Here is a 556878-nt window from a genome sequence, read left to right as displayed (position 1 = left end):
CTTTCTCAAAGGGAATGTATATGCTTAAAGGGAAATTATTAAGAAGTTTCAATTTCTCTCATCCCTTCCCCTATGCCAAAATGTTGGTCATTCATGATGACAGTTGATCTCTGTTGAACTGTATGCCATGTGCAACAATATTCCACAATATTCCATGAAGATGCCTGGGAGGGTTAATCACAAGGTCAAAAGCCTAGTGAAGTCAACTGAGAACAGGTCAAAGACCCCACAGGAGCCCCCAGACCAGCCCAGGAAGTCCACACCTAGATTTCTGAGAGCCTTATCTAATCACAATGTTAGCACAAGTTCATGGGCCTGATGCACAGTGAAGCTAGTAAACAATACAGAAATGTCAGAGTTTGGAGCAGAGAAAGGTTTATTGTAGGGCCATGCCAGGAGGCAAGGGACTTGTGCTCCCCCAAAAGCCCAAACACTCTGAACAAAATTGTAAAGCTTTTTTTTTTAGGGTGTCATCCACTGCATATGGAATTTCCCAGGCTAGGGGTCGAATCGTAGCTACAGCTAGTGACCTACACCACAGCCACAGCAATGCAGGATCCTGAGCCTCATCTACAATCTACACTACAACTCATGGCAATGCCCCATCCTTTACCCAATGAGTGAGGCCAGGGATTGAACGAGCAACCTCATGGTCTCATGGTTCCTAGTCGGATTGGTTTCCGCTGTGCCACAATGGGAACTCCGTAAAGCATTTCTAAAAGCCAGGTGAGGTGGGGAGGGGATTCATCTTGTGATTGAGTGATAGTGAGGTAACAGGGCAGGGTCAGAAGGGTTAATATTACCAATCTTTAGGCCCTAGGAGGAGGCTTGTGGGCTATGTGGTCATGTCATCAAGTAGTTAACATCTTCCATTTGGTGGGGGGATTTTCACATTTGTAAAACCACTCAGGAAATGTGCATCAGACACTGTTTTCTAGGTACTTCAGAGAGGAGCTAAAGCAGAGGATTTGGGTATAGGATCTGCCCCCTTTCCTAAGGCCCTACAGTGTCCTCCTGGGCTCAAAAGTCTTTCCTGTCTCCTGCTTCTTTTCTTTCTTTCTTCTTTCCCTCCCTTCCTTCCTCCTTTCTTCCTTTCTTTCTTTCTAATCTTGGAGAGGCAGCAGTGAGTACCTTGGAGTGAGATCTTAGTTTTCTTAATTTTCTGCTCAGGAATTGAACCTGGGCAGCCTGGTTGATAATTCTAGTGGAACCCTGGCCACTAAACTAACTAGAGGCTAGAAGCAGAATTGCCCTGATTCTTGCCCCCTCTTGAAATCGAGAATGTTTCAAGGCAGCACAAACTGTGAAAACAGGTATAAAGTTTATTGTTAGAGCCCCTGTACCATGTGTGGGAGAGCACACAGAGGAGTAGCTTATTTAAGTCAGAAGCAAAGAAGTAAGGCACACCCTAAAGAGGAGTGCAGGTGTGGGCATCCCCGAGTGAGGAGTGCACCAGAGAGGTGATATAAATTACTTATACAGCCTAGCTCTTCTGGGTCTTTGTTCACCTTTGGCCAATTATCTTTTTGTTTTATTTCTCACACCTGACTGGACACAGCACCCTCCCCGATATGCATGTGCATCTTTTGACAAAGATGGATTCCAGAGCAAAGGGTGCTTGGACAGTATCAGGACTTATTATGGCCCGGTCCCCACTCCCTTTTTGACCCTTGGGAGTCTTACTGCGCATGTGTGATTGGGGAGGTCTCCTTGACCCAGGGAGTGACTGAAGTGGTCATCTTCTCTTTCTCCTCCAGCAGAGCTCAGCTCCTGCCATTAACTTTTTCCTTGAAGTGTCAAAGAGAAACAGGGCCCAATTTACTCGGCTTAACAAGTCTCAGCTGTTCTCAGCCCAGGGGCCCCCCTCTATCTCCTACCTCATTTCTTTAGTTCTTTTCTTTCTTCCTTTCTATTTTCTTTCTTTCTTTGTCAAGCCCACAGCATGTGGAAGTTCCTGGGCCAGAGACAGAATCTAAGCCACAGCAGCGATCCTAGTCACTGCAGTGACAACACCAGATCCCTAACCCACTGTGCCAAAAGAGATCTCCTTGTTCCCTGTTTCTTAGTTTCAGGATAATGCCTTCAGTTTCTTAGGCTTCCCAGAGTTCCAAAGAGCAAATTCAAACAGTTGCTAATCAGGGAAGTAAGGGAAAGCAGAAACAAAGGAGGAACCATCTATAAATTATACTGCAGCAATTAAAGTAGGATCCTGGCTCCTCCTGAAGGAATATGCATAACAGTATCTCTGGGTTCTTCTGCAGAGCTAAGGTCCCCATTCACACAGAGGATGGTAACTTCAAGCTGAGTACAAGATTCCCAGAGCACGTCTCTGTTACCTCACCACCAACCGGTCAGAAGAAGTCACGAATCCTGAAGCCCTCAGCCCAAATTTTCCCTACTTTTCCCTGAAAACCATCAGAGAGTTCAGGCTGTGTGTGTGTGTGTGTGTGTGTGTGGAGGGGTGGGGGCGGGCAGGCACGAGCCACCCATCTCCTTGCACGTCTCCAAACTCTGACCTTTCAGTTTGTTGGCCTCACTGTACATCAGGGCATAAACTTGGACTAACAATTTTGGTTCAGTTACTCTAACAAATACAAAGTACTATCTGGGAAATCGCCTTTAAAATCCTTTAAAAATTCTAAAAGTCAGCAAAACAGGAAATGCTATGTTAAAAGATTCACAAAATATTAGTATAAACAGAAAAGTTATTCTGTGATCAAAAGCAAACATGTCTGACAGAGGTATCTAACATCCCTATTGAAGGCGATGGCTTGAGCCTGGACAGTGGCAGCATCCTCCTCCTTGCCCCAGGGCTGGCGGTGATCTGAGTGAGCAGCCATGGCCCCCATGAGACTGTTTGTGGGCTGGCTATGCCTGAGCTGGCATCTGTGTGGCTGGTGAAGAGGACGTGGATGCTGCAGAGCCCACTCACCTGCTCACCCTGAACATGATGAACGGCCTTGGCAGACCAGCGGTGGCCATGGGCAGCAGGAAGGACAACCACCAGTGCCTGTTTACATCTATAACATCTATCAGTAGGTTGCTATGTTTGTGTTTTCACCAGATTAGTTTCAGAGACTGATTAAAATTAATCCAGACTGGAAAACCCATAGAATTCTTGCTGGAGATGGCGAAATCACAAAAATCATGAGCTCTCATTTTGAAGAAATTTATGCCACCGAGCTGTTGGAAATGATGATATGGCAGCTTCAGAAGAAAAAGTACAGAGTGCTGGGTATAAATGAGTGGCAGAATACAGGGTTCCAGTATGATGTCATCAACTGCTCGAATTTGCTGGACCACTGTGATAGCCTCTGACTTTGCTAAAAGATATTAGAAGTGTCTTGGAGCCAAACAGAGACAGGGTCATCCCTGCTCTGGTGTTACCCTTTCATCTGTATGTGGAAAACATAGGTGGCCAGTGGAATAAACCCTCAGAAATTTTGGCACTCAAGGGACAGAATTGGGAAGAAAAGTGAATAGTCTGCCTGAAATTTTCAGAAAAGCTGGTTTGGTTATCAAAGCGCTCACTAGACTGCCATACCTGTGCAAAGGCAACATGTATAATGACTACTATGTTTTGGATGATACTGTCTTTGTTCTCAAACCAGTATAAATGTGTGGAGATTTAAGTCTTCAGAGTACACCCTATGAACATATGCTCCAGAAGAGGGTTTGCATTCTAAATTATGTGAAGGGACAACCTTTGGGGACTGCCATTCTGAATATCATGTAGGCATTTTAAAAGCCAAAATACTAATTATTTCTTTGTAGTGTGTGAAAGTAATGTTTTTTAAAAACAAAAACTCAACTCTTTGAGGATTTTTATCAACTCTTGACTCAGTAATGCAGGTCACTCTCCAATGATGGAAGATATTTTTTACACTTAATTGCATGAGGACTCATTTGCAGTCAAAGCAACAGTCAGGACTTCACATGGAATCAATAAATATATGGATAGTTTTTAATAAAATGAAGACTGGCAATAAAGCTGTCCATCCAATTGCAAGTATTGATTATGAGATATAGCCACTGATGCTCTCTCATATTTAGAACTTCTGTCATTATTCAAGAAAATGTTTTTAATCATGCTAATAAACTTTTTTGGAGATAAAAAAAAACAAAATAAAGATTTATTGAAGCACTAAAGCTACACTCCACACATTTGGTGAATGGCAAACTGAAGATTCAGCAAATTGGCTTTGAGCACTCTGAGTTTTGGTGAGATGGTTTTATGTAAATTGCCCATTGAATATATGTTATTTCCTCAAACTGAATTTTAACCATTTGCTTGCTTCTTCCTCTCATATCATAGCACTTGGTTCACTGAAGTGTAACAATAAAGAGTAGAACAGCTCCTGTTGTTGCTCAGTGGTTAATGAATCCAACTAGAAACTATGAGGTTGCAGGTTCGATCCCTGGCCTTGTTCAGTGGGTTAAGGATCTGGCATTGCCATGGGCTGTGGTGTAGTTTGCAGATGTAGCTCAGATACCATGTTGCTATGGCTCTGGCATAGGCCAGCGGCTATAGCTCTGATTAGACCTCTAGCCTGGGAACCTCCATATGCCACGGGTGTGGCCCTGGAAAAAAAAAAAAAAAGACAAAAAAAAAAGTAGAACGGCTAACATTTATTGAATTTTTACTTTAAATTAACCACCTCTAAATTAACCACATAAAAAAAAAATCAGGAGTTCCACTTGTGGCCCAGTGGTTAAAGAACCTGGTACAGTGTCTGTGAGAATGTGGATTGGATCCCTGGCCTAGGTCAGTGGGTTAAGGATCCAGTGATGTAACAAGCTGCAGTATAGGTCACAGATGCAGCTTGGATCTGATATTGCTTGACTGTGGTGTAGACTGGTAGCTGCAGCTGTGATTCAACCCCTAGCCTGAGAACTTTCATATGCCCCAAGTGCGGCCATAAAAGACCCCCCAGGCACACAGCCACCTCTAATCTCACCCAGAGACAAAGCAACATCAACCAGAGGGATAGGAATCAGGCCCACCTACCAGTGATCAGACACCAGTCCCTTCCATCAGGAAGCCTATAGCAAGCCCCTGTACCAACTTCAGCCCCAAGGGGGGCAGACACCAGAAGTAAGAGAGGCTACAACTCTGTTTCTGCAAAAAGGTCACCACACCAAAAACCTATAAAAATGAAAAGACAGAGAACTATAACTCAGACAAGGGAGAAAGAAAAAAAAAACAGAAAAACAGCTAAGTGATCAGGAGATTCTCAGCCTCCAGGAAAAAGACTTTAGACTGTTGATGCTGAAGAGGATGCAAGACATTGGAAAGAAACTGGAGGCAAAGACGGATAACTTACAGGAAACACTGACCAAAGAGATACAAGGTATAATACTTAAACAAGAAGAGATGCAAAATACAATAACTGAAATAAAAAATTCATTAGAAGCAGCTAACAGCAGAATACAGGAGAATAAATAAGCGAGGTGGAGGACAGATTAGTGGAAATTATGGAGGCGGAACAGAAAAGAGAAAAAAGATCGAAAACAAATGAAGAGAGTCTCAGAGAACTCTGGGACAACGTTAAATGCTCCAACATCCATATTATAGGGGTGCCAGAAGAAGAGAGAGAGAAGGAGACAGAAAAAATATTCCAAGAGATAATAGCCGAAAACTGCCCTAACACGGGAAAGGAATCACTCACTCAAATCCAGGAAGCACAACGAGTACCATATAAAGCAAACCCAAGGAGGAACACACTGAGACACATATTAATCAAACTGACCAAAATTAAAGACAAAGACAAAACCTTGAAAGCAGCTAGGGAAAAGAAACAAATAACATACACGGGAACCCCAATAAGGTTATCAGCAGATTTTTCAGCAGAAACTCTGCAGGCCAGAAGGGAGTGGCATGATATACTCAACGTGATGAAAGGAAAAAACCTCCAACCAAGATTCCTCTACTCAGCAAGGCTCTCATTCAGATTTGAAGGAGAAATCAAAACATTCACAGAGAAACAAAGCTGAGAGAATTCAGTAACACTAAAGAGCCTTACAACAAATACTAAAGGAACTTCTCTAGGCAGAAAAGAACAAGAGAAGAAGGAAAGAAAAAAGAGCAACAAAAACAAATCCAAAGCAATTAATAAAATGGCAATAAGAACATACATATCAATAATTACCTTAAATGTGAATGGAATAAGTGCCCTAACCAAAAGACATACACTGGCTGAATGGATACTAAAACAAGACCCATATATATGCTGTCTTCAAGAGACCCACTTCATTTCTAGGGACACATACAAATTAAAAGTGAGAGGATGGAAGAAAATATTCCATGCAAACGGGGATCAAAAGAAAGTTGGAGTAGCAATACCCATATCAGACAAAATAGACTTTAAAATGAGGAATATTTTAAGGGACAAAGAAGGACATTAAGTAATGATCAAAGGATCAATCCAAGAAGATATAATAATTTTAAATATTTACGCACCCAATATAGGTTCATCACAATATATAAGGCAACTGCTAACAACCTTAAAAGGAGAAATTGACAATAACAAAATCATAGTCGGGGACTTTAACACCCCACTTACAACAATAGACACATCATCCAGACAGAAAATCAATAAGGAAACACAGGCCCTGAATGACGCATTAGACCATTTGGACTTAACAGATATTTATAGGACATTCCATCCAGAAACAACAAAATACACATTCTTCTCAAGTGCACATGGAACATTCTCTAAGATCAATCACATTCTGGGCTACAAATTCAACCTTGGTAACTTTAAGAAAATTGAAATCATATCAAGCATCTTTTCCGACCACAACACTATACAACTGGAAATACAATAAGAAAAAAACTGCAAAAAACACAAACACATGGAGACTCAACAACATGCTACTAAACAACCAATGGATCACTGAAGAAATCAAAGAGGAAATTAAAAAATACCTAAAAGCAAATGACAACAAAGATACGACACTCCAAAACTTGTGGGATGCAGCAAAAGCCATTCTAAGAGGAAAGTTTATAGCAATACAAGTCCACCTCAGGAAACAAGAAAAAGCTTAAATAAACATGCTAACTTTACATCTAACGCAGCTCGAGAGAGAAGAACAGACAAGACCTAAAGTTAGTAGAAAGAAAGAAATCGTAAAGATCAGAGCAGAAATCAATGAAATAGAAATGAAGAAAACCATAGAAAAGATCAGTGAAACGAAAAGCTGGTTCTTTGAAAAGATCAACAAAATTGATAAACCCTTAGCCAGACTTATCAAGAAAAAAAGAGAGAAGACTCGAATCAATAAAATTAGAAATGAAAAAGGAGAAGTAACAACAGACATCACAGAAATACAAAGGCTCATAAGAGACTACTATATACAACTATATGCCAATAAAATGGAAAACCTAGAAGAAATGGACAAATTCTTAGAAAGGTACAATCTTCCACGACTAAACCAAGATGAAATAGAAAAGATGAAAGAACCAATCACAAGAACTGAAATTGAAACTATGATTAAAAAACTTCCAACAAACAAAAGTCCAGGACCAGCTGGCTTCACAGGCAAATTCTATCAAACATTTAGAGAAGAGCTAACACCTCTCCTTCTGAAACTATTCCAAAAAATTGCAGAGGAAGGGACACTCCCAAACTCATTCTATGAAGCCACCATCATCCTGATACCAAAACCAGACAAAAATACCACACAAAAAAAGAAAACTATAGGCCAATTTCACTGATGAACATCGATGCAGAAATCCTCAACAAAATACTAGCAATCCACATCCAACAATACATTAAAAGGATTGTACATCATGATCAAGTGGGATTTATCCCAGGGATGCAAGGGTTCTTCAATATCCGCAAATCCATCGGTGTGATACACCACATTAACAAACTGAAGAATAAAAACCATATGATCCTCTCAATAGTTGCAGAAAAAGCCTTTGACAAAATCCAACACCCAATTCTGATAAAAACCCTTCAGAAAGTGGGCATAACGGGAACCTACCTCAACATGATAAAGGCCATATATGACAGACCCACAGCTAACATCATTTTCAATGGTGAAAAGCTGAAAGAATTTCCACTAAGATCAGGAATAAAACAAGGATGTCCGCTCTCACCACTACTCTTCAACATAGTTTTGGAAGTCCTAGCCACAGCAATCAGAGAAGTAAAAGAGATAAAAGGACTCCAAATTGGAAAGGAAGAAGTAAAACTATTACTATTTCCATATGACATGATACTATACCTAGAGATCCTAAAAACTCTACCAGAAAACTGTTGGAGCTCATCTGTGAATTTGGCAAAGTTGCAGGATACAAAATTAACACACAGAAATCGACTGCATTTCTATATACTAATAATGAAAGATCAGGAAAAGAAGTTAGGGAAGAAATCCCGTTTACCATCGCATCCAAAAGAATAAAATACCTAGGAGTATTTTATTCTTACCTACCTAAGGAGACAAAAGACCTGTACTCTGAAAACTATAAGACCCTGATGAAAGAAATCAAAGATGACACAAATAGATGGAAAGATATACCATGCTCTTGGATTGGAAGAGTCAATACTATCAAAATGACTATACTACCTAAGGCAATCTACAGATTCAATGCAATCCCTATCAAAGTACCAAGGACATTTTTCACAGAACTCGAACGAAATATTTTAAAGTTTCTTTGGAAGCACAAAAGACCCAGAATAGCCAAAGACATCCTGAAAAAGAAAAATGGAACTGGAGGAATCAGGCTCCCGGACTTCAGACTATACTACAAAGCAACAGTCATCAAAACCATATGGTACTGGCACAAAGACAGAAATATAGATCAGTGGAACAGGATAGAGAGCCCAGAATTCAACCCACACACCTACAGTCAACTCATCCATGACAAAGGAGGCAAGGATATACAATGGAGAAAGGACAGCTTGTTCAATAAGTGGTGATGGGAAAACTGGACAGCCACATGGAAAAGAATGAAATTAGAACACTTCCTAACACCACACACAAAAATAAACTCAAAATGGATTAAATACCTAGATATAAGACCAGACACTATAAAACTCTTAGAGGAAAACATAGGCCAAACACTCTCTGACATAAACGACAGCAACATCTTCTCAGATCTACCTATTAGAGTATTGACAATAAAAAGAAAAATAAACAAATGGGACTTAATTAAACTTAAAAGTTTCTGCACAGCAAAGGAAACCCTAAACAACACAAAAAGACAACTCACAAAATGGGAGAAAATATTTGCAAATGAATCGACTGACAAGGGGTTAATCTCCAAAACTTATAAACACCTTTTGCAGCTCCATACCCAAAAAACAGACAACCCCATCAAAAAATGGACAGAAGATCTAAACAGACAGTTCTCCAAAGAAGACACACAGATGGCCGAGAAACACATGAAAAGATGTTCAACATCACTCATTATTAGAGAGATGCAAATCAAAACCTCTCTGAGGTACCACCTTACACCAGCCAGAATGTTCCATCATCCAAAAGTGTACAAACAATAAGTGCTGGAGAGGGCGTGGAGAAAAAGGAACCCTATGACACTGTTGGTGGGATTGTAAATTGGTGCAACCACTGTGGAAAGCAGTATGGAGATTCCTCAGAAAATTAAAAAGAGAACTACCATTTGATCCAGCAATCCCATTCCTGGGTATCTACCCAGAGAAAACCATGACTTGAAAAGACACATGTACTTCAATGTTCCTTGCAGCACTATTTTCACTAGCCAAGACATGGAAACAACCTAAATGTCCATCGACAGAGGAGTAGATCAAGAAGATGTGGTACATATGCACAATGGAACATTACTCAGCCATTAAAAAGAACAAAATACCAGCATTTTTTGCAACATGGATGAACCTAGAAACTATCATGCTAAGTGAAGTCAGCCATACAATGAGACACCAGTGAAATGCTTTCACTGACATGTGGAATCTGAAAAAAGGACAGACTGAATTTCTTTGCAGACCAGATGCTGACTCACAGACATTGAAAAATTTATGATCTCCGGAGGAGACAATTTGGGGGGTGGGGGGATGTGCTTGGGCTGTGGGATGAAAATCCTGTGAAATCAGATTATTATGATCATTATGCAACTACAGATGTGATAAATTCATTCGAGTAATAAAAAAATTAAAAAAAAAACTTAAACATAAAACAAGATACCATAAATCTCCTAGCAGAGAACAATGGCAAAAAATTCTCTGACATCAACCTTACAAACGTTTTCTTAGGTCAGTTTCCCAAGGTAACAAAAATAAAAACAAAAGTAAACTAATGGGACCTAATCAAACTTATAAGCTTTTGCACAAAAAAGGAAACCATAAAAAAAAAAAAAAAGATAACCTACAGAATGAGAGAAAATAGTTTCTTTTTTTTTTTTGGCTTTTGTCTTTTTAGGGCCACACCACAGTCTATGGAGGTTCCCAGGCTTGGGGTCCAATCGGAGCTCTAGCTGCCGGCCTATACCTCAGCCACATCAACACTGGATCTGAGCCACATCTGCGCCCTACACCACAGCTCAAAGCAACACTGGATCATTAACCCACTAAGCAAGGCCAGGGATCAACCTGCATCCTCATGGATACTAGTGGGCCCACTAGCCACTGAACCATCATCGGAACTCCAAGGGAGAAAATACTTTTAAATGATGCAACTGACAATGGCTTATTCGCTAAAATATACAAACAACTTATACAGCTCAACAGCAATAAACCCAACAAACCAACTGAAAAATGGGCAGAAGACCTGAATAGACATTTCTCTAAAGAAGATATATGGATGGCCAAAAGGCACATGAAAAAAATGCTCAACATTACTAATTATTAGAGAAATGCAAATCAAAACTACAATGAGGTACCACCAGTTAGAATGGCCATCATCAAAAAGTCTACAAACAATTAGTGCTGCAGAGGGTATGCAGAAAAAGGAACCCTATTACACTGTCAGTGGGAATGTAAATTGGTACAACCACTATGGAAAAGCAGTATGGAGATTCCTCAGAAAACTAAATATAGAGCTACCCATATGACCAAGGAATCCCACTCTTGGGCATATATCTGAACAAAACTTTCATTGAAAAAGATAATGCACCCTTATATTTATTGCAGCACTATTCACAATAGCCAAGACATGGAAACAACCTAAATGTCCATCAACAGATGAATGGATTAAGATGTGGTATATATAAACAATGGAATACTACTCAGCCATAAAGAAGAACAAAATAATGCTATGTGCAGCAACATGGTTGGAACTAGAGACTCTCATACTAAGTGAAGTAAGTCAGAAAGAGAAAGACAAATACCACATGATATCACTTATATCTGGAATCTAACATATGGCACAAATGAACATATCTACAGAAAAGAAACAAACTCATGGACTTGGAGAATAGACGTCGTTTCCAAGGGAGAGGAGGAGGGAGTGGGATGAACTGGGAGTTTGGGGTTAGTACATGCAAACTATTGCATTTGGAGTGGATAAGAAATGAGATCCTGCTGTACTGCACAGGGAACTATATCTAGTCACTTGTGATGGAGCATGATGGAGGATAATGTGAGGAAAAGAATGTGTATACATACATATGTATTATATATATGTATGACTGGGTCGCTTTGCTGTACAGCAGAAATTGGCACAACATTGTAAATCAACTATATTTTAATTTAAATTTTTTTCATTAAAAAAAAAATAGGAGTTCCCATCATGGGGCAGCGGAAACAAATCCGACTAGGAACCATGAGGTTGTGGGTTCAATCCCTGGCCTCACTCAGTGGGCTAAGGATCCGGTGTTGCCATGAGCTGTGGTGTAGGTCGGAGACGTGGCTTGGATCTGATGTTGTTGTGGCTGTGGTGTAGGCCAGCAGCTATAACTCCAATTCGACCCCTAGCCTGGGAACCTCCATATGCCTCGGGTGCGGCCCTAAAAATAAAAATCTTTTTAATAAAATTAAATAAGTAAAAAATAAAAATAAATAAATAAAAGAACCACACTGTGCCCAACCAGAAGCCTGGACTGCATTTTTCTTGTTCACAGGAATATCTCCAGGACATAGAAAATATTTATTTATTATTTGAATGAGTGATACAAACTTTTCTCCATTTCCTTTATACTACGTTTCATCTTCCTGCATCTTCTGCTTCAAATTTTACCTCCAATGTATACCAAAAATTTTTACCCCACTGATTTTACCTTGGCTAAGGGACCACCAAATCAGTACTCCTCAGTTTGACACTTAGTATCATTCATGATCAGACTCTTCCTGCCTTTCCAGCCTCACTCAATTTCACATTCCTTCTCGCAACAGCAGATTGCTCCTACTTCTCTGGACACAAAACGCTCTATTCATATTTCCCTAAATTCGTTTATATTGCTCTTCTTCAGCCCCGCCCCTGCCCCCCCACCCCCCGCAAGATCCTGGGAAGATGTGGGAGGTGGTTGTACCAGCACCAGCTCATCCTACCCTACAGCCATCTCATCAGAACTTGCCTAGGGGTACAATTATCTCTGTACGTCCTGATACTGCATTATTTGTGTATTTGTATTGGGGGTAGGGTACAGTTTAAAATATTTTTCCCAGGAGTTCCCATTGTGGCTCAGTGGTAATGAACTCGACCAGTATCCACGAGGACGAGGATTCAATCCGTGGCCTCGCTCAGTGGGTTAAAGATCCGGCTGTGCCATGAGCTGTGGTGTAGGTCGCAGATGTGGCTGGGATCTGACATTGCTGCGGCTCTGATTTGACCCCTAGCCTGGGAACCTCCATATGCCATAGGCATGGCCCTAAAAAAAAAAAAAAAAAAAAATTCCCAAACAGATAGCCAATCATCCTAAAATAATGTTACTGAAGGGGAGCAGAATATATCATTCCAAACTATGCTACTTTGGCATGAGGATTATTTTGTACTAAAGGCCATCAAAACTCAGAAGATTCAAGAAAAGCTCTTTTTTTCTCCCTCAACTGCTTAAATTTATTTTGTCAGGGGGACCAGTACCATGAAGAGAGCTATTACCAGAGATACTTTTTACCTAAGAAAGTTATTTGCATAACAGGGCAACCTGTTTTCCAAATATCTTCTCTGCCTTCCTGTGAATGGCCTTCCCCACCTTTGTATCCCCAACCTCCTGTCCCTTTCCTCAGCTCAAGTTACTACATAAGCTTCAATTATCTGCTGCCATTTGACTCTTCATATCTTTATAGGGCTTTACATAATTTTGTTTGCTTTTTTATCCTGTTAATCTTGTCACCAATCCCCAGCGGGTTGGTGAACCCTTGGTGTGTTTTCTTTACCCAAAGTCACAAATGCCAATCCAGTCAGGTTCAGTACAGCAAAACAAAAACTTTATTCATTGATCAAACCAGGAAGAGAGAACTCAGGCCCTAAATACATCTTCTCTCTTAAGGGGGGGCAGTAAGGACTGTAAGTACAAGGTAGGCATGTCATCAGGGCTCCACAAAAAGGGCAGAGATTTCCAGGGGCAGCTGAAGCATGCACAATCTTCCGTGCTTCTTTGCACCCCATACAAATTGTGCCTGGCAGAGTACAAATGCCCACTTGGGCAAAGATCTTAGCACGGTAACAAAGCAAAGGTAACTTTTCAGACACCTCCTGGTCTCACCTCACAGGCAGGTTCCTACAGCCAAGTCAGAGCTTGTTCAGGGCAGTTGACCTCGGCATATCTTTTATATACAGCACAGCTGCAAAACAATTCTATCAAATACCAGGTGATTTTGAAACAAACTCAGAGATAAATCAAGGCAAAGATCCTACAGCTCTCAGGGGCTGCTATGGGTGACACAATCCCTCCTCTGTCTACGTCCTGCTCTTAACTCTTGAGGGTTAGGGTTCGTGGGCGAAGATCTGTCTTCTGGAGCTACTTCCTGCTGAACGTGGGTGTCATCCAACAGAGAAGAACCTCTCCCTAGTTCTGATTATTGCCCAGTTTGACCCCTACCTTTCATATCCTTGGGTCAGCACCATTTGGAACTTAGTAGATTCAAAGCACCTACTGACAAATATGGTAACCAGGTTTAGTATGCAAAGGCTGAAAAGCAATAGCTCCCCTCCTGGATTTCCTGAGGATGCAGGTTTGATCCCTGGCCTTACACAGTGGGTTAAGGATCTGGTGTTGCCATGAGCTGCAGCATAGGTCACAGACGTGGCTGGGATCTGGCGTTGCTGTGGCTGTGGCATAGGCCAGCAATTACAGCTCTGATTGAACCCCTAGCCTGGGAGCTTCCATATGCCGGGGGTGAAGCCCTTAAAAAAAGAAAAAAAATAGTACCCCTCCTAACACTGCCACTGATATCAAGAGATTCAAAAAAGCACTGAGACAACTCAGCCAGTTACTTCAAAGTTCTTAAAGAATGTGGCTCCATGGCCATGCTTTTATCTTTTCTAGGATGACAATGTTTCTCTTTAGAACTTCAAGGCTCTGTTTTACTTTGTCTGATGTGTTTATACAGAAAGAGCATTCTTTCCCCAGCAAGGCACAGGTACCTCCAGCCTCGGCAGCTGACACATTTAGGGTTCTTCTATCTCGTGACACTACCTCCCTCAGCAAGGAGATCCTTGGCGGTGCCTCTAGGGCCGTGGCTCTTCAGGACTCTTGGATAAGGAGAGAAATATTTTTAATGGACCGTTCTAAGTCAGTTACACCAATGAACCAGAATAACCCCCTATATAGATCCTATCACAGATCTCAGGATTGCTTGTGCTCAAAATTCCAAATGTTAGATCTGAGCGGTATAGATAGAGCTAAGAGTCCTTTCCCTAGAGGTGTCTAAAAGGCAGTAATCGGGAAGGAGCCAAGGTTCAAAATTTTTCCCAAGGGCTCCCAGCCAGTCAGGTTATAGGCATCAGTACAGCCTGTACTACTGCACATGTCCCTTGTCATCTCCGGAGAAGGGTCACAAGGAGGCTGGTGCCACAGAACCTGAAGAACATGGTTCCTTTAAGTGAAACTGCATTAGTGTAACCCTGGGCCCAGGTATTAATGTGGTCGACAGTAATACCCGACTCTGAAGGAGATGATGAGGGGTCCTGGGGCCCCAAAGGTCATTCCCAGGGGGATGGGCTCCCTAGATGTAATCATCAATGCACACTGGATGGTAATAAGGGAAGGCCTGCGCTGTGTTGCAGGTGTAACTATACTGACATCTCAAGTTACAACAGCTTCAGTCACTGCCCTCAGATCCCACACCGTCATGTACTCTCCAGTTGGTTTTTAGACTGAGAGGATAAAGGTGTTACATGCTGGTCCACAGAGCCTGACAGAATTTGACTAGCTAGATCCTGTATAACAGAAACTAAGTCTTTTTTTTTTTTTTTTTTTTTTGGCCGCACCCATGGCATGCAAAAGTTTCCAGGCCAGGGATGGGAACTGAGCCACAGCAGTGACAACACCGAATCCTTAACTGTTAGGCCACCAGGGAACTCCAGGAACTATGTATTTTAAGGCTTCTTGTCTGAGGGGGTATTGTTTAAAATTTGGCTAACTGTGCCCAGGTTTTAACCTGATGATTATGGGGTTTGCTTGCTTGGTTTGCCCCATCTCTTTGTGGGCACAAACCTGAGGGCTTATTCCTGGTAATTCCACCAAGCCCTCTTTAAGATCCCTTGACTTAGTCTCTTCTGCTGAGGGCATAATTAGCCTATAACCCATAACCAGGGGAACATTCACCTCTAATTGGTCCTCTTTAAAGCAGATAGAAGAGTTCTCTTCTGGTGTAGCAGGTTAAGGATCTGGCATCGTTACTGCTGTGGCTTGGGGCGCTCCTGTGGCAAAGGTTCCACCTCTGGCCTAGGAACTTCCGTGTGCCTCAGGCATGGCCGGGGAGGGGCGGGGGAGAAAGCAAATAAAGACACTTTGTGCAGTAAATCCTTTCCTACTATAAACAGATGGGGCCCTCAGGGATTTGTAGAAAAGAATGAGTCAGGTGCTTTTCACTCAATCTGCAGCTTAAAGCTTCAATGAACTGCTTGTCTTCTGGGCTTCCTGATATCTTTACTATACTACATCTTGGTAGTGAGTTTGCCCCCTTTGGTGTTTAAAACTGATTATGTCATTCCTATCTCAAGCAAAAAGTCAGCTGATTTAGCTTCTGTGTCAAGTGTCAGCTAGGACTCTTTAGGAGCCAAGTGAAGAGCCTCATGGCCCTGTCCAATCCTCACCCATCTGGACCAGTTTCCTTAGGGTTGTGGCAAGAGGCTGTCAATTCCCTCCCTCTCTGGGAACAAAATGGGCATTCCCTTCAAGTGCCCCTCCTTTTTACAGATGGCACATTGGTTGGTCCCTAGTTTCCTGGGCCAGACAGTCCAAGGTCAGGGGCCAGGGTCACTCACTGGTATCATGACTATTCTTCCATCCTTACTCAGCACAGCCAGAAGGATAGCCTGTCTTTGCATTTGTGAACTTCTTTTTCTCATCTTCTACATCTTGGTTATTAAACACCATGAGGGCTACCTCAACCAGCTGGGATGGAGGGGTCTCAGAACTAATTTCTAGGTTTTATAATTTGCACCTGATGTCTGGGGCACTCTGAGAAATAAAAGAGGTGTCCAACACTGCTACGCCTCCTGCAGCATCTATGTCCAGGAGTTGGTATGTTGCTGGAGACTTTCCTTCTGTCTTTCTAGAAATCCCAAGGGATTTTCCTGGTGACCCTACTGCACATCCTTAACCTTTCCCTGGGTTAGAGTCATCTTACCAGTGAACTTTGGACTTTTAATATTACACTTCTATAATGTTTCAGCTGTTCTTTCCTGATAGCTGTCTTACGGTCCCAGTCGGGATTGATATCTGGGACAAGCTTCCTGGCCTCCTTTTTTTGTTGTTGTTTATATATTTACCTAGTAATTCATGTTGGGGAGGGGGGGAACTAATCAGAACAAGCTCAGAGGTAAGCCAGTGGGGAAGCATTTTACCAGCTATACTTTTGATCAATTAAAACTGTCACATAAACACTGTACACGAGCTTTAGGCAGTAGACTTAAAAGCAAGCAGTGATACATGCAATGAGTAGTTACATTCTGTAAAAACTTCACTGGAGAAATTTTCTTAGTGTTGTAAACACTGAGGGCAATAGTGTGGGTAACACAGTAAATTTTTTTTTTTTTTTTTTTGGTCTTTTTAGGGCTGTGCCCTCGGCATAGGGGAGTTCCCAGGCTAGGGGTTGAATTGGAGCTGTAGCCGCCAGCCTACACCACGGCCACAGCAATGCAGGATCTTTAACCCACTGAGCAAAGCCAAGGATCGAACCCACAACCTCATGGTTCCTAGTCAGGTTCGTTCCCACTGTGCCACGACAGGAACTCCAGTTACTTTTAATTTTGATGAGGCCTGGTTACATGGGCCCTGGTCATGGGGCATCTGACCTTTATCCAAAGACAGGTCATGTGATAAGCTTCAGAAGTGAACTTAGAGTGTCTTTTTAATAATTCAGTTAAACTGTACAATAACATAACATAACATGAGAAATAAGTATGAGGTAGTAAGTACAGACCTCAATGAACAAAACTACAATTTGATATCCATGGAAACATAACCTTTTTCTCTCTAAAATTACCCTCATTTTACAAAGTATAGCCAAAGTAAGACCACTTTGTTTGCGAAATACATCTGGTTGCAATAAACTTGGCCTGATTGTTTACATAGGTGTAATTGATCATATAGGCTTTATAAAATTGGCAGCCCTGGACCTTTTCATAAAGAGTCTCAGATTGAGTTTTTAAAAGGACTCTCAAGGCCAAGAACACTAGGCCAAGGGCTTGTCACTGATTTGCCTGGGACAGCTCTAATTTTGGGTGAATTCCTCTCTTCTTGAGATCCCCAAAACATTTTGAGACTCTTGTACCTGTCAGGAGGTGACCTTCCTTATCTACCTAGGAACCTAAGAGTTAATTTCTGGAGGGATCAGGAAGAGAGAAAAAGATGAATGTTTTAATTTTACTTATGTATGATTTTACCAAGTTACTATAAGTCATAATTAGCTTGAGGAGAAAGGTTTCTCTATCTGGAAAATACAGATTAAAAGCTAGTAATATTTCAGAAAAAGCCATAAAAATTGTAACAGTATTCACTAGTTCATTCAGTCTTATGTAAATAGTCCTTTCCTTTACCAGTTTTATTAAGTCATTGGGTTTTCCATTTGAATTCTTTAATTTCTTACCCAGTTCAGTGACATGATCTGAGAGTTATCAGAAACCTGTACTTCTCAAAATGTTTTTTCAATGAATCTTGAAGATGAAGCTTTTTTCCCTCCAAAGCATCAGAGTACAACAATAACTGTCTATAAATACAAAAGACGTCAAAAGTCATGATTAGGAGTTCCTGTCGTGGCTCAGCAGTTAATGAACCTGACTAGTATCCATTAGGACACAGGTTCAATCCCTGGCCTTGCTCAGTGGGTTAAGGATCCAGTGTTGCCATGAGCCGTGGTGTAAGTCACAGATGCAGCTCGGATCTGGTGTTGCTGGGGCTGTGGCATAGGTCGGCAGCTATAGCTCCGATTAGACCCCTAGCCTGTGAACCTCCATTTGCCATGGGAAGTGGCCCTAGTAAAAGGCAAAAAGACAAAAAAAAAAAAAAAAAAAGAACTGATTACAATACAATTGACGAAAAAACTCAGTTACTGCTGTAATATACAACACTTTAAGATAATAACTAGAATTATGACTGATAACATTATACCAGGACATAGCTGATTTTAGAAATTTCATATCCTCTCTAGAATACCTATACTAATGACATTTAGTGTAACCTAAGAAAGTTTATCTCCAATCACTTGACAATGCTTCGCAAGCAATATAATAACTATACTAAGCAGTCCTAGTTAGTTTAATGTCTCTCTCAGAAATGCTTCACAGGAGTTCCCATCGTGGTGCAGTGGTTAACGAATCCGACTAGGAACCATGAGGTTGCGGGTTTGATCCCTGGTCTCCTCGCTCAGTGGGTTAAGGTTCCGGTGTTGCCGTGAGCTGTGGTGTAGGTCGCAGACGCGGCTCAGATCCCACGTTGCTGTGGCTCTGGTGTAGGCCAGCGGCTACAGCTCCAATTAGACCCCTAGCCTGAGAACCTCCATATGCCATGGGAGCGGCCCTTGAAAAGGCAAAAAGACAAAAAAAAGAAAAAAAAGAAACGCTTCACAGGTCCTTTCGAAAACTCAAAGTTAGCTAGAGGTCAAGTGAAGTTTAATTAAAATTTGATTTGGGGGAAGATTGTCAAAAATATCAAAAAGTTTCAAACACTTGTTCAAATAGGATCATAGGTAACCATGAAACAATATTAACTTAACCAAAATGAAAAAAATTTCAAAGGCAAATACAGAACAGAGAACTTAAAAGACAAAGACATTTAAAATCTGTTATCAAAAACTGCTCAACATTCTGAGAAGACTTCATTTTCTTAACAGAGAAAACACCAAAATCCAGGGTTGGATTATAATCAGCTTACTTTTAATTCAGTTACTTAATTAAATTCAATCTAATCTTAGCCAATCTTGACCAGGTTTAAAACTCTTTTCTCAGAGTTCCTTTTCCACAACTTTCTGTATCCATATCAGTTTGTCCCTTATTTTCTTTCCTATCCAGAAACAACAGCTCTAAGACAAAATTACTTTCTTTTCCCTTAACAAAATGCATTTCCAGTCTTCGTACTTTTTTCTTTTTTTTCTTTTTACAGCCATACCCATGGCATATGGAAGTTCCCAGGGTAGGGGTTGAATTGGAGCTGCAGCTGCAGGCCTATACCACAGCCACAGCAACTCCAGATCCAAGCCTTGTCTTCAGCCTACACTACAGCTCACAGCAATGCCGGGTCTTTAACCCACTGAGCGGGGCCAGGGGATGAACCCGAGTGTTCATGGATACTAATCTCAGGTTCGTTACTCCTGAGCCACAAAGAAAACTCCCCTTCATACTTTCGGTTACTGAAACCATGCACCCTACTTTCCCTGCATGTTGAAATGTTTCCCTCATTATTTCTAATAGCTTTAATTACATTTTTAATTAGAATTCTCAACTCTTAAAAACCTTAATTTCTAATAAAAACTAAGAATTAAGCCATTATGAACTTTTTTACATTAGCAGTCAATAGATTGGCAAACTTATAAATACTATTTATGGTTTCTAAAAACATGCTTTTTTACAGAAAATGTATCAGTGTGACACCAAATGTATCAGTGTGACACTGTGACACCAGTGTGATAGAGAAAATGTATCAGTGTGACACCATTTAACAGAAAATGGCACAATGTGACTATTTATTAATAGTCCTAAAATTTTTATTTTCTCTGTAATGTTTAGTAATTAATATTTTAATGTCTTACTTATGTGAAAATGACCTAGATATTTAATAAACTTCCATCATTTAACTTGGTTTAGCAAAACTCTGAAGTTTCAGGTTACCACAAATCTGGAGAAATTAAACACAATTATTCTAAAGAATCTACCTAAAAGCTTTTACCTCATTTATCTCTATTTTATTAATTAGGACAATCGAAGTTTTTTTCTCTTGTTAACAACTTCTGAAACAAATGACATGACCTAGGGAGATAGTAAAAATTAAATTACAGTTTTTGGTGACCAGCAAGGGCTAGTGTGCCTGCAGCATAGAAAGCAGGCAGGTGATGTTTGCAGCAACCTCAAGATTTATCGCAGGGCCCCAAGCAAGGGAGTGGAAGACAATTCTCAGATCCACTCCAACTTGGTCTTTGAGCTGGGGGTTTGTTCTGTTTTGTTTTTTAAAGCAGAAGAACGAAGATTTTGGCTGGGATTAATAATCATCTTAAGATATTTCTGTGACATTTCTTAATCATAGTCAGGATGTCTCTGGCTTATGATTCTCAGGCCACAGGGTCCATGCCTCTGGAGTCTATTAGCTCATCCTATCCTGGAGAAACAGCCTGAGTTTGTACATTAATGATTTCTACAAGAGCAGTTTTAGCCATCTGATTCTGGTTGATTAGTGTTCAGTTAGCACAGGACTGAGGTCAGAAGGGACAAAGAAAAGAAAGTTTTGGATAGAGAGATTAATCAAAAATTCAGTTCAATATTTTGTAATAATCTATAATGGAAAAGAATCTTAAAAAGAGTATAAAAATACACATATATATGTATAGATACACACACACACGTATAACTGAATCACTTTGCTGTACACCTGAAACTAATACAACACTATAAATCAAGCACATTTCAATAAACATGTTAAAAATAAAATTAAAATAATCATAAACTTGGTAAGAAAATTTGGTTTGGAGTTCCCGTCGTGGTGCAGTGGTTAACGAATCTGACTTGGAACCATGAGGTTGCAGGTTCAATCCCTAGCCTTGCTCAGTGGGTTAAGGATCCGGCATTGCTGTGAGCTGTGGTATAGGTTGCAGACGCGGCTCTGATCTCACGTTGCTGTGGCTCTGGCATAAGCTGGCAACTACAGCTCCGATTGGACTGCTAGCCTGAGAACCTCCATATGCCGTGGGAGCAGCCCTAGAAAAGCCAAAAAGACCAAAAAAAAAAGAAAGAAAGAAAATTTGGTTTTAGGCAGACTCAGTTTCAGTTTAATCCAGAAGGATCAGATATCATGTTAATCAACAGAACTTTTGACAGATGACTCTTGACAGATATGAAGGCAGCCAAAAGGGAGGCTCTGGGTGCCTAGAAGAAGGAAGATGCTATTAACATAAATGGGGGAGGCTTGGCTCTGTGGATAATAGTGGGCTTTTTGGCTTTCAGGTATGGTGTCACATCTAGTAAAGGTGACCAGCAGGCAACTGGAGAGGGACTGAGACTGGAGAGATTTTTTTAGAATCTTCCAGATGGAGGTGAAAATTAAAGCTCAAAAGGACTGTAAACACAGAGAGAAGCTAACAGGAAACCCGAACTCGGTTTCTTTCCTAACTATGAGAAAGACACAAGAGTTCTGATATCTAGGGGACAAGAAGGAAAAGAAAAGCTGAGAAAACAGATGTTCAGAGAGGAAAACCAAGAGTAGTGCGATGAAGGAAGATGAGGATAAGAAAAGCTGTTTAGCACTGGTAACCCTGATACTGACAGGCACTGTGGTTTATCTGGGAAATGGATTGTGTCACATATTCTGGAAATCCATTCTTTAAAACATAACCAAATACATTCATGCAAAAATGAGGACAGAGAACCTTGCCTATTTCCATGTTGACTGATGAAGTTCTGAAAATATTCCACAACTTATTTATTTTTGTCTTTTTGTCTTTTCAGGGCCGTACCTGCAGCATATGGATGTTCCCAGGCTAGAGGTCTAATCCGAGCCTTTGCTGCCGGCCTACACCACAGCCACAGCAACATCAGATCCGAGCCACATCTGCGACCTACACCACAGCTCATGGCAATGCCGGATCCTTAACCCATTGAGTGAGGCCAGGGATCGAACCCGCAACCTCATGGTTCCTAGTTGGATTCGTTTCCACTGTGCCATGACGGGAACTCCCACAACTTATTTTTAGTATGGTCCTTAAGAGTGCTGGAACACTCAGCTACCACTTGACTCCCGGTATACCTACCCACTTAGATGACTTTGGGTACTTCTTGGTATTCAGTTTCCTATCTTTCAAATGAAGGACATTGGTCTATAGCATAGAGTTGTTTTGAGAATTAAACGAGCTAATCCTTCCAAATATAGTACTTAGAACAATGCCTTGAACATAGTAAGTGCACAGCGAGTATCAGCTATTGCTTCATCCATTTTTAAGGCCCAAGTGAAACCATCTTTTTCTGAAGTCTAATCAGAACACACTTTGGTCTGATATGCCTCCCACCTCACACTGATGATATAGCACTTAGCACAGGGGCCTGGCACAAATGTCAAAAGCTCAGTAATATTAGTTACATCCAATACTTGTAAAGCACTATGGTCCACACACTTTTGTGTGTGCTATTGACTGAAAGAAAAATGCACAGCTGTGAGCTGAGTTTATTCTATGATTTACTGAGGACTACAGCCCAAGAGACAGCCTCCCAGATAGCTCTGAACAGATAAGAGGAAAGGCCAGCATATATAATTTTGGCTAAGGAGTACGTGCAATCAAGCATTCATCTTGGTAGAAGGTTACTGCTAGTCACAAGGAAGAGATATCTCAGTAATGACTATAGTGCTTTTCTAACTATGAGAAAGACACAAGAGTTCGGGTTCATGAAATTTTTTCCTGAAATATATTTATCTAAGGGACTGTTTTTCCTGTTTTCCCAAAGCACAGAGGCCCTCACCATATACTTCATTCTGAATTCCTTTCAGCATGCACCATAGGACAACTGCAGTGGCTAATGACTTGAGCCTTGTACAACTGGATGGTGGTCAACATTCTTTGTTTTATAGTGCTTTTATTACAAGTGTAAACTCATTTAATCCACCCAAAAGCTCTGAGGTAGGAACCAGTATATCCCGACTTTACATAGAGAGAGATAAGGCACCGATGGCTTAGGCAACTATCTAAGCTTACAGAAAAAGTGGCAGAGCCAGGTCATCTATTCCATGGCCCCTGCTCATAATGGCTGTGCTATGTGGTTCTACACATCTTTTTTTTTTTTTTTTTTTTTTTGCCTTTTTTAGGGCCGCATGTGTGGCACTTGGGGTCCAATCAGAGCTACAGCTGCCAGCCTACCCCATAGCCACAGTAATGTGGGATCCAAGCAGCATCCGTGAACTACACCACAGCTCACTGCAATTCTGGATCCCCAACCCACTTGATCAAGGCCAGGGATCAAATCTGCATCCTTATGGCTACTAGCCGGATTCATTTCTGCTGCACCATAATGGGAACTCCAGTCAATACATCTTTACTGTGGAAGAGGAAGAATATTATCTCTGTTGATCTGAAACAAAGAGCCTACCAGATATTTCTCCAGAAAATATAGGCTTATTCTGGGATCTGCAAAGAATTGCAAGTCCACATCTGCAACCATGGTGAGCCCTGTGCAAGCTCCACACCCACCCACCCCCAACAAAGGGAAGGAGAACACTTTTAAGGAGAAGAAAAGGAAGTTGGGAGGGCTAGGGAAAATGAAGAGCCTGTGGGTTTTCTTCGGCTGTGTCCTTGCCAGGAAGGAAGAGGCACCTCCTACCAAATGGTCTCTGCTATCATCACAGGCTGTGAGAGTATCCCTTTCTCCCAAGTCTATTTAATTGGGGCTTCTATTAAATTTTTTATACTCCCCACAAAGCAAAGCAGAGGTTAAGTTCAAAAAAACAGATTCATAGTTATTAGAGGAATAAAGTACCAACTATCCTAACACCGTTATTTATATATTAGACTAGTTGGAAAGTGACACTCAAAGAGGGGTCTCCCCTGCAAGGTGATGACCAGTCCACCAGGCCAAAACCAGCGGAGACACAAGTTTTCTGAGTTTCAGACCTAGAGATTCTTCTCCCTCCGGGAAGGTAGATGAGAGAAGGGAGGAGCCTTTGCCGAGGCCCCACCTCCAGCCTTGCTTTCATCCAGCGCGCCCAGCGGAGGCCTGCCCGGCATTCCCTGGTATGAGCTGCAGCGATGGGGAAGGCAACTAGAGATCAGACTTACTTCCAGAGGAGCAGTCTGTTTTGGGTCACCATCATCACCGTCTCCTTTGGCTATTACACGGTAAGGGCAGCGGCCTCCAAGAAAGACCAAGCGAGGCAACAGAGCGCTCCCTTCAGCTGTGAAATCAACCCTACCTGCTAGGCGGGAGAGATCGCGCAGGCGCAATCGCACTCCCGCGGCGCTGTGAGCCCGAGGATTATACCCGGGAAGACAACGCAGGCGCGCTTGTCTGCCCACGCGTTTCGCAGTTTTGAGATCCTGAGAAACCAGTTATTCACGCTTTCCCTATATGAGGGCAGGAAAGGCTACCCACACCATGACTCAGTATCTAGATCTTTCAAGATGGTGGTGGCAAAGTCGGAGGCTGGCAGGGCTGCTACCTCATACTTCCGTACAGCCAACCCCTTGCCCTCGCTGATCACGATCCTGGGGCTGGGATATTTCGGAGTAAGTTATAGTGCGGGTTGGTGCATCTGTTTTGGCCCTCCAGGCTCCCGTAGAGCGAGGGACACTGGGGTGGGCGGGAAGTCTTGCGCTTGCGTACCAGGTGGTTGCCTAGGTTACTGGTGTAAATGGAAGTTCGGTGGGCTTGTAAGGAAGGTCTCTGCCTAGAAACTGTCTCTGTCTTTGCGTTTCCACAGTTAGGAATGACTTAGCTAGGTCTTAGTAGAGCTCCAGGAGAAGGAGGACAAGTTGGCAGACAGTGCTAGGCCTGCCAAGTCAAACTAGGGCTTCAGAAGCAGAATGTTTGAGGCAGTTGGATTTGCTTGGAAAATGGGGAAAAACCTAAAGAATGGGTAGGATTTAATTTGTAAAAAGGGATAGAGCGGATATACATGTTACCGCATAGATGTAGAATCAAGAAGACAGAAAATCTCTGCAAAGAGGAAGAATGACTTTTACTTAGTCAGAATTCATTTAAAGGATACAGGAAAGATACCCAGAAAAGTAGATTGGGGACTAAATTGTGATGTAAGAAGTTTTCACATATTGAGGTGTAAAATCATTCTGGCTAATACATGATTAAAAATTTCCTTTCGACTATAATAACTTGTTTTGTGGGCTATGAAATGTGGATTATATATCTGCTTTAACAAACAATGCATTTAAAAATCAAAATCAGGAGTTCCCGTCGTGGTGCAGTGGTTAACGAATCCAACTAGGAACCATGAGGTTTCGGGTTTGATCCCTGGCCTTGCTCAGTGGGTTGAGGATCCGGCGTTGCCGTGAGCTGTGGTGTAGGTTGCAGACGCGGCTCTGATCCCGCATTGCTGTGGCTCTGGCGTAGGCCTGCGTCTATAGCTCCGATTCGACCCCTGGCCTGGAAACCTCCATATGCTGTGGGAGCGGCTCAAGATAAGGCAGAAAAAAAAGACAAAAAAAAAAAAAAATCAAAATCAAAATCGGAGTTCCCGTTGTGGCTCAGCAGAAAAGAATCCCACTGGTATCCATGAGGATTCGGGTTCGATCCCTGGCCTCACTCAGTGGGTTGAGGATTCCGCATTGCCATGAGCTGTGGTGTAGGTCTCAGACACGGCTAGGATCTCACCTGACTGTGGCTTAGGCTGGTGGCTACAGCTCCGATTCCACCCCTAGCCTGGGAACCTCCATGTGCTGGGTATGGCCCTAAAAAGCAACAAAAAATAAAAATAAAAAAATAAAAATGGAGTAACTGTGATTCTGGCATTCAAAATGGACCCTTCCCACACACCTTCCTGCTACCGAGAACTTGAATTTTCTGAACTGTATCATACTCAAGGTAACCACCAGCTATTCTCAAAACAATATGTTAGCAGCTTCCAGTTGCAACCCTTATGGTTTCAAGGTTGTCCCTTGTTAACTATATAGCCATTTTGGACCCCAACCAATCCTGCTTAACAAGCACCCTTATTTCTTGATAGCTCCAATTATAATTCTTGACAAACAACTTATGTAGATTTCTATTTGTTTGTTTGTTTTAATAAGCTTCCCCTGTTTTGTAGTCCAGCAGGACACAACTCTTGAATCTCTGTCCCCTGGGTTAGAGTCCTTAGATTGGTTCAAATAAAACTCTCTTCCATTCCTGTTATAGATTGCTTATTATTTCTGTTGACAGTTGGTATAATTTTGAAGGAAAGTAAAGCTAGTTGGAGATTGCCCAGGAGAACCAGGAGACTGGGAATCAGACGTGTGTTTGTCATATTCACAGTGCTGTTGTTGCCAAATCTGACCACTTTTGTCCACATTTTCCTATATGCAAAACAGTGGTGTTGAACCAAAAAATTTTCAGTTACATTTCTGTTCTGTAATTCTAAGTAGTTAAGATGATAGATTGAGGGAAGCTTTGGGGGTTTCAGGTTAGAATACTGTGGACCTGGCAGATGCTGCCCCTTCCATTTCTTTCTGTTTTGGAAGATGCAGTGACATTTTATGCTTTAAATTTTAGGTGTATAACAACATAGTGGGAGGGGTTGTACTGCTCTTGGTTTAAACGTGAATGAGACAATAAATTTTAAACCTGTTGGCACTTAGTTATTCTCAGCAAAGCCTAAATTGGCAGAGGTTACAATACAAACTGAGGGAAAGTTGATAAGATTACAAAAAAACCTTATATAATTAAGTAATTACTACTGACACTTCACAAACCTGATTTCACTTATTTTCTAACTGCAGTGGATCATTCCCAGTTTTAGAGGTCAAAAAAGTGAAAAAAGAGAAAGATTCTAAATTAAACAGAGGTTTGGAGTTCCTGCTGTGGCGCAACTAGATCAGTGGTTTCTCAGGAGCACTGGGATGCAGTTCCATGCAGTGGGTTAAGGATATGGTGTTGCCATTGCTGCATCTGCAGCATAGGTTGCAACTGCAGCTTGGATCTGATTCCTGGCCCTGGAACACCAGATGCCTCAAGGCAGCCAAAAAGGAAAACAAAACAAAACAAATCAAATGGAGATTTGGCTCTAGCCATCGTTTCTGCAGTAAAGAAGCTAGCCAAGGCACATAAACCCTCAAAATGTGTTAACCTGTATAAAATAATATTTGGGGTGGAATTCATTAAGAACAGAAGTCGGCCTACCTGGGCACTAAGTCTGATAACCACAGAATTTCCTCGCCATACATCTCCCACTCGAATCGCTTTTAGAAATAGAAAACAGAATGGATGCCCAGATGACTTAGTTCAGAGTTTCTTTGGTCTGTTACTTGTTCTTGTAGAATCAGGATTATTTCATAGCATCTCTCAAAAATAGATATTCACCCATTTAAGTGACCTAATAGGCAGTCTCTGATTCTGGTTCTCTTTCAGTGGATGGTGTTCTGGCCTGAGAGTATTCCTTATCAGAGCCTAGGGCCCCTGGGCCCCTTCACGCGATACTTGCTGGACCATCACCACACCCTTCTTCACAATGGGTAAGGAGCGAGGCAGAAAGGGAATGTGGACCCTGAAGCTCCCGTCTCCCTCTAGCCTGGAAGGCCCTCAGTTGCCTTTAAGAGTGGTGCTTCTTCACATGAGAGCACTTTTCCCATGGAGGTTTCTATGTTCAGTTTCATCAGCAGATAACCATGACCTTAAACCAGGCTAACTTTTGTTTCAGGTATTGGCTTGCCTGGCTGATTCATGTGGTAGAGACTTTGTATGCCATGGTATTGTGCAAGTAAGTGTTTTTATTAATACACCTTTGTCACTTTTCTCTTGGTATTTAACATAAGTTGAGAGTAGCCATGTTTAAATAATTGACAGGCTTGTAGGCTGAGAATGCTTTCAGGCACTGTTGAATCCCTACACTTAATACTGAGCCTTGCCAGGAGGGAGTAACTCAGTAAATAGTTAATGAATGAATTCATTTCATTTGTATTTACTAGTTAATTATTTAGTCAATTTAGAAGATTTTTCTTCTTCTTTGGTTTTTTTTTTTTCCCAAAATTTTCTGTATGGTCCCAGAGAAGGATTAGCAGGCTGCCTTCCAGTTTGACTTAGCCCAATGATTCCCAATCCTAGTTTCAAAACTGAATCACTTAAGGAGGTTTCTCAAAATTTGCTTGTCTGGTTTACAGACCCAGAGAACCTAATCTTGTAGGTGTTGCTTTAAACATGGGAATACATTATTTTTTTCAAAATCTACAGATACTTCTAGGATGCAATGCAAGCTAAAAGCCCCTTGTATAGACCCTACTCAGCAGAAGCCAGTGTAGGATAATACAGTGTGAGAGGACTAAAAAAAAAAAAAAAAACTCTCTTTACATTTATACTTTATGTAAACATACACAGAAAGTGTGGTGTAATGAAAAGGATGGTTATAACAATGCTAGATTGCTTTGCAATTGATTTTTTTTTTCTGGCTAAGATTAATTGTCACCTTTGTTTTTATTGTATTACTTCTAAACATGGAAAATAAGGTACTTTATTATGTTTTAATAATGAAAGTAATTAATACTTATTGGGTACACACTATGCCAGACAACTGCTAACTGAGTTGAATAGACTGTTACTCTGTCTTCAGCTTCATTAAGCAAGCTAGACTTTCTAGGAGAGAAGCAGAAAGCAGCTTTACTTTTTTTGCCCCTCTGCAATGCCCCTTGGATTACTGCTTGCCCCACCCCCCACCCCCCGCCAGCCCTGGATGAAATCTGAAGTAGTGCCATAGATTTTCCAGTCACTGATATTGTCCAGTCTATTTGTGAAAAATGCTTGCAAACTTTTATGTAATTCAGAATGTCTATTTTCATCAACCGGGGCTCAGCAACCTGCTCTAGGGAAGGGAGCAAACAAAGTGGGTGTCTTCCTTCTCATTCCAACTTTGTTCCCTATTTACCAGGAGCAGCTGCCTATGGCCCCTCAGGGCCCTGGGAGTGGTTAAGGGAAGCGGGCACTATCTGCCTTGAGAGCAGGCAGTTGGCTGCTATGGACGTTTCATACCCAGGGTTGACTCTCTCCAAGGGGGTCCTAGTGTATTTTTGAGAAACCACCAATCACTAGGAATCACCCTCCCACAGTTCCCTTGATGTATCTATCCTTCAGACCCCATCAGTATGTCACCTGCAGTTTCCCTTTAGGATCTAGGATGGTGGTGGGGAGCACATTTTCCCTTTTGTTGAGATATCTTCTACCCTTCAGTACTGCCTCTGGGGTGGGGTCCCTTTTAAGTCCACCCATGCCAGCACCCTTCCACAAGGTCTGTAGGGCTGACAATAACAGCTTCCTTATCCTTCCAGTGGGCTAAATCTGCAAGTGCATGCACTTCCCATCAGGTAAGCTGTACCAGTCTTAAAACTTTTGAATCAGATACTCACCTTCTTCCCAATTACAGGGGACTCTGGTCAAGCTCACCAAGTGGTTCCCTTGATGCTGTTCTTTGGGCTTGACCTGAGATAGGAAGTGCCACAGCCCTAGTACCTCTTGGCCTTGTCAGCCTCTCAGAGTTTAGCTTAGAGTTCTGTAGTCCTGCCTTTCAACTTACAGTGTTGAGGTACTTGACACCTATTTTGTTATTGCCATTTGGAGCCTCTACTGAAAACGAAAAGATTCAAATTGAACATCCTGCTCTTCAGTTCTTTAAAGGGCAGAGGGAGAATGGGCAGAGAAGTTAGGTCACTATTATCATGTTCTTGAAGTCATTTCTTTATGGCCTAGCATTGCAATGTATCATTGGTCACTATAAATCAGAATGAATATTTCTTTTGACTTATGAATGAATAAATGCATTTAAGTGGATAAATCAATACATGAAGACATGTAGAACATTTGTGCCCCCCATCCCACTATCCAGCAATCAAAAGGAATTGATGAATTCCATTTAACCAGAGATAAAATTGGAGTATACGTTCAACTTAATAGCCTATATACACACACAGATATAAATTCTTGAATAACTTTTTTATATTGTCATATATGCCTATTTTCCCATGTTTATAAATTTACCTCATTCATTTTATTAGTACATAGTATTCTATTGTATGGATGTGCCAAAATGTATTTAACAATCCTTCTTCTGATTAATGTATTTAACATCCTCCTGCTGATGGACTTTTAAGTCTCTGGGGGGTTTTTGTTTTTGTTTTGCTGTTATAAGTAATACTGCATGAACGTGAATTTCTCATACATCCTGGCCCAACTTTAATATATATACATTTTTTTTAACTGTTTGGTGGTAGAATGTATGAATACAGCCAACTCTTATCTATTGACCTCACACTCAGTAACCTTAATAAATTCTTTTTTTTTTTTTTTTTTGGCTGCACCTACAGCATGCAGAAGTTCCAGTGCCAGGGATCAAACCCAGGCCAGAGCAGTGACCAGAGCCACAGCAGTGACAATGCCAGATCCTGAACCCCTTAACCCACTGAGCCACTGGGGAACTTTGATAAGTTTATTTTTTAGTTTTAATAGTTCATCTGTTCATCTAATAGTTCATCACTAATAATTACAAGGGTTCTTCTTCATTTTTTAGGTACGCAATTGTCTCTAGAAATAGAGACAGTTTTATTTCTTCCTTTCAATTCCATATACCTTTAATTTATGTTTTTCCCATGTTGCACTGGCTAGTACATCCAGTACAGTGTTGACCAGAAGTGGTAACAGTAGCCATCCTGGCCTTATTCCTGAACAAAGGGAAAGCCTTTCAAGGTTCTGCATCATGATTTTTCTAGAGTTGTATAGATCTCTATCAGAATAAGGAGATTCCCAAGGTTAAGCTAGCTGGTATTTGGCCAACCTAGGATTTACATCTAGTCTATCTTTAGAACACTTTCTTTGAGGCCATCCCAGTCTTTTTCAACTCTTATCTGCTCATCAAAATAACATGAGAGGGAGTTTTATGATATCATGGTAATACTGCCCCGGGAAGTAGTCAGACTGCTTTTCAGGGAAGAGTATACTCTCCTAAATGTACAAGAAAAATGAAAATAAATGAATTAACTATTCAAGTTAAGAAGCTGGAGGAAAGGATAAAATCAACCCAAGGAAAGTAGGTAGAAGGAATAAATTCTGTAAAAATTAGAAGACAGTAAGTCCTATAAAAACATAACATTATAAGTCTGGTAGCTAATTTTTTTTTCTTTTTCTTTTTTCCATTTTTTAGGTCTAAAGGCATCACAAATACTTCCACTCAACTACTCTGGTTCCTACAGACATTCCTCTTTGGGATGGCATCTCTCTATTACTTGATTACTTACAGACCAAGACGCCAAAAACAAACTTAAAGAAGATATCAAAAAAAAAATTGAATCACTGTTTTGTACACCTTAAACTAATATTATATTGTATTTCAACTGTACTTTCATTTAAAAGGAGAAAATATAGCATATAAAGTTCCTAAGGGAAGACAAGAAGATATTCCAAAAGCTTTCTCTACACTTTAACATTCAGCCTCACCTTTCTTTTTTTTTTTAAGGTCCACACTGTCAGCATATGGAAGTTCCCAGGTTAGGGGTTGAATCATATCTATAGCTGCTGGCCTGCACCACAGCAACAGCAATGCCAGATCTGAGCCCCATCTCACTTGTGACCTATACCACAGCTCACAGGCAACACTGGATCCTTAACCCACTGAGCAAGGCCTAGACCGAACCCACATCCTCACGGATACTAGTTGGGTTCATTACCACCGAGCCACAATGGGAACTCCCTTCCTCACCTTTTTTAAAGAGTACTGTATGTTTCCTTGATCTTTCTACTTTCTGGAAAGTTACAACCCTCTAGTTTATTCATTGAGTAGATAGCAGGAAAAGATCCTAGCTTTCCAATTCTGCAGACTAACCTATTTGGCAAGAGGGTTTCCAGGACCTCCTTTCGGTCCTTGGCTGGGTTGTTTCTCTCCCTGTCACCTGGTCTAAGCCATGTACTAAGTTTGCTTCTTGGGATACCTTTACTGCCACCTTCTGATTCAAACACCTGACCTTTACCACCACCATCTTAGCAGCCCTCCTTTCCCCCAATTTTTTTCTACCCACTGGATCAACATAGTGACGCTTCCACAACACATCAATTCCACCCACATTCATCAGACACCTGTGAGGCAGGATCCTCTCTCAGGCTTCCATTTTTCACACTACAGAGAAAGACAAGCAAGTGGCTGGAATGGGTGAGGCAGAGCAGTGACACAGGGGACATGCTGGGAACCAAGAGGAGAGGATTGGGGCATGCATAGTCTGCTTCTGCCAGCCAGAAGTGATGCTTCCCTCCACACACGCCCACTCCCCGACCCACTGCCACACACACACACTACTGTGTGGTTTGCAGGGTCTGATGATGTCCACCTTCAAGTGAGAACCACATCTTGAGCAGCTTCCCTTTTCCTCTACCACCTATCCCGTCACCTTGCACAACACAGATGTTCAATCAGTGTTTACTCAACAGAGGAGGGAAACTGACTCCACTTTGCACTTGGTTAGTATCATTCCAGTTTTTTATGTGGAAACAGTAGAACCCATTCAGTGTGCCCTTGTCTCAGAGAAAAGCACAGGACTGCCCTTGACTGACGCCACCACCTTTCTGTGGGTCCACTGGTGGGAAACCTGTATCTTTTTCACACTTTCCTATTCTTGGTCACTTTCTCCAGACTCGGTAGATGTCTTTCTCCAGCTCAGACTCCTGATCCACTCCTGTGCTAGGGGTTCTAGCCCATAACTTATTCAACTAGTTACTACTACTCTCACTCACCCAGTTATAACTCATTACTACTGACTGGTTGGGGCAGGAGGATCATTATAACCTCTAGGAACTCTTAGAGCTCCTTTCCTGGAGGACAACCTGCTTGTTCACTAATGATTAGACCTTATTTTCCTTCCATATACATTAGGTCATGTTATTTGTTTTAAGCAAACATTTATGAGAAACATCCCCTTCCGCCAAAAAAGAGGCCCCAAGTAAAAAAAAGTACAACCATGAAAGATAATGGACTATGAATTCGTTTTGGTGGAGATCAGCTTCTACAAATTAATTCCAGTCTTTCCCTCTGTTTCCTTTGTGATTAAGAAGCTACTAATGGTGCCAAGGATAACATGGCAGATTATAAAATGAAATGGATTAACTTGAATAAAATGCTGTGAATTGTGTCTCCAATCAAATGCTTTTTTTGTTGTTGTATGACATTTTTGATATGTTGTCACACATTTGATTCTACTCTTTCTCAAATATATTCTGTTATGGAATTATCAGGGATTTTTTTCACTGATAAAGAAATGCTGGTGTTTCCTGGTAGCACAGCAGGTTAAGGGTCCACTATTAGCTCCACTGTAGCCTGGGTTTGATCCCTTGCCCCAGACCTTCTGCATGGTGGGGGTGGAGCCAAAAAAAAAAAAAAAAAAAGAAAGAAATGCTAAATGCCCTGGTTATAGGACATATGCGCCTCCTTATATTTATAGAGCTACCCATAGTCTACCTAACTCCTCCACATACACAAAGTCCTGGGTGGACATAAGCCTTTCCTTTCATTGTAGGATTGAGGTTTTTTGGTTGTCTTTTTAGGGCCACACCCATGGCATATGGAGGTTCCCAGGCTAGGGGTCCAATCGGAGCTGTTGCTGCTGGCCTATGCCACAGCCACAGCCACGCCAGATCTGAGCCGCGTCTGCCACCTACACCACAGCTCACGGCAACGCCAGATCCTTATCCCATTGAATGAGGCCAGGGATCGAACTCATAAATTCATGGTTCCTGGTCGGATTTGTTTTCGTTGCACCACAGTGAGAACTCTGTAGGACTGACCTTTTGTTTCCACTACATTTCATTCAGTCTTTGATACAGTTTATGCAGCAAGGGAAATGAGTACTCTGACTTTTTTTAATGCCAAAAGTATCCTGTCATCTTGATTGGGATATTATATGGCTCGGCGCAAAAAGGGATATAGTGTGGGTCACCCATTTTATAGACCCCTAAACTGCATCCCTGGAGGTAATACACAGTGTCCAGACTAACGGGATCTCATGTTTCTCCCCTCCTCCACAGCCCAGGAGCTTAGAAGTAAGTCTGTGAAGCCAAAAATTAACAAAAAGAGAGACATCTTGGCCTTGTGTTGCAATCTTAGTGGTGATACAGGAGAAATATCTATGATGAGTTTGGATAAGAAAAGACCAGAGGCATCTTGTTGGAAGCAACCATGGAGGGTAAACAGACTAAAACCACAAAGAGATCGAGAGCAAGTATAGTTTGAAAGAATAAAAAAAGAAAGGACCAATAGGGCAAACAAAACAAAACTCATGATCTCACAACAGCCCAGATTTATAAACTAACACTATTTTCTACATTCAGCATATTTATGACTCCATGCAATCTGAGTCCATACACATTTTATAAACATGGTTTTAAAACAAATCTTGAGTTTAAGAGGTTATACTCCAGATGTGTAAAGAGGTTCTTTAGCAAAACAACTTGCCCTCTAGGAGCCTGTATGGACAAGGAGGGTCTAAAAATACAAAAGAAACATTGGAGAACCTGCCTTTGAGGTTAGAGCACAGAAGGCAACAAGAGTTACTGTGCCTGGGGCACTTCAGAACCTTGTTAATTAAAGGTCTTGTTTGAGCAAACTGGATATTATGTTCCTTCCCTTTTTTATCAGCACAGATTTTTAAAAAATCTAGGGCAGCAGAGTAATATTCAGTCTATGAGATTCTTCTCTCTGCAAGACTCCTTGTCCACATTAAATTGGAAACTATGATTCCTTTTTTGCCAAAGGTGGATAAAGAGTGTGTAATTATCATTTCACATTCCTCTTTGTGAAGATCTATAGTCTGATTCCATGGTGGACACTTGAAAATCCTATCCAGGAATTCCCATTGTGGCGTAGCAGAAACAAATCCAACTAATATCCATGAGGATGTGGGTTTGATCCCTGGCCTCATTCAGTGGGATAAGGATCCCGCATTGCCGTGAGCTGTGGTGTAGGTTGCAGATGTGCCTCAGATCTGGCATTGCCGTGGCTCTGGCGTAGGCCAGCAGCTACAGCTCCTATTAGACCCCTAGCCTGGGAACCTCCATACACTGTGGGTGTGGCCCTAAAAGGATGAAAAGACAGAAAAAAAAAAAGAGAGAGAGAGAGAAAATCCTATCCAAAATACTTCATTTGCAATTTCTATCAACAAACATTTTAAGATGGCTCTTAAGCTTTCTGAATAGGATTGAGTATACCAATCACCTTATTTCTGTTAGTAGTAAGGTATAAAGTTGGATTAGGAAAAATACTTTAGGCATACTGTTCAGGGAAATAATTCATGAAAGAATTTTACTTTTTCCTTATACCAATATATTACATTGGATATTTGTAGTAAATAAAAATTACTCAATACAATTTGTCACTAAAATTGAAATCTTGACATTGCTATAAATGAAAGGAAGGAATGACATCTGTAGTATAAAGTAAGGAAGGATTCCCTAACTCAGGAATGTGGGACCCACCCCCGCAACTTTAGTACAAAAAAACCTTCTTAAGCAAGAATATGAAATGCCAGGCCTGGTTGTTTTTTGCTTTTTTCATTTTAGGACCATACCTGAAGTATATAGAAGTTCCCAGGCTAGGGGCTGAAAATCCTGTATCTGGAACCAAGTAAACCCCACCTTCAGTCTCAGTGGCTAGTGGAATACTTTTTGATTATTAATACTGTGCTGAATGTATCACTAGTATGCTGCATACTACACCACAGCCACAGCAACGCCAGATCCGAGCCGCATCTGTGACCTATGCCACAGCTTGCGGCAGCGCTGGATCATTAACCAACTGAGTGAGGCCAGGGATTGAACACACATCCTCATGTATACTAGTCAGGTTCTTTTTTTTTTTTTTTTTTTTTGTCTTTTTGCTATTTCTTGGGCCGCTCCTGCGGCATATGGAGATTCCCAGGCTAGGGGTCTAATCGGAGCCGTAGCCACCAGCCTACACCAGAGCCACAGCAACGTGGGATCCGAGCCGCGTCTGCAACCTACACCACAGCTCACGGCAACGCTGGATTGTTAACCCACTGAGCAAGGGCAGGGACTGAACCTGCAACCTCATGGTTCCTAGTCGGATTCGTTAACCACTGCGCCACGATGGGAACTCCACTAGTCAGGTTCTTAACTCACTGAGCCACAATGGGAACTCTCTAGTTGATTTTTCATTATACTTTTCACTAATACATATGAAAATAAAACATACTTTTAAAAAAATTCAATGTGCTCAGCCCTGGCTCCTTCTTTTTATTTTTTGTCTTTTAGGGCCACATCTGAGGCATATGGACATTTCCAGGCTAGAGGTCGAACTGGAGCTGCAGCTGCCAGCCTACACCATAGCCACAGTAACACCAGATCCAAGCTGAGTCTATGACCTACAGCACAGCTCACAGTAATGCTGGATCCTTAACCTACTGAGCGAGGCCAGGGATCGAACCTGCATCCTCAAGGATACTAGTTGGGTTTGTTACCACTGAGCCATGACAGGAACTCCAATAAAGCATACTTTATACCTAAAATCACCATGCATACCAATGATACATTCAGCACGCTATTAATAATCAAAAAGTACTCCACTAGCCACTGAGACTGAAGGTGGGGTTTACCTGGCTCCAGATACAGGATTTTAAGCAAGCTCCTCACCTTCCTAGACTTCACTTTCATTGTTAAAAAGAATAAGAATAATTTTACATTGTGGCTGGGATGAAAATAAAATAGGAAATTTAAGTGAAACCATCTATGCAAAGCAACTTTGTAAGCTGTAACACACTAAAAAGGAGTACAGTTTTGAGACAGGCTGGGACCTGAGATCTGGGATACTTTGATGCTATACTTACACCGGGACAAATGTCTCCTCAAGCAGCAAAATATGGAGAAACTATGAGACTGAAAATAACTGCATGCATGTGCAGTTGGGGCAAATGGACAATAAGATACAAAAAGTTTTTTTGGGTTTGTTTTTGTTTTTGTTTTGCTTTTTAGGGTTGCACCCATGACATATGGAGGTTCCCAGGCTAGGGGTCTAATCGGAGCTACAGCTGCTGGCCTACACCACAGCCACAGCCAAGCAGAGTCCGAGCCACATCTGTGACCTACACCACAGCTCACAGCAATGCCTCCCTTAAACCCTGAGGGAGGCCAAGGATGGAACTCACAACCTCATCGTTCCTAGTCTGATTCGTTAACCACTGTGCCACGACAGAAACTCCTCAAAAAGATTTTTTTAAAAACCCCAACTGCCACTTTAGAAAAGCCTAGAAAACCTAGAATAAAAAGGGTGTCATGACCAAAAGCGGGGTACTATGCATACTCCCTGCACACAACACCACGAAAGGGGCGGGTAGACCACCTAAGCCACCCCTCTGGCCCAACATCGGGAACCATCCCTACCCTCACCCCATAAAAGGAACCAGCTCGCCCCACTCAGGGAGTGAGCAAGGGAAGCTGTTGCTTGTCTTCACTGCCCCCTGCTGTAGCAAGGGCCCCAGTAAAGCCTTGCCTGAATTTCTTGCCTGGCCTTTTATCAATTTCTATTGCTTAAGGAAGGCCAAGAATGCTGATCAGTAAGTTTTCATCCTGCCTTTCTCAAACCTGACCATGCAGATGGATCCTCTGAGATCTTATGAAAATGCAAGCTCTGGTTCAATGATTGTGGAGTGGGTCCTAGATTCCACATGTCTAGCAAGCTCCCTGGTGATCTGGAGACCACTTTGAGTAGTAAGATTTTTAGAGAAAATTTAGAACTAGAACCCAAACAATTTAGCCCTGATTTCTTGAGGTTTGGGATTGATTTATATTTGTGCCAACATGTTTGTGCCAATTAAAAAAAACATGGTTACTTCTGTCTAGAGTCTAATATACAGCACAAATGAACCTTTCCACAGAAAAGAAAATCATGGACAGACTTGTGGTTGCCAAGGGGGAAGAGGAGGGAGTGGGATAGACTGGGAATTTGGGGTTAGTAGATGCACACTATCGCCTTTGGAAAGGATAAGCAATGAGATCCTGCTCTATAGCACTGGGAACTCTACCTAGTTACTTATGATAGAGCGTGATAATGTGAGAAAAAAGAATGTATATATGTATGTGTGACTGGGTCACCTTACTATACAGTAGAAAATTGACAGCACTGTAAACCAGCTATAATGGAAAAAATAAAAATAATTAAAATAAAATAATAAACATTAAAAAATAAAAAATAATAAAAAATTTAAAACACGGTTAAACACCCTCACTGGGGGCTCAGCACTCAGTGTAAACAATACTTGGAGTTGTGACAAATGATGAAAAACACCGCTGTAGGGCTAAAGATGCTGATGAATAAAACAAAACTAAAACAGACCACAGATATAGAGAACAAGCTAGTGGTCACCAGTGGGGAGGGGAGAGGGGAGACGAGCAAGATGGGGTAGGGGATTAAAAGTACAAATTCTATGTATAAAATAGATGAGTACAATGATATATTGTACAGTATAGGGAATATAGAAAATATTTTATAATAATTTTCTTTTTAAAATCAAAGTTGATTTACAATGTTGTGCCAATTTATAATAACTTTAAATGGAGTACAATCTATAAAAACTTTGAATCATGCTATATACATTGTAATATGTTGTATACCTGAAACTAATATATGTTGCATACCAATTATATTTCAATATTTTTTAAAAATTTTTTTAAACTGATGAAATTAGCCCATTAGCATGTATGTATACTCCCCCCTTCTTGAGAATAAAAATTTGTGGAGGTCCCGTCGTGGCACAGTGGTTAACGGATCCGACTAGGAACCATGAGGTTGCGGGTTCTATCCCTGCCCTTGCTCAGTGGGTTGACGATCTGGCGTTGCTGTGAGCTGTGGTGTAGGTCGCAGACGCAGCTCAGATCCCGCGTTGCTGTGGCTCTGGCGTAAGCTGGTGGCTACAGCTGCAATTAGACCCCTAGCCTGGGAACCTCCATATGCCACGGTAGCTGCCCAGGAAATAGCAAAAAGACCAAAAAAAAAAAAAAATTGTGATTGAGGTCTTTTGAAAGTAAAATATTTTTCAAATATTTATTTTGTTCCAGATACTGATATGAAATATCCAAAATCTATAACTACTCTTTGAGGTAGCAATTATGCCCATTTTATAGTTGAAGGCATTGAGGGGACCCCTGCCCAGATGGCTGACTAGCTTGAGCCACTGACTCCCTTGCCCAAGAGCAACCCTGAAGAAACAATAAATACATGAGAAAAGCGTGGATTCCTAAAACCAAGGGAGAAAATTTAGGGGATGCCTGCCCCCTCAGACAGAATGGTATGGGATGGGGGTGGCTATAGCCTTGGGCAGCAGGTGGCACAAGGCTGGGGGAGAACTTTTAACCTTCTGTTCCTGTCTCTCCCTCAAATTCAACAGGCAGTTATAACCCTGACCCTCAGAACAGAAGGGGGCAATAACAGGGCCTATGGTAGCATCTGTAGATATGAGCAATACAAAAGCCCCACTGGGCAAAGGGGGAGCTCCAGAAAATAGGTGCAAGCTGACAGCCCTCAGGCACTCACTCCCCCTACTCCCAACCAAATCACCAGGGTTGTGGATTACATTGTTAGTTCTTCCTAAAGGTTTAAAAGTGAAAACCTCTGGCAAAAGAGTGACCAGTGGAACAGCATCAAACATGGATTTTTTTTTTTTTTTTTTGGCTGTGACTGCGGCATGTGGAAATTCCTGGGCCAGGGATCGAACCCATGCCACAACAGTGACCCCGGCTGCTGCAGGGACAACACAAGATCCTTAACCTGCTACAACACAAGAGAACTCCAAACAGGGATTTTTGTAAGGGTACTGTGGTTCCTGGATTCTCATCTTTAAATCAAGATTTCAGTGTGGACTAGAACCTGGCCTCAGCCCCTCCTCCAAGGCATTATCAGACCTGCTGGTTGATGCCCTAAGAGAAAACGAGCTCATAAGCCAAAGCACTGGACAGCTGAGGATGACAAGTATACACAGAACCACACTCACCTGAAACAGAAGTGCTGGAACAGAAGCACCCAGAATCTAAACGTGCTCCTTAAGTAGGAGAGGAGGAGTTAACAAGAGAAGATATTAGCAATATAATATAAGAACAAGAAATTATAAAATGAACTGAGTGAAATATTAGGCATGAAAAATAAAATAATTGAAATAGAGACTAATAAATAAAAGTAAAACTAGTGAAATAGAGTGGATGTAGTTGAAGAAGAATTTGTGTGGAGTTCCTGTCATGGCTCAGTGGTTAACGAATCCGACTAGAAACCATGAGGTTGCGGGTTCGATCCCTGGCCTTGCTCAGTGGGTTAGGATCCAGCGTTGCTGTGACCTTTGGTGTAGGTCGCAGACTCAGTTCGGATCCCGCGTTGCTGTGGCTCTGGCTTAGGCTGGCGGCTACAGCTCCGATTAGACCCCTAGCCTAGGAACCTCCATATGCCGCAGGAGTGGCCCTAGAAAAAGACAAAAAGACACACACACAAAACAAATTTTTGGACACAAGTTTGCGGATGTCTCACAGTAGGAAGATACAAAACATAACACACATACAAAAGCATGGAAATGTGGATGATAAACATAGAAACACCAACACCTGGGCGATAGTTCCAAATGGAGAGAAAAATTAAAATAGAGTGGAAGAAAATTCTGAAGATATATCGGAGAGAATTTTCCCCCAGTGACCTTAATTGAAAGGACTTATAAGGGGCCAAGCAAAAGGAGAAATCCATCTCTAGGGATAACAATAGAATTTGAGAATAACTAGGACAAAGAGAAAATTTCCAGAGAGAAAGAGAAGATCACTGCCAAAGGAATGACAATGAGGAGATACTGTTTTCAAAACAACTTCAAATTTAAATTGTATATATTCTAACACTATACACAAAATAAACTCAAAATGGATCAAGGACCTAAATGTAAGGCCGGATACTATAAAACTCCTAGAGGAAAACATAGGCAGAACACTCTTTGATATAAATTGCAGCGATATCTCTTTGACCCACCTCCTAGAATAATGAAAATAAAAACAAAAATAGTGAGTTCCTGTCGTGGCTCAGTGGTTAACGAATCTGACTAGGAACCATGGGGTTGCAGGTTTGATCCCTGGCCTTGCTCAGTGCATTAAGGATCCAGAGTTGCTGTGGCTGTGGTGTAGGCTGGCTGCTACAACTCTGATTTGACCCCTAGCCTGGGAACCTCCATGTGCCGCAAGTGCGGCCCTTAAAAAGAAAAAAAGAAAAAAAAAAAAAAAAGAGAGAGAGAGAGAGAAAATAAATAAGTGGAACCAAATTAAGTTCCTGTGCAGCAAAGGAAACCATAAACAAAATGAAAAGACAACACACAAAATAGGAGAAAATATTTGCAAACAACATGACCAACAAGGGATTCATCTCCAAAATATACAAACATATCATGCAGCTTTGTATCAAAAAACCAAACAGCGCAATTAAAAAATAGGCAGAGGATCTAAATAGATATTTCTCCAAAGAGAGATGGCCAAAAAGCACATGAAAAGATGCTCAACATCACTAATTATTAGAGAAATGGGAATCAAAGCTGCAATGAGATATCATCTCACACCAGTAAGAATGGCCATCATCAAAAAGTCTGCAAACAGGGAGTTCCTGTTGGGGTGACAAACTCCAGTAGTATCCATGAGGACTCGGGTTTGTTCCCTGGCCCCACTCAGTTGGTTAAGGATCTGGCGTTGCCGTGAGCTATGGTGGAGTTTGCAGATGCAGCTTGGATCTGGGGTTGCTGTTGCTGTGGCATAGGCCGGCAGCTGTGGCTCCAATTTGACCCCTCGCCTGGAAACTTCCATATGCCTTGGGTATAGCCCTAAAAAGATACACACACACACAAAAGTCTACAAATGATAAATACTGGAGAGAGTGTGGAGAAAAGGGAACCCTCCTACACTGTTGGTGGGAATGTAAATTGGTATAACCACCATGGAAAAAAGTATGGAGGTACCTTAGAAAACTAAATATAGAACTACCATATGACCCAGAAATCCCACTTCTGGGCATATATCTGAAGAAAAGCACAATTCAAAAAGATACATACACCCCAATGTTTGGTGCAGCGCTATTTACAATAGCCAAGACATGAAAACTACCCAAATGTCTATGGACAAAAGATTAGATGAATATGTGGTACATATATACATGGAATATTACTCAGCTATAAAAAATGAAATAATGCCATTTGCAGCAACATGGATCTAGAGATTATCATATTAAGTAAAGTAGGCCAGACAAAGACAAATATCATGATATCACTTACATGTGGAAGCTAATAAAAAATGATACAAAAGAACTTATTTATAAAACAAAAACTCAAAGATTTCAAAATTGAATTTAGGATTACCAAAGGGGAAACCGCGGTGGGGAGGAGAGAAAAATTGGAAGGATGGGATTAACAAACATACATTACTATATATAAAATAGATAACTAAAAAGGACCAACTGTATAGGGCAGGGAGGTCTACTTAAGGTTCTGTAATAACCTATGAGGAGCGGGAAAAGGATGTATGTATAACATCCATTTTTTTTTTTTTTTTTTGGCTTTTTGCTATTTCTTGGGCCGCTCTCACGGCATATGGAGGTTCCCAGGCTAGGGGTCGAATCGGAGCTGTAGCCACCGGCCTATACCACAGCCACAGCAATGCGGGATCCAAGTCGCATCTGCAACCTACACCACAGCTCATGTCAACGCCAGATCGTTAACCCACTGAGCAAGGGCAGGGACCGAACCCGCAAACTCATGGTTCCTAGTCGGATTCGTTAACCACTGCGCCACGACGGGAACGCCCCCATTTTGTTTTAAATATGACACTAATACAACACTGTAAGTCAACTATACCCCAATAAAATTTTTTAAAAATATGTGTTAGAAAAAAATAAACTGTCTGAGAAAATAGAACTTGCTCAAAAAAAATTTATATATATCCTAGCCAATGTCCATGATGGTTGGTGTGTATGGATGGGGGAATTTGGTTGTGGGAGAGTAACTTACCTGGGCATGATAGTAATTTAAATTATAACTCTTCCTCAGTTACATCCCAGTAAGCCCAATGTATATTGACTATATCATAAATCAAAAATTCATGTAATACACGTAATTTAACAAATATTCTAGCCTACCCTAAACATGCTCAGAACACTTACATTGAAATAGAGTTTTAACTAAAGAACAACCCCCCCTTGGCTAAGAAGGCAGTTGCAAGCCTTTCCAGCTATGCTCATCACTATACCACCCTTCTTGTAATAATGTAACAACTGTGTGCCCTATGTCCAAGCCAGCAGCCCTGCTAATCATGTACCCAGCATTGCTTATCAGTTCCGCTTCTGTAACCTTGCTCGCTCAGTTTCTTAGGGAGGAACACTGTCTGCTTAGGGATAGGGGGAGGTCCGGGATGCTTACATAGGAAAATCAAGACCTTGCAGTGTATAAAAGTTACTGAGAACAAAGACCTGGTGCTCAGACTCTGGGGGTGACTCCTCTGAGCCCACACTGGTGCTGAGTAAACCTTGCTTTTCCATATCTCCAGTGCTGTTTGTCTCCTTCCACTGCCTCGGTTTTTTGCGGTTGCCGCAACAACATTAGCCTAGTGTTGGGCAAAACCATCTGGCATGAAGCCTACTTTATACTCATGTGCTGAATATCTTATGTAATACATTTGTTGATGCTGTATTGAAAGGCAAACGGAATGGCTGTGTGGGTGCAGAACAGTTATAAGTATAGCAGTTGCTTACCCTCCTGACCCCAGGGCTGAGTGGGAGCTGCACTGCCCAGCATCACTAGCAAACTAGGGGTAACTAGAGAGAAGAGGGTTGGGGGTGGGGGAAAATGATGAAAAGGATTAAGAGGTACAAACTTCTAGGTATGAAATAAATGTTACAAGGATGTAACATACAGGTCAGGGAATAGAGTCAACATTTCATAACTTTGGAATACAGCTATACAAATATTGAGTGACTGTGTTGTATACCTTATATTTTTCCTTTTGTACATTAAAAAAAAAATCAAAGTGTAGTTGATTTACAATGTTGTGCCAATTTCTTCTGTACAGCAAAGTGACCCACTCATACATACATATCTTTGCAATGTGTTTGCTGTGCATGTTTTTGCAAAATGTACATTGTTGTTTTATGAGTAGGTACTTCTGATTTAAATGAATAGTACTGTGATATATATATATGACTATATATATACACTATAAATTATATAGTATTATATAGTATTGTGAGATATATATACATACACATGTACATACATGCACACACACTATATACATATAGTCCTAAAGCCCCAATCATGTTGCAATACATCAACCGCAGGACAGTAGGGTTTGGTAACTTAAACTGATTTTCATTTAATTCTTGACAATTTGCCAACAAGACGTGAATTGCCCACATTCCCTGTTGCTCCCTTGGAGGAGGAATAAAATCATCCCCAAGACAGTGTGAAAGCCAACTGGAAACAGCAAGGTTTGTGAACAAGAGTGGAAACAATTGAAAAAAGAAAGCCCAGGCTGGCCAACTAGTATAGCTCATCTTGGATGCCTCCAAAAAAGTGTCTTAAGTTTGCTCAACTTAGCCAGAATTGCATTTAGCTACACAGGATATGAGGTTAAATGATGTTTGTGATCCATTCATAATCAGAATGCTGGAAGGGAGCAGAAATCTTCAGATGGACGACCCCCCCGCCCCATTCCATTTTGCACTGGGACAAACTGTGTGTCTGCAAAGGAAGGTAACCACTAATGTCACACAGCCAATTTGGAGGCAAACCCAGGTCTCTGACTCCTTGATATTTCACCAAGCTGCCATCAGTAGTGCTGGATGAAGCATCTAAAGTGATGTTCTCAAAGGCATGCCTCACCTTCCAAATATTTTTCCAAATATTATTCAAGATGCATTAAGAGTGAGAATTTCCATGGTTGTTAGCAGCTCTAACCCCTACATCCTGTTCATGTTACTGGCGCCTGCCTTTGATACTGTATCCATAGCAATGTTACAAATATTGTAAACATTCTGCAGACGGAGGGATGTTTGTGTCATTGGTTAAAGGTGCAGCAATAATATGTTGCACATGTACGCAGAATGGAGGTATTTATAACATTTATGAGCTTTAATATCTGCACAGCTAAAGAATTTGCTGGGCTTATGTTATGGGTACTACAGAATATTTCCTAGGAAACTGAAAATAAATATACTATGAAATTTCAGTTTTCAATGTGTCACTAGTTTTGTCCTGGCATCCTGTCATGCCTGTTGCAAAACACACTATGGGCCAGAGACAGGAATGCCTTTGTATCCTTTGGATCTGCACAAATCCCACAGAATGGTTTCTATGTTAATAATAATAAGAGCAAACATTAATTGAACATTATGCTTAGAGACCTATTTGTAGTCTTTCATTTAATCCTCACTTTAACTCCTACGAGGTAAACCCTGCCCTCCCATTGCCCCTGTTAGAAAACTGAGGGTGGGAGTTCCCTGGCGGCCCAGCAGTTAAGGATTCAGCATTTGTTACTGCTGTGGGTTTGATCCCTGGCCTGAGAACTTCCACATGCTATATGTGTGGCCAAAAAAACAATGAATAAAATAATTTTTTAAAAGGAAGAAGACAAAAGAAAACTGAGGCCTAAATAGCTTAACAATCAGAGCTAGTAAGTGGTAGAACCAGAAATCAAAGCAAGTTTCCTGTGACTCTAAAACCTATGTTTTTAATGTGTCTGCAGCCCTATTGGTTGTAAATTATGAATGCAACCATAGTGTATAATCACTCTCTGGCATCTGTATGTTTGCAGTAAAATATATTGCTCTGTGAAATGTGTATTTAAAATGGACTTCACTGTCTAATTCTTTTTCTTTTTTGGCCTTTTTAGGGCTACACCTGCAGCATTATGGAGGTTCCCAGGCTAGGGGTGAACTGGAGTCATAGCTGCCAGCCTACACCAAAGCCATAGCAACTCAGGATTTGAGCAGCATCTGTGATCTACACCACAGCTCACAGCAATGCCAGATCCTTAACCCACTGAGCCAGGCCAGGGATTGAACCTGCGTCCTCATGGATATTAGATTCGTTTCCACTGAGCCATGATAGGAACTCCCACCATCTAATTCTTTATGTAGAAACTGTTTGACTTCTTTTTTTCCTCTTCTTTTTTGGCCACCCTGTGGCATATGGAGTTCCTGGGCCAGAGATCAGGTCCAAGCTGCAGGTGTGACCTACGCCACAGGTGTGGCAATGCCAGATCCTTTAATTCACTGTGTTGGGCTGGGGATCAAACCCACATCCTGGTGCTGCAGAGATGGTGCCAATTCTGTTGCACCACAGCCGGAACTCCGAAATTATTTGACATCTACTTCAAGAAAGAAATCCACTCAAAATGCCCCTTTGAAATGTTATCTAGGAGTTCCTGTCGTGGCTCAGTGGTGAACGAATCCGACTAGGAACCATGAGGTTGTGGGTTCGATCCCTGGCCTCGCTTAGTGGGTTAAGGATCCAGTGTTGCCATGAGCTGTGGTGTAGGTCACCAACACGGCTCGGATCCCGAGTTGCTGGGGCTGTGGTGTAGACCGGCAGCTACAGCTCTGATTAGACCCCTAGCCAGGAAACCTCCATATGCCACGGGTGCGGCCCTAGAAAAGACAAAAAGAAAAGGAAAAAAGAAATGGTATCTAGAAGGAAAACATGTTTCCATTTGAGCATGTATCTAAGTGGGGACTGGCTAGAGCAGCCTCCTCTGAAACCACTGGAGCTCTGGACTTGCGAAGGTCTAAATGATGCTTCTTGATTTCTCACCACAAGCAGTTAATCCCAGAGGAGGATGGGGAGCGGCCAGCTCAGGAGCACAGGGCCAGCAGCTGGGTGGGAGGGTTGATGTGGTTATGACACATCATCAAGGTCAAGTCAGTGAACTGAGGGCTTCGGGGTGGAAGTGGCCAGGCCCCTCTCCTGAGCAGATACACTAAGGAAAATGAACTTAGTAGATAAGATTGGAAGGCAAAAGAAGGTAGCAGCTGCCCCTGAACTAGCCATGCAGGCTTGAGCAAATATTACCTCCTGAACTTGCTTTTCCTCATGAGGCAGTTAAACTTGATGATTTATATAAAGTACTAGCATTATAAATTCCATAAAATTCAAGAAGCACTATCCACTAGTGAAACAATTTACTAGGATAAGTAATGACTTTCCTGTCATTGGAAGTAGTCAAGAAGAGTGAGAATAGCTACTTGTCTAGTATGCCATAGAAAGAATTCATGTATTAGGTAGGAAATTGAGATTTGATTTTGAATAATAGAAACTACAAAAAGCATAATAGTCAACACTGATTGAATATGCAGTATGTGCTCAGCACTGTCCAAGGCATTTACACATCTCATCTGATTCTCTCAAAAACTCCAAGAGAGCACAGGGGCTTTTGACGCCCCCACCGTTTTTCCTGCTCTATAGCACAGGGAACTATATCCAATCACTTGTGATGGAAGATCTTGAAGGATGGTGTGAGAAAAAGAATGTGCATATGTATGTATAACTGGGTCACTTTGTTTTACAGCAGAAATTGACAGAACATTGTAAATCAACTATATTAAAATTTTTTCTGAAAGAAGACAAAAAAGGGAGTTCCCCTTGTGGTTTAGTGGAAACAAATCTGACTAGCATCCATGAGGACACAGGTTCAATCCCTGGCCTTGCTCAGTGGGTTAAGGATCTGGTGTTGCCATGAGCTGTGGTGTAGGTAACAGACACGGCTCAGATCCTGCATTCCTGTGACTGTGGTGTAGGCCAGCGGCTACAGCTCTGATTTGACCCCAGCCTGGGAACCTCCATAGGCCATGGGTGTGGCCCTAAAAATAAAAGACAAAAAAATTAAATTAAATTAAATTAAATAAGTGTATCATCAAAGTTAATTAAAAAAAAAGAGGACAAAAGAATCCGCATTTTACAGAGCACACTCAGATCAGGGAGAGCAAGTTAAAGATCTCACATCTAGAAAGAGGCAGAGCTGGGACTGGAAACCATGTTCCTCAGATTCCCCAAAGGCTTAACTACCACCCAGTTCTGCCTTCAGCTTCTGAGGTAGCTGGGATAGGCAAGCCTTCCACTAGCCTGGGCTCTGAGCACAAAATAACATGACTACGTCCCAATTCATCTTTCTCCACGGTGGGCAACTGAGCATGGAATGCAGACAGCCAGCTTGCCAGCAAGGCTGCTTTCCTAAGGCTTATTACATAAGCAGGAAGGAACTGCCATTGCTGCTGAGAGCCTCCGCTGCTCTGGTTTCCTTTACTCACCACTTCATTTTGTAGAAGGGGTAACTGATGCCCAGAAAGGGTGAGCTAATGACCCAAGCTCACACAGCAGAGTGGGTTAAGGATCTCACAAGCTGCAGTGCAGGTGGAAGTTTTGACTTGGACCCTGTGTTGCTGTGGTGTAGGATGGCAGGCAGCTCCAACTCTTCCCCTAGCCTGGGAACCTCCATATGCCACACATTCGGCCTTAAAAAGCAAAAAAAATAAAAATAATAATAAGTAAAAATAATTAATTTTTTAAAAGGAAAGAAAGAAAACAAGGAAACAACTGGGTTAAAAACAAATATAAAACCCAAAATCAATCCATTCACGATAAAAACTCTTAGCAAAGTGGATATAGAGGGAACATACCTTAACATAATAGAAGACATGTGACAAATCCAAAGCAAATATAATACCCAATGTAGAAAAGCTGAAAGCCTTCCACTAAAATCTGGAACAAGACAAGGATGCCCACTCTCACCACTTTTATTCAACATAGTATTGGAAGTCCTAGCCACAGCAATCAGACAAACAAAAGAAATAAAAGTATCCAAATTGGAAGAGAAGAGGTAAAACTGTCACTGTATGCAGATGACATGTTACTATATGTAGATAACCCTAAGGACTCAACCCAAAAACTACTCAAAATGATCAAGGAATTCAGCAAAGTAGCAGGATATAAGATTAACATTCAGAAATCAGTCGCATTGCTGTATACCAGCAATGAAATATTAGAAAAGGAATACAAAAATACAATACCTTTTAAAATTGCACCCCAAAAATCAAATACCTGGGAGTAAACCTGACCAAGGAGATGAAAGACTTATATGCTGAGAACTATAAAACATAATCAAGGAAATTAAAGAGGATGCAAAGAAATGAAAGATATTCCATGCTCCTGGGTTGGAAAAATTAATATTGTAAAAATGGCCACACTACCCCCAAGCAATCTACAGATTCAATTCAACCCCTATCAAATTACCCATGACATTTTTCACAGAACTAGAACCTAACAATCCAAAAATCTATACGAAACCACAAAAGACCCAGAATTGCCAAAGCAATCCTGAGGAATAAAAACCAAGCAGGAGGCATAACTCTCCCAGATGTGAGACAATATTACAAAACCACAGTCATCAAGACAGTGTGGTACTGGTATCAAAACAACATAGAGACCAATGGAACAGATTAGAGAACCCAGAAATAAACCCAGACATCTACAGTCAATTAATCTTTGACAGAGGAGGCAAGAATATATAATGGGGAAAAGACAGTCTTTTCAGCAAGTGGTGCTGGGAAAACTGGACAGCCACGTGTAAATCAATGAAACTGGAACACACCCTCACACCATGCACAAAAGTAAACTCAAAATGGCTTAAAGACTTAAGCATAAGAGGAGTTCCCGTCGTGGCGCAGTGGTTAACGAATCCAACTAGGAACCATGAGGTTGCGGGTTCAGTCCCTGCCCTTGCTCAGTGGGTTAACGATCCGGCATTGCCATGAGCTGTGGTGTAGGTTGCAGACGCGGCTCGGATCCCGAGTTGCTGTGGCTCTGGCGTAGGCCGGTGGCTACAGCTCTGATTCGACCCCTAGCCTGGGAACCTCCATATGCCGCGGGAGCGGCCCAAAAAAATAGCAAAAAGACAAAAAAAAAAAAAAAAAAAAAGACTTAAGCATAAGATAAGACACCATCAAACTCCTAGAAGAGAACATAAGCAATACATTCTCTGACATCAACCTTACAAATGTTTTCTTAGGTCAGTCTCCCCAAGCAACAGAAATAAAAGCAAAAATAAACCAACGGGACCTAATCAAACAGACAAGCTTTTGCACAGCAAAAGAAACCATTTATAAAAAAAAAAGGCAACTTACAGAATGAGAGAAAATAGTCTCAAATGATGCAAATGACAAGGGCTTAGTATCTAAAATATACAAACAACTTATATAATTCAATAGCAAAAAAGCCAACACCCAATGGAAAAATGGGCAAAAGACCTGAATAGACCTTTCTCCAAAGAAGATGATACGGATGGCCAACAAGCACATGAAAAAATGCTCAACATCACTGATTATTAGAGAAATGCAAATCAAAACCACCGTGAAGTACCACCTCACACTAGTTGGAATGGCCATCATTAATAAGTCAACAAACAACAAATGCTAGAGATGGTGTGGAGAAAAGGGAACCCTCCTGCCCTGTTGGTGGGAATGTAAGCTGGTACAATCACTATGAAAAATAGTATGGAGGTACCTTAGAAAACTATACATAGAACTACCAATGACCCAGCAACCCCAGTCTTGGGCTGATATCCGAACGAAACTTTCCTTGAAAAAGAAACATGCACCTGCATGTTTACTGCAGCACTATTCACAATAGCCAAGACATGGAAACAACCTAAATGTCCACTGACAGATGAATGGATTAAAAAAATGTGGTACCTATACACAGTGGAATATTACTCAGCCATCAAAAAGAACAAAATCATGCCATTTGCAGCAACATGGATGGAACTAGAGACTCTCATACTGAGTGAAGTAAGTCAGAAGGAGAAAGACAAGTACCATATGATATCACTTATATCTGGAACATAATATGTGGCACACATGAAATTTTCCACAGAAAAGAAAATCATGGACTTGGAGAATAGACTTGTGGTTGCCAAGGGGGAGGGGGAGAGGTGGAATTGACTGGGAATTTGGGGTTAATAGATGCAGACTATTGCCTTTGGAATACATAAGCAATGAGATCCTGCTGTATAGCATTGGGAACTATATCTAGTCACTTATGATGGAACATGATAATGTGAGGAAAAGAATGTATATATGTATGTGTGACTGGGTCACCTTGCTGTACAGTAGAAAATTGACAGCACTGTAAACCAGCTATAATGTAAAACAAAAAAATCATTATTAAAAAAAAAAAAACAAAACCCTGAAATTGTAAAACCTCTAGAGGAAAAGACAGACAAGGAATTCCCATGTGGCTCAGTGGATTAAGGATTTGGTGTTGTCACTGCTGTGGAATGGGTTTGATCCCTGGCCCAGGAAATTCTGCATGCCATGGGTACAGTTCCCACCAAAAAAGAGAGAAAAAGAAAACATAGGCAATTCTTCATGCCATGGATACAGCCAAAAAAGAGAGAGAGAGAAAGAAGAAATAAGAAAACATAGGCAATTACTAATTGTACAATTAGTAATTGTATACTAATTACTATATAATTAGTAATATTGTTCTGGATATATTTCCTCAGGCAAGGGAAACAAAAACAAAAATAAACAAATGGGACTATATCAAACTAAAATGCTTTTGCACAGTGAAGGTAACTATCAACAAAATGAAAAGGCCTCCTACCAAATGGGAGAAAATATTTGCAAATGATATATCTGATAAGAGCTTAATATTCAAAATATATAAAAAAACACATATACAACTCAATAGCAAAAAAAAAAAATCTGATTTTAAAACTGGCAGATCTGGAAGATACACAGATGGCCAACAAGCACATAAAAAGATGCTCAACATCATTAATCATCAGAGAAATGCAAAAAATCATAATGCGATATCACCTCCTACCTGTCAGAACGGCTATTATCAAAAAGGCAACAAATAACAAATATCGGTGAGGATGTGGAAAAAAGAGACATTCATTCATTTCAGCACCTCCTTAGTTCACCATATGCCATCTTTGTACATTTGTTTCATCATCTAAGTGAAATTGTAAAGACAAAGGGTATACACATTAAAAACTATTGTAAATATTAGCCAATGGCCCTCAAAGGCTGTACAAGTTTACATTCCCAACAATAATCTATGAGGCTCATTTCCTGAAAAGATAGAGCCCTCAGAAGAACCCAATTTGAGGAGATAAGTTGGTAGTGCGCCCATCAGAGCTTGAAGAAAATGATCCTCAGCCCGGAGCATTGGGAAAAGGGCTACCTCCACCAGGCTGAGCATAACAGTGACTGCCTCATAAGATACTTATTAATTAATTAATACAAAAGGAAAAGCAGTAATTTTGCAACGGAGAAAACTGACAGATACCACCTTTACGTCATCTTTCAAAGTTAACATCACCATTAATGAGACAGAGGAATATCCTATGTGCCTTCTGATTCGATGCACTGGAAGGACACAGTGTCACTTTTATGAGAGTCTCACCCAAACTCTCTCGGAAAACACTCAAGTGGAGGGACATTCTACAAAATAACTGGCCGATATTCTTCAAAAGTGTCAAGGTTATGAAAGACAAAAAAAAATCACTCTTTAAAAACTGTTAAAGTTATGAGAGACCAAAAAAGACTGAGGAGTTGTTCTAGATTAAAAGAATTTAAAGGCACACTCTCATCCTAGACCAGAAAAAGAACAGTAGTGAGACAATTGGCAGCATGTGAATAAAGTCCATAGATTCTTTAATAGTACTGTATTCAGGTTAATTTCCTCACGTTGCTAATTCTACTGTAGCTTGTAAGATGTTAATATTTGGGAAAGCTGGTGAGGAAAATTCAATAACTTGTAACCAAGCAGGACCCTATGGGGCCTTCTGGGACACACCCCTCCCCCATATCCTCTACTATAGCTCCTCTCTGAAGTACCTAGATGGTAGTATCTCATGCATGTTTCTTGAGTTTTTCAAATGCTAAAACCTGCCACCAAATGGAAGAAAACTACTTGATGATCAAGAGTATGAAGGCTCCAGATTTTCTGGCGCCCAGGGATTGAAAATGTTAACTGCCTTGTTACCTCACCACCAACCAATCAGAGAATTGTGCACAAGGTGATCACTGACCCTGTGACCCCCCCTCCCTCACCTGACCTTTAAAAATGCCTTGCTGAAACCTTTCAGGTATTTGGATTTAGGGAGCATGAGCCACCCGTTCGCCTTGCATGGCTGTGCAGCAAACCTTTCTCTGCTCTAAATTCCGAAGTTTTGGCTTGTTTAGCCTCACTGGGCATCAGGCACAGAAATTTCTGTTCCGTAACAAACTCAATGTATATTTTTGTAAGTCTAAACTTATTTCAAAAGAAAAGGTTTTCAAAAAAAGAAGGGAGCTGGGTGTGACCAAGTCATCCCTCAGCCAAAAACCCTGTTAGCACCTCCGCCTACAGCATAAAGGTTGACTCTCCTTAGAGTGACATTCAAGGTCCTCAACAATCTGGCCAAACATCTCCCCAGATTCATGGCTCCCTATTCTCCTGTCACTTCACCAATCTCCATGGCACACAATACAAACTGCTTAAAACACTCTACTCGGGTTCAAAGGCCCCCTTCATGGGGCCTTAACTCTGCACCTACTACGGGAAGTGGAGTCAGCTGCCAACTCTTACCTGGTCAGCAGTTGATTTTCCTGACTCCATGCTTAATAAAGAAGAACAAATCTGACTCCATATTGGATCTGTTTCTTTTACTTTAACCTTTGTATTCTATTGCTTTTGCTACAAGTTAATCACTAAAGGGATGTTGCCTTGAAGGAGAGGTACTATCCTATCTCTGGGAACCCTGCCTCCCATTTGTTTAAGCTCACAGGAAACATTCTGACCAGGCCCACCCGTGAATGGCCACAGGAAGGAAGAAATTAATACTTTACCTCCTTGCTTCCTCCTGTGTTCCATAAAAGAGACTAGCATCCAAACCTAGGCAAGATCTTCTTCAGGACACTAATGCACCATCTGCTGGGTCGGCTGGTTTTCTGAATAAAGTAGCTATTCCTTGCCCCAAGGACTTATCTCTCAATTTATTGGCGGGTCCTGTGGTGAGCATTATGAGCTCAGGAACACCTGGAAGCCCTGAACTCCCTCTGAGGGCCTATGCAATCTGTTAGGCATTGCTCTCACCTTTTCTACCCTCAAGGAACTCCCAACCTCCAGATAAGTAAGGCAAGGGAACTACAGCAATCGGCTCAGGAAAGCCCCTCAGGAGCAGGCAAGGGAATTCACCTTTTCTGCTGTGAGGTAGGTATTACTATTATCCACTCTTTGCTGGTGAGAAAATTGAAGCTCAGAGAGGGGAGGTGACCTGCCTACAGCTGCACAGCCAGTAAGAGTGGAGTTGGGGTTTGAACTCTATTCCCTGCCTCCCCTACTGAGGGATCCTAACTGCTAAATGCTCTGAATAGTCAGCCAAGGAGTGTCCTTGGTTTACATTTTACCCCAACTCCAGTCTCAAGCAAAAGGAGATCATTTCCCTAGAACACACTGCGGACATGTTTCTCAAAGAGCTGGGGGAAATGCCAACTGCCTCCCTACCTCCCACAAGGATCCTGGATCCATAAGTTAACACATTCTCAGGAAACATCTATGGCTTTGACGATGAACTGAATTGATACTGAACAATGTGAATCTGTGCAAAAATATCTCAAAACTGAGTAGGACCTTGCTAGTTAGACCCCTTTAGGCTGATCTCCTCCACTTTTTTTTTTTTTTTTTTTTTTTGGTCTTTTTCTAGGGCCACACCCACGGCATATGGAGGTTCCCAGGCTAGAGATGCAATCGGAGCTACAGCTGCTGACCTACACCAGAGCCACGGCAACCCCAGATCTGAGCCGCCTCTGCGACCTACACCACAGCTCACGGCAATGCCGGATCCTTAACCCCCTGAGAGAGGCCAGGGATCGAACCTGAAACCTAATGGTTCCTAGTCGGATTTGTCTCTGCTGCGCCACTATGGGAACTTCATCCTCCACCTTTAAGTGTGGATTCATAACCTCAAAAAACACTGAGTTGGGGGAGGGGGTAGGAGTTCCCGTCATGGCTCAGTGAAAACTAATCTGACTGGTATCCATGAGGACAAAGGTTGGATCCCTGGCCTCACTCAGTGGGTTAAGGGTCCAGTGTTTCTGTGAGCTGTGGTGTAGGTTGCAGATGCAGCTCGGATCTGGTGTTGCTGTGGCTGTGGTTAGGCAGCGGCTACAGCTCCGATTTGACCCCTCGCCTGGGAACCTCCATATGTTGCGGATGCGGCCCTAAAAAGACAAAAAAGAAAAGAAAACACTGAGTGGGAAACTACTCTTGCCAAACTCTGCGATAACCACAGAACCCTGCTTTCACAGTTCCAGCCGAGATTAACAGAGAAACGAGCAGTGTTTGAACAGTGCCTGACACAAAGTTGGCATGAATAAATGTTGGCATTTAGGACCATAATTACTGATATTAAGCCTCTACCCTCCCCTGACACTTCACTTCTCCCAGCAAATTTCCCCATCTTCCTACATCTTTCGCTACCTGGGAAAATTTGGGAATACATGCCAGAAAGGGAGTAGATTTTTTAAGAAACAAAAAACTTCTTAAATCTCACCTTGTTAGGTCTCCTCGACCATCCATCCCCAATAAAGGCATCTATACTCACACTCCACTGGTTCACTTTCTCTGACTATAATTTGTGTTCCCCTTGGGCTAGCAGCCCACCTCCATCCATGCTAAGAGGAGGTGACCTGGATGAGCTGAGGGCTTCTGGGAACTGGTTTTGCTTCTGCCGAGACAAAAAGACAAGGAGGCTTTATGTGGCTCCCTCGCCCAGCCACCAAGGCCATTTTAGCTGGGCTGTCCCTCTCCCACACCTCCGCCCCCAGAGAGATGGTCAGCCCCTACTTCCTGTTTGCCTTGGTCCCTCGACTTTGGGTGTGAGCTAGAAGAACAACCCCTGCCAGGTCCCCCTGCCCTGTCTTGTGCCCTGAAGCATAGCCGAGCTGGGAGGCTTTGCACATCCTGCATCATGGCCTATGGAGATATGGGCAACCTAAGAGAAAATCCCAACATTTCTATATGAAATACTGTGTGACCATAAGCCATCCCCTAACTTCTCCCAGCCTCCCCTGTGTGTGTTCACTGCAAATCTTGGTGCTACCTGCCAAGGTGGCAGGAACATGCATATCACAGCACTTCATCTATGCATGTGGTTATGGGTTGTCTCCCCCTAACTGCTTAGGACTTGACGCTCTGAGCCCCCAAATACCTGATTTGCCCTCTTCCCCCTCTACCTCTCTCCAGATTTCCTCACTATCTAGTTACTCACCTGGGGCTTGAAAATCAAGAGGCCTGATAATGCTTAAAGAACATCCATTTTATTTAATTTTTCTGTCTTTTTGCCTTTTTCTAGGGCTGCACCCATGGCATATGGAGGTTCCCAGGCTAGGGGTCAAATCAGAGCTTTTTGATTTGAGCCTACAGCACAGCCACAGCAATGTGGGATCTGAGCCACGTCTGCAACCTACACCACAGCTCATAGCAACGCTGGATCCTTAACCCGCCGAGTGAGGCCAGGGATCGAACCTGCACCCTCGTGGTTCCTAGTCCCAAAAACATCCATTTTAGAATCAGATCTACCTGCCTTCCAACCTGGGATCTGCAACTCTCTGACCTACTCAAATAGATTATCTGAAAAGGGGATAAGGACACCTTACAGGTGTATTGGTGCAAGGATTAAATGAAATAACACATGGATGGCCTTAGCACAATACCAGTTTCAAAGAAGTTTAGCAAATATCGGAGTAATAAAAAATAATACTTATTGTCATCAGCCCCAGGTGGCCACTATCTTTCTTTGAGGCCTAGCATATAGTTGGCATATTTCTCTAGTTCCTGGTACTGATGACAGTTTCCACTACTTTTAATTTAATTGGTCATTTTAGAGAATGTTGGAAGGGGGACATTAGCAAACAGAGTCCTTATTATCATTCTGCCCAGAAGTTTCCCTTCATAAGTTTGGACTAGCTTCTGTTGGAATCAGGAAATAAATTTCCAAACTCATCTTAAATCCAGGCAATTTATGGAGTAATTCAAGCAGTTCTAGTTCTACAGGATTTTCTGAGAAAGTAATTGAATCTTGTACTAATAGCAATATTTTGTCTTTCCAATACCTCTTCATTAGTACTTCATTGCACTGATCAGATCATAGATAATTAATAGTGGTGACAGGTGTTGTCTTTACCTCATTTCTGGCTTCATAAAAGATGCTTCTTGGGAGTTAACGTTGTGGTGCAGTGGAAACGAACCCAACTAGTATCCATGAGTACACAGGTTTAATCCCTGGCCTTGCTCAGTGGCTTAAGGATCTGGCATGGCCTGAGCTGTAGTGTAGGCCGTAGGCTCAGCTCCAATCCTGCATTGCTGTGGCTGTGGCTTAGGCCTGGAAGCTCCAGCTCTGATTTCGACCCCTAGCCCAGGAACTTCCATATGCCCCAAGAGTGGCTTTTTTTTTTTTTTTTTTTTTTGCTTTGCTTTTTTTTAGGGCTGCTCCCATGGCATAGGAGGTTCCTAGGCTAAGGGTCTAATCAGAGCTACAGCTGCTGACCTACGCCAGAGCCACGGCAACCCCAGATCTGAGCCGCATCTGTGAGCTGCACCACAGTTTACGGCAACGGCGGGTCCTTAACCCACTGAGTGATGTCAGGGACTGAACCCTCAACGTCATGGTTCATAGTTGGATTTGTTTCTGCTGCACCACGACGGGAACTCCCAGAAGAGGCCTTTAAAAAAAAAAAAAAAAAAAAACCACCACCACCAAAAAAGCCTCTCTTTTCCTGTATGTATGTGTAAACTACTTGTGTAAGGTAAAAGGACTTATCTTGTTAAGGAAATATGTCCTTTTATTTTCTTTATTTCTATCTCTTAGAGTGTGTGTGTGGTTTTTTTTTTTTAGGTCTGAGATGGCTATTTAATTTCATTAAATAATACTTTCAGTATTTATTGAAATGACAAACTTATTTTACTTTTGTTTCTTTGACCTTATAATGGACATGATGGCCAGAGATTTTTCTAGGCCTCGACTTGGGAATAAATAGCTAACAATGTTTTCTGTTCAAATTAGTAGCTAAAGGGTGGACTATGTAATAGAGTGGGATGTTCAGCTATCCATGTAGGAAAATAATTTAAGCTTGAATTTGCCTGCAAACACATAAAAATTCTAGAAGTACTAGAGATTACATTTTTTAAAAATCTTTATTTGAAGAAAATATTGGAAAATATTTTTGTACTCCTGATGTGAGGGATCATAAGTAGTAAAACCTAGGAGCCATGAAAGAAAATACTGAGAGACTTAGTTACCTAAGTATTTAAAACTTCTTTATGACGAAAGACACCAAAAACAAAGTTAAAGACAGGGGAAAAATGGAAGAAAATATTGCCAACATATCAGGCATTGAATTAATAATCAGAATATGTAAAGAAACAAAAAATAGAAAAAAATATTTGAATAGGCAAATAAAAGCTGAACCTCACTCATAATAAATAGCATATAAATAAACACAATAAAGTTAACAGTTTTCATTATCAAACTGTCAAGAATTATTGAAGTTCCGTTGTGGTGCAGCAGAAATGAATCTAATATCCATGAGAACTTGGGTTTGATCCCTGGCCTAGTTCAGTGGGTCAGGATCTGGGGTTGCTGTGAGCTATGGTGTAGGTTGCAGATGCAGCTCAGATCTGGTGTTGCTGTGGCTGTAGCGTAAGCTAGAAGCCGTAGCTCTGACTAGACCCCTAGCCTGGGAACTTCCATATGCTGCAAATGCAGCCCTAAAAAGCAAAAAACAAAACAAACAAACAAAAAAAACCATTTAGGAGTTCCTACTGTGGCTCAGTGGGTTAAGAGCTTGACATAGTGTCCATGAGGAAGCAGGTTCAATCCCTGGTCTCGCTAAGTGGGTTAAGGATCTGGCATTGCCATAAGCTGTGGCTGCTTGGATGCTGCCCGGATCTTGTGTTGCTGTGGCGTGGGCTGGCACCTGCAGCTCAATCTGACCCCAAGCTGGGAAACTTCCATATGCAGCAGGTGTGGCCATAAAAAGAAAAAGAATTTTTAAAGATAAATACCCAGTATTGGAGAATGTACAGGGCTCCTAGATCTACAACTTCAGTTGGCTCCACACCAGAAGTATTTTATGTTAATGGAAACCCCTGCAGCAAAACTCCAACACAGACTACAGTGTAATTGGATGCACCTTTGAGTCCTGTGCTCTCAGGACCTGGCCCCTCCTTTGGGATTTTTAAGAGCCTTTGGGCATATCCAGCAAAATTAAAAGGCCCTCTGAATCAATGATTCCTCTTCCAGGAATCAAGACTTTCAGAAATACAGAGTTATGTAATACATAAAGATATGTACAAAAGGATGTTCACTTTAGTATGCTTTATATTAGAAAACAAAAAACAGGAAACAAACTCCATGTCCATCAATAGGAGCTTGTCGGGAGGAATAACAGTGCATCCATCATAAGACATTTTGCAACTCTTCAAAGGAATGAGATGGATTTGTCACTGACCTGGGTTCTTAGACTATTTAATCAATAGAAATTGCTAAGAGGCCAGAGGAGAAATTCAGGCAAGGCTTTGTTTGGACTCAGCTCCAGTGGGTAAAAACAAGTAACAGGTTCCCTTTCTGGCTCCCTGACAGATGGCAAGCTAGACCCTTAAGTGGGGTGAAGGTAGGAGCAGGTCAATGGGTCTGGCTGGAGGAGGGGTGGTTAGGTGGCCTGCCCACTCTGTTTGTGGTGCTGTGTGCAGAGGGCATGCATAGTATCCTGCTTTGGGTCCTGACACCCTGTTTGTGTCTTTGACACCTCAGAAGAGGCATTGGGTTTTTGGTCTTTTTGTATCTTATTGTTCATAATTTGCCCCAAGTGCACTTCATGCAGTTATTTTTAGTCCCTTAGAGTTTCTTTGTATTTTGTTGCTCAAGGAGATGTTTGGTTAGGTACAAGCACTGCAGCAAGGCCCCAGGTCCCAGCCTGTCTGAGATTTAAGTATTCTAACATAGAACCATCTTTAAGATTTGATATTATGACTGAGATGAATGTGAATGTAGAAGCAAATTCCAAATTATCTATTATTTAATCCCATGTATATACATTTGTGCCTGAATATCCATTAGATAGGTAGACTTCCTAGGGAGTCTACCTCCCTAGGAAGGTAGACTCTTCCAGCTGAAGGGACTAGGTTGGAAGCACCAGCTGAAGGGACTAGGTTGGAAGCACCGAGCACCAGGGGAGTTAGTGACTCAGAGGGGTGTCTTGTTTTACCCTGCATGTTTTAGTATTTTGTGCCTCTGCCACAAGAAAGTAATGTATGTGTGTTTTGGTAAATTCAAAGACTAGGCAGCCAATTCACTCTGAGCTGCCAGAATCCCTGTGGGTTTGACAGTTCTTTGACAACTTCCCACTACCAAGTGTGAGAAATTCTTGGCATTCCTGCGAAAAAAGCCTTCTTCTGAGTCAATTCATGTGGGCATCCTAATTCCCAAGAGAGATTTTTAAAAATTTAGATCCAAGTCTCTGTCCAAGATCTACGAACTCAGAACCTGGATTTCTGTTCCTGAGGCTGTTTTCTGGAGGAGGAAGTGAGAAGGAAGTATCAGCTTTATGAAAATACACAATGTTAGAGCTGTGAGTTAAGTTTCATTTGGGGCAAAATGAAGACTATAGCCTGGGAAGCAGCATTTGACATAGCTTTGCAAAACTGCTCCAGAGAGGTGGTGGGGAAATGTCAGGATATATGTGACTGGTGAAGGGGGGAAGTGCAGGCAATTAAGCATACATTTTGCAGAAGGTCACTGCTAGTCTTGTGAAGGTTACTGCTAGTCCCAAGGAGCAGAGGTCACCATGAGGGATTTTAGCGCTTTTCTGGATATAAGGAAATGCAAGCACTGGGCTAATAAAATCTTCTGAAAATATCTAACTATTCGAAGACCTGTTCTGCCAGTTTTCCCAGAGCACGGAGTGCCTCACTCCTCCTCCTTGAATTCTTGCAGGGGGTGTTGAGGGTCAGCAGCTGCAGTGGTTCATGATTCAATCCTTACAGAGGCAGATGACAAGTGCTAATCTGCAGGTCACAAAAGGATTACTTGGTTAGTGTGGTGATGGTACTGGACAATTGCACAGCCACAGTCAGGAACAGAGAAGGCAGAGGTAGCCCCTATCTGCAAGGGTTCTAGTTAACCTACGTCATGGACCCCTTGTTGAATAAAGATACTCCTCTGGGCTTGATGATGAAGCAGCTCCACTGGCAGCAAGGCGAGGCGAGGCACCCAAGGCTCTGTAATACAGATGTTAGGGCTGTGGATTTTGCTTTTTGTTTTCCAAAAAACTTAATTTTTTTTTTTTTTTTTTGCTCTTGTCATGTAGGAGTGTACTGTGGGTGAGGGTTGACTATTGTGTCCTAAACTAGAGGGAGGTAAGGATGATTTGAGGTTAACTGAGAACCCCATCCAGCTCTTACTCTGGGCTTGCTTAGAATGGAGAAAGATCCTGGCTTTTTGGGGATACGGTGTATATTATTATCTACTGGCTGGCCTGCAGAGGTGGGAGAACTGGATTCAAATCCTGACTCCACTGTGTGACTACTGGCAAGGCTCTTTAGCAACTCTGAGCCTCAAGTTTTTGATCTGCATAATGTACATACAGTGCAGCCCAGTGCAGTGAAGATTAGATGGTATATGTAGAATAAGTCAATCAAAACATAGCTATTGTTCATGAATATTACAGTGGTTATTAGACCATGAACTCAAGGGCCGGCATATGTGATCTTGAGAATTATTTCTTTTCCTTCCTTCTTCAGAGTTTACCTAACACTAGTACAGAGCTTAAGTGTGTGCTGAACACTCTGATTCTATTAGGGCTCTGGGCCTGTCACTGCTAAGCCATCTTAAAAGTTTGGAAAACAAATTATTGTCTATAGATTAATTCTCCTTCTCGAAAGTGTGGAATAAACCAGTTTTACTTCTATTTGCACATTCATGTTAATATTCCAAATCTTTGTTCTTTCATTTAATGAGTTAAATGAAAGCTGCAGCACATGCCCATTTTATATCTGGATGAAAGCCATGATTTTACCTTTCTTGGAAAAGCATCTTTTGACAATCCTGTTACTCTTTTAGACCAGTTTTACAGGAGGCAGACACCACTTCCGAGCCTCCCTTTCAGGGAGACACTGTCCATACGTAATGAGAGTTGATTACTTATTCCTGGGAGGCAGAGCAAAGCTTCCACACTCCGTGCAGTCAGGGATTCAGATCCTGTGCCACGGGTGTGGGTGGCACTTCTCTCGAAGCTTCAATCTGTGAAATGGGCTCGTAGCGAATCACTGTGGCTCTGGTTCCATCGCCCTCTCCGTGCGGGGCCTCGGGGAGGTGCAGGGCGCTCAGAGCACAGCCCCTTCGTGGGGAGGCGCCGAGGCTGGCATGTCAGGCCCCTCCGCCCGCGGGGTCTCCGAAGGGGGCGGGCTCGCTCGAGCCAGAAAGCCCGGAGCCGCCCAGGAATCTTGGCTGGGACTTGGAGCATTTCCTCCCGGGCGGGGAGGCCGGCCGCGGGCAGACGACTAGCTGAGCTCAACCGGCCTGCAGCATGCGGCCCCTGCTCTGCGCTCTGGCCGGGCTCGCCCTGCTCCGAGCTGCGGGCGCCTACGCCGCCGGTGAGTGAAGACCGACCTCGGACGGCGAGGAAGGAGCGGGAGGGAAGATGGAGCCAGAGGGAGAGAGAGCGATGGAGGAGGGAGATGCGGAGAGAGGAGAGGATGAGAGAGAGAGAGGGAGAGAGATAAAGGCAGAGGGGCAGAGAATTAGAAAGGAGAGGGAAGAATAGAGAAATAAAGGGAGAGGCTGGAACAGAGAGAGACTTTGGAGGTAACAGGTAAGAACTATGAATGAGGAAAGAGAAAGAGGAGGTCGCTGTTTCTAAAGAGAGGCAAACAGAAAGAGAAGCAAAGAAATAGAGGAACTAAACTGGCGAGAGAAAGGGGGTTGGTTGGGGAGAGAGAAATGGAGAGAAAGGTATTGAGGAAAAGAGAAAGATTTGAGAAAGACCAAAAGAAGAGAGAGTGTGGAGAAACTCAAAAGCCCCAGGTTGGGAGGAAAGAGGAAGAGACCAGCATCCCGCAGGGGCCCATCAGGTCTGTAGGGTGGGGCAGTCCTGCCAGAGGGCCTGCAGAGATGCCCAGGCCTGGTTTCCTGGGGAATTTCCTGGGAAGCTGAGCTCTAACAGGCAGATGACACAAGCCTGACCTCGCAGAGCCTGTCAGAAGCCAGGCAGGTGGCCCCTGGAGGCCACTGATTTACCTACCTATCAGGTGGCCTGAGGGGGTTCTGCAGTCTGGGTGAGGAGGCTGATCCCTCCCAGAGAGCTTCCCTGAGGATCCAAGCTGCCTTGGGTGGGTGCTGGGGAGGGGACTGCTGAGGGAGAGGCCCCCTGGGTGCTCTACTGACTGGGTTCCTTGCCTTGCCTGGCCCCTCTACCCTTCCCCTCACAGATGAGGCTCAGACAGTGTGGCTGCAGAGGTACTAATTGTACTCAAGGATGTTCCTTCTACTACCTTAAGACTCTGAAGGTCTTACAGCACTTCACAGTTTACAAGCCACGTTCCCATTTACCAAAGTTCTCATGCAGGCCTCAGCCAGAGGCAGCTGGTGCTCATCCCAGTCGCACAGGTGAGGGGAGGGCTCAGGTGTCTCCAAGCATCCAGGGCGCCTGCCCCCTCAGTCAGGCCCTTGCCCACATGCCAGGCTGTTCTCCCATCTCTCTGGGGTGGGTAGATGTGAGGCGCCCAGGTGAAGTGCCCTGTGTTAAGATGGAAGTGCCCCTTGCCCCACGCCCAGCCCCTTCAGGCCCAGGGAACTGTGGGGAAAGGTTTGAAGCCAGTGTTCATCCTTGGCAGCTCCTGGCTGCGTGACCTTGGGTGAGTTACTACACCTCTCTGAGGCTGTTTCCTTTTCTGTAAGTTGGGGAGAAGGGGACCTGCCCTGCAGTGCCGGATGAAATGGAAAGGCACAGCATGGAACACCTGTCAACATGCATTGGCTTCTTCCCTTGTCCTCTCAGCTCCACTGATTTCTCTGAGCCCCGGTTTCTCTACTGAGGTTGGCTAAGGAGGACCAACAGCTGCTTCCTCACAGGCTGTGTGAGGAGTGGCTGGGACCAGCCCAGCATGGAGCCCGCCTACATGCTGTCTTTTTTCTCTTCCTCCCCTGCCCCTTCTTCCCAAGTCCCCACCTCCAGGAGCCGAGAGGACAAAGCCCAGTCTGTGCTCCCCCAGAGGGAGGAGCTGGCCACTGCTCACAGTAGCTGACTTTTTGTGGCCCCTTTTGCTATGAATGGTATATGCGCTTTAATTTAAAGCCATCTTTAAATATGATTTTCTTTCTGATTATACACCCTCATTGCTACAGATTTTTAAAAAAGAGGAAAATATAAATGTGTTCATGGAATGTCACACTGAGTTCACACATTTTTGTGTATAATTTTTCAGACTTCAGACAATATACTATTGTGTTTCTTCACTTGATTATCAAATCTTTTGGATGTAAACACAGAATAGTATAATGAACCCCCATGCGCCCATCACTCTGCTTTAACAGGGATGGATTCTTAACCAGTCTTCATTCCTCTATCATCCCCACATTCTCTCCCCTTCCTCAGATTTTTTTAAAGGAAATTCCAGGCACTATATATTTTCATCTATAAATACTGCTTTAAGTAATTTTTAATAAACATAACTGCAATGCCATTATCATACCCTAAACATGGACAATAATTCCTTAATATCAAACATCTATTGTTCAACTATCCCTGGTCCTGTCCTGTTTTTACATTTGGTTTGTTGGATCCAAATTAAGATGCATACCTTACTTTTGGTTATCATGTCTGTTAAGTTCCTTTTGGTAAGTTTTAAGTTTCTTTAGTAAATAAATCCCCCCCCCTTTTTTCTTAAAATGTGTTGAAACTGGGTTGTTAGTTTTATAAAGTTTTTCTCATTTAGATTTTAGTTGATTACATCCCCTGGGTGTCATTTAAATATTCTTCTCTCCCCTTTATGGTCTATAAACTGGTAGTTAGAGCTAGAAGCATCATCTAATTCCAGTTAATTTTTTTTTTTTGCAAGAATACTTTGATGATATGTTGCTTTAATTTGCATTTGTTTGATTACTACCAGGGTTGGACTTTCTCTTCCAGTGCATTGTGGTCATTTCTACTAATTCTCATGAATTGTCTTAGACATTTCATTTGTGGCACTGGGATTTTTGTTTTGTTTTGGCCACACCTGCAGCATGTGAAATTTCTTGGACCAGGGATCAAACCTACACTACAGCAGTGACCCAAAAGCTGCTGCAGTGACAACATTGGATACTTAGCCCACTGTGTCACATTGGGATTTTTCGTAGTGATCTGAAAAGTTCTTTGTGTTGAGTGATGCACACCGTTTTGTGTTACTCGTAGAGAACTTTTTTAATGTTAAGGCTTCAGCTGCATTCCTTTCCTATTTTGCTATCAGAGGGATCTGAAGTCCTAGAGCCTAGTCCTAACCATTCTCACCCATGCCAGGGGGCCCACAGGGGAAGCTCTCACTGCCACTACTCCAAGTCCTCACGGACTTGGGTTTTCCATTGGGATTCTGCTTTTTTGCTTTGAGTGAAAGAGGAAGATGCTGAAGGATTATGGTGAGGATCACAGCATTTCTTCTTACAAAAATGGATGTTGTAGGGAGTGAACTGCTGCTCAAAGACAATTCAATCCAATGTACACAGTTGGGCTCTTGTGGGGCCTCAGGGCAGGTGCAAGTGCATTGGTACAAATCCCCTTAGCCTCATACCTGTCCAGCCCCACATTTTACAGAGAAGGCAGCTGAAACCCCAAAATAGGAGGCCCTTAACTCATTGCACAACTGCCATGACACAGAATATATAGTGTTAGGCAGATAGGATCCAAATCCTATTCCTGCCACCTACTAGCCTGTAGTCCTGGGCATGTTATCTTCAGTTTTCTAATCTATAAAAAAGTGAATGTAAGAGTACTGAGCTCACAGAGGAATTAAATGAGATAATGCTTGTAAGTACTCTACAAAAAGCCTGGGTCATAATAAGTGATCACAAATCAATAGTAGTTGCCAGTATAGAATGTGGTTGTACCCATTCTAGAGGTGAAGAACCAAGGATCCAGCAAGTAGGATTAGCTTGTAGCAGAGCCCAGAGAACCCGGTCAGCTCTGAGCCCTCTGTGTGCTTTTTGGAAGAGCCTCTCTCAAGCATCCCTTAGACCCCCACACAGGTTTAGTCCTAGAGTAGATGCCTCCCCATCTTGAAGAGACCCGATCAGAGTGATCTAGCAGAGACTACTGGCTCCACGCGGAGGGGCTTTCACTGACTTGCTCAGTCTCCAGCCCACCTGGTGAATGTCCTCCATGGCATTTGCACATCACTTAGCGGTTCCAAGGCAACTTTGAGTGTGGGATCCCCTTGGATCAACACAGCAGTCCTTCCAAGTAGCTAGAGCAGATCCCTTACAGACGAGGCTGAGTGAGAGGCAAAGAGCACAGTCAGTAAGCAGTGGAGGTGAGACTCTGCCTCTGACTCCCAACCTCATGTTCTGTTCACAGCACATGGAGAGAGGTTTATCCTGGATGGCTTCCTAGACCTCAGCATGGTGGAGGTTCGGGAATGTAATAGTACTTTATAACCCAGTGGATTATAAAATAACTGTATTCCAGAGTAGAAGGAATCTGGGTTCCTGTATGGCTTCAGGGACAGGAAGCCCCTGCCAGCCCTGACTGCCAGCCAGTCTATTCTGAACTGATGATATGGGAGGAAAAAAAAAAAGGCGTGTGTGACTGAGGGGGCTCTTTGTTACAGCAGCTTAGCCTATATTCTCACTTAACCAGATGCTGACTGTATTGGAATGAGATTGCTAAGCTCTCAGAGTTGATTGTCGAGGTTTGAATCCACATCTGGAAAATGACCAGCGTGCAAAGCAGGCAGAACATATCACTCCCCAAACAAAGCAAAACAACACAGAAATGTTCCTCAGTGTCTAAGCTCCCTCTTAGGGGCTAGAGGGCCCCTCTCCTGTTTTAGCCAGAGCAGGCCTACAGATTAGAGTTTGAAAATAGTGTTGTTCTGCTTAAAAAAGAAAAATCAAAAACCACTGTTGGTTTGGAAGGAACCACAAATTTTAATGTAAATATGTGGTCAAATTTATTATACTATTATATTGAATATGGTCAAATAGAATTAACCCCTAAGGGACAGGTGTGACTGGTCACAGCAGAGACTGTCTTTGTCATCCAGAAGCACAGCAGCACCTCTCAAGGTCAGAAGTCATTCGAGTTGTGTGCTTTCTTAGTGTTTGGGTCCCAGAGACAAAAGGTCTCCTATGCCTGTCAGTGGGAAGGGGCTGTACTTCCTGCCTTGGTGGGTGATGGCCAGTGGCCATGTCCCTTTAACTGGAAAGGCTAGCCTGGTGTCTCAGCTGGGCCTCTGGCCTCCACCAGCTGCCTGCTCTCACCATGTTCCACCCACTGTCCAAGGGCACAAATAGGCCCTGGGCTGGAGCCTGGCCAGGGAAAATAACTGGCATCCAAGAAGGTCTATTTCCCAACTGGCCAGGGCCGGGAGGGTGGGGCCAGAGGAAGAAAGGGAACACTGGGAACCACAGCCTTGGCTGCCTGTGGTAAGTCATGATCATTCTTCAGCCTCCCCTGCTCTTCCTCTGGTTTGAGCTTCCCCAAAGCCCTGTGAAACTGGTATTATCATGAGCCTCCTTCTGCGGGTGAGAAAGCACAAAGGAAAGGAAGTTCTTGCCCTGTTCTTGCCTCGTTGGAGCTTCTGGGCCAAGAAGCAATTTGTCCTTGACTCATGCCGGTTCTGTCGTTGTCACTAATTTTTGAGGCCTGAAAGACAGAGGCAATCATGGATGAGTTACATCTGGGAGGCAGTGCCTCCCCTCCTCCCACCTCGTGTTAACAGAGAAGACTCAGGGCAGGGGAAAGTTCCCATGGGCCCACACCAGTTTGTGGCTGAGAATGGGGGTCTCCAGTGTGTTTTCTGCTGTCATGTGTTACGGTCAGTGCTGTGAGGACCCCGTCAGGGAGGGAGCGGTGCCAGTGGTTGTACGGCCCCACCCTGGCTCTGCCCCAGCACTCTCAGCAGAGCTCCTCAGGGGGCCTGGATGAGCTCACAGACAGTTGTGTGGTGCAGCCCAGGGCGAGGTTGTGTCCAGATGTGACGGATTAGTGCCGTGTGATGTGGAGAGAGCCTCAGCCCAGCCTCTTCCCTGGAGGGGTTTGGGAGCCAAGTTAGGCCTCATCGCAGAGCACAGAGAACAGGATGTTCTAGGCTGAGGGAGGGGAGGCACGTGTTGTTCGTGACTTCGCGGCCTGGCAGAGCCCCGCTTGGCCGGCAGGGTCACGCTGCTTCCTCTTGGCTGAAGCTGGGAGGAGGGGAAGAGGACTTTAGGGCCTGGGAGGGGCAGGTGGGGCTCAGGGCAGGCGCTTGGCCAGAGGCCCCTGGGAGGAGCCTGCAGAGAATGTGTGAACTCAGACCCAAACCAGGACAGACCCCCTCTTCCCAGGCAGCCCTCTGCATGGGGAGAGCAGCTCTTCCTGCCCCTTAGTGCTTATCCAGCTGAAACAAACGAGTCAAAATCTGGACTCCCTTCACCAAGGCCCCCTCTGGACCTGCCTCTGCCTGTCAAAAGCCTTCTCATGATGCGTGGCCCAGAATGGAGCACAGCCCTCCAGACGGGCTTTCTCAGACCACCTCCCCATCCTAAATGTTTTATATCAATGCGTGAAGCCCACGATGGTTTCTGACCATATGTACACAAGTAGAATAGTGGAACAACCCCCCTCCCCGCCCCCCGCCCCAGTCACCCAGTTTCAACAGTGATCAATCTTGGCCAATCTTGTTTGCTCAGCTCTCCCGCCCATGCCTCCTCCCACTCCCAGGCCTGGATTATTTTGAAGTAAAGCCAAGATCTCATAGCATTCCCTCTATATTTCAGTTATGGAACTCTGAAAGACTTCTCTGAAAAAAAAATCCCCTGAGTGGAAGTGTTGGGATCCAGATAGACCAGGAAACATCAGGGCATGGAGATTCTGTAGAGCTCCAGAAGGTCATCTTGCTGAGGTGGGGCCAGGAGAAGGCCAGGGTGCCTGGAGTCCAGTCATTTGCTGACTGTGTGACCTTGGGCAAGTCAAGAGTTACACATTCATCACTAGCAAAATGGCTCCCCTCTCTGTCCTTACCTTAAGACCTGCCAATCTTCTGGGCAACTTTATATAAAGTCCCCTTGGGCCATCCCAGCCAATACTGAGCGTCTGAGAGTTATAAGAGTTCTGTGTCTACAAAGATCAAGTCTAATAACTCTTACCCCTACTCTGCTTCAGATGCCCACATTGCTCTCAGAAAATAAAGCATTTGTCAGTTTCCACAGTGGAAATACTCTCAGGGTGACTCCCACTTTGGTGGCTATATCTAACAATCCACTCAGAATTCCTGAACGTTTTACAAATAACTCTCCTCTTTCCTAATTCTATATGAATTTTCAACAGATGGTTCACCTCTTACTTTACCAAGTGAAGAGATCCCGTCAAATGGGACTCACTCAACTTCTTGGCCCTTTAGGCAGAACTTTTGTGCCCAGTTTTGCTGCATGTCCTCTCTCTTCCCTCCATGTGTTGCCCTGGGCCCCTACCACCATTTCTGGATTCCAGGCCTCACGTGTCTTCAGGAAATGCATTCTTTCTGTTCTCCTGTCTTCTGCCTGTCCTCGGACTATAAGCATGGTTTATTTTCTTCATCATTAAAAAACCTGGAAACAACCACAATGAACACTTCTCTAGACCTTGTGATCTGATCTCCCTTCCTTCACAGCCAAGCTTCATGGAAATATTTTTCAGGATCTAAGTTTCTCTTCTGATCTATCCTTCCCTTCTCATCCCACCAGGGTCTAGACTTTGCTCTGCTTCCATCTCTCTGCTGACAGTACTGGGGGTGCAATTCTGCATTAACTTTTCTGTTGCTCTGTTTTTCAATCTTTGTTGTGCTATACCTCCCTTCTGCTTTAGGCCGTACTAATGTTTCATCCTCTTTAAATCTCTTTGCTTCTTGTTTCTGGGCAGTATCCTCCTTCCTGAGTGTCCATGTGCTCCAAAGTTCCAGCCAACTCAGATGCCCCCAGAGCATCTAGGAGCCTCCAACACTGCAACCTGAGCTCAAAACTGGGGCTTTCAGGAGTTTCTGTCATGGCTCAGCAAAAACAAATCTGACTAGCTTCCATGAGGATGCAGGTTCGATCCCTGGCCTTGCTCAGTGGGTTAAGGATCTGGCGTTGCCATGAGCTGTGGTGTAGCTTTCAGATGAGGCTCTGATCTGGCATTGCTGTGGCGTAGGTCTAGGGGTCCAATTTGACCCTTAGCCTGGAAACTTCGACATGCCAGGGGTGTGGCCCTAAAAAGATGAAACAAGCAAAAACTGGGGCTCTCAGACTTCCGTGTGAGGGTTGGTGGTGCCAGAAATATCCAAGGAGGAACCATTGTTAAGTAAGAAAATGAGTCAGGAGTTGAACAGGGTGAACCTCAGATCTTCCGCTTACTAGCTGTGTGACACTGGACATGCATTTAATTCCTCTGTGCATCGATTTCCTTATGTGTAAATTGGGGATAATTGGTTGTTGTTTAGCACCTTGTGTGGTACATAGTGAGTACTGGTCAAATGTCAGATGTTACTAACTGTTCACCAGTGTCTGTGCTCTTAGTAAAGTATCTCCATGCATTTTCTTCCTATGGCTCCTGTCTCCTTTCATCACTTTTTACACTGATAACTGGTAACTTCCTGCCCTCAAAGACAAATCGCTCCAATCCATTCTCTGTATTTTTTAAAATTCATATATGACTATGTGATTCTTCTATTAAAATAAACCCCTAAACAAGCATCATGATTGGTTTATTAGGGCCCCTGGTAGATCCCTTCCTTACCTTACTTGTTCAGGCAGCACCTCCTTGAGGAAGCCCACTTGGGTCTGTAGATGACCACGGGTCTTAGAGACAAGGGAGTGATTGGGGCAGCCCCACACTTGTATGCTGACCCACCCTGTGCCTTCCTCTGCCTCTCCTTGGACAGTTTTCAGGAACCACCTCTCCTGAGCCCAGTACTTTGCAGGAGTCTCCAGTGTTACAGGGAAAGTGAGGGCCCCATAGTGACAAGACTTGTTTTCCCACAGCTGCTGAACCCTTCATCCCCTCTGGAGGAGACCCGTCTCGGAGCACAGCATGTGACAGATACATGGCTATCCACAGCCGATTGAACGTCATAGAGGAGGTAATGAGGGTGACCTGGGGGGACTTGCAGCTTCAGAACCACCTGCCAGGCTGGTGGCTTTGGAGGGCTCAGGCCAAACTTGCTTGGGAAGATTGAGGAAACCTAGGCCAATCCTGCTCCCTGGCCACCATATTAAACATCTCCCTGCTCTACCTGGGCTTTTAGGCTCACGGGCCCCCAACAAACTCTGCTTCCCTCCCGCCCCAGGCTTTACTTATCTCCAGCCAGAGATCTCTGCATAATCTGGACAAGAAGTTTGAAATTCAGTCACTGTTTTGTTATCCAGCCACAGTTTGTAACCTGGCGTCCATAACTACTGTGGGGAAAAAATTGCACTTTATTTTCAGAAAGCTTTCACTGAAATTTAGTATTCTCATTCATTATAAATGTAGACAACAAATCATAGTAATATTAACAGTACTATGACTTTGTCATCAGTAGAAATCAGCTAATTTAATCACATTATAGTCATTGTGTATATCTCAACATATCATTTATTCTAATTGGTATGTCAAAATTTCAGTAGTTGTTAGACTTGCTACTTAAATAAGTTGTTAAATAAATTTTATTTTTAATGCTTTAATAATATTTTAATTAAATTGATGTCCTTGGAAATCCTATGTTTTATTTTTTTGATGAAAGCGTTTTTCCAGTGGGAGGGTCTGTAGGTTTTACCAGACTGCTAATGGGGTTCATTCACAAGAAAAGAACCCCCATAAAGAAAATTTCGAAATCCCCAAACTGTCATTTGGCAGAATTGCCACGAGGGGGCAGGGCAACAAAAGGAACGTGAACTCACAGCAGTGAAGTCTTGAAAGAGAAAAAGGAATCCCAAAGTCCCCCCATGAAGAACCAGAGACTGAATGAAATCACTGTGTGCAGAGCCAGGAGTGGCCTTAGAGAGTGAGCCCCTAGGATTTTGTCATCTGGGAAACTGAGAGGCAGGCCAGGGCAGAGCCTGAATTAGGAGGACCCAGGTGCCTTGGCACCCAGTTCTCTCCCCACAGCACCCCCCAACTGGACTGCCAAGTGTTCCTTAGGATGTGGCTGATTAAGCAGGGCTTGGCACCACTCTTGTCTTCTGCTCCTCCCCACCCCTCTCCTTGCTCTAGACGGTGGAGAAGACGGTGGAGCATCTGGAGGCAGAAGTGAAAGGCCTGCTGGGTCAGCTGGAGGAGCTGGCTTGGAACCTGCCCCCAGGGCCCTTTAGCCCAATCCCCGACCTCCTTGGAGATGGAGACAGCAGCTAAGGTAGCAGAGATGACAGTACCTGGGGCTGAGCAAGTGGGATGGGGATGGCTGCTTCCCCACCCCCCCAAGTAGCCTGGACAAGCCAAGGAAGCTCTAGCTCCTCCTTGGGACAGAAGTGGGAGGCATCCCCCCGACTCACCCCAAGTGTTCTCTGCCCCCACCCCTGGGGCTGCTGCAGCCCAGCATCGGGTAAGGGCTCCTGGAAGAGCTCTACCCTCAGCACCAACCTCAGAGCAGCTGCCTCCTTCCCTGGCCACTTACTTGTCTCAGAGCTCCTTCCATCTCCCTTCCACTCCTCTCCTGCCACCAAACCCTCTCAGGGAAGCCTGGCCTCCCTCTGATGGGCAGTGGAGGGATTGACATCTTCTCCTTCCTTGAGCCCTGTGGTCCTGGTACAGGAGTCCCCAAGGGACTGGGAGGGGAGGGGAGAGCTTTCAGCACCCTGTTTGCTCACTCAGAGGCCGTCCCCCTTTCTTTCAGATTGCTTTTGAGCACCGGAGCCTGAGTTGCCTAGCAGCTGAGAACAGAGCCATGCATTTCTGGCCTGCCTTCCTCAGCTTTGTGCAAAAGGAAAGCTATTCCTTTGTCCCCTGTGTCTGCTGACAATGACCCTGCAGCCACAGCCCCTACTCCATCTGCTCCCATGCCCCAAGGCTCACACCCCATGCAGGCTCAGACCTGGGAGCCCCAGTTGGTCTGTGCTTCTGTCCTCCTTATTTATAGGGGTGGAGAGGTTGGGGTTGATTCATAAAAAAGAAGTTAGGCACCTGAGGCCTAGAAACACAGCTCTCAACACAGCAGAAGGGCCCTTTGAATAGCTCTGCTACTTAAAATGTGGCCATGGGTGAACCATGTGGTGTCACCTGGAGAGTTTTTATCAAAAATGCAGAATTTGGGACCCCACCCAGAACTCTTGAATCATAATCTACATTTTAATGAGAGCCCCAGGGGATCTGTGTGCACATTAAACTTTTAAAAAATATTTATATTGAGGTAAAATTCACATAACATAAAATTCAAAATTTTAACCATTTTGAGTGGTACGAATTCAGTGGCTGCACAATGTCATGCAGTTACCACCACTTTCTTTTTCTTTTTTTGGTCTTTTTAGGGCTATACCCATGGCATATGGAGTTTCCAAGGCTAGGGGTCGAATCAGAGCTGTAGCTGCCAGCCTATGCCACAGCTACAGTGATGCAGGATCTGAGCTGCATCTGTGACCTACATCACAGCTCAAGGCAATGCCAGATCCTCAACCCACTGAGCGGGGGCAGAGATTGAACCTGCATCCTCGTGGATGCTAGTCAGATTTGTTTCTGCTGAGCCACAACGGGAATTCCCATCACTACTTTCTAATTCCAGAAATTTTCATCACCCCATAAAGAAACCCTATACTAATAAGCAGTCACTTCCCCTTCCCCTTCCCATCCACCCTTGGCAACCACTACTGTTTCTCTTTCTGTGAACTTGCCTATGCTGGACATTTCATATAAATGGAATCATAAAATATATAGCCTTTTGTGTCAGACTTTTTTTCGCTTAGCATGTTTTCAAGATTCATCTGTGTTGTATGTAGCGTGTATCAGTCAGTGCTCCATTTACTTCGTTTCTGTTGATGGCTGAATAATCCATTGTATGGATGTACCATGTTTTATTCAATTATCAATGACATTTGCATTGTTTGTACTTTTTGGCTATTATGAATAATACTATGGACATTTGTGTATGAGTTTGTGTGGATATATATTTTCATTTCTCTTGGGTCTATAACTAAGGAAGGAATTGCTGAGTCAAATAGTTAACTCTGTGTTAAGTTTTTAAAGAACTACCAAGCTGTTTTTGTACAGTGGCTATACCAGTTTATATTCCTACTAGCAATGTATATGTAAGGTTTCCTTTTCTTTTTATGGCTGCACATGTAACATATGGAAGTTCCAAGGTAGGGGCCAAATTGGAGTTGCAGCTGCAGGCCTGCAGTACAGCCACAGCAACGCTGGATCCAAGCTGCATCTGCCACCTCTGCCATAGCTTGTGGCAATGGTGGATCCTCAACGCATTGAATGTGGCCAGGTATCAAACCTGCATCTTCACAGAAACAACACCAGGTCTTCAACCCCCTGAGCCACAGCAGAAGCTCCTCTATTGAAAACCTCTATAAGGTTTTCAATTATTCCTTATCCTCCCAAACACATTGATTATAGTTATGCTAGGTGTAAAATGGTATCTCATGGTTTTAAGTTGCATTTACTTAATGACTAGATGCGGCACATCTTTTCATGTATATGTCAACCACTTGTGTGTCTTTTTTGGAGAAAGTGTTCAAATCCTTTGTCCAATTTTAAAAATAGAGTGTCTTTTTGTTTTTGAGTTATAAGAATTCTTTATGTATTGTGGATACTAGGTTTTCATCAGAATTATGATTTGCAAATGTTTTCTCCTATTCTGTAGGTTGTATTTTTACTTTGCGTCCTTTGAAACACAGAAGTTTTAGTTTTGATGAAGTTCCAATTTAATTTTTTTGTTGTTGCTTATTCTTTTGGTGTCATATCTAAGAGTCTATTGTCATATTACTTCTGTCTTTTCCTCCAAAATTTTTATAGCTTTAGTTCTTTTTTGTTTTGTTTTGTTTTGCTTTTTAGGGCTGCACCCATGGCCTATGGAAGTTCCCAGGCTAGGGCTAGAATTGGAGCTGCAGCTGCCAGCCTATGCCACAGCTAGAGCAGCGTGGGATCTGAGCCACATCTGTGATCTGCACCACAGCTCATGGCCATGCCGGATCCTTAACACACTGAGCAGGGCCAGGGATCAAACCTGCATCCTCATAGATACTAGTTGGATCTGTTACTGATGAGCCACAATAGGAATGCCTATAGCTTTAGTTTTTAAGTTTAGTGGTTTTTTAAAATCTATTTTGAATTAATTTTTGTATGTGGTGTGAGGTGGGGATCCAACTTCATTACCTGGTTTGTAGATAGTTGCCCTTGTACTCGGTTGAAGAGATATTCTTTCCCCACTGAAATGTCCTGGCACCCTTGTCAAACATCAATTGAGAATGGCTCAGTGGTAACGAACTCGACTACTATCCATGAGTACACAGGTTTGATCCCCAGCTTCGCTCAGTGGGTTAAGGATCCAGTGTTGTTGTGAGCTGTGGTGTAGGCTGCAGACACAGCTTGGATCCTGCATTACTGTGGCTGTGGCGGTGGTGTAGGCTGGCAGCTGCAGCACCAATTTGACTCCTAGCCTGGGAACTTCCATATGCTGTAGGTGTGACCCTAAAAAGACCAAAAAAAAAAAAAAAAAGAAAAAAAAATCAATTGAGCATAGGTGTTTAGGTTTAGTTTTCAATTCTATCCCACAGTTCTATATCTTTTTTTTTTTTTTTTTTTTTTTTTTGGCTTATTAGGGTTGCTTCCACAGCATATGGAGACTCCCAGGCTAAGGGTCTAATCAGAGCTACAGCTGCCAGCCTACGCCACAGCCCCAGCAATGCCAGATCCGAGCAGCATCTGCGACCTATACTACAGCTCATGGCAATGCTGGATTCTTAACCCACTGAGCGAGGCCAGGGATCAAACCTGCAACTTCATGGTTCCTAGTTGGATTCGTTTCCACTGTGCCACGATGGGAATGCCTCTTTTTTTTTTTTTTTTCAAATGGCTGCACCTATAGCATATTAGAGGTTCCTGGGCCAGAGACTGAATCTGAGCCACAGCTGCAACCTACGCCACAGCTGCAACCTATGCTGCAGCTGCAGCAGTGCCAGATCTTTTCACGCAGTGCGCCAGGCCAGGGATCTAGGCCACACCTCCACAGTAACCCAAGCCACCGGTCAGATTCTAAACCCACTGTGCCACAGTGGCAACTCCTCTATATGTCTGTCTTTTTGTAAGTATCACATTGTTTGAATTACTGTAGGTTTGTAGTAAGTTTTGAAGTATGAGCTCTTGACTTTGTTTTTTCCAAAGATTGTTTTGGCTATTTGAGGACCAGTTCCTTGCAATTCCACATGAATTTTAGGGTTAGCCTGCCCACATCTGCAAAAGTTAGAATTTGATAGGGATTGGATTGAATCTATAGATCAATTTGTAGAGTATTGCCATCTCTACAATATTGTCCTCCAACTCATGAGTACAGGATGTTTTCTATTTTTTGTATTTACCAGTATATGTCTTAAACCACCTTGGTTAAATTTAGCCTTAAGTATTTTATTCCTTTTGAGATTATTATAAATGGAATTGTTTTAATTTTACTTTCAAATTGTTCATTGCTCATGTATAGAAATATAACTGACTTTTAGGTTGATCACATATCCTATCCTGCTACTTTGTGAATCTATTTATTAGCGCTAATGGGTTTTCTGTGGATATTTTAGGACTTTCTATATATAAGATTATGTCATTTGTGAATAGAGTTTTACTTCTTACTTTCCAATTTGGATGCCTTTTTTTTTTTTTTTTTTTTTTTTTAACCTAAAGCTCTGGCTAGAACTTTTTATTTTGGGGGGGCACACCCACAGAATATGGAAGTTCCCAGGCCAGGAGTTGAATCTGAGCTGTAGCTATGGCAACACTGGATCCTTAACACACTGTGCTGGGCCAGGGATCAAACCTGTATCTCCATAACCACCTGAGCTGTTGCAGTGGGACCCTTAACCTACTGCTCCACAGTGGGAACTCCCTAGAATTTTCAATACAATGTTGAAGAGTGGTGGTAACAAAAACATCTTTGTCTTGTTCCTGATCTTAGAGGAAAGCTTTTATTCTTTTTACTATTGGTGGGCATTTTTGTAGATGTCTTTTATTTTAGGTTGATAAATTTTCCTTCTGTTTTTAGTTCCATGGGTTTATTATTCTTATTCATGAAAAGATGTTGGGTTTTCTCAAATGCTTTTTCTGCATCAATTGAGATGACCATGTGGTTTTTTTAATCCCTCTTCATTCTATTAATAATACGTACTATATTGATTTATTTTTATATATTGAATGCTCCTTGTATTCCTTTGAAAAATCCTACTTGGTCATGATGTCTAATCCTTATAATTTACTGCTAGATTCAGTTTGATTGAGTTTCACTGAGAATTTTTTGCATTTTTCTTGCGATGTCTTGGCTTTGGTATCAGGATAACACTGGTCTCAGAGAATGAGTTAAGAAGTTTTCTCAACTCTATTTGGGGGGAAGAGTTTGAGAAGGATTGGTGTACTTTTTCTTTGAACATTTAATTGACAAGTGAACCCTCCTGACTCTAAATTTTTCCTTTGAGAGGTTTTTGACTATTATCTCTTTTTATAGGTCTATTTAGGCTTTGTATTTCTGAGTCAGATTCAAGACTTTGAATTTTTTCCCACTTCATCTAAGCTAATATGTTGGCATACAACTGTTAACAGTATTTTCATATTATCCTTTATTTCAATTCTATCAAGTTGTTAGTGATGTCTTCGTTTTGATTTGATTTTAGTAATTGAGTTACCTCTCTCCCTCTGTCAGTGTAAAAGTTTATTAATTTTGATTTTTTGAAGGTTTTTGTTTCATCGATTCTGTTTTTCTACTATTTTGTTTATCAGCACTCTAATCTTTATTATTTCCTTCCTTCTGGTTGCTTTCTTTTTTTTCTAATTCCTTAAAATGGGAGGTTAGGCTACTGATTTGAGATTTTTTTTTTTTTATGTAGGCATTTACAGCTATAAATTTCCCTCAGCACTGCTTTCACTGCATCCCCTAAGTTTTGGTATGTTGTGCTTTTTCATTAATCTTAATGTATTTAATTTTTCATTTCTTCTTTAACTCATTTTTTAAAAGTAAACTTAGTTTCTACACATTTGTAAATTTCCAGATGTCTTGCTGTGATTTTAAATTTCATTCCATTGTGGTCATAGAAGATACTGTGTGGTTTCAATCTTCTAAAATTTATTTAGATTATTTTATGGTCTATTTGGAAAATTTTTCATGTGCACTTAAGAATATGTATTCACTTCTTGTTGGGTAGACTGTTTTATATACGTCTTGAGGTCTAGTTGATATACAGTGCTGTTCAAGTTTTGTTGCCTTGTTTATCTCTTGTCTAGTTGTTCTATCCAATAGGGAAATTGAGGTTTTTCAAGTCTCCAACTATTATTGTTGAACTATTCTCCCCCTTCAATTGTCTGTTTGTTTCAAACTTTCTGGGGCTGTGTTGTTAGGTGCATAGATGTTTATAATTGTTTTAGCTTGATGGATTAACCATTTTATCAGGATATAATGTCCTTTGTCTGCCAATCTCTGCCTTTCAATTTATATTTACTCATTTATATTTAGTCCACTTACATTTAAAGTAATTTACTCCATTTAAAGTAACTACTACTAAGTACCATTTTGCTATTTCTTTTTTCTTTTTTGTCTTTTTAGGGCCACAGTCATGGCATATGGAGGTTCCCAGGCTAGGGGTCAAACTGGAGCTGTAGGTGCTAGCCTACACTAGAGCCACAGCAACTTGGGATCCGAGCCGTGTCTACAACCTACACTACACCACAGCTCCCGGCAACACCAGATCCATAACCCACTGAGCGGGGCCAGAGATCGAACCCGCATCCTTGTGGATACTAGGCAGGTTTGTTACCACTGAGCCGCATCAGGGACTCCTGCCACAGTTTATGTTAGATAGATGATTTCAAACGTACCATTTGATTCCTGCTACTTTCTTTTACTATTTATTAGTTGAGATATTACATAATATCTCAATAACAGTCCAGTTTGACTTAATACCAAGTTTCAATAATAGACAAAAACTTGCTCACCTGCCCTTAATGTGGTTATCGTCACAAATTACATCCTTATACATTTTGTGCCCATCAACATAGTGTTATAATCATTGTTTGGTGTAATTATCCTTTTTTTTTTTTTTAAAGGCTGCATCACAACATATGGAAAAGTTCCCAGGCTAGGGATTGAATCAGAGCTGTAGCTGCTGGCCTACACCCAGCCACAGCCACACCAGATCCAAGCCACATCTGCAACCTACACCTGCAGTGCCAGATCCTTAACCCACTGAGGCCAGGGATAGAACCTGCATCCTCATGGATCCTAGTCAGGTTCATTTCCACTGAGCCACAATGGGAACTCCAATTATCTTTTAATCATATAGGGAAAAAAAGGAGTGCTATAAACCAAAAACTATGTATTAATGCAGATATGTATATTTACCTGTTTCCCTTTACTAATGTTTTTTCATGTGGATTTGAATTGTTGTCCAGTATCCTTTTATTTTCAGCTTGAAGGTCTGTCTTTACCATTTCTTGTAGGGAAGGCCTACTAGCAATAATCTGTCTCAGTTTTTGCTCACCTAGGAATGTGTTAACTCCTCCACTTTTGAAGAAATATTTGCCAGATACAGGATTCTTGGTTGACACTTTCTTTCCAGGACACTGAATATGTCATCCCACTGCCTTCTGGCCTCACGGTTTATGACAAAAAAATCAGATGTTAATCTTATTGGTGATCCCTTTAATGTGAAGTCAGTTCTCTATTGCTGTTTTCAAGATTTCTTGTCTTTTGACAGTTTGGTTATAATGTGTCTCAAAATGAATCTTTTTAAAAATCCTACTTATGTTCCCTGAGCTTCTGGGATGTGTGGATTACTATCTTTCATCAAATTTGGTAAGTTTTCAGCCATTGTTTCTTCAAATATTTTTTTCTCTCTTCTGACTCCCAGTATGCATACATATGTTGGTATACTTGATGTCACAGAGGTGCAACTGTTAATTTTTCTATATATATATATATATATTTTTTGTCCTCCTTAGATTAGGAAATCTCAATTGACCTATCTTAAAGTTTGCCAGCTCGCTCTTCTGCCTTCTCAAATCTCCTCTCTTCCCCTCTAGCGATTTTTAAAAATTTTGTTATTATTCATTATACTGTAGAACTCCAGAATTTCTATTTGGTTCCTTTTTATAACTTCTCTTTATTGACATTATCTATTTGATGAGACATCACTTTTTTGGTTTCCTTTAGCTCTTGAAGCTTTTTAAAGATAGCTGACATAAAGTCTTTGCAGCCCTCAATTTCTCTTAACAGATTTCTTGTTTTCCCATGTATGGTTCATACTTTGTTTCTTTGCATGCCTCATAATTTTTGTTGAAAAGTGGGCATTTTGAACACTGTAATGTGAAGACTCAAAACCAGATTCTTCCCCTTCCCCAGAGTTTTTGGTTGCTGCTTATTGAACCTATTGCAGTTTGTTTAGTGACTTTCTGAACTAATTTTTTAAGTTTGTACTTCCCTGGTGTGGTCAATTGTCTCTGTTCAGTTAACTTAGTGGTCACTAAGTGATTCAACACTATCTCCTTAAAACTCCTGGAACAACAACCCCCCCCCCCCTCCCCAGTCTTTACCGTGTCTTGGAGCAGATCTTTTGACATTCAGCCAGGCAGTCTAAGCCTGCCTGAGCCTTCATTTCCTGCATGTGCAGAGCCTGAAAGCCAGAGGTAAGAGCTTAAGGCCCTCTTAAGTCTTTTCTAAACATGTGCCCATCTCTAGGCATGAATGTGGCTGTCTAGATTCTCAGGAATTTGTGGGAGCACTCCAAAACCATTATTCCCCAAAGTATCTCACCCCCAGCCTTTCCTCCCCAAACTTTTCTACTTGTCTCCTTTTTGCCCCAGCTGTTATCCCTTTTTCTAGACATCAACAGCTAATGTACTTTCAGATATCCTCCAGGGTTGCCACCTCTACTCTGGGAGAGTTCCAAATTAAGTAAAATAAAAGCAAGTTATTCGAGCCAGTCTTTCAGGGAACAACAAGATAGATCAAATAACCATAATTCTTGAGAACAAGGCCCATTCTGCTCCCTCTATTGCTAGGGACCTAATGGACTATGGAGATTGTTTTTGAAGCTGCTGCCAAGCTGAAATGAGGATAATAAGGCCAAGGTGAGTGAGATGCAACAAGATCCTCTTATCAAAACTCACCTTTTTTTTTCCTTTACACTTATGTTTTGGTTGCTGCAAACTTTCAGTTAGTTTTCAGAGTTCTGATAAAGTTGATTCTGACAGTCTTTTCCATCTTATTTGCTGCCTTTGTGGAGAAAGGATTTTTGGAGTGCCCTACACTACCATTTTTGCTGCCTACAAGGAAGTTTAAGAAGCTCTTATCTAGTCCACCCTTCATTTTACAAAGGAGAAACAGAGGCCCAAAGAAGGAAAGTGGCTTATCCAGGGTCATGCAGCAAATCAGTAGCTAAGCCAAGACCAGAATAGGGAAGCTCGACTCTTTCCGCTTCAGGGCTACATCTACTCTTACTGTTGGGAAGGAACCAGGTTAAGAGTGAACCTCAGTATTAGGCCAAAAGGAACTTTCCAAGGAGTCAGGGTTGGGGGTTAAAAGCCCCTCGTAGAGTTGGGGGCTTGAATGATTGAATCTTTTGCTGAGAGGAAACCCTGTATTGGGCCAGGTGGAGGACTAAGTAATGATGTCCTGAGGAACACAGACAGCTTTCAGGTTTGATGGGGTAAACATTTAAGCTGGTAACTACCTGCGGAAATGATTTAGCTTGACTTTTTTTCATTTCTGACTCCATTCCACATCAGCCTGAGTAGGAAGGAGCTGAGAGCAGAAATAAGGGGCCAAGTTCTAGGCTCAGACTGTAACTCCCTGCCAAAGCAAATGGATGAATATGGCATGACTATCCAGCTGTTGCTTTAACCATGGGCATGTGCAGATGTTAATCTTTCAGGTACCTCTTGCCAAAGCTAGGAGTGGACTAGTCTTATCTCCCACCACCTGACTGAATTCCAAATACCCTGCAGCCTTCTCTCTGTGTGTATATTTCTAGTCTCAGAAGTTCTGTCTCAGCACAGGAGTACTTAAAACAGCATCAGAAAACAAGACAAGCAGCAGAAAACTAGGTGAGCAGGTTATAGATGCAGCTTCCCAGCCCCCACACCTGTTTTAGACTCTGTGAGGGTGGGGCCCAGAGACTTGCATCTTTAATGAACTCCTCAGCTGATCCTAATGCACACTAGGGTTTGAGAACCACTACTTCAGGACCATTTCCCTATCCATCAAGTAAGCACCCCAAGGTTCCTTTCTCAAATTTTACATCTGAGGCAAGTGACTTATTGCCTTGCCCTAGTCTTGGCTTTGCCACTAACACATAATAGTCCTTGAGATGTCCCACAGCTGGTAAAAATGAGCTCAGGGCTGGATTCACCTGGTGACTCATCCTCCAGTTGTTCTGGAAGTGACATTAGATGTGCAGCATGGACTGGCTTTGACTATACCACCAGTAGACAGGAAAAAGACCCTGTGTAGTTCCCTCCCAGGAAGATGACCTATAAGCTCAATGAGCCTCTCATCCTTTTTTCATCCTGAGTATCACCATCGGTGTTAAGAACTTTCCACAGACGTCAGAAGGCAGGTGGTGCCTTTCTTGTCTCTAGAGAGATTTATGAAGCATTTACATAGTCCTCCAGCCCATCCTTGCTATGGGTTGGGTCTTGTAAGCATGATCAAGAGGGCAGCCAGAGGGACAGAAAGGTAGAGAATAAGGATCAAGATGAACATAGATGGAGTCTCAACCTGGAGTCTCAAACTCAGAAGCCCATAGAGCCAAATAGATAACTTGTACTTGGTATGAGACAATAGGGAGCAGTGGGGCCTGTAGCAAATGGATAGTACAGCCACAGGTTGGCTCCAACAGGAACTGCCGTGCAGGAATGCTCAACCAGTGATACTAGAATTTTTAGTTACACAAGACAAGCTATTATTCCAGATTTTTTAAAATAGGAAATCTCTCAATGCTTAAATGTTGGCAACAAATCCAAATATCTAAAAAGACTCTATGGGATTTCCCATCGTGGCTCAGTGGTAACAAACCCGACTAGCATCTGTGATGATGGAGGTTCGATCCCTGGCCTTGCTCAGTAGGTTGGGGATCTGGCATAGTTGTGAGCTGTGGTGTAGGTCACGGACATGGCTTGGATCTGGTGTTCCTGTGGCTGTGGTGTAGGCTGGCAGCTGTAGCTCTGATTCGACCCCCAGCCTGGGAACTTCCATATGCCCCAGGTGTGGCCCTAAAGAGGCAAAAAAAAAAAAGACTCTCTGGGAACAAAAGTAAATGCATGTATAGGTTACACACTGCCTGCTAGGTGAAACCACTGGTGCAAACAAAAGGACAAAGTAATGTCACAGAACATTTACCATCACATTACAGGAGATTGAATCTACGCCTTGGCAGAGCTCAGGAGGCCACTGAAGTCAGGCTGAGTTCACAGCAAGCTGTGCAATACCATGCAGCCCATCCTACCAGGCAGGTCCTACCTGGTACCCAGGGGCAAGGTGCCTGACCCAGATAGAGGAAAAATGCCTCAGCCAAGCATGCTGGGTCTTAGTCAAGAGGTTCCAGGCACAAGAACTGCAGCAGAGCTGAAGTGACAAGCAGGGTGTGCCACCTGCTCTGGGGCCCCCATCAGCCTTCTCTGGTTGGGCAAGGCAGGTCTAAGTAGACCAGGCTAGTTCTAGCTCATGGCTGCTCCGTGCCCCTTGGTCATCTCTCTTCTATGACCAGAAGGCAGTGAGGAGTCCCCAAGCAGATGTTTACTTTGTGGACAAGCCACTCCCTGGGGCCTCTGCTCAAGCTCAGCAGGCTTGAGGCTCCCACCCCAGTCTCTGGATTCTCTCCTTTCTAAACTTTCAACACAGGAGGTCAGATAAGGAACAGAGACACCTGACCAGAAGACAAGCTCTGGGCTTCTAGATGTGACATAACAATTTTTAAAAACTCTGTCCCTTCTGGACTTGCCTTCTCCTAACACCACCAACCAAAGGGGCAAAGGGCCCACCAGGGACCACAGCCAGGTGCTCCCTTTCAGACCAAAGGCTCCTACGGGGAGGTGCTGGTCTCATGAATAGGTCTCCCCAGGAGTCAGGCACAGCCCCTCCTGCCTGTGCCCCTCCTTCTAGGCCTGGGTGAAGGACCACATGCTTCCTACTTGCCCTCCATGGACTTTACTGCAGCCGCATCTGACCCAAATCCCTGCACCTTTTCAGCATCTTCACCCCAAGCGCAGACTTCAGGAACCTCCCTTTCTTTCTTACGTACCTACAATCCAACCCCTGTAAACTACTTATGCTCAAGCTTTCCTGAACACAAGTTTCTATTTAAAGTCATATAAATTTTCACTGGCTAATAAGCCTGGCACCCCTAAGCTATAGGGCAGAATCATGAAGCACAAGAAAGCAAGCTGACACCAGGTAAACACTTCCAAAACATTCCAGAACTGGCTGACTTTAATCTAGAAACAGCTTTTGAGCATCGACATTCACGTTTAAGGCACATTCTCAATTATAAGAAGCCCTGTCACTGACAGGGAGCTGGCTTTGTTCTTTTGGTTCAGCATGAAAGAAGGAACAGAGGACTGTCTGGTCTTTTTTTTTTTTTTTTTCTTCTAAAAAGGAGTGACTTTGGCAATAACAAAGCTCACGACACATTCGCACCAGACGCAAAGAGTACCCTTCAAGGTTTTCCCTTTTACTCCTCAGTGAAGATATGATGCCCCCAACCTCCACCTCTCTTACCTGAATTGCATCTATAGCAAATGTGTGTGTATCTGTCTGGCAATGACTATATATTTTTTAAAAATGCCTCCAAATAAACATACAAAAGTCCATGAATAAAATGAAGCCAAGCGTCTCAGCCACAGCAAAGGGGAATGATTGCATGAGTCAGGAAACAAAACAGCTACTTCAGCAGCAAGAGGCTATGAGGAGTGGAGGGGGGACATCCTAAGAGAGTTCAAGACCAGCCCAGGTCCTTCAGCACGAGCACAATACGTGGATCAGGAGGGCAGGTGGAGGACAGGGCCAGGGTTCTATGGATGGTCCACACTGGGACACCAGGGGGCTATTTTGTGGATTTGCTAGAAACAGATATTCTTTTGGCCTTTTCTTGGAAATGCTGTTGCCAGCAGGTGGACAGAAGTGACCCACCAGTCACCACTCAGTCGTTGCCACCACAGATCTTCAACAGAATCTTCCGGTAATCCCCTGAAGTGTCTCCCTGGTCACAGAAACAAGTAAGACATCAGTTAAGAGAGGCTCAGCCAATTTTGGCTTCCTGGCTCAATTTTCTCATGCCACGAGTGCCCTTACAGAGAGGGAACCCCATCCTAGGAAATTCCCCACCATGCTGCTGCCGCAGAGGGTGAGAGAGAGGCTCATGCACTTGGCCTCGAAGGTGGCAAGGACCTTGGACAACACCGTTCAGCCTTTCTAGCACCTCCCCACCCCCCGCCAAAAAAAAACAGAAAGCTGCTTTCATCACAATGATCAAACTCAATTTGAAAAATAAACACAAAACAGCCCTCGCTCTGAACTGCCTTCCCATGCTGCCTCCACCTAAAGCTAAGAAGTGGCTCATCAGGAAGCCAGAGCCTCGGGCCCTCAGGGGGTTCAAGATGTGATCTCCCATGGATGGGTCACAGAACCACAGGGTATCTGGGCGCCAAAGGCCAGGAACCAGGTTGGGGAGGTCTTTCATGTTCTCTGATGCCGATTTTAGACCCTCCTGCCCCAACCATTTACTGAGCAGCAGATATGCTGGATAGTGGGGTGACAGCAGGATCAAGAGCTGACGACCTACTGTACAACTAGACGAACAAATGAAAACTGGGGAGGGCAAGTTGGAGGACCACAGACAAGATGCCTATACATGGCAGAAGCTGAGCCCGAGGGACCTCTGAGGACAGAGAGTAATGGGGTCAGTGGGAGTGGCCAGCAAGGTCCACAGGCAAGCAGGACACCAGGAAGAAGCTCAGACAGCCCCCAGGGGCTCATACCGTGATGTCGTGGTACAGCGACTTGCCGTACAGCCGCTTATACTCTGCCCGGATGTCCAGGAGGTCGATCTCGCTGCGAGACACCATGATGCGGATCAGGGTCCGGTCCTTGGTTCCTGCTCCCTAAAGAGAGTCGCCCAAGGGTGTGAGCAACGGGCCTCCACACTGATCACTTCCCCACCTTCCCTGGGCCCTGGTCCCCTCCCTGCCCATGGGCCCTCTGTCCTCTTGGCTGAAAGGTGGCTCTCCTCCTGCATCCTTCCCTGAGCAAGGTCCCAGTCACAGGTGGCACCCAGATGCTGCACATGGGGGTTACCTACCCTCATGGCCTTGTTGAGCCTTTCAGCAAAGAAGGCTGGAGTATTCTTAAGACATTTCACTAGAAGAGAGAAACACAGTGTTACTCTATCTGCAGAAAATGGGGGGCGGGGGGGAGGGAGCACAGTCACAGAGCACAGAGCAATCTCCTGAGGAGGCCAGACATCAAACACAGCACTGCATCTATCTTTCTCCCTCTGTCCCCTCCACCCCCATCTCCCCCAAGCTCAGTTATCCCATGATCCTGGCTCTAGCTCTTTGGAATAGAAACATGCAGAGCTCTTGACACCAACCCAGCCCCGTTCCTGGTAGTCAATGTGATGAAAGGAACTATGTAGGGAAGGAACGGGGAGGGTGATGAGGAACCATGATGCTTCTCACGTGGGAGGGGGCAGACTGGAGATGGCGTGGTCCTTATGGAGAAGGATGGCCAAGTGGAATGAATGTCTCCCTGGGGCTCTCAGGCCTCCCAATGGGGATGCAAGAAAATCTGTGCTATCCAGAAAGCTCCAAGAAAAGCAAAGTGAAAGATGGGCCGTGATGTTACCAAGTGGGTCTAAAGAGGAGCCAACCTCATGGGTATGTGGGTGGGCCTGGAGCCCATCAGGCGCTGCCCTCCTCTAGAGGACATGACACAGTCCTGCACTGCAGGAAGCACACCAGCGTCTCAGGAGCTATGCCAGCTTTCCTTGGCAAGGGCCTATTTTGCTATCACAAGTAAAAAAAAAAAAAAAAACCTTCCACGTGTTTCCATCACAAACATCTGACAAGTGCCTGCAGGGATGTATTTTTAGAGGAAACTTGGCAGGATATGAGTCAGCTCCCTCTGGGAGCGCACTAGTGCCCACACTGCAGGTCCTCCCCCAGAGCCTCGCTTGACACATAAACAAGACACCTCCCTGGGACAGGGAGGCTGGGGCTACAACAAAGCATTGATCCAGGAAGCAGCCTGATTTCCTGTCACTTAGCTGGATTTAGCAATCCTGGATCCTTCCACTATCCTCTTCCTCAACCAGAGGGTGGGTGAGCACCCTGAAAACTTACAACACACGCCAGCCTCTTGCAGGCAGGCCAGAGACACCTACCCACGGCCAGCATGCCCTCCTCCAGGTCCCCAGACATCTCCCGGCAGATGCTCTTCTCAATGTCACGACCTGTCATTCTCTGATACTCGTTGAAAACTAGTGGAAAGACAGAGAGACATGTTATGGACTGAATTCTATTCTCCCCACCACAGATTCCTATGTTCAAGTCCTAATCCCGAGGACTTCAGAATCTAACTGTACTTGGAGATAAAGTCTTTAAAGAGGCCATAACATTAGAATGAGGCCCTTTGAGTGGGCCCAAATCCAATGTGAGTGGTTTCTTTATAACAAAAGGAGATTTGGGGAGTTCCCTGGTGGTCTAGTGATTAGGATTCACTGCTTTCACTGCCGTGGCCTGGGAACTGAGCCCTATGTCAAGCTGCTGCACATCACAGCCAAAAAAAGAAGTTCTCGTTGTAGCTCAGTGGAAACGGATCCAACTAGGAACCATGAGGTTGCAGGTTTGATCTCTGGCTTCGCTGGGTGGGTTAAGGATCCAGCGTTGCTGTGAGCTGTGGTAGGTCACAGACTCGGCTCAGATCTGGTGCTGCTGTGGCTGTGGCATAAGCCGGCAGCTGTAGCTCCAATTAGACCCCTAGCCTGGGAACCCCCATATGCCTCAGGTATGGCCCTCAAAAGACAAAAACAAACAAACAAACAAAAGAGTGAGAGAGAGATTTGGATACACAAGGAAACACCAAGGTTGCAAACACAAAAATGCTCATGTATAGACACAGCAAAGAGGGCGGCCTCAGGAGAAACCAACCCTACTGAAACCTTGATCTTGGACTTCTAGCCTTCGGAACTGTGAGAAGATAAGCTTTTGCTGTTTAAGCCCCTCAGCCTGTGATACTTTATTATGGCAGCTGACTTGTACGGGAGAGGCAGTGAGCAGGCCTCTGTCCCTTCTGGAACCACCTCTCCTACTCTGCTCCATGGCACCCTGGGTGGCCCTACTGACCACACCTGCCCAGCTCTCAGGTCTGCCGGTTCTTCATCCCAAGGTGAGTACACTCCCCCTGCCCCCCAGGCCTGCTCATGCAGTCCCCTGACTAGCCCTGCCCTCACCACTGCTCACCCACTGCACCGTTAGTAACCCCCTGTCCAGGAGCCCAACTCTGACACTCTCTGCCCAGATCCTAGGCACTTCCAGTCCCAGCCCTTCTCGGTCACTCTACATACCAGTCTTTCTCAATCTGACCGTGAGCTTGCGCTGGGATGGACCGAGCACCCTTGGGAAGTGGCTGTGGGTCCCAAGAGGCAGATGGCACCAAAGAGACAGATTCTAACTTGAGCTCTGTCCCTGGATATAAATCCCCTCTTCTTCTCCAGCCAGGGTCTCAGTTTCTATCCATGTTTTCCAAACTGTTGTCATTTGCATATCAGTATCCTGATTTCTGCTGTATCTGCATCCATCTTCATTACTTACCATTTTCTACAGATCAGCGCCTCTCTTCTAATAATGTTTGTGAAACCAAGGGTTTGATGTGCTATACATATATTCTATATTCATTACAATAAATAATGATTAAGATGAACATATGTTCACCCATGCTCCATTACAGTAAAGTGTAGAAGTTAAAAAGCGTGCTGTGGAGGCAGTCAGCCTGGGTTCAAAGCCCAGCTCCTGGCACGTTACCAGCTGGGTGGCTAAGCTGCCAACTGCCCTGTGGCTACTTCCTCATATGTAAATAGGAGAATAGCACCTACTTGCATGTATTAAAGGCTTAGCACAGGCACAGAGCAGCTGCTGGCGTTCTCACCACCCACGTTGCTAGGTGTGGTCACCATTCTCCATCCACACCTGCCCTCACATGTTCACTGCTGACACTGCCGGCCTCACCTTTGTCTGGGATGTCCCTTTGTCTCCTGCAACGGCCAGGACCCTGTCCTCAGACCATTGGTCTGCCTCCCAACTCCCTCCCAAGGGAACTTCTTGTGGCCCCAGCGCCTCAGACTCCATTGACCCACTCACAGCTCCCAAACTTCCATCTCTAGCCCAAACCTCTTCTGACCACTGGACTCATACACCCAGCTGCCTACCTGGTATCTCCAGCCCAAGGCTCCTAACTCTCCTTCCTCCTGAAGTCTGCTCCATCCAAGCATCCCAGTCTCAGTTGAGGGCCCCTCTCCTCTTCCACTGGCTCAGCCAGAACATATCCTGTGTCATCCTTGAAAACTTTCTTTCTCCCACTCTCCATGTCCATTAATCAGCAATGGGGCCAGAATCTGACCCCTTCCTCCTCACTACCTGCCCCTACCAGCTAATCCAGGCCACCATTTCTCCCTGGGATTTACTGCAGCAGCCTCCTCTCTGGTTTCTTCTCCACACAGTGGGCAGTACACTCGCAAAATCTAAGTCAGATCATGCCCTGCCTTCACACTGAGCCCTCCAATGGCTGTTTTACTCAGGATAAAACCATGCAATTATCAGCAGAGCTTCCTCCTGTCTCTAACCTCACCTCTTCCTCCTCCTCCTCTCACACACCCCATCTGCCCCACCTCACCAGCCCCCTTCACTATTTCCCGGTTGTGCTGAGGGCCTTATGCTCAGGGCCTCTGCATGTGCAACTCCTCCGAGTTCTTTTTTTTTTTTTTTTTTTTTTGCTATTTCTTTGGGCCACTTCCGGTGGCATATGGAGGTTCCCAGGTTAGGGGTCTAATCGGAGCTGTAGCCACCGGCAACACCACAGCCACAGCAACGCAGGATCCGAGCTGCGTCTGCTCAGGGCAACGCCGGATCCTTAACCCACTGAGCGAGGCCAGGGAGCAAACCCGCAACCTCATGGTTCCTAGTCGGATTCGTTAACCACTGAGCCACGATGGGAACTCCTCCTCCGAGTTCTTAACTCAAATGTCATTACCTCAGTGAGGACTGCCCCCAACATCCTCAGTCCCTTTATCACTTCCTATCCCAGTTTCTAACTTTATAATTCCTCTCTAAAGGAATCTGGTACAGATCGAATTTAGTTTTCGTTTATTGCCCATCTCCTGCAACAAGAAGATGAACTCCATGAGAACAGAGATTCTGCAGTGCCGTTCCCTACACCTGTTCCATGACCTGGCATGTGGCAGAAGCTCAGTTTATATTTGTTAAAAGAATGAGTAAAGAAGTGTTCCTTAGTATTATTAATTGTTCTATTCATTTACTTTTTTGGCTGCGCCTGCAGCATGTGAAAGTTCCCTGGCCAGGAACTGAACCCCACACCACAGCAGTGAACCCAGCCACCGCAGGGACAACACAAGATCCTTAACCTGCTGCATCACAAGAGAATTCCTGTTCTGTTTATTCTTTTTTGGGGGGAGTGGGGTCTTTTTGTCTTTTTAGGGCCACATCCGCCCATGGCACATGCAGTTTCCCAGCTAAAGGTCGAACTAGAGCTGTAACCACAGCCATCGCGACACAGGATCCAAGCCGAATCTGCAACAGCTCATGGCAATACCGGATCTTTAACCCACTGAGCAAGGCCAGGGATCGAACCTGTGTCCTCATGGATACTAGTTGGGTTCGCTAACTGCTAAGCCACAACGGGAACTCCCTGTTTATTCTTTATGCCACACTTTGGAAATCACTGGATGGGGTGCTCTTGAAGGCTCTCTCAACTCTAATATTTCATATGCCAGCAGATAACTATATCAGCCCACAGGAGGCTCCCATTTCCCACACCTCCTCCCTTGCTTCCTACGAGACCAGATGCTTACAGACTCAGGAAACCTGCTAATAATATCTTTTAAATCTCCACCAGGGGGCTCTTTCAAGAAAGTGAAGGGTCTATGCAGAGCGGAACTGCCAAGTGTCCTGCAAGCTCTTGCCTGCCACACCTGTCTGCCCTCATTACCTGGCTGCAGGAGCCAGGGACTGCCTTACCTGCCACCAGGTGGGCCCGGCTCCGGGAGCACAGAATTGCATTGAACTTGGACTCATCTGTTCCCAGGCGGTTCTCCCCAGCTGCATAGAGCTCCTGGACAGAGAGGCAGAAGGGCACGAAATGCAGCCTCACCCCAGAGGCACACCAGACCCAAGTCACCTAGGAGAGCTGGGCAGAGAGCTGGGGAAGGAGGCGGGATGGGTGCAGAGCTGAGCTTCACTCACTGTGCAGGACTAGACAGTATCCACGCATCCCCTCACTGAGCCAGAATAGCTGAGGCCAGCTGGACCCAGGACTGACAAGCAACAGCTTTCATCCAAGCAAGGGAGCAACAACATGGAGAAAAACTGGCTTGAGTCCTAGCTCTGCTACCCATTTGCCATGGGACTCGAGGCAGGCCACTGGCCCTCTCTGAGCCTTAGTTTCCTCACCTCTAAAATGTGAAGTTTGGCTTAGATTCAGGGTCACAAACCTGAAAGCCCAAAGGGGCCAGCTGGGTGACTTAAATGTGGGGATGAGGTCTGCTGTAAGGCCAGAGAGTGGTGGAGACCATGGGAACTAGGCAGAGGGGCAACTACTTCCCAGCTGAGTACTCTGACAGAGGAATAAGGCTCACAGATGCCAGATCCATTTCTCATGAGGAGCTAGAAATGCAGATTTCTATGTGAAATTTCTCAATCTTTAAAAGCAGTTCCCCTATCTATTAGAGGGAGCACTTGAAACAACAAATATAATAACTGATAGATCACAGTTACGGATGCAGGATTTTCTGTGATAGGTGCTTGTCCACTGTTTCATTGCATGCACTGTTGTGTATGCAAATGGGGAGATGCTATACTTTCCTTTTAAATATTTGAAGGTTTGAGACCAATATATTTGCTATTTGCAATTTCTGTGCCAGATGGCTCCAAAGTGCCTTCCAGGGGCTCAGAGATCCCATAGGTCAAGGTGAGACCAAGCAGGTCCAGGACTAAGAAAGCAGAGCAGTAGGCGCAAGGCCCTGCAACCAAGACAACTTTTGCCTCAGCTAGGAAATGGCCTGTGTAGGAAACAGAAACAGGAAAATCCCCACTGGGGCAAGAGCTAGAGCCTAGGGCTTTGGAGACATCCAGCCCTGAGTCCAGATATGGGAATGGGTGTCTCAAGCCAGGGAGATGTAACAGTGAGGCGGTCTGGGACCAGGGCAGAGTCAGGCGCTGTCTAGGCACAGAGAGTGAGCCTTCATCCAGGTTTCTCTGGAAACAATGCTCAACCTTTTTGAGCCTCAGTGTCCTTGTCTGGAAAGTAAATGGGCCAGACCAGAGGGTGGCTTTCTTCCAGCCCATATAGGAGAGCACTACAGAGGTCTCTTCAACCTGACACATGACAGACAAGGAGCCCTCTGGCAGTTCCTATGAATGCTTAGGCCCTGAGGGGCAGGAGCAATAAAGAGAGGAGAGAGGTTCAGCCAGCTCCATCCTATCAGGAAGCTAGCGCTTTCTCCAGGTTGAACGGCTATGGGCTGAATTCATTAGTGAGAAACCAAAACTCCTCTAGAGACACATTTGGACACCTGGACAAAGAGGAAAGGAACAGCAAGAGTCTGTTCCCTCTTTGGTCAGCAATTTACACCAGGCTGGGGACAAAGGCAGAATTCTAAGGCTGCACAATTAATGCGACAGGTAGTTTCTAGGCTCAAATCTTCAAATGCTTAATAGGCAAGTGTGATTCTGCCCCATTTGCAAACATAATGGTCTATGCAACCAAACACAGGGAAAGTACCAAGTCACACAAAATCCCACATCCTTAACTGATCTACCAACCACTGTAATATTTATCATCTCACATGTTCCCTCCTACAGGTGGAGGAAACGGAGCCTAGGGAAATGGGGTGACCGGCTCAAGGTCACGCAGTTGATAAGCAGCAGAGACACCTAGAAGTCACAGCATCTGGAATCCATTCCTTGTCTGTTGTTTTTTCTACCCCAAAACTCCTCCCTCGTGATGCAAGAAAGTGGAGACATCCCCCCCACTCCACCCCCCTGGCTCAGGAAGCCAGGTAAGCGGCATCACACTCACCTGCACGTCTCTCTGGACGAGTGCCATGTCCACATTTGTGCTTTCATCCCGGTTTCCCTGAAAGGAGGCAGGATGTGAGGTCAAGGCCACTCCCTGAAGTTGCACACCCTCCCTCCCCATTCCTCCTCCCTGTGGCTCAGTGATCCACCTCTCTCTGCTGTGGGTCCACTCTGCCCTGAGGAAGGTACCTGAGAGAGAGAGATGAGGAGCCGCTGGAAGTGCCCTGATGTGTCGCTCCGAATGGCGTCTTCCAGGGTCTTTTTGAATTCTGAAAGGGAGACGCAGGGAAGGGCCACACACTCAACAGTGGGCACTGGCATGAGAAAACAGGTGGACCACATGACCCCCCAGGGATTCGCAACCACTAGAGATGAGGAGGGACTGATGCCCTGGCTGACCTGGCCCCAACTACCCCCAGGAGGTTCTCCCCAGCCCTCCCTTACCTTGGTCACCCAATCCTGTATACAGAGCAGGCAGGGCTGGGTCTTGGAGGGAAGCCCATTGGGTTGGGGGTGGCAGGAGATAAGGGGATAAGGAAGCCAGGAAGGAAGAGAGGCCCTGGGAGAGGGTGCGGCCAAGTCCCTGAAAGCACAGGGATCAGCAAGGGGCAGAGGCCTGGGGCCAGCCTAACCTGTCTTGTAAGCTCTGCTCAATTCCCGGATGTGCTCGTTGCTGCGGGAGGCCAGGATCTCAATCAGGCAGGCTTCATCAGTGCCGGCTCCCTGCAGAGGCAGATTGCAACAAACCTCGAGCTTGTTACAACTCCTCACTGGCACCCAGGGAAGAGCAGGTGCCATGATCCCCAGGGCACAAACCCCAGGGGAAGAGGCCATGGACACAGGCCTGCCCATCATTCTGCTGCTGTCCAGGCCTGAGACAGCCAGGCTCCCCTCTGCAGTCCCAGGAAAACACCAGTAATGACAGCTATATGGTGACCAGCAGAGATCAGGTAAAGAATCATCCCTAGTCTATCCACCAGGACACTGAGAATCAGAGAGATGTAGTGACTTGTCCAAGGCTATAAATGGTGGGGTTGAGATGTGGACCTGGATCTGTTTCATTCTAAGTTCTGCCCATGAATGAGATAGAAACAACTGAGAAAATGAGTTTAAAGTGAGTATGGACATGTGAGAAAACTTGAGTCCTAGAGTGGACAGTGGAGCATCTGGAGACACCCAGGAAAAGACAGCAACATTAAGGACGAAAGAGATGACCACATCAGGGACAGTGAGGAGCAGGACGATGGGGTCAGCAGCCTGGCTTCCATGTCAGTTTGAATCCTGGCTCTACAGCTTACTAGTTGTGTGACCTTGGGGAAAGTTATTTGACCTCGCTGTGCCCCAGTCAGGTTCCCATGTTACTTCGCAACATGGGAGCGAAGTAAGCAGGTATGGTAGGGGGGTCCCTGGAGCAAGAGAACCAGGCATGACTTTCTTGACCTAAAAGAAGCCATTTTTGGTCTAAGCCATTTTGGAATCTAAGCCTGGCTGCAACACTTATCCTTGAACAAATCTCAGGAATTAATGACCTGAAGGGAACAAAAGATCAAGCTGTTATCAGGCAAGAAAAGTAACAACAGAAAAGGTAACAAATCAGATGTAAAGACTCCAGTTCTGTTTCAGTGGTGAAGATCAGCATAAAGCCCTTAACTGGAACCTAAGGGGTGATGTTGAGCTTTTCTGGCCCTTGAGACTTCAATCGGCTACAGCTTGGACTCTGTGAAGGCAGGTGCCCTTCATGTAAAACTTCCCCAATTTTGCTGTTCTGAGAGACACTGCTTTGGGAAAGATCCCCAGGGCTCTCCTTACTTGATGTTAAGTAATAAATCCTTCCTTTTCCAGCTTTTTGGCTTGGTCATGTCTTTTGACACTGACCAAAAGGTACACCTTAGTTTCTCATAATAACCTCTTAGGGTCAGGAAAAGTCACTGTGCCTGTCAGGCCTCTGAAGAATGGCAGATTCCTTCGGGGCACCTATTCAGTTCACAAGGACTCCCCCGTCTGTGGAAGCTGCCTCTCCCCATCCACAGGACGTCTGCTGTGGGTCTTGGGAGTCAAAGGACTGTAGGGAATGTGCAGGACCCTCCTCTTGGACATAACTAGACTAGGGAGATACTGAACCCAAATGAGGCCCTTCAAAACCAGCCCCCATTTGGAACTTGAACCGAGAGATAGTCAGTCTCTCCTGTGGCATCTGATAGGTACGTGGAGAGGGGTCAATAGGGATGCTGTGCCAAGGAAGGAGAGACACAGAAGCAGAAGGAAGAATGAAGTGGACACTCAAAAAGCAGCAGAGATGGAGTTCCCATCATGGTGCAGCAGAAACAAATCCGACTAGGAACCATGAGGTTGCAGGTTCGATCCCTGGCCTCACTCAGTGGGTTAAGGATCCAGCATTGCTATGAGCAGTGGTGTAGGTCGAAGACGCGGCTTGGATCCAGGGTTGTTGTGGCGTAGGCCAGCAGCTGTAGACCCCTAACCTGGGAACCTCCATATGATGAGGGTGCAGCCCTAAAAAAAAAAAAAAAAGAAGTGGCAGAGATGAGAAATCTTGCCTGGGTCTCATCCCTCTCCAAGCCAGCCTGCCTGTCTTTATCCTCATAACTGATTCTCCACATTTGTTCTGCTTAAGCTCCTCCAGACTCTTTCTATTATCTGCTAATTATAGAGTCCCAAAGAATGAGGATGATACCATCCACACCTCACACCCTCTTCTTACCAGTGCATCATTAGCTTCCTCTACAATCCCAGATGTCACAATGTTTTTAAGGTAGAGAGACTTAGATGCTCTCTGATGATGACTAAGGCCTTATTTGCTCTTGGAGAAACCACCACAAGTTCCCCTTTCTGCAGCACTTGGACTCCAACCTGGGAGGGTTCGGCAGCTGTGCTGACAACAGTAGCTGAAGAGCGGGTTAAGACACCCCACACAGTGCAGGCCTTGCCCCAGGCTATGTCCACAACATGCACACTCACACACACACACACACACAGCACGTACACACCTTGATGGCTTCCTTTATCTCATAAGCATCAAAGAGGATCGGTGTCTTCATCAGAGCCAAGATTGTCTTCTCAAAGTTTCCTGACAGTTCAGATTTCAGATCTTTGATCAAATCCTGAGTGGACATTCAAAGGAAAAAAAAAAACCTATTTTGAGAATCCATGGGAGGTGACTAACAGGGACATCCCAGATCCAAAGACCAGCAGCTTCGGCAGAAAAACCAACTCAGGCCCCAGTCAGACCTGCAGAATCAGAGCCTGCTTTCACACCAGATCCCCAGGGAACCCATGACGGCACATTAAAGTGGGAGATGCACTGGGCCAGAACACTAGCCTCATCAACGCGGACCAGGTGTTTACCTAAGATCCAAAAGGCCCCAAATCCAAAATGCGTCCCCCGAACACTTGTTCAGTACTTAAAGCCTTTTCTTTCAAAGCCCTTCTATCAGGTGATCATGAAAGAAGGCAGGGGTCAGCAGCCTGGTTCCCAGGAGGGGAAATAGGCCAGGTGGGAGTGGAAGGCAAATAACTCGGCCATGGAATTGGTGAGTCATGGCACAGCCAGGCTGCAACCCAGATCTCTGGGTGTCTCCCATCAAATGTAGTAGCCGGTGAACTGTGGGATTTCTCCCTCAGAGGGTGCTTCACCTCTAGGAGATGCCATCAGCTGAGAGTCAACAGGAAATGCCCTAATGTGCCTTACTGTCCATCCAGGAGATCAGACCCAAGGGAAAGCAGCAGAAGGGCTATGCCGGAGGATATGCCTTGATTCAGGAGGGACCCCCTACCCTGACACTCACCTTCCCATAAGCTGTCTTGAAGGACAGGAGGATCTGCTGCCGCTGCTTGTTGGAGCGACTCCCCAGGCAGTCAATGATGGCCTGCTCATCAGTCCCTGGAGGAAGGAGGGGTGGGAGTGGGCAGGGCTGGGGGTTGTGGGGATGCTCTGTGGCTGGAGACTTTCCTGGTCTGGGTCCTCTAAATCTCCCGGGCAGCTCAACTGCACTCCCATGTCCACCTTCTCTTCCTCCACCACTGAGGCCAGACTGCCTCCACCCAGTGACCCCAGCCTACAGAGCCAACGTGTAACTGCCTGGGCAGTCAGGGAGTGGTTAGGTTATGTGCCACCCGCGGTCTCTCACCAAAGCCCTTCATGGCCTTCCGCAGGACCTCGGCGTCTCGCAGGGGGTCAAAACCAGGGGCGTCTGCAATGGTGCCTCGGTTTCCAAACTGCTCAGACAGACAGACAGAAAGGTGCTATCTATATTCCTCCAGATGTGAGACTGTCCACCCCAGACTCTGCGAATGACCTATCTTCTAAAAGCTGGGGTACCTGAAGGAGCCTGCAACCAGTGGCACAGGGGACTCGATGCTGAGTTGGCCTAAGGTGACTGTTACCTGTCGTCATGTCCTGGCACTGATGCCTGGCTCCTGTGGCTAAGAGCCCACCTAGAGCTAAGTCCTGATGCTGAAAATCTCCCCTCACCTGGGTCCTGATTAAGAATGATCCTCGGGAATAGGGGACCACCAGAGACACATCAGGGCTCCCCTAAGGGGCCTGGCCAGTCCACCTTCAATGCACATTAGGAAAAGGTGTTCCCTCCAGGATGCAGGTGTCCAGCCTAGCACACGCAGCCTCCTGGACTAGCTCTGGTTTCCGGGCCCCATTTTCTGGATCCCGTGACCTGCTCGCCTGCAGGACTTCTTCCTGACACAACAGCTGCACTCCAAGCAAACATGACTTTTCCTACCTAAACTGTCTCCTGGTGGATTATCTAGTACAAACTGGTTCTAAGAGTTAAGGAGTTAAGCTGAAAACAAAGATAAGCGGGAAGGCAGAGAGGGAGTATGACAAGCAAGGCAGAGGTTGGGGCGGGGGATGTGTGGGTGTGGGAAAGGGAGGGGAATGGACCCTCTGACTAAAAATAGTCATCAACCACATACTGCTAGCCCTGTGCTTGGCTGGTTTGGCCATGTAACCATGACAATGAATTCTAGGCTCTGTAAACATGAACTGCTCTCCAAAATGAGCCAAGAGCAGCCCTGAAAGAACTGCCAACAATCTTCCCTGCTCAAAGGAGCTGGTTTTAAGAATCCTCTGATACCAGTCTGAGAGAGCACATCCAGGGGACAGAAGACTAACAGCCCCTGGGCATAGACCTTGAGACCAGTTCTTACAAAGCACAGACCCAAGGCAATAAAAAACACAAGAGGAATGAAGAGTACTGGGGGCATTCAAACCCAAAGCTCATGGGGCCCATTTAACCACTGGGAAAAACCAGGCAACTGTGCCTAGGGCCTCAGCAATAAAACCGGGGTACAGGGAGTCTGTGAGAAAGTGACACTGAAAACCAAAGGTTACAGCTGGAGGACTGGGCCCTCCCCCATCCCCGCAACCTCCCCAGTCTTGCTGGCAGAGGACACTAGGCCACGTGTCTTGAGCCTTTGGAGCTAGGCCTGGACAGAGAATAGCATAGGGCTGGCACTCACCTGGGCTGGCGGCACAGCAGGGGTGACGGTCCCGGACCCCGAGTATCCTGGGTAGCTTGGCATCGGCTGCTGCCCGGGAGGTGGCATTGGCGACTGCCCAGCATAGGGCATGGGGGGCTGTCCAGGGTAGGCTCCCGGGGGCTGCTGCCCGGGGGGTGGCATGGGCTGGCCTGGCACAGGGGCCCCTGGGTATGGCGGATATGTAGGCATCCCAGAGGGTGGGTTTCCTCCTGGGGGCGGGTACATTCCATATGGAGGAACAGGCTGCTGGGCAGAGGGGGGCTGCCCAAACCCCCCTGGGGGGACCGGAGGATAACCACCCCCAGGGGCCCCTGGGTACAAGTTTGGCACATTGGCTCCTCCGAACGTCCCGGACATGTTGGCTGCCTGAAAGTCCACAAAGCAGAGCCTTAGACTGACAGCCTCTGAGAAACAAGGCTGCCCTCCGTCCATCTGCCCTTCCCCGCCCTGAGGGAGCCAGCAGCAGGTACCCGGGGCTACACTCTGCTCAAGGTGAGTCTGAGCACCACCAGCTTCTCAGCAAGGCCCACCCTGACCGCACACCTTGTCCTACATGCCCTCCAACTGCATCGCTGACCCTTTTACCTGCCCTTGTGGCCAAAGTACTCAGACTTCCTCTAATACCACATGGTTCCCTTATGCCATGTGTCTCTTCCCAGTGGATGGTAAGCACTCCAGGGCTGGGATTTTTCTACCCCCAGTGCCCAGAATGGGCCTGGCACAGATGAGGCCAAGTATTGGTTGCGTTTACAGTGAGCATGCATTTGTTTTTGGATTATAAAATATACTACTTTACAAGCAAATCAACAAAAGTATTATGTTTGCTTGTGCAACCAGGCACCCGCTTCCAGGCCCACTCAGAACAGTTATCCTCACATAAACATATATAACATGCAGGTGCATGTGGCCACTTTTACAGGGCATGTGCATGCAAGAGGTGCATACCCTTACCCCGCTCGTCCCTATGCTGAGCTCATATGGTGCGTGATGTATGTGCCCTGAAGGCACACCCCTACCCAATCCCCTAGAGCCGAAAGGGTCCTGGGAGACGATGTGGTCCAAAGCATTTCCCTGCCCTTCATTTTACAGATGGGAAAATCAAGACACAGTGAGAGCCCTGATGAAAACCTTTATGTCCTTAGATATAGCTCAATACATACCCTTGGGGACCACAGGTAATCTCTCTCTCTCTCCCTCTCTCACACACACAAACCCTCTGACACCATGGGAGCCAGCTTCATCCTTCAGGCCATGCTAGTGCAGCCCCAGGGAAGCCCGGCGGGAAGGCTGGACTCACCATTCCTGAGAGATAGTCCTGGTTGAACTGCCCTGCGTAGTTGGCCACATTATCCAGCCCAATGGGGGGCATGCTGGGCGGCGGGTAGGCAGCGCCTCCCCAGGCACCACCTGAAAGCAACAGCAAGCCGGTTAGCCCCAGAACGGCCCTCCAACAGGGAAAGGCAGAGACATCAGCTCCCAGGCAGCTGGGAGGGAAGGCCAAGCAGAGCCTCGGACGGCCCTGTATACCACACAGAAAATACTCAGCAAGGAAGTCTAACCCAATCCCCCTGGCAGAGCAAGAGAAGAGGGAACCTTCCTTGCCTTCTAGGGAGGAAGGAGGGGTTCAGCAAACCCTCCCAAACCCTCTGTGAAATTATTAAGCAGGTAGAGGGGCCAAGGGCAGACCTGCCCCCCTGGGCTCACCCTCGTGGAGCACAAGTACAGACAGATCTCTCTCGGGGACACTGTGCTGAGCCCAGGACAGCGGTGAGCTCAGGGAGCACTGACAGACCAGAGCGGGTGAGGGTGGGGGTCCTGCCCAGCTGGCTGTTTGCTAACATCGCAAGTCTGGAAGAGGCAGGGAGAAGCAAGATGACAGGATGGAAGGAGACGGGGCTCAGTCAGGGAAAACACCCATCCTTGTTAAGGGGATAGCAGGGGAACAGCAGCAAAAAGCCACACCTCTGAAACCAGTGGCACCTGGGTATGTGCTCTGGGGCAAGGCACTCAACCATCCTGGCTGTTTCCTCAGGTGAAGTGGGGATAGTTAGCGTTTGTCTCAAACTGTGATGAGGATTAAGTGAGTTAATGCTGGGCAGGGCTTAGCTGGGGGCCTGGTGAGCATTCATATGTTACAGTTGTCACTGTGACAAGCACAACAGCCAGCATCACCCTTCAGGCTGCTGGCCTGTTAGATGCAGCCCCATCCATGGCAGTGGAAAGAACCTGAGGGCCTCAGGTTTGGCTTCAGCTCCAGGACATTCAAGACAGAACCTTCCCAGAATCACCTGTCAGCTCCCTCTCTTGCTGCTCAAGTGGTGACAGAGGTGGCAGTAGTAGGACAAAGATGGCTGACTGGCTAGTGCCACCTCCCTGCTACTGACGCACAGCAGCAGCTGCAGCAGTAACATCTGACTCTTAGTGACTCCCTCTACTTCCTCCCTCTGCAGGGGATCCTCTGCTGCTGGGAAACCAGGCACCTTGAGAACAGGGCAGGAAAGGTGACAAGGGGCAACTGTCACTGAGCAGTGCTGCAGAGGACACTGTGCCAGCAGTTTTACCTGGCTATCTCATTCTTATCTGGGCCAGCCCAGGGATGGAGACCCTTGAAGCCATTTGCAAAGGAGAAAACTGAGTCTCAAAACTTAAGGCATTTGCCTGCTGCTACCAGCTAATACAGCAAGAGAACAGGGCCTGGCCTGGTCCCAGCTTTCTAGAAGTGGCTTCGAACCCAGGTCCAAGCTGTTCTCCAGCCCTCCCCCATCTGGCTGCACTGAGGAGGGGACGATGGATTCAAGGAAATGACTGGAAAGCACTATTATTCCTCCCCCCTCCTCTTCCTCTCCCCCCACCTCCCCAACCCAGACCTCTTACCTGGTGCAGCTGGGGGGTAGCCGCCTGTGGGCGGTGGGTAGCCTGGGTAGCTCATGCTTAGATCTGAAAGGAAAGAGGAAAGTGCACTCAGGCTCTGCCAGGTGGCTCCCACCAGCTTTAGTGGAGAACGGCAACGCCCATAGGCTGGCCCCTGCAGGAGCTGCATCCAGACTGAAACTGGCAGGCCACCCAGCTCTCCCTCTACCTGCTGGGCCCCCGCCAGAAACAGCAATAGGATTCACCACTCACAAGTTGGTGGGTTTCCTTGAAAAGCCCTTTCACCCAAGCTCCACTCCCATCTCTGCTGACAAGGGATGCTGCGTGTTTGAGGCTGCTCTCCCACCTCACAGGCGAGACGGTGCACTGCCTCATCCTCAGGGGTACAGGTCTAGTTGCTTTTATCTTCTTTATCACCCCATCCAGCAAGAGGGGAAGCCAGAGCCCCGTCCCCAGCCTATAGAGCCCGAGCTATCCACGGTGGCCTCCAATCTGGCTCTGTACCAAGCTACTCTTATCACTTTCCAACCTCTGGTTCACTGGAGAAGGGAAACGGGTGTGGAATCATCATTCCCAGAAACAAGAAGAGACCTCATGGAGTTCCCGTGGTGGCTCAGCGGTTAACAAGCCTGACTAGGATCCATGAGGATGCGGCCTTGCTCAGTGGGTTAAGGATCCGGTGTTGCTGTGCGCTGTGTTGTAGGTCGAAGATACTGCTAGAATCTGGCATCACTGTGGCTGTGGTGAAGGCCGGCGGCTACAGCTGTGATTGGACCCCTAGCCTGGGAACTTCCATAAGCCACAGGTGTGGTCCTAAAAAAAAAAAAAAAAAAAAAAAAAAAGAGAGAGAGAGAGAGAGAGAATTCAAGAGGGCTCTCTTGATCTGGTAAAAGGAATTTGGGCAAATGAGGCAGCATATCCTGGGTCTATGGATGAGGCAGATGGAGCTCAAAAAGGGGAAGTGACTTATAGATCAGAAGAAAGGGGAGGAGAAAGGCTCAGAACCTAGGGCCCTTGCCTGTTGCTGCTGGTGGGCTATCTGTTTGCACCAAGTCCCTCTGTGTATAGATCCCTCTGCTGCGACTCATGCCAACTGAACTATTGCCCGGGAGGGACACAAATCTGCCGTGACACTGCACACTCAAGACTGTCATGCAACCTGCCTACTGTTGCTAATCAGTGGCTGCTGCAGTTTTGAGAAGCACAACTGGTGAGAGTGAGGAAACCTGAGGCCCCTTCAACAACCACAACTACTGATCCCAGGTGAGCTGCTCCTCTTTGCACGTGGGGCCCCAAGCTAGTTCTCAAGCTGCACAGTGCATCAGAGCCACCTGGAGGGCTTGTTAAACTCACGGCTGGGCTCCCCCACAGGGTTTGCGTCAGTAGAACCAGAATTTGCATTTCTAAATAGTTCCCAGATGACGCTACTGGTCCAGGGACCCTACTTTGAGAAACACTGCTCTAAATGCCATTAAGTAAGATTCTGGTTGCCTATGGCAGCTAAGTTGGCCAACTGGGCATGTTGTTTTCGAGGAAGCTGAAGGGCTTCCTTAAGGCACCATGAGACCCCATGGGGTGGGTCTGGTCCTCAGCTCTCTGGGCGTGGTAATTTGGGTCTGTGGGTCCAGAGGTGACTGCAGGCAAAGCAATGTGAGGCCAGGCAATGACCTTGTGACCTTGGAGAGAGCTAGAATTGGCTGTGTGTGGTGACTAAGGTCCCCAGTGGTGCTGCCCTTGGTCTGACCTGTCCAGCAGACCCTCGGACGTCACTGGTGAGATGTGCTAGGGATCTGAATGATGGATGGGCCAGGAACCTTCTCATGGAAGAAAGAAAACCTGCTCATCAGGAAAACAGGGGGAGCTGCAGTCACGTTCCTGACACTTCTCTCTGGAGACCAGTTTCCAAAGGAATGAGCCCAAAGGCCCCCACCAGTCAGATGGGAAAAATAAAACAAAAAAAGCTGGACAATACCCTGTTCCATACACCAAAATAAACTTCAGCCAGACAAGATTTAAACATAAGCCTGGAACCCCAAAGACATAAAATTAAACTTCTACATAAGAAACAAATGAGGAAAACAACAAAAAGACAAGAGAAATGGCAAATTTAGGAAAAAAGTTTTATGATAAGAAAAAGACCAACAACCACTGGAGAAACTCAAATGATAAAAACAATACAGAAAATGAACCATATATAATTCACCCTCACTAACAGGCTGAGAATTGCCAATTAAAAACACAGAGATGTTGAAATTAAAAATGACACTCTTTGGCGTTCCCAACCTGGAACGCCAGAAACAAATCTGACTAGCATCTATGAGGACGCATGTTTGATCCCTAGCCTCACTCAGTGGGTTAAGGATCTGGCATTGCTGTGAGCTGTGGTGTAGGTTGCAGATGTGGCTCAGATCCAGCATTGCTGTGGCTGTGGTATAGGCTGGCAGCTACAGCTCCAATTTGACCCCTAGCCTGGGAACCTCCATATGCCACAGGTGCGGCCCTGAGAAGACAATCTGACTCAGAAACTCTACCTCTGAAAATCTATTTCCCAGACTAACACACGTGTGAAATAACGCAGGGACGTGGATCTTCCTGGAGGTTTTGTTACAACAACAAGCGACCCCTAAATATCCACCTATAAGAGGCTGGTTAAATAAATCACAAATCATACAAGGGATACTCTATAACTATTTTAGAATTAGCCAGCTCTGTATGTGAGGATTTGAAATGATCACCATTATTAATCAAAGCGCAGTAGAGTGTGTATGCTAACTCCTTTTTTTAAAAAAGAAAAAGCACAAACTTAGTGCTGTGTACACACACACACACACACTCCATCCCTGGAATGATAAACAAGAAACTGGGAAACACTAGTTGTCTCTGGAGGGGAAAACTGGAATAGAAATGAAGTTCACTGTTTATATTTGCACTTCGTGCCACATGCATATATGCCTATTAAAAAAACAACTTTAAAAAAGGCCCAATTCAGATGGCAATTTCTGAGCTCACTTGAGGCCGTGGCTGTTCTTCCAAGATTCAAATAACTCACACAGGATCCATTCAGTGCAAGCAGCCCAGCTCTGAGCCTGGGGTTAGCATATTATATAAATATACCTAGAGGGGCTGCTAGGGTCCCTGCCCAGGGCCGGACCACAAGCCAGCCTCAGCTGGCTCACTGGGTGATGGGGCTCATTCCTGGGCTGGGCTGGGGGTGGGGACCTTTAACAGCATTCCCAGCCAGAGTCCACGTCTGTCTGTGGCGATGGGCTCTAGCCTGGAGTACCTCACAAGTCAGGTCTAATCCCACACCCAAGGAACATCCTTCCCCCCCCAGTCCTCCCCTCTCCCCTAGAGACCACCTCCAATCTTCCCAAAGAACAGTCTCATTTCCCCCCACCATTTCCTGGCTGAAACAGTTGAGTCTGTGACTCACCCCCTTGTCTTTCTCTGCGTTCTCTTTGGAACCACAGACCCCAGGTGTGGTGTGGAGAGCACAAGGGAGGAGCTCACTGCCCCCCCGCCCCCAACTGGTAACACCTGGAGGAAAGTGTTCTGGAAAAGAAGCCAGGATGCTGATCCCTATTAAATATCTCCCTTCCATTCTGCCTGTCGCCCCGGCCTACGAGATCTGCGACGCTGACCGACATCAAGCATCCTGGCACTCTCTCAGCTTGTTGTATACCCACAGATTTGGAAAGCATGGCAATTGTATTCTTCCAAGTGAGTTATACAAGAAAGGGCACTCCTGAACTGTCGCTGCTGACCACTCCCCAACCTGACATCAGCCCACCCAGGACCACCGCAGGTGCAGGTGCTCACCCAGCCACCCAACTCTACCACGGCCCGACACTCCTCTCCTCATCTTGCTCACAATAGCATAAGGAGGGCCTCCATCAAATGAGGACTCTAACAGCCCCTGTGCCTAGAGCCCTCCCACTTATCTAAAAATCCCCAGGAGAAAAGCAAAGGTGGCCAGAGAGCCAGGGGAGGCCTCTGGATGCCCTATCCTGCTCACAGTGCCCACCTCGCCCATCCCAAAGTCCACATGTCCTAGGAGGATGCAGGGATCAGCACGCAACTGACCCCCAACATCTACAGTCTTCCTCCCCTTTTTTTGAAAATTAAGAAATCTGCTCATGACCCAGTCTTCGGGTAACTCTGGCCTCTGCTTCTGCCACATCCCAGCTCAGAGGGGCACTTGGGTTGGTCTTCCAGGGTGAGGGGTCCTTACCTTCCCCTCCCAAAGCTGTTCAGCCCTTACTCTCCACAACAGAAGGGGACACAGTGAGTTACAATCCTGTAGATCTGCTTTCTCTTTGGCACCTATGAGTACCACAACTTCTGTGCTGAACAATGCCTTCCTCCTACCTCTGCCCTTTAACAAAACGGGTGCCTCGGTGGGGAACGCTTCAGTAGTGGACTCGATTCTGATAGGCAGGCCCAGCCCTGGCTCGGATCAGGGCGCTCTGTCTTGGGAACTCACTGGTCAGAGCCTCCGCACGCCACAGGCAGCTGGCCTCTTCAGGGACTGCTGCAGTTCCTGGAAACCAACCTCTGGGGAACTTCCAGCCTCTGGTCCTGTCTCACTGGGGGCACAATGGAGAGCAAATGCCACCCTTCCTTCCTCACTGGGACCATCTACTTGTGTGCCCGATTTCATCCAGCTGTGGCCCTCTCTGGCTGAACTGGTCCTTCTCAAACTTCAGTCTGCAAAACAATCACCTGCTGGGCTTGTTAAAACCCAGGTTGCTGGGTCCCACCCCTGTAGTCTCAAGGCTAGGTTTGGGACTGGCCCAGATATGCATTTCCAACATGATTCCAGGTGATGCTGATGCTGACTCTGGACCACACTTTCTGTGACACTGCTTCATCATGGGTGCAAATCACCTGAACAAGCCCACTAAAAATGCTGAGGTCTGGAGTTCCCTGGTGGCTCAGCGGGTTAAGGACTTGGCATTATTGCTGCTGTGGCAAAGGTTCAATCCCTGACCTAGAAACTTCCATATGCTACAGGTGCAGTCAAAATACAAACAAACAAAAAATGCTGAGGCCTTGGCCCCAATCTGGGCCCTTCAATCTGGGATTCGGCCTGGGAATCTGAAATATAAATAAGCACCCCATCCCCATCTCCAGCGATTTTTTTTTTTTTTGTCTTTTTTCTATTTCTTTGGGCCGCTCCCGTGGCATATGGAGGGTCCCAGGCTAGGGGTCTAATCGGAGCTGTAGCCACCAGCCTACGCCAGAGCCACAGCAACACGGGATCCGAGCTGCATCTGCAACCTACGCCACAGCTCACGGCTACGCCGGATCCTTAACCCACTGAGCAAGGGCAGGGACCAAACCCTCAACCTCATGGTTCCTAGTCGAATTCGTTAACCACTGAGCCACGACGGGAACTCCTTTCATAAATTCTTTTTTTTTTTTTTTGTTCCAGCGATTCTGACGTAACTGATTCTGTGCCCCACACTCTAGGAAACACTCTTTCCTTCAAGGTATTTGGACACTCTGAGCTTATTCTCTCTAGCCCTTCTGCCCTGAAACAAATTCTGAGAATGAACACCAAGACCTGGGCATCCCAGAATTCCATCAGACCAAGCCTCAGATGGCTAGGGAATGTTGAAAGCATACAGCAGATACATGGGGGCTTCTCAGGAACTATAAAATGGCCTGTTCCTTAAAAATGTACACATGTATACAAGTACGTGATTACATTTCAAGGGCTCCACAAGGGCCCTAGCCAGGGTCCCCAAACACAGGAACTGAGAAATGCTGTGTTGGGAGAAGGGGCACAATCACCCAGAACAAAAGGCACCTCACTCCCCAGACTCAGCCATCCCTCCACCAATGAAGAGACTTATTGCCTCCCCATCCCAACAATGGGGGATGGAGATACAGGCTGGGCTGGGCTATGCACTCTGCAGATCTTCTTGCATTCTGCCTGATTTCCAGGGACATGGAAGAAAAAGGGCGGTGGCAGGGCCATGCCAAGCACAAGGATACAGCAGTGTCCTTCCCAGAGAGCCACATGGAGACAGCTTGCAGCAGGCTAATACTGAGAGGAGGCAGAAGCCTAGAAGCACCTCCCTGGGCCAGAAATCACACAGCAATGACACCTCTCACTCCTCAATGCCCAGCAGCAAACCATGCAGGGCTGGACTAGAGTGCATGCTTTTGTGGGATTGATCTCAGGTGGCTGTAGGGTGAGAGTGCCGAATCCTAACCACCAGATCACAAGGGCCAGTAGGCTTGATGTAGGTCCCCACTCCATGTCTTGGAGAAAAATGTGACATGAGACCGAGTAGTGAGGCAAGTAAAGTGTTTACTAGGAGAGAAGATACATGCAGAGAAAGCATGGACGAGTTCAGAGACAGAGAGAGTGCCATGTGCTTTGGGGGTGGTTTAAATCACCTATATGGGGGCAATCCTTCTGGGTTTCCTCTGGCCAATCATCCTGTTTTGTCTGGCCTTGAGTCCATTTGGCCTGACTTAGGGCCGTCCCCTGTGTGCACACATGTTTCTAGTGCAAGGGTCTCTGGGAAGTTGACAGGACATGTTATAGTCTGGCACCCCCTCCCTTCTCTGACCCCTGAGGAACCTTTCTGTGCATGTGTCATTCAGGAGGTCTTTTGATCTCCAGAATGAGAAATATGCAGTCCCTTTATCTTTTATCCAAGCAGGACTCAGCTCCTCCTCGCTCCTGCCATCATCTTTATCTTGATGTATCTGTCCACAAGGGACAGATTCCACTTGCTTGGCCTGGGACCCATCTATCTCTTGCCTCAGGATAACCCCCTCCCACTTGCCTTCCCAGCCTGGGGTTGGAGTACTGGTTTTTAAATATTAAATCCTCAATCTGTTTTTATGCAAAAATTTAAATACAGCAGCTTAGATGATCTCTGATGATTAATTTTTAAAAATAAAAGGAAGAAGACAAGTGCCAGGAGAAAATGTTTACAAAAAACACATCTGGAGTTCCTGTCGTGGCGCAGTGGTTAATGAATCTGACTAGGAACCATGAGGTTGCAGGTTCGGTCCCTGGCCTTGCTCAGTGGGTTAACGATCCAGCGTTGCTGTGAGCTGTGGTGTAGGCTGCAGACGCGGCTCGGCTCGGATCCTGCGTTGCTGTGGCTCTGGCATAGGCCTGTGGCTACACCTCCGATTTGACCCCTAGCCTGGGAACGTCATATGCCGCGGGAGCAGCCCATGAAATAGCAAAAAGACAAAAAAACAAAAAAAAAAACAAAAACAAAACCAAAAAAACATCTGATAAAGGGTTGTTATCCAAAATAGAGAAAGAACTCTTAAAAAAAACTCAACAAAAAGAGAACAACTCAATTAAAGAATGGGAAAAAGCCCTGAACAGTTATCTCACCAAAGAAGATACACAGATGGCAAATACACTCAGCCTTACATCCTTGGGGAACTGCAAACTAACATAATTAAATTAAATATTACTACACACCTTCTAGAATGGCCAAAATCCAATACATGATATCAAATGCAGGTGAGGATGTGGAGCAACAGGAACTCTCATTCATTGCTGGGGGAAATGCAAAGAGGCACAGCACAGCCACTGTGGAAGACGGTTTGGCAGCTTCTTACAAACTAAACACACTTACTCTTAGCCTATGACCCAACAATAGTGCTTCTTGGTATTTACCCACAGGGGCTGAAAACATGTGCACACAAAAACCTGTACATGGATGTGTATAAAAGCTTTCTTCATAAATGCACAGACTTGGAAGCAATCAAGATGTCCTACAGTAGGTGAACAGATAAACAAACTCTGGTACCTCCAGACTATGGAATATAATTCAGCAGTTAAAGAAACAAGCTATAAAGTTATCAAAAGACATGGTGGAAACTTAAAGGCATATGATTACTGAAAGAAGCCAGTCTGAAAAGGCTATGCACTACATGATTCCAACTATACGACATTCTGGAAAAGGTAAAACTACGGAGAAGTTAAAAAAATCAGGAGTTCCCGTCGTGGCTCAGTGGTTAAGAATCCAACTAGGAACCATGAGGATGCAGATTCGATCCCTGGCCTTGCTCAGTGGGTTAAGGATCCAGCATTGCCGTGAGCTGTGGTGCAGGTTGCAGATGTGGCTCGGATCCCGAGTTGCTGTGGCTCTGGTGTAGGCTGGCGGCCACAGCTCCGATTTGACCCCTAGCCTGGGAACCTCCATATGCTGTGGGAGCGGCCCAAGAAATGGCAAAAAGGCAAAAAGGCAAAAAAAAAAAAAAAAAATCAGTGATTACCAGGAGCTGGGAAGAGGAAGGAATGAACAGTCAGAGCACAAAGAATTTTTATGGCAATGAAGCTATTCTTGTGTGACACTGAAGTGGTGGGGACATTGTTAAAACCCAGAGAATGTACAACACTAAGGGTAAACCCTAATGTAAACTGCGGACTTTGGGCAATAATGATGTGTCAACATAGGTCCATCAACTGTAATTCTGATGCAGAATATTGAGAGTAGAGAAGAGGGTGTACGTGAGGGGCTGGGGGGTAGGTGGGGGAATCTTCACTTTTCATTCAATTTTGCTATGAATTTAAAACTGCTCTAGAAAAGAAGTTACAATTAAAAAAAAAAAATAAGGGAGTTCCCGTCGTGGCTCAGTGGTTAACGAATCTGACTAGGAACCATGAGGATGTGACTTCGATCCCTGGCCTTGCTCAGTGGGTTAAGGATCCGGCGTTGCTGCGAGCTGTGGCGCAGGTTGCAGATGCAGCTCGGATCCTGCGTGACTGTGGCTCTGGCGTAGGCTGGTGGCTACAGCTCCGATTAGAACCTAGCCTGGGAACCTCCATATGCCGAGGGAGTGGCCCAAGCAATGACAAAAAGACCAAAAATAAAAATAAAAAACAAAAGGAACACAAGCACTTTGTAGGGAAATTCACATGGAACAGAAAGACACAAAGTGAAAAGTAAAATTCACTCTCCCCTCTAACCTTCTATCCAAAGGTCACCACTGGGCAGTTTCCAAAGTATAATTCAAGCCCAACACCCCACACACAATGTACATGCATATATGCGTGTATAAATATTTATGTATGTTCATATGTACAATTTTTACAAAACAAGAAAAATGTATTTGCTTATCTGCAAATTCTCCTTACTCTAGTCCAAAGCTAGGTTTGGGCAGACTCAGGCGTAATTGATCAACCACAACCCGGCCTGGCCTCCCTCCAGGACCTGGCTGTTGGGGAGATGAAGAGTTAGCCAGCCCTAAGCCGGTCTGAACAGCTCCTGACCTCTACACACTGCCCATTCCTCCCAGGTCACTGCTGGGAGGCCATGACCCTGAGCAGGGGAGGAATGGGGCCCCAAGCAAGCCAGAAACATCTATTTAAGGTAGTTGAGTTCCCAGAACCTCATATGGAGAAGGATCTCAACCATGACCTGGAGCCTGACTCTCACCTCCCCAGACTTCTGGTGGGACAGGGGCTTCACTTCTTGGGGCTCTTCCTTCCTGGATTTTAGGGCTCCTGAAAGGGACATATCTTTAGGTTTTCACCCCAATCCTAGGTTTACACACTCTCCAAATGTCTGCACTGCAAGGGAACCTGAAGATTATCTAGCTTTCACCCTCCTTGGTTTTGTAGCTAAAGTACCCCAGGGACAGAGTTTACTCAGGTCACAAACACATGGGGAGAGGGGCGATGGTAGACTTGGCTGCTGAGAGCAGGGTCAGCCTGCCTTCCCCTAACAGTGCCATGCTGCAAAACCTGTGATCTTGGCGGCATGGGCTGGCCTGGCTTGTCTGGCGGTCCCAGCTGGTGCTGCCACTGGTGATCTGCTTAAAGACCTCCTCCTCCAAGGGCAGAAGGAAGACAGTGCAGGAACTGCTTTGAACTGAGGCTAGCCAAGGCCATTCCTCATTCTGGGAGGTTCCAGAAACCCTCAGGTGCCTGGGTTCACACTTCCCTCTCCCCATACTCACAGGGAGGGGAGAAGGGAAGCCTGGAACTGCCCAAGCTTTGCCACAGACAGTTCTCCAAAATCTTGCTCAAGTCTAACCTGGACCCCCATCGCTAGCTCAGCCTTGCCAAGCAGAAAACAGACAGCATGATGCTCAGCTCAGTGCTTCCTGCGCTGTGTTCTCAGACACAACGTATATCTTAATGAGTTGAGAATTTACCAGGTACCTGGTTTAAGAAAGAGGGATTAGTTGTTAGAAAAGCACTTTGGAAAATGCTGCCTACTACAACCCCTTCCAGGAAAGTACCATGTCTTAATAGTGTAACAAAGGCTCTGAGAAGTCCTACAACAAAGGTCCTGCTTAACTTTATCCTTCAATTTCCCAAATTTACTAGACGATAATAATAATAATAAACATTTATCAAATACTTATTATGTACTAGGCACTGTATTAAGTACTGTACATGGAATTTAACTTTACAGCAACTCTACAAGACAAATACTATGATCCACATGTTAGAGATTATGATCTGCATATTAAAGATAAGGAAACAGGTATGGAGAGATTATACAGCTTGCCCAAGGTTACAGCTGGTAAATGACTGAACCAGGATGCAACCCAGGCAGTCAAGCTCCAAAGCTCAGGACTTTCACCTCTACACTGTACTTTTTCATAGAGCCCACCGGCCCCAGAAACTAGTATTTCAAAGACTGAAAATTGAAGCATTGGTTGATGGAATAGAATAAAGAAACAGGACACCAGGTTTCACCATGACCCCAGGTATTTCACTAAGGGCAGTCTAGAGTAGTGGGAAGAGCATGAACTCTAAGCTGGACAACCCAGGTTCAAATCCCAGTCCTATTCTCTACTAAGTGTGTGGTCTCAGGCAGGTTACTTAATGTTTCCGGGCCTTAGTTTTCCACATCAGATAGTAAAAGTATGTTCTCATTACATCATTTAACCTCTCACTGTATCAGTTTCCCTGAGTATAAAATGGCGAACAAGATTAGAGGGTGCCAAAGGACTCTGGGCCATTTGGTAACACTCAGGGTGAGCAATGTGGGGGCAAGGAGGGGAGGGGGTGGGGTGGGGAGTGGCAGAGGAACACGAGAGCTGGGAGTCAGGGCAGGGTGAAGGGCAGAAGACAGCAGGTTCCTTCTTCCACACCAAGCCCAGCCCATAGATGCCAGTCCTGGGAATGGCTGTGTTGGATTTTCCATTCTCCCCAAGGAGAAACCACCAACAGGAATTGGCGATGTTTTCTTTCCATCCCCTCTGCATGCCTAGGTGCCCAGAGGCCTGGTCCAAGCTCCAGGAAAGGGGGAGAAGGGCATGGGGGAGGGGGGAGAGACAACACCTTTGAAAAGGCCTTTGGAGAAGAAACCTGCCCAGGAGGAGGGACCAGAGGGAGCAGGGTCTCAGCCTGCACAAAGCCCCAGGCCTCCGGGGACCCAGGAGGCTGCTGTCAGTGTGTCCACTCTGGGCCTGGCCCTGAAGAAGACCCTTTTCTCTGCTCTCAGCTGCCTTTCCAGACCAGCTCCTGGGAACTGAGAAGGGGAGGAGGGAGCGAGGCAGGAGGGAGCACTGTCCCAGAAAGGTTTCAGCAAGCCGACTCCGAGATTCTCACAGGTCTACCAGCCCTGCATGGCACAGCCTGGCAAACGTGGGTCACTCCTGTTCGAGCGGAGTTTCCTGGGACACCTGCCCACGCCAAATGGGCTTCTGGAAGAGCCAACACTTAGTCAAATGCCAATCCCACCTCGGGATTTCTGAGAGGTGGGAAGCGGCCACAGAGGAAGCAGGAGAACCCAGATAGGGTGTCAAGAACCCAGATAGGGTGACAACCAGGCCCAACACTGAACAGGGGCTCAGGCCAAGGTCCCTGTAGTTGCCAAGGTTCTTGTGGCAGAAAAATCCCCCACCTATGTCCAAGGTGCAGCCAGGATCTAAGGAAGCACTCCCTCCCCCAAAAGGGAAACTGTGGTTTGTTTCTAAGTGCAGCTCAGGCTGGGGAGGCAGGCCTGTGTCTATCAGTTTCACCACTTCCGCATGGGGAAACTGCTTCCAATGACACCACCTGATCAGGAGGCACTTCTCAGGACAAGCAGATACTAATCAAGCACAAGTCCCAGAGAGTCAGAGGCCTCTGTGCTATCCCCACTTGGCTCTCAAGTCCCTCCATTTCCTGCAAAGTCCAACCCAAACACTGTTTCTCCAGGATCACGTGGGTGCACCTCACTCCAAGCACTGTGGCAGGTATTGTCTATTCAAAGACAGCAGCAGCTTAGCCGGACGGGAACTTGGGGAGCTCCTTCTCTGAACCCCTCCCTCATCTGGGTGAGAAGGGGAAGCTGGGCAGGTCACGCAGCCTGAGCATCACTGGGTCTCATAACATCTGATCTCAGGTTCTCTGCAGGTCCTTCTACCATCCACAATTACTCTCTCTCCCACACTCTAAACCAGTTCCCCCATCTCTGCACAACCCACACCCCTTCATCAAGAGCCACAAACATCACAGGACAGTCATAAGAGACTTCTCAGCTCTGTCGTATGAATTTTGCCCAGGGCCCACACGGCCCTGATAACATCTTCCAACACTGCTGCTGGGCAACCACGGCAATATACTGAAGTCCAATGACAATGATTCAGATTCTAGCTCCACCTCTTGCCGGCTGTATGACCTTGGGCATGTTGCTTGACCTCTCTGAGTTTTTCTCTTTACCCATAAAATTGGGGGAAATACATTCATCTTACTATGTGGCGGTGAGGGTCTGATGCACTGATACACACCTATAAAGCTCTCCACCATGCAGCCTGTTAGCATATAGTACATGCTCAGTTAATTTTAACTTGTTCCCTAAGAAGCATTAGCCTGGGATCTAGGGTCTGGGTCCTAACTCCGCCACTTATTATGTGACATTCACAGGACAACGTAACCTCTCTGAGCCTCCAAGCTGTCTGCAAAGACACGACTTTGGGAGTTATTGGGAGGACTGAATGAAGTAAGAACAGGGAAGACCTTTGTAAACTATGGACAGTTTTTTCCACTCTGTGACCAATTTAGCCAGTGCTATATTCTCCCAAGTGGCTAAAGAGGACAGACTGAGGTCTGGAGAGAGGAAAAAGGTCCATCGAAGATCCTGGACATACCCCCGAACTTGTTCAGTGTCTACCAGGGGTCCAGCCCCCACAGTCATTTTGGTCACAGGTGCTTCAGGACAATGTTGGGGAGGGGAAGGGAGAGAGGGGAAGTTTTTCAAAGCCCGAGATCAAGGGACTATCAGGTTCCTTGCTTAGATCTATCAAAAATATCCCCAATAGAGAGTCCACATCCTGATCCCCTAGAATCTGTGACTACGTTGCTCTACATGACAAAGGTGCTTTGCAGATGTGATCAAGGTTACCAAGCCTGAAAGGGAGGGAGTATATCCTAGACTATCCTGGTGAGGCCGAGTCCCTTCCTGGCTGTGTTAAAGATGGGGGAAAAAAATACAGAGAGATAAGGATGAAAAAGAAACATGAGAGGGATTCCAGCCGTGCAGGCTTGGAGCCAGGAGCCAAGGAATGCAGATGGCCTCTAGAAGCTGGAAAAGACAAGGAAACAGATTCTCCTCTAGAGTTTCCAGAAAAGATATAACCCTGCCAACAAACACCAGGAGACCTGTGAGAAAAAACTATACCACAGAAAGTCCTGTGCTAATGTGGCGCCACTGTGGTGGCAAGCAGTAGGGCAGTTCCTCAAGAAATTAAACACACGACTGAGTAATTTCATTTCTGCACATGTACCCAAAAGAACTGAAAGGACTCAAACTTATTTGTACAATAGCGGTCAGAGCAATTATTACTTCCAACAGCCAAAATGTAGAAACAACCCAAATGTCCATCATCAGATGAATGAATAAACAAAATGCAGTATATACATAACAAAATATGGTTCCCGTCATGGCTCAGCGGAAACCAATCTGACTAGCATCCATGAGGATGCAGGTTAGATTCCTGGCCTTGCTCAGTGGGTTAAGGATCTGACATTGTCCTGAGCCATAGTGTAGGTCACAGACGTGGCTCAGATCCCAAGTTGCTGAGGCCGGCAGCTATGGCGCCGATTCGACCCCTGGCCTGAGAATCTTCATATGCTGTGGGTGCGGCCCTAAGAAGACAAAAAAAAAAAAAAAAAGAAAAAGAAAGAGAGAGAATTTGCCCTCAAAAAGGAAGAGAATTCTTTTTTTTTGTCTTTTTTTTGTCTTTTTGCTATTTCTTGGGCCGCTCCCGCGGCATATGGAGGTTCCCAGGCTAGGGGTCCAATCGGAACTGCAGCCACCAGCCTACGCCAGAGCCACAGCAACGAGGGATCCGAGCCGCGTCTGCAACCTACACCACAGCTCACGGCAACGCCGGATCGTTAACCCACTGAGCAAGGGCAGGGACCGAACCCGCAACCTCATGGTTCCTAGTCGGATTCGTGAACCACTGCGCCACGACGGGAACTCCAGGAAGGGAATTCTGACATAGGCCACAACATTGATGAATCTTGAGGACACTATGCTGACTAAGCCAGTCACAAAAAGATAAATACTCTGATTCCACTTCTATGAGGCACCTAGAGTAGTCAGATTCAGAAACAAAGTAGAAGGGCAGTGGTTGTAGAGTGCAATGGGAGGTTCGTGTTTAATGGAGACAGCGTTTCAGTTTGGGAAGATGAATGAAAAGTTGTAGAGATGAATGGCGGTGGTGATTGCACAATAATGTTGAATGTACTTCATGCCAGTGAACTGCACCCCTAAGAATGACTAAAATGGTAAAGTTTAGGTTGTGTATATTTTACCACACAAAAAAGCTGTGCTGTTTGGTACCACTAGGTATGGATAATTTGGATACAGTCAGTGATCACTGCTTCTCTCCCTCCGTCCAGATCCTTATTCATAGTGTTCTCTTTGAAAAGCCCTCTGGGAGTTCCTGTCGTGGCACAGTGGAAACGAATCTGACTAGGAACCATGAGGTTTTGTGTTCGATCCCTGGCCTCGCTCAGTAGGTTAAGGATTCAGCGTTGCCATGAGCCGTGCTGTAGGTCGAAGACACGGCTTGGATCCTGCATTGCTGTGGCTGTAATGTAGGCCAGTAGCTGTAGCTCTGATTAGACCCCTAGCCTGGGAACCTCCATATGCCGTCGGTATGGCCCTAAAAAAGCAAATAAATAAATAAAATGTAAAGGGCTCTGCTCTCTTTGTATCTTTTGATCAGTGCACAAGTCTATCTCACTTAGCAAGGGAAGCAATAAACCCCCAAGACCATAGAAAAACCATTCCACCCAGAAAGGAGGGACTAGGTGCTCGTGTCTCCTACGTGTCTGAGAGTAAGAGCTCAACAAAACTTTGGTCACTTGTATTATCAGTCACCATGAGTCACCACGGTGAGATCTAGGGCTTGTGCGTGGGTTTTGTGTGGTCAGGCCATACACACCCAGCCAGCAATGCAAATGTTCCAGGGATGGAAAGGAAGGCAGTGTTAAGTGTGGGGAGGCGGGGCAATCATGCCCAGCCAGCAGGACCAAGCCACTGGGACACCAGAGGTCAGCCCAAGAGATGACTCAGTTCATTCCCACCCACCCCTCGGCTCCCATTTCATAAACGGAGAAACTGACATTCAGAAGAGGGGGAAGTGACAAGCCAAGGTGACAGAGCAAGATCCTTCCAGGGTTGGCTCAGGACCCCCACCACTTTCTGCCCCCAAGTGAAGAACCCACTCCCCAAAATGCAGGACCCTAACCAATCGCTGGCTTTTCACCAGCATCTCTAGGGGGAGGTCCAGGCTTTGTGGAGCCTTAAGCCTATGTAACCTTAGGGGCCCCCTTTAAGAAACCAAATACAGAAGACTTTTTTGCAAATTCTACAAAACTGTATGACTCCATGAATTCACTGCAAGGGCCCATCCCACAGCTTTAGAAGGGTCACATGCAAGTGATGGGGAGTAGGGCAGACTTGAACCTGAAGCTTAAGTTTTATTAGCTTCATTGTAATTTCACCTCAGGGCTCAGAGAAGCACCCAGGGCTGGGCGAGACTACCCTGGGCATGGGAGGAAAAAACAAAGTCCTGGCCTGCACCAGGCTTTCCCTCTAGCCTGGGAGATAAACACAGAAGAGCAGTCACAGGAAAATACCCACAATGTGTTTAAGAGCCACTCTCAGGCAGAATGGAGATTAAGGTTGAGAATTAGGAAAGGCTCTCCAAGGAGCAGAGAGGAGAGGGGCCAGGAAGCACATCTAGGAAACTGGCTTCTCTCTGATGGGCCTTGGAAAACCTAAGGCTGCCCCGGGCATCTTCTCCCTCACCTGTTAAATGAGTGAGCCTGGGAGGGACCCATGGTTGCTAACGTGTGCTGCCCAGCTCCCTGGAGGCTGTGGGGAGAGGAGAGGTAGGGTTGCAAGAGAGACTCTCTTAGTTTTTTCTTTTTTTTCTCTTTTTTTTCTTTTTAGGGCCACACCTGTGACATACGGAAGTTCCCAAGCTAGGGAATCGGAGCTACAGCTGCTGGCCTACACCATAGCCAGAGCAACTCGGGATCCAAGCCACATCTATGACCTACACTGCAGCTCATGTCAACGCTGGATCCTTGATCCACTGATGGAGGCCAAGGATCAGACCTGCAATCCTCATGGCTACTAGTTGGGTTCTTAACCTGCTGAGCCACAATGGGGCACTCCTCTCTGACTTAAATTTTGTTTGAAATGGAAAAACAGAACAAGCAGCAAGGGTCCCACACTCCCATGTGGGCACACAGCTGGGGCTGTAGCAGGCACCCCTTCATCGAGGCGTGCCTGCTTCGGCTGCCCGCTGTCCCAGAAGGTGCCTGTATTTGTAATGAAAGGAATAGGTATTCACCCAGGGCCCTGACAGGTTAGATGCAATGAGCCATCTCACCTTCATATGCAAGTCAGTCATGATTCTCTCTCAACAAACCAGGGAGAGGGGGGTGAAGGACAAGACTAAAGATCGAAGGGCAGCAGGGGGACCCAGAGCCTCTATCAGTGAGGCCCTGATACTTTCTCATTGCCGGGTCCTGGGGCCTGTTCAAATGCCTTTGGAAAGCGCAGGCTCTTCGAGCCCGGAAGACTGGAGAGGGTATCTACTCCAGTTCCAAATGCCTGAGCACCCCTGCCCTGCCTAGAAGCTCCAGGAAACTCTCCTTCAAACAGCACTTATTGACGGCTGCTCTTCTAATGGTGACAAAGTCCCCATACAGGCTTGTTCAACTGGAAGCTGAAAAGAAATCCCCACAAGAGCCTACAGAGCACATTGGAGAAGATGCTCTTTCAGATCTCAGGTGGGGCTGATCCCTGTGCAGGTGGAGGTGAAGGCCTGCCAACTGGTCCTGGGCTATGCAGTAGGAAGAAAACGAAGGTCCCTGGACATCTCCATGTGATGGAAAGAATGCAGGAAATGAATGCCTTTTTATTATTATTATTTTTGTCTGTCTTTTTAGGGCTGCACCTAGGGGTCGAATTGGAGCTGTAGCCACAGGCCTACCCCACAGACACAGCAACACAAGATCTGAGCCACATCTGTGATCTACACCATAGCTACAGCAATGCCAGATCCTTTAACCCACTGAGTGAGGCCAAGGATCAAACCTGCATCCTCATGAATACTAGTCAGGCTCATTACCGCTGAGCCACAACAGGAACTTCCAGGAAATGGATGTCTGAAGCCTAGCCAAGCCAATACCTAAGCACTTTCCATTTCCAGGACTTTTGCTCAGTCACTACCTGGTCTATTTTCCCGTCTCCTTTAGGTCTTCCTTAAGCCTAAAGCCTTAAGCCTGGCCCTCCCCCTTTAACCAGATGGAGCCCTGCTTCTTTCAGGAAGTCTACTCTGATCTCTCTACCCACAATGATGACTGCTCTTCTGGAACTTACTAGCACTTAGCTTAAAATGTTTCAATGTCCTCTAGTATTCTAATAATTGTGCCCCTTTTCTAGTACCTATGGTATAAATTACCTCATTATATATCATCTCATTAAGCTTTGCAATGATCCTGCAAGGTAGGTATTATCACCTCAAAGGAACTAAGCCTCAGATATGATTCTTGACAAGGAGCACACACCTGACTACTGCCAGGACCAGAATTGTTTTTTTCCAGTCCTCCTAGAGAGAGAGAACAGTGCCTGGGCTGTAGGATAGGCATTTCCTCTCCTCCGCTGGCCAATACGGGAAAGAGCACAGCAAGGTCCCTAACACAGACAGGACACTAGTGGACCCTGTTTTATCTCTTTCACACCCTGGTGGCACCTGTCCCCAACAGTCTCTTTGGTCACAGCTTCTGGTACTAAAGCTCCAGGAATTCCAAGGGCAGAGAGGACAGCTGAGACATTCCCCTAGCATGACAAGGCAGGACTCAAGCACTGTTCGAGGGCGCCTGAATATTCCTGACTGTGCTGGGGCACTGCCTCACCTCTGAGGTGTGGGTCACAGGTGCCATCAAGCCCCAGAAGCAAGCCGGGGAGCCTCAAAACAGCACTCCACCAATCCTGATCATATTTTCCCAGGCAGCGAACAAAAAGCCCACAGAAGGTGCTGTTAAACATTCAACTCCCCACCCACACCCATGAATTAGGAATAGCTAGGGCCCATGTCAATCATTAGCCAGGCAGTGCCTCAGACTCTGTTCCCCAAGGGCTGGCACCTGGGGCGGCTCCGCTTGGAGAAGCTCCAGGCAGAGGAGGCTGGGAGTGTAGCCATGCGCCAGTGTCCAGGTCTGGCCAAGGGGCTGAACTGAGCAAGCTCAGAAAGAACCTCTCAGAAATAAAGCCAATTCCCAGGGTGCTGGCATTTGGAGTACACAGTGCTCCTGCAACATTGAGCTAGAAGGGGACTTCAAGAGATCCTTTACTAAGGTGGGAGCCAAGGCCTAGAGAGCAAGGAATGCCTGGGATCTCAGGATCAGCTGGGGCAGAACAAAGGCTCGATCGTGTTTCTCAAGCTCCAGGCTGAAGCATCACGGACCAGCTGGCTCCCCTCCACTCACACTTCTGGGTGCCATTCTACCTTCCTAGGCTGGAGAATGGACTTGGAAATGTAAGGACTACCATGGAGAGACAGAATGAGAAACTGACTCTGCTGCCTCCCAATAAAGCCCCATATAATCAAGTCACAGAGAAAGTGTCATCTACACAGGGAAGCTTCTGTGACATTGCTTCTCCCCAGGTTCACCCCCTATGAGTTCACAACAGCAGAGAGCAGGGGTTGGCAGCCACTTGTCTTAATCTCTCCAGGGTATCAGGAGCTGTGATCAGCCTAACTCAGTTCAGGGTTTAAAGGGCCTCTGCCCCCAAGCTCTTGGAAACAGTCGCCTGTAACATCCAGAGATGAGGAAGGCAACAGTTAGGAGGAGGAGGAAGCACAGTAAGATACTCTCCATGCTGAAGCTGGTTTTGGAGGGACACCACCATCCCACACCCATCCCACTGAGCCTCTAAGATCGGGAGGTAGCTCCAAGTGGCAGAAGGCAGAGCTGTCAGACTTGACTATTAGGCACGGCTTAGAAGCAGTGAGGACCCTCAGACCATCAGCAAAGTAGGAGCAGCAACTTTCCTGTGTGGCCACCAGCCCACAGGAGGCTGCCATCTGCTGCACTGACTGCTGGCTTGCCACTGTCCTGAGATACCATTCCCACTTCCTAAGCCAAGCAAGGCTGGCTTAGCCAAAGCACAGTCATAGTTTCAGACTGAGGACAGCAGTGGGTGATGTTCCAGAAACTTCTGGTCATCCCCCCTCAACCATCTGCCCCCTCTCATTTCCATAACAGAACACTAACTGGAGCCTGGCACATGGCAGCCCCAAACATGGGCTAGGTTTCCGAGCCTCCCTGGCAACCAGGCAGGGCCCTGTCAGGAAGGCAGCTGTCCCTGGCCATACAGGTGAGGGAAGCACCTAGAGCAGCATTGCCCAAGCGTGGTCCCCAGACTGGCCACATCAGCACAACCTGGGCGCCTGTCAGAAATGAAATTTCTCAGGCCTCGCCACAGAATTCGTAAATTGGAACATTTAGGGGTGCGACCCAGGTCTGTGTTTTAACAAACTTTCCAGGTTATTCTTAAACATTGCTCAAGTTTGAAAACCAGAGCTCTGGAGAACGCCTGGAGCAACTTTATATACGGAGCCCGGTGCCTGGACAACCTCATGGAATAGACACTTATTAATCCTGGACTCCAATATTTAGAGAGACAGAGACAGACTTTCTGTCTCTGTCTCTGTCTCTGTCTGTCTGTCTCTTTCTGTCTCTGTCTCTGTGTGTGTGTGTCTGTCTCTCTGTCTGTCTGTCTGTCTCTGTCTCTGTCTGTCTCTCTCTCTCATTTGTTTGTTAGGGCCACACCCAAAGCATATGGAAATTCCCAGGCTAGGGGTTACATCGGAGCTGCCAGCCCACACCACAACCATAGCAACACAAGATCTGAGCAGGGTCTGTGACCTACACCACAGCTCACAGCAACTGGGGATCCTTAATCCACTGAGTGAGAGGCCAGGGGTCAAACCTGCACCCTCATGGATACTACTTGGATTCATTACTGCTGAGCCATGACGGGAACTCCGAGAAACTCTTAAATCACAACTCAATCTGAATTCTACTGCAGGTGAGTGGGGAAGAGGAATGATGAGACAATTAACCAAGAAACCAGAAATCAGGAAAGAAATAACATCAAAGTATAATAAATAATAAATAGAAAACAAGACACAAGGAATGAAACCAAGAATATCTGGTATGCAAATAGTCTGCATTCTCTACCAAATTCAGTCTGTTATTTTCATTGCCTTCTGCCATTTCCTCCCCATTACCAGTCATGGGCGGTTTCACTGCTTACGAGTGAAACTTTTTTAATTGAGAAAGAAAAGCGAAAAATCAAAGCAATGACACATTAGGTAAACACAAAGAAAAACTAGAAGTGGAAATATTAATATTAAAGCCACGTTGAGGACTTGCCAATAATCCTGACTCTGCAGGCTGAGGGGATTTTTCCAGCCATTTCTCAGCCATTTGCTCTCTCTGGAAACACAGGACTTGGAAAACAACTTACTAGGATTTCATGGTACAAAGCCTTGGCCATTTCAGTCTCTTGAAAGAGTTTACATAACTTAAAACGCAAGCACAGAAAAGAGTATAAGACTTGGGCCCCAAGTCTTTATATCGGACATTTGGCCCTAGGACATTTTTGTGTACTATTTTGTCATATCCTTTGGGCAACAGAGAAAGTCCATCTTGCTGCTGCAATTGAGGAAGGAAACATGTAATTGTGAGTCAGAACCATCCATCTCTTTGGACCTAAGGGATGGCACTGGGGGTGGGGGTGGATATGGCCTGCATATTTAGGCCACCCTGGTGCAAAATCCTGAATATATATAAGGTAGGACTATGATATTCCTCCCTGCCTTTTGAATACAAGGTGTGATTTTTAAAAAAAAAAAAAAAAAAAAAAAAGGCAGAAGAATGATATACCCAAACCCGTCCATGGGCTTTGCAGGCAGACAGATCTTCTTTTACCAATCCCTCCTAAAAGCCTAGTTATCATGGGGACCACTGGGACAGGCAAGGAAGGGGAGCTCACCAGAAGCAAGCGGGGGCAACCTGATTGCTACCACTCTGACCGAGTATAAGTGGAAACTCAAGGGTATGGCTTTCCCCTCCCTGACTGATGCCTGCCTCCAAATTTCTGAGCCTTTCACTTACTGTTCTATAAAATGTACTTAGTTATTAATTTTAGGACAGTTAAAGAAGAAGGGATTCTCCTGGATTCCTGGCAATATATACTGCTAAAACACAGGTAATACAGAATTTAAGGCCAAAAGCATTAAATAAGAGACAAATTACACAAGGTATAATCCATGAAGATAAGCCTGATAAACCTCTATAAACCAAACATGCATGCCAAATTCATAAATCCAGAACAAACATAAGTCGAGTCTGACTTAAAAAGATTATAATGAGAGTTTTGGATACAGCTCTCTGAATCTGACAGATGGTCAAGCTTAAGGATGTAGACAGCAACCTCAAGATCACAGATGTATGTGGAGTCCATGTCCCATAGGGAATACATGTCCCTGAAATCTTTCATATTGATTGTGTAACTGACCACATGATCCTAATACAGACCAATAAGAGATTTTGCAAATCACATTCACTAATCACAATCCAGTAAAACTAGCAGCCAAATGGAGTTCCCACTGTGGCTCAATGGATAAAGATCCGGCACTGTTTCTGTGGCAACTTGGGTTCAATCCCTGGCCCGGTGCAGTGGGTTAAGGATCCAGCATTGCCACAACTGTGGCATAGGTTGCAGCTGTGGCTCAGGTTTGATCCTTAGCATGAGAACTTCCATATCCTGTGGGTGCGGCCAAAACAAACAAAAAAAGAGCAGTCAACATTAAAATATGATCCTACCCCCTACAAAACTACTCAAATTCAAGGCACTGCCTTCTAAAAAATCCTTGGATCAAAACTGATCTACAGAGTAACTAGAAAGCAGTGGAAAGGTGAGCATTTCATACAAAGGCCCATTAGCTAAAGTTGTACTCAAAGGAAAAGATTGCACTTTATACACTTAAGTTTAAATGGAAGACTAAAAATAAATGAACCAATTTAGATGTTAAAAGTAGAGCAACAAAATAAGCCAAAAGTAAGAAGAAATGCATAATGATACAGGTTGAAATTAATAACCAAGAAACAGACAAAAAAAAAGGGGGGGGGGAAGGATACCAAAAAACCATTTAGGAATAATTTCCAAATTACATGACATATATACTTTATTATATATATCCAGAATATCCAGTTGGAGTCCTTTTCTCCACATCTAATAAAGACATTCTATATTACAAGGCCTTGTAATCTGCATGTCCCTGATGTGGAAAACTTCATATAATAAAACTGTCAACTTTTCCTTGTAAACAAATACGGTCGATGACATTCCAGTCAGGATTCTATAGGTTGTTAACTCCAACACTGTTTCAAATTATAAAAACAGCTGATAGTCTCCATGCCCATTAATAAGGGAAGGGTTCAATAAATTACTGTAAACCTGTCCTACAGAACAGCCAGGGGACCAACTAGGGTGGGTGGGGGTAGCCTCTGCTTTTATGCTCACAGCACAGACTTGGCAAACAGTGGGTACTTGCTAATGCTGGGTTCAATAGAAACATCCCTTGTCACTTGCTTCCTAAAATAGCCATGACCTTTTAGGTAGACACAGCAACTTCACATCTGCTAAGACCAGACTGCCCACATACACACCCTTTCCCCCCAGAGATGCCACTCCCCAGGCCTAACCTGCCATATGCTCCCTCCGCCTCCCTGTTACCAGCCTCTGAGTTTCTCCTTGTCCCTCACTCTCTGTCCTCCAAGCTAGCCTCTTCCTATACTATAGAAGTAAGAAGCTGGGGGCACCTGACTTTCCTCTCAGTTTCAGGAGCAATCCCCCCCCACCTTTTCTGTGAAAGCAGCAGGACTTCTAGGAACACTAGCCCCTGGAAAACTAGACACTAGGAGATCACAGAGCCAGGAGTCAGCCACCTGCACACTCCATCCCCAGCTTCAAGGTTCCCAGAAGGACACACCCAAGACATCAACATCGCCATTGTCACTCCTTAACTGATCTTAAATCCCCCTGCAAACAACTTCTCACCAGATTCTGTAAACAACCATCTGAGGTGGGCATTTGACCACCCAAAACACTGGGACTCTGTGGGCTATGTGGCTTGTCCCAGGGTACCCAGCATGGATGAGAGCACTGTCTCCCAACTCCTCAGCTGGCCTCACACATTACTTTCTCAGACCAGGAGCAAAGCAACTGTGGTTTGGGTCACTGCTCAGGCTGTACTGTCAGGATCCTCCCAAATACAAACCACCATGTGACATCAGACCTTTGCTTCATGGGGTACAGGGGTCAGGGTCAGCAGGTTTAATGTGGTATGGTTTCAGGGGTTATAAGCACCCCCAAATTTCACCTTCTTTTAAAAATGCAAATTTCCAGGAGTTCCCACTGTGGCTCAGCAGTAATGAATCCAACTGCTATCCATGAGGATGTGGGTTCAATCCTTGGCCCCGCTCAGTGCATTAAGGATCCAGCATTGCTGTGAGCTGTGGTGTAGGTCGAAGACATGGCTCGATCCCATGTTGCTGTAGCTGTGGTGTAGGCCGGCAGCTGGAGCTCCAATTTGACCCTTGGCCTGGGAACTGCCATGTGCCGTGGGTGTGGCCCTAAAAAGAAAAAAAAAAAAGCAAATTTCCAACAGGAAAACTTCATTTTCTTCATTTCCCCAAGAGCTTCACTATCTATATATCCCTCAAATTCCTGATGTTCTGCAGGCAATAGGTTCACAAGGTACTGTAGAGAAAAATCCAGAGAAACCTGAGTCTGTTTGCTTGGCTGTGACTGTGAAACACACCTAGGTATAGACTCCTCCCCCAGCGCCCTCCAGGGGACCAAGTGCCAGGGACTGCTTCAGGTTCAAGAGGGAAAAGATGCAGCTGAGAAGACAAAGGATGGAGGGGGAAGGAGAGGGTCCTCTGAACATCTAGTGCTCAGCACAGATTTTGTTTCTACATTCACCTCCTGCCCACACTGGCTTTTTTTTTTTTTTTCCCCCTCTATTCTGCAATGAATTCCCAAGAAAAACCCACACTCAATTCTCACTCCTGTCATTCCAAACCTCCCATCCTCCCCAAGTCACGCGGCCAAGGCATCAGTAATCGATCTTGGCCTTCTAGGTACAGCAATCCAGGATGAGCCCTATCTACCATCCTAGTCCTGACTACAGAAAGGAATCCAAGGGGACTCCTACTTGGTTGCTCAGCCAGTTCCTATGCTCACCTCTCAGTCTGAACTTGCTTGTATCTCACTCTCCCCACTTTTTTTTTTTTTTTTTTGGCTTATCCAATTTCAGCTTCCAAGGTATAATACTTTAACAACTCACTTCCCTGGCCTGCTTCTTTCACTTAACTAACATCCCCTAAGGACCTAAATTAGGCAAGGTCTCTCCTGGATGCTGTGAGACCAGAGACAAGAGGATGGGGTAGAGATAAAACTATACAATTACTACTGCAGGGTGAATATTGAGAAATAGGGCCAAAGGAGCAGAAGAGGAGAGCTGCGTGGGCTCACAGTGTGTTCTGCCCCTTCCTGCTAGGAGCAGGCACCTGGATGGTCCCTAGGAGGGTGGTGAATAATGGGCAGAAATGGGGGAAGGAGGGTAGAACAGCATGAGCTAAGACAAAAGAGGTCAGAAGGAGCAATTCAACTGTTAGACCTTCAGCTGCATAGAGCAAGTGGTAGCTATTATTACTATATTACTATTGTTGACTCTTACAGATGATTACTTATGTGCCAGGCTCCACTGCAAGCTTTATGTCTAATCTGGGTGACATCCACCTGGGACACACAGGTATGGTGCACCAGTCACCACCTGTTCAGATCAATGCCTGAGCTATATGGTTGTTAAAAATATTAAATCATTTTAATCCTCACAATGGCCTTGTAGGTAGGTATTATTACCCCCACTTTAAGGAAACCAAGGCACAGAGACTAACGAGAGGTGAGACTCAGGAGGGATGCAGGAGGTAGTAAGCACCCCACGCCAGGGCAACAAACTGCCCTGGCGCTTCACCTGGCCTGGCCTATCTTGTTAGGAACACCTTGTAGCATGGAGAGTGCCTTGAGGGAAGGGGCCCTGTTAATCCTACTGGAATCCCCAACAGCTGACTGAAACAAGGAAGGAACAAAGGAGCATAATGAGAGCCAGTTAGGAGTGAGCAAGATAATACAGCCCACCTGTCCAGCTCCTGGACTCAGCCTGGCACTGCCTGAAAGCTTTGTTCCTGCTGTGTGGGCAGGGCAGAGGCTCACCCCACCCAGCGCCACTCCATGCCCAGGTTAAAGCAGCAGAGAGCAAAGTGAAGAAGGCACGGAGGGTAGGCAGAGTGGCTGGCTACCACAGACACCCTGGGTCTGTCCTAAAACACCCAGCCTCTAAAGAAAGGTCACACTGACTAGAGGGGGCAGGGACAGAAATGTGCCAGGCAGACTGTTCTCAGCTTGGGCTCAAACTGGCTGACTTAGCTTCTCCTCTTCAAAGTCTCAAGCTGATGAATTTCATAACCCTCATTTATGCCAACAGACGCGTATTTACCTTTTTAAAACTTCAGGAGGCTGGGTTGAGCCCAAAGGGAGTTAAAGTCAAGAATCCCTCCCTGAAACTTCAGCTCAAGGTTGGAGATGGAGGAAAGACAGATAGAGAAGGTAAACACACAGGTCAGCAGAGCACCTGAGATGGATCCGGCGTTCTCTCAAAACGCCTTACAAATCAATTCCAACACTAGCAGCTCCCAGGTATTTCCGTCTTCCGGAGGAAAGGTGCTTAAGACAGCGTCCTCCACTAGCTCTCCTCAGGACAAGCCTTTCCCGGAAGGGTACACACACTCTAGAGAATTCAGCGGGGTCAGAGGGGCCATGGCCACCGTCCATGCCCACACCAGCCAGTCGCCTTCTTGTCACGGGTTCACCCGGTCCCAAGCCGGCCCAAATTCGGCTTGAACCCCTGACACCGGCACAGCAGCACAATCACGTGGCCCACCCACCCGACAAGGAAGGCAACCCCCCGCCCCCTCGCCGTCGACGCAGCCGGTCGGGACCAGCCCGACACCCGCCCCTTTCCCTCCCCCCCCCCCAAACGCTGTGCAACCAGGAAGCGACGGGGCCGCGATGGGAAGGGGCGCGGGACAGTTGGGGGCCTTCCGGTAGAGGCCGCAGCGCCTGGCCAACGCCCCGTCCCGTGCCCTCGGCAGTCAAAGAACCCTCACTCACCTGGCCACTGGCCACCGGGGTAGGGGAGGCCGCGACGGTCGAACAGGAACACGGGCAGCAGCGACTTTCTCCACGGGCGTCCCGGAGTAGCACCTCGGATTGGCCTCGAGTTCTGTCCCACTACCGCTCTTTGGGCTTTCGGGGTTCTCGGGGCTCTCGGGACCCGCGGGCTCCGCAGCCGTCAGGGCGGGGCGGGAGGAGGAGCCTGCGAGGCGGAAAACTCCTAGGGCTCGGGGTCCTAATCCGCCCGGGGCGGAGCCGCGTGCGCCAGGGGAGGGGCGGGAGGAGGCGGTGCCGAGGGGCGTGGTCTGCCCCCAGCTCCCGCCCCCAGGTGAGAAGACGTTCGGGGTCAGCTGGCTGTAAGCTGCCTCTGCGAGGAAGGAAGCTACAGGCCTTCCGCCGCTGCGGGAGGAGTACTCAGCGGTCGCCCAGAGGTCGACATGATGCTGTTTCTCTCCACGCCTCTTGAGGTCCGTCCTGCCCTGCGTCTCACTCTCGAGGAGCGGATTCCCCAAGCCCCCTCCAGCCCAGAGTACCTTCCTTAGTGACTCTTTTAAAGTAAAGAACACAACAGTATGGAAATTGGAGTGGGAGAGTAGCTTTGTAGAGGAGAAACCGCGACCAACTACTAAAGCCAGACAATCAAGGTCAGCATCAAGAATGATAAATCAATAGTGATGGTATGAACCTATCGTGGTCTTCCTGCCAAGAATACATAATCCCATGTTAATCATGAGAAAAACATGAGACAAATCCCAGTTCTGGGATACTTTACGAAATACTGGACCAGTACTACTTAAAATTGTCAAGGTCATCAAAACCAGGGAAAAGTCTGAGACACACATGGTCACAGGCAGGAGTAAGCCTGAGGAGATTATGAAAACTAAATGTAATATGGTATCCTGGATGGGATCCTGGAAAAAGGACATTAGATTTAAATACTAAGAAAATCTGAGTGAAGTTAATAATACTGCATCAGTATTGACTCGCTCATTGTAGCAAAACACCAAGCCAACAGAAAATGTTAATAGAAAAAAAAAGGTGTTTATGAGAACCTTCTATTTGAAATTTTTCTGTAGATTTAAAACAATTCTAAATTTATTTTTAAAAAGGGTCATGCACGCATGCGATTTGTGAATATTTTTATTTTTATTTAACAAATGTTTATAATATATATTACATAAACATTTAAATATTTTTAAAAACCTGAGATTCACTCTTCACTCCCCCAGCCCAACTTAGGCGTGCCTTTCCTATATCACATAGATATACTTTTTACAAAACGGTGTTGCTGTATTTTTCTGCGACGTGCTTTTTAACTCAATATCTTGGAGGTCCTTTTCATGGAAGCGCAGCTAGATCAACCTGGTTCTTATTTAATCAGTACACAACATGCGCGATCTCGCGTGTAGCCATTGTTTAATACTTAGCTCCTTAGGAAGGTAGTTGCTTTTGGGGGGCTGTTAAAAAAAAAAAAAAAAAAAAAAAAAAAAAAAAAAAAAAAAGAGCTGCTGGTCCGATTTACATTGTAATAGTGCTAGGAGTGGGGCTGGGCTGGGCGGGGCGGCAGGGTACCAGGCTGGGGGTGGGTGTTGGGCGCAAGGCGCGCACTCTTGCAGGATTCAATCAAGCCCTGCTACCCTGGGGATCCAGGCAACACCCCCACCTCCCCCAAGGCGTGGCCCTTTTTCGCGGCTGGACTGCATTTTTTGGAGATGATTGGTCGGATAAGGGTGAAATTCTGGCCAAAGGCTCGGAGGAAACAGAGTGGAGGGTCAGAGACACAAGGAGACTCTCCCCGGGTTATATTTCTGGTATGGGAGCCCGCAGCGGCGCAGGAGCGGTGACGACCCTTGCATCGGACCAGCGGCGTTCGGAGGGGGCTTCTGTTTCCCGGCACTTTCTCTGGGCTGGGGGCTTCGTTTGGAAAGGTCATCCGGCGTCCACCCAACGACACCCTCTGCCCGCGCCTCCTGTTCCTTGTTTCCTGGCGGCCGCACAGCCGCGCTTCTTTGAATGGCTCATTTTTCTCGTGGCCGAGCAAATGATTCTTTAAATACCACGTTAACAAATAATAAACAAATCCTTTAGGGTGGAATTACTTCTAAATGTAGCACAAACTTTTCCTGCTTCAGAACTGAACTCCTCCAGGCTAGAATGGTGAATAGCTACTACCACTGGGCTTTTATATGACTTGGTGAGAGCATCACGTGGGGGAAAACTCTAGATTTGGTGTTCAAACATCTGGGTTCTAGTACCCATTCTGACACTTGAAAGCGATGCATTTCTCAAGCCTTGGTTTTCTCGCCTGTAAAATTTTCAAAATGACCAGTAGAAATCTGTAAAGTAACCTCTTCATTGTTGCTCAGGGTCAGTGTAAACATCCTATAAAGGAAGGGAAAGTAAGCGCCTTGTAAAAAGGTCAGGTGCTGTAAAGCTCTGAGTAGTACATAATCTACTTAACAATCTTTCATAATTACTGATAATGTTTCTTACATTGCTTCATTCAACTGACAATGGTTGCATACAGTCAATGTAACCCAGCCAACCGGACTGGCCCTGTGCTAGGTGCCAAGAAAGAAAGTACAAGAGAATACCCCCTTGCTCTAAACACAGCTCTTCTCTAATGGAGAAAAAATTAATCATAAATACCCAACACAACAGAGACTTGCAAGAAGGATCCCCTAGCATAAATGAGAGGCAGGTGAGAGGCTGGGATCTAGAACATCTTCTTTTTTTCTTTCTTTCTTTTTTTTTTTTTTTTTTTTTTTTTGTCTTTTTGCTATTTCTTGGGCTGCTCCCTCGGCATATGGAGGTTCCCAGGCTAGGGGTTGAATCAGAGCTGTAGCTGCCGGCCTACGCCAGAGCCACAGCAACGCAGGATCCGAGCCGCGTCTGCAACCTACATCACAGCTCACGGCAACGCCGGATCGTTAACCCACTGAGCAAGCGCAGGGACCGAACCCGCAACCTCATGGTCCCTAGTCGGATTCGTGAACCACTGCGCCATGACGGGAACTCCAATTCTGGGCTTTCTATCCTGTTCCACTGGTCTATATTTCTGTCTTTGTGCCAGTACCATATGGTTTTGATAACTGTTGCTTTGTAGTATAGTCTGAGGTCAGGGAGCCTGATTCTTCCAGCTCCGTTTTTCTTTTTCAGGATGTCTTTGGCTGTTCTGGGTCTTTTGTGCTTCCAAACAAACTTTAAAATATTTTGTTCGAGTTCTGTGAAAATGAGTATCTGCTTTTAATTGGTGAGTTTAATCTGATAATGACTACAGATATTTTGAGACTTATTTCTGCCCTCCCCCCTTTTTTTCTTTTTATGGCCAGATCCATGGCGTGTGGAAGTTCCCAGGCTAGGGATCAAATTGGAGCTACGGCTGCAGGCCTATGCCACAGCCACAGCAACACTGGATCAGGATCCTTAACCCACTGAGCAAAGTCAGGGATCAAACCTGCATCCTCATAGACACTATGTTGGGTTTTCAACCTAGTGAGCTGCAATAGGAACTCCTCTGCCCCTTTTTTGTTCAGGACTGATACTCACCTAGAACCAGCTGAAATTCTTCCACCCGGTTTGGTAAATAGCTGTTACTTTGAGATCTTACAGTGCCCTACCTCTAACCTTCCCCTGATCTAGTAACAAAAGGGGCAATGCTTGTTACAGGGAAGCCCTCCAGGACCTTTTCCAGGTCTCTAAATGGCCAAAAAGCAGGCTATACAGATGGCTTAGTATTTTGAATGTCATGTGACATATGCTTTCTCTTTTTTTTCTTTTCCTACCTTCCTGTTTGAACTTTCTTTGTTTAAACAGGAGAATGATACTAGAATTACAAATGTATGACTAAATAACTGCTTACTGGATACCTTAACCAGAATATTCCTCAAAACACTCAAATTCGTAATGTCAAAAAATGAACTAACCATCTTACTCCCTCAACCAGCTTTTTCCTCTGGGTTCTGTATCTCCAGTGAGATATCAATTTCTGCAAGGCACCCAGGCTAGAGCTGGGGTAGCTGCTTGATTTTCCCTCCAGATTCACTTTCCATGTCCTGTAATTGGGAGGATTCACCATGAACCTGCAGGGCCTCTTGTTTCCATGGACCCCTCATGGGAGAGGCTTAGCAATGTTTTGTAGAATTTGTAAAAAGTAAGCTATTTTAAGTGCGAACAGTTAAGAAGGCAGGCTCTTTCTACTCTGATTTCTCCTCCATCTCAGTTTTGTCAAGCTTGTCATGTTGCAGTGCCCATGAGCATCTGGGGGTCTGGCTAGGGAAAGGCAAGCTGGGTTTAGTAGGACATGTATGTTGTTTGTGGTCATTTCATTGTTTTCTTTTTTTTGGCTGTGCTTATGGTGCATGGAAGTTCCTGGGCCAGGAATCGAACCCATGTCACAGCTGTGACCAGGGTCACTGCAGTGACGACACCAGATCCTTAACTCTCTTAGCCACATGGGAACTCCCTTCAGTCACTTCTATGTGTAGGTACATTGCTGCTAGTCTTCCCAGTGTAGAAATGGCTTTTAGGAACACCACTAAATTCAGCCATTAGAACTGAAATCAGTGTATTATTGATGGTATCTCAATAATAAACATGTCTTCTAGCATCTGTTCTTAGGAATATGCAGGTAGTAGAGGAAAAACAAGGTCTTACATTTACAGGCGTGCCCACTGTGGCTCAGCGGAAATGAACTCGAGTAGTATCCATGAGGATGTGGGTTTGATTCCTGGTCTCACTCAGTGGGTTAAGGATCCGGTGTTGCCAAGAGCTGTAGTATTGGTTGCAGACATGGCTCAGATCTGGCATTGCTGTGGCTGTGGCGTAGACCGTCAGTTGCCACTCTGATCTGACCTCTAACCTAGGAACTTGCATGTACTGCACTTGTGGCACTTAAAAAAAAAAAAAAGAAAGAAAAGAAAAGAAAGAAAGATTTTACATTTACAGAGCTAGAAATTAGTCTATGGAAAACACTTTCAACCAATGTAAGTATAAAGTTTTAAGCATGTAAGTCTATTCTCATCCATGCCTATTTAAAATGAAAGTTCTTGGGAGTTCCCTGGTGGCTCAGCAGGTTAAGGATTTGGTATTGTCACTGCTGTGACTCTGGTTACTGCTATGGTGTCAGTTCAATCCCTGGTTCAGGAACTTCCACATGCCATGGCTGTGGCCAAAAGAATTCTCTTCTCTCTCTTTCCCTTTTTTTTTTTTTTTTTTGGTCTTTTTAAGGCCGCACCCACAGCATATGGAGGTTCCTAGGCTAGGGTCAAATCGGAGCTGTAGCTGCTTGCCTACGCCACGGCCATAGCAATGCCAGATCCAAGCCATGTCTGCAATCTACACCACAGCTCACGGCAACACCAGATCTTTAACTCCACTGAGCAAGGCCAGGAATGAAACCTGCGTCCTCATGGATACTAGTCAGATTTGTTTCCTCTGAGCCATGACAGGAACTCCAAAAAATTTTTCTTCTATAGGAAATATACTTGAGAAGGTAACCTATACTATTAGAACATATATACACACATATATGAATATATCTCTATTGAACAATCAGGTAATATATTTTATTAGAACTGTTGTGAAATAAGGCACAAACTCTAAGAGTACTGCATGTGCCTATGTGTGAAATTAAATGTTTTGTTCTTCTCACTATATCAAATTGCATTCTAGCTTATCCGATATATCTCATCCTGATAAATTCTGTAAATTCCAGATGCATACACTAAGAAAATATTAAATTTTGTGATATCTTTATATGAAATACTTATATCCACAAGGGTAACACAAAGTTCAATTCACCACCACAATAATAACATCCTTGATAAACTGGGAAAGATTTGTATTGATTTAAGAAGTATTTAAGATTAGACACTGCACAAGAAAACTTAAAATGCCCTGAAATCTCATATCTCACACATGAAACTTGGTAGAAGCATCTCCAATTTTGACAATAGCTATTAAAATTTATATGCTAGTACTAGCAGTATTAACTGCGTGCAGCAAAAATAGCTTACTTTTGCAAATTTTATGAAAACAGATGACCATACTGGAAGAAGCCTGAAGTCTCTTTCTATTCTACCTAAAGAAAACTGATACTATTAGAAAATCCTTCCTCTCTGATGATTTTTCTTCCTAAATATTTCTTGCATCTAAATATAGAACTACCATATGACCCAGAAATCCCACTCTTGGGTATACATCCAGACGAACCTTTCCTTGAAAAAGACACATGCACCTGCATGTTCATTGCAGCACTATTCACAATAGCGAAGACATGAAAACAATCTAAATAGCCATTGACAGATGAATGGATTAAGAAGATATGGTATATATACACATTGGAGTACTACTCAGCCATAAAAAGAACAAAATAAGGCCATTTGCAGCAACATGGATGAAACTAGAGACTCTCATACTAAGCGAAGTAAGAAAGAGAAAGACAAATACCATATGATATCACTTATATCTGGAATTTAATATACGGCACAAATAAACCCTTCCACAGGAAAGAAACTCATGGACTTGGAGAACAGACTTGTGGTTGCCAAGGGGGATAGGGAGGGAGTAGAATGGATGGAGAATTTGGGGTTAATAGATGCAAACTATTGCCTTTGGAATGGATAAGCAATGAGATCCTGCTGTGTAGCACTGGGAATTATATCTAGTCACTTATGATGGAGGATAATGTGAGGAAAAGAATGTGTGACTGGGTCACTTTGCTGTACTGTAGAAAACTGACAGAACACTGTAAACCAACTGTAAAGGAAAAAAAAATCATTTAAAAAAATACTTATTGCATCTGGAGTTCCCGTCATGGCGCAGCGGAAATGAATCCGACTAGGAACCATGGGGTTGTGGGTTCGATCCTTGGCCTCACTCAGTGGGCTCAGGATCTGGCGTTGCCGTCACTGTGGTGTAGGTCGCAGATGCTGCTTGGATCTGGCATTGCTGTGGCTCTGGCTCAGGCCGAGAGCTATAGCTCAGATTCAACCTCTAGCTTGGGAACCTCCTTATGCCGTGGGTGTGGCCCTAAAAAGACAAAAGACAAAAAAAAAAAAAAAATTTCTTGCATCTGATCCCTATTCTCCATTCATTCTCCATCCCATAAGTACCACTGTCCTACTGCAAGAGCTTTCTAGCTGGTCTTTCTGGCTCCAGGCTCATTCCACTCAAGCCCACCTGCCAGCATGGTGCAAGATACACACGTGACATGCATTCCCCTGGAAGCACCAGGGGGGCTGTCCGGGACAAGGTTAAGCCTCTTGACCTGGTCCAGAAACCCATGCCTGCCTCTCCCTTTGCAGCTCATACAGCTCTTCTCTTTCTCAAAACATCAACTGCTTGTCATCCAACATCCACCATCCTCCCATGCTGTGTTCCCACACTTTGGCTCATGTGGTCTCCCCGCCTGCAGTGCCCTCCTCTGACTTTTCACTTTGTCTGCTCCTACTCATTCTACAAGATTCTGCTTAATTGCCATCTTTTCTGGAAACTCTGACTTCCTTTTTTGTAACAGTGGACTGAGCATGTGCCCCAAACTCCAGAAATGACTAGACAAGAAAAAATTAATGTCCTTAAAAAAGATAACGAATGAACAGAGAATCAGAAGTGCTGAGGAATTTCTAAGAAACTGAAAGCAGACTTAGTGAGGTTTAATATTTCAGCCCAGCTCATGAGCATACACTATATATATTCTTGAATGTAGACACTACAATACATGATACAAGAGTGGGAGCAGCAACAAGGGTACGACGGATGCCATGCCCAGAGGTAGGGGCATGGGAGAGTTTGACGAGCATCCCCATGGGATCAGTTAGACAAAGTGACTCCCGAATATCTCCCTAAATCACCCTCTTGCTCATAAGGTGGCCAAGACAGTAGGGTCTGTCTCCACGTGTGAGCTGTGTTAAGGGAGTGAGAGATAGCGCAGGTCCCAGGTGCCTGGCAAAGCCAGGAAGAAGGAGGTAGCAGCTATGCCCCTAAGACCAGCCACAAGAGCATCCAGTCCATTCTGCACTCTCCCTACAAGCAATGGGGAACACACGTTTGTGGAATGATTTTCACCCCACCTCAGAGTGAGTTATGCAAGCAGATGTCTTGTAAGAAGTCTCACGGGAAAATACAAGTTCATTGTCAAAAAAATATCATTGGAGAAGCACCACCACTATGAAAGGGAGACTTATAACTGAGGAAACATAATAATCATTGCTAATATTTACTGAGCATTTATGTGTCAGACACTATTCTTTTTAAAATTGTTATTAGAGTATAAAACTCTATTTTTTTTTCTTGGACACATTGCAGCATGTGGAAGTTCCCATTGAACCTGAGCCACAGCAGTGACAACACCAAATCTTTAACTGCTAGGCCATCAGGGAACCCCTGTCAGGCACTACTTTAAATGTACTGCATGCATTAAAAAAAAAAAAAAAAAATTAACCTTACTGCAATCTTTTAAGGTAGAGTAATTTTTCATCCTAATTTTACAAATGAGGAAACTAAGATACGTAATTAAGTAACTTCCTGCAAAGTCATGCAGCTTAGTGTTTGAAGCACAATTCTGTCCCCCCAGGCTGTCTGGGGGAGGACAAATAAAGACAAAACAGAACAAATAGGACAACCAGTACTGAGCTTTGAAGTAAGCATAATTAATATTTCAAGTAAGAGAAGATGAAAAGAGTCAATTAGAGATATTAGAAATAAAAGATATATTGTTTATAATTTAAGGGAAAATGCCAGAGTTCCCTTGTGGCACAGCTGGTTAAGAATGCAGCATTGCTGGGAGTTCCCACTGTGGCTCAGAGGAACTGAATCCAACTAGTATCCATGAGGATGCAGGTTTGATCCCTGGCCTCAATCAGTGGGTTAAAGGATCTGGCATTGCCATGAGCTGGGGTGTAGGTCGCAGACGTGGCTCAGATCTGGCATTACTGTGGCTGTGGTGAAGGTCGGCAGATGTAGTTCCTATTTAACTCCGAGCCTGGGACCATTCATACGGCACCAATGAGAGCCCTAAAAAGAAAAAAGAAAAAAAAAAAAAGGAAAAAGGGTGCAACATTGTCACTGCTGTGGCTTGGGTTCTATCCCTGTCCAGGGAACTTCCATACGCCATGGGCATGGCCAAAAAAAAAAAAAAAAAAAAATAGTGAAAAGACCACACAGTGGATGAGCTAAGCTAAGCAATAGAATATGCGCATCTGAAGAGCTCCTGAGCCAAGAGATTGGACCAATTTTCCCTGAAAACGACAGGAAGGGAAAAATAAATAGACACTATAAAAGATAACAGAAGTGGAAGACAGTTCCAGAAATGCCAACATCCATCTGTCACGTGTTACCAAAAGAGAGATTAGAGCAATGAGTGTCTAGTTAAATGTGGTTGATTGGCGACACAAGTGTATTTTCTCTTCCTCCCCAAATCCCAATAAAATGATGACAGCAGAAAAGAAAGGTGAAATCCGACAAGTGTGAGGGAGCGAGAGAGAAGAAAATAGCGGACAATAATTTTGAACACATTTTTAGACAATAGAAAACACGGTGAAGTAGTAGCCGACTTGGCAGAATAGAGGACGTTTTCATTTGGGTGCCCCCTATTTCTCCCCACCCATCCGGAGAACTTCATAAAGGCTTAGTTAGCCCTTAAAGATGTAAGGTGCGGGGCGAGGCTGCACCCAGGACAACAAGGCCACTGGTGGAAACCCTAGGTCACTTTTCCATCTCCTTCGGGGAGCTATGGGGGAAAGAAGATTGATTTTTACGTAAATTGAGCCCTGGGGACTGCAGGATGGTAGCTGTGAGGCAATGCATTTGGGAGGAGGAGGTAAGGTACTGGGCTAACCAAAGAAGCAAAAATCAGGAGTTCCCGTCGTGGTGCAGTGGTTAACGAATCTGACTAGGAACCATGAGGTTGTGAGTTCGGTCCCTGCCCTTGCTCAGGGGGTTAAGGATCCGGCATTGCCCTGAGCTGTGGTGTAGGTTGCAGACGCGGCTCGGATCCTGCGTTGCTGTGGCTGTGGCCTAGGCTGGCGGCTACAGCTCCGATTAGACCCCTAGCCTGGGAACCTCCATATGCTGCGGGAGTGGCCCAAGAAATAGCAAAAAAAAAAAAAAAAAAAAAAAAAGAAGCAAAAATCATATTATTTTATGCATATTAAATAACCAGCCCCCAGTCCCCAGGAACAGGCCACCTGATTTACCATCCACAAGCAGGGAACTGGAAGGTTCATCTTCAAAGAAAATGAACATCCCAGACAAAGGTCCTCCAATGACTGATGTTTGCTGGTCCCTCAATGCAAATGCTGATTGATGCGTAAGAGCCCTGCAGTCGCTCCATCAGTCAACAAGCCCCACTCCCAAGCACAGATTCCCGTCGGCTCTTTTGTGCCTCACCCCTGAATGCAGCTGTCCAGACCTGGATTGCCAGCTTGGAAGAAAGGCTCCATGTGGGGTGATCCACATCCTGGTTTGCTGGGAACTGAAGGGTTTCCCAGAACCCAGGATGTTCAGTACTGACTGGAGAAGTCTCCGGTGAACTAGGACTAGTTGGTCTCTCTACTCCACCAAGTATGAACAGGATCCATTGGCTTGGTTTTTGCTTAATAATTTGCAAGCCTGACCTTCTCCATGCACAGCTTGCTAGCTGCGAGGATAGTCATCTGCAATAATTTATAGGGTCTCAAGGCAAAGTCGGCCAAAAATTATATCATGGTTTGTGATGTTTGCTGATCCTTTCCCAGCCTTTGACACAATATGTAGGGAAAAATACAGTCTATACCTATTTGTAATTTCCAGTTGGGTAAAACACAGATGTGCCCTGAGTCCTTTTATTATTAACCTGATTTTTTAGGAGATGTAACTTGCTTTATACAACCATTATGAATCGAGCAGAAGGTCATTTTTAGCTTGATCTCTTCTGGATGGGCTTCAGGTTTGCTTCCTGCTGGGCTCAGTGCACCCTGTCAGCCAGGCTCAGTTCTGAAGGGTCAGTGTGTGTGCCAGGCAGCAGTTAAATGTGGTCTGTATGTGACACCCTGCCTTGCACTGGAGAACAGAAAGCCAAGCATTCTCTGGTATGAAAATGCCCTGATTTTCATGGCATGGACCAGGAATGTTCTTTTTTTTTTTTTTTTTTTTCGTCCTTTTGTCTTTTCTGGGGCCACACCCACAGCATATGGAGGTTCCCAGGCTATGGGTCGAATCAGAGCTGTAGCTACCAGCCTACGCCACAGCTACAGCATTGCCAGATCCGAACTGAGTCTGCGACCTATACCACAGCTCGCAGCAACGTCGGATCCTTAACCCACTGAGCAAGGCTAGGGATTGAACCCACAACCTCCTGGTTCCTAGTTGGATTCATTAACCACCGAGCCACAACGGGAACTCCCAGGAATGGGATCTGAAATAGTGATTGTAGCAGCTAACTCCAACTTTAGGAAGATTTATAGAAAATAATTATAAATGGTAAGGTAGGCTATTTGGTTACCTTGGGAATACATTTCACAGCCAGTTTAACTAGCAGGGCCTGTTACTTGAAATGAGATGGGCTGCAGACTTTTGCGCATGTGGCCAAGAAGAACAGACGGCAGGCAACCCGCTTTCCCATTTCTCCAGGCTAATTTTTACTGCTGTTGCACATTAGGATGTGGAACAGTGGGGCCTCAATTACGCATCCGTTGCAAGGTTAAAGAACGCTCAAACTTCCTCCCAAAGCAAATCTTGGCCCTACCGGCGAGGACTCCCTTGACGCACTTTGGCGGGGATGTGGGCTGGCCTTGCCTTTGGGAACATGTTCTTGCTGGCACTTGAGTTTTCATAAGAGGATTGAATCAAAGTCCCATTCCAGTGTATTATTAAGGCATGTGGCTCATTTCTTAATTGGCAACAGAACGTACCAACACTCCAAGTGGAATCTAAAACCCACAGCTACAGTGTCCTTTTCAAAAGCTTGGCTAAGAGAAATGCTGTTTGTGGACACGTGCCTATAAAGTATGAATTCTATCCAATCTCTAGACATGTAATATATTTTTTTCTTCCTTTTTTGGCTGCCCCATGGTATATGGAGTCCCCAGGCCAGGGATCAGATTTAACCCACAGTTGTCACCTATGCCGAAGCTGCGGTCATGCGGGATCCTTTAACCCACTGTGCCAGGCCGGGGGCTGAACCTGCATCCTGGCACTGATCCACTGATCCCATTGTACCCCAATGAGAACTCGTAGCCATGTATTCTTAACTACATCACCAAATTAGCTGGAGCAGCAGAGTTCTGTGCTTTGACTACCTCCCATGGCTTCTTGGAGAATTACGTTTCGTGCTTTCTGCTTTGGTTGGGGGCCTTCGACCTACACTGAGGGACATTATACAAAACACAGGTTTGAACACTGACCCCCTATCTGTCTTAGGGATGTTGTATTTGAGGGCATTGCTTACCACATTCACAGTGGCCTCTCCATGAGGACCTCTCATAGATGTGACTAAGCTCTTTGGTCTCACCATCTGGAATAGTTGCTTTTTCTTAGCAACCTGCCAATACTCTGGGTCTTCTCATGGGTCATATTTCCCTCTCCCCATCAGCTGGTAGAGTCTTAGAGCTAAAGTGGTGAACCACCATGAAATCATATAAAGGGGCTGAATTTCACAGGTTGACACCATGGATGAGTATGGAATCAGAGTATGGGGTGCTGGCAAGATGCTCTAGGGGTCATGCCTGCTGTGTTGAGTGTCAGGGCATCCCCTCCCTTGAGGAGGGTTGGAAATAAACATAGGTCCCTCCAAACAAGTCTATGGAGGTACAGGGGTACTCTAAAGAAGAGTACCCTCTTCCTTGGAGTGAGGGTTAGGCTCAGGTATAGTAGGGCAATGATTTGGGAAAACGGACACTTCGGGTATATTCCCTTCTTCCTCACTAGCTTTGTCTTGTAACACACATGACAGGACTGGGAACCAAAGGGCACTGAATGTGACATCAAGTGCCATGTCTTTCCGTTGTGTCACCCACCACGGTCTCCAGGTTAAGACACATTTCACACCAAAGTTCACTTCTAGTATGTGAGCTGGAAAATAGGACTGGGTAGACGCGAGAAGTGTGGGCTCTGAATTTCACACTGCACATTTTTTTCTTCTTTTTTTTTAGGGCTGCACCTGTGGCACATGGAAGTTCCCAGGCTAGGGGTCAAATCTGAGCTGCATTTGCCAGCCTATGCCATAGCTACGGCAATGCCAGATCTGAGCTGCATCTGCAACCTATGCCACAGCTTTTGGCAATGCCAGATCTTTAACCCACTGAGTGAGGCCAGGGGTTACTAGTTGGGTTCTTAACCCTCTGAGCCACTATGGGAACTCCCACATAGTTTAAAAATATTTTTTCCAAGCTGTTGTTGATTTTGAAATTTATTTTTGGTGTCCTTGTCACTAGAGGTTATTATTATATTAATTTGGAGGGATACGGTTTTCTGTGTACTCGTGTATGTGGGTATGTAATTCAGTCTATGTGTACGTAATCCAGTTTTTCAATGATTTCCTTTATGCTATTGTCTTGTTTTGTTTATAAGACATCCCTTTCTAATTCTGAAATTATGACAATAAATAAATAAAAGTGTGGGTCTGGAATCTGAGAGCCGATATCAAACCCTGCCTCCACGCTCACTAGCTGAGTGGCCTTTAGTAAGAAATTTAGTCTCTTCATCTGTAAAATGTAGAGAACTGCTTACCAAACACAGTTATAACAGGAGACACATTATATAACTACTGCGAATCATCTAGCACAGAGCTTGACACAGCAACAGATGTTTGCTATGAAGAAATACATCATGGTCTTTAAGAGTTTGGGCTTTGGAGTTCCCCTTGTGGCACAGCGGTAACAAATCCGACTAATATCCATGAGGACACAGGTTCGACCCCTGGTCCCGCTCAGTGGGTTAAAGGATCCAGTGTTGCTGTGGCTGTGGTGTAGGCCAGTAGCTGTAGCTCCAATTAGACCTCTAGCCTGGGAACTTTCATATGCCGTAGATACAGCCCTAAAAAAATAAAAAATAAAAAGGAGTTTGGGCTTTGGGTGGAATCTAAAATACTGATACATACGAATTTATTTACAAAATATAAACAGACTCACAGACTTCAAAAAAAACTTATGGTTGACAAAGGGGACAGGAGGCAGGGGGAGGGATGGACTCAGGGTTTGAGATCGGCATGTACACACAACTGTATATGGAGTGGATGGTCAATGCGGACCTGCTGTAGAGCACAGGGCACTCTACTCAGTATTCTGCAATAACCTCTAGGGAAAAGAATCTGAAAAAGAATGGATATGTATACATGTGTAATTGAATCACTATGTTGTAGAGCAGGAATTATCACAGCTTTGTAAATCAACTATACTTCGATAAAACTTGGGGGAAAAAAGAGTTTGGGCTTTGGAATCCACAATACTGAGGTTCAAATTCCAGCCCTTCCTGGCTCGGCTGTGAAACTGAGGGTAAGTTTCTAACTTCTTCAGTCCTTTGCTTTGTTTTTCGTCTTTTTTTTTTTTTTTTTTTTTTTTTTTAGGGCCGCATCCACGGCAAATGGAGGTTCCCAGGCTAGGGGTTGAACTGGAGCTATAATTGTCAGCCTGTGTCCTATGTCGAAGCCACAGCAATGCCAGATCCGAGCTACATTTGCAACCTACACCACAGATCATGGCAACGCCATATCCTTAACCCACTGAGCGAGGCCAGGGATTGAACCCACAACCTCATGGTTCCTAATCAGATTTGTTTTCACTGCACCACGACGGGAACTCCCCTGCTTTTTTTTTTTTTTTTTTCCATCTGCAAAATGGGGCTAATAATATGTATAAAATCTTTGGCACAGCATTTGAAGTATGTGCTCTGTAAATGACAGCTCTGATGGCTTATTATTTGACTGCAACACCAGGAGAGAATGCAGGTCAGGCTAAATAGGCAAGAGGAACTAAGAAAGGGAGATTGTCCAGAGTTGCCAACCCTTTTTGGTAACAGGGAAGCTGATCTCCATGGCCAAGATAACCGCGGTAACACAACAACTTAGACTGCCTACTCTCTGCATGCTAAGCAATGAGCTGAAAGTTTTATATTTTTGTCTTATCTGGAACTAGGTATGGTAGATCTTAATATTTGAGGGCTCACAAGTACCAGTTGGGGAAAAATTGGGAGGCAGAACCATACACAGGTTTAACAAATGTAAGTTTAGTTCTCTGATATAAAGTCGCACCGATGTTTTCTTAGGAGAGTCTCCCACGGCAATAGAAATAAAAACAGAAACCAACAAATGGGACCTAATCAAACTTACAAGCTTTTGTACAGCAAAGGAAACCATGAAATAAAAAGACAACCTATGGAATGAGAAAAAATATTTACAAGAATGTGGCAGATAAGGGCTTAAATTCCAAAATATCCAAAAAACACATAGAACTCAACAACAAAAACCAAACAACCCAAATAAAAAGTGAACAGAAGAACTAAAAAGGCATTTTTCCAAAGAAGATATACAGAAGCCAATAGGCACATGACAAGATGTTCAATAACACTAATTATAAGAGAAATGCAAATCAAAACTACAGTGGGAGACCAACTCATACTGGTCAAAATGAACCCCATTAAAAAGTCAATAACAAATAACATATGCTGGAAAGGGAGTGGAGAAAAGAGAATCCTCTTGCACTGTTGGTGGGAAATGTAAGTTGGCACAAGCACTATAGAAAACAGTATGGAAATTCTTCAGAAAACTAAAGACAGAATTACTATATGACCTAGCAATACCACTCCTGAACATTTATCAGACAAAACTATAATTTAAAAAGATACATGCACCCCTATTTTCATAGCACTGCTATTCATAACAGTCAAGATGTGGAAACAACTTAAAGGTCCGTTAATGAATGAATGGATAAAGAAGATGTGGCATGCATGTACATAGAAAAGCACACACACAGTGGAATACAATTCAGCCATGAAAAAGAAGAAATAATGCCATTGGCAGAAACAATGATAAACCTAAATATCATTATACAAAGTGATGCCAGAAAGAGAAAGGAAAACACAAAACAATATACTTCTATGTGGAATCTAAAATATGGCAAAAAAGAACCTATCTACAAAACAGAAATGACTCACAGATACATAAAACCGACTTGCAGTTGACAAGGAAGAGGGAGTGGGGAAGGGATGAACTATGAGTTGAAGGATAGTAGATGCAAACTGTTACACATAGGAGGGATAAAAAACAAACCCCTATGTATAGTAGAGAGAACTATATTCAATATCCTCTATAAATTATAATGGAAAAGAATATATAGAAGACTGCACACGTATGTATAACTTTATCACTTTGCTGTACAGCAGAAATTAACATATAGTTGTAATTCAAGTATACTTCAATTAAAAAAATAAGAAATGGAAGTACAATATAAAGAATATTATGCTCTGATAAAAGAATAAATAGAGGCTATAAACAGAACACTATAAGGCTACTCTCTCCCTTCAGCTGAGGACAAGGCCCCATGGAAGGAGAAACGTGGATGCCCCATGCCCCCTGCTCAGCATGGGGGTCAGACCTGGTTGGAAAAGGCGTCATGGCCACACCCTGGTGGAAGAGATATCAGCTGGTGCCTGGGCCAGAGCTGGTCTGCAGCTGCTGGACAGGCAGGAAGGGCACCCGGGAGCCACAGCCTGGTGGGTGGGGATGTGAGCCTGGAGACAGAGTCAGGTGGCATGTGGGCAGGGGACATGAACGCACAGTGTCTGTGTGGGGAAGGGCATGGGGACGTGATGGCCGGGCCACGCAGGTCTGTGGGGTCTCTGGCACGGGGCCAAGGCAGGGCACCCCAGGAGCCCCGACACCTGCCAAAACCAGCCCAAGAAGCCCCTTCCTCCTGCAGGGTTCTCCCAGCTCCCTCGACAGTTATAGCTCACGTTATGCTCACTGGCAGGGAGAGAGGCTCGGGACAAGTCTGCCCACCTTCACGGAGCAGTCATGCGGGGTGAGTGTGCAGCTAAGGAGGAAGAGTACATTCATCACCAGCACAGACAGCTTGGGGCGTGTGAGGAAGGCTGGGCACATATACGTGTGGATCCACACACGCGTGCGTGTGCTCATAGGTATGATAATCCCCCCACCCCACAATATACTATTTTGGATTACTTTCTATCTTTCAGATCTCCTGCCTGCATATACAGGTTGAAAATGCGAGCAGGGTAGGCCATGCCTTTGAGAGTTAATGTGGCAAAGCTAGCGTGGTGCCCTCACTCAGGATTCAGAGTCCAGACCTTGCTGTGTGTCCCCAGGCACATCAATTGCCTCTCTGAGCCTCCAAAAGGGTCCAAAAGGGAAAGCAGGAACCTAAGTCAGCTGCCTTCCGGGCCCCTGCACCGCAGGCCTGCCCTGGGAATCTGCGTGCCCGGCCTCCCTGGGGAGTAAACCTGTTCAGGCCTTGTGGTGAGTCCCTGAGCTCTCCTCCTGCTGCTGTGTCCCACTGCAGCTTCTACCAAGCTGGGTAGTTTTTCATCCAAGGCGTAGAAGGATAGGTGCTTCAAACAGGTGCAGTAGACATTCTGGAGAAAGAGACAGCAGAATTTGGGGAATGGAAAAGAAAAGTCACCTTCTCTCCCCTTACACACAGCACTGGCAAGTCGGGGGTCCAGAATGCTCAGTGCTTCCCTCTGCTGGTCATTTTCTGCACAGCCGCATCAAAAGGGAAAGTTTTGCAAGGCTCTTGCTTCAACTTACCTAAGGACCTGCAGGAAGGAAGTGACATTTGTTAAGCACATGCTGATGGTCTTCCAGGGTGGTATGAATGCAGACATGAATTATCCTTGGTTGCTGCCTATAAAGAAGGCGTGAATTCCAGAGAGCCTGGGGAGGGTCTCAATGGCTGCGTTCTTCAAGCACATCCTGCCTCTGCTCTGAACTTCGGTTCTTTCAGCAGGTGGATGCACAAAGAATTGTAGGGATGGCCTTAAAAGATGAAGAGACTTTTTTACAGGTGGCGCTGAGAAGGAGAAGAGGGTATATTAGGCAGCTTAGAATGCAAGGTTCAAAATACACCCCTGAAAAGCCTGCAATATGTCCCCTTGTCTGGTTCCCTTGTGTGTGCAGCTGAGACCTGGGCTCCAGATCTCTAAGTAGCTGTCCTCCTCTGACATCTGCTCAGGGCCGGGGACAGAGGGACTGGAAAGACTTATTGAAGGAAGAAGCAAACCAACACCTGCCTATGTAGTCTCCCCCAACTTTAAGAAAGAGGAACCCTAGGATTCCCATGGAAGTATTCCAGCAGCTGTGGCAGCTTCCGGGGCAGAAGACTACCTGAGGTGCTTCACATGGAGGCACTGAAAGCAGAGTTTGAAGAATGGAAAAGAAAACCTAACTTTTCTTCTCTTTACACATGCAATTGGAAGTTAGGAGCCGGGAAAGCTCAGTGCTGCCATCTCCTGGTCATTGTCTGTGTAGCAGCATCAGAAAACTGGCAGGGAAGCTAGGCAGCAGGTGAGGAAAACCAAAGAGGCTTTATGTGATGTGCTGTCTCTTATTGGTTGGCTCGGACTGCTTGGAGGGCAGTGCTGCAAAGGGCTCTGGCAGGCCCTGAGCTCCGTGGGAAAGCATCCCAGAGTTGCTTAGTGATGTCTGTCCTGGGCAGGGGTTGGGGGGTGGAAGGGTCGGAGGTCAAAGAAAGCAGCAAGCCCAGGCTACACATTTGCCCTCCGGACCTAGAATTTCCACCACTGCTCTTTGTCTTGTGTTCATCTCAACCGTTGTTGAGCGTGCGCTCTGCTCTGGCCAGGAAAGCTTCCCTGAGCTCTTGGTTCTTCCCTTTACGCACCCCCCCAAATGCTACCCTGTGTTCCTCTGAGGGCCAACACTCTTTCCTGTACTGTTGCTTTATTCACACTATAGTATTTTGGACTGCTTTTTACCTTTCATATATATATATATATACACACACACAGGCTGAAAATGCCTTCACGGGAGATTCTGCCTTTGAGAATTAATGTGGTCAAGCTAACATGATACACTGAATTAGGAGTCAGAAAACCTGCACTTGCTGTGTGTCCCAGAGCACATCATCTTACCTCGCTAAACCTCGGTTGCCACAAGTGAAAACAGGAACCAAAGAAAGCTGCCTTCGGGGCCCCTGCACCACAGGCCTGCCCTGGGAATCTGCATGTCAGGCCTTCCTAGAGAGTAAAGAGGTTCAGTCCTTGTGGGGAGTCCCTAGGCTCTCCACCTGCCACTCTGTCCCACTGCAGCTTCTGCAGATGCTCAGTACAGTTTTTCATCAGAGGAGTAGAAAGTTGAATGCTTCAAACTGGAGAGTGGGCATTCCGGAGGCAGGAACAGAAGAGTCTGGAGAAAGGAAAAGTCCCACTTTTGTCCCATTATACCTGAAATTGGCAGGTTAGGAGTCTGAAAAGCTCTGTGCTGCCATCTGCTGATCATTTTCCACACAGCAGCATGAAAAGAGAAATCATTTTACAAGGCTCTTGTTTCCACTTACTTAAGACTTGGAGGAAGGAAGTGCCATTCACTGAGCCCCTACTGTTTAGAAAGGAGAGTCTTCCAGGGTGGTATGACTGTGGACATGAATTATCCTTGGATGCTCCCTGTAAAGCATCCTTCTTTAAGGTATGGTTTGCAGAGAGCCAGGGTTGCATCTCAATGATTGTGTTCTTCAAGAACATGCTGCCGCTGCTGTGAACTTCAGTTTTTCTTGGCAGGTGGAACCACAAAGACTCATAGGGCAGGCCTGAAAAGATGAAGAGGTTTGTGACAGGTGGGTACTGAGAAGGAGAAGAGGGCATCCTAGGATGTCGGTTTCAAAAGACGTCCTTGGAAAGCCTGCCCTGTGTCTCCTTCTCTGGTCCTCTTGTGTGTGCAGATGAGACCTGGGCTCCAGACCTCTAAGTAGCTGTCCTCCTCTGACATCTGCTCAGGGGCGGTGACAAAGCAATTGGAAAGACTTCTTAAAGGAAGAAGGAAAGCAACACCTGAATAGTCAGTCCTTTTGGGGAGTCCCTGTTATCCTTCTGCCATTGTGTCCCAAACTGTAGCTTCTGGAGATGCTTGGTCATCAAAATAGAAGAAGTGTGGATGCTTCAAAGGGAGAAGTTAACAGTGGGCATCGGAGGCAAGGTCAGAAGAATTCAGAAAATGGAAAAGAAACCCCACTTTCCTTGCCTTATACCTCCAACTAGCAAGTTAGGAGTTGGAAAGGCTCCGTGCTGCCATCTGCTGGTCATTTCCTGCATTGCCGCATCAAAAAGAGAAACAGCTTTACAATGCTCTTGCTTACTTACCTAAGAGCCTCCAGGAAGAAAATGATACTTGCTGAGCACATGCTGTTGGAAAAGGACTGTCTTCCAGGGTGGTCTGAATGTGGACGTGAATTACCCTTGGATGCTCCCCATAAAGAAGGCACGGATTGCAGAGAGCCAGGGCTGCTTCTCAGTGTCTGCGTTCTTCAAGCACATCCTTCCGCTGCTCTGAACTTCAGTTTTCTCGAGCACGCGAATGAACAAAGACTTGTACGAAGGGCCTTCAGAGATGAAGCCGTTTGTATCAGGTGGGCACTGAGAAGAAGAGGGCTTCCTAGGATGACGGTTTCAAAAGACGCCCTAGAAAGCCTGCCCTATGTCTCCTTCTCTGGTCCCCTCGTGTGTGCAGATGAGAACTGGGCTCCAGATCCCTAAGTAGCTGTCCTCCTCTGACATCTGCTCAGGGCCGGGGACAGAGGAACTGGAGAGACCATTTAAAGAAAAATGAAACCAACACCTGCCTATGTAGTCTCCCCCAACTTTAAGAAAGAGGAAACCTGGGATTCCCATGGAAGTACTCTAGTAGACGTGGCAGCTCCTGCGGCAGAAGAGTACCTGCGGTGCTTCGCATGAAGGCACTGAAAGCAGAGTTTGGCGAATGGAAAAGAAAACCTAACTTTTCTCCCCTTTACACATGCAATTGGGATGTTAGCAGCCAGGAAACTTCAGTGCTGCCACCTCCTGGTCATGTTCTGTGTAGCAGCATCAAAATAGAAGGGGCACCGCGCACTAGTTTAAACTCACCTCAGGGCCTGGAAGAAGGGAAGGTCTGAAGGCAGACATGAGTGAGCCTGGGATGCCGCCTACAAAGAGGACACGGACTCCAGACAGCCAGGGGTGCTTCTCAACGTCTGTGTTCTCGAAGAACACGCGTTCTTCTCACTTGACACAGTGCCATGGAGGGCCAACTGGGTTGGAAAGAGTCCTTGTTCACATGGTCATTCAGGAACTCAGGTTTTTTCCAACCTGATGCTTTGTTCTCTCCTAGGACATGGTCCTCATCTGCAGGGTCCACCGAGGGCCAAAGGCACCTCTGTGTCCTGGTTCTGAACAGGATATACATCACGGCAGAGCAGACACCCAGTCTCTGTAGTTCCACACCCAGGGATGGCACACTTTATTGACCTCACACACACCTGGTCACTGGTCACTTAGTCACACAGCCATAACAAGAGGCAAGGGAACATGGAAGATGGCGAATCCAGCTGAGCCACCCTGTGCCCAAGTACAGGTGCAGCGCTCTGCTGTTCCACGAAGAGGCGTCTTTTCCTTGCCTGTTGGACAGGTTCCCATATATCCATTTCTTCCCCAGCTTCCAAACTCTTGTCTCCATGGCTGTCTCCTGCCCCAGGCTCTTGATCCTTGGGTCGCATAAGCTGTCTAAGCCTTTACTAGATCATTCCCAGCATCTTTAGGGACGGAGAGGCAAGAACCCATTGGTTCAAGCTGCCCCTCTGGTCTGCAAGCTTTCAGTTCTATCTGGAGGAGTTCCCTGGTGGCTCAGTGTGTTAAGGATGTTGTCACTCGGTGGTTCAGGTCGCTACTGTGGCACAGGGTTGATCCCCGGCCCAGGGACTTTTGCATGCCATGGGCGCAGCCCCACAATTAGGTCTTCAAATACTTCTTCAGGTTATTTCCATTCCTATTATATCTTGGGCATCGTTCCCCTCAACTTGTTGCTCTTCATTTCTCTTCCATAGCAATAACTTTCTCTCTCACCTCCTAAACTGTTTGTTCCTTCCTAAACAGTGCCATCTGCAGCAACATGGATGGACCCAGAGGTTCTCATACCAGGTCAAATACCATATGATATCACTTATTGGTGGAATCCTAGTATGACACAAGTGAAGTAATTTCCAACAACAAAAGAGGCTCAAGGCTCAGGGAAGAGACTTGTGGTTGCACAGGGGGAGGTAGGGATGGATTGGGAGTTTGGGATTAGCAGATGCAGACTCTTAAGATAGAGACTGGATAAGCAATAAGATTCTCCTACATGGCACAGGGAACTATATACAATATCTTGAGATAACCATAGTTCACAAAAATATAAAAAAGATTGCAATATACCTAAAACAGCATCGCTTTGCCGTATAGCAGAAATCATAGTTGTAATTCAAGTATACTTCAATAGTAATGAAAGAAACGGAAGTGTCCTATGAAGAATATTATGTTCTGCTAGCAGAGTAACTAGAGGGTATAAACAGCTGAGGACGAGGCCCCACGGAAGGAGAAACTTGGAAGGGGGCGCCCCTCCCCAGCCTGGGGTCAGATCTTGTTGCAAAAGGGGTCATGGCCACACCCTGGAGGAAGAGAAATCAGCTGGTGCCTGGGCCAGAGCTGGTCTGCAGCTGCTGGACAGGCAGGAAGGGCACCCGGGAGCCACAGCCTGGTGGGTGGGGATGTGAGCCTGGTGACAGAGTCAGGTGGCATGTGGGCAGGGGACATGAACGCACAGTGTCTGTGTGGGGAAGGGCATGGGGACGTGATGGCCGGGCCACGCAGGTCTGTGGGGTCTCTGGGGGGCCTGCTGGGCACGGGGCCAAGGCAGGGCACCCCAGGAGCCCCGACACCTGCCAAAACCAGCCCAAGAAGCCCCTTCCTCCTGCAGGGTTCTCCCAGCTCCCTCGACAGTTATAGCTCACATTATGCTCACTGGCAGGGAGAGGGGCTCGGGGCAAGTCTGCCCACCTTCACGGAGCAGGCATGCGGGGTGAGTGTGCAGCTAAGGAGGAAGAGTACATTCATCACCAGCACAGACAGCTTGGGGCGTGTGAGGAAGGCTGGGCACATATACGTGTGGATCCACACACGCGTGCGTGTGCTCATAGGTATGATAATCCCCCACCCCACAATATACTATTTTGGATTACTTTCTATCTTTCAGATCTCCTGCCTGCATATACAGGCTGAAAATGTTAGCAGGGTAGGCCCTGCCTTTGAGAAGTAACGTGGTGAAGCTAGCTTTAAGATTCAGAGCTCCGGACCATGCTGTGTGACTCCGAGCACATCTACTTCCCTCTCTGAGCCTCAGTTTCCACAAGTAAACACGTAACTACCTAAGTAAGATGTCTTCTGGCCCCCTGTTCCCCTGCCCTGGGAATCTGCATTCCAAGTCTCCCTAGGGAATTGTGCAGTCCTTGTGGTGTGTCCCTTCTCTTTCCTCCTGCCATTGTGTCCCACACTGCAGCTTCTACAGAGCTGGGTACATTTTTTCATCATGGAGTATGAATTTAGGTGCTTCAGATGGGAGCAGTGAACATTCCAGGGACACTGACAGCAGAATTTGGAGAATAGTAAACCAAAACCCACTCTTTCCCCCTTAAACCTGCAATTGGGGAGTTAGTTCCCGGGAAAGCTCAGTGCTGTTCTCTGCTGTTCATTTTCTTTGTAACAGCATTAAATTGGTAATAGTTTTAAATGCTCTTGTTTCAACTTACCTAATGAACTGGAGGAATGAGGTGACATTTGCCTGGCACCAACCGTTTCCAAAGGGCTGTCTTCCAGGGTGCTATAGATCAAAACTTGAATTATCCTTGGATGTTCCCTATAAAGAAGGCATGGACTGCAGAGAGCCATGGCAGCTTCTCTATGGCTGTATTCTTCAAACACATCCTCCGCTGCTCTGAACTTCAGTTTTCTCAGCAGGTGGATGCACAATGGATTTAGAAGGAGGGCCTTAAAAGATGAAAAGGGTTTTTTACAGGGGGGTCCTGAGAAGGACATGAGGGCATCCTAGGCAGACTAGGATGAGGGCTTCATGAGATACCTTTAAAAAGCCTCCCCTATGTCACCTTCTCTGGTCCCCTCGCGTGTGAAGTGAGAACTGGGCTCCAGATCTCTCAGTAGCTGTCTTCCTCGGACATCTGCTCAGGGGTGGGGACAGCAGAGTTGGAAAGACTTCTTGAAGGAAGAAGGAAACCAAAGCCTAGGTAGTCTCCACCAACTTTAAGAATCAGGAACCATAGGATTCCTGTGAAATTATTCCAGCAGCTGCTCCAGCACACCATCGTTGTCGCCGAGGCAGCTGCCCACCCAGAAGTACTGGAGCTGCTTCACAGGAAGGCACCGAGAGCAGAATTTGGAGGATGGGGGGAAAAAAAATCAACTTCTCTCCCCTTTACAGTTGGACAGTTAGGGGCCCAGAAAGCTCAGTGCTGCCACCTGCTGGTCATTTTCTGTGGCCCAGACTCAAAATACTAGTTTTGCAACACTCTTGTTTAAACTCACCTAAGGACTTGGAATAAGGCAGTGGTCTGAATGCAGACATGAGTTAGCTTTAGATGCTGCCTGTAAAGAGGGCACAGACCCCAGAGGAGAGCCACGGATGCTTCTCAATGGCTGCATTCTTCAAACACATCCTCTGCTGCTCTGAACTTCAGTTTTCTCAGCATGTGGATGGACAAATGATTGGGAGAGAGAGCCTTAAGAGATGAAGAGATTTGTTACAGGTGGGTACTGAAAAGGACATGAGGACATCCTAGGCAGACTAGGATGAGGGTTTCAAAAGACGCTCTTAGAAAGCCTGACATGTGTCTCCTTTTCTGGTCGCCTGGTTTGTGAAGCTGAGACCTGGGCTCCGGATCTCTAAGCAGCTGTTCTCCTCTGACATCTGCTCAGGGGCAGGGATCTAGGAATTGGAACAACTTCTGGAAGGGACAATGAAATCAACACCCAAGTAAGGAGTTCCCACTGTGGCTCAGCAGAAACGAATCCGACAAGTATCCATGAGGACACAGGTTTGATCCTTGGCCTCACTCAGAGGGTTAAGGGTCCAGTGTTGCCATGAGCTGTGGTGTTTGTCGCAGATGCGGCTTGGATCCCACGTTGCTGTGGCTGTGGGGTAGGCTGGCAGCTACAGCTCTGGTTTGACCCCTAGCCTGGGAACTTCCATATGCAGAAGGTGTGCCGCACCCCCCCCCCCAAAAAAAAGCCAAAAAAAAAACCCACAAAAAAACAAAACCAACCAAACAAAAAACCCCAAGTAGTTTCCACCAATTTTAAGAAAGAGGAACCCGTGGATTCCTGTGGAAGTATTCCAGTAGCCAATCCAGTATGCCACCATTGCCACTGTGGCAGCTGCTTGGTCAGGAAAGAACATGAGGTGCTTCACAAAGAGGTACTGAGAGCAGAGTTTGGAAAACGGAAAAGAAAAGCCAACTTTTCTCCCCTTTACACAAGCAGTTAGGAGCCAGGAAAGCTCAGTGCTGCCACCTGCTGGTCATTTTTTGTGTTGCAGCATCAAAATAATTAGTTTTACAATGCTCTTGTTTAAACTCACCTAAGGACCTAGAGGAAGGAAGCAGTCTGAATGCAGACATGAATTAGCCTTGGGTGTTGTCTACAAAGAGGGCATGGACTTCAGAGAGCCAGGGCTGCTTCTCAATGGCTGCGTTCTTCAAGTACATCCTTTTCACATGGGAAAGTGTCATCACTGCAGTCCAGGTTGGCTAGTCTTTATTCCACATGGTCACTCAGGAACCCAGGTTTCTTCCATCTTGTTGCCCTGCTATCTCCTAGTGTATGGTCCTCATATTCGAGGTCCAAGGGTCCAAAGCCACTTCTGTGTTCCAGTTCTGAAAATGATACAGACCATAACATAGAAGACACCCAGTGTGTTCAGGTCCAGACCCAGAAATAGCACCCATTACCTCACACACACTTGGTCAGTGGTCACTTAGTCACAGAGCCCCAGCAGAGGCAAAGGAGTATGGCAGATGTAGAGTCCAGCTGAGCACCATGTGCCCAACTATGGTTCCATGCTCTGAAGGAAGAGAACAGATTTCATGCCTCTGCCTCACCCTCCTTGGTACCTCCACAGCCTGCCTGGTGCTCTCCAGGATTCTGGCCCATGAATAGGGTTCTTTCTCCTGCTTATTGGATTAGTTACAATACATCACTTTCTGTCCCAACTTCCAAACTTTGTCCCTATCTCTGTCTCTCCCCCCGCCTCCATGCTCTTGTTCCTGTAGCTCTCTGGGCTTCTAGACCTTTACTAGTCCAATTCCTAGCATATTTAGGGAAGGAGTGAAAAGAATTCATAGGTTCAATCTGCCATGTTCCATAAGATTTCAATTATATCTTGAGGAGTTCCCTGGTAGCTCAGCTCGTGAAGGATCTGGTGTTGTCACTGCTGTTTCTCAGGTCGCTACTGTGACCCTGGTTCAATCCCTGGCCCAGGAAATTCTGCATGCAGTGGGTGCAGCAGAGGCACCTCTTGGCTGGGGCAGAGGCAAGGTTATCTCACTGTGCAGTACCAGAATGATAAGCTAGGAGAGTCAGGAACACTTCCTAAAGACCCCACATCACTAATATCTGAAAGATACTTCACAGCTATATAGTAGGATATTTTTATCCAGATGGCCAGAAACGGACGCAATCCTGAGAGAGAACAGCATGGGCAAAACCACATAGTCCAAGAAGTACAGTGGCTTGGGGTGGGAGCAAATCAAACCGAATAGGGAGCCCTCTGGTGGTGACTGTGAAAAGTGCAAGTCTCGAAAGCTAGGCTGTGGGCCTAAGGAGGGATTCTGAGTAATAGGGTGCCTGGACCATTCTGGAGGAGGGGGAGGGGAGAGGTAAAGCAGCAGCAGGATAGAGGAGTTTTAGAGGGACACTCAGGAATGTTTAAGGGAAATGTTACCTAGTTTCTGCTGTGTGAGGTGAGATGGGATTCTTTCATCTCCCCAGGCAACGGTCTGCACACTATTCATATCAAAGTAAGAAGTAAGGCAGGGAAAGCGGGAGGTGGCCAGAAAGGCACAGCGAGGCTGAGCTGGACAGGAAATGCCTGGAGGGAAGAAGACTTAGGAGGACACAATTCCTGCCATCTTCAAAGTCCACAACAGTATGGAAGAAGAAGCGTGTGTTCTGTGAAGGTCACAGCTGTGTCCTGGGGGTGGAAAGGAGAGGAAAACAGATTTTGATGCTCACTGGTTATGAGAGCAAAGCCATTTCAAAAGAGAATGGACTGCTTCAGGAAGGACTGAGCTCCCCATCCCTGGAAGCACACAAGCCGTAAGTGGTCGGCCACATGCCAGGGAGGCTAGGCTGCTCACATGATTCCTGCATGAGGTGGGATGTTGACAGGTGACTCTGAGATCTCTGAGCTTCCACTGAAGACTAGGAAAAGCAATCGCATCCCTTTGGGTCCTCCATTCTTAGTCAATTCATTCAGGCACTGAGAGGGTCATCTTTCATTTGATCGAAGGTATTAAATTCCACCTATGTGTTCAGATTAAGTCTTGGGTGGCACAGGGTACATCCAGAAATAGATGTGGTAGGAGAAGGCAGAATCTACAAGGCAAGAGGAAGAAGAAGGGTTGTTGATGACAATGCAGTGCTTAGACTGCAAGAATCGAGGGCCAGGTGTTTAAACATCATTTTTCCTTGAAGGCTGTGTCCATTAGGAGCTCTGCAGGAAAGAGAATCGCCCCAGATGGTTCCTGTGAAGATGCTGTAATAAAGAGATGAGCGACAGAGGTGGGAGTGGCTTAGAGGAACAGACAGGGAGGGAGAGGCTCATAGAGACTAGCAGTAGTGGGAAGCCCTCATCACTCACAGGCTGAAGGGATTAGGAGACGAAAGTGTGTTCTGAGCCCCTTGAGAGCTGGAGCTGTGGAGGAGGGGTCTCCTGAGGACACCGCGACCATGGAGGTCACACCTGTAGATGGAGACACACTGGTGAAGAGAGCGGGGAGCTGGGGAGGAATACCCCAGCGCTCTCTCCTCCCAAGTTCCAGAATCCCCACCCCCACCCCCAGCCTCCCCTGTTAACCCAACCAGGGGCAAAGGAGCCGGGAGGACTCAGCCTGCAGGGGTGAGCCTCCCCCAGCACAGAGCAGAGAGACAGGGAAAGAAAAAAGTGGCGGAAGAAGTGACAGCAGAGAATGACCAGTGTCAGGGCTCCTTCTGCGACAGAGGCTGCACACTGCCCCACTGCATCCTGTTGCCTGGAATGCAGACACATTATGGGCCATTTTCGACCATGGAAGGCAGAGAAACCATAGTGCACCAGATCCCCAGAGCCACAGGGGGGCTGCCCCAGGCCCAGCCAGCTGCCCTTAGGAATATTCCATGAAAGAGACACCCAAGGTGGCTATGGTGTGAAGCTGCCAACCTGTGCCTGCCCAAGGTATTATAGCCTTTGTGGATTTTGAGAAGGATGGAGTCCCCATCTTTATGGAAGCTTACTGCGTGGTTTTACAGCACTCTGCAGGGGTCAAGTTTCCTTCTTGCCCAGGACCCCCAGCCCTGCAATTGCTCAGAGCAACTATTACCTTGTGCAGAGAAGCTGCCTTTAGTGCTCTCTGCAAAGCGGCAGTTCCCAGCAGGGTGGGTAGGCTGGGGCTGGGTGATTGAGTGCTGCCTCCGCCACTGCCTCTCTCCTCCCCAGCGGGGCTCTCTGTCCTGCACAGGTGATCTCCCCATCGGCTGTGACCTCTCTGCGCCCGAGAGCCTGTGGGAGGGCACTTGGGGGCAAGAATCACTTCCCGCTGGTCCCCCGTTGAAAAAGTCATGGCCCATTAAGCAGCACCACCGCACTTCCGGTGAGAATGCATTAAGCCTCCACTGGAATCAGCAGTGGACCTGCTCCTACCCCGCCCCGCCCCCCAGGGAATGTAGCACAAGAAGAGGCAGGGAGATGGGGCAGGAACAAGGCAAATGCAGTTGGTATGAACTTCTGACAACACTATTGTGTCTTGGTATTTCTTTAGGTTACAAAGCAATTTCAGAGAGTTTCACTCCATCTGGGAAGTTTGGAAAAAGCAATTTTCATTCCCATTTTGCAGATGAAGAAACTGAGGGGAAAAAAAAAACGGAGTTCCCGTTGTGGCACAGTGGTTAACGAATCCGACCAGGAGCCATGAGGTTGCGGGTTCGCTCCCTGTCCTTGCTCAGTGGGTTAATGATCCGGCGTTGCCCTGAGCTGTGGTGTAGGTTGCAGACGCGGCTCGGATCCCGCGTTGCTGTGGCTCTGGCGTAGGCCGGTGGCTACAGCTCCGATTCGACCCCTAGCCTGGAACCTCCATATGCCGTGGGAGCGGCCCAAAGAAATAGCAAAAAGAAAAAAAAAAAAAAAAGAAACTGAGGTTTACAGGAGTAAAATTAACTTACCTAGTGATACATGTACCTGGGAGCCAGTCAGGCCAGGAGCAAAACCCAGTTTCTGGTATTTAAGCCAGATCTTCCCCTTGTCCCAGAGAGCTCTACCTGGTCAAAGAAAAACTCCCCTTTCTGAGCAGACATTTTATGAAGTCTGGGAAAATTCTGATAGCCTCTCTTTTCCTTGCCCTGGAACAGAGATAAAGTGGTTGTCAGGGGAGACGTCACCAGTGTCCCACCTCCACAAGTGACAGTGATGGTTTCAGCGAGCTTGTCTAGATGTGTCAGGCCATACTTGACCACAAAGTGTGGGTGTGTATGGCAGGTGTGTTGTGTAGTGGGTGGATATATGAGGTATGCCTGTGTGGAGGGGTGTGTGTGTGTGTGTGTGTGTGTGTGTGTGTGCGCGTGCGCGCGCACACGCATGTGATCAGTAGTGTGGAGGTTGGGCCGTTCTGGCGTAGAGGGAGCTGCCACAGGGTGCTCAGGCCTTCGTAGCACACGTGTCAGGCCTCACAACCCCTAGTCACCCACCCCACCCCGATGTCACTGCTTAGCCGGTTGGCCTGCCCACCTGAGGCCTGTTGCACTGTGTCAGCTGAGGCTTCTCCTGCCCTAAACAGGTCCACATGCTTGGCACAGACCGAGCTTTCACACTGGCTCTGTCCCCAACGGCAGGTCCCCTCTGGGCCAGGCCAGCTGCCCTGCTCCCTTGCGACCTCCACTCACAGGAGAGCCCCTCCCTGCCCAGGATGGGAGAAGCCATTCCCAAGCCGGACAGAATAGCCACGTCACCTCTGCCCTCCTCACTCCTGAAAATAGTCAAAACCAGGGTCTGCCGCCCGAGCTCTGCAAACATAAATCCTTCAGTGAGGGAGGATGGTGGCCTCAGCTGTCATCCTCTCAGCGAGGCCAGTCCTACCTCCTTCTTTTAGACCACAATACACCCCTCACCCTCACCCAGCCCAAACCCGGACCCCTCATGGTGCTCTCGTTTCTCTTTCTTTTTAAAAATAGCACTTTTCACCTTCTAACATTGTAATTGACTTGCTAGGTTTCTTCTTTGTCTCCCCACTAGATTGGAGGCTCCATGAGGGCAGGGAGGCGGTGTTGTCTTGCATGTGTTTAGAGGAGAGGACGAAGGCCATTTAGAAGGGGCTCCAAAATACATGTGGAAGGAAGAGAGGGAAGGAGGGAGGGACTTAATACCAACATCCCACCTGGGCCAGGCCCACAGTGATGGGTGAGGGGGAGTATCCCCTCCCCGTACAGCTGGGGACAGCGAGAGGCCTGTCAGCTTTCCAGTCACCAGCCTGATGGGAAGGCACAGCTGTGGCTGGGAGGGAGCCTGGAAGAAGAATGTGTTCAGTTTCTGGTGACGGAACTGCTGGCCAGGGATGCACTTAATTTAGCCCAAGTCTGGCATGGAGTGGGGAGTGGCGATTAATGCAGATCAGGTGCTGTTCTTTCCTCAGGGCTGGGGCTGGGGGCTGGGGGCTGGGTTTGAGGCAAGTGTGTTACTGGCCCCCAGGGTCTGAAACCAGGCCCAGAGCCAGGGGAGGTAATCACTCTCCTGGGACAGTCCTTCCTCCAGGGGGACAGCATGGCCGGATCTCACCTGCAGGGGTCACAGTGAACCAAAACAGCCCATGCAAGGCTTTATGGCCTGCACATCCCTTTTGCAGGCATGAGCTCATTTGGGACCCACCACCACCTGCCAGGGAACTAAAGTTTCCATTTTACAGGTGGGAGAGGGACGCTGCCAGTGTAGGAGGGGCTGGCAGGAGGGCGGCTGGAATCTGGGGCTTCTGTCATCCCCTGTGGTGTAATAGAAGGAGACAGACCTGCTCACATGGTCCAGGCCCCCAGGAGGGGTGGGGCAGCCCCTTCAAGCTGTGCCAGGCCCCGTGCCAATGTCAGGAAGGCAGAACTCGTCTAGGCTGGGAATCAGAACATCCAGGTTTGAGTTCTGGTGGGGCTCCCGATTGGTCAGGCCAGCACCACTCCCCAGGGCTCAGTTTCCCAACCTGGACAAGACCTGTCCAGTTGATGGTGCTCAGGTGGGCTCTAGTGAGACTCAGACACAACTAGGCTTTGTACGCCATGGCTCCACTTACCGGCCAGGCACTTCCAGAGGCTTCCATGGAAGCTCATTCTCGTCCTTCCTTTCCTTCCACCTTTCCCTTCTCTTCCCATCCCCTGTCCCTCTGCCCTGGGCCAGGGGATCTGAGTAAAGCTCGAGCAGCTCAGCTGCTCTCCAGGGCGCACTGCCCAGCAGCCGCTCCAGCATGCCACCGTGGCCACTGTGGCAGCTGCCTGGACAGGAAAGGACTGACTCTTCATGGGGGGACTCTGGTTGGGGCTTTACTCACCTCAAGGTTTGAGTGATGATGGCAGGAGCTCAGGCTCTCAATGACTTTCACTTCCAAACAGGGCCAGTGGTGGAAACAACCCAAACGTCCAGCAAGGGAGGAATGCATTAAACAAGATGTGGTATATCCATCCAATAGGATGTTGTGCAGTCCTAGAAATGAAGAGGGGACTCTTGAGTCATGCAACACCACTGATGAGCCTTGGAAACCTTATGCCGAGCGAAAGAAGCCAGTCACAAAATTCACATGTTGTTTGAATCTGCGTATCTGAAACATCTAGAACAGGAAAATCCAAGAGACAGAAAACAGATCTGGTGGTGGTGGAGCGGAGACTGGGGAGCAAGGGTTTGATGAATAAGGGGTCTCCTTCAGGATGATGAAAATATTTGGGAACTTGATAAAGGTGGTGGTTGCACAATATTGTGAATGTACCGAATGCCATTAAATTACCGCCCTAAAGTGGTGAGTTTTATGTTAGATGAATTTTACTTCGATTAAAAAAAATTGGGAGTTCCCATTGTGGTGCGGCAGAAACGAATCTGACTAGGCACCATGAGGTTGCAGGTTCAGTCCCTGGCCTCGCTCAGTGGGTTAAGGACCCGCCATTGCCATGAGAAGTGGTATAAGTCGTAGACATGGCTTGGATCTGGTGTTGCCGTGGCTGTGGTGTAGGCTGGCAGCTGTAGTTCCAATTTAACCCCTAGTCTGGAAACCTCCATATGCTATGGGTACGGCCTTAAAAAAATATTGAGATGATGAATGCATTAGACCCAAGATGAACCTTCCTTCTGTCCCCAGCCTCTGCTGCCTCCAGATCCCAGCCATGGGCCCACCGGCACCTCCTCATCTACTGTCACCAGAGGTTCCACCCTTCACTTTCAGGCCAGCCCTGACTGCAGGCAGAAGCGTCCTGGAGATCCAGTAAGCTTGATGCATCTGTCCCCAGTTAGCTGGCACCTACTGCATGCCACCTCCCACTGAGCATTCACAAACTGGGAGGTGGGAACTTTCTCCCCACTAGAGAGAGAAGCTGTGAGATGCCCACTGCCCTTACACTGCAGCCCTGCTGCTGGCAGCTAGTTCTCAGCCCAGCCCCTTGCACTGCCATGGCAGGCCTACCACCCCAAACCTCCTCAGACACCTCAGTACAAGTTTCCCCTCTGCCCTACTCCCAGCTTTCTGCCATGCACAGGGCCCTGTGGGAACAGGCCTGCCTCTTGGGGGTCTTAGGACTGCAGCCTCCAGCCTGCACCCCTCAGCCTTTAACCTGGATCATGGCTGAGACTGTCCCAACCTTTGAGCATGGCCTGGTTCTCCTGGGGTAAGGGTCTAAGATCAAGACTGGACTCTTCCTTCTAAGCTTTGACCTTGGTAAAATAAGAAAGCCAATAATGGAGTTAGCACTGTGGCCCAGCGGTAAAAACCCGACTAGTATCCCTGGCCTCATTCAGTGGGTTAAGGATCTGGCATTGCTGTGAGCTGCAGCATAGGTCACAGATGCAGCTCTGGTCTGGTGTTACTGTGGCTATGCCTGTGGCTGGCAGCTGCAGCTCTGATTAGACCCCTAGCCTAAGAATGTTCACATGCCGCAGGTGGGGCCACTAAAAAAGAAAAAAAAATTACCCTTAAAACATCTTGGGAGACTGCTGGGGGACCTTGTACATAGCCCTTCAACACACCCAGGGGGACGGGCTTCCCTTCCACCAGAGTGGAAGCCAGCTTATGTTTCAAGGTCACATAGGAACAGCACCCATATGCTCACCCAGAATCACTCCTAGTATGAAAAGGAATCTGTACTGTGGGTACCCAGCTGGGTGCAGCAGATTCAGCCCTCAAATCACCCACTTCCTAAATCACCAGCCAGGGAGTTCCCATCATGGCTCAGTGGCAACGAACCCGACTAGGACCTGTGAGGACGCAAGTTTGACCCCTGACCTCACTCAGTGGGTTAAGGATCTGGCATTGCCATGAGCTGTGGTGTAGGTGGCAGATGCTGCTGGGATCCTGCATTGCTGTGGCTGTGGCGTAGGCCAGCAGCTGTAGCTCTGATTTGACCCCTAGCCTGGGAACTTCCATATGCGACAGGTGTGGCCCTAAAAAGCAAAAACAAAAGAAAACAAAAAAACCCTAAGTCACCAGCTAAATCATCCTCTCTTGGCCGGACATGTTCAGCTGACACGGCACACACACACCCAGGGCTCATGGGATGCTCAGGATCCGGGGGGAGTAAATAGTGCCCCTGCCCCGTGTGCTCCAGGCCAGAGGACTGGGCTGGTACTTACCAGGCCAGGTGGGTCAGTGGAGAGAGGGCATGAACTCAAAGTCATCAGCACATCAAAACGGGGTTCAAATCCTGACTCTGCTCTTTTGTATTTCTGTGAACAATTTAGCCTCCGCGCATCTCCATTTCCTTATTTGTCAAAGAGGAAAAGGCAAGATAGTTGGGGATGAAAGAAAAGAAGCTTTTCATGTAATAAGCATTCAGGAAATGGTGGTGAGCATGCTCGTGCACACACACGCACACCTCAGCTGGTGGAGGGTGGGGAGGAGGGGGGGACCTTGATGGGGACGTGGGAAGGGAGATCAGAGGTCAGAGGCAGATGGAAGAGGCATTTAGGGACCTGGGGGGAGGAGGCCGGGGAGGCTTGTATGTGGGGGTGCCACTGAGCCAGGAGGCCCCACCCCAAGTCCAGTCCTGCCTGCCACGCTGGGGAGGTGTCTTAGGAAGGCCAGCCAGCCAGGGATCAAAGGAGTGGACGCCAAGCCAAACATCAAAGCTGGGCCTGGGGTTTTGGGCCAAACGAAGAGCAGCAGGAAACGAACAGAGAGGCCCAAGAAGCCCTGTGTGTCTGAGCTCCCTGGGGTTTCAGAGACCTGGGTTGAGTGGCTGGGAGCCTTCTGGATTCCGTCCAGACCCCTGGCTAGCCCTGCTCGACCGTCCACTTGACTCATGTCGGGAGAAGAGAGGCAGGGGAGGGGGACCCACGCAGCTGTTCCTGAACTGGGGCCTCGGAAATTCGAGCCGAGCCACAGGCTGCTGGCAGGCAGGAGAGGGCCTCTTGGAAGCCCACTTCTGAGGCCCTGGCCCAGCCTCGCCAGCAGCCCTGGGATTAGCTCAGCAGTCTTCTCTGAGCTCCGAACATCTGCAGCCTGGCGTCCACGTCCCTCTATCCCAGCCCCACAGGGCAGCCCCCTGAGACAAGGGGTGGGGGATCAGACAGCTGCGACCTGGGAAGGGAGGTAGGAGGGGCCCCTGACTGGCCTGAGACTCAGGGATTAGGGCCCGGCAACGGTACAGGAGCCGCCCAGGACCTCATTCCAAAAATGCCTTCCACTTCCACCATTTCGTGGGCCTGAAGGAGATGGGGTTTAGGAGGGAAAGAGGGAAAATATCATCCATAACATTCCACTGCCTTCCAGGGAGGTGCTGGGCACTTTACCTGAAACTCATAGGTTGGTCTTACTATGTTTATCCCTTTGCAGAAACAGGCTCAGAGAGGTGAAGTAACTTGCTCTCCGTGATCCAGTAAATTAGCAGTAGAGCCAAGATACCAATCCAGGTCACTCTAATTCTAATCTCGAGTCCTCTCTTTAGCCAGAGCCCAAAGAATTGGAACCAGGAAGGTCAGCATGGAATCCAGGTGCGGGGCTAGCCTTGCCTGCCTGCCTTCCCATGGCTCAGGGCAATGCAGCTGCATCCCTGAGGCAGAGCGCTAAGGAGGAGGGAGAGGCAACAGGCTTTGCCAATTGCTCCTGAACTAGTTCTCACATTGCAGCCTGTCCTGAAAAAAGATCAGGTGACCGGTGAACAGAGCAAGTCATCAGAGGCTTGTTGAAAAAAGGCTAACCGGGCTAACCAGCTCAGAGAAGACTTAGAGGAAGCTAGGTTGCTGCTGGTCCTAAGCAGATTGACTTGCTCTGTGGGATGGATTCAGCCAGGATAGGCTAGGTTTGACAGCGAGGATGAATAATCCCCCAAACTCAGTGGCCTACACACCCAAGGTTCATCATATCTTGCTCACATCACAGTACAGAGCAGGAGGGGGCTCGGCTCATCCTGGTCACTCAGGGATCCAAGCCAAGAGGGGTTTCCTCCAGACATGAGCAGCGCCCACCCTGCAACACTCTAGCAGGGGAAAGAGGAGAATGGCATGCTGAATTTTAAAGCTTCACATATCAATGGTCAAAGGAAGTCAAGTAGAAACACCTACTTTTAGGGGGCCAGAAGTGCAAACCCACCCAGCGCCCAGGAGCAGATGGAAATGTGTGATGGGCAGCACTAAAGACTATCTCAGGGCTAGAAGACGTAACTGGGCCATGGATGAATGTATTAGGAAGTTAACTTTAAGTCCATTGAAATATAACCTTCCCAGAGAAATAGGGGATACCCACCAATAGAGGTGTGAAAGCCAGGGCAGGATGGGCACCTCCTGGGAAGGTGGTGGAAGACACTCTGCCATCACTGGGGTGATGGGACATGACCTGTGTGGTGGTGGTTAAAGGCAAGGGCTCTGGAGCCAGAGGTGCCTCTGTTCAAATGCTGTTTTCTCTTATTAACTGTGTTATTATGCAGATTACCTAACATCCCTGGGTTCGAGTCTCCTCCTTTGTTCCACGGGGATAATAATAAAGCCAAAGATTGCTAAATGAGATAATATACACAGTCCATAACACACCTACCTGGGACATGGAAAGTCTGACTCAAGTCAGTTGCTCTTACTCTTGTTCTCACTCCTACCCAAGATCCTGTGACTTGATTCTCCTGGAGTCCTTGGCAGCATCCCTTCCTGAGCCTCTCACATCCCCAAGATGTTAGTCAGCAGCCAGGGCAGAGTTAGGAGAGCTCTGTGCACTGGCCCAGCAGGCTGCTTTCCCCACTACAGGGTCTACAGAGAGAGGACGCTTTCGGGGACTTTCTCTAACCAACATATTTCTCCCCAGTATATTTCTCCCTCCTAATGCCTCCAAGCCTGAATGCAAGGAAATTACCTTCTCCAGCTCATTCCCAAACCTTCCCTAACAATCATTGATCCAATTTATGTCTTTGAGATTTTGCCTTTTCCACAGTGTCATAGAAAAGAAGGACTATATACGTAGCCTTTCTGCTGCCTCTTAATTTATTTACTTTATTGAGGTTCAACCATAGAAGATAGGAAATTATTCTATCTTCCCCTCCTTTTTACCCAGTCCAGCTACAGCACCGGTATTTGTTCCTGATTTCTATCATTAGAACTCAAATTAGGGGAGTTCCTGTCGTGGTGCAGTGGTTATTGAATCCGACTGGGAACCATGAGGTTGCGGGTTTGGTCCCTGCCCTTGCTCAGTGGGTTGACGATCCGGCGTTGCCGTGAGCTGTGGTGTAGTTTGCAGACGCGGCTCGGATCCCGCGTTGCTGTGGCTCTGGCTTAGGCTGGTGGCTACAGCTTCAATTAGACCCTTAGCCTGGGAACCTCCATATGCCGTGGGAGCGGCCCAAGAAATGGCAAAAACCCAAAAACAAAACAAACAAACAAACAAACAAAAAGAACTCAAATTAATATACGCATACCTTCAGGGAGTTCCTGCTGTCGCCTTGCAGTAACGAATCTGACTAGTATCCATGAGGATGCAAGTTCCATCCCTGGGTCTGCTCAGTGGGTTAAAGATCCAGCATTGCCATGAGCTCTGGTGTAGGTGGCAGATGCTGCTGGGATCCTGCATTGCTGTGGCTGTGGTGTAGGCCAGCAGCTGCAGCTCCGATTGGATCCCTAGCCTGGGAACTTCCATGTGCTGTGGGTGCAGCCCTAAAAAGACTGTATATATATATATATATATATATATATATATTCAGCTATAGACAGCATCTCTAAGGCTCTGCACTTTCTGAGATAAACCTATGTGTGTCTCCATAAGCTCTAAATTGACAATTTCAGAGACATCAAGAGGAGACGTGGCAGACTGAGGAGGTATGTTTCAGAAAAGAGTGCTCCAGGAGCATAGACAATAGGATGAAGTTAAAAGAGAAGCTTTCTGGAGACTTGTTCACTTTACTTTTCCCAGGGCAGCTGCTGGTCCACCACTCTGCTCTCTGGGTCTGTTGAGTCTTGATCTCCAGTACCTCATTTAGACACCAGGGGGAACATATGTGGCTTTGCTGGGCTGTCCTCTGCTCAGATAGAAAGAAGCGTGCTCAGCTCTAACGGGCCCCATTCCTTTGAGCAGGGGGAGGGGTTGCTGATCAAGTTCTCAGCTCTGGCTCTCTACCTGCAAAGAGGCTTGAGTCCACGCATGCCATCTGAACTGTAGCTTCCCGGCCTTTTGTACCTGGGTAATGTCTCTCTCATCTGCACTCCAGGTTCTCAAAGCATGGTCCCTAGAGCCCTAATGTCGGAATCAGTTTGCAGATACAAAGATTCCTGAGCCCTGCTCCAGACCTCTTGTCAGGAGACAGGGCCCAGGAATTTGCATATTTACTACCCAGCTCATGTTCCTCTAATTTATAGAAAGGACTGAGAACCTCAAGTTCAAGGCTTGCCATATCTTAACCCATGTTAACCATTTTCTCCCCCTTTTTCCGTAGTCATTTCTGGATAAAGCATCTGATTTGCGGGAACACAGTCTATTTGATTCCTGGAGATAAAGCAGTTTACACAGAGTTAACACATGTTAAAAGCCCTGTAGTGAGGAAGACTGTATGACTTTGTTAAATGTATTTCCCAAATCATTTGACAGGGAAGCCCCCTGATATCTCATTTACTTACTGAATGCTCAGCTCTAACCATCTTAGTATAACAAAACTTCTTCCCTCCTTTCATTTGTGAGAAGTACAGGTACAGGCCTTGCTGGCCAACCTCTCCAAGAGAGGAAAAGACAAGAGGACTCAATTCAGCCCCCCATGAGTGCAGTCCATTCCACAGCCTGAGTCCCAGTAGGTGGGCCCTGGTCCCTTCCCAGTTCACCATCTCATCAATCAACCTTGTTGAGTGAAGTCTGCTGGTTCACTGGCCACTGCCCTGGACTGGCCCTCAGGGCAGCATGTGCTCACAGCAGACCTAAAGTCACTGCAGTTAATGTCAGAGACTGCCTGGATTGCCACTCTCCATTTATTTAGCCCCGGGTTTTCAGACTTTTGGATTTCAAGGGCCTGGAAGCTACATAATGCCCCCTGCCCCCCACAACTATCACTGCCTGCAGTTTGGAGGGCTAAATAAAATTCTCCACTTTTTATTTTTCCAAGAAGTCCATTAAAATATTATCAGATCTGCACTTCGGTTTTCCCAAAATGTGGTTCCTGGAGCACTTGCGTGGAAATCACTCATCATTTTACAAAAGAATTTTAATGCAAATTTTAATATTGATACTTTTCTTTTAATACCAAAACAGGGAAGAGGAACAGAATGTCCAAATAAAGGAAAGTCCTCTAAAGTAATACATTGAACTTGATGGAGCCCTCACGCTTTTGTCCTCAATTTTTCTGTTTTGCACAAACAAAAGAAAAGCTTCCAACAAACCAACTTGTGTCCTTGGGCTGGGGTTTAGGAAGCAAGCTGATGAGGGGACATGGTTTGAGAACAACTCCATGCTCGGGGGCTGTGTTGTAGTTACAATACAAAGGCAGGGTGTCAATCCTGGGCTTTCAGTACATATGTTGTGTCAAGCCCTGAGATTTTAAATGAAAAAGAGAGTTTTCTATATTTGGTCCTCATGATGTTTCAAGGATTAAGAGTTTAAGAAAATAATACCATTCGTATATGTACTGTCTACGGCAAGGGTTGAGATGGGCCTAGAGTCTGTGAGCAGTTGTAGGCACTGCCCTTTGGACAGCGTGTCAGGATAGTGAGGGGTGGGAGCCTACATGGTGGGAAGAATGAAGGGAAGAGCTAGAGTACACTCTAGAGATGATGTGTCATGGTGTGGCCGTCCTGTTTCTGGAGGACTGGCCCAGGAAGCAGTGAGCTGCCTGATACTCTGAGACACTAGAAAGAAGAGTTAGGCCCAATGGCAAGAAATTACCAAGAGGCAAATTTAAGCTTAACACAAGAAAGGTGTTATAGGACTTGGAGATACCTAAATATAGAAAGTGAGCTTCTCAGAGTTCCCTGGTGGCTCAGTGGGCAAAGGATCCAGTGTTGCCACTACTGTGGCATGGGTTTGATCCCTGGCCCTGGAACCTCCATATGCCATGGGTGCAGCCCTCCCCCCTCAAAAGGGAGCTTCTCATTACTGCATACAGAGGTTGAACAGTCAGGAGTCTGGGAGGTTATGGAGAGGATTACTGCATTTAAAAAATAACAAAATTAAATAGAAGTAATGAGAATAATAATTTTATGTTTATAGGACCTGACATTTTTTTTTTTTTGCTTTTGCTTTTTTAGGGCTGCACCTGTGGCATATGGAAGTTCCCAGGCCGGGAGTTGAATTGGAGCTGCAGTGGAGGCCTATGCCACAGCTGCAGCTACACCAGATCCGAGCTGCATCTGTGACCCACGCTGCAGCCTGTGGCAACACCAGATTCTTAACCCACTGAGTGAGGCCAGGGATTGAACCCATATCCTCATGGATGCTCCTCAGATTTTTAACCTGCTGAGCCACAATGGGAACTCCCAGGACTTGACATTTAAAAAGTTGTTTTGGTACAAATGCATTTTAAAATAGTCTTGGAGGGAGATAAAAACTATTCTGAAGTCAGAGTCAAGAAGGCAGATTGAGGAGACACAGCAGTGAGCAAAAAGATAAAAATGCCTGCCGTTGAGGAGATTACAGTCTGGAAATTTCATAGATTTTATATTATCCTTGAGAACCTGGAAGAATTTAGGAATATGGCAAAATAAGATAATGCAAGGAAAAAAAGGGAAGCAATTATAAACTCCAAGGGAATAAAAGGGCAAGAAAACAATAGAAACAATGTAATAATAGTATCCTATTGATTATAGTAACCAAAATGTAGTCATAAGAATATAAACACTATTCTCAGTTTTTAGAAACAAATTGTAGACAAAGCATAGAGACTTAATGGTGATTGAAGACAGAATGTCAATGTTAAAATCTTAAAAATATAAAAATAAACATTTAGTTGATGTAATGCTTGCGTTAGAGGTGGGGAAATGAAGTAAAAAGTGTACAAGTTAATAGTCTAATTCTCATACAGGATTGTTGAGATAGTGAGTTGATAAGACAAGGAATGAAGTGTAAGTACACTGTTTCAATGTTCAAATGCAAACAGAAGACATCAATAGACTAGATAGATAAATAGAGTATACAGACAGACAGACAGATGGGCAAAACAGAGAGGACGAGAAAAAGGAGGGCATTTATGTGAACTAAATTCTCATCTTGCATACTATGGAGTAAACAGATTACCTAAAGTCCATAAATCAAGAAATGGAGGAGCTCCCGTCGTGGTGCAGCAGAAACGAATCCGACTAAGAACCCCCTGGCCTTGCTCAGTGGGTTAAGGATCTGGTGTTGCCATGAGATGCGGTGTAGGTTGCAGACACGGCTTGGATCCAGCATTGCTGTGGCTGTGGCTGTGGCCAGCAGCTGTAGCTCAGATTAGACCCCTAGCTTGGGAATCTCCATATGCTGCGGGTGTGGCCCTAAAAAGACAAAAGACCAAAAAAATAAATGGAACCATAAGCATTTTATTTAGCATTTCAGAGGCTAACCACCCAAATAAACAAAAATATAAATGGTTAAAAGAGGTTGCCTTGAGGAAGTGAGTCAGGGGTAGAAAGGATTGGACCAAGAAACTTGTTCTTCATGACCCACATGTGTATAACATTTCTTGGTTTAAAAAAACCACAATGTATTATATTATTTTCATTTTTAAAAATTAAAATCTACTGTCCCTATTAAAGTAGCTGAGGAAACTGAGGCTCAGAGAGCTGAGGTGACTGCATTCATGTCACAGGGAAGAGGAGGGACCAGGAATGGACACCGAAGCTCATGACACCAGCTCCTCTGAGTTCGATGAGTCTGTTCCAACAGTCCTGAGAGCTCCTTTCACCCTGCTTCTCTGATTCACCATCCATTCAGGCCACAATGTCTTTGCACCTGCTCTTTTCTCTGCCTGGGGTGCCCCTCCCAACTTCTTTCACTGGCATGTGTCTGTTCATTTTTCACGACCCAGCCCTAGGTCAATTCCTCCTTAACTGGGACTCTCTTTTGTCCTCCTCCTATACTTTGTCCCTGCCTCTACTGTCATGTTTATTTATGACCCCACTGGATCATAAATATTTGGCTGTCTATCCATCTTTCTAGCCTGTGAACCCTTCAAGGCAGAGGTTTCTGTATGATCCAACATTGTACCTCAGCTCCCACCCCCAGGGCCTGCCACTGAGCCTTCAAAAGTGTTTCCGGAATTTGTGAATGGGTGGAGCCCATGTGTTTCTGACTCTAAGATTCAGCGCTAGTGGCCGAGCCCCAAACCCTGGCCACAGGCCTGACAGCTGTGAAGGAGGCTCATAGTCATCCCTAAGTGACTCTCTCTCCCCCAGCGTCTGTATTCTGTCACCCTCCTGTTTTCTTGTTCTCCTTTCACATCCCTAGCCTTATCAGCATTCTCAAAAGGCATGCTTTCAGAGCCAAGTGGAGCCTTCCATCTGGACTGAATTAAAGCACTGACAAAGTTCTGTCCCCAAGTCAGCAGGGGCTGGAGGGAGGCCTTGGGGAAGACCTTTTCTCCTTAGAGGATCTAACTCAGAAGAAAAATAATGTGCTGGTAGGAGCTGCCCAAAGTGGTGGGAGCAGGGAGATAAACAGACAGAGCAGCTCTTTCTAGACATGTGTCCCCAGGCAGACCCTTGGGGTCTCTGAGCCTCCGTTTTCTTGCCTGGATCACAGGACAGTGAGATGGTCTCCATGGTGGTGGGGATTACTTGAAACAAAGCCTGAGGATGTAGCACTGGCTTGGAGAGGGCACTCAGTCTATGTGTGAGTCTTCCTTCCTCTCTAGTTCTTTTTTTCTTTTTCTCTGTTTTTGCTTTTATTTTTATCACAGTTATCCACCAACTAAGTTTAAGAGGCAAATACGTCTTTTGCTACAACAAAAACTAATTTCTCACCATGTCCTCAATATTATTTTTCCCGGAGGCAAGCTCTTTCAACGCTTTCTTTTTTTTTTAGAACCACACCCGCAGCATATGGAGGTTCCCAGGCTAGGGGTGGAATCAGATCTACAGCTGCCAGCCTATACCATAGCCACAGCAATGCTAGATCCGAACCATGTCTGCGACCTACACCACAGCTCACGGCAACGCCGGATCCTTAACCCACTGAGCGAGGCCAGGGATCAAACCTGCAACCTCATGGTTCATAGTCTGACTCATTTCCGGTGCACCAAGATGGGAACTCTTACTTTCAGATGTTGTAATAGACGTGTAGCGGTATCTTGTTATTTTAATTTGTAATTCCTAATATATATAATGTTGAGCATCTTTTTGTATGTTTATTTGACATTTTATATCTTCTTTGAGGAGGTATCTGTTCAGCTCTTTTGCCTATTTTTTAGCTGAGTGCTTTGTTTTCTTACTGTTCAGCTTTACGTGTTCTCTGTATATATTCAGATACAAGCCTTTATCAGTTGTGTGTTTTGCAAATACTTTCTCCCAGTCTTTGACATGTCTTTTCACTCTCTTCATGTACTGAACTTCTATTATTATTATATGTTTACCCGCTAAGAGCTCATTTTTCTTCTCTGGATGTTCTTTTTATAGCTCCTTCTTTTTGTTTTGTATATACAATAACTCATCTCTCTGAGGGTATGCATGATAGATTTTCCCTGAAATGTTTTTCTCCCTGCAAGCTTCTGTTTCTCCCAAGTTGCTTTGATTTCTTAGTAGAGGCTTTCCCCAAATAGGTGATTCTTGTCTATCTTCTTATCTGAGGAAAACACCAAAATCTGACCATACACTCTGTGTGTGTGTGTGTGTGTGTGTGTGTGTGTGTGTGTGTGTGTGTGTGTATGTCTGTGTGTGTGTTGGGAGGTGGGGTGGTGCTTAGTCACCGTGGCTTCTCTCTACGGTAATAAGGCAACATTTTGTTAGGAAGCCTGCCTACCCAGTCCTTGCTGGACCTTATCAACATGGTTACTAGTAGTTTGGAATTTGAGTGGAAGAAGAGGACTGGCAGTTTCAACATCTAGGCAGTAAACTCCCATTTCATCCCTGTGTTTAATACTCCACATTCGTCTGTGTCTTCTGTCTTCCTGCCTGAATATCCTCATGTTACCTCCAGACAGCGAAGCTTCAGACTTCTATTGAGGTGGAGAACAGATGGTGCCCCACCTGGGTAGTGAGGGAGGGGAAGGATCCGGGGTTAAACTGCTTCTTAGGCTTTTGGAGGCATAATTGAGTTTATTCAAAGGGAAAATTTCATTTCCATCCACTGTCTTAATATCCCACAAGAAGAGCATTTAATGTCTTTTCATGTTATTCACAAACTTAAATTTTAAAATTAAAACTGATGATTTAGACAAGATGTATTTTACACCAATTTGTAGTAATCCTCTTTTAATAAGAATTTGATGGAATCATTTTTCTGTCATCCTAAAATAAGACTTTACTAAAATGTAATTGGTTCATCCAAAGATCCACCTTACCCTCAATCTGTACTTGTAATGAACTTGAACCAGAAACTCCAATCAGAAGGTAGTTCTATATGTTTTAGTTGAGTATGTTCTTCAAGATGTTCTGGGTTCTATCTAGCTGGCATTGTCTGGCATTTATTGTTTCCATGGATTTTAAAAAATAAACTCTCTATTTAGTAGTCATAAATAACTGCCCCAGTTCTAGAACCAGCCATTTTCCCAAGGAGTCCTGGTTTCTTTTATAGGAGAGAGGTATTAGAATCCAAGACCTGGGGAGTTCCCATCGTGGCTCAGTGGTTAACAAATCCAACTAGGAACCATGAGGTTTCAGGTTCGATCCCTGGCCTTCCTCACTGGGTTAAGGACCCAGCGTTGCCATGAGCTGTGGTGTAGGTTGCAGACGTGGCTCGGATCCTGCGTTACTGTGGCTCTGGTGTAGGCTGGCGGCTACAGCTCCGATTAGACCCCTAGCCTGAGAACCTCCATATGCTGCGGGAGCAGCCCTAGAAAAGGCAAAAAAAGACCAAAAAAAAAAAAAAAGAAAGAAAGAAAGAAAGAAACCAAGATCTGGGAGTCCAGTGTGCTCAGTGATATTGGCATGTTGTTGCTTCTAGGCTTGCTCAGCTGACAGAACACAAATTGTATGTGTATATACTCAACCATGGGTACACATACATATCTAGAAAGAGTTCTGTATGTGACCATCTTTATGGTATCTATATTAAGTTACATGTAAATTCATAGTGTTACCTCCTACTCTAATCCATTAAGAAATGAATCATCCTAGCTGCTTCTCCTTACTTGTTTGTAACTTCCCACTCCAACAGTGAGACACTAGCCTCTATCCATTTACCGAATTATTCACTTTCACTACACGTGTGTAGCGGTGTCAGAACTATTAACCTGTAAATTTATGGGAAAGAATTAGAGGGCAACTAGAGTATAGTGATTATGTACAGTTTCTTCTGCCTTTAGTCTTATTTCATTTCTGAAGTTACTTAAGTCTGCAACTTTTCCCCATCCCCTTCCATCAGGTTCATTCATACATCTGCAAAACAGTTAGATTATTTTGTCATATTATGCATTTCATCCTAGGATCCGATGACCTCCTAATTGATTTTTTAAATTTTTTTGCATGTGTTATGATTCATTGTGCTCTAAAGTTCTATGCCTTTTGACAAATACCGTATTATAGTAACATACAAAACAGTTTCAAAGCCCTTAAAAAAAATCCCTTGTGATTTACAAATTCAGCTCTTCCTACTTCCTGGCAATCACTGTCAATTGCTTTCTCTTTTTCAGAATGTCATATATTTGGAATCATATAGTATATAGGCTTTTCAAACTGGCTTATTTCCCTTAGCGATATGTGTTTAAGATTCAGCCATGTCTTGGATGGAACTAGAGACTCTCATAATAAGTGAAGTTAAGTCAGAAAGAGAAGGACAAATACCATATGATATTACATATGTGGAATCAAATACACAAATTTGTATATTTGGTATATACATTATATTTTATATTCCAAATATACAAATCTGGAACAAATGAAACTTTCTATAGAATAGAATCTCATGGACTTGGAGAGTAGACTTGTGGTTGCCAAGGGGGAGGGGAAGGGAGTGGGATGGACTGGGAGTTTGGGGTTATAGATGCAAACTATTGCATTTTGAGTGGATAAGCAATGAGATCCTGCCGTATAGCACAGGGAACTATATCTTGTCACTTGGGATGGAACATGATGGAGGATAATGTGAGAAAAAGTGTGTGTGTGTGTGTGTGTGTGTATGTATGTGTGTGTGTGTGACTGGGTCACTTTACAGCAGAAATTGACAGAACATTGTAAATCAACTATAATGTAAAAAAAATAAAAATCTTAAAAAAGTCAATGCTCTATTACTCAAAAAAAATTCAACTGTGTCTTTTCACTGCTTTGTACCTCATTTATTTTTATCATTTAATAACATTCAATTGCATGGACATACAGTTTCATTTGTTTGTTTGTCCATTCACCTATCGAAGGGCATCTGGTTCCTTCCAGTTTGGAGGAATTATGAATGAAGCTGCCATAAATATTGCACATGGATTTTTTTGTGTTGGCATAAGTTTTCAAAACAGTTGGGTAATTAAAAAGACTTTTGACCAATTGTTCCTCTTTTTGGCTTCACTTTCACACCCACTTCCAGAGGAAATGGATACCCTCTGTTCCCAAGCCTTTGAGGGGTTCTGCAATGTAAATCGCCTTGCTTCATGGCTACCTACCTGCCTGTTTGTGACTGAGGTCTGCTAAGTCAGTTACACTCTCCTGGCACATATCCAACCTGGAAAATTATGTTGCATAATACCTTTCCTAGTGCCATTATTGTTATGAGACCCTCTTCCTGGCATTTTAGTGGGCTGAAGTGAATACAAATGTCAATATTCAACCCACCAGCTTCAACCAGAAGTAACCCCCCATCTTTTCTCAGAGGCAGAGACTTGATCTCCTTAGGAAGGGGATGGAGTAGGTAGAGCCAGTGTTTGTAAAGTCAGAATGGCTGTGAAGAGGCCCTCTGCTCCCAATCTCTCTCAGTGCCCGTACAGTCAGGGCCTCAGCCTCAACACCCTGCCTTTCATGATCCCCACCTTAGGACTTCGGAGGCCCAAACCTGCTAGGAAGGGGAACTGGCTCAGCATTCTGAGCTGGAGGCCTCAGAGCCAGGTCAGGTCTGGATATGGCTCAGCCTGGGGAAGAGACACAAATGGTGGGACATAAGGAAGGGGCAAGGAGAGCAAGACGCTATGAGGAGACGGAAGCCCAAATATTTTTCTAGTCCCTGTTTGGAACATCCACCCTGAGCTCCTTAACAAACAATGTCTCGCAGCATTCTTTCTGGGGTACATGATAGGGGTGGTGAAGCCAAGAAAGAAGATGAAGTCAGGGTTAGAGTGAAGACATTAAGTAATCGGTCATTGAATGGAATCTCCACCCTCCATCCAGCCTCCTGCAGCCTTTGCCTTGATCTCTTTGTACTCTACCCAGAGGGCCTTCTCCCTGGTGGATGCACCCCCCAGGCCCCTCATTCACAGCCTGGATCCTAAGGCTTCCCCAAGTTACAGGTCCAGCCCCAGTCCCCTTCCTAAACTCTAGCTGAGTCGAGATGCTTTGCCCTGGATGTACCACAGACATCACGGCCATGGGTAATCTGTGCTGTGCTCTCCCTCCTCCAATCAGAGCCCATCATCTATTTAGGTTTCCCTAAAGATCCCTTCAACTTTCTGATTCACTTAGATATTTTCTTTCTTTCTTTCTTTCTTTCTTTCTTTCTTTCTTTCTTTCTTTCTTTCTTTCTTTCTCTCTCTCTCTCTCTCTCTCTCTCTCTCTCTCTCTCTCTCTCTTTCTTTTTTTCTCGCTTCTTAGGGCCACAACCGTGGCCTATGGAAGTTCCCAGGCTCGGGGGTCAAATTGGAGCTACAGCTGCCACCCTACACCACAGCCATGGCAAATCAGGATCTGCGACACACACCACAGTTCACAGCAACGCCAGGTCCTCGACCCACTGAGCAACGCTGGGATCAAATCTGCATCCTCATGGGTACTAGTCAGATTCATTTCTGTGCTGCACAATGGGAACTCCTCTTCTTGTTTCTGAGAACTCTTATGTGTTTAATCTTACAGCTTTTAAACATCTTTGCAATAATTTTTTTGGTCTTTGGGTGAAGGGCTATGTGACGTGGAACTTGGAAGAACAGGCATCTCCTTTCCCGGGGTTCATTTCTGCTTTTATTTTTTAGGGTTGCACCTGTGGCATATGGGAGCTCCCAGGCTAGGTGTTGAATCAGAGCTGCAGCTGCTGGCCTACGCCACAGCCACAGCAATGCCAGATCTGAGCCGAATCTGTGACCCAAGTGCTCTGCAGCTTGAAGAAATGCAGAATCCTTAACCCACTGAGAGAGGCCAGGGATCGAACCTGCATCTTCACAGATACTAGTCGGTTCTTAACCTGCTGAGCCACAACAGAAACTCCCCTAGGTTTCTTTTCCGAAGAGCCTTGTGGTATTCCTTCTGCCCCTAAACCATCCTAAGACAGGTGAAAGTCTGCCTTCTTTGGGAAAGGGTTTTTCCAACCTCTTACAAGAGCTCAGTTTAGGGTCTCACAACCACTTGGCAGTTTTTCTTACTTTATTTTATCTTTCATTCTTTCTTCTACATCATTTCTTATCTCTCAGTGGGGTTAAGAACAGCTTCCCAGCTCTCTGGTTTCCCTTTTGGAAAATACACTGGAGATTTTGTTCCCATGGGAAGGATAGGATGAAAATCTGGTTCCTGGGATGACTCCATAGCTATTTAACCAATTACCAGGGGTTTATGCAATGTTCTCCCTGTCCCCAGGCCTGTGCCAGGAAAGCTTTACTGCCTACGGGTAGAGCCCAGATGCCTTGTCCTGTAATTAAAGCCACTCAGCATCTGTAGCATTTCCCTTATCTTGGAGCTGAAAGGAGTCAGTAGAGCATAGAGGTTAGGAGTGTGAGCTCTGCAGCCAGACTGCCTGGGTTTCCATCTGACTCTGCCACATACTTACTCTGTGACCTTGGGAAAGTTGCTCAACCTCTCTGTGCCTCAGTTTCCTTCTCTGGAAAGTGGTGAGCGATGGTAGTAAGAGTATGTGTTTCATAAAGTTTTTGAGAAGATTCCATGATTTATAAGTGAAAAGGGCTCAGATCAGTGCCTGGTGCTGAGAAAGAGCTCAGTAGCTGTCAGCTATTGTCATTCCTTCCCTGCATCCCAAGATGGAACCTCTCCAATTAATCTGAACCACTCCCTGTTGACCTCCCCCATTCTGAACTTCTGCTTACTTGTGTCTTTGAGGACACAGAATAAGTCCTCTTTTTTTCTCCTTCTCTCTTGCTCCTTCTTTTCCTTCTTCAAGTATCAGTAACTACCATTTATTGACCATTTGCCACTGGCTAGCTACTTTTCAAGTGTTACTTTTTAAAGCTCACAATAACCCCGAAAGACTGGTAACATCACTTCAATTCTATGGATAAGAAAACCAAGCCTCAAGAGTTTCCTGGTGGCTCAGTGGGTTAAGGAGTCAGTGTTGTCACTGCTGTGGCTTGGATTTGATCCCTGGCGTGGGAATTCTTTTTTTTTTTTTTTTTTTTTTTGGTCTTTTGTGTTTTTTAGGGCCACACCAAAGCATATGGAAATTCCCAGGCTAGGGGTCGAATCGGAGCTGTAGCTGCCAGCCTATGCCACAGCCACAGCAACATGGGATCCGAGCTGCATCTGTGACCTATATCACAGCTCACGGCAATGCTGGATGCTTAACCCACTGAACGAGCCAGGGATCGAACCCTTGTCCTCCTGGATACTAGTTGGGTTCGTTAACCACTGAGCCACGATGGGAACTCCATGGCCTGAAAATTTTTGCATGCTGCAGAGACAGCCAAAAAAAAAGAAAAAGAAAAAAGGAGTTCCTGTCGTGGTTCAGTGGAAACAAATCTGACTAATATTCATGAGGAGGCGGGTTTGATCCTTGGCCTCGCTCAGTGGGTTAAGGATCTGACATTGCTGTGAGCTGTGTAGGTTGCAGACGCAGCTCAGATCCTGCATTGCTGGGGCTGTGGTGTGCCTGGCAGCTACAGCTCTGATTTGACCCCTAGCCTGGGAACCTCCATTTGCCGGGGGTGCAGCCCTAAAAAGACGAAAGAAAAAAGAAAAAGAAAAAGAAAAGAAAAGAAAACTAAGCCTTAGAGAGGGAAAGTAAATGCCTCAAGCCACTTAATTGCTTAGTGGCAGAGCTGCGAGTTTAACTGCGTCCACCTGCCTCTGTCATCCATGGCAGACTGTCTCTCCCTGTCTCGTAATGACAGTCAGTGTCTGCCATCCCAAACTGCAAGGCCATGCTTGAGGCTCTCCCTGTTGTGCATTACATCACTCACAATGCTTTCGCTTGCAAGTAACGAAAACCAACTCCAGCTGGCTTAAACTAGAAAGAGAATTTATTGTTCACAAAAGTCTAAAAAGAAGGCAGACTTCAAGCAAGGGGGAGTCAACAGTTCCCCAGTGATCCCAAGGACCCTCTTTTCCTTGTCCTGCCCTTCCTTTTTCCATGTCCCGGTTTCATCCTAACCCTGGCTCCCGCTGGCCTCAGGATGGCGGTCAGCCTCAATCCAGGAGCCTTCAGCTAGATGCCTCCCCAGATCTTGAGATGTGAGAATAAGTAGTTTATTTGGGAAGATATCCCAGGAAGCATTAGTAGGCAGGTGGGAAACTGAGATAGAGAAGGGAAATGCCCACAAAGGGTTATCTAGAAAGTTATCTTTGGAAAATTAGGGTGCAAGCCCATGGAGGAGTTTTAGGGAACCACGTATCAGAGTTAGCCACCAAGTGGCCCAGGTCCTTCTGGCCTGTCCTGGGAGCAGGCAGAGTGGACTCCAGTAGCCAGAAAAAGCCTCAGGCTGAAAAAAAGAAAATCAAGAGGTGGCAATTGGAAATGGGACAGGAGAAATGGGAAAGGCACTGGATGTCCCCGTTACACTGGGTGTGTGCCTCTTCTGTCATGCCCACTGAGACAGGGAGGAACGCTTCCCACAGCCATCGCATGCTAGTCCTGGGCACTGCTCCACTGTGTCCTCCTGAGGTCCCATGGCCAGACCTGAACTAAAAGTTTTATCCGGGGAATACCCTGCCCTGGTTGCCTCAGTTTTCAGTTCCTGCCCTCCTAGCAACCCAACCTTATGGCAAGAAATAGGATCATGCTGATTGGCTACAGCAAACCAAGCCCTCCTCCCAGCACTGGGGATGGGGCCAGTCGCACAAGAACGGCCTGACAGCTGTTCCAGGATGCTAGGAGCAGGGGGAAGGATGCTGGGAGGCAAATGGCAATGTTCATCCCAGAAGTATTCCCTAGAACAAAAGGAAAAGAATGGAAATAAAGCTTGGAGTACAGAAACTGGCAAGTTCAAGGCTGGGAGAGGATGTTGAAGGTTATGTAGCCTAATCCACTGCTGCTGCGAATCCCTCCTCATCTGCCCTCCACAGTGACACACAAACTCAGCTCACATACCTCTAATAGGGAGCCCATTCACCCACAGAGTAACCCACATTTTTCTAAAAACATTTCCAACCACGAGAAGTCTCTTGTCAGATTGGGTGGGAATCTTTCTTTCTCTGTCATCTCTGGGGTTTTCCAGAACACATCTGCTGCATCTGCCCTAAATCTGAGCCCTGCAGGGACGTGTAAACAGTGATTGCATTTCCCTCAAGATTTCCCTGGAACAAACTGACCACTTCCAGCCCTGTCACCTCAGAGACGGTGACCACAGAGGGGCCCCGACGTCCAGAGCCAGGGGCTGGGGGAGGCCCTGGGGGCAAGCATCTTGGAGCTGGTGGAGCATCAGATGAGTTTCTTTCCTGGAAGCATCGGCCAGTCTCCAGGTCAGCCACAGTTTACTGCTCAGAAACAAATGTCCTCAATCAGAGGGAGGTGCCCCAGTTCCCTCATGGATGTGTTTATTTGGAGGATGTGACCTTCTAGACACACAAATACTCCGCCTGCCTCCCACCCCAGCAGCTCCCACAGGAGCTTCGAAGAGCCTAGCGATGGCTGCAGGCTCTGTGACTGTAGTTCATGACGTCCGGGCTGCTCCTATCTGGCTGTACACATCCAGGCCCCACACCCCGCCCCAGCCCTGACCTCAAACCACCAAGGCAGAGGTCTGAAAAGCGTGAGACAGTACACGACAGTGGAAGGAGTCTGAGCTGCAGTCAGAAGCCCTCCAAGGAATCCTGCTCCACTGGGATGGATGATTTTGCCTTTCATAGCCTGGGTTTCCCTTATCTGAAAAACAGGGAAAAGAACTCATTAGCGGAGGTGCTCTTGGAATGTGGAAGTACTGAGCATAAGCTAGGTTCTTAGCAGGTGTGTGTACTATGGTGCTTTACTGGTGAAGCCTTCTGTTGATGCTCCCCCGATTATCTGAATCTGTTGAGATGGTTCCTAAATCCCTTGTTCTAGTGACTCTGCAGCTTTGAAGGCACCAGATAGTAACTCTTATATCAGGGACACGCTTCTCAACTCTTGCCTTCCTCTCCCAAGGAAGGCAAGATCAGGATGCTCTCACATATTGATCAAATAAGCTAGAGGTCTTATCCTCTCCCAAACTCCAACTCTCATGGTCCCTAGAGAAGACCTGGCAGTGCTGAATCCCTCCCTCTTCTTGGGAGCCAACCTCACTTCACTCACATGTCTGTAGAGGGAGCATCTGGCTGGATTATTACCCATCCTCTGGGTCTCCGCTGACCTCAGGACCTTCCCCGTGACCTAAGCTGGAGTAAACAGAGTTTTTCTCTGGGAATTCTTTAAATTGAAAGTGCAAAAAAACTTTCCTTCTCCAAGGTATGTAGATTGCAGCTGTTGGCAGCCACATGGAAAACACCGATTAGCAGTAAGGGAACAAAGCTAACACAGAAAGAAGCAGAATAAAAGTGTCCTTCTGCCCTGTCTGTCCCACCCCATAGTGGTGCAAACCATCCTTAAGATAGAAGATGAAAGCCCATTTCCCCAGCCTCTTCTGAGGTCCAGCAGATTGGACAATGGGTGAACATTGGACCTAAGGGGAAACAATCCAGAAGTTGGATTTGGTTTTGGAGCGTGGAGTGTCATGATCAGGTATTAGCCAGCGCGAGCTCTTGAGGTAGAGCCTTCAGGGGCAGCCAGGAGGACTCCGATGTAAATAGAGAGGAAGAACTGCCCTTGGGTCCTGAAGAGCTTGGAACAGAGACAGGAGGGAGGCTGGGAGAGGCGCTGCCTTATTCTGATAACTTTCCCTTCCTGTTTTCACTCCTTGTGAGTCCTGCACTGCCTGCCTTCAGGCATTGTGAACTATTCCTGCATCCACCTAGTAAATCTTCCCTTTTGCTCAAGTTGCTTTGAAAGGGCTCCTGTTCCATGTGGCCAGCTGTCCCATTCTTTCAACACAGCCAAGACAGAGACAACAAACCAAAGTCTGTGCCCACAAATAGGGGGCGCTGGAGAATGGGCCCTATGTGACCTGGGAATTTACATTCATTCTTTTTTAAAAATTGAGATGTGTATTCGAATATAAAAATTCGTCTTTAAAAGCGTACAATTTGTTGGGATTTTTTTAGTGAATTCACAGAGTTGTGCAACCATCACCACTGATTGCAAAGCATTTTCATCACGGCAAAAAGAAGCCCCATACCCATTAGCAATCAGTCTCCGTTTTCCCCACTGCTCTCCCCATCCCCCAGCAACCCCTAAACTCCTTCCATTTCTATATATGGGACTGACCTTTCTGGATATTTCATGTAAAATGGAATCATATAAAATGAGTTCTTTTGTGTATGGCTTTTTTTCACCTAGCAGAGCGATTTCAAGGTTTATGTTGTAGCGGGTATTAGTACTTCATTTCTTTCTTTTTTTTTTTTTTGGCTTTTTGCCTTTTCTAGGGCTGCTCCCGTGGCATATGAAGGTTCCCGGGCTAGGGGTCTAATCGGAGCTGTAGCCGCCGGCCTACACCAGAGCCACAGCAACGTGGGATCCGAGCCACATCTGCAACCTACACCACAGCTCAAGGCAAGGCCGGATCCTTAACCCACTGAGCAAGGCCAGGGATCAAACCTGCAACCTCATGGTTCCTAGTCAGATTCTTTAACCATTGAGCCACGACAGGAACTCCCTTCATTCCTTTTTATGGCTGAATAATATTCACATTTTGTTCATTTGTCAGTTGATGGACATTTTGGTTTTTTCCACCTTTTGGCTCTCCTAAGTAGTACTGCTGTGAAAGTGTGTGCAAGTATCTGTTTGAGTACCTGTTTTCAACGCCTATGAGTAGAATTTCTGGGTCATATGGTAATTGTACATTTGACTCTTTGAGGAATAACTGAAGTATTTTCTACAGCAGCTGCACCATTTCACATTCCCACCATCAATTTCTTCATATCCTCACCAAAACTTGTTATTTTCCTTTTTTTTTTTTTTTTAAGTAGCCATCCTAGTGGCTGTGAAGTGGTATTTCATTGTAGTTTTAATTTGCACTTCCCTAGGGACCAACAATTTTTAGCATCTTCTCATGTGTTTATTGGCCATTTGTATATCTTCTCTGAAGAAATAAGTATTCAGATCCTTTACCTATTTTGAAAAAAGGTATGTCTTTTTATTAATGAGTTACAGCAGTTCTTTATATATCCAGAATACAAATCTGTTATCAGATAAATGGCTTGCAAATATATTCTCCCACTCTGCTGGTTGCCTTTTCACTTTATTTTATTTATTTTAAAATTTTTATTTTGTGCCCTTTGAAACACAAACATTATTAATTTTGATGAAGTCCAATTTATTTTTGTTGTTGCTTATGCTTTTGGTGGCATATTTAAGATATACTCAATGTCTTTATCAGAAGTCAAATTCTTTCCATCCTTGGAGTTCTGGACTCTGTGTGAAGTTTACAAATGTATTTTCTATTACTCGTATCTTGAACAAGTCTATCTGTCTCAGATTACAGATTCCCAGGGGCAGTGACCAACTCTGAAAAACAAGTCCACACTGTGCAATTAATTAAAGCTTTAATGATGATCATGATAATGACCCAGGGGCCAGTGAATCTCCTCTGAGTCTAACCTCATATTACAGAACAAATCCATTTCCCCTTCACAAGTTCTGAGGAGGATTTGGATGTAAAGATCCCAGAGAAAGGAAAGCCCCTTGGACACATTAGAGGGGTCAGGAATGGCTTGGAGCATACCTACCAGGAGCAAGAATTTCCACTAAACCTGGCTTTCTGCCAAGGGCAATGGTTTGTGCTGGGGACCATGGTAGGGGCCAGGAGTTGGCAACACCTCTCTCACTCCAAGAGAGAAAATGGTGCTGCCTGGGCAAGATCAAGTCTCTGGCCCTGTCAGTTCTGGCCCAGGGGAGTGCCGTGGGTGAGGAAGGCAGGCTCAAGGGCCAAGGAGAGTGGCTGCTCAGCTCCTGGTCTCTGGAGGCAGTCTGCATGCTGTAGCTATTTGAGGTCAGCTGACTTGGAGCTGACCCCTGCGGGAAGCTTGTGTCTGGGGATATTCCTAGGCTGTGCCAGGGCAAGCCAGTCCTGAACCAGGCACACGTCTGCCAGTGGACAGGAACCACAGCTGACCAGCCTCAGATTCTAGGCTGCCCACACCCATGGGTTTTGGCAGAACTCACTAGCACATTGTGATCTGGTGTCATCTAGAGGGCTCCTACTGTGTACATGTGTCAGAGCCCCGCACCAGGCCTGGCACAGTGCATGTGAGTGTTTGGATCGAGAGTCCAACATCCCAGCTAAGCTGAAAGGTTCTGAAAAGAGCCTAGGTTTTTGTGCCAGAACAGTTTGTATGTTGGGTTACCACTTAATTCAGTGTGATTTGGGATAAGACGCTTGACATCTCCGAATGTCTTTCTCACCACAGGGGAGATGATGTTAACTGTTGCTATAGTGTGGCTGTGAGAACAGGGAGGTGAGGTAGATAAGTGTCCCATGTCTAATAGGACGGGCTTGATAAATGGAAGGCATTAGAGTCATTTACTGCAGAGTCAACTTCAGTTCCTGGTCTTGCTTTAATCTCTTCTTCAATCTCCTAAGTCTGTGCTATAGCCCAGCTGTTTCTCCTGAAGTCTTGGATACCTGATCAGCCCCTGGCCTGTTCACCAGAGGTCTCAGAGAGCCCCAAACTCAAAAGGCCCATGCTGAACCCCCAATCTCCCTCTGAGAACTTGCTTCTCATCCCATGTGTACAGTCTCAGTAAGGCCTGACCATCCAGCTGGAAAGCTGGGTGTCATCCTAGAGCCCTCATCTTCCCACTCAGTCACCAAACCCTCTTTGACATCTTCCAATTGCATCCTTCCCTCTGTCCCACCGCCCACAAGCTGTGCAGGCCCCACCAGGGTTTCCTGGAACGCTGTGACGTCACACACTTCCTCTCCCGTGTCTTCTGAGTATCTTCTACCAACCCTAGCAGCTCTTTGCCCACCTCACATCCCCCAAACTGCTTTCATCAAGATCTCCAGTGCTCCCCACAATGCTAAAGCCAACAATTCCTAGTCTTCATTGTCCCTGACCCACCAGCTGCATTTGACATGATGGACCCTTTGCCTCCCACCCCTCCGCCTTCTTCACTTAATCTCCAGGACACTTCCTTTGCCTGGTTTCTCTCTCACCCCTCAGACTGCCTCTTCTCAGTCTCTCCCTCTCTCTTTTTTTTTTTTTAGGCCTACACCCACAGCATATGAAAGTTTCTGGGCTAGGGGTTGAATCTCAGCTGCAGCTGCCAGCCCACGTCACAGCCACAGCCAAGCAAGATCCGAGCAGTGTCTGTGACCTATACCACAGCTCATGGCAATGCTGGATCCTTAACCCACTGAGAGGGGCCAGGGATCAAACCCATGTCCGCATGGATACTAGTTGGGTTTGTTACCACTGAGCCACAATGGGAACTCCTCTGCAGTCTCTTTTGCTGGTTTGCCCTCCTCTCTTTAACGACTAAGTGTTGGCGTTCTAGAGCTCAAGGCTTTACTCCTATTTTCTGCCTACACTTCTTCCATCGGTCATCACATCCTGTCCTGTGGATTTAATTACCATCTATATGTTAATGATTCCTAGCTCTAGTCCAGGCCTTTCTCTTTAATTTGTATACCCAACTGCCTGCTTGATATCTCCATTAGAACATCTGACAGACATCTCAGATGAACCAGATCCAAAACTGAGCTGCTAATCTTCTCCATAAACCTGCTCTCCCAAAGCCTGTCTTCCCCATCTGTTAATGCAACTCTATTATTCCAGTTGCTTTGGTGGAAAAACAAAAATCTTGGTATTATTTCTCACACTCCACAACAAATCTGACAGGAGGTTCCATCAGTTCTCCTTTCACAATGGATCCAGAATCCAGCCACTTTTCACCACCTCACTAGGTAACAAGCTACTCCCAGACACTGTCATCTCTGGCCTGGATCACTGTGGTGGCTTCCAGCCAGTGCCTGTACTTCCACTCTCACCTGCTTCTAGTGTAAGCTGCGTCTTGTCACTCTACTCGGAACCCTCCAGTACTTCTGCGTGTCCCACACAATAAAAGCCGAGATGCTTACAATGACCCACAAGGCTCTGCGTGCGAATCATTTCCTCTCTAAGCCTTATCATTGTGTACCCTCCCTCTTGGCCTCCTGGCTCCTAATCTGGGTCCCTTGAACATGGCCAGCCTAGCCCTACCTTGAAGCCTTTGAACTTCCTATCTCCTCTCCCCAGAATAGTCTCTCTCTTTTTTTTTTTTTTTTTTTTTTTGGTCTGGTGCACAGTGGCTTGATGTGGGATTTCAGTTCCCAGACAAGAGACTGAACCCAGGCCACAGAGGTGAAGGCTCTGAGTCTCAACCACTAGGCCACCAGGAAACTCCCCTCCCTGGAATGAATGTTCTTGCTCCTGATATCCTGAAGGTTTTACTCCCTCATTTCATTCAAGTCCTTGCTTGTCACCCCCTCAGAGAGGCCTGCCTTGATTGCCCCATCTAAAACATCAACTGCTTACATTTTTCACCTTCCTTTTCTGTTTTATTTTCTCTCTCCTTAGTACTTACACTTTCTGACATGCTATTTATTTTACTTACATACAGTGATGGTTAACTCTGGGTGTCAGTTTGACTGGGCGCCCAGATATCTGGTCAAACATTATTCTGGGTGTGTCTGTAAGGGTGTTTCTGGGTGAGATGACCATTTTAATCCATAGACTGAGTTAAGCAGATTGCCCTCCCACCCTTCACCCTACCCCATGTGGACGGGCCTCACCCAATCTATTTAAGGCCTTAAGAGAATAAAAGGCCAAGTTAGGTAGAAGTTTCTCTCTCCGTCTGACCATCTTCAAGCTGGGATATTGGTCTTCTGCCTTCAGACTCAGACTGTGACCAGAATTTACATAGTAGGTTCTCCTGGCTCTTTGGCCTTAGACCAGAATTGGATCATCAGCTCTTCTAGGCCTCCAGTTTGCCAGCTACACATGTGAGGACTTTTCAGTCTCCATAACCATGTCAGCCAATTGCTTACGATAAGCTTTTCTCTCTATGTAGGTGTAGATGTAGATGATACAGATATAGATGTTCTAGATACAGTCATTACCACTTGGCTCTGTTCTTGGTTCTGTTCCACTCTCACCTGATTCTAGTGTGAGCTGGGTCTTGTCACTCCACTCAGAACCCTCCAGTACTTCTGCATGTCACACACAATAAAAGCCGAGATGCTTTCTCTGAGAACCCAGACTAATACACTTGTCTATTGTCGAAATCCTTCCACTAAGTTTAGCTTGCTGAGAACAAAGATTTTTGTATATTTTGTTGACTATTTTATCACAGTACCTAGAACAGAGCCCGCAAAGTAAATTCTTGGCTAATAAATAGCTCCTCTCTGGTCTCTTGCTTGCTACTGCCTCCCACCCTCCTTCAGTCTATACTTCACATGGTAGCTGAGGCATCTTTCAGAAGTATGTGTTTCATGGGAGTTCTCGTTGTGGCTCAGCAGAAACGAATCTATCATTCATGAGGACACAGGTTCGATCCCAGGTTTCGCTCAGTGGGTTAAGGATCCTGAATTGCTGTGAGCTGTGGTGTAGGTTACAGATGCAGCTTGGATCCTGTGTTGCTGTGGCTGTGGTACAGCCTGGCAGCTACAGCTCTGATTCAACCCCTAGCCTGGAAACTTCCATATGCCGCAGGTGCAACCCTAAAAAACAAAACAAAACAAAGAGACCAAAAAAAAAAAAAAAAAAGTATGTGTTCCATGATGCCATTTCCTCCACCAAGAATGTAGTGGCCTCAGACTGTGATTATGTGAAGTTCTCCAGCATCTGTTGACTGTCTAGGCCAGTCCAGAGAAGGCTGATGATGGATGAATCTACACTAGAAATTTTCCAGGTGAGTAAGTTACCAGGCCAAGAGGACCAGTGGAATGCTGACTAGAGTGATTGACAAGATATACCGTGACTTGCAATGTGGAAGGGGAGAAGAAAAAACAGGAGTAAGAAAAGTTAGGTGGAAGAAGAGATGTTATGGTCAAAGAGAGATGCTTGCATTTTCCATGTCAGAAATAGACTGGTTCTGAGTGACGTGGGCAGAATGTGGCCAGGGGAAGCAGGAGGACTGCCATTCAGGGGAAGTGATGGTCCCTGGAGATGAGGCAGTCAAGGAACTGAGAAGGCGTGGTGATGGATCACAGATAGTATATTGTCCATTTTTGAAAGTGAAAGGAGGCATTATTAATCTGCCGTTCACACAGGAATGACAGGCAGGAACCTGGATTTTCATAAGCAAACTGAGACAGAGGGTCATCCTAATTCTTAACCACTTAGGCTGAGGGCAGACTTCAAGAGGAGAAAAAAAATCAGTGCCCTGGTGTGAGATCATCAGGGACTAAGGGGGCATGCAGGCAGATGAGGACAGAGTTGGGGGAAATGGGGTGGCCTGTGCCAAAAATCTCATTGAGTAGGTGCTTTTCAAGATTGGGGAAACCTGGGTGGGAAGCTTCGTGGGAGAGGGTGTAAAATACAGGCCCTCCCTCCAGATGTGGTGAGGGGTTTTAAGCTGGAGAATGAGATTTGTTCAGCCTAGTACACAAGTCACACTTCTGGGGGACTTTCCTAAGCATTTTGTTTGTTGGTTTAAGGCTTGTAACTTTCTTGAGAATTATCTATTATGCTTCCTGTTTTCAGAAAGTGAAACCAAAGCAGAGTGCGATTTAGGTGGTTGACCCAAGGCAAATTGAGGAAACCCCTGAAGGAGAGTTGCCAGATAAGATATAGGAGGATACTCACTTAACTTCGAGTTTCAGATAAACAACGGATAGTTTTTTAGTATAAGAATGTCTCAATTATTACATGGGGCATACTACACTTAAAATATTGTTTATCTGAAACTCAAATTTATCTGAGCAACCTTGTTTGTTTGTTGTTTGTTTTATTTTGCTAAATCTGGCAATCCAGGAGGAAAGCGAGTAGACCTGAGTAGCTCTATGCATCAGAGAGCCTCGCTGGAGGCCCCGGAGGCTGGGAGGGCAGGGCCAGGTCTTAGTATGGCTGAGAAAAAAATGTCAGCTAGAGAGGTGTGGGTAATTTGTGGGAAGGGCTCAAAATCAACCATGTCACCCTATGGACAGAAGGCCAGTGACATAAGTAAGAACAACTATTGGCTCATGACTATGGAGCATGCTCAAGGTCAGATAGAGCCTCAGAGCCCACACAGGATGCTCACATCTGCTTTTTTTTTTTTTTTTTCTGTCTTTTTGCCATTTCTAGGGCCACACCCATGGCATATGGAGGTTCCCAGGCTAGGGGTCGAATAGGAACTGTAGCCACCAGCCTACACCAGAGCCACAGCAACGCGGGATCCAAGCCGCGTCTGCAACCTATACCACAGCTCACGGCAACGCTGCATCCTTAACCCACTGAGCAAGACCAGGGATCGAACCCACAAAGTCATGGTTCTTAGTCGGATTCGTTAACCACTGCGCCATAACCGGAACTCCCACATCTGCTGTTTTAATTGGATCCTCTCAGTCCTGGGAAGTAGGCACAGCATAGATCCTTATGCCCAAGGCACTGACAAGGAAGCTGTGGTTCAGGGAGTTTTTGTTAAGGTTCTAGAGTCAGGGCCTACAAGGGAGGGGGCCTTAAGGAAGGGCGCATGCAGGGTGGGTGGGGCAAACCCTAAAACCTGCCCAGCAGACCCTGGGGAGCACAGTGCCTTCCTCCCAGTAAGGGGGCAGACAGAGCACAGTGGGAGGGGAATCAGCCTGAGAGGGCTGTTACTGGGGAGGAAGAGAGGGAGAGGCAGGGAGGAGAAAAATGCCCAAAGCTCAGGTTTGCTAGTATCATTAGCCTTCACCAGAACATAGAAGATGTGGACCGTTACTATAAAGTAATGCAATGAAATAAAATATAGCAAAAATAAAACACAATAAAGCAAAATAAAACGATAAAACTAAAAGGAATAAAAGTGCCAAGTGGTCTGCTAAACTTTCAGGAGAGTCAGAATTCCTACAGGGCCAGGCCTGAGAGAAGGTCAAAGGACAAAGCCTTTGGCTACAGACCGGAGAGCCCAGGACAGCAGGGAACAGTGGTGTCAGGCAGCCAGGGCTACATGCCTCACTGTGCTCACTTCCTCAGTGATCCTATGGCATCTCTTACCTCCTCCTGCCTCACTTTCTGCAAATGGACTCAGAGAGAACCTCAGCTAGTTTCTAGTTATAAGGAGACACCAAGTGCTGCCCCCTCATGCTGGAGTCAGTGCCTTCATACACCAGCATGAATTGATGCTCTACTGTGGGTCAGGCAACACGCCATGTGCTAGGCAAAGTCCCTGTCTTCATGGGACTTATATCCTGGTATGGGGCAGGGGAAGCAGGGGGGAGATACACCATAAATAAGTGGACAAATAAATGAGCAGGGAGGCAATGTTTGAGTTGAAGCCTGAATCATCTGTGCAACCAGGTAAATATTTGGGGCCAAGTGGCCCAGGCAGTGGAGATGGCTAGAGCAAAGACTAAGGGGCAAACAAGCCGAGGGTCATAGAAGAGCAAGAAGGCCAATGGCCAGAAAGAGAATGAGTAAAGTGAGAGAGAGGGCAGATTCTGCAGGGCTTGCGGACAGGGTCAGGGCTCTGGGCTTTTTCTGAGTGTGGTGGAAGCTACTGGAGGATTTTGAGCAGCAATGTGATAGCAGCTGAGAGATGTTTCAAACAGTGATGTAAGAAATTCATGCTGAGGACAGCCTGCTAACTGAAATAAGCCAGGCTTGGGGGGACAGCTACATGGTACCACTTATATGAGGCAGCTAACATAGACTCATGGAAGCAGGGGGTAGGATGATGATTGCCAGGGGCTTGGAGGAAGGGACATGGGAAGGTATTGGTTTAGGGGTACAAAGTTTCAGATTTACAAGGTAAGTCCTAGAGATCCGCTGTACAGCTTAGTGAACAATAACTAACAATATTATATTGTTAGCAATATTACATTGTTTGCTCAAAAATTTGCTAAGAGGGTAGATCTTATGTTAAGTGTTCTTATCACACGCACAAAAAAAGAAAAAGAAATATTTGTTATACCATGACCAGCCACACCAGGTATGTATATAAGTATACGGTTTTTTGTTTTTTGTCTTTTTGCCTTTTTTTTCTAGGGCCACTCCTACAGGAGATGGAGGTTCCCAGGCTAGGGGTCTAATCAGAACTGTAGCCGCCGGCCTACACCAGAGCCACAGCAACGCAGGATCCAAGCCGCATCTGCGACCCACACCACAGCTCATGGCAACACCGGATCCTTAACCCCCTGAGCAAGGCCAGGGATCGAACCTGCATCCTCAAGTTTTCTAGTTGGATTCGTTAGCCACTGAGCCACGATGGGAACTCCAAGTATATGCTTTTTATGAATGAAAAAAATCATCACAAAACAATATTTTGTGCAGTGTTTTAGGTAACAACAAAAGGTAATCAAATAATTAGGATGCAATGAGTTTTAGTGTTTATTACCTCTGTTTTTATAAGTTATTTATTTGTATTTTATTTAATTGTAATCCTATATAGTTTAATCTTTAATGATGACTGTGTTCAACAACTGGCTTATAGAATTCGTAAACATTTTGCAACTGGCTCTGGCGAGTCGGTAAAAGCTGGTTCCAATACACCACTGCCTAGGAGCCTTCTGGGTTCTGACAGTCTGAAAGTCCAAGGTTAGAAGGAGTTAGGAGCCCCCTGAGGCCACTGAAGGTGGGCACTGAGCCCACCCCCTGTTCCTTGGCCCCACAAGACATCTTGGCCTGAATCACAGTCTCCGGAAAGAGAGAAAGGAAGGCTCACAGAAGAGAAGGCCTCCAACCAGGAAAGCAAGTGGCAGGAAGGGCTGGCGGCATCAGTGTTATCATGGGAGCTGTTTTTCTCTGTTTTATCAATGGCTGAGTCCAGAGAGAACAATACCCCTGACTTAATATCACTTTGTGAGCCAACAGGAAAACCCCCTCAATGTAGGTCAGATGAGTTGACCAGTCTGAGTGGGCCTGGAATCCTGTCCCAGCCCTGAGCTCTCAGAGTCTGCCTGCTTTTGCCTTCCATATCCCAGTGTGCTGACTACACGTGCCGAGTCTCAGCCTCCTGTTCTCTGAAATGGAGAGAACTGCCAGGTCCTGGAGACTTGGGAGGGAGTAGCTGTCTGTCCCTTGCTGACAAGACCATGGCAGAGCAAGGCCAGCCGTCCTGCACCTTGACTTTGTGTGTCCTGTATGAAAAACCACCCTTTTCCATTGCAACTTCACTTTGGAAGCCGTGTAGGCACTGAGAATGTCAACTTCCTTCAGCAGATTTGGAAACTGAGGTCAGGGAGGCCAGGGGAGGTCAGGGAGCCTGTCACAGTGTCAAGAGAATGAATTGCACACACATCTGGCAAAATAAAAAAGTCTGAAATCAGGTGTTGTGGGGGATGTGGACCCCTAGGACCTCTTCTGCCGGAAAACGTGTAGCAGTATCTTGGAAGGGTGAACATTGACGGAACCTACAATGCAGCAAATGTATATACTCCAGAGACATTCTTGCAAAGTTATGTCAGGAAGACTCCCAGCTGCACCACTGCAAGAACCATCAACAGGAGAATGGTTGAGTAAACTGTCGTCACACAATGGACTAGAATACAGAAATCCGAGTGAATGAATGACAGTGGCACTCCTCAATAAGATTCATATTTTCGGGTTCCTGTTGTGGCTCAGTGGCAATAAACCCTACTAGTATCCGTGAGGATTCGGGTTCGATCCCTGAATTAAGAATCCAGCATTTCTGTGAGCTGTGGTGTAGGTCACAGACATGGCTCAGTTTTAACGTTGCTATGACTGTGGCGTAGGCTGGCAGCTGTAGCTCTGATTCGACCCCTAGCCCGGGAACTTCCATATGCCGTGGATGTGGCCCTAAAAGATCAAAAAAAAAAAAAAAAATCAAATGTAGCAGTATTACATTAAGTGAAATAAGCAAGTCACAAAGATATCAAACAGTATGATACTCTTTAAAAGAAGTTAAAAAATAAAGATATATATTTTTAGAATACAAAGCATGAGACGAAACTCTCTAAAGAAGAACACAGAGTAATGATTCCAGATACAATTATCTCCAGTTAGGGGAGTCTGGATGATTGGCTAAGGGTCAACTTCACATGTAGATATAAGGCGTTGTCAAAGTCCGAGTTTTCATTTTGTCTGGCTTGTTCTTAGAGACTCATTATATTAATAAACAATTAAATAAAAAATTATATTACAGAGTGGGGATTATGGTTATGGCCCTGCTGTGGGCCTAGGCTGAGGATGAGGGGGACGGTTGGCATCAGAAACAGAAGACTTGGCTACCACCATCAGTAGTTTCCAGGGGGATAACTCAAAAATCACAGAATCAGAAGCCACAAGATTTTCTTCTTCTGGGTGGCAGGTTTCATGTTGGTAAAATGAGATTTGGGAACCAGATCATCTTTGAAGCCCTCTGTTAGCTAAGATAGAGCAGGCTCTATTGCTGTAACAAGCAAGCCCCCATCTCAGAGGCTGAACCCCAGAAAGATCGTTTCTAGCCCCCATTGCAGTTTGAGAGGTCTGCCTCATCGGCTCTCCCACGATGTTGATTTAGAGATCTGGTCTCTTCTGTCTTGGAATCTTTCACTTCCCACCAGCTGAACGGGAGAGAGAAAATGCGGAGACCTCCCCTTGCGCTAGCGGCCTCACCAGAGCCACACTGCTTCTTCTCACCTTCCTGTCATGGAGAATGAGCTCCATGGACCCAGCTCAACTGCAAGAGAGGCCAGGAAATGGAGGGAGGCAAGGACGCTTGGGGAACAACGACTCTCCCTGCCAGAGCCCCCAGCCTTTCTGCAATCCTCTGAGCCTCTGAGTGGTTCCAGACCAGATCTGACAGTCTCCTGTCTCTGAGTCTACAAACCACAAAGGCTTTCTGGGTTTATTCGTTCATTCCTTAAGTAAACAGAGGGCTTGCTCTGATCAGCACGGGGTCAGGCAAAGGAGCTCATAGTCCAGTCAGTGACAGTGCTGGGTGGAAGGGGGTTTGGAGGGAGGACTAACCATTTTACAGATATCATAATCCCATGCCAACCCTGATAGGCAAGAAGGAAAGAGAACATATCTAATGGGTGTGAATGGGTGTGTGTGAGAGCAGAGATGGGGGTTGTGATGACAAAAGGCACCCTGGAGAAAGTCATTTTTTCAATCTAGTTTTGCAGGGTAAGAGGAGCCTGCCAGGAAGACTGGAAAAGGAGACTCTTCCTGGTAGGGGAACAGCATGTGCAAAAGCATGGAGCCGAGGATGACCTGGCCTAAGTGGGGAAAGGTCAGTGGTGTCATCCTGTTGGAAGGCAGGGCACACATGTGGTATAGGGGTTAGAGGGTAGATTGTCACTGCAATTAGGGAAGAAAGGTGGTCAAGAGCCAGAGGTCAAAAGGGCCTTGAATGTCATGCCCAGTGAGTGTTTGGACTTTATCCACTGGGAAGCCTCAGAAAGATTCTAAGGAGGCAAGGAAGGCCAAGGGTGACTGGAGGGGCAGTTTCAGCCCCTCCCAAAGTCTCTGTTAGCCAGTTTCCCTTCCATCCTCCCATGTGAATAAGCCTCTTCCCAATACAATGTACAGAGCTCTGCACACTCAGCTCCCGGTGAGTGTCTTTACCCCCGTCTTCCAAACAGATGCCCCACAAGCCTAAAGACACACACATCCCAGAGATGCTCCCCCTTGTGCTCCACAAGAGGATATGCTCACATTTCCATCACTGGTCCCCAGTCACTAGGCATCTTCTTTCTAGCCCTGAGGTCTGGGCTCTCTCCATGGGGTTGAGGTTGCTAAGAGACTATTGGTAAAATGTACATGGCTTGCTCCTTTTTTTTTTTTTTTTTTTCCTTTTTTTTATTAGGGCTGAACCTGTGGTACATGGAAGTTCCCAGGCCAGGGGCTGAGTCAGAGCTACAGCTGCCAGGCTACACCACAGCCACAGCAACTCAGGATCCCTCACCCTCTGAGTGAGGCCAGGGATCAAACCTGAATCCTCATGGACACTAGTCAGATTCGTTTCTGCTGAGCCACAATGGGAATTCCACTCCTTTTTATTTTTTAAGAAAAGTGGATATGAATTGGGAGAAGAGGAGGAAATTCATTGCTGCCACTGTCTCTATGTGAGGAAAACACCATGTCCACTCCATCTCTTTTCTTCAGGTAGCAGGGAGCCTACTAGCCCTGCCCTATGACTTTCAGGGGTCAGAAGTCCAAAGACTTCTGCCAGCTTGCTCCAGGCCCCACACAGAGGGCTGGGTTGAGAATCCTAGGTTTCTGATATCCAAGCTGGTACCCCTCAAACCCACCTCATGGAATCTAGCCTTGAAACCAAGCAAGCACTCTCTGAGGGTCTTTCAGAGGCCAGGACTGTCAATGTCCTGTGTGTTCCTGTGTCTTGGGATTCAAGCAACAGCGGAAATATTTTACACAGTGGAAATTGTGCAGCAAAGGATAGTCAACCTACCACCATCACAGAGTGAGGAAGGGGGCAGACTCCAAAGATCCAGGCATTTCTTCCTACAGTTCTGAACCTGCCTGCAGTGGCTGCTGAGGCCAAGGTTCATGGCTCTCCCCACCTTGATTTGTTCTCTTCTGGTCAAGAGGCTGTGGATAGGACCTGGAGTGGTCAGACTACCCCTTTGTTTTTCCCATCAGAGCGCTGCACAGTGATATCTGGGGTTAGTGGTTTAGCTATCATTTGCCAAGTCCATTTTCCTGGCAGCAAGGTGGCTGCATCCTCCGAAAGAAGGGGTACATTTTGTGTGCATGTGCAAGGTGCCTTCTACACAGGATTTGAGCCCACTGGGGTTGAGGGTAGCCTCTTTCTAATTCTGCACAAAGTCACCACAGAGGTGCAAAAGGGCCCTGGAAGGATGAATACATAGTTTTCACTTTTTGAGTGAATTCCACCCTTACTGGTGGTGCAGAGTGTTGTGTTGAGAAGGGGTGTGGAGTCCTGTCTTGGAAGGAGCTCTAAGCTCAGTGACTTCTGTCCTGGGTGGGGGGATGGGGCAGTGACGTGTGTAGGGAGAGTATTTGCCATTTTGCTATCACTGCTGTAAACTGACACTGTTTGTGTCAACACACCGCCCAAATGAGCCCAGTGTTCAGCCCTGGCCCAGAGGAGAAGCAGCGTCAGCCTTCCCAGTAAGTATTTGCTGTTTAATTCCTGAAACATGGAGTACGAGTGGGTTCAAGAGGGTTAGGGGTTCCTTTGCATTACAAATCACTAGATGTTTTTTAGTGAAATAAGCAGCATCAATTTGCAGAGGATTGTGTAGCTCCCTCTTCCTCCTCTGCTCATCTCTGCAAGTCTTTCAAGCCCAAAGGGGACTCATGAAGACCCTCTACTTGCTCTTGTTTCCAAAGTTTCACCTGCCTCTCTGAGCTCCAAGCTCTTGGCTTGAAACTCCACAAAACACTTATCAGACCTGTTGCCTGGGCAATTTTAGACACTTCCCTACATGTGCCCTCCTCCAACCACCACTCCAGGAAAATCGAATATTACTTTTGTTGAAATTATTAATACCCCACTTCCTTCCCACATGATTGCTTATTCCCAGCTAACAAAGCACCTTCCTGTTTGCATCCTCGTTTGATCGTGTCCATCACTAACCGAGAAAATTGAGGTTTACAGAGGACAGAGACTTGCCCGAAGCCACTTGGCCAGGTTTCTTTTCTACAAATCCTGTCTTCTTTCTGTTGTCCCATTCTGGAAACCACAGAGTAGAGGGAGTCACCAGAAAGGGAAGGGGGCAAACCTCACCTGAGAGTTCCCTCCTATCTGTGGTCCTAAGCATAGTGTCTGGCCACAAGGGAGACTGCCAGACCAGGGCCAGGGAAGGGAGACCTGGTGCTTCTTCTCTGTAAAGTGAAGACTGGAAATAGGACCTCTGACTTTTTTTTTTTTGCACCGCACCCATGGCATATGGGAGTTCCCAGGCTAGAGGTAGAATTGGAGCTATAGCTGCCGCCCTACACCACAGCTCACGGCAACGCTGGATCCCTAACCCACTGAGCAAGGCCAGGGATCAAACCTGCATCCTCATGGATCCTTATCGGGTTTGTTAACCGCTGAGCCAAGAAGGGAACTCCCAGGACCTCTGACATTTTGAATGTAAGCCTTCATGATGTGCATGTGACGGGGTGTAGGGAGGTAGAGTTTGGGTGCAAACTTCTGAGCCTGGGACCCAAGCCTCTGCTATCCATCTGGTCACCCTCACCTTTTATGCCCCATTGTGCAGGAGGTGCTGTCTCAGGGACCTGAGGGGCTGGTGAGTGGCTTCACCTCATCTCAGGTCAGTCGGCAGCTATCCAGGCAAACTGCCCGTCAGTTGCTCAAATGTATTGATCACCAAGTAGGTACAGAGCCCACATGTTGAGCAAGTGTGCCGTGGGCATGGGGATGGATAAAAGTGTAAAAGCAAAGAAGCCATTCAGGTTTCAGGGGGAGCATAATTTAGCCATCCCTCCATCCAACCATTGGATGACCCAGCAAACATTTTTGGATCATCTATTGTCTATTACCAGGCCCTGTGTAGGAACTATGGAGTGGGGATGAGGGGGGGAGGTAAAGGAACAGAGGCTAGCCTGGGTGTCACAAGCATCCTCACAGCATCAAATCACTCTTAAGGACAGGGAACCCCAGACCAGATATCTCTCTAAACAGGAATCAGACTCCTAGTCTCAGGCTGAGAACGTGGCAGAAGGGTTTCGTGTTGTTCTCTGGTTCTCCACATGGCCCATCACTACCTGTTTATTGCCCTGTACCTGGTGGTACTTGCTTGGCCCCAAAGCAATTTGAAAATTTCAGCCCATTCTAGGGGGAAATGTCAGCACTTCAACATAACAGGACTACTCTCACCCAGAAGGAGAGAAGGGGCCAGAGACAGAGAGCATTGTCTGGGCTGGTGCTAGAAGCCTCAGGGTCTTCAACTGCCTGCTTGTGCATTTAGAAGATGTATCCTCTCTGGCTAGCAGTTTTCTCGGTAAAATTTAAGGAAAATCTAGACCACTGGTTCCAAATTCTATCCAACCCCTTCCTTGGAATTTTTTTTTTTAGGGCCACACCCATGACATATGGAGGTTCCCAGGCTAGGGGCTGAATTGGAGCTGTAGCCACCGGCCTATGCCATAGCCACAGCAACATGGGATCCCGGCAGCATCTGCGGCCTATAACACAGCTCACGGCAATGCTGGAGCCATAACTCACTGAGCAAGGCCAAGGATTGAACCTGTGTCCTCATGGATACTAGTCAGATTAATTTCCACTGAGCCACAATGGGAACTCCCCCACCTTGGAATCTTAAAGACAGTGTCAGAGTTCCAGAGAAGACACCAAATATTTCAAAAAGTAAATGATTATCACATTTCTTCCTAACAAATGTATACCTTCTCTTTAAACAAATAGGTTTAACATATTAAGAGTACTATTTAGATGTGTCTCTGATGAATAAAAATATTGAGATATGATTGGTATGTACGCTGTAATTTGTATGAAAAATCACAAATTGTTTGACAGACAAAACCTTTGAAAACATAATCAAATGAGACAGAAAATAAAAAACCCTTGTGGTCCTTGGTTGGTGACATGATTGGAAGGGGTGGCACTTTAGTCAGCATTGAAGTTCTTTTAGGTTCAAGCATCCACAGATGTGTACTGATGCAGCTAGTGCGAGAAATCCTTGTGGAAAGGATGGCAGAGAGCTGATCTTTATAGAATATCTTCTGATTACCAAGCTCAAACTGGTAAGCTCACAAATGTTCCCAGAGGTAGGACAGTGACTGTCCCCATCTTACAAAAGAGAAAACAGGTTTATTCACAGAGGTCAGGAGCCATGCCAAGGCCACTCAGCTGGAAAGTGGCCTAGCTGGCACTTGAACGTGGAAGGCAGGCTGGAGGTGGATGTCTCCAGATAGAGGTTTGGGGTTGGAGAGATTACTTGTGTCTCCTCCAGGCTTCTCTCCTCTAGGTCCTTGGAGCCGGCGCAGCGCACGCACCCAAGGACTACCCCATTCTGAGGGGGCGGAGGCCCAGGGGTTTCAGGCAGGGGCGGCGGCAGGCACAAGGGGTTCCCTCAGGCATAGGGACTAGCCGGGCCGTGCTGGGGAGGTGAATGACCGTCGTCTTCCCCAGCTCCCCCAGACCCACCTAGGATCCCGGCGACCCGAAGACGCACGAGGGTGGGGTTAGGGACAGGTCCGGACAGACGAAAAAGGGCAAGAAGTGAGGCAGACCCTGAGCAGAAAAAGGAGAAGGGAGAGGAGGAGGGGGAGGTGGGAAGAGGAGGGAAGGGGGCGGGGAGTCCTTCCTGGGGCAGGAACCTAGGCCCCCCTAGGAGGAGCCGACCCGCAAAGCGATTCTGCAGATGGAAGGAATTAAGTGGGAGGGGGAGGGTCCTTCGGTGATAGCGAGGGGAGGGAGATTGTGTGTGTGTCTGTGTATGTGTGTGTGTCTGGGAGGGAAAGCGGAGAGACAGACACATCAGACTAGACGAAAGCAGAGAAGACAGAGAAGGAGACAGAGTCGGAATGAGATCCATAGAGAAAGAAAACGAGACCGATAGAGAAATGATGGACACAGGAGATATTAGTCTGAGGGAAAGGAGAGAGTATAAGGAAAGAAGGAAAATAACCTATAAAAAAGTGAAAATGAAATAATTGAAAAGGATTTGGGAAGAACGAGAGCCAGAAGAGAGCCAAGAGCAGAGCGAGACGGCAGAGATCAGGCCCCGGCAGCGCCAGTCTCCTGCAGGATGGGGGAGCTGGATTGGCCGCACTGGGTGGGCGGAGCATGAGAGGGAGCCGCCCATAGGCGGGCCCTCACACTGCTACATATGTAGATGAGCATCCTTTCCCCCCTCTCACCCCGCCCCGCTACTCCATATTCAACGAGACAGCCAATGGGGGACGAGGACGGCCCAGAAGGGGCAGGGCCTCTGTAAACCCCACCCCGGGAGCGGCTGCAGAAGGGGTCAGCGCTAAGGCAGATAGCGGATCGCGGGGCGGAGCGGGCGGCGCGGAGGGGGCGGGCCTAAAAGTTTCCTGCCCAACTTTCGCTGCCTCCTTCCTCCACCCGCGCGCGCTGCTGCTGCAGTCGGGGGGAGGCGGCGGCGGCGGCTGTGGGCAGTGCGCGGGGTGCAGGCGGTCGCCGTCGGGGCTCAGGCGGCGGGCAGTGGGCGCAGGCTCCCCGGTGCCCGCCCCTCCGCGGGGGGGGGGCGCGAGCGGGCGGCCGGGGTGGGGGGGGCCGGCACCGCCGCCACAAAATGAGCCTGCTGTCGGCCATCGACACGAGCGCCGCCTCGGTGTACCAACCCGCCCAGCTGCTCAACTGGGTCTACCTGTCGCTGCAGGACACACACCAGGCGAGCGCCTTCGATGCCTTCCGGCCCGAGCCGCCCGCCGGCGCCGCGCCCCCAGAGCTGGCCTTCGGCAAGGGCCGCCCAGAGCAGCTGGGCTCGCCCTTGCACTCCAGCTATCTCAACAGCTTCTTCCAGCTGCAGCGCGGAGAGGTGGGTGCCCCCGCGCGCCCCCGCTCTCGGTCGACCGCTCCGGGGCTTTTCCTATCTGCTCGGCTCTTCCTGGCCTGGCTCCGGCTCGGCTCTGTATTGCCCGGCCCAGCTTGGCTTGGCTTCGCTCAGCTCTGCCAAAGTCGCCGCACGAAGTCCCCGGGGTGCCGGGAGCGCGTCACCTCCCGGCTGAGCTCGGCCCGGAGGAGCTGGGAGCTGGTCGGTCCTCTTGCCCAGACTCCCAGCCCCCAGACGCCCTGCTTCGAGAGCCTGGGGCGGGAGCGGGGGCCTGGCCGGGCGGGTGGGTTCCGGATTCTCTCCAGACAGCCGGGGCGCGGCCTGTGAGGGGAGCCCCTTCCAAGTGTCCTTCCCACGCCCAATCCCATCCCCCTCTTGGCCACCGCTGGCTGGGACGGAGAGTGTGGATTCTGCTCCGAGTTCCTTTGGAGCGGCCTAAAATCTTTGCTCCTCCGACTGCGGTGGTTCCTGACCCGAAGCTTACCTTGGAAAGCAGGGGCTTTCCCTGAGAGCTTTTCCTGCTGTTCTTACACAGGGACCCCCAGATACGTCTTCCAGCCTCTTGCCCTCCCCCAGCCATATAGGAAGTGGTTTTTGAGGGCTTGACCCCACAGACTGCTCTGTCCCCCGCCCTCCCAAGCCTGGAAGGAAATGAAAGGGAAATCCTCTTGAGCTCTTGGGAGGGGGCTAGATAGGGGGAGAGTTCCAGCTGCCCAGTACCTTCTCTAGAGATCTGGGCCCGCTGCCCTTGCAAAATCTGCCTGTTGGGGTGGATTCAGTTACAACGTCGCAGGGGGCAGTGCATCTTTCCCCAGCTAGACAAATACACAGATTGCCACAACCTCCGGGCCCCTTTGAGAGGTCTTCAGGAGCCATCCTGGACACCACCCTCTCTCCCTTCAGCTGATCTCCTCCTTGGCCCCGCTCCCACTTACTCCTGCCTCATTTGGGAACTGCAGACACCCTTCTGTGGCCTTCACTCACTCTCCTTCTGGCAGCTCTCTCAGCAAAAGTGCAGGGGGAAGGGGCAGGGGAGGAGCACTTTCCTTCTAGACCTGGGCATGCCAGTTAGCTTCAGGACAGTCAGAATCCTTAACAGTTTGGGGGAGAAGGCCTTGTGTAGGCACCAGTGTGCTGGGGATGGAGGGGGGAGGACAGAAGTTCTCCCCTTCTGGCCCCATTATTGACTAGGGGAGACATGGATATGTAAAACGCTGGCCTGAAGCCAAGAGATGGGCCAACACCAGGCCAGCAGAGAAGGGCTGGTTGACCTGTGTGGGGCCCGGTCAGGCATAGCTGGGGCAGATGAGTCTGGAAAGCACCCTTTGGTGCCCTGTGAGAGCATTCGTATGCCAGAACTCTGTAAACCGTAAAGCACTCTCTCTACGTGAGGAATTGTTCTTGGCTGGGAATCTTTCTTTCTTGTAAGAGACTTTGCTGCCTCTTTGGGGAACTGGCTTCTGTGACCAGCGGCTTTGGGGGACAGTTTGTGGAGTGTTTCTTCAGTGCCTGGATCTTGTCAGTTGTTTGTTCTCTTACCAAATATTTGTTGGGCTCTGTGTGGGCCCCTGGGGATCCTATCAGAGGCTTGTGGGGGCTCCAGATTAAAAGACAGACAATGATTCCATGTGAATGGTGGATGATTTCATGGGGGTCCTGTGGGAGCCCAAAGGCAGGAGGTTGGCCATGACTCACAGATCAAGTAGGGGTTTCTGATCAGCCTCTGCTAGCCTCCCCCTGCTCCCAACTTGCGGTGGCCTTGTTCCCCCATGTGAGTCTCTGCTAAGAGGGCCTGGGGGTTTGGGGCCACCAGGAGCCTCCTGTGAGAGTGAGCCTGTGTCTCCTCTTGGGAATTTCTGACATCCAGGATCCCAGCTGGCTCTCAGTAAGACCTGCCTCCCGTCACTTCGCTGCTGCTTACCTCATTTTCCCCCTCAGAGGTACATACCTTTGCTGGGCCCACTGTAAAGATTATCTAGAGCAATGGTGGAAAAAAATCCCTGGTGACCTGACTTTGAAGGACCTCTTGTCTCTGTCTGGGCCTCAGTTTACCTATCTGTAAAACCAAGTCTCTGCTCTCCCCCAGGATGATGTGTAGGGGACTTGAGAGCTATAGAAGAGGATGTGCTATAGACAGACTGGGTCGGGGGAGGTAAGAGGGGCTTCTCCTATGGTCATGGGCCACTGGCTTCCTTGGAGGGGCTGGAAGGCTGTGCCTGCTGACTTCCGGAAGCCTCTCTTGGCTTCAGGCTCACTCTCACCATGCCCCCCCACCCCCCACAACCCGCTTTGCCTTCTAAACCCTCTTGAAGCCCCAGCTGTGCTTCTGGGGACAGGCCTTTCCTGCGTCCAGAGCTTAGCTGGTGACCTAATATGGCTCCAAAATAGCAACTGGCTAAGAAGGCAAGAAAAAATACCCCCCACCTGAATGCCACCAAGGGGCTCATTGGACACAAAGCAAGTCATGTGTAAGCCAGGGAACTCTATGAAGGGACCCAGGGGCTCAGGAGCATCGCCATTCTGTGCAAAGCCTGGCAGGCCCAGTGGCAGTGCCTGTGGATGTGACTTGCATGCTGACCACTGACCATGGCCTGTCTGCACCAGTCCCTGTGCCAAGAGCCCACCCCCTCCCGCACCACCCCCAGGCTGCTCCCACCACAATAGCAAAACACCATGAATGCAGCTGGGGTTTGGGCGGGGGGTGGGGGGGTGAGGACATAGGGGCACAGAAGCCCATTGTGCCCCTGGAACCTCAGCTCTGGAAGCTGAAGATAAGCCAAGGGTTCTGAGTGGAACACTGGCCCTGAGAGAGGAGCAGAGAGGGAGATGGCAGAGTTCATGGGCAAGTGCAGAAGCAAGCACCAGGAGGTGACTTGGATACTTGAGGGGGCTCCTCAGCTTCTCAGCTTGTGGTGAGGCTGCCAGGCCAAAGCAAACACAGGTGCTTTGTGCAATTTTTCAAAAAGGCCCCTGGGTCTAGAAACTGGGTTCTGTGAACCCCTGTTTTGGCCCCTGATATGTCTTTGGAGAGAAGCTTATGAGGCCTTTGGCTGAGCCCTTCCTCTCTCTCTCTCTAGGTACTCAATGAAGGCAGATCTTAGAGGGCATGGGTTGGGTGGCATGAGGGTCTTCCCTGCTAGGTTTTGTTTAGAACTTAAATTCACAGCAGTGTGGGAGTTCTCTTGTGGCTCAGTGTGTTCTCTTGTGGCTCAGTGTGTTAAGGATCCAGCATTGTCACTGCAGCAGCTCAGGTCGCTGCTGTGGCATGGGTTTGATCCCTGGCCTGGGAACTTCTGCATGTCGTGGGTGTGACCAAAAAATAAAATAAAATAAAATAAAATTCACTGCAGTTTGGGGGCTGTGGGACTCCACCTCCAGAAAAATAATAACTCTTTTGTTGAGCATTAGAGGGAGGCTGAGTGCCCCTCCCAGGTAGTCCCTGTACCCCTTTGAAGGAGATGTGACTGTCCTACTCCAGGCCAGATGCTTAGGGCAGCTATTTTCTTTCTCTCTGTCTCCAGGGACAGACGTGGCTTGAAGATGTGGCCCTACTGTCAAGATGGGGTTGGGAGAAGGGCTCTAGGATCAAATACATTTGGGAAGCATAACATACTGTTCTTCCCTTGGAGACACACAATGCCCACTAGCAGAGTAAAGGCTCTGAAAAGTCCTGTAGAAGTCCTGCTAACTTCTCTTCAACCCAGCATTTTCCATACCTATTTGACTGGCATACATTTTTGGCTCAGAACACCTGCCAGTGTTCTTCTGAACATTTGCAGGCTCAGGGGGTGTCCCGTTGGAGCAGATCACTTTCTTGTTGGATAGTTTCAACCCTTGGGAGGCTCTTCCTGGAGCTCTTAACCCAGGTGCCCTCCCCGGGCTATAATACTACCCAGAACCACCTCCTCTTTGCCTGTCTGGTCCACCCTTTGGAGATTTGAGAATGGCAGCAGAGTCTCACAAGGCTTACCAGACAGGGCTTTGGGCTCTTGTGCACTCTAAAATCCTTAGAGGGTGACCGCTGTGTCTTGCTTTAAAAGGTCTCCAGTTGTTGACAGTCTTCTGAAGGTTTTGATATGTCACTTGTGATCTCCGCAGGTGTGGCTGAGCCAGGGCTGCCTCACCAGCATGGACGTGCAGAACAAAACCACCCATCTGCATGAGGGTGGGAGTCTGCCTCACCAAGTGGGCTCCGGGAGCTGAAGTTTATTCCCAGCAGCCTTTGTGGTCTGTGGGGGGTGGGGGGTGGGGGATACCCCAGGGCCTGGGAGGAATGGCAGTTCCAGCCCAGCAGGGAGCTTGGGAGGATGCCCGGCTCTCCCTCTGGCCAACCCTGGGAAGCTGAGCTCTGACTCAGGCAAGGGGGACCATCATTTGAGGGCCGGTTGGCTGAGGTGGCCTGACCCTCCCTCCATCAAATTAAGTTGACTGGGAAGGCCTAGACTCAGAGGGGAGACCACACCTTGTGGACCTTCTGAGTCAGGGGGGCGGGAGGAAAGCAGGCAGCATTAGTAATAAGGAATTAGCAGTGGCAGAGAGCCAGCGCCGTCAGCAGCAAGAGGAGGGCCTGGGGAGAAAAATGGCCCTTGAATAGCATCCCTCCTCTTGGCGGTGATTTATTCTTGCATCTTTCTCCATAGCTCCCATTTTACAGAAGAGAAAACAGAGGTCTAGCAAGTCACCCAGCAAGTCAGTGGCAGACCTTGACCTAGAGCTCTTCTCCATCCCAACTGCAACTCTGTGACTTATCTTGCTGGTCCACTAGACTTTTGTCTGGATCATTCTCTGGGCCCCAGTGCAGGGCAAGCAGTAACCACAGTGTTTTGTCAAGTCTCAGTGCCTCTGATGTTTTGTCTCAGATCCCAAACCTTCTGAGGAGTAGTAGGCATTGGTTATGGGTCCCAGGTTTCCTGTCATGTCCTCTCTCCAGCATGGGGCTCCATGGGACATGAATCCTAAGGGTGGCCTGGCTTGGGAGAGGCAGAGGACATGGACACTGAGCATTTCCTAGCTCCTCTGTCTCATAGCATATACTGTGTGCAGCATCTGCATTGTCCAGGTGGGGAAACCAAGGCTCTTCAAAAGGAGGAAGAGGGAGTCAGGGAATCAGTGGCAGAACTAGGGCTCCAGCCCACTTCTCAGGATGCTTAATCTGTTGTGTGTGTGTGTGTGTGTGTGTGTGTGTGTGTGTGTGTGTGTGTGGTGGTGGTGATGTATAATCTTTATTCTGTCCTTCTCTGGCCATATTGGTCCACTTGAGGTTTTGGGAAACACCAAGCAGTCCCATTCCTCTAAGCTTTTGCCCTTGCTGTTGCTTCTACTGCTTCTAAAACTGTTAACTGCCCTTGTGCACCTGACAGATTCCAACTTACTTCTTTATGGCACTTCTGGATGTCTCTTCTCTGAAGGCTTTATCTGGCTGCCATGGGGAGCACATCTCTCTCCGGTGTCTGTCCCATGACAGATGAGTGGTACATGCTTCCAGTAAAGCATATCTTAACTGCTGTCACTGTGAAATATGTACCATGTGTGTCTGTCTTGTTAACTATGTTCTTAACACTCTGAGAATAGGAATCCTGTCTTTTTCCAGTTTGTAATCCCAGCATCTGAGGCTTGGTCCGTGCCTGGGAGAGACTAGGTGCTCAGTTAACATTTAGTGGATGGATGGGTAGATGGATGAATTGAATCCTCTCCTCCTTTTCCATCCCCAGACTTGTGACTACTTCTTGCATCAGTCTCCTAGCCTCTTGTTTTACCTCACAGAAGTGTTTATGGATTGCTTGATAACTTTTAAAGAACTGGCAGGAGGAGTGAAAACCCTGTTCCTAGAGATGTCCCAGAAGGAGCTTAGGTGTCCTAACAGTTCTTGACCTTCTTTGGTTATGGCCTTCTTTGAGAATCTGAAGGCAGCTCGAGTTCCTCTCCTCCCGCAATGCATAGAGCACATGCGTGCATGCACGTGCAGAACTTGAACTTACACGTGATTTCAAAAGGATCATGGTGTCCTCATGCCAACACCGGATCCCAGATCAAGGCCCCCTGCTATAGAGGCTGCGAGCCTCAGTGGTACCCCAGACTGGCTAAATATCAGGGTCCTTCTAGTCCTCAGGTTCTCCAATTCATGCTTTCTGCTTTCATTCTATGAATATGTCTAGAAGTGAGAGGCAGCTTTGTCCCAGTGCTTATGCTCTAGCGGGGCGGTGGGCACATGGCTGTGAAACATGAGCACCTACCAGGTGAGTGGTGAGCTAGGCAGGAGCAGGAGGAACTGGGGGGGGACAGTCTCCCCTGGGAGTGTTCTGCTGTCCTTGTTGCCACTGTTCTCCTCCACCCCCCGACCTTCCCATTTCTCTCTCTCCTCCCGAGAAGAACACAACCTGCTTCTTTAAATTACAATTTCATGGAGTTCCCTGGTGACCTAGCAGTTCAGGACTTGGCATTGTCCCTGCTGTGGCTCGGGTTACTGCTGTGGCTTGGGTCTGATCCCTAGCCTGGGAATTTCTGCATGTGGCCGGGGGCGGGGGTGGGGCGCAAGGCTAAAAAATACATAAATAAATAAGTTAGAATCTCTCATAGAGCTCTGCTATGTCCAGGGAATCATGTTTTGTATGCCCTGATGAGTGGGCCTCCAGGAGGCCATGGTGCCCTTGGGGATCTTGAGTGGTAGGCTGCCACCTCTGTCACCGTCGACCCTGCTACCTCCTTGGCCCACAGGTCAGCCTTGGACCTTGAAAACAGAAGCCGAGCTGGAGTCTGACTACAACTGGGGAAACCCTTGGTCCAGGAGTGGCTTTGCTTTCCCAGAAGCCACCTCCGACCTTTACAACTGGCTCTTTCCTTCTGTCCCTGAGCCTAGCCTACATCCACCTCTGCTTGTGTGTATCGGGTGTGTGTGGTGCATGTGCGTGTGTGTGTTTGGCCCCAGAGGCTGGAGCCCCAGATAGATCCTAGGGATAGAAGAAGTGCAGATCTCCTTGGAGGAGGGGTGGAGTCATTTGTGAAATGAATGGTTTCTTGTCCCAAAGAGAGGAGTGTGGGGTGTATGTGTGTGTGCGTGTGTGTGCATGCACGTGTCTGTGCGTGTGTATGGAGGGTGTACGGGTGTGGCTTTTGGGGATAAGAAAGCAGTTGTTCAGCTGATGAAAGAACCCCCACAGAGCTAGGGACTAAGGCCAGAGGGTTCCTCCTCCAGAGCTGTCTCATGCCGGGGGCAGCAGGACTCAGCATTTGCTTCTGCCAGACCTCCTAGGACACTGCCCTTCCCTGCAGTGCTGCTCCCGCCTCTGTCTGCTGTCCCTTCTGTCTTCTTGCACCTGTCTCTTCTGCCTGTAGGCTGCCCTGGGATGCTTCTGCCCACCTGCCCTGACTCCTGCCTAACCCCTCCCACTGTGCCCTCTTTTTGTCCGGGGGGAACACAGCTTGTCAAGCTGAGTCAGCCCTGGAAATCTTTACCTCTGTGTCCCAGATCTCTCAGCAGAACCACCAACCCCAGGGCCCAAAACTTCATGCAGCCCAGAGAAGCTGGTGCCTCATCTTGCCAGGACCAAGGGGCTTGGAAGTATGACGTTGCAGGGCCTCAGTGCCAAGGAGAATGGTCCACACCTAGTGTTTTCCTCCAGCTCCCCTTCTTGTCAAGGAAGCTGAGCTTTGAAGGCTGAGTGGGGCCTGAAATACAAGAGGCTGATAGATCGGGGTGTGAATCTTCTGTCAGTCATGCGCTGACTGTGTTACCTTGGGCAAGTTACTCAGCCTCTCTGAGCCTCAGTTTCTAGTTCTATACTCTAGGACCAATAATGCCCATCCAAATAGTGTTCCTGCCAGGTATAAGAGACTGAGAAAGGGAAAGGATCCAGTCAAGTATCTGATCCAAGTAGAATCAGAAGAAACTTTAGTGTCTTCCCGTCTAACTTTCTCCAATAGCCAAGCCAGAACCTTGGAGAAGTTCCAGCAATGGACAGGAATCCGATGCTTTGTTCCCCACATGTGGCATGAGGATCCCACGCTTCCTGCTAGCTGCTGGGGTCGCTGACGCAGGGAGGAAGGAGGGATGGTCTCTTCCCCCAGGCTGGTGATTTGGGCCTAGATGGCCCAGAGCCACACGCTAGCGGGGCTGCCCTCACCCACTGCCCAGAGCAGCTAAATCCTGGGTGACAACACCCTCCAACTTAGTCCATGGGAACTCGGAGACCCTGACCTAAATCCTTCGAGGTGTGAGGGCATCCATACCCTCATCTGTCAGGTGGAGCACCTTCCTGCCTGTGATTATCCGCATGCCAGACGGTCATGGGCGTAGGGAGCAGCAGAAACATTCTGGTTCTTAGGACAAGGGAGGGTTGCAGAATCTTTGCCTTTGGGGATAGCCAGGCTTGTGAACAGATGAGGGGCATCACTGTGTAAAGAAATTAGAGAGGGACTTCAGAGCTGCTACAGGCAAGGGCCAGGGAGCCACGGGGTGGTCCCCATCACAGCCTATAGCACAGGCCAAGGCCAAGAGGTCTCAGAGGCTGCTGAAGGGGGCTGGGGCCTTAGGAGCACCCGAACCCATGCTTTTCACACCATCCCTTGGAGCCCAGGTCTGAGCAAGAGGAAGGGATGGGTTCAAGGCCACAGCACTAGAATTTTAGAGCCAGGTCAAGAGCCAGGTTCTGGAGGGCTTTGGACCCACTGGACATCCCCGGGGAGTGGACAGCAAGTGCAAAATTGGAGGGAGAAGAGCCAAGGGGCGCAGGCTGGCTGTTGCAGAGTTAGAGGCTGACTGGTGAAGGGAAGCCCTGCCCAGCCTTGCCCTCCAGCTACAGATGGCAGGCCTTGGGAGAGGTGGTACTCCCTTGATTTAAGTGCCCTCTGGGTGCCAGGATCCAGGGGTGTCTTTCAGTACCTAGGCGTCTGAAACTTAAAAAAGCAGGACTGCAGGGATCATCAAGTGTGCCCTTCTTCCCTGCTCCATGTTCCATTTTGCATGTGGGAAACCCAAGAGGCCAGGCCCCAGTTCCACAGACAGAGGGGAGGGAGCTCTGTGTGTCCAGGTCTCTGCTCCATCCAATCCCCACAGGCCTTGGAAACCACGGCTGGGAGACCAACTCACCTTTCGCCTCCATGGCTCGAGGAGCTCCTTGGGGTTTCAGAGAGGAAGCAGCTTGCTGCCCCACCCGCCCTTCCAGCCAGCCAGCAAGCAGGACTCCTGGCCTGTAGACCTGGCTCTGTGCCCTGGTCTGTGCCCCTGGGGCTCGCTGGGCCTCAGTTTCTCTATTGTAGCTTTCGAGAGTGAGGTCGGTCGGCTGACTGCCCTGTCCTTTCATCCTTTCGTGGTGTCGTCTTGAATTGGGGGTGGGGGAAGGGAGCAGGAGCAGCCGTGGGGCCAGGCCAGAGCAGACTGAATGGGGAGAGGCAGTGAGCTCTAGCCCTGCTTCTCAGACCTGCAGCTGCCTGTGTGACTCTCCTGAGGGACAAAGCTGTGACCCTCTGAGGTGGTGGTGGGAATCAAGCTGTCAGGGTGAGGACAGGCTGCTCCGAGGCCTCTGGCGGTCCTGGGATACCCACGGGCTGCTCATGGGCAGGGGTGTGTGGCCACAAGACCTGGGAGAGGTTTTTCAGGGTGTAATTAGTGCACTTTCTGGCACCCACCAAACTTCCCCTTCCTCTTGACAATCTGCTGCCAAAACAGCCCTGATTCCTGTAGACTTGCTTACATCTTATGCAGGGGGAAAAAAAAAAAAAAAAGGCAAGAAAGAAAGAAAGAAAAGAGAAAAATAAGAGGGTTGTTATTTGTGAAATTGCATTTCCCAGCCATGAGGGTGAGTCACACCCTTTGGAGCTTCAAGTTTCTTGTTTGGATGAACTTTTCTCTGGGAGGCTGGGGCCACAGTGCCCTCCTCCAGACCAGTTTGATTGGGGAGAGACCCTGATGGTTAGAACGTCCAGGTGCTTCCAAGGCCAGGTTGGGCTGAGCAGGTTGTACCCGAGCTGCCCCGAGGGAGCTTTAAAATGCAGAATTAGGCCTTGGGGGAAGGGGGAATGTGGAGTTAGTATTTAATGGAGATTGCATTTCAGTTTGGAATGATGAAAAATTGCTAGAGATGGATGGTGGCGATGGTTGTACAATAATAAACGGGAATGCACTTAATGCCACTGAACTGCACACTTAAAAATCATTAAAAGGATAGGTCTTATGTAATTATATCTTACCACGATGAAATAATGCCGATGCCAGGCCCTCAGTCCCAGGTGGCTACTTTGGTAGGTCTGAGGTAGAGCCCAGAAAACTATTTGTTCAAAGTTTCCCAGGTCATTTAATACAAGTTTGGATAAACTCGTTTAATCTGTAAAATGGGAACAATGACTCATAGGGCTGTGGTGAGCATCAGCTCTCTTAATACACGTAACATTCCCAGTGCCTGGGACCTCGTAAGAGCTCAGTATATGGTGCTCTTATTTAATACTATTTCCTTTCAGACCCTCCTCAGGCCCCTTAAGGTTGTCCAGTCTTGACTGACTTACCTCCAGGGATGGGTGAGCCCTCTCTGGATGGATCCGTCTTCTGGGGCCATCTGAAAGCTGAAGTGGCTGCCCTCAGACTGGATGCAGGTCTGTGGGATTTTGCGCAGGCCCTGGGTTTCTCAGTAGCACTGGGCGTGGTAGAGCAGAGCTGATCATTAAAGCCTTTGCCTCCCGTGCCTGGTCACTACAGGCTGACTGTGTGTTAGGCCTGAACTGCCCTGGATGTGATGTATCTGTCTTTCCTTCCAGATACCAGGCCGTGGTCCAGACCTACACGAGAGGGAACAGAGACCCAGAGGGGTAAAGGGCTGGCCTAGTGTCACATAGCAAGGTCTCCAGGGAGCCAAGAAGAGGAAGGGAGAGTGCCAGCCCCCCAGAGTCAGGAGGCTGGGGGATGGGATCTGTCCTGGTTGGAGGAAGGGTGTCTGATCCCCTTGGGTCAGCTTTCAGCTCACCTCCCTCCCCACACTGAGAGGACACAGAAAGAACTGTCCCCACCTGGGGATCCTGGGTCAGAAACTTGAGGCAGCTTCCTTTTGGGGGTTCTCCCCTGTGAGCCTGGGGACCCCCCAAGAACAAGGCCAGGGTATCTCTCCAAGGTTCCCCAAGGTCTGTAATTCCCTGCTGGATTCTTGGGCACCTGCGCTGGGGACAGGTATGCCCAAACCCTGTGCCCAGGTTTGTCAGTGGCCCCCTGGGGAAGCTGCCTCTTTCTACCCTGAGCCTGGCCCCGGGAGAGGGGGCCCACAGACGTTCCCTGCCAGCCTCACTGCAGGCCCCACCTTTGCTAAATTCCAGTGCGCCTGGCCGCTCAGAGCCCGTGACTCCTATAAATAGAGGCTGTATACACCAGGAGGGGGCCTGGGCCGTGTCTGCTTTGAAGCCAGGCAAGACATCTGGTTCCTGTCAACTGGAGGTGGGAGAGGTGAGAGAGGTGGGCCGCTTCCTCCCCGGGCTTCCAGGGGGCTGGCCTGGGCTGGCCCGAGGGCTCCCCGGACACAGTGTGCACAGGCCTCAGGCTGCAGGAGACCAGGCAAAACGCTGGGCTTCAGTCTCTTCTTCTGGACTCTGCAACCATGCTGGGAGCTGATGTCTAAAGCCACTCCCCTGGGACGTGGCAGAGGCCCAGCTCTCACAGGTTGCTCTTTGTCGGGCTTCTTCCCTCCTGGCAGTGTCTAAAGAACTGGTGATCAGCACCATTGACTGAGGGCTTCCTCAGTGCCAGGTGGGAAATCAAGTGCTTCACATTTGTAACCTCTCGTTAGCCTCCTAGAAACCCTTGTAGGTAGCTGTCATTATTCCCACTTACCAGATGGGGCCACGGAGGCCCTGAGTGTTAACTGGCTTGTCCATGGATGCACAACAAGAGTTAGGATTTGAATGCAGACCCCAGGAAGCCAGAGCCTGCAGGTGACTAAAAGGTCATTATGAATTTGTGCGTGTGTGTGTGTGTGTGTGTGTGCGCGCGCGCGCGCGTGCATGTACGGGCCTGTGGAACGTTTGCAAACAAGTGTAGCCAGGCCTCTGGAGCCCTCACAACCTCTGTCCCCTGCAGGCGCTGAGCAGCAGCGTGTACAAGAGTGCCTCTCCCTATGGCTCCCTCAACAACATCGCCGACGGCCTCAGCTCCCTCACAGAGCACTTCTCTGACCTGACCCTCACCTCTGAGACCCGCAAGCCCAGCAAGCGGCCCCCACCCAACTACCTGTGCCACCTGTGCTTCAACAAAGGACACTACATTAAGGACTGCCCCCAGGTAAGGCAGCCCGGCCCCCTACTGACCTGTGGACCAGCCTCCATGGGTAGAGCAGACAGAGCAGCCCCCGGGGTTTCTTCCATGAGGGCGTGGCCCCCTGGCCACGGGTCTCCACTTTTCTGTCCCCTGTGGTTTTTCTGAGGCAAGGCTGGCTGGTGTGGAGGGGACAGAGCCCCAGGTTGGGCCTGCACTGGTTTGAGCGTAGACTGGGTGGGGGACCCCAGAATGTGGTTCTGGGCCTTGGAGTCCCCACCAGTTTTCCTGCCAAGGTGGGTCCTATTACGGTGGGGCAGAAGGGGGCTGGCAGCCTCCTCACAGCTCTCCCTAGAGCCCATCACCTCACACTCACAGGGAAGGAATGCAGGCTCTGGGCCAGGAATCCAGATGTGCACCCCCTCCCCCAGACTCCACCTCTGCCTCTTCTGCAGCAGCACTTGGGCCTCAGCCTGCTGCCTGTGGGAGAGGGGAGGGCCCGGCCCCTCACCTGTGCCCTCAGAACAGGTCTGGGTGAAAGCCTCAGGCACCACGGGCTGGGCATCACTCCCTTGGGGTGGTAAGGGGGCCAGGAAATCAAAGGGGTCGTGAGCAGCTGCTGTCCCTTAAACAGGGCTCCACCATCACGGGGTGGGGCTCCTGGGGCAGACCCCACTCCCCAGACGACCCCTGACTCTCTGACAGACATGGCTTTGGAATCCTGGCGAGAGAGGTTAACAGTTGTTCTAAATGCGGTATGAGATTATCAGTGACTTTTTTTCCCTATTATTTTTTCATACTTTCCACTGTTTGTATAATGTGGTACTACTTTTCTTTTATACATGTAATGGAAATGGAATCCTGGAAACTCAGAAAATCCGTGTAGCCTTGCCCTCCAGATGTTGGCAGTGAGGGTGTGGCTGGGCAGGGCTGGGTCCCTCCAGGACCAGTGGGAGGCTGAGGTGCCCTTGTTAGTCTCTGCTCTTCTCAGAAATGGCTGTGCCAGGTTTTAGGTCCCTCAAGTATAACCAGCCACAGCCACATCAGTGTCGCCCAGAGCTTGTTAGAAATGCAGAATCTCAGGCCAACCCAGAGCTATGTTCTAGGAAGATCCCCAGTGATTCAGCTGGTGATCTCAGCCTCTCCCCACTCCTGGTCAAGAGAGGCCCACCCCAGATGCTGCATAATGGGAAGCTGACCCACTGAGAGCTGGCTGTCCTCCCGATCCGCACTCCCCTGCACCCAGTCCACCCTCAATATACGCAGTAAGCAAGGGACCCCTTGGCACAAGGAGATCCTGGAAAAGGGTGAGACTCCTACCCCCCAGGGACTCTCAGCGAAGGGGCAGCCAAGGGTCTGGTTGATCCTCAAGGATGTGCCCATGGCCCACCTAGTGAGCAGCCCTTGTGCCTTCCCCGTGAGCCCCCAGCACAGGGACCGTCAGCTGTCACCCTGCCTACAGCGTATGAAGTGGGCACAGCAGGACTCCACCCATTTAAGGAGGAGACAGGCACTGTGCTAAATGGTCTCCAAGCATTTCATTCATCGCTCACATCTGCCTGGTGTGCTAAGTGCTTTGATTAGCCTCACATTACGGGATGCTTTGTGTGAGTGAGCATCTCACACAGGACCATCAAACTGGTCAGTGGAGGAGCAGGGATTTTAACGCAGCAGGCAGGTGACACTCAGACACCAACAAGGGCTCTCGGGGCCTCCGAGGTGTGCTTGTGCTGAGCTGGGAGCCTGGGAAACTTCCAGGAGGAGGTGGACCTGAGTGGTGCTGGCAGGTTGATGGGACTAGGGTAACCAGTATCCAAAGGCAGTGAGGAGTTCCTGTCGTGGCTCAGTGGTTAATGACCCCAATGAGTATCTGTGAAGACGTGGGTTCGATCCCTGGCCTTGCTCAGTGGATGAAGGATCTGGCGTTGCCGTGAACCGTGGTGTAGGTCACAGAGGCGGCTTGGATCCTATGCTGCTGTGGCTGTGGCGTAGGCCGGCAGCTGTAGCTCCAGTTCGACCGCTAGCCTGGGAATCTCCATATGCCACGGGTCCTGCCCTAAAAAGACAAAAGAAAAAAAAAAAACGAACAAACAAAAAAGCAAAGACAGTGGAGAATGAAACAGAGGCAGTGGGATGGTGACGGTGAGTGTGAGTGTCTGTGCACACGCTGCCCTCTGCCACATGGGGCCAGAGCTCTTCTGAATGTGGGCAGAGGGGCCCTGACCTCAGTGCCTCTGGCTTTCTAGCAGGGTGCTAACCCCGCTCCTTCCTTTATATGGGTTGCACAGAGTGTTCACTTATCTTGTGCAGGGCTTTCAACTCTGTGGCGGAAGTAGGAGTAACAGCTCCGTTTCACAGTTGAAGAAACAGAGTCTCAGAGAGGTGATGTTCCGAGGGGAGGGCAGAACACCCGTGAACCTCGGTGTTCTTTGCTTCCTTGAGCACGCAGGCTGCTCCAGGCTGAGACCCGTGGTCTGTGGAGCCTCAGTTTCTCCCTTGAGCTGGTCGAGTTCCTCTTCCAGCCCCATCTCCAACCTGATTCCCTCTGGAATTCCTGCAGGCTCAAGGATCTCCCTCCATCCATCACAAGGTTCATAGGCTGAAAAATGAGCCTAGTGAAAATGGACACAGGGGGTTGCTGGGAGGACTCAGTGAAGTTATGCATGACGTGCTCAGCACAATGCCTGGCACACAGTAAGCACTCAGTAACTGTTGGCTACTACTAGTTTTTGTCTCCTTGGCATCACAAGGCAGAATGCACTTGCCCGGCTAGGTATGTTGGCTGGCTGGAATATAATTGGTTGCTCCCCAGTCCTCACCTGACCACAAGCCCCAGGGGCAGGCGCTGAACTAGATTCATTTCCGTACCCTCTGCCAGCCCAGGTACTGTGCAGTGTAGCAGGTGCTCCGTACAAGTCTTCCTGAATGAAGGAATGGGTGGAAACCTTTGTTTCGTAGGAACTATTACATAAGAGCTTAGCATATATAATATTTAAAAGTGGAATGCTTGTTTTAGGTAACAGCTTTAATGAGATTTAATTCACATACAAATCATTTAACCATTTACAACACACAAGTTGATGATTTTAGTACACAAGTTAATGATTTTAGTTGGTGATGGTTGCATGATGGAGCCATGCAACAACCATCACCACAATCAAAGAATATTTTTTGTCACCTCAAAAAGAAACCTTACACTCATTAGCTATCACCCTCTGATCCTCCATCCCTAATACCTACTAATCTGCTTTCTGTCTCTGTAGATTTGCCTATTCTGGGCATTTCATATAAAAAGACACATATAATATGTGGTTTTTTAATCACTTGATTGTTACATTAGTGTATTGTTTTCAAGGTTCATCCATGTAGTAGCACTTATCAGTTCCATGATTTGTTCCATCCTGTTTTATTTTCTGGAAAAGTTTGTAAAGAATTAATATTAATTCTTCTTTAAATGTTTAGCAAGTTCCCTGGTGGCCTAGCATTTAAGAATCTGGTATTATACTGCTGTGACTCAGGTCACTGCTGTGGCTCGGGTTCTATCCCTGGCCTGGGAACTTCTACAATCTGTGGGCACGGCTGAAAAAAAATGTTTAGTAGAATTCACCTGTGAAGCCCTTTGAGTTTGGGCTTTTTTTGCTGAGTAGATTTTTTTTTTTATAATTACTTATTGAATCTCTTTATTTGTTATGAGTCTATTCAGATTTCCTATTTCTTCTTGAGTCAGTTTCTATAGTTTGTGTATTTTTAGAATTTGTCTATTTCATCAAGTAACCTAATTTATTGGCATACAATTACTCATAATGTTCTCTCATAATCCCTTTAATTTCTGTAAGGTTGGAATAATCCCCCTGTTTTGGGTCTGATTCTTATAATTCGAGTTTTCTCTTGTTTTTTCTTGGTCATTCTAGCTCAAAGGTTTGTCGATTTTGTTGTACTTTTCAAAGAATCAACTTTAAAAAAAAATTTATTATTTATTTATTTTTTTCCACTGTACAGCATGGGGACCAAGTTACACATACATGTATACATAATTTTTCCTCCCACTATCGTGTTGTGATGTAAGTATCTAGACATAGTTCTCAGGGCTACATAGCAGGATCTCATTGTAAATCCTTTCCAAGAGCAATAGTTTGCATCCTTAAACCCCAAGCTCCTGATCCCTCCCACTCCCTTCCCCCCCCCCACTCCACCCCCCGCCCCCGGGCAACCACAAGTCTATTCTCCAAGTCCATGATTTTCTTTTCTGTGGAAAGGTTCATTTGTGCTATATATTAGATTCCAGTTATAAGTGATATCATATGGCATTTCAAAGAACCGCCTTTTGTGTACATGATTTACTATATTGTTTTTCTTCTTATTTCATTACTTTCTACTCTAATCTTTTAAAAAATTGTGATGAAATACACAAAACCTAAAATTTACTGTCTTAACCATTTTTAAGTGTGCCCAGTTCAATGGCATTAAGTACATTCAGTTGTTTTGCAACCATCACCATCGTCCATCCACAGGACTCCTTTTATCTTGCAAAACTGAAACTCTGTACCCATTAAGCAATAATTCCCTCTCCTTCCCTCCCCCAGCCCTTGGCAACCATCATTCTGCTTTCTGTCTCTAAGAATTTCCCTACTCCATGTACCTCATATAAATGGAATCATGCAATATTTGTCCTTTTGTGACTGGCTTATTTCACTTAGCATAATGTCTTCAAGTTTCCTTCATGTTGTAGCATGTGTCACAATTTCCTTCCTTTTTAAAGACTGAATAATATTCCCGTGTGTGTGTGTGTGTGTGTGTTTGTGTGTGTGTGTTGTTTCCTCCTTTGGCTATTATGAGTAATGCTGCTATGAACATGAGTGTACAAATATCTCTTTGAATCCTTGCTTTCGATTCTTCCATCTAATCTGTATTATTTCCTTTCTTCCTCTTGCTTTATATTTGGTCGGCTCTTCTTTTTCTAGTTTCTTGAGGTAGAAGGTTTAGGATACTGATTGTACATCTTTCTTTTTTATTAATGTAGATGTTTACAGCTATACATTTTCCTGAATTGCATCCCATATGCTTTGTTTTGATATGTTGATCTTCCTTTTCATTTATCACAAGGTGTTTTCTGATTTCCTTTGTGATTTCTTCTTAAGACCCACTGGTTATTTGGCAGTGTGTTGTTTAAAACCCACATTATTTGTGAGTTTCTCAAATGTCTTTTTTTAGTGATTTCTAGAATTATTCCGTTGTGGTTGGAAAACGTACTTTGTATTATTTCAGCCCTTCTAAATGTATTGTAGTCTGTTTCATAGCCTGGAGTTTGGGCTATCCTGGAGAATGGTTCATGTGCACTTGGGAAGAATGTATTCTGCTATTGTTGGGTGGAGTGTTCTATAGATGTCTGTCAGGTCTAGTTGGTTTATAGTGTTGTTCATGTCTTCTGAATCCTTGGTAGTGTTCTGCCTAGTTCTTCTATCCATTATCATAAATAGGGTATTGAAATCTCTACTATTGTTGAATTGATGATTTTTTCTTTAGTCCTGTCAGTTTTTGCTGCATGTATTTTGGGGCTCTGTTATTAGGTACATCTGTGTTTACAATTGTTGAATTTTCCTGGTGGGTCGATCGTTTCATCATTATAAAATGTCCCTATTTGTCTCTATTAGCATATTTTGTTTGAAATTACTGTAGGCTGCTTTCTTATGCTTGCTGTTTACCTGATATATCTTCTATCCTTTCACTTTCAATCTATTCATATCTTTGAATCTAAGTATGTTATTTAGATAGCATGCAGTTAGATCTTGGTTTAGTTTTTATTCAATCTGACAGCCCCTGCTTTTTGTTTGGGTTGCTTGATCCATTCTCACTATTGATAATGCTGTTGTTAATGCTCTTCTCATATATGCTATTATTAATATAGTTGGATTTAGGCTTGCCATTTTACTTTTTGTTTTTGAAATTGGTCATGTCCTTTTTGTTTCATTATTCCTCCTTCACTGCTTCCTTTTACATGGTGATTTTCTTTCTTTCTTTTTTCTTTTTTTGTTTTTTGCTTTTTTAGGGTTGAACCCATGGCGGCGTATGGAGGTTCCCAGGCTAGGAGTTAAATCAGAGCTGTAGCCACTGGCCTACACCACAGCCACAGCAACGCAGAGATCTGAGCTACATTTGCCACCTACTCCACAGCTCATGGCAATGCTGGATCCTTAACCCACTGAGTGAGGCCAGAGATTGAACCTGTGTCCTCATGCATACTAGTCAGGTTTGTTTTTGCTGAGCCATGACGGGAACTCCAGTGGTGATTTTCTAATGTAACATTTTAATTTATTTAATTATTTTTTCACTATTTTTTTAGCTATTGCCTTAGCGGTTGCTCTAGGGCTTATCTATACCTCTTAACTCATCAGTATCTACTTCATATTTATATTTACTCCAATGAGATTTAGAAATGTTATTCCTATATAGATGTATTCTTTGTAGGGCTTTTCCCTGTTCTTGTAGCATTATTATTATACATATTACATCTGTGTATATTACAAATTCAGTAATACCTGTTATAATTATTACTTTCTTTAATTTTATGTGTTTTAGAGCAGCTGGAAGAAGAAATGAGAGCAGTTATACATTCATAGCTTTTGTCATATTAGCCTTCGTATTTCACATTTCCAGTTCTCATCGTTTGTACCTATGAGTTCAAGTTACCACCTGGTGTGATTTCCTTAGCCCAAGACAGATTTTCTCCCACAACACTTCCTTTTTGCTGTTATTGGCAAAAAGACTACATTTCTGTATGTTTTAGGACAAACAATACAATTATATAATGTTATTTTATAAATTGCTTTTTTAAATCAGCTAAGAGAAGCAAAGAAACATGCACTTATACTGTCTTTTACAGTTACCTTATCACCTTGTCAGTGTTCCTTATTTTTTTTTTTATGTACATTTACATTACTCTCTGGGATCACTTGCATTCAGCCTGAAGAAATTCCTTCCATATTTCTTGACAGATGGATGTGCCAGCAATGAATTCTCTGTTTTTGTTTATCTGGGAATGTCTTTGTCTCACTTTTGCTTTTTTAAAGATTGCTTTGCTGGGTATAGAATGCTTGGCTGACAGATGTTTACTTTGAGCACACGACTATGTTACCCTACCACCCTCTGGCCTCCATCGTTCCTAAAGAGAAGTCAGTTGTTTATATCGTTGTAAAACATTGTATGTTATATGTCATTTTTCTCTTGCTGCTTTCAAGATTTTCTCCTTGTTTTAGCTTTCAGCTGTTTTACTATGGTGTGTCTATTCGTGGATCTCTTCGTATTTATCCTATTTGGGATCTATTTGAGTTGCTTGGATGTATTGATTAAAGTTCTTAATCAGATTTGGAAAGTTTTCAGCCATTATTTCTTTGAATAACGTTTCTACTCCTTTCTCTTCTTTTGTGGAATGACTTTTAAATGGTCTAAATGCTTTTAAAATCTTAAATGGTCTAACGGGGAGTGGAATGTGCAGAACTCTAGGCCAACTCTGCTGGTCCTGAAGCTGCCCAAGGAGCCCCAGGCTCTAAAGAAGGTAACATGCACTGCCAATGGCCCAGGTAGTGGGATTCGGAAACCAGAGGATGGTAACCTATTAATTGATTCCTTTCCAACCTTAAGGGTTGAGAAGTGTGTCCAGAGTTCAGCTCAGACTTACAGAACTTCTCATAGTTACCAGGCACAGTGCAGGAGAATTTGGCACTACAGAAAGATGGGGTGCCCCCAAGCAGAGGCAGGAAGTGCTAGAGATAAATTCCCAATAGCAGTGCAAAGCAGCCCCTCTTCGTGAAGTGAGGCTGTGCCTGGGCCAGGGTTCCTCTGCAGCCAGTGTCACCACTGGCCCAAGAAGACTGGGCCTCAAGAACATCCACCACCTAGCTTTTGAAAAACCAGAGTTCCTGCTGCTATCCCCACACAGTCCATCCACCCCTGCCAGGTGTCAATTCAAGGATAATGATAATATTAACAGCAATAGTGAGAGTCTCTAAGTATTGAGTTTACCACTGAGCTTAGCATGTAATATGCATTAGCTCATTTAATTGTCTCAAAAACCCTATCAGGTCCATTGTTAGATGATAAAACTGAGGCCCAGAGAAGTTAGGTGACTTTCCTAAGGTCACAGAACAAGTGAACAGCAAAGCTGGAATTGGAACTCAAGCCTTCCTGATTCAAGAGCCCATGCTTTTTGAATTAGATTCTACTATCAGCTTTAGCATCTAGACTTTGATCTCTACCATCATTCTCAGAAAGTCAGGGTTCTTTAAAAAGATAGGCTGCTGGAAATAAAGAAGGATAAAGACAATACTGGCAAAAGTCATATTAGGCCTGGTCTAACCAAGTTGTTGTGTCTGGTAGATTCCACCACTGGTCCAGCCCCAGGGTATTTGCTGGCCCTCTTGTAGTCAAGGAGGCTAGGGGTGGTCTGGGCCTGCCAGATCCAATGACTGAGAAACCCTAGGTGGCTGTAGGGGAGTCATGATACTCTGTTGGGGCTGCCTGCAGGGTCACCTGTGCCTCTCACATTGGCTTCTGCACACCAATATGGCACAAATTGCTCTAAGCCAGCCACACTTGTCCACATGGTGTGTGATTGTGGGGCCCTTGATTCAGTGCCACATCTGTGCCCAGGACACACAATCTGTCCAGGACAGAGACGGGCCCAGCACTCAGTATAATCACCCAGTTCTTCCTGAGCTCCTACTATGTGTCAGGCCTGTGCTAGATAAAGCCTGACCTCTGTCCTCAGTGGGACAGAGTGGACAACAAGAGCACTATTGGCCGTTCAGGCCTAGAGATGAGGTTGGCAGTGAGCAATTAAGGCTTCATGGGAGCCAGGGCTTCATGGGAGGCCGCAGAAAGGAGGAGCCTGGGCCCGGGGCAGGGAAGGCTTCCAAGCAAGTGTGTAAATAGTGGGGGTTAGGTTTCCGGGAACCACGAGCCCTTGGCGATGGCTGGCACTCTGGGTGCCTGAGGGGAGGAGCGGGAGGTGTGGCTGCAGCAGGTGGTGAAGGACCTGTGTGCCAGCCTGCACAAACTTGGACTTTATCTGGAGGGCAAGGAGAAGCCATCCAAGGGTTTTAGGTGACATGCTCAGATTGGCATTTTGAAAGATCACGCTGGTGGCAGTTTGTAGGCCAAGCTGGAGGAGGCAAGACTGCAGACGAAACCAGTCCAGGAACGTGGATATATGATAAGACCAGACATAAGGCAAGGGTGAGTGAAAGTCGGAGGTGAGGGGACACATTCCAGACATGATGAGAAAGTAGCATCTATGGGACATGGGGACCAGGCAGGTGAGGGGAGAGGGATAAGGTATCAAGAGGGGTAACAGATCCCTGAATTAGCCACCGGGGCCAATGGGGTGCCGCTACCTGGGGTACAAATACACCTGCCTGAGAAGATAGTCTCTTCATTTATTCATGCAGCAAATATTTATTGAACACCTACTATGTGCTTGGCATAGTAGAACTTGAGGATGCCACAGTCAACAAACCAGGAAGGGTTCCCACTCTCTTGGTACTTATACTTACGGTGAAGTCAAACAATAAGCACAAATCAATAAGAAAATAAGAAGATATGAGAGGGCAAGAAGTGCCCTGCAGAGCACGAGTGCTTTGACCGAGTGCCAGGCCACCTTCTCCAAGGAGAAGCAGCAGGCGCAGCACCGAGAGCCCACAATTCTTTTAGGGGCCCACAAAAAATGTTGTAATTTTCATTTATTTTAAAACCAGAAGGAAAAAATGAGTGTAATAATAATGAGCATGTAATAATGAATGCAGCCTGGGTAATATTTATCTTTATATCAATACAGTCATAAAATAAAATAGAATGTTAAATCACTTTTTATGGAGGAGGCGGCCCATAAGTCCTAATATGGTCCTGAAGAGAGTCTAGGGCTGCTTTAGGTTGGACATAAACTGCGGACCTCTCTGATGGATAATAGGCTCTGAAACTTTCAGATATTACTTTTCCTCTAAAGTTCAGAAAGGATTGAGGGTCCCTATGCCAACAGTAAGGACCCCGATGTTAGTGAAGGGACATCTTGTTGAGGTCAAAGGAAACAGCTTCAAATTTATATCTCAAAAACCAGAGTTCAAGTTCCTCCTCTACTATTTACCAGCTGTGCAACCTTGGACAAGTCACTTAACTTCTCTGGGCTGCCCTTCCTCCTCTCCAAAATAGCTCTGCAATTTGAGGTCAGTGCAAGTTTCCCTTTCCTTGGTGGCCCACTCAGCACCTCTGTGGGAATAGAGACTGAAGTGTAGATGGGGGCAGTATATCCAAGACCCTGGGTCCTTCCCCTAAGCCCTCTGTCACTCTTCATGATGGTCAGGCCCAGCCAATCCCAGCTGGCAGCCACCCGGCAGGCACTGAGCTGAGAGCAGGAATTCTTGAAGCCCTAGCCTCACCACTCCCAAGATATTCTGGGGCTGGTTACTCCTTCGAGGGAGGTCTGAGGGGTGTGCCTCCCCTGTCCAGCTAAGGACCGGGCACTGTGAGGGGTCCGGGGAGGGCCTGAGCCCAGGGGAGCTGCCATTCCTGAGTCAGCATGCCCTGGGCTGCTAATGAAATCCAGATGTGAGACAGAAAACAATCATTGCCCCCACCCATCTGGCAGTTCGGGTTTCTTGGAGATTGCAAAAGAAGAAGAAAAATAGAGCAGGGAATGAATTGAGTCCTAGAACAGCTGAAACCTTAGAGGGGGGAATGTGAATTGTTTCGGAGGCTTGCTGGGGGAGGGGCAGGAGGCCAGGGGAAAGTGGAGGCTGGCCCAGGTCCCCTCCCTCCCTGCCTGGTCTCTGCAGTTCTTGGACCCCAGCTCTTGCACCTCTCCCCAGGCCAGAGCATTCTGGTCCCTATGGGGTATCCAAAGAAGGCAGGGAAGGAAGTTACCGTCGTGGCTCAGTGGTTAATGAACCTGACTAGTATCCATGAGGTTGTGGGTTCGATCCCCGGCCTCACTCAGTGGGTTAAGGATCTGGCATTGCTGTGAGCTGTGGTGTAGGTCACAGATGCGGCTCAGAAGCCACGTTGCTATGGCTGTGGCTGTGGCTGGTAGCTAAGCTCCGTTTTGACCCCTAGCCTGGGACCCTCCATATGCCTCAGGTGTGGTCCTAAAAAGACAAAAGACAAAAAAAAAAAAAAAAGGAGGGTCATGGCCTCTAGCCCATGTCTGACCCCTGCCTGGGGTTTCCAACCCCTCATTGCAGCCCTGACCTCCCTGCAGGCCTGGGTTTCCTCTGGGGCCAGAGTGAACCTGGGGTAGGGACAGGCAGAGAGGGACTGAGGGGGAATGCAGGATGTCCTCTGCAGAACCTTGGGCCAGGGAGCATTGATTAGTTCAGAGCCATCAAGCACTGGTCAGAGCCATCAATGCACTGGTGGGGAACCTGAGGTTTTCTCATGGTGCTGGGCCAGGATTACAAAAGTTATGAAAGATGAATAGAGCAAGGAAGGGAAGGAGGGAGGGAAAAGGGAGAAGAAAGGAAGGGAAGGAGGGGGAAGATAAAAAGGAAATGGAGGAAAAACAGCATCATTATATGATTCCAGTGAGGAAGGGCCTGGCCCAGGGCAGGTGGCCTGCATTCCACATAGCAGGCATCATTGCGGGGGCTTCCTCCGAATCCTGGGGCCTGGGCTGTGATATTCCAGTGTTTGGCACAGAACCTGGGATGCCATGAGTGCTCAGAGAATGTCAGCTGGGACAGGTGTTGATGCAGATGGTATGGTGCCTGCTGCTTGGGGTCTGTGCTGATTTTGAGGTGCCCCCCACCCCATCCCTGTGTGGCGTCTTTCCTCCTCCCTTTCTGAGGCCCTCTTCACCTTGTGGTGTGGTGCTTCCCATTGCAGCCTTGAAGCCACCCCCCATCACTGCCTTGTACTAGCTGTGTGCTTTTGGGAAAATTGATTAAAGGCCTCTAAGCCTTGGCTTCCCCCTTTGTAAAGAGAAGGCAATAAAAACCTAGCCCCTGGGATGTTGTGAAGATAAATGAGTTATTTTATCTGAAGTGCTCAGCAGAGAGTGGGCACCTCACATACACTGTATTTGCTGTCGTGACTGCGTAAATGACCGTCGTTGCTGTTATGCCTCAGCTCAGCTGTTCCACACTAGTTGGAGAAGTTCCAGAGATTTAAGAAAGCATTTCAGAGCTATAGGGTCCTTGGAGGGGGCTTTTGTCCTCCCAGGCCACTCTCATCCCACAGGACAGGCTGCCTCTGGGATGGGCTACAGGGAGACCAGTGATGAGGCTGAGCTTTCTCGGGAGCCTTGGGAGGGGGGCTGGGAAAGGCTCTGATGACTTTGGGTCATGCAGGGTGGCTTGAAGGATGGGAAGTTAGGAACTGGGTGCTGGAGGCTCCCCTCTGCCCAGGGAGGGTGCTGTGGAAGGAGGGGCGATGAGGCATGGCTAGAAGGTGCTCCATGCCACCTGTGGGCTTCCAGCTCTCCTCTGGCCAGGCAGAGAGTTGGACCCGCCAAGCGCTTGCCCTGGCTGAGACAAGTGGGAGCAGCTGTCAGGGGGATGAAGGGCAGGGCGTGGGGGCTCACGGAGCAGCCACTTTTACATCCTTCCTGCTGTCCCAAGCCTGGCAGGAAAGAGTCTGAGAGGGCCAGTTTCACATCCTCAGATGCCAGTTCTTCTTTTAAATGGACCACAGATGGTGACTCGGGGCCCCTAGGAATCTCGCCATGTCAATTGGCCTTACCTTCTCTCTCAATCTTCTGCCTCTGGGCTCTGAGGGACAAGGATGTCAGCAGAGTCTGGAAGCCAGAACCTGTCCCTGGTCCTTTAAACACCTGCAAAACCTAGTGGGTGGAGGGTTGGAGCAGAGCAATTGCATCCTTGGGCTGACTAGCTCCCCTGTGTCACCTCCTCCAGGAAGACTTCTCTGATTTCCCCCTTTCCTCCAAGCTCAAAGGGACTGCCCTCCTCTGAACACTAGGAGGACCTTATTCATTCATCACTTACTCAATTCCTCATCTGCCCTTGGCCTCCTGTGTGTCAAGCTCTTGGCCTGTGCCTCTCATCCAGCTTGTTTTCCTCTTGAAATAACTCAAGGTGGCTCTTCAGGCCCTTTGGAAGGTTCTATGTGGGTCATCCCTTGGTCCCCTCAGCCTCAGTGGGGACAGGAGGGTGCAGAGCAGCCAAGTCTCACTGAGCTGGGCTCAGAGCTCACTTCTTCCCTTCCCCAGCTGTGTCATTGTGTGCATTGCACCCCGTCACCCAGGCATCTGTGACATGGACTTACCCACTTGTAGGGGATCTGTGGGAAATGGGTGGGAAGGCAGCTGATACAGTGCCTGGCATCCCACAAGTGCTCCGTCAATGGCAGCTCTTGTTAGTAGTACTTGCTAGGTTGCTGGGCCTGCCTGAGCCTTACTTGCCCTCATTTGTAAGCCAGCCTCACGAGCTGGCTTTGCAGGGTTAACATGAGTGGATGAGAGGCCGCCTGGGATGCCACGGGCCCTGAAGCCTCCTCTTTCTTTTCCCTGCCTCACCCCAGCCAGGCTGCTTAACCACACACGCAGGTGCATAGCGCACCCTGGGCCCTTCACCCTCTGCGCCTCTGCTCATGCCGGACCCCACCCTCTCCCCACCATCTGCTCCTGCAATGCCCTCGCCTAACAGTGTTCTTCCCTCCTTCCTTGCAAAGCCCAGCTTGAACCCACCTCCCTGGAGCCACCTTCCCTGGCCATCCCAGGCCCACCTCTGGAACCCCACTTTTCACCACCTGCACCCCCTTCCCAGGACCTAGTTCTAAGGCCTTCAATGGCGTCTCTTCTCACCTGTCCTGCCCCCTCACCTTTTCCCTGGAGGACAGGGGATTCTCCCTCATTGCATGGCTCTGCTCCGCTCTGCCCCAGCCCTGGTCCTAGAGTGTGGCCCCAGCCTGGGCCCCAGGACATGGTCCTGGCTGTTGGCCTTTTGAGTTCTCCTGGGCCTGGGTCTGTCTGTCAAACTTCTTCTCCCACTTCGTCTTTCCCTGCCTTCCTTCTTTCTTTTTTATTTTGTAGCAAAGTAGCACAGAGAGGTTAAGCAGCTTGCCCTTGGTCCCACAGCTGATTAGGACCAGGCCAAGTCTGTTTGACCCCAGGATCCAGCCTTTCCCACGGGTCCTCTCTACCTCAAGAACAGACCCATCCACTGGGGCACGCTGTGCACCTGCTGTGATCTGGCCCGGGGAGAAATCAGGCTGCTGAAGAGAGCGTTCCCCTCCTGCTTTCCTCCCTGCCTTGCATCCCCACACTTCGCTGGCTTTGGCCAAGGAGGGAGGCTTTATGCCAGAGCTGAGTGTCTGTCATCCTACAGGTTGAGGAGATGGTGAGGAGGGGGATGTCCCCAGGGTGGTGAGCACGATGACAAGGGGTAAAAGCCCTCTGAACCCCAAACTCCTCTGCTCTTTGCTGGGGACTGTGAAACTTAGACCCGTGGTCTCCTCTTCCCGCAGGCCTTCTGAGCCCTCCCATCCACAGGTCCCTCCCTCCTCTGAGTTCCCAAAGGACCCTCGCACAGCTTATTATCTTTGTCTTCTCTTTTGACCATGATCTGGGGCGGTGGGGGAGGATGGAAGCCCATAAAATTACTAGCACAGCGCCTGGCACATAGCGCGTGCTGCTTCAATACTGTGCCCCCAGCATCTGCCATGGCACCTGCCGCAGAGCTGGGCTGTCACATGGAGGTGGTATTAACAGTACGGTAGCTGACACTCAGGGGGAGCATTCGCTATGTCCCAGACTCTGCTCTAAGCACTTTACACGTATTGACTCATTTAATCCTCACACCAGCCCTCTGTGGGCTCTTATTATCCCCACTGCAGAGAGAAAGAAAATGAGGCACAGAGACAGTAAGTGACCGACCCAGATCCAATCCCAGACAGTCTTGCTTCAGAGGCTGTGCTGTCATGAACCTGTGAGGGAGGAAGAGAGAGATGAACAAGGCTCAGGTGGGAGGTAGAGAAGGAAAGGAAGGCAGCTGGTAAATGCGGGCTGAGCACCCTCCAGGTACCAGGGACCGTGCTGAGTCTTGGCACGTTATCTCAGTCCTCAGAGATGTCAAGGAATTCTCCCAGCCTTACCACGTAGGAGCTAAGGGCAGAGCGCAGATTTAAGCCCCGTTAGCCTGGTTCTATAGCTTGGTCGATTCCTAACCTGAGGCCCTTAGGAGCCAGATTGGTGGCCAGCACAGTTCACAGAGGGCCCCCTGGAGACCCCTGGGAGGCCTCAGGGCACAGGAGCCAGCCTCTATCTCCAGGCCTGCACAGTTGAGTGGAAGGCAGGATGAAGAGTCCCTGGGTCAGGCCACCCATTGCCAGGGTGTGTGTGGTTCTAGCAGGAGTTTAGAGGAGGTACTGTATCCAGGTGGGTGACCTTGAACAAGTCCCTCGCCCTTGCTGCATCTCAGTTTTCCCTTCTGTGTGGTGAACCCTCAGGGCTGCTGTGTGGATCTCATGGGCTACCAGAGCTGGGAAGGAATTGCAAGCCAAGTCGAACAAAAAAAATCTTATAAAAAAATCTTATAAAAAAAGATTTTTATTTCTGAACATCTAGGCTTGCTTCTCAAAGTGTGGTCCTTGGCCCAGTAATAGCAGCAGCCTCAGGAGCTTATTGGAAATGCAGAATGCCCCACCCCGACCTGCCAAATCAGATTCGGCATTTTCACAAGCTCTTGGGTGACTTGTAGGGATGTTAAAATTTGGGAAACAATGGTTTTAGGATTATCTGGCGCCCACTTCCCCCTTCATGGAGACTGCCTTTTGGGCCTTCCTTCCATAGCTTCATAGGAGTTCTTGGCTGGAAATTCCCATATTACGGGAGGAAACATTCTAGCCCAGCAGGCTACTTGCCCTGCCAGGCTCCTCTAGAGCTGTAAGCACATCTGATTAAAACTGCTGTCAGGCAGAGGATCTGACAGGCTCTGTTGCTCTGGTGGTCCTTGAGGAGTGCCCGCCCCCCCCACTACCACCTCCATGGTTTGTTTGGGAGGTCAGCTCCCACCAGAGTCAGTCAGCAAGGCCAGCCAGACCTGCAACAGGGGCTGGGGAGAGAGGCACCCTCAGCTTGGGTGCAGGAGGGCTGGGGATTTCCTCTGAGCAAGTAAAGGGCTTTTGTGCCCAGATAGACTCCATCTTCATGCAGGAGGACAAAGGGCTAACACTGCAGCTGGAATGTTTCAGGTTAGACATAAGAAGGAACTTCCTAAGTGACTGGGAATAATCTAGCAAAGGATGCTGAGGACTCCCATTCCCTTAAAGGTGTGGCCGGATGGTGTGAGGTCAAGAGACAGAGTCAGAAGGGATTCCCAGAGGTTCTCTGTTCAGCCTCTGCCTTAAGACCATTTTGACTTAGAGAGGCCATGTGGCTCATCTAAGGCCAGTCAGCAAGCTAATGACAGCGAGGACCCTTGGTCTCTGCCTCCCCATGCCTGGGACCTTCCTTCATTTTAGGCCTCCCTGGAGGCTGGAGGTTGACCTTGATGACCTCCACAGCACTTCCCATTCGCTCCTCCATTCCCCCCTGGAAACCACCTGAAGGACCTCAAGCATGAAGGTGGGGGGAAAGGGAGGGGCTGGCTTTGTGAGCCTAGCCGTCTCTCTCCTAGTCTGCTTGGTCCCTGAGACCACTGGGGAAGCCCCTGGAGCAGGGGGACTCTGAGGCAGACACAGCAAGTTGGGGACAGGGCCTCTGGAGCCAAAAAGGTCCAGGTGGAGAAAGAGCACAGCTTGAGGGGCTTGACCTTGGTCTAGAGGCTAGGGACCACTGCTGTGTGTCCTGGGGCCAGCTACTTGCATTCTCTGTTTCCCTGTCTGTGATATGGAGGAGAGATTTACCAGGTTGGGCTTCTCAGGGGGGACTTGGCAGTAGAATCACATGGGGATTTTTTTTTTTTAGTTTGGGGCTGGACATTCTGATTCAGGAGATCCGTGTCGGCCTGGCCATGGACCTGTTTTCAACTCTCCAGGTGATTCTGATAGACCTTGGCCCAGTTCTGAAATAGAGTTCAGGCAGGTGTGTGTGTGTGTTGGCGTGGGGTAGGGGTGGGGTTCAGTTAACCAAAACCATCTTTGTCCTTCTGGGGTCCTAGGGATGCAAGATTAGAAGTTTCCATGAGACTTGGAAATGAATATTCCAGGAGTTCCTGCTTCCAGCCCTGTATGATGTTCAATCCCAGATTTCTTAGATCCTGTGATTACCACATTTTATTATTCTGGGAAATGAGCCTTCCCACACAGGATGATTCTGACACATGGTTGTTCTGAATTCATTAAAGAGTCTGGGGTTTTATGATCATTCCATCTCTACATTGTACAATTCTGAATTCTCCCATGTTTTTCTGTTTCAACATGCCTTTCTTTGAAATGAAGAATCTCTGCGTCTGTGATTCTAATACATCATTATTCTGAATTTTAGAGATTCTTCAGCATCGAAGCTATTGTACTAACATTTTTTAAAATTCTTAATTCAGCAAGTCTGTGATCTGTCATTCCAGCCGGGCAGTTGGCCGCCAAGGCCCAGAGCCTGGCCTTTGTCTCCCCCAGACAAGGTGGTGATTGTGTAAGCTTGGACGCGTGCCCCCTCCCCTGCGTGGCCTGGATGGCCTCTCTGAGGGGAAGGGTTGGGGTGGGGAGCCTGGAGACCCCACAGAGCTCTCGCTGCTCTGGCTCTTGTCCCATCACTGTCAACGGAGGAGTGGAAGGTAGGGCAAGGGTGAGGGGGTGTGTCTGACCATGCAGCAGGAAGAGCTGTGGGTTAGATGCGTAGCAGCATCTCTTGTTCACTCAGGGCCTTGGCCCCATCTCACAGCAAGGGTGTTCAGTTCCTAGATTGTCAGCTGTGGCTCAGACAGCAGAGTCTCTTGCATCCGAGGCGTCTCGAAACACACACCCCCTGATTCCAGATGGGAAAACTGAGGCCCAGAAAGAGGAGGGGACTTGCCTGATAGAGCTGGTGCCTGAACCCAGGCCTCCTCACTAAGCATCTGGCTACTACACGGGTCTTCCAGCTCGTTCTTCTCGGGCTTTGCTTTCTTCACAGAACCCTCAACCTTCCCTAGGACCCACTCAACTTTTGGGTCACCCTGAGGTGGCAGGGACCAGTCCCACTACTCAGGATGCCACATTCACAGCTTGCAGCCTGGTAGATTTCACCAGGCCCAGGAAGTGGCTCTCCCTGCCCCACGTGACCTCCCCTGGCCGGTCCACCAGACCACACCATTTTCCTTTCACCCCCCAGAACCGGTGCCCCATGAGCCAGTGCACAGCAGATTTAGAGACTTTCCCAAGTTTCTGCTGCCAGTAGTGGCAGAAGCTGGAGTTCCCGTCGTGGCGCAGTGGAAATGAATCCGACTAGGAACCATGAGGTTGCAGGTTCAATCCCTGGCCTCGCTCAGTGGGTTAAGGATCCGGCATTGCTGCGAGCTGTAATGTAGGTCGCAGAGGTGGCTCGGATCTGGCGTTGCTGTGGCTGTGACGTAGGTCGGTGGCCACAGCTCCGATTGGACCCCTAGCCTGGGAACCTCCATGTGCCGCAGGTGAGGCCCTAGAAAAGGCAAAAGACAAAGACAAAAAACAAAAAAAGAAAGAAAGAAACAGGATTCAAACCCAAGTCTCAGAGATGCACGGCCATAGTTCCTTCACTCTGTGCTTCTCTGGCTGAGTGGATGTTGGGGTCATGGGATAGACAATGGCCAGAGAATAGAAAGATAGTTTCCAGGAGAGATGAATGGCTGCATTTTTTTCTTCCTTCAGCATGATCCTCCAGTTTTCCACGTAGTTGTTTTGATGGTTTTGAGAAATCCAGGGTTGCCTGTGGCTGCCCAGCCCTGGACCTTCCCCCCAGACCACTGCAGCTTGTAGAGATGGGTACAGAGCAGGGGGCTCTGTGAGCCACGTGCACAGTGCACATACATGGAGCTCCAAGTGTGTGTGCCACATGTACACCCCTCTCTGGTTTGTGGGTGCACACGCTCACCAGGGGCTCTGCTGCTGCCAGGCCGCAGGGAGCCTCCAGGTTGACAGGAAGCTCCAGGAACCCGCCTTCCTTGGGTCCCAGGAAGGCTTAAGAAGCAGCTGCTGCCCTCGACCACCTGCTTCCCTGTCAGTCGACTTCAAATGGAACTGGCAGCTTGTCCCAAGGTGTGTGCCTGGGAGAAAAACCTGTGTGTGTCGTTCCTTTGGGCGCTGTGTGCACACCTGCACATCTGCAGACGTGTGCTCGCCCAGGCCAGGTTCGGGGCCCCTGGCTCAGCACCCCTTTGTAGGCAGAATAAGGAGGCTTTGCTCCATGGCTTCCACACAGCAGTCTCCCATGGTATACCTTCCAATCCTGCGATCCTGACCTTCTGGGCTTCTGGATGTCAGGCAGGTGTGGAGAGACCGTCCAAGACCTGTAAGAAAGACATGTGGGTGGGCTCCTGGGACTGGGGACAGTGGGCTTCTGGGGGGGCTTGTCTTGGGTCCTTGTACCAAGCTCTTCCATGGTGCTATCCCTAGGGAGGAAGACATGGCCTCATGGGGATCTGGCCAGTGTCAGGGGACATAGTGCTTCTCTGGGGTTCAGAGACCCTCTCAGGGAGCATGGCCCAGTCCCAGGATTGAGAAGGTGCTGGGAGAGCTTCTGGAGGTACCCACTCCCCACCCATCTCTCCAAGTTGGCCTCAGGCTTCCCCCAGCACTGGACTTGAAACCGAGAGGTCTGAGCTCTGCCCTGCGCCTCATGGGTTGTACAATGCTGGAGGTCCTCTCACCTGCCCTGGACACCCCGCTAATCGGCTGCTGTGCACACTGTAAAGCAGGACCACGGAGGGCTCAGGGCAGCTTTCCTCCCATTCCAGCCTCTTCCCCTCCCTCCTGGGTTTTCTCTCTCTTTAGATGCAACACCTCCTTCCTTCTGGGCTCTGAAGAATTGTTCCGGGGCCTCTCAGGCAACTTGGAACTGTGGGTGAGCCTTGGGCCTGAGCGCACAGGGCCTGGCTGTTTCTAGCTTGGCCCTTCCTGCAATGAGAGCCGTTTGCTTACCCACAGGGGTGTGTGTGTGTGTGTGTGTGTGTGTGTGTGTGTGTGTGTGTGTGTGTGTGTGTAATTGCAGCACCACACCAAGGTATCTGGCCCCACCTCCACATCAGCTCTGGGGTGGACCCTGTCCCCAGAGGCAGCTTGTGCAGGCTCAGGTGACAGTTTTATAGGTGACTCCTGACTCCTGAGGGCAGGCCCCTGAAAAAGGAGCTGGGTAGATTGTTATCATGAGGCTGTCCCATCCATCAGCTGCCTGCTGCCCAGTGCCGGCCAGTCCTCGTCCCATATATCACTGCCAGCTGCAGGGCACTGCCATCACCCCCTGCTGCCCTCCCCTGCCCTGCTGTCCCCCAGTCAGAGCCAGAGCTGCCACCAGCAAAAGGGACCCCCGGCCCAACCCCGCAGCCAGGCAGGATGGTTGAGCCTTGATCCATGGCTTGCCCTCCCCGAGGGCTACCCCAAGTCCCATTGATTATACCATCTGTCTGTCTCTGGAACCCCTCCACCTTTCTCCTCTCTGCCACCACACCAGCCTCTCACCAGCCATGTGGCCATGGCCCCCTAACTGGTGTCCTCATGTCTCTCTCACCCAATTCAACCCATTCTCTCTACCCAGCCAGAGACTTTCTTAAAATGCCAGGCTAACCTTGCACAGATGATTAAAAACCCTTCCCTGGCTTCCTGTGAGTCCTGTACTAAAATCCACCCTGCAGTGTCGTCCCAGGGCCCAGTGTGGGCTGGCCTCCGCTGCCCTCTGAGCCTTAAGCCCTCCGTGCTTCCTGTCATTACAGCTCTTGGCACAAGCTCCCCAGTCCACACAGATCCCTCCCCACTTTACCTTCCCCTGCCTCTTCCTGTGCTTCCCGTGGCCTCCTCCCCTGCCACCTGGTCACATGCTCCCAAAATACAGGGCTCTGTCTTCCAGAGCACATCCCTCAGTGTGTAGGTTGATGTTCAAGTGTGTTACTTTTATCTGTTCGTTCTGCGTGTGTTTGTGGGTCACCTCCTATGTGCCAGGCACTGCTTCAAGCACTGGGGCCAGTCCACGGCAAACAGGAAAGACCAGGGAAGAGTAAGGCTCATGTAGCGTGAGATGACATATGGTAAAGACATAGATACAAACGGATGCACGTGGTGCGAGGCTTATCTGAGACGGTCTCTCAGAGGCAGTGGCGACTTGAATCGAGACAGATGGAGCAGGGAACAAGTGATCGGGAGAGCTGGTGGAGGGCACTTCTGGCCAAGGGACCAGTCAGAGCAAAGGCCCTGAGGTGAGGCAAGGATGTGCTTGGCCGTTCGAGGAAGAGCAAGACGGCCACAGTGGCTCTCCTGACAGCTCCAGCCCAGAGGGAGAGCTGGTTGGGAGGAGAGGGGCTGAGGCCCCGGGGGTGAGCGCGTCCCCAGTGCTGCTCTCGCTTCTCCCACCTCCTCCCACAGCTGGGCAGCCCTCCTCCAGGGGGGACATAGACGGATGCTTGTCTTGAGGGTCCCCCTCCCCTCTCCCTGCCCCTCGGAACACTCGCGCGGCAGGGACAGGAAGTGTCGGTCCTTGATTCCCAGCTGCCTGGGTGGGACGCCGCTGAGCCGGCCGGGCTGCCGGAGGAGGGACAGAGGCCCTATTGAGACTGCTTTCTGGACGGGCAGGGACAATAGCCACACTGAGGACCAGGAACATCGCCGGCATGCTTGTCCAGGAAGTCACCAGCCCGCTGCCTGCCCCCTCCCCCTGCCTCCCCAAGCCCTCCTGACTTTCTCCTTGAGCTGCTTATTTCAGGATGATAGTAATGTCCAAAATGGTCACTTTGTCCTTTTCCTCCTCCCCAGGGGCTCCCTGCTCTGTGCCAGACCCCTGCTGGGCTTGGGGACCAGTGAGGAATCCTGTATGATCTCTGGGAGCGGGGAGGGGAGGAGGCAACAGACACACAAACTGAGTGGGGCCTCCTCAGTGCTTCCTGCAGAGACAAAGGACAGGGTGTCCACAGGGGCCCAGGGGATGTCTGATCAGGAAGGCTTCTTAGAAGAACAGTCACAGTTCTAAAGTGTTTCTGCAACCAGGGTCTCAAGGCACCACAGCCATGTGGCCCAGGCGGGGCAAGACTAGCTCTGTTACACACCCGGCAGAAGCAATGGTCTCTGCCTTACAGCAAGCTAAGGCCTATGCTAGACATGACCTCTGTCTGCTTCTTCAGCCTGTGTACTGGCTACTCGTAGAACATTTGCACCAGAAAGTTCTTTAGGGATCATCTAGGCCTGGAATGCCAACACAAGTCACGTGTGCCTGTCCTCCCCTAGCCACGGCCATGGCAGGGCAGCTATCACCAAAATCACACCATTCTTGCCTATCGAGCTAGGATGCTGCAGCAGAATCTTTCTCAACACAGTGCTCTGCTATCAATAATTGGACACCCAAGAGGAAGTATTTACCTTTCCGGCCATGTCCTCATTGACAGAAGGAAAAACTGAGATCCAGGCGGGGAAGGGGCTTGTCCCAGGACACAGAGCATGTTGGCAGCAGCATGTTGGGGCTGGGGTTGGGTTGGGCATGTGTAAAGAAATACCCACCTTAGAATGTAAATTGGTGCAGCCACTGTGGTAAACAGTATGGAAATTTCTCAAAAAAACTGAAAATAGAACTAACACCTGAACCAGCAATTCCATTCCTGGGTGTATATCTGAAAAAACAAAAAACAAAAATTCTAATTCAAAAAGACACATGCATCCCAATGTTCATGGCAGTCTTATTTACAATTGCCAAGATATGACTTCAATTAAACTTAAAAAAATTGCCAAGATATAGCAGCAACCTGAGTGTCCGTCAACAGATAAATAAAAAAGGATGAAATTTAGCCATAAAAACTATAAAGCCATAAAAAACTCAGCCATCAAAAAGAATGAAATGTAGCCATTTGCAGCAACACGCATGGACCTGTAGGGCATTATGCTAAGTGAAATAAGTCAGACAGAGAAAGACAACCTCTGTATGGTATCACAGGTGGAATCCAAAAAATACAACAAACTAGTGAATATATCAAAAAAAGAAGCAGACTCCCAGATACAGAAGACAAACTAGTGGTTAATGGGGGGAGGGGGAGATACAGGGATGGGGGAGCTGGAGGCACAAACTATTGTTATTGTGTGTTACACAGGCTCAAGGATACACCATGTAACAAGGAACATGTCCAATATTTTGTAATAACTGTAAATGGAACATAACTTAAAAATTGTATAAACACTAAAAATTAAGAAAAAAAAAAGAGACATCCATGTGAAAGTTTTCAGTTGTGAAAACTCAGAGGCTGAGCCAAGCCCCGCAGGGTGGCTTCCCTGTCACCCTGTTAGTCTCTGCCATAGCATTTCGTTCCTTCACAGCTCTCCTTGCAGCTTTAATTATTTGAATGAGATGCTTTATTTCCCTTTCCCACCCGGCTATAAATTCATGGGGGCCGGAAATACTTCTGTCTTGCTAAGCACCCTGCTCCAGTGCCTTGTAGAGGAGATCCTACGTACCCATTGCACACTAAGAGCATGAGGAGAAGAGCTGGTGAAAAGCTGGGTAAATGAACCTGATGACTGTCCCCCGTCCCTTTCCCGCTCCATGGCTGACTGCTCGGCCCCCATTGGTCTGCATAGGACAAGGGGGCCCCTGGAGGCAACGGGGCCCAGGCACCGCACAGGTCAGATGCATGCCAGTCCATGGTACGCAGCCAGCCCAGGTGGGATGGGACCTGAGCTTCCTGTGGGGAAGCTGAGGCCCAGGAAGCCACAGCAATAAGCCAGGAGGGGTCTTGCCCACTGAGCAGGGAGCTGAGCTGGCTGGGGTCTCCTGACTTCCGGCCTGGCTTCTGGGCATCCAACCTGGCCACCAGCCCCCACGTCTGTAGCTTCAGGGGCTGACTTTTCCTGACAGCTGGGCCCCTTGGGAGCTGTGTGTGCCGGTGCCAAAGCAAACAGTGGGGGTGGGGGTGGGGGCAGGAGATGGCTGCAGGCCCCAGTTCCTTTGCTTTCCTGAACAGTTGGGGGCTGGAGCCCCGAGCAGCCAGGCCCCCTGCTCCCTCCATTGTTCCTCGTGATGGTTTCCAGATGCCGAGGAGTCACAGGTTTGGGGCTGGGCCAGGAGAGCCAGGCCAGCCCTCCCCAGGCACCCTGCCGCCACCTCCACCACCAGTCCCACTTTTAAAGAGATGGCCCTTGTCCTCACCTTAGGCTGTTGTCCTGCTAAGCCTAGCAGCCTCACTGCCCTGCATCCAGACCAACTGCTAGGGTGAGGAGCCCTGGGCTCCACTCTTGGCTCTGACTCTAATTTCCTGTATGGCTTGGGCTAGTTACTTGCTTTCTCCGTGCCTCCATTTCCTGAGCTGTAGAATGGGCATGTGAGGAGGGGGCAGTGTGGAAAAGACAATATCTGATAGACTCACCTACTCTAACAGGCTGTTATCAGTATCATCTAAAGTGGTGGTTCCTGGAGTCCCCAAGTGGCTCAGCGGGTTAAGGATCTGGTGTTGTCACTGCTGTGGCACGAGTTTGCCCGCTGGCCTGGGAACTTCCACATGCCTTGGGCGTGGCCAAAATAAATAAATAAATAGATAGATAAATAAATAAAGTAGCGGTTCCTAACGTGGGTTCCTGAAGCAGCAGCATCAGCATCGTCTGGGAACTGAGATGCAGATTCTCAGGCCTACCCCCTGGGGCCTGTATTGATTCCAAAACTCTAGGGGTGACACAAGCAGTCTGTTGAGAATAAGCCCCCCAGATGTTTCTGATGCAAGCTCAAGTGTATCAACCTGTGCTCCAGAATTAAGACCTTGGGCATTTGGAGTCAGAAAGATGGAATGTGGACTTTGCAGCTCTTCGGCTTTGGAAATGAGCCTTGGCTTTTCCCGATAAGGAAAATGGAAGGATATTCCTGCCCTGTTCCTGGTGGGGTTACTGTGCTGATTAAATGAGCCAGCGCACAGCCTGGGCAGCCCAGCTCCCACCCCAGAGCGCTTCAAGGACTGACGCTCAGTGCGGGCAGGTCTCAGGCCTGCCTGGCTCACACCACCGTCAGCACTTTGAACCCCATCAGCTCAGAACCCTGGTAGAGGGGCTATGTGCACTGCCACAGGGTGTGTGTGCATTGCTTCCCCTCACAGGAGTGTAGTGGGCCCTGATGCCGCCTGGGACTGGGCACAGATAGCATGAGATGAGCCGCAGAGGAAGCAGAGATCAGAGTGGTCTCTGCAGGCAGAAGCAGTCAAGGAAAGCTTCCAGGAGGAAGTATGGCTTCCATGGGATTTTGCTGAGATACGAGATATGCCATTCAGTGGGCTGGTGTGCAGAGGCGGTGTGAGAACGAGTACCAGCAGCCACCCCACCTCCTGTAATGAGAACATACTCCCACTCCTCCCATCCCAGGGCACGAGCAGGCTTATCATCATGTGGGGTTGCCCACAGGTAAGTGCAAGGACTCCAGAGAAGGCGAGAGCTGGAGACTGTATGGGAGGCAGGTGGTGCTGTGGGAGTCTGCCAGGCCTGGGTTTGGATCCCAGCTCTGCCGCTTCCTGACTGTGTGACCTCAGGCAAATCTCCCAACCTCTCTGTGCCTCAGACTCCTCATCTGTAGGGGTTGTAGTGAGGATGGAATGGCTGGCGGAGGTGATGCCACACACAGCAGGAACTGTGGGGCTGTTACAGCTGGGCACCAGTGGCCCAGGAAGAGGAATGGACCATCTGAGGCTCTATAGCCTGGCTCCATCATCCTGTCTCCTGCAGAGCCCATCTTGGAGACACCAATGAAGGGACAGTTTTGCAAACTTTTCCTGCCCCTGAGTGAAAAAGCAAGATCAGCTACAGCCTGGGCTGTCGGGTGGTAAATGACTTGCTTCTGCCCCGTGACCCCCTAGAAAAGTCACATAAGGGCAGCTCTTCCTCTGCCACCCTGAAGGGGAAGATGAGTAGGCTTATGCCATGGTCTGCTGCCCTGCAGTGACCATGAGAGCTACACGTATGCATGCACGCACACAAGCACACATGCATTTACTTGCACAGGCACCCTCCTTCCCAGGGCCCATTTTCTGATTTTCAACACCAGCCAATACCGTGGAACCATGGTAAAAGCTGGCAGATGCCTGGGCTGGCCTCCAGGACCCCCTTAACCCCTGCTTTGCCTGATTGCAGTTGCCACAGAGGACCTCGAACCCCCTTCACCGCCTTCAGGCCCTCACTCGGCAATGAGGGAATTGGATGATAGCCAGAAAGACTGGGGTCGAAGGCCTGCCACTTACTTGCTTTGTGACCTTGGACAGGTGACTTATCCTCTCTGGGCCTCTGTTTCCTCATCTGGAAGCGGAGTCACCATGAAACTACAAGTCAGGTGCATGGCCAGCGCTGGCACTCAGTGGACACTCCCCATGGGCAGTTCCTGAGTGTGGTTGTTGCCGACTCCTGAGCGTCTCAATCTCCACCACTCACCTGATGAAAGTTCTCAGAGGTGGACAGCTTGCTTCTCTCACTACCCCTCAGTGGCCAGATGAGCAGATGGAGGGCCAGAGAAAGGAGCGATTGATGTGAGCACAGAGCAGAGGCTGCAAGTCAGGCCTGCAGCCTCTCACCAGGCAGCCGTGGGAGCCCCAGCCTTGGCTCCTGCCAGAGTGGCCCCAAACTGCTGACTTCAGCATTTCATCAGCCAGAGCAGATCAGATTTCTCTTCTGGCCCTTGGCCACCCTCTGCACCCTTCCCCCATCGCTATTTTGAGCTGAGTTCCCCTGTCCTCTCCTCCCAGGGCTGTGACCCTCACACTCACAGCATCGCTTTAGGCTGAGGCCACCACCTCTACCCACCGCCTTCCTGGCCCCAGCCCTGCCCCCAGGACTGGTGCAGAGCCTCCCTCTAGCCAGGTGGAGCTAGGTTGCTTACAGCCACATCTAGCCAGGTCACGTCTGGCCAGGCCTCACCAGGAATGGTCTCAGATGCAGAGCCAGGGACCAGACATTCTGGGGAAATCAGGACCTGAGGTGACCCTCCAGAGTGCTCTGCGCAGCCCGGAAGGGGCGTCCTGGGAGCAGACCAGCTCCAGCCTTGCCACCTCCTGCCTGCCTGACCTTGGCCTCAGCCCACACATCTCACCCATCACTGGTACTGCTTCCACCGCCATCCCCTCCAGCTTCTGATGTGTCCTGAACCCCACTCAGGGTGTTCTGAGGGAAGTGGGAGACGTGGAGGACCCCGCATGGCCACAGCACACTCAGAGACTCCTGGGAAACAAGACGGAAGAAACGGCAGTATTCAGAAGTCCTTTAAGTTCAGGATGAAACCTCTGGCATGCTGGATCATCCCTGGCATGCCAGAGGCTGGGTCAGGGCGGGACATGACCCGCAGCCAAGCGAGTGGTGCAGACCACAAAGTCCCCTGGGAGTTTGGAGAGCCGGGGCCTTCTCCGGGGGAGGCAATGGGATGGCTGTCAGCTAGTGCTCAAGCCTCAGAGTGTGGTGAGCACCCCGAGGAGTTAACCCTGTCTGGGATGCGGGCGGCCAGAGGGGTTAACCTTGGAGCTTGGCCTTGGCTACCAGGGGCATTCACTGGGTGGAGAAATGTTTGGGGTGCAGGGAACAGCAAGCGCAAAGGCAAGGGGGCGGGACGGGCAGAGGGGGACCTGTCATTCGCAGGAAATGATTTTGTGGTCATTGTTGGAGTAGAAGTTTGGTAGGAGGGAGTAGCAGTTAGGAAGATAAGCTCAGCTGGGCCAGATGTGGAAGGGCCTGAAAGCCTTCAGTGTTTTGCCTCCGTCCTGCAGGTCCCGGGAGCCTTCAAGCCTGAAGTGGCCATTAAAGTACTTGAGGGCAACTCTGCCTGGCTGGACCAGGGTTGTGTCTGCGGCGGCGGGGAGGGGCACAGTCAGAAGAAAGGGCTTGTCAGGCAAACGGGCCACCCAAACAGGGATGCACAGGGACCTGGGCACCAGCTCTGGAGAACAAATGGTTTTCAGAGAGGTCAGTGTCCAGCTTTCAGCCAACGGCCGGGTGGTTGCAGAGCTTCCATCCACCTCGTCCACCCTCTACGGCGGCAGCGGGAATGGCCACTGCTGCCTCTGCAGTCATAGAAGAGGAGGAAAACCTAGGGCTTTTGCAATCGCTCTGATTCGGATGTTTTCCACCCCCTTTGGACTGGCCCCCCTTCCCCTCCCACCCCTGAGCTCTGATCCGTGCGGTTTGCTAATGGAGGAAAGCCAGAAGCAGGAAACAGATAACTTAGGGAGTGGCTGCTCATGTGATTAAAAAGTCTTTGCTTTCCAAAAAGTTTTGCCTGAGAGCACTTCCAATTGCCTGGCTTGGGGGTGGGATTCGGAGAGAGGAGTTCCTGTGGCCAGGAGGGGGCTCTGCCTGGGGGCACAGAGGTGGGGAGGTGTATGGGGTGCCAGGGGCCTCTGGGTCCTGGAGGGGCTTCTTGGCTGTGTCGGACCTCCCTCCTGTGTCTGTTTTCTCCTTCCCTTTTGGTTCGTTTCCCCCTCTTCTCTCCCCTTTCGCCTGTCACTCATCACCCCTCCCCCCACCCCCACCCCTGTCTTCTCACTCTCTTGGCTCTCAGCCCACCCCCTCCTCCCTGCCCCTGACTCCTGACTGAGCTCTGCCTCTGGCCCCTGCCTCTCAGCCTCCCCTTGTCTTCTCCCCTCCATCTCAGCCCTTTCCCTGTCTCCACACCGCCACTCCGTGCCCCCTCCCCAGGGTTTTCCTGAGACCTTTTCCTGGCACTGTGAAAGCGTCATTGTTCCTCTGCACTTTGACAAACCCTAGTGTTGTGGAATCAGGATGACATTTTTGCGGTGGCTTTGGGCTGGGAACGGGGTGGGAGGGGTGGTGAGGAGGCTGGGCCTTCTGGGCTCCTGCTGGGCTGAGGCAGGAACCCAGAAAAGGGGAGGGGGCTGGAGGAGGCAGCCAGGACGCCTGTGCTCAGACAAGGGGGCCCTTGAGGCTCTGGAGGAAACCCAGGGGGGGTCTAGCAGCGTCCTTCCTCCCTCCCAGCAGCCTGCTGGCCGCAGGGCCCAACCCACCTGTCCCTCTGATCGCCTGCTTCCTCTGGGGCCTCCACGGAGCCCTCAGCCCACAGCTGCCTGGACCAGGCTGCAGAGGCTGAGGCAGCTCTCCTGCCTGCCTCCCTGGGCCACGTGTGTGCCCACGTGAGAGTGGGAGAGTGGGGGTCTTTGGAGGGCCCCTAAAGCAGCATCGCCGCCAAGCAGTGTGGGTCCCAGCACTGAGCAGGCTTAAGCTCAGATCCTGGCCCCACTGCTTACTAATTCTGTGACTTTGGGTACGTGCTGCCCCTGTCCCCAGCCTCAGTTTTCTCATCTGTCAGGAGGGTTCAGAGTGCTGATCTTGTAGGGCTGTGGCATCTTTTAGAGGTCATTTCTTGTATCCTGCATTGGCCCCATGCCTGTCTCCTAGGAGGACCGGGTGAACTCTGCCAGAGGACGTGGGTGCAAGAGTGTTTCTGCAGGTGCGAGTGTGACTTGAGTTGGAGCCAGGAAGTGCATGTCCTAGGGTGTCTGTGACTGCTGTGGGCCATGCTTGGTGAAAGGGTCACACAGGGCTGACCCCTTTGCAAGGCCCCAGACTGTGAGAGTATTCCACATCTGTCTTGTTTATTTCCATATTCCTGGAATGTTCCACAGAACCTGGTGCAGAGCGGGCGCTCAATAAATGTTAGTTGAATGAATGAACCATTGTGGTGGTGGCCAGGGGTTCAGGGGTGGGAGTGGAGGTCAGAGGTGGGGTCGTGGTCCTAGGAGCACGTACTTTCTCCCAACCATTTCAGGAAAGGCTGTGCATGAGGTGGGAGGTGTTGCTGTGGTGCCAGCAGATCAGGTTCAAGTCCTGGCTGTATGGCTGTGGGGCCCTGTACAGGTGGCTGGGCCTCTCTGAGCCTCAGTTTGCTCTCCCATCAAATGGAGGAGCTTTGGAGCAACAGGTTGGCAAGTGGCTGGTACCTAGTAGGTGCTCATGAAATGTTAGTGTCCCAGTTCCTCCTCAGCGGCCCCCGCACTTGGCAGATGGAGAAGCGGAAGGTCCAAGGTGGGCCTGGGAGAACCAGGGTCTCTGACCACAGCCCCTGTTTACTCCCGGTGATTCCAGGCTTGAGGACAGACAGCAGGGAGGGCAAAGGCCTGTGGGCCTGAGGAAGGGGGTCTCAAAAGAGCTGGCTCTGGGAAAGGGGCATTGCCTCCTTTAGAAAGGGTCCCCAGAACCCTTCTTTGCTATCCAGGAAGGGCCAGCAAGTCCACACAAAGAGTCCTGGGCCCTTCCGCCTCCGTGTCTTCATCTACAGAAAGGGCATCTCAAACCCACAGCCCTTTTCCTCTCGACTCTCGGCCAGGACCTCCTCAGCCGCCCGGCCACAAGACAGCACACAGACAGGGTGGGACAGAGAGCAGGCAAGGAGCCCATCTGTTCGTTATTTCCTCCCCTGCTCCTCCTGGCTCCAGCCGTTGCTTCTCAGCTGGACACACTGTGGGGCGGGCCTAGCGCTCCCTGGCAGAGGAGAGCATGAGTAGGGCTGCCAGGCTGTCCTATAGGCCTGGGGGAGGAGAGTGACCCTGCCCAGTGGTCAGTGCCTTCCTCGTTCTGGAGATGGGGAAACTGAGGTGCAGAGAGGGGAAGGGACGCCCCCAGGGCCACCCGACATGCCAGGGCCGGTGACAGTAGCAGCTCTTTTCTGTTTCTCATCATCCTGGCTGGATGTTTTCCTCATCTTTGTGTGATCCTAGCATGTTGCAGGGCGATGGAAAGAATGGAATTGGGTCAGCGACCTGGGTTCTAGTCCAGACTCCACCATGTGCTGGCAGTAAGCCTCAGTAACCTCTTCGTGCCTGTGTTTTCTTTCTTTCTTTCTTTTTTTTTTTTTTAGTCTTTTTGCCTTTTCTAGGGCTGCTCCTGTGGCATATGGAATTTCCCAGGCTAGGGGTCCAATCGGAGCTGTTGCCGCTGGCCTACACCAGAGCCACAGCAACGCCAGCTCCGAGCTGCGTCTCCGACCTACACCACAGCTCATGGCAATGCCAGATCCTTAACCCACTGATCAAGGCGAGGGATCGAACCCGCAACCTCATGGTTCCTAGTCAGATTCGTTAACCACTGAGCCACGATGGGAACTCCCGTGCCTGTGTTTTCATCTGAAATCTGGGACTAAACATATTTGGCTCACAAGGTGATTGTACAAAGAGGGCCTGGGTCTGACAAGACTCCCAATGAGTATGGCTATTACTCTGTCCCAGGGCTTGGCCGGGGACAGGCTGCTCTCCAGGGCAGGCAGAGGTGGTGCAGCTGGGGCCCATAACCCGAACCAGAGAGCAGAGGCCATGCATCCTGGAGTCATGATGTGCAGGGCATAGCCTCAGGTCCTCAGCCCCCCACCTCACTACCCGCTCCTGGGCTGGGGGTCCCTGGGATGCTCTCCTTTAAATTAACTACCAAAAATGACAGTGTCATCTCCTTGCAAAAAAAGACGGGTCTCAAAGGGGCCAGGAGGAAAACAAGCTCACTGACGGCTGACTCACTCCTGGTGGGACTTCAGGAAGCAGGGGCAGGGAAATTGATGGGCAGAGTAACCAGCCAGGCTCTTATGTCATGTGACAGGTGTGTGTATACTTCCAGTTGCCCTCAAAATTGGGGGAGCAAGTAGGATCCAAGAAATGGGAAGTCTGCTCCATGGCTTGGGGCAGGGCACTTTGCAGACATGAATGTGGTCCATCAGAACCAGCAGCCAGAGGTTGGCCACTGTCCAGCACCCAGGCCCCAAGGGATAGACAACCATGTCTGCCAGGTTCTCACCACCTTGGGAAAGCACAGGGCGCCCCCTTGTGGGCAGGAGGGGCCTGCAGGCCTGGGAGTCAATGGATGTCATTTCCTCCCTCAAAGTCATACCTGCTCATTTAAGACAAGTCATTAGCAGAGCATCCTGTCTCCTGGGGACAACCTCTAAACTCTTTGACTGATTTTCTGCCAGCCCTTTTCTTGCACATTTTTTCCTTTTCACAGCTTTACTCTGGGGAGAAGTCTATATTCAATTGCTTATCCTTCTTTCTTTTTTAAAAAGAAATGAAACGTTTAACGTTTTCTCAAACCCTTTTTAAAAATTCTCATAAATATTTTAATGGCTTTGTTATCATTTGTCCCGTGGGTGTGACATCATTTAGGGAACCACGGCATTGGTGTTGAAGGTTTAGCTTTTTTCAGCTTGTTGCTTTTTTCATCACTGCTGTGATGGCCATCCTTAAACATCTTTGTTGTCCATCTCTGATCTTTTATTTCCTTAGGATGGCTTCCCAGAAATAAATTTGCTGCTGGAGTTCCCATCATGGTGCAGCAGAAACGAATCTGACTAGGAACCATGAGGTTGTGGGTTCGATCCCTGGCCTCACTCAATGGGTTAAGGATCCGGCGTTGCCATGAGCTGTGGTGTAGGCTGCAGACGCGTCTTGGATCCCACATTGCTGTGGCTCTGGTGTAGGCTGGCAGCAGCAGCTCCGATTAGACTCCTAGCCTGGGAACCTCCATATGCCATGGGTGCAGCCCTAAAAAGACAAAAGACAAAAAAAAAAAAAAAAAAAAAAAAAAAAAAAGAAGAAGAAGAAAAAGAAATAGATTTGCTGGAAGCAAGGAATGGACATTTTTTAAAATGTGAAATCTTATCACCTGGTTGTACTATAGGAAATGTACCTGTTCAGCCCCTGCCCCCAGAAGTGTCTGAGATAGTCCCCTCTCTACACGTGACTGGTTGGCCTGCACTGGAAACAAGTATTGGGAAGACTACAAAGTTGAAAATGCCTTCAGAGATACCTGGTCCAACTGCCTGACCAGGGCAAAAGTCTCCTTGGCAGTGTCCCTGATAGTTGTTCACCCAGTCTCTACTTGCACACCCCTAGTGACAGGGAGCTCACTACCTCATGGCCAACCACAAGAAATCTCATGAGCTGTTGGGAAGAAAACACTGAGCCCAGGTCATGTCAGCACCTTCTACATCTCACCTCAAGCTGCTGGGTGGCCTGGATGTCTCCTCCTTGCCCAACTTTGCACTGGCTGCTCCCTGGCACACGTGCTCCCTGCCCCCACACCAGCCATCACCTCTCACTTCCCCAGCTGCCCTCTGCAGTGATTCTAGCCCTGGTCTGGAGGCCAGAGGACCTGATCCTGCCTCCCAGCTCAGTCCCTGATTTGCTATTTGTCCTTTAGCAAGTCCTTTGGCCTCTTTGGTCCCCAGAGGGCCTGTCTGTGCCATGAGGGCTGGTTTCTGAGTCCCGCTGGGCTTTGCCTGGGCTCCTGGCAGATGTGATTTCCCAGAGCGGTATGTGGCAGGGGCCTGGGTCAGGAGAGTCTGGTCAGGCCTGACTGCCTTCCCAGCTGGGATGGTTGGCGGCCCCTACAGAGCCCTGGGCAGTCAGTCACTAGCTGCTTCGTGCTGAGAAGAGGCCAGCTTTTCTGGGAGGAGAGGCAAGGGGAAAGTGTTGGGGGTAGAGAAGCCTTTGTTCTGTCAAAAATTCCTACTCCCTTTGGCCCTGCCCTTCTCCGTAAGCATAACAACGATGGGACTGAGCCCTTCCAGGAAATGGCTGCTCATTGCCCAGAGCTGCCTGCTGGTCTCTCTTCCCCTCTATCTGCTGCCTCTCTGCCCTTGCCCTGAAGGCCATCTCTCCCCTCTGACCTGCAAGAGGGCAAAGCCACCAGGCTGAACTGAGCTGGAGGCCCTGGGGCCTGCGGGATTTCTTGTCTTGAGCACAAGTCTCAGCTTCATGGTAGGGACACACTTGGGGGTGATAGATAGAAAGGGTGAGCCAAGTTAGGCTTGTGGAAACGCCTGCCTGGCCTCCTGCCTCTCACATACTGGAAAGTCTTTGGCAAGTCCTTCTCCTGGCCTCAATTTCACCATCCGTTAAGTGGGCTGATGACATTCTCTGCCCCAAAGGGTTATGGGAAGAGTTGAGTGGAGGCTGACAGGTCGTGGAGCCCCGAGCACAAAGCCTAGTGCACAGGTGGTACTTCCTAAAAGTCTCTTCTTTGGGCTCTTCCCTTTGTCCTCTGCCAGCAGCACCCACAGAGCTTCCACAGCCTTCCTCTACCTTTCTTGGCTCCTCTTGAGGATCCTAGAAGGTGAGGATGCCTAATGCTGTTCTTCTTTTGCTTGCCACCTCCCCTACAACCCAGGGATGATGAGGCCACCTATTATCCAGGCCTCTCTCCCATCTTTGGGACTCTCCTCTTACAATTTACACCCATTGGTCTTGGCACCAGCTTCTGCCATCACCTAGAACACATCTGTGCCCTCTCCCTGCATGAGCTCCCCAAAGCAAATCCTACTGAAATCACTAGTGTGGTGTGAGACCTTCATATGTAAGAATGCATCAAATCCCTCCAACAGCCTTGGGAAAACCAGCCCTTTATCATCATCCCAGGTTTCTTTTCATTTTTTTCTTTTTTCACTTTTTAGTGCCACACCTGTGGCATATGGATGTTCCCGGGCTAGGAGTCAAATCGGAGCTGCAGCTGCCAGCCTACACCACAGCCACAGCAATGCTGGGTCTGAGCCACATCTGTGACCTAACCACAGCTCACGCAACTCTGGATCCTTAACCCACTGACTGAGGCCAGGGACCGAACCGTGTCCTCATGGATACTAGTTGGATTCATTTCCACTGAATCACAGTGGGAACCCCCATCTCCTCCTTCTGTTTCTAGAGGTTGCATATCTTGCCGAAGGTCACCCAGATAGATAATCACAGGCAGAGGCAGAGCGATCGTGGGTACCTGGCCCCGAAGTTTTGAGCCGTGTATCATGTGGTGGGGCATCAGAGCTGGGTCCTCCTGGCCTGACGGCAGTGTGGGAACGGTGTACTCCTGGCCCCACAGGAGGATGAAGCCCCTGTCCCTGGGCCCTGCCCAACAGCTCGTAGTTCCTAATGAAAGGCTCCAGAATGGCTGGTTTTCTAATTACATGGTGTGGCGGTACTTCCTGACGCACCCCCTTGCTCTTTGCTCATCTTCCTGCTTCTCCTTTCAGTGCACATGCTGTATCATCTTTATTTGTCTAGCTTTCCTTCCTGTTCATTTCTGAAGCAGAGACTCTTTGGGTCAGTCCTGCCCCAGTCCTCACCCTTGGCTCTGCTGAGTGCCTCTGGGATGCCTTGGCCCCTCCCTCTGATGTCCTGACCCCTCCCCTTGGCCCCAGCTGCCTGAGGCCAGGTGCCAGGTCCTGTGCGTCTCAGAACCAGACCCCAGAGTGGGCCTGGCTGGTGATGGCTCCCACATTTCCCACTTCTATGGAGGAGTCTCAAATCCTACCACTGGTGGGTCTCCTCATGCCTATTCCTTGTCGCCCTTTAAAATGTAGATGCTTTAAAGATCAGGGACCTGACAATGAGTTTGTCTAGTACTTTATTTCAGGATTATTGGAAGGGAGGTTGTGGGTACCAGGTACCAGGTAGAAAAGGTGGCACCAGAAGTGGGTAGAGGGCTCAGTGTAAACCCACCAACTCGATTCACACAACTCAAAGTGCCTTCAGAGTCCTAGGGTAACCTCTCTACTGCAAACTGACTGGACCCCAGGCCCTAACTGCACGCTGAATGCTCCCCTTAGCATAACCAGCTTCTCTCATCAACCTGACTAGCACTGAGAGCCAGCCCTGCCTAGGAATTCAGACTGGATTTTATCCCGTTTGTCACGGCTGCCGGAAAGGCCTACAAGGATTCAAAAGCATTAGGCAACAGGCCCTAGAGATCAGGGCGGTGTTGTTGTCACTTTCTAAGTTTAAATTTACACATTCAGCATTTATGTCCCTTTTTAGGGATTTGTCTGTAATTCTAGTAGACTGTCACCAAGTGGTGGTAATGGCACCTGGGCAAAAGAGCCGTGATTCGTTGCTTCTGAGGTGGCACAGGTTCGATCCCAGGCTTGGCGCAGTGGATTAAGTATCTGTTGTTGCTACAGCTGTGGTATAAGTTACAGCTGCTGCTTGAATTTGATCTCTAGTCTGGGAACTTCCATATGCTGGAAGCATGGCCAAAGGGGAAAAAAAAAAAGAGCCACAGTTACTGAAGGAAGAAATTATTATTTTATATACTGTTATTGTTCTATATTAGTAAATAATACTAAAGCTCCTATTTTACCTTTATGCGCCAGGCATTGTTCTAAGTGTTTTGCCTATATCATCTCATTTAATTCTCAGAATAGTCATTTACAGTAGTTCCTATCATTAACATTGTGAAATAACTTGCCCAAGATCACAGAGGTAGGATTTGGATCCAGAGACTGTACTCTTGATCTTTATGCATTACTTCAGAGTAGGCACTTTTTTTTTTTCATTGTTGGCCGCCATCAGCATATGGAGTTCCTGGGCCAGGGATCAGATCCGAGCTGTAGTTATGACCTAAGCTGAAGCTGTGGCAGTGCCAGATCCTTCACCCATTGTGCAGGGCCAGAGATCGAACCTGTGACCTAGCACTCCCAAGATGCTGCTGATCCCACTGTGCCACAGCAGCGACTCCTATGCATTAGAAATGGGCAGATATCCAGGGAGACATTACTATGCAAACAGACCTTCTCATAGCCCAGTGCTTATTTCGTTTTTTTGCTTTTTAGGACTGCACCTGTGGCATATGGCGGTTCCCAGGTTAGGAGTCTAATCATCAGAGCTACAGCTGCCAGCCTACACTGCAGCCACAGCAATGCCAGATCCGAGCCACGTCTGCGACCTACACTACAGCTCGCGGCAACACTGGATCCTTTAATCTACTAAGTGAGGCCAGGGATCGAACATGCAACCTCATTGTTCCTAGTCAGATTCGTTTCTGCTGTGCCACCACGGGAACTCCCATAGCCCAGTGCTTCTTAAACCTAATGGAGTATGAATTCCCTGTGTCTTCTGTTAAAATGCAGATTTTGATTCAGGGGATCTAAGGTGGGGCCTGAGATTCTGTGTTTCTAACAAGCTCCCAGGCAGTGCTGCAGATGCCAGGCTAGGAATGACTGTTCTGACAGTCATAGTGTGTGGGGCCTGTGTTTAAGCTGGCCTCATATGCCAAGCCTGTGAGTGCTAAGTAGGTGACATAAATGCAGGGCATAGCTGGTTGGGATGGAGGTGACATGGAGGATGCATTTCTTTCTTTCTTTCTTTTTTTTTTTGCTATTTCTTTGGGCCACTTCCGCGGCATGTGGAGGTTCCCAGACTAGGGGTCTAATCGGAGCTACGCCAGAGCCACAGCAACGCAGGATCCGAGCCGCGTCTGCAACCTACACCACAGATCACGGCAACGCCGGATCGTCAACCCACTGAGCAAGGGCAGGGACCGAACCTGCAACCTCATGGTTCCTAGTCGGATTCGTTAACTACTGCGCCATGACGGGAACTCCGGAGGATGCATTTCAATGGGTCTGATGGGGCAGCCTCTCCTTAGCCTCAGCGGATAGACATTAGCCAGAATTCTGGACCAAAGTGGTCAGATTTCTTCGTGAAATCTCCCAGTTTCAAATAACGGCAATGGATTCAACTTTATAAAACACTAGGCAGCTTGTACATGAATGTCCATAGCAGCATTATTTATAATAGCCAAAAATTAGGAACAACCTAATGTCTCTCCTCTATATGGTGACCATATAATGGGATATTATTTGGCACCAGAAAGGAATGAAGTACTGATACATGCTGCAACGTGGATGAACCTTAAAAACATTACACTCCATGAAAGAAGCTAGACATGAGAGGACACTTATCATATGATCCACTTACATGAAATGTCTAGAATAGGGAAATCTAGAGACAGAAAAGAGATTAGTGGTTGCCTGGGGCTGGATGTGATGAGGAGGTGAGAGTAGATGGCAAGTGACTATATAAATACAGGGTTTCTTTCGGAGAGTAAAAACGTTCTAAAATTAGACTGTAGTGATTATGGTATAACCCTGTGAATATGCTAAAACCCATTGAATTGTACACCTTAAAGAGGTGAAATGGGAGTGGATTAAAGATCTGGTGTTGTCACTGATGTGACCACAGGTTGGATCTCTGGCCCAGGAATTTCCATATGCCATTGGGGTGGCCAAAAAAAAATAGGTGAAATGTAGGGTTTGTGAATTACATCTCAATAAAGCTTTAAAAACAATGTAGGGGAGAGCTAATTTCTTAAATATATAAAATACAGTTACAAATCAATAAGAAATATAACAAACTCTGGCAGAAAAAAACCATAAAGGATATGAACTAACAGTTAACAAAGTAAACACAAGTGATTGTTTTGTTTTGTTCTTTAGGGCTGCACCTTTGGCACATGGAAGTTCCAGGGTTGGGGGTCAAATTGGAGCTACAGCTGCCAGCCTACGCCATGGCCACAGCAACTTGGGATCCAAGCCATGTCTGTGACCTACACCACAGCTTGTGCAATGCCAAATCATTAACCCACCGAGTGAGGCGAGGGATCAAACCAGCATCCCCATGGATACCAGTCAGGCTTGTTACTGCTAAGCCACAATGGGAACTTTCCACCAATGATTCTTAAATGCAAAACTTCTCTCTTGCTCATAACACAAGTCATATGAGTCCAAGCTACTCTTAGAGTTCCCTTGTGGTTCAGTGGGTTAAGGACCTAGCATTGTCATTGCTGCAGCTTGGGTCTCCGCTTTGGCATGGGTTTAATCCCTGGCCTGGGAACTTCCATATGCTGTGGGTGTGACCAAAAAGAAAAAGAAAGCTACTCTAAGAAGATTTTCTACCTCTTTAGATGGGCACTCTATTGGTGAGGAGGTGGGACATTAATTTGGTACTCCCACATCTGGGGGTAGGGGGCAGATAGTGGCAAGAGTCAGCTTTAAAAAGTGAAAAGAGTAGGAGTTCCCGCCGTGGCTCAGCAGTTAACGGACATGACTAGGTCCATGAGGACTCAGGTTCGATCCCTGGCCTCACTCAGTGGGTTAAGGATCCCCTGTTGCTGTGGCTGTGGTGTAGGTGGACGGCTGTAGTTTCACTGGTCCCCTAGCCTGGGAACCTCCATATGCCCCAGATGTGGCCCTAAAAAGACTAAATAAATAAATAAAAAAATAAAAATAAAAATGAAAAGAGTCCATACCCATGGACCCAGCAATTTCACTTCTAGGAACTGGTTCAGCAAATATACTCTCGTGTGCACAAAATTATATATATGTGTGTGTGTATATATATAATATGTATATTATATATATGCAAAGTTATACATTGTAGTGTTGCTTGTAATAGAAGAGTGGAAACAATCTAGATGTTTGTATTAGTGATGTGAAAACATTATGAAACTTGCATAGACTTGAAAACTGTGCAGCCTTTTTTTTTTTCCCTTTGGTCTTTTTAGGGCCATTCTCGCCACATATAGAGGTTCCCAGGCTAGTGGTCAAATAAAAGCTGTAGCTGCCTGCCTACACAACAGCTGCAGCAACGCCAGATCCAAGCCACATCTGTGAACTATACCACAGCTCACGGGAACGCTGGATCCTTAACCCACTGAGTGAAGCCAGGGATCAACCTGCGTCCTCATGGATGCTAGTCGGGTTCATTTCTGCTGAGCCATGACAGGAACAGTACAGCAGGTTTGTTTGCACTGATCTGGGGAGAAAATGTGGGGAATATATATGTATATATGTATATATATCTCTGAGCTATATTATTAAGTGAAAAAGGGAAGATGCAAAACCAAGTGTATAATTTGTCTCCTTACAAGTGAGGGAAAAGAAAGGTGCATATACACATGTGTATGTTGTATTGTTTGTGAATGGGGAGCCCATCTTTCTGGTGGTCTAAGGGAATTAAGATTGCCACCAGCTTGGGGAGTAGGGATGAGGGGAGACACACTTTAACAGCATACAGGGCTGTATTATTCTGCCTGCGCTGCCTCTTCAGTCACCATTTAAACCACACCACTCTGGGCCAGAGAGCACCTGTGTGCAGATCATGTGACCACCAGGTGCCCCTTCAAGACTGCTGAGTTGTTTTGTTTGTGTCTTTTTGTCTCTTTAGGGCCGCACCTAAAGGAGGCATATGGAGGTTCCCAGGCGAGGTGTCAAATCAGAGCTGGAGCTGCCGGCCTACACCACAGCCACAGCAATGCGGGATCTGAGCCGTGTCTGCGACCTACACCACAGCTCATGGCAACGCTGCATCCTTAACCCACTGAGCGAGGCCAGGGATCAAACCCTCGTCCATGAGGGTGGACGCTAGTCGGGTTCGTTAACCGCTGAGCCACAACGGGAACTCCAAGATGGCTGAGTTAAAGGAGCGGTTCCAAGCCACCATGGAGTACTTTGCTCCTTTAAATCTAAAAAAGATGTGTGCTACCCACACATCTGTTCTCTGTCCCTGTGGGAGTCTCCTAGCTTTGGGGTTCCTGTTTGTACTCTGGGGGTGACTCTGGTGTTCTCTGGATTGGGGACAAAAAGTGTCTGCACATGGAACACACAGGGCATGAAGGCTGAAGGGGAAACTGTGGGGACCCCGTCAGGCATCATTTTGGCCTGGTGACCCCCAATCCCTGTGTTTGATTTCTGTCCCCTAGGCACGCCCCAAAGGCGAGGGTCTGACCCCGTATCAGGGCAAAAAGCGCTGTTTCGGAGAGTACAAGTGTCCCAAGTGCAAGAGAAAATGGATGAGCGGGAACTCTTGGGCCAACATGGGACAGGAGTGCATCAAGTGCCACATCAACGTGTACCCACACAAGCAGGTGAGCTGGTTGGGGGAGGAGGTGAGTGGGGTGGGGGAGCAGGTGGGGGTGTTCACTGAAGGGCCAAGGCAGAGTGCCTTTCTCCCTTATTGAGCTTCTGTTTGCTCCTTCACATGATGGGGCTGAGACCAGGCCTGTCCAGATTAGTCTTGTCTTTCCTCGTCTCACTGGAAATGGGGATGCAGGGCCCATTTCCCCGGGAACAGAAGAAGGATAAAGGGGCAGTTGTACCAAGACCCTGAGACTCCAGACCCCAGTGAATTTTGAAAGTAAGAAACTGGGATTTCCCATCATGGCTCAGTGGTTAACAAACCCGACTAGCATCCATGAGGACGTGGGTTTGATCCCTGGCCTCACTCAGTGGGTTAAGGATCTGGCGTTGCCGTGAGCTGTGGTGTAGGTCACAGACGAAGCTTGGATCTCACATTACTGTGGCACAGGCCAGCAGCTTCAGCTCTGATTGGACCCCTAGCCTGGGAACCTCCATATGCTGTGGGAGCGGGCCTAGAAAGAGAAAAAGACCAAAAAAAAAAAATTTAAAAAAAAAATAAATAAAAGAAGAGAAAGTAAGAAACTGACCAAAAAAAAAAAAAAAAATGAAAGTTAAGAAACTGGGGGAACAACTATGACTCAAAGAGGGATGCAAAGGCAGCAGGATGCTGTAGAAAAGGGCATTTTGTTGGTTCATTCGCCCATCTGTCACATGTCTACAAGGCGGGTACTGGGTGCCAGGCATTGCGCACCAGGGCTGGGGGCCAAGGGCCTGCCATGTAGGACCCACTTCCTTCAGATGGCATTTACTCTGGGACCTGAAGGAGGGAAGGAAGCTGGATCTGTCATGAGAGGCGGGGATGGCCATCCTAGGAAGAGGGCACAGCAGGTGCAGATGCTCTGAGGCTGTAGGACTTGAGGTGCTCAAGGCCCAAAGCTCAGTGAAGAAGTGAGGGGGTGAAGAAGGAGGGATGGGGGAGCTCAATGGGGCAATCACCAGAGGAATCTTGGGGCCCCCAAAGGAAGTTCTGAACAACCAGCCTTTTAGCTTCATTTTGAGACGATAACTCTGGTTGTGTGTAGAGGTTGGTCTGGGGTGGGGGCTGGGAGACACGGGGAGACCAGTGGGAAAGCCATGGCCATAGTCCCAGGGGAGCTAAGGCAGTGCCTGTGGGCTTGGCTCTGACACAGAGCATCACAGGATTGGATGGAGAAGGGGAGGGGAGGGCCAGGAATCCAGGAGAATAATCACACTCCGGCTTGAGCGCCTGAGTGAATGGAGGTAGTCATTACTAAGGTGAGCAGCCTGGGCTGGGGGCAGTTAGGCTGAGACCTAGTAGGTATTCTAGATAAAAGCAAGAGTTCTCTGATCCATGATACATTTGAGATGTTCCTGAAAATCCAGATCAAGATGTCAAGAAAGCAGTTGGGTTTGTTATTCTGAAGCTCTTATTAGAAGTCACCTGTAATTGGGTACCCTTGGCCTAAAGGTATTTAGGGAATAATGAGATTTCCTGCAGAATGGACAAAGGAGGGCAGGGATTACCCAGATCATGGGTTGTGGAATCCTAGCATTCAGAGATCCGCTGGAGGAGAAGCATCCAGCAAGAAGGAGGATCAGGGAGGGTGGGGTCCCCAGGGGGAGAAAGGGTGAATGCTATTCCAACGCACACAAGCGGTCCTGAGACGTTGGAAGGCATGACTTTTACCTGGGGGACTTGCTGAGCTACAATCAGGGTTTGAGAGCCACTGAAGCCGACACCCGACAGGTCAAGTGGAAGGTAGAATAGAGTTGTTGATTCACCACGGATCTATTGGCCAGGGCGGTGTCCATAGAGCCAGGCAGAGGGAATACCTTCATTGTCCATTATTTTAAAGGGCATTAATGGTGGAGAGAAGCAGAGAAGTGGGACAGTAGCTGGAGTAGGGATGGTGGCAAGGAGATGGGTGTTAAGGAGATGGCAGAGCCTGGAACATATTACAGGCAAAGGAGAATGACCCAGGAGTTCCCGTCATGGCGCAGTGGTTAACGAATCCGACTAGGAACCATGAGGTTTCGGGTTCGGTCCCTGGCCTCACTCAATGGGTTAACGATCCGGCGTTGCCGTGAGCTGTGGTGTAGATTGCAGACGTGACTCGGATCCCGCGTTGCTGTGGCTCTGGCGTAGGCCGGAGGCTACAGCTCCAATTCGACCCCTAGCCTGGGAACCTCCATATGCCACGGGAGCGGCCCTGGAAATGGTAAAAAGACAAAAAAAAAAAAAAAAAAGGAGAATGACCCAGAAGAAGGCAAAAGCCTGCCAAGATAGGGATGAGAGAGAAAGAGATGCCTTACCATTGGCGGAGGAGGGAGGGGGGTGGGGGATGATTGGGGAGGGTCATGGCTTTGATGGCGCAGAGAAGCGGGACTTTGCCTCCAAGGCTTCTCTTTTCTCAGTGAAAGGGGATACCAGGTTTTCAGCAAAAAGTCTGGGTGAAGAGGCATGTAGGGAGTTTGAGAAGGAGGAGGAAGGAAGTGGGCCTACCAGAGAAACGTAGCTGGACTGGCAAGCAGCATCCCAGCCCAGCGGAGCTTCAAGATTATAACTGTCACCAAGGCAGTCAGCCCAGTTCTATGACTTGCCCAGGTGCGGGCCAGAGGATGGTGCACAGGGGTTCGGGGCCAGAGTTGTGCCGGGAGAGTGTTTCAGCAGGAAGAAGTTTGAAGAGTCAGGCATGTTTGGAAAAATGTGATGCTGGAAAAGCATGGTCCTGGGGTGTCAGCTAGACAGACGAGAAGGGAAGCCAGAGGGGCCCCTGATGGGGGGAGGCAGGACTGGGTGGAGTGTGGGAGCCGAGAGCTGGACAAAGAGCAGTTTTCTGAAGACAAGCCAGGGTGTGGCCGAGGGGGTGGTGGGAGAGAAGGTCACTACTGGTGAGGGAGTCAGTATACCCAGGAGCTGGGAGTGGGGGGAGCCTCCCCTGGGTAAGCTGAGTCACCAAGAAGGATGGCAGGAGCAGGGGGTTGGGGGAGGAGGCCACAGGGGAAGGGAAGCAGGAGGGTGGGAGAGACGGGCTTTGGGAGCTCCTGAGGGAGGCTCCCCTGGGGCAGTGATGCCTGGCTGGGCTCCATGGGGCAGTGGGAGGTCAGCAGACAAAGGGGGCTGGGGTGGGAGTGGCTGAGAGGGGAGGGTGCGCTTCTGGAGAGGGAATAGCATGTGCAAAGTGAGAAGTCAGGGCTGGCCAGAGCACTGGAGGAGCTGAGGGGGAAGCAGAGTGTTGAGGGAGGGGCCTGGCAGCACTGGGCCTGTGCTGGCTTGGAGGCTATGGCATGGAATTTGGTCTTTATCCTACTAGGAGCATCTGGGGGCTGTCCAAGAGGACTCTCCTGGTTGAAATATTTTGTGATTTTATGACTCTCGTGCAGGCCTCCATTCCCTCTGTTTCCAGACTCTTCACCCCCCGCCCTCAGCGGTTTCCATAGTTCCTGTCACCCACACTGTTGCACGCAGGCAAATAGACACTTGGCCACACAGCCCAGCAGACAAGGGGCTCCTTAGCGGAGGGGCCTGACCTACAACTTAATGGCACCAAGGGAGACACTGAGGCCCCAGAGTGCCCCACGATGCCATCATGATGACCCAGTGACAGGGCACATGACATGCATCTAGGGTTTTAGGAGCATGTCCAGGCATGGGGCTGAAGGCAGTCAGGGTGAAAGAGACTGCACCCTGGTTCCTGCTTCCTGGCAATTCCTGAGCATGTCCGGGACCCCAGTCCAAAACATCTCCCCAAATGTCCACCTGTCAGCACACTCGCCCTCTGGGTTAACATCTACTCTCCCAGGACCCTTGGACGTGGCCAATGCGGTCAAAGAGGTTCCCTCTTTCTCTTGCTGGGTATACTTCATTGATGGCAGCTCCCCAAAGTGGTTCCACCAGTCTGTGCAGGCACTGAACGAAGATGATGGTTAGGGCGCTGCCAGGACTTCCAGGAGCTTCCCCTCCAACCCAAGGGGCAGGATTCCATCAGACAGGGTTAGCAACTGGCATTCAGAGAACTCCTGGCCCAAGTCACAGACATGGTCACCCTCTGGGTGCCACTTGCTGAGCCCCTGCACCCTTCTTGTGTGCTCTGCCCTCAGACTGGCTGTCCTGCTCACCCCACTTCACAGGGAAGGAACACACAGTCCTGAGAAGCCACGTAGAAGTGGAGTCTCACGCTTGAACTTTGACCTGTGCTTGGAGCCTGGCCCTGGGGCCCGGCAGGCCTCCATTTGTGTCCCAGCTCATTTCCCCCCTAACTGGGTGGGCTGAAGCAAAGCTCTGGGCCAGGCTCCCAGGGCAGGAGAGAGGAGGCAGGGCTGCAGGTGGGTCTCAGTCACTCGAGAGGGCAGGAATTGGGAAATTATGACAGTCATGCGCTCCTATTTTATACTCTGTTCATCTTCTCAGCCACCCCAGGAGGTCAGCTCCATTGTCTGCCCATTTTATAGAGGAGGAAACTGAGGAAAGGGGCATAAGTGACTTTCCTAAAGTCAGTAGAAAAGCTGGGACTCATGAAGAGGAATTAAGTTTGGGGCTGGGGGAGAACATGGAGCCTAGAGGAGATAAATGCGTGGCCTGGGAGGAAGTGGGGAGCAGGGAGGGTGGGTCAGGGTGGCTGGCCCAGGTGGGGAATTGGGACTAGGCCAGTTCCTGCTGGGGTTCAGACGTAGAGTGCTTGGGTCTGGGCTGGGGGCTCTGGAAGGCTCAGACTCTCACACTCTGTGACCTAATCAGAGATGCAGGGCCTGGCCCACACACCCAAGTCCATGAGGACCCAACTCCCCGCCTGGGTTCCAGCCTCCTCAGCCCCATGTGTGTACTGCCCTAGCAGCCCTTCCACAATGCCAGACCCATTCCTGGCTTGTACCGCCATCCACAGGCCTGCAGTGGCCTCACCTGCTTCATCCACTCCATCCTGCCAAACTCAGTCCAAGTGCAGCCTCCCTGACCCTCTACCTCCTTGTCTCCACACTCAGGATCAGACTCTCCACAGGCCCAATGAGGGAGAATCTTCCAAAAGCGTGTGGCTCTGCTCTTCCCTCCCCCCAGGCATTCGGCCCTAGTTTGTTGAGCACCTACTATGCCCAGCAGGGAGACCGAGGCCCAGAGAGGAGATGGGACTTGAACGAGGTCACTCTGCCGGTCGACGGGGCCCCACCCCCAATCTCCTCTCCCAGTCCTCTTCTCTCTCAGGGAAGTGGCAAGCTGGGCAGAAGCCGGAGAGGGTGGTGGCCCTGCCAGGCTCCCCAGCAGTCAGGAGCCTTTGAAGAGCTGAGAGGACAGACAGGCTTGGAGCGTCTGACCCCCTGAACTCTCCCACCCCCCATGGTGGAGTGGGGCTGCTTTATTTCTCCTGCCCCCTGAGCTCTGACCTGGGCGGCATCCATCTCCTGAGAACCCTCCACTTCCCCTGGCCTCTCTCCCTACCACATCTGTTTCCCGTCAGGTTCCAGCTGTGGTTCCCCTCTGCCGGCCCTGCCCCCCAGGAGAAGAAAACACTAATGGGCTTTGCCTCACTGAGGGCGGGGGGTGGGGGGGGCGGGAATGGCCCTGGGGTGATCAATTCCAGCTGCTGGATGTTTTCCCTCCACAGAGGGGAGTTGCCTTGACAGCTTCCCCACCTCCTCCACCCAGTGCCTGGGCAGGGAGGAGCCAGGACCCAAGGAAGGAAGGGGCACTGATAGGGTCATGGCCAAGGAGTGAGGACAGCCAGGACGTGCGTTGCAGAGGCTTTTCCACAGGGACTCAGCTGGTCCTCCTGCTCCCAGCTGCCCCCTCTACAAATTAGTAATAGCAATTATATGTGTATTAGTAATAATACATGTTAATACTGACCAACACTTTGCTCTTTGTGTGACAGCCGCTGCTGTCATAAGGTGATCACTTTGCACATATGACCTTATTTATTTACTCTTCACAATAATGCCATCAAGTAGCCCATTGTATAGAGAAGAAAAATTGAGGCACAAAGAGGCTAAGTGACTTGGGAGAGGTCACACGCAATTACAAAGTCTTGCAGAACTCTTTACGTTTAGAAAGTAACTTAAAACAGTCGTCTCATTGACTTGTGTCCCTATCACACATACAGCACATATTATTAAACCGCACCCCCCCCCACCCAGGTTACACAAGGTTCTAGAGGAGAAAGTTCTTACCCAACAGCCCTTGGCAGATAAGTGAAGCTGCAGGCACCTGGCAAGACTCTTAATGTCTTGGAGCCTCAGTTTCTTCATCTGTAATATATGAGGATAATAATATGCCCCTCTCAGGAGGTTAGGTGGTATGATTTATGCGGCTGCAGTTTGCAAAGTGTAAATCCTGGAGAGCAAGGGTGGTGTCAGGTCTGCGTGGTTGGGCCTCTCTGGCCCCCCTGGAAGGTGGGTTCAGGGAGGGGCCCAGGCCAGCATGAAGAGTAGGAAAGGGGAGCTGGCCGGGGGGAGGGGAGACTTCAGAGCCTCCTACATGGGACCTACCTATGGGAGCGAGCAGAGAGTCTCTGTGTGGCTGGGATCACTGGGATTGGTGTATGGGGACCCAGACTTCAGCCCAAGATTGGGGGGCACTTCCTTCAGCACAGGCAATGAGCTGAGCCAGGGAACTCAGCTGACAGCTCCCCAGCCCTGGAGCGTGTAGGCGGTACCCATGGGATCCTGTAGGTGTCCATCTGGAGAGCAGGGGATGTGACATTCCCAGACCTTCCAGCATGGAACTGTGGCTTCAACTTTCAGTGACCTCTCCCAGCTGGTATTCCCCTCCTATTAGTAATAATCATAAACAGCATTAATAACATTTATGTGCTATGCTCTTTCTATTCATGATCTTCCTGGCATTGTAACAACAGTCTCAAGAGCAAAGTGTTGTTGGCGTCCCCTTTCACAGACGAAGAAGTGGAGGATCAGAGGTGTCAGGTATCCTGCCCAACATTGCACAGCTCATAGGTAGTTTGAGCCCAGGTTTGACATGAAGCCAAACGCTTTCTCCTCTCTCCTGGCCAGGAAAGCCAGTCATCTGAAAGCTTCTGGAGATGAGGCCAAGGCTTCTGCCTCTTTTCCAGGTCTTCCCAGCGTGGCTTTAGGCCTAGAAGCACAGGGATGGTCTTTATGACCCTGGATCAGAACCCAGCCCACCCACAGTCTATACCCTCACCTCCTAGATCCCTCTGACTCATCCATGCCTCCAACTGTCAGCTTTAGGCCAGGTACTGAATACTTGGGCAGAAAAGTTAGTGTGCCACTTTTGAGCAGTTTGCAGCCTGCCTAGGGGACAGCGCTCCTGCTCAGCTTATTCCAGGATCATCCTGGGTCATGGTTGCTGGCCCCAAGGCTCCCTTGGCCCACACCAGCCTGCAGTTCCTGCCCCTCTCCTTGGCATGTGGCTCTGAGCTGGCCCTGACCGGCTTCCTTTGAGTCTCCCCAGGTCTATTCAGGGGACCCTGCTGCAGGGAGGGGTTCTGGGCCAAGATTCTGGCTGCCAGCTAGGAAACTATCTGCCTCAGGAGGTGTGCCTAAAAGCCTCCATACATCTTCCAGAGAAACAGGTCTTTGCTGGCTTTTGAGAGCCAGGATGAGAGGGACAGAGGGAGCGGGGAAGCCCCGTGTATAACAGAAATATGTTTGTATGTGCCCAACACTGCTCAGTTTACAGACATCTAGACACTGACTCCTCCCTGCAAACAAGCTCAACAGTCACCCACTTTACAGATGTGGAAATGGAAGCTCTCTGAGGCCACATTGTAAATGAGTGGTATCATAGGTCTAGCTTTTCTCGGGGCCTCGGTTTCCCTGTTAAGAAGCATCTAGGCACTCATCAAACAGGGCAGGTGCTGTGCCAGGCTCAGGGATCAGGGACAAATTAGAACACTGGCAGCTGACCACACAGAGCTAAGGGTTCAATTACTCTAAGCCTGAAACACCGGGACTGTGTCGAGGTTAAACACCCTTTGAGTCTTGAGGCCACAGGAGCAGTTGTGTGGGTGACAAGTGACCTGGGAAGAGGCAGTGGATGCTGGGAATCAGGAGATATGACTTGGGCCTCCCTTGTGCTGGACCCTGGTTTCATCATCTGGTTAATGTCTGTGCACCGTTGTCCTGCCTCTGTCCTGGGCTTTAGTGAGCTTCAAATGGTGGCCGCTCAGAGATCACGGGGGAGGGCGAAGTGGCATCTAGACCCAGGGCTCTGGGTAAAAGCCTCCCATAGCCCTAGCCCCAGCCCAAGGCCTCAGCCATGCCTCTGGGACTTAGAACACATGTGTTGCCTGCAGTAGGTGAGAGGCAGGAAGGGTCCTGGGTGCTTCTTGAAACAACCTCTGTGATTACAGGCACACGTGCTCTCTCTCCGGGCCCACCCTGTGTATCTCTCTCCCTCTTCCTGTCTGTCTGTCTGGCGCACTGTCTCTGCCTCTCCCCACATCTGTCTCACTCTCCCTGCTTCTCTGGTATTTCTTTCTCTCCACCCCCTCCTCCCCACCCTTGGGCCCGCGTCTACCTTCCTCTCTGCAGAGACCCCTGGAGAAGCCCGATGGCCTGGACGTGTCTGACCAGAGCAAGGAGCACCCCCAGCACCTGTGCGAGAAGTGCAAGGTGCTGGGCTACTACTGCCGGCGCGTGCAATGACCCGGCCGCCCACCATGCCCCACCGCCCTCCTGCCAGCTGGAGAAGACGCAACCACCCTGCATGTCCCCAAGTGTGCACGTGCAAGGGGGCATCCTCAAAGGCTTACAGGTCTGGTGGGTGGGCTCTTATGTTCTTGTATGTTGACAAACAGTGTTAACTGACGTAGCTGCCGCCCCACAAGGCCCGCTCTCTGCGACTCTCTACAGGTGGGCCTGGGTCTGTGTGGAGGGGACAAGGTGAGCAGAGGTCAGCGCACAGGACCCCACAGAGCCTTCAGCGTCCCCTGCAGGCTCTCCTCTGAGACTCCCTTTTGGGTGAGCAGCCTTACATTGGCCACAAGTGCACTAAATTTACTGTGAATCCCAGAGCCTGCAGGGGATGGTCTCCCAAAACCAGCCAGGTGGCCTTCTCCCACCCAGAACCTTCCAGTTTGCCCTGTGTGAAAAGCCACTCTTGGAAAGCCCTAATTTTCTAAGTCAGTGCTCATGGCAAGCTGACTCCTGTTCTAGCAGCTGCTGGGGAGCGGGCATCTCTGCCCCCTGCCACTTTGAGCCCCAAACCTGACTGCCTCTGAAGCCACTGGCATTGCACCTGGGCCCCGCACATCTCCCCTCCCCCTACACCCCAGAGGTCAGGGATGGGGAGGCACTGAATGTTGGACGGTGCTCCAGCGTGTGACCTGGGGCACAGAGGGCAACACCCCCTCCCCCACCACAGACTTCCCCCACGCGTTTGGATTTTGCCAGCCCTATCCCCTTCCCTTCTCCTTCCCCTCTCACCCATGCTGGGGAGCCACACCCGGAAGGAGGCAATAGGACCCAGCAGGGAAACCACTCTGGCAGGAAGGACCCAGGCCTGGCAGTCCAAAGACCTGGGTTTTAATGCTGACCCCGCCACTGATGCACTACAGAGCCTTGAGAAGGATTCTCACCTCTGGGCCTCTGTTTCCCCACTAAGAGAAAGAGAGAGTGACACCAGAGAGGCCCATTTCTGTCCTGATGTTCTGGAATTCTGCCTGGCTGGGTGCCATCTCCTGGAGCAGAGAGCTTTATTTGGAGAGTTTCCCCAGGCTCCCTACCCATCCCCTTCCCACTATCACCCATCAGTCAGTCACTTAAGAAATCAGGTGGAGGGATGCAGGTCCTCCCCTGTTGCCCCCTGCAACCCCAGCCATGTCTTTTGTCCCCTACCCTGCAAACGTGAAGGAGAAAGGTCTCCCCCTCCTTACAGGGCAACCCCAAGACACGCTACAGAACCTCTGGTTTGCAAAGTGGGGACAATGATTCCTACCTCCTGAGGGGGCGGAGAGGCCTCCTGGCACTCACACTGGACAGGCCTGCCGATGCTGTCCTGGCTAGTGGGAAGGATTGCCTTCCTCTCTGCTCTCTCCCCCATGAGAAGCCCTATTTGCTTTGTCATATTACCCTTCCTTTCTCCCAGGGCTGGGTCCTTTGATGTTGCCCCAACATTATGCCTCTGTGGGAAAAAAAAAAAAAAAAAAAAAAATCAGACCGCGGAATGGGCCTGAAATTCAGTGTTTACCACGGCTCAAGGACACCCAACCTGGGGCCGGTCGTCTTTGGTTTTCAAGTGAAAATGCTTTGTACAACTGAGGAGTTACGGCAAAGTGTTAATCAGGGGTCCAGGGAGTGAGTTGAAGAGATGGAGTTGAGAGTATTTGCAGCCAGAGGGCTGCAGGGTAGATTGGGGGGGGCCAAGCCCTCTGAGCACTTAGGAAGGGTGTGTGTGCTCCAGCCTGAGCCCTGTAGCTGCCTCCCTCCAGGCCTGCAGGGGCAGAACGCCCGCCACCAACTGTGAACGTGCTTACCGCCCACTGAAGAATCCCTCTGCCCCCTGCCTGCTCTACTGTGTCAAGGTGAGCCAGAGTCACCCTGGCCCTGGGTTCTCTGTCCCCGAGAAGCTGTCACTGTCAGTCATCCTCGTGTCCCTCTAAAGAGAGCATTCACAGGGGTGGCAGTGTCCTGGTTTCCACTGCGAGGACAAGGCCCCAAGACTTCCAGGGACTTGGCCCCACGGGGAGGACCTGGGCTTCTGGGTGCTTGGGCTGAGGTTGTGCGGGAAGTCCACATCCTAGAAAGAACCCAGGCTCCAGACTCCAGAAGGAATATCACCCCAAAGTGACCTTTGCAGTGGGCTTGTCCAGCTGGCAGTCACTGCCGCTGCCATCTGTGCAGAATCAGCCACTGTGGGGGGGCTGGGCCCTCCTGCCTGGGGCAGCCCTTCCATATTGCCCCCGCCCCATGGCTGAATTTGGGAGCTCTGTGTGGTCAGCAAAAGCCACTGCTGTCCAGGCTGGTGCTGTGAGAATTAAGTGCTCAGAGGGCCCGGGCGTCCAGGAGACAAGAAAGTGTGTGGTTTCAGTATGTTCAAAAGGGACAATCGCTTGCAGTTAGTAGATCTAGCGATCTAGTTGGGAGATAATGGTGTTTACCCCATATGAAGTATTCAATAGTTCTACTTGTGAATTTGTATTTATTTTGAGTTATACTTGACACAGAATTCCTTTTTTTTTTTTTTTAAAGAAAAATACTATGTGTGTATTTTGAAAAGAAAATTCATGGATGTTAAAATTTCTGCATGGTTTCCAATTTTTCTCACAACACTGAATTTGTTACCTTCTCCCGAAAGATCTTCACAGTGATTTTTGTCTGTATATATTTGAGGGCCTTTTTTAAAAAAAAAAGAAGAAAAAGAAAAAGACAAGAAAAATATAATTACTTGATTTTTGAGATTTAAAATAAACAAAAGGAGAGGCATTTTCAAAACTTCAGAGCTTTCAGGAGGGCAGTAGAATATCAAATGAAGATTTCTGGAAGTATTTTTTGCAAACCTTCTGGTTGAGCTGCAAGAAAATATTTATGGTGAGAACTTTTCTCTTTTTCCTGTTTTTTTTTTTTTTGGTTTGATTTTTTACTATGCTTTGGTCTGTAAAAAGTCTGCAACTGAATTACATTAAGGAAATATTGTCTACATAGAATATTATATGAAGTTGGTACATAATTCTGATGAGGAAAAAAAAAATCTTTGCAATTCTTTAAGCCATATTATTGTTATTCTCTCTTGTTTGCCTTGGATGAAAATATCAGTATTAAGTAGTCAGCATATTATTCAAGTGCTTATACTTATTAATATGTTCCTGTCCTGTATTTATACATATGTGTATTTTGGAAAGTATTGCCTTTTTGGAGGGAAGCTATTATTAGATACTTAGTGAAAAAGGGAATGGGAAGCTCTTTGAGCCTCTTCAGCTGAGGATAACACAGCACTATAATCCATTCTCTTGCACCTTCTTATTATTATCTTGTTATTATGGTTATTAATCTTGTGGGGGGGCAGGAGTGAGCTAGGGGAACAGGGGGCATGTGACTGATTAGCCCCTCTATGGTTGGCCAGCTCCAAAGATGGCCTCCTTGGCCTGATCCAGGGCTTCCGGTCAGAACAGCCCAAAGAGGGAAGAGGAAGACAGACTTCACACCGTTCCTTTTGGAGCTTTGCCATCTGAGCCATGTCCCAGGTCCCCATGCTCTTTGAACTTGGATTTGTCCCCCTGCCCTCCACCATCTAATGGACTTGAATCTACTCGAAATGAATATTTAACCCAGCATCACTACATCACAGCCCAGAGCGACAGCTAACCCTGAAATCTGGGAGGCGTCCAGCCTTGGGGAATTCATCGCTCTCTGTTGCCAACCTCACTCGACGTCCTCCACTCGCATGTGGTGACCCTGTCCATGTCTGTATCTGTTAATATGTGTGTGTCCAGCTAGAAAGACAAACAGAACCCGTGGGCCAGCTCGGAGGGTGCGTGGAGGAGGCTCCCGACCGCTCCCGAGGGCCGCCCTCGGGATGGCATTCCGTTGTGTGCCTTATTCCTGGAGAATCTGTATACGGCCTGCCTATAGAAATATAGCCTTTTCATGCTGTATTAAAAGGACTCTTAAAAGCAAGAGAGGCTCCTGGTTTCCTTGTTTACGCAGAGTGTCCGTGGGAGCTAGACGTTTTCACAGACCAGAGGGGCCAAGTAGGGCGGGAGGACTCGGAGCCGCCCTTCTGCTGTCATGAGTCTGGGACGTCCGGTCCTTGCCCTGCCTCCACACCATTGATTTGCCTTCTCCCAGCCCCTCTGTCCCCAAGCAGACACTCTCTCCAGGGTGAACGCCCTCCCCAAGCAGGGCCCCAGACTGGGCGAGATTGTCAGCACATTAGGTCACAGTTAGCTCAGCGATGGGACTCCCGGTGACCATATATAGGAGTGAATCTTCCTCGGAGATGCAGCCTCGGGCCTCGCCACCACAGCTCCCACTCGGATCTCTCGCCAGGATCAGGATTTGGACCTCAGACACTGGGCATCCCACAGTGAGCAAAGTGAAGTGTCCGGGGCCTCCTGGAAAGACCCTGGGAAAGGGGACAGAGGACTCGTCTGAGCAAGGACCCAGGCTGGGCTGTCTCCAGGTGGGGCTCTTGCTGAGGGCCACAGACAGGAAGCCACAGCTCATAAGGCCTGGAGCCACAGCCAAGAAAGTCTGAGGGAGCCACCTGCATATGGAGCCCTGAGGCCCAGGGTCTTCGCACTTGTGGTTCTCAACCTGGCTGCTCACCAGAATCGCCCATGGGAACCGCCTTGGTCTCACCCGGAGATGCTTGAGAAACCAGCCTGGGTGTCCTTAAAGTCCCTGATCAGTCCAGCATGCAAGGCTGAGAAGTATAGGGCTTTGAAATGGTCTCTAGGGTCCTATGGGGCCAGTGGTGATGGCTGTAAGGAGACTGGTGGGTGGTGGGGTGGGGGGGGGTGAGGGGTTTCAGCTCGCTGGAGGGACATCCCCTCCCCAGCTCCAGCCAATTGCTGCTATCTAAGAATACACTGTCTGGGGCAGAGGGGGGAGAGGGGGCGGCAAGAGACTAGGAATTCAGGTTGTTATGTGAAATTTTCCAATTTTTAAATTTTGGCAACTAGTTTATTAAGTTTTTTTAAAATTTTTTCTTTTTATGGCCGCACCCACAGCATATGGAAGTTCCTGGGCCTGTGGTTAAATCTGAGCCACAGCTGTGACCCGAGGCACAGCTGCGGCAATGCTGGATCCTTTAACCCACTGTACCAGAGCGGGAATCGAACCCACACCTCCACAATGACCCAAGCCGCTGCAGTCAGGTTCTTAGCCCACTGTGCCATGGCAGGAACTCCTTAAATTTTTAAATAGCCAAACTATCCGCGAGCCGGCCCATGCCTCTAGACAGCAACCTCTGAGATGGAACAGTGAAACTAAGATGTGAGTCCTTGGGGTCAGGGACCATGGGTTGGGGAGAAGTGGGGGACAGGAAGGAACAGAGGCTCCTGACTCCAGAGGCAGGACCTATTAGCTTATTTGGGGTACACAGCAAATCCTGGCAGCCACCATGCCCTTTCCTGCTCATTGGCACAGAGGAAGGATTAATTCACTTCCTGGTGCCTGGCTTCAGGGTGAGTGAAATGGCAGGCAGGACCAGAACTGGCCTGACGCAGGTGGGTGGCACCCCAGCAGGATGGGCAAAGGAGAGAATAATCCCCCATGAGAGCCTCTCCACCTGCAGCCCAGGGAAGGCTGTGCTCCCTGTTACAGGTCTGAGGACATGGAGCCCCGTCTGTCTCAGTGGCCACAACACTGGCTTCCAGATCAGCCCTGCCTCCCCTGGCTGTGTGACCCTGAGCTGCTCCCCCGGCCTCTTTGAGCCAGAGCTTCCAAGGGGATATTACATGGATAAGAAGCCCAGTGACCACAAGGCCCAGCACATGGCTTGGCACCTGGGTGGCGGGTTAGGGGCCACGGTCTGCGGCTCAGGCCAGAGGTCATACAGGGAGTCTGAGTGGAGCCAGGCCTCCAACCCTGGAAGCTGGTTCATTTGATCATTTGCCCCCTGTGCTGGGGCTGAGGTGTCAAGGTTAGTATTGGATTATCTGCCCTTGTGTGTCGTATGCATGTCCCGTGTGTTTGTTTTGTTTTGTGTTCCACGGAAAGAAAACAACCCAAAGCAAACACAGCCTGCATTTCGACATCTCCTAGAGCTGTGGAAACCAGTAATTCCCCTGGACAGGAAGGATTTCCGGTTGGACTGAATGTCCACGTCCAGAGGCAGCCAAACGCTGAGAGCATAGTCCACTGCAGAAGGGGGCGTCAGGGGTCCCAAAGGGGAGGCCCCGGCTCTGAGCCTGCCCCTGACAGGAAGCCGGCGACCTCCACCCCTGAATTTAAGGCCCCCAGAGGGGAGAGCTCATTTGAGGTCACCCAGCAGGCAGGTGGCTGAGCAGGATTTGAACCCTGAAATCTCACCCCCAGTGTAGTGTTTCAGAGGCGGAGCTGGGGCTTGGCCCCAGGCAGCATGCTAGGCCCAGAGTGAGGGCCCCCAAGCACAGGGGTTGTCTCGAGGGGCAGGCAGCTCCAGCCCATGAAGGCCTTTGTAAGGAGCCCTTACACTGGACACAGGGCTTGGAGACCAGACAGTGCCCCAGGCCTGGGGTCGGAGCATGTCTGTTCAACCACTGCCCCCTCTCCCACCTCAGCACGAAAACCCTGGGGGCTCAGAAGCCACCATGTGGCCCAGACAAAGCTCCTAGCACCAACCCCTCCTTGGAAAATGTGATGTGGAACCTCCCCATCCTGACCTATGAGCTGGGGCAACTGGACGCACCGAGGGCTGCAGTGGATGCTGGGCGGACCCTGCATGCACAGATGCTCTATGCTGGCTGCTTTGACTCTCACAGGCTCTACTGCCATCCAGCTTCTGCCTGGGCCCTGACCACAGGCCCAGGTCTCTCCCGTCCCTCTGGCCCCCTGTGTGCTCCTAACAGTCCTGGCAGGAACCAGGGTAAAGAACACTATGCCAACATGGCAGGTGGGGAAACTGAGGCCCAGGGAGAGTCCTGACGCCTGAGACTGACAGACGGGGCCTCCACTGCACCCTCCGCCCTCAGCTGTTTCTGATCTCGACCAGAGACTCCAAGTGGATTCCCACAAGCCTGCTCAGGCTTTTAGCAACCACTATGGGCGTTTCCTTGGGGCCAGGTCTGAAACCCTGAGCTGTGGCTGCAACCTGTGATACCCTGGGTGAGGAGTCAGGCCCCTGCTTTCCTTAGACAGCTGGACCCTGGCTTCCCACAGTCTACCCAAGGGCAGGCATCCAAATGCCACGCCAGCTGCTCCCTGGCCTGTTTCCCCATGGTGTCAGGAGGGCAGAAGGGGCAGGAGGCACTGAGATGAAGGCGGGTGACAGTCTGGGGAAGGGCAGGCGTCTGATTGTCCCTGGAGCTCTGACCGAGCCAGGGACAGCCTGTCCTCAGGCACAAAGGCCCCTCCTAACACCCCCGCCCCCACATTATGAAGACATGTGAGAGGTTCCGGGCTCCATGTCCCACCCCCACCCCACAGACATTCACATACCACTTTGCACACGCTTGCACTTACTAACACACAACCACACACTGACACATGCGCATTCACACACGTATACTCTCAGACACATGCACATATCCACAAACCCACAGAACTGCAGCCTGAAGAAAGTCCTGTGGGGGTGGGGAGCCCCCACAGCAGCCCCTCTGCCAGACCACTCTTAGCCAAGGGTCGCTTTTAGGGCAGAGGAAACTCCAGTCCAGAGGGCAATGGACTTCATGTAAATCTGCCATCTATCTTCCCCACAGGCTGTGTCCCTCCAAACCCTCCAGGGGGTGAGACAAGCCAAGCCCCTACTGCTGGTCCAACCAATATAGGGAGAAAGTCTGACCTCGTCTCACAAACAGTTGAACAAATTTACATTTTGTTAGATGTAATGACAGCACTGGGGTCGTGTGAAAAGTATCCTCATGTATTAGACACGGGTATTTATGGTGAAGTGAGACAGTGCCCGGGGCTTTGTTTTCAAATAATCCAGAATACAGGGTGGGGAGTTGTTGAAATGAAACTGACAAAATGGTGACCATGTCTGAAGTGGAGATCCAAGAACTACACTCTTGACCTTGTCCCACACCTGGGCAGGAGATGAGCGCAAAGGGACCCAGGCCAAGGAGGTGCACCGAGGCCAAGTGGGGGAGGGGGCCTCCAGACACATCCTTGCACACACCCAGAGCCCCCCACAGTCTTTGCATCAGAAGTGCCAGTGTGGCCGAGCACACTCTGTGGTTAAATGTGGAATAATGAGTGAATGAGATCTGACCCACAGCCAGCCGGTGCGCCAGCCATTGTGCTCCGTGACTTACATGCACTGTCATTCTTTTTTTTTTTTATTTTAAAGGTTCCCGCAGCTTTATTGGTACAGCCTCAATTTTAAAGTTGCCATCTTTAAAAAGCTAGATGTAGGAATGCTTTGTGTTTTTTTGGTTTGGTTTGGTTTTTGTTTGGCTGGGGCATACAGCAGCTGGATATGAAATCTCAGTTCCCAGACCAGGGACTGAACCCAGGCTGTGGTGCTGAAAGTATGGAGTCCTAACAACTGGACCACTGTAGCCGCTGGCCTATACCACAGCTCACGGCAGCACCAGATCCTTAACCCACTGAGCAAGGCCACGGATTGAACCTGCATCCTCACGGATACTAATCAGATTCGTTTCCACGGAGCCATGAGGGAACTCCTGCATTGTCATTCTAAATCCTTGCCACAACCCTAAGAGCTGGGTGCTAGGATGGGTACCATGTCACAGATGGGGAAACAAAGGCCTAGAGAGGTTGAGTGACTTATCCAAATCACACAGCTAGTGAGTTGAGAGCAGAGTCCCTCCCCAGTCCCCCTCCCAGAGCCACTTCCCACCCCTTACTCCCAAGGGCATGTCATATCCATGGCCTAATCCCGGCCTCCAGCAGCTGTGCCACGCACCCAAGACAGCCAGGCAGAGGGGTGGCCTGCCCTTAGCCCCCAGTTTCGTTGCCCCTTCGCATTTGCCCAGCCAAGACTGCCAGCCTTCCTGCAGTAGCTCAGAGCCAACAACCACCTAGTGCAGGTGCCATGGTGGTTACTGAAGGCCTGAGCAGAAGTTAGAACTCAAGCCAAACCCCTCAACACAGTCCCCAGCCACATTCCACTTTTGTCCTTGAAAACTTCCCAGGGGAGCTCCCTTTCCTAGTTGCAGGGGGGAGCCCAGCTCTTACTCCACTGCCTCCAGGGTGAGCCAGGCCAGGCCAGGCACCCATGTCTTCTCTCCCTGGCACTCACCCATCCTGGCCCTCCCACCCAGGTCCATGGCCTCCTAAAGCCCTGTACTCAAGCCCACCTCCTCCACATCCTCCCTCTTGGTCCAGGAAGTCAAGGGGGTCTTTGTCCCACTCCAAGCATTCCTTGCTGGGAGCTGAGCAACCTCCTCCTTTATCACCTTCTCAACATCCCCTCCTTCCTCTGGTCAGACCTGGAGGTCAGCGCCGCTCCCCCTCTTCCCCTCCACACCCAGATTCTGCAGCCATGGGGCAATGTGGGGTCTGAGCCCTGCCTCATATGTTCAGGATCATGGCACCTGCTGTGACCTCCATCTCGGCCTCCTCACTCTCATCCTGGTAAGCACTCTGGGCTCACATGGAGCCCAGGAGTGAACTGCAGCTTCAGTACTTATCACTGTTGTCCTGAGCTAAGCAAGTCCCCCCCCCCCACCCCAACCCGAGCCCCAGGTTCCTCCCTTGTAAAATGGGAACAACACCTCCTGTCTACCCACCTGAGGATCATCGTCATAATTACGTACTCAAGAAATTTTAGCTACTGCACTGGTCATGGAGGGGGTGATAGTCCCCTGGGCCTGTGCTGCCTCTACAGTGGGTCCCCCCTGATTTTCTCTTCGCCTCTGCCTCCTACCCGTCAACCCCTCAAGCCATGTGGTCTGAAAACTTCATGCCGGCCAGACGGCAAGAGATGAGGAGCCTGTGCCTTGCCCCCAGAAAAGGACTGGGATCTGTCTGATCCTTGGCCTGTAGGCCATCCCCCTTGCCTCCTACATCCTGTTGGTTCAGCTCTTGTTTTCCGCCTGAGTTTCCTTCTTGTGCTGCAGCAAGGGACCTTTACCTAGCATGTAACTGGTCCTTCTCTACATGGGAGCCTGATCCAGCCCCGGCTCACAGTAGAGATTCTGCTTCAAATAATTTGCCCCAGTTCTCTCCACCAGCATCCTTGCCAGCTCAAAACCCCTCAGCTTTCACCTTGCGGAGTCAGCTTCTCCTCTGCTTCCCCCTGGTGGCTAAATTGGAGAACTGCTACTTCCTGCCGACAGCAGGCCCACACAGGGGACTAAAGGGGAATTTTCTTTTGCTCTCAAACCTGAGGTGAGTCCTGACCTCTCCAGCACAGTGCTACCCAGGCCCCATGTTTGAATAAAACTGTCAAGTGGTACTATCTAGGTTTTCCTTATTGATCATAAAATAATGCATGCATAATGTGAAATGGAAACAAAAATAGGAAGTAGGATGTGAAAATTCCCAGTAGCCCAACTTCCCTTAGGGACACTGCAGTCCAGAGTCTGGCCATATCCTTCCCTAGTTTTTTTGCTTGTATAAACACACACACACACACACGCAAACGGGATGCTGTTCTATAACCTGCTTTGTTCTCATCATCTTTTCCTGTTAACACAGAAATCTGTTTCATCTGGGGACTGAAACAGTGGCCCACCAGGTTAAGGGTTCGGCATTGTCACTGCTGTGGCTTGGGTCACTGCTGTGGTGTGGGTTGGGTGCCTGGCCCTGGAACTTCTGCATGCTAATGGCCGTGGCCAAAAAGATAAAGAAACATTTGACTAACAGCCGATTGTACTCTTTTTGTTGGGTAATGTATTTATGAATTCCCTACTGAAGGATACGGGCATTTTTGGTTTTTGTTTTTTGTTTGTTTATTTTGGCCACGGTATCCAGTGGCTTGATGTGAGATCTCAGTTTCCAATTCAGCGACTGAACCCAGGCTGCATCAGCGAAAACACTGAGTCCTAACCACTAGACCACAAGGGAACTCCCTCAATTTTTTTTTTTTTTTTTTTTAGTAAATCACCTTTCTGTTTAGTACATAAGGAAGATCTGGGGTCAGGAAAGCCAGGGTCTGACCTGACAAGTCTCAGGCCACTACCTTTGATCACATCCCTGTGCCCCCCACTCCCAGGCCTCAGTTTCCCCACCTAACCACTGGGGCACTGGGCTCCATGAAGAAGACTTCACTCTGACAGTCCCTCTGATCTGTGATTCCACATTGAGTTGGCCGAGACTGTAAGCTGCCCTGGTGTCATCCAAGCAGTTTGGGGGCTGGTGTAGGGAGGGGACCTGAGAGACCCCAAACCTCTCTGAGGCCTGGGGCCTGGTGATCACTTTGATAATTGTGGGGAGGAAAAGCTGAAGAAAGCTTCAAAAGATTTGATTTGACTTTATTTTTTGAAATAGAGCATGGGCAAGTTCAAGCCAATGTCATCTTGAAAACCATAAATAAATTGGACTGAATCAAAATTTAAAACCTTAGTGCTTTGAAGGATACCATTTAAGAAAGTAAAAAGATAACTCACACAGTGAAAGAAAATATTTGCAAATCATATATCTGATAAGGGACTTTTATCTGAAATAAAGAGCTCTTACGACTCCACAATAAAAAGACAAATAACCCAATTTAAAAACAGACAAAGGAGTTCCTATTGTGGCTCAGCGGTGACAAACCAGACTAGCATCCACGAGGACGCGGGTTTGATCCCTGGCCTCGCTCAGTGGGTTAAGGATCAGACGTTGCCATGAGCTGTGGTGTAGGTCCCAAACACAGCTGAGATCCCGAGTAGCTGTGGCTGTGGTGTAGTCTGGCTGTGACAGCTCCAGTTCAACCCCTAGCCTGGGAACTTCCATACGCCATGCGTGCAGCCCTAAAAAGACAAAAAACAAACAAACAAAAAAACCCCAAAGATCTAAATAGTCATTTCTTCAAGGAAGATATATAAATGGCCCATAAAGACATGAGAAGATGCTCACATCATTAGTCACTGGGGTTAGGCAAAACAAAACCAGAATGAAATTCTACTTTGATGTCGAGAATCAAATAGATAAAAGTGCCGGTGAGGCCATGGATAAATTGAAATGCTTATACCTTGCTGGTGAGAATGCAAAATTTTGTAGCCACTTTAGAAAACGATTTGCCATTCCTCAAAACACTAAACATGAAGTTGCCATCTAACTCAGCAATTCTTACACTGTACGTGAAGTATACGATACTATTGCCAGGTAAGCTGTGATAAGTTAAACTATATATTTTAAACCCTAGAGAAACCACTAAAATATAAAATGAAGAATTAAATCTAATAAGTCAACAGTGGAGATAAAATGAAATCATTTGGGAGAAAAACCTCGATTTACAAAAAGGGAACAAAAACCAGATGGGACAAAGAGAAAATAAATATAACAAGGTGGTCAATGTGATATCTAACTGTATTGATAATTAAGTTAAATATAAGTGGCTAAACATTTAATTGAATGGCAGAGATTGTCAGATTGGATAAGAAAGCATTGCCGTCACTTACAGAGTCCATTGTCTTTTAGCTCTCAACCCTCCCTTCACTGTCCTTTGTGTGATCCTGCAATAGTTCTCTTGCCACCTGGAATTATATTAAGCTTTGTCAGTAGAGGGCACTGGAGAGACACTTTGTTCAGAGTTCTCTTTTCCCCTTAGGTGGATCCATGTTTCTATTTATCATTTTCTATAATAAACTTTCCCCATTAGAATTTCTGTGTTGATTCTGTATCCTGTCTGGAACTTGACCAATAAAGAACTGACAGTGGTGCTAGGAGATAATCCCACAAAGATGGGATTTAGAGATTTGCTGGCTGTGCCCTTAGGCTCAAAGGCAGGTCTGAACTACCTGCCAATAGGAAATGAGATGGTGGTAATGTATGGCATGCAGTGACATTGCAATTAATCATGCTGTCACCTGTGGTTAAGTGACGAGAGAAGCACATGCCTTGGGAGGCCAGGTGGCTGCACGCTTGATGGTTATGGCAGTCTCAATGACCATAAGGACTGTAGTGTGGGATGAATCATTTTGAGCATGCTTGACTGTTTACCAAAAGAAAATGACAAACTCATGTCCTTTAACTCTCAGCTTAAGGTCTCGGTACCGAAAAGCTTCCATGACAACTCTAAAGCAGCTCTCATTTCTTGTAGACTCTGGACTAACATCACTTAAAATCAAACAAAAACTTAACTCTGTAAGTTTTCTGAATTACAACATCATCAACATCATTTGAATTCATGGTCTCACTAAATTTTTCATATGGAAGGGCATCAGTGGGAAAGAACGGGCTCTTGAAAATTGTAATGGGCTATCTCTTTGGGTCCAAATGAAACTAACTTGAACCCTGCAGTCACTTCATCCCTCCCAAGTCCATGGAAGTAGCTTGCCCACCTATGTTTGAGAAGAACAGACTTCTTTATCTAAAAACACTGTGATAATTTTACCTGGGGCAGGTGCTTTGAAAGGGAACACCTAAGACCCACAATAACACTTCCTTAACTAGGTCAGATCTCAGCATTTTCCAGAGGGACAGGACTCCAGAGAAACAGCTTACACACCCGAAGAATTGTGAGACTTTACCAACATATATTTTTAAACAGATTTATTGATATATTGTTCAGGTGTCATACAATTCATCCAGCTGAAGTGCTTTTTTCTTTTTTTTAGCTGCACCCCTGGCATACAGAAGTTCCCAGGCCAGGGATCAAACTTTCACCACAGCAGCAACCCAAGCCACTGCAGTGACAACACTGGATCATTAACCCTCTAAGCCACAAGCGAACTCCTAAAATGTATTATTCAATGTTTTGGGTGGGTTCTTTTTTTTTTTTTTAAGTATATTCACAGATACATGCAACAATCAAAACAGTCAACTTTAGAACACTTCCGTCATCCCATAAAGAAATCTTTACACGTTAGCTGTCACCCACTTACCGCTACCTACCCCCTCAGCCCTAGGCAACCACTAATCTACTTTCTATTTCTACATGCCCTATCCTGGGCATTTTGTATGAATAGACTCATATAGTGTATGGTCTTTTGTGACTGACTTCTTTCACTTAGTATGTTTTCAAGGTCCATCCAGGTAGTAGCATGTACCAGCACTTCATTCCTTCTCATAGCCAAATACTATTCTACCATATGAATATACCACCATTTGTTTATCCATATGGCCACTGATGAACATTTGGGTTGTTTCTGCCTTTTGACTATCATGAATAATGCTACTAGAAGCATCTGCATACAAGTTTTTTGCACGGACATATGTTTTCATTTCACTTGGGTATACACCAAAGAGTGAGATTGCTGGGTCATATGGTAACTCTATATTTAATCATCTGAGGAACTGCCAGACTTTTTCCGAAGCAGCTGGACCATTTTACATCCCACCAGCAGCAACTATTTTCTCCCATTGAATGAGCTGTTTTTTTTTTTTAATTTTTTGATAGTCTTTAAAGCACAAACATTTTTAATTTTAACTTTAGTAAAATCGCATTTATCAATTTTTTCCCTCTGTTGATTGTAATTTGGTGTCACATCCATAATCCATTGGCAAATCACGGATCTATTCCTCAGCTGTGCTGAGTTTATCACTGAGCTCATCAAAGAAATTCTTCATTTTCGGTGTACTTTTTTCTTACAGCATCTCCATAAGACTCTTTCTTATAATTTCTCTCTGCTAAAATTATTCCCCATCTGAACATGATGAAGGATAATGTGAGACACACACACACACATATATGAATGACTGGATCACTTTGCTGTATAGCAGAAATTGACAGAATATTGTAAATCAACTATAAGAAGAAAAAATTAAAAAATAAAGGTGTAACTTAAAAAAATTATTCCCCATCTGTTCATGTATGGTGTCCACCTGAAGGAATAGATCCTTTAACATGTGAATCATAGTTATTTTAATGTCCCTATTTGACTGGGTTATATCTGAGCCTGATTCTGTTGATTTCTTTCTTTCTTCCTTCTTTTCTTCCTTCCTCCCTCCCTTTCTTTCTTTTTTTGCTTTTTAGGGCCACATTTGCAGGTTATGGAAGTTCCCAGGCTAGGGGTCAAGTCGGAACTGTAGCTGATGGCCTACACCACAGCCACAGCAACACCAAATATCAGCCGCGTCGGCAAACTACACCACAGCTCACAGCAACGCCGGATCCTTAACCCATTGAGTGAGGCCAGGGATAGAACCCCCATCCTCATGGATCCTAGTCGGGCTCATTACCACTGAGTCACAATGGGAAATTCCAATTGCTTAATTTATTAAGTTTTTTTTCCTTTCTCTTTTGTGTCTTCTATTTTTTTTTTTCATTGAATGCTAAACATTATACAGAAAAGACAATGGTATAGTGTGTACACTGGGAAATGGGCATGTGACTAATTATTTCAGGTCTTTTTTATGGGAAATTGGCTTGATCTAGTCAGGAGCTGAGCTTGCTTTGGGTTTAGTTATTGCTGTCCTTACCTTCAGAGCCCCATAGGTACAGATCCTTGAAGTGGTGGGTAAATATTGCCATGTACTTGGGGTGGAGCTGGGGTGCCCAAAGGTTTTTTTCCTCAGTGTTTGCATTCCACTCCCAGCTTTCTGCAACATGGAAGGTATCGCTTTCCATGTCTTTCCTTCTCCCCTAGTGATAGACTAGGCTTGGGGTTGGGGAAGGAGGGTTCTCTATTGTCCTGGTACAGCCTTAGTCTTAGCTTACATCTTAAACAAATGCAGAAACTTATACTGACCCTTGACATGATAGAGTTATGGGTAATTTTAATTCTCTATAATGTATATTTATAGAATATATGAATTTTTACAAGTACATTTTGGCTATATAAGTAGAAGAAAAAAATGTTCAGCCAGGGCTCTTCAGAGAGACAGAACCAATAGGGTGTGTGTATGTATATAAATATAGAAAGAGATTTATTATATGTAAGTGACTCACACAATTATGGGGGCTGATTTTTTTTTTTCTTTTTCAGTCACACCCATGGCATACAAAAGACCCCAAGCCAGGGTTGAATCTGAGCTGGAGCCACAACCTACGCCACTACTTGGGCAACACCGGATCCTTAACCCACTGCACCAGGGTGGGGATTGAACAGGTGCCTCCAGAGAGACAAGCCAATCACTAACCCACTGTGCCACAGCAGGAACGCCCTGAGAAGTTTTGAGATCTGCAGCTGGCCAGCTAGAGACCCAGGGGAGCTCATGATGCAGTTCTAGTCCAAGTCAGAAGGCCCGAGAACCAGGAAAACTGACGTGTGAGTTCCAGTCCAAAAGCCAGCAGAAAGACTGATGTTTCGGTTTGAATTGGGAGCGGGGGGGGGGGGGGGGGAGGAAAAGGCCTAGGTCCCCACTCAAACAGGCAGGAAGAGTTCCCTCTTATTCAGCCTTTTGTTTTAGTCAGGTGTTTAGTGAACTAGAGGAGGCCCCACACATATGATGGAGGGCAATCTGCTTTATTCACTCTACCTACTCAGATGTTAATCTCCACGAATACCCTCACCGACACACCTAGAATAAAGTGTGACCAAAAGTACAGACAGTCCAGGGCCTGGTTAAGCTGACACAGATTAACCATCACAATATCATGTCATAATAATAATAATAATACAATCAGGATTCTGAACAGTTGCTCAAGGCTGGGACTGATCTAGGAGGCAGTGTGGAACCAAGACTTTCTCTACCCACCTTGTTACAGCAGACCTGGGACAGGGATCTGACTCATGGGCCCCAGAAACCATTCACTGAGAAATGCTCTCCAGTCTGGGCCCACCCAAGCCAGACCCTCTCCTGACAAAACTGAAGAGCTAGAGCCACCACCGTGTGAGCATCTGCCCATGAAGGCCCTGCCATCGGCCAAGGCTTTAAGAAGGAGCCATGGAAGAGGACAGCTGCCCACCAGCCCCCACAAAGCTTGGGCTGCACAGGGTACCCACTCACCATCCAAGAGTTATCATCCAACTCCTCAAGTGAGGCATCTTTTAAAAGTGGAAGTTCTTATTCCAGATGCCCAGGGCATCCAGCAAAACATGTTTCAAGAAGTCAACAATGATTCTAGTGGTCTGGTGGTCTCCCTTTTCAACCTTGTCCCCTCTGGCGTACACTTAAATTCTCAAACTTTAATTGAATTATTATCATATTTTTACTATTTTCCTTTTAGGGCTGCACCTGCGGCATATGGAAGTTCCCAGGCTAGGGGTTAAATCAGAGGTGCAGCTGCTGGACTACACCGCAGCCACACCACCAGATCTGAGCCACATCTGCAACCTACATCACAGCCTGTGGCAATGCCGCATCCTTAACCTGCTGAGCAAGGGGAGGAATCGAACCTGCATCCTCATGGACACTATGTCAGGTTCTTGACACACTGAGCCACAATGGGAACTCCTGAATCATTATTTAAAAATTCAGATTTCTAGGAGTTCTCATTGTGGCTCAGAGGAAACGAACCCAACCAGTATCCATGAGAATGTGGGTTTGATCCCTGGCCTTGCTCAGTGGGTTAAAGATCTGGCATTACCGTGAGCTGTGGTGCAGGTCGCAGACACACCTTGGATCTCGTGTTGCTGTGGCTGTGGTGTAGACCAGCAGTTGCAGCTCCAATTCAACCCCTAGCCTGGGAACTTCCATATGCCGCAGGTGCGGCCCTAAAAAGAAAATTTTTAAAAGTTTAAAAATTCAGATTCCTAGATCTCACCCTCAGAGATTTGTTTCAGTAGGTCGCAGCTGTGGCCCAGGAATCTGCATGCTTTCCCAGCACCCCATGATTCCTAGGAGAGACATTGCTTTGGGCCTTATCAGACATGGGAAACACTGACCAACATTCCTCTTCATGGAGCAACATTCTACAGAGTCCAGAAGAGTGTTCAATTCTCCCATGTCCTCATAAATGCTCCGCAAAAGAAGTCGGACACAAAAAGTAAATCCTGTAGGATTCCATTTATACAAAATTCTAAAACAGGCAAAATTCATCCGTAGTGATAGAAATCAGTGGCTTTCTGGGAATAGGCACAGAGGTAACTTTCTGGGGAGATGAAAATGTTCTATAACTTAATTGGTGGTGGTTACTGATCACAAGCTATTGATGTGTACATTTAAAATATGTGAATTTTACTGTAGGTAAATTATATTTCAATGAAGTCATTTTGAAACGCTATCCTGTGTTGTCTCGGGAAAATGCTATTTCAGATATTTAAACATCGTGTTGACATGGTGTCACATATGATTCCATCTGTGAGAGCACATGTATGACTCACTGTTTCCTTCAGGCATTAGGTACCTGTGTCAGCAACAAGTCAGTATCCTGTCTATCGCTTTATGTAGTAAGGCAGGCTCAGGCCCTTGGGCAGAGTTCTGGGAGGAAAACTGCAGTGAACAGTCCCACCTTCAGGAAAGTGCATTTTTAGGAAATTCTTGCATGCTCGATCTCCCTGCCCCGTACTAGACTCTTCTGCAGGGAGGGATGGACACACACACATACTTTCTCATTGATTCAGGAAATGTGCTGTGAACTAAACACATGCCCCGCAGGCTCTGTGACCCCGAGATCCCTCAGAAAGAGCCAGCAGGTCACCCTCACCAAGGGGCCAGCAGGTCATATCTCAAGGGGCTGACCCTCACACGTGTCAATATCACCACAGCCCCCTAGAGTCCCCAGAGGTCAAAAGGAAACTCTACAGGGACCCAAAGCATGGCTTTGAAATCAGAAGCGCTCTGAGGGCGTGTGATCTTAGAATAAAGGGGGCCTGTGTATCCCAAAAGGCCTCCATCAGAAAGCTCTCTAGACTGGTAGGTCCTGGGTTCTAGCCCCTGCTCTGTCCACTGACTCACAGGGTCACCTCGGGCAACCAGAACCCCTCTCAGGGCCTCAGTTTACTCATCTTTAAAATGTTGGATAGGTTGACTGATAAGCAATTATTATTATTTGGCTTAAGATCCCATTCTTCAAATGAAATCCCTTTAAGGAAAAACAGAGGGTATCTATGATTGAAATGGGGTTCAGGAGCTCATGCCCCTTGTTGGAGGACCCCCAAGGCTTTTGAGAACAGTTTGAAAACTGCTAGGTCAGCTGAGTTCCCAATCCATGCAGCTGAACTGACTTCACGGAAACTCCCCCAAGTCCAATCACCCAACTCCAGCCAGGACCTCAGAGTGACTGTATCAACCTGAGACCTCAGAAAACCTGTCTCAGGGAACCCCACACTCCAAATGACCCGAGTCCAGCCACTATGACCTCAGAATGACTACAAGGGCCTGTGACCACACATCATCAGACTCAGGGAAACCCAATGTGAAGCAATTCTAATCACACTGAGTAGAATGTGATTCTCCTATTGTTCAGACTGTGCCATCCCTCGCTGCTTAAGTTGTCAATTCTCCTCCCACCACCACCCATCCCCAAACTGCCCTCCCTGTGAGTTCAGAACCAACTCCAAATTTAAATGTTACATCTAGGGTAGTCAGATCCACATCTAACCTAAGATAACCACCATGGCTCCTTTTCCTCTAAGACCCTGACACACAGGAAAAGCCTTTGTCAACTCCAGAGCACTGACTAAAATCATGTGCCAGGGACTGTGCTATGCCCCCTCCCCCTTTGTTTTCTTTTTAGGGCCACACCTGCAGTGTATATGGAAGTTCCAAGGCTAGGGGTTGAATCTGAGCTATAGCTGCCAGCCTATACTACAGCCACAGCAACATGGGATCCAAGCCACATCTACCACCTACACCACAGCTCACGGCAATGCCAGATCCTTAACCCACTGGGCAGGGCCAGGGATGGAACCCACATCTTCATGGATACTAGTTGGGTTCATAACCTGCTGAGCCACAGTGGGAACTCCCCGTGCTATGCACTTTACACGGATCACACCCAACCCTTGTCACCCTGGGAGGTGGGCATTTACCCCTTTACATAGCTGAGCAAAACTGAGACTCACGGTCACCCACAGGTGGAGCCAGCACCCACAGATGCTCTGCAGACACTAAGACAGCTTGAGCCGTCTCCTCATCTGCAAAAGAGGATAACAAGAATACCCTCACAGGTTGCTGGGGTAATTGAGAACCCACATAAAAGCCCTCAGCAGAGCACCGAGTGACAGTCGTAACACAGTAAAGTTTGGCTTCAAATACCTGTTTCAGACACAGCTCCCTAAAGCCAAGGACACCAGACAGTCTTTTATAGAAAATAGGATTTATTTTCACATTTAAGGTGTTCCAGAAGTGTACTGTGTTCATAATCAGTAGATTTAATATTAAACACACAGAAAAAAAAAAAAAATCAAAGCCCACCAGGAAATACGCAATGACTTCCTTCCAGAGCACACGGCACTTTGAGACCATTTGTTTTCAACTCGGGAATTCACATTGACTAGGCACAGCTTGCAGTGGGTCTGTTCCCAGGTTCAGCTGCTTCTACCCCCAGGGGTTCTCCCCAAATCCAAGAGCAGCAGACCAGTGGGATTCACAGTGGCTAGGATAAAAGTTATCAGCCCCAGGACCTTCACAAAAGCCTGGATCGTGCTCCAAAGGCTAAGCTCTGGGTCTGTAGCCTGTGCCACAAACTCAGGTCACACCACAGCCTGGTGTAGTTGGTGTCTCAGCTTCAACTCCAGGCAGTCTTATTAGTTAAATTATTCCAATTAGGGAGATGACATTAAACAGATACGACAGCCCTTTACAGGAACCGGCTTCCCCCCTTGGTCAAAGAAAAGGTAGAAACTACCCTCAGAGCTATTCCATCATCACTCCTGATGTCCAAGGCACAGGTGAACTTGGGTCAGGCAATCAGACAAGGAGCGGTGACAGTAGCCATGACGGGTGTCCAGGGACGGGGTGCTGAGGAAGGCCAAGCACTGGGGAAGCAGCCTGAAGTGTCCTGTGAGGTTTGATATTCATCTGAGGCCTTCCTGGAGCACAGAGACGGTGGAGCAAGCCCAGGCAACTCCAAGGGCCCCTGGCTGGGAGTCTGAGGCAGCCACCTGGGTGAGTCCACTCCTGTGCTGCAGCTGCCACCAGCCTAGCGCCCTGGCCACTGCAGGTTAGCTCAACTGGCCACAGTCTGTGATGACAATTTTCTTGGATGTCTTCCCACTCTTGGAGCCGAAAGATTCTATTTTCTTCACAACATCCATGCCCTCTTTGACATGGCCAAACACAACGTGTTTGCCATCCAGCCTGTGAGGAGAGGTGAGCCAGGAGAGCAGAAACGAGAGTGGTGCAATGCCACCCAGCGTCACAGTTCCTTGGTTATGGGACAATTTACCCAAAGCAGCAGCTTTGAAAGGAACCCACATGAAGAGCAGGCCCCACCCCTCACAGCTCCAGCATCGAGCCCTGCTGAACCCCCAGAACACACAGGAGGATGGCTCCCTCCCAGGCTGGGTTCTGCCTCACATGCTGGGTGATCTCGCCCCAGGCCACCTAACCTGAATCCTAGGAACCTATCCAGGAAAAGCAAATTATTCTTGTTCTTCACAGGGAGATAACGGAATATTGAACTACTGTGAAGAAATGAGAGATCTGTGTAAACAGAACTATCTTAATTGTCATGAATTCTGAGGTGAGAGTCAGGGTAACAGGTGGGGTAAAACTATGTGAGTCCTGAGCAGCTCACAATCTGAGAAGGCCCTAAGAACCTAAAAGGCAGCCTAGGAGTTCCCATTGTGGCCCAGTGGAAATGAATCTGACTAGCATCCATGAGGACACAGGTTCCACCCTGGCCTCACTCAGTGGGTTAGGGATCTGGCGTTGATATGAGCTGTGGTGTAGGTTGCAGATGCATCTCAGATCTGATGTTGCTATGCTGTGGCTGTGGCATAGGCCAGTGGCTACAGCTCTGATTTGACCCCTAGCCTGGGAACCTCCAAATGCCCATGGATGGGGCCCTATAAAGACAGAAAAAAATAAATAAAATAAAATAAAAGGCAGCCTAGTCCAAGGTCAACAAAGCCAAGACTGGTTGCACTATAGGATCCACTGGTGGGTCCATGGAAGGAGGAGGGCAGGCAGAGCTGGCAACAACCTGCCCAGGTCCCGACACTCATGTCCTTTCTGTTGTGAGCCACACGGGAAGTCTACTCATGTCCCTTCTGGCTCGGAGACTAGAGGTGGCTAGCAACCCCCACCACCCAGGCCCCCAAGTCCTCAGAAATGGCCTTTATTAAGTGTTAGCTCCAGAACAGCTGTTGTCCCTTCACCCCTCTGAGATGTCTCAGAGCTAGGACACAGGGATTCTGGGTAGAGAAACTTAGGAAATTTAGTGGAAAACTGACCTGGGAAGACACCCCTAAAATCCATGGGCATTGGGGAAAAGGGCTCTAAGGGGCTGATAGCTAACTACAGGCCATGCTAAAGCCTGCTGAGAAATCCGGTGTGATATCCAAACATCTACTCCAGCATTTTCTAAGGTGCTCTCCAAGTCACATCGGTCAGGGAAACATCAAGTTAAACCAAGCAGACAGACTTTTGCCACAGACCATCTCGAGGCCTAATATGTTCCCCAGCATTTCCCAAATGTGTTTGGTCAAAGAATCCTTCCCATGTGTGCAAAAAAACACTGAGAAAAGTCAAGCTGACGAGAACAATGGGAAGACTGATAATGGCAGAGTTGCAAGAACCACACAAATTCTGCCAAAATCCTTTGGCGAACTTTCTCCTTCTCTCATACAGACACACACCTGGGTGAGGGCTACTATCCCAGAGCAGAGAGTCAGCCTCAAACTACCTGCCCCCTCCAGTTGCAAGACCACCCGTCCTTCCCAGAGGACCTGGGGCCAGAAGCAGGCAACTTACCAGTCTGTCTTTATGGTGCAAATGAAGAACTGGGAGCCGTTGGTGTTGGGGCCTGCATTTGCCATGGACAGGACACCTGCAAAAGCAAACTGGATGACTAGGCTGCCCCAGGAGGCATCTCACCTGGAAAGTCATTCAAAACAGCAGACGGTGCAAACAAGGATGCTTGAGTCTGAAGATCCTGGGGGCTCAAGAGAGGAGAACCAGGGCCCAGAGGATGCAGCTCCCTAGGGCCTGTCCACCTTTGCCACCTTAGGAGGAAAGGGCCTCATGGAAGCTCTCAGTGGTAGAACCAGAGTGAGACCCTGAGCCCTGAACTCTAGACTTTACCACAAGCCCATCTGGGCATTACAGGAGTGGGCATCATTGGATATGGAGCAGTCAATTATCAGGGTGCAGCCTCCAGGACTGCTGGGATGGCAGAGGCTGGGTCACAGCTCTGGGGCATAGTGCCTGGGGACTGGCGGCTGCACTCACCGGGCCCCACGTGCTTGAGTTTGAAGTTCTCATCAGGAAAACGGCTTCCGTAGATGGACTTCCCTCCTGTGCCGTTGTGGTTGGTGAAGTCGCCGGCCTGCAAGGATGGAGCATTCTCTTAGCGGTCACCACCAGAGCTGGCAAAGGGGTGCAGCCCCCAGCCCACCCAACCGGTAGCCTTCAGGCAAAGGGGTCAAAAAACATCTAATGATAGACGGACTAATACCACACCAAGGAAAATAAGCAAAGATAAAATACAGCCTAAATATTTTCTGCCACAATAACTATCTTGGTTTCTGAATGATGTACTTTTGTCTCAGCAAGTTTTCAAATGATCCTTTAAAAACCCTGGTCATGAGATGCTTCTTAGTGACTTAGAATTTTCTACCCACAACTCTTGGAGTCAACAGGGAGGAGGCCAGGAACCCCGTTCCCAAGTGTGGTTTGTGCAGAGTGGCAGCAGCAGCTGGCACAGAGCCAGTTCCCTGAGTCCCCACTTTCCTGTCCCAACATCACCCCTTCACAAGCCCAGTGGCTTCCCAATGCCATGCTGGCCCAGAACAGAGCCTGTGTAGGGCTGGCATCTTCTTTACAGCTTATTTGAAGCTTCCATGGGGAGCCACAGCCATAGCCATAGCCATAGCCACTGCCAGCCCCAACCCCAGCTGTGGTCATGAGGCTGTTTGTCTTAGAGGGATCCTCAAGTGAAGGGTCACCTAACTACCCTGGTTGAAGGATCCACAAGTGCCAAAAGTGCCAGAGAGGGACAAATCAAAACCCTTGCCTGGGCCTCCCCATGCCACCATCCCATGCCACCAAGAGCCCTCCAGCTTTGGAGTCCCTACCCTTGCCTGCTGCAGTTCAGAGGAAGACCTTAGTTCAGCTCAGGACATCCCCTTTAGGTCCTGCTTCATCCACAGCCTCATGCAAACTGGGAGCCTCTGCAGCAGAGTGCCATGGGCTGTGGCCAGGCCTATCCCACAGCCACAGCCCCTGTCCCTGCCCCTCCCTTGCACTCCTCATATTCAACACATCAGCAGGCCCGGCCCCAATCCACTGCCACTCACCATGATGTGATGACAGCCACCAGGTCAGGGTGGAGGGAATGGGTGGGGAGAATTTCTGGCTGAAAGGACTTCAAAGAAGTCATGACATCCAGGCCCCTGCCTCCGGGTGTGCTGACTTCAGACACTAGCTCCTGTCTTAGCTGGACCTGACCTAACTCAGGACAACCCCCAGCATAGCTTGGCTCCTGGCCCTTGGGAAAGTTCTTGCTGTCGACATCTACCCTCAAAACCTCTGACACAGCAGCTTTTTAAAAATGCTTTGGAAAAGAGGCAGAACACATGATGAAAAAACATACTCGTTTAACTGAGACAGATGCCCTTATCTGAAAAGAGGCTTCAAGTACAGACCTGTGTGTTCTTGTCTGTGCTGGGTCTTTCTCCCTCTTCCACCTCCTCCTTTTCCCCTATGCCAAGTGCTCGTTGGGATACGGGCAGAGACTGCTTCAGTAGTCCGCCAAAGCCTTCAGATCTACCCCTGAGCACATCCACACCCCAATGCTGGTTCTCCCTCCATTGCTCAACTCTCCTGACTGCGTAAGGTAGGGCCATCCTGCCGTTTGCCCCGTCCTGCCGCTTGCCCTGTTGCTCAACTCCTGGAGCAGGGAAGTTTTCTACATCAGCCAGGACAAGCTCCAGTGAGAGGCCAGGCTGAGAGAGTGATGGCAGTTGCCTTCCATTCAGACTTTCCAGGCACCAGGTGTGTGCACCCTGGTTACTCCCCATGACAATCTTCCGAGGCGACCCCATCTCTATCCCCACTTACAGAAGAGGAACCGAAGGCAGGGAGAGATCTGAGATACCTGGCACATGAAGGATGGAATGACTCTGTGAAACGTGGAGCCTTTGTAGCCGAAGCCCTTCTCCCCGGTGCACAGGGCTCTGAAGTTCTCTGAGGGTTGGAGAAAGAGGCAGATCAGTAGCGCCAGGCCTTAACCCAGGGGCTACAATGCTTCCAGCCAGAGCACTCTTTACCCTCCCACCCCAGGAGGTAAGCAGGGTATGGAAAGCCCTGCAACCTGGGTCTGCTCTAGCTGGGTGACCTTGTACCCTGACCTCAATGTCCGAGCACCATGGCAAGAGCTAAGGCTCCTGGATGTTCCAGCACCAGGTCAGCGGGGCAGGGAGCCCAAGGGCTATGAAGCCATCATACTGACCCACTGGAGGAAGTTGTCCCAGAGGAAATGCACATATTTCTTCTACTGATTCTGAGGCTACTACCAGATAGGTGGGCAAGGCCAACTCTGAGGCTCAGAGGGCCAGAAGGCTACCCCAGGGTACCCATCTGGTCACAGATCTCATGCCCCAACTCCTCTAGCCATCCCACCCTCTCTTGCATCCAGACCAGACTCAGAAGGGCCCAGGCCCTGCCTTACCTGCTGTCTTTGGGACGACATCTGCCTTCAGCTGTGGGGAGAGAAAGAGGGCAGGACATCAGTCCAGAGGCAGGTGAAGGAAGGACCCAACTCCCACGGAGGCCCAGGAAAGACAAAGAGAGCACCATTCCTGTCACTCCCAGCCCTCTGTCACTCCCAGCCCTCCGTGGGAAGCCACTGTGGCTATCACTTCTGCCAGCTGCTTCCTCAACCCAGGGCTGGCAGGAGGCAGCCTCGATTTCCTAACCTGTCAGAAGAGATGACAACACCATCTTGGCCTGCTTCTAGAGGCAGACCTAGCAGAGCTACTTCAGCTGGGCCCAAAGCATCAGAGACTCAGGGCCTGGAGAGAGGGCCCCCCAAGCTCCTCAATGGGCAGATGGGAAACTGAGGCTCAGAGAGAGGCAGGAGGCTGGTGGAAAGGGGGGAGGCCGGAGCCCCATTCAAGCCAGCCTCTTGCTTCCCAGCTTCAAGAGCTGCCCTGGTGCCAAACCTTTAAAATAAATGGGTGCTTTCCATTTTCCGGAAGAAGAAACAGAGGCTTGAGGCGCCTGTGTTCAAAAGCAGGCCAGGCTCAAGAACTACACAGGAGCGTTCCCTCTGTTACCTTCCAGACTACATATTTGTTCCCTGCTTTAAAAAAAAAAAAAAAAAGGCCCAAAGAGTCAGGGGCAGGCACTAAGCGTTACCCTGGGAAGGTGACAGGTTGGCGTTGGGGCAAAGAGTTCTGAACACAGGGTCCCGACTCCTGGGGCCGCGGCCGGCCCAGCCAGCACCCACCAGGAGAGGAGGCGGCCCCAAAGCACCTTTGCTCAACCATGCGCCCCATGGCAGGAGCAGGGCCGGGGACGCTCCATCTTATGCAAGGGCCGCCACGTGAGCGCACAGCGGGTCAGCCGCCTGGATCCTGGAGAGCCTGCCCCCTCCACCCCGACACCCACCTCAGAGCTCTGGGCCTGCGCTCCCACCCCGTGAGATCTCGGAGCCCTTCCCCAAACTCGGAGCCGGCCTGCCGGGACAGGCCCTCCTGCCTACATTCTGACCTTGAGCTTTCTCCTCCACGGGCGCCCTCCCCCACCTTCCCCCCGCCCCACTTCCATTGGTCTAAAGATCCGAGGGGAGGCCCGGAGAGACCAATCTGATGCCTCTTCTTAGAGATGGGGAAACTGAGGCCCAGAGCAGGAAGCAAGGTCACACAGCGAGCCAGACACAGCGCCGGCCCGGAGTCCAGGGCTCTTCCGGGACCGTCCCTCACTCTCAGTCCAGCGCGGTCCTGTCCAGTGGTCTCACCTCCAGAACCACGCGGCCCAGCGGCTGCCCGTCCGCGCCCACGTCCAGGTACACAAGCGGGTTCCTGGCGGAAGAGGACGGGTCACCGGAGTCGCCGCCGCTGCTGCAGGCGCGGGTTGCGGAGAGGCGCAGCGGCGCGGAGCGCGGGCCGGAGAGCAGACGGAGCAAGCGGGGACTGCTGCGCAGCGCCAGCATGGTGAGCGCGGGTCGGAGTGCAAGAGCTCCAGGACAAGCGGAGACTACAGCAAAGAGAACCACGCACGCCCAGAGCGGCCGAGTCAGCTGGGACCGCGCGCCGCCGCCTTTATTGGCTCAGGCGGCCTCTGGGCCCCGCCTCCGCCACGCCCCCTTCAGCCTGTCCGCTCTTGTCCTCTGCCGGCCCCAGCGGGAAGCACAGCGGCTAGCCTAAAATCCTTTAAATACACCCACACCAGGGCTAGAGACCTGAGAGTTAGACACGACCTTGCAAAAGGAGGCCGGTGACATTTTGTGAGGGTCCCAATAGATAGGAAAAAAAAAAAAAAAAAGCGGGCGGGGGGGATCCTAAAAAGTGGCTAACTCCAAAATGCGAGTACTGTGTTTTCATTTGAATATAACAAAAGTCTACATTTGAGCCTTTTGTATAGGCAGCCCCTCCTGCCATAGGCCCCGCGAACAGGTACAGACCAAGAGAAAAGGTGGCACTGAGTGTCAATCAAAGAAAGTTGGAGATGAGATGCGGGATTAGAGTGAGAAGTGGCAGGAGGAGATCAAGACACCTCCCATGGTGACCTCAGGCATTCCTGTCCTAGCCCGGGCTTGTCTCCAAATGCTTCTAGAAACCAGTCCCCCCTCTAGACTCAGCCTGAGCCTGTCATGCTCCCACCAGGCCCCCAGTCCTCCACCAGGACTGGGTCTGAATCTCCCCCTCCCCAACCCCACAGACTGACAGCCCTAGTTCCCAGCAACCAGGGTTCCCCTTCTACCCCCACTCACTGAGAAACTGCTCCTGCAGGTAACATAGCACAGGGGCCAATCCATAAGAGGTGCAAGGAAGAGAGGAAAGGTAAGACGGGAAGAGGAGGGGAACTGGGTGTGAGCTACCACTGTGCAGATTTACCCCACAAGCTGAGGTGGGCTTCACTGGAGCCTGGGGGGCATGGGAAGCCTACAGGAAATGAGTGACAGGCAGGGGTCCTGAGAGAGCATCTGAGCCAACACCTACACTTTCCAGATGAACAACTGAGGCCCAGAGACAGGAAGGTGCTGCCCAGAAGTAGGGGAACCATGAAGTCCCCACTGCCAGCCTGTACCGGTCCTCCCAGACTCCTCTCTCTGGGCCTCAGTTTCTCCTCTGCAGAATAGGTGTGATGTTAATTCCTACCCCACTTGTTTTCCAGGTCTGTTCCAAGGATAAAAAGAACAAGACAGAGAGAACTTGGTCAACTGCTAAGTACTGTGCTGTAAGCATCAGTGATAGTCAGAGTCTATACTTTGCCCAGGGTTTGGGGCTCAGATAGCAGTGGGCCACAGCTGCAGTGGCTCAGAGTTTTGAAGAGCTAGAAAAGAGGGTAGGGGCTGAGCCTTGGAGTCAGGTGGGCTTGAGCTGGGACCAGTTCTAGACTGACCTGCTCCAGACCCTGAATCAGTTCTTGGGATGGGGTCTGGCAGCAAAATGTTGACCCAAGCAACATGATGTCCCAGCTGTACCCTGGAGTCCAGATGCTTCCCAGGTCCCAGCCCAGGATGGGATCTCACCCTGTCCTGGGAAATGGCTTCTCATTTTTTTCATGATCTTCCCTGAAGTAGAACAGGCCTGAGTAGGAGGCTGGCTTGCTCCCTGCCCCATCTAGGTCCTCAGCACATCTCCCAGATCCTCCCCTGCACTGGTGCATACTGCAGATTTGAGGGAGAAAGAGAGGAATTACCCCCCATGTCAGTTCTAGGCCCTGGGCTCACATAGCTCTTAGCCATGCCAAGTGGATTAGTGGTCCCCTATTGTTCCTCACACTGGCTCCCAGAAGCCCTGAGTTTATTCCCTACCCAATGGAGCATGAACAGCCCTACCCCAGTGAAGAGCTGCCCTCATTCACTTAATCTTTTTTGTTCTCGAAGACTTTCCCCAGCCCTTAGCTCGGCTCCTCTCCATCACATTCTGAGAAGCAGTTCCTTTGCATAGCTGGGGAAGCAAGGCCCCAAGAGCTGGGAGTAAGGCATGCAAGGAACAGAGTGTTGGAGCTGGGGGGAGTCTCTGACTCCAAGATCAGGGCTTGCATATGTCAAACCCTTCTCACTATCATCAAAAGGAGCTGGTAATTGGGACAGGGTCTGGAGGGCAAGAGAGACAGGCCTTGGACAGAAAACACAGCAAGATAGAAACTGAGAAGTTAGCCAGGGGGTCTGGGAACTCAGGGGATATGGGAGAGAGTTTCTGCCTGGGGGATCAGCCTGGAGACAACTGTATTTGAGAGGCAGAGACACAAAGATGTGGAGAGGAGTTTCCAGTGGGGGAATGAGCCAAAGCTAACCCAGAGCCAGAAGAGTTCAGGGCACCTTTAAGGAAAGGCTATGATACTGACCGTGAGCTGATAGGCTGGCAGTGGGGGTGGGGTGAAGGGGCATGGCAGTCACAGAAGGTGCTAAAGGCCAGGCTGAGGTCTAAGTTGGGCAGCACTGGGGAACCACTGGTGGTGCAGTCGCCCATCCCCAGGTCTGAGAAGCAGCTTCCTTCTCTCATGTTATACCTTCCACCCTTTTTGGAATATCAAACATCATCACTACCTCTTGCTTGAGCCAGAGAAAATTCCACCTTCCTCACGGGCTCAGCTGTGAAGTCATCTATAGCTGTACTGAAACTCAGTGGCATAAGGAGGAGGGACAGTCCCAGCTGAGCCATGAACTGACACATGCTCAGCCCTGGAGGACTCCTGGCCCAAGTGAGATGAGGCAGGTGTCACCACTCACCTGGCTCTGAGGCTATTTATAGACTCTGTGTCATCCTCAGAAATAGTTTCTCTCCCCTCAGCCCAGGTGGCTTCTTACCCAGGGTGTTAATGGTTTTCATCACCCAGGGATCTTGTGACACCATCTTTAGGCCGCACAGAGCCAAAGAACCGCCAGGTCGTGCTGCCATCCAGGGGTTGCAAACTCAGATACCTGTGGGGGCCAGGCAGGGCCACATGGGAGTGAAGCATGTTGGGCGAGGCCATAGGGAGTAGGTGGAGGCAGCATTGTGTCCAAACGCCCCAGTTGAAGGGGCAGCTGCTCCCCAGGCATACGTAACAATTGTTATTATATGGGCTATGGGGCCAGTATAGCCAAATCTCCTCAATTTTCAATATAAACCCAAAACTTTAGGTTTTGTGGAAATCTCCCAACTTCTAAATGTTGGGAACTCATTTTAAAATAAAATCAAATGCTGAAGGAGCCATCAGCAATACAGCCACAACCTGGCTGGGGCCTCTGGGCCAGTAGTTGGGAAGCTCTAATCGCCACTATGTAGATGAAAGAACTGAAGCTCAGAGAGGGACAGGAACTTGCTCATGGTCACACAGCCTGTCAGTACCCCTCTCTTCACTCTTGCCAGGGTCCTTTCTGCAGGATTCACTCAGCAGACATGTTTTTAGACTACCTAATGAATGCCAGGCCTGAGCTTTGCCCTGGGGATACAGAGGGATGAAGATGGGGACAGGCATTTGCAGGGCAGGGTGATTATCACTACCTCCTGCCTCTCCCAGGTGGCCCATGTGCCCAGCAGGGATGAATGTTGTGGTTGTCATATGGTATATCCTGGAGAGCCTTCTAGGAGGGGCTGGGAGTGAAGGTAGCCTTGCTGTGGGCACAGGGTGGGTTTCTGTGAATGATCAATGCCAGTGCCAGTCACTGGGACAATGTGCTTTAATTAGAAGAAGCCTTGGACTTCATGTTTCTCGGTTGCATTTAGGGTCTAGGAGAGCATCTATCTTGGGCAGCTGATAGGGAGCCCGGAAGACAGTTTCTTGGGTGAGAGCTCAAAAAGCAAGCCAGACTAGGAGTTCCCACTGTGGCTCAGTGGGTTAATGATCCAACTTGTCTTTGTGGTGCTGCTGGTTTGATCCATGGTGGTGGTGTAGGTTGCAGATGCAGCTCGGATTGAATCCCTGGTCTGGGAACTTCCATATGCTATGAGTGTATGCTGTGGGTGTGGCCGAGAAAGGGGAAAAAAAAGGTGAGCCAGACCTGCCAACAGGTCACTCTGATCCTGGCACTCTCTGGGGGAACTCCCTTGTGGCATTCCCAGGCTTCATGAAGTCAGTATGAATGCATCAGCCTCCCTTGCTGCTTCCAGGAACCATGGGTGGGTCTGGTCCCAAACATGGTCTGAAATAGAGCATCGTGGGAGTCAGGAAGAGGTGGGCACAGAGGTTTCCCTTGAGGCCCAGGGTGGTGATGCACACAGTGACCAGAGAGGCCTCAAGGGAAAAGTCTAAGAAAACTCTTCTAGGGTCCAGCTGGGCTTTAAAAGTCATGAGGCTGCTGCGGGCCCCTGGGGGAGCAGCCAGCGGGATAGGGCAGGGCTCACTCCCCAGGCACTTGGCCACACGATGGAGCATGCTTCTGAGTGTACCTGCTGTCCATTGTGATCTGGGTGGTCTGAGGGGCTGAAGAAAGCTTCCTGAGAAGCTGCCACCAAAGCAAGGAATTTGGAAGGATGGTGGAGGCAGGCTTTGGAAAAGGGTGACTGTCAACCAGCCCTGGTTGACATTCACTAATCTGTTCATTTACTCCACAGCTATTATCTATGACAATGCTGGGTGCCTGACACTCTTCCAGGTGCTGGTCACTAGACCAAAGAGTAATCTTGAAGTCTCCTGGGCAAAAGAGAGAACAACAATAAAAAAATAAAAAATTAAAAAAAAAGAGAGAGAGAGAGAGAAAAGAAAGAAAGAAGATGATTTCAGATAGGGGGTTATGCTGCATACCAGTGAGGCCAGGTGACAGACCCGAGAATGAATGTGAGGGCTCAGAGTGGCCTAACCAAGGAGGAAATCTTGGGACCACATCACATGCAGTTGGGTGAGCTCAGGGAGGCTGTTTGGGGGGCTTCTTTGAGCCTCAGTTTCCTCATCTGTAAATAGGGGTTAATAACACCTCGCAGAATTATTCATACTAAGGAAAACAACATGGTGAAGGACCTTGAACATGAGGGCCTCTGTGGATGAATGAATAAATGTGCACCAAATAGCCCAGGCCAGCCGAAGAGTCAGTCAGGGTGGGAAGGGTGATTCTGAGTGAATGATATTGTGTCTTATGGATATGCGCCCTAAGATGCACCTCTCTGGGTGGATTTTTTTTTGGCCATGCCCAAGGCATGTGGATATTCTGGGCCAAGGATCAAACTTCTACCATAGCAGTGACCAAGGCTGCTGCAGTGAAATGCCGCAAGAGAACTTCTGGTGGATTTTTTTTTTTTTTTTTGTCTTGTCTTTTGTCCTTTTAAGGGCTGCACCCGCAACATATGGAGGTTCCCAGGCTAGGGGTCTAATTGGAGCTGTAGCCGCTGGCCTACGCCAGGGCCACAGCAACGCCAGATCCGAGCTGCGTCTGCAACCTACACCACAGCTCACAACAATGCTGGATCCCTAACCCACTGAGCAAGGCCATGGATCAAACCCATAACCTCATGGTTCCTAGTTGGATTTGTTTCCGCTGTGCCACGACGGAAACTCATTTTTTTAAAAAATATATATATATATAATAATGCCATCCTCACACCAACTTGTGTGTAATTTTGGAGGCTTCCTTGGGTACATTCACAGCCATGATATCCTTGGTTCCCAAAACAGCCTGTAAGGTCAGCTGAGCTGGACTATTATCTCACCGGACAGAGGAGGCTGGAACTCTTAAGTAGCAAAGGGGCAGGCAGCCCAAGGCTATGTAGAGGAGCCTGGCCTTGAGGCAGGGGCCTTGAGTTTGAGCTTTTTCCACTCTAGGCATGTTTGTCCCAGCTCGACCTAATCCTAGAACTAATCTCCACTGTTGTTGAATTTTAGTACAAAAGGCCAGCAGGTGCAGGTCAGGCTACTCAATTTACACAACAAAGATCTCAGCTATTAGATGAACAGAGGCTCGGAAAGCTGATCCACTCACAGGCTGTGTTCTTAAGAACTCATGTCAGTGTCCTGGGCCCTGGTGTGGGGCTGGCCCGGACACATCAGATCACAGCATTGGCCTCAGTTGCATGTGGACAGGAAGACCCAACAAATTCAGCAGAAGATCCAACCAGGAAGGGGAGCAGGGGACCCTGGGAATCACCCTGGGGGCAGCTCTAGCAAGGCTGTTGTCTAGAGGAGGGGGTGGAGACGATGCCATTTCCAGAATGATGAGGCCTGTCACCGGCAGAGGACACAGTGGGGCTCCCAAGGCCTGAGGCTGGATCAGCAGGAGCCAGATTTGGACTTATTTAGATGAGAACATTTTCTATCAATCAGTGATATCACATAATGATTCTTTGTAGTAGTGAATGCCTCATGACTGGGGAGATGCCACAGAAGGGAGACCTGCTCATGGTGAGTGAGGACCAGGGAACCCGTGAGGCTCCTTGATGTTTGGAGACTCTGCCATTTAGTCCTCAAAGGTGGAGGCAACTTGAGGGAGAAGAAAGAGCAAGGTGCAAACTCAAATTCAGTGATTAGCCTGTGGGTGAGGTGCCTGCAACATGAAACCATAACAACCAGAAGAGAATCCTGGTAATCCTATGACTACTGGTTTCAAAATGGTCAGAAGTTTTGGAGCATAGAAGCAAACAGGAGGAACCGTAAAGAAAAATATAGAACTCGGAGTTCCCATTGTGGTACAGTGGAAACGAATCTGACTAGGAACCATGAGGTTGCAGGTTCAATCCCTGGCCTCACTCAGTGGGTTGAGGATCCGGCATTGCCATGAGCTGTGGTGTAGGTCACAGACGCGGCTCAGATTTGGTGTTTCTGTGGCTCTGGCGTAGGCCAGCAGCAAGAGCAGTGATTAAACCCCTAGTCTGGGAACCTCCATATGGCATGGGTGCAGCCCTAAAAAGAAAAAAAAGTAAATTTAGTAGTATTTCTTGCATACTTGGGCTTGTGGACCAAAGTTCTTATCTATTACATAATTAAAACACTTTCAAATAACCATCTGTGATATTGAAAGGCCAGTAGAATCCCCCTCGTCTGGACTCGGAAGAGGCGACAGCCCAAATCACTCACGAGAAGCGGTCTTGATGCAAACAGCAAGAGGATTTTCATTCCAAGCACGCTGGGGCCCACAGTCGTATGCCACGCAGGGGTAGAGGACTGCGGCGGCGAGTGCGGAATCGGGGCAGCTTTTATGGAGTTCACAACAAAGCCTGCGCTTCGCAAACCAATCATTTTAAAACATCGAGAGCCCGCGCTCCGTGGACCAATCATTTTTTTCTACAGTTCTGGAGATCCGCATTTGCGTGGGCTCCTGGGCAGAGTGACAGATTGCAGTTGAGATAGGTCACTAGGGCTTTTAATGTGTAATCAATTCTTCTATGGCGCCAGTCAGTTTTACAGAATCCAGATAAGTGATTAGTCAACTCATTTCCTGTTATCTTACTTAGGCCAGGATAGCAGGCCCTGGAACAGCAAGAAGTGTGACCTTCTACCTACTTACTGGCAGTGAGCAGGGTCTGGAATTCGGGGCATCTAGGGCTTTTTAGGAAGCTGGAGTTAGGGCTCTTTACTACCTTCTTGGGGTCTTGGAGGGTTAGGCTGCATTTTCATCCTTTCAATATGTGTGTAAATTTAATACAGCACTTGTTCATGAAAATCAACAAGAAACGTTAACATCGCAACAGAAAACACAGAGGAAATGATTAGGTAGGTCACAAACTGCAAAACAGAAATGGCCAGCAGTCAGAAGAAAAAGGATGTTCAAAGTCATTGGAAGCTGTAGAAGAAATGTCCACAGAAGTTATGGGATATCATTCTGGCATCATCAGCCTTGTGCATTTACCCCTAATGCCTCATGCTTTTTTGTGGGTCTCCACTGTGTCCTACCCTCCCCTCCCAACTGCCCGATATGGCAGCCACGAGAAAGCATTGCTCAGGTTTCTGCCTGCAAGGTGTGGGGTTGGCCTCTGAATCTATCCTCATGTCCACCCCCTGAGCCATGACCCCAGCCACTGACTGACTGTGGCAGGGGTGCAACAGCCCCCATTCTGGGAGACAATAATCCCTCCAATGGTGGATTTTGGCCAGAGGACTCCCTGAAAGGATGTGCAAGAGGATTCCATTCAACCAACCCTCCTTCCACTCCTCCGCCTCCATCCCTCCCTCCCTCTCTCCTTTACTCAAGGTCAGACTTGATTGACAGTGTGACAGTTCGCCCATCCTCCCCCTTCTTCCGCCTCACTGCCTTTCACAGGTATTTCCTTTAATATGTTTCTTTCCCATCTAATCTCAACTTGGCATCTGCTTCCTGGAGGCCCCTAACTTATACTCTCCACACAGACTGGGCTCTTACCTCGTGGGTCCACTGCTGCAGGTGTAGCCTCTCCCCTCCCTGAACAGCGATGGAGTTGCTCTGTTCTTACAGTAGAAGGTCAGCTTCACCAGGCTGGCCATATAAGGAGGATCCTGCTCCACCTGCTGACCAGGTACTGCAGACTTTTGCAGCCACATCCCCCTCAAGCTCTCCTGCCCCCTGCCACAGGGAGGCATCCCGTGTACTCCCAAGCCTGGTGAGGGCTCTTTGCCCTGCCCAGCGCTCCCATCAATGCACCAGGGCCCCATACAAGCCTCTGTCTGGCAAGACCTCCTTCTTGTTCGTTTGGGGTGTTATAATAGTTTTGCAGAGCTTCCATAGATGCCATAACAAAGTATCAAAACTCCCATGCCCTTCTTCCCTGAAAGCACCTCACGGCTCCTCATGGTGGCTGCTCCCTGGCCATCCTTTCGGCTGAGGGCACCTTTCAGCATAACCTCTTGGTAAGCTGCTCTCTGATGCTAGGCTGACCTTGGGCTGTGTCTCCCGGTTTCCCTCAGATCTCTCCCACCACCCTCCTCCCATCGTTGTCTCAGTCCCCCCTTTGCCTGCCCAGCCTTTTGTGTTGCTTTGCCAGGGCTTTATCTTTTGCCTTGTCTCCATCTGTGCTCTCATCCAACCCCTGGACTTCTCTGGGTTCAGGACTCCCAATACTTCAGGGCACAGAGGTGGTAGTCTGGGAGGGGATTTGGGATGGAGCAGTGAGAGAGGAAATTCAGCGAGGCTGAGCATCTCTGGATGGGGAGATGTGAGACCCTAAACCTTCAGCTGGCACCATACAGGGGTGGGGTCTTTGAGAGGAGTTGATTGGAATCTCCACTGGAAGGTGATGGTCATCCATAACATCTGACAGCCTGGAGCTGGGGACAGGGCCAAAATTCCATGGAGAGGGAGGCAGGTCTCTGTCCTAGTAGCCCAAGCGGCCCCACAGAGTGAGGACATAGAAGGCTTGGGGGGCCAGACATGGTCCAAATGTGAGAGCTGAGTGCAAGATCAGATAGGACTGGTTCCTGGCTGAGCGCTAGGTTCCAGGATGCCCAGGACCTGGTCACTCTTCCTTCTTCCCTCCCTAACTCATGCATTTACTCACTTCTTTATTGAGCAGTTGCAATTGAGACTCAACTTGGGGCAGAGATGCTGAGCTCTTTGGCCAGGCCAGTTGTCACCTGAGCTATTAAAATGCCCCTATTAGAAATAGTACTCATCCCAGAGTCTGGGAGTGCTGAGCTGCCAGTAAACCTCTGCTGTGGTGGTTCTAAAATACACCCACAATTTCAATGCCATTTCTGACATCAAGAGGTAATGTCTTATTCCCTTCTCTTGAATAGGGGCTGGCTTCTGGGACTCGATTCTAACCAGTAGAATGTAAGGCTGCATGTCTTCCTGTGCTAAGCAGTAAAGGCAACACAACTTCCATCTGACTCTTGCTCTTGACAACCTGCTGCCATACTGTGAGGTAGCCCAGGCCACATGGAGGGGCCACATGAAGGCATTCCTGCTGATGGCCCCTGCTGAAGTCCCAGCTGCCAGACACATGCATGAGGCAGCCTTTGCGAGGACTCCAGCCCAGCTGAAGAGTGAGACTAACCTAGTCCCTGACCTCAGGAAGCTTACAATAAAGCAGATTGTTCAGTACACATGGAGCTAATGCTAAAATCTTAACACCCGTGTGTATTAATTAATCTGCCTGCAATGCTGAGGGCTTCACATTCATTCCACCATTGACTCCCCATGGTAACCCTGCAAGGAAGAGATCATTAGCTCTGGAGATCATTAACTCCATTTTTCAGATGAGGAAATCTGGCCACTGAGAGTTTAAATCCTTAATAAGTCAAAGCAAGGTTTGTTTGAGACAGAGTTTCTTTCTGATCTACCCCTGCCCCTTCCTCTACTGCTGCTGTGGTCAAGGTTGCCTGGGTCCTCGGGGAAGCAGAAGCTGAGACTGTGGTTTACTGGGGGAGACAAACCCTTGAGAGACAGACGTAGGGAGCAGGCCTGGGCAGGGATAGCCAGACTTTCATGCAGTTCTGCCCAAACCTGAGCACCCCCCCAGTGGGAGCCCCACCCAGTTCAAGTGGCCAGGCCTGCACGTCCCACTGTGTGCAGGTGTTGCTGGGGCTGCCCAGAGGAGCGTGGCCTCCCAGCTCACCCTACTCCTTGCCATCTTTCCTGGATAGAGAGCCCAGGGCACCTTCCATGGCTGCCACCTGGATCATTAAGACAGCCCGCTTTCCGGTCCCTCTGCCTAAACTCTGTCTGGAGCAATTGTTCTAAAACATACTGTGAGGAGTTCCCTGGTGGCCTAGTGGGTTAAGGGTCCAGCATTGTCAAAGCTGTGGCTTGGGTCACTGTCATGAGGGTTGGATCCCTGGCCCAGGAACTTCCACATGCTGTGGGTGAGGGCAAAAAAATAAAAATTAAATTGAATTAAATTAAATTAAAATAAAATAAAATGAAATAACACAAATAAACATATCTATGAAACAGAAACAGACTCACAGATATAGAGAGCAGACTTGGGATTACTGTAGGGGAGGGGAGAATTGGGAGTTTGGGATTAGAGGAGGCAAACTATTACATACAGGATGCATAAACAACAAGCTCCTACTGTATAACACAGAGAACTATATTCAATATCCCATGATAAACCATACTGGAAAAAAGGAGAAAAAGAATATGTATGTATATGTATAACTGAGTCTCTTTGCTATACAGCAAAAATTAACACAACATTATAAATCTACTATACTTCAATAAAATTAAAAAATAAAAATAAAGCACACTGTGAAATCCACTAATAATTCCCATCTCCTCCAGGATAAGGAGCAGATTTCAGAGTTGATCATCAGGGCCTCCACCCTCCCACCTGACACTGTCCACGACTATACCCACTATCTAGGGACATGGGCTTAGGAATCAGGCAGCCTGAGCTCAGGGCTCCCTGCCAACTACTTGGGTGATCTTGGGGAGTCACCTAATATTGCTCTTACTAGGATAGGAGGTCCATGACTTAACAATGGTTCCACTTATGATTTTTCAATTTAGATGGTGTGAAATTGACACACATTTGGTTGAAACAGGCCTTCTAAATTTGAATTTTGATCTAGCGATGTGTGTTACCCTCTAGTCAATGCTGGGCAGCCACAACTCCCCGTTGGCCTTTGATCACGAGGGTAAACAACCAACACATGGACAACCATTGTTTATCCATACAACCAACTGTTTTTCACTTTCAGTATAGTATTCAATAAAGTACATGAGAAAGTCAACACTTTATTGTAAAACTGGTTTCGCTAGATGACTTTCCCCAACTGTAGGCTAATATAAGTATCCTGAGTACATTTAAGGTAGGCTAGGCTAAGCTCAGTAGGTTGGATGTATTAAATACATTTTTGACTTATGATATTTTCTTTTTTTTTCCTTTTTTTTTTTTTTTGGTCCGTTTGTCTTTTTAGGGCCGTACCCGCAGCAAGTGAATGTTCACAGGAGTCCAATCAGAGCTGTAGCCACTGGCCTATGCCACAGCCACAGCAACACGGGATCCAAGCCAAGTCTGTGACCCACACCACAGCTCACGGCAACGCTGGATCCTTAACCCACTGAGCAAGGCCAGGGATTGAACTGGTGTCCTCATGGATGCTAGTTGGGATCGTTAACTGCTGAGACACAACGGGAACTCTGACTTAATGATATTTTTCAACTTAAGATGCATTTATTGGGATGTAACCCCGGCATAATTCGAGGAGGTTGTTGTGGGGGGGATCCAATGAGAGGCTGCAGGTCAAGCACTCAGCACCATGCTTAGCAGAGAGAGGGTGGAAATGATCCTATTTTCAGCCCAGATCTACTTCTCAATTGGCACAACCAACAGCCCGTGAGGGGCTGACTTCAGGTCAGGGGGTCTCTGTCACCCCTAAGCTCTGGGAGAAGAGGGAACAGAAGGACCAGTCTCAAGCTCTCTCAGTTCACTGAGGGATCAGAGCCATGGATCCAGTCACCCCTGGCAGGAGTGGCTGTGGTTCCCCGAGCCAGACCTGGCAGAGACACCATGAGGGGCTGAGCTTGGGCAGAGAGATGAGGAGAGGGAAGAGGAGGAACCTCCATGTCTGTGAGTGTGTGTCTGATGAGGGTCCTGTGGCTGGGGCCTGCAGGCCTGCTCACCTTCTAGTCCTTGATCCCTGTTCCAGTCCCATCTGGCATTGTGGTTGGGCTGCTGCTCACTGCCCCGTCCTGCCCTCGCCCAGCAGGCCACTCTGTAGGAGGCGTTGTTTGCCGAGGCCCCCCAGTCCTGCCTGGCGCCAGCCTGGCCTGCTTAGCTGAGCCCCTCCCCAGGGCTGTCCCCATAGTCCATCTCCTTCAACAAAGGGCCAGTGTCCCTGGGAGGGCAGGTGTTATGCAGGCAGGATGGCAGCCAGGCCTGCAGGGATTCTGGGCAGTCAGATCACAGAGGAGTGACTTGGACCTGGCTGGTCGGGGACAGGGCCGGCAGGCTCTTCAATGTTTTTGTTGGTTTTGAGCCACTGCCCCAGAAAGAGGTCAGGGCGGGGAGGCAGGCAGGGAGAGTCTTGGGCTGGGAGATGAGGTACATTTGCCAAGTCAGTGGCTAGAGACTAGATGGGGGCCCCCCAGGTTGGATGTCAATTCTCTACCTTCTCCACTGCTAGCCCCCAGGCCCCACCCTAAGCCCCAGGCCCCAGCTTGACCTGAGACCAGCAGCAGAAACCTGGAGGTGACCCTCTTCAGCCAGGAAGGAGACTATCCTTCTGCAAAGCTGTTTGTACCCCCACCCTCAGACCCTTTTTCCTTCTTGGCCAGCTCCACTAGACTATTGAAACTCTTGTTTGGGCCCAGTGCCCACCTCTCTGCTGCCAGATTGGGCCACATGCTGGCCCCACAAAGCCAGCCTTAAAATATCCACAGCTGGCCAGTCAACCCTAAGGAAGTTGTCTCCTCCCCACCCCAGACACAGGGACATTTCTTTGAGTACAGGCTGGTCACAAGCAGTATTTAAGCCAATGGTGGACCAGGACTGCTGACCATTTTGGACCATATCAATAAAGGCCAAGTATCTAAAAAGAGGGAGGTGAGAATCACCTTTGCTATTTGCAGCTCATACTTGTGGGAACAGGACTATCTACAAATATTGGAAGAAGTGTCACAGAACAATGACAAATGAATGGAAGTTACAGAGAGTAATGTATGAAAGCTACAAATTTCAGGATAGCATGAGGATAAATGGAAATCTGTCAAGGATTTCATGTAGGTTGTATTTTTGCCACCAGCTCTTAAGCTCCTTGGGGGTCTTTTTCATCTCAATAACTCCATCTCCATTTCAGTCTTTCAGTACCTATCGTCACTTAGTTCATGGTGATGGCAATAAACATGGGATAGATCAATGGGTGAGTAGATGGATGGAAGGGGGATGAGAGGGTGGGTGGGTGGATGGAAAATGGGTGGGAAAACTAAGAAACAGCTGACCTCACCGACAGGGCTGGGTGAGGAATAGCTGACTGAATCCTGCCTTAGAAGGAGGCCAGAATTTTTTCCCGTACTAGCACAAAACCTAGGCTTCTCAAAGATTTCTTAAAGAGAATTCAAAGGGCATTAAACATAGAAGATGAATAACTTAGATTTCATTAACATTAGTAACTTCTGTTCATCAAAAGATACCATTAAGAAAATGAAATTAAGAGTGAAGTGGGAGTTCCCTGGTAGCACAGCAGGTTAAAGATCTGGCGTTGTCACCTCTGTAGCTCTGGTTCTTGCTGTGGCATGGGTTCCATCCTTGGCCCTGGAACTTCTGCATGTCATGGGCGTGGCCAAGAAAAAAACAAAAAGAAAAACAAAACACATAAGACAAGAAGTGAAGCCACATCTATATGAGATGATAGATATTCACTAAACTTGTGGTTATCATTTGATGATGATTGTCAAGTCAAATCATGATGTACGACTTAATCTTACACGTGCTATATGTCACATATCTCAATAAAACTGGAAGAAAAAGTAAAATTCAAAAAGAAAGAAGTGAAACCACAAACTGGAAGATATTCACAACACATACATCTGAAAAATGTTCACATATAGTACACATAAAGAACGCCTGTAAATCAACACAAAAAGGCAAGCAGCCCAATAATGAGTGGTTAAAAGACTTGAACAGGCATTTCACAAAAAAAAAAAAGATACTCAAATAACCCCTAAGCATATGAAAAGACACACAGTATCCTTAATCATTAGGGAAAGCAAATTAAAGCCACTAAGGATGGCTAGAATAAAAAGGTCAGTGAGGATGAGGCATACCTGAAACTTATGTACATTATTAGGTGGGAGTGTAAATTGGTACAATCACTTTAGAAAACTGCTTGGCACTTATCTACTAAAGCTAAAAATATGCTTATCTGTGACCTAGAAGTTCCACTCCTAGGTGTATAACCAAGAGAAATGAGTGTGTACATTTGCACAAATACCTTATTTGAATTTCATAAGAGCCCCAAACTAGAAGCAACCCAAATGCCCATTAGCAATAATAGAGATGCATACATTGTGGCACGCCCATACAACAGAAGACCACCCAGTGATAAAAAGCAGCCAACTACTGCTACAAACAACTGCATGGGTAAATCTCACAGACATTATGTTGAGCAAAAAAAAAAGGCAAGCCAGAGTATGAAGTACAAGAGTGGGTAAAGCTAATCTAGAGTGAGAGAAATCAGATAGCACAAGAGGAGCACAGATGACTTTGGTTCTATGAGGTAGCAGAGCGGGGCCCTGAGGCTTTCCATATGTGCTTGCTGCAATGCTAGGGTGGGGGACTGGGGGCTGGGTGCCGCCCTGGCAGGCCATCTTGGCTTTTTTCCTTTTTATTTTTTTGGCCACACCTATGGCATGTGGAAGTTCCTGGGTCAGGGACTGAACCCACGCCACAGCAGTAACCAGACCCACAGCCTAACACTGGATTTTTCATTTGTTTGTTTGTCTTTTTAGGGCTGCACCCATGGCATATGAAGGTTTCCAGGCTAGGTGTCGAAACTAACGATAGCCGCTGGCATACACCACAGCCACGGCAGCTCTGGATCCTTAACACACTAAGCGAGGCTAGAGATCGAACCTGCATCCTCATGGATACCAATTGGGTTCATTAACCTCTGAGCCATGATGGGAACTCCAAAAGCTGAATCTTAACCTGCTGAGCCAACAGGGAACTCCTGCCACCTCTTTTTTTTTTTTTTTTTTTCCAGCTTTTAGAGGTTAGGTTAGGGGGAAGGAGGTATAAGGAGCCTTCTGGGATTCTGGAAATGCTCTATGTTTTGATCTGGCTGGTGTGTGTGTGTGTGTGTGTGTGTGTGTGTGTGTGTGTGTGTGTATGTGTAAAATTCATCAAACTCTACGTTGATGATAAATGCAGTCATATTTTTTGGTATACCTCAATAAAACATTAAAAAAATACATTCCAGTTTCCTTTGTTCTGGAATAATTCAGAGCACCAGCCTGGAAGTAGGGTAAAAAGTGGAACCCAAAGGGAACCCTATCACAGCTCCTTAAAAATGCATAGTTCTTCTTTGTCTAGATACTCATGTTGCAACAGAAGAAAGGGTGGGGGAAAAATATAATTGTAATGTATACATGTAAGGATAATCTGACCCCCTTGCTGTACAGTGGGAAAAAAAATAAAAATAAAAATAAAAATAAATAAATATCCACATGGAAAAAAAAAAAAAAAGCACAGTTCTTGAGAGTCAGTGTAAAACATCTCAGAGGAATTATTTGAGAAGGGGCTGAGTCCTTGCTGAGGCAAGGGGCTGGATCAGATGCTGAGGAGAGGATACTCTTAAGGGAAGTTCAAGGGTGGGGTAGATGATGACAGCATGACACAGCTGAGACTTTCCTCCCAGCTCTGCCCCAGGCCACCATGTACCTCACCGGCTGAGGCCCACAGAGGGAGCCAGCTGGATTTCTGTGCCTCCCCACCCTCCTGAGCCATATTCCGAGGGGTAACTCCTCTCAGGCTTCCCACTCACAGGTCTCTGGGAGGGAAGGGTCTGTGCTGGACTCTTGTACAAGCAGCTGCCAACCCAGCTGAAATCAGAGGTGCATGGGAGGTGGTGGGAGGAAGGCAGGCCTTGAGCTAGTCCTCTCATTTCTGGGATCTGGGTCCTCTCCTTAGTTACATGCGGAGGTTGGCTACATCTCCCACATGGTTTTTCCTGGAAGTTCTGATGGTCCCTAAATGCTCCAAACCACTCATGATCCAATGCGGCCTGCTAGGCCTGCGCCCTCCTCCCCCCTCTTCCCCCCAACCCCTGTACCGCAGCAGGCACATCTGGAAAGCCCCAGGGCCCCTCTCTGCTGACCTCATAAAGCAGAAGTCATCTGTGCTTCTTCTCCCATGAATCAGGAAGTATCACAAGATGGTGACACAGGTGACAGCTGGAAGCCCAAGGGAAGGAGGAGGAAAAGGCTGCGGTCTAACCTGTTGCAGGTGCAGAGAAAGAACCCATGAGTCACACACACCTCCTCCCTTTCCCCACTGCCCCCTCCTGTCAGTCAAGCATGCCCTCTCATCCTGCCCTCTCCACCTTCTCAGCATCCCTCTTGCCCATTCTCCATCCCCATTCTGCGGCTCCTGCCCCAGGTCCAGGCCATAGCCCCTCACCTTAGAGACCAGAAGAGGCCTCTCCATATGCTCTAGCCTGAGCCCCTAAGTCAAATTTCCTCAGTGCTTCAAAGAGGTGCTCCCCACCCTCATCCCCGACTTCATTTAAGTATAAATTGCATTCCACAAAATGCACGGATCTGAAGAGTACAGCGTTTGTTTGTTTTTTTCTTTTTTTGTCTTTTTAGGGCCATACCCATGGCATATGGAAGTTCCCAGGCTAGGGGTGGAATCGGAGCTACAGCTGCCGGCCTACACCACAGCCACAGCACCAATGGATCCAAGCCGAGTCTGTGACCTACACCACAGCTCATGACAACGCTGGATCCTTAACCCACTGAGCAACGCCAGGGATCAAACCCGCATCCTCATGGATATTAGTCGGGTTCATAACCTGCTGAGCCGCAATGGGAACTAGAGAAGAGTAGAGTTTGAAAAGTTTTGATAAATGTATATCCCTGCACAACCAACATCCCAAACATGCTGTAGAACATTTCCATCACTCTGGAAAATTCCCTCGCACCCCCTTTCAATCAGCCACTCCACCTTCAAAACAACCTCTGTTTTGATGTGTTTTGCAGGTTCCTGAATTTCACATAAAATGGAATTTCATAGTAATTATACACAACTATACACAACGTATTCCTTTATGTCTAGCTTCTTCCACCCAACAAGCTGTTTCACCACCCTTATCCATCATTTGGACTTGTTGGATAAGGTTTGATTTTACAAATGTAACTCAATTTGTTCATCTGTTCTCCTCTTGATGGACAGGTAGGATGTTTCCAGTTTTTTACTTTTTCACTTTTTTCTTTCTTTTTTTTTTTTTTTTTTGGCCGCCCAAGGCACATGAAGTTCCCAGGCCAGGGATCAGATCCAAGCCACAGTTTCAACCTAAGCTGCAGCTGCAGAAAGACCAGATCCTTAACCCACTATGCTGGGCCAGGGATCAAACCTGTGTCCCAGTGCTCCTAAGACCCACAGATCCCATTGCACCAGAGTGGGAACTCCCAGGTTTTTTTTTTTACTATTATGAAAAATGCTGCAAGTTTTTGTGTGGATGTATATGCTCATTTCTCTTGAGGAGATACCTGCAAGTTGAATTGCTGGGATATATAGTAGATACATATATTTATCTTTATAAGAAATTGCCAAACATTTTCCAAAGTGGTTATACTATTACAAACTCCCACCAGTAATGTATGAGAGTTCTGGTCACTCCACATCCATGCTAACATTTCATGTTGCCAGTCTTGTTCATTTTAGCCATCAGAGGACCTTTTTAAAAACCACGTCTTAATAACCCAAATGTCCATCAACTAATGAATGGGTAAAATAAATGCGGTAAATCCATACAATAGAATACTATTTGTCAATAAAAAGAAATCAAGCACCAGTATATGTTAGAACACAGACGAACCTTAAAAACATTATATGTGAGGTCCTTTTGCATGGCACAGGGAACTATATCCAGTCTCTTGGGATAAATTTCTAATGGAGCATAATATAAGAAATAATATAAGAAACATGTATATTAAACATAATATAGGAAAGAAAAAATATATACATACATATACATATGTGTAGTGTGAGTGTGTGTGTATGACTGGGTCACTTTGCTGAAATTGGCACAACACTGTAAATCAACTATACTTCAATAGAAAAAAATGAAAAAAAAATCACACTAACTTAAAGAAGTCAGTAGCCAATGACCACAGGCTGTATGCTTCCACTTTCATGAAATGTCCAGATTTGGCAAACCTATAGAGACAGAAAGCGGATTCATGCCTATCTAGGGCTGCAGGGATGGGAGGGCTGAGGGATGAGAGTTAATGGGCATGGGATTTCTTTTGGGGTCAGTGAAAATGTTCTGAAATCGATTGTGGTGATTCACAACTGTGTGACTCTGCTAAAAGCAGTTGAATCGCACACTTTAAATGGGTGAATTGCATGGTCTGCGAATTGCATCTCCATAAAGCTGTTTACAAAACCCACCACATTTAATTAGCAAACTACCCCCAGCCGCTCCCCAGTGTCCTCAAGGAAAAGACTCGATTCCCACCCCAGATTCGTCAACATCCTGTCTTCTACAGGCTCAGTGGAAATTCTGCCATTTCCAGATGTGCTAAAGACTGTCACGCCTCTGAGCCTGTGCACACACTGTGACTTCTTCCTGGTCCTTGTTCCATCTCATTCTGATTCATTCTTTATGGTCCAGCTCACCTGACAGCCTTCACTCACCCCTCTTCTGGTGGTTCATTCATTCATTCATTCATTCATTTATTCAGTAAGTAACTATTTTAGGCATTTGCCATATGCCAGGCTCTTTTCTAGGTACTGTGGATACAACAGCAAACAAAACAGACTTGGTCCCTCATGAAGCCTGTGTGTCTGTCTCGTGAAAACTATCTATAGAACACTTAGGAAATGTAAGGCGTTGGCCCGCAGCCACTGCCCCGCTGGCCTCCTCCACATTCTGTTTCAACCATTAACCCCTCTGGGCTTTCACATGTCGACAGTGACACTGTCATCCCCACAAAGCTGAGGACTCTGTGGGGTTGAGACTCAGGACTGGCTCTCCCAGGCCTCAGAGCTAGGATTCTGCTTCCTCCATGGGCACCTCCTTCCACACCTTATGGAACCCTTGTGCAGTCCTGGCTCTGTCTGCCTGCTCACCTCCTCTGTTTAGCAAGGCAGTAGTTGTGACAAGGAGATGAGAAGGCAGGGGGCCCAGATGAGGACACTGAAGCCTTGAAAGGAGAGTGGATGAATGTTTCTGGTCACACAGCTTTGGGACTTCAATAGGAAGCCTGCTTCTCTCTCTCTCATTCGCTCTCTACTCCAGGTCCCTTGTGGCCTGGCCAGCTCTGAAGGCCAAGGATGGGTGTCTCTGTACCAGGAAGTGATTCCAGGCCCATCCAGGACAACTGCCCAGGGGCTGGTATCGTGGGTCACCACCTGGAGCAGCACATGGAAGGATTGTCACGTCTCCTGAGCCTCTTTCCCCGCCCTTAGCCTGGCTCAGGTGAGTCACAAACACCTGAGCATCAAGTAGTCCTCTGGGCATCCTCTCCTGGGAGGTGTGCTATTTACAAAGGAAGCCACAGGAGACGGGCTGCAAGTACACCTCCTTGTGGTACCCTCTTCATGGTGATGTTGCCTCTGAGGCCCTGAGGGCACTTGGCTTATCCTTGTACTTTTTCCTTCTGGTCTGTTCTGGCAGCAGCAGGGGCTGGGTCTTCAGGAGGCAGTGCACGGTACCTGAGACCTTCCTGGAACCTGCATCCCCGGGCCTTTCCAGCTCATTTCTGTGGTCACCGGGGTCAGGGCTCCGAGGGTGGGAGGGATCATCTGCCTGGGGCCATGCCCCTGGTCCTGTTTCTCCTGCTGTGCCAGGAGGGCAGGAGCTCCATTGCATGAATTACCTAGTGCTTCCTGAGGCTCTTTCCTCCTCCAACAGGCACCAAGATCTGGGCAGGTGTCTCCTCCCAGCCTCTTCCTGCTCCTGGAGGAAAGAGGCTGGCAGACATACACCTGTTTCTCCACCACATACCACTGGGGGGCAGGTGCCTGGTGCAGCTCTGAGGCCACAGTGAGGGAGAAGCTGCTGCCCTTCTGGACCCAGGGGGTGCCACCCCTGGGCCCATAGCTGCAGACCCTCACTGTCTCCTAAGTGTGGAGCCACTGTGAAAGTGCTGAAGAGGGTTGGGTGATCATTTCAAAGTCTCAGACCTTTGGGGGGTGGGTAGGAATCAGTCACCGTGCCCTTCCTAGCATGAGTGGTGTTCTCACTGACAGGGGGGTGGCCCTGCCCAGGCCTCCGAAAATCTGCCTTTTCAGAGTGACAGGCACTTCCTGACACTTTCCCCATATCATCTCTTTCTTTTAACCTTTCTCCTGGGACACCCCATCTTTCCTCAAAGCCTTACGAAAGCCCAGGCCCTTCCTGAGTCCTCACATTGTCCACAGGGGTCCTGTTTGGACAGGTCTTGGGAGTGACACATGGAGAGGATGGTGGGGGTTTACCTCCCTTCCCTGAGCTGGTGCTCTTCTAAAATAACAAATTCCAGCACATCCTGCATGGCAAACATGAATTTGCTACATGCTGATGGTTTGGCAACCTATGTCTGCATAACAGACTAGCCTGGAACAGCAGCTTCAATCAATAACCATCACCAATTCGGCCCACGGACCTGGGGACTGAGTAGCCCCAGCCCTCGGCTGACAGTCCTCCCTCTGGGTGTTCTATGCCCTCAGCCAGATGGTGGCTGGGCTGGGGTCAGCCTGAATTCTTCCTCACTCCCATGCCTGGGGCTCAGGCTGGAAAAACTCAGACAGGAGGGGGTGGAGACAGCTGACTCCATGGGCATCGCTCACTCTCCACCTGGTCCCTGCCTGTGCTCTTTCCACATTGCGGCTTCAGATAGATGGACTTCTTCAGGGTCTCCCAGGTCTATAAGAAACATTTCTCCAGCTTATGTAACTTGACCTTTTTCCTCCTAGTAAGCTTGATGTTCCTGGATGTTTAGAGAGTTCCCACTCCTGGGAAGACGTCACTGTGGATAGTTTAAGCTCCAAAGCCCTTGCTCTGTGATCAGGTCAAGGCTAGCCTCTCCCAGTTTCACTGCACCCCCCACCCCCACCTTGCCATTGTCTGTGGGCTACCCCTCAGGGGGTGTAAGTTCTCAGAAGAGTAGCTCTGTCACCTCAGGGCCATTCTCACACTACATTTTCTGTAACTTAGACCTCTGGCCTGCCTCAATGTTGAATGAGAGCCTAGGGCAGTGAATCAAACACTCTGTGAGCCCTCAGCTAGGGGCTGGCTTTGGGCCTCATAGAGGGGCAAACCCATACCCAGTGTATGTATCAATGCTGGTTGAGGTGAATCACTGCCCTTCCCACAGTAGGAGTCCTAGGTAGTAAACTAGCACCGGGTGGCTGGTTGTTTCCTCCTGCAGCGTTATCATATCAGGAGCTCAGCTCTGGTCTCTGTGGATGACAGATTGGCCATTTGGCAGTGGCAGTAGCTAGATCAGCTCTGGTGCTCAGAGGAACCCAAGCTGTAGGGCTCACATCTAACTTGGACTCTGCCTTTGTGATATTCTGTTCTCCATGAAGCTGTATGGAGGCCCTTATTGTCCAAAGACTAGCTAGAGAGCAAGGGCTCTGGACAGAGGCTGGCTAATACCCACTGGCCCAGTCATCCTTTCTCCTGGGTTGGTTGGTGTCTCTTCTGCAGTGAGTGCTCCCTGGTGTCTGTTAAAATGTGCCACATGGATCCTCACTTATCGCCTCCTCTCATAGGTCTAACCACATGGCTGTTTTTCAGGGCTCCTGACCCAGATAGTCCACTCTTGCTCTTTGCAGACCTCTGACCAGCTGGCTAAGCCATTTGCCCCCTGCCATGATGAGCATAAGGATATCTTTTCCTCAGTGACTTCTCTTTCAGTGCAGAGTAGATGACCAGGCCCAATGCCCAAATCTCTGCCTATAAGATGGATGCCCTTTCACTGAGGACTTCTAGCCCCTTGAATGGGACTGGAGTGTGGGCTCGGCCCACATGTGGTTTGCATCCACATACCAAGTGGCCTCATCTATGAACCATGCTCAGGAATCTCGTCTGCCAGCTGGTTATAATAAAGCCTCCATGAGGCAACAGACATCTGCTGAGGGGGTAGGCGTGGAGGCCACCAGGCTCATCTCAAGTCTTGGAGTCTCATTTCTTCCATACTAAAGGCTAGATTTTGGTGTCAGAAAACTACCTTGATGGAGCACCCAGCCCTTTCTGAGCTTCTGCCACTCATGATGAAGTCCCTACCTGACCTCACTCTGCTCTAGAGCTGCAGAAGATAAGATCTGCACGTCTCTCCAATAGATTTCCGTGGCCTCTCCCCTTTGTTTTGAGTGTGAGGAAGAGATCTGGGACTGTCATTTCTTTTCCTCAGTGAGTCAGTGACACTTAGCAATAGCCACTCAATTCCATAGTCCTAATAGTTATTCTTTCCTCCTATGTCTCAAATGCCAGAGACATTGCACCAGCTGGCAGAGCACCCACACCCATGTGCCACTCTAGTTTACTGCAGGTGAAAATCATAGCAGATGCATGGTTATCCCATGCCTGCAACTGTCACCAGTGATGGGACCTCATTCACATCTGGTCAGTGACTGGCCTCCAGCACCCTATTGTTAGAGGCTGCCTCCCTGGCTCCCTCCTGGCACCCACTATCTTAGTCTGGTTCCCTAGGAGCACAGCCTGAGATGAGCCTTCAGATTCCCGCGGTTTATTGAGGGAGTGCTCTCAGGAGAAACCTGCAAAGGAGGGAACGAGGAAGAAGAGAAGGAAAGATTAGGGAAACCATCCTGCTTTGGGTGAAGTCCAGCCCTGACCTGATCCACAGGGAAGACTTTGGAACAGTAGCCGCATTGCACCAAAGAGGCTGTCTTTTGGTGGCATTTCATAATCAGTCTTTGGCTGTGGACTTTCTCATGGGGGTGCATGTGCAGGGGTGAGGGTGGGTCACCCCAGGCAAGGAGGTCCCTGTCTGCTGAGGGCAGTTCTTTAGTAGAGAGAAGTGAGCTGCTGGCAGCCAACACCCTTAGATCATCAAGCTCTCCTTGACGGAGTTTGCTGTACTGAGTAACCATGGAACCCATGAATTCGACAAAGAAGTTACGATCAGGGGGATCTCAGGAACACGGAAGACCCAGAAGAGGGTGTTGTCATGGAATCCAAGAGCAGGGAGTTTCAAGGCAGAAATTGCAACTGTCAAGGTCAGCTGCGAGATCCAGTCTCCAAAAGCCACACAGACTTTAGCAACCAAGGGGTCACAAGTGAGCTTGTAGGAGAAGTTTCAGAGAACTTCAGAGACATAGGCTGCAGGGTATCAAGGATGATGCGTGATCAAGGAGAGACTAAGTCTGGTAAGAAGGAGCAGAGAGAGGCTGGACAGCAAAGGGTGGGGATGAAGCTGTTAGACTCAGAGCCCAAAGCTCCAGACCAGGGAAGATGAGTGGGGGAGGGTAAAGGCAAGGGGCTGATATCCCTCCCAGAAGAGGTGGTGACAGTGTCAGGGGTTGGCCCCCACTGAGGAAGGGACAGCACATCCCCTGGGCCTGGGCGGAAGAAGATAAGGCTAGGGGAGGATGGAGGTAGGTTCGTGGGTGGGGGAAAGATAGTGGGGATCTGTGTGATGGTGGAGCAGGAGGCTGGAGTGGAGGAAGAGGGAAGTGGGTCGATGGGTGGGGAGACCCTGCCTTGAGGTTTCAGCAAGGCTGGAGACCCTAATTTGTTCCGTAGGGCTGGATAACTTTCCCTATGACCTTATATGGAGAGACAGTCATTGGGCTCAGAGGTGGGGGTGGTGGGGAGGCTTTGCAGGGTGAGTTGGGAAGAACAAAACACAAGATGGACACACAAGATGACTGATTGGCTGGAGGAAGTGATACAGGCCTGGGTGAGGGGTGGGAGGGAGGAGAGTAGCAGGAGGAGAGGGGATTGGTGGGAGGCTGAGCTCCAAGCTGCGTTGAGCCAGGTCCTCGCTAGGCTTTTCCTGTGCATGCTTCTCACTCTAGACCCACAAGGAAGTAGTTGGTCTTGGGAGGAGTTAGTGGGGTGGGGTGGGCGGGTCTCCACGCAGCCGTGCGAGGTGGTCACTGGCCTGTATTTAGCTGTATTCTGGCTTCAAGCTCTGAAGCTGGACCAGCAGGAAGGTTTGCTTTTTACCAAGAAGTCAGGGGAGCATACCCCCTTGCCTTTTCTGCCCCACCCCCTGCCCACTTCCTGCCTTTAAGGCAATGGCATTCAAACTTTTTTTTTTTTGGCTTTTTGTCTTTTTAGGGCCGCACCTGCGGCACAGGCACATGTAGGTTCCCAGGCTAGGGGTCTAATCGGAGCTACAGCTGCTGGTCTACACCAGAGCCACAGCAATACTAGATCCGAGCCGCGTCTGTGACCTACACCACAGCTCACGGCAACGCTGGATTCTTAACCCCTTGAGCGAGGCCAGGAATTGAACCCAAAACCTCATGGTTCCTTCCTAGTCAGATTTGTTCCTGCGGCACCATGACGGGAACTCTCAAACTTTTTGGTTTTTTTTTTTTTTTTAATTTTTTATTTTTGTCTTTTTGCCATTTCTTGGGCCGCTCCCACAGCATATGGAGGTTCCCAGGCTAGGGGTCGAATCGGAGCTGTAGCCACCGTCCTACGCCAGAGCCACAGCAACGCGGGATCCGAGCCGCGTCTGCAACCTACATACACCACAGCTCACAACAATGCTGGATCCCTAACGCACTGAGCAAGGCCATGGATCAAACGCATAACCTCATGCTTCCTAGTCAGATTCGTTAACCACTGCGCCATGATGGGAACTCCAAACTTTTTGTTTTTAACCACAACCCACAAGTATGAATTAACATTACATCATGATTCGGCAGACACACACATACACACAACTGTAAGAAAATTTCTCAATACAATGCTCACCCTTACTGTGTTGGGCACCCTTGATGTTTTTCTACTTTATCCACATCTGTTTCTTTTAAAAGTGCTGGTCACAACCCACAAAGCTGATTTCACCGACCACTGGATGGGGTCATGGAGAAGCACTGCTCCAAGACAGTGCGGAGCTGGGGGGCCCCTTTGGGAAACTCACTGATGCTACTCACCCCTCTTCTGGGAGGGTCTGTTCTCAGACAAAAACGTCTCCTGCTCTGTGAAGCCGGAAGAAGGGAGTGGCCACAGGATTCCATTTTGAATGTGAATTTGCCTTCTCCTCCTCACCTTTCATCTCCCTCGGAGAAGAGAAACTGGCAGCCCTGGAGAAGCCTGGGAGGTGAAGGAATTCCTGGTCCCCAGTTCTCCATGGAAGCAGTTCCATGGCGGATGACACCCTGCGCATGTCCTCCTGGCTCACTCTGGCGCATGCGTGTGCGAACACGTACATGTACACGCGCGCGCGCGCGCGCGCGCGCACACACACACACACACACACACATGCGCGTGCGCACGCATACTCACAGACCTCCACTCTCTGTTGACACACCCCCTTCCCCTCCACACACACTCCAGGGGATATATTTTGGGGTGCCTGCCAGCCCCCACTTCCTTCTTAGGGCTTGCCTTCACCTAGTCTCTAAGGAGGGGAGGCCATGACAGCCACAGTTGCTTTTGTTCTATCTCCTGAGGGCAGAGTTGAGTAGAAGGGGCCAGCAGTTGGCTGCTAGGCTTTGAGAATCAGATTCACTTCCCCAAAGTTCAGGAGGAGACACAGGATGGGCAGTCATTTGCGAGTTGGAGGCTGTAAGGACAGTTAGAACTGGGACCTGGATAGGGGCTGTAGCAGAGAAACCTACGTAAATCACAGTTATGCAAAAAAAGACCCAAGGTCTCCTTAGAGGAGGTGGGGTGGCCAGAGAGAGGTGGTTAACAGGACAGCGTCTGTGTAACCATGACTAGATTCCTCTTCCTCAGCCCAGGGAGTCCACGAGGGGCTTGTTATCAGAGTCCGGCCCGCGTTGCACACGCTCCCTGTGGCACACTGGGTCTGACTCCCCACACCCCACACAGAGCCTGGCCTTGTTCAGGGCCTCCTCCTTGCCTGCCTGTCCATCCCACCATCAGGCACAGGGCCTGCTGGAGACCTGGACACACCGGGAGGCAAGAGCACTGGGCTCTGAACATCCTTCTGACCCAGGTTCCAGAGCCTCTTCCAGGAACACCTGTCAGAGGCTCTTCCAACTTAACACCTGGCTGATTTTTCTTTTTTTTTTGTAGCGTGATCGGGCAAGGGTGGTGGTTTAAAAGCAAAAACAGAAACACCCATACCACTCCTTAACATTCACAAAATAGCTAATTCGCCAAACCTTTGTTTTTTGTCCATTTATTTAGAAAAAAATTAACATGGGCAAATGAGATACCTCAGTGTTACAACAGAGTATAGAAATGTCTAGCAATAGTCAAATAATTTGATCTTTAAATACAAAATAACCACATGAACACCTAATATACAGGTTTCATCTGAATACATATTTATTAGATAAATATTAGAGGTTGTCACATCATCTAACTACATACAGCTTTGCAAGACTAGAAATCACAATTAGTTTTCTGACCAGTTTAAAGTATGAAATGATTGCATTGTACAGAGATGTACAAAGACGATGACGGTCGCCGTGGGAGTAACTTCAGGCTGCACGGTGGGCGTGTTCGTGTGTGTACGTGTGGATCACCTGCGATCATGATATCAAAAATTATACAAAGTATGAATTTGGTTACAATTTTCTTCTGAAATCCCCGTTTCTTTTCATTATTTCCATAGCACCCTAAAAATACACAGGTGGCAGGACTAGTACACTGAAGCTAAATAGTACATGTAGATAAAATAAAAAACAAAACGGAACAAAAATTCCTTTCCACACAGAGTCAGAGTATATTACATGAGTGAGACAGATGCGGAGGGAGACCTCACATACGCTAACAGACAGCATCTAGTTTTTCCACGTCAAGATGGAGTTCCAAGCCTTTTTTTGTTTGTTTGTTTTGTTTTGTTCCGTAAAATAAAAACAATACACATTCCAAGGGAAATGAATGCATCTGTTAACATGTCTCTATTTCTCATTTACATATGTACACACGTCCCTTGAGTCGCTGCTGCCGACGTCGCCCTATCTGGATGGGTCAGGCCGAGGGAGCAGACATGTAGCTCTCTGGGGGTTCAGGGCCTCCGTTAGGGAGAAAGTATCAGAAGTTTCTTAAAAAATAAAAATGGCTACAGGAACATGATACATGGGTAAAGCTTCAAACCAAGGAGATGGGGCGATCGCTTGTACTTGGGCCGTTCCGCTTGCCCGCCGGCGCCCTGTCCATCCCGTGGAGTGGAGGCAGAAACATGCCTGAGGCCTGGGTGGATGCTTGTCGTGGAGAAGTGGCTTGCTGAGGCATCGTTTTTTTTTTTTGCTGAGGTTACTTATGGCTCCAAGTAGTCATCCGAGAGGATTAGGGAAGCATCTCCCCGGAGTTCAGAACCGCCCCTGCTTGGGGAGGCTGTGGTCACCTGAATGTCACCAGCTGGGGCTTGCTCCAACCCCAGGCGCCTTGATGCCTCCCTCCCTGCCCCGCCCCCCTTGGCCTGGCTCCAGAATCACCTGGAAGAGTACTGTCCCCAGAGCACGGGCTTCAGGCACCCCAGTTCTGGAAAGCTCTTTGCTGAACTTGCTGGTGGAGGCTCACTTGGGAGGGGACCCAGGAAACCTGCCTCAGGTGCCGAGCCCATGGCTTCCTCCGAGATGGCTGAGGGAGGTGCCTGGAGCCTGGGCTGTGGGAGCGTATCGGCCCTTGGCGATTGCAAGCTGTGGACAAGTCCATGAGCAGAGTGGGGCATCCTGATAAGAACCAGAATGGACCCTGGGCCTTTCTGAGAAAACGTTGCATGGCAGGAAGCGGGACCTTCTAAGGAAGGTGTCTGTAAGTCTGTCTGGGGTGGAACATTCCCAGATGGCCTGACACAGCCTGGGCTATCGGCCACTGGGCAAAGATGGCCGCATGCTACCTGGTGTCGTCTTTGTTCCCACCAGCCAACTGGGGATGGCTCGAAACAGTGGGTGGCCTGGTCTTCTAACTCATGGTACAGCCACCCATGTTCTTCGTCCCTTCATCTGTACAAATGGCCCTGGTTGCTTTTTTGTTTTTGTTTGTTGTTTTTTTTTTTTAAAAAAGGGACTCGGTCTTTTGTGGTTGAGTCAAGGTATTTTAAAAACACCAGCAAAGGCTATAACCAGGTCATGAAAATGTTGAATATTATCAAAGACAATACTAAAATATTCACAAAGATATTTACAAAAGCAATTCTTAAAATAATTGATTTGCATACGGAACACCAGGCTGTTTGAAAAAACCTCGACAACAGGACAAAGGAAAAGGGGCAGGGACAGGACGATGGCAGCTTTCCTACAGAAAACCTTGTGCCGGGGCCCGTCTGGCACAGTGACTGGAAGTCAACAGCTGGGGCCAACGTTCCGGTCACATCTAGAGGAGTGCTGAGGATCCCCCCAAACAGAGAGGGAGAGGGAGACTGAGATTACAGACAGTGGACGGGGGAGCAGGCGAGGGCCCCAGCAGCAGAAGGCAGGGGCGCGACACATTTACAGAGGGAACCCAAGCGACCCAATGGCCCGGCAGCATCAGGGGCCACACGGCTCAGGGGAGCCTGGAACCAATGCACAAAAAGCTACTGCTCAAGACTTGGAGCAGTAAGCGGGATGGAGCAAAGTGGTGGAGGGAGGCTGCTTCTGCTGGAGTGAGCAGGAGTGTGGGGGTAGAGGGACACAGAGGGAAGGAGAGGCTGGCAGCCAAGTGTGGCATCTGAGACAGCCACAGAAACACCACGGGATGCTCGAGGGCACACAGGGCAACATAGTGGGTTGAAGCCTTGGGGCAGAGAAGCACAGGGACAGGCCAGACCAGACAGAGGACCGGAGAGAGAGGGATGCCTGGGGTTCCTGCGCTGAGCTTGCGCATCTCCTGCCTTTCCACCATTGACCTTGCCGTCCGGATGGCCAAAGGGGTACGAGGACAGCGGGAAGTGGTGTCCCCTGAAACAGTCTTGGGGAGGTGGGGAGGGGGGAGCAGGAGGAAGGAAACAGAACGTATGGAGAGAAATGGTTCGCTTGCTGTCCAAGTCCAATGTTCCTTTTCTCCAGATGACTTCATAGCTTTAAGCTGCTTCGTTTGAAAACGGAGTGGCTTGGAGCAAAGTTCTAAGTTGCCGTTTCTATTGGACTCCAACTCTAGCCGGCAGTACCCCACCCCCCAACTAAGGGCACGATTATTTTGGCTGGGTTCTCTCTCTCTGCTCTCCTATAGCCGGGCCCTGGCCTGAGTCCAAAGGTTGCTGAGCCATCCTGGCCCCGAGGAGGCCTTGACTCCCTTTCCCACCGGTCCCCAAGCAGAAACGGCTCACCCTCTCTCAAACACAGAATCTCGTCCTCTTTTCCACTTTCTGAGAGTGTTTATAGGGAATCCTGGCTTCGAGGTCAGAGATCAAAGTGACAACCTTGGCCCCTGAGAGTTCTCTTTCCCAGAGGTTTGTGCTTTTCCGTGGTGGGTGGTGGTGGTGGTAGGCAGGCCGTTCTCACTGCCACCAACTGCCGCTGCTCCTCCAAGGCTTGGGGCTGCTGGAGTCTGGGTGGCCTTCCCTCAGGTTCACAGTCACTTGGAGGCGGCTCTGGGCCAGGGAGCGGGGAGGCCGGGTTACAGTTTAGAAACTGGAAGAACCTGGGGGCACTGGAGGGTCGTTCGGAAGCCGCCGTCAGCATGTGCCCCCGCCCTGGGCCGGCGCCCCGTCTCGAGGGTCATCTTCATCTCGAGGGTCATCTTCGGGGCCTGCTCTGGCCGTGGGCTCCAGACCCACGGCGCCTTCACAGTGCACCCTCCCGCCCCTCCACACTGAGAAGGCGGCGGTCCGAGGGCACGGGCTCCCAGCGGGAAGGTGTATGTGGGGCAGACGGGAAAGGAGGTCGTGTGGGGAGGGGTGGCCCCGTCGGAGGGGTGGGCTTCAGTTGTTCTCAAAGAGAGACAGGAGGTCATCGTTACTATTGCTCGGCAGGTCGGGGGGGTCCAGGTACGAGAGGAGCTCGTCCGGGTTTGTGAGTTCTGGAAGGAGCTGGAAAAGAAGTATAGACGCCCAGATAAGGTGGTGGCCGAGGGCTGGGCTAGCCCAGGGTGAGGAAGGCAGGGCACCCCTCGGCCTATTCATTTGCTCTCTACCTGGCTCCTAGGGTCCTGGCCCAAACAAAGGAAACTAGCAGCGCTGTGGTCCCCAGATGCACCCAGGCCACCGTGCTAGTTTTATTTTGAGCCTGAGACACAGGGGCCCTGAGCTCACCAATTGGGAAGGCTCTTCACGAACCATGTTGCTCAGATGCTGCCACCAGGAGCCGTGGGCACTTGGGCCTCCCAGCAGAAACCACATGGCTTTGCACGTTAAGGCTGAGCAGTCTCTGCAGCTCCCACTACCCTGCACCTCTCCCAAGAGCTCTGAGCCTGTGGCTTGCTGGCAGTTCTCTTCTTCCCTGTGGCCCCCAGGAAGACTGTCCTCCCCTCTACCATGAGGTCTTTGGAATCTTTTGGTCACACAGGGGACCCTCCTCAATCTAAAAGCACCTGCCTTGGCCAGACTTGGGGAGGAGAGCTGGGTAAGAATCCAAGATGGTCAAAAAGCTGAGTGAACCCCCTTCACCACAAAGCCTGACACTGCTGGGGCCAAGGGTAACTCCTGCTGGGGCTGGGGCATGAAGGGCAGGAGTGACCAAGGAGAGGACAGGCCTCCTCTCGGGGGATCTAGAACCTAAGCGGGGAGGGGTGGGAGGGACACGGCATGTCCCTGGCCAGCTGCCCAGCACCCATCATTCAGTGTTCCCATCCCCCACCTTCCAGACCATTCCGTTCTCAAGGGGGCTGATCCCGAATCTCAGCTGCCCACTTCCGCCTCAGTTACCCCCCAGCGTGACCCGAGGCCGATCCTTCTGTCACCCCACACGGGGGCTTCTCAGTGAGCGATGGAGCGAGCAAAAGCACAAGGCATGGACAACACACAGACTAGAAACTGGAGACAGACATATACCAGCGAGACAGACAGAGGGACCTTGTCCCTCCAGCCCCTCCCCTGCCTCGGGCCAGAGAGCATGGCAGATGCAGATATGGCAAGCCAATGTGGGGGGAAGGGGAAGTGGGGAGAAGGGCAGGGACCCTCCTGTGCTGCCTCCAGAACTGGCCCGGAGGGTCTCTGTGAGGGCCTGGGGAAAGGTGGGGGCAGGGCTGGGCTGCAGGACTGTGGCCAGGGGGACCGGGGGCAGGGCTGGCAGGGTCGGGGAGGGGACACTGGGACTCTCTATGAGGCTTGCCCACTGTGGGGTTCCCTGGTTCTGAGCCAGGGGAGGCAGGTTGGGGCAGCCCACCCTCCACCCACCCATCCCTCCTCACAGCTACACCTCCTCCACCCTGGGCCTCGGGCCCTCAACACCCACCCCTGCTCTCGGGCAGGTCCCGGCGCCAGGCCTAGCCCCAGGCCAAGGCACGTGGTGACCCCAACTTACATCCAGCGAAGGCTCCGGCATGTCGGACGCTCCCTGCGCTCCGGCCTGACCCTCTAAGGCTGAGGAGGGGTTAAAGGTCAGGTCGCTGTGTGGATGGTTGCTGGGAGCGGCCTGTGGCGGTTGCCGGGGAGGCTGGGAAGGAGGAGGAGGAGCCCCACTGTGATGTAATGGAGGCCCTGACTGGCTGCTGGGGTGTGGGACGTGCAAACCTTGTTGTATGGAGGGATGGGGCTGGTCAGAACTGCCAGCGTGTGGCATCTGTGGAGGAGGAGAGAGCAGGAAAAAGAAAGGTGAGGTGACGAGGTACAGCGACGAGATGCCTGGAGAAATGAAAACCAAACAAAACCAGGAAAAAAAAACAAACCCCCAAAACAAAGCCACCCCTCTACAAGGCTGAATGCTTTTTTTTTTTTTTTTTTTTCTCCTCAGAGAAACAAACAAACAAAAAATCCTCCCCCAAAAAGTGCCAGTCAGGGAGGCTCTGAGGCCACATGGGGCCGGGAGGGAGGCGGCCAGAGGCTCTGAGATAAGCGGAGATTCTGAGAGTGGGGTCTAGGCCCCTGGGAGCCCCTCTGCCCCCCTCGCCCGGACACCAGAACAATGAACAACAGTGAGGGCAGGATGCAGAAGCGAAATGGGCATGTTTCCAGGGAGCAGGGAGGCGGGCGGGGGTGCTGCTGGCGGCGTGGTGCAGCCCTGAGCTGGGGCGGCGGCGGCGAGCAGACATGGACGAGGACGACGGCATGGGGCAGGCGTGCAGCTCAGGGGTCTGTGCCCCCACATGGACCCCGGGCTGGGGGTGGCACTGGGCATGCAGGCTCCGGTGGCAGCTGGGACCTCAGTGCAAGCCCGGAGCAGGATGGAATTGAGCCCAAAGTAAAGGAGCAGAGCTGGGGCTTCTGAGTCCTGCCAAACCCTTCCTGCTGGCCACCCGCCTAGGCTGTGATGGGTGTGCTTCTCTCATAGATTAACTAGAGGGTCCGGGGGAAACATGGGTGGGTGAGACTGAAACGTCCCCTGCTAGTCAGTTTGCTGCCTCCAGCAGCCCTTCCTTCAGAGCTCAGATCTCAGAGTGAAAGGCTGAGCCCAAGTCCTCGCCCCTCTCCCGGCATCACCTACGAGCCCCCAGCCCCACTTACACTCTGCTAGTGAAGGGAGCTCACTGACTGGCCAGGCCGCTTGCCCGGAAGGGGTAGCCTGGTGACCAAACATCTCCTTGGTCTTTTACCCTCCTCCCCACGCTGTCTTCTGGGCCACACAGAAACATTTACACCTCCTTCCTTCCTGGGTTTGGAAACGGCAGCCATACCACCCCTGATCTTCTCCAGGACCTGGTTCCTCTTCCTGTTTCTCCTAAAAGCTGCTCCCCAGGCTGTGCTGTGGGTTGGCCTCTGCCCACAGTCCAGGTGGCCCCAGGCAACACCGTGCCCTGCCAGCCCAGGCCCTGACAATGGGGGATGACCACACGATCTTAAGCTTGGTGACCCTGGGGAACCGTGTGTGTGCACATGAAGTAAGAAGGATCAGGAGAGGCTGGAGGAATGGTCACCACAGTGGTCAGTGTGAGGCCAGCCTGTGACTCCTGTGCTGCTCCACAGTGACGGTTCAGGGAAGTTGGGGGAGGGGGTTCCACCCTCTGGGAACGGCCCAGCCCCAGACAGACAGTGCCCAGATCTACTGAAACTACTGCCCTCCTCGGCCCTGGCATCTTGCTGGAATGTCTCAGAACCTCGAGGGGTAGGTACTCTCTGCGACCTGCTGATACACCTTTCAACCTCCCAGCTGACATGGGAGTCCCTGGGTAAACCAGCACCTGGTTGGAGCCCTCCCCGCTGTCTGTTCCTTCATGGGAATCCTTCCTGGCCTCAGCTGGGTCAGGCTGCTCTGGCTGGGCAGGTGTGGGCGTGGTCTCTCTGTGACTGCACCACGCCACCTGCACAGCTGTACTTCTGGGTCCAGTTTCCATCCAGCAAAAGCCTCGAAACGGGGAGGGACAGTGCATATCTGAAGAGCATCCTGGGGGGCTATGAAGTCAACTCATAGGCCTGGGTCCCTCTGCAGGCAGCAGGGCCGACAAGGCAGGAGAAAGCCATGTTGGACACAGGAAGCATACAGCACTCTGGCCTCCATCTTCCAGTGCGGGGAATTGTGAAGACTCAGAAGGTGTGCCACGTGAACGTGGAACGGGGATGGGGGGGTGTGATCTGGGAGACTCCTCCTGGGCTTAAAATGCTGAGGTCCTGGGGAGCAGGACTGGGGAAGGGGACCAGGAGAGAGGCCCCCAGAAGTTGGAAGCTCCCATGGGGCAGAAAGTAACTTGCAAAAACATGGCCAATGGCCCATGAAAGCAGCTATTTTTGCCTTGGCATTCTGGGGTTCTGCGGGAAAGTTGCTGCAGTGCCCTCAGAGTCCTTCTGGTGAAGAGTCATTCTTGCTGAGAATTAGTGGCCCTGGTGCACAGGACACTCCCTGCCCAGTGGTGAAGCCAACTCCATATCAGGTGTGGGGAGCACAGTATAATTCAGAGGCCCCTTCTTTCCAGGCCACATGATGGAGGATGGGAGAACTTGGAGAGGAAGCCTTTGGGCATAGGTCCAACCCCACTATCAGGCATTGGTGAGACCCCTGGACCTCTCTTCTTTGGCTCTTGTGGTCCAGGAACCACTGCCAGGTCCTCAGTGATTGCCCTTCTGGCCAAGATGAGAGACCAGGGACAGAAAGAAGGACTAAGGCCTCAGACTTCAGCCCTTGGGGCTTGTTTTCCCCCAAACCCCAAAGATTCTTTCTCCATCCAGGCACTGCCAGAACTTTTGCTCCATCAGCATGAGGCCTGTGTCTGTCTTGCTTTACATCTGGTACAAGGCACAGGTGAGAGATCAGGCTCAGAAAACATCTGCTAGATCAAGTGGAATCATCCAGTGCTCCCTAGATAAGGACTTAGGAGGTGACCAGGCTTCCCACCACTGCTGTGAGGGCCATAGGAAGGGCAGGCCTCCAGACAGCACAGGACACCTCACCCAAAGGGGCTTTCTCAGCAATACGGCGTGTGCTAGTATGTGAAACACGATGAGAAGTAAGTACCCTTGGGATAAGCAGAGTTCCTAATGTTTCTTACGCAGAAGGAGGTGATACCCTGAAGATTCAGACCCTTGGAGAGTAAGTGCCTGGGTTTGGGACAAAATTCTGGATGGCTGGATAGAGCTACAGTAAGTCAGTATCAGTGTGTGTAAAAGGGGGAGCGAGGCAAGGGGTGTGTGTGCATGTGTCTGTGTGTGTCCAGGGTGTTTGGAGGTGTGTGAGCCTGGTGGGGGGTGTGCAGGCGTCTGCACGCACACGTGCATCTGTATGTGATGTGTGTGTGCAGGTAAGAGTGTGAAGCTTCCCCCATCTCCTGGGAATCTGATGCCCCAGGCGAAGGAGCCAGATCCAAGGATGCTGATGGGCCACGACCCGGCCTCATTCAGGCCTCCCACTCCCTCCTGGGTCCCGAGACTCAATTCTCAGTCCTCCTTTTTGCTTGGGAGGGACCTAGGCAAACATCAAAAAGGTCCAGGGAGAGCCCTCTGTCCCCGTCCGTCCCACATAGAGGCTAGGGGCACAGGGAGGTGGAGGGCTGGGGTCGAGGAAGAGGTACTCACAGTCTCCTGCATGGGGTGACTGAGGGGCTTCTCGAGGGCGGCCATGTTGTTGGGCATATCCGGGGGATGGGAGAGCTGGGGGGGCCCGTGCATGAAGTCGTTCATGGACGTCCCGCCGGGGTTCCCGTGGGGGAAGTCAAAGTTGCCATGGCCCTGGTAGTTGTTGCCTGGTTAGGGAATGAGATGGGGAGGAGGGGGGGTCAGACAGATGGAAGACAGCCGCCCCAGGGAATGCAGAGTGTGTAAATTAAGCACCAAGTCCCATCCTCCGTGGGGCTGGAGTGGGCACCTGCAGCCTTAGGTTTCTGGGCTCTACAGCAGGGCAGAGATGCACCCAGGGTGCGTGATCTCCTAGGGCTAAGAGCAGAGGCAGAGTGGGAGTTCCCTTCGTGGTGCAGTGGTTAACGAATCCAACTAGGAACCACGAGGTTGCGGGTTTGATCCCTGGCCTCGCTTAGTGGGTTAAAGATCCGGCATTGCTGTGAGGTGTGGTGTAGGTTGAAGATGCGGCTCAGATCTGGCGTTGCTGTGGATCTGGCATAGGCTGGCAGCTACAGTTCCGATTGGACCCCTAGCCTGGGAACCTCCATATGCCGCAGGAGCAGCCTAAGAAATGGCAAAAAGACACACACACACACACACAAAAAAAAAAAAAAAAAAAAGCAGGGGCAGAGTGACAGAAAGCCAAAGGTCAGACTCCTGCGGGCAGGGGGATGTGGAATAAGGCCCATGTGTGAGTTTTCCACGGGATCTTGTGAGCGAGCTCCATGACCTGTCCCCCCGCCAAGGGTCCCACATGGCTGCACTTCATCACTGGGACGAGCCAGGCCCAGAGAGGGAGATCAGGATCTGCCAAGTCCATGAAGAAAGCTGTGTCAGATTCAAGATGACACCATTAGAAACCAGCTGTCTGGCTTCCCAAGCCACTGCTCCCTCCACTATGTGGCCATGAGAGCTCAGAGGAATAGCACACTGGAAAGCTGGGGCCCTCAGCATGCTGTCGGACTTGGGCTAGGTAGGCTAACCTCTCTGGACCTCTAGTCATCCAGGAGCCCTCAGGAACCTAAGAGCAGGGATCCTGCTGGGAGCTGCCATCCTCTGTGTTTGTGGGGGTGGGGTGGTGATACTTTCTCGGAACCGAGGGCAGGGCAGTGCAGCTTGGTCTGGACAGCAGGGAGAATGAGAGGGCCTTGGTGCCCAAAGGCCGGTGTCCCAGGCCTGTGGACTCTAGCTCTGGAAGGGTGGGAGTACTGCAGACAGGGACAACATAGAGATGTCAGAAGGAAACACAGGAGGGTCAGGGCAAGGGGACTGTGGTGTTAATGACCCTGGCAAAGCAGACTCTGAAGCCCCTGAGCTTGGCACCTGCCTGCCCAGGGGCTCCAGGAGTCAGAAGACTGGGCAGGGTGGGGTGGCAGAGGCAGGAGGCTGGCTCACAGAGCAGCTGCTCACTCATGCCTTCCTAGCTGGGTGCCAACCCACAAAGCTGGATGGAACCAGAAGGCTGGACAGAGAGGGGAGGCTGGTATTGCATGGATTGGCGTACCCCAAGTCCAGAGATGTGGGATTGTTTTGGGGAGGGTGTTGTGTGTTACCTCTGCCTTGTCACACCATACCCTCCCTGCACCTGCCACCACCATCCTAGAAATCCTATGCCCCTGCTGGGACATCACCCACCTTGGCTGCTGTAGTCGTTGGAGTTGGTGCCCCCGGGTGGAGGCGGGAGCGGATAGGGGGATGGGCCAGGGCCCAGGGCTGCAATCATCTCCATGACATTGGGCATAATCATCTGGCTGGGACTCATGGTCTTGAACCGCTTGGAAGGGATGCCGTCAGGGTCATCCTTAATGTGTAGGTCCGACTTGATGGGCACTGGTCGCCAGCTGCACGTGGGGTCGATGGTGACCTCTTCAAACTCGGAGCTAGGAGGAGCAAGGGGGCAAAGCTGAGGCTCTGGGGTACCAGGCTTTGGACACAAGAGCCTCCAGCTCAGACAGACCCTGTGATGTCCTTGTTCAGGCTCCCTCTGACCCCATGCCCACCACACTCTATATATGACAGAGGTGTGGGGATTTTTACCTCTTTGGAGGCCAGGGGCTAGGCAAGTGGGGTACCTGGCCCCAAGGCCTCCACCCAAGGCACTGCCAGCTTCCTATTCCAGCTGAGCTTGGTCCTTTATGGAAAGTTCCTTTGCCCCCAGGTTCAGAAGCCCTCAAATTTGCAGAAGTGAGGGATGTGGGAAAATGGTCAGCCAACCCAGCGGGGGATGGGGTATCAGGACATCCACATAATCGCCTCCTGAAATCTAGGCCAGTCTTCCTTCCCCCACCCCGGCCCTAACATGGGGAGGGGCCCACTTACTGTTGGATGGCGTTCAGGATGCCCCACATGTACTGATCCACCTCCAGGCCCTCGAGCAGAGCGGTTTTACTAGAAAATGAGACGGGGGGGTGGGGGGTGCTTGGCATTTGCTCCTGGACCCCAGAGGGTGGGGCCCAGTCCACTCCTCCCCACTGTGCCCAAGAGCCCCTGCCCCTGCTGCTGGTTACTACTGGGGGCACCGACAGGAGAGGACAGCCTTGTGACAGCTTGATACAAAGGGACTATGCACAGTCCCCGCAACCTGAGCCCCTCTTCTGTGTTTGGGTTCTCTCTTCAGCACTTAGGGCAGGTGTAGGCTGCTGGACCCCAAAGAGCAGAGCCAGAGCTCCTCCCACAGCCAGGTGAGGAAGCTTGTGCCAAGGTGGGAGTCACTCACTTGCACACAGGACACCTCCAGGTCCCTCTCTCACAATTCAGCTGCAGGTACGACTCCAAGTCAAAGCACTGCAGAGGCCGGGAGAGACACAGATAAGACCAGGGCTTTCAGAAACCGCCTAAATGCAAGTGTCGTTGCCTCTGGGACCCCCATGAAGACCTCCCACCATGGGGAGGGACAGGTGAGAGAGAGATGCAGGGCTGGAGGCTGGGTGGGTAAAGATCTTGCTGATTTTCTGCTGTGCATATGGCATACTGGTCATGTGGAGTCCCTGTATGCCCGGGCCCAGGCCTCCTCATACCATCCCTGTGCCCCAGATGACCCATGACCTCTGAGAAGGCTTCCTGGTTCCCTAGCATCTGCCTTTTGCAGGTCCTGCCTCATGACAGCCCCTTTCACTGACCCAGCCCAGGCATGGAAGATATATCCTGCCCAGTTCATCACTGTGTGTCAGACAAAGTCTCCTGGAAAAGGGTGGTGGGGGGCAGGGAAGCAAGGCTCCTGCTTCACTACGAAGCCCTCGGGGCCGGCTGTGAGAGGGTGGGGCTGAGGGTGCAGCTGGCCTGGCCCTGCGGTAGCCCCCACCCAATGAATCCCACCCACCCAGGCTGCCTGCATTTTGACACCCACACTGTGATAGTCACTCATCCCACAGCCACTTCCTGAGCACCTGCTCAGGGCAAGGCCTTGGGAGATAGCAGTAAACCAGGCAGAGGCGTCCCTGCTCTCTGGTTCTCTATCAGCCGTGGTGGCCGTATGGGCAGGATTTCCAGCTGGCATCTGACACCTGCCAGGGCAGGGACGTCTAAATCCAGTTCTGAAGCTCCCTGGGAACCCAGCTCTGAGCACACAGGAAAGATGCACAAAGGATAAATGATGGCAACAGCGAGTGAGTGAAACCAGCTGCTGACAGCCACGGCATCCTTCGGGGGTCAGAGACAGGCCCTGCTGCCTCCTGCCTACTCCTCGCCATCCCAGCCAGACTGTGGGCGGCTCCCCTGGGACAGCTCACCTGGACGTGCTTGCAATCATGGCCTCGAGCAGGCAGCTGAATGCGCCGGAATGTGATGGGGCACTTCAGAGACACCTTGATGGCGGTCTGCTCTACGCCATCCTCCCCATTGAGGGTCGTGTTGCCTGATGAGGCGGCCACGCTGCTGAAATTCCGCTTGACTGTGGGGCAGAGGCATGGGTGGATGAGGAAGGCAGGGCCACCCTGCACATACCCTACTCCCTCTCGATACGGGGACATGCCCTGGTTCTCCACATCCCCCACCAGTGGGAGGTCCTATGAATAGCTTCAGGCCACCATGGCCTGGGTGAAGGGAGCTCAGCTGCCTGGGGACCCTGGGCCGCCCAAAACTCTGGAATGACAGCCTACGTGTGACATGTGTGAGGTGCATGCTCCCCTGGAGGTGGCCACGTCTGCCCCCCAGTCTCTGCAGCTCAGGTCCCACCTTCACTAGGAAGACTTTCTGCAAAACCTGCAGAAACCCAATCTGGCACTTCACTGGTTTTCTGGGTCAGTGGAGAGCCTCACAGGCGCCTTTGCACTTAATTCTCCAAGTGCAGAAATGGAACTGGACAACTGCCTGCCGGGATTCTAGGGCTCAGGACATAACGTCAAGAAGCACATTTGAAGGGGGAGCAGGGGTGCACCTCCCTGCATGGCGCCCCCAGCAAGTGTCTGCAATGGGCCTCTGAGCCAAGTCTCCCTGTTTCAGTCAGGCCTGGGCTGTCGAGCATGGCGCCCCCAGCAAGTGTCTGCAATGGGCCTCTGAGCCAAGTCTCCCTGTTTCAGTCAGGCCTGGGCTGTCGAGGTGGGGTGGCTAGTCTGGAATCTCCCCCAGTGCTTCCCTACTGAGGAATAATCCCCTTCTCCACTTCTTCCTATCCTTCCAGGTAAGCGCTTCCTCCAGGAAGCCTGCCTGGTTTACCTATACCATGGTGTTTTCTTTTAATCTGTCTTACATCCTATGCTCATAGTATGGTGTGCTCATCTGATGGGCCCCACAGCTCTGGAAGAGGGACACTGGAGGGGGAGGAGGATGGGCTGGTGCCAGGGAACACTCAGGGCCCAGTGGTATCACGCCCCAGGGACAGTGTATGCAGTGGGACTGAGGACTGGCTCGAGCCCTAAGCCCCCACTCACTTTTCGTGATACAGTGTTCTGCAGGCAGGAGCCGCTTCTTGAGGAGGCCTTGCAGCACGGAGCGCACAGAGGGCCGGTGGACCAGCTGCAGCACGAAGAGGTGGGACTGCCGAGAAAGAGGGGAGGCTCAGTCCCTGCGTGTAGCCCCCATGGCCCGCCCACTTGCATCTCTGCAGGCCTAGGTCACCCTGCAACCCAGAGGCTAAGCCCAGGAAAGGGCCTGACATCCACAGTGATGCTCTGCTAGGAGGGTCCCCTGTGACCTGGGAGAGAGCCCATGAGATCCAGGATGCGTCCTGGGACCTGTGAGCCGGGGGTCCCAGGCCAGGGTTACCACTCAAGCACAACTGCCACTGGTCTAGGCCAAGGCTGACTCTGACTCTGACACTGAAACACCTCTGGGATGAGGTTATGGGTCACACAGCACCAGGACTGGAGCCAACCTTCCTTCCTACCCTTGCTCACCCTATCATATTTCCTCCACCCTTCCTGCCAGAGGATGCTGTTCTGCTTTACCTTTCCAGGAAGCCTTCCAGGACTGTACACTCCAACAGGCCTCCACAGGCTCCTCACTCTGAGAGCATCCCTGGTCCTGTGACTCCTACCTCTGGATGTCTCAGTGCCCTGACCCTCTTAAGGGCATGATCAGAGCCCCTCCTTCTCCCTGAGGCAGGCCAGCAGAGTGGGGCGGGTAATCTATTTCCATGCAAATCCCTGAGCAAGCCCCATGTGCCAATGTCTGATTTTGGGGGACAGGAGCATGGCTCTGACATGGTCCCAGATCAATGAGCCAAAGGCCAGGGGACAGACAGACTGACAGACAGACAGACACACACACATATAATTCTAAGACAGTGGGGATGGGTGATGAAGGGAGCGAATTAACTTTAGATTTGGTAGAGTTGGGTTTAGGGGTAAAAGGTGATTAGAATATAAAAATTTCTGGAGTTCCCATCGTGGCTCAGTGGAACGAATCCAACTAGAAACCATGAGGTTGCAGGTTTGATCCCTGGCCTTGCTCAGGGCGTTGAGGATCCGGCGTTGCCGTGAGCTGTGGTGTAGGTTGAAGATGTGGCTCAGATCTGGCGTGGCTGTGGCTCTGGTGCACAGGCTGGTGGCTACAGCTCCGATTCGACCCCTAGCCTGGGAACCTCCATATGCTGCAGATGCAGTCCTAAAAAAGCAAAAAAAGACTATAAAAATTTCTTGCAAATGAGGCATACACAGAGCCTAGCTTTGAGGGACCCACAGAACTGCCACATGGAAAAAGGAGTGGGGCACGGGATGCTGGCTGCTGTCCGGGAGGAGGGGCCACAGAGGAAAGCAGAGCTGAGAGTGTACACAGGACAGAGGTCTCAGGATGACAGGGGGAAAGGCCCGGCCTCAGGCCAAAGCATGGCTGCTTGAACCTCATCCCACAACTCTGGGGGGGACCATGGCACATTTATGGGTTACTTCTGAAAGATTACTCCAGGAGCTGTGGGGAGGGAGGATGGAGACCCCAAGGGGGCTGAGGATTTTGGCCCCGCCCACACACTCACGCAGCAGCAGGCTGTGACAGTGATCTGGATGGTGTTGCGGCCAGGCTGGCACACATGCTTGAGGTGCAGGGGCTTGTGGGACGTCTTGTTGTCGCCGCGCTCGATGGTGAGGGGCGTGGCATTGACGCTGACCTGCACTGAGGCCGGCCAGTTGGTGTTCATCTGCCGGTCCTCGTGGTGGTAGCACTTGAATTGCAGCTCCAGGTCAGACCTGGGGGCAGGGTGAGGCTCAGGGTGGCTCTGCGAGGGGGCTGCCCAGGGCCTTCATGATGCCTGGCTGGCCCACACCCCTAACTCACCACAGCCCCCCAGTGAGTTGCTGAGGGCGGTGGGGGGGACCCCATTCTCAACCATGAAGGGTCCCCCGTCGCCCCGAGCTCTCTTCTCTCACCCTGCTCATAACTCCCATCAAAACTCATTCCCAGCAACCCAAATTCCACCGTCAATTCCAACCACAGCCCCATGCCCTCTGACCATAGCCTTATGGCTCTGGCCACAGTTTGCATGTAAGTGTGACCCCTGTTCCTTTAGGACAGAGACAAATATACAGAAAGGACGGACACTAACTCAACAAACTAGCTGGGAGGCTGGTTATGCCCCAGGCTTCTGTGGAAGACGCACCCCAGGCCACCGAATCTAGTTCAGGTCCCCCTCCCCCCTCAGGGTGGGGCCCTAAGATACAACACTGAAGGAGTCCCTTCAGACCCAGCAGGGACCATGCACACGTGAAAACTGAGCAGGGCCAGCGGCCAGGGCCACAGGAGGCCTTCCAGGCGAGGGTACTCATGGGTAGGGAGGAGTGGGTGAGCAGGGCCCATGCACAGGGGTCTCTCCACACTCCTGTTTGAGCCCCCCTCCCCATATATACCCCTCCCACCTGTGCTGTCTCTGGCCTGCACTGCAGCCAGCTCAGCCTGATCAAGGCAATGGTCTGGCTATGTGTGCAAAGGTGTATGTGCATGTGCACGTGCCCGGTTCAAACACATCGAGGTGCCCTCAAGGTACTCATTGGGCAGCAAAGGGCTCTGGTCACTGGCATGGTGGGATGGTGTGAGTCCTGCACGAGGAGGAGGAACTGAGCGTGGAGAGGCCAATGGGTTCTAGCATCCCAGAGACCGGGGCTCAAGTCCCAGCTCTGCCCCTGACTCGCTGCAAGAAAATCAACTTCTCTGGCCTCAGTTTCTTCATTGCCAGTGGGGCAGGCAATGCCCACTCACAGGTCAAAGGAGAGGAGGCAGAGGAGATTCAGCATACAGAGTCTGGGCTGGCCCAGCAGGGGACCTCCAGAGCCTGCATTCCAGAGCCCTGCTGGTGGCCAGCTCCTTGCCATCTGCAGGAGGGACCCAGCCCTGTTCCTGTTCTAGCCTCTTCTCTCTATACTCCCGACTCTGACCACATGAGCCCTGTGCAGGGCCAACTCGGGGCCCCGCTGGAACATCCTCCTCCCCAGCCTTTAGGTCTGAGCTAGCCACCTTTTCTTCTTGGTATTTGTCCTTGATCCCTCTCTCAGGACTGGCGTGAGTGACAGTTGCTCCCTGTCCTCAGGCTACTAAGGCCAAGGCACCTTTGTTGGTCTCCTGCAGGTTCCCCACAACACCCCCAGGGCTTTGTGCACAGGAGGGCCTGGTCCATGGTGACGGTGTCAAGTAGCATGGTGGGCCGGTGTCCACCCAGCTTGGGCAGCACCTCGCCCCGACACTCACCTCCACATCAGCGTCTGGTGGACCGTGGGCCGCAGGTGAAAGACGTGGTTGCTGACGGCCAGGTTGTGCTCCAGGCGGAAGGGCTCCAGCACCACACCATCGCGCACGGGGAATGTGAGCCGCAGCTCGTCATTGTGGTTGGCTGTACGGGGAGAAGCTGGTGAGCTGCACGGCCCTGGCCACCACGGACAAGAGCCTAGGCTCATGCACATGACGTGCACCCTTGGCTGCAGGCTCTGGGTATATGTGTGAACAGGGCCACGGCAGCTGGGCTGTGTGCTCAAGGGCACATCGGGCAGCCTCTGGCTTCTTCCAATCCAGCCGATCCCATGCTGACCATCCCTGGGTCCCACATCCCACTGATCCCGCTCCACACCCCCTCTCATCCCTCCCCGCTCCCTGCTCTGGAAGCCCCCGGTTGGCTTCTCCTCGCAGTGCTTTCCCACAGCCGAGAGCTGCTCTCCCGCCAGCCTCCAGCTGCCCAGGCAGGTGGTAAGGAGGCCTGCTCTCACACCCTCCTGCTTGTTCCACATGCCCAGCGCCCACAGCAGGAGGTCTGACTTCCAAGGCGCTTGGCTCCTGGCCCCCTGAGCAGGGGGAGGGGCAGGCAGGGGGAAGGGGCTGGACTGAGGGAGGGAGAGAGTGGGGGTGGGGAGAGTGGGACACTCACCTGGGGGTGGTGGTAGAGCGCTCATATTTGGCTTGATGTCCGGTGGGAAGGGTGGTTTAACATCTTGGCTGGGGGACAGGTATGGGGGGATGCTACTCCCAGGGGTCATGGGGGGCGTAGGGTTCCCTGGAACAGGTGAGTGGGGGTAATTTGCCACGGGAACCGGCCTGGGAGGCTGGAGGGAAAGAGAAACCACATATAGGTTATGGGGTCACAGGAATGAGGAGGGGCCATGGCTGTGGACATACACCTGCCCACTCTAGGATCCTAGGATTATAGCCCTTGCTCCTCTCAGGAGAGCCCCCCCACAACCAGGAAAACCCTTTCCTCCATTCCAGCTTCTGCTCCCATGGGAAGACAGGTGGGCTTGGGAAGGGCCTCCCCACCCTTCACTTGGGTCATAGCACTGGGGGATGGTAGGGTCCCCAGCCCACTTGACCAAGGAGGACCCAGGCTAGAGGGATGAGGGACTTGTTTAATATCATCTCGGGAGACGAGAAAAGCTAGGAACAAGCCAAGGTCTCCTCCTGCCCACACCATGACTCTAGTCCCTGTCCTTCAGCCCCATCCTGCTCGGGTCCCCAGATGGAGTCAGGTGGGAAGCATCTCCAGGAGGCCCTCTCCTTTCCTCTTTCAGTTTTTGCTTTGCTTTTTTCCAGTATTGGCCAGGTCCACCCTCATCCCTGGCCCACACACTTAAGCCGCAGATTCTCTAAGCATCTCTGTGCCCAGGAGCAGACAACTCTTCTAAGGTCCAGAGAGGCTGGGGCAAGAACAGTGAGGCCCCTTCTAACACAGTGCATGTGGGTTATAAGTCCCAAGATGGAAACTGGAACATACCCTATTGACATTCCCTTGGCTGTAGTTGCTGTAGCTGCTTCCAGAGAAGGTGTTATTTTGTCCATTAAACTGCTCTGGCTGGTAAAGCAAGATAAACAATGCCATGAATGGAAGGCAGCAAAGCTACCAGAAGCCCACTCTCTCTCCTGAAATGAAAATCTTCTGGGGGGACAGGGCATGTGACAGAGGCTGACCCAGTGCTGCAGTAGGGGTGGGGAGGGGGCACAAAGTGAGGATAGAGCAGGTCACTGCTGTGGGTCAGTGGTTTACCTCTCTGCCCATAGCTACTAATTTAGTAAGTTTATAAAAATAGCAACTTCAGGTGTGCTGAAGTTGGGGTAAAAATACTAAGCCCCAGGAGTTCCCGTCGTGGCTCAGTGGTTAACAAATCCGATTAGGAACCAAGAGGTTGTGGGTTCGATCCCTGGCCTCGCTCAGTGGGTTAAGGATCTGGCCTTGCTGTGAGCTGTGGTGCAGGTCGCTGACGCGGCTTGGATCCTGCGTTGCTGTGGCTCTGGCATAGGCTGGTGGCTACAGCTCTGATTAGACCCCTAGCTTGGGAACCTCCATATGCTGTGGGAGTGGCCCTAGAAAAGCCAAAAACAAACAAACAAACAACAAAAAAAACCAAACTAAGCCCCCATGGTGGGTGGTCATGTAAACTGGTATGAATCACTGGCAAATAAGTGTAAAATATTTGTGTCTTCCTCACTTCTGAGAAGGTACGGTATAATAATCCTGAAGAAGGAAAGAGTGTGTGCCTGAATATATTCATCGCAGTCCTATTTCAAAAGTGAAAACTCAAAAAAACCCCAAATGTCCAACAGAAAAGGAATGGTAAAATACGGTATGGTTCCCAGTGGAATGTTAGGCAGCCATTAAAAATGAAAACCAAAGGGACTGTGGCAATAAGTAACAGGCTGGTGACTTCCTGTCAAATGAAACAAACAGATTCAAAATTACAGCTGAACAACACGCTGGCGCCCAGTGCATAGAGACAAAGTTTACAAGAAAACGTTAATATATTCGGGCGGAGGCTTTTTCTTTAAAAAATATATTCCCTTCACTGTTATTATCTTGTGTGTGCTGTAAATAGTAAAAGAAGGAAAACCATCATCTGAGCCTCATGAGAAAAGGAAACAAGGAAAGCCCGTCTGTCAGTGTGGCCACAGCAGGCACAGCTCTGAGCACACGAGATCACATCCAGAAGTCTCCGCCTGCCCCCTGGTGACCTTGGGGGATGCCCAGGGCTAGGATGACACAGGCCGGGGTAGGGGTGTGAGGTGGGGTGTGGGACTCACCTTGTAATACTGCCCCATGTTGACTGTGGGGGGCGGGTACTGCCCGGTGCTCGGCTGGCTGGGCATCCTCTGCCCAGGGTAGTTGGGAGAGGTGAGCGGCCGCGGGGGGTTGGGGGTGGGGTACTGGCCTGGCTGGGTGGGGAACTGGCTGTTTGGTCCGTATTGCTGGTTTCCATAATTGGGCTGTGGTAGCAGAGAAAGAAGCAGGGAAAGATCATCAGGACCACCCCACCTCCTGTCCTCTGCCCCTGCTGTTTTCCACCCTCAAAATGCCCACCCCACCTGCAAAGGCGAACAAGTGAACCAGATGATGCCTGGGGCCCCTTCTTGTTCTGACATCCAGGGCCACCACCTCCTGTCTGTCTAGCATGAGATGAAGCTGTCCTTCTCCAAGCCCCCATGCCCCTCGAGCTTGGGGGTGCTACTAGTGCTGTGAGGCTCTCCTAGTGCTTGGCATGTGACAGATCACAGGATGTACTTCCAGGAAGGTGCTCCCCGGCCTCTGCATACTCTGAGGCTGAATCTGGGAGGCACTGTCCTCCTCCCCTATACTGAGCAGAATACACTGATGTTTAGTTCTGGGCCATCTGTGCAGAGGCTGGGAGAACCAGACTGGTGAAGGGACAAGACAAGCCTCCTCTAGAAGGAAGCAACATCTCCAGGGAGAGGCAGGATTGATGTCCTGGGGGAGCCACTCCCCACCCTCCAGTTGCCTCCCTGTCTGTAAAATCAGGTGATCCTCAGGGCACCCCAGGCCATTACATCCTGCAGTCGGGGCTTCTTCCCTGTCTGTTGAAAACTCCTTGCCTATTAACTGTCTCTCGTGCCCTCTAGGCTCAGAGGTGCAGGAGATGGCTGCATCCCCAGGTCGGGCCAAGAATAGGCCCGCAATTAATACTTGCTCAACACATGAAGAAAAGGCCGGGAGTGAATGACAGAGGAGAGGTGTGCATCACTGCCTTAGAACTTTGAGCAGCTCACACTGTTGCAATATGGTGGCGGCTCTGCATGACGGTGGAGTTCCCATCACATCACAGCAGGAGAGGAAGTGGAGGTTGGGGCCTCTCCACCAGGCTGGAGAAGAAGCCTATGCAGGACCATGTGACCTGATGCCAGCCCCTGCCCCAGGATTCTGACAATTCAAAGGTTCTATGAGTGTGTACTTCAAGGTGAGGCATCTTCCCAAACAGGGTCAGGCTGTGCGGGCTGTGGATCCTAGCGTCACAGCCCAGTGTCAGGCATTTTGTAGCTGGGCAGCATCGGTCTATGAAGAGGATGATTTAGTAGAGATAATTGGGAGTTGCTCGTGTGCCCTGCTGTGGCAGGCAAGAGCCGGGGAGTCAACAGGGCTGATGTCAGGCTAATGACCGGGAATTCTGCTGCTTTTTCTGTGATCGCCTTCCTGTGTGCCAGGAGCCCCATGGCTGGGCCTACAGATGCAGTCCCAGCCCAGACAGCAGGGATGCTGGGAATCTGGGCACAGAGGGGGCTGAGAGGGCCCAGAATTTGTGCGGGGGGCCTGTGCGAGGGAGTGAGGCCTGTAGGTTGAGAAGCCCATCCCCAAGGACAGTCAGGGCCTCGGGAACTGCCATCCTTCTCTGACCCCTTCCTGAGCTGCTGCCAACCCGGAGGAGGTCCAGGCTTGACCCAGGATTCTGAGTGTTTGAGGAAGTCCCTGACTTCTCCCCTCTCAGGCCCAGGACATCTCCATCAGTAGCCAAGCCACCTTCTAGCCTAAGTAAGGGTGGATGCTAAGGGGAAGCATGCAGATCTTCAAGGAACACAGGGTCTTTGGGCTCTACGCCCACTGTAAGCCTGAGCTGAAGGTGCCATTCTGAAAAGGGGTGGTGCCAACCTGAAAGAAGGTATGTAAAAGAGCACTGGGAGATGCTCAGGAAGGGGCTCCATCCAGATGAGGAATCAAGGTGGGCCTCCCAAGGAGTGTGTGTGCTGGGCCGCAATTCTGGGGTCTCTGCATCTTCTGCAGGTGAGCTAAATCCTTACCCTGGTACTCATAGGCCATTTGCTACCGACTCATTTTCTAAGTGTTCACTGAAGGCCTTGTGACGCCTCCTCCATACTGAGTTCCATACACCCCATCATGTATCATTCCCTTTTGGAAGCAACATACTATTTGCCTTCCAAACACTTCTCCGACAGGCATGGCCTTTAGATCTTCGTAGAATTTTGTCTCATCTCTCACTCTTGGGTGTGAGATGCCCTCGTGTGGGTTTGAGGAACGTGGACCCAAAGTCACCCAGTTATTGTCTGCACTAAGACAGGAGAGAATGCTAACAGCGGCTATTATCTAAGTGCCTGCCTATCCCCACCCCAGGCCAGGCACTTCAAGTACACCCCCTCATTCAAGACTCCCAAGCAGCCCCAGCAGGTGGGTTGAACTGTCATTGCCTTTTAGGAAAGAAAAAGCAGAGACTCAAAGAAGCGACATGACTTTCCAGCCAGGAAATGGCAGAGCTGACCTTAACTCAGGAGCACCTCAGGACCCTACCTCCTAAGGCTCTCTGCCTTTTGGTCCAGTTTCCCTGAAGGTCAACCCATGCCCTTTTCAAGGTACTGCCCACAGCACCTGTGTCTTTAAGCCCCAGCTCCTCCCCACCTCCCACCTGCCCACCACCCGCCTGCTGTCACACTCACCTCTCCCGGGTATGGCCTCTTTATGCTCTGAATGGGAAGGGACTGGGGCCGGGGGCCCGGGTAGGTCTGCTGGGGCATCCGCTGCCCGTGTGTGCCAAAGGGGCTGATGCCGGGTGGCCGGGGTTGATTCATGCCCATGGGAGGGCCGCTCATCCCCGAGGGTGTCATGCCAGCCGCCATGCTTGCGGGGTTCATGCTGCCCCCCATGGAGGCAGGCCCCCGAGGCCCGGGCTGGTTCATGAATTGGCTGTTATACGCCTGGGTGGGACCCATCTGGAAAGAGGAACAGACCTTCAACGGGAGAAGAAAAAAAAAAGAATAAAATGCCACATGCATTGAAAGTGCAGGGAGGGAAGGGTGGGGGGCGTGGGGGGTTTGGGGTGAGGGGGAGCCTCTTTCCTGCACGGTTGCAGCTGGTGACCAGGCCCCAAAGGACCACTGGCCTTCTGGGCTCACTGCTGCCCTCTGCAGGCCACACAGGAAAGACGCAGCTGAGGGGTGTTTGGGGTGGGGCGCAGTCACTCCAATGCACAGGCAGCATTTCCAGGGAGGCAGGCAGGGTATGGGAAAGAGGGTGCAGGGGTGGGGAAGGGCATGGGAGAATGGAGGTGGATGAGGATGGAGGCACGAGCCTCTTTCCTGGAAGCCTGGCCCCGTCTTTGTTCCTCGGCCATCAGGCACACATCCTCCATCCACAAAGTGTGAGGCGGCCTCAGGTCCCACCTCTGCCCACCTGCCTCACTGTCCCCATCCTGCAATCCCCACCTCCATGCCCATCTTGCACTTCTGTGGGGGCTCCCCTCTCCTCACACCACTTCCCATCCTTTTGAAGGTCAGGAGAGCAGAACTGGGACCTGGGCCGATTCCACAGATGGGATGACTGGAGAACAATGGACTTCAGAGGCCACCAGGGGGCACAGACTGGTGACAAGGCTACTTTAGACACAGCCCGCTCTTTGGTGAGTAGGCGCTCAGACTGCAATATGGATCGTCTTTCCCCATAAAGAGACACACACAAGCCACCAGTCCACACAGAATACACGCTCCCAAACACCCCCAGCCCCACACTCAACTGCACTGACATGCCCACACCCTAACACACACCTCTCCATGTGCTTCTGAGAAAACCCAAATGCACCATCAGCTCTTCCCAGCACACACAGACACCAACACCCCAACTCCGATTCCCGGGGCTGTCTGCCTGGCTGAGTGGACCAGGACTAGTGCGGCCCTTACCGGTCCATACTGGTTTATATCCTTGTTCTGTGTTTCCTGCAAGGCTGCCACAGTGGCCGTAGCTGTGGCCGTGGCTGTGGCTGCTGCCGCTGCCACTGCAGCTGCTGCTGCGGCAGCTGCTGGCTGAGTGAAGTCAGCAGGCGGCCTGGTGTGCGGAGGGATGCCCATGCCTGCAGGGGCACTAGGGCCCCCAGGGTAACTGCGAGGGAGAGAAGAAGGAAATTAGATGTTGCCAGAATCTAGAGATGAACTCATGGAGTTCCTGCTGTGGCACGATGGGATTGGTATTGTTTCTGCAGCACCAGGACGCAGGTTCGATCCCCAGCCAAGCACATGGGTTCAAGGATCTGATGTTGCGGCAGCTGTGGCATAGATCACAATCGTGGCTTGGATCTGATCCCTGGCCCAGGAATTCCATATGCCACAGGGTAGTCAAAAAAGAAAAAAATAATAAACAAAATAAAGATGAACCCATGACCAGGCTTGGGCAGGGAAGGAGAGGTCAGGCCATTCCAGACCCTCCTGCCCACAGCTCACAGAGTGGGGAGGTCTAGACTCAGAACCCAGAGGGGACAGGGGCCTCCTATGAGTGGGTGTCCTTCATGCCACTTGGCAACCACCAGCTTGCTGGGTTCCTGGAGCTTCAGCTGGGTGCCAGATGGTGATTGCTCTTATGCACTAGCTCACGGTATCCTCGGCCACCCCAGTCAGTCTGTCTTCTAGAGGAGACACCTAGTCTCAGAGAAGCCAAGCAACTGACCCAAGGCCTGCAGCAGTGGATGGCAGGGTGGGGTTGCAGTTATGTTTCACCACTCAACTCCATTGTGCTGACGCCTGGCAGGGCTAAAGTCAGCCCTGGGAGCTGGGGAGGGGTGAGGCTAAGAGGAAGCCTTGGACAGAGCAGGACAGATGGCAGGAGGAGGCATGGGGCGCTTCTGCCCCACTCCATGTCCCTGGAGTGCTTTCCTGAGGTTCCTTGCCCTCTCCCTCCCTGACTCTTGAATCAAGGGATTCCCATTCCCCTCAGAGTTCTGCCTCCACAAGCAGCAGGACAGAGCTGACCCTCCTGAACCCCGTCTGGAGCTGCTCTCCTAGCATCTTTCAGCTTATAAAGATACGATGCAGAGAAGGGTCATTTCGAAGAATTCGAATGTAGTCCTTCGATGCCCATGGACTTGGGAGCCATCAGAACACCACTCAGCTAGAACTCTCATTGTGGCTCAGCCGTAATGAACCCAACTAGTATCCATGAGGACTGGGGTTTGATCCCTGGCCTCGCTCAGTGGGTTAAGAATCTGGTATTGCTATGAACTGTGGTGTAGGTCACAGATGCAGCTCAGATCTAGCATTGCTGTGGCTGTGGCGTAGGCTGGCAGCTCCAGCTCTGATTCAGCCCCTAGCCTGGGAACTTCCATATGCTGCAGGTGTGGCCCTAAAAAAAAACCCCCCACACCACCCAGCTGTGCAGCGTCTGACCTACAGGCCAGCCCGAGGATGGGGGATGACTATGCCCCAAGGGCTGGTGGGAAACTGAGGAGGAGGGGAGTGCCAGAGCTCCCCACACCTCCCAGGCCCAGAAGCATGTGCTGGGATTTACACTTGACTCTTCTGCCTGCATAGAGGGGAAGGGGAAGGCCTGATAAACTGCTGCTGAAGCCCGCCGCCCTGGGCCAGCCCTGCTCACCTGGCCCCGAAGCCCCCGCTGCCAGGGTAGTTGGGACGGCCATACATGCTCTGCTGGATGTAGGGCTGAGCGGGGCCAGCCTTAGCGGAGAACTGCTGCTGCTGCCCGGCAAATTGTGGAGAGTTGAGGCCGGGGTTGCTGGTGGTCATGCCCGACGCCATGGGGTTGCCGCCTGGATTCATGGGGTTGTTGGCATTGGCCATAGGGTTCCCGAGGACCTGTGGACAAAGGGAGTACCATTACTCAAGCAGGTAGCCCAGGTGGTGTGGAGAGAGAAAAGGAGAAAGGGCAGAGGTGAGGGTGGGGATGGAGAAGATGCCAAAACAGAGGGAGGACAACAGTGAAGAGGGAGAGAAAGAAGGGTGGGCTTTTTTAATTTCATCTGAGCATTGTGGCTCTGGCATAGGCTGGTGGCTACAGCTCCGATTAGACCCCTAGCCTGGGAACCTACATATGCCGCGGGAAGCGGCCCTAGAAAAGGCAAAAAGACCAAAAAAAAAAAAAAAAAATTTTTTTCTGGAGTTCCCGTCGTGGCGCAGTGGTTAACGGATCCAACTAGGAACCATGAGGTTGTGGGTTCGATCCCTGGCCTTGCTCAGTGGGTTGACAATCCGGCATTGCCGTGAGCTGTGGTGTAGGTCACAGACGCAGCTTGGATCCCGCGTTGCTGTGGCTCTGGCGTAGGCTGGCATCTACAGCTCTGATTGGACCCCTAGCCTGGGAAGCTCCATATGCCGCGGGAGCGGCCCAAAAAATGGCAGAAAGACAAAAAAAAAAAAAAAAAAAAAAAAAGAAAAAAGAAAAAAAAATTTCATCTGAGCATTAAATGTTGGCAGAGTATACAAATAAATAGAAGAGGGTAAGCCCAGACCGGAAGCAGGCAGTGTAGATGTGAACTTCAGCCTGTGATGGGATGAGGTGAGGCTGGTCCTGCACCAGGTGACAGGTGGGAAGCACAGGACTTCTTAGCCTTCCCACTGGCCCGGATGCCCAAGGGTCAGGCCATGCAGGGGCCCTGGGCTGCTGCCTTGTGTGAGCAGAGAGAAGTCTAATCTGCCAGCTTTGGGAGGAGGGGTGGTGACAGGGTCCTGGCTGAGGGGCTTCTTGTGGCCTGAGACCACAGCTAAGCACAATGGTCCCCTTCAGGCCAGCAAGCAGCCCTGAGTCTCTCATGTGGCCGCAGCAGAGGCCGAGCAGTGGGGACAGGAAGGAGTGGAGGAAAGAGGAAGGAGAGAGTGGGAGGCAGGGTTGACAAGGGCCGTGGAGAGGAATCTGTCACAAGTTTAAGGCTCAACATTTGGCTGAAATCTAACCCAGGCTATTCAGGGTCAAAGATGCTGACCCTGAGGACAATAACACCCAGGAAGTTCTCCCACTTATCCAACCAAAGTAAATGTGGGCCAGGAAAGGACCCCTTGCTGCCAGGTGAAATCCACCCCCCTAGAAAGGCCCTGGAGTGGGGGCAGTGCACGGGGCCAGGTGCCATCCTCCTGAGGCAGGTGTGGACCCATCTGGGTAGAGGCATGTCCACAGCTGGGTGTGCCATGAAAGTTGGTCTTTCCAGCCTGGGAGATTGAGCAGGGCTTGGATGGCACAAAGATCTGAGGGCTCAGGGTTCGAGGAATGGTCCTGCCTGGGACGGGCTATGGCTGGGGGAGGACAGGCTCTTACCTGGCTCTGGGATGTGTTGGTCACTCCCCACACCGTGGTGACCACGGAGAGGGAGCCGGGAGGCTGGTTGGTGTTCTGCTGCCAAGGGACAGAGTCGTAGGGGAATGACCCATCACTGCAGAGGGAGACAGAGAGGGGTTTCTCAGGGGCTGCAGACACAGGTTCAGCAGAGGCATGCCCCAGCACCCCACCACGCTCTGTGGCTCCTAGCCAAGCCCATGTGACCCCCTTCTCAGTCAGTTCTGGGTCCCCTGGGCCTGGCACAGTGTCCAATACAGAATGGGTGCACCTCGAATGGTGACAGCTTGTGAAGTTGTGACCACCTCTCCCCTGTCACCATGGAAGCACCACCCTGTGGCTGTCTGTCTCTCTTAGCCCAAGTTCACAGGCCATGCTACGGAGGAAGAGAGACTGGTGTGCTCAGGGTGAGGCCTGCTGTCAACCGCGCTCTGACGCTAGGTAGCTCTTCAGAAAGAACTCTGGTTCTCTGATGCCAGCTTCCCCTCAAAATTTCCTGGTTCCTTCTCAGAAAAGGTTGGAAAAGTTCTGGTCCGAGTTTCGGCTCTTCCTCCTTCCTCCTCAGAGGGGGATGGCCCAGCTGATCTGGCCTTTGGAAGCTTCCTTTTGTCTTCCCATCCAGGATGGATACCGGCTTACCTGCTGTGCTTCCTCCTCTGCTCCCACCCCCATCTCTCCTGCACACCCCTGCCAAGCTAATCTCCCTCAAACCACTGAGACAGGAGCTGGAGAGGTCACAATATAAAGACATTGCCAGGGGTCCCAGGCCCCAGAAGTGCCTGGCTGGGGCTGCTTCTCTTCTGGAGTCAGTCCTGCATTGACTCTTGGCACCTCTGAGAGAAAATCCCAGAAACAGCCCAGGAAGAGCAGAAAGGGAGATCACCCACATCTGTCGTACCACCTCTGTCCGTGGCATCCCGGGGTGTGAGGCCTGTGAGGCAGAACTGCTGGGTACTGGGGAGCGGGGGTAGGCAGGGAGGGGGTTCTGGAGGAGGGAGGGCAGCTTGGTCAGAAAGCCCCTCAGGCCTCTGTCTGCGGTGTGCCTTCATCACAGGAGGTCAGCAGAAGGCAAAAGCTCTCACTCCTGCCTGGAGAACTCGTAGCCTAGCCATGCTGCCAGTCCAGGCCCTAGGGGTCAGGGTGACTGGGAGCAGAGGCGCTGGGAGCCAGTGCAGAGGTCAGGCTTCCCGGGGGCGACGCAGGCCTGCAGGACAGGCGGGCAGAAAAGCCAGGGGTCTGAGCCTTGTGCCTGGCTCCTTGTTGGCCGGGGCCCTCGGTAGTGTTGGCCAAGTCAGACCAAGTCATGTCACTGACTGCCCATGCTTGCCGTCCCCTTGCCTGAACACCCTCTCTGCCTGGCCAGGCCCTGGCTTCCTTCCTGTCTCTGCTCAGAAGTCACCTCACTGGAGTGGCTGCCTTGACCTCCTGGGAGAAGAGCAACCCTACCCCTAACTCCTTTTTCCTCCCACTCTGGCTTGTTTTTGGTACCCTGAGTTCAAGTCCTGGATCTGTCCCTCCTGGCTCAGGGCCCTGGTATAAGCTTCTGAGCCTATTTGCACTCAGTCGCTCCATCTGTTAAATGGGCATAAGAAAACCATACACTCCAACCACCCCCTACTCTGTGTCTTCAAACTGCAGGTCATGAGCCACAAGTGGGTGGTGACACTGAACCAGCATAAGGGGGAAAAAAGGGAATAAAACAGAAAGTAAGCACCTAGTAATTACGACTATCATCCCTTGAACTGACTTCTTGACTTAACATATGAGCACACGCATGCCCTGGGTCACGGGGTAACATGCGCATTTTACTGTGGGTCTTAGTCACCCAAGTCTGAACACGGGCTTTGGTGGCCTAAGTCTGATGTGGCTCAAAGAGAAGACTGCGTTCAAAAAGGCTTTCTCAGCTGAAAGTGACACAGACTTCTGCATTACTCATGATTTCTGGGGCTGGAGTGTGGGGGGTGGGACACAGCAGACCTAGCACTTGGGGGAGAGGAGCCGTCCTCAGAGAACCAGCCCGCCTGCCTGCTGCCTGTCTCTGCAGGCCAGATGGGATGTGGGTCAGCAGAAGTGGGGTGAGGCCCAGATGCTCAGGCCAAAGGTGATCCACAGCTCACACCCTCTGCATGGGGGGACCGCTGGGGGACCTGGGAGCCCAGAGAGCCTGGGCGGGGCAGAGGAGCATAGAAAAACAAGCAAAGCCTGTTCCTTAACGCAGCTGGGCTGAAGTAGCTCTGTTCTCCCAGGAGGTCAGTGGGGACCCGGGGGCACGCCTGGTCCCAGGGCTGACACGCCAGAGTCTCCCAGGGAGGCCCTGCAGACTATGATTTTAAACAACAAATGGAGACCCCCTGGACACCCCTAGGGCACACCAGAGTCTCCCTGGAGGCCCTGCAGGCTACAGTTTTAAACAACAAATGGAGTCGCTGCAGGGCCCTCATTCTAGGTGTGCCTGGACTGAACACAGGACCCCAGCAACTGAGCAGAGTAGAGGCCTGAATCTGTCCTCTCTCCCCAAAACTCCTGCCCCACAAGCTGCCACCAACTCTCCAGGCTGAGGTCTGGCTCAGACCGAGGTTCAGGTCCTTTCAGAACATGCCTGGCAGGCTCAGGAAGTGAAGCCCCCTGGGAGCCCCCGGGGGCCTGGAGGGGCCCCACAGCTGCTGCCTCAACACCTCAGGCGGGGAGGCCCCCGGCTCACTGGGATACAGGCCCGCCAGCAAGCTCCCAACTGCCCTGCAGCTCGTGGGTGGGCCTTGTGGGCGGAAACCAGCTCCTTCCTGTTTTGTCCCCTCCACCTCAAGCTCAGTGAGAAGCAAACTTAACGAAGGTTTCCAAACTGGGCATCCTGCCGTCTGGCTGGAAGGTTCACCCCAGAGCCCAGGTGCACACCCTGAGTCCATGCGCTGTGTGGGGGCCCATATGTGCTGTGCACACTTGGGCCCCCGCTGGCATGATGCTGTGCACACATCGGGGGGAGACAAGCACACGCGTGTAGGGGTGGTCTCGGGGACTTGCTCGCCCCCACTCGCACCTGCTGCAGAAGCAGAAGTGGCAGCCGCACCGACACGGCTGTGACTCATCTCCTGGGGAGACGGCTCCCGCTGGCGTAGCCAAGGCGCTCGCCCCCACAGGCCCACAGTGGCAGTGAGCCCTGCCGATGCCTCTGCCCAGACTCAGACACCACCACCGGGTGGGGTGGGGGTGGGGGTAGGGGTGCACTGCCTGATTCCTGGTGTCCAAGGGTCAAAGACAGGCCAGGCCCCTGGGCCCTATGGGCAGGGGGATGGGGTGGGGAGAATTCAGGGTGATAAAGAGAAGGCCTAGGGGCTTGGGGATGCCCTGAGGCTGTGTCCCTCCTCTCTCCTCTGCAAGTACTATTTAATCAGCAGATATACTCAGTCCAGGTCAGAGGTCTGCGGCATTTCAGGGCCACTCACTGGGAACCACTTCCCTCTTCCTGTCTATAGTTCAGAGGGAAGCCAGCAGCTCTGAGGTTTGAGATTCCCACTCTTAGGAGTCCTGCCCAGCTCCCCATGCCCCCCAGTCGAGCATGGCCCTGTCTCATGCCACAAGCCACCCACAGCCACAGTCCGGTCCAGTCAAACCTGCCCCAAGAATCTTGTTCTACCTACAGAGGCACCAGTGCCAGAAGCCACTTGGAATCTCAGTAGTGTTCTACCTGCCAAGCAACTCCCAACACAGGGGCAGCTGCTTCCCCACCTCTGTGCCTCTTCTCAGCCTGGCATGCCTCGTCCCCACCCTGAAAGGTGCCACTCATCCTTTCCAAGCTCCTCCTCCAAAGGCCACCTCTTCCAGGAAGCCCTCACCACATCCACTGGCCTGAACTCCACTAGCTCCTCACATTTCTGGGGACTGAGTGGGGGCCGGAGGGAGGACCCTTCTGACTTTTTCCTTTTGCCCCAGGAGCCCCAAGTTCTCAGGCTACCTGCGCCTGGCACGATGTTGTCACACACCTGCAGGGCTCAGGAAGCCTCTGTTAACTGAAATGCCAGAAAGAAACACCACCTCTCTGTGCTCACCCTCAGAGGGAAGCCTAAGAATGAAAGGATGTGTTCATTCGTTCAGCCTGATTGCTGACCACCTACAGTGCACTTGTGACCACATGGGCAGCGGTACCCAGGAAGCGAGAGGTCCTGCCCTCTTGGGAGGGGGCCAGAGGAAAGGTAATGACGTGGCTGCTCACTCTCACTATGCCTCCTTGTCCACTGAGACCACCCCTAGCCACGCCAGTGGTGACAAGAGCTCCTCTCTCAGAAGGCGGTCCTGAAGATTAAGCAAGCTCACCTGGGTGAGGCAAAATGACCATGATCAGCACACGCTACTGGCTGCTGTTATTGTGATGACTTACTGAGTGACTTCTCCCTGCAAGGAACTGTGAAGTGACTTTCACTCAAGAATTCATCTAATCCCTTGAAGTGTGCTCAACAGATGCATCTCTCAGGAGCTGAGGCTTCCAGGCTCCCAGAGGCAGTCAAGGTCAAGGCTGCCCTGTGGGCTTAATCACATCCCACTGTCTCAGGGAGCTTAGGGTCCACTATGGAGGCGCTTCCCTGTACAAAGATGGCGATATTTCAAGGAAGCACACATTACAAAGGTGATCTAGAAGTCCATGAGAATTCCAAGAAGGGGCATGGCTTCCTAAGGGTTCTTGGGGAAGCTGCCTTTGGGAAGCCACCCAGTGAAGGCACAGAGATGTCAAATTATGTTTCAAAGGCTGGTTGCAGATGAAACCAAAACAGTGCCCAAGGAAAACCACCTTATATATCAAACCACTAGCTTTGGCCTGGACTGAGCGTATTGGCAAATATTCAAGGACTCTGACCAAACTTTTGTGTTTTTTTTTTAGCTAATATTCGAACGGCAGAGAGAAGCCTTCCAGCAGTGTTTAACTATCTGGGCTCTGAACTTAAGATTCTTTGGGGTCAAACCTTGGCTCCGGCCAGCCACTGATGACTTCTGTGACCTCTATTTTCTAAGCCTCTGAGTCCTCAGTGTTCCTCTGCCTTCGTTTCTCTAACAAACTCATACCTACACATCAAAGCCCAGCTTGGATACTCCCTTTTGTGACTCTCTTAAGCAGAACCAAGGGCATTTTCCTTTGTTCCTATGTTCCTTTGTACATTTAAGAGCTCTTCACACTACAGTTATAGTAGATAGTTTACATATTTGTTTGTGAAAAAGAAAATACGCGAAGAGGGAGTGATGGTTCCTGGTTCTCGGGCGCCTCCTGTAAACGTGTCTTTACAGACGTTCATGGAGGGAAAAGGAGGGGAGGGCTGAATTATTTCTTCCCTGGCACTTCTAACAGCCACTTTATTTGGGAGAAATAACAAATTCCTATTAAGGGTATTGTCAGACCCTAATTAATTTCCCTGATCCGGCTATATTGGTCCCGTCTCCATGCAAGGCTGTAGTGTTACCACTAATGAAACATCAAGCCAGTGAGGAGCTGAAGCTCCCACCCACTTTAATTTAGGGGGGCCATTAACCGCGCTCTCCATCATCACAATTACTCGGGACCACTTCCTTCCCTCCCCGCGGTGAAACTAAGAGAGGAACTTGCACAGCTAACTGCATATTAGAGGGTTTTAAATTTTTTCAATAGGAAGGAGGAAAGGGAAAGATCCTTGCATCTTGGCAATCTGGAACTGATGGAGCCAAATGTATAGATTCTTCAATCTCCCTTTCAATGCTTTTTTTCCCCTTGGGGGCAAGAAGAGGGGTCTATTCCAAACTGAGCTTTTGGTATAGCTGGGCAAAAAAAGAGCTAAAAATGCAAGCAGTGGAGAGGTAGCATAAGGGGAATCAAGGGGAGAAGACCAGGGGTCAGTTTTGCCTGAACTCCTCTTTGTTGGCTAATGATGAAGGAGCATATCAGAGTCTGACAGCGCTGGGCTGAGGGTTTGGAGAGTAACAGTGAGTTCATGGGGCTCCCTGTGTGCCTGGCCTGGCGACAAGGGTGTGGTAAGTCCTGCGCTGCTGTGATTCCATTTCTACACATGAGGAAGCCGAGACACAGAGAGGTCACAGAATTGCCCGAAGTGAGCCAGTGAGAAGAGGCAGGGCTGAAACTCGATGCCTGGAAGCTTGGCTCCAGAGCCTGGACCCACCTGCTGCACAGCAGGGAGCAACGGAACCCTGCCCAGGGTCCCAGGGGAAGTCCCACCCAGGAACCTTTCCTCTGGGGGCTGCGAATCCCTCACCTGGAAGAAGAAAGGTGGCACCCTTCAGTCTTGGAGGCTTCCCCTGCTCTAGCAGGCTTTGATTGTAATCAAATTAAGAGTGTAAACAAGATTTATTAGCCTTTCAATTACCTTTGCAGCACTGATTTACATATGGACAATGTGCTAATCGCAAATGACTTTTTTAGCCACTCATTAAAAATCTGGGAGAAGAGGCAGAATATTTGTTGGCATCAAGTCTGGGTCACTCCAGGGACTAGGACAGGGTCCTAGGGCCTGGCTACAGGCCCGAGGCCCCTTCCTGCCCTGGGCTGGCTAGGCCGGCATTCCCCGGCCTCCTGTCTCCTGTGCAGCACTCGGCACACCTCTGTTAAGTGGGAAGATGGCACACTGATGGGTTGGTGGTCAGGACCATTAGGGATGAGCCAACGGGCTGCTCCACAACCCACACAACTCCAGCCAAATGGACGGGTCCCCAGGATTCCCCCCACTGCCATGACCCTCAGAAGCTGGCTCAAGAGGTCACAGGCCTCACGTGGAAGGAGACATAGGCCCTGACACGTAGACTGCTGCTGCGGTGCCGACCCCCACGGCCTATAGGGGACGTGACCGAGTGCTTGAACTATGGAAATGCCTCACAAAGGGCCCCCAATCCCCCACCCTCTTGACAGCCCAGGGCTTCCAGCATCTGGGCTCCCTCACGCTCTCCTGTTTGCCTTCAGACAAGGTCAAGTCTCCAGAATAGCCGCCCACCTCCGAGCACCAAAACCTGAACACGCAGGGTCCCTAAGCTCACCCCCGACTGGAGGTCTCCTTAATGAAAAGCCTAAAGGAGCTGCTTTCCTCCAAATCATTCGATCCAGCTGTGGGGGAGGGTGGGCAGAAGAGTCTCCTATCTGTGACAGCACCGACTTCCTCTCCGACTTTCCCCTGTGGTTTGGAAAATTACATGAGGGAGTGAGAAGGTGATGCACCCCGCTGCTGTTTCTCTGGAAATGAGGGACTCCCCACCTTGGGGAAACTCAGGAAGCTACTAGAGAGCAGCCAACCTGGAATCACAGGTCACACACACAATGTGCCCTTGGAACAGCGCTGGCCTGAAGGGAAATGGGTTGGGCCTTGTTCAACAGATGACACTTCTTTCCGAGCTCAACAGCCCCACTATAATTCGGGGAATAGGGCGAGGTGTGGATCAGGCCTGGATTAACGACCAGATACCATGTCCCTGGTCTTGAATGGCCAGCGGGAGGGTGAAGGGGCGCTGTGTGTGGTTCAGAGCCCTGCCCCTTCCTGGGTGTGTGTTCTTGGGCAAGTCACTGTCCCGCTCTGGGTGTCTCCCTTCCAGTTCTGCCGCTGGGATGTAAGGTACTATGCAGAATGTCCGCCACCTCTCGCTGCTCTATAAGGACGTCGCATTCCATGGAACTGACTGGTCACCTATCAACACTTAGCGAGTCTTGCGGCTCCCTTCTGTGAGAGGCTGCCTGCTTTGCACTCTCTGGCACTCCACAGTGATGTTCAGGGTGCCCAAACCAGGGGTGGTGGCAGGGCACTGGGTACCAGACGGGGATTCTCCAGCCCACAGAGTTGCTTGGGAAAGTCAATTGGAACTCAGAGAATGAGTAGCCAGCTACTACCTGCCCAGCTTCCACCCTAAGTCCTTCATGGTCAAGGCCCACATCCTCTGGGCACCCTCTTGGCTGTCTCAGCCCGGCCAGCTTCCTCCTAAAGAACCCCAAAGCCAATCTGCGTGTCCTCTAACTCTTGCCATGCCTCCATCTGCCCTCTCCCAATTTTGCCTCACTGAGTCTTATTTCCCCAATGAGCCAAGAGTCAGCCCCTGGAGCAGAGACACCCTTCATCTGTTTAACCAGGACCAGGCGATCTCAGGCCTTTGGCTCAACTCAGCAAAGACCTGGCCAAGGGCTGGCTGTGGTCATGGCCAAGCAGGTCTGTGGCAGGTCTCTGGAAGGGCCTGGCCTGCCATCAGCAGCAGCTTTAGTGAAATGACTTGGAGGGACGGCAGAGAAGGACATGAGATGTGGGATAACAAGTGACAGGATGTTTCTGGCAGGACGGAGAGTTAAGGAGCTAAAAAGCAACAAGGAGAAATGCAAAGTATCTGGCCTGGGTGGCACTGAGCCACAGCGTGTGTTCGGCGGCTGGGCAGCAGGTCAGTTGGAGAAGAACTGCGGCTTTTTAGCTGAGTGGAGGGTGGTGGGGGGGAGGTAGACAGAGGAGGGTTTTGCCTTTCTAGAGCAGTGGCTCTTAACCACAGGTGATACATCTACCCCCTCAAAGGTGTGAGTGTCTTTTAGCAATGCCTGGGGGTCACTAGAAGAATCGAGTAGGCAGGGACCAAGGCATAACATGCCCTGCAAAGTCCTCTACCATAAAAACTACCCTGGCCCAAATGGTAACAGAAACACTCAAAAGAAACGGGCTGTTCTAAGCATCAGAACTATCAGAGTCCTGACTGAGGGCATGATGAGGCAGTGACCTTAAGAAGGGGCAGGGGACTTGCCATGGTGCAAAGCGCTTCTGACCAAGGCAGGAACCAGCCATATGGGGGGCTATCCTGCCCAGGCAGATGCTGGACCTGAGGAGCTCTAAGTCAGTTCCCTACTGGCTCCATGAATCAACTGCCTCTAATTCAATTTATGAAGATGGCCAGCACCCGACTTGTCGGCAGTGCCTTGATGGGGCGACCCAGGTCTCCTACAGTGGGTGCCGGGCTGCGGGTGCCTTGGTCAGCTTGGGTAATGAGAGCAGAGCTCTGATTGCGAATCCCCTCCCTGTCATCAGCGGGGACCCGCACAGGGAGAGCAGACAGCATGACAGGCTCTGCTGTTCCAGGGTCAGCCCACAGAGCGCTTGGAGAGAACACCCCAGCTCAGCAAGGGACCTGCATGATAATTAACTGGAGCATTTGCCAGTCCTGACCACGTGCTCCCTCTGAGGCTGGTGCAGGGCAGACTGGACAGTTCCTCAGGGCCTGGTGGCTTCTGGCAAGCCCAGCCTCACCTGTGATGCTGGGCTTCTGGTGGCCCTGACCCTAGGCTGAAGGCCCCAGTGTTCCTTAGCTCCTGCCTGGACAGCTTGGGCTACCCCCCTCTGGGGATGGGACCACCAGCCTTGTGAACTTCCTGAGCCCCTTCCAGCTCTGCATAAGATCCTGCTCGGCAAAGAGGAAGGCTCTGGTTCAGGAACACTAACTTTCTGCCAAAGGTTTAGAACCTGAAGAAGAGCCAGCCCTCCACCAAAGGGACGAAGCAGCCAGGTTGGGTGAGACCAGACCTCTCAGCCTCCATTTTGATGGGGGAGAAATAGGGCTCACTCCTAAGGATTTAAACACGACCATTGGGGGTCCCTTTGTGGTGCAGCAGGTTAAGGATCTGGTATTGTCACAGCAGCAGCCCGGGTCACTGCTGTGGCGAGGGTTTGATCTCTGGCCCGGGAACTTCCACATGCTGCAGGGACAGCAAGTGAAACAAAAAAATAAAACAAAAAACCCCACAACAACTGCATTTTAGAAAACATACTATCCTCCTGGCTGCTCAGAGGCCCCCACCCCAGTCCTTCTACCTGAAGGGCATTTCCAAGGAGATGTGGGGATCCAAGGGGTGGCTGTCCAGCACCCACCCAAGCAGCCCCTGGTCCCACTGCTGGTGACACATGCCCACTTACCTGTGCGACAGAGTGGGTTTCATGGAGCTCATGGAGTTGAGGGGGGGCTGCATGGGGAGTTTCCCAGGGGGGTCGCTCTGGCGGCTCTTCTGATGTCGGAGCAGCAGCAGGCGGCCAAGCTCCTCGCACCAGGAGGACAGCAGGGCTACAAGGAAGGACAGGACGGTCAGTGGGCTCCTCGGTCACCTCGCCCACCCAGACTGGGTGTTCCCGACGCTGGCTTTGCCCTCACTTTGGTGTGACACCAGGAGAGTCACTAAGCCTCCTTGGGAGAACTCAGGGTTCTCAGCTGTACAGTGGGACTAACACCCCCAAAGGAGGAGGAATAAAGCTTCTTTTGCTGTAGGAGAAGATCAGAGAAGGGCCGATGGATGGCAAAGAGGAGAGTCAAAATGATGAGGCGGACTGCGGAGGAGGTGCAAAGGGGAGACCAGTGATGGAGGGAGGGGCCGAGCACGAACCTTGTGTGGGCCCAGACATCTCAGTGGCCACCCCAGATGTCTCAGTGAAGCCCACCCCCTCTGACTCTGGACAATCGTGGCTCAACATGGCTTCTCTTCGTGGGTGGGGACAAATCACAAGGTTTAAACAAAATTCGGATCTTTCCTGGAACCTACTGGTAATCCCAGGAGTGCCTGCAGGGTTCTCCCCAAGACTCCTCCCCCAAAAGTGCTCTGCTGGCTGAACACATGTGCACCCACCTTCTGCCTTCTGGTCAGACCTATGACAGGTCCCTGCACTGCCAGGTACAGATGCTTGAAAGGACAAGGGATTTCCAGGGCAGAGGGTGGCCCTGGGTTGGGGTGGGGGTTGAGCTAGAGTCTGCCAGGGGCATTAAAGACAGGAGCACATGACAACCCTCCACATCCAGGCTTAGCGACGCCTCAGAAACCAAGAGAAAAGCAACCAGGATGAACGAGGTGCTGGGGGAAGAGGGCAACTTCTTTCATCCTGAGCTGTTCCAATGTGGCCACCAGCGGCCAAATCACCATTATGGTCAGTGTTTCTGGTCAGTCCTTCTGTAGTGCATGCAGGAGCTGAGGGTTGGGGAAGGAGTCAGGCTGGGGTGTCACCAACCCGCTGTGTGACCTTAAGGAGCTCAAAGACCCTCTCTGGGCCTCAGTTTGCTGGCAGGGAATGAGGGGCAGTGACTCTTGTCCTGTCTTCCTCCAGGGCTGTAGTCAAAGGCAGGAGGAGGAACTGTTGAAACTGTGGAAGCAAAAAGGGTTGATCACAGCCTGGCCACTGTTCCGCTCCTGCCATGACTAATCAGCCAGAGTGATCTGATGGTGCTGGAGGGAGCTGACCCAGTCAGGGGGTCAGGAGCCTTCTGAATCAGGACTGCTCAGCAACTTGGCTGGATGAGGGACCTACTCCACTTCCAGGGTCTCCTGTCTAGATGCTGTACAACATGCTTTTGTGTCCTTTTCTCAAATACACCCTGTGACCCAGGATATCAGCTATTATCCCCATTCTACAGATCAGCAGACTGAGGCTCAGGCAGGTAAAGTCACTTGTTTACAGTCACCACAGCCAGAGAGAGGCAGACACACAGATTGCGACCCTGCTACATGCTGGAGTCTGAAATTGGACCAGATTGTCAGGGAGGAGACCCTTCAGAAGGCAAAAACCAAGTGACTATGGTCTCCAGCCCCCCTGATTCAATGAGTAACTTTCCTGAGCCTCATCTGAATCACACCCTCTACCACATTCAGCTGGCACTGGGGGAGATGCCCAGATGCTCAAGGCCCCAGAGTGGCTGTACAGGGCTGCCACTTCAAAGCGTCCACATCCTGCACAGGCTCCCCTATCAGCCCAAGGTTCCGAGAGGCAGGGCTGCAGACCCTTTGAGACCCATGGCCCAGCTAAGCTCTATTGGGAGGGAGGGAATGGGATCCAGCATCTTGGGAGCAGCAGATTCTTTCCTGTCCCTCGCCAGGTGGCAAGGACCAGAAGGACCAGGAGAAGGCTGTCCATTTAGTCCTGCTGAGAGCTGGCTGGGAGGGAGGCACCCATGTTCCCAAGGGTCCGCTGGAAGGGCAGGCAAAGGAAAGGCAGTAGCTCTTGTGGAAGTGGGGCGGGGTGGTGAGGGGTCCCGCCTGTGCAGTGTGCAAAGATGCTCAGCCAAGGGGGCAAGGCTGACATACAGCCTGTGCCCGTCCCAAGGGGGCGCCTGTTTCTCCCTCCGGGTGGAGGTGCCAGTGAGAGAACTGTGTCTTAAAAGCTGCGCCCTGTCTCTCTCTGTGGGCCTCACCATGCCACCACCTGCACGGGGAGGAGGGTGCCAGAGAGGAGGGGACCCACCCTGGCGTGTGTCTGCCCAGAAACCGTGGCAAAATGCCTCTAAACTGGGTACCCAGCACACATCTGCCACAGCTGGAAGGGGAAGTAGCCTATTCAGAGAGGCTGGAACAAAAAGAAATGAATTTCCAGATTGCTCCATTCTTCTCCCAGGCCCCTAGTTACTGCTTCTTGTGCGGGGGGGCACCGGGCATCTGGAAACTCATTTGCACGCCAAGCACGAGGCCCGGCGGATCACAGCAATGGAGGGATTGCTCGGCTGCCAGCACAAAGGATGGCCGCAGATGGTGCCGCCGGCTGCCCGCCCTGCCCACGGCCACCCCTCCCAGCCTGCGCTCCTCCTGGGGGCCACCACACCACGGGAGGGAATGGGGCACCATGGGGGCGTTCAGAGCTTTCCTCCAATGTCACAGCCCCCCCGCCCCCCACTTGGTCAAGGACAGCCCTTGTCTTCCTATGGCTAGTGGAGGGGTTTTCTGTAAAGAGAATAAAGGGAGGCTGGTGATGTAGTGGGGCCTGGCTGGGGAAGGCCTGGGATGCTGTGAGCAGATGTGATGTGGGTATTAGGCAGTGACAACACAACACAGATGCCAGGACAGCCACGTTCCTACAGCTAAGAGGGAAAGGATGGGGAGCGAGGGAGGCACCACCCATCACCCCCTTGGCCTGAGCAGCCAGCTAGCATAGAGGCCACGCTGGCAAACACATCATGGTGCAAACCAGTGGACACAGAGTGGGCTCTCATCATGGTGGAACCAAGACAGGCTGTTCCCAGGCAAAGGCCGGTTACTGAAAACACGTGGGAATTTGCAGCCAAAGAATCAGAGATCCAGGAGGGCTGACAGAGAGAAGCAGGTAGGAGACTACACAGGACAGAAAACAGCCTAGTGGGGTGGGTGTCTGGGTGTGTGTGTGCCTGGATCTGAGCTGTTTTTACACAGCTGAGCCAAGTGTTCCTCTCTGATTGGGTGAGACCAGTGCCTTCACCACCCCAGGAGAGGTGAGAGAGGGGACAAAATGGCGAGCAGGCTGTGGACAGTGGGGACTAAGTACCCTGGCTCTGGAGTTCCATGGGTGGGGCTTGAATTGCGCTCTGATGCTCTCTAGCTGGGAGAGTTCACACAGGCTGCTTCAATGCTGGGAGCTCAGTAACCCCATCTTTGAAATGGGCTTAATAGGAGCTGCCCGACCTAGAGTGGACATGAGCCATAAATTAGTGCTGTCGGTCAACAGCATGGGCTTCCAAGCAGAAGCCAAAAGGGACAGAGGCCCAAAGGACCCTGTAATTCAGAGCAGTCCCAGAAAAAGTGACTCCTCAATGGTACCCAACCTCTGCATCACACAGCACCTGGAGAGCTGGTGAGGTGGTGAGGCATGGACTCTCCAATCCATGGTCTCTACCCATCCATGGGACACCTTGAGTCAATCGCCTGAACCCCTGTGCCTTAGTTTCCTTATCTCTAAAATGGGGTGGAAGTAATTCATCTCCCCATCCCATAGAACAGCTGTAAGGATGCGCCGAGTTATTGCCATGAAGTTTAGGACCAGCATCAGGCACCCAGTAGGCTATGTGAGTGTTTGCTACAATGACAACTGGTATTATTGACCTTGGTTGTTGGGTAAGTGACCAACAGGACAGGCTTTGGAGTCTCTGTCCACTTCTGACCACATGGAAGTAGCCCTGAGGGGTCAGAGGAAGGGAGAAGACACGACAGGTGGACAGGCTGACCTCTCATGCTCCCATTGCCTGCACTCATCTTGGCAGCTTATCCAGGGCATTGCAAGGGATGCCAGGGTTCCACGGACTTAAACAGCTATGTCATTTGCCAGCAGCATGTGTCTTACAGTCGATGCCAGACCATGGTGTGGTTGGTGGTATGTTTCTCCTTTCAAGTAATACATCAAATAGTGATGCGCATGTGAGTGACAAAAGGGGACATCTATTAACGAGATCCAGATGTGCCTATGGGCCCCTGCACCAGAGGCCTCTACGGTAAGGCAGCACAGATTTCTCTGGAAGAGAAATGACAATGAACACAGGGTCTGAGAATCAGGAGGGACACAGGATGAGGGTCTGAGGGAAGGCACCGAGGGAAAGCAAGTTCCCAACATTTGGTCCCCAAGCGCTCCCTGGATGCTCCCCCTACAGCTGGCAGCCACCACAGTATCCTTTAGGGACAAGAAAAAGGAAACCAAATGCAGGAATGAGGGCAGGTCTGGAGTGGAGCCCTGGGGCATCTTCGTCCTGGCTTGTCCCAGATGTGCCCTCCCCAAAACGTGACAGGCCCTGCATCTGCCTCTACCTGCAGCTCCTGGCAGAAGGGATGTGGAGGACAAGCTGACCAGATGAACCAGTGCAGGACTGCTCATCTTACCCAAGAGATACATACTCGGCAGAAGGAAGAGGCTGTGTGGCTGCAGCTAAGAACTGCCTGGGCTCCAGGTAGGGAGGGAGGATGGCGCTGTGTTCTCCAGACCAGCCGGGCAACTACAGACAATGAGCCACTTGGGGGTGGAAGGGAGGCAGAGGCTGGGGTCTGGGAGTCGGAGCATCAAAGGGGAAGATGAGCTGGCCTGGGCATATGCAAAAAGCTGCCCCTTGCCAGGCAGGACGCAGGCTTGAAAAGGAGCCAGAAACCAGAGGCAGCCATGTGGCCACAAAAAAAAAAAAAAAAAAAAAAGCATTCGTTCCCTATGAAGGCGGGCAGAGGGATATTCAGACAGTGAGAGGGCTGCTAATCATTTGGGGAAGGTCTGGGACTCAGGAAGGGATGGGAGCAGCCATGGCTGGTGCGAGAGGATGAAAGGCCATCTGGGGAGGAGGGTATGGAGACCTGGATGTGAGGGCCAAGCTGGAGAATTATCAAACTCGCTGCAGCCTGGGGAAGCTACACGCAAAATGAAACAAAGGCGTGTTAGGTATCAAAGAGCATCTTAGCAGCTAAAAGGCTGCTAGAGAACAGAGGAACTCGGAGCGCGTGAGTGTGAGTGAGTGTGTGTATGGGGAGGGAAGTGGCGGGGGAAGGGCTTCTGAGACCCAGGGATGGGGCAGGACTCAGGGGTGCCCAGGAGGCGTGCCTTCCAGGCAGCAGCCTCTCGAACCCTGCTTTCAGGTGGCAGAGAGGAAGAAGCAGGCAGAAAGAGCCCCTGGGAGCACGCAAGTGGGGTTCACTGTTCAATGAAACACACTAATGACACATTTTCAAATGCTTCCATACTGTCAGCTTACTATATGGATATAAGACCCTCTGATGTGGCAGCAGAAGTGTGGCGGTCCCCCTTCTCAGCAGGGAAGTCTGCAAGGTCTTTGCCAGGTGAGTCAGGGCAGAAGAAGCAGGCTTCCATGCTGGGCTCCTCCTCCTCCCCCTCCTTTCCTTCCAGACACATGCGAGTTCCGGTTCCCATATCCCCTAGAATTCCCAGGACGACCTCAAGCCACCTCCCGGCCCCACCCATGGGTCACCGCAGCCTGATTATCTGCGCAGTCTGTCCCCTCTGCTTCCTGCCTGTTCCAATCACCTTCTGCAGCCTTGTCCTTTCTCTCCTGAATGATGACAAGCGCGTCCTATCATTTATCTCCGTCTCCAATCCTGCCTCCTGCCAACCCACACTCCACAAGGCGGCCAGAGGAATTTTCCCACAAATGTATTCTGTTCACCTCATTCCAGTCCATGTCCCCAGAGGCTACACAGGGCCTGGTAGACAGGAGATGCTCTAAGGATGCAGAAATGAGTGACAGAGCCTGGCTACCCCAGGGAAGGTTGGGGGGTTCTATAGTGAGAGTATGAACCCCAAGGGCCACATAATGGGATTTAAGGGGTTCATTTCTGCAACCCTGGCACCCAGCACAGGCTATGCAGCCAACACAAAACTAATGGATTAAAATGAATCACAGCTACATGACTCAATATGCAGAAGATGGGAGAAATGAACAGACACTGGGCATGCTGTATCTGAGACCCAGATGATCAGGGTAATACCTGTGACCTGGCATCCTGTGGCTTTTAAACCTGCCAGCAGCTCCCCATTCCTTGGGGGCGGGATCCAGTCCGGATCATCACCCCTGAATGGAATCCTATCTCCATGTGTCCAGGTGGGTGCTGTCATCAAATAAAATCTACAACCAAGTCAAGTGACACCTGTTTTGTGACATGCACACCCAATGGTGGACCACTCTGAAATGGGGAATGAAAGGTAAGCAGGTGACAGAAACAACATCCACTCGGATGCCAAGATGCAGCCCTGGCTTTTCCCTGCTTATGAGTGGGCTCTGGTGTTCATGCTGATGCGTTCATCACACAGGGGATGACTGAGGGCCTTCCCAGAGCATCTCACCCAAGGCTCCCTGGAGATGCTGCTGCTCCTCCTGCCTACTGGACCCAGGCCACACCCTCTCATCTTCCTCCTTCATCTCCCAAAGCATGGGTTCCTGCCTGGGACCACTGCCCATGGAAGCTTGGTGGGGATGGGGGAATAAGAGACAGTGAAGACTCTGCCTGCACCTGGGGACCAGGGTTCTACTCCCCAGACCTGTGCAGGGAAAAGGAAGAGTGATGAGAGCCTGGGAGGAGAGGACAAAGGGGGATGTTGAGATGACACAGGCCTGGGCTGATCTGTCCATCTCATCTGTAAAGTGGGGAGACAAGAAGAGGAACCTCTGCTCACAGGCCTCGCATGAGGAGCCCTCAGATGAAGGAATGACCTGAGCTTTATACCATGTGTGAGAGATGGCAAGTCTTGTACCAGAGTCTCAACTGGAAACTCCAATGCTGCAAAAATGCTGACTACCTCCTACCCCTAGAAGGCAGAGTGACCAAGGGCACAGACTTGAGCCAGGCTGCCTGGGTTCAAGTCCCAGCTCAGTTATTTAGCAGCTGTGTGACCTTGGGCAAGTTACTTAACCTCTCTGTGCTCTGGTTTTCCCTTTGGTAAAATGAGGATAATAAATATTACCTACCTCCTAGGCCATCATGAAGATTAAACAAGCTAATACACATAAAATGTTAGTGTGATGCCAAGCATACAGGAAGGACTCTAAGAATAAACTATCATTTGTGTTGTAATTGATGAAGAGGCTGTTCTGTCTCCCCATCTACATACTCAAATTGCTCAAATAAGATACAATTCCTTTCACTTATCTCCAAGAGAATCACAAAAAACGTGTATATGCCTTGGGCCCAGCCTTACACCACATCCTTCACACCGGGCACTCTCCGGGTGGGCAGTTTTTCCCTGGTACCCAGTATTTTTTCTTTCAGACACTCTAGATTGGGCAGACCCAGGGGGCCCCTTGAAACTGAGCCCCAGTAGCTGCTCACTCTGGCTCAGCTCTGAGGCCAACGCAGTGCAGACGGCCAGTCTGGGCAAACTCCTGTCTCAGGAGTACCTGGGTGGCAGGCAGACCCTCCGCCCCTCCTCAGTCCCCGTGCTTCTGTGTGTCCAGCAGGAGGTGGGACAGGAGCTAAGGTCAGGATTCCTGCTCTGATCCCTGACCCCTGAGAGGAGAGCTACTCCTGGAACAGTTATCTGCCCATCTTCCTCTGCGTCCACTGCTGGGTACCCCTCCCTGCCCGGCTCTCAGGTCATTTCATCCCCTCCCAGGAATGGCACAGGAATATGACCACAAAGGGTCAGAGCCAGGGACAGTGGCTCAGAGTCCTTGGGCCAGGGGCAGTGGCTGCTCGACCTCAGGGGATCAGGCATCATCCCTATGTGGTCACGGGCTCAGTGGGGCAGCCTGGGGCCAGGTGTGCATGTGTGAAATGGGGTGACTATGCCCCACTTCGGATAGGGAGGGCCGACCTCATGGGATCATGGGGGAGCACAGACAGGCCTTTAATCAATCAATCCATCAATAAATCAATTAATTTTTGGCTGCGCCTGCAGCATGCAGAAGTTCCCAAGTCAGGGATCAAACCCATGCCACAGCAGTGACAACGCTGGATCTTTAAGCTAACAGGGAGCTACCAGGGAACTCCCTAGGCCGGCCTTTCTTTTTCCCAACTACCTGGTACCCTCTGCTTCACTGAAGCCTCAAAAATCCTCAGAGAGGGGCTGGCCAAGAATGAGATTGTCCCTGCTGTGTGAAGCAGAAATGGAGGCCCAAGAGGTGAGTCAGCCACAGTCACGCTACAGGCAGCAGCCCCGTTTCCATCCCCACCAGTCTGTGATGTCACCTATTGAAAGCAGGCATATCCTCCCACCCACTCCCAACTCCCACGATTCAGCACCACCCAAGCTCATTGTCCCTGGTCTGCTGCCAACTTCCTGTGCGACCTCAGGCAACTTCCTTCCCTCTCTGGGCTGTATGAAAAAGAGAGCGTGGGTGCTTGTGCTTTCTGAAGTCTTTGGCCCCATAAATCAGCCCTGGCCTCACAGCAAAGTCTCTCAGGGCTGAGGCCAGCCTCGACCCCTTCTCAATCCTATAGATGCTGGGGGTGGGATAAACTGCCATCCTGGATCCTCCCCTTCCACCAGGGTGGGCTGCAGACAGAAGGGACTCCAGAGCGCTTGCTCACCTTGCCCAGGTGTCATGTTTACAAAAACCTTGAACCCAGCCAGAGCAGGGAGTGGATCTCTTGAGGTCGGTTGGCTGGTGTACACAGGACCCAGGGATGACGGGGCCCAGTGGGTGTGACTCTGCACAGCCACAGAGGCTGGGGCTGCTGGGTTAGAACTTCCCCCTGGTTACAGGAAACATCATCCCTGGGGGTTTGTGGATTGGACTTTAGTGGCCCTGACAGCTGACACCTGGGACAAAAAAATTGGAGGTGTTTTTCTTGGGGAAAAATCTCGCTCTCCTACAAAATGGCTGTATCATTGCACTAGCAGCAGCAGCAGTAGCACACTGTCCTGAGTTTCAACAGCTTCTGTCCTTTCTAGATCATTCCCACACTTTGCTCCCTGCTCTGTCATCTTCCATCACCATGCATAGGAAAGTCAAAACAAACAGGGATGGACTGCTGGCCCTTTGGCTATGAGTGAGTCTCTCTCTCCATCTCTGCCTGCCTCCCTCATCTGTGCAGGCTCAGGCCCCACGTGCAAGGTGTCTGACCAGGTGGGTGGTGCACAGTCCCAGGATTTGCAGGGAAGCTCATGGCCTGTCCCGCCCAGCCCTACATGTTTTCCCGTGCTGGGCAGGTCCTGCCACCTCTGGTCCTATGGTCCAGGCCAGCCGAGAGGGCCTCTGGGCCATGCCTTCTGGAATACTCCAATGTTCCCACCCCCTCTTCCCAAGGGCTGCCTGGGTTGGCAGGAGCTGGGAGTCTCCAAGCCTGTGAACTTACCCTGGGAACTGAACTCTGGGGAACCTTGGAACCAGCAGGGCTGATTCCCAAACCCGTTTGGCTGTCCCTCAACCCTGCGGGGCAGGATGCTTGGACCCGACCCGAGAGGGGATGTCAGACAGGTTGAGCCTGTCCATGGACTTTAGGAAATCTTAGCCTGGAAAATTCCCTGTCCATCTCACACCACCCTCTGTGCCTTTCTGGATAACTAAGATTCACCTGAAGAAGACACCCAAAACAAGCTTAAGGGGATGTTTTCATCAGAAAGAGAATGTCCCAGGAATTCCCTGGTGGTCTAGTGGTTAGGATTCAGCACTTTTACTGCTGTGGCCTGGGTTCAATTCCTGGTCTGGGAACTAAGATCCCACATCAAGCCGCTGTGCAATATGGCCCACACCCGACCCTAAAAAAAAAAAGAAAAAAAAAGAGGGGAAAGAGAATGTCCCTTTCTTCTTGGGGTGCCCTTCAGTCCTGCCAGTCCATGGGATTGGCCTGGACAGGGTATTGGCCAAAGTGTTGCTGTCTGCAGAGATGCTGGCAGGCAGCTGCCACTGTGTACAGCACCCCTGTGAGGGGTCAGCTGGCACACTCGTTGCCCCCCCCGGACTCTCCTAAGCCACCTGGTGGTGGGGAAGTCACACAGCTCCCATCTTAAGAGATGAAGGGTGAGCACAGAGACGTTAGATAACCTGGCTCAGGGCACACCTGAGCTTGCGGCAGGAGAGGACCAAGGCAGGATCTTCCCATCTTACCTGGGATATTTACTGCCAGCGGGGTGGGGGTGGGGGTCTAGACCATCTCAGTTGAAAATGACGCAGCAGGAACAGCAAAACAAGTGTGCTGGAGAGGGGAGGGGCCCTGAGCCACCCCCACAAGAGACTGAGGCCAGGAGGCTTCTGAGCACCCATATCCCATATTCTGGGAGAACCTGGGTTCCGACAGGACAGACCTCTTTGGCTACCCAAGGACGGACCAAGGATGGCCGCTGGGGTTGGGGGGCGCGTGTGGACAGCGAAGAGTCTCCCCACTTCCATCCCCCTCTAAGGCAGCACCCAAGCAGGATGGAGGAGACCCAGAGGCCCAGGGTAATGAGGATGCTCTCCCCATGCCATCAGCCCTGGGAGGACACTACCTGTGCCTCTGCAAGCTAAGATTGGAGCCACACCTGACCGCCCACAGGCCCAGGAACCATGGCCCCAGGGACCGCAGAGCCCACACCCTCATTCCAGCAGGCCACCTGGACAGTCTGCTCTCATCTACAAGAATAGTTTCTCCTGAGACGAACACCACTGCCTGTTTCTCACTCTCAGGGAGCCCAAGGGGTAAGGAGGGGTTACGGGAATCAGTTTCTTCTCTGGGTATTTTACTTTTCTGAGGCTTCCCAGCTAGTACTTAAGATTGGCTGTGTCCTCCTGCTCCCAGCAGAAGAAGGAGAGGTTGGTGTGAGGCCAGGCCCTTCTCAGAGTCAATCAACCCCCTGAGACCAAATATACAGCTTTGCACCTTCGTGGAAGGTCAGAGGGTGGCGAGTCTGGAAGCTGAGAGCCCTTGCCCAGTGCTCCCTCCATCTGCTCCCGCCCCCACGACCAATCTCAGGCCCTTGGCACTTCCTGTGGCAGGCAGGAGCCAGGGACAAACCCCAGGACCCTCAACTGGTGGTTTCCTTGTACCCAGCCTGGGCTCAAGAAGCCAGGGTAGACCATTTGGGGTCTGAGCCTCAGAGAGGTGCTGATCAATCCCAGAGCAGCTTGCTTTCTCTGAGAAAGAGCAGATTCAGGAAAAACCTGCTGCCCAGACCCCCAGCTCTCCTGCCTCCAAGCATGTGGACCCCACTCCACACCCCTCTTCCCTGCCTCCCCCTGCTGAGGGACCAGCTTAACCTCCCAGAATCTCAGGTTCCTGGTGCAAGAAACATAGAGGGCGATTGCTTCCTCCCTGCTCTGGGTTGGTGAAGGGGAAGCCTGAGCACTGGGCAGGTGGCTGAGAGGCGGAGGCAGGACTCTGCTCCAGCTCCAGCCACTCTGCAAATGAGGCAGGTCTTTTAGGTCAGGGGCATTTGACCTCGTCCCACGGGGGGCATTCAGTGGCAGATTTAGATGCTCCTTCCTGACCCTGCATTGTGAGAGATGACAACCTTCCAGTGGGTTCCCATCCAGAACTGTGTTGCAGGGTTTTCTCTCTTATCCGCTTAGCCAGCAAGGGCAGCAGAATGCCCGCACATTTCATGTTTCTATGTCTTGACTTTCAAATTGGTCACTCCACTTCTTTTCTGAGAATCCCTGAGTGTGGATGTTTGACGGAGCCCTGGTAACCACTCACGCCTGGCTGTCACGACCCTTCCAATGGGTGACCCATCTACCCCAAACATCAGACTGGCCTCAAACATCAGATCTGTCCCATTGGGCTCTCCTTCTAAGCCACAGGGGTTCCTGATGTATTTTGGAGGCTATCTGCCATTCTTTTAGCACACTATCTACTTGTTTTATTTATGTATAGATAGACACCACTCAAAGAAAACCTGACATAGAGGCTGAATTTATAGAAACACTTTGAGGAGGGGGAAGGAAATGAGAGAGGAGTTTTCTCTTTGCAGAAGCTCCTTTGCGTGATGAAATGATTCTCCGTGAGGTTTCTTTAAATATCCAGCTGCCTTATTGCAATGAAAATAAGAATCGTTTATAAGAATTCCATTTACATCTAGTGCTTCCTGGCTGCACCTGTTACTCAGAGTATAACACACCTGGGTGATGTCTGGGTGACTGCGGCCTGGATGGGGAGATGCCCGGGCAGAAGTGAAGCACCTGAGTTTCCAGGCCAGGGGTTCTTGATCTTACTTGTGCATCAGAAGCATCTGGAAGGCTTGTTCAAGCCCAGAGTGCTGGGCCTCACTTTCAGTGGGGTTTCTCACTCAGTGGGTCTAAGGTGGAATTTTAAGAATTTGCATTTCTAACCAATTCCTGGTGATGCTGATGTGCGGGGACCCCACTTTGAGAACGACCCCACTTTGAGAATGATGGAGGGGGTCAAGTTGAGCTACTGTTTGCTGCATGAATGCGGGGGTGGAGTGGGGGGAACACATTATTCCCCTCCCCCTACAAGTTCTCTGGCAAGAACCGTGTGCCTGACAGATGGCCTCCGACACCACCGTTGAACTTCCCCAACCTTTGTGTTCAGGGTTCTAGAGGTTGGACCCCGGACTCTTGTCCTGGCAGTGGTCCAGGAGAGAGAACACTGGGCAGGGAGCCAGAAGTGGGTGAACCTAGGTTTGATCTACTATGTGCACTACAGCGTCTTGAGCAAGACCCTGGCAGGTGTGTGTCCTCAGTTTCTGCACTGGCATGCAAATCTATCTCACCCAGCTGCTCTAAAGGTGTAACCCTGACAGTGGCTCCTGCTGATTGAGACGTTGCTTCAGGCTGGGCGCTGTTCTGAGCACTGTCCCATTTGAGCCTTACACTCTTAGAGGTAACTATTGTTGCCGGTCCATAACCATTTCCAGTCCCACCACTTGCCAGTGTGTTAGCTGTGCAGTCCTGAGCCCCCTCTGCCTCGGGGCCTACCTCACAGTGGCCCTAAGGCCTGAGCCGGGCCCTAAAGTCATCACTGTGACTCATGGAAGCAGCCCCAGGGCAGCTCCAAGTAGGCAGGAGGGGACAGACAGCAGCCTGGGCCACCACAGTTCAGGCCAGCTCTCTCTCTTCCAGAGCTGCTGGGGGAGGGAGCTGTCATTTGTCGAGGCCTCTGCAGTGTTTAATCACCATGCAGCTCTCCCTGCCTCCTCCCCGCTCCGGCGCCTGCTCTCTCCTTGCAGGAAACAGCTCTCTACCTGCTGCCTCGGAGGGAGGCCATGAAAAATTCACAGAGCACCCAGAGAGGCGACACCAGGGCAGGGAGGGGCGTCAGAACCAGGTGACCAGCTGGTGATGACCAGCTGGTCCCAGACCAGCGGGTACCAGTTGGGCAGGCTGGGGCCTGAGGGGGCGCTCTGAAGGGCCTGCCGGTCCCACAAGTCACCACCCAGCAGGCCACAGGGTCGTGGATGGCTGTCAGCCTAGGGGGCCAGAGGAAATCCATCTACCTCTCAGGGAGCTGGAATCCAGACCTGGCTGTTCCTGGGGTCCCAAGCCCTGGGAACATCTGAGGACAGGGACAGATTCTCTTTCTCTGCCTTGCGGAGGGTCAGGTCACTTAGGGACACCCTCGGGGAGGTCACCTTCAGGCCAGGCAGAAAACTTAACACGCACCTTTTCTCTGTTCATTTTCCTAACAATCCTGTGATGGCAGGATCAGTACTTCCATTTTCCAGGAGGACACTGGAGCTCAGAGAGGGTAAGGAAACTGCCCCATGACAACCAGCCAAGACAATCAACAGAGTGGGAGCTACTTATTTTCCATTAATAAAATGATTTTTTGTTCACCTAAGTGAATGCACAAACAAACAGTCTCCTCAGAAAGCTAACATTTCAGATAAAAGCCAGGACAGGGATTAGGGCTCACATTTGCAAGCCTCCAAACCCACAGTTTTTCTATTACATCTGATGGTTCCACCTCATTGTTACATTTTCCCATGCACCCTTCCTTTTTTATTATATTTTTAGGGTCACACCCATGGCATTTGGAGGTTCCCAGGCTAGGGGGCCAATCGGAGCTGTTGCTGCTGGTCTACACCACAGCCCCCACAACGCCAGATCTGAGCCGCATCTGCGACCTACATCAGAGCTCACGGCAATGCCGATCCTTAACCCACCGAGTGAGGTCAGGGATCGAACCTGCAACCTCATGGTTCCTAGTCGGATTTGCTTCTGTGGCACCATGACAGGAACGCCCCTTCTTAACTTTTCAATGGTAATTTTTTATTTATTTTATTTTATTTTATTTTTTTGTCCCTTTGCCACTTCTAGGGCCGCTCCCGCGGCATATAGAGGTTCCCAGGCTAGGGGTCGAATCGGAGCTGTAGCCTCCGGCCTACGCCAGAGCCACAGCAATGCAGGATCCGAGCCGCGTCTGCAACCGACACCACAGCTCACAGCAATGCCGGATCATTAATCCACTGAGCAAGGGCAGGGACCGAACCCGCAACCTCATGGTTCCTAGTCGGATTCGTTAACCTCTGCGCCACGACGGGAACTCCTCAATGGTAATTTTTGAAGAAGTAATGGATGCGTGTGATTAGAAATACACTGAAGTAGGGAAAAAGCAGGTCCTGCAAAACGCAGTCTCCCCTCCCCAGTCTTGTTGCTTAGTTCCTCCCACCAGAAGTGTGCCTTCCTAAGTTATTCCCATCATTTACATCTGTCACTCTCTTTGCAACAGCTGCCTGGAAGGTTCCTGCCCTGGACACGGATGTGGTTCAGCCCCTACCAGCTTACTCAGCGAGGGCTTCCCTGACCTTCTAGTTTGTAGATGGCAACACCACCCTCACTGTCTAGGGAGTATTACCCTCCCCTGCTCAATCTTTCTCCATGGCACTTATCACCTTCTACTTCTTAGCTTATTCTCATCTGACACCCCACTCCCTGCACTGAAGCAAAAGCTATTCCAGTGCATGGGTTTCCATGTCCTGCATTCACTGCCACATCTCCAGTGCCCAGAACAACGCCTGACACACAGGCGAAAGTTAATTGCACTGGAAGCCCTGGGCGTACAGGCATATTGCATTCTGACCCAAGGGTGGCGTGTTACACATGCTGGGCTCAGCCTCCTTTTTAAGAACACAGATTTCAGCTCAAACTGACTGTCATTTGTAGAAGACAGAAGTGTGTCTTTTCTACCTCTTATCTCTCCTGGGTACCCAGCCTGGTCTGGGGCACACAACAGGTGCTCAGAGCTCAGAATGACCAGACCGGAAACTTGATCCCTCCCTCACACCACAGACCAAAAAAAGGGCAAACGAATACACTGTCTACAAGATGATAGAGGAGAATATCTCCATGACCTTGGGATTGGAGAAGATTCTCAAAGAGGACACAACAACCATGAACCATAAGGGAAAGGTAAGAATCTCCCAACATTAAAGTGAAGAACTTCTGATATATCCCGGAGTGCAAAGGCAAGCACAGGGTAGGGGAGAATCTGCACGAGACAGAAGTCACACAGTGCCTGGTGAGGCCCAGGTTAAAGGGCTCTGGGGAGTCAGGCTCCTCCAGACTGCCTGCAGCCACCCAGGAAGGCTCCTCAGATACGGCGGAAGGTGACTCCATCTCACTTCTCCCCCGGCTCTGGCCTCTTCCTCCTCCTCCATGAAAAACCAGACTTAAGAGAGACAGAAGAGCCCCAGCACCCCCTTCTTTGCCCCCCTGCAGAGATAACCAAGCAAGAAAAAAACAAATGAGGGAGCCCAGGAGCCTGGCAGGGCCTTGAGAAGCTGGGCTTGACAGGGCAACAGCATTTAAGAAAGCTCACATCATCCATCACTGGGGCCCAGTCATTTAGATACTGGGCATTTGATTAAACTAATATGGGCGGCTGGGGCGAGGCATGGCTGGGCGCTTCCTACCCTCGCCTACAAATGAGACCGTCACACACAATCCGATTACCTTGACTGCCACATTTATCTCGGGAGAGGGGCCATCCATCACTCCTCAGCAGCTGGCTCTGCACATCCTCCTGCAGGAGGGGAGTGAAGTGTGTCCCCAAGTTCCAGCAGGCGGTGCTCGCTCAGTCATTCATTCCATCACCCTCCCGGCAAACACTGCCCCAAATGTCCACCCTGGGGTAGGTCTTGAGCTAGGCACTGGGGTGCAGAGCAAACATGGTTCTTGCCCTTGAGGGGCCCATGGAGGGTGTGTGAGGAGGAATGGGATCTGGTAACAAAGCAGAGCTCCGTGTGTCATACTGCTGAGGGGGCTGGGCTTGCATCCCTGCTCCTGCTCCTCCAGCTGGGACCTGAGTGTGACATGTCACTGATCTAGTCCATGACTTCACACCCATGAGAGGGGATGGTAACACTGGGCAGCCTGTCCAACAGAACTCCTGCAGTGATGGACATGTTCTGTATCCACGTTGCCCAAAACAGGGGCCATGGGCCACACGTGGCTACTGAGCATTTGACACGTGGCTGCTGTGCCCAAGGAGCTGAGTTTTACGTTGTACTGAATGTTACTTCATTAAATTTAAGTGTGACTGGCCACACGGGGCTCAGCAATAGAGTGGTTGCTGCCTTTCCAGGGTTGTAGCAAAGGGTCAACCAGGCAGCCTTAAAATGTCCAGCGGGAAGCTTTGCACATGACAAATGTTCACCGAAGGCTGGGCCCCCTCCTTCTTGAAGGAGGGCTGGATTCTGAGGCCAAGGGTAACAGTAGCTGTTATCTGATAACATGGTCACCTCTGCTGTCTCACCCGTCCAGCAGGGCAGGCAGACTCCCATTGCAAAGAAGAAGCGAGACTCAGAGGAAAGGATGGCAAGACCATAAGGTGGCAGAGGCAGAACATGAGGCCAGGTCTTTGTGGCTCTGAACCTCCTATCCTCCCACTGAACACCTGGCTACCCAGGAGAAGCACAGCAGGAGCAAAGGTCAAGGATGGGGCATGTGAGGCAGGTGGGCAGGGCAGGCAGGAGGCAGCAGCTTCTCCCCTGAGCACTGAGCACAGTGTGTGGAGGCTACTTTGGCCAGCTTCTCCTCTGGATTGGTTTTATCTCAATGCAGTGCCAAGGAGGTGGATGCTGGGCACACAGGAACACTCCATGGTCATCCCCAGTGTCACCCCCAAGCCAGGCCCTGCCTAGCTTGCCCCAGTCCCTCTGGCCAGGACTAAGGCGGCACTGAGGCCCTTCGCAGGGCAGAGATGGGGCAGCTGACAGAACTTCGGGGTCTAAATATACCAACTCTAGATGCGGCCCCACCCTGAGGCTTTGGCAGAGACAACCAGACAGGCAGCCTTTGTGACATGTGGATCACCTAGAGCCCAGGGACCACAGGCCTCCTTCTACTTTATAGGATGCCAGTTAGCATAGGCGGGAAGGCTGGCAGACATGGGTTCAAACCGGCTTCTGTATTAGAAACCTGAGCCCTAAGTGAGTTCCCTCGATGAGGACCTGATTGTCCCTTAGAGGGCTGGGGTGGGAATGAGAGGCGCCAATGAATGTGTGGGCCGAACTCAGCACCTATAAGTGTTGACGCGCTGGGACCTGTTCAGATCACCGGTATGGTTCAAGCTCTCGGGGCAGGTCAGAGACTAGGTGAGAGCCCTCAGCCTGCATCCTGTATCCGGAAAGGCTAGAGAGACAGAGTCTAGAAACACGCATTCCAGCAGGGGCCTCGAGACCCCGCCCCTCACTGGCAGGCTGTGTGAGCTGGTGCCAGCTGCATCACGCCTCCATCAAAAATGAGAATAAAATCAGCAGCACACGCTAATCCTTCTGTGAGGATCAGATGGAACATGCAAAAGCACTTCTAACCTGGATTTGGACAAATCTGATAGAATCTAAGTGTGCCAGTGGGCAAGCTTTCCCGGTAACTTCAGAGCAGCCCGACCCTGGAAAGAAATCGCCTCCGCGGCCAAAGACAACCCCCTGCAGAAACAGCTGGCACTCAGGAGTCCCAGCTCCAGACATTCAAGAGACGGCCTGCTGTTCATAAAGCCAGAGGCTGGAAAGGGGCAGATCCAGGTCAACGGAGGCCTGCTTTGTGAGCCCTGCTCGGAACTTGCGGCAAGGGTGGCTGGCAGGTTCCCAGGAGTGGTCTGCCCTTGCTCACTGGGCCAGGCACGGGGGCTTCCAGCTGGCCTGGGAGGCTGGGAAAGATGTGGGAGACACACTGCAGCTGTAGCGGGGAGGGCTGCCCTGGACCGAAGGCAGGAGGCTCCTGGTGGGAGACCACCACCAGGTTGGGAGATGGGATGGGAAAGCTGCAGGGTGGGAGCCAGGCCAGAAGAAGAGCCTAGCGGGATGAAGTGACCTGGAAGAGGCAGAGATGAGAAGGGGCCTCCCTGGAACACCCTCTCTGCTGTCCCGGTTGAAAGTATACTCAGCCACTCACACATTAGTATAAATGAGTTTATAACAAACGGTGCCAAGATGGGCAAGGAGTAATAACTGAAGGAAAAAGAATGAGGTGGGGGAAAGTGGCAGGCAGCTCTCCCTAGCAAGCCACCTCCACAAAGGCAAGGAAGACGCCAGTGGGGACCCTCTGCTGCCAGGACCACCAGCATTCCCCCCACCCCCCAAAATGCCAACACTCTTTTGTTGCCACTTAAACCAATTTGGGGGTAATTCTGCAGGCAATTGTCTTCCTATTTACAATGCGTCTCAGTGATTGCATCGAGGCTGATGGTTCAGGCTGTAATTGTATGGTAATCACTTCTGTTTATGATCGATGCGGAAATCACTATTGTTTTCCAGCAGGCTTGTTAAATCAAAAAAGTACAGGGGTGGGGAGGGAGGGTTTATTTCTGTGAGTTAGAGCCCCGGGAAAATGAAATTAAGCAGAGCAACCCCATATGGGGGGAGGTGGCTCTGATGGCAAAGGCACCCTCACCAGCTCAGAACTGAGAGAGACAGGGAGGGACACAGAGATGCAGAGACAGCGAGAGAGATGTGGAAGGTGCAGGCAGAGAGGCACAGAGACACAGGTGGGTAGAGACACAGGGAGGTGGATAGCGATGCCCCGGGGAATGTCCAGGCTCGTGAAAGAGACGGTCAGATGTTGGGATACACACAGAGATGGCAGACAGACCGTACTGCTCACACGTGCAGATATGCTGAGCAAGGAGGACCCCCCCTTACACATGCCCACACTTTACCAGATCTGCTCTCACCCATTCTTTCCTGGGGAGGTGGGGACACCCAGGTGCCAGGTGGCAGGCCAGGCACTACCTGTCCCTCAGGGCTGGAGCCCCCTACCTGTCCCATCTGGGATTTGCCTGTGCTTTCCTTGCCCCTACCCCACAGCTGCCTACCTGCCGCCTAGAAACAGGGTGGCAGATGGCACCTGGGGGGCTCAGGTGGCAGGAGCAGGGCAGCATTACGAGCTGTGTTGCAAAGAAAGGTGGGAGCTGCACACCTGGCAGGCAGAAACCCGAACCTCCCAGAGGCTGCAGGGAACAGGCCCAGGCTGGGCAAGGGGCAGCGCCACCCCTGGCAGTCATGGGCACTCCATGGCACCATGGGGCTGAGCCAGCCTAGGCTGGAGGCCAAGGCCCCGCAGGGAGGGAGCAGGCACCAGCTGTGTGTGCAGTTCTGACAAACCCCTCGGCTGCAGGCTGAGTATGGCTGCAGGCATGTTTATTTTCAACTACATGCCCTTCTCCCCCAGCAAAAGTGCATGGAGACCATTGGGCAATGTACTGAAAACATGACTATGGCCAAAAATATTAGGTGTTTGGATTCCAAAGCCCTCAGGCCTGACGCCCCTTCACCTCTGCCGGCTTTCCTGGCCGCTCCTGCCCCCTCTACCTGCCTGAACGGCCCTCTGTGTTTTGTGGTTCTGCCTTCTCCTCTCCAGAGGAGCCGTTCCCCACTTGGCTGACCCCACATTACTGAGTGTCATGCTAACTGTGATGCAGGACCTGGCTCTAATAAGCCCAGTAAAACAACAATGAACGGGTGACAGGCAGGCTGGGCCCTATCACAGGTGACCTCCCAGTACCCAGAGCAAGAGGAGCAACTTGGCAATCTTCCCACCCGCTTCAGTGTGGGCAGGAAGGCCAACCCTGACCCAATGAGGTGGCTTCCTTCAAACCCAGCGCGCCCTGATTCTGTTGTCCTGCCCTGCATGTTGTCCCTCAGAGGCAGCCGGGGCCCTGGAATGCAGGATGGTAAGTTCGGTCCTCTTCGAGTGGAGCAGAGGACCCCGTCTCGAATGGAGCAGGACCTCCTCGGCTTGAGCTCAGGCCCTGAACTTACCCTGGCCTGGCCCTCAAACAGGCACCCTCAGCCGGGCTGGGCCCTGAGCTGGGGCGCTCTGGCTGCCTAATTAGGGGCTCAGCGGGGCATGCCAGGCAGCTGCTGGAAAACCTTAGAAGTGGAACAATTGCTCCTAATTGGACTTCCAGGATTCAGCTTAAGAAAACAGACTGCTTCTCCGGAGGGACTTTGCTTCTGAAGTATATACAAACAAGTGATAGTTGTTCAACATTAAAAACAAAGTTGGCTAAAATGAGAATTTAAGCTACAATGAAGTTGTCTAAATGGAGAGGGGCCCCCTGCCCCCGCAAGGGCGGGGAGTTTGTGCGTGTGTGTGCATGTGTGTGTGAGCGCGAGTGCGGGTGCACGCCCAGGCTTGCACGTCCACACAGGGCATGCTGGGCGATCAGAAGGTGGATTACCTTTTAGGGTCATGGTCTCATAGCAGGAGCCCCTAACCAAGCCCTGGATCCTGTGGTCTGAACCCCACACTCGCTCAGGCAGTGCCAGTGAAATGGAGGGGAGGGTCTCTGGTGGGCACCAAAAACTTGAATCTGAAGGTGGTAAGCCAGAGTTGGAGCCTCAACTCCACCCTGACAACCCCCATCTACCCTCAGCCCCCTGTCTGTCCAATGTTAGTGGCAACTCTACCCCCGCCCTCCCAGGGGAGGGATGGTATCACACACGTGAAAGCACCTTTCTGGACCTTAAAGTGCTTTAGAAACATCAGCTATTTTTGCTCCCTGTTCCACCTTGTAAACCTGAGCCAACCTCTGACCTCTGTGTACTTAGTAAACAGGACCCTGGGTCAAGAGAGTAAGGTAAGACCACCTGGCCAGGGTGTCCTCCTTCCCATCCAAACCCCCAAAGGGGAACAGCGGTCCAGGTGAGCTCGCACAGCTGTGACAGGAGGCAGAGGATCAGCAGGAAGGGGCCAGGGCCAGCTTGAGAGGGGGCCAGGCTGACTGAGGGAGGTGCTCCTTGCCCAGGCTCTGTGCCCAGGAGACAGGGCCGTGAGGGCTCAGAAACCCAGTCTGGACTTTAATCCCAGTGCTAAGTAGGTCGGGAATCAACCACCCCATTTTTCAGATGGGGAAAGTCACTCCTGAGAGGCGAGTGACTTCCCAGTGATCTCTCTCTCTCTTTGTCTTTCTGTCTTTTTAGGGCCGCACCAGAGGTATATGGAGGTTCCCTGGCTAGGGGTCTAATTGGAGCTATAGCCACCGGCCTACGTCACAGCCATAGCCACGTGGGATCTGAGCCGCGTATGTGACCGACACCACAGCTCACGGCAACACTGGACCCTTAACCCACTGAGTGAGGCCAGGGATTGAACCTGCAACCTCACGGTTCCTAGCTGGATTTGTTAACCACTGAGCCATAACGGGAACTCCCCGGTGGTCTCTTGGCTCTACAGTGCTCTGAAACACGGACCCCCTAAAGTCTCTCTCAGGAAGCTCTGAGTATATTCACAGAATTCTGCCATTCCTGCCACAGGCAGAAAGGAAGTTCTGAAGAGCCAGGGCTGATTTCCCTGGGAAGCCACAAAACGCCCTTTCCTGAAGGTCTGGAAGGGCCCAGAGTCATCTTCCCGAGGATGGGAAGGGCCTTCTGGGGTCAGCGCTTGCGAGCCTTCCCAGGCCCCTCCCCCAGTCCCTGGAGTGGTGCAGCGAGAAGGGCTGCTGGGCCAGATGCCCTTGGCCTTCTCGAGGGAGGAGGAACATGCCTAGCGGCTCAGAGCCAGTTCCCTCTCAGAGCTCCACGTCTGCCCTCTGGTCTGAGTGCGCTAAGGGTGTGTCTGCACTGCAGAAGCGGAAGGACATGGCCAGGTGCAGTGACTGCCTTTATCCTGGGCCCCCAGGCCGGCTGGGGGACCAGCCCTCCTACCCAAGCATGATGCTAACAACTAACATTTATAAAATGCATCCTTTGTGCCAGGCACATGGACTCGGTAGGTCCTCAGAGCCACTGAGGTTACTACTATCTGTTTCTGTGGGGGCTGAGACATCTCAGGGCTTCAGTAACTTGCCAGGGGTCACACAACCGCACACAGGCTGGCCTTCCCTCTCCTTGACACTGCCAAGCATGGTGGAGAGGGAGGGTGCAGGCGCTTGCATGCCCCAAAGGGATCAGGACATGTTAATCCTTGCACACAGACACCGTCTGGCTCTCAAGGTGCCCCTCCATGTCACAGATACTCCCAACATCCCCCGTGTTCACAAATCGAACAAACCCACGAGAATATCATGTACACACATCCAACAATCATTCAACGTGTGAGCCTCCCCTCCACGTCCACACGGACACACGTATGTCCATCCACGATGTATGTACGCAGATGCAAACCCCAGGTAACATTTCCCAATGTTCCATCTTATATTTTTCTGCACTCTCCCTGCCCCCTCCCGAAACAGGCACACTTCCACTTCACACATGGCCCTGCACACCCGGTGCCTGCCAGCGCTGCCATCTTCCTTTGGGGACTTTAAGCTCCCAAAGGGCAAGGACCCTGTTCTTCCACTTTCCTCACAGTGCCCCACCCGAAGCCCAGCTCTTCATTTGTTCATTCACTCACTCGAAACACATTAATATGTGCCTTTTGCCCGTGGATGTGGAGCATGCAAACCTGAATGAGCTATAGTGTCAAACGTGAAGAAATAACACATTCCAGGGCAAACTGAAGGCTGGAGCTTACGGCACGGTGGACCCAGAGGGGGCACAGGCGTGTGTCTGACTAAGCAGGTATGTCAGGAGGGCACGGGTTAGTGGTTAGTGTCTCAGCAGGATGCCTGCTCCGGGACTCCCGCTATTATAACAGGCCTGTGAGGTGTGGGTGAGGGCAGGGGGATTTTATAGAAGAGGCGACTCAAGTGGCAGAGGGGAGTCACAAGCTCCAGGTCACCCGGGGGTGGGGTGGGGTGGGTGCCAGCAAGGCTTCAGGTAACAGATGTCTAAGACCAGGGAGGCATCGGGGGAACCCAGCCTCTGTGTGGCAGGCCTGTCTTGAGCCCGCTATCTGGGCAGGGGCCCTCAGGGCTCCACGGGGAACACCCCACACTCCCAGGAGAGGAGGGGCCATCAGGAAGCCACAGCCTGGGAGGAAATCGCCATCGAGGAGGCGAGGAGGTTGTAACCCGAGGAAAAAGATCTTATCCAGGTCATCAAACGCATTTCTTGGAGAAGGTACAACACCATGCAAAGCTCTGAGAGGATTATCCGCCCCTGACAGGCCCGATGCTGGGAGGCTTAATGCCGGGCAGGTAGGCTGTGGGGGCTCGGCTCACAGGGGGTGCGGGTGGGGTGGGGTCAGGAGGGCAGCTGGGTGGGGATGATCCCTCTTCCTTACCAGGCCTGTCTGCTGCTCACCGGCACCTGGGGGCAAGGCCATGTCAGAGAGTGGAGGACCCATGCCTGGTGCAAGGGTCAGAGTGGCCTGGATGGGAGGAGCCAGGACCTGTGCTTGGCCCTTGCCCCTTCTCCTGTCCTGACACTGACCTCTGGGTGCCTTCCTCCATGGGCTGGGCTGCCCCCCTGGGGCGGGACGGGGACACCCAGAAGTCATTAGAGACGCAGGGGTAAGGCTGCCCTTTGTCCAGTAAGGTGGGGGTGGAGGGCTTGGTATGGCTCCCTCCAGGGCCTCCCCAGGACTGCCCAGGCCCTTTGGGGGCTTGACGTTGGCACATGAAAAGCAGACACACGGGAGGGTTGAAGCCACAAGCTCCTCTCAGCAGCAGTGAGGGAGCCCTGAGCCCAGGGCCAGGCCACGAGCTCTCGGGGCCCAGGGGAGGCAGGGGGCTGTTGGCTTCAAGGTTACTCGGAGTTTCCTTGAGCCTCTAATGTGGGGGGAAGGCACAGGAGGGCTATGTACTCCCTTCCCCCAGAATGTGCCCCCATATCCACTGCCCTGGAAATGCCCAGCTCTCACCTCCTCAACCTGTCCCCCCGGAGAAAAAGCCCCAGGAAGCCACATGGCCCCATGCCCCAGCTGCCCTTCCACTTTTCCTGCATGTAGTCTGCTCCCAGAGACCTGGGGCCACCTCAGCCTCCTAGGCTGGGCCTGAGTGCTGTTGTGTCTCTCAAGGTGCACCCAGCATTTGTCAAGTCCTGGGGTGTGAGAGGAAGCCACGTACTGGCTCCTGGGAGCTTCCTTTCAGGAGCCCTGTGGACAGCGAGAAGTGGGGCCTGGATCTGCCAGCCCATGTTCTCTGGGCTGCTGGGCCCCAGGAGTTACCTCAACACAACAGGGCTCACAGACCCTCTGCCCAGAAAAGGTACCCTCCACAAGCTGGGGGCTCAGAGACCCCAATAAACGATCCGTGGACCTGAGAAAGGAGAAGTTCTTGGGCAAGTCAGCCAGAGGGCTTCAGGAGTCCGAGGTGTAGACTTACGGCTCCTTCCTCAAGAAGGAAATGAAAGTGGGCGTCTGTGCTGGCCCAGCCACCCTTCCTCCAGGGCTAGGACACCAAACGGCCACCAGCGGAGGGGGCGGGGAGGAGCCCTGCAGCCTCTCATAGGGACAGAACAAGCGGCAGGCACCCCTGCGCCCCTTCTCAGGCTCTCCTGTTCCAGCAGCCACAGGCTCACAACACACAGCGTGGGGAACACCTTTGCAAAAAGGGAATGGAGGCCCGAGGTGTGGCCGGGCAAGGAAGAACCCAGGCTCTTGAGCTGGGAACCTCAAGAGAAACCAAAAGGCCAGCTGGCTTGGGAGCTAATCAGACACTGCAAGGGTACAGAAGTCAACCTGATAGTAAGGAGGGCAATTACGGGGAGCCAGACACCAAGACCCCCCATCTCATTCACTGCCTAATACCACCCTGCCTGGCCAGGCCGGTACGGGCAGCTGTGTTTTCTTCATTAGGAGACAGAGGCTTGGAGAAGTGAAGTGACTTGCCCAAAGTCACCCAGTAAACGACAGATGTGGGTTTCATAATTACTCCCCAATGCTGTCTTGGGAAGGCTGCTGGGCGGCCTCATTTAAAGAACCCGGGGTGGGGGTGGGGGTGGTGCAAGGCAGGGAAATCCTGCGGGGCCCTGTGCTTCACAGAAAGGATAGCGGGGAAGTCCAGGGCCCTGTGCATAGAGGGGGATGGGTAGGAGCTGCTAACAGAAAGGCAGACAGAGGCCCTGGGGCCCTGTCACGCTATAGGTCCATGATAACAGAGCTACAAGCCCCTTGAGACCCTCCAGCACTGTCCAAAAGAACCTTCTGGGAGGACAGAAATGTTCAACCACCGCACCATCCAATATGGCAGCCACCAGCCCCATGGGGCTACTGAGAACTTGGAAACGTGGCTAGTGTGACGGAGGCACTGAACATCTCATTGCACTTTATCTAATATGCCCTTAAATAGCCACATGGGGCTAGTGGCCTTTCTATCAGATAACACAGCACGTCCAGTGATTCTTCCTGCAGGTGGAGCCCTGAGAAGGCAAAGGCCCTTGCATATCACATGGTCAACTTGGGAAGCCAGAGCTGGACCAAGAGCTCGGACCTCTCTATTTCTTCCTGGGTGACTGCTTTTGCTGCAATCCACCCATGCCCGGGCTGGTCACTTAAGAGATATCAACTGAATACCCAACACTGAAACAAGTCATGGACAGCCTGTCCAGCAACTTACAACCAGGTGGGGATGGCACCTGGTGGTCAAATGACCACATCAAACAGACTAATGTAAGGTTGTGGGTCCCAGACATACAAAGGAGTGAACAAGATAGCCAGGAGACAGGGTTGGGGGTGTGCGTGTGTGCTGGGGGCAGGGGACCAGGGAAGACCTCCTGGCTGACGACATTTGAGCTGGGCCTGGAAGTGGCAGGGTGGAAAAGAGGTGATAGAAAGAATGGCTCCCTGGGCTTTTCTCCCCTCCCCCTGAAATGTGCCCCTCCCCATTTTCCACTGCCCTCCCTGCCCTGAGTAGGGTCTGAACCAGAGGCCGTCAAATCTTCTGTGCATTGTGAATCTGCCAACCAGATCACACTCTTGGAGAGCGGTCAGGGTGTGTATAAATCAACAGTGGCCTGAAGCTCTGACTGCGAAGGCATTGAGGGGGTGTGAGGCCAAACTCCCGCCAGTCCAGAGGCTGTCCCCTGTCACCTCTCCCCTCAAGTCTCAGTCCCAGGGAACCCTCCTGGGGTGTGGCTGTAACCCTCGAGGGACTGGGAGCAGATTCCACAAAATGAAGTTCTCTTTTTTTTTTTTCCTAGGAGACAGCAGGGGGGAGGCCTGGACAAGTTCTACCAAGTTCCAGGCCTCCTCAGAAGAGCTGGCTGCCCTCGCCCCCCACCACGGGCAACCGCAGAACAGGAACCTTGCAACAAGACACGCTTTCCATTGCGTCAGCAGAGGCAGGGACATTCCCACAGCAGAGCTGCAGCCTCGCAGGGCTCCCCCACTTCCCTGCACAGATTCCCGCCTCGACCCAGCAGCATCCCTGCGCCCAGAAGCCCTTGGAGTCCCCGGGGTCTCCGTGGCTCCCCTGGCCCCAGGGGTCAGATCTATTTCAGCAGTGGCTCCACCTCTCATGCTTACCTCCGCTGCTTCACCTGGAGGGACAGCCTGACATTTGTTCCCCTTTCCACCCAAGGCCCAAATCCTCCCCATTTCCAAAATCAAGGGCCGCCTGGGAAGAGGTTCGGGCTACCCCAGCTCCAAAGCCATCACTTTCCCCCTGCCTTCCACAGCTCTTAGGGTGGAGGGAGCATAAGCCTCTATTCGTTCAATTCTCCTCGCCCTGGTGAACCTTAATATTCTCTGCTGCATCTTCAAGTGCTGGCGGTAGCATCCAAAGGCAGGGCTAAGCCTCTTTCTGCCTCCTGTCTCCTCACCACACACACACACACACACACACACACCCTCTCTAGCACTCTTGGAGTGGAGTCTCTCAGAGATGAGAAGAGAGGTCCCCCCAGAGGGAAGTGACTTGCCAAAGGTCACACACTAATTTGGCACCAGATCACAGATGTTATCACTTGAGCACTAGGCCCTGGGAGCCATGCTGCTACCAACAGCATCAGAATTACCTGCAGGGACTTTACAAAACCAAGGCCAAATCACAGAGGCTGGGCCCTACCCCACAGCTACTGAATCTCCAGGGTGACTGGGGAGCCTTGGCCTCAGGGAATGTGGTATCCTGTCCAAAGTCCCGTCCTTCATTTGCCACACATGCACAAAGCACCCACTAACTGTCCTGGGTGTAAGGCTTGGCTTTGCCCCCAGGGTAGGTGGGGGAAGTTGGAGAACCCAACAGGGTTGTAGGGGCTCCAAGCAGGATTTGGTGCCATGGCTGGGGTGACTTTTGGGCAGGAGGGCAGCAGACCGCCTGGAGGCCCAGTCTGATGCTGAAGACCGGCTGCCAGTCAGTTTTGCAGGGCACTCAGCACATGAGACTCTGGAGATGGACAGTAGTGTGAGTGTCCCCAGGAGGTGGCTACAGGGAAAGGCACAGAAAGCAGGGGCCCTGAACACCACCCCCACCTCATTCAAGGGGACTTGGAACTTGGGACTGTCCCCAAAGATCCTCTTATCCTCAAGCTCCCCTGGATGGGCCTTGAAGACCCCCTCTTGGGTGTGCTGGGGTCCCTGGCAGAGAGCCAGCCCCTATTCAGACCTCCCTCTTCGGTCAGCTCAGGGCAAAGGGGAGCTGGAGGCTTGCTGCTAGGGGCTTGGCGGGGGGCACCTAAGGACACAGGAGCAAAGCTAGAGACAAAGTGACCTCATAGGGCTGGAGGAAGAAAGTGAAGCAAGGCACCATTACATCTTATATAAACCTCAAGTTCAAAATGGCAGACTGGGATTTGCAGTGACCATGAGAGGGCACCAGCTCCACCCCAGGTCTGCCCTGCCAGGTGACCTTGCAGAAGGAAGTCCCTTTGCCCCTCTAGCCCAGGAGCTCCCAGAGAGGCTGGAAGTGCTTCCAGCGTAGGGGCCTTGTTTTTCCCTGAGCAGGCTCCCCTGTGAGGCTGCTGCCTCTCTGCCAGGCCCTGGGGGAGTTCCTCCTGCAGCTGAGGCTTCCAGAAAAGCAAGGGTAAGTGTGGCATCGCCAACGCCCTATGACATGAGGGGCAGCAGCCCTGGCAGGATGGAGCAAAGGATATCCTGTGTTAGCCAAGGAATTGGGTATGCCCCCATTCTTCTCCCTGCTGCGGTTGGCACACCCCCCGTTGGGGTGGTGCTAATGAACTCGGCCACGGCCCCACTGACGGGGTCCTTCCCTGCAGAGAAGAGCCAGCCTCTCCCTTAGGACCAAAGCTACTTCGATCGAGGTAAACACCTCCCTCGCCCGAGAGCCTCTCTCCCTCTCTCTGCTCTGCCAGCACAGAACTCTCTGTTCCTGGGGACTCAGGGCTGAGCTGGCTCTCCCGCCCGATCGATGGATGACTTCACAGAGACTGACGCCTACCGGGCACCAAGACAGTCCTCAGGGAGGTCTGAGGCTACTCCTGGGACCGCTGCCCACCCCTGCCCCCTGGCTGACCTCTGCTGGGTGGCAGTGCTCTGGAGGAGGAGTCAGAGACCTGGGGTTCATGCCACTCGCTGGGTGACCTTGGGCAAAACTGAATCTCAGCTCTCTGTTATGCTAAGTGGGAGCACTTGGCTTGTCTACGCTCTCCTCACTGAGAGGCTGTCGGAAAATACAGTGCCAGGAAACGGAAGGTCCCTGTTACCAACCAACTCATCCTGCACTATCACACCTGTGGGCTCTGGTCTAGTGTCCTCACCTGCACTGTCACACCTGTGGGCTCTGGTCTAGTGTCCTCACCTCACTTCTGCCCTAAAACTCCAGCCTAGGCCAGAGCTGTCCAATGGAACTTTCTGCTACCGTGGAAATGTTCTGTGATCGGAGCTGCCCAGGCTGGTAGGCACCAGCCACATGTGGCTGCTGACCATTTGAAATGTGGCTGGTGAAAATGAGAAACTGAACTTTTAATTAATATAAGTTTATAAACAGCCACACATGGTTAGGAGTACGAAACTGAATGGCGCAGTTCTAAACACAGCTCTGCCATCCCTACTCCTTGGAGTGTGACCCAGCAAGAGTCATCGGGAAGCTCCTGGATAGGGACTCTGGTGGAACATCTGTGGGAGAGTCTCCTCTCTCTGACTGGCTGACATCAGAACTCATCCTTGGAGCTCCCAGGGACTGAGCATGGCCAGGCTGTTTAGTACTCGGCCAGCACTGACGTACCTCTCTTTCCATCACCTCCCTATTCCCACAGGGGAAGCAGCATGTGGCCAGCTTTCAGCTCATGCAGTTGCTCAGCAGTCCCTGAGCGTCCACCACCTGCCAGGCAGTGTATCCTGTGATGAGTAACACATGGCCCCTGGCTTCAAGGAGCTCACAGTCAAGGCTATGCTCCTGCTGCCTTCCTCTGTCCCCCGCTGGGTGGTCTTGGGCACATCAGCTCTCCCACCTGAAACAAGACTCCCAAGTCCCTTCAGCTCTCCCACCTGAAACAAGACTCCCAAGTGCATAGGCTGTGATGAGAACCAGGAGGCAAAAGAGAGAGAGGGAGAGATGAAGGGGCTCTGGTCGAGAGGGAGGCTGTGCAGAGGGGTGGAGACAGCATTAGGAAGCAAGTCTCAAACTCTGGGCAGGCAGTTGCTTCCGGTAAAGACCCAGATTCTCACCAAAGCATCGCTGTTTGGTGGTTTCTCACTAAGGAAGTTCAGCGTAAAAATAGCTCAAGAGGGGACTTGAATCCTGCTAGTTGGGGGGTAGTCACTGCCTGGCTAATATACAAAAAAGGGGAACAGGCTTACTAGTAGCCACGTGGACTCCAAGACTCACTCCCCCACATCCCCTGTGGTGGGACAGGGCTTTCTGCTCTGTAGTGAATGGGAGATGAGCTTTCCTCCCAGATCCCCAGAACTGGAGGGGCCTGAGGCCCTATATATCATCTGGGATCACCCCGCTTTCAGGGTGCCTAACCCTGACTGCTCTAACTCATTCCCCAATCAGATTTCTGGCCCACTCTGTGGCCCACTCTCGAGGATGGGCCTTAAGAAGCTCTCTGGTACCAACTCCTTGCCAGCTGCCTCAGAAGACCTTCCTGCTGAAGGAGCTACCAGCCATGCCTAGCACCCATCTGCCAGTCCAGCCTGACGGTCAAGGGCAGAGGACCCAGGCCCCCATCCTGAAAGTGACGGTCTCCTAAAGCCCATTCTGGAGGCACCACCTCCTTTCACTGATTCAGAGGGTTAGGACAGGGGAAGACAGCCTGACCTCTCCCAGTCTCACTCAAGGTGGCTTCCAGTTGGACTCAGGAATTGGGACCTATCTGATGCCCCAGGCACCAAGGGTTGTAAGACCCCAACACCAAAACCACGTGCTTCTGACCACCAAGACAGACCTTCAACCCAGGCTTGAAAACCCTCTCTCCAACGTCTTAAAGATCTTCACAGATCTTAAAAGATCTCCAAGATCTTCAGAGACTGGTGTCAGGTACCCCCAGAAAGGCCTCTTCCTGCCTTCGAGTGCAAACCTATTTCTCCTCCTCCTCCAGCTGCCTGCCCAGCAAACACTTGTCAGAAGTCTATTCTGCACCCACCACCTCTCCGCAGGGCGCCTTACTGCAATGGTGGATCACCAGCGCCCATGGGGGTCTTGGGGCGCTTTCAGCATTAGGGCTGTATCCTGACAAAGGAACAGCTTGAAGTTAAGGACCCTTGGCCGTTGCCTTCCCCGAAGGCTTCCTGGCCGATTCTTATTTTGCAACAGAAGCCTTTTGAGGACAGAGCCTCGTAAAATGTCTGCTAGAGAGCCAACACTTCACCTTCGGGAGTGAGAGATGAGGGAGCACCCTGGCCCCAGGGCCCGGAAAAGACCGAGGGCCCCCAGTGTGGGCACACAAAACGGGCCCGGTGCACGCCGGTGCCACTCGCGGCCAAGCCTCGGGCTGACACCATGCAGCACACGGTGCTACCCACAATGCACCGGCCCTCCTCTGTCACACACAGGCACGCACACTCACCCCCGCTCCCGGAGGGAGCCGGGGCCCAGCCTGCGGGCGCCCGGGTGCCGACCCCTCCGGCCCCGCACTTACCTGGAAGTTGCACCGGCCGCGGACCCGCCCTGGCGCCTGCGGGAGGCTGGGGCTCGGCCGGGGACGGCCGAGGCGAGCGACTCCGGGCAGGGTTCAGCCGGCGCCGAACAAAGGCTGCGCGCAGGCAGCGGGCGCCGCCTGCATCCCCGCTCCGCGCCGGGGCGGCGGCGGCGGCGGCGGCGCGGGGGCCCGGGCGGCTCCGGCGCCCGCTCGCTCCGCGCTGCCCGCTCCGAGGGCGCTCCGGCTCCCGCGCTCTCGCTCGCTGCTGCCCGCCACCGCCGCCGCCGTCCGGCTACCGCACCGCACACATCAATTATTCATCGCCCGTCTCCAGCTTCCCGGGCGAAGCCAATCACAGGCGGAGGCTCCGCTAATGGGGCCGCCGCCGCCGCCGCCGAGGAGGCAGCCAGCCGCGCGCCCGGGCGCAAGCGACAGCCCTCCGGGGACGGGGATGGGCCGGGGGCGCGCGGGGGGCGGGGGCGCAAGGGGCGCGCCAACGAAACTTCCCACGGCCCGCGCCCTGCGCGGCGCGCCGGGTACCTAGTCCGCGAGATCACCCACCCTCTGTTCGGCCTCGTGGGGCTGGGGGCTCGGGGGAGGCCAGGCGCGCTGCGGCGGGGGGGAGGGGAAGGAGGAGGAGGAGCGCGGGAGGAAGATGAAAGGCTAGCAGACCTGCCTCGGCGTCTCCAGGGAGCCCTGGCTCGCGCGCGCCCTCCCCGCCCCGCCAGCCTCGCCGTCCGCACCCCCGCCCCCCAGCCAGCCGCCCGCACTCACTCGCGCGCGCAGACCGTCGGCCCAGCCACTTTGCTGAGAGGGAGCGCGAGCGAGTATGAATCGGAGGCAGCTCACATTTCAAACTTGCACGCAGGGGTGGTGCTGGTGCACGCCGCCGCCGAGCGAACGCACGACCCGACGAGCAGCGCTCTAGCCTCCGGGCGGGGGCGGCGACCAGGCCCCCTTCCCTCCCCCGTCCAGGCAATTAATTGGAAGCAACACTTGTGCGAGTGGGTCTCCCGGAACGCTGCCGCCCGAGGGGGCCGCCGGGAAGGCGCGGGCGGTGGATGACTTCGGGTGTCTCCCGCCCCCCAGAGAACCCTCCTAAGTGGTCATGCTAATGAGGGTCCAAGGCGGGGTGGGGGCGGAGGAGGGAACTGGCCTGGAGGTGGCTTCGGCCCGGGGGAGGGGAGGGGGCGGGGCAGGACTGGGGCATCCGGATTGCGACCCGGTTTAAAGGATTTTCGGAACGGGTTAGGGGACGGAGAAGGCAAGCGGCCTGGCATCGTCCCTGGCACAGAGGCCCCTGCCACCCCTGGGATTCCCCGAGGCAGGGTGAGCGGGCGCACGTACGCTCGAGCTCCCCGACTTCGGGGAGTTCCTGTGCCCTGGAGCCAGAGGCAGTAGGGAAGCCGGGGGCGGCTGCTGCGCGCCGCCCCGCCCCGGGAGCTGCTGCCTTCCTGACATTGCATCCTGTGGTGGCCGCGGCCTCTTCCTTCTAGCCTGTCCGTCGCAAGGGCGCCTGGCGCTGAGCTGAGCAGACACCCCTGGAAGCCCACCCGCCGCCCTACCACCCCAAAGGGTTCTACGCTCCTCCCTTGTTTGTTTTGAGAGAAACGAAAAGACGACCCTTTGGGGAGAAACTTTATTTAAAGCTCCTTCCCCAGCCCCGCCCCCCTGCAGGGAAAGTTTCTCGAATGGTGACCTAACTGCCCAAACAATTAGGAAGGTAAGTGGGGCCCCATCATATACCCTAGAGAAAAGTAGCTGGAACTGTCTTTAAAATCTCCTTTATATTGGACAGCCCTGCACTGCTCTCCTTGCCATCATGGGGAAATGACCAGGTCTACTCGCCTTTGACTTTGCTTTCCTGCCTTCATCCCTGATTACCGCCCCCACTTCCCCACCCTTTTCAGTCTGAGCTCTGGCTGGCCCCTAAACCTTAGTGTCTTTTCTACTGCCAGCCCTGGAAGTGGCTGAGACAAATCACTTATCTAGAAATTATGTTCTTGCTCCTTGTTTGACATAAATCGTTAGCAGGCTCTAATCCCACCCACTGCCACTTGAAATATCGCTTTCAGAGATGGCATTTGGAAATGCAGTTGTCATGGGCTTTCCCTCCGAGAAGCTGGTTAAATGGATTAATTCATACTTCATAACTTGCTGCCTTTTGGACAAGAACTAGCTTCCTGCAAGAGAGATTAATTGGCATCGCCTTCCTGTAGGGCCAACCCCGGGTGGGGGGTGTGGGGGGGCAGCCAGGGGAGACTTTTCTGCCCTGTCCAAATTTCAAGCTCTGCCCTGTCTCCCCTCCTCTGAGTGGCCTTCCCTCATCTTGGGTTTAAAATGGCTTCTTTAGGGACAGTTATTTATTCACTGAGATGTCCACTGGGGCCCTGCCCAAGCAGCTCCACAAGGAATTGGGATCGGCCAGTGAGGATCTCGTAATCTTTCTCTCTTTGGTTGGCCCAGTGCCCACTGCAGAGCCAAAAGCCCCCAGACTCCAAAGCCTGGTGCTCAGTCCATGACACTCAGGAACAGAGGAGGCACAACAATTTGGCCCACTTTTCAGAAGAAAACACTGAGATGGCTGTCCCCAACACCCAGTTTCTAACATTAATCTGGTTTTGAATGATGTCAGGGCTCAAACCTTGATTATACAGAATCCAAGCAGCCAAGACCTCAAATAACCAGAATACCGTTCTCCTAGATGCTCCCCTCCCCAAGTCCTGTGCAACAGGAGTTCACAATACTGGTCCAATTCTTAATATCTTTGGAGCCACCAAAGACCCAAATGTCTAGAACTTCCAGGTTCATTCCTGAAATACCTTGTCTGTGTTGGTACCGTGTGGCTCCAGGCACTGAATTCAGAAAAACTACTCCTGTAGGTTGAACCAGAATTTGGACTGGAATTGAGCAGAGATTTACAACCTAAGGACTCAGACCTGGCGGCCCTGCCTGAGAAACCAATGAGAGCCCTACCACTCCCCTCCCCCACCCCCAGCGTCTCTCCCAGGGATCTACTCTGGAAGGAGCCCCAGGGTGGAGTGAGAGAAGACCCTTGATGTGCTTATTTAAGCTTCACAGGCCTGGGACCAACTGACACTCCCCAGGTGAGAAAAAAAAAAAAAAAAAAAAGGGTAAATACTCTCCATTTGCAGATTTACGCAATTAGGAAAACAAATTGTTTTTAAGAACCCATTCAACCAGCCCGAAACAGGAGGCCTCCTAGCCAAAGCCGAGGCTTTCACATGCAAATTTCAAGGCCTGTTTGGTCCTATTTATGCCCCTCTCTGGTCCACTAGGTTAGCACGCTCTTAACACTGTAAGCCCGAAATCTGGAGAAATATGAGCACTCCAAACAGTTCCTGCTTCAGAAGGGCTTCTCCCCACTTGCTCCACTCTACTTCTCCAACTTCCAAAGATTTGCTCAAAAGCCTGGGGCCCAGAGTGGCCTGCTCCACCCCCTGGGCGCCTGCCTTGATAAGGATCTACAGGAAAGAGACTGCAGACAAAGGCTCTCTCCACCTCTGCACGCAGTCACTCGACGAGCTCGCTGAGTGACCTCGGCGAGGGGGGCACAGCCCGGGGGAATGACTTGGGAGGCAGAAGAAAGGAAGAAGAAAGAGAGAGCTGCGGCCCGGTGCCGAGGCTCCTTGATGAATGCCCGCGAGCGCTTGGGAAGCCTATTCGGGGATCAATAGCTGGTGGCTTTTCTTGCGGGTGTTTGAACTCCTCCTGCCGTGGGCCCTGGCGAGGAGGAGCTGCCAATAAATCACAGCACTGCAGCCGGGAAGGCAGCCCCGGCTTACACTGGAGGGCTTGGGAGGGAGGATGCTTCACCCGGCTGGGGAGTTTGTCGTGCGGAACCCACCTCCGCTGGACCAACCAGGCCATGGGGGGAGGGGACCACTAAGGCAGAGTCTGGGATGTGGGAGGAGCCTCCTCCAGGCCTTCCCAGCTCACTGTCAGAGGGATGGGCCACCTGGATCCTGTCCCAGCCCTGTCCAGGAAGGAGGAAAGAGCAAAGCCACTGAAGATGTAGGTGCCTGGGGTGGGGAAGAAGTGGTTCCCAGGGCCAGGGCCAGATCACCTCTTTTGTAAGCCTTTGTGTGTGTGTGTGTGTGTGTGTGTCCAGGGGAGGGAGGCCTAGGGACATACAAAAACCCCAGCTCCCTGCAGGTGAGACTGAGAGGCATAACAATGAACCCCAGAGCCACCGAGCCAGGTCTTCCTCAAGCAGGGCTTTCTAATTCAGCAGGTCTCAACAAGGACCCCCGTGACTCAGAGATGTTACCCATGTGGGCTTCAGCACCCTGAGGGAGAATAAAATAAACAAGGAGGACCCCGGGTGGCGTCCACGGGAGTGTGGCAGGCATGAGCTCAGGTCTTAGGAGCTGCTTGGCCATCTGTCCATACAACTGGTCCTTCTCAGGATGCATGGAAGGGCGTGCAGGACATGGAGTGGGTTCAGTAAAGGCATGCACACATACTGGGGGTAAGTGGCCATGGAGCATCTGTCTACCAGCTTAGCTGCCCCAGGAAGGCTCTAGCAGCTGCACTGGACATCGACTTGATTCAGAGGCTCTGCCTCCAGGGAACTTTTTATGGGGCTTCTGTCCACTTCTGAGGGATCAGGATACAAACTCCCGTGTCCTTTGATAACCCTGTTCTCTCTGCTGCTTTCCCTTCCTGCTCTGGTCAACTTCCTTAATTCTACACCCACAGTCCAGAAGAAGGAAGACACCAACTGAGGTTCGGCTCCCAGCCAGCCAATGCAGGTGTCCTGGCCAGGTCTCAGGACCCCAACCACACATGAGGGCAGGAGGGCGCACTTCCACTGGGTACACAGAGCTGGGAGCCCCAGGGCTGGATTCAGGCCTCTCCTATGTCCATAGTCATACAGAGTTCCCAGTGACAGAGTGCCTGCTGGTTGCCAGGCACAGTTCTAGGCACCTTCCAAGTATCATCAACGCTATCCTCACCTCTGATAAGGTATGAGGATGATGATGATGATTAGTCCTTTTAGGGCCACACCTGCAGCATATGGAAGTTCCCAGGCTAGGGGCTGAACTGGAGCTGTAGCCGCCAACCTATGCCACAGCCACAGCAACACCAAATCCAAGCCAAGTCTGTGACCCACACCACAGCTCACGGCAACACCGGATCCTTAACCCACTGAGCAAGGCCAGGGACTGAACCCGCATCCTCATGGATCCTAGTTGGGTTCATTAACCACTGAGCCACGACGGGAACTCCTGATAAGGTGTGATTATTATTGCCACTCTGTTGCAGAGGAGAATATCGAGGCATAGAGAGGTTGAGACAACTTGCAGAAGGATTTAAACTACCCAGCCATCTGGCTCTACAGTTTGCACCAGTAACCATCATACTATATTCCCAAGATGGGCATCTGGGGTCTGGAGAATGACCATCAAAGTCACGCACTGCATTAGAGTTGGGATGAGCGTCGTGTCCCCCTGACTCTTGCTTAATGTTCTTTGCAACACACCACATTGCATATATGGAAATGTTTTCTTTCTTTGTGTTTCTTTTCCCTGTTTAGCATCTGTGCTATTTAAGCAGCCACCTGACAGTCTGGGTTGGCCAGGGCTCCACCTGAGAGGGGGGCGATGGAGTCAACGGTGGAGAAGGAGACTTCCATGGCTCAGAACCTCCTGTCCCTGCACCCCACCCCCTTCCTGGATTGATCCCCCAGGAGGGCCCTCATCCCACCCTCAGGCTGCATTCCCAGAAGTCTGCACTTGGCATCAGCCCAAATCCTATAATCATTTCATTAAGAAAACAAAACTAACCCTTGTCCCACATCTCTATCGGCACCTCTGAGGAGCCCTATGATTGTGAGGTTACTGGGGATCCAGGAAAGCCTCCTGCCAGGCTAAAGGAGGAGAGAGGGTGGAGAGGGGGGACCCAGGAACCAGGCAAGACATGGTCACTCAGGTGGCTTCCGTCTGTCCTGAGGAACTGCCTGCCCTTGTACCCATTCAGCAGGGAAGGCAACTGCGCCCTAGGGTGTCTGTCCATGCCCCTGGGATGCCTGCAGCAGCCTTTCAACTATGCAGAGAGGCCAGAGGGGTTGGAGCAGAGAGAGGAAGGAACTGGCCAGGTCACCGCTAGCTGAGGAGCTATGGAGGGAAGGGATGTGCCTGGATTTGGAGGCTGAGGCTCAAGAAACAAGTACTGACTAGCTGGTGGCCCTGGACAAGTCACTTTGGCTTCCTTGGGCCTTCATCTCCTCCTTTGTAAAATGGGAGTGAGTTGCTAGGGAGGACCGGAGGAGGTAAAGTGATCATTCGATCATGCACAAGAGGTCGAGAGGCTGTGGTGGCGTGGGCTCCCTTCCCCCAAGAGATGCTGAGGCCCTAACCCCCAGGACCTGGGAGTGTGACTTTTTTGGAAACAGGGTCACACATGATTAATTTAAAATGAGGTTGCTGGGGTGGGCCCTAAGCCCATATGACTGGTATCTTTATGAAAAGTAGAAATCTGGACACAGAGACAGACATGCACATAGGGAGAAAAGACTGGAGTTCTGCTGTTATGAGCTGGGGAAATACCAGAAGCTAGGAGAGAGGCCCGGAACAGGTCCTTTGCAGGTGCCTTGAGAGAGAGCATGGCCCTGCCGCCGAGACACCTCGATCTCAGACGCTGGCCTCCAGAACCGTGAAACAAGACAGTCCTGTGGTTCAGGCCACCCGGTTTGCGGTGCTTTGTCGTGGCATTTCTAGCAAGCTTATACACATGGTGATGCTGCCAAAACCTAGGATGCAACTCATTGTTCCTCTGCTCAAACCGCTCCTCCAGTGGCTCCAACTCAGTCAGTGTAAAAATCCACGTCTTTCTTATCACCCACAAGACCCCACGTGACCTGGCCCCTGTCACCTCCCTGACCTCATTTCCTTCCGGTCTTCCTCTGGTTGACTCTGCTCCAGCCTCCCTGCCTTCAGGCTACAAACGCCCCTATGCTCTTCTTCGGGTGGCCAGGCTGACTTCCCACCTCCTGCAGGCCTCCATTCAGGTGACACCTCTAGAAAGCCTTCCTCAGCCGCTCTGCCCAATGCTGCGGCCCCTGCCCAAACTGCGTACCTCTCTCCTGACTTAGGGTCCTCCTTAGCAGTTATGATTGATGCATTTCACTTATTTCCCGGGCTAATGTTGTCCCCCTTGTTAGAAGCCAAGCTTCCTGTCAACGGTCACTTTTGTCTCTTTTTGTACATATAATATCGATAGGATCTAACATAGGCCAGGCAGATATATGATGTCTGCTATATGAATGAAGCATGGACCAGCTCCCTGAAAGAATAAGTGAATCAAGGAATGAATGAGGGAATAGTAATGTCTGTGGTGCCCTGTCCCGCTGCCTGCCTGCCCGCCTGCCTGGAGACTGGGTCCCTGACCTGCTGTCTGCAAGAACGTGGGTTGTTTCGCAGTGGAAGCAGCCTGTTCAGGCAGGACGCTCAGGCCAGCTAACAAAGGGGCTGCCAGAGATGGTGGGACGCTCGCCACCCAGGCCCCTAATGAATCTCTTCCCATTGATTTCTGGAGTTGCCTTTGAAGGGAAAGGACGGCCAAGGCAGCTCGAATGTCCGTGCCTCAGCAGTCCTGGGATGTTATTGCTCCTCCCAGGACACAGATTTGAGGGGTGCTTCCTTGACGGCCCCCAGTCAGACAGAGATAAGCTCCCTGCAGTTGGAAAGGCAGTTTCCCTTCCTGCTGAAGCTGCCCGTCTACCGGTCTGCCTGGCTGGGTGGCACACCTCCTTGTCTGGGTAGGGGCGGCCAAATTCCACTCCTGATGCTCCCCAGACAAAGGCTCACCCAGGCACCAGGATGCAGAGGAAGAAATGGGGCTCAGGCCACACATACTCTGACTCAAGCCTGGGGGCCCCAGTGGGGCTGAATGCAGGCTGCTCCAACAACCCTGTGACCTCAATGTGGCCTGCAACCTTCATGGCCTGTCACGCCTACCGCTTTCCCTGTCAGAGCCCCCACTTGCCTACTTACTCATTTAGCACTGGAGTAAAGAGAGCCTGGACAGGGAATTCCTGTTGTGGCTCAGCGGGGGTTACAAACACGACTAGTATCCATGAGGATGCAGGTTCGATCCCTGGCCCTACTCAGTGGGTTGGGGAACCAGCGTTGCCATGAGCTGTGGGGTAGGTCGCAGACGTGGCTCGGATCCTGTGTTTCTGCGGCTGTGGTGTAGGCCGGCAGCTGCAGCTCCAATTCCACCCCTAGCCTGGGACCCTCCATATGCCACAGGTGTGGCCCTAAAAAGAAGAAGAAAAAGAAGGAATGAGCTCCTGACAGTCTGGGCTGCCCAGGGTGGTAGTGAGCATTCTGTCAACTGAGGTGTGAGAGCTGAGGACGGGGAGCTGTGGCAGGGGTCCCACACCGGGGTGTCTGAGCCCTTTCTGTTTCAGGGTGCTGTGATAGGTAAGAGGAGAGAAAGGGTGACTGGGAGGCATGCCCAAGCACTTCGGTGCATCCTGGGCAAGAGTATAGCAGTTTTCTGAACTTCCTAAGCCCATTAAAGCTCACCGGGAACCCCATCATCTGGCGCTTCCTGCCCTTCTCTCCCAACAGTCGACAGTCCCAATAGTCCGATAGTGCCTACTGCTGTGGTAAGAGGGCACTCTCCCAGTCACCTGCTCCCTTCCAGCCCCGTGCTCCCAGTTCCGGGCAGCCCAGGGCATCTGGGGACTATTTTCACTCCTGCATCATGCTCCCAGAGGTCCCCCACCTCCCCGGGGCTCTGGACCTGAGCAGATAGGCCACGTAGGAATGTCTGTCTGGGGAAAATCCAAAGTGGCCGCCAGGGCAGTGCAAGGAGTGGGAGGCCTGATGTTGAAATCAGGATCTGCAGGGCTGAACTCGCCAGGTGGGAACAGCGCCTGGAAGCCAAGTTCCCAAGTGAGATACATGCCGCCTGGGGAAAGGCCTGGGGACTTGCGGTGTGACCAAGGACAGGTCACTCTCTCTCTCTCTCTGGGCCACAGCTTCTCCACCCAGTGAAGACCTCTAGTGCAGAGGCGAGACTGCTCTTTGCTGCTGGGGACACTTCTCCCCAAGTCTGGCTGGAAGGCTGCAAGAAGTGCCACTGTTGAGCTGACCCCCACTGATTTCCCATAAAGGATGGAGTGGGCCAAGCAAGATGCCAACAACACACAGTTGGCCCTCTGTAATTGCAGACTGCATCTTCCCATCAAAAATTAAAAAAAATAAATAAAATTTTCCCAGAAAGTTCCAAAAGGCAAAACTTGAATCTGTCACATGCTAGTAACTACTAACATAACATTTACATTGTATTTCCAATTATTTACTTAGTATTTATGTTGTATTAGGTTTTATAAGTAATCTAGGGATGATTTCAAGTACCTGAAGGCATATCATTTTTGGTAGACTGTGAGCTCCATGGGGCAGAGATTTTGTCTGTTTTGGTTAATGCTCTATCCTTGGTGGCTTTATACCTGGCCCATAGTAGACATGTAACAAATATCTGTTGAATAATGGTTATTCACCAAGTTATTATCCCATGGAAGTGGGATTTCAGCTATTCGCTAACTTCTTTTTAATTTTCTGCATGCCTTAATTGTTCTATGAGGAGTATGCATTATTTTTGTGAGGAGATATAAACACCCTATAAAACCACTTTCATTTCAGAATTAAATGAATTCAAAGAAACGACTTTCCCCAACGTGAAGAGTGCTGTGCATCATCTTCAGAAGCGGTAACTTGAGAGGCAAGCATAGAACAACTCCACGTCATCAACTGGGCTGAGAGTCACCACCAGCCATCCCTTTCTTTCTACTTACAGCACAGTCCCACCCCAACAGTCTCTTATCTGGAGGAACAGCCTCCAAATTGTTTTCTCTGCCTCTAGCCTAGGGCCCTCGTCTACCTGAGGCTTTCTCAAAAGCAAATCTAATCACACTACCCCCTTGTCTAAAACCTTCCCTGGCTTCCCAGTGCTGCCAGGATCAAGTGCAAGTTCGAGCTCCTTAGATTGGACTCAAGGTCCTGGAAGATCTCTAGTGCAGAGGTGAGACCCCTCTTTGCTGCTGGGGACACTTGTCTCCCCAAGTCTGGCTGAAGGCTCCAAGAAGTGTCACTATTGAGCTGACCCTCACTGATTTCCCATAAAGTTTGGAGCAGGCCAAATAAGACACCAACAACACACAGTTGACCCTCAGTATTTGCAGACTGCATCTTCTGATTAAAAATATTTTAAAAACAGTCTCCAAGAGGACCCTTGTGCCAGCCTCAATCTGGGTTGCTCCAGTCTGGATGCCTCCAGCAAGTCCCTTGAAGGCATTTATAAACCCTGGTTCACCCACCTTTACTGGAGGTGTGCTCTCTCCCCAAATTCACATGCCAATCATAATGTTGAAGAGTGGCTGGGTCTCAGTCTACAGCTGGAAGGAGAAACTGCCACGAATCCAAGGGAGGCAGGAAAGCTAAACCCCATTTTCCCACCAATGGGGGGGGGGCTTGTCCAAGAGGAAGATCATCATGGGGTTCCTGGCTCCTCTTCCCCTTGGATAAGCCCTGGAGCCAGGGACCCCATGATGAATTTGAAAAGTGGCATAAGACATGGGCCAGCGGCTTCGGTTGGGGCTCTCAAAGAGGGAAAAAAAATCAGCCCTGAGGATGCTATGGTTTGGGGTCAAGCAGCGCCGCCTCTTCCCTGCCTCAGTTTCCCTGTCTGGGAGGCAGGCAGTATTTTGAGATGCATGGTAGGAAGGCACAGCTCTGGGAGCGCTCCTGCTGCTCCCTTCCAGCAAAGGGAGCCCATGCCCCACCCCTCGGGCCCCAGACAGACCTGGGAGTGTGGTGTGTAATTGAATTTGGCCTAATTACCTAATTGTGCTGAGGAACAACCAGTACTGACAGAAGCTTCAAATGTCCGGGGTGGTTGGAAGCCAGGAGCCAAGAGGCAGCCTCCAGATTCCCTAGGCATTCAGGGCAGCAGGGCCAGCACCAGCACCTTCTCCCTTAACCTCGCAGCTGCTTGGAACCCTGGGGAGCAGGTGGCAATGGTTTCCACTTTACAGATGAGGAAACTGAGGCTCAGAGAGAAGCATCTTGCACAGGGATACCAAGTCAGAAGAAGCAGAAAATTTGAACCCACATTCCTTCTGCACCTGGGGCCTTTGCACATGCTGCTTCCCTTGCCTGGAATTCCTTTTTCTGTCCTCTCCTTTAGGCAGGTTTTCTCCTTGGAGCCTTCCTGCAAGAGTCATTTCCTTGAAAAAGCTTTCTTTAAGCACCCAGGCTCGTGGCCCCCTCCACGTGTCCTTTATAGAGCTTGTCACAATGATTACATCATCATCCGAGGGCACTTACTCCAAGTCTGTCCTCTCCATCAAGTCCTGAGCCCCTGGAGGGTGAGGAGCGCATCTGCCTCACTCACACTGCCCAGGCCTCCAGCACAGGCCTGGAGCACTGTGGTGCTTAATACATGTTTGCTCACGGATGAATAACCTCTAAATTCTAGGTTTTTTCCAGACACAGCCTGTTGGTTTCCGGCCATCACTGGCCTGGGCCTTGTGGGGTGGGAGGAGGGTCGGGGGCTCATCTGCCAGGAGTATTGCACCTGGGGCTACACAAGCGTCCTGCAGAGTTACAGGAGAAGGACAGGAGGGCCACTCTGTGAGGCCCTGAGCTGGGAGCTTCAAATATGAGATCCCACCACCTGGAGATGAAAGGACAGGCTCAGGATCACCCAGTTTGCAGGCAGCCAGAACTGGAAGCCAGCATTGCCTGAGCCTGGGACCTGGCCTCACCACCCCTCACCATGCTATTATCAAATGACAGAGTGAATGAACAACGCTAACCGACAGAGGCACGTGTAATTTAATCCAAAGAAAATCAGGTGAAGAGTGGAATTTCAGGTCTTAGGAAACAAGGAAGCAGAGAGATTATTAGATTCCTAAACACACACAAAGGCAGCTGCCCATTGGGCTAATTCACAAGCAGCCCTGCTCCTCGGATGCATCCAGGTCTCCATTCATCCAGGCTCGGGGCTGTCAAGCCTCCTTCCTGCTTCTGGGAGGCAGTCTGACCTGGTACCCAAGTGTGCAGGAGCGGGACTGCCTGGGTCTAATTCTAGCCCTGCCACTCACTAATTGTGTGGCCTTGAGCAAGCAATTAACCTCTCTGAGTCTCAGTTCCTTCTCAACATTTTTATATAAAGATGAAAGGAGAGGAAGTCTATGCAGTATTTTGCCCAGCGTCTGGAACATGGTAAGAACTCAATAAAAGTTCACTCCTTAATTGATTCAGAGTAGTAGTAAAATAATGGTAGTATAACAAGCAATAGGCCAGTGTGAGTAGTAGCAATGGCAGTATTACCTGCCATGGGAGTAAGAGTACTACTAGTAATAATGGAAGAGTAGTAGTGGTTAGTACCATGTCAGGCCGGTCCCAGCCCTGGTATGATGAGGGATGCTGGGAGGAATGCTCCCTCTCTCTGTGCCAGTCTCCCCTCAGATAAAAATAAGGGGCTGGGCCAAGTGACCCTGAAAGGCCCTCTGCACACTGACATTCACATCAGAGGGTGAACAGTGGCAATGACAATGAAACTACGACATACTATTTATACTTATTATATACCTCCTCCTGAACTCCAAAAAAGGCACCGTCCTCCCCTTTCCTCTCCAGCACACAGGATCCTCCTCCTCCACTCAGCCATCTTCCTCTCACAGCTGATTTGTGGGGAGAGGGTACTCTCCACCCACCTGCTTTGCCTCAGTCACCAGGATACCGTGTCCTCCTCACTGCACACAGGGCACAGCTTCCCCCACATCTCCAGTCTAATCCTTAACACTCCAAGTACCACAAACAACTGGGGGAGGGGGGGAGCTATGGTTACCATCACCTGTTTCCTGATGCTACTGCTAAGGCTCAGAGATGTTATGTCAGTTACCTGAAGTCACACAGCTTGAAAGCAGGGAGAAGGACATAAACCCAGGGTAGTCTACCTCCGTGGCTGGACATGCCACGTGGGTGATTTCCACACTTCAAAGGTCCTGTGCCCCACCCCCCTCCCCACCCTATTCAGGTGCTCCTCATTACCAGCCCTCCCCTGCTGACCTGGTCCGAGGCCTCTTTCTGTATTCAATGAAAAGGACATGGTCCCGCATACTCCATAGACAAAACCTCCCTCTTCCCATCAATCTTGAGTCCATCTGTCCCTGCTTGGTCCTCAGTGATTTAACTCCCAGGCCTCCACCAGCTGCCTGAGAGCCAGCCTTCAGGCATGGCTGGACTGGCCAGCCCTGGATCTTAAATAAGCGGTGGTCGACGACATTAAAAACCAGGAAGCCCTGGCAGTTTGGGGCATGTTGTCATATGACGTCTCACATGACGTCAGATGGCCCCGGGCACGGCGGCTGCCACATTAGGGGTGCTGGGCTCTCTGACCCCCCCAGACCCACCCTGTATTTCCCACCTGGATGCCATCGCTCTTTGTATCACCCCCTGGCTGTATGGACATGGGGGTGTTGAGGAAGCCCTTTCTGCACAAGGTCTTGAGGAAGTCCTTTCTGCCTGGGACCCAGACCCGAAGTGTAGCCGAGGCTGGACCAGGGCACCAGTGCTTGGGAGGGAACAGACCCTACAGATGGGGCTGCCTCCACACTCCGTCCTCTCTCTTTAGAGGGGCAGTGAGTGCCTTCTCCTCTGTTGTTTTTCTCCTCCCACAGTTCTCTCTTCATTTGGGGTAGGAGAAAAGAACCAGATGCAGAAGCCCTGTCCCCAGGGGTGGGCACAGCAATCTCTCCCCAGAGAGGCTGAGGAGCGGCTCACAGTCAGGCATATACAGTCAAGCATACGGGGCGTCTCGCCGCACTTGCCAGCGCTCGGCTTCCCCATGGAGCTCAACGGCACACCAATTTCCCGCCGTCTGTGCCTGGGGAGGCAGAGCTCTCATTTTATCTCTTCCTAGCCCCATTTGCACAGACACGGGTCCTTCCCACATTCGGGCCCCTTGCCTCCCGGCCTCCCAGCAGACGCTTAATTGGGAGGCAGTGATTCTAAACATCTGGGCTGCACATCTGAGAGTGGGCTCAGGACCACACGGAGCAGGGAGGAAATGGGAAGACATGCAATTATGTCACTTCCTCAGCGGAGGGTGCTCAGGAGGGGGATGGCACCAAATAGCAGCAGGCATTTCTGGGGGCATAGCCCAGGGCTGGACCGGGCGGGGCACCTGTGGACAGTGAGCCTGGGGCCCAGGGCGAGAGGCTGCAGGTGATGTCTGGGCAGAGGTGAGCTGTTGCCAGCGGGACCAGTGGTGCATGGAGCTGCGGTCCCAAGGGGAAAGGGGGAGACAAAGGAAATGAAGAAGAGATAAAAGGAGAGTGGAGAGGACAATGAGGGAGAGAGAAGAAAAGAGAGGGAGGGAAGGAGAAAGGGGGAACAGGAGAGGGAGAGAAGGAGTGAGGGAGGAGAGACGTCGGGAGAGGGGAAGAGACACAGGGAAAATGGGGAAGAGAGGGAAAGAGCCACAAGGACAGAAAGGCGGAAGGCTTTGATTGAGCTCAGCTTAGAGAGGGGCCCCGAGCTTCCAGGAAATAGAGTCACTGCGGGCAGCCCACCAGGAGAGCAGGGTCCCCCCCAAGAGAGTGCACTGTGGACGCAGTCCCAGGTCTCATCTCAGCCCAGCTACTCCCCAGCTGTATCACCCTGGGCACAGACTTCAGTTTTCTGAGCCTCAGTTTTCCCCACCTGGAAAAGGGGACAGAGCTTAGCCTCGGGGGCCGTTGCAAAAATCAAGGCTCTCACCCGTATGAAGTGGTGGCAGAGCACGGGCTCTCCCTGAACTGTCCCTGGCTGTTCCAAAGGCTCTGAGTTGGGAGCTTCCTGCCGGAAGTGGCTGGCCCTAGAGGGTTCCGCACACCACTTCCCCTTCAGCTTCTCCCGTAGTTGATGTGGGTCTGTTGACATTGTGTTTTTCCTAAGCTGTCCAGGTCTGTGAGCTCCTTGTGGATACGGACCGTCTCTAGGGTTACCTACGTGCCAATCACAAAGTCTGCTTAGAATAGGTGCCCAAGCACGTTTGTCGAAGGGGTGAATTAGCTTATCCTTTGCACCAAGTTCCTGCTGTCATTATAATTATGTGTGTGTTCAAAGGCAGACTCTTAGTTTCCCCCACTCAGTAATTCCTATTTCCTGCCAGAGACAATAGTGGCTCTTCATCCTAAACAGGTGAGACTGGGTCCTTTGGAATTCCCTACAGGAGTCCAGCCCCAGGCAGCATTTTCCACCTGGCCAACCTCAACAAGCCAGAAAATGTGCCCAGGAATATAATGAAGCATCTGTTAATAGCTCTTCAAGGAAAGTCATTGGATAGAGTCCCCAAGCTCTGGAGTCTCTTTCTCTCTGGACCCAGGAGTAGCAAAGGCAGCATGGCTGAGATGGCGATGATTACTTACAGCCACCTGCCTGGCCACCACCCTGTCCCCAGTGAGGGGGATTACCACCTTGCACAGCTTCTACTGCAAAACACAAACACCTGGTTGCCTGGGCAGCACCTTGCCAGGGTGACGTGATCCAGATGGTCCCTTGAGAGGCAGCTGGGTTGCCACGGAAACAGAACTGCTGCCGCTCCAGCCAGGAGACTGGGATTCTGGATCCTCTGGACCCCAAGCTAAGAAAAGTGAAGTGATTTGCATAAAGTCACAGAACAAGTAGGTCTCAGAGCCTGTGCTATAATGCAGGACTTAATAATCAGAACGATTATGTACAGAGCCCTTCTGAGATGCCAGCTTGAGTCAAGTATTTTGTACCCCTTATTTTGTGAGAGGTTGGGAGCTGAGGCCATGGTCACGTGTGGCATGGAGCTGAGCTGAGCCCAGGTCAGCCTGATCCAGAAGCCTGAGCTTGGACCCCTGTCCCATTCTGCCCCTTCTGTGGTTTCCAGATTTTGGCTCAGCATGTCCTGAGACCAGCCCTTTCCCAGCAGCCTGCTGGACCTGACTCAAGGGTCACTGAAAGCATGGAGGCCAGGAAGGCTGGGGGCCTGCAGGCTGAGACTACAGTTTCCAGGACCTGGTCCCTCCCAAGCCCTTGCTCTGCTGTGCACATTGACCTGGGTAGCTTATGAGGGGCAAGAGGATGGGGGTCTGTTGGCCAGGGCCTTCCTACCTGTCCTTGCTTGAGAGATGGGCCCTGGGGACAGGCTGAGTGGGACACTCACACTGAGCCTGATCCCTGAGAGAGAAAGCACAATCAGAGAGGAAAAGAGGCAAGAACTTGGAGTTGGGGCAGGCAGGTCCACAGCCCCCCACACCCCATCCCCTTGCTCCCTCCCATCTTATCTTTAGTCTTAACCATCCAAACAGCCATCCAGTCAGAGCCATCTATCCACCCATCTCTTGTCTTGTTAATGGAGAGAATTTTAGTTACTTTGGGCAAGTGAATAAATCTCTTTGTTCAACAGTTTTCCAATCAATAAAACAGATTGGTTCTTCATGAGGATCAGAGCTGATGTTCATAAAGTATCCAGGACAGAGTCTGGTATAAAACAGGAGCTAAACAAATTGTGCTTTTTTTTTTTTTTTTTTTTGGTCCGTTTTTTCAGGGCTGCACCTGTGGCATATGGAGGTTCCCAGGCTAGGGGTCTAATCGGAGCTGTAGCCGCCGGCCTACGCCAGAGCCACAGCAACACGGGATCCGAGCCGCGTCTGCAACCCACACCACAGCTCACGGCAACGCCGGATCGTTAACCCACTGAGCAGGGGCAGGGACCAAACCAGCAACCTCATGGTTCCTAGTCAGATTCGTTAACCACTGCGCCACGACGGGAACTCCCTTACTTTCTCTCTTGAAAGAACTTTAGGAAGGGTTGCAGGACCCTTCCCTAGGCCAAGGCACAGGTAAGGTGCTGCCGGCTGTCTAGCCTGTCTCAGTCAGCTCTCTACTCCTGTAGGCCACCTGCCTTCTGCACTGAGCCCAACCTGCTCTTCTTGGGGGAAAGAAGATGTGATCTTAATCCCGTGTGAACCTCTGCTATCTTGGAGACAGCTGTGGGCTTCTGGCCCTGGAGCCTCAGGAAGGGGCCATTCCCTAGCCTGAGTTAACAGGACCCCACTTATCAACCTACCCACTTGGAGGTAGGTGTGGGAGGCATTTATCTTGGCCCTACCTACAAATAGGTTCCATATTTTCCAGACCCCACACCATGACAAAGGGTCAGGCACAGAGTTTTGGGTTTCTTCCGGGTATAAGAGGCATCCTAAGAAAGTCGGAATGCTAACACGTATACAGCACTTAGTATATGCCAGTCCTTGTTCTAAGCACTATACATATGTTAACTCAATACCTATGATGTAGGCATTACTATCCTCTTTTATCAAGGGATGCAAGTTTGGCACCGAGAGGCTGAGTGACTCTTCCAAGGTCTCACAGCTAGAGGAAGGCTGGGTGGTTTTCACAGACACTCTGTTGCTTTTTTTTTTTTTTTTTTTTTTTTGGCTGCACCTGCAGTATGCAGAAGCTTCCAGGCCAGGGATTGAACCCTAGCCACAGCAATAACCAGAGCCACTGCAGTGTCAATGCCAGGTCCTTAACCCCACTGAGCCACCAGGGAACTCCCAGCAGAACCCATGCTTTCAATCCTTACTCCTCTCTAGGAAATAGCTGAATGGTTTCTGGGGAAAAAAATGTTAGAAATTGGGGCCAACCAGGAAATTGTGATAAGAACAGCTGACATGTCCTGAGTGTTTACTATGTGCCAGGCTCTCTGCGCCTCACCATCCATGGGACTGTGACTATTGAATGAGCTCAAAGATGTGAAGTTGTTTAACCCATCAACAAGGACAAATTGTTGTCAAATACTTAATATTGCCACCTGCAAGCAATTCAGGTGATCCTGACAAGCTCCCTGGCGTCATTTCATTTCCCAGAATTTCATTTTATCTTGGACATAAGAGTAGGGGCATCTTATGGCTTCAGGATGAGATATTCTTGTTTGAATCATAATTCTGGCTCATTTTAACCAAGTGGCCTTGGTTGCATCACTCAATCTTCCTAAACCTCAGTTTCCTCATCTATAAAATGGGGCAGACATGGAGGTCACACAGAGAGCAGTACTGGGAAAACACTGGCCAAATATTTGCTACCATCATGATTGAAAGGGGCTATAAATCAGTTTTTTTTTTTTTTAAACTAATCCAGATGCTCTGGCCTGGTTCTGTAAGACTAAACAGACAAAGCTGATGATAGCTGCACTGCTGTTAATTCTTGTCTGTCGATCTAACCCAGAAGGTATTTACAAGGCTGAGGCTGGCAATGCTTGCTTTAAAAGTTCCATAACCACCTTGCCTGCTTTCTGCCAAGTCCCTGCTCCATTTCACTTTCACACCCTTGAATCCCCTGAAATCCCTCCTCTGGGGGGGGGGGTGAGCATGCCAAGCTCCATCTTAAAACCAAAGCTCTGGCTTCCTTAATCCTCTTACCTGGCTTTTTCCTCTGCAGAATTAATTGCTGCCCATGGCTTTATTAACTTCTTGGGCAGCCATGGCATCTTCAGGGCCCCCTGGGGCGGTGGGGACTGTTTTGGCAGGACCTCTGTCCCAGATGCACCTTTGGGCTGGGTGGTGGAAGGCAGCGCTGTGGCTGCAAGGTGGCAACAACTTTGGTGCCTGTAGGCTGATGGCCCTGTGGCCTTGCATCTCCCCAGAGGCCGTGCATCTCCTCGGGGACACCTGCAGAGAAGCAGGGATAGGCAGAGCTCTGGTCTCACTTCTGCCCCTGCTGGGGCCACCTCCCTGCCCCTCAGAGCCTCAGTCTCTTTGGGGATCTCACAGGGCTGGACAAGGAAGGCCATGTAAAGGGCTGTGTCTGTTGGAGGATTACTGTCACTTCTCGCCCCCAGAATGGGAGCATTCATTGATTTCAAACTCCAAGAGCAGGGACTGTGTGTGGTGTATTTATATGTGTTTGTAACCCCTGTGCTTGGCACAGAGTGGACCTGGCACAAGATGCTTATCATTCCTTGCCCTGAAAATTCCCGTTTAGTGTTTTTTATTTTGAGAGGCATTCTCATACACATAACCTCATCATTTCTCCCGTAGCCATGAAGGTAGAGAAATGCAGTAGATGCTACTGACCATGGAAGAAACTGATGCTGGAGGCAGGGGCATGGCCTGCCCAGGAGAGGCAGAGGTAGAAGGTGGTACTCAGCTCCCGGATAGTCAGCTTCTAAATGTGGCAAAGGGGCAGGTCTGCCAGTTACAGTGGTGATAGAAGATAGAAAGTTTCCTTTTTAAATTTCCATCTTCAAGTCTAAATAAGTAAGTAACAATACGAACACGAGTGGGACTGGAATACAGAGGAGGGGGTGGGGGTGGGAGGATGGGATGCAGGTGACAGAAATCGGGCAAGTGCCTTGTTACTGGCATCAAGGATGCCTGATCACGCACCCTCTTCTTACCATGGGCGCTGTGACTCTGCCGGGCATCTCTGCCAAGCCAAGTGCTGGAGGTGCATTCATTCACGCCCTGACCCTGAGGAGCCCCCAACCAATAATGGATGCTAGATGCTGGATACCCACCTCCTTGTCCTGGCCCCTCAGGCTGACCAAGGGGCACATTCCACTCTGTCTCCAGGAGCTCCCCATAGCAGGTACAGTGCTCAACAGCACACTCGGCCTCTACAAACCTCCTTCCCTTCCGTAACTCATTTCTCTGCTTCTCTGCCGGTGTTTTCTGGGCTCCTAAATACATCGCTTGCACTGGCCTCTTCATTGTGGGGTCTGTATCTGGGGGAACCCAAACTCAGACACATTTGACTGAGGTGCCTCTAGCGGCCTCTCCTTCCCCTATGGCTTCACACCTCCCCCCATCCCAATCATATGGTCCAGTCATAGGCAGTGAGTTCCAGCAAGGGCTGGACTAGAGCGTGAGGGCCCAGGTTAAGACAAGCAGCTGCATTTTGAGAGGGTTCTGCACAGCTGGTCAGGGTCTCAGCCCCCAGACCCCACTGCCACGAGCCGATACCCACATCTCCCTGCCCCCTCTCATTGTGGACAGGCCTGGAAAGCAGATCTCCACCAGCTGGGCCTTGCACACCCTGGCTCTGTGGCAGAGCCAGCGATGAGCTAATCCCACAGGAGAGAGGGAAGCAGGAAGAGTAGCCTCCCCAAAGAGCAGAGGCCTGCCCCCCGGGCCCTGGGGAAAGCAGCGAGAGCTGTGCTGGGGAAACTGGTGAGCCAGCCTTCAGACCACGGCACTCTCGCCTACCGCCACTCCCACCGACTCCAGCCAAACTCCAAAGGAATCCAGGACGACCATGGCTGCTTCTGCTTAAAACAGAATCCGTGCTCCCAGAAGAAATAGGGGAGATGAAGTCAACTACCTCCCCTATCCAGATAGATCTGTGATTTCTAAGTTGACATGTTGGTATAACCCCTTCTATTTTTTGTTTCCTGTGTCTAACTAAAGCTATATTTTGTTTTTGTACCTGGTTGAGGTCATACTGACCATGACATTTTGTTAACCTTCAAAAAATAACAAAGAATATTATGTCACAAGCATTTCCATGGGGTAATCATTCTTGGGGAATCTCATTTTTAATGGCTGCAGAGTGGCCAAGGAAACACTCAGTTCCCTTTTCCGGAGCTTGAAACTGTTTCCAAGTCTGCCCTCTCTCATTCTTCCGTGGCACTGCCCCCCCGGCCTCACCGTTCACTCTGGACACCCCAGGGACCATCACACACCCCTCCCTCCAATTCCTCAGCCTGGGAATGCTGTGTCCCACAAGTCCTCGGTCACATGGGCTCCTCCTCACTGTTCTTTTTCTCCAAGAGCAGAGTGAGGCCACTGGATCCCAGGGCTCTGTCCTCAGGGCGCTGGAGGAGGGGAGGTAGCCAGGGACCACTGGCCCAGGACAACCCATCCTACCTGTTCACACATGGTCACTCAGAAGGGGGATGGCTCCCTGTGCTCCAAATCTGACCACCTGGAGGTCCAACGCTTGCTTCCATGTGACCTGGGTCTGTCTCTTCCCCCGTGAGAGCCTCAGTTTCCTCGTCTACAGAATGGGTGTGCTGATAAGAGCTCCAGTGACCTCTCCCACAGCAGTGACTCGACGGAAGGTGAGTGATAAACAGATTCTTGTCCTTTAAACAGAGCTGACCCCGAGTCAGCTCCCAGGGGCCTGGTGATGAAATCCAGAGCCCTTTCCTGAGCAGGACCTGACCTGGAGTGCAGAGGCGACCAAGCAGGAGGAAGGAAGCCAAGTCCCTCCCCCACATCCCAGCTCTGCTGAGCTCAGATGTGGGGGTGGGGGCTGGTGTCCAGGAGGAAGTCTGTCCCCGGCCTTGACAAGGCGCCCCGCCCGGCAGCTTGGCATTTCAAGGGCAAGGGCCTGCCTGCTCGCTGTCTCTGGGGGAGCCAGCAAGCGTTAACAATCCCCTGCAATTTGCACCCACCAATCCCTCCTGCTCGCTGGGCGGCTGCGAGCCGTTTTTCACGCAGAGCTGCGCACAGCTTTGTCTTAGAGAGACAGATCTGGCAGGGTGTCCCTGAATGAGGCCATTTGTCCTCCCTGGTGACGGTGACGGGAAGGCGGCTGTGTGATCTGGGGTGGGCAGAGGCAGAGGGGGTAGAGAGGGGGCCATGGGGGAGGCACAAAACTAGAGATAAGAGCTGGGACTCCGAGAGAGGCCAGGACTGTGACCACCCCCTTGGGGGTCCGAGAGCCCCGCGTTCAGCCAGGTGAGAGCAAGAAGGACTGTTTTCAAAGACAGAAGAAAATGGTTTATGACTCGCCTTCTGCTTAAGGAGTCTGGAGGGGAAGTGGTGAAATGATCTGTCTGGTCTCTGACAGAGGTGGGACTCTTGCCATAGCACCCCCCCTCCCCCACACCAGCTCCCGTGCCCCGTTGGGGTCTATCTCAGCCCCAGGACTGCCTCATGAGCTGTTACAGAGGGTCCCTGGGCTGGAGGCTTCCAAGAAGGACCAAGCTTCTCCGGAGCCCCTCCTCAGCGGACCACAGGCCACAGATAGGAAGAGGCAGGGCCAGGGCTCCATCCCATTCCTGAGTCTTCACCTCCCAGGCTGGCTGGGGGCCCAGGGCACAGCTCAGTCCCTTCCCGTGGTCTGCTGTCAGCTCACTGGAGAAACCAGACCAGGCAGATGTTTGTCAGCACAAAGCAAGTGATCCACTTTGCCTGGGTTTCCACTCCAGGGCCCAGGGCTCAGGCTGCTGTGCTGGGATGTGATGGTGTGTGTAGAACAGAGGTAAGAAACACACAGGTTCACAGGGCCCAGCAGGTTCCCAAATGCAGGAAATGCTTGTGGGGTAAGACAATGGGGGAAGCATGGCACTTCACAAAGGGGTCAGCCTCTACCTAGGCAGTGGCAGATTGTGGGTCCAAGGTTCCCATTCAAAGGAAGTCAGGCATTTGACTGGACAGTGCGATCTCCCAAAGAGCAAGGGCTGGCAATTAATATGCATTTTTACAAACCGCCAAAAGATCTGATGGACGTCAGCTGTCTGCAGGTCACTTCTAGCCCACAGGCAGGTGATTGACAACTGTCCCCTGCTTGTCCCTAAGAAAACCGGCCTCCTCTTCCTCGGAGGTGTCAGGGGCTGCCTCCTCCAGCCCTGACCTCTCTCCTGAGTCCTCTGGTCCCTTCTCCAGATGCCTGCTGGCCGCCTCTGTCACCATCCCCCTGGGGTGCCCTGGCACCTCCAGACCCTGCTGCTTCCTCCACATTTTCTGCTTGGCCAACAGCCCCGTGCCTCTCAGACAGGAGCCCAGAGTCATCACGCAGGGAGGCAGGAGGGGCAGTGGGCACCCGGGCTCTTGTACGGACTCTGCCCAGCCTCACTGTGACCTGTGGCAGGTCCCTCTTTCTCTGGGTTCCCTGTACCCTGGGTTCTGACATTCCCTATTCTATTATGTTAACACACCGCTAGGCTGCTCACAGGGTCAGCTAAGAGGACAGAGTCATTCAAGTGTGGACATTGGCAGAGGCACACAGAAGGCTCTTGGGGACCTCAGATATGGCGACTGCCTGGGGCTTGGTGCCCACGTAGCCAGCAGGTATGGGCCCGCACAGTGCGGTGCTGAGGAGGCTGACATTTCAGTGCTGCCTGCCAAGTTGCTGAGGGCTGGCACACAGCGGCTGGGGGCAGGGTGGGCCTGACGCAGCCTTGGCAGGGGGAGGGGGAGACGCAAGGCAGGTGACCTTCTGGACCGAGGCTGTGGAGGGAGCTGCTGGTCCCCAAGGACCTTCTCGAGGAGGAGGATGCTGCCCATGTGTGCGCGTGTGCGCGTGCTTCCGTGTGCGAGCACACAGGCTAAAGGCTGCACCAGAACAAAGAGCTGGGGGCTGGGTATCTGAGGGGCCCACGTGGAGATGCCTGACTTGGCGGTTTGCTGCAGTGTCTGCTCTGCGCTCACGCTCCGTCTCTGTCTCTCTCTCTCTCTCTCTCTCACACACACACACACACACACACACACACGCTCTCTCGCGCGCGAACACACACACACACACACACACACACACACACCACAGCACTGCCCCCAGGCCTGAGCTCCTGCTCCAGAGCCCACCAATGCTGGCGCGCACAGCCCAGCCCACTGCCGTCTCTCCTGACAAAGCACCGCTCCTCACTGTATGAGCTCATCCCACCGGCCCTCGTCTGGCCCCAGCTTGGCCTCCTGACAAGAGAGACAGACAGGGAGAGGGAGCAGGAGAGGGGGTGGGGAGGCAGGGGGTGGGGGAGACACACACACACACACACACACACACACACACACACGCACATGCATACGCACACAGCACAACATGAGGAGAAAGAGGCAGCAGGGAAGGGAAGGACAGACAGAGGCAGACATATGGCATCAGAGACCCTCAGAGAGAAAGGATCGAGAGAGACTGGAAGGGTAAAAATTGCACAAGCCAGTGAGACGAGAGTGGGAGCCCAGATGGAGACGGGGAGACAGGAGGGTGGTGAGGCAGCAGGGCTGGCTGCCCGAGCTCTGGGGACAGAGCATGTTCTAGAATGGCAGAGGCCTGGCTGGGAGAAGCCCAGATGGGCCCAGTGGTGGGTGGTGTGGCCACTACACACACCCCTTGAGAGCCCTGAGGCCTACCCTTCTTGAGGAAGTGTGGGCGGGTTGTAAAAGGTGGTTAGTTGTGCTGACCTGGGTGTGACTCCTGATAAGTGAACTCAGGTGAAAACAAAGCCGTGCTGTTGGGCCTCAGTGTTCTCAGCTGCAGAATGGGTACACTGAGCACTTATATCAGGACCTAGGGCCTATCGCTTGACTAGACAGAGACACACCCGAGAAAGGGCTCTGTAAACTGTAAAGAGCTGTGCACTCCTGGGGGTGCAGATGGGGAAGGACCGAACCCCTTGTCTCAGGAGAAGAAGTGATGCTGGAAATACCACTTAGGGAGGCCAGGGCCACACTAGAGAGACTTGAGAGAAGCAAAGGGCTCTTCCAAATGGAGTAGCTTCTCAGATGCTGATCCAGGAGAACACAGGGCTCCCGCTTCTAAGTTCCTTCACCAGCCCCAGAGTCAGCATGATACAGAGGGCAGAGCTTCAGGCCTGGGGCCAGGAGGCCACAACTTCAAGTCCCAGCGCTGTCATTACAAGCTGTGTGAGAGCAGGCAAGTCACAAGACCTCTCTGTGCTTCACTTTCCTCATCCATCAATGGAGAGAATATCTGTGTCTCACAGAGTTGGGCACTGAAGCAAAATACGGGAGAGAACCCTGGACGTACGAGCAGGGGTGTGAGAGACCCTTGAGGGAGGGGCGACCCAGGGAACTGGGGAGCAGCTGGGCTTCCTAGGATAGCCCATTCTCCTGTTTTCCTTCTACCCCCTAGCCATGCTCCCCCTGTCTAGGTTTGGCTTCTTACATATCCCTGAGCGTGATGCCTTTTTCTCCACTTCACTCCACGGAAGTGCAACATTCTTGGCCCAGCCACCATCACCTTCATCCTGACATCCTAGCAATCTGCCAACTCGTTCCCTCCATTTACACCAGTCTCCCCTATGCAATCTGTTCTGTTGTAGCTGGATTGATCTTTGCAAAATGAGATTTAGCAATGTTCCTGCTACTCTTAGGACAACGACCAAAACCCTCAAGACAGGCCCTGTGTGCCCAATCGCTGCTGACTTCTTCTGCCTTTGGGCTCTGGAACCACTGCCCTCCTTTCAGTTCTGCCAAAAAGCCATGCTTCCTTCTACCTCACGACCTTTGCATAGGCTGTTCCCTTTACCTGGGCAGCCCTTCCTCCTTTTCTGCACCTATTCAATTCTTACTCGACCTTTGGGTCTCAGGGAAGCCGTTCCCACTCCTACATGGTCACGTGACATCCCTGACTGTTCCTTCTTGACATTTATCACAGCCTGAATTTACAGACACACACACACACACAAACACATGCATGTACACACAGCTGTGATTTTTTGCATGCGTTTTTTTAAACTGAAACATATTGATTTACAATACTGTGTTAGTTTCTAGTGTATAGCAAACAGTAGTGTTTTTTTTTTTTTTTTTTTTTTTTTTTTTTAATGCTTTTCAGGGCCGCAACTGTGGCATATGGAAGTTCCCAGGGTAGAGGTCAAATTGGAGTTGCAGCTGCCAGCCTACCCCACAGCCACAGCAACATGGGATCCACGCCGTGTCTGCAACCTACACCACAGCTCATGGCGACAATGGATCTTTAACCTACTGAGAGGGGCTAGGGATTGAACCTGCATCCTTATGGATACTAGTCGGGCTTGTAACTGCTGAGCCACAATGGGAACTCCCAGCGGTGATCAACGACTTTCTCTCCCTCTAGACCAGGCATCAGGAAACTATCCTATCACCTACTTTCATAAATAAAGTTTTCTGGGAACTAGCCACACTCATTTGTTTACATATTGTCTATGGTTGCTTTTGTACTGCCTGCAAGGCCTAAACTATTTATGATCTGGCCCTTTACAGGAAAAAGTTTGCTCAGCCCTGCTCTAGACAGTACGATTGCCGAGTGAGACCATGTCTGCTTTACTCCTCAGCACAACCCAGCCCCGGCCAGGGGGCTGCACAGAGCAGGTGCTCGATTGAGATATGGAGGTCAATGCTTCTTGGATAAGTAGCAGTTTTTACCTTGTCAACATTGTATTGACTTAAGTTATTATTAAAACGGCAGATTCCATCAGGAACAGACGTCACTTATGAGATTTCAAGACCGTTTTCCGGCAAGCGGTTCAATGCAGTACAATAGTGATATCCCAACACAGGCTGGCACGTCAGGGATCTCAGAGCAGCTATTGGCTAATGAGGCCTTTGCCACCTTTCATCAATGACCCATTGTAAACATACAGAGAGTAGAGTGCAAAGCCACATTCAAGAGATTGTGGGCTGCCCAGACTGATGAAAAGCCGCCATGAGATGTCCTTTAAACATCTGGATTAAGGATGCTACTATATATACTCCAAAGAACTGATGGACGAATTCAGAGACAACGTCTGTTTTATTGTTATACAGAGGAAATAACTGCTTTTTTTTCTTTGTCAATGAATGGCTTAGACTCGATAAAGAATGTTAACAACATTTAGACCCTGTGCTTGGCGCTGACCCCGGCAAGGTAGGTCTCACTGTCATTCTTGCCTTCCCATGGAGATACACTGAGGCTCAGGGGCCACACACGCAGCAGGTGACAGGACTGGGTTGGCCAGGTCGGTCAGAGCAAAAGCTTACACACGTCCCCTGCTCAAGCGAGGGAATGAGGATGGAGGGACAGGTAAAGCTGCATGTTTGGTGTGTTTAAAACCTTCACACACAGAACACTGCCTGGTTCTGTGTACTATGGGGTCAGGAGATCCCATGTGGTGACAGAGTTGCAACGGACAATACTGTACAGCGTGGATTTTTAGACCCCTGAATGCACTGATTCACTTTCATCTTAATTTGTGTTTTATTTTAAGTGTAAAAAAAAAAAATTGAATGACCATAGTGTGGCATCAGGGTTAAGAATGCTGACTCTGGAATATAGGCCTGGGCTTAACCCCCAGCTCTGTCACTTTCCGGCTATGTGACTTGGAGAACCCCTTCAGCTTCTCTGAGCCGCAGTCTCCTGGCTGTAAAGTGGGGATGATCACAGGACTTACGCAACAGTGATGGAATGAGACGAGGTCTGTCTCCCTTTCGCCTGTTGTTGGGGTGTGGTGTGCTCTGGGCCCTCGCTGGCCCTGAGATGAGGGACAAGCCCATGGGCTCAAGAGCCCAGCAGATGAGCTGCTGCTCCTCAGAGGCTCACACCACACCTGGACAAACTGAGGTGCCAGCCCTGAGTTCAAGTCCAGTGCCCCTCCCACCTCCCAATGTCCCCGTGGTTTCCCCAGCCGTCACCTACCGGCAGACTTCGGAGTGAACTTGTCTCGGTTCGCGGCACACACAGCCAGCAGTCTGTAGCCGAGGTCCAGGTCGAACCCTTGCTGAGCTGCCACCCGACTAACCACCTGCCAGCAAGATGGGAGGGAAGGGCAGGAGTGAGTCACCGTCCACACCAGGCTTCTGATCCCAGAGTGGTGGATGTGCCCATTTCACAGGGGAGGCGGGCAGGCTAATGCAGGTCCCCAGCATCAGGCAGAGCTGGGACTCAAACTGCCGGTTCAGCCACTCAGCAAACACTACTAAGCGTCTCCACCTTGACAGGCCCTGGGACCCGGGGCCCTGTCCTCATGGGTTAACAGTCCAGAGGTGGGCCTGACCCCAAAGCCCAGGCCCCGCCACTTTCAAGGGCTCAAATTTGGCCCCATTCTAGAATCTGGGAGGGATGCTGTCCCATTGTGTTTTGCATAGCCAGAGGCCTCTGCTCCCCCAGTGCAACTCTTCAACTCCCCCCACCCAAGTCCCTGGCCCCCAGGAAGCCTCCCACGCCCTTCCCTCGGTGAGCTCCAGCACCCATTATCTAGGGGACACTTGCTATCCTCGCTTCTCCAAGCACAGTCCCCACCCAGCAGCATCTGTCCCTCCTGAGTCAGAGTTTGCGCCCAGGGAGAAGCACTGATTTAGGAAACACTGCCTCCCTGGAGCTCCAGCTTGAAGCTGCCCAGCAGACTGCTAAGAATTCCCCAGATGGACATGCCTCATGCTTCCCAGCTCCATGCCAAGCACCCTGCAGCCTCTCAGACCCTAGTCCCCAAACAGCAGGGCTGTCATGCTCAGCCGGGGTCTGTCTCTAGCACCAAGCACCATCCCAGCACACGGGAGGCACCTATAAGGGCACCAGCAGAAGTTTGACAACAGCTGTGCATTTGGGCTGGAGGTCCCACCCATCTCCTTGTGAACCTCAGAGCTATGGGCTGGAAGGGGGAGGGGGGAGGGGCTGGGAAGGCTGTCAGTCCCCTGGGGTCAGGGGGCAGTGAGGGACTGGGGGCTCTTGGGGCCCCACGATCAATTCGGTACTACAGGCTCACACCCACCCAGAGCCGCTCTGTCCCCGCGCCCGTTCCCAGGTGTCCCGCCACTGCCAGATCGGCTCCATCCTGCCCGCCTTCCTCATTAACAGCAGCCAAATTAGGTTTCCTTATTAAGAAGGAAGGACCTTGGAAAATGGAGTCATTTCAGGAAGCAGCTGGGGCGGCTATGGCTGGCTGGGAAAGGAGCTCTCCCAGGTGTGGGGCTCATTCTCCTGAGAAAGGGAAGGCTCCGTCGCCAGCCCCTAGAGACCACCTGCTCCAGAGGTGCTCAGAGGTCCTCAGAGGGTCTCGGCTGTCATGGGGTTTGGCCCAGCCCCCGCAGCCATTAGAATAGTTCCCCATTATCTGCTTTATGCTTGGGGGGGTCATCATAAAGGCGCTAGGGCGACAAAGTGTGGGAAAACCACTTATCTAGGTCAAACCTCTCATTTAAAAAACATGGACACTTGAGGCCCACAGTGTCGGCGGTGAACCAGGGAGGAGCCAGTGGCTTCCCCTTCCTGGGACCAGCAGAGTCTCCTGGCCCTGCCTCCCTGCCCCCATCTCCTGGGAATTCCCTGTGCAGGGAGGAAAAAGGACTTTCTCAGGTTAGAATGTTTGCTCAGCGTCTCTGCTGCAAACAGAAGCCCCAGACACAGAAGTCTTCCGCTCCCCACAGGCCTCTTTCCCACAGGCTCTATTTGCTCCTGTACTGTGGTTCTTATGCACCACCCCCCTTCTGCCACATACACACCACGTTCCAGAGTCTCTGGGCCACCCCAGGGCTGGGGGGTCCTCGCTGTTAGTCTTACTGTCCAAGCAGAAAAACCAAGGCCCCAAATTCTTTATGGCCTGTTGAGTATTTCAGTTTTGGAGATAGATACTGTAGAGCAGGGAGAAGGTTCTGGAAGGGTCATGTCAGCTCAGATGTTGACTGCAGCACCCTCATTGGTAGGAGAGCCTTGGGGTGGATGTGAGTGAGGTAGGCAGTTTGTTGGGACGGGTGCATCAGTGAGGCTGATGTTTGTGGGATATGTTGACACAAGTGTGTAATGAGAATGCTGTCTCCTAGGTAAGAGGACTAAGCAAATGCTTGGTAAGCACTGAGGTGCCAATTTCTCACCACAGCTCTATGAGGTGTTATTAGTATCTCTGTTTTACAGACGAAGGAGACTGAGGATGAGTAACAGCCCCTGTTGGTGACAGAGCTAAGATATGAGGTCAGGCAGTCAGGCCGCAAAGTCTGGGCTCTTTCCAGAAGAGGACTTCTTTTTCAGCCCACAAAGGGTTAAGGCCATAACTCCCAACCTACATAGCAAACCCTCAGGCTCTTGGTTAAGGGCAGAAAGGCAAAGGTCCCTTGGTTTGGCCAATACTGGCTAATCCTGTTGTTCTGGTTCCAAAAAAAAAAAAAAAAACCAAACCACCCCAGAAAGACAACACAAAAAAATAACATACACACAAACAAAGCCCAACTAGCTACACTGAACAAGAGGGGCTTGGTATTGATTCCAAGGGCTGTCCTGAAGGCCTGGGAGTATCTGTCACCAAGTCTCCTAAGCCCAGTGTTCAGAAGGGTCATTGGCTGTTCTTTTACCAAGTCTCCTTTTGCCAAGACACAGAGAGGGCAGGGCCTGGCAGAAGGTCACACAGCAGAGATGTGGCAGAGCAGGCTAAGTTGGATCCTATGATTCTAGAGTGCCTTAGGAACCCCTGGTTTCTGCCGGCCAAGCTTAAGGACCGCCAGGAAAGTCCTGAGAAGCAGGTCTGACTGACCGTGGTAGGGAGGGTTGACTCAGCCAAGCAGACTCCTGTTGTGTTTCTGAGAGGCCTGCTCTCACCCCAATGGGCATGAAGACCCCTCAGTGAAGACCCCTGCCCCATAAAGCCCTGCAGTGGGTGGTCCTGGCGCTGCTGCCCTCTGCTGGCTGCCTGGGCTCAGCCAGCTTAGCCCAGCCCATAAGATGCTCCCATAATGTGCTCCTAAGGCTGACCTGTGGGGCCTGGCTGCCTGAGACCTAGAACCCAGGGTCCCAGGGGGAACTACAGGTCAGGAAGTCCAGCCCCTCATGCCACAAAGAGGGAAACTGAAGCCCAGAGGCAAGAGAGGGGGCATGACTAAAGTCATGTGGCAGTTACATTAGTCCCATATAAGGAGTGTGTTGACTTGAAGAGCAGTGAGCCTCTGGGCCATGAAGCAGGACAGCCTGTGTGGGAAAAGCTGAAGAAGGGGTTTCTGCTCCTGCCTGGTGGTTTGTGACATCCTATGAGGTAGTCACGGGAACTCGATGCATGCTGGGTCTGTGTACCAATCCTGCTCCAGCTATACTGTGCAACCTAAGGCAAGTTACTTCACCTCTCTGAGCCTCAGGTTCCTCCTCAATAAAGGTACAAGGATGTCCCTCATTTCCAGGGTTGTGTGTGATGGGCTCTGCCAGTTCCATGTGTCCCAGTTCCATCTCATGACTATACCCTAAGGCCCTCAGGACAGAGCCATCATTTCCCATTTTGCTACCATTCTCATTGCCAGAGTGGACAGGTATTTGTGGTCATTGCTGCTGCTCTGGAGTTAGGCATGAGATGGGGTTCTGGTTCTGCCCACGACCAGTTGTTCTATCTCACCCAGGTGATTTAACCTCTCTGGGCCTCAGTTTCCTCATCTGTGGAATGGGTACAAAAATCTCCTCCTTGCAAGGAGGACAGCCAGGACCAGGCACACAGCTCAATGAATGCCGTCTGTGAACATACACCCACAGCTTCAGCAGTGAAGCTTTGAGGCTGTGGGGAATTCCTCACCAGAGAGATGGGGAGGGCACTGCTGCTGTGCTAACTGGTTTCTGTTTCTTTTCTCATCTCCTCTTGTACCCACCTCCATTCTCCTGTGCTCTGACCACTTCAGCCTTCTTTCTGTTCTCAAGCAGATCAAGTGTGTTCTACCTGGTGGGGGGTGGGGGAGAAGGAACCAGTCTAAAGAGGCCTGATTCCGAAGGGGACACCCAGAGAGGGGGCTCAGCCCTGCCGCTAAGAGAGTGGCCGAGAAGAGCCTGGTCCTGAAGAGGAAGTGGCGCCCCAACTGACGCCCCTGGGGATGGAGTGTGGGGCTCCTGCACTTCTGCATCCTGGGGTCAGAGGGCATGAAGCCGAGGGTGGGGCAGGGGAGTGCCAGTGGCCCATGGCTCTTCACTCCAGGGCCTGGGATAGCCAACATGTGCCCATTTACTGCCCAAGGCTAAGTGGTTTTTAATTTATATCCTCAAGTAAAGCCGGATCCAAAGGAATTTGTTTCCAGAGATCACCAAGGGGATGATGGCAACCTGGAGAGCTCAGGCTGTCCCCTAGATGGGGAGGGGTGAGTATGGGGGGCACTTGGCAGCTTGTCTAGGCAGCCTGCCTAGGCCCTTGGGATCTCTCATCTGTCTATCCCACCCTACCCCTACCCTTGGGGCATGGCTGGGGTTAAGGATGCCTCGGTGGTGGAGGGGACTGGCAGCAGGGCCCTGGGGCTCCTGGCAGAGCAGTGGTACCAGCCCGGGACTATAGCAAGCTGCTTCCCCTCTCTCTGTTGCCTTGTTTGTAAAACAGGAGTGACAAGCCTTCCCTGCCCCTCTGCAGGGTCTTCATAAGGATGCAAGGAGACAGAGCTGGGAAAATGCTGTGGGTACCAAGGGTGTCTTCTATGACCCCACCCCACCCCCTTTCCTGCTGCTGGTTTTCCTGTGCTCCAGTGACATTCAGACTCAGGTCTCTGCAACTGTGGCCTGTGGGCCAAGGGCCCCTTTCTGGCTAAGCAGCAGGCCAATAGGGTGGAGGTCAGAACCAGCCATTCAACCCAGTTACACCTTAAGCTGGGGTGCAGAGCTGGCCCTCGGCCTTCATCCACAGTGTTCTGTGCCTGAGAAGTCATGGGTTCAACCTCAGCCAGTCAGATCCTACAGGGTCATCTCTGGGCTCCCTCCTCCAGGAAGACTTCCAAAATCTCTCCACCCTAGCCTCCAAGGATGCTGCCCTTCAGAGCTTCTGTCCTCACACAAATCATATGCCATCACTCACCTGCTGAAGACCCTTCAAGGGCTCCCTACTGGCCCTCAAATCATATCCAAACTCTTCTTAGTTTGCAGGCTCTGTGCTAGCCGGTTTCTGCTTCCCTCTTCATCTTTTTGTTCGTTTGTTTTTTTTGTTTGTTTGTTTGGTTTTTGTCTTTGTCTTTCCAGGGCCACACCCGCAGCGATATGGAGGTTCCCAAGCTAGGGGTCTAATCGGAGCTCTTGCTGCCGGCCTATACCAGAGCCAGAGCAATGCCAGATCTGAGCCGCGTCTGTGACCTACACCACAGCTCATGGCAATGACGGACGGATCCTTAACCCACTTAGCAAGGCCAGGGAACGAACCTGCAACCCCATGGTCCCTAGATGGATTTGCTTCCGCTAAGCCACGATGGGAACTCCTTCCCTCTTCATCTTACACCCTCTCCCTCTGATGCTCCAGCCATCGGAGACTTCTGTCTGTTCCTTGAATAAACCAAGCCTTAGGGCCTTTGCATAAGCAGTGTCCTCTGTCTGCAGCACCCTTCCCTCTTGTCTTCCCTTGGCTGACTCCTTTTTTGCTTTTTAGGTCTCAGATGGAGGTCACCTCCTTGGGAGACTTTTCCTGACCACCACCCACTCCTTCTTACGGGGTGCTGGGAAGCATCCTTAGGTATTCCTTTTTGGGTTTAGTGTCAACTTCCCCCAGTGGAAGGCAAGCTGCTTGAGAGAGGCCCACTATGCTAACGGCACTCCCCTCAGGCCCAGCGCAGGACCCACCCACTTCAAAACTGGAGAATGTTTGTTGAATGAATAGATGGATGACAGAGCCAAGGCAGGGCCAGTTAATGGTCATCTCATGCCCACCTGCCCAACCACCCTGGCCAGGGCCATCGCTGGATTCAGCTTCAGGTCCCCACCTCTAGGCCAGGATCGGGGTGGGGTGCTGGGGGAGGGGGCGGCCCCACCTCCTCCCTCACTTATGGCCATCAGCAGCTGGGATGGGAGCAACATCTGTCCCTGCTGGCGGGCTTAGCCTGAACCAGGATCCCCACAAAGAGGATTAAGGGAGTTGGGTGAGGGAGCGGGGGCTCAGGGGGCTGGAGGATGAGGAGGGCTGGGCAGTGCAGGCGGCCTCCTGATTTGGCCCAGGGGCCCTGAGGGAGCCAGATGGTGTCGGCTTAGCATGAACGGAGGAGCCCTGGGAGGGTCTTGGCTGTGTCCCTGCTTGGCATCCCTAACGGCCAGGAATGTCCCCTCTAGAGGCAGACGGACCTTGGCGTGAATCCCAGGTCCGCTTCTAACAGGCTGTGTGACCTTGGGAAGTCAGCCACGACATCTCAGTTTCCTCTTTATAAAACGCGGAAGAAGGCAGGACCAGCCCTGTAGGGATTCAGGGAGGCACCTCCAGTGGGCCAAGCTCAGTGCCAGGCACAGAAGAGGTGCTCTGCAGTGATGGCCCAGGTTAACATTGCTGCTTCTTTTGCTCCAGGCCGGGGCCAGGCCAGCTCTCTTGCCTCTCACTGGTCTAGAGGTTTTCAGGAAACATTGCGCCCGTGGATTTTACCCTTTGTTCTCACCTGGCCAGGCATACGTCTTGGGCCCTCCTCCAAGCCTGGGGGTAGCTGAACTCTCCAGCAATCTATTTACCCACATTCCCTTTAAAGCTGACTCAGGACCCTCTGAGCAGCTGTCTTCACTGGCCTCGGAGGTAATATAGGCCACATGGCTGGAGACAATCATAAGCTTCCAGCTTCTTCCACGTGGCTGTCAGCTGGCTAGCACTTTTTTGCTAAAAAAAACCCAAACAAACCAAAAACCAAAAAAACAAAAAACCACACTCTTTTTAAATTTTTCTTTTTTCTTTTTCTTTTTGGTCTTTTTCAAGGGTCGCACCCGCGGCATGTGGAGGTTCCCAGCCAAGGGGTGGAATCGGAACTGTAGCCGCTGGCCTACACCCACAGCCACAGCAATGCTGGATCTGAGCAGCGTCTGCGACCTACACCGCAGGTCATGGCAACGCTGGATCCTTAACCCATTGAGCAAGGCCAGGGATGGAACCTGTGTCCTTATGGATGCTAGTCGGGTTTGTTTCTGCTGAGCCACAGTGGGAACTCTTGCAAGCTCTTTTTAGGCTCTGCCTGTGGCATGCAGAAGTTCCTAGGCCAGGGATCGAACCTGCACCACAACAGTGACCTGTGCCACTGCAGTGACAATGCTGGATCCTTAACCCGCTATGCCACAGAACTCCTGGAAAGCTCTGCAGCTTGGCGTATCATACCACTAGCTCTGGGCCTGGCCTCTGCCCAGATTGTATCCTACCTAGACCCTTACTGAGCTGGGATAACTGCAGTTCCTTGGGTTCTCTTGCACATGTGGGCCTTGGTGTGTGCCATTCTATAGAACACGCTCGCTATACTCAGCTGCTTGTGCACATGTATTAAACGCTGGCAGATGTGGAAGTGGCTCTTTTTCTCAGTTTTCTGCAATATGTCCCACTACCCAGGCAGATAATACTTCCCTTCCCTGTGCTGCCTCCACCTTGCACATGATTTTCCCAGCCATCTCTTTCCACATCTGTCTCCCCCACTAAAGACGGAATCAGGCTTGGCAAGGTCATACTCATCTTCGGTTTCCCAGGACTTAGCAGAGCGGTTTGTGCATGATAAATGAGGGATCAATCAGTGCTGACTTGGATAGATGGATGGCTGTAACAGGAGCTCAATAAATGCTTATATGAATGGATAGATGGATGGATGACTGTAAAAAGAGCTCAACAGATGTTTACCTAAGTGAAAGAATGAATGGATGAAAAGAGGGCTGAAAACCCTTCAAGAGTCTCTCTCTCATGGAATTCTCATTGTGGCTCAAGGTATTAAGAACCCAACATAGTATTCATGAGCATGCGGGTTTGACCCCTGGCCTCGCTCAGTGGGTTAGGGATCTGGCGTTGCCACAAGTTGTGGCATAGGTTGCAGATGTGGCTCAGGTCTGGCATTGCTGTGGCTGTGGCACAGGCTGGCAGGTGCAGCTCCAGTTCCACCCCTAGCCCAGGAACTCTTTCACATGCTGCCAGTATGGCCATTAAAAAAAAAAAAAAAAAAGCCTCTCTCTGCTTTACTTAAGATGGACCATTTACTCCCATCAGACCTGAAACTCCTCAAGGTAGGACCTGTGTCATTCTTGTCAACTGTGGAGAACCCACAGAATCCTGAGGACCATGTCTCCCCATCAGACCAGGTTCCCTGAGGATGTATGTGTGTTGGGGGGGGACACACAGAAGGGCCCTCCCTTCCAGCACCAGCCTTCCTATCTCTTGCCCCCACCCTGCCCCCACCTTATCTGCACTGGACAGGTGCACAAGTCCCCAGCTGTCCTCCCCAGGTGCAAGCATATGCAGGGAGGGTGCAGACTCACCGTCAAACAGCCCATCAGGCTCTGCTCAAAGGGCCGCTGGAAGGCTCGCGGGTCTCCACACCAGTCCAGCAGCTCCGTGGCGGCATTGTGGAAGTTGGCAGGGTTCTGTAAGTGCTGTGGGAGAAGGAAAGGAGGCAGCATGAGACTCCAGGGATGAGGCCAGCACAGCTTAGTATGTGGCTGTCTAGGCAGTAAAGACCCCAGACCTCCCTGAGGAGGAGACGCACAGAAAGGGGCAGGCCAGGACTAATGAGTTTTCTCAAACTCCCTCTCATCCACCTTCCCCCTGCATCTCCACCCTCAGCCCAATTCCTGCCGGGATGGGGATCAGTGGCCCTATTGCAAAGAAGAGAAAATAAAGTCAAGAAAAGGGAAATGATGGTAGACATTAAAATGTTTTCCGGAAGTTCCCGTCATGGTGCATTGGGTTAGGAATCCAACTTTAGTGGCTCGTGTCACCGTGGAGATGCAGGTTAGATTCCCGGCCCAGCATAATGGGTTAAAGGATCCGGTGTTGCCACAGCTATGGTGTGGGTTGCAGATGTGGCTTGGATTCATTCCCTGGCCTGGGAACTTCCATATGCTATGGGTTTGGCCATTAAAGAAAAACGTTTTCTGGAGGCTGGCAATGGGGCAGGGAATCCTGCAGGGCTCAGGAGGTGGGGGCGCATGTGGCTCCCATCTGTGGGGCTGGCTGTCCCTGAGTCAGGGTGGACTGGCCCTGGAGATTCCTTCCTTTTTTTTTTCCTGCTTTTTTTAGGGCCACACCTCGGCAAATGGAGGTTCCCAGGTTAGGGGTCTAATCGGAGCTACAGCTGCCAGCCTACACTACAGCCACAGCAATGTCAGATCCGAGCCATGTCTTCGACCTACACCACAGCTCACGGCAACGCTGGATCCTTAACCCACTAGGTGAGGCCAGGGATCAAACCCGCAACCTCATTGTTTCTAGTCAGATCCGTTTCCGCTGCGCCACGACGGGAACTCCTGGAGATTCCTTCTTGATGAGGCACCCCCCTCCCCTGGCCCTTTAACCACTACCACCACACCCCAGGCCTGCATGCCATCAGCTCTGGCTTCAGCAAGCCCTGTCACGGCCAAAGAGCAGGGGTAGGGGGATGAGAAAGAGGCCTCTGGGCCAACTTAGTCGGGAAAGTGCGCTCGAGCACGCTGTGCCCAGGTTTTACCACACTGTGGTTGGGTATATGTGGCTTAACCACCGCTGTTCCCCAAACCCAGATTTCCTGGGTTCAGTCTGACTCGGTTCGGGGGTGCTGGCATTGTTGGGAGGGGTCCTGGACTGAGATCAGACCCTGCCCAGTTATGGGGTCTGAATCAATGGAGACCGATTTCCGGTGCCAAAGGCTCTAGATTCTGCTTCAGAGCCAGGCCACGGGGCTAATGGGTGGAGGTGGCTTCCATGGCTTCCACCCCTTGGGGAGTTAGGCACTGAGTCCAGGGTCACAGAGCAGGTTGACATGGAGCTGGGACCCCAGGGCTGGGTGGGAGTGCTGATGGGTCAGGACATCTGGAAAGTGTCCATTGGCAGGAGAGTGTAAGCCAGCTGTGAAGGGGATGATGGTACCTTGGGGGATCCCAATGTCCTCGATGCTGGGAGACACTGGGAATAGCAGCTGTGCCTGGGGCAATGGTTCTCTCCCAACTTGCAGTGTGAGGCTGCTCTGGAGCCAAGGCAGGGAAAGGTCTCAGGAGCTGCCAGGTCCCAGACTTGCTGGGGGAGCAGAATGTGCCGGGGGAGCCCCTGTGGGGCCTGGCCCTGGAGACCCACTGCCTTCACCCGCAACTAGCTACTGACAGGGCAGCCCCTTGCCTCTCTGAGCCTCAGTCACCCCATCTGTAAAATGAGGATGGCAGATTGTGGCTTGGTGGCGATCATTTTTGTTTTGCTTAGGGCTTCACAACATAGTTTATGAAATGCAAGATGTAAAAAGATGGAGAAAAGAGGAGTTCCTGATGTGGTGCAGCGGAAATGAATCCAACTTGTATCCGTGAGGATGTGGGTTCGATCCCTGGTCTTGCTGAGTGGGTTAAGGATCAGGCATGGCCCTGAGCTGTGGTGTAGGCCAGCAGCTATAGCTCCGACTTGACTCCTAGCCTGGGAACCTCCATATGCTGTGGGTGTGGCCCTAAAAAGCGGAAAAATAAAAATAAAATAAAATTTAAAAAAAAGATGGAAAAAAGAGAAACAAAATGGAATAACCTCTCTCTGTGGGAGAAGAGGGAAAGGGAGAGATGAAGGAAAGAAAGAGGGCAAGCGAGCAGCAACACAGCCCTCTGTCTCGTGGTGAGGATTAAACAAGATGAAGCTTATACGGCCCTGGCAGAATGCCCGTCGCGTGGGCTGCTCCCACGTGGGGCTGCCCTTGGCCCCGACTCTGTCTCCCCAAGGCTCTGCTGGAAGCACAGCTGCGCTGGGCAGTTCCCAGCCCTGGCTCCACACACAGCTTTCTGCGAAGACAGAGCTCCCTGCACGTGATCGGGGGAGACAAGAGGACTTCCACGTCGAGAAGCATACCCTTTGAGAGGGCAGCAGTGGGCCCTCACCTCTGCCTCCTGTGCCCTCTTTAAAACATGGGCCCTCCAAGGCCACGGGCAGCATCTGGTCTCTGCCTGGAAAGCCATGCAAATCAGTTAATTCCCTGCCTAGCAGCCTCTCTCTGCTAACTGAGTTATTCCGTTTATTTACGTGATGTCACACCCAATTAGCAGGGTCAGCAACCACTGCATGGCACTCTCGGAGCTGCCCGCCCATAGCACCCCTACTCTTGGCACCCCCTTTGGGGCTCTGGGCTCACAAGTGGTCTCTGAGGCCAGTCTCAAGGGTCCAGTTTTGTTCTGGGCCCCCAAGCACCCAGCCTTCATATCTGGCCAGCCCATCTCTGAGATTCTCTCCCCTCCCTCCAGCCAGCTCAGAGGGCCTATGGCTTGAGCTATGGGTGGTCACTCGTGGGTGCAACTCAATAGCTGAAAGGATGCCAGGCATCCCACTCAGTAGCTGTCGGTCAGTGGCTCTGAGGCCTTGACCAAGCCTCTTCCCTTCTCTGGGCTTTTGTCGTCTGTTTAGACTACGAGGTGGCTAAGTGATACAGTGGAATGAACAGGACAAACCTGTCTCAGCCAGAGTCACACAACCCCAGGTGTGTTCCTGAGCTTCAGATCTCTCATCTGCAAAATGGGGTAGGGACTGCTTGCAGGGCTGCTACAAAGTTTCCAAACAACGTACATAATGATGTCCCTGTTACACAGTTTGTCACTTAAAGACTGCTGTTGCTCCCTATGCTAGGACTTCTATATGGTTTCTTGTTTCTCCTACGAGCTCCTTGAGAGTAGAATCGGTGCCTCATTCACCTCCAGAATCCCCCAAACTGGCCTGAGGCCAGGTCCATGCAGAAATGGTGAGCAGTTAGCTGTCCAAAGGATGGTCCATTTGTGGAGGATGCCAGCAACAGACCCCTAGCGGCAGGCAAAGGGGCCAGGGCTGGATGGGGTGAGCTTGGCTAGATTTTGATGCTTTGGGGATGGGAGCACAGATTTGAATCATAGGCAGAGGCCTCCCTACTTGTGGCTGTTATTGGATAATATCCCACCCTCCACCACAAAGCCTGCCCACCTCCACAATTCCTCCAAAAATCTGGGCTATGTTCAGTGGCCACTGAGACTATTGGGGCAGGAGTAGGGGACACCAATGCCTAGAATAGGGACTGGCTACCCAAGCCAAGTGATGAATGCATCTTCTTATGAATCCATCTGTGAATCAAGTGATCCATCCATCTACCTACCCACCCATCCCAAAATGAATCAATTCATCCATGCATCCATCCACTCGCCCACCTACCCATTCATCCATTCACTACTTTATCGTCACTCACCCATCCATTCATCTGCCCACCTATCTTCCTATCCATCCAGAATGTATCCAACCATCTACTTATCCATTCACTCATCATTTATTTATCCATCATGTATATCCACCTACCACCCATCCACCTAGCTGTCCAGCTGTATGTCCATCCTTGCACCCGTTCATTTATTCCCTTAGCTATCTTCCTTGAGGCCACCCCTCCCCCACTTCCCCCCAATGTATTTGGGCCCCACCCTGGCCTGGGCTCTGCTGACTTACAGATGAATGTGGCACATCCTCTGCCCCTGAGGAGCTCAGCCTGGTGGGAGACCTGCTGTAGACCCTACAGGGTCTACAGCTTGAGGGACAAAGAGCAGGGTGAGTGACGTGGGTGAGTGACGTAGCTGGGTGCCGAGGAAGCCCTGGGGCTCAGAAATGGGAAGTGCAGACACTCCAAAGGGACCTGGGGTGTGGGGAGGCTGCTGGGCAGGAAGTAGCTGATTTGCACAGCTTTCACGTGGAGTCCCAACGTGCTGTGTCCCTGAGTAGGAGGTGGTGTAGAGAGGGCACTAGTTTTCCCAGCACCTGAGGCTGAGAAAGCAGAAAGGCAGCTGAGCCAGAGGCCTGGAGGGAAGATGGACTGCTGTGTGCTTGGGGGGCTGGTGAGTGACAGCAGTGGCCAGACCCAGGTCGCATGGATAGGGAAGGCTGTGCTATAGAAGTGAGGTGGGGCGGAGGGTTCGAGGCTGTGAGGCAACCCCTATGGGAGCCATAGTCCCACTGGCCAGAGGTAGGCAGAGCCAGCACATGCATCATCCTCAGAGCATGCAGACCTTTCTCTTCTGATTAGGATGCAGGATGTCTGAGAACCAACTGTCTCCGGGCAGCTGCTGAGCAGATAGATATCAGTACTGAGCTGTGTCAGACCAGAAGCTCGGGAGCAGGCGTGGAGGACTCAGGGAGCTCTGGATGGCTGGGGGGCACCTGGACAGCCTGCTCACCCTCCCAGCCACTGCACTTCTAGCCCCAAAGCAGGCTTCTGTGTGTGGGTATGCACATGTATGTGTGGGGCAGGCGGGGGAGTGGAGGTGATCCCTGGCTTTTCAGCAGCTCTGAGACCCACTGGCTGGGTGTGCATCACGATGCCCATTCTACAGATGAGGGGAGGTAAACTGGCAACTTAATCAAGGTCAGGAGGCTAGTGAGTGGCACTAGGGGACCAGGTTCGCTGACTGGTAAACCTGAGCCCTGTGTGCCGTGCTTCAAGAGAGCAGCTGCTGGGTGGGCCTCTGCCTGCACTGGACCCCTGGGGAGGCCCAGGGAGTAAAGGGTGCCCTGATTCCTGGGGATGTAGAACCAGATGCAGGGAGAGAAGTCAGGTTGTGAGCAGGTTTTAGGAGGAGCTGTGTGCCTGGCACTTAGAGGGCTCAGGCACAGGGGCCTGACTGTATTCCTGGGGGTGGAGCCACTGACAGCTGATCCCTCATGGGCGGGAGAAACTGGGTCAAAGGCAGAGCTGGGAGAGAGCCCCGCAGAGCCTGGAGGAGGAGGAGGAGGAGAAGGAGAGAAGGGCAGGGGAGGAGAAGCCCATCGTCTGGTTTCTATTCTGCGACTGTGAACAGAGGCGTAATTGGCGTTTGGGAGAGCTGCTGGGCTGAGTTCAATCTGTAACAAGTCTTCTTCAATTTCCTCTCCTCAGACCCCGCACAGGCTTCTGAGATTGCTCTGCTTGATGCTAATGAGAGGACACGCATCCCTCATTCCCACAGACTAACCTCAGCTCCACTGGGCTCTGGTGTTCGGGGAGGGTGGACTGGGAGGGGGTGGGGCTGTGAGGGTCCTGGGGCCGTGAGCTGCCTGCTAAGCCTGCCTAAGCCAGGGACTCGCCCCAGCACGCCCCACCCTGTCACCGAGACACTGAGGACAACAGCCCCGTCACCAATAGCTGATCACCTGCCACGTGCCAGGCTGGACTACATGTCCCACCCATCAAGTCCTCAGAACATCCTATGAGGTTGGCTTTCTTGGACCCATTTGACAGGGGAAACTGAGGCTCAGACAAAGAGGGCCAGGCCTGAAATCATACTGTGAGTTCAAGGAGGAGTGAGGATTTGGGCCCACTCTGTTTGATGTCAAAGCCCATGCCCCTTCCACCATATCTGCTCCTTCCTGGAGTAAAGTAACACTCGGGAATCTGTGCAGGGACACTGTGACACCGGGCTGTTGGGAGGCTGAGCTCAGAGGGCAGGTGCATCACCCATGGTCACCACTGGGGGCGCCAACCTGCCCAGACTCAAGCAGGGTTCTTAAAGGGGACCTACTGGGCCCACAATGATATTCCCTACCTCGGAACAATCCAGACAGGGTACTGGCAGGAGAATCACCCCTTAAGCTTGGTGTGAGCACAGGCAGGAGAGGGATCTTGCACCCTCTGGAATGAGGCCCTTCTGGCACCAGTGGGGCTGGGCTTGTGATTTCAGGCCACACCTTTCCTGCTTCCATGCCTTCGTTTCCTTTTTTGTAAGATGATGAAATTCCCCAGGACTTTTCCTTTTCTCTTTCTTTACAGAGAATCACTGGTGCAGAGGGTGGGGAGTTTAGGTCTAGGAAGGAGATTAGACATTTCACCACATCCTCAGAACAGCCCAGAGTACATAGCAGAGCCCAGAGGGGGCACAACACTGGCCCAGAGTCACACAGCTGGGAAGGGAAGGGAAAGACAGGGCAGAGTGGACATGTGAATCCAGGTGTGTGACTCGAGTGTGAGGTTGGTCCATGCCAGCCGTGTTCTCACGACGGGGGTGGTCGAAGAGCCTCAGGCAGTCAGCCTTCACCTACCATCACCTTCACCCAGCACCCCGGATGCTCGGCTACTATTCGGGCCAGCACCCCACAGCTCTGCCCGCCTTGCCTGCCCTGCCTTCACCAGGCTGGTGGAAGAGGAGGAGAGAGCCTGGGCCACACACCCACCTGCTTGATGCACTGCAGTCGGTCATTGGTCTGTTGGATGTGCCTGTCCATAGAATTCATTCTGGCCGTTTCGCTGGGTTCTACCCGAGAGCCATGAACGTTGTCCAGCCTGTGAAGACAGGGGAGAGTGGGTGTCACTGGGGTTGTGCCAGGCCTGCCAACCTCATAGCCACCTTCCTGCCTCTACACAAGCCTGCTCACCCCAGTGGCTCCAGCAGGTTCCAGGACCCTTTGTGAGCCGCAGTGGCCTCTGCCCTGGGCAGCCCTGTGCTGGGGGGAGGAACTGCACCCTGGGGCGAGGGCAGGAAGTGCTCCGGGTGTCCTCTGTGGGTGGCTCATGTGAACACTGGGCAGGCATGTCCACCACACATTTCCACACAGACGCGTGTCCAGGGTGGTGGTGGTGGGGACGGCCGCCCCATCTTCGGAATTCCTGGTTCGGGGCTTAGCACCCTCGATGTGGCCGTGTGTGTGTGCATGTGTGTGTGCACGTGTGTATGGGGATCTTTCCATGTGATGCACATGTGGTGTATGCACAGCAATCCTCTCACGGGTGCCACACCCCCTCTTCGAATCCCCCATGCCTTAGAGTTCCTTGCACTTTACACACAATTCCATTTTTCCCCTTTGCCCTCCTGGGAGAGGAGGAGGGCAGCCATCAGCAGCACCCTCTTTCCCAGATAAGGAGACTGAGGCTCAGAGCAGGAGGGAGTTGCCCGGGGTGGCACAGGGAGCCCGTGTCAGAGCCGAAGCCACACTGCCGATTCATGGCCGAGTGGTGCACGGATGTCATGTTTGCCAGACTCACTCTTCCTGCATGGTGCTGGGCCTTGGGAACGCAAGCATGGCTGTGACATCCTTCTAGGTGGTGAAGTTAAGTGAGGAAGGCTCTCAGCTCCAGAAAGCCCCTGGAGCCCCCAACGCCTCTCAAGAGAGGCCATGATGGTGAAGGCAGAGATTGGGAGAGGTGGAGAGGAGGAGAGAGGAGAGAGATTCAGCTCTGGTTCCCCCCGCTGCTCAGGGCACCAGGTCCTTGGGCCAAAGCAGACGTCTGCCTGCTGCCGGCTGGGTCTGCGCTCCCACAATGTGGCAGGCATTTCAGGCTGCAGACACATGGGTCAGACACAGAGCTGAAAAGAGGCCTACGGCCCCTGGCCTTCTCTGCGATCCCAAAGTACTGCCCCCTGACAGCCCCTCATCTCCGGCCATGTCACTAAAAGTCCCATCTACCAAGCACTTTCTGGGTGTTGGGCGCTTGCATTTCCTGACTCCTCATGCCCACTCTGTAAGATGAGAATCATCTCCATTTTACAGATGAGGGAACTGAGGTCTGAGACCTGCCAAGACCCCTGGCTAGAGGGAGCCTGGATTGTGTCTGTCAGCCTGTCTGTTCCCATGTCCTGGCTCTCTGCTCCCAGCCCCAGCACCCTGGTTGTGAGGGAACCAACAGCATGGCCGGCCCCAGCCTTGGGAGGAAGAAGGCCCTGCTCATCTTCCAAGAAGCTCTGCACTACACAGCTCCTTTAAAGTATTTCTTATTGCTCCAACTGTGCTTGAAAAGGCAACTCGTGCATGGTTCAAAAATCACAGATGTCCAGTGACGTGCTGGCCTTGTCCCCTGCCCTAGGGGCCCTCCCAGAGAGAACCAGTGTCAGCTGCCTCCTTCTGAGGCGCTCTTAGAGAAGCGAATATCTATATGTACTATCCCCTGACACCCCTTTAAAAAACCATAAAACAATAGCATTCTATAGTACTATCTGGTCCTTGCTTTTTTCCTCTTCATAATATCTCAAAGTTTATTTCACATCAAGAGCTAAGGAGCCTTTTCATTTTTAATGGCTGCACAGTGTTCCAAGGTACTGATGAATTACTTGTCACCTGCCACCTGAAATGTCCACCCCTGCCAGGGGCTATGTTAAGGCCTGAGGCCCCAGACAAGGCCCTTCTGCTTGGGGTGGCTCACATTCTAGCCCAAGTGATGAGGCCTGAGCCGTTCACAGGTTTTTTTTGTTTTTTTTTAAATCTTTTTAGGGCTGCACCTGTGGCATATGGAGATTCCCAGGCTAGGGGTTGAATCAGAACTACAGCTGCTGGCCTACACCACAGCCACAGCAATGCCAGATCCAGGCCGCATCTGTGACCTACACTACAGCTCCCGGCAATGCTGGATCCTTAACCCACTGGGAAAGGCCAGGGATTGACCTACAGCCTCATGGATACAAGTCGGGTTCATTACCACTGAACCACAACGGGAACTCCCCCAGCTTTTATTATTGCAAATAATGCTGGAGGGCTGCCTTGTATATTGGCCACATCATCATGTGTGAATTAATCAAGGACACACTCTTAGAAGTGGAGTTTCTGGGCCATTCTAGCATTTGGACTTTGATAAATGCTTGCTGGGTTCACCTTATTTCAGAGCTCTCCAAAAGGTTAAAAAAAAAATCAAAGTATTCCCACATTGATTTCTTCTACCTTCACCCAACTGGCATCTCTCCATTCACCTCACCTATCACCCATCTATACACCCAGACATCCAACTTCTCCACTATTTATCCATCTAGATGCCTGTCTGTCCATCTATCCATCCAAACATCTTTAGTCTCCACTTGCCCATCCATACATGTTTCCAACTCACCTGGTAAATACTTGTCGATATCTGCACTGTGCTAGCTCTATGGGCCATGGAGAGATTAAAATAAAATCATTTCCTTGGGTTCAAGGAACTCTGGATCCAAGCCCATATCCACTCCATGTCACCTATTAGGTTGAACTCCTCTTATGAGTCAGGCGCTGGTCCCGCCACTGGGCACAGACAGACACTGTTGCTATATCCCCATTTACAGGAGAGGAAACTGAGGCTCAGGGGTAATAGTAGCAGCTGCTCCTCAATCTCAGATGGAAAGGACAAAGAGCCTGCGGTGAGCCGAAGTGCCAGCAGGGGGTGCTGTTGATGAAGCTAACTGCCCTGGGCGCTAGAAACCTGCACTGTGGAGGGTTGGGGCACTCTTTTCAGGGCCTTCCTTCTCTGTAGTGAGCACCTGCATGCCTCCAAGCACAGGGGCTTTGAACAGGCTCCTTCTAGCTTTCTAGGACTCGGGTTCCCCATTTGTAGAGCATCCTTGGTGAGGAGTGAGGACTAGGTGGCCTCACAATGCTCTGAGTAGGAACTTTTCCCAGGATGGGCATGGCATTTCATCTGTAGTGTCAGAGACTTAGTGGGGTTTTGATAAATGCTTGTAGAACGACTGACAGATCGTTTCCTGGGCCTGGGGTGGGGTGCTCATTCCATCCTGACCACCACCTGGGAATCCAGAGGTTGTCCTTCCCTGTTGGGCCATGGCAGGAGGCCTCAGGTCTCACCTGAGGAAGCCGACAGTAAAGGGAATACTAAGTTCAGGTCTGCTTCTGGCTCATGGGCTATCCTATCTAGAAGCCAGTGGCCAGCCTGAGCTGGCTTCTGGATTCAAAGATGCTTAGAATCTCATTAGCCAAAGTGCTTTGAGGTTTCCTACCACCCTGAGTTCAGCTGGTTTTATTTGGGGGAGTCTGAGGCCCACAAGTGTGGTGTCTAAGGCCACAAGGCCCTTCTGGGCTGGATCTAGATCCCAGGGGGCTTTTCTCCCAGGTGGGGGCTCCTCGCTGTAGAAACCAAGAAATGAATGGCTGAGCCTGGAACACCTGCGAGATCAGGAGAGACAGAACAGCTCATAGGGACATCTGTGTGTCATGAATGTCTTAACCTATAAAAGAACAAAATGTCTGGCTGATTCAGGAGATACTTACAGGTGAGGTGATGTTTTTAAACCACCAAGATCAATGGAAAATTGGCGTTATTAACACTAGGAATGGATGGAGCTGGCAGTTCCAGCCCCTGCAGAAAAAGGCTGAAAGCCGAGAAGGCTGAAAGTCATGGGCAGGGAGAGAAGAGGCGGGCTGGAGGAGGCATGAGAGGTTGCACACCGAGGGCAGTCTGAGACCTTCCATTTGTTCTGCGCCTGCTGTATTCAGGAATCAGGCCAGGCCCTGTGCATTGCTAACTCACTTAATCCTAACAGGCTCAGAGAGGTGAAGTGACTTGCCTTGGGTCACATAGCTGGAATGGTGTTGGGCTGAGATTCAAACCCTTTTGCCTTTCTAACCATGAATGTGTTGTTCTTTTCACTCCTCCCAGACTAGAGGTCAGAGTGTCCTAGAAGTCCCCACCCAAAGCTGTGCCTGGGCCCAAAGAGATGTTCCCCCAGTTCCACCCAACCTGTCCAAACCCATTCACTTGCTTCCAAGGCCATCCTAGGCCAGGGCCACCCGGCTCCTGGTATGCTGGCCAGCACAGGGAAATGGCAAGCACTCAGTGGCCAGCAGAGGTCGCCCTCCACCGCAGGAGCATCGCTGGGCTTTGCTGCCTTCCCCCTCCAAGCCTGGACTCCTTTTAAGCCTTTACAAGTCTCTACAAATCCATGGCGGTGGCTGCAGCTCCAGCGCCCACCATGGCTGGGCTTTCTCCCAACTGGAAATCACTGTTGGCCTGGCCGTGGGTGCACTCATGGTCTCAGCCCTTCCTGACATCTGTCTGCCTTGGACTGGGGAGTGGGCTCAGGTGGTTAACCCATTGTGACCCCTGGCCCTCTGCTGGTGTGAGGTCCATAGGAGATGCAAAGCTAGTCAGCCTGGGGCCCTGGAAGTGGCCCAGCTCTGCCACTCAGCCTCAATTTTACCATCTGTAAAATGAAGGCTAGCCAGCTGCTGACAGCCCTTCAAACTCCAACATCTTAGGATTTGGATGTCTGGAAAATGCCATCTCAACAAGTGTAGGATGTTTGACTTTAGAACTGCGAAGCCTGTTGCAAGGCAGTCCTGAGGGGCTGTTCCAGGGTCACCTAACACCTCAGACACTGTCCCTTTCTCTGTTACGTACTTTTCCTTGCAGTTTAGGTTCAGCTCGGCTTAACTGCACATAGTAGGTCTTCTGACAGTGACAGCTGGGTTGGCTCAGTCCTCCCAACTCCCAGGGGAGTCCTTGAAAGGGCCAAGCTTCCAGCATGCAAGTCTCACCACTAGCGGGATGCTGGCGAATTCAGACTCAGCAGGGCCTAGGAAAGAAGATGCACCCAAGAAAAGCTAGCTGCTCCCGGGCACGTATGGCTGCTCAGACAGTAGACTGTTGAGAGCTGCAATGGTGCCTGGGGACCACCTGGTCCTGGACCGTCATGCAGGATGACAGGATGGCAAGCAGGAGCCGAGAGAGGGGAAGGACATGGGGAGACAAGGATCAAGAGGGACTGGAACCCATCTGGCTGGGTCTAAGAAGGGCCCTGGTTGTCTCATCCGGCCTGAAATGTGACCTCAGCAGGCTCTTCCCTAGAAATAAGGAGTGGGGTGCTTTTAGCTTCCCTGTGGAAAGTGGAGTCCTGGAGCCCAGAGGGAGCTCCCTCGGGTGGCAGGCCAACACCTGCATTACAAACATCGCTATGTTTTATTTTTCCCTCTTGAGGCCAGAAGAGTTAACTGGTACACTAAACACACATGCACCCAGGGGAGAGGAATTTGCACATGTGTGTGCACACCCACATACTTATATACCCCCTTGCACACTTCAGTGTAGGTACACACACACACTCCAGTGCTGGCCCAGACGCACGGCGCACACACATCTTCTGACAGCTTGCACAGGCAAGTGGCGGGTCCCCAGGGGAGCTGTGTGAGCAGTGGTGTGCAGAAACGATTCAATCACCATGCACATCTGCAGCTCGGATCCCCTGGGGCGAGCGATGCCGGCAGCAGAGGTGGGGGGGCTGTACCTAGTCTGCAGAGCAGATCCTGCGTTCCAAGACATCACCAGGGCCAGGGAGCTTGGGACCTGCCCGCCGCTCAGTCTGGCAGGACAGCGTGGGGTTCCAGTGGACCCACCCCAGCCAGCCCCTTTCTAGCTCTTGGACTCCAAGAGGGGCAAATACTGTGGGCCCCACGTTCAGCGATGACCTGCACGTGACAGTGTCAGTCCAGGTCCTCCTTGGCCTGGCCCCCGGTTCCCACCACTCCTCACCAGATCCCATGTCCTCCACCGTATGCTGCTCCCTGCCTCCTGGACTGCATTCTGAAGGTCACACCTCCAGGTCTTTGCCTCTGTGCCTCAGCCCAGAATGCCTGGCCCCCTTCTCCATTAAGGCCTGGTTCAACGACCACCCTCTCGGTTGTCTATTCCTATGTCCTCAGTGCCCCCGTCATGCACCCCAGCTTGGTGGCACTAGACCAGTGGGGTGTCTTTGCATCAGTCTCCCCCATCAGCTGGGATATCTTCTAGTTATGGATTCCCACAGCTTAGCCTAGAGCCTGGTACTCAACAATGCTCATCAGATAGATGGATAGATGGGTGGACAGATGACCATCACTGGGCCCAGAGTGGCAAGAAAATTCAATGACTCAGCCCTAATCAGAGCATCGCAGGACTGAAAGAGACTCTGACAACCCGGTCTGGGGTTCCCGAAGAGTGATGCATATAACCACTGGTAGAATAAGGAGGATTTTAGGTGGGAAGACATTTACATTTTCATAGTGAAGGATGTGGACTAAAACAATGATCACTGGTGAGTTGGTGGATATTATTATTTAGGATAGGATTAAATTAGGGAGGGATGGCAGACCTAAACAGACTAAAGGAACATCTTAACCAGTATAAATGGAAGAAAGTGACTGAGGTTAAGAAAGCACTGTAGTTTGATGCCTTCCTCATCTTTTTTTTTTTTTTTTTTTTTTTTTGGCTTTTCTTTAGGGCCGCACCCACGGCATATGGAGGTTCCCAGGCTAGGGGTCCAATAGGAGCTACAGGCTGCTGGCCTATGCCACAGCCACAGCAATGCCAGATCCGAGCTGCATCTGCCACCTACACCACAGCTCATGGCAACGCTGGATCCTTAACCTGCTAAGCGAGGCTGGGGATCGAACCTGCAACCTCATGGTTCCTACTCGGATTCGTTTCGCTTCGCCACGACAGGAATCCCATGCCTTTCTCATCTTAAAGATAAAGGAAGCAGAAGCTTGAGTCTGGTGCCTTAGACCCCTCAGCCATCCTGACATGGATTAGCAATGAGATCCTGCTGTGTAGCACTGGGAACTATGTCTGGTCACTTATGATGGAGCATGATAATGTGAGAAAAAAGAATGTATACATGTATGTGTAACTGGGTCACCATGCTGTACAGCAGAAAAAAAATTGTATCGGGGAAATAACAATTAAAAAAATATAAAAACAAATAAATAAAAAATAGAAAAAAAAAAAAGAGAGATAAAGGAGCTCAGAGAGATGTAGCAGCTCCCTGTGGTCACACAGCAGGTGACACTTCCACACCCAATCTTCGGTGCCTACACTGGGTACACTGCCTGGAGACAGAGGAAGAGGGTGGTGGTGAGGCAAAGACAGTCAGAGTGACTTTGTGCCCTACCCCAGGGAAGTTAGGAGGAGAAGCAGAGGGACAGAACGTGAGGGGGGAGGAGGGAAGAGGCAGCTCCAGGCAGCTGACCAGGACCAGCTGCTTCCCATTCTTGGCCGGGCAACTGGAGCAGGCCCTTGGGTCAGCTTGTGGCCTTGCACAGGGTGAGGTCCCTGGGTAGGGGGTGGGTCCCGAGAGCCAGATCGTCTTGGCTGTGAGGCCGTGGGGCGGGGGGGGCGCTTTATCTCCCGGAGCCTGTGCTCTCATCTGTCAGGCAGAAAGGTGCATCCCTTCCCTAACCCACTGGGCTGAGGAGCTGAGTAAGTGAAGTGGCTCAGGGTAGAGTGTTCAGAAAAGGGAAATCCTGATTTGGACAAGAGCTCGTCCCAAACCAGGTCCCCCTCCTCAACTCGGGGAATGCCCCTAGGCCAAGACTCTGCACCCGCTGGCCCCAGAGGCTTTGGCTTGACACTTGAGGATCCTGGAAGGGTAGACCTACTTCTCTCCATGACCCAATCTCCCAGTACCCACCCTATGGGAACCCCCACTGTCAATGGTGGTTAAAGGGACAACACAACGTACCCTGGGTGTTTCAGACTGGGGGCTTCCTGAGGGCCAGCCCCACACAGCTATGTATACCTGACAACCTGTTTAGGGGCACAGGAGTTCATCTAGAGAGGGAGGCTGGCTGATCTAGGAGAAAATGTTGATGTTGCCCTGACACATATCCCGACCCACCCTGAGCTGGGAATCTGCACTCTGGGTGTCCCATCCCTCTGGGGCATGTGACACCTTAGCAGGCCCAGGCTACGTCCTTGAGGCCAAATCCTCCTGCCACCTTCTGGCTAGACTCCAAATCCATGACCTCACAGGGAACTTTCCCTGACAGCTTCTCTCCCCCAGAGGTGAAGGAGGGCCAGCTTCAGCTCTGGATAAGGTTGCTAGATTTGCTCTCATCCCCAAGGCTATGCCACCACTGCTTTTTGTTTCCTCGGCATGGAAAGAGAAAGCGGCAACTATTGAAGCTATATGTGCCAGATACTAGGTTCTCTACTCATATCACCTTAAGCCTCAGAATTCCACTGTGATGTTCTAATTATTATTACCATACTATAGAAGAAGAAACTGAGGCTCAGAAAGTTCTGATGACTTGCTCAGTGCCACACTACTGAAAGTGGCAGTGCCAGGACTTGAGCCCCAGTCTGGTTATACAGCTCATGATGTTTTATTGCATCATGCTCTCCATGGAATGTGGCAGGCTTCCTCCTCATTTCCTTCCCTGCCCCTGTGTGTGAGAAAGGTGACTGTCACTGCTGTATAACCCTGAGGACAGTGCAGAGACAGGGAGTCACAGCATGATGCTGTCTGGTGCTGGGTCTGGACCGCAAGCTTTCCCTAGAATAGAAGTGCCCATGCAGTGACCCTGATCTGGCCTACGATTCCAAAGGTTCATGCACCATGAAATGGGGAAGAGGGAGGGTGGAAATAATTTCCTCAGGACATTGGGAGGACACAGGGTGAGATGAAGCTGGAGATGGAGCCAGGGTTCCCGACCACCAGCTGGTATCCTCCAGAAGGCTATAAATACCCTGCAGATGTTCTTACAGCTCCAGCTTTTCAGACAAAGAGGTGTTCTCCACTGTCCCTTCTCTACCCCAGCTCAAGACTCCAAATCCACCCACCTGGCATTCTCTAGGAGCTCCAGACAGGGGCAGGGCGGACGGTATGTCCGTGGGAGAGTCAGAGCTAGACGAGCCTTCAAGGACCAACTAGCACAGGAATGGCAGGGCTGTGGTGTGTGGGACGCCACCCCCACCTCCTGCACCCATAACAGGCATGGCTAATCAGTCACGCACTTTTCCCACTGGGTCCAGACATGCTCAACCAATCCTCCACACTGTTCCCTGCTGTCCAGCCATTCTTTTGTGTGTGGGTGGGTGGGTGTTTGCCTTTTCTAGGGCCACTCTCGCGGCATATGGAGGTTCCCAGGCTAGGGGTCTAATCAGAGCTGTAGCCGCTGGCCTACGCCAGAGCCACAGCAACACCAGATCCGAGCTGCGTCTGTGACCTACACCACAGCTCACAGCAACACCAGATCCTTAACCCACTGAGCAAGGCCAGGGATCGAACCGGCAACCTCATGGTTCCTAGTCAGATTTGTTAACCACTGTGCCACTACAGGAACTCCTGTCCAGCCATCTTAACCACCTGGTGCCTACACATGAGAAGAAAACTTCTGGGCAGCTCCATTTCTAAAAGGAGAGTGAAGAGAGCCCCAGAATGGGGAGAGCTTAGCGGGGGCTCACTAGCCAGTCAAGGCACGAGCAGAGATCTTCAAGCCGAGTTCCCAATTCCTGACTTTAATTCTCTTTCCCCAAAACTGGAAGTCACAGCCAGGCCCTTCTCAAGCTGAGAGCCCACATCTAGATCACTCAGGCAAGCCAGCCACATTTCAACAAACCTTACATCATCAATCAGCCTCACAGCAGCTAGTGGACAAGTATTATCCTATTTTGTGGAGGAGAAAATTGAGGCTCAGAGTGGGTGAGCGATTATTACTGAGTCACACAGGGATGCCTGACTGCTTTAGGACAGTAGCTGTTTCTTCAGAGCCTGGGCTTTTATTTTTATGAACTTTGTCTGGCTTTTCTTATAGTTAGCTGCTATAAACTGTCAGATTTTAAAAAACATTTCCCCCTAAAAATTGTGTGTGGAGGAAACAGAGCAATCAGAAAGCAGGCATTTACTTGAGCTAAAAGTGATAGATGATAAAAAAGCAAACGGTCTTTTTTGTCTTTTTAGGGCTGCACCACGTTTAACTGGAGCTACAGCTGCCGGCCTACACCATGGCTACAGTAACACTGCATCCAAGCCGCATCAGCTCATGGCAATGCTGGATCCTTCACCTACTGAGTGAGGCCAGGGATCGAACCCATAACCTCACGGTTCCTAGTCAGATTCGTTTCTGCTGCACCACAATGGGAACTCCCAAAGCAAACACTCCATACGGCTAAGATCTAGAATGGATTTGAGGATCTGCTCAGGTCTATCATTTACAGATAAGGAAACAGGCCTAGGACACGGGTCGGGGTGGAGGTGGAGCAGAACCTTGAGGCCCTGTTCTGGGTCAGAAGTGGGGCCAGGCCCACATCCAGGCCTTGGGAGCAAGGGGGCCCTAAACGTCGCAGCTTTCTCGGCCCCAACTGACTCCAGGCACCCCTTGCAGGTGCCAGCTTCCCTGGACAGCTTCCAGGAGCCTCAAGGTGGGGGTGGGGAAGGACAGGGTGACCGGAGCAGGCCTGGCAGGAGCAGGGGCTCCGCTCCCACTTGGGAAGCATCTGTGGTTTCTTCTACAGAAGCCCTGTGAAATTCCCATGGCTCCACGCTGATTTTTGGCATCTCAGCTGGGCTAAAGCTGGCACACTGACCCTGCAAGTCCTGCCTCTTTCTAGAAGGCCCGTGGTACAGGGGGTGAGTCAGCTGTGTCTGGTGCCCATCACCCTGCCTGTCATCTCATCTGCACTTGTGGAATCTCTGGGTGTGAGGCTACTTGGGGAGGAGGCCACCCCTGACCCAGGCTGGGAGTGGGGGACTTATCCCTGAAACCCTCCAGGGACAAGCTGGGCACCCCACAGGCAACCTGAAAACTTGCTTCCTGAATGTCTGCTGAGAGACAGAAATTCACACGGGGTGTTCCAAAACCATGGGCTGACTTGACGGTGCAAGGCACAATACAGTTTCCAAAGCAAGGGTAGCAGAACCTCATTATCACCTCATTTACATGAGCAATGGAGCTTAGTGGTTACGGTCACCGGGTTTAAATCCTGGCTCTGTCACTGGCTAGCTTCTGTGACCTGGGGCAAAATGCAGTCCTCTGTGTGCCTCAGGCTCCCCCCTCTGCAAAGGGAGGCAATAACAGTGGGTTCTACCTCCTAGGCTGCTGGGCTCCTGAGTGAGTTAGTGAATAGCAAGCACTTAGCACAGCCCCGAGCATGGGGCGCTGGCTCTATACAGGGCCCAGGTGGGCCTTATCATCTCCATCACAGGCAGGAAGAAACAGGGGCCCAGGGGGCTGGTGCTTGCTGGGGGGCTGGGGAGGGGGAGTTAAAAGCCACCACCCTAGACACTAAAGACTTCCAACTTATTTTTTAAACCTATTTTTAAAATGTATTATTTTTATTTATTTTTTGTCTTTTCACGGCTGCACCGGCAGCATATGGAGGTTCCCAGGCTAGGGGTCTAATTGGAGCTGTTACTGCCGGCCTTTGCCACAGCCACAGCAACACCAGATCCGAGCCGCACCTGCGACCTACACCACAGCTCATGGCAACACCGCATCCTTAACCCACTGAGCAAGGCCAGGGATTGAACCCGCAACCTCATGGTTCCTAGTTGGATTCGTTTCCGCTGTGCCACGACGGGCACTCCCAAAACTTAGTTTTGTAACCTTACAACAACATCTTAGGCAGAAGCTCAGTTTATGCAACAATAGAAGCGGCGTGGCTCTGGCTGGAGGGGCGGGGGTGAGGCTACCTGGGCTATTTGCTCTCACCATCCTACACCTCAGTGCTGGGCGCCTTGGAGGATGTGGGTGATTGAGGCAGGGGCCCCGTGCCCACTGGCCAGAATGCTGGGTTGAGAAACTGGAGGAATGTGTCCTGGTGGCAAAAGCCAGTTGTGGAAAGTTCCTGAAGGAAGGATGGGGTCAGTGATTCAGGACTTGTGAGCTGAGCACTGCTGCTCCAGACCAGTGCCTGGACCCCCATGTGGAGTCTGTCCAGGAGGGCAGTGGCTAGGACACCCCAGACCAGGCTTCCTGAGGTCTGTGCCTTGGAAAGGGTGCCATGAGCTGTGAGAGCCTCCTAGAAGGAAGCATTCTCTGGTCAACTGGCTAGGGAGAAGCTGCATATTCTAGACCCCTCGAGAGGAGGCTGCACACCTGCATGAGAAGGGTCTTGAAGAATCTGGCATTTCCCAAAGTGACTAGAGTACAAAACACTTCTTTTTTTTTCCCACTAAACACCTTGTAACATCCCACAGAGCAAGTCTTCCTGGAACTGGCTTTGACAAATTGGAATCTAAGAGGAGCGGCTGTCAGGGGAAGAGCCTGGACAGCAAGGAGAGAGATCGCACAGGAAGATGGGTGGGCTGGCAGCCTAGGGGAGGGGTGTCCGTCGGGGTGGGGACCAGAAACTAAAGTGTCTACAGGAAGAGAAGTCACAGGGTACCCATGCCAAGGTCTGAAACCCACTGTCCAAGAGGACTGGGGCTATGGATTCTGAATCCAATACTGAAGGCCAACTTCATGAAGCCTCCATGACTTATGGGTACCCAACCAGCCGGACTCTGTCTGTGGGTTCCCCTCAGCTCCCTGCCCCCAGCAAGACTGACCCACAGCAGGAGGCGAGAAACCCAGGTCACTTTCTCAAAGGGCAAAGGCCAGAGTTGGAAGGTCAACTGAACTGCTGGAGGCAGGCACCGGGTTGTCTGGGGAGGCTGGCACTCCCCTGCCCCAACTAAGCCAGGATCTCTAAAGAGAGGGTGCAGGCCAAGGTGGCCCAGACAGCCAGAGTTCTCTCCCTGAGGTTGTGGACATGGGTAGCCCTCCAGAAGCCACTCAGAAATCTCCATGCATAATTATGAATAAGAACAACATCATTAAGTATTACTGTGTGTCAGGCAGCACATTTGGTCTTTCATGTGAATTGTCTTTACAACAATATAGGTAGAATGATGAGCACCATCTATACATGGGAAAAATAAGACTGAAAATGATGAAGGAACTTGCCCAAGATCAGAAAAGCCGGGATTCAGATCCGTCTCTCAGACTTCAAAGCCCAGCATCCATCCCCTAAACCTAGCTGCTTCCACATCACCCTGGGGCAGGGGGCTGGTGGCTGGGAAAGCTGCCCAGCTCTAAACTGCCCGGAAGAGGCCTTTCAGTTCAGTCATCTGCTGGGCACTACCCTCTGCCAGCTTTGCATCAGCTGTGTCCAGTCTAGAGTTGGAGATGTGGACAAGAGGCATCCATTCTCAGGGGGCTCCTGGCCTGGGCGGCCCCAATCATGCCAGTTCCACTTGCAATGCTCTGGGTCTGAGGGACAGGGCTGATTGCGATGTCACATACTTCTCATCATACCCCCCAAACCTCAGAGGATGGTAGGGGGTATTGGGATTGAGTGAGCACCCCCTCTGTACCCTGCCCCCCCTCTTTTTACTTTTTAGGGCAGCATAAGGAAACTCCCAGGCTAGGGATCAAATCAGAGCTGTAGCTTGCCGGCCTACACTACAGTCACAGCAATGCCAGATCTCAGCCGTGTCTGCAACTTACAGATCCTTAACCCACTGAATGAGGCCAGGGATTGAGACCTGCATCCTCATGGACGTTAGTCGGGTTCTTCTTTTTCTTTTTTGCTTAGCTTTTTAGGGCTGCACCTGCAGCATATGGAAGCTCCCAGGCTAGGGGTCTAATTGGAGCTACAGCTGCCAGCCTATGCCAGAGCCACAGCAGGGCATGATCTGAGCCGCATCTGTGATCTACACCACAGCTCATAGCAACGCTGGATCCTTAACCCACTGAGCAAGGCCATAAATCAAACCCACAACCTCATGGTTACTAGTTGGACTTGTTTCTGATGTGCCACAACGGCAACTCCTGTACAATGCCCTTTCATACATGCTCTCCCACCTACTTTCACACAGACCTAGGAAGGCGGCATCATTGCTCAGACTTCACAGATGAGGAAACTGAGGTCCAGAGAGGATATATCTAAAGTCACACAGTGGGGCAGTGTGGTTGCTGGGACTGGAACCTGCGTTTGACTCATTTCCAAAGTCCATCCAGCCTGATGCAGGGCTGAAAGAGGATGCAGGGGAGGGATTCCTGCCAGGCCCAGGTCTGTATCACCGTGTGCCTGTAGCACTCAGTCCCTCAACTGTCTGGCCCTGGTGAAATTCGGGCTGAGCAAGATGACTCCTCAGGCATTTTCTAGCTTCAGTGCTCTGGCAGGAGGCTGGGAGAAAAAAGGATTAAATAACGCAAAAAAGATGGCATCCCTGAGTTCCAGAACCCTAGAATCCAGGTGAAGGCAGACAAGCTGTACTAACTGACCCGTTGGCAGTGCCCACAATGGAAAGCCAGAGCTGGGCTGGGGACAACCCCGTAAGCTTTCTGGAGGTGGAAGGGTCCAGGTCCCCAGCAGGGGCAGAGCGGCTGGGCGGAGGGCCTAGACATGGGGGTGGGCTGGGCTGGGGCAAGGAAGGCCTGCTTATTTTGGAAATAAAACCACCCATGCCCAGTGTCCTTCTGACCAGGCCTGGCCAGCCAGCCTGGTAGGGTGGCCTCAGGGTCTTTCTTAAGGGAGAAGGTATTGAAATGAAGCAGGATGCTCACAATTCATCTGCTTTTTAATTAACTCGCCCTGCTGCCTTAAGTGATTCCCTGCTTACGCTCATTCTTTTGAAAATTCCAAAGTGCTATTTCTGACCTGTGATTTACTATTGCCGTACGTCTCTATAAGCAGTGTTTTAGCTTAAGTGGCAGTTGCATATTAATTACAAAGTTAATTATGTGCTGTGTAATCATGCTGTAATTCATTAGTTTACTCTACACTCAGAGCCTCATGCTAATAGCGAGATCTGACAGAGGGGATCAGGAATCACTGTGAAAGATCTGTTGGAAACCTAGAATGGGGCTGAGAAGGACTCGGACCCCATCAGGATGGCTCCTCAGGACTCATCTGCTTGACCCGAGGCCAGGTCGTCGGGCCCTTCGTGGCTCTCCTCCTGGACAGAGCTGCTGGACCCTCGCGATCCTTGTCTGCTGAGGATAGTGGAAAACCCAGCTGGGTCTTGTTTTCTCCCCGACGGAAGTGCAGAAACAGGAACAGAATTTGTTTAAAATTACTTACGGAACAGAGAGTCACTTCTAGGTGAAAAATTAACTGCTTAGATCACCAAAACAAAGTGGCCCTGGGAACACTGACTGTGGGGCAGAGCTGGGAGGGGCCTCGAGAGGCTTCAGGTCCAGACAGTCGTTCAGCTGAGGAGACGCGAGCCCCAGAGGGGGAGGGGCGTGTCTGGGTTTGAGATCAAGGTCCCTTGACATCCGTCTCCGCCGGCCCCCCAAAGCATCAGGGATCTTGAGGTGAAGCCTGGCGACGGTTCTCTCTCTTTTCTTTCCTGTTTTGTTTTGTCTCCTAATGAACTGACCCAGGGGGGCCTTGGGGCCTTGGCTGTGAATCCCAACTGTACTCTTAGCCAATCTCGAACCCCCACTGAGGCCCAGGTCCCCTGACTGTGAAATGGGGTGAAAGCTCCCTGCCCCCCCCCACAGGGATCAGAAGATGGATGGGAAGAAAATGGGGGTCCTTCAGACCCTGCCCATACCAGACTGCTTTAGCAGTGCTCCAGAGAATTCTCTTCTAGAACCATCCCTCCTCAGCCACTGGAGAATCCCCCATGAGCCTCCAATGGCATTTAAAAGTCAACGTGAGTAAAGACAGGCCTACTACAAAAGCCTCCCCCCCGCAAATCTGTAGATCAAGTTTCAAGCCTTTGTCATGTGAGGGACTATAAAGGCTGGGACCTACCCTGGACATAGTAAGCTGGTGGCTGGGACCCTCTGTTTTCCAAATATAAACCTGCTTGTTTATTTCTGCTGACAGCTGAAGGAAAAAAAAAAAAAAAAAAAAAAAAAAGAAGATGTGGAAGTCCTTCCCCTTCTGGTTCCAGTCAACAAGAGAAGAGAAGGACTCAGAGCCCCAGCTGGCATAGGAGGAAGATAAATAAGAAAAAACAAAACATGTCCTCGTGCTACAGTGGGATGTTTAAAAAAGAGGTGAAAAGCACAAGGTCAGGGGTAGATTTCATTTTCTATAATTTTAGCAGGCTCAAGGAGGAGGCAGGATGCTGCCGACTCGACAGTTTTGGGAAAATCAGTTTTGGAGGGAACTCGTTTTTTTTTTTTTTTTTTTTTTTTTTTTTTTTTTGGTGGGGGAGGGAGGAGGGTGTAGACAGCCAAAGGCGCTGTGGTTTCCTTTCCAGGGAACACACTGGTTTCCCTGACAACAGAGAAGTCCAGCCTCCAAAGTTCTGCTGGGAGACCAAGGCTTGGCCTGGGATGCTCCCGACAATTATCCACAGCCAAGCCGTCACCATCCCGCTCTCCCAGGCAGTGTGCTGGGTGGGAGAGGTGCAAAAATGTCAGCTCTGCAAAAATGTGGGCACCGGTCCCCGTCTCTCCCCCCCTGCATTTGTGCAAGCAGCTACTCATCCCCAGATCACCGCTTTCCAGGGCTTTATGGCTGAGCAGGTAAAAATGCCAGCAACAGCCTGGAAACAAGCCTGCATTTGCCAGGGCCTCGAGGGAGCAGCAGAGGCTCCGGGGTGGGTGGCCAGTAGTCCAGCAAGGCCAGGCCGCATGTCCAACATGTTCAGCCTCCTGTGGCTAGCACAGGGGAACTGCATCACAGGACAGCGGGTCTGAATTTCTGAGGTCAACTCCCTCTATCCAGGCTTGCTCAAGTGGCTCCAGAGGCGCCTCTGGGGTTTTAGAGCTCATCTTCCCGGAGAGAGGAATATTTAAACGTCTGGCCTGGGAAGATGCCATCCACATCAGGTGTGGGAGGGGTGGAGTGTGAGGGGGAGAATGAGAGCAAAGGAGGCAAGAGGGGCTGGTGATAGAATCGAATCTGCAGAGCACTTAGCCCAGCGCAGCGCTAAGGGTCCCACAGGCACTCTCATTTAACTCTCTCTCCAGTTGCTGGGGGAAGTGGGCACAATTATTCCTAGCTGGAGGGAATTGGAGGGGTCAAGTGACCTGCCTAAGGCCACCCAGTAAGTGAATGGCAGAGCCGTGAGTCACACCTGCCAGTCTCCGAGCCTGTTCTCAGGGGAGGGGTGGATGGAGGGACAGGGGCAGGGAGGGGAAAGTCGCTCTGGCTATTGGTTTACTCCCCTGGTGCTGAAGAGAAGACAGAGGTTCCTGGAATTCTCCCTTCCACTCCCCTCCACCCCACTCCCTGCTCCGCCCCCCCCAACTAAACATTCCCCAGGAAGACGCCCTGGAGCCAAGCTACCGTCACAGGCTCCAGTCCCTACATTCCACATCAGGGCACTGGCTGATGTCTCCTGAGGATCTGATATTGCATCCTTTATAAGCTTTATCTCCTTTAAGGCCAGAACAGCCCGATGAAGTAGGTAGTAATAGTCCATTTTACAGGTGAGCTCAGTAGCATTGCCAAGTTCATACAGCTAGAGGCAGAGCTGGAATTCAAGCCCTGGTGTGACGGCAAAATCTAGATATACCCTTACTTAATGGTGATGAGAGCCAAACCTTCCTGAGCCTGTCCTGTTTTAAGCTTTCTACACACATTTATTTATTTTATTTTCTTAACCATCTTAGGACATTCATGCTATAATTAGCTCCATTTCACAGATGGGGAAACCGAGGCACCGAGTTCCAGAAGCAATATGTTCAGGGGCATAGTTACAGGGCCAAGGTTTGGACCCAGCCAGGGAGGCCCCCTATGTTCACACTAATGACTTCTATGGTATGCTGTTTCTCCGACCACTGGGACATCCTGCCTCAGTCTTGAGTCCTTGATTCTGGATGGTTCTGGTATTTGGTAAGGCCAGGCAGCAGTTGGTGGCCTGAGTTTTTCCCTTCTTAGGGCTCAGCTCCCAGGGGAGCACCTTCTCCCACCCTGGGGAACAGTGGGTAGGGTCTGAACTGTGTTTCCATGCGTGGATGGGAGTGTACATGTGTGTGCGCCTCAGGCTGGGTGGCATCCAGGGTGTGCATACAGCTGATTTATAACCCTCAGAGAAAACAGAATTGCAAGGCTCGTCCACAAATCTTGCATATCGAGGCACTTGTGACAGGCAGACATGCCGTGAATTCCCAAGAACAGGCAGGCCTCTCCACGGCCTCTGTTCCTGGGGCTGGCCCAGGTGACCTGGCCACCTATGCATCAGCTCTGCAGAGGTTCCTCAGGTAGCCAGTGATCTGGCCAGCTCAGCCCTGGGAGTGGTTGCCAGTCTAGGGGGGGCCTGGTTCTGCTTATCAGAAATGCTGGCTCCAGAGCAACCAGGCCTTGGGGAAGCCCCACCAGGCACAAGTTACCATCCAGTGGGTCCCACCGAACTGCCAGCCCTCACGCCCTGGTCCTCACTGCTTAGAAGGCGGGGAACAGGACCTGTTAGCACCTACAGAACTGAGAAGGAGGATGCTAGTAAACATCCCTTGAACTTACCACATATCTCGTACTATACTAAGTGTTTAAGGTTTGTCTCGTTCAAACACACATCACATGGAGGCAAGCCTCAGAGAAGTTCTGTGACTTCAGCCCAGCAACCCAGCAAGAGTCTGCTTTTTTTGTTTTTTGTTTTGCTTTTAAGGGCTGCACCAGCAGCACCGGGAGGTTCCCAGGCTAGGGGCCCAATCGGAGCTACAGCTGCCGGCCTACACCACAGCCACAGCAATGCCAGATCCAAGCCGAGTCTGAGACCTACACCACAGCTCACGGCAACGCCGGATCCTTAACCCATCAAGCAAGGCCACGGATTGAACCCGCAACCTCATGGTTCCTAGTTGGATTCGTTTCTGCTGCATCACGACGGGAATTCCAAGAGTCTGTTTTGATTCCACAGTCTATTTCCAGAGTCTGATTCCAGAGCCTGTTTTGAGAACCCCTCCACCGTGTTCCCTCAAATCCTCAAACCTTTGGGGTTCTTGGGCACACAGATGCTCACTGCATTACCCCCAGAGGAGATAAAGAGGGGACCCAGGTCTGGGTCTGGTTGGGGTCACCCCACTGGTGTGAAACCCCATCCTAGTTCCCGCAGCTGTGAACAACGAGATGTTTCCAGTTTCTGCACGCCCACAAGATGTTTCCAGCTTCTGACACTCTTGAGTCTGACTCACACTGTCCCTTCCAGACCCAGCTCTGGGGGGGGGGGGGGGTGGCGGGGGGGCACTGTGAGGGCAGAGCAGAAAAGGGATGCATGCTTTCTTCCCAAACCTTGCTCCGCAGAGCCTTCCTCAGCAGCAGGCATGGTGACTGCATCACCTGCCATTGGATGGGCGACCTAGCAGGTGGGCAGCCCCTCTTGGAGGCTGTGATCTCCCAGCAAGTCTCCTGCTCCCTGCCCTCATAGATGGGAGGATGGGTGAGGGCGGGGCAGAGAGAGTACCAAACCAGGCAGCAAACGAGAGCAAGGGTAGGCAGAGTCTTGGCTCTGCCCTAACCTGCTGTGTGACCCAGGCCAGTGCACTGCCCTTTCTGAGTTCTGTCTTTTCTCTCTGGGAAATGAGTTGGGCTTGCTTTGCAGAACTGCTGGGAGAACTAAATTCAGTGAGCATGAGAGACTGTCTGACCCTTTTGAGAGGTGAACCCATCCACGTACACCTGCACACTCAGAGCTGGGGTGACGTCAGGTTATAGGAATCCCCATCCTGCCCCAAAGAGCACTTCACACCAGGCTGTCCTACCCGTGAGGTGTCTCTCAGGACTGGCACCAGGGCAAGAGTCCCCACTCTTCTTCCTCCAGCTCAGACTCCCTCAGCCCCAAACCTATAATCTCCAGCAGGGAAAATGACAGCCTTGCCCAGTGGCCGCCCCTGGCCGACGGGCGGGGAGCCGGGCGGTGGCCATGGTGGTGGCTGGGAGGCGGGCCCAGGACACACAGCCGCCAAGTCAGGGGAGGTCAATGGCAGGGGACAAGTGCTGTGGGGGTGGTGGGCTTTGGGTGGATGGACGATGGATGAGAGGGAAGCGGGGGGAGGGGAGGGCACAAGACCACAGGGTTGGCCTCAGGCTGATTTTCTGCAGAATATGGCCCAGGAAGGGTCAGCAAGGGGTTGTGACCCTGGAGCCAGGAGCACAGGGAGGCGGCCTCTGCAGAAAGGTGAAGGCCCCGCCGGAGACCCTGATGCTGGCCAGGCCTCTGGAGGCAGCAAGGCAAGCACTGCTCAGAGCCTGGGGGTTGGGAAGCTGCAAACACAGATTCCTGGGCTCTGGCCCAGCCCTGCGAGGGTCTGGGAATCTGCATTTGAGAATGAGCCCCTGGGATCCGGTTGCAGTGGGGCGGCAGGTGGCTGCTTGGGAACCACTAGATTTCCCCTGTCACAGGGAGGTGCTGGGGTTTGTCCCGCCTGGGCGGCCTTCTTCTCAGCACCAGCCTCCATCTGGCAGGAGGCAGGACCACAGCCGTGCCATGGACGCCCCGACCACGTCTGCCGGGCTCGGCTGCTCTCCACCTGTCTCCTCAGAGGCACGTGGCCGGTTTGTGGGCGGGGCTGCAGAGTGACCCCATTTACTGAGGCTCAGTCAGCAAGACTGGGGCCAGTCCCCGAGCACCCCTCCCACTGAGAACAGCTGTCAAAAAGCTGAAACCTTGGCACACTCTGCCTCCCCTCCGAACCTGCTCTGGCAGGGAACTGTCACCAGCTCCTAGAGCTGCTGGGCTCTGGTCCAGGGCCTTGTGGACCCTTAACCCATTTCTCCAGGGAATGAAGAGCTGGCCTCCTGGGAAAGGGACATCCCGCCCCAGGCCATGCTGCCCTGACTCTCCATGGCCTTGGACAAGTCATATGTCTCTCTTGGCCTGGGTATTCTTGTCTAAAATAGGAGGTGGGAAGAGGCTGGACTTGGCAGTGTGCAGGTGTGAGTGGGGGCACTCAGGGTGGACAAAATGGCTTGAACAGCAGCTGGGATGAGAAAGCCACTGGAAGCATGCCCCAGGCAGGCTGGGCTAGCAGACTGAGGCCAAGGCTGGATCTGGGGTTAGGGTTAAGGTCAAGGTTGAAATTGGAGTTGGGGTCAGTTCTGAATTTCTCTGACTGGTACTGTCTGAAAGTAAAGCCCTCTGAAGGCACTCGATACCTCCCAGCAGGGGCCCTTGGCAGCTGCCCCAATGTTTCTGGATCATATGAACAGATAGACCGAATGGCCACTCCAGAGGGCCATCTTGTGCTCCTTGACCACCAGGGAGCTCAGAAGAGAAAGGGGGTGGAGCCAACTTCCCATGGACCAGCTTGAGCACAGGGGTAGTAGGGCCAGGACTTATCCATGGGTGCCATGCTTCAAGCCCCAGGGTGCCAGGTCCTGGGGAGAGCAGGGCCCATTTGGGTATCAGGGCACCTGGGTCAGGGTCATGGGGATGGCCCAGCTCAGGAACTAAGGACACCTTCTTGGGGCCTCCACAGACACAGGCCGCACTGGGCCAGGGCTCCCAGCTGGCATCCCCATAGCCACCAACACACCTATTGTTCTGCTGGATATTTGGAAACCTGACCTCTTGAAAGAGGGTTATGCTTGAGGATAGGGTCCCCAGGATGGCTCTGGTTACACAGGCGTGCTGGGGTGTGCAGGGCCTGGCATCCTCAGCCAGTTCCTCAGGCCATGCCCCTGGAGAGGTGAATGAAGACCCAGGGCTGATCTCTGTAGGAAAATAGGCCACTGCCCCCTCCTGGCCGCCCCCTCCATCTTTTCCTTCCCTTTTGACATCCAGAATCATGCAAGGCACCCTCAGCACCCTTCCAGGAAGGGAAGAGATGGACAGGCGGTAGGACAGGTGAACTGGGGCCGGTCAGTCGTGGACGAGGCCTGTCTGCTTCTCTCTGCTCCAGAATGGTGATCCGAAGCTGGGGGCCCGATATGAAGGCGGGGAGCGTGAGTGGCCGTTGTTTCTGGGCCCTGCCCACCTGGTGCATCTGCTCACCCATAGCCTGGTCCCACTTGCCACAGCCTCGCCAGCCCCTTCCCTGCCCCCTCACAGGCCTGAGATGGCTGTCACCATGGCAACCCTGCTCATTCAGTCCAGGATAATGAAGCCAATGTGTTTTTCATTTCCATGAGCTGGAGTGTGGAGCAGCACAGGGGAGGGGGCTTTCCCTTACCCTCCCCTCCTCTGGGGGAAGGTGGGCTGGAGACAGAGAATTGGGGGGCCTGAGCAGAGGAGGCAGAAACACCATCAGGCAGGGGGATGAGACCTGGAGCCACCAAGCTTTGATCCACCACAGTGCCCTTGTGGCTGGATAACACCAGCTAGAATGGTAGGCCTCCCTGCCAACACCCAGACCAGGAAGGTTGGCTTAGAACCAGGCAAAGCAGGGCTCCATTTCTAGCTGTGTGACCTTGGGCTAGTGATCTCACCTCTCTGGTCTCATTTTAGTAGAAAAAAGGTCAGCCAAGCATTTCTTGGGTCCTTTCTGAGTGTTTGGCCTTCTGCTGTCCCCAGAGAGAGGGGACCCAGACAGAGCCCCTGTCCCCCAGAAGCCCACGGATTATCAGGGGAAGGAATCTGTACTGGCACATTTCTTAGCCGTAAAAATGAGGTCAGTAACTCTTACCTGTTACTACATTTGTGTTACTACTGGGGGCGGGTACATGAAATTATGCATGTGAACATGCTTGGTGTACACAGCAGGTGTTTTATAAGTGCTAATCTCCCTTCTTTTCATCATCCTGGGTCCCTGGCCTGCAACGCAGAGATAGCGGATGTTTAAGAAATGCTCACGTGCGAGTTGGCAGTCAGAGCTGCCTAGAGGCCTCTCCTTCCCAGAACTGCCTATTCAGCTGGAGGGGAAACTGAGGCCTGAGCAAGGCTGGGCTGCTGGGAGAGCAGGGTGGGAGAGTGGTAACCCTGGGCCAGCCCACACTGTCGGTGGCAGGGCTCATCAGTGGCCCAGACAGGGGAGAGCAGGGCTGTCTGGGAAACCCTGGGCCCAGACGCCACCATCACGCCCCCTCCCCCAGCCCCTCTTCAAGGGCAGGAAGCCAAAAGCACTCACGCAGAAAACCCTGGCCTGTCTCCCCCCCAATAATTCAATCACCTTGGAGGCCAGTGGCCCTCTCTCCTGGCTGGGCTGACAGATTAGAGGGGGAGGGAAGGGAAGCATGTGCAGGGAGGGGGAGGGGAGACAAGGAAAAATCAGAGCAGGGCTTGAAAAATGAAGAAATAAACCTGCCGGGAGGGAGGCAGCCTCGATCCATCCTCCATAAAGCTGTCTTAGGGCCACCAAGGACGTTGGCGGCCAGAGGGGACTGGAGAGGGCTCCTCCCGGGGCCCCTGCCACCCCTGCTCAGCCAGGCTCCAGCCCCTGACTGGTGAGGGCCTGGGGGGGCGGGGAGGGCTGGATGGGCTTGTGGGTTAAAAGGGGCAAAGGTGGGGGAGGTGCAGCTTTCAGGAGAAAAGGGCCAGGAACGGGGGCCTCTTGTCACTGAGGCTGAGCAACACCTGCACACAGTCGGCACGCAAGGCCCGGCTGACCCGTGGGAGGAGTGCGTGGCTGTGTCCGCAGGCAGCTGGCAAACAGGCCTCAAAGCAGGCTGACTAGGTGTGAGCGCTGGATGGAACCCGTCTGCCCTTTGGCCTGCGTAACAGATGGGGAGACAGGCCCAGAGTCACACGCAGATCAGAGCTGCTTGGGTTCTCCAGCCTGGAGTCCAGGCTGGGCCACCTGACCATGACCTACAGGCTGAGGGGTGCCTCTCCCTGCGAGTCCCTGAGAGGGCCCCGTCGTACCTCCTGGGGATCACTCCACAGGGCCCTTTAAGAATCACATTTTCTAGGAACATTGAATGATTCTGAAAACTGCTCATGAGATAGGTAAGTGGAAAGAGAAGGAAAAAAGAATTACAAAGTGACCAGCAAGAAATACATCAGAATGTTGACCAGGAAGACCTCTGGTTGGAAGGATGATGGGCGGTTTTTGTTTTTCTTCTTTCAACTTTTCTGTGACATCCAGACTTTCTACAATAAGCATGCACTGCTTTTACAATAAGGACAAAAGGACATTATTAGAGTTTAACATAAGTAAGCCCCTTCCACTAAGAGTTTCTTGTGCCACATTCTCCATTTACAGGACAACGTCAAATGAAACTCTTGCTGGATTTAGGCAGCAGCTTCACGCAGGCACACGTGCCCACTCACAAGAGCCTTCCTTGTGAAGTCACTCCAGGCAAGAGGGAGGGGACCAGGGCTGCTCTCACTTTGCTGTGTGACTTTGGGGGGGTTCTGTACCTTTCTGTGCACTAGTGTTCTCTCTTTGCCCTGCTCACCTCACTGGATGGGTGCCGAGGCCTCCTGGGCCTGAGCGTGCTTAAACCAAACTCATAAGCCTTTATGAATTAGGGGCACAGGGCTTCTCATCGGAGGGGCACTGTCTGGGGTAGAGGGGGCAACTGAGGTACCTCCAAAGACTGGGCAGCCGGGCGCAGGGTGGAGGAGCCAGGCCAAGCAGCCGCCAGGAGGCCAGGGGCCAGCTTTCATCCCCTGTTTACAGTGGAAACACAGACTTGAAAAGGTTTCACTTTTCCACTGTTTTTGTGGCGGTGCTGTGGGGAGCAGGGCTTCCTGAGAGCGAGGCCAGCTTTCCAAGGCCACACCGAGTCCAGCCCTGCGCTGGCCTCCGACAGGAAACATCATGTTTTCAATTTACGGGTCCCTGCCAGGCGCTGAGAGCAGGCCCTCGATCCACCAATCGGCTGTGTGGGGAGAGCAATTCCAGGCCCCGCCACCCTTGGGAGTCCTCGCAGGCCTGGCGGAGCTCCGGGACTGCAGAGGGACCTCATGGGATCCCCCAGGGGCCTTGCTCCGGGACAACTCTGCCCATGGTTTCAGCAGCTGATGCACCTGGACATTCCACTCCATAAACTCCAATCCCTGGCCTTCCGCCTTCCTCATCGGCTTATCCTCCTCCCTTGTGGACAGATGGGGAAACTGAGGCCCACAGAGAGAAGAGGCTTCCCAACACCACCAGACTATCAGCGAAGAAAGAATGGCCTCAATCCAGATTTGCAGATTCCCAATGGAATCCCTGGGCAAAAAAAGGACTGTCCTGCAACTGTCCCCCCGCCCCCTAATGACACTACGCTGATGATAGCTGACCGCCACTGCACACCAGGCACTGTGACCACATTTAAGCCACAGAACAGGCCCATGAGCTACCTGATCTTCGTATCTTACAGATGAGGAAATAGGCCCAGAGGGGGCTGGAAACCTCTCTAGGGTCATGTGGTGACACGGAGATGGGGGTCTCCATGCCCCTGCAAAGCTGGCCTTCTCCACTCCTTCCTGATGCTGCTCTCGGCTCACTTCCCTGGTGTTTGGTGCTGTTCTTGTCTAGGCTGGCATAGCTTCACTACCATGCAGGTCCAGCCGGTCCCTCCCAACTCCAGGCACTTCTGGAACTTCCCAGTAAACCGAGCAATGCAGGTGGGCAGGAGGCTGTACTGTGGCACCCACGAGGACCTTGGGGCTGATGCCCCACCTCCCTGCTGCACAAGGGGGACTATGGGGTAGGCCTTGGGGCTCTAACAACCCAGGCTTCTGTCTCTGCCTGCTAGAGTGTCAGCCTGTGGGGACAAAGACCTGGTTTCTTGTTCACTGAGGTTTCCCAAACACTCGGAAAGGTGCTGGGACATGGCAGGTGTTACAGCAACACCTGCTAAATGATTGATTGAGGGGTGGTGGTTGGGTGGGCGCTCTGCTCACACGGTGGGTCTGTCGAGGCCTGGAAGCTCTTCTCATTAGCCACGTATTTATGATGTTTCCAAGGGAAGAGGAGATACATCGCCGCCCCATGGCCCTGGCCCATCACTCCATTAGGCTTCTCGCCTGGCTCCATCTGCACAGGGCCCCTTCCGTGCCATTTCTCATGTTCTGGGACTTGCTGAGTTAAGCACTAGACAAAGGACGCATTTTCAGGGATCATAATCCCTTGCTTGTTTTTTTTTTTTTTTTTTTTTTTTCTTCCCGCAAACTGTCCTCTCCCTGCTTCTTCCTATCCAAGGCATCCCTATTTCCAAATGGGAGCCACTTTCCAGGCAGGTGATGGCCAGGCTCGCACCAGCTCTGAGGAGTCCCTGGGCTGGGCTGGGGAGGCACACTGTAGACATGGACACAGAGCCTTCTGGGTGCAGAGAACACCAGGGCTACTGGGGGGGCAGGTGCTCAGGCTGCAGCTCTGGGTTGCATTCCTGCTGGTCAGACTGTGAGGAGCTGGGCTGTGCCTTTAGGAATGGGGAGGAAGCTGCACTTAGCTTGCAGGGGGCAGAGGTGTGTGTGTGTGTGTGTGTGTGTGTAGGGAGTGGGAGGGACACACATAGACAGGCACCCACATAAGCATGCACACATCCAGAGAGGGAAGTAAGAGATTGAGGGAAAAAAACCAGCAAGGGACCCAGGAAGAAAAACAGCACAAGTTAGGGAGGCCATAAGGGACGACCAGCACCGAGATGGAGTCTGAAAAATAGCTGATATAGGAGTTCCTGTTGTGGTGCAATGGAAACGAATCTGACTAGGAACCATGAGGTCGCGGGCTCGATCACTGGCCTCACTCAGTGGGATAAGGATCCGGCGTTGCCGGGAGCTGTGGTGTAGGTCGCAGATGATGCTCGGATCTGGCATTGCTGTGGCTGTGGTGTAGGCCAGCAGCTGTAGCTCCGATTCGACCCGGGCCTCCATATGCCGTGGGTGCAGCCCTAAAAAAAAGCCAAAAAAAGGGCAAAAAGCCGAGACAGAGAGCATCTATAGAAAGAGTGCCACCTGGAGTTGTGCAGTGCAGTTGCCCTGCATAGGACAAATCCAAGAGCAGAGGAAGGAGACAGACAAAACTGGTGCGTGAGAGGCAGAAGAGTGAGGGTGAGCAGGAGAGGGAGGGCCACACAGATAGGCAGATGGAGGAGCAACCATCACACCACTTCTTCAGGAGCCAATACCTGGTGGCTGGGATGGGCCATGCCTGTGGCCTTCATCCAGGGGCACCTCTGCCCGCTCTGTCTCACCTTCTCCTGCCCCTCCCAGTGAGAGCTATGTGTCCCAGGCACTCCTGCAACTGAACCCCCCCTGGCCGTGAGAACCGTCCAAGTTGATGATGGGAAGGGCCCTGAGCCCTGATACAGGCAGGCCTGACCCATGGCTGCTCTGGCCGCTTCAGAATCTCAGCTAAATCTGTAGAACGTACCTACTCTGAGCCCAATCCCCACCCCCCACCCCCGCCAGCCCGGGCCCCAGTAAGGAGGTCCTATTCTCATCTTATGAAGAAGAGGAAGGGCCTCTGGGAGGTCAGGTGATCTGACCTTACAAAGCTCAGGACCTGAAGATTTGAAGATAGGGGTTTGTCAGCCGCAAAACTGATATACCTCCAAGAAGCCTTCTCTGATCCTCTTGGTTGGCAGAGGGTTCTCCCCGAGCAATGCCCAGAGTGAGTGCTCTGTGCCTTGGGCCTGACTAAGGACTCGGGCTTGAAAGTCAGAGGGAGCTGGGTTCAAATTCTGGCCCCAGCTCCAAGAGGCTGTGTACCATGGATGTGCTGTTTGACTTCTCTCTTCCACAGTTCACTCATTTGCAACAGGCTCTATGAAGATTAAATTAGATAATGCATACAAAGTTCATGGGGCAAGTGTTAATTTTTTTGTCTTTTTATGGCATGTGGACGTTCCCAGGCTAGGGATGCCACAGTCACAGCAACGAAGGATCCAAGCCACATCCGCAACTCAAGCCACAATGCTGGATCCTTAACCCACTGAGGGATTGAACTGCATCCTCATGGATACTAATCAGGTTCTTAACCTGTTGAGCCACAATGGGAACTCCAGGAAGTGTTAACTCCACACAGTTGCCATTAAGACCCTGCCCTCGGCAATATAGCTTTGTGATTAACAGCAGGACAGGGTTTTAAATCCTGACTGGGTGACCTTGGGCAAGTCACTCTGTTTGCTGACTGAGGTCCACTCTTAAAATTCTTCTTTATTACTCTCCAGGAGACCCCTCCCCAGCCCCTAAAAAAGGTTGTCCCTGGGGCCTGAGGCATGTGCTGGCTGCCCTTTAACCCCTGTGTTCTTTTCTGTGCTCACAGCCACCAAGCTCCTGCCACTTCTCAGAATCTCCCCAGCCCAAGCCCTCTCTGGTGGAGCCATGCAATCTGGGTGTGGTCAGCCCCAGGGAACTCCACACCAGCCCCCGGTAGAGGGGTCCTAGTATCTCTAGTCAGCTCATTTTTGGTGCAGAGGCAACGGATTTGGAAAAATTATACTGCACTGAGATTAAATGCCTTTAATTCCTATTGAATCGCCCATCTGACTCACGGGCCTCCTCCCCTGGCTGGCCCCATGGTCATTACCATTTAAACACCTAAATTATCAAACTGCCCGGCACCAAAGGCTGGCAGATAATTTATTTCCATTACAAAAGACTGACTGGGGGAAGGGCCCATTCTCTAACCACTGGGAGGTCATCTTCCCACAGAGCTGGGAAGGCTCCGGAAGGACCTGTGCAAAGATTGGTAACAGAAGACTTTCAATGCTTTCTCAGAGTTTGTGTCCTCCTCTTTCTTTGGGTCAAAAAAGATGCTCCAGAGAGCCTTGAGTTCCATAGGCTGGCAGTGAGGGCCGAGGGGGTCGAGCCCATGGGAGAGGCAGGACACAGGAGTTTGGGGTCAGATGATATGCGCTCCATCCCGGCTCTGCTACCTGGTGACTTTGGCTGTCTTCCTGACCGTCCTCTGCCTCAGTTTCCCCATTTGCAACATGGAGATGATAGCAGTGGTCCCAACCTCATAGGGTGTTGCTGGATGGAAGATGCTGTATCGCCTGCTGACATCATTATTATTATCCTCAGAGGGTCCTGTGTCTTGGCTCTTCTCTTTCAGTGACAGAGGTGTGATGGGCAGTCATTTTCCTCTTGTCCAGGAGCTCCAGGGTGGGTGGTTGTACAAGTGTGCCCCAGGGAGGCTCCCCCACCCTGCAGCAGGGCCCTGAGTATCTTGGCCCACTGAGTCCCCACTAGATCAGCTCCTATACTGAGCCCTGGGCACCAGCTACCCTGGGTTCTGGGGAGTTATGCTGGACCACTCTCAGCTCTGCTCCCTGTCCCTAGGCCTTGTCCCCATCTCTTTGTCCCTGCTCCTTCCTGACCTGGGTTCTCAGTCACTTGGCAGAGACCAGAGTGTGTGTCATGTGCAGATTCATTCGATCTGCTTTTATTGAGCAACTACTATGTGTTGTTCATTCCTGCAACACTCAAAGGATAGCTACTCTGTGCTGTTCATCCACTTACTAGGCGCATGGCCTAGAGTGTCCCAGGCCTGAGTGCACCGCTGCTAAGGCACAGCCTCACTCCATTCAGTGAGCCTCTCTGCTGCTCCCTGATGCAGGAGAGGGCTGGGTGTGTGCCTGCTGATGCTCTGGTGCAAATGACACCACCCAGCCCCCCCAACACGCAAGCACACTTAGGCATCTATCTATCTAGGGTTCTGGTTTGGACCACACCTGACCTAAGGCTGTGGCTTTTTCTGTCTCACTTCGAGCCCTACCTGAAATCCTTGAAGTCTTTCGCGTGTTGATTGGCTCCAATCAGCCTCCTCCAGGAAGCCTTCTGCAGCTCTCGCTCTGCAAAAACTCCTCCTTGATTCTAACACCTCCCTGGTGCCAGGGGCACTAGGTACATCACTCATTCTGTTTCCTGCATGTAAGACTTGGCCCAGACTGTGAGCCACCTGAAGGCTGGCATGGGGTCTTTTGCTTCCTTTTTATCCCCAGCAGCTAACACAGACCCACACAAACAGTAGGTGCTTACTAAATACCACCACCTTACTGACTGCGGATGCAGAGCATGCAGAGGACAAGCTTGCGCAAGGGCCCTGTACCAGGCACCAGTATGAACCAAGGACCCATGTGGGAGGAGAGAGAGCCGCCGGCCCTGGCCCACACAAGGGCTGGCAGTACCAGCAGGATGCCAGTGGCCAGAGCTGCATAACCCAGACCTTGGGCACCAGACTCTGACATCATCCCAGTTGGGGGTGAAGGCCCTGGTAGGAATAATTTATCCTCTGCCACCTGCCAGGGTCCAGCTGCCTCGAACGAGGTCTTTTTAGGGTGCAGGGCCAGTTTTTCACCTCTGCCTGTTAACTTCCCTGAGCACCAGTGAGTGGAAAATGGGAGGGAACCAGCGAGTAAGAGCCTTGTCATTTCTGGAGTATGTTGCCCTCTGCGTGGATATTCCTGGAAACCTTCCATGAGGTGTCCTTGGCTGGGGAGGGAAGACTCAGGGCATAGGAGGGACTATTGATTTAGGCAGAGCAGCGCAGGTCAAAAAAGGCCCAGTGTTTAGGAGCAGTCGGTCCCTTGGTCCCTGTGCTGAGACAGCCCTCATCTCTCCTCAGGAGCTTCAAAGGCTGGTTTAGGGTTCAAGCCTGTCAGGCCTACCATCCCAGATGGACTATCCAAGGAGTGAGGTGGCAGGTGGCCTGGCACGGCCCAGAGATCAGACCACAAGCCAAGAGGCCTGGTTCCAGGCCTGCCCCGCACTTCTGCCTGTGGGAACCGGCAAGTCACGTTCCACCCTGGGCCTCAGTTCCCCTGTCTATAAAAAGAAGGGGCTCCAGAAGGGCCACCCTCTAGTTCTGACAGTGCAGGTTCCCATGTGGGTTAACTAATAAAGCTCCAAGGTCCCTCAGAGGAGCCAGATGGGCCCACTCACGCTGCCTCCCTGGGCTGGCCCCAGGCTAGTGGTCCGGCTCGGCTTGCCAAAGAGATCTCAGATCTGAGTGGACCCAGCAGATGCCTACTGATCTAAGGCCTCCTGTAAGGCCTTGGGGAATCACCACGAAATGGCACGTCATGCCCAGGGAACAGCTTTTCTGTCCCTAGGGCCCTGGGGCTGGCAGGCGGCTGCGGACCTGAACCCTCTGTGGTCAGAGGGAATGAAGCTGAAACCTACAGATCTGACCCAGAGAGTATGGCAGGTGAGATACCCGGGACTGTCCTTTTGGTTATCATGTTTTTGTTGTTGTTGTTGTTTTTTGTTGTTTTGTTTTTTGCTTTTTAGGGCCACACCTGCTGAAGTTCCCAGGCTAGGGGTTGAATCAGAGCCGTAGCCACCGGCCTATGCCACAGCCACAGCCACAGCCACAGCCACAGCAATGCGGGATCCGAACTGCATCTGCGACCTTATACCACAGCTCCCGGCAATGCCATATCCTTAACCCACTGAGCGAGGCTCGGGATTGAACCCACATCCTCATGAGTAATAGTTGGTTTGTTTCTGCTGAGCCACAGTGGGAACTTCTATCATGGGGTTCTAAGGCCAGGAAGAACCCTTATAGATCATCTAAACCCCTCACTTATTCATGAGAAAACAGCCACAGAGAAGGACAGGGCTTGTCTAAGTACCCAGTGAGGCTGTGATAATGTCTATGGCCCTACCTCTGAGCCAGCTCCCCTTCGATGGCATCAGAGTATCCCAGACTGGCATGATCACAGGTGTTCTACGGGGTATCAGTTAAAAATTCTGAGCCCTAGGCCTAACTCTAGCTATAGAATCAAACTCTAGGAGAGGAGAGGAGCCTAAGAATAGGCATTTAAACAAGTGCCCCAGGTGGCCTGCTTGTGCGGGCCCTTTGGGGAGTGTCATCTTAAGTGTTATTCGGACAGTTCCCAACTGAGCGCTCTGGAGAGGACCCAGAAGGCCAGTATCCCAGCAGGAGGCAAGTATCTGGGTACCAGACCTAACAGATACCAGCCTCAAGAAGATGCTTCAGTGCTGAGGGGTGGGAGATGTCTCTGTGAGGGCATCTGTCTGCTGTCAAAGAGAAGACTGGCGACTGCAGCCATTGCTACATTTCAGCCCCACTACATTTCACACCCTACAGGTGGATAGGCTTCTGCCCACTTATAGATGAGGAAACAGAGGTACCAGAGATGAAGGAACTTGTCCAGATTCACTCAGTTGAGAGGTGGCAGAGTAGGGATTTGAGCCCAGAAGTTCCTGTCCCTAAGACCCTCGCTTTAATTGCGTGTCACACTGCATCCCTTACCACATCGAAGCTGACATGAGTGGATTCGTGGGTGGTGAGCTCCCCAGCAGCAGAGGTAATGCAAGCAGCTATTAGAGGATCCTTGGCAAGCCTGGGATGGCCTTGATCAACCCTCCTGGAGCTGTGACCGGGGACAAACTAAGCCGGCTAAAGGATGCAAGGGTGTTCATTGGGTTTCTTCCGCACAGAGAAAAATGGTCCAAGTATTTACAGGTTCTAGTTCATCAAAGTCCTCCTGGCTCAACCTTTGGAGCTGCCAGACAGGGGATGCCCGGGAGTCTCAGTGGAAGGCATTTTTGGGGGTGGAGATAGCAGGAAGTTCAAAGGGTTGGCTCCCCAGATGGTGACAAAGGCAGGGTGGGGGTGGCTGGGGTGGGGAGTCTGGGTAGGGGCGGGGCTGAGTGGGCTCAGCAGGGGTCACCCAGTTGAGGGCTGTCCACCCACCAAAGTATGGGCCAGATGGAGGGGCACCACGAGAGCATTCCACGTGGGTCATGAAGCAGAGATGCTCCCACGGGCTCTGAAAGAGGTCCCCAAAGATGCCTCAAGGAAGCAATGAAGGGTCCCAAACAGCTGTGAGGCAAGATGTGCTGCTTCCCAAACCGGAACTGAAGAACGGTGAGAAACACTTCTTAGGAGAGCCAGATGGGAGGCAAAAGCTTCCACACACACCCCTGCTCTCCATTCACTGGGGAGGGGGGAGGAGCAGGGGCTGGTGCTCCCTAGTCAGCTCGCCGAGGGTGTATGGAGTCCCCACAACTCGGGTGCTTTGGAAGGTTACCTGAGCACTGTTTGTCCAGCAGCCATAGCAGCCTGACACCTGTAGGATCACATTGAGGTGACTGTCTCCTCCCTATGTCCGCACTGGCCACAGCCCAGAATCGACACATCAGACAAGTAGACCGGATGCTTAGGGAGCCGGCGCCAAAAGGGCACGTGTGTACCATGCTGTGCAGGACACTGTTTCTCATAACCTGTGCTCAGACTCAGAGTCCTTCTTGATACAGTCTGCCCAACACGTTAAAAACTAGCATGCCAGATAAAATTTCCTTGCCGTCTCCATAGGAAATTGAGGGCACATGGGCTGGAACGAGGACCTGTGCCAGGGTCATGGTTCAGAGTCTCCGAGCCTTCAAGGGGTGTGCACTCCAGTTGGGGGAAGAGGTTGGCTGCTTTGTAGGAGCAGCGGCCAGGAAAGGCCCCGGGTGCGTGGGGCTGAAGGAGGACATGGATGTGTCTCATGGGGTAAGCTCAGCACACGCACAGCCCCTCCAGGAGGTGGGGGTGGTGAGGGGCATTTCCTTAGGCAGGGGTCCCACAGAGGGAGGATGAGCCCAGCACCTGAACCTCGAGACTTCCCACCACGACGCCTGTGTGGAGGCAAACAAGAGCGCCACTGTCAGAGGAGTGAGTGGGCAGCACAGTGCAATCGGCGAGGCTGCAGGTGACAAGGGGGGAAATCAACTCCGGAGGGCGGGGGCCTCTGGAGGGGATCTGGAGGGGCAGTTTGGCTGTTAGTCTGCTCCGGAGAAACTCTTCCTCTCTGGGAGCCCCTCAAGGTGGGCAGGGCTGGACTCCAGGGAGACGAGAGATTCCCTTCTCTTGGCTCCTGCCACCCTTGCCCCAGGCATCTATCTCCCCGCCCTGTGGGAAACCTCCGTGTTCACAGGTGCACACCCATTGGGCACCTCTGCAATTCAGACTGCCTCTGGGATGATGTGGGAAGGGGTGGAGGGCAGGATGTCCTCCCTTCCCGGGCTCCAACCTTCAACCCTGTGTTCTAAGGAAGGAAATTGCGGCTGAAAAGGGGCGGGATGGACCCCAAGTGTGGCACAGCCTGTGAGAGACGCCTGGGTCTGGGGCTGTTTGGGGATGAGGTGGGGAAGCCCATGAGCCCTGGAACCCCCTGCTGGGGAATAGAACCCTCCGCATCATCTCTCCTCTATTCTTCCTGAGGTCGCCTGGGTACTAGCCACAGTCCTGCCTGCCTCAATTTACCTTTACGACCAGCGCAGTGTGCCCAGTTCTTTATTCGGAAGAGCAGGATGGCAGCAGCCTTGCCTACAGAGAGCATACTCACTTTGCAAACTCTTCATCTACGAGATATCTTTCTCCAGCCTCAGTTTCCCCCCACTGCCAGTGAGGAAGCCTGGCCCGCAAGGCTGCAGGGTCCCGCATGGCAGCCAAGAACCATAGCACACGCGGCAAATGAACGGCAAAGTCTGTGATGCGCTGTCTGTGTTAGACACACAGAAGGTTTTGGAGGCTTAGTAGGAAAAAAGAGTGTAAAACATCCAATATGTAATCACTCCAACACAGAAGGAACACAAAATAAAAGACGTCGGGGTGGGCAGTCTGATGAGTGCTCTGAAGGGCACCAGAGCACTCAGAGAGGGGGCTGAGTTAAGAAGAGTTCAGGAGGAAAACGACCAGGGCCTTTGAGGAAGGGAGGTCATGGCCCGGGGGACGAAGCCGCATCCAATCTTGTGGAGGAAGCATGGCTTGAGAAAGGCTGCAAAAGATTCGAGTCCCGTGCAATAGGGCAGAGGGCTCTTGAAGCAGGAAACGCAGGAGAAAGGGGCAGCAGTGGGGACCTGTGACAGCAATGGGGAGGGGGCGGCGGCCCATCAGAGTTGCGGCACAGGACACCGGCAGACGGCTAGTGTGTGATGTGGCCATGAAGGAGGCTAGGGCCAGGTGGTGGCAGCTTCAAATGCCAGGCTGAGCCAGCGGGGCACACAGCAGGCACTTGCAGGAAGACTGGCTGGCCAGGGATGGGGATGGAGGGAGGTCCCCAAGGACATCCAGGTGAGTGGGGACGCCAGGGCCCATCACCCACCTCACAGACCCCTGAGATCCTCCAGGCCCACAGTTGTCCGGGAGCCCACCCTCTGGCGCCTTCTCTCCTCCGAAAAGGACAATTTATTTATTCATGAGCATACACTCGCTCCCACCAGGCAGCCAGCTCCTGGACACCTCACTTCTAATTATAGCAGGAATTTCATTAGTGCTGGAGGGAAATGCCGGGTTTCCGACTGCCCCTGTTAGTGGACGCAGACTCCCTCTTTCTCCCTTGCTTGAGATTGTGGCCAGAGGCCCAGGGCAGCACAGAGTGGCAGCCATAGGGGCAGATCTCGGAGCCAGGAGATGGGGCTCCATCCTGAGTGGTTAGCATGGCAGGTCCATGGGGATGGGATGGTGTCCTCACCCGGGGGATGGGATGGGACCCACCACACACAGCGCACAGCCTCCGAGCGGCGGGATTGCAGGGTGCTGCTCGGACGTCTCTAAAGAGCAGGGTGGGAGGGAGCTGTATGACGCCAGAGCTGCATCACTGGGCAAAAGGCGGCAGGTTGGGAGCTTAGGAGGTCTCAGCTCTGCGGGGTCCTGGGGTGAGGGAGGTGATGATGCAGAGCTGAGAAGGAGGCGGAGTGGGGCTGCTGCTGTGAGGCAGGAGAGAGGCGCCCACACAGAGAGAACCAGACAGAGAGAGACAAAGACAAGGAGGGGCAGACAGAAAGAGAGGCAGACAGACAGACAGACACACACACACAGACACACACGAACTAAGACGTGGAGGCCAAGGAGAGAAGAAGAAACAACTAGGGCCAAGTCAGCCAGGCTGCTCAGAGGACTCCCCAAGCAGATCCACCCACCTCCCCAGGGGGTGCCGGCTGGGCCCACCGCTCTTCAGACTAGACTCAGAGGCTTCGAGTCTGGAGCAGGAGGCATGGACCTCCAAGAACCACCTCCATCCATGACCAAGGGCAGGGCCAGCTGGGGGCTGGGAGGTCTGTGTTCTGGGTCCAAGCCTCATGTGTGGAGTTGGCCTGAGGTGCCAGGGCCAATTTAGTGACAAGGAACTCGCTACCTCCTCAGAAAGAAGCTTTAAAGAAAAACAATCTTCAGAAAGCTCAGACTCTTGGAAAGTTGAACTTGAGGACCCCAGAGAGACAGTATGGTTGCCCCTGAGGGGCCCAAGATCTGGTGGCCAGAGTCTGCCAGACAAGACTGTCCTTTCGATATTAGTTTGGAAAGTCACAGAGTTGCCCCATTACCCTGTCACTCAGAATGAGAACTAGAGGAAAAATATCCTGTAGCCAGGATCCCTCCTTGGTGGAGGACAGCCAACCAAGCCCCAAAAAAACCACTCCTTCATTTACTCACTCAACTGATAAGACATCCACTGGGTAACTACTACGGGCCGGGCACTAGGATGTGGCAGTGAGCAAGATTAATCATTTAAACTTCTTTCCTCGTCTGACACTTGACCTTCACCTATGCTACAGGTGGCAGAGGTGAGTCCAGGGAGAGGCAGCGACTTGCCCAGAGTCACACAGGGAGCTGATGGTTAAGGATAGAGCCTCACACACGATGCTGTAGGCACTGACCATCTGCCAGCCCCGGCAAGAAAGGGAGACGGCCGCACGGGCGCCATCCCCACCCCCAGCCGTTTCTAGGACACCGAGGTATTGATTACCACCCTCGCCTTGGAGTGGTTTTCTTTTCTTTTCTTCCACCAAGGCTTCCTCCTTTTTTTTTTTTTTTTTTTTTTTTTTTTAAGGAATAAACTCCAAGCCGCTCCTATGATTAATTACCAGCTGCCTAATGCTCCTCCACTGGCAATTTCTGGAAAGGGAATGAATTACCTTGAAAAACATCCAAAAAGAGAACTCACCGTGAAGGAGAATTTCAAAGGTTACCTCACAATTAGCAGTGGGCTCCCCTAGCCTTATCGAGTTGCCGGCAAGCCCTCCAAGGAGGGGTAGGCCGCCAGCCTATGGGGGCCACCCACGGGCTCCCGAGGGCAGCCCGGCTTGGAAGCTGGACCAATGCCACCCGGCAGAAATGGGGCTTGTTTCCTGAGCACCCACCTTGAGCCCGCCTGTAGCTCTGCCCCTGGTCTTAAGGCATCATGTACCACTTCATTCCTAGGTACCTCCCTCGGTTCAAACCCCTACTCCACCACTTACAGCTCTATGGGTTTCTTAACCACTCTGAGCCTCTGGAGAATGAGGCATTAAACACACCTCCTCATGGGATTACCATGTGGAGAAATATGTGTTTAAGGAGCGTAGTGCCTGGTACACAGCCGACTCTCACCAAGCTGTATCACTTAAAATATTCCTGGCTTCTAAGCATCCTCATAACAGCCTTCTCAGCAATGTTGGCATAATTATCCTCCTTCTCAGATGAGATTTCTCACGGAAGTGAAAGGACTCCCCCAAGGTCACGCAGCTGATAGCAGGAAGCCAGGACTTCCTACAGCACAAAGGGAGGTCGAGGCCCGCTCTCTGGTTTCAGAGCCTGAATGAAGTGCAGAGGTACCCCAGGGCTCACCTGGGCCTACGTCTGGGTACCTGGGAGCAGTGGGGCCTGAGGAAAGATGCCTCTGAGGGAAGCAGGAAGACAACAAGCAGGGCCTCACGTCAGGATGAAGACTCGGGCTCCCTGGGCTGGGCCCCAGAGCCTTGGGACAAAGGGCTCTAGCCCAAGTCAGCATTTCTGTGAAGGCCTCTCATCTCTGGATTGGGAGCCACAGAGAGTAAAGAGGGATTACACAGGTCACCCTCTGGCACAAGGCCAAGTGTCATCAACCCTGAAATGCCACTCTGTGATGAGACACACCAGTCCTGGGAGGCTCGGCTTGGGACCTTCAGGCTCCAGCTGTTCCCTGGGGGGCCGAAGCCCCCTCAACAGGCTAGATAACCACTTTGTGTCTATCTTGGCACTGGTGGGTCCTTGGGGGGAGGGGATGGTGGGAACGGAAATGTGGGAAAAGAAGGAAGGATCCTTGCATCGCTGAGAAAAATGACATATCCTGAGCATTTACCATGTGCCAGGTGTGCTGGCGCACCTGTGGGGGCAAGTGCTGTAGTCCCAATCCCTCTTTTATAGACAGGTAAACTGAGGCACAAGGAAACCGCACAAGGTCATGGTGGATGAGTGGCAAGGCCAGGATTTGCAATCAGGCACCCTGACCTGAGTCAGAGCCCAGAGAGGTGTGAAAGCTCAGACGTCATCTCAATGCGATTGTGGGAGAGAAGTGGGTGGGACAGCCATAGCACCCATCTCAAGGAACAGTCCTCTCTGTTCACCCAGGCCTCTTACAGTATGGCTACCATGTTGCTTAGCAGTAAGGCTCATGTGCCACAGAGTTGGGTGGTACCGACAGGGCTGCTGTGCCAAGGCTGGAGATTCCAAACCTGCCCCTCTCCCTGAGTGCATCTCCCGACCCCTGCCCTGGCAGCCACTCTAGAGAAAGGCCAGGACTAAGAGGCCCCTGGGGGCCCTTTTGGGGGCTGATGATGGTCTCAGTGGGGGTAGGGTGAGCGTTGCACCCAATCCTGCCCTTGAGGGCTGTGCCCCAGTCAAAGCTGCAGTGCACTGGGGTTAGCACCTGTCACCCAGTCACGACACATCTGCCTCGGCCCCAAGCATCCCGGCCCAGCTGCCCTCACCAGCCCAGTGGCACACCTACCTCAGTGACCCACGAATCACCAGCGTCTCACGTGCCGGTCAGCAGCTGGCAGCCCCTCCGCCTCACTCCAGCTCCATCCTGCTGCAATGAGAAGGCAGTCAGGGACCACTCACAGCAGGGACCCCAGAACTGACCTGCAGGAAGTTTACCACAGGCCAAACCCAATCATCCCTTCCTGACAGATGGGAAATCTGAAGGAGGGAGAGGAAAGAGGCATAATGCTGAAGGGTTCTAACACAAACAGGCTCCTGGCACCCTACATCTGCCAGTTACCGGCTATGCGATTGCAGATAAGCTTCTGACCTCTCCGGGTTTCAGTTTCCTCATCTGCCAAATGGGATGATGGTGATCTCTCCCAGGGGTTCTGGGAAGATCTAAGGACATATGGTGAAAGAAGCACTCAACATTCATTCACTCAAGAAACATTTAGCAAACACCCCGTGCTATGAACAGGATAGCAGCCCCATCCTTAGGAACTCTGATAACAGGCAAAGAACCAAACCATACATAATTAAAAGTGGTGTCTCACAGAAAGAACAAGCATAGGGGTGACACAGCATAGATTCAAGATTCAGGGGCATCTCTTTGGGGAAGTAAAGTTGAAGGATGAGCTAGAGAGAGGCAGGTCAAGATGCATGGAACAGCATTCCAGGCACAAGGAACAGTACATGTGAAGACTCCAAATCAGGCAAAAATGCCTCTTTCAGTGGAGAATTTGACAGTGGGTAGTGTGGCAGGTGCGGTGTGCAAGGGAAAGAGGGAGTGGAGTAAGTGACGGCTAGGAGGCAGGGCTGAGCACCGAGAGGGGGGACAGAAACCACAGGAGGGTCTAAGCACCTGAGGGACATGAACCCAGGTCTTGTTTGAGAAGATCCCCATGGCTGCTGGGAAGAAGGGCTTCAATGGGACAGGAGGAGGCAGGGAAACCAGTGGGGAGGCTGTCCCAGGGGTCTGGGCCAGAGGCAGTGGTGCTCAGAGCAGAAGGCAGTTGTGGTAGGACCTGCTCGTGCGCTGATTATGTGGGGAACCCAGTCCCTGTGCCCCCAAGTAGCGGGGGCATGATTATCCTTACTGGGTGGGGTCCAGCTGCCCCACCTCTACAATGGGCACCAGTGCTCTCCTCTCCTGTCCATCCATAGGGCCCCCAGGAATCAGGAGGAGCAGACCCAGGGGCCTGGCAGGGGGGCTTTCCTGGAGTCCTGGCTGCAGGGCAGGAGGCGCAGAGCCCCAACTTTGAGTCCCAGCTATGAAGGCACCTCACTGAGTGGCTCTGGTGATCACGTTCCCTGCACCTGCGTGCCCTCCCCTAAGAAAGAGGGAACCTACATGCAGGGCTGAGCGCCTCCTGGGATGAAGTCTGTGGCTACAGTGGGAGTGGGCGTGCCCAGGCCGCAGTAAGCGTGGGCTCTCCCATGTGCCGGGAGCTGGCACAGGCCTCAGACCTAGGATCGCCTCCCTGTGCGGCAGGCAGGGAGAGAAGTAGTTGCCTATGGCTGGCTTCGACAAGGGGCACCACGGCCTGGCATTTGAGAGGTGGATTCAGTAATAAGAACGATCTGGTTCAAGGCAGGTTTCATCCCCTTATCAAGTGTGACTTTAGGCAAGTTTCTTTCTTTTTTTTTTTTTAATAGGCAAATTTCTTTTTTCTTTCTTTTTACAGCTGCACCCGAGGCATATGGAGGTTCCCAGGCTAGGGGTCGAATCAGAGTGGCAGCTGCCAGCCTACACCACAGCCACAGCAATGCGGGATCCGAGCCACGTCTGTGAGCTACACCATAGCTTGTGGTAATGCTGGGTCCTTAACCTGCTAAGCCATGACGGGGACTCCTGGGCAAGTTTCTTAAACCTCTCTGTGCCTAAGTTTCCTCATCTGTATTAGGCAATATAGCGATAAGAAGTGGACCTCCTTCAAAGAGTGGTACAGACTGTATAAGGTAATGCACATGACTGCTGGACACACAGGCAGTTTGGGGGCTTTGTCAGATGAGGCTAAATTACCTTGCAGGAGTTTTTGCCAGGCTTCATAGAGTGCTGGGCCCCTAAACCCCAAGCTCCCAGAGCCAGGCCCGGCACCCCCACCCCACACGGGAAGAGAATGTCTCTGTGTCCTGACCCGTCAGTTCTGGCAATGCCCAAACTCTGCTGGCCTTGACTTCAACTCTCCCATTTCACAGAGGAGGAACCACAGATGGAGGCCCAGAGGGCACCCCATCCCGGGGTCATGCAGCCAGTCAATGGTTGGGCCAGAAGTGGAATCAGCCTCCTGCTTCCCCACCGCCCACAGCTCAGGCCTTTCCCAAAGGCGGCTGGCCGCAGAGCCGCTGACAAAGAGAAAATAATTATTTTGGCAGCTGAGACAGAAGCCAGAGCCGGAAAGTCCTTGCTCACTTGGTGAGCAACGTCCAGCCCCGAGGAATGAAGCCCGCCCATCCTGCCTCGCAAAGGTACTCTGGCTCACGGCGCACACGCCTGTGTCCCTCTGACCCCAGCTACCCCGGTTGTTTGGTATTGGGCTCATGCAAAGGAGCAAACAGAACAGAGAGGGGAAGATGCCTGTCCAAGGTCACACAGCAGGGGTACCACACTGTGGGGTCACCAGGATAGGAACTCAGGGCTTGGTCGAGAATTAACCCTTTGCCCATGAGCCTGCACTGGACCCCTACCTGGTAACGAGAGAGGACCAGAAGGCTTGTCTTGACTGGGTTATGCCTGGGATACTTCTTTAGCCTTCAGTGAAATACTGTGACATAGAAATTAAACTAGCACTTTCAATTTACGCACAAGGCCTAGAGAAGTTCTATAGCTTCCTAAGGTCATACACAAGTAATAAGGAGCAAATAAGTAACAAAAACAGAGCCGGGACATGAGCGGGTGGTCTGCCCCCACTCGGGTTCTGCCCATCACCAGATGACCAGCCAGGGAGCCCACACCCTACCCAGTCGGCACTGGGCACTCAGCTCCCTGGGCCCTGTGTGCTGGGTCAACTCACACTGGCCATCCAGACAGGCTGGGGTGCAGGTGGGGGAGCCAGACCCAGGCAGGGCTGTGAACACAGAGGCAGTATCATCCACCCCCATGCCCATCCCCAGAGTGCTCTTAGGTGAGCCTCACAGCTTGCAGGGGTTTGGCCACCTGGCAAGACCAATGAGAGGTCCCGTCCTGGTCCCAGCCTGAGCAGACCACAACCACAAAGGACACAGATCCACGTGGGTAACCGTTTTCTGCTTAAAAGCATCTCTGCTTAACGGAGCAGTGCATAGCCTGAGACTCAGGGTCGAGTGGGGTGGTGGGACCCGCCCAGTCTCCCTGAGGGATGGACACCCTACTGCCCAGAGGGCTGTTGTGGGTGTCCTCAGCTCAGGACCCTCACTTAGGTTGGGAGAAGGGAAGGCCAGAAAGGGCCAAAAGGGGCAATGTGCAGACCACCAGCAGAAACGTGCTTTTACCCTCATGGCATGTCTGGAGCTCCCCGAGGGCAGGGCCAGAACAAGCGCCTATTGTGCAGAGTGGGACACTGGGCTCCAAGGGAGGGGAGAGCTGCCATGGGCATCGTACCTGGGAAGCGGCATGGCTGGGTCTGGGACTTGGCAGGGGTCACTCAGGCGTGGGGACTGTCCCAGGACCCAGATGGATTCTCCCAGCCGCACCCCTCTTTCCCATCCTCTGCTCCTCTAGGGATCCCCTGGGGGAAGGGACCTGGGTGTGGGCTTGGGTGGAGGCACCAGGCCAAGCGGACTGGGGCTGGCCCAGAGAGATGCAGGGCCAACAGGATTCCTAGAGGACAGAGGGGCCATGCCACAGGGTGTCCAGGATCTGGGGTGCTGTGAGGGCTCTACGCCCATGGCTCTAGGCCTGTGGCTGTGACTGGTGGTTCTCTAAGCTACCAAGGGTTGGGAGCCCAAATTCTGGGCTGGAGCGCTGGCCCAGTCCTCAGTGGTGAGATCGAGGGCAGGGGTGGATAGAGCTGGGTTTGAATTTCTGCTTTGCTCTTTAAAGCTGGTTGACCTTGAGCAAGCCACTCAGCATCTCTGAGCCCCCATCTCCTCTCTAAACAAGGACAAATCACCCCCTCCAGCTACTCACCCACCAGCTTCAGGCTGACCTTGTAGAGGCTGATGTTGGCCAGAGCACTGATCTACCCACAGGCTCCTGGGAGAAGGGGTCAGACTGGCTTAGTGTCATCTTCAGGGCAGGGGACCCCACCGGTGGCACTGCTGAGCTGAAGTTCAGGGCTCCTGTCATCTGCTGCTAATCACACACAAGAGCCCCTCATGCCCTGGTGGCTGCAAGGACTTAATGATATGTAGATGCAGGTCAGTGACGGCGACTGCTAAAGTTTCGGAGAGGGGGTAACCACTCAAGGTCCTAAGTGGCCAAGTGGGAACCGGAACATGGTCACGTGAGAGCCCATCCAAACCGGGTCCAACCTGCTGCTCCACTACTGAACTGATTGACCCGAACTAGCTCCCGTATGGCCTTCACCCTCCCCACCTGAGCCAGACTAGGTAGCTCTTCTTACTCCAGTTTTTACAGATGGGCCGAAGAGCTGCTGCTTCTGCAGGCCAGGGGTCCCGCTCTGACCCCACACAGGGATGGTGGCTCAGACCCAGCTCCCGGCTCCCTGGGGAGACATGGGTTCCTCCACCTCAAAGACCCATCCAGGGAAGCATCCCCTTACATGACCCTGGGAACAGGCCCCTCGTCCTCCCCTGGCGGCCCGGGCTGGCTCCAGGAGCAAGGCAAATATTTACCCCGATGGTTATCCAAACCGGGCTGGCGGCCCCACCTCCCACATTCCTGGAATACATGTTCCCTGACCTCACCAAGCTGCGGGGGGGGGGGGGGAAGGGGGGCTGGGGGGGGTGGAATCCAGACATGGGTAAGAGCCAGACCCAGGGTCCAGGGCCTCGATGGAAGCCAAGGAAGGCCTACTGCCCAGGAGGAAAAAGGGCAGCTTCGAATTGTCTCTCTAGCTACTCACCCACTAGGGGAGGCCTCAGGTTGACATGGGCTGGGCCAGAGCACTGACCTGCATCCCCCTGCCTGTACCCCCCCCCAATGTGGTAGGCAGGGGGACACACCCTACAGTTCAGGGCTGTCACCAGGTCTCAGCTCCTCACACCTGCTGCCAATAACACACACACACACACACACACACACACACACACACACACACAGACTTGTACTTAAGGAGTAAGGGACTCAGCCTGCTACAAACATGGTAGAAGCCCCTGCCTGCCAGGCCCCAGACACTCTCACTGCCTCCCTCCACCCTCAGCACAGTCCTGTCACCAGGAAACTGTAAGGTCCATTTGATAGATGAAGAAACTGTGCAGCAGACACCGGCGGTCACGTAGCTGAAAGTGGTAGAATGTGCACTGTCTCAACCCAAACCACGCATTCTATAGCTCTGCAGTCCCAGCCCTGCCCCTTGGAACCCTGTCCGTCCTTCCATGCCCAAAGGACCCCCTCCACCATGCTGCCTTCCTGATAGTCCCCCAAGCGAGCTTTCCCTGCCCTGAACTTCCAGTCATGTGGACGGTGTTTCTGTCTCCCTGCATAATTAAAATAGACTGTCTGATAATCTTCAGCAGTGAGACCCTTGTACTCACTCCAGGCACAGCGGGGTTGCACCCAAAGGGTTGGGTTGCCCTGAGTGCTCAGGGGAGGCCTGAAATCCTGAGTCTTTCCACCAAAGAACAGTAGCTGGAGTTGGCCTCAAGGAACAGGTAAGAAAGCAGACCTAAGAAGCTGGATGTTTGGGGTCCAGGGAAACGCCAGGCCACGGCTGCCTGAGAATCATGAACTACCCTTGGTTCAATAACCCTGTTTTTACCTCTTCTGAGAATATTTCTAGTTGTTCTAACAGCCTGCCCATGTCCAGGCCCAGGGAAGCCCAGCTCGGCTGGTCTAGCCCTGCCCTGCAGATCCTCGCTGCACACCCCTCGGCTTCCCGTCTCCCTCTCTCCTGCATGGAAACGTCAAAAGCGACCAGGACAGGCAGATGGGCAGGTTCTGCTGAATGAAGGCCTGGGAAGTCTGCTGGTGGGCCCTCAGAGATGCCTCCAGGTGGGAAAAGCTCTGGAGGCAGGAGATGCCAAGCGCAAACCTGGGGCTGCCCCTGGCACTGTGGGGACCCAAACAGAAGGTGCTGGGGAAAGACAGGGCCTCGCAGAACCTCTCCACCCATCTAGCATCTCTGAGACTTGGTTCCCTCATTTGGAAAATGGGGGCTCTAAAGGGACTTCTAGGCATTATTCCTTTATGTTTGTCATTCATACATTCATCCATTCATCCATTCATTCATTTCCTTCTCAACAACCCATGATGCTGCCTACTTATGCCCCAGAGGAGGAAGGGAAGAGAAAAGAGTAGGGGTGGATGGGTGGGGGGAAGAAGGCAGGGTTGAAGGCCACTGTCACCAGCCAGCATGCCTGCCAAGGGTGTTTGCCCACCATCTAAAGAAAGGCAGGCAAGACACAGTAATTCTAGGACGCAGGATAAATTCAGGACAGAATGCTGGAGGGCAACAAAGTGGGGGGTCAGGGGCATCATCCTCTTGGGCAGAGTCTCTCAGGCAGGAGGGCACCCCTCCTGGGCAAAGGCCCAGACGCTTGTCTGGAGAAAAGCCTCAGCCTGAAGAGAGAATGATGGGTAAAATCAGGAGCAGGGGACAGCTGCGTTCAAGGGCACATGCAGACACACCCCTGGAGCCCCTCCCTCCCCAAAGCTTCACCTAGAGCCCAGTCCTGATTTGCTGTGTTTTCAAGACCAGGTTGGAGTAGCACCTCCTTGGAAGAGCTCTATCAGAGTGGAAAGTCCTCGCTGTCTCCTCGCGCAGCACCTGGGCCCCCAGGAGGGACCTTTACCCATCCTCCTCTTGGAAGAGTCCATGGAGGTCCTCAGTCTAAGCCTGCCACCATATAGAGCAGGGGACATAAGTCCAGAGAGAGAGAGAGGACGAGAAGCCAGGGCAGCGCTAGCTGGAGGTTGGACTAAGAAGGTAAGGACTCATGCACGAGTCCCTTGTCCCGCCAGGCCTCCTCATCTGGATGAACGCTGGCTGGAGGATTAGTCCCATGGTTGGGGCAGGACTGGGCAGCCCCATCAGTGGTCAGCTCCATCGGGCAGCCTGGACTCCAGGCCCTGTGCTCCCTCCAGTCGAGAGGACAGACAGGAAGGTCAAAGGACTGAAAGGCATGGGCACCCCTGACAGGTCATGCCAAACACCTAGTACCAAGTGTTCCTGATGATCCCCTTCCTGGGCCAGGGGCCAGCCCCCAGCGGTCACACTCCCCAAACAGGCATCCCTCTGGGATTCTGGCCACACATGGGCCAGGCCAGTCTAAAGTGATGGCCGAGGCCCAGATTTGCAGATGCCAGACAAAGGAGAGCACTGTTCTTGCTTGCAGGAGGTGGCGGGTCTGAGCACAGGCACTAACGTCACCCTGGCCTGGTTGAAATCCTGTTTCTGCTGCTTGCAAGCCATGTGGCCTCAGCCAGGTCCCTGCACCTCTCCCTGCCTCAGTTTACTCAGTGGTGCAATGGGGAGGGAGAAGGTTCAACTGGGGTAAGTGCATGGCCCAACCCCTGGTCCTTGGAGGAGCCAGGCCATGGAGCTCTTGCTGTTTGCAGGGACACCAGCCATCCCTGTAAGGGTGACCCAGTGATGGTCTGCAGGGTCACTGCTGGGAAGCCTGGGAAGAAGGGGGCCTATTAATCATCAAACTGCATCCACAGTCTGCCCCAAGATGCTCCACCAATGCAGCCACCCAGGGGGGCTTGACTGGTCCCACTGGATTTTGTTAACACTGAGGTGACACGAGACCTATCTTTGGCATGTACCCTCCCTGACCGGGGCAAGTGCCTCCTGACCCCTCGAAGCCTCCATCTTTCATCTGCAAAGTGGGATGAACAATGCCTGCCTAATGTCCCAGGATGCTGGAAGGCTGCTAGGAGATGGAGGATGGGCCGGGTCTTGCGATGGGCTGTGAGGTTCCCTATTCTGTTCCACACACTGCTTACTTGACTGCTCCTGACTTCCTGGGCAGCCTCAGTGCCCAGCCTGGTCTGAGCCATCACACACCCAGAGCGCATCCCCAGGTCCTCACCAGGAGGCACTGAGGACTCTCCAGGTACCTCCCAGCTGAGGCTGTCAGGACCAGCCTAGGATGCTCTTCCTTCTCCCGTGAGTCTGGGGTCTCTGCGTCCTTTCAGAAAGAAGGGCTCCCTCAGCCTAGCAACTTGGTGGGATTCTTGGGGGAGCCACTCCCCACCTGCCCATCAATCCTTGGGACTGAGAGAACCTGCTGTCTGGGACTGGACCCCTGGATGGGCTAAAAAGAGGGGGGCAAGGTCAGCCCCCACAATGAGTGTTGTCTTGTTGCCCATAGCAGCCAGGACAGGGTTTGCCCCCAGAATGTTTGCTGGATGGATGGATGAGCAGTTATGGGAGGGGTGGTGTGAAAACAGATTTAGATCAGAGAACAGAGCAGCTGACACTTGCACAGTGCTCACCACAGCCATCCTAGGCCCGGCTCTAACAGAGGCTGTCTATGCCGGTTAACCCAATAGTCCCCACAGCAATCCTATAAAGTGGTAACATCATCCCCATTTCACAGATGAGGAAACTGCGGTTCCAAGACATGAAGTCACTTGCCCACAGTGTTAGAAAGTGGCAAAGTTAGATTCAGTGCAGGCCCTGGACTCCAGAATCCATATGCTGGTCCACAATGCTGCCTGGGGGCTGTGGAGAGTGGGGAGAGATCACGTGTCAAGAGGCCCATCCAGACCAGAGGTTCCTGCCCAGGCTCCAGGCCCTGCCCCAGGGATTTAACTGGTCTGGGGTGTGCTGCCTTTCAAAGCTGCCCTGGATCTCGCTTTCGGCAGGAGCTGGGAATCCCGGCCAGCCTCACCTTCACTCTGCAGTCGGGGAAACCGTGGCTTAGGGAGGGCAGGCATGTTCAAAGTCACCCTGCGTGTCAGGGGAGCTTGGGACCCGGAGCCCAGCTCCCATGACTGCTCCTTCGTGGGCCTGGAGCTCTTGGAAACAGAGCCCTGTGGCCTCAGCAGAGCAGCCCACAGGCGCAGCCGTGGGTGGGAGAGATGAGGCAGACAGATGCGGGGAAGCCAGAGCAGCACGCAGCCAGATGACACACAGGCCCAGCAATTCCTGACTCATGGCCACCCATCCCGTGACTCCACCCACCGCCAGCGTCCCCACCCTGGCTTACACTCCACAGCCTGTTGCACCCTCTGGAGTCCCCTCCCATTTAGGACCAGAGAGCCACAGAGGGAGGAAGGAGCGGTGGCGCCCCACCCAGGGCTGGGTGGGAAGCCCAGACGACCCGAGAAGGGGGGACTCTACACGCAGAGGAAGAGGCATTAATTAGCCCTGCCCCTCCCTGCAGTGCCCTGCACACTCCCAGCCTGTGCTGGCCAGCACCCTGTGGACCAAGCACCCTGTGGACAGGAGGAAAGCTGGCGCTGACACCCACCAGGGCCAACTTTCTTAGCCACGTGACACCCTTTGCATCAGGGCCCCACACCTGGCAAAGCATATTAGGTTTTCCTGCTACCCGTTTATTTCACGAATGCCCGAGAAGGCATTACACCCCCCCACCGGCCAAGAATCTTCCGTGACTCCCCATTGTCTACGAGGTTGGCACTAATTCTTCAGCCTCATGTTCAAAGCCCCAGCCTGCCTCTGATCTGTAATGTGTCAGCTCCCACCTCTGTACCTCGCCTACCCTAATCCTGCTGCCAGGAATGTCCCCGTCCCTGTGGCCTGATGCCCTGGGAAGGAAATTCACACTGCCATCAAGGGGCCACAGGAATCAGATACTGGGTTCACAATATCTCAACAACTCCTCATAGCTCCTTATGCCACTGGCTCTGAAAGGCCCATTTGACAGATGCAGAGGCTGAGGCTCAGAGCGGCAATGTGTCCAAGGCCACTGGAGGCTGAGCTGTCACCATAAAGGCAGGGCCTTGGGTTGCTTGGACCTACGGTCTTCTCCGGTGCTGATAAGCTTTCAGCTCATCCATGAGCTCAGGGTGGCTCCGGCTCTGTTAGCTTATCCAATGTCAAGGTGACTTGGGTCTGCTAACCTTGGCATCTTGATCCTCCTTTTGCCCTCTTTTGGGAAAACGCTGCGACCCCTGTTGACACTGAGCTGGGCTTAGGCTGGGGCCCCCAGGCTGGGGAGGTGGGTGATGAGAAGCTGTGCAGCTCTGTGGCCAAGAGCATAGACTCAGGGGCCAGCTCTTTGGTTCAATGCCTGCATAACCACCCTGGGCTGACTGATTCACCTGTCTGTGCCTCAGTTTCTTCCTCTGGAAATGGGGATAATGGAAAAGTGACCTCACAGAGATGCTGTCATGGTGAATGTGAATTCCTGTAGGTCACGATCGGAGCAGCATCCCCACAGAGTGCTACAGAAGGGCTTAGGAGGGTTTGGAGTGCTTAGTATCATTGCTCTGTTCCTCCCTGCACTGTAAGTTCAACGTCACGGCCAAAGGAAAACTGAAGGCCTCAGAGCACCTACCAGGAGAGAGGAGGGGGGCGGGAGAGTGGCAGGAGAATCTGCCCCTCAGATTGCCCACTTCCTGGCTTCTGGTCCACAAGGCTGCCACCTGGCCTGCCTGCCTGAGCATGGCAGAGAGACCTGGCACACTCCACCTTTCAGCTCTTGTGAAGAGGGGAGAAGGGCGGGCTCCCTCTTGGGCAGAGGTACCCAGCTTTGCCTCTGTGTTGTCAGTGGGATGACCCAGAGTGGGGCCGGGATAGCATCACTATCCCCATCCCCCATGGGGACAACTGGCAACTACTCACATCTCTTACCTTGCTTGGGGGCATCATAGACACTGCGCCCCGCTGGGTTGGATACAGAGAGATGTGAGATGCATGGGGGTGAGGGGCTGGGACCCCAAAGCTGGCTGTCCTATAGGGTATAAGTTGTCCTATGGGATGTCCTATGGGATGTCATAGCTGGGCAAGGCTTCCTCCTTTCCCCTTTCTTTCTACAGATGAGGCCCAGAGTGGCTGAGTGACTAGCCCACATACACCAGCAAGCTAGTGGTGGATGCCAGATAAAAACCCTGGTCTCCAGGCTCCAGGCCTGGCCTCACTGTGAGGTTTGTCTTGCCAGGTCCCTAAAGGTGACTGATTGTCTAGGAGAAGATAAGTCACCAGCATTGTGTGGGTGAGGGATGGGCCTGGGCCCAGAGCTTCCACCAACGGGAGGTCCCGGGAGGGGGTCAGAACAGGTCAGAGGCAGGGCAGCCCCGAGCCTGAGGTCCAGCTTCCTTTCTCAAGAGGGCATGATTCCTGGCAGCAGCTCCTACAGGAAACAGTAGAAGCGCCACCCGCGGGAAACACGGGGTGGGACAAAGGGGGTGTCGGGTAGGGTTTCCTGTTGGGTGGGTGACCTGTGTGGCTGTGGCCCTGGGGCCAGGCCAGAGTTGGGTTTCGCCTCATCCCTGGCTCAGGCCCAGGCCACCCTGAGTCCCATCCTCCTGGCCTGCTATGGCTTCCTGTCCCACAGGCCCCACCCAGCCCAGGAGGGAGCAGGGCCCCCGAGGAGGCCTCCTCAGAAGCACCAAACTTTTCTGGGGCAGGAGTAAGCAAGGCTGCCCCACCCTGCTTGGCGGCCTTTGGCCCCTGACCTCTAGGCCTTCAGTTCTTTGTTTTGCAGCAAGAGGCCTTGACAAAAGCACTCCTGGGTTTTATTCCCAGGAGCTCACAGCTTAGGCACAGCTGAGTAGGGGCTGCAGGAATCAGCCCCGCCCTGGGCATCGGTCACTATCTTCCTCCACTCCCGGCAGAGTGGCAGTGTCACCTCCAAGGAGCCAGGCTGGAGGGACCAGGACAAAGGGAGGCACTGAAGAGGGGTAGATTTCAGGCCTCAGAGGCAGAACTTCCCAGGGTTCAAAGGTGAGGGGCAGTGTGGTACTTTCCATAGAAGGTGTGGCATCTCAGCTGGGCAGGGCGGCCCCCAAGTCAGGGACAATGTGATGTCAAACCATGGGCACAGCACCCAGGGTAATAAGATGCCTTTATTCCCCCACTCAAGTTTTAAATGCCTGGATCCTTATAAGTGTCAGATGTCTGGGTGAGATGGGACATCTGCCCAGGGGCTGCAGGGCCACCCATGGGCTCCATGTGAACCCAACCCATTTCCGTGGGCCTCAGAAGCTGGGGCCTCACCTGCCTGCAGGTGGATATGTCATGGGAGTAGAGAAGTTAGTGTCCTGGCCCAGTGAGGGGGAAGAGGCTTGAACAGAGGCCCTAAGCCTGGGACACAGACTATGGGAGGCCACAGCATCCCAGTCTCTCAGGGCTGCTTGGCAAACAGGCAACTCAGCAAGCAAACAGGCCAGAGAGTGTGCAGCACTTCTCCAGGCTGCGGCCCCACCAGGAACAAAGGCCTCTTGTAGCTCAGCGTCAGGGAGGAGTGCAAATGGGAGGCGGTCTGGACCAACTGGGGCCGGGCCTTGCCTGAGATCACCCCAGGGACAGGGACAGAACTGGGATCCAGGTCTCCTGTTTGCTCCGTGGGCAGCCCCAGGGCCTGCTGTGCTGGGAAGGTGGGACTGCTCATTCAGGCAGGGACTGACCTTGGCCTCACCTTGGCTGTCCAGCACAGGACAGTGACGACATGTTTATACTGGTCCAATCAAACAGGCCCTGACAGGGTTCTGTGGGGGCCCAGCCTGATGCTCTACCTGGAAGCAGCCAATCTTGGGAGGGACTAGGTCAAGGAGGCTAAAGCCTCAGGTCTGTGGGCCTAACGTGAGCAGGATGGAAAACAGAAGCCAGACTTCAGCCTGCTGTGTGGCCAGGGCATGAGTTACCAGCAAGAGTTACTAAGATGGCCACGGCACAGTAGTGAGCCTCCCAACCCTGGATGCATGCAAATGAGGTTGGGCACACACAGACTTTAAAATCATCCCTGCCCAGAATTCACATTCAGCCGTGGGTGGCAGGATGCCTGGCCTGCGTCACTGGCTCAACCACTGGTCACCCCACTTCCGTTCCTTAGCTGGATAGGAGTTTTCCAGCTGTTATCAGAATGGCCTTGAGCTCCTGAGCTCCAGGCTGAACACCCTTAAGTCCTCTCACAACAGAGACAAGGTCCAACCAGGCTCTGTGCGGCCCCAATGCCAGTTCTCTGTGCCCCTCATCCCAAGCACCTGGTGGAATTGGCCTTGGCCCATCCAGGGAAAGTACACCTAAGCCTCCCCAGAACCCAGGGCAGCCTGTGGGGTCGGTTGCACCCTCATCCCCACGCAGTGGCTGCCTCTCCCTGGGCCTCAGCTCAGGTCGGACCCCCGGCCCACCCTGAGATGCCAGCTTAGCAGTGAGAATCTCCAGGGCCAGGGATGTGCTTTTTACTTAAGCACAGACTGGCACAGACTTGACTTGGTTGCCAGGAAATGTTTGTCAAAGGAACGAGAGAGAGAGAGAGAGAGAGAGAGAGAGAGAGAGAGAGAGAGAGAGAAAGTAGCGGGGAGGGAGGGGGACAGACAAACAGACATTTGAACTCAGGCAGGTTCTCAGAACTGTGGTCCCCAAAGGCTACCAGAGCCCTCCTCCTCTGCCAGGCCCTCTCTGGTTATAAAGTGCAGACCGGGTAAACATGGAGAAAGGGTGAGGGAGGCCCTGAGCTGTGTTCCAGGGCTCCGCTGCCTCAGCTGTCTCAGAGAAGGCCCCCAGATGTCCGGGCTCAGGGTGTCTGCACTCTGCCCACATCTGCTCTGGAAGCCCAGCTCCATCCCACCTCCCTGGAGGACAGGGACTCTTGTATCAACTACTTGGTCCATGAGGGACTCAGTGATGCCCCTCACCTTCTCTGGCATCCCCTTCCTAACACAGAGGTTTCATTCTCCTGGAATGGCAGTGGGGTGGGACACGGCTGCCACACGGTCTTTGCAACGAAGGTGATCCTGCCTATCCAACAGGAGGAAAATAAGTCACAGGTGTGAGATCCACAGAAGTTCTAGAAGACCCGTGTGCTGACAACCCTAACCCTTTGCCCAGCCCAGGTCCTGGCACACAATGGGTGCTAATACCTCTCTGACGGATTAATCAGTGGCCTGCTGGATGCACGATGACGATGGGCTGATCTGGGCTCTCCTGCTGAGGGGCCAGGACTCAGCAGCACACAGCAGGGGACACCAGAGGCAGTGGCTGCTTCCACGTGCATCCCTCTCTGGCCAGGGCTCGGCCTTTTTGAGCTGCCTCTGGACAGAGGATGCATTTTAGGCTGGATGTGTTCTCTGTAGTTAGTAAACCCAATACCTTTTCTTGACAGATGGAGTTGGGGGAGGTCTGGGGAGTGTGTATGGGGGGGTGCGGTCAGAAGCAGGGCCCTTCCTCAGGCCAGGCCTCCCCCCACCAAATCCAGAGGCCCAAGAACTCCAGGACCCAGCACAGGGCTGCCCTCTGTCCCCAGAGATCCTTATGTCCACTCCCATCCCCCACCAGTGCGGCCCCCTCCCCTGGCTCCCTGTCTCAGCCTCCTGGCTGCAGCCGGCCTGAACTGCTTACTTAGACAAACAGGGAAAGCAGCCACGTGACTGGCTAAGGTTTCCTGGACCAGGGAGACACACACACACACACACACACACACGGCCAGGGTCAGGTGGTCATGCGGCCCAGCAGGCTCAGGTTTCCATGTGTCTGAAGGACAAGTGACCAGGCCTGCCTTTCTTCACCCAGAAGAATGCCTTCTCCAAACACTTGTTTTCTGCCTCCTGGCCGCGTCAGGGCCATGTGGATGGGAAGAGCGCAGGGGGAGGGGGAGGAGGGGAGAAGGAGGGGGAGGAGCATGCGCCAGCCCTCAGCCCTGGCCTGATCTGGTGTTTTCCTTCCGCCCTCCCCACCCAGAGGGCAGATGCCTGCTGGGAAACCGTGGCCGCCCAGCCGCTGACGCTGATGCTGATGCTGACGCTGACGGCAGGGAGAATCCCAAAGCCCAGGGCTGGACGTGGGCAGCAGGGGAGCTGGGGCTCCGAGGGGAGTCTTCCAGGGAGTCAGCCAAAGGCCTGTCAGGACCTGGTACCCAGAGCAGTGATTTTTGCAGCCTGAGTCCATGGCCTGGCCCCGGGGGGCATCCAGGGTGGGAGAAAGGGGAGGAGAGGGGTGTTTAGTCCAACCTGGTACAGCAGCTCTGCCTTTGGTTTGTGGTTTGGGAAAGGTCTGGGGGCCAGGGTCCCGAGGCCTCTTCCAGCTTTGGGGGTCTGGGCCTCAGATCTTTCCCAGAAGGCAGGTCTGTTCATCTTCACAGCCCTGAGATGAGCCGTCTAAAGGAGAAGAAGGAGGCCCCATCTCTTGACAGGCAGGGCTGAGACAGGGATTCTGGGGGAGGGGGGGTGGCCACCAGCTCTGTGAGGGTCTGTGGCTGGTACCCACCCTGGCCTGGCCTCAGGCCTGACCGCCACCGCCCCAGTGGCACAGACACCTGCTACAGAGGCACCTCAGGAAGGCCACAGAGATATGAAAGGTGTGGCCAAGCGTTCTCAAATGAAAGCCAATTCCTGCCAGACCCCTTGCTAAACCCTTTTTCAAATACCATCCCGCTGAATCCTCACAACCCTACAAGGTAGGTAATGTCACCCCATTTTACAGAGGAGGGACTAGCAACCAGAAAGTCACATCATTAGTAAGGGGCCGGTCAGGATCTGCACCCTGAGAGTTCACTTCTAGCACCCATGCCCTTAAGCAGTTCCCATTGTACCAGGGCCTGGGCCCCCAGCCTCGGGCCAGGCCTGTCCTCCACAGCATCCTTGACAAGGTTTCCCAGGGCCAGGTCCTGGGTTCCGGAGGGATGCTCCCGGAGCCAGCCCACCTCTCATCCTGTCTGTCCCGGGCACCCATGGAAGCTGCCTTAACATGTGGCATCAGTGAAGGTCTACAGGGTGAGAGGAAGGCGGTGGAGGGGTGAGAGAGGAGAAACGGTGGGGAAGGAGAGACATGGGGTCCAGACAATGAGAGACAGAGCAAGAGAGGGCTGGGTTGGGGGTGAGAGAGGGTGGAGGAAGAAAGGCAAGGAACAACAGAGAGAGAGGAAGAGCAAAAGAGAAAGAAGGAGTGATGGAGAAATGGAAAGAGAAGGAAGATGGGGGAGTGACCGCAAGAAAGAAGATGGGAGGGAGGGAGGAGGGAAGCAGAGGAGGGGAGACACAAAGCTAGAAAGAGCAGAGGGAAACAGGAGAGGAAGAAGGAATAGCTGCACGAAGAAGAAGGGAAGGAGTAAGGAGAGGAGGTGGGAACAGTCCACAGGGAAGGAGCCGGGGATGAAGGAAGCAGGAGCAGAGGAAGACAGACAGGGAGGCAGACAGGGGTCAGGGAGGGAGCGGGCCTCGGAAAACCGAGAGACGGAGGGCAAGCAAACCCGCCCACCCTGAACATTAAATACCTAACAGGAGATGACAAATCAAATGGGAATTACCGCGGTAAAAACATAATTAGAAACTTGATTGAAGTTAAACAGAATTTACATAACACTGCAAATTAACTTTACACGAAACTATTCACTGGGAAGGCAATGAAAAGGCATTTCATTAGTAATCTATATTTAAACAATAGGCACAATGGAGCTTTCTGATGTGGAACTTGGTGCCTTCAACCCGAGAGACTGCCAAAGGCTGCTGGAGAACAGAAGGCAGTGGATATTCCAAGAGGAAGTGGGCAGGGTCCAGGATGGGATCCCTGGGCCAGCGAATGGGGTGTGGGGGTGGGTGGACACAGTGGGCCAGATCAGATTCTGCTATGGGCTCTTCCCTTGACTTGCTGTGTGGTGCTGGACAAGTGTCTTACCTTCTCTGGGCTTCCGTTTCCTCATTTACAAAATGAGGACTCTGGAGAGGTGGTGTACATGAAGGTGCCTGTAGGTGCGGCTATTCTAGGAGAGCCTGGGAGATGGTAGAAGGCAGCAGTAACAGTGTGGGCTTGGGGTGCAGATGGACCCTGCTCAGGGTTCCACCCTGCCACTTAGTAGCTGTGGCCTTGTGCCAACTTCCTCTTGGGTCCTGGTTTACCCATCCATTCAATGGAGATAAGTCTACTCCCGCTTGATGTTGTCACCCGGGCCGTGGAAGGATTTAGGGAGAGATTGAGTGGGGGCAGGCTTAAAGAAAAGTGAGTCTAAAGGCACGGGATTACTTGTCCCATCCGCCTGGCACACTAATTAGATTACCCAAGCCTCCTGCCACCCGCCTGCCATGTAGGCTGAGCCATGCATCATCAGAGAGGTTTCCTGTGGCTCCCCCAGTCCCTGATATGCAGTCAGAGACATATCTCCCCAAGGGACTGGCGGCGGCGGGGGGGGGCGGGGAGGCATCACCAAGTCCCTGCCTGGTTCCACCCCAAACGCAATATGGAGAAGTCTCCTGGGCCTTTGTCACATCCCAAGTGCATTAGGCTGTGTTCACTGCAGAGGGGCAGAGGGGCAGAGGGGCTGGGCTAGCCCCCTATAGCCCACTGGCTGGCCACTCCCCACTCCCCTGGCACCTCCCATCCTGCCTCCGAGGCCCTGCTGAGCCCCTGCCCAGGCTCTGGGCAGCGGCTCCTCTCTGCAGCCTTCCCTGACCGAGCCGGTGACCATTCTCTCTACTGAGAGCTGAGTGCAGAGTGTGAAACATCACAGATGCATAAAGGCGGATGCTTCCTCACCCGAACACGTACACACTTGCCCACCAGAGGCAGTGAGCTGCTCTGCTCTAACGGTGAGTAGGCAGCTCTGACACATGCTCCTAGCCCAGGAAGTTTCTACAGTTTCTTTTAAGATAGAGGATCCAGGCAGTGCTTAGAGATTCAGTAGGAGGCTGATGGGTTTCCTTCCCCCTGCAGACAGTTCATGAGCTGTCGCCTCCAGCCCCCTCTTTTCAGACAAGTGCTCCAGGCAAGGGGGAGGTCTCCTGGGCCCAGGGGCCCCAAGGGGGTGGTGGGAGGTCAGGAGAGGCAGGCAAAATTTCTTAAAAGAAAGTGCAAAGTATGCAGACATAGGGCAAGAGGCTTAGCTGAGACCAAGGAGTGCAGGACTCAGTGACAAGGGAGGGTCCCTGGATATGGGCTTACCCAGAGCCCAGCCAGATATCCATGGGTACTGGCTTCTCCGAGGCCACAGGTGAAGAGCTGGGAGCTGTTCTGGTCCCCCCTCCATCTCCACCAACCGTCTCCAAATAAGGCTCCTTTACTGAGGTCTCTGAGCCTTTGTTATGCTGTTCCCTCTACCTGGAGTATCCTTTCCCTGATTTGCCAGCAAAATCTTCCTGATCCATGAAGAGCCTGTTCCCTCAGTTCTCCTCCTCCCTCCTCAGCTGTACCTTCTCCATCTCCTTTACTGCCTCCGCCCCATCCTCCCTCCCTCTAAGGGCTGGATGCCCCGTGACTCAGACGCAGGCTTCTGATCCGCTCTATCTGCACTCACTCCCAAGATGACCTCATCAGCCCCATGGCTTGCAACACCATCTGTACACGACAGCTCCCACATTTATATCTGCAGTCGGGACCTCTCTCTGTCTCCCAGACTCATATATCCAACTGCCTTCTCAACCTTTCCACTTGGATGTCTCAAAGGCATCTCCAACTTAGCATGTCTAAAACACATCTCTTCAGCTTCGCTCAGCCCTCCCTGCTCTCATTCCTGGCTGAGTGAAACAGCCACCTTGGTTCTCCTAGGGGGCTCCTGTCCCAAACCCAAAAAGAGCCTTCCAGGACCGTCCCCTCTTCTCTCATCCTCCACTTCTAATCCACCCACAAGCCTGCCTGCAAGGTCTCTGAGATACGGTCAGACTGATGCGTTTCCCTGCATTTCTTGTCCAAGCCACTGCCTCCTCCATCTGGATGTGGCCAACAGCTCCTCAGCCATCTCCCTGCTCTACTCCATCTGCTGACATGAGCGGATCCCTCAGGGTCTCTCTGAATTCCCTTCCTACCCCTCACTTCCCTCCTGCCACATGACCCTCCCTGCTACCTTCTTGAATGTGAAAAGTGCACCCCAGCTCACCCCTTCTTTGCAATCATGTCTCTGTTCAAATGTCACCTTGTCTGAGGCTTTCCTCGACCATACTTTGTCAAAGAACACCTCACCCTGTAATCTCCATTTCTTTACTCAGCTAACCTCCCTTCTTAAAACTTCGCATCATCTGGCACGATACATCACGTTTCAGGTATTTATGGTCCGTGTCTCCTCATGAGACTGTAAGTGCCATGAGGAAAGGAAGTTTTGTCAGTTTTATTCCCTGCTATGTTTCCAAAACATCAAGCAATTCCTAGCACGGACACTTTCTGAGTGAACAATTGGGGTATGAATATGAGAACAAGGCCACCTCCTCTACGAAGCACTCTCTGAATGCTGCCTGCAGGACCAGCCTGTGGGCCTTCCCCCTTTCCCCATGCAGTCTCAGACACTACCCGAGTCTTGAGCATTGAACATATGGAATTGAGCCTGGCTCTGAGATCATACCATCTTCAGGGCAGGACTGGATCTGATCCACCTTCAAAACCCAGCCCTGAGTGCAAGGCTGGCCTGGTCTAAGAGTCAGTGTGTGTTTGATGTATGAATTAATGAGTAAATGATGGGTGGAAGACTGGGTGGATAAAGAGATGAGTAAATGGATGGATGGATGAGTGAATGGAAGGAAGGCTGGATGGGAGGCTGGTGGATGGTGGATGGGTGGGAAGATGGCTAGACAGCAGGGTGGTTGGGTGTGAGGCTGTACAAATGGAGAGGTGAGTGGATGGATGATGGGTGGATGGATGCACCCCGCCATTGGCACACAATGAAGACTGGTGGTTTATTGGGCTCAAAAGCCAGACTTCTCTGGCCAACCAGTTCAGTGTAGTAAAAGAATAGAGGCCGATATGGCAAATAGGGTAAAGCTGAGCTGCTCTGGTGTGGCAAGAGCTTGCTGTGGGATACCCCCCTGGGCAGGTCCACTGACTTCCTTGGGCCTTGGTGTCACGGTCTAAAAAGGCAGATAATAATTCTTGTCCAGAGCTGCCCAAGAGATCACTTTGGAGTTTTAAATCCTGCCACAAAGGAGACCACAGCCACATCTCCAGTGAGACATACCTGCCAGGCTGACCTTAAAAAATCCTCTCTTCTCAAGCCCAGTTGGGCCCTGTGGCCTCAATGCTCCCCCCAAAAGGGCCAGGACCCGTGGTCATGGCACCAGAGTTCAAACTGAGCCAAGCTGCAAAGATGGCTTAACTCCAAATAACAATGAAGCCCAAGTGATTCACAGAATCCTCGAGAATTTGGAGAAGTGGAGGACCCATAATAGAGATGGACAAACTGAAGCTCAGAAGCATTTTGTGCCGGACTCCCAAGGCATTACAGAGAAGCCCTGAAGCCCCGGGCTGGCGTAAAGGCTGATGACCCTGGGCTCTGGCCCCACCCCATCTCAACCGGAGCCAGGTTTCAGGTGAAGGTGGCAGTGTGGCCAGGTCATCAGGGGGTCTGGTGTTACCTTTCCAGGTCTGGCAGCTGAGGGATGGAGCGGTTCTAATCCTCACACACCTCGCAGCATTGGTCTGGTGCCAACAGGCCTCCTCCTCCTCGTCCTGGGTACACAGGGAGAGAGACAGGACATGTGTGAGTGGCCAGGGTCGCAGGCAGCCGTCCAGTCCCTCCCACCTCTGTCCCCACTGGCAGGCTAATCTTGGTGGCCTCTCGGGCCACTTAAGCATGCCCCGGGATGCCTGAATTATCAGAGCCACTGTCTTTCCCACCCTGCGGTGCTCCAACCAGCAAGCCAACTCCTCCTTGTGGGATTCTTAAAAAAAAATTGAAATCTATGTAAGTTTTGTTTCTTCTGGGGCTCAGGGGCTTTGTGTTGTTGTCTTTTTCTTCCTGGTGAGAAAGGCAGAAAGCCAGGGCCTTCCTCTGCAGCCCAGGCAGGGTGACAGGGAGAAGCTGTCGGGGGTATTTTTAGCCAGGCCTCTAAGCCCTCGCAGTGTTCTCCTCTCTGCGCCGTGCCTGGCTTCGGGGAATTATCTCACAGTGCCGGCCGGCAGCCACTTCCAAAGCCACTCTCTGACCCCTGCCTGAATTCTTTCCTCATTATGAATTGTTCACCAGATCCCTGACCAACACTTGGAGTCATTTTATGTGTGTACACCTCCTTGGAAAACCAGCTCGCTCCCTCCTCATCCCCTCCTGCCAGCAGGGCTGGACGGTTCTGCTTAAAACCGAGGCCTAGGAGTTCCCGTCGTGGCTCAGTGGAAATGAATCTGACTAGGATCCTTGATGATGCAGGTTCAATCCCTGGCCTCACTCAGTGGGTTAAGGATCCGGCGTTGCCATGAGCTGGGGTGTAGGTGGCAGATGTGGCTCGGATCTGGTGGTGCTGTGGCTGTGGCGCAGGCTGGCAGCTGTAGCCCCAATTCGATACCCAGCCTGGGAATTTCCAGATGCCATGGATGTGGCCCTAAAAGGACAAAAAGAAAAGAACCCAAACCCTTAGGCCCAGGGTTCTGGAGGAGGCCCAGGAACAGAGTTTAAAGCAGAGAAGACCTGTGGTGTTCCCCAAGCTTCAGGCCTTCTCCTATGCCCTTCAGGATTCTTGGTCTGAGCGGAGTCCTGTCTGTATGATGACTTAATATTTGCCTCTACTTTAACTCACTTTTTTTTTTTTGTCTTTTTTAGGGCTGCACCCATGGCATATGGAGATTCCCAGTCTAGGGGTCTAATCAGAGCTGTAGCCGCCAGCCTACACCACAGCCACAGCAACGCAGGATCCGAGCCATGCCTGCGACCTACACCACAGCTCACAGCAACACCGGATCCTTAACCCACTGAGCGAGGCCAGGAATTGAACCTGCATCCTCATGGATGCTAGTCAGATTCATTAACCACTGAGCCATGACGGGAACTACTAACTCACTTTTTTTTAAGCTCTAAAAAAAATCTGGCCTTGTCCAAAGAGATCACATCTGTGGAATCACTGGTTTGATAGGCTAGTTATATATTTCAAATACACCTTAGTAAGTATATGAGTAATGAAACAAACATATATATTCTTTTGGGTACTAATTTTGGAGGCGTGTCACAGGTTACCAAACATGGGCCACGTTTTGGCAAACTCACTGTGGTTTATCATCCTTGTATGGAAGGAGAAAGAGGCATGGGGGAGGGGGAGCTGGCCAATGGATCCCAAGAATCAGTTAGCAACTAAGGCCAGGAGAGATAAGGGGGTCAAAATCATGGCATGCTGGAAGCTCTTTGTATTGTCCTTTCTTCCTAGCACTGGCTAAGACCAGTCCCTTCCCTGAACGTGAATTTTGCTGTGAAAATCTAGGTGGACGGGTACAGGCCTTGTGAAGAATTTGGTCTCGGGATAGACATAAAATTCTAGCTGTGGGCTACAGGCCATGCAGAGCCCTGGGGTCCAAGATGGCACTTTCCCCAGCATCCTCTGAAGCTTCTGGTTCACCTCCAACCCCTTTCATCAGGCTGCCCCAGGCTGGAGCTGGTCAGCAGGGGCTTGAAGCTTAATCCCCTCTCTGGTTAGACATGGAAGCACAGAACACAGCCCTGAGTCCCACAGCCTGAGCTCTTCGTTCCCTGCAACTGTGGGCTCTTGAGTGGCCCCTGGCACCCTCTGGGCCTGGCTCTCCCTGTATGAGCCTTGAGGGGGAGACCTTGCTGATCCTGGAGGCCCCCCTGCACAGCTCTCGGGCCTCACTGTGCTTCTCTGTCCCCTCCAGCTCTGCCCACAGGTTGGAGACCCTGGCTGGGCCCCTGGCTCCCTGCCCCAGCTGCCTGCCCCTCCCATCCAGAACAGGATGTGGGTGTCAGGAGGTGAAGGAGAGTGTGGGGTCGGGGTGGGGAGTGGCCTCAGGACGCGACTTCCTGAAGCCTGATCGGTTTACCACAGTCAGTTGGGCCCAGGACCGCACAGCTGTGAGTTATAAATGTCCCTGTCAGAGCCTGGGCCGAGAGGCCCTGCTGCTGGTGGAGGCGCCAGGGCCCATGGCGCCCACTCCTCTGGGGGCCTCCCACCCTCCAGGAACCCCCCCGACCCTGCCCCCCCACCCCCGAGTGTCCAGTCCTCATGACTGCTGGGCTCTCTCGACTCCTCTCTGAGATGCCTGATGACACAGGGTCTAATACCACCCAACACTGCTCATTCTTTAGCCCTCCAGGTGCAAAGCTTGTGGTTCCAGCTACATCAGGCACTCTTAGACGGCAGGGGACATCCTGGGTCTCCACCTACCTGACACTAAGCCCGGGGCTTGGCACACAGCCAGCCGTACCAGTGACAAGACAGCCTGTAGGGCAACTGTTCCAGCTCAGCAACCTGCTTCCCACAGCCCCAACCACCCCTTGTGACTGCCCAGCTGCCCACACAGGGTAAGGAGGCAGGGGAGGTAGGGGTTAGGGCTCCAGCCTGCAGTGCAGGAGCCCTCAGGCCCCTGGGCACAGAGCTCGGTGCCCTGCACATTGGGGTCTCCTTCAGGGGAAGGGCCTATTCTCCTTGCCAACTCTCCCCAGGGCTCCCTTGACCTGGAGGGTGGGGTATAGATGCAGTCTGGGGTGCTCAGGGCCGAGCCTGCACATACATGGTTGTCTATAGTGCAAGAAGTTAGCTTCCTCCAGCCCCGAGGCTTCTGCCATCCCCCTGGGAGGCCATGAGGTGGGCAGCACAGGGCCAGGCCCCAGAAATCCAGTCAAGGTAACAGGATAAGCAGGTCCAGGTTTGTAGGACCTGAAGCTTATACTATTTTGGAGGTCGTATTTAGAAATATATATATACATTTACAAATACGTATTTAGAATGAGGAAAGAAATAACAAATTCCTAGAGCCTTAGGAAGCCAGGCCCCTTTAAACAATTTACCAGAAATGGCTACACAGAAATGCTCCTGAGGGCAATGTGCCACCCCCTCCCCAGCTGCCAGCAAAACCCCTGCCTTCACCCAAGTGGTGCAGGAGTGAGGAGGTCTGGAGGCAGAAGCTACGTGAGCTTCCCAATAAGTCCACCTTGAAAGAATAATAGTGATGAAACTGATGATAACAGTAACGTCCAATATTCATGGACCTTCATCTGGTACGTCCTAGTACATCCTTTTGGCAAGTTAAGTCATTTCATCCATCTCAACACAACCTGTGAGGTAGGTACTATACCTATTTTAACACATGCGCACCCAGACACAGAAAGGTTAAGAAAGCAGCCCAAGGTCACACAGCTAGGGTACGAACCCAGATAGTCGGGCCTCGGGGCTCTTAGAAGCCCTCAAGCACTCCTCTCTGCTTCTGCTCTGGGGGGGGCCTCAGGCTCCTTCAGAGGCTCTAACAGCAGCAGCAATCAAAGAGCTGACAGTTAAGCCCTTTCTGATTAAAGAGTTCAATCATTCCACACAAATGCTTCCACCCAGCGCCCAGATCTCAGATGTGAACAGGTGCCTCACTTGGCCCCTGGCACCCTGGGGTCTTCTCTGTGGGCAGGACCGGGCACCCAACTTGACCTTCTGGGCCTAGGACGGTGCCCTAGAGATGGATTGGCCAGCCCCAAAGAGACTGGAGGGGTCGGAGGGGCAGGGTCTGCTGGAGGTCACAGGGCAAGCGGTGACCTCATTTACAGATAAGAAAAGGCGGCTTGGAGGGGAGTGACTTCCTGAGGGTCACCCAGCAAGTGGGGACCCCACGCGAGGTTAGGGCTAGTCTCTGTAGGGGCCGGGTGGGTGGCCTACGGCCTGGGGTGGCCGAAGCCTGGCGCTGGTGGGACAGGTGGTGCTGGTGGGGGGAGGAGGTGCCCTGCCTTTTGGTCTCCTCAGCGCAGTGTCTTTGTTCTCTCTTTGTTTTCCATCTGCCCGTGCCCCTGTGGCCTTCCAGGCTTCCCCCGATTGTGTGCAGAGTGATAAAAGGGCAGATGAGTGGGAGATCTGCGGTGGCAGCGGGTCACCTTGCACAGACACCGTGGCGGTGGGTGGGAGGCCTAGGGGGGCCCTGGGCCAGGTGTCAGGCTCCCCACCAGCTACACCAAGCGCCCCTTTGAGAGGTTTTGCATGTGGCTCTCAGAATCCCTTCAGCAACCCTGGGAGGAAACCACAGCAGCCTCCCAATCTACAGAGGAGACTGAGGCCCCAGAAAGTGTCAGCCAGGACCGGAACCCTGGCCTCGGGGATTTCCAACGGGCAGTGCTGACCGTGGCCCTGACCTGCCCGGCAGCCCAGACGACACCTGGTCTAGTCAATGCCATTCTCCCTTTATATCTAGAACCGGCCGTTTTCAGACTGTCCAGGAAGAGAGAGTGGAGGGAGGGTTAGCCAGGGTCTTGCCTCCTGGCCCTGCAGAGCCAGGCCGGCCAGGGAGCCCAAGAATTAACCCACACCTGCTCAGTTGATGAGAGAGGGAATAGAGTCCCACTTGCTGGCACACAGAGGGTTTGGTTTGGGCCATGGGACCAGACTTTGTCTTTCCTCCACTGGGGCTGGAATTTGGTCCAGGTATTTCTCCAGCTGCAGGCAAAGCCTTAAAATTCCTCCTGACAGTGGCTCTCCACAGAGGGAGCACTGGAGGGGGCGCCCAGACACCTGGGTCAGGGGTCCGTCTTTTTACTGTGTGATTTGGGGACGCCGGGCCTCTCTGAGCCTCAGTTTCTCACTCTACAGAGAAACAGTGGATGAGCCAGTGGTTCCTCCCAACTCTATCAGTCAGACTGCAGCCCCCCTGAACCCCGGTGCCATATGATGCTCCGGGTGACCCCTGGGCCTCCGACAGACCCTCTAATCACTTCTGTGGACCTCTCTGGACCCTTTCCTCCCACACCTGATCAGGGGGACACAAGTGGCATCTGGGGTGCGAAGGGGAGACAGGGCCAGCCAGTGTGACAGCTATAAAATTAGATAATCAGCTAATCACCAGCAAATTAGCATCCCATCTTTACATAGAACAAATATAGTATTTACGTAAAAGTTGTTAGGAGTTTCTCTCTTTTTAATTAGCAGAAATAAATGCAAAATGAATGGTAATTAGGCAGCTGATGGATTTGGTAGTACAATTATGCTTGCAGCAGTGCCCCAGTCCTTAAACGCTGCATGCTCCGAGGAATCAGAGGAGCCTATTTATATAGTTTATTTATAAAACAAAGTTAGCAGGAACAGAGGGGCGAGGCTTGGGCACTGCTGGGGGAGGGGTCTTGGCTGCAGGGACAGGGCCCAGGGAGGAGAGGGAGCTTCTGTGTCCAAGGAATGGGGGGTGGTGCTTAGCGCTGGGCTGTGAAAGTGTACCACCGAGGCCCCCACATGTCTATTTCAGGCCTCGCATGTGTTGCTGGGAATGGCCTCCCTGGCAGGAAGCAGGAGAGAGCGCCGATGTGGAGGGGCTGAGAGCAGCTGTTCCCTACACTCCTGTCTGTCTCTTTCCCTCCCAGGTCCCCACTTCTCTCTTCTTTGCTGGCCTTCTTTCTTTTCTCTTTTTTTTTTTTTTTTTTTTTTTTGGTCTTTTTAGGGCCACACCCGCAGTAAATGGAAGTTCCCAGGCTAGGGGTTTAATCAGAGCTGTAGCCACCGGCCTAAACCAGAGCCACAGCAATGTCAAATCCAAGCCCCATCTGCGACCCACACCACAGCTCATGGCAACGCCGGATCCTCAACCCACTGAGAGAGACCAGGGATTGAACCCGTAACCTTGTGGTTCCTAGTTGGATTCGTTTCCACTACACCACGACAGGAACTCCTAGCCTTATTTCTTTACTGAGTACTTTTCTGTGTTGCTGCCTGAGGGATATTCTTCTAGAACGTTTTCTCTTTCTTCCCGAAACTCAAGGGGAAGTAGGTCTAGGAATAATGTACTCAAACAGAGTGGGATTAAGTTCCAGATCAGTGGAGCATCCTGTGGGAGACAGAGGCAAAAGTCTTGAGAAGAGGCGGCCCAGAGGAAGAGATGAGTTGGGTTTTGAAGGATGCATAGGAGTTTTCTCAGATGGTGGGAAGTAGCAAAAGGCCCTGCATGTGCAAAGGCAGGGAGGCAAGAAATAGCATCCTTTGACTATAGTAAAGAGTGCTTCAGGGCAGTAGAGACTAGAGAAATAAGCAGACCTTCATTTTGATGAATCTTGGATGAATCTAGGCTCAGGGTTTGGACTTAATCCTAGAAGCCTTGAAAAGATCTAAATCGAGGGAGGTGGGCAGCCCCTTCCCACTCACTTCTCTTCTGAGCTTCCCCTCCCCCACCCCAGAGCCAGGGAGTGGGCCAGGTCGACAGGCCATTAGAGGCAGCTGGTCCAGCTCAGCAGAGCGAGCATGGAGCAGGAGGCTAACCTGATTAGGAGGGACAGGAGGTTTGTCTGCGGGGAGGGAGGGAGGGTGACTACTCAGAGGGCCAAGGGAAGGGGGGGCACGCTGGGCCACTCTTGGGTCTCTTCAGCAAGGGGCCTGTCTTCCCCTACAATGGAGCCCCGCCCTGCCCCCAACCCTGACTGCTGCGGGGAGGGGAGCAGCACTGCCTGAGAGGCCTCTCCCCTCCCCTCCGGCTGAAACCCCAGCTCCACCATTGCCTTGTGCTGTGACCTTGAAGAGCCACTCCCAACTCTAGGCTACATTCTTGTCCCCCAAACAAAGGCTGGCACTAGACTGGGGGAGAGGCAATGGCTACTTCAGCCCACAGCCCCATCCCAGATGGATAGTTTCGTGGTCATGGGGTTAACTTTTAGGGATTTGGGTAAGGAAGGCACTCCCATTTGCCCCAGTCCCTCCAGCCTCACCCAAGCCCAACTCACAGGCGTGTGTGGCTGCTGACCTTCCCTTTCCAGTGACTGTCCTTGACTCAGGCTGCCTGGCTTGAAGTAGGGAAGAATAATTCCTGTCCACACAAGCCCTGGGGTCAGTACAAAGCTCAAACAAGCTGTGATCCTGGCAGTGATCTGAAGGGCAAAGCCCAGTGCAGTGGTCTGACTTTGACACTGGAGGCTGGGAAGGATTTCACAAAGGGAAGTTTCACACTCTCCAGTGGGGACAGCTCCCTAACCTCTGAACCACCCCTTTAGAAAAGCAGGGACCAGGCAGCCCCCTCAAGGTCTGGAAACGGTGTCTGAGCTTTGCCTGAGCTCTTATCTGCTGTCACTCAGGACCACGCTCTGAACTCGTAAGGGAAGACAAAGATCACACCGCCCCGCTTCTCTGCTCTGTAAGTTGTGCTCCTGCCTTTGGCCAAAATCAATAACATTCTCCACTATGATTGTTTCACCAGCACGAGGGACTGGGCCCCTGGTGATGACATTCCACTCCTGGCGGACACTGAAGGTCCTCCTTCAACACACAGCCTCTGACCCACTGCAGCAGTCATGAAATGTGGGCTGGAGGTGGGGCTGGGGGTGGTGATGCGGGGCAGCATGGGCAGAGAGCAGGGGGGCTGCCCAGAGCTGCTCTAAGTGCCTCTCCAAAGACAAGCCCGGTGCTATTCATCAACTGGTTTTCAGGGCTGTGAGAAATCAATGGCATTTGTGCTGCAAACTCATCATTAGGACAGGAAAAACTCTGCAATGGAATTGATTTGTTTAAATATAATAACACAATTTAACAGAGAACCGTGGGGGTGGGGAAAGGACCCAGGCAAACACAACACAGGGACAGTGCAGAGGACCAGAGAGGAACCAGCTTTGAAAAATCTTCCAATGCAGCAGCCCCACCCAGGGCTGCCCCAGCTCCCCCAAACCCCACATCAAGGAGGCCAGAGTGGTCACAAGCTATGATCCCGGGGGTGGGGGGGTGGCTTGGGCCCCATCTCAGACATCCCCTTTATTAAAGAGATGATGCGCCCAGAGGCCTGGTTTGTCATTGCCATGCTACTCTTGGAGGTGACTTTGGCTCCATCAACGTTCAATGCAACAAACTTAGATCAGGCACCTACTGTGTGCGAGGCATCTGTGAGGGATTGTAGCGGGAACAGGATAAATCCTGGGCCCAGCTCCAAAGGATGGGATGGATAAGGCAGGAATGCAGGTGACAACATGAGGCCAGGTAGGGCTGAACTTCCTGGGATCTTAGGAAATGTGGGAGAGAAGTACTGGGGGAAAAGGACAAAAGGACAAAAAGGGGGCAGCGAGGGGCAGGAGTGGAAGTTACAAATAATCAGGAGGAGCCCACTTAGGGGAGCGGGCTCTCATCTCATGGATATAGTACCCATCAGCCCAGAAGATGATGTTGATGATGAAAGCTGGCTTTATTGATCTTTACAATGTTCCAGCATCCTGCAAACATGTGTCATTTCAATAAATCTCACCAACCTATGAAGAAGGACTCCCATTTCACAAATGACACCACTGAGGCTCAGAGACTTAAGTGACTGCTTGTGGTCATACAGCTACTAAGAGATAGAGCTGGGGTTAGACCCCTGAGCCTGTGCACTAGCCACTGGACCTCCTGCTTCCTCTGGGGCTTGTCCTCCTGTGTGAACTGGGGAGATAGATGGCTCCTGCCTTCTAGGAGCTGGGGCATGAGATGCACTGGGCAGTTCAAGGGGGAAAGTGAGGAATGGCATGGAGCGGGCCATGCACTGGGCTGGCATCCTCATCACAGGCTCTACTGTGGGCCTGGCCCTGCCACCTGGCTGAAGCTGGAGCACTGGGTGCAGAGCTGCCTGGTACTCAGGGTGCCCTGATCCCTTACACACGACCTCTTCCAACCTCTCTCACAGAGGACAGGAGTGCTGGAGAAGGAAAGCAGTGGGCTGGGTCCTGGAAAGGCATGCGGGGGGTGGGGAAGAGACTCCCCCAACCCCCGACACTGTGCTGGCCAGAAGAGGCTTAGCCCTCCTCCAAGTGGGGACAGCAGACTCAAGTCCTCGGGGAAGGACCAGCGGCTCTGGGCAGCCTCACTGAGCTCAAGAAGGGCCTTAATCTCAGCCCTGGAATTTGGACTTTATTCCTGGTGTCAGCGGGAAGCCAGGGAGGGCAGACTAAGAAGGGCTCAGTAATTGAGAGGTAGGGAGACCGTAAGACCTGATTGCCAGCAGAGGGTAGGAGTGCTGAAGGGGACACAGGTCCAGAGATGACTCCGGGGGTTGAACTGACTGTGGGGGAGAGGGAGAGGGAGGTGTTAAGGACAACCCAGCGTCTCCCCCAGCCCTCTGGGGGCTTGGATGCTCAGCTTCGCTGAACCAGCGGCTGCCCGAGTCAATATGAATTGACCAGGACCCCAAGGAGCACTGGGCCCCTCCCCCCAGGAAGCCTTGACCAGGGCGGGGGGTGGGGGGGGAGGTTGCTGCTGGCCTACAGGCCGCCACCAACTCCGCTCTGTCCCACCGCTGACCTTTCTCCTTTGTCAGCAGTGCTCTCCATCAATGCCCCGGAAGGGCCAGTGCAATCTCTCCCGGCTGCCTGGGGCCAGGGCTGGGGGCAGGGGCTCACTCCATCTGCCCTCTTCTAAGGAAGAGGTTTCCAAAGGGTCTCTGGAAGGCTGGGAGGAGAGGTGCCAAAGCCCTCAGTGCAGATGGGGAGCCTGAGGCCTGTGAGGGGCCACCCAGGACCCACTAGCCCCCTGCAGCACAGCCCTGGGCACAGCAAGCCCCGCAGGCGTGACCCACATCCCTCCAGCTGGCAGCAGGGAAGGTGAAGGGGAGCGGAAGCTGGACGGGAAGACTGGAGTTGGGCCATGGGGGATGGGCAAGGATGATCTGGCGAGAAGAGGGATCTATAAGGTGTGGAAAGGAAGCAGAGGCAGGACGAGGCTGAGCCCAGAGTGAACTGGCCAGTCCTGAAGCTGAGGAGGGGGTCAGTGGATGCAGGACTGGAGTGGTGGATTAGATGGGGCTCGCATGTCAACTGTCCCTGTAGGCCTGGAATCTAGAGGCTTCTGGGAGGCGAAACTTCCAGTGTTAAAACCATGATGGTCACAGGCACCCGGGGATGGCTGGTCACCTAGCAGGGATGAGTGTGAATGCTGGTTTTCAGATCTACCACCTTCAGACTGTGTGTGACCTCTCTGTGCCTCAGTTTTCTTTATCTGGAACACGGAGCTTGTAGGAGTACCTTGTGTATGATTGTCACGAAGATTAAGTTAAATACTGTCTGTGCTTAGTCTCTGACACAGCATCTGATACTAATCATCCCACAAATGGCAGGTGGCCGTTGTTAGTACTATGACAAGTCTGACTACTATGAGGCCCAGCTACCATGCACCTAGGGCCCACCCCATGCCAGACCATCTCCTAAGCACTGTACCTACACTGCTGATTTAATCTCACAATGCTTTATGGGGAAGGGGCCATTATTGTCCCCACTTTCAGAGGAGGGGACCCTGAAGCATGGAGAGACCAAGCCACCCGCCCAGGTTCTCAGTATGGGCAAGTACGGAGCCCAGAAAATCACTTCCATGTCCATTGGGCTGACCCTACAGCCAGGGACACACAGGCCAATGTCAACACAATTGTGATCATACTGACCCAGGGCAAGAACTGGACAAACACACAGGTGGGGCAGGTGGGGCAGCCACTCTGGAGCTACACGGGAGTGGGCAAGGGATCCCTGTTTTTGAGGAGACCAAGTCCCCAGAACTCAACCTGGGTCTTTAAAAACTTCCCCTTCCAGGCTAAACACATCAAATGTATGAGGTTTCAGGGTCTATTTACACAGTAAGAGAAAGGAAAGCCCCCAGAGGTGCTCAGGCTGCCTGCTGGCCCAGGGAGTGGGGGCTGGAGGCAGCTCTCTTAATCTGAAAGCTTCTGCCTGTTACCACATTTCATTCTTGCAACGATACTACAAAGTCAATTATGATGCCCATTTCAGAGGTAAGAATACAGAGGCTCAGAACTGTGCTAAGGTTGCATGGCTGGATTTAGACATGTCCCGCTCCCAAGTCTAGGCTTCTCTTGGCTGCAGGATGAACATGCAATGCCAAGGCAGGAGGCCACAACTTGGACGCCTGTGTTGGGCATGGTATAGGGCTTAACGTGAGCACTAGGTAACTCTGGGGAAAGGTACTGGAGAAAGTCCGGCAGTTCAAGGAAGGGGCTCAAGCATCCGGGGTTAGAGTGGTTAGCCTGGCAGGGTACTGGCCCCAGGAAGAAAACAGGCGGGTGCCAGAGTTTGGGCAGGGGCCCCTCACCCCAATACCTGGGGGATAGGCAGGCTTTGCAGAGACCCCTCTGCAGTTTCAGGAGCTGAGCTTGCAATGCCATCCCCACTCCAGCTCCTAGGAAGTCCTCAGCATGAGGAACCGTATTCTCACAGAGCAATTAGCTTCTAGCACCCAGGAAAAAGGTCGCCAAGGCAGGCAGGCAGGCAGGCAGGCAGGCAGGCAGGCAGGCAGGCAGGGAGGCAGGCGCTAGCTGGGCTGGGGCCCTGGGAAGCTGGGCCCAGTTATTTTTAGTATCTTGATTGGTGAGGGAGGAGGCCTGCCTCCCCACCAGGTAAATGTCAGCACCACTGGTGGACCCGCCAATTAAAGTGGCTGGAGCCGAGGAGGAGAGACAGTGACTCTGGCATCTCCCTCAGGTTCTTCACCCCTCTGCACCCCCTTGCACCCCCCTGCCCCCCACAACTAGGCTCTCTTCCTCCACCTCCTCTTTCCCACCCCTGGCCCTGAACCATCAGCTAATGGCCTTGAACAAAAAACCCTGGCTCCATCCTGAAAGGAGCATGAGTAGGGTCTAGGATCCCGGGTGAGTCCTGCCTTGGCCATGTGACCCTGGCCAAGTCTTATGCCTTTCCTTCCGGACTCTAACTCTTCACCTGGAAAATGGGCCCCAGCCAAGCCCACCTGATATTCAGGACTCAGGGGTCATGAAGAAGCTTGACCATGAGGGTAGCTCGCCCTTCCTGCTGTGGAAGTGCTGTTGTATTGTTCCAGAAAAGAATTCTGGGTTACCCGAGCAGGAACCTGGGGCCAGCTCCTGCTGATGGGGCCTGAGCCAGCTGCTGTGTAAACTCCTGGAGGGATTTGCAAAATCCTGGGTACCGGGAATCAAAGGGCCCATGGCTGCTGCTCTATGACAGAGGCAAGAGAGAGGCTGCTGTGGGCAGTGGAGGTGCAGTGAATACAACCTGGCCTAGCCCAGGGCTGCGGGGAGGGGCTGCACCCAAGGGGGCACCAGGCACCCACAGTGCCTGCAGCAGATCACAGGCCTGGCACAGCACACATGGCTCAGAGGGCCACTGCCTCTCTGTCAGGTTCATTGTCAGTCCAAAGCCTCAGGGAGGGCCCCCTGCTCCCATCCTTGCCCCATGCAGCTTTCTGAGAAAAAGGAAGGAGAAGGAAGCCCATCTCTCAGCCCACTCCTACCCCCCCCCAACTCTCAGCCATGGAGTCCACTTTGGGAGGCAGACCTTCAGCTCACAGTGGGTCGGCCTCAGGGCCTTATTCCTCCATCCTCCTGGGCTGGGGAAGACTCCTGGCAAACCCCAGGGCTCTGGGGCCAACTCTCTCCAGCCAGAAAGAAGCCCGGGTCCAGCAGCAGTGTCCCTGGCCAGCTGCCCACCAGCTCCCAGGGGAGCCTAGGATCCTGGCACCTGTTCGCACCTTCTACCCAAAGGCAGACTTTTTTTTTTAGGGCTACACCTGCGGCATATGGAGGTCCCAGGCTAGGGGTCGAATTAAAGCTGCAGCTGCCGGCCCATGCCACAGCTACAGCAATGCGGGACCCGAGCCGCATCTGCCACCTACACCACAGCTCATAGCAAAGCCAGATCCCCAACCCACTAAGCCAGGCTAGGGATTGAACCCGCATCATGAATGCTAATCAGATTCTTTCCACCGCACCATAATGGGAACTCCCAAAGGCAAACTCTTCTACGGAGGCACTGCCCTGCTGTGGTTCCCACCTGCCCGAAGCTCCGGGGAGATCTGAGAGAAGGGGCACATAAGTGGGACAGTGAACCTCTCAGGGATGTTTAGCAAGTTAGAAACCAAGTACACACTTCCTCTTTCTTCTGCCATTTGGCCTCTAGGGGGCATCACCAACCTCATTTCCTTCGCTGCCCAGTCTGGCCCTGCCACCCAGCTCCACAGACCTGTCCCCAGCGTGCCTGCCTTAGGGCCTTGGCCCAGCTGGTCCCTTTGCTTGGAATGCTTTCAGTTTATAGTCAGGTTTATTCTTCAGGAACCAGCTGGAGCCCCACTTCTTCCAAGAAGTCCTCCCTGATTCTTGAGTCCCTTGGAGCCCCCAGAACTTGTCCTAGGTACTGCAGATCTAGCAGCCTCCCAGACTGCTGGGAAGAGAGCTAAAGAGGGACCCAGGTGACCCCTGGTTTTCAGAGTCCACTTTTCTTCCTCACCCCCTTGCATCTTGTCAGCTTTCCAATCCCGGGTCTGACTCCAGAGCATTCTCTCTGTCCTGGCCTCTGGGCCTGCAATCTCCAGGCCTTGCTCGGCTCTCTGGGTAAACAGATGGGAGGAAAGCCCTCGTGGTAGCAGACCTTGGCAGGAGGTAGTGTGTACAGGAGGCGGAGTACAAATGAGACTTAACAGAGCCCAGTCTGAAGGAACCTTGCACAGTTCTCAGTCCTGGTTCTGGGCGGATGTCCACTGGGCCCCAGAACGTCCCCAGTCCCACACGCTGCACCCCAAGCTCCTCAGACTTTCCTGCAAACACCACGCCCCAAGACTGGGTCACCACCACCACTGTAGATCTTGTGCCCTGCCCATGTCTACACCTGCCATGCATCCAAAGCTGTTTAGAGTGGCAATGAGCTCAGCTGAAAGCCTGGAGTGCTTTCAGGGCCACTTTGGGATGCAGCTTCCTATCTCTGAGCCTCAGTTTCCCCATCTGTACCATAAAAGTTTGGGCCAAATAATTTCTAAAGACCATTCCTTCCCCAAGAGGCCGGGATGCTATGATTCGAATAAAGAGGCCACCCTTGCAGCCCCACCGGGTGTCTGTTCCCACCCTGTAAGGTCATGCAGGCTTTGGACCTGAGACACAGGGCATGGGTGTGGCCGTCCTCACCCTAACTGTGTGGCTCCTGGACCAGAGGAAGACAAACTCCAGGGCTCGGTGAGGGGCGGTGAGCAATCATCAGTGGGAGGGAGAAGCACCTGCGGTGAGTAACACCCAAGGAATCCTTCCCAGTGTGGTTTACCAAATCCTAGCTTGTCTTTGCACGGCTCTATTGGTGGCTGAGGTCAGGGGTCCTTGGGGTGCGTGTGCAGTTCCTAACACCTACGTGGGTGCTCACACACAATCTGCAAGGCTCCCGTCAGACTCTGGCAGAACCAGGGGGACCAGACCTGCCTCCTGCCCTCCCCACCCCCAAAGGATGCCTCCTGTCTGGCCTGTCACCCTCCTGCACCTGCCATGATGAGGCTCCGTGTCCCTGGGCTGGGCTCTGGGCCTCTGTGGTCCCACCATGTCACTGAGCAGGTTTATCCATATCTCCCTTCTAGCCCCACCTCTGGGCTGACATAAGACCCACATCAGAAAGGGGTACAGACAGTGGCGACAGAGGATGGCATCCAGGCTCTGTGCTCTGAGGCAGCTTCACATTTCAGCATTTTGGAAGACTAGCTTTTCCTCCTGGCATAGAGCTCCAGCCCCTTGGGGGTTAAAGAGGCCCCACAGGTGCCTGGGGTGCTGAAGAGGACCCAGTGAACAAGAGGTCTGGCCAGCTGGAGTACACAAGCTCCCAGCCCTGCCCCTCCCTGCTGTCACAGTCCCTGGGTGAGCTGTGAGCCCCAGCTTGCAGGCTGGGGCCAGACCCTGCCTCCTGGCCTTTAGAGAGGAGCTGTCAATGCACCACAGCTCCTTCTGGCTCCCTACTTTCTGCAGGATCAAGGTCAAATTCTGTGGCTCTCAGGAGCTGCCTCGGTGCCTTTTTCCAGCTGTGGCTCAATGAAGCTTCCTCTCCAGCTGGACTCCTGACCTACCCCACCAAGGTGTGCAGAGACCCCAGGAAGATCCTACTCCTTCACTCCTCTGTGCTGGGATCTAGCCCCCTCCTCCAGGCAGTCTCCCCTGGCTGCCTCCTCTAGCATCAGGGAAGCACTGCCCCTCACAGTTCCTATTGCCTTTACCTGCTGAGAGTACCCGCCTAGCCCACGCTACACTGAAGACTCAGTGACCTCCACTCAAGCCCAGGGCTGTGCTCACCCAGTGCTCAGAGACCCACTTTTATTTTATTTCATTTCATTTTTTAAAGGTTTGCTTTTAGATGCCAGTGCCTAGAACAGTGCTGGAGCCCAGTAAGTGTTCAACCCACTCTAGCTGATGAAGTAAATGGTTCACACAGCAAACATATATGTACCCACCAGAGATGGTTCAATGTAGTGGGGAAAACACATAGGGTACCAAGGAAAACTGGGCTGAATCTCAGCTCCACTGATAGCTCTGTGATCCTAGGTATGTTTCTTAACCTCTCTGTGCTCTGAGTTTCTTCATCCACAGAGTGGGATAATCCAAGCTTCCCTGGGTTGATGCCACTCCTGAAAACACTGCAGGTTGTGAACCTTGACCCATCCCAGCAGAGCCTCTGGCTTTATAGATCAATGAACAATTGCTCAGAGAAGGAGAGTTTCTTTTTTTTCCCCATTGCTTTTTAGGGCCGCACCCCGGACATATGGAGGTTCCCAGGCTAGGGGTCAAATCGGAGCTACACCACAGCCACAGCAAGACAGGATCCGAGCCATGTCTGCGACCTATACCACAGTTCACGGCAATGCCGGATCTTTAACCCACTGAGCGAGGCAAGGGATCGAAACTCATGGTTCCTAGTCGGATTCACTTCCGCTGCGCCACGATGGGAACTCTGAGGGAGGGTTTCTTATCTGAGGTCACAAAGCAGGCCTGCAGCAGGACTGAGGCTTGAACGAACATCCTGCCTAAAGGGCCTGTGAGAACAGCAGCCCACTCTGGTGACCCGGGGGGCAGCCCACCTCAGGCAGGAATGACCAGTAGGCTGTAGAGGATTTCCAGCTCCAGGTTAGGGTAGGGGTTGCAGGGTCAGGGCTGCCTGCCGTGGCTGGGGGTGGAGGGGCCTGAGCTGCAGGCTATGAATTCCAGGCAGGGAGAGGAGGGTGTGCGTTCTCAGCTGGCGTTGGAGACTGACAGGCACGCCACGTGGAGACCCTGGAATCCCAGCTCTGTGTGGCCATGACGAGGCCCGCCGTGAGCTGGGCTTGGCAGTCAAGCTCTTCAAGGCCAGCCCCAAACCTGCCTTGCATGGAGGAGCCATGGAAATCTGCTGACTGATAGCTGATGGTGTTTACGCTGTCACCAGGAAGCCACAAACCTGGGGCTGGAGGGGCTGGCCAGGGAGTGTGGCTGTCACCCCAGCTCCCTGCCCACAGAGCTCTTAGCAGCACCTGTTTGGGATCATCTCAGATGAAACCCCAAGCCAGCCCAACCCCAACCCCGCTGCCCCTCTAGGTCCTCTGAAATGACGATCCAACCATGTCCCTCCCTGTGTGCCCACAGCCTCGGGGTCAGCTCCATCACTCACCCTGCCTGCTCGCCCACCGTCAATTCAAACACCATGGAGCTCTATCCTCGTCCCAAGTGCTGCTGTGGGGCTCACACGGATAACTTCACTGAATTCCTCACAACTCAGTGGAGTCAGTTCTGTTATTATCCCTATTTTACAGATGAGGAAATGAGGCACAGAGAGGTTAAGCCACTCATCTGAAGTCACAAAGAGAGGAGTGGCAGAAAACCCCACAGCTGAGATTCCATACCCTTTACCCTGCCAGTGCCCTTTGCAGTCACCCACCAAAGGTACTCTGAGTGCCTTTTATAAAGTGCCAGTCATAAGGGACAGCTGTTATGCTCCCGGCGAGACACCCTTTGTCTGTGTCCAGCCTTGTTGGCTGTCACAGCCCACACCAGCAGGGGCCTTCTCACCTCTGCCTACAGCGGGACTTGCCCAGGGCTCAGCACCACACACACACACACGCTCCAGTCTGCCAGGCTGATAGAAGCGGGCCAAGTGCCCCGCAGGGAGGGGCAGGGCTGGGGGCTTGTGTGCTCCAGCTGGCCAGACCTCCAGCTCACTGGGTCCTCTTCCACAACCCAGGCACCTGGGGACCTCTGCTGGGCCAGGGGCTGGGGCTCCCTCCCAGGGGGAAAGCTGTCTTTCAAAATGCTTAAATATGAAGGGCCCCAGAGCACAGCCCAGGTGCCACCCTCCGTCGCCACTGTCTGCATCCCTTCCTGACGTGGGCCTGACCTCAGCCCAGAAGCTAGGGTGAAAACGGTACCTCTAAGCCTCTGTTTTCCCATCTGGCAATGGGAATAGAAACTTTTAAGGGCTTTCTCAATGGTCTGACAGGGTGTGAAAAAGCTTGCATACTATACAGAATTCTCTGGTACAAGAGGTCATTATGGCTACTGGAGGGGGTCACAGGGCGAAGGTCGGGAGGGAGGAGCTGGGGTCAGAGAAGGCTCCATGGCATCTGACCTGAAGGAGTGAGTTTGCTAAGCAGAGATAGGCAGGCAAGGCTATCAGGCAGAAGACTCTGCAAACAAAGCACAGAGAAGCCCTCCCAACCCCCTCTTCTCGGTGAATTTGGAAAAGCACAAAAAACCCAGGTTTCTGAGGTATGCAGGGACTGGGCTGAAAATGTAGACAGGGCAGACCAGGAACTCTTCAAACACTACCATCTGACAGGAAGGGCTGTAATCCCACCCTCACTGAAGCCACTGTCCTTAGATGCTTGGGACAAGCTAGATGCTGGCACCACTGACGCTTCTGCTGCTGCGAGGAGAGCAATCTCTCTCCCTTGGGCAGGCGTGACTCACCAGGTGATGGGGACCTGGCCCAAGGTCGCTGGGCCAGGCAGCAACTGGTGGAGCCTGTTCATGAACTCAGCTCCTCACTTATTCTAGGCAGGGCTGGCTTCACGGGCAGCCGCATGGGGCTCCAGGCTCAGAAGGACCCACTCTTGGTTTAATGCTCTGTGGTCACTGTCTTGAAATCCTTAATAATTTGTGAACAATGGGCCCTACAGTTGCGCCGCAAATTATGTAGTCAGTGCTGATTTCAGGAGATTCTTTTTTTTTTTTTTTTTTTTTTTTGTCTTTTAGGGCCACCCCTGCAGCATACAGAACTTCCCAGGCTAGGGGTTCAACCGGAGCCATCCCTGCTGGCCTATACCACAGCCACAGCAACAGAAGATCTGAGCTGCATCCAAGACCTACACCGCAGCTCACAACAACACTGGATCCTTTAACCCACTGAGTGAGGCCAGGAATCAAACTCACATCCTCATGGATGCTAGTCAGGTTCTCAACCTGCTGAGCCATGACAGGAACTCCATGATTCTAGGAGATACTTATCGACACTGTTGGGGGAGGAGAGGACAGGCCAGTGAGGGAACTTGCACTTGCTTGGGACTTGGTAAGAGCCAGGCCCTCTGCTTGGTCTTCCCTTCTCCCCTCTACATCAATCTAGTAAATTTCTCCTTATCTTCCAATGCCCAACTCACCTGTCACCCCCTGGGGAACCCTCCCAGATTTCTGCCCCCTACATAGACCTGACCCCCCCCCCCGCCCCGCAGTACCAGGCAGAACCCACACTCCCTGTGTCATGGTCCCACACCCCCTCACCCCACTCACAAGCCTGCTGGTGGGTGTGCAAGCAGTGCCCACCTCCCCCAGGACTAGGGTACCCCAGAGTTCCCTGCTGGCTAGGTTTCCAAAGGACCACACGAAGGACATTTTATAAAAGGATCCTGGAGAAGACGTTACTAGGTCATGCCCAGACAGTGGACCCCAGAACAACCCACTTTTTTACTTGCAAAAAAATGGAACTCCTTGGCCTGGAAAGATGGGGCCAGGATAATGCCAGAAGCCAAGAGAACCCCCTTGGGAAGCTCCTTGGACTTGGAGGGTTCCTTCTAGGAAGGGGAAGGAGAGGGGAAAAGAAGTCTTGAATTTGGGGTGCAGGGACCACTGTATGGCCCTCCCATCCTGAGCCTCAGTTTCCTCATCTGTAAAATGGGCATTAAATGACCTGCCCACCCCCATCCCAGCCCAAAAGGAACTCACTAGAAAAAAGAGCACAAAATCTGGAATCGGGTCTGGAGCGCGGTTTCACCACCTGTGAGCAGGTGTCCCCGAGAACCTCACCTACGCTGACTAGGCCTCAGTCCCCGAATCTAGAAATTGTTCAGTGAAGCCTCCCTCTCAGGGCTCTTAAGCTCATGTATGTAACAGGCCAGTCCCCCGGCAGGAAGTCTAGCACGGTTGGTGTAACACAGCTGGACGCCACAGGACCCCAACTCCTTAGGGGCCAACAGGAGACGTGCAGCTGGGGGCAGGGATGACACAGGCCCTACCAGCTTGTTGTGTCCAGGGCTCAGGAAGTGCCTAGGCCCCGGGGAGCTGGGATGGAGTCTGCGGGAGATGAGGGGCAGGAAGAAGGCTCCTGGAGACAGGCCACGGTGAGGCCCTTAACCTGTTTTCTGCTCATGAGAAGAACAGTTCCAACTTACTGAAGCCCTGCAGAGTGCTGGGAATTGCTCTTGGCACTGGGCCTCGGTGTCTCTAATCCTCACGACCACCTTGTCCAGGATGCTGGAGCTGGAGGGTGACTGTTTCTGTTTCCAGATGAGGAAGCTGAGGCCCTCAGAGGGCAAGAGTGGGGCTGTGGTCCCATGGCTGAGCCTCACACCCTGAGAGAGCCCCCTCCCAGAGGCCCTAGGTATGGGGGAGGGGGCGCCAAGTGTTATGAGAACTTACGCCTGTGTATCCGTGTGCAGTGCTAACACGGAAGTTTGTGAACAGGCATCTGTGAGTGTGTATGTGCAGCAAGTCTGTGTGAGCACGTGTATGTCTGCAGCACCATACGTGATGTCTCTGTACATATGCATGTGAGGGAGCACATCTCTGCACATCTCTGCACACACATGACCATTCCTAGCCCTGTGTGCATGCACAGCTATATACCCTGAGCATCCAGAGACAAGGTGTGTGTCTGTGTAGAGTATTTATGTGCACATATGTTCATGGACTCAGGCATGACTGTGAGTTGGGCGAATCCTCTGGAACCAGCATTTGTATCTATAGTTCTGGGTGAAAAACATCCAGCCTATGTGTGACTGTAAATCTTCTTCTTCCTCATGAAAATCTTGGCCCTCTCAGAGACATTCTGGACCACCACGTGGTCCACCTCCTCCAAGAAGCCCTCCTGGATTCCAGACTCCCAAACGTGCCCTGAACTCCAGCGCGAACCCCCGCTCCACAACATGGCAGCTTTCCTAACCTCATGCCCCCCACCAGCCAACTGCAAATCGTGCCAACGTCTCTGCCTCAGTCTCTTATGATTCTCACTCACCTGTGCCCATGGCTCTGGCCTTAGCTGAAGCCTCCAACCTTCCACGGGGTCCCTGGACAGTCCACTATCTCCTTGCTTCCAACGGGGACCTTTCCAACAGCCTCTCCGATGCAGTCACCTTCCTTAAGCCACAACCTGACTTAGAACCCTCCAAGCCTCCCTACTTAACTGCTCGTGGGATCTAATTGCCCAGCCTGGCACTGGTGGCCTTTTATGATCTTCCTGTGCCCTTTCTGACCTCATCCCTCATCCTGCCAGGCTCTCCACCCATCCCCTGCCCCCGTCTCCCCACAATGCTACTCACATTGGGGTCACTGCCCCAGAAAGTCCCACTCTAACCTATGAACCTGGTCTACACCACTGTCACCAAGCTTGCCACATCTACTGTGATCTTCCTGCTTCTCCACCAGAGCACAGAACAGGATGAGGCCCTTTTGCCTGCATCACAGGGCCTGACATACAAGCTTGGGAAACTGAACTTGGGCAGCAGAAGGAGAGAGAGCCTGATCCAACCAACATACCCCCCCTCCACAAGGGGCCTGTGCGCTACCTTGGGGACCCCAGAGGCCAGGCCTGGTTCATGTCATATCACATTCACAAAGGAGTCACGACGACAGGCAACCAGTGGCCACCATCACCTTGTAAAAGCCCCTCCCTTGGTCTTGAGTTGGGACAGGACTTGACGCCCATGATCACCTTCTCGATGGCCCAAGAATAGGCCAGGAGTGGGTGGCAAGGCCAGCGGCAGAATGGACAATGGACCAGGGGTCAGGGGCTGGTGCACTGGACTTGCACAGACCTGGAATGAACCCCACGGGGGCTCAGCCAGGCATGTGATCTTGGGCAAGTTGCTTTCAGTCCACAAGCCTTGGTTTTCTTGCCTGTACAATGGGGATGATAAAAGCACCTACCTCATGGGGTTGGGGTGCAAAGAGTTACCAACTACACAGTACTTAGCATGGTGCCTGGCATACAGTTAAGTGCTCTGAATGTTAGAGGACATTATTTTTTTCATGTACTAGATGAGAGAGCTGAGGGTCTCAGCTGTGAAGGGATGGGGCTACCCAAGGCTACACCAGGAGCTGGCAAGAGTATAAAACCAAATGTCCAAGGGGCAGGCCAGGGCGCACCCCTCCCCCAACCCTCCACTCTCTGGCTCCCCCTGAGAGGAGGAGGCCACAGGGAAGTGAAAACTGAGAACTAGGCCCCTTCCCCTAATGCCTCAGTGAGGACAGCCCAGCTCCTGGCTCTCCAGACCCTGAAAAAGCACCTGACACTTGGGTTGGGCCCTACACTTGCAGACATCCAGTGCCCTGGCCCCACCCTCCCACTTACCTGCTAAGGCCTCTGCTGACCACCAGGACTGGAGGCTGCTAAGAACGTCAGGGAAACGGAGGTCGCGGTGGGAAGGAGGCGCCGGTCCCAGCAGTCTGACTTGGCTGAGCACAGCTGTTGCAGGTGCAGGTCCTACAACAGAGAGGAGAGGGTGTGGTGAGTTCCAAGCCTGAGCCTGGGGCCCAGCCCAACCCCCTGCACCTGCCTCTAGGTCCCGCCTGCCCAAGCTCCCTGTGGTCATCTCCTGGAAGGCCGAGCTGGGACACCGAAGTGGAGCCACCCTAGAAACTGGCTGCTGCCCCCCAACCCCCACAATAAAAGTCCATCTCCTCAACACGTTGGAGGCCCAGAAATAGCCCCAGCACCAAGGTCAGCCCCTCTGTACCCGGTACCATAGCAGCAGCCATACCGGCACACCTATCAAAACCTCTCCCTGCTCAGATGCCTCCATAGAGCCCTCTCTGGCCTGACTCTCCTCAATTTGTTCACCCCCCTCAGTGGCTTTGGGCCTAGCTGACCGTGTTTCCCCCAGCTTTCTATAGGTTAGGCATCCCCTTGAGTGGAGCTCCTGGATGTCAGGAATGAGGTCTGGTTTATCCTGAGTCTCACAAGGCCACAGAGATCGCTTGATGGGTGGACAAATGAATGAATGAATGAGTGGGACAGTGAAGACATTCAGAGAACAAGCTGAACCAAATGGGCCAGCTGATGTGCCCTGAAATCCAGAAGCCTACCAAGCTCACACGTCCTTCCCCCCATTAGATTCTAGAATCCAGGGTTCAGGTTGGTGAGGTTGACTCTCTCTCTCTTTTTTTTTTTTTTTTTTTTTGTCTTTTTGCCTTTTCTAGGGCCGCTCCTGTGGCATATGGAGGTTCCCGGGGTAGGGGTCGAAATCGGAGCTGTCGCCGCTGGCCCATGCCACAGCAACGCGGGATCTGAGCCGGGTCTGTGACCTACACCACAGTTCATGGCAATGCCGGATCCTTAACCAACTGAGCAAGGCCAGGGATCGAACCCTCAACCTCATGGTTCCTAGTTGGGTTCGTTAACCACTGAGCCACAACAGGAACTCCAGGTTAACTCTCTTTTCTGCCAAGTTGTAAATGAGGAATCTGAGGCCCTGACAGGCAAAGAGAGAGGCAAGGCCAGAAGTGGAACCCAAGTCTCCCGGTCTTGCCCACTGCCCAGTGCTGTCATGGATGGAGGCTGCCATGGCAGAGTCCCTCCCAGCTCCTGCGTCCTCACGTGTCAGCTCTTTTCGGCACCCAGTTTCCCTGAAGGTGGGGGATCAGGCTAGCGTGGGAACCTCTGGGTAAATGGAAGAGGGCAGTGGGAGGAGGGACTTGGGATGGGAAAAGGAGCATGGGAGCAATGACACTCAAAACAGGGTCATCTGATCTGATGGCCCTCCTTTCTCAGCCTGGAGGTCTAAGGCTAGAGGCAGGCAGAGAGGGGACATTACAGGGACTTCTAGGGTTAGAGGTACCCCTCTAGCCCATTTTCTGCTGGGGGGCCTTCCCAAAACCCCCGCTGGCAATCTTACTCCATTCCGTAAAGCCCCTTTGGGCCTCCCAAACACTGCTGGTAGGGGATGCACCGGTCACCACCTTGGAGAAGGATTTGGAAGTATCACCTAATATTACTCTAGCAGCAACTTAGCATTTCCACCTCCATAGACGTGTGTGCAATATGGTCACCCAAAGATGTATCCTAGAATGCTCACAGTGCTGCTATTCATAAGTGCCAAAAAATGAAAACTTCCAAATGGCCATCAACCGTAGAATGGATAAATCAGTGTATCCACATAATGGAACATCACACAGCAATGAGAACAAATAATCTGCAACTGTATCCAAAAATACAGACAAGTCTTACAAACACAATGTTGACCAAAAAAGCCAGACGCAATGGAGAACACATTTAAGGGGTCCATTCAGAAAAAGGTCAAGGACAAGCAAAACTACTACTTTATGCTTGTGGCAGACTAATTGCACATGGCCACAGATTCTTTATGGCCACAGATTCTTTGCGGCTCCTTCCATCACGAGGTGGAGTCTACCCTCCACCCCTGAATCCAGGCTGGCCTTGAGACCTGATGTGAGCAAAAGGACTTGGCAAAGGTGGTATTTTGTGACTTACAGAGCCCAGGTCTCAAGGGATCCTGCCCTCTTGGACTGCAGTCTGTCCACAGAAGGAAGCCGGTCTACGTTACTGGAGAATGGAGGAGAACTGAGGCTGCCCAGTCAACAGCCAGCACCAACTGCCAGCTGTGACTGAGGCCATCTTCAACCATCTGGTCCAGCCGGCCCTTCAGGTGACTGGAGTCACATGAGCCCAAGGGAAACCAGCAGAGGGACTGCCCAGGGAAACCACAGAATTAGGAGACATGATACATGGTGGTGGTTGTTTGTTTTAAGCCTCTAAGTGTTGGGGTGGCTTTTTGGGCAACAATAGATAACTGATCATGTGCTCTTGATAATATAAGGATAATGAAGTCTTCATCCTTGAGGGGGAACAGTGACTGCAAGGAGGTACCTGGTGGGGGCAGGGGAGTTCTAAGGGATCTGGAATGTTCTGTTTCTTGATCTGTAGTGTGATTACTTAAGTAATATTCATTTTGTGACAATTCGTCAAGCTACACTTAGGCTGTGCACACTTTTCCTGCATGGATGTAATGCTTCAACCAAAGCTAAAAACAAATACAAATAAACCTTTGGTGGCTCTCAGCCCAGGCAGACCAGATCCAGCCCCACCCTGGCCTGCCCACCTCTCTAGCCCAGCCCCTGCCCTGCTGGCCTCACCTTACTGCTCTCAGCACAGTCACAGACACTGCCTCAAACCTGGGCACCTGGAATGCCTCTCCCCTTCCTCCCGGGCATACTTCAAGCCTGAAGGTGGGCAGCACTTCCTCCTGGAAGCCTTCCCTGACTGCCAGGGTCATGCCTGAGTATCCATAGTCACATAGTGCTCTCTCTAGAGCTGAGTCTTTCTGAGCACAGGGTTAAGTCTTTCCCTTCAGTCTCCCCAGCTTTTGGAACTCTCCAAATAGGGGTCCTGTCAGGATTAGATGGCACCCCTCTTCCTACTCCCCTAGGGTTGGGACTCCCACAGTGATGCTGTGATGATGAGAGAAGGCTTCAGGGATGAAGGGGCACAGGGGCACCTGATGATCACAAGATGGGTCGTATGCCAGCACCTCCTGGGACCTGGGCTTCTCCCACACAGACTAAGGGCAGGGCTGAACCTGGGGGTGCAAAGAAGGTCTACGAAGAAGGGGAGGGCTAAAGGAGTCCCCCATTTTGAGGAAGATGATGACACCTGTAAAAGGGTATCACTCCTTTCTTCTTAATTGTCTATTAAAATAAAATAGCCAGTCCAACCGGCATGCAGTACTGCATCTCTGCTGAAACAATGCAAATTGCCAAAGCAAAGAAAGAGTTGTTTGATCAGATGGACGGGGCATCAGCTCTGCTAAAATCCTTCCATGTACTGAGTCATCTGCATCAGGACCAAGCAAGAAGGTGGAAGCTCTCCCCTGGCTGCCTTCTGCCCTCAGTGACTGGGGTCTCAGCTGACCCCTGGCGCCAGGGCCTCAGTCCTGGGGGGCCCTCTCTGGACCCTTGCCCCATCTTAGCAGTTCCGGTTCTGTCCTCCACAGAGCCCCCTCTGGCCTCAGCTCCTCCACTCTCATCCCAGTGATGAGCTTAGTCACCAGTCTCTGATGAGTCACACTTGTCTCTCCTGTGGGAAGACAGGCCCCTGATAGGCCAAGGCGGTTCTGAGGCTCAGGAATCTTTCTGCCTCCCTCAGAATCCTCACTGGGCCGGCGATGGTGCCTGCCAGAAGGAGGCTGATGTGCCCACTGCAATCCACCACAGGCCAGCCATGTCACCTAGCTTGCCCCTGGGAAGCGGCACTCAGGCCTGGAGGGGAGAGTCCATCCCCACCCACATGCTTTTTCTGGTACCCAGATTCCTTTGCTAAGAAAGGAAGCTCCTCGTCCAACAGAGAGGCACAGAAAAGCCAGAGGGTGGCTGGGATGGGAGAGGGCGGGACGCCAGGCCCCAGGAGAGGGGGTCTGTCCTGTAGCAGAGGTGAGTCCACATAAGGAGCAGGGGAGGGCAGCCGGCAGGTCCAGCCTCACATCAGAAAGAGCTCCCAACTGGGCCACACCTTCCTCAGGTAGGAGTGTGGTCTCACCAAATGGCAAGGGCCTCGTCCCCACAGGTGTGCAAGCAGAGGCAGTGGCCATGTGGCACTGTGGGCACTGGACGCATCAGAACTGGAGCTGAACCCCGTATTTCCCAAACTCTTCTGATGATAAGAATCACCTGGGCTCTTGTTAAACCCACAGCTTTCCAGGCCTCTCCCCAGAGAATGGAAGTCTGCGGCTCTGGAATGTAGCCCAGAAATTTAAATTTTTAACAAGTCCTCCCAGGTGATCCTGTGCATCTGGAAAGTTTGGGGGAGCACTGGCAAATGACCTTCCAGGTCCCTTTGGGCCCCGAGATTAGTGATTCTGAGCGCGCCCCCACTCCACACCCACCCCTACGCTATCTGGAAGACACGGCTGGCAGCAGAATAACTGCATCGCTCAAATAAAAATGATTTAAAAGCTTTAGGAGGGGGCAGAGCTGTCAGGGGGAGGGTGGTGCTCAGTCCACGGTGGTACCAGCAGCGGCTCCCTCCTAGCCCCCGGGGCCCCCCAGAGTCATCCAGAAAAGCTCAGCACTGGGGAGGGGTAAGTTGACAGCTGTTCAGCTGCTGCTCAGTGAGACCCGGAAAAGCAATTATCTTGCTCTTAGCAGAAAGGCACTGGCTTTTACCCGCCCCCTCCCTCCCACCTTCACACACACACACACACACACACACACACACACACACACACACACACAGGCCAAGATGCTGCTGGCTGGCTCTGAACCCATCTCCCCCACCCCCAGCCTCCAGATTCCTCCGACTCTCAACCTCCATCCTCAGAGCACATTTCCAACACTTAAATCATTTAGCCCGCTAAACCGGAGATGGCAAAATGGGTGCTATTTCTTAAAAACATACAGAGAGCGTATTAAATTATTGATAGCCATTAAACAGGGGGAAAAATTAAACAGCTCTCAGCTCTTATCAATCATTCATGCAGTTTCCACTGGGGTGTTTTCTGGAGAGTGATCACACGAGCAGCCCAGGGAGCCGACTCCCGCTGGCAAGGAAGGTACTGCCTGCGTGGAAACGGGGAGGGGGCCGCTGCAGCCCCCAGCAATTACCTGGGCAGAGGCTTCGAAGGGGATCTGGTGGGGGAGGTCAGTCTCCCTGCTGGCAACCCCCCACCCCATCTTTACCACGTCACTAACAAAGGGAGACTCTGACCCCACCTCCAGGAACCTCCTTCATTAAATCCAGCCTGCTTTTATGGAGCGTCCAGTATACACCAGGTAGGCGAGGTGCACTGATAAATAAGTCTCAAAGCACTCAGGCAGGCAAATGTTCGAGCCCTTTGCAGGAAAACGTGATTACACGACACTGTGATAGGAGCCGAAAAGGAGGTTGTCAGAGGGTGGCTCAGAGGAAAAGGGGACAGCTTCGGCTGGAGGAGGAGCTGCCAGGAAAGGCTTTGCCAAAGAAGTCACTCTTGGGTAAATTCTTCCCAGAGCAGAAGTCCAGGAAGGGCATTCCAGAAAATCGGTACAGCCCTGGCAGAGGCCCAGCAGCTTCGTTGTGCCCGATCTGAATGCTGCATCCTGTCAACGGCCCTGTAGTTACTGGCCTTGTGGGGTCAGGGGCTGGGGAACAGTTTTTGGAGCAGGGAGCCTGCTGTCATCTCAGCCTCTCCTCCATGCACTGGTCAAAAGGCCAGGGGAGGGATATGCGAGGACAGGTCCCCCTCAGCATGGACAGGCAGATTGGGGTTCACCCCAGCTGCCCGGGGCAGTGGCATCTCCACCCCCGCTTGGCAGATCCATTTCCTGGCTCTGACTCAGGACACCTAAGCCAGCGCGTGACGCAGACCACAGAAGCTGCAGGGCGGGACACTGCTGGTCTCCCGGGCACAGACAGGCCTGGCAGAGCTGTCCTCAGGAGATGGGCTCCCTCCTGTCGCTGAGCTGTGCCAAGCACCAGGGCACCAGGGCTGCGGGAGCCAGCGGACACCCGATACCACCCCATCTCTCCACTTGGGGACCATCCACAGCCAGGGGCCATTTAAGGCTCTCAGGCCAGGCTGGGCAGCTGGCCACGGGGAGGAACAAAGAGGCTAGCCCATGCCCACCCTCAACCTGCACCCCCGGCACACCAGGAGAGCATCACATTCTTGAACACCTTTCAGAAGCTCTCCTTTCTCAGGAGCCCGAGCTGGGAGCCGGGAGCCGGGAGCCGGGAGCTGGGAGGAGGCCCTGCCAAGTGTTGATAGCACTCTCTCCAGAGAAAGCTGCTGTCACAGGGAAACATTCTGGGGAGAGCGGTTGTTTACCACCAACGCCTGGGACTGTCAAGAAATAATCAGAAGAAATTAAATTTGCAAAGTCGAAAAGACATAAAGGCAGCCCCCTCCCCAAGCCTGGGAATTCTCAACCTGGAGGATCAGGCTGCTCTATTTTTTTGGCTGGTTTGGGGACAATATTCTTAAATCTGCAGGAGGCTGCGAGAGATGGCGGGTTATATGTGCAGCCAGCCAGGACTGGGGGCCCTGAGAACTATCATCAACCTTGGCCTCTGTGCTCAGGTGCAGAGCGACATACACACTTGGACTTGATAAGACCACGTGATCTTACCAGACAGGGGTAACCTCCAGGCTGTCTGTCCACAGTCTGCCAGGAACATGCAGTTCCTCAAGACTACCTCAACACCTCCGCCACACTGACCCGAAGACTTGGGCTAACAGGGCTGGGAGAGTCTGAAAAAGTCATCAGTCAGGCCCCGGCCTCTGCACAAACCCATACTCCTGCCAAAGGCACGCGGCTCTGCTGGGCTCCTGTTGCCCCTACCTGGATTTCTATGTGAGATCTCCTCCCTCTAGTCCACCTCCACACAGGTGGAGGGCCTGGGCCTGAGCTGGCACAGAGTGGGCTGTCGAGGAAGGTTTGCTGACCAGCAGAATCCAGACATGAATGAGCCAATGACCCCCAAACCCAAATCAAACACACCTGTCTCTGCTCGGGTAGCAGCCCTGACTCCCCACTGTGAGCACCTCCCACTGTCAAACTCCCAAGTCTACAAAACCCTTCACCTGTGTGCTGTGTACAAACTTCCAGGAGTCTCTCACAGGCTCTGCACTCCAGCCATAGCACAATCACTCAACTTTCTCTGTACTTTCATGCCCCAGGGACTTGGCGTATGGTACTGCTCTCTCTCTGTGCAACCAAGTCCTGCTCTGGGTCAAGCTCTATTTCCCCCTTTGTAACTGTTGCGACACTTTTTACATTTACCCCAGACTGGATACTGTTCACATGTGCTCTGAACTAAGTGGAGGGCACCATGGACACAAAGAGGGTTCCTTCCACTTGCACTTGCCCGGGGGGGTCAGACAGGGGCCTCCAACTTTATTGCAGTCAAACAGCCATCCCAGCCTCCAGCCTGCAGGCCAGAAGCAATTCCTCCTAAGGGCTAACCTGCATTGCTACTGCTGTCATTTTAAAAACCATTCCCTGGAGAGTGGGTGAGAAGTCCTCGGCCAAGTGTAAATGAGAATGTACTCTTGGAGCTCCCAGAGCCGAGAGAAGGGGCTGGCTTGGGAATTTCCAGGCAAAGGCCAGCAGAAATTGGCCACAAATGAATCATTAACTCTCCAGTTGAGAGCTCCGTGTGGCTGGTGCCAAGGTCTCAGGCTCTGGCCTGTGTGGGCCACTTGGCCTCTCTTTGGCTCAGGCCTGAGGGTGGCCCCGCCCCCTCCCCCCACTGGCCATCTGCTTCACCCCACAGCCACTGGTCACTGAGAGCCGAGGCCATCTGGACCAGAGCAGCCCAGATGTCTTATGGGAGAGGGCATGTCTTTCCCCAGGAACGACTCCAAACCTTTGCCACACACTTCTGTCCTTCTGGAATGCTGTCCCTTTAGCAAGCTAAGTCCCTTTGTCCTTTGAGGGCTGGCTCCAGCCTGGCCTGCCTCTTCTCTGCCCTGCCTATCTGGGTCCACCTTGGCCTGCCACTTCTGAGCACCTGTAGCCTTGGCAATGTCTGCCAGCCCTGACCTGGGCGCAGGGGCTCATTCCTTCAGCAAGATGGGAACTCTGCCCCTCTCCTGGACCCCATCAGCTGGGCTGAGGTGGGGCAAAGGTCAGGGAGCCCACGGGTGATGGGGCTGCCTGTGGGCTCTGTCTGCACCCAGCAGGGGAAAGCATCTGCAGGCCTCACCTGGCTCAGGTGCAACATCGAGTCCCGCTCACTGGCCTCCCTTCAGGGTCTCAGGCCAGTGAGGGTGCAGTTCAGACACAGAGAGGTGCCTGCTGGCCTCCCACTGCCGAGCTAAGTGGCTGTGGGGGCCAGCATCCTCATTCTTAGGAGCCAGCAGAGGTCAGCCCTGACCAGCTCCAGCCCAGATGTATCATCCTGCAGGCTGGGGTGCAATTTCACCACAGCCCCTTCAAGTGGCCCTGAAGAGAGGCTGGCCGGGACTCCTTTGGGGTGGGGACTGATGGACATGAAGTCTGGAAACACAGACCTATTATAATATAAGGTCAAGACACCATTCACCTGTGTTTCTGAATTTAGTGTCCATCTGTGTGGCAATAAGACTGGCAAAAATAACAAATACTGCTGACTTGGGCATTTGCTTTGTGTCAAGCTCTGTGCTAAGCTCAACACACATTTCTCATGAATCCTTCCACTGCACCATGAGGCACCTACTATTAATATGCCTGGCCTGGAAAAAGAGGAAGCCATGGTTCCTAGAGATGCAGATGCAGATGAGGTAATGTGCCCGAGTCCCTGGGCTGAAGTTGGGCGGCTGGGGATTCAGATGGAGTGTCTGACCCGGACCCCCACACACAGCACCCACCCCCATGTACCCAGAAAGCAGTAAGACACGCTGTGGATACCACCCCACCCTCTTTGCTGAGCCCTTTTCTCATCTGATCCTTCAAACTGTCCTGTGAGATGGCCAGTAAGAGTCATTATTACCATTTTACAGATTGGGAAACCGAGGGCCTTGACTTATTTAGCAGAGTTTGTACTCCTTTAATTCTTACAACCCCATGAGGTGGCTGTTGTTAAAACCATTTTGCAAATGAGAAAATGCTGAGGATGGGAAAGGCAGAAGGAACGTGTCCCACATGCTGGGGACAGAGCCTGGGTTTGGTGCCCTGATCTGTCTGACTCTCGACTGGGCTTCTCCCATGACATGGGGGTGTCCCCAAAGCCTGGGACAGAGTTAAGTGAGCATGATGGGTGACTGGAGTATGGCCCGGGAACGGGGGTTGTGTCACTTTGTCCCAGCATCTGATGATTATGGGGGTGGAGGATGGGCTGTAGTTGCTCTGACAATAAGCCCACCTCCGACTTCCCCACAAGACTCCTGGTCCGAGGTACTCTGCATTCGATTACGATGGCAAGGTCCTAGTGATGAGTCTAAGGAACATGCCAGGACATCTCAGCCAGGCACATGGGTCACCATGTGTAGGGTGGATGGTGTCCATCTGAGGAAAACAGGATGAGGGGGTGGCTGAATGTCCACAGGTACGTACCCCATCACACTCTGACAGAGGCACGTAGGCACAGGCCCTCCTCTCACTAGCGGCTGCAGGCACCTGGGCACACGTGCTCATCTGCACACATGCTCACACCCAGAACAGCACACACATGCATTTGGGCATCTGAAGGCTGTGGAGCAGGGATGCAGACAGCTCTGGTGCACATGCATGCGCAGGGTTCTGGCAGCCGTGGTGGAGCCCAAGAGAGCGGGCGTGGGGAGCAGGTGGGCAGACGGCCATCTGCAGAACCATGCAGGAGCCCCTTGCTGCTGCTGCTGCTGCTGCGCGCATGAAGTTAGGCCTGACCAGAATAGGCCCATAAATCAGGAAGTGGCTTGCAGTGAGCATTAAATCACCATCCTTAGGATGCGGGGCTTAGAGCGGAGAAGCAGTCTGCATCAGGCCCAGGCCCACCGTCTGGGTAGGGGTAGAGGGGTACCTTGTATTTGGCACCCCCTCTACCCAATGCTGCTTCCCCCTCCTCAGCCCCCAATCAGACCTGCTAGGCTACTACGCCCTGCCTCCCCTGGCTTTTCCTCTCGTTCTACCTTTTTTCCTCTGCTCTTGGACCAAGACCCCTGAGTTCACCCCCCTGACTGAGTGTTGCCCTCCCATGCCCAGCACTGAAGGCTTCTCCCAGCGACCAGCACCCTAGGGCCTAGGAGAGCTGGCGCAGGGGGTGGAGGTGATGGAGAGTCTACTTCTGGGCAGAAACACCGGAGTGCTGTCACCAGACCTGGGATCTTCTAGTTGTATTTCCCATGAGGTTCCTCCTTCTCAGCCTCACACCTCCCCTCTGCAAAGTGAGGACCGGGACAGGACCTCCTGGGGCTGCTCGTCCTGAGGATCTGATGCCCAGGGAAAAGCTCCTCTGTGGATGCTGATGAATTATGACTATTAATCATACAATCATCTGTACCTCATGGTGGAGCGAGGATGATTAAAACCAGGCTCCATGCCCCAGCAGCAGAATAAAGGGGTCTCCAGGTGGGCTGGAGTATTACCCCCAGGCCTGCAAGTGGATCCTTGGGGGCGGTGTGTTGGAGGGAGGCTATTTATTCTGCACTGCACAGACAGATGCAAAGAGACAGACAGGCAGGCAGACAGGGCAGACGGTGGGGACCTGGCTTCTCAGCTGATGAACAGCAGACAAGGGGCCTCTGCTGGGGGGGGTGACAAGGGGGTAGGGATGGGGGCTCTCGTCTGTCCAGAGACATCCTGGACACTGCCACCTGCCAGGGTCAGCCCGGCCCCCCACGCCAGTGCTCTACAACTGTGTCCCTGCACACTCAGGTCCCTCTGCCTGGTAGGCCCTTGCCACCTCCTGCAAGCCCTCTGAGTGATGAGCCTCTCTCAATGCCCCCTCATGCAGTGGGACAGTGCATGCTGTCCCATCTCCCCACCACCCTGTGGGGCCCAGTGTACCTCTGGCTTACCTGTCAACCCCAAATGTTCTGTCTTTGTGCACCGGTCCACCTCTCACCTCACATTCACCAGACCCACCTCCACGATGCCTCAGTGCCCAGCAAGGGGCAGTATAGCTGCCACAACGCCCAAAGGAGTGAGCATGGCCAGGCAGGCCCTCGAGAACCTCCCCCTGAGCCAGACACGGCTAACCTGTTAATCATCACAATAGCCCCATGTGGTATTTATGCCCATTTTATAGATGAGGAAACAGAGGCACAGAGAGATAGTGGAACTTACCAAAGGTTACATGGCCAGGAAGTGGTTGAAATGCAACACAGGCCATTTGGCTCCAAAGTTCTTACCCACTAGGCTACAGATTCCAAACGAATTAATGAACAGATGAAGTTTAAACAGAAAACACAAAGTCTTTTAAACAATTTTTGTGGGTGGAAGGCAAAGTGGCCAGAAGATAAGTGTCATGGGTTCAGGCCAGGTCTCTGCATTAATCAGCTGTGTGACCTCAAACAAGTCACTTGCCAACTCTGGGCCTCAATTTGCTCACCTGTGAAATGGGGGCAAATGGGGCTTCTTTGTCTTCTGGCCAGATATCAAGGCAATGGTAGTGTGGCCAGCACCCTAGGACCTAGAAATGCTGGCGCTGGAGGGGGGGCAATGGAGAGTCCATTTCTCGGCAGAAACACCAGGGTGCTGTCACCTCGGTGACAGGGCATGGTCATGATGTCTGTGAGTACAGCAGCCAGGATTTCCAAGCTAGAAGCCTGAGTGCCTGCTGTGGTGGGAACCCCAAGAACAATGAAATCCTGGTAGTGCATGGATCTCTGGGCGTGGTAAATGCACTTACTGAGTACCTATTCTGTGTATGATCCTGGGCAGGGCGGGCATGTGGGACACACAACAGGCCTCAAGAGCACGGGAGTGGTGCACACCCTCCAGGGCCTGCGACTTGGCTGGGGGACGCCCCCTGCATAAGGGGCAGGGGCCATCCAAGGAGCCCCTGCTTTGTTCCAACAGGAGCCCCTGAGCCCATCCCTGGCTGGCCACCATGCCTGGTGCCGGCAGTGCCTGCGGAGAGAATCCAGCCTTAGGCTTGGGAGAGCTCCCGAGTGACAGAAAGGCAGCTAGGCCACCGAGCTTCGTCCTCACACCCAGGACAGCCTTACCAACACACCCATCTCCACGCTCTCCTTCAGAGCTCACACCTGACCTCAAAATGACTGTACTTTTAATTTTTATTTTTTTGTCTTTTTGTCTCTTTAGGGCTGCACCTGCTGTATACGGAGGTTCCCAGCCTAGGGGTTGAATCAGAGCTGTAGTCGCCGGCTTACACCACAGCCACAGCAACACGGGATCCGAGCCGCGTCTGCGACCTACACCACAGCTCAGGGCAACACTGGATCCTTAACCCAGTGAGTGAGGCCAGGGATCGAACCCACGTCCTCATGGATGCTAGTTGGGTTCATTAATTGCTGAGCCCCGACGGGAACTCCCAGAATGACTGTTCTAAACAGCGCTCCAGGCCGTCCCCCCACCCCAGGTGGAGCATAAAACAAAACCTCGAGTATCTGACATCCCTGTTAGGGAAGCAGCTACTATACCCCGGCGAGGGCTGGCCTCACCTGGTGGAGGCAAGGCCTGGCCCTGAGGAGAGGGACGCCTGAGCCCTCGGCATTACAGAGTTAGTGGTCACTGCTAAGTACTGGGCCACTGGAGAACAAGTCACCAAAATGTCCCCCCGGTCCCCACCCCACCCCGTCCACTCCTCTACGGAGGATGTGCCAAAGGTGACAGAGATGAAAAGTTAGCAGAGGTGAATGGGAAAGAAAAGGGTAACCCAGGTCATTCACAGAGCCCCCTACATTTCCTGACCGTATTTCTGGCTTTTGTCATTTCCTCCAGCCATCTAGTCTACCACTCGTTTAATCATTTTCTTAAAATCAGGAGTTTCCGTCGTGGCTCAGTGGTTAACGAATCCGACTAGGAACCATGAGGTTGCGGGTTTGATCCCTGGCCTCGCTCAGTGGATTAAGGATCTGGCGTTGCTGTGAGCTGTGGTGTGGGTCACAGATGCAGCTCAGATCTGGTGTTGCCATGGCCGTGGTGTAGGCCGGAGGCTGTAGCTCCCATTCAACCCCTAGCCTGGGAACCTCCACATGCCGCGGGTGCAGCCCTAGAAAAGACCAAAAAAAATTTTTTTTTCTTGAAATCAATTCACAGTTTTTGCTAAAATACATTACTTCAGAGGATTACCTTAAATACAAAATTAACCTCACTCACCACAAATAGAAGTTAAATGTGAAAACGAAAGCAGGGAGAAGAAACACTGGCATTAGTTTGCTGCCTGCCTGCTGGAGGCTCCAAGCCCCACCAGGAAGAGGGACCAGCAAGGGACCCAGGACATGAAGGCTGCTCACCTCAGAGCCAGAAGGCTGGACAGGCCTGGGGGGTGAGGGACCCTCTCAGTTGTGATTAGGGCAGTGGCTGAATCCCGATGGTCACCTTTGTGTACCTCTGAGGAGCCCAAGGGCCAGCTCTGACAGGTGCCAGCTCCGAGAGGTGGTGGGCAGCATGTCTCTGTGACACAGATGAGGAAACAAGAGGCTCAGAGAGGGGAGCCCACCAGCCTGAGGTCACCCAAGCAGTGAGTGGCCAAGCCAGGCTTCTGACTCGGGCCACCTGACTGAGCACAAGGCTCTTTCCTTTCTGCCGCTGTCGCCTCCATGCCACGCGGAGTCACTTAGGCGGAGCAGAGTCGCTCTGACCCGCAGCTGGCGTGGTAGCGGTTTTTACACCTGAGGTTAACAGCAGTGATTTAAGAGGTTATTTGTCTTAATTTTCAGGAATCAGTTTCTCCGGGAAGAGATAACTAACACGTCGGGCTCGGGAAGCTAGTCTTTTAGAAAATATTTATAGCATTTCAAGACAGTTTGGTGGCAAATGGATACAGCATCTGCTATTTTCCTCACTTTCTACCACAGCTCTAAAACCCTGAGCAGTTACCACACACACACACACACACACACACACACACACACACAACACAACAACAGCAATCACTTCAATGCTGATAGGAAATCAAAACTCATCTCTTCTTTGAGCATCAAATACAAAGCTGGCATGATTTCAGAGCCCATTACCTCTGGCTGGAGCCCCACCGCGCCTCTGTGAGCAACACCTAAGGCTGACGCTCAGAGAGCCGTGGTCAGTGGGCCAGTCCCCAAAGGCCACGGCGAGGTTCATTGCCTGCACAGTTAGGTTTGGCAGGACTCCCAGGCCCGGGATTGTGGCTCTCACAGGAAGCTCCAACAGCAAACGAGCCCTCCCCTGAAATCTGGATTCCGCCTGCAAACCGGAGAGGACTGGCCACCAGAAATCGAAATCGAAAACATTCTACGAGCAAGGGCTGCACTGAGCTCTTGTCATAAGCTACTCATCCCTCTGAGGTTGTTGACATTTACCACTCCCACTTGACAGATGGCAAAACTGAGACTTAAAAAACCCTAGAAGTTTTTCCCAAAAGCACAGCTGCTTGTATGGTAAGCCTAGCCTTTTGACCCTCCACAGGCGGCTGGTGTTCCTGCCTCATTTCCTGTAACCATGCTTCAAGTGGTCTCCACACCACACTCATCTGCTCCCCAGGACAAAGCAGGGCATCTCCATGGTCCAGCCACTGGGCTGTTGCTCACACCCTAACCCTCAAGATCAAATCTCTGTCATCAAAGCTGGAGGCATTGTCGTTGCAGGATCTTGAGAACCTTCCGCTCCATCCTGGTGTCTCGGATGGGAATTCAGAGGCCCAGAGAGGGGAAGGGATGTGTTCAGGATCACACAGCTGGCTGATGACAAAATAACAGGGAAGCAGTTTTGCTGTTAAATATCCCAAACATGGAGTTCCCACTGTGGCACAGTGGGTTAAGGATCTGGTGTCGTCTCTGGAGCGGTGTGGGTTTGACCCCTGGCCCAGCACAGGTGGTTAAAAGAACCTGATGTTGCCACAGCTGTGGCGTAGGTCACAGCTGTGGCTCAGATTCAATCCCTGGCCTGGGAACTTCCCTATGCCACAGGTGCGGCCAAAAAAGGAAAAAGAAAAATCCCAGTATGTTGCTGCTTACTCTGTCCTTGACATCCAGATCCAGACACACGAGAGGCCACTGCTACTTCACAATAAGAAGTCAAACCAGCTGGGCAGGAGGTGTGGTAATGACACCCAGGGCTCAGGTCCAGCTAAAGGCATGAGGTTCTCCAAAGCCCCCAGCAGGGCACCTTCTGGTCCATCCAGCCCAGGCTTTGGGGCAGAACCTTCAATCCCACCGAGGCTGCAGGAACTGCCCATCCCCACCCAAGCCAAGGGACTGGAAGGCCCGTATCCATGATGCTCTGGGACAAAACCCCAGGCCAGGCCCTGAGGGAGCATCTGTCCACACAGCGTGGCTAAAAGCTGGCAGAGAGCCCTCTGGAGGGAAAGTGGTGCCAGCTGGGGGCCTGGGACTCCCCCTGCGACCAATGGCCTGAGCAACTCTCTCCACTTGAACGTCAAGAGATATCACCAATGCGTGTGTTCAGAAGAGCCTCTGTCCCCAGGTCCCGTTCTGCCTCCACCCTGCGCTGGCCCCTTCTGATCAAGTGCCCTCCCCTCCTCACAACCCAGGCATCAAATCCAAAAGTCCAGGAGCCATCCTTGATTATGATGCTCCCTCCCAGCCTAGCCATCTGCCACTTCCACAGGTCACCCTCCCTGTGGTCCAGTCTGCGCACAGCTCCCCAGCTCCACCTGCGTGAGGGCAGTGGCCCCTCACTGGCCTCCCCCCCTTCACATCCCTGCTGCTCTTCCCTGTAGCTGTAAAGCTTTTCCTGTTTTTAGTCCTCCTCAAGGCATCCCCATGGGCCCATACGCCCGGTGCATCCGGCTTCTGCCCACTTTACCAAGAGTAAGGCTTGTCCTCCAGCCCCACTGGCTTCCCTGCCTCAGGAGGGCCTTTGCACCTGCTGTTCCCTCTCACCACCTCTTCCCCCCACCGTGACTGGCTCTGTTTTACTTAAGTTTCTTCCTGATGGCTCCTGTCTAAAATGCATGCCCCTCCCCACCCCAGCCACCCCATAACGCCTCACTCTGTCTTATTCCCACCATGTATGCATATTGCAAGCGGATTATTGTTTATGCATGAACCTATTTATTACCTGTCTCTTGCCCCCACCCCGAAGATGTTATCCTGGGAGGGTTAGCACCATGTCAAGCTGGCTCCGTTTTATATCTAGTAGCTAGAATAGCCGCTGGCACAAAATCAATGCTCAGTAAGTGTTTGCCGAATGAATAAATGAACATGTATGATCTTGTTAAAGCTCACCCCCCACTCCTGCCAGCCAGGTTGGGAAATATCCCACTTTGAGGATGAGGGCATGGATGAGACGCTGAGAGATGTCATACAAGTTGGAAGCTCACAGTGGTGAAAGTGGCAGCACATTCTTTTGGGACCAGGCCTCATGACGCCCAGCCCGGGGAAGGTACAAGGATTAGGGAATAAGCGTCCATGGAAAAAGCATGACATTGTGTGGCTCCAATATTTCTCTTGCAACGTGAAATGTCTCCTCTCTGCAAACCACATCCTGCCCCTTGTGAGCTGGTTTTGGCCTCAGCTCCCACTGTAGGCAGCCTCACTGAGACTCCCCCACCCGACTCTTCCTGCTGGGTCCTAGAATTCACTGGCCCAGCCCGGAGGCTGGTGGCAGAGAAGGGCCAGGGGAGCAGAGGGGGGGCCTCCTCCCCCGGGTGGGGCAGGAGGAGGGGGCTGAGTCAAATGCGGGTCACGCTGCTGTGCCCACAGCCCTCCCAGGGCTAAAAATAACCATGTTTACACACTTCCCGAGCTGGGATTTCTGCCTCCCTGTCAGGAGGGGTTGAGGACTACACTATGGCCATGCTCCCCACTGCACGTCTTCCACTCGGGCTGGGGAGCGCTGGTCCAACACAGGCAAGGACCAGAGCCATCTGGGTTTATTTCCCCAGGTTGTTTGAGGCAGGGGGCGGTGAAGAAAGCTGAGCAAGCTGATTCCATCAGGAGAGAGCTTACTGCTGGCAGACAGCTCCTCTTCCTGGGCTCAGAGATGCGGCTAAAGCAGGAGTTCAAGTGGTGGCAGCCAGATCCTGAGCCAGGTGGGGGCCCAGCTGGTTCAGTGCAAAAATTTGGGGCTGCAATGCCATGGGGAAGCCTGGGAGCTGGTGGGTGGTCTAACTTGCTGTGTGACCTGGAGCAGGCCACTTCCCCTCTCTGGTCCTCAGTGACCTCTGTGCACTGTGGCAACTGGCAGTCAGTATTTAACATCTTCCCTGTTCCTCAAGTCACGTTCTCAGAGTATGGAGGGCTGAGAGTGCATCCTCAGTGTGTGTGTGTGTGTGTGTGTGTGTGTGTGTTGGAGGAAGGGACAGCTCTGGCCCCTGGGGCCCTGTGGCTTGTTTTCGTGCAGGATGACAGGGCACACCTGTCAGGAAGACTGTCACCTGGCCACCCTCCCCCCTCGTGCCCTGGTTCGCCCAGATGGACTTTAGCACTGGAGGGGTAGGTGCCAGTCACCTGCCTAGTGGCAGCCTCTCCCTCTGGACAAACAAGCCCTTCTCTGACCCTACAGTTCCCGCGAATGTGGCCATGCCAAAAAGAAACACGCAGGCTGTCAGAGGGCTGGCACATTGCTCAGTTACCTTTCTTGGGCAGGCAGCACCCAGCAAGCACTGGTGACTCCCTTTACCCTCAAATACCACCAGAGGCAGAGCCTCAGACCTCCTAGGATCCAGAAGCCTCAGGCCTTTCTCCTCCAATTTGGGAGGCCTGGCTGACTTGCTGCCTCTAGATGGGAACAAAGTCCATGCCTACTGGCCTGACTTCAAAGGCTGTCCTCCTCTGACAACATCCCTCTGGTACTCTGAGCCATTGCAGGTTCTGTTCCCTCTTCTTCAGATGCTTTTCCCTGACTTCTTGGCCTGGGAATTTCGCACTCATCCCACATGACGGATTCAGTTGCCTCCTTCTCCAGCAAGGTGAGCTCAGTACTTTGCCAGTGCTGCGAGCTCACCCCCTCCATTCAAGTCGGTAGGGCTGTCTGCCCCCTGAGAGCAAGGACTTTGCCTGGTCATCCACAAGACTGGCATAAGAAGGATGCTCTGTACCTGTTTGCTAAATTAACTCTCAAGACAAAAGCTTAGTCCTCTTCTCTCCTCTCTCCAGCCAAGTCCGCTCCCTGAAGTGCCTCCCCATATCCCTTTAAGAGTCTGCAACTAGTTCCACTCTTTTCCTGCATGGTTCTGGTCCTGGGACCCTCTCAGAGTCCCTGCCTCTGTGCTCCTTATCAGACCTGCGGTTCTCAACTAGGTTTCCAAGTGCACCTGCCCAGAAATGCTGTGGTGAGGCTCAGCACCTGCACAGTTAAACAGGTACCCGGGGGTTCTTTATGCAGAAGCCCCAAAGGCCAAGGGCACCCCCACATCCCCTGATACTTGGAATTCACTCCCCTTGGATATCACAGTACCCAGTGCCCCCAGCAACCACCATCTCCCCCTCTTACAGCACTGTTGTGGCCCCTGATCCCTGCAGGCCCTGCCAGCGCTGGGCCTCATGCCCCCTCTCCCCTCGAAGGTGGCAGGTTTGCCCTCCAGGCAGCCCCCATGGTGATCATTCTGTCAGTCAGATCTGGTTACATCACTCCTCACCCCAAATCTGTTCTCGCTGACCCTGAACCAAAGAAAAACTCTAAGTCATGGATGGCATTTCAGGCCCTTCAGGATGTGATCAGAACCCCTCTGAGCAACCTGGCCTGAGGCCTTCCACTGCTCCTTTCTGCTGAGCATTCCCTGGCTCATCCTTGGCAGTGCAACTCAAAGGTCGCCTCCTGTGGGAAGCCTTCCCTGAATGCCCTTCCCCAGCAGCCTTACTCAGGCTACTCCCATCAGAAGGCCCCTCATCATGGCCATGAGGCCCTCTTGCAGTAGGAATGCTGGCCTATCTTAGTCCCTCATGAGGTTCTGGGCTCCTGGGGGCAGGCAGGGACCAGTCACCCAGAACCTGGGTCAGGGCTGGCACTCAGCAGCAGAAGTATTCCAATCATCACAGGGCACACCCACCACACCCCCAGTCAGGTGATAAGTGATGTTCAGAGGGACTGAGGATCCATTCAAGTCACAGAAGCAGAGATGGCAGCACTCACGCAGGATGGGAGGAGCCATTGCCCATGCTCCTACACCCCTCTTGGGACCAGGCCCCCCAGTTAGCGAAAACAAGGCCACCTGCTCCTCCTTTGGTTGCCACTGTGCTACTGCTCTTTACAGCTTCTCTCAGCATGTTCCCCAGCCCCCACCCAGCTCCCACTTCCACAAGGGGACACTTCCTCTCAGCCTGAGCTATGAGAGGGGGGTGGGGAACCTTACGGAGAAAGAGCTTTCCCAGGCAAGTCACTTGCTGACGGCAGAACCAGCCATCCTCCCACACCTAGAACAAGTGCCAGCTTCCCAGGCTCCAGCACCAGGAGGGCCCACAGGGCTCACGCAGGCACTGAGAGAGGAGTAGGGGTGTCTGGGCCAGACCTGGGTCCAGTCTTCCCCTCTCCTTGCCCAAAGTGCAGTGCAGGGTCCTCTGTCTTTTGCACACCCCAGTCTAACAAGAGTGCTTCCTCTTTCCTGAGGCCCCAGGGGACCTCACAACCTGGTCTTCCTTTCAAAGCAAACACAAGTTCAGAACCAGAGAGCAAATCCTGGGGTTCCCATGAAGCCACATGAGAGAGGAACATGATCAAGGACCCCCTGTCCAGCGGAGTGAGGGACCCTGTACCCAGGGAACTCCCACGGCATCGGCCTCCCAGCACGGGCACACCCAGCCTCCAGGTCCTCAGCGTGGGTCCCCAGCAGCCACAGCTGTGTCAGAATACCCCCAGAGTCCTTCCTATCATCCAGGTGTCCTCTCGTTCTGGTTTCCAAGGCCGTGGCTCTGCGGTGGGGGTCAAGGAGGCTGCTGGCTTTTAGGAGCATTTGAACTCCAACCTGTTTCTGGGATTCACAAAGTGGTTCCCATCCAGCTCATTTGATAGATGCAGCCACCCTTCTCTAGCCAAACATCAGGAGCCAACTCCAAAGCTCCACCCTCAGGCCCTGAGTCTCAGAATCTCCTGGGCTCCCAGAGGCCACCAACCAGCAAGGCCTGAGCCCACCCACTGCCTATCTGCTAATTAACCTCACTGCTAATGACATGTCCTCACAGGCCCAGTGCCTGGCCCCATGCCACCTCCTCCCCAGACCCAGTGGCAACTGGGTTCAAATAAGTCCCAGCTCTGGTGCCTACCGGCTATGTGAGTTGGGATGCACTCCTTCGCCCCTCTGAATCTCAGCTGCAGGGCTCTCAGTAACTGATAATCAAGCCAAAGTAATGCCAGTGTTCAGTGCACACAGGTACCAGCACCCGTTCTAAGCTCTGTGCTGGCATTAAGGTTCCTCCAGGAACGTGGTTCTGAGACTACACCCCCCACCCCACTTTACAGATAAAGAAACTGAGTCTCTTCTCTGCGGTTGCCCCATGCTAAGCACGGGAGCTAGGATTCAGCCCCAGCAGGATGGCCCCAGAGAGCATGCACTAACCACACTCTGGTGCCCGCATGAAGGGTCCACCTTCTCGCTGATGCTGCTGGGGGCCCAGCCTCATCAAACTCCTCACAGTCCCCTCAACTCCAGGGTACCTTGTGCTTCTGGTCCTCAGCGCGCCCCCTCCTTCCTTGTCTATCGCAGACACTGTCACATGAGCTAGGCACGCCTTCTACTTACCTTCTGACCCTTGACTTCAGGGAGAAGTGACCCCTCGACTATTCTCTACTCCCGAAGCCCTAGGCATACATTAAAGTCCCTGGTGCCCCCAAGGCAGGGGCCCTGTGGTGTTCTGGACCCCAGCAGAGACTCTATACTTGTGGAGTGGCTCAGTGATCCATGGGGTCAGGTCCAGAGGCCTCTCTGGCTTTGTCCATCCAGCCAGTCCTTGTCACCTGAGAAGCTCTTGGTAAAGAGGCCCCACAGGAATGTTGACGCCTGGATGTCGAGGCCCCTCCAGCAGCTGCTCTTCCTCACAGCACTGGGGGGACAGTTAGCATCCAGGCAGCCCACAGAGAGGTGCCCTGAAGACCACATGTGTAGTGAGCACAAAAGCCCAAAGTGACAGAAATTGATAAAAACTTCACCGCACCGCTGACACCCCATATATCAAAGGCCCCAAATCTCATTCTCTGCTTGCCTCCAATTTCTATCAGAGCTTGCCAGCTGCACATTTATTGAGAAGTTTGTGATCTGACAGGCACTGTATTACCAACATTAATGATGCATCAGTCTCTAGAATTACTGGGGAAACAGTCCAATTGATTTTATTATTATCTCGAGTTCTTCACATTTCATTCCAGGCAGCTTGCTACCAGAGTTTTTGAGCAAGGACCAAAATAAATAAAGAAAGGTTTCAGGGTCAGGACTGACCTCAGGCAGGAAAACCTGGGCTCATCCTGGCACCCTTGGTGGCAACCCTTCCATCCCCTGCAGAGGAGTCACTCAAATACCAGATGGCAGAGAGTGTGGCCTCCCCATGGAGAGGAGAGTGGGGGACAGACCAAGAGCTGAGGCCTGGCCTCCCATTCATGTCACAAAGATGTAGGTAGCCGGTGGAAGACAGAAATAGCCATTGATGTCACCTGTCATCTGCCCCTTGGCTAGGGCAGAAAGCCAGCCTCATGGAAAACCCACAAGCAGATATGGGTCCAAGTCCATACCTGGCCGGGCAGCTCTGCTGGGTCTCCTGGGGCAGGAGGGAGACCCCAGGTGGGATGGAAGATGGCAAGTGGTACCCACCTTGCCTCAGGCCACTCGAGAGAGTCCTCCAGCCCCGCCAGACTCCTCTCAGTTCTAGAACATGCCATTTCCTGGTCTCAGGGCCTGCCTTAGCACAGGTTGCCCAACCACCACCCTCAGCTTCCACCAGGAGTCCTCAGAGGGCTGGAGGTCAGGCTGGGAGCCAAGTTCAAATCCCAGCTGCACCAAGTTCTGCCCAATTACCTCCTACAAAATGAGGGTGAGAAACTGGGACCTTAGGAGATGACAGTGGTTCAAAGTGACCCTGAGTCCTACTGTATAGCATAGGGAACTATATCCATGCACTTGTGATAGAACATGATAAAAGATAACATGAGAAAAAGAATATGTGCGTGTATATATATACTGGGTCACTTTGCTGTAGGGCAGAAATTGACACAACACTGTAAATCAACTATACTTTAATTAAAAAAAAAACAAAAAAACAAAGTGACCATGAGGATTGAGGTGCAGGGACCCCAGGTGGCCATGGGACGTGGATCTCTCAAAGATTTGGAACAATGAAGACTGGACTCTGAGGGAGGGGGACCCACTGTACCCTGGAGAATAAGTGAGTGCCTCATGGGGTACAGGAGTCAGGGTGGTGTCTCTGGGCGAATGGACCCCAAGGGCCCTGGTTCCCATGGCAGGATTATTAGGTGCATTCCAGGCCCAAGGCAACAGAGAGGAGCAGCAAGAAGACGGGGGAAGCAGCACGTCTGCCCTCAGAGCAGTCAGCTAAGAAAGACGTGATGATCCTTATCTGAGCACGGAGGCCAGCTGGACACTGGAGAGGCTGAAAGGCCAGGTGAGAACTGGTTAAGTTCAGCCGTGAATGAAGGTTATCACGGAGATTCTAGAATCTCGTGGGGTGAATGGATGGGCCTTGTAGGGCTGGTCTTCTAACTGTTGGTATTATGATTATTATTGTTATTTAGTATTTTTGGGGATTAAATCAAAATAATTATTTTTTCTTTTTACGGCCGCACCACGGCATATGGAAATTCCCAGGCTGAGGGTCAAATGGGAGCTACGGTTGCTGGCCTACGCCACAGCCAGGAACGCCAGATCCAAGCCTACACTGCAGCTTCACGAAAACGCCAGATCCTTAACCCCCTGAGGGAGGCCAGGGATCGAACTCACATCCTCATGGATACTAGCTGGGATCTTAACCTGCTGAACCACAACAGGAACTCCCTCAGAATAACTGACTTGATAGTGCTCTGATTTGAGAATAGATTTTTTCTCCAGAAATAAACACTTCAGATATAATTTATGTGCATTTAACATGTGCTCAGCTCTCCGCTAAGCACTTACCCTACATTATTGCGTTTCATCCTAACAATCTCAGTCTCCCCACTTTATACCCATAAAGACTCAGGGGCTGGGAGGGGATGCTGGAATATGTGAGGTCCCACAGGTGGAAGACACAGGATATGAATCCTGGCTGGTCCGACAGTCAGAGTCCCTGGACCCGAAGGGGCCGGGATAGCGCCTCTGGTTGGCGCGCCCCAGGCCCCTGACCAGCATTCAGTCTCACGGCTGTTGAAAAGCAAAGTAAGGCTCAAAAGGCCTTGGAGGTGCCCCCCATCATGCAGTTATCCTAGGGCAGGGCAGCGACAACGGATAAACCTACTGTGTCCATCACCCCACTTAAGTCTCAAAATAATCTGGGGAGAAAGAACTACTGATTTCATGGCCAATGAATTAAATCTGCTGAAATCCAGAGGACTGCTGAGCAGAGCGAGGGTCTAGACCCAGCTGGGGAGGCTGTCTGGTAAGCCCCATGCCACACACTTCCCTCTAGGCTGCCGGGCCCCAGTACTCGCCGCCTTCTGAGCCGCCCGCGTGTCATTGCCGGCGGGCCCTGCACCTGGCACGCGTCGCCAGCAGCCGCAGTAAACAGCCCTGGCTGCAGCCGGACTCACCCGGCTGGCCTGTGCCCGGGGAAGCCAGGTCGGGGGAACGGGTTCCTTGGCATTTCTAGCAGCAGGCTCTTACTCAATTAGGCCCTTTCTGTCCAAAGGGCAGCTGTGACGTGCGGAACGGTCTGTGGTGTCAGTATGAGCCCAGTATTGTACGGCTGGGGACACACAATGCCCTTGGTCAACTGTTTATTTATAAATCAACCCAGCGCTCACCGTGGCCTTTATGCTCAGCTCTTTTCCAAAATGCAAATTGGCTTCTTCCTGTAAGTCAAACTGGCTTGCTCAAGCTGATAAAAATCATCCAAACGGGCTCTTTTATCTGCCCAATACAGAAAGTCCCACACCTCCTAGAAAGAGGAAGATGCCTTCTCTTTGCTTCAGAGGGGCTGGCATGGGGACAGGCCCTGCAGAGGCGTCCAGCGCATGTGAGCGGATCAACGAGAGCAGAGGACAGAAGGTTCTAAGCTCTGAGACTTGTATTCAAATCTTGCCCCTGACACGTTCCTAACTTTGCAGGCTTAATCTCTCTGCGCATCACTCCATGCGCCTGTGTGTGTCAAGCGGGGATTAAAAACAGTCCCTTCCTTAAAGGATTCTTTAGAGAATTAAATGAGATAATGTATATACACTGCTTGGCACAGAGCTGAACCTTAATAAGTCTCCTGAATAAGGCGGTGGTGGTGAAGAAGAAGACAGTTGTCATTATTACTATGAATTATCTGCCTTTTTTTTTTTGTATTTTAGAGCCACACTGGCAGCATATAGAGGTTCCCAGGCTAGGAGGTGAATCAGAGCTGTAGCCACTGGCCCACACCACAGCCACAGCAACACTGGATCCGAGCCGCGTCTGTGACCTACACCACAGCTCACGGCAACACCAGATCCTTAACCCACTGAGTGAGGCCAGCAATTGAACCTCCACCCTCATGGATGCCAGTCAGGTTCGTAAATCACCGAGCCATGTCGGGAACTATGGAGTTACTATGATTATCTGAAGCTCCCAACTGCCACCTGGTTATTCTTGCTGGCTGCCTTCAGGATGCAGGATGGTCCCCTTTGCTTTCTGAGCCTCAGTTTCCCCTACCATAAAGTGAGGCCCCAGGAGTCTTTCTCCCACTGGTTGGTCGCTTAGCCCCTGGACTGCGTGCATCATATTCAAACAGCTTTGGGGATGCTGTTCCCAGTACCATGCCTTTTCACTCCCTCAAGGGATCCTTCATTAGAAGAACAAAAATCTGGAGTTCCCGTTGTGACACAGCGGAAAAAAATCCGACTAGGAACCATGAGGTTTCAGGTTTGATCCCTGGGCTCGCTCAATGGGGTAAGGATCTGGCATTGCCGTGAGCTGTGGTGTAGGTCACAGATGAGGCTCAGATCCAGTGTTGTTGTGGCTGTGGTGTAGGCTGGCAGCTGTAGCTCTGATTTGACCCCTAGCCTGGGAACTTCCATATGCCGTGGTTGTGGCCCTAAAAAGCAAAAAAGGAAAGAAAAAAAAAAAAAAAAAAAAAACAACCCTGTTCTTAAATAACCCCTCCTCATTTTATAGAAAAGCAAACAACCTGATGGCCCCTCTGCCGGCTGGTGTCGAGATGTCTCAACAGCCGCGAGCATCCCTTAAAGGCACATGCCTTGTGTAAGGCTTGCTGAGGATGACTGGGAACTGATAAGGGTTTGTTACCTACTAGACTAATAAGGGGCCTCTAGGGAGAGAACAGGAAGTGCAAGTCAACTCAGAATGGACCCAGAGGTCACCAGAAACCAAAAGGCACGCATGGAACCTCTTCGTAGAGGTTCCAAGGTTTACAAGGAGGCGTCACGATGCTGTCGTGACAACTGGGCTTGCCGGGCAATGTGGAGCCTTGCCCACAGAGGGATGCCCAGGCCTCAGTCTCCTAGCAGGGAACAGGAGTGGCCTGTATGTGGCATGCATCCACCACAACACTTAGCACCCAGGGAAATGCGTTACCAGGATGGATCCATTTATGGAGGAGAAAGCTAAGGCCTGAAGGTGGGAAGTGACTGGTCCAAGGTCACCCAGTTTGTTGTTAATGAAACCAGCAGCCAGGAAACAGCCATGCCACTGCAGCCACCAATTTTCCCAAATGGGATGAAACCTGATGGATGATCTCAGTTTACAGAGACCTTTCCCTCCCTGGGCCTCATGCGCCCCTCACAGCAGCCAGGCAGATGTGCTGGGGCAGGGATGGTTAAATCTCCCCTTTGCACATCACCCTGTCAGGGAGTAGCCAAGCCTCACTGGGACCCTCAGAAATCCCTGCCGCTTCTATCTCCTCCTCACTGCCTCAGAAGGGAGGGGCCTGGTTGGAGGAGAGGCCAGCCCCCTAGACCCCACACCCTCCCACCTGGCATGGATAGGTCGATCCTAAAACGCACCTGAGGGACCCCACTCACCTCTGTAATCAACACATTCCAGTCTCTCCTGCCAATCCAAGCAGCTCCCTGCCTCCTGATTAATCTCCTGAAACAGCAGCCTCCCCTGACATCCCTCGCCTCTAGGATAAGTGTCTCCTTGCAACCCTGCCTTCCCTCCGGGGTCCCAGCCACCCGGGGACACCTGATGTCAGTTACTCCCCTGAACTGGCTCACACAGTTACACAGCCACTGGCTGGGCTCCCCCGAGACCCCTGTCTTTCCTCCTCCTCCTCCTTGTGTTGTTCCAGCTAAAGCCTCTGCACCTTCAACACTGCCTTTAAATGCCCCCTCTTCCAGGAGGCCCTCCTTGACCCCTCTAGCCTGTTCTCCTCTCCTATTTGTTCCAGGGTCTCCTTGGAACTTTTTAGCAGATTTCTCTGGCACTTTCAAGTATGTATTGCTCCTAGTCTGCCAAGTAGCAAAGGCTTAGTTTCCAACTTAGACCATGAAATTTGGTGAAGTCAGGGTCTCAGGACTTTCGGTTGGTGGTCATCCCTTCCACTCAGGAAATATTGCCTTAGCCTGTGCCCCTCTGTCCACACCTCCTCCCTGCCTCCCAAGCTAGGAGACACAGGAGACAGGGCTCTGGCTTTCTAGAAATAGCTCGCCTATAGACATGGGAAAATAAACAGGCAGTTGGCACCCAGCATGGTGGGGGCTGCAAGAGGGGAAGCAGGAGGCTGCGGGACTGTTGCCAGGTCCAGGTTCTCATTCTCCTTCAGGAGCCCCCACCGTGCCAAGCACAGGGCCCTACCTATGCTCCAGCAGGTCTCCTGCTGGACTGAAATTGCAGGCAAATGATTCACCTGTCAGGATGCAAGACAAAGGAGGTCTGGGTGGGAGCATCGGGGAGGCAGGCTGGGCGAATGCTGGCCTCCAAGGCTGGCCTTCTACCAGCAGACAGGCAAGAGGAAGTGCTGGACACAAGTGACAAGAAAGAATCCCCTGGCCTGATGGGAGGCCAGTCCACCCAGATGGAAAAGGCAGGGAGAAAAGGGGCTGAGGCTGAGCCGTCAGGGTCTTTGGGGCGCATACATCCCTAGCCCCTCAAAGCCAGGGCCCGATGAGCCTCCAGCTCCCGAAACCTGTGTCAGCCTTGCGGGTGGGGCCTTTGTGTTTGCTGTTTTGCTGAGCAGCCCTCTCCAGATGGGCCGGCGATGGGAAAGGCACCACCGCACGCTGCTGGCTCTTGGCCTAGTGGGCCCTGGCCACTGTCTGCAACTCTGAACATCTCAGCGAAAGGCTTCATTGTTCTTGTATCCTGAAGCCTTCTCTGGAGAAGGGCATGAGTTTCTAGAGAAATAAATTAACAGGGTCCTACATGTCAGTGTGGGGGTCTCTGACCACACCCCTGCATCCAGCTCCCTGTCACCCAAGCTTGTGTCCCTGGCCTAGTCCTGCACTCTGGGAGGGGCCAGAAGGTTCTTCTCTGGCTCTGAGCAGAACCTGCCTCCCTTCAAAATCTCTTCCAAGCTGGAGCTCTCTGTGGGTCTCACAGCGCTTGTGGAGAGGGGAGCCTCCAAGTCCCCCAGATGATAAGGAAAAAGCTTCCAACTGCAGCACCTCAGGTTACTGTCAGCAGCCTCCTTCCCTGCTGCTTCAGGGGCAGCAGAAATACCTGAGCATCCTGGGCACTGGGCCTGGGAGTCCCTGCCCGCACCCCCAGCCTGTTTTCCCATCAGTAAAATGGGGTGGCTAAAATCAATGAGGGGCCAGCAGTCTCCCGGGCCCCCCATGGCAGCTCTAACCAGCCACGCCTGAATAAACAGCAGTAGGGCCAGTACCCAGAGTGGCAAGGGGCGTTCAGAAGGCAGGATGGGAAAGAGGTGGGGTTGTTGATAGCTGCAGAAGCCCTAAAAGCTGGTAAAAGGCTTAATACTGCATAATGATTTACAAAGTGACAAGTAAAATAGATTTACCGTGACAGCTTGAAAGGAGAACCACAGAAATAAAATTACACTCGGGCTCATCCTGTCTCTCTGCCACCTGTCCCCTCCCTTCGGAAAACCAGGAACTCCTGTGCACACGCACGGACACATGGGCTTGTGGATTAGGGGGGTGGGGAGGAGGCAGCTCTGGCCCCTGTTCCAGGAGAGGCCAGTGGGTTCCCTGTTCCAGGTGCACCCAGTAAAGGTGCTGCTCACAGCAGCCCTCCACAGCCAGGGAGCTGTCCCCACGGACAGATGAAGTTACACTCGGATGACAAGCCCTAAGTGAGATTCCACTTTGGGAGGCACACAGAGAGCCCCAAGTGCCTGCAGGGCTCAGCATCGCCAATTTCTACCTAGCTAGCCCCAGTCTGATCCAATATCACAGTCCTAGGGTTCCTAGGTGTTCAGGGCCCGGGGAAGGGGTTCGCCACTTCCCCAGGCATGAGGTGGGACTCCAACAGCGCTGGGCCAAAATCAGCCAAGATGAAATCAGGGAAGACAAAAAACACCTTCAGCTAAGTTCAAGAATGAAAGAGAACAGATGCTCCCGCCTACAGTGCTGGGTTCATGGGCAGCATCTGGATTTCTCTGTCAATGCCATGGCCCTCAATCTGTGTTTATGGAAGTACCACAGGGTACATTTTCCTCCACTGAAGCGGGCGGAGAAAGATCCAGCACACCATGTCCCACCCATCGGCCACAGAGATGCTCTCATTGGTGGCAATGAACTCCATCAGCTGCTCCAAGCTCCCTGGCCACCCATCCACATCTCTCAGAGAGGTGCGGCACAGGCACCTGCCCAGGTTCTGCAGTCAGAGGCAGAGGCTGGCAACCCATGTCCATTGGGTTACTGATTTGTCCCAACAGGCATGGATTTAGAGAGAAAAAAAAAAAATCTAGGAGGGGCCTTTGCAGAGAGAAAGACACCAGCATCCCCTGGGTAGCTGTGGGGCCCGAAGCAACTTCACCCCTCCGAGTTCCAGCTTCCTCTTGGTTAAAATGGGAATAATACCACATCCACATCTGAGGGTTGTTGTAACAACCTCGAGGTCCCAAATAACCAGGCCTGGTGCACAATGTGCTAAGGATATGCGCTTTGCTTCAGGCGAGCATGGACTGACAGGTATTTACACTGGGACAGTTAAAGAGAAGCTCTGATCTCAGTCACAGCTTAGTGAATTCGCCTGCCTAAGATCGTCCCAGCCTCTTCAGGTCCCCATGAGCTGCCAGCGTTGAGGTAGAAAAAAAGATCATCAGGGATGTAAGAGACAGCAGTCAGGCTGGCCTGGGGACCCCAAACCTCTGGCAGCCTCTGCTCTGCTGCAGGGGCCGAATCCCAGGCAAGTCTCCCTTCCTGCCACCCTCTGGCTGACACCTGGCAACTCCCAGCCCAGCACCTCTAACCAATATAGCACAGGGATGTGCCTCAGCAGGCCTGAACACCCGTGTTTACCCAACAGAAGGATGGCCCTCCCTCCTGCCCTCCCCCAGCTCCGTGGCAAGCTGGAGCCCATTCGCCCGCAGATTCGCCTGGTGCGTAGGCTGTGCGTATGAGGCTCCAGCCCCTGGCCCTGCCCAGGGAGTCTTGCCCAAGAGGCCCTGAGGCCTGGCCAGGCTGCAGCTGAGCCAATTCTCCCAGGAAGCCAAGCCACGGAGGGCGGCAACCCCGGGCAAAACCACCAGGGCCAGGAAGCGCTCCCGGGAGCCCAGCCAGCCCCAGCCACCCCTCTGGCTCTAGTTGGAGTAGGGGGTAGGGGGCAAGGGAGAAGGGGCCAAGGGGTCAGACCGTGTACACAGGGCAGCTGGGACTCTGGGACTGAAGTTACTCAATTTTCTCAAGCAAAGTGTGCAAATCACTGCCAAGGCACCCACCTAGAGGGCAAATACATACATATCTGTAAACGTATTTGTATGAATCTCCAAACCACAAAACCTACCAGCTCTGGGTGAAGTATGGCCATCATTTATTCATTCATCTCTTCAGCAAGCATCTTGGAATGTTTGCTAGATGCGAAGAGAGGTGCTGGGGGTCAGGGAGTCAGAATCTGCCTGTGGTTAAGGTCCCTTGAAGGTAGCCGAGATCCTGCCAGATGAGGACTGCAGCAGTGCTGGGGAAACTGGGACAGAGGCAGGGGACCAACCTCCTTGATCTGGCTGGTGCATGAGGGCAAACCCAGGCTCGAGCAGGGCTTTGCAGTACGCCTAGGAGTTCACCAGGCAGATAGAGTAGAGAACAAAATGTGCAAAGTGCAAGCCGCACACACACACAAGTGCACGTTCAGCTGGCGGCCAGAGAAGAAAGGGCCCTGAGTGCCAGGCTGTAGGTGGCAGGGAGCTATGAAGAAGTTTTAAGGGGGGCGGATGAGGTAATAGCATCAAAGGCGCCTTTTATTAAGGTCACCCTGGTGGCCACGTGGAGAGAGGATAGGAGAAGGGAAGCTGGAAGGGAGGGAAAGGCTGCTGCATGGGGGCAGAAAGGAGGGGTTGCTTCGGGAACATTTGTAAGGTGGAGTCTGAGGTGTCAGCTCCCTGACTACATTCTCCCACAGGCCAGGCTCTGGGCAGGGCAATGGGGACATGGAAACCCAATGTCACAGGTAGCAGTCCTGGGGAGGAGTCAAAGGTGACTCCCAAGTTTCAGTCGTGTCAGTGAGCTAATGGCAGTCCTGCTCCTAGTCCTTATGATGTCTTTATAAGAATTAGACCAAGGCTTCCCCTCCTCAAAACACTCTACCACCATCCACTGAACTTATTTAACAAATGTGTAAACTGTGGGGACTACATGGTAAGTTGTGCAGTGCACAACATGCACTACTACTCCATGTGGTGATCCCAGCAGACAAAATGTACTGAATGAGTGTTGGGAAGATAGAGTATCAGAGACTTAGGGTTTGGGCAAGAAGAACGGCCAGATAAAATCTAGTCTGCAAAGGTAAAAACGCAAGCAAAGCAAAGAACAACCAGAGTGTTTCCTAAACTTCCCTGTCATTCTGGCATGAGAAAGCTAAATAAAATAAGAGGTGGGATTATTTACTATATGGAATCCAAAAAAAAAAAGGAGCTGCTCGAACAAGGTAGATAAAGGAAATACAAAAACGCAAGTCAGAAAGCACCAGTTTTGAAAGATGAGGATTGGTCAAAAGTATAGAAAACCAGTTCTGGCCTTGAAGCTTAGTAAAAAATTTAATTTTTTAAAAGGGATCCTATAGACTGAGCAAAACTCCAAGTGAACACAGCCGAGTGAGACCCATGCGCTGAGGAAATTGAGAGTATTTGGGTAGCAGAGGGTGTCCATTTCATCGTCTATCTATCTGAGCTTTACTGAACACCTTCTCTGCTTCAGGTTGTCTGGGGACACGAGAACGAGAACCACCTGGTACCATTATGGAGGGGAGAGTCCAGGGGGCAAGAATGCGGAGGGATGGGGAGAACAGAAGGGGGCATCTGAGAGGCCTCCCTGGAGAAGGCAATGACAGAACTGAGGCTTGCTGGTAAGGAGGGCCTGGGAGGCCTTATGCCACTGCCCACGTGATGATGTCCAAAAGCCCGGCGGACAGATGCCAGGCCTGTTTAACAAATATGAGTTGAGGTGAGATAGACCACGTTCAATTTTGGGGGGCTGTCATAGAAAGCCTCGCCCACGCTGGAGGTAAAAATGCTCCAACAGGCTTCCAAAAGAGTCCCAGCTAGCTGAGGCCTCAACGCACAGATGGAGAAACCAAGGGCCGAGACAGCCGGGGCCTTACCTAGTAGGAGCTGCTATCTGGTGAAGGTGGGAAATGAGTCTCCAACCCTGGCCAATGTCCAATGTCCACTGCTGCCTTGGGGGTGCTACTTAGCCCAACATCAGACACACATAGAAATGTGATGGCCCGGGAACACACATCTGGATGGCCACTTGAGTCCCTGGCCCCTGGAGACCACGTGGACCCAGAGGGGGAGGTACTTCTCCTACACCACACCAGATTCTCATTCTTAAAAATTGCAGGCTTTCATTTCCTGAAAAAGATGTTCACGGGGGCATCCCTCTGGCTGGGGCCTGTTGCTGCCTCCAGCTGGCAATCCTAACAAGTGTTTTTAGTGGGTACAAACCTCCTTCCTTAGCCTGCCCTCCTGGCAGTGCTGAGAGGCGGGCCCTCCACCCATTCTACAGATGAACAAGATCCAGAGAGCCCAGAGGCCCCTCATCCCAGATCTCTCTCTTTCTGGGCCTGATGGGGAGGACTGACCCATGGTTCAGTGCCAGGTGGAAGCTGGGGTGGGTGGGTACAGGCTGAGTCCTCTGCACATTGAACCCCAATGGCGATTAGGGACCTGGCTCAGTGTTGGGCCCTCGTGGGGTATCTTGGACCCTTGGCCTCACTGGTCTGAGCCTTGTGTGGCTGGTGCAGAACCCCAGAACCACCCTGCCCAGGCACTGAAGGGCTCTGGATGGTGCCAGCAGCCAGCCTGCAGTTCTGAGCTCTGCTAACTCTTGGCTTTTAAGCAATAAGTAGAGAGAAGAGATTCCCGGCAAGAAGACAGTGTCCACGCACCCACCTCGCTGCCCCAGCCCTCTGTTTGGCACCAGAACACTGAGTAGTGGCAGCCAGCAGAGGCAAGGGCCACCTGACGAACACTGGCTCCAGCCACCTTCAAGGTGGAGAAAGGAGACCCAGGGGCCTGCACAGGTTCAGACCAGAGTGAGCTGGCCTGGCCTCTCCCCCACCAGTCACCTTCCTGCGGCCCCTGCTACCACCCAGGAAGCAGGACTTCCCTCCTCGTGCCTCTGCATGTCACACAAATCCCAGTTTGGTTACCAAGGGCCTCCCAGCAATGGAAACTCTGGGATTCTGGAGTGGACCGATTCAAGCAGGTTATCCTCTAGGAGGAAAGAGATGAACAAAATGGGGACATGGAGGCCCTGAGAGGGCGAAGGGCTGCCTGGGGTTACAAGGCAGGATTGGAGGCATGGGGATAAGGAATGTTTTGGTAGAATTGACCTCAGAGAGCCAAGCAGTGTGCCCATGTCACTGATGGGTAAAGCAGTGAGGCCCAGGGATGGGAAAGGATATGCCAAAGGTGACTTTGAATCAATACAAATCCCAGGATGGTCCTCTTGGGTTGACCCTGTGGGGCCAAGATAGAGCTGCCCTCTGTGACCCCAACCTCAAAAGTTAGGGAAGTTGCAACACTTCCTTGTTTCCATAGTGACTAGCTACTGCTCCAGGAATACACTGAAATGTTTGTATTCCCTCCTCTGTGCCAGCCCTGGGCCGGGCTGTGAGAACACAGAGCAGAAAGAGTGAGTATGAAGGGAGGAACAGACCCAGCCCCCATTCTGGTTGCCCCCAGGCAATGGAGGGCAACAGAGAGAGGAACAACAGAATTTTCAGTTGAAGAAGAAACCCCTAAATGTATGTATATGTATGACTGGGTCTCTTTGCTGTACAGCAGAAATTGGCACAACACTATAAATCAACTATACTTCAATTAAAAAAAATAACATAGGAGTTCCCGTCGTGGCACAGTGGTTAACGAATCCGACTAGGAACCATGAGGTTGTGGGTTCGATCCCTGGCCTCGCTCAGTGGGTTAAGGATCCGGCGCTGCCGTGAACTGTGGTGTAGGTTGCAGACGCGGCTCGGATCCTGCGTTGCTGTGGCTCTGGCATAGGCCGGTGGCTACAGCTCCAATCGACCCCTAGCCTGGGAACTTCCATATGCTGGGGGAGCAGCCCAAAGAAATAGCAAAAAGACAAAATAAATAAATAAATAAATAAATAAAATAAAGCAAGAAATCCCTAGTGTCTGAGAGTGCCAGGGGAGCAAGGTCAGGGGAGGATGGCCGTTCTTGAGTTTGGCTCATTGGGATGCATAGGAGTTTACCACATAGAATTATGGGAAGAACTGACACAGGCAAGGCTTCACGGCTTGAGGGTAATGGCACAATGGAAAACGACAATGTAGAGAATAGAGGGCATGCAAGTATAGGAGATGAACAGAAGAAAATCATGATGGAAACCAAATACAGAAGGGCAAAATCACAAGTACAGACTAGGGTGCAAGAAACACCTCCCATACCTCTATTTTTCCAACTGTTAAATGGGCATCTCTGATAGAACAGCTTACAGCTCCACGGGAAGTGACAGGCACAAATGGAAAAGTGCTACAGGACTTGGAGATCTGAGCTAGCTCTCCAGTCCCAACCCCTCAGCCTGCTTTGCAGAGGCAGGCAGGCATTCCCAATGGGCTTCTGGACATAACCTTGATCAACCTTTAAAAAACATCCAGGATCTGATCTTGTTTCACTAACCACTCTGGTCAAAACCACCAGCATCCTCATCTGGGTTACTGTAAAAGCTGCCCAGCTGGTTTCCTAGTTTCTACCCTTGTCCCCTAGAGTCTATTCTCAGTTCACTAGGCAGAGGGATCTTCTTAGAAGATAACCAGATAACCTCAGTCTTTTAATTAAAATCCTCCAGTGGCTTCTGAATTACTGTGCATGAAGTCAGAAGCCCTTCCCGTGCTCCATAGAGCCCTCTGTGACCTGGCCCCTAACCACCTTGCTAACTTCCTCCTCTTTGCGCTCCATCTAGCTACACTGGCCTCCCTACCTTTCTTAAAGCATGCCACAGGGCCCTTGCACATACTGTTCCCTCTGCCTGGAGTGTTTTTCTTCCAAATGTTCATGAGGCTCTCTCCCTTACCTCCCTGAGGTATCTGATCAAATGCAGCCTCTTCAGAGAAGCCTTTCAGGATCACTCCATCTATAGAAGCCCAATTTTCCCATCTCCTTATATCACCTGAATCTGACTTTTTTTTTTCAAAACACTTAGCATAACTCAGCATGACATCATATATAGACTTATTGACTATCTCACCTAGGAGAAGGTAGCAGGGCCCCTGTCAAGCTCACCACTATATCGCCAGGGCCTGGCATGGTTCCTAGCACATACTAGGTGCTCAGTGAACTTGATGAATGAACAAGTAATCCATCTTTCTTGGAGAGCTGGACAAGGGGAGGCACAGAAAGATCCCAGGCCCTGCTCCCTCAGAGGCAGAACATTGGGGACTCCAGACCAGCCAGGAAACCTTGTTCTCAGGCCGGCATGAGGGCCCACCAGCAGAAATCATGAGCTACCCTCTTAGTACACACGCACCCAGATCCAGAAGGGAAGCAGGGCCTGGCCTGAGGGCCTGGATGAGTCCTGAAGGGAAAGCAACTGTTGCTATTTCATTACCAGTGTCCCTGTTTCACACACACTGGGCCTAGGCAGCCCAAGGAATCAGCCTCAGGGAGCACAAGATAGAAGGAGGCTGGGCTGGTTAGGGCAGGAGGAATTAGAATCTTAGAATCTTTGCAGCCAGCTTGCTTCCCTCTCTGGGCTTCAGTTCCCTAGTCTGGGAAATGGGGATGACACAGGGATAAAACAAGCTGGTTGCCCACATTCCTCCTGCTCCAACACTCTGGGCATCTTTGGGTCTTCAGAGCCCTTGAAGGAGTCACACCAGGTTGAAACTAGGGCCACAAATTCAACCCATAGTCCCAGGCCAGGGTAACCTCCTGCAGCCAGTCCAGCCGGATGCCTGGACAAGGGACGTCAGGTAGGCTCCTGGAGACCTTGTTTCCACCCAAGATGACAGCTGGCAGAACGCAGGGAAGCCCTGTCTGAGCTAGGAAGTGGATGGGAGAGCCCTGCTCTAGGACAGCAGCCCCGTTGCTGGGGGAGCCAGCTGTCTCATGGAGACCCCAGGGAGCACCCACCTGCCCCCGGCCCAGGGGTTCTGCTGAGCACAGCCAGAGGCATAAGGCCCAGGATCTTTGTGAGATGAAGACGCTAAATCCCAGGCAAGCCTGGCACCATCACCCCAACCAGAGAGGGACCTCTCCCCACATCTCACACGAGCAAAGGGTTGCTGTTAAGTGACAAGGCAGAGGCTGGGCATGAGCTGACGGTCGGGAGCCCTGCATTTTATTTAGCTCCAGCTCTGCCATGGACTTGCCCTGTGACCTTGGGGAGGCCTCTGTCCCCTCTGGGGTCAGACTCAGCAGCGAAATGAGAGGGTTGGCCTGATAATCTCCAAGGCCTTTCTGCACTGACACTGTCATCATGGCACATGGTAATAAAACATTACACTCCCCGGTGCCGTGACACTGCACAGCATGCAAAGTGCTGGCCTTCCGCTCTGACTTCTGCCATAGCCCTGGTGGGATATCATCATTGGAGGAAGTTCTGTCTCTAAATTCAGTGCTCTCTGCAGGCACCCACGTCTCTGGGGCCTCAGGACACTTGGGCAGCATGTTCCCTGACAGAGGGGCAGGAAGCATAGTGGGGCTGAGAGGGGCTCAGTAGGGAGGCAGGTGGAGGCAGACAGTGAGATGAAGCATTACTCACACCCCTCTGGCTACCCTCCAGAAAGGGACCCCTGCTCCAGCGGTAGGTGAGCATGCTGGGAGAGGCTAGAAAGATAGCCTTCTCGAACCACTGGGCATGTCTAACCCTTGCAGAGCCAGACCACTTTCTTTCTCTTGGACCCTAATGAGCCACTGTTGGGACCTCCCAGCCTACTTCCAGGTCTCACAACTGCAGCTAGACCATTTCCAGGACAGGCCTGAGTCTCCAAGCTGCCAAGCTTTTACCAGAGGCAGAGAGAATGATGAGGCCCAGGGGCTTGAAGAAGGCTACCTCTTCCAGGAAGCCCGCTCTGCCCACTCCAGCCTTGGAATCAATCTAGTAAGGAGAAGTCTCTGGGGAGATACCCATGAGGTAGGGTATGGAAGGAAGTTCCTGGGAACTGCCTTCACCATGTCTGCATGGTCCTGGATGAGAACTAGTGGGAGGCATCCTTCCAGGCTCCCCACAAGGTGGAACTTCCTAGGTGGAGGGAGCTGCTGGGAGGCGGGGAGCAGCCTCTCCCTGGAGGCGAGCAAGCCCACAACAGACGGTGCCCTGTGGGGATGCTGCAGAGGGCCAGAAATCATCTGTGTAACAAGGCATCAGATGAGGTGACTGCCAAGCTCCCTTGCAGTCTAGAGAATCAAAGGGCCCACGAATACCTGGAATAGCAGTGTCCAGAGCCTCCTGGGAGCAAGGCTGCGGGGGGGGGGGGGGGGATGGGGACAATCACACTGGCTGGATGACCACATCTCTAGGGAGCTGGCTAGGACAGCGGCCATCCACAAAGCAGAAAAACTGAGAATTGTGGGGCCCACAAGGATTCCAACCACCAAAACAGCTCCCCTCCTGCCAACAGAACTCAGCCCTATAGACAAAGCACATGTGAAAATGAAGGTGTCAACGCAGGCTGGGGTGGGAGGAATCACAAAGCCAACCTCTTGCCGGAAATAAGTCAACACTGAGCTTACAGTTTCAAGAAAGCTCCTTTCACAGCCAGGCCCCATCACCAAACACCAGGAAAGAAATCACACCTGAGGTTTCCCCTCTTTTTCTAGGATCAGAAGCACAAGGGCATCCTGGAGCTCAGGGGGGCTAGGCAGACCGGGCAGGGAGGCTGAGGGCCAAAGAGTCCCCCTGACTGTGGCTCCCTGCCAGCCCCAGAGACCACTCCTCACAATCCCACAGAATCAGGGACAAGGAGGAGTGTGAGCCAGGGAGGCGGCATGATGTGTGCACGGTCACCAAGCGCGCCTGCCAGTGTGGGAACCCAGCTTGGGCCCAGGGCTCTCCCCCGGGCCCCAGGCTGCTTCCCCCTTTCCCAACAGCTGCACGACACCCCCAGTGAACAGCTCACAGCTGATTCATAGCAGCAGGGCATCCTGAAGACACAGAGCGCTCCGAGACCGTGAAGAGGAAAGATGAACCAGAGCGGGAGAGACATTCGGCAGTGCAGGCAGCAGGAATGAAAACTGGCCTCCTGACCCAGAGGAGGTCAGCCCTACACCAGTCCTGCCCAGCCTTCCTAGAAGAGGGAGTGGGCGGGAATTTCCTCCCTTCACCCTAATTCCTAGGCCTTTCTGAGGACGCTGAATCCTGGCGCTCACAGAAGTTGAGACAGAATGGTTTCAGCAGTGACGTCAGCTGGCCCAGGGGCTGGCCCAAACCAGCCCCTGTGCCAGTCCTTGTGCCCCGGGACTCACCACTGTTAGTGACCTTGGTCAGATCCCTTCCCCTCCCTTAACCTCGGTTTCCTCCCTAGGCCAGCATCAGGCTAGATGAGAAGCAGGAGTTTAAGCGCAAATGCTTTCGTGACTCGGAAGTGACACATGCAAATAAGTGGGAACTGGAAGGAAGGATGACCCACCAGTCGTGCTCACTCCAGGGCCAGGGGAATTCTAGACCCTTGGGTGAAGGCTGCAGTTCTTACACTGCTTTTAGGAGTCCAAACTCATTCAAGGATCTGAATAAAGCTGGGGATCACCTCTCCAGAAAAATATGTAAGTGCAAAGGTGGGCACGCAGGTTCAGGGCCTCTGCAGGTCGGGGAGAAGCCCCTCCTGCCTCACAGGTGGCAAGTCTTTGAGGCCTAGCTCTAGGGACATGGCAAGGGTCCCACCTCTCTGCCAAGCTGGCCTTGCTTTGGGGCCTGCCCGACCGCAAATGATTTGTGGTCTGCTAACAGTAAAAGAAAGGAGGCTGGCAAAAGTGACAGAGAGCTGCAAGCTTGAGGTGGTTAGAAGTCAGGTAGAAGTGCCAAGAAGACAGAGCCTGGCAGGGGTTCTGTCCATGTGGAAGTTGTCCTTGTTGCGCCCTCCACCACCCTGTGAGCATCCCCACCCCTACCCCCGGGAAGGTGGCGCTTTAGCAGGGAAACCACCTGCTAGCAGAGCTGTAGGTGCCTGAGCTAGAAGGTTTCATCTAGCCCCACTGATATCTTCAATGACTATTTTGCATTGAAAAGGGAGGTGGGAGGAGTGTCCTGTAGCTTGGGAGACCCTGGGTAGGGCAAAAGGGTTGGTGATTTCCCAAGACAGGGAGGGTGTGCTCCGCCATCTGACCTTCCTTTTGTGGGCTGGTGTTCCCAAGAACCCACTTTGGGAACCCTTGATGTGGTGTTGGTGCAAGATTTTTGGATGAGGAAACAGGCTCAGTGGGGTCGGTGTCTGGCCTCAGGTCCCACAGCCAGTTACCATTCGTAGCGATTCTGCACAAACCTGTGGTTGACAAGGTTCAGCCCCTCCATCCTCTCCTTTTCTCCGCCCAGGGAGAGCCTGCGAGGGGGGTACAACCTCCTCCACTTCCAGGTGAGGACGACAAGGTTCTGAGGCAGGAACCCAGATCTAAGCGTCCACCTTCTGATCATCTGTCCCAGGGGAATAGGCTTCCCTCACAGGGGGAAGGAAAATCGACTTGGGTTGTTACAGGGTCTTCTCCGAGATGCTCCACCAGCCCTTCTTGCTACAGAGGGGAGTCTGCGGGCAATGGCAGGGGGCTGGGTGTCGGGAAGTCTGGATCCCTGAGCCTGGTTTTGTTGGTCCTGAGTGCCCCTGTGGCACCCCTCTGACCTGAGTCTCCTCCTGGGTCAGGTGGAGGTAATGCAGTGCTAACAGCTGGCCAGGTATCACGGGAGCAATGACCATAACTGAGGCTACTGTGTCTTGGGCACTTACTCTGTGCCAGATGCTGGGCGAGCTCCACCTTCTCAACCTAAGGGGAAAGCGACACGTTCTTTGTATATCATTCGTGAGCCCTGTTGTGCAGATGTGGAACTGCCCAAAGTCACCGATGTCACCAGAGGGTGGAGCTGAGAGTTGATCCCAGGCAGCTTAAGAGCTAAAACAAACTAGTTGCCCAAGAAATGGTGGCTATTACAATATTTATGGAGGACTTTCAGTGAGTTGTTTCAAAGATGTAAACAGCAGAAGCACCAAAACAATGACATCAGTAAGAAAATTCCTGATCCCAGCCATGTACAGCCGTTTCCCAGGTTTGGTCAAGGTCTACTAGGGAGCTGGATGGGAGTTTGGACCAAAGCCTGTGCACAGGGTGAGGTCCGGGCACCTGGCATCTCCTCCCTTGTCCTGAGGTGACAGAGGCGACTCCCAGGGCGGAGCGAGTGGGCTCCCTCCCTGCTTCTCAGTCCACAGAGGAAGTGTTAGCAGGAACAAGGCAGTAGGTCATTAGTCCTACAAAGGACAAAAGTCAGCACTCAGAGGGCTGGGTGGGGCCGGGGGACAGGCAGAGGAAGCCACCCATTTTCTTGGACTAAACAGGCCTGGGCAGATGAGAAATCTTGTGCCCTCCCAAGAGGGTTTCTGTTTTACTTCCCTCAAATCTACAATGCAACCAACCTATTATTACCTTGCAAGAAATATGCTGCTGGGTTGGGGCTGCGAGGCCCATCCTCCCCCAGCTGTGGGGGATCTGGGGTTACAACCGAAAATAGCTCATCCTTATTCTTCACCCCAAGAGCTCAGAGACCAACCCTGTCCTCCTCAGGGTCATCTGGCCCTTCCCAAGTCAAAGATGGAACAGCATTCATTGCTCAGCTCCAAAGGGTGGCTAACGGGGCTGCACCAGACCAACAATAGGCGCTCAATAAATGTTTAATGAGCTAATGAGCTAGAGAGACAAGGTTCCAGGCCTGGCTCTGTCATTAATTCGCTACGGCCTTTGGATACAGCCAATTGTTTCTTTCCACAGTTGGGTTTCCTGAGCCGGAAAAAAAAAAAAAAAAAACGAGGTAACCCTTATGGCCCATCCATTCCATACCACATGCTTAGGGCTGCAATGCACAGTCAGGGAGCTTCCAGAATAGAAGGAGTTTCAAACTTCCCTCCCCACTGCTCCAGTGAGATGAGGAGCACAGGTGGGAACTCCCAGGCAGAGGCTCTGAAGGCATCATTGCAGCCATTCCCCCTACCCCCCAACCTCCCGCAAACACCAACCTCTGTGGGTGAACGACTGGAGTTTGTTAGGAAATGGGAATGGGGGCAGGGCAGGAGAAAGGACAGAAAGTGGGTGTGGTTTCCATTGAAACCAGACTCCAAAATAATTTTAGAAGAGCCACAGAAAGTACAAAAAGATTGTATTTTAAATGATCCCTCTCCCCAACATTCAGAATCGCTCTGTCATCTTCTGGCAAAAAAGCTATAAATAATCTACACTGAAGTGGACCCTTCAAGATATCAAGAATCTGGGGCAGCCTGGTGGGAGAGGAGGGAGAAAGCCTCCCATGTCTGGGAGCCCTGGGAGACGCAGGCTTGAGTCCTCAGCAGAAACCCTGGCCAGCACAGGCAACAGCATTTTGCATGAGTGCATGCGTGTGTGTGTGTGTGTGTGTGTGTGTGTGTGTGTGTGTGTGTGTGTGTGTGTGAGAGAGAGAGAGAGAGAGAGAGAGAGAGAGAGAGAGAGAGAGAGAGAGAGTAGGTAATGCCAGCTGGGGAGCAGACTTTGATACAAACAAATCACGTCTGCCCCCATCTCTGGGAGCAGACATCTGTGGAGGGTTTACTAGCCCCTGGACAATTCCAGACCTGCCCTGAAGTCTCCAGGTACAAAGATCACAAGCCAGAGCAGAAGGCCCTGACACCCGGCCACTACCAGTCAGTCACCCAGGCCTTGGGCCAGCCCCTCCCCCTTTGCAAGCCTCAGTTTCCCCATTTGCACAGCGAAGGGTTTGAGCCAGATGATCTCTAAGGGCCATGCCTGCTGACAGTCCGTGATGCCAAGATTCTATGGAAAAGCACAACACCTACATCACTCAGGCCCCCACCCTGGAGACCTGGGAAGGGAGTCCCCAGTCCCCAGCCAGCTGGCTAAGGCTGGGGGCTGGGGCCGAGCGGAGTCCCCACACCGTCTGTCCTCAACAGCCTGCCATGGCTGAAACCTTCGAGTGGTTACAATTACAGCCGGGCTAACAGGATTAGGGGAGCATTGAAATCTAAGAAATCTAATTAGCTCAGACACCCTGGCCTCCCCCGGCACGATCCCGCAGTAACCCCGGAAGCTGGCCCTGACAGGCGGGGTTCAGGGGCCTCCTGGGCTGCCGTCATTACCTGTGCAGGTGTGCCAGGTTGGGCCAGGCCTCCCAGGGAGCTGCCACTCAGCTTGCCCCACTGCTCCCTGCTGTGGATCCCACCACCTGCAGCCTTCTTCTGGGGTAGCACTCCGATGAGCTCCAGAAAAGCCGGTGCAGGGGCATGGCCAGCAGGCAGGCACTGTCAAGAGGCAAAAAGAAACCAAGGGCCCCTACAGGGCGGCTACCCCACAGGGCCTAGGGACTGACTCAGCCAGGGGAGGGGCAGGCTGAGTCAACGTCTGTATCTATAGAAACCATCACAGCCCAGGGAAGAGCCTTGGTCTGCACAGGGACCTGGGGCTTAGAAACATCTCTGTCTCCTGCTCCAGGGCCAGGGATGGGGGTGAAGGCCCATGTACAGACACGTGTGCCCTGGACAGTCATGACAGGATCTGGGACTCAGAGCAAGATCTGGCTGTAAGACACTGTGCCACAAGAAAGCAGTGCCATTGCTCGGGGCATGGGCCTTGTGCTGCCAAACTGGGGGGCAGGCAAGCTTTCCCGCCCCATGACCCTTCCTGGGCACAGCTTCCCCTCCTTAGCCTCAATCTTGTCACCATTCTTGGGGTTCACACAGATTTTTGCATCCTTGTACCTGCCTGGCTGGTGGGCTGGGAAGGCAGCAGCTGGCATCTATAAGGCCTGGGATTTGGTCCTGGCTCAGTCACAGGTCATCTCACCCTGAACCTCGGGTTTCTTCTGTACTAAAGGGGGCTGATTCCAAATAGTAGTGGCTTCCGCTGCTGTTACTGGAGTTGAGCAAAGTTGAAGAGTGCCTCTAAATCCACCAAGTGCCATACAAAGGCGAGGGGCTGTGGTTATTACTGTCATCATGAGCCCCATGGCAGGCAGCCAGCTGGTGGTGGTTAATTATTTATTTGGACTGATCTTCCTGCCCTTGCTGGACTGTGAGCTCCTAAGGAACAGGAACTGTCTTACACATTGCAGGGTCTCTCACAGGCCACGGTCCTCACACTGTGGACTCTCAGGAAGTATCTGTGGCATCAGCGCCGGACCCCTGACCCGACCCCACTCCCTGCCATGTATTTCCTTCCTTCTCCTCACACCCCATCCAAGGAACATGCCAGGAGGCAAACCTGGTCCACAAAGACAGGTGATGGTGAGCCCGGGGGCAGAGCCTCCCGCGCTCTGCGCAGGTCACTCCCAGTAAAGGCTAGAAGCAGCCCTTTGAAGGGTGTCCTCCCACCCCACGGGAGTGCAGCCCACCTGGGCACTGGTACTGAACTTGGGATCATTAGGGAAAGTATGAGTCTGTGGTCTAGCAGACCCCCTGCACCTCAAGCCCAGAGTGAGGGTCGGGAGGGGCTGGTTTCCAGAAAGCCTGTGGCAGAGCACACCAACAGTTAGAGCTGTCCACTGAGGCAGAAGCTGCCCAGAGATGGTGAATGCTCTGGCATGGGGAGCATGCAGGCCAAGGCTGGACAGTAAGCTGCCAAAGAGGTAGGCTTGGATGGGAGAGCAGCTTCTGGAAAATGCTTCCAGCACTTCTAATCCAATCCTTTTGTGCTCTATCCATTCTGTACCTGCTAGGCCTTCAGGGGACACATGCCCAGGGATCTTATATCCATATCTGCTTCACCCTCACAGCAACTAAGTGGGGGTGGGGGTGGGGGGTGTTCTGCCCTTGGGCCCATTTTACAGATGTGGAGACTGAGGCCAAGCTGAGCAAAGCTTTGGTCCCAAAGCAGCTAACCAGCTACAGCCTTCAGACACCTCTCCTCTAGCTCCTCAAGTAATAGGAAGTACTCACCTAATTGTGATGGGTTTCTGAACTCTTTCCTCAGAGTCTGTGCTAGGGACTGGTTTTCTCAGCCTCCCCTCATCTTCCCTCAGGGAAGGGTCCAACTTCAGGATCACCCCTAGATCCTGAGCCTACGCAGGCTCTGCTTCCCTTATCCTCAGGGTACAGCTCTAGGGACAAAAGGCCCTCCCTGCTCGGAGGGCGTAGACGGAGGCCACCATGTCCTGCTGAGAGGTCAGAGCAGTCACCAGGCAAGGCTGCAGCAGGGTTCAGGGTAATTACAACAGCCTGGCCTTTGTTGTCCACACAAAAACTAAGGAACCTCATAAAGATGAGGCGTTGATAGGAGCTAGGCAAGGGCCCTCGGGAACAAAGTTATGAATGAAATGTATGGGACTCAGTCGGGATCTGGCAGACCCTGCTTCCTGGTTCCATGATAGAATGCCCAGAGAAGCTTCCAGAAATTATTTTGTTGGTGCCTGAACTTCTTACAGCAACACCTCACCATTAGACTAGGGTCACGGCTGTCTGCTGGATGCTGACCAAGGCCAGAGACCTCGGTATCCATGGCTTCACACAAAGGTACTCTTGTGACAAAACCCTTGGGACACAGCAAGCCTCCAAGAGTCTTCCTGCCTTATCCACCCCATCTCTGTCAATCAGGAAAAAAGTGAAGTTTGTAGCTCTTGGCTGGGTCCTTCCCTCTGCAATTTTCCATTGATGGTGGACACTTGTCCTAGGTTGGGGCACATCCCTGGGGACCAGGGATGGAGATAATGTTGTGTTACAGTTGTTAGGGGAAGTGGGGGGAAGGGAGGGAGAGAGAGAGATAAACCCCACAGTCTCTGGACCTTTCTTTGCTCCTGGCTGAGAAAGGAATGAGGCTCCTCCTCTCTCCTTCCTTAGGAGGGAAACAGGACATTTTGTCCCCTAAAGAAGCCAGCAATCCTTTTTTGCATAGACAGGACTAGTTATCAAAGCTTCCCCATAAGTGCAGCAATTTCTTATTCACAACTCTTCTTCGTGAGCCATACCCTGAATGCCTCAAAACACCAATCCAAAAACCATTTAAAACTCTTGAAAACTCCCTACCACTCCTTCCCCCACCCCGTCACTGCCACCAACTCAGAAGTCTAAAGTTTTGAGATTTATGTGTGAAAACAGCATTGCATAACCTCATGACTTGGGACAAGGAGATGCTTCTGGCCTTTTGGGAAAAACAAAATCCAACCGAAAACATAAAACTCAGAAGAAAACACCATCTCCCTCCAAACGCATTCCCTTGGCCTCAAAGTCACACGTGCTCTGTGGCAGATTCGGCTTTCAATGTGTCTTTTGTTTGATGCTGGTGCTTCAACATCTTCAACCTGAAGACAGAGGTCAGCACAAGGCTTGGGGCATTCACCAACCGCAGCACGAGGGCCAGGCAGCAGGCAAGTGGGAAGCCAGGAATTCCCCCCTACTCTGGATCCCCTCGAAAAGCAGCAAGGAGAGAGAAAATTAAGGGCTTGCTCCCCTTTTAAACTTCCCGGAGAGCCTAAAAGCAACTTTCAAACTCCCAGGACCATAACACAAATGCCAGCGAAGACCAGTCAGAATTCATCACCCACCAACACCCACCAAGCTGCCCATTCTCCAGCTACAGTGCCTGCCTCTTTATCTCTACCTTCAAGAAACAATAATAAGCAAACCCAGGTACCTCTGGGAACAGCCTCTGGCCTCCTGCCCTGCCCTGTGTAACCAGCCTGTCCTCATACCCACAAGAGAGGAGGAGACAGCACCGGTTATCCCTCTGGTCTACCAGGCTCTGTTGCCCGAGTTGCACCAGGGAGACAAACTGTTGCTCAAGAAAATCCTCCAGAAAACCCTTGGCACCAGGAAGCAGCTCCAGGCAGCTCCTGCCAAGCGCCAAGCCAGGGGCTTTCAGAGGCAGCTTCCCCCTGCCCTCTTAAATCTGTGAGGTTGGGCCCTGCTCTCCCATGCCCTGGGCTGTCCACCCAGGGGGCTCACAAATGGCCATGGCAGAGCTGAGAGGAAGAAAAGGCTGGCCGAGCAGTGCCCTCACTCTGCCAGCCCAGCCGCCAGCTTCTTGGAGGACCTCTGAGAGAACATTTGTTTGGGCTGCCAAGTTAAATCTTCCTCCCTCATGTCAGGGCATTGGAAAATCAGTCAGGGGGGAGGAGACGGGGAAGAGCGGGGGGAAGGAGCAGCGGGAGGGAGGCGGGAGGGAGGCAGGCGGGCAGCCTCTTGGAGACCCAGGTACTCCGGCGCTGCCTGCCCAGGAAGCTTGTGGCTCCCAGGCAGGCGCAGTCGGGACTCCGGACACCAAGCCGGGGCCGGACCGCCAGGCCTCCAGGCTCAGGCGCCGGCTGCCAGGCGCCCTCGGCCCCCGCCCAGGGAGAGGCCCTCGCTCTGTGCCCCACTAGAGGAGCGAGGTGGGAAGAGAAGGCAAGGGAGGAAAAAGTTTGCGGCAGGTAGAGGGCTAGGGCTGGGCGGCCCTGCCACGGGGCTGTCCCCCGGGGAGGGGTGGGGGGCCCGGGCCGGCTGCCCAAGCGCGCACCCGCCCGCCACCCTCCCGCTCGGGTTGTTTACATTCCTGGAGTGTCTTTTAAACCCGGGGCTGAGGCCGGCTCCCAGCCTTCTCCGGCGGCTCCGAGGCAGTCTCCCGTGAAAATCTGCTGGCGCACAATGGCCGGGAAGGCGGCCGCCCCTCGCCCGCGCCCCTGCTGCTCCGGGGCGGGGAGCCTGCCCTCCGCACCGCGCCCTCTCCTCGCCCGGCTGGCTTCCTGGACAGATGTCCCTAGCGAGGGGGCGACGCGCACCCGCTGCCCGCACCCCAGACGCCGAGGCCACGCTCCCCACTGTTTTCTCCCCAGCCCAGACGACAGGAATGCGAAACAAGCTTCCAGAGCCCGCCCACCACCCCAGCTCCAGCCCCGGCACGGCCCCCCAACCTCCGCCCCGGCCGGCCTCCCACTCCCCCGGGGCCGCCGCCGGCGGAGACGGAGAGGAAGAAAGAACACGGGGAAATTACTTTCGTATTTGCAACGCGCGCGCACGCACACACACACACACGCACATCTTCTCCCTGGGCTCCCCTCCTGGCCGGGGCAGCCCCAGCCAGGCTTCGGCCTTGGTGCCCCTTGGGCTTCTGAGACCTACATGAAGCCCCTACACACACCCCTTGGCGTTCCCCTATAGTACGGAGCGCCGCGTCTCGCCCGGCAATTCGCACACAAACAACTTAACCGCGCCCCCACTCCCATTTACAAAAGTGTGTGTTTTCCCTAGAAATTCAGATGCACAACTTAACACCATCATCCCTTGCCGCCCTGAAATCCGGCGCCTTCCCTGGCGGTTCTCCTACACACAGGCATTCAACTTCGCGTCTTCCCAAAGGAGACGAGGGAGACCGAGGTGATCCTACTCCCGTCCTTCCCTCCCTCCCTTCCTTCCTTCCCGAATCCCGGTCCTGCCCGGCCCCCGGGTGTACGGAACCACGGCTGTAGGCGCGCC

At 51.0% G+C, this 556878-nt stretch overlaps 6 protein-coding genes, 8 long non-coding RNA genes, 1 other non-coding gene and 1 pseudogene across 53 annotated transcripts; 8 read left to right on the top strand and 8 right to left on the bottom strand.

The window, feature by feature from the left end:
• Positions 1–3045: 3045 nt before the first annotated feature.
• On the top strand, positions 3046–3616 carry LOC100622155 (protein-L-histidine N-pros-methyltransferase pseudogene; annotated as a pseudogene).
• A 20882-nt stretch (positions 3617–24498) lies between these two features.
• Positions 24499–33588, top strand: TMEM254 (transmembrane protein 254). Of its 3 annotated transcripts, none has more exons than XM_003133087.5 (4): positions 24499–24614; positions 27835–27938; positions 28124–28183; positions 31607–33588. In XM_003133087.5, the coding sequence occupies exons 1-4, from the start codon at positions 24525–24527 to the stop codon at positions 31725–31727; spliced, it is 375 nt and encodes a 124-aa protein (XP_003133135.1). In that variant the 5' UTR covers positions 24499–24524; the 3' UTR covers positions 31728–33588. The 3 variants fall into 3 exon arrangements, with proteins under 3 accessions (XP_003133135.1, XP_084853586.1, XP_084853585.1); XM_084997460.1 differs by lacking the exon at positions 24499–24614 and adding an exon at positions 24771–24945 and having other exon boundaries at positions 31607–33586; XM_084997459.1 differs by lacking the exon at positions 24499–24614 and adding an exon at positions 24871–25001.
• A 29395-nt stretch (positions 33589–62983) lies between these two features.
• On the top strand, positions 62984–74601 carry PLAC9 (placenta associated 9). The gene is given in 4 exon segments (NM_001190209.1): positions 62984–63149; positions 71725–71822; positions 72935–73073; positions 73554–74601. Coding segments are annotated over 3 exon segments (303 nt in total). The 5' UTR covers positions 62984–63082; the 3' UTR covers position 73073; positions 73554–74601.
• A 4483-nt stretch (positions 74602–79084) lies between these two features.
• LOC146396912 (uncharacterized) lies at positions 79085–96056 on the top strand. 2 transcript variants are annotated; one of them, XR_014828202.1, is made up of 4 exons: positions 79085–81979; positions 89084–89291; positions 92034–92269; positions 93998–96056. It is a non-coding gene; the product is annotated as an uncharacterized LOC146396912 (long non-coding RNA). The 2 variants fall into 2 exon arrangements; XR_014828203.1 differs by having other exon boundaries at positions 79481–81979; positions 89154–89291; positions 93998–94271.
• Positions 85305–129524, bottom strand: ANXA11 (annexin A11). Of its 3 annotated transcripts, none has more exons than XM_001924178.7 (15): positions 129367–129524; positions 102602–102664; positions 101025–101134; positions 99707–100093; positions 98359–98446; positions 98017–98111; positions 97219–97332; positions 94846–94936; positions 94403–94482; positions 94215–94271; positions 92156–92249; positions 88288–88383; positions 87205–87263; positions 86885–87007; positions 85305–86106 (listed from the first exon to the last, which is right to left on the bottom strand). In XM_001924178.7, the coding sequence occupies exons 2-15, from the start codon at positions 102654–102656 to the stop codon at positions 86047–86049; spliced, it is 1509 nt and encodes a 502-aa protein (XP_001924213.1). In that variant the 5' UTR covers positions 102657–102664; positions 129367–129524; the 3' UTR covers positions 85305–86046. The 3 variants fall into 3 exon arrangements, with proteins under 3 accessions (XP_001924213.1, XP_020929657.1, XP_013838831.1); XM_021073998.2 differs by lacking the exon at positions 129367–129524 and adding an exon at positions 128693–129329; XM_013983377.3 differs by lacking the exon at positions 129367–129524 and adding an exon at positions 128828–129308.
• A 15027-nt stretch (positions 129525–144551) lies between these two features.
• LOC146396911 (uncharacterized) lies at positions 144552–163526 on the bottom strand. Its single transcript, XR_014827739.1, has 10 exons — positions 163448–163526; positions 161166–161317; positions 158806–158982; positions 156747–156984; positions 154970–155264; positions 153129–153366; positions 150436–150599; positions 148450–149123; positions 147110–147371; positions 144552–146934 (listed from the first exon to the last, which is right to left on the bottom strand). It is a non-coding gene; the product is annotated as an uncharacterized LOC146396911 (long non-coding RNA).
• Positions 163527–200907: 37381 nt separating this feature from the next.
• Positions 200908–279106, top strand: ZCCHC24 (zinc finger CCHC-type containing 24). Of its 4 annotated transcripts, none has more exons than XM_084997446.1 (4): positions 200908–201324; positions 213392–213592; positions 254123–254287; positions 278891–279106. In XM_084997446.1, the coding sequence occupies exons 1-4, from the start codon at positions 201079–201081 to the stop codon at positions 279041–279043; spliced, it is 765 nt and encodes a 254-aa protein (XP_084853572.1). In that variant the 5' UTR covers positions 200908–201078; the 3' UTR covers positions 279044–279106. The 4 variants fall into 4 exon arrangements, with proteins under 4 accessions (XP_084853572.1, XP_020929296.1, XP_020929295.1 ...); XM_021073637.2 differs by lacking the exon at positions 278891–279106 and adding an exon at positions 262803–266885; XM_021073636.2 differs by lacking the exon at positions 278891–279106 and adding an exon at positions 261146–261400.
• LOC146396910 (uncharacterized) lies at positions 230762–282925 on the bottom strand. 2 transcript variants are annotated; one of them, XR_014828212.1, is made up of 4 exons: positions 282854–282925; positions 239857–240826; positions 236156–236265; positions 230762–232965 (listed from the first exon to the last, which is right to left on the bottom strand). It is a non-coding gene; the product is annotated as an uncharacterized LOC146396910 (long non-coding RNA). The 2 variants fall into 2 exon arrangements; XR_014828213.1 differs by lacking the exon at positions 282854–282925 and adding an exon at positions 242620–242705 and having other exon boundaries at positions 239857–241659.
• LOC110256808 (uncharacterized) lies at positions 265824–275498 on the bottom strand. The gene is made up of 2 exons (XR_002338824.2): positions 275423–275498; positions 265824–267333 (listed from the first exon to the last, which is right to left on the bottom strand). It is a non-coding gene; the product is annotated as an uncharacterized LOC110256808 (long non-coding RNA).
• A 165-nt stretch (positions 282926–283090) lies between the features above and the next one.
• On the bottom strand, positions 283091–290194 carry PPIF (peptidylprolyl isomerase F). Its single transcript, XM_001929483.5, has 6 exons — positions 289915–290194; positions 288625–288655; positions 288052–288140; positions 286185–286281; positions 285708–285783; positions 283091–284090 (listed from the first exon to the last, which is right to left on the bottom strand). The coding sequence occupies exons 1-6, from the start codon at positions 290107–290109 to the stop codon at positions 283955–283957; spliced, it is 624 nt and encodes a 207-aa protein (XP_001929518.1). The 5' UTR covers positions 290110–290194; the 3' UTR covers positions 283091–283954.
• Positions 290195–291651: 1457 nt separating this feature from the next.
• Positions 291652–297207, bottom strand: LOC146396909 (uncharacterized). Its single transcript, XR_014828221.1, has 4 exons — positions 297114–297207; positions 294500–294743; positions 294112–294252; positions 291652–291789 (listed from the first exon to the last, which is right to left on the bottom strand). It is a non-coding gene; the product is annotated as an uncharacterized LOC146396909 (long non-coding RNA).
• Positions 297208–301671: 4464 nt separating this feature from the next.
• LOC146396908 (uncharacterized) lies at positions 301672–315969 on the bottom strand. Of its 3 annotated transcripts, none has more exons than XR_014828207.1 (3): positions 315737–315969; positions 306771–306889; positions 301672–304216 (listed from the first exon to the last, which is right to left on the bottom strand). It is a non-coding gene; the product is annotated as an uncharacterized LOC146396908 (long non-coding RNA). The 3 variants fall into 3 exon arrangements; XR_014828209.1 differs by having other exon boundaries at positions 302107–304216; positions 315852–315969; XR_014828210.1 differs by lacking the exon at positions 306771–306889 and having other exon boundaries at positions 304028–304216.
• A 965-nt stretch (positions 315970–316934) lies between these two features.
• Positions 316935–509472, bottom strand: ZMIZ1 (zinc finger MIZ-type containing 1). 28 transcript variants are annotated; one of them, XM_084997405.1, is made up of 24 exons: positions 509386–509472; positions 487316–487409; positions 466838–466918; positions 428107–428215; positions 421275–421388; positions 412788–412893; positions 353923–354067; positions 344012–344126; positions 342341–342558; positions 340657–340855; positions 339421–339711; positions 336766–336948; positions 335465–335542; positions 334625–334799; positions 333955–334096; positions 332252–332462; positions 330711–330816; positions 329571–329731; positions 328559–328626; positions 328162–328230; positions 327478–327722; positions 325801–325967; positions 322163–322420; positions 316935–320730 (listed from the first exon to the last, which is right to left on the bottom strand). In XM_084997405.1, exons 4-24 carry the CDS (start codon positions 428164–428166, stop codon positions 320623–320625), a joined length of 3219 nt encoding a protein of 1072 aa, XP_084853531.1. In that variant the 5' UTR covers positions 428167–428215; positions 466838–466918; positions 487316–487409; positions 509386–509472; the 3' UTR covers positions 316935–320622. The 28 variants fall into 28 exon arrangements, with proteins under 28 accessions (XP_084853531.1, XP_013838828.3, XP_084853532.1 ...); XM_013983374.3 differs by having other exon boundaries at positions 339421–339693; XM_084997406.1 differs by having other exon boundaries at positions 466838–466915.
• Positions 358530–360634, top strand: LOC146396907 (uncharacterized). The gene is made up of 4 exons (XR_014828218.1): positions 358530–358666; positions 359448–359537; positions 360317–360417; positions 360526–360634. It is a non-coding gene; the product is annotated as an uncharacterized LOC146396907 (long non-coding RNA).
• Positions 363794–363865, top strand: TRNAK-UUU (transfer RNA lysine (anticodon UUU)). The gene has a single exon. It is a non-coding gene; the product is annotated as a tRNA-Lys (tRNA).
• On the top strand, positions 454264–459744 carry LOC146396906 (uncharacterized). The gene is made up of 2 exons (XR_014828222.1): positions 454264–455162; positions 455346–459744. It is a non-coding gene; the product is annotated as an uncharacterized LOC146396906 (long non-coding RNA).
• Positions 509473–556878: the final 47406 nt, after the last annotated feature.

Source organism: Sus scrofa, chromosome 14 (genome assembly GCF_054392235.1).
Source record: "Sus scrofa isolate SSC_HxYL_T2T_F1_AM1 chromosome 14, Sscrofa_HxYL_maternal_Yorkshire_Landrace_v2.0, whole genome shotgun sequence".
NCBI classification, from domain to species: domain Eukaryota; kingdom Metazoa; phylum Chordata; class Mammalia; order Artiodactyla; family Suidae; genus Sus; species Sus scrofa.
This window is presented reverse-complemented; position numbering and strand designations above follow the sequence as displayed.

Bases quoted from the DNA above. Each gene is read 5' to 3' on its own strand.
- TMEM254 (XM_084997459.1), top strand. From the start codon at position 24,897: ATGGTGGTGGCAAAGTCGGAGGCTGGCAGGGCTGCTACCTCATACTTC. The intron at 25,002-27,834 runs GTAAGTTATAGT...GTTCTCTTTCAG, and splicing joins TGGGGCTGGGATATTTCGGA to TGGATGGTGTTCTGGCCTGA. The intron at 28,184-31,606 runs GTAAGTGTTTTT...TCCATTTTTTAG, and splicing joins TATGCCATGGTATTGTGCAA to GTCTAAAGGCATCACAAATA.
- ANXA11 (XM_001924178.7), bottom strand. From the start codon at position 102,656: ATGAGCTACCCAGGCTACCCACCGCCCACAGGCGGCTACCCCCCAGCT. The intron at 98,112-98,358 runs GTGAGAGACCGC...TCCTTCCTCCAG, and splicing joins GAAGGCCATGAAGGGCTTTG to GGACTGATGAGCAGGCCATC. The intron at 94,483-94,845 runs GTTAGGCTGGCC...TCTCCCTTTCAG, and splicing joins GAGCAGAGCTTACAAGACAG to AATTCAAAAAGACCCTGGAA.
- ZCCHC24 (XM_084997446.1), top strand. From the start codon at position 201,079: ATGAGCCTGCTGTCGGCCATCGACACGAGCGCCGCCTCGGTGTACCAA. The intron at 213,593-254,122 runs GTAAGGCAGCCC...TCTGTCCCCTAG, and splicing joins ACATTAAGGACTGCCCCCAG to GCACGCCCCAAAGGCGAGGG. The intron at 254,288-278,890 runs GTGAGCTGGTTG...TTTCTTTTTCAG, and splicing joins ACGTGTACCCACACAAGCAG to TCACACCCATGGCATACAAA.
- PPIF (XM_001929483.5), bottom strand. From the start codon at position 290,109: ATGCTGGCGCTGCGCAGCAGTCCCCGCTTGCTCCGTCTGCTCTCCGGC. The intron at 288,141-288,624 runs GTAAGGCAGGGC...TCCAACCCTCAG, and splicing joins TGTCGTCCCAAAGACAGCAG to AGAACTTCAGAGCCCTGTGC. The intron at 285,784-286,184 runs GTGAGTGCAGCC...TTGCTTTTGCAG, and splicing joins ACTCAAGCACGTGGGGCCCG to GTGTCCTGTCCATGGCAAAT.
- ZMIZ1 (XM_084997405.1), bottom strand. From the start codon at position 428,166: ATGAATTCTATGGACAGGCACATCCAACAGACCAATGACCGACTGCAG. The intron at 327,723-328,161 runs GTAAGTGGGCCC...TGCTCCTCCTAG, and splicing joins ATCCTGAACGCCATCCAACA to CTCCGAGTTTGAAGAGGTCA. The intron at 325,968-327,477 runs GTGGGTGATGTC...TTCCCTAACCAG, and splicing joins CAACGACTACAGCAGCCAAG to GCAACAACTACCAGGGCCAT.